Source organism: Chiloscyllium punctatum, chromosome 22, assembly GCF_047496795.1.
Source record: "Chiloscyllium punctatum isolate Juve2018m chromosome 22, sChiPun1.3, whole genome shotgun sequence".
NCBI lineage: Eukaryota > Metazoa > Chordata > Chondrichthyes > Orectolobiformes > Hemiscylliidae > Chiloscyllium > Chiloscyllium punctatum.
Window position 1 is genome coordinate 65,298,258 of NC_092760.1, and position 487,587 is coordinate 65,785,844.

The 487,587-nt window shown below is 41.6% G+C and overlaps 2 protein-coding genes across 5 annotated transcripts; one reads left to right on the forward strand and one right to left on the reverse strand.

The window, feature by feature from the left end:
* The first annotated feature begins 178,610 nt into the window (after positions 1-178,610).
* LOC140493388 (uncharacterized protein C11orf91 homolog) lies at positions 178,611-185,966 on the forward strand. The gene is made up of 2 exons (XM_072591781.1): positions 178,611-178,920; positions 185,866-185,966. Exons 1-2 carry the CDS (start codon positions 178,611-178,613, stop codon positions 185,964-185,966), a joined length of 411 nt encoding a protein of 136 aa, XP_072447882.1.
* A 24,959-nt stretch (positions 185,967-210,925) lies between these two features.
* kiaa1549la (KIAA1549-like a) lies at positions 210,926-469,711 on the reverse strand. 4 transcript variants are annotated; one of them, XM_072592550.1, is made up of 21 exons: positions 469,011-469,711; positions 366,925-367,335; positions 360,294-360,920; positions 357,582-357,697; positions 350,693-350,912; positions 344,377-344,507; positions 332,266-332,434; positions 311,773-311,832; positions 308,453-308,604; positions 305,712-305,883; positions 304,570-304,733; positions 290,849-291,036; positions 274,697-274,821; positions 262,376-262,560; positions 251,585-251,787; positions 246,953-247,085; positions 234,172-234,522; positions 225,727-225,821; positions 224,159-224,292; positions 216,421-216,566; positions 210,926-212,870 (listed from the first exon to the last, which is right to left on the reverse strand). In XM_072592550.1, exons 1-21 carry the CDS (start codon positions 469,264-469,266, stop codon positions 212,592-212,594), a joined length of 4,317 nt encoding a protein of 1,438 aa, XP_072448651.1. In that variant the 5' UTR covers positions 469,267-469,711; the 3' UTR covers positions 210,926-212,591. The 4 variants fall into 4 exon arrangements, with proteins under 4 accessions (XP_072448651.1, XP_072448650.1, XP_072448652.1 ...); XM_072592549.1 differs by having other exon boundaries at positions 274,697-274,824; positions 469,011-469,710; XM_072592551.1 differs by lacking the exon at positions 469,011-469,711 and adding an exon at positions 376,696-376,761 and having other exon boundaries at positions 274,697-274,824.
* Between the last annotated feature and the right edge of the window lie 17,876 nt (positions 469,712-487,587).

Consider the following 487,587-nt stretch of genomic DNA (forward strand, 5'->3'; position numbering starts at 1 on the left):
ATTTCCATCAATCTCTGAATTGATGTTTCTCTGGAGTAGTGGAAATACCAAATGGCATAGGCAGCCATGTGTATCTCACAAAGGGCATCGATAATGACATTAGAAAGTGCTGCTTCCCGTTGAACTTTACTGGCCAATAATCATCCATTGTAACTCGAGTGGTAAAGATTTTGCCTTTGCAGGTTGTGGCAAAATACTCTCAATGGTTGGGCAAGGAGTAGTGGTTTCTTCAGGGCTTTGTTTAGACTCTTTGGGTCACTGGATACTCTCAGATTTCACTACTACCAAGCTACTCAGCCATTCTGTATGAGTTATTTCCTTCTTTTCTAGCTTTTCTACCTTGCCATTTAGGCTGGCCTTCAGAGTACCTGGAAATTTCCTCAGAACTGGTCTGCAATCTCAACTATTTTGAGGTGATATTCTTTTGAAAGTTACCTATTAGTTGAATTCTTTGTGTTCATCGATGATGCATTCCACTGTCTATGGTTTAGTTTGTTGAGACACATGACAAGTCTTATTTGACACATTAATGGTTACCAGCTTAAGCTTCAGACGTGCTCCAGTTTTCTTGCTGTCTACGATCTGAAATTCCAGATCCTCCCTCATGTCATTGCAATGGGGTTGATGTGTAACCTGTTCTCTCAGCAGGAGTACAATCACATAATATAGTCTTAAATTTACTTCTGAGGACTTTATAGAGTCATAGACTCATAGAGGTGTACAGCATGGAAACAGACCCTTCGGTCCAACTTGTCATGCCGACCAGATATCCCAACCCAATCTAGTCCCACCTTATAACACCTGGCCCATATCCCTTCAAACCCTTCCTATTCATATACCCATCCAGATGCCTCTTAAATGTGGCAATTGGAGTAGCCTCCACCACTACCTCTGGCAGCTCATTCCATACATGTACCACCCTCTGAGTGAAAAAGTTACCTCTTAGGTCTCTTTTATATCTTTCCCCTCTTACCTTAAACATATGCCCTCTAGTTCTGGATTCCCCCACCCCAGGGAAAAGAGTTTGTCTATTTATCCTATCCATGCCCATCATGATTTTATAACACTCTATAAGGTCACCCCTCAGCCTCTGATGCTCCAGAGAAAACAGCCCTAGCCTATTCAAGCTCTCCATATAGCTTAAATCCTCCAACCCTGGCATCATCCTTGTAAATCTTTTCTGAACCCTTTCAAGTTTCACAACACGGTCGATCAGCCAAGATCATAATGAATGGTGGTGCTGGTTCGAAGGGCCGAATGGCCTACTCCTACACCTATTGTCTATTGTCTATCACATCTTCCAATAGAAAGGAGACCAGAATTGTATGCAATATTCCAAAGGTGGCCTAACCAATATCCTGTCCAGCCGCAACATGACCTCCCAACTCCTGTACTCAATACTCTGACCAATAAAGGAAAGCATACCAAATGCCTTCTTCACTATCCTATTTTCCATCCAATTCCACTTTCAAGGAACTATGAACCTGCACTCCAAGGTCTCTTTGTTCAGCAATACCCATAGGACCTTACCATTAAGTGTATAAGTCCTGCTAAGATTTGCTTTCCCAAAATGCAGCACCTCACATTTATCTGAATTAAACTCCATCTGCCACTTCTCAGCCCATTGGCCCATCTGTTCAAGATGTTTGGATTGCCACATGGAGCCACTTTGCACAGGCCTGTGAAGGTCATAATATTGCAAGATGCACCACTGTCTGTCTGACATTTTATTTAGATTAGATTACTTTACAGTGTGGAAACAGGCCCTTCAGCCTAACAAGTCCACACTAACCCTCTGAAGATCAACCCACCCAGACCAATTCCCCTACATTTACCCCTCCACCTAACACTATGGGCAATTAAGCATGGCCAATTCACCTGACCTGCACATTTTTGGACTGTGGGAGGAAACCGGAGCACCCAGAGGAAACCCACGCAGACACAGGGAGAATGTGCAAACTCCACACAGACAGTTGCCTGAGGCGGGAATTGAACCTGGGTCTCTGGCATTGTGAGGCAGCAGTGCTAACCACTGTGCCACCATGCCATTTATTCCTGATGTTCTTCTGCAGTCTTCATTGCAACAGTCACAAATCATTTCTACCTATTGGCTGGTCTGAGCCAAGCTGTTGTGTGGTGTATAGTGGTTCACCAGAATCTCCAGCAGCCATCTTGCCAGTGGCCATCTGTAACAGTTGGCTGTGCTTGTGTTTAGTCATACAATTGCGTGCAAAATGATTCTAGTTTTTGTTTGCAGTGAGAATACTGAGTTTCCCATGTCAAACATTCCTTCTTCTCTTTCACAATGTATGCACCCTGCCCTTTACTTGTGGTTGTTCTGCCCTTTGTGCCTGGAGTATCTGTTAGCATAATGCAAGACTGGCCTGTTCTGCCATGAATCTGTTCTGACTGTTGATTCACAATCTCAGCACTTCTGTACAGGGCAACTGTTCGCCTGAGTGTAGGTTTGTCTGCTCTCAGTTGATATACTTTCGTTTTCAATCCAGTGGTTAGCACTGCTGCCTCACAGCGCCAGAGACCCGGGTTCAATTCCCGCCTCAGGCGACTGACTGTGTGGAGTTTGCACGTTCTCCCCGTGTCTGCGTGGGTTTCCTCCGGGTGCTCCGGTTTCCTCCCACACTCCAAAGATGTGCAGGTCAGGTGAATTGGCCATGCTAAATTGCCCGTAGTGTTAGGTAAGGGGTAGATGTAGAGGTAGGGGTATGTGTGGGTTACGCTTCGGCGGGGCGGTGTGGACTTGTTGGGCCGAAGGGCCTGTTTCCACACTGTAAGTAATCTAAAAAAAAAAAAAAAAAAAAAAAAAAAATTTCTAACTTATTTCCAATACAACCTTGTCTCTAACTAGCTCATCATTCAATTGTGTAAATTCATAGGTTTCTGCAAAAAAACATTTTCCAGCCCCTTTCAGTTCTTAAGAAAAGTCATATCAGAATTGAAACATTAGCACCAGTCATCTCACCACAAATCCTGCCAGACAGATTGAGTTTCTCCAGCATTTTCTGCTTATCTTTCAGATTACCAGCATCTATCATATTTTGTTTTTATTTATAGCAATGATCACATTTCAGGTTAATGATCCTCCAGCAGGAGACATTTTGATGCAAGTTATTGAGCTGAAACATGAACTTGTCTTTATGCCTGACCTATTCGGTGATTCCAGTATTTTCTGCAATTTAAAAAAAAATCTCTTGAACAATAACTAACTAGCAATACATACTCCTGTGCTAGCCCTTTAATTAGTACAAGGCAGGATTTCCATCCATCTGCAAGGAGGTGACCCATTTCATTCAGCTACCAGCCAATCATAGGTTGACAGCATTCCACACCAGCAATAAAAAGCAAGAGTTGCAGGTCAGCCAAGGAGATGGCATTCAATTATGGTTCTGGCCATTCAGCAATGTCATGGCGGTGTATGGAGTAGTGGTTCGCACTGCTACCTCATCACGCCAGGTACAAATTCTACCCTCAGGCATCTGTCTGTGTGGAGTTTGCACATTCTCCCTGTGTCTGCTTCCTCCAGGTATTCTGGTTTCCTCCCACAGTCCAAAAGTATGCAGGTTAGGTGGATTCGCCATGGGAGATGCAGTACTACACAGTCTGGGTGAAATGCCCTTCAGAGGGTCAGTGTAGACTTGACAAGCTGAATGGCCTGACTCCACACTGTAGGGATGTCTGGACCAGGCTGACAGGCCCGATGAGGAGACATGAAACATTTTGAAGGGAATGGTGTGCTGGAGTGGATGTAGCAATGCAAAACTATAGAACTGCTGGGCTCCTATTGACAACAGGCCTCCCTACTACCTATTACATCAGATTGGCAGCAGGATGAAGCCTTTCAATAGGCATTTATTGCCCACTTAAAAATCTTAATCAGACAACAGGTTGGTAACTTACCCAATGTCTTCTTGGTCACCCTTAAAATCAGGAAGGAGTCAGGATGAGGCAACTAACGGAAGCACAATAAATTACATGATGCCATAAATTATGAGTCCGTCCGGTTGTTCTCCTGCCCAGAGGTGCCACATCAAGTTCAGTGCTATGTCATTGCCCCCTGCTAATCTCCTTAACCTCTTCAAATCTCCACAGTTCAAACACTTCGTTAATTTAAGTCATAGTCTCTTGTGCTCCCCATTTGCCTTCACACCAAAATTGGAGGGCACATTTTTAATTGTCCTGATTTCAGAATCTCTTTGCTCAACCTCTTTGCACCTCTAGTTCCATCTCTTCCTAAAGTTTGCACTCTTTGATCAAGTATTAAACAACTGACTCCATATTGTTAGGCCTCAGCGAGGTGTCTTAAGATGTTTATCAATGCTGGAAAGTACAATGGGTCACTGCAAATTGCTACTACTTCGCTTTCTTTGGTTTTGATCCAAACGAAGACAGTAGATGAGGAATTCAGAGCCTTTAGTCATGCAGAACTGAAACTTCCTACTAGCCACCTTACAGTCTCAAAAGGAAATCATTTGCAATCAACTCTTCAAATTGAAATAGCTGATTTTGCTGGGTGTAGAATTATGAATTCCCCAAATGGAAAAGTGGATGATCCCAGAAAGAATATTTGAGTTGGCAGGTGAATCAGCCTCAGAAAGTTCGAAACCTATTCATGTGATTTTTATTCCCCGGTACTCATAGCAATTCTCCCATCTGATTTCATGTCGCATTCTGCAACATCGGTTGTGAAAATCCAGAGATTTCCAGCTCATCTTAGCTCCAATGGGATTTTATCTGTAGACTCAAAATGGCCTGAAGCAAAAATGCATTCGCACAGCAGCATATTAGTCGGATCTCATGAGTGAGCAACTAATGAGATTGCTAGGAACAGAGGAACTGGAGAAGGCTATTCAGGCTCTTGAGCCTGAAATTAAATCATGGCTGATCTGTACTTTAACTTGGTTTACCAGCTTTTGCTCTGAATTCTACATATTCCAATGATCAAATGAGGAAAAATCATTGTGCCATTCCCTACCCATTTCCCTATATTGATAAAGTATTTACTCATGTCATTTTTTTAATCTCCTATGTATTCGGTTCCTAAGGAAATATCCAAACAATAGAGTGCCTTTTCTTTCTTGTGCAATGATCTTAGCTTGATGTCCTCTGCTTACTGAATTATCAACGAACAGACTGCTTCTTCTTGAACCTACCTTACCTTTCAGTCTTTTTAGAATGTCAGTCAGATCTTCTTCATTGTGATAGCCTTGTTTTCAATTTCCTTCCCAGTCCTACATGATTACAGGTGCTGAACTCCATATAAACTGTATTCACTTGAAATAAGATCAAAGAAACAAAGACACCAAAATGAAGTGGTAGTGACCATCTCCATAATCTCACCCAGTCCTGCAGTTTATAATTTTATAATACTCCTGTGAAGCATACTAGGATATCTTATTTATTGAAAGAGCTATACATTTTGTGTGTGTATGAGTGTGTGTGTGTGTGTGTGTGCAATGGTGACGAAAATTGTTTCCCAGTTTCAGTGTTCATTAATGCAAACGTTTCATCTGCTATAATACCCTACTGATTCCCTCTAACATTCTCTGCATGGCATTGAATCACTTCCGAAAATTAATTGTCCACTGTTTTGAGGCAAAAGATCTTATTGAAAACAAATACTTTCAGACTCCAGTGAGCACCTGTGGGAATTTGCTTCACTCTCAAAAATCTTTCAACATTAACCAGTATTTTCTGAATTATTCCACTGATGTGAGACAGCATGGAGCAAGATAATCTTTCCATTGTTTTAGAACCATATGCTGCAGCATTTTCTTGCTATCGCCTGTGCACAGTGCAGCAAAGGATCAGTCACATAAGGCTTTAAAATAAATAGTAGGAGGGACAGTCCAGTTGCATGGAAAGTTAGAAAATCAAAGTTAAAGGAGAAGGAAGGAGTGCAGGTTAGTGATGAAGCTGATTGCTACCAGAAAGTAAAAGAAATGTGTGAATATTGAGGAATCATCCAAGTGTAGGGAAATTTGATAATGTGACAAACTTAAAGGCATTGTATCTGAATGCATGAAACAGTCAGAATACAATTAAGCTGTTATTAACGCAAATAGGGATAATTGGGTAAGATTTGCTGCTAATTACTGAGTCATGGTTTCAGAGAGGCCAGGTTTAAGAATTGAAGAAGAAAGAACATAAGAAATTGCAGCAGGGGTAGGTCATCTTGCCCATCAAGCCTGTTCCACCATTCAATAAAATCATGGCTGATCTTTTCATGGCCTCAGATCTACTTACTCACCAGCTCACCGTAACCCTTAGTTTCTCTACTGTTGAAAAATCTATCTTTGCCTTAAAAGCATTCAACAAGGAGCCACAACAGCTTCACTGGGCAGGGAATTCCACAGATTCAAAATCTTTGGGTGAAGAAACTCCTCCTCTACTCAGTCCTAAATCTGATTCCTCTTACATAAGAACATAAGAACTAGGTCAGGAGTAGGTCATTTGGCCCTTCAAGCCTGCTCCACCATTCAATAAGATGTTGGCTGATTTTTTCATGGACTCAGCTCCACTTACCCACCCTCTCACCATAACCGTTAATTCTTAACTTTAAAAACATTTACTGAGGTCGGTCAACTACTTCACCAGGCAGGGAATTCCACAGATCCACAACACTCTGGGTCAAGAAGTTCCTTCTCAATTCAGTCCTAAATCTGTTTCCCCTAATTTTGAGGCTATGCCCTCTCGTCCCATTTTCACCCACCAGTGGAAACATCCTCTTGTTATGGACTAAGCCAGACCACTCAAAACATCCTAAAGCAGGCAGCCCCAGACCATAACTTTGCGATTTGTTTCAGTAAGTGCAAGGTGAACATAACCTGGAGTAAGTTAGCTAGGTTGACTACTAGATTTTAGAACAGGCAAAAGTTTATTCACAAAATTACACAATGACACACAAAGAACAGAATAAAGAACCCCATCAGAACTCAGTCTATCCAAAGTAGACTGAATTATGCTGTTCTGAATGTTCACAACAGTCCCAATACGCAAACCCCTTTTAAAACCCAGTATAATTGGAACACATGCTTACAAAGTTGAGGTTGAAGGGGAGAGAGAGAGAGAGAGTTTCCACACAGCTCACTGTTGAACTCCTCACCAGTTCAGACTTAACTAAACTGCTCAGCTCACCTTGAGAGCTGACCACTCCCCTTTCTTTATACAGGTCACTTCTAAAAGATGACCACTTTGGCCTGAAGTCTCACCTGTTTACATATAGACAAACGGCCTCTCAAAATCCTTTCCATCTCTGTACCAAACCAGACTGATCTGAGCCTGGCCTGGTTTATTACCCCTCTGAAAAATATCAAGGACAGAGGATCCTTGAACCAAGGAACAGCTTTTAGAAAAAAGAGGGAATAACTCTGTGACACTCTACTTCTGTCCTATTTATTCCCTTTATAATTTGATATGTGATCATATCTATAAGATCACCCCTCATTCTTTTAAATTTCAATAAATATAATCCCAGTCTACACAGTCTCTCCTCATAAGCCAACCCCCTTAATTTTGGAATCTACCTAATGACCCCGCTCTGCACCCCCCCCCGCCCCTCAAGAAAGGAAAACAAAACTGCATGCAGTACTCCAGGTGTGGCTTCATAAGCACCCCATACAGCTGCAACATAACCTCCCTGCTTTTAAACTCAATCCTTTTCGCAATGATGGACAAACTTACATCCAGGCATTTCTGGGTGTAATTGAGGACACAGTACAGAGTACAAAGAAAAGAAAGATTATCTGGGGGCGAATTAAACAGCCATAGCTGACAAAGTCAATCAGGAAATGTATCATCAAAAAGAGGGAGCCTATAAAGTGACTAAGAGCACTGGGAAATCTGAATATTGGGAAGACTACAAAACAAACAGAGGATAACAAAGAGAGAAATAAGGAAGGAGAGGATTAAATATGAAGGTAAGATCGCCAGTAATATTAGAAATGATGGTAAAGGTTTCTTTCAATATATAAGAAACAAACAAGAGGCAAAAGTAGAAATTGGACCGTTCCAAATTGATGCAGAAAGGGAAGTGATGGGAGATAAGGAAATAGCTGATGAACTTAAGTACTTTGCGTCAGACATGAGTAATATCCCAAAAATTAAGAAGATTCAGAAGGGAGAGTTGAGTATGGTAGCCATTACAAAAGATGAAGCGCTAGAAAAGGTAAAAGGTCTAAACATTGATAAATCTCCAGGCCCTGATGAGCTACATCCTAGATTTCTGAGGGAGGTGGCTGAAGAAATAGCAGAGGCATTGGTTGCAGTCTTTCAAAAATCACTGGAATCCCAGATGATTGGAAAATTGCTGTTGCAACCCCCTTGTTCAAGAAAGGATCAAGACAAAAGATGGAAAAGTATAGGCCGATTAGCCTAACCTCAGTTGTAGGTAAAATTCTAGAATCCATCATTAAGAATGAGATTTCTAAATTCTTGGAACTGCAGATTAAAACAAGTCAGCATGGATTTAGAAAAGAGAGGTTGTGCCTGACAAACCTGTTAGAATTCTTTGAAGAGGTGACAAGTAGGTTAGACCAGGGAAACCCGGTGGATGTCATCTACCTAGACTTCCAAAAGGCCTTTGGTCAGGTGTCTCACGGGAAGCTGCCTGTAAGGTGAGGGCCCATGGTGTTCGAGGTGAGTTACTGGCATGGATTGGGATTGGCCGTCTGACAGAAGGCAGAGAGTTGGGAAAAAAGGTTCTTTTTCAGAATGGCAGCTAGTGACAAGTGGTGTCCTGCAGGGTTCAGTGTTGGGGCTGCAGTTGTTCACTTTATACATTAATGATCTGGATGAAGGGATTGAGGGCATTCTGGCGAAACTCGCCGATGATATGGAGTTAGGCAGACAGGCAGGTAGTTCTGAGGAGGTGGGGAGACTGCAGAAAGATTTAGACAGTTTAGGGGAGTGGTCCAAGAAATGCCTGATGAAATTCATTGCGAGCAAATTTGGAAAAAAGAATACAGGCATGGACTATTTTCTAAACAGTGAGAAGATTTATAAGGCCATAGTACAAAGTGATCTGGGAGTGCTAGTCCAGGATTCTCTAAAAGTTGACTTGTAGGTTGAGTCTGTGGTTAAGAAAGCAAATGTAATATTCTTATTTACCTTCAAGAGGGTTGGAATGTAAAAGCAGCGATGTGCTACTGTCACTCTATAAAGCTCTGGTTAGGCCCCATTTGGAATATTGTGTCCAGTTTTGGGCCCTGCACCTCAGGAAGGACATACTGACACTGGAGTATGTCCAGTGGAGATTCACAAGGATGATCCCTGGAGTGGTAGGCCTAATACACGATGAACAGCTGAGGATCCTGGGATTATATTCATTAGAGTTTAGAAGGTTGAGGGGAAATCTAATAGAAACTTACAATATAATACATGGCTTAGAAAAGTTGGACTCTGGGAATTTGTTTCCGTCAGGCAGGAAGACTAGGACCCGTGGGCACAGCCTTAGAATTAGAGGGGATCAATTTAGAATGGAAATGAGGAGACATTTCTTCAGCCAGAGAGTGGTGGGCCCATGCAATTCATTGCCAAGGAGTGCAGTGGAGGCCAGGACATTAAATGTCTTCAGGGCAGAGATTGATAAAGTCTTAATCTCGCAAGGAATTAAGGGATACGGGAGAGTGCGGGTAAGTGGCATCGAAATGCCTGTCAACCATGATTGAATGGCAGAGTGAACTCGATGGGCCAAATGGCCTTACTTCCACTCCTATGTCTTATGGTTTTAAAATTCCATTTGCCTTCTTAATTATCTGTTGTACCTGCAGACCAACATTCTGTAATTTATACACAAGGACACACAGGTCCCTCTGAACAGTAACATGCTGCAAATTCTTACCATTCAAGTTATAGTCCTTTTTATTGTTACTCCTGCCAAAATAGATGACTTCACATTTATTAACATTGTAGTCCATTTGCCAGCCCTTTGCCCACTCACTTAAACTATCTATGTCCTTTTGCAAAATTTCACAGTACTCTGCACACTTTTCTCTATCACTCATCTTATTGTCATTCACCAACTTTGACAGATCATCAATGTAAATTGAGAATAATCCCAACACAAATCCCTGAGGCACACCACTAGTCACTGATTGCCAACCAGGAAAGCACTCATATATCCCCATTCTTTGCTTCCAGTGAGTTAACCAATCCTCTATTCATGCTAATACATTGCCCGTAATGCCATGCATCTTTATCTTATGCGGCAGCTTTTTGTGCGGCACCTTATATTTTGAAGATACCCTCGTTCTAGTTTCACCCCCCAGTGAAAACAATTTCCATGTTCCTATCCTATCTATTTCCTTCATATCTTAATATGTTTCTGTAAGGTCCTACCTCATTCTCCTAAATTCCAATGGGTCTAATCCCATTCTACTCAGTATTTGAAGGCTAGGCAGGAAGGAAAAGGATGTAGCGAAGTTTTGTTAGTAAAGGAAAGATCAATGCTGCACTGAGAAATTATATAGGCACTAGGGATCAAAACTTAGAATCAATACACAAGGTAAGATCACACAGGATTGGAGGTATTTATGAGCGGATAAAGGATTGGCTAACCAACAGAAAGCAGATAGTCTGGAAAAAGTTTATTTTTCTGGTTGACAAGATGTCAAAATACAGAAGGGAGATAGAGGACTTGGTTATATGGTGCAATGAGAACAACCTGTCTCTCAACATCAGCAAAACTAAAGAACTGACCACTGACTTCAGGAAGAAAGGAGGAGAAAGTGCCCCCATCTACATCAACAGAACTGAGGTTGAAAGGATAGAGAGCGTCCAGTTCTTCGGAGTGACAATAACTGACAACCTGTCCTGGATTTTCCATGGAAGTGCAATGGTCAAGAAAGCACAATAATGCCTCTTCTTCCTTAGGCAGTTCAGGAAATTAGGCATGTCCATCAGGACCCTCACCAACCTCTACAGATGCTGCACCATTGAAAGCATACAGTCTGGGTGCATAAAGGCAGCTGTTCTGCCCAGGATAGTAAGAAACTACAGAAGGTTGGGTGCATAGCCCAGACCATCACAGAAGCTGACCTTCCAACTATACACTGGTCATTGCCACAGAAAGGCTGCCAATATCATCAAAGACCCATCACACTCTGGTAATGATTTCCTACAACCTGTTCCATCAGGCAGAAGATACAGAGGCTGAACACACACACACCAGCAGGTTCAGGAACAGCTTCTTCCCAGCCATTATTAGACTGATGAATAGACTCTCCGGCCTCAAATAATACTGACCTTGCTAACTTTGATCTCAGCTAGTGCACATCCTCTGCAATGTAACCTGCATGTCTCTAAAGTTTTACACTTTATTATCTGTACATCATTCATTATTATGATCTACATGTATTGCTCATAAACAAAGCTTTTCACTGTACTTCAGTACATGTGACAATTAAACAATCAATTAATATAACTAGTAGTGTCCAACTTGGTACTTGGATACCAACTATTTATAATCTACATCAACGGACTGGATACAGGAATAGAATATACGATAGCCAAATTTTCAGATGACACTGAAATAGGTGAGAAGGTAAGTTGCAATAAAGAAATAAGTAATTTCCAAATGGGTATGGATAGGTTGGGTGAATGGACAAAAGTTTGGCAGATGAGGTTTAACATGGATATGTGTGAGGGTATCATTTTTTTCAGAAGTATAGAAAGGCAACTTATTATCAAAATGACGAAGAAACTTCAGAGTACTTTGGTACAGAGGGATCTGGGTGTCCTCATGCATGAATCATAGAAAACTAGTAAGTATGCAGCTCAGCTAATAAGAAAGGCAAATGGAATTTTTGCATTTATTCCTCAAGGAATAGTGAATAAAAGTCAGAAACTGTTGCTGCAACTGGGCAAGGCATTAGTGGAACATTGTGTATAGTTTGGCCCCCTTATTTGAGAGGGATGTAATTACTGAGGACGCAGTTCCAAGAAGTTCATTTGATTGATTCCAGAGATGAGTGATTTGTCCCATTAAGAGAGATTAAGCAGTTTGGGCCTATACTGTCTGGATTTTAGAAGAATGAGAGGAGATTTAATTAAGGTACACAAGATACTAAAGGGCACTGACAAAGCTAATACATAGAGAATGTTTGCCCTTGTGGGGCAATCCAGAATGAGAGGTGATTTCTTTCGAGTAAGGGGTAGCAGATTTAAATAGAGATGAGGAAAAATTAATTTTCTCAATGGGTAGTGAATCTGTGGAAACCACTGTCGCGGAGTATAGTGGATGTTAGGATATTGAGTAAATTTAAGGTGGAGATAGATTTTGAATGTGTAATCAGTTGAAGAGTTACAGAGTCAGGAAGAAAATGGAGTTCAGGCCGAAATCAGATAACCATGGTTGTATCAAATGCTAGGGCAGGCTTGAAAAGCTGAATTACCAACTCCTGCTCCTATCTCTTATGTTCTTACATCACCTTTATTTAGAGAGTTCTGCAGTGCATGGTTGCTTCAAAAATCCATTTGCTGTCGATTTGATATTTAAATTAATTAAACGTGGCCACTAATGGGATCTAGCAACTCCTGGCTAGCCAATCAAATATTCACAATTTTAATTAACTCCCTAGTAAAATTGAGAAAAAGAAAGGAACAACAGTCAAATGCATGTTCCAACGTTAGCTTCTGCATTTGTAATCTTAATGCAAAAAATGTTGTGCTTACATGGTTAATGAAAAGTCAACTGAAGTAATTTCATTAATCATATTATTTTTATGGCAGTAAAGCTTGCTATCAAGCAGTCTATAATTCGTAGTGGGAAAACACTCATTAGGGCTGAGACTTCAGACTGGAGAGGTGCTAATCCTGACTTTATGTAAAAACAAATTGAAGCACTTAATTGACTCTGCTGCACCTATAATGACACGCATAAAATTAAAGGCCGATTCTGCTCATAAAGTTGTTGCTACAGCGTACCTCATTATTAGAAGCTCACTAAAACTTTCATCATAGCAAACTTTATTCCTGGTTTGTCTCAAATTAAATGGAAGGTATCAAAGGTTAATGGAATAAAAAACAAGATTCTAGCGGTAAGTTCAGACTGAAGTTGTGAACAGATCTCCCCTCTGCTATTAATTTTCTCTCTCTATTCATTACCAACAAAATTTTGCCAGGCCCTGAAATGGCATTTGTGTGCATTGTATAGAAAGCTTTTAAAAAGATCCTCGTCTAGACAGCATTCTTGGCTGGAACATTCAACAGAGTTTGATGAGAACAGTGAATCCCTCTCATGTCTCAGCTCATGGAATATGAGAGTATTTGGGGCCAGAGATGTTTTATTAAGTAAGAAACAATATAACATTCAATTGCAAAGGTGCAGTTATGCTTGATTCAGCTTATGTTCCACCCTGATAATAAGAGGCACAAGCTTAGGTCAATTCAAGGTTTAAACTGACAGGCAACTTTTTGATTCATTAATGCAATGTTGGTGTCGTGGGCTGGGCCAGTATTTATTGCCTGTCCCTATTTACCCTTGAGAATGTGGAGGTGAGCTGCCTTCTTGAACTGCTGCAGTCCATTTGGTGTAGGTGGACCTATAATTCCGTTAAGCATAGAATTCCAGAATTTTGCCTGACAACACTGAAGAAACATTGAGATATTTCCACATCAGGATGTTATGTGGCTTGGAACTGACTTCGCATGTGGCGGACTACAACAGTTGAAGGAGTAATTAGGATTAAGCAATAATTAACAGTCTTGCCCATCTTCCATAAATATTTTTTTTAAAAAACCAAGATGTTTGCCCTTAACATTTCATTTCATTTCTATTTTGGACTTTAACTGATTGGGAGTGGCACATGATAATGGTGGACCAAAGCCATTGAGACATCAGGGAAATCAATGAACAAGGCATTAAATCCTACCTTCTGAACCAATTATACTTAACGATTGATGAAATAAAGAAACCAGAGGGAAGAAAATATGACACCATTTTTATGACACAAGAACGAGCCATCTGCCCAACAGGTTAATGCTGGCAATTATGATATTACCCATCTGAGCCTTGTTTTTCACCACCATCCCCTTCATTTCATCTTATCAAATAGGCCAAATGCGGGTCTTGTCAAGAACAGCATGTAAAAGCAAGATTAAATCGAGAGAGAGCAGTAAAGAAGATACAGAAAGGGAAAGCAAGATAACATGGTTTAAAAGCAGTGAAGAAGAACGGACTAGTGACAGAAATGAGACTCAGTGAGTTAAATTGTCCTTTGTCTATGCCAGAGAGGCTGAGTGGCATTACAGGGGCATAAATCTCATCTTTAAACTTTCCTTTCAATAAGTTACAAGTCACATTATGTATGGAATTTTACAAATTTCTGTTTTATTTAAACAGGCGAGATTTCATCAAGTCAAAAGGGCCCCACAAAATGGTGCCAAATCCCTGCTTCTTCCAGTCTCAGCCCCAAGCACAGCACACACCATGCTTGCTAGAGAAGGATTTGGCATGGAGAAATGGCTGGATTTTGTGGTATGCGTGTTCACTGTTCACAGAGGTGTTTGTATAAGTAAGGGTGCGGCTGCTTTCAAACACATACTATTTTCATGTATGGGATTTCCAAAACATGACTTGTGTGCTTCAGAAACTTGAGCAACTTGGGTGGTGCAGTGGTTAACACTACTGCCTCACAAGGTCAGGGACCCAGATTTGATTTCACCCTCAGATGACTGTCTGAGTGGAGTTGTACATTTTCCTGTTGTCAGCATGGGTTTCCTCCCACCGTCCAAAAATGTGCAAGCTAGATGGATTGGCCATGCTAAGTTTCCCATAATGTCCAGGGATGAGCTGGCCAGGTGGATTGGCCATGCTAAGTTTCCCATAGTGTCAGGGATAGGCAGGTTAGGTGGATTAGCCATGGGAAATGCAGGGTTGTAGGGTAGGGGAGTGGGTGTTGGTGGGTGGGATGCTCTTCAGAGGTTTGGTGTGGACTCGATGGCCTGCTTCCACACCTAGGGTTTCTGTGAAAGTGACTAAAGTTGCTAGAGTTATAGAGTCATAGAGTCCTATAGCACGGAGACAGGCCCTTTGGCCCAAACAGGTCCATGCTAACAAAAATGTCCATCCCATTTCCCTGCACTTAGCCAATATCCTTCTAATCCTTTTTTATCCATGTATTTGTGCAAATGCCTTTTAAATGTTGTTAACATACCCTCCTCCACCACTTCTGCTGGCAGCTCATTCCATGTGCGTACTACCCTCTGTGTAAAAAAATTGCCCCTCAGGTTCCCTTTTATTCTTTCCCCTCTAACCTTAAATGGATGCCCTCTAGTCCTTGATTCCCCAATCCTGGGGAAAAGGCTGGGTGCATTCAGTGTACCTAAATACCAAGGTCCCTCTGTTCCTTTAGGTCATATTATTCACCATAAAACCCCCACCTTGAATTGACTTTCCAAAATGCAAGATGTCACACTTATCTATGTTAAACTTCATATGCCATTTCTTGGCCCACTTCCCCACCTGATCAAGGTCCTGCTGCAATTTCTGATAATCTTCCACACTATCCACGATACCTCCTATTTTAGTGTCATCAGCAAACTCACTAATCATGGCTTGTACACTCTCATCCAAATCATTGATATTGATAACAAACAGCAATTGGCCCAGCACTGACCCCTGAGGCACTCCAATAGTCACAGGCCTCCAGTCCTTCCGCTATTACCCTCTGCTTCCTACCATCAAGCCAATTGTGTATCCAATTTGCCAGCTCAGCTGTATTCCATGCAATCTAACCTTCCAGAGCAGTCTACTATGTGGAACCATTCAAAGACCTTACTGAAATCCACAGAGACTATGTCTACCACCCTGCCCTTGTCAACCCTCCTGATCACTGCATCAAAGAACTCTAACAAATTTGTGAGTCATGATCTCCCACTCACAAAGCCATGCTGACTACTCCTAATCAAACCCTGCCATTCCAAATGCATGTACATCTTATCTCCCAGAATCTTCTCAAGTAACTTATCCATCACAGATGTTAAGCTTACTGGTCTATAGTTTCCAGGCTTTTCTTTGCAGCCCTTCTTGAATAATGGCACAACATTTGCTATCCTCCAGTCTTCCAGGATTTTACCCGTGGCTAACGATGATGCAAAACTATTAGCCAGGGCACCTACAATCTCTTCCCAACCTCTTGTAGAGTTCTTGGATATATCTGGATATATCTTGGATATTCCAAGAGATTTATCCACCTTAAATATTTTAATACATCCAACACCCCCTCTACTGTGATATGGACTGTTCCCAAGATATCACCACCAACTTGCACAAGTTCCCAAGTCTCATGTCTTCCTCCATGGTGAACACAGGAGAAATATTCATTGAGAACCTTGCCCATTTCCTACGGTTCTACACATACACGTCCACTTTGGTCCTTGAGGGGCCCTATTCTCTCTCTATTATTATTTTTCCTTTAATATACTTAAAGTACCTCTTTAGATTCACCCTAATCTTCTCAGCCAAGGCTATCTCATGCCACCTTTTCACCCTCCTGATTTCGTTCTTCAGTAAACTCCTGTATTCCCTGTATTCCTCCAGGAATTCCCTTGATCCCAGCTGCCTATACATGAGCCATGTCTCCTTTTTTATGGTCAAAGCCTCAATATCACTTGTCATCCAGGTTCTCTATTCCTGCCAACCTTGCCCGTCAGTTTCACAGGAACATATAGACCTTGAACTCTACCTATCTCACTTTTAAAGACCTCACACTTGCTAGAGGTCCCTTTGCCTGCAAACAAACTACTCCAATCAACTCCTGCAAGCTCCTGTCCAATTCCATCAAAGTTTGCCTTGCTCCAATTTGGAACTTGAATCTGTGGACCAGTTTTGCCCCTTCCCATAACTATTTTAAAATAAATAGAACTATGGTCACTGGTCCCAAAGTGCTCCCCCCACTGTCACCTCAGTCATCAGTCCTGGCCTATTTCCCAAGAGTAGGTTGAGTTTTGCCTGTAGAACTCTCTATATACTGCTTGAGGAAACGTTCCTGTTCGCACTTAACAAATTCCACCCCATTTAAGCCTTTAATGCTCTTGCAGCCCTAGTCTATGTTAGGAAAATTAAAACTCCCCACTATGACAACCCTATTGCTCCTGCAAGTCTCCCAATTTCCCTGCATTTTTGTTCCTCTAATTCCAGTTGACTATTTAGGTGTCTAGAGTGCAATAACATCACCATCGCCTTCGTATTTCTTAGCTCCACTCACAAAACCTCACTGGATAATCCTTCAGTTATTTTATTTTATCTCTGATTACTGCTGTGATACTCACCTTAATCAAAAAATTGTAACTCCCCTTCCCCTTCTTCCACTACCTCTGTCCCGCCTAAAGCACCTGTACCCTGGCACAATAATCTACCAGTCCTGTCCCTCCCATAGCCATGTTTCTATTATGGCTGTAATATCCCAGTCCCACGTATCTATCCACACCCTGGGTTCATCAGCCTTACCTGCCAGCCTTCTTGCATTGAAAAAAAATGCAATTTAATCCAAAAGGCATTCCTTGCTCTCTGTCATGTTCCAGACTGACCTGCCTCTTCAGCTTACTACTTCTGATTACAGTATCTCCTTCAAGCCTCACACTTACATCCTTGCTGTTGAGGATCCCACCCCCTGCCAATATAGTGTAAACCCTCCCTTGTAGCACCAGCAAACATGGTCGTCAAGATATTGATTCCCCCTCCAGTTCCGGTGTAACCCGTCCCTCTTGAACAGTCACCTCTGCCCCAGAAAAGATCCCAAAAATCAAAAAATCAGAATCCCTGCAATCTTCAACAATTCTTTAGCCATGCATTCACCTGCCATATCTTCCTGTTCTTATCTGCACTAGCACATGGCACTGGAATTAATCCAGAGATTATGAACAAGGAGGCCTGGTTTTTATGTTTATGCCTAGCTCTCGATAAACACTCTGCAGGACCTCATCCCTATTTCTACCTATGCCATTTGTGCCAACATGCACGATGACTTCTGCCAGCTCACCCTCCCCATTGAGTTTTGTGGAGAAATTGAATAACCTTTGAACAGAACAAGGTATCTCTTTCAGTGTGGTCTGGTGTCCTTTCAGAGAGAATAGGTGCACTTTCAGATTGTTTAAAGTAGAAATGAATGTGCATAATGATTGGATATATTCAGTAGAAAGGTCAAGCCGTCAAAAATCCCAAATTATTTTGATGGCAGGTAAGTCAGATCTTCAGTTTCAAAAAGCATTGGTGCTTACAATTTCACTGACTATTCAAATAAATCGGAGGACTATAATGATAGCTTAGTGTTGCATAACTGAGTCCACAACCTATCATTATCACAGTGGGGACACTATGTGTTCACAGTTTGATTGAGAGTACCAATGGATATGAATTCTTTGATGTGAGGAAAACTTGAAGGAAATACTTGTTATTACAACAAATTAAGCAGTTGTAGGAATTTAAATGCATTTTCTTTGTGAATCATAATGAGCATTTTTAAAACAAAACTGATCATTAGATACTCAAAGGTTGACCCATGGTGAATACTGAGTAAGTTGGTATTGTAGATAGAACAGAAAATAATAATGGAGGAGGGTCATGGGTTGAGATGAGTTGGTATTAATTTGGTACACAGGCCATAAAGGGATATTGAAGGGTTTGTAAAGAGGAAAGAGTCGCATGGAGAGATTGATGGTGATGGGTAGTGGGTAAATGGTTATAGGGTTGCATGGTGATTAAAGGGATCTTGAAGGTTGTGGAGAGACAAAAAGTGATAAAATTCACATTGATCAGGTTTGGAGTATATGAGGGGAAAGAGTTGGAGGCCTTTTTTGTTGGTCTTTTATATTGGGCCTCTTAAACATTCTACCTCTCCATCCCTATTATTGCCTCTGAACCCTTCCTTTATGCAATATTTCTAATACCTTCCAGCCTCACAGACTCCATTAAAAAAAACAAAAGGAATGTCTCAGCAAATCCAGTGGACTGATGCTGGTGAACTGTCTTTTCCCAATGTACTTCTCCAACCACAGTAGCAATGATTTTTTACTTATCTGCGTATGTAGAGAATCTAAAAGATGGTTGCAGTTTCAACTGGTAGAATTAGGGCAGCATGGTGGCTCAGTGGTTAACCCTGCCGCTCGACAAGTCCAGGGAGCTGGGTCCGATTCAACCCTCAGATGGAGGGTTGTGTGGAGTTTGAGCATTCTCCCTGTGTCTGCGTAGGTTTCCTCCAAGCACGCTGGTTTCCTCCCACTGCCCAAAGATGTGCAGCATTGGTGAATTGGCCATGCTAATTTGTCCCATATGTCTAAGGATTTGCAAGATAGGTGAATTAGCCATGGGAAATGTAGGGTTACAGGGATGGGCTGAAAATGTGTTGCTGGGAAAGCGCAGCAGGTCAGGCAGCATCCAAGGAGCAGGAGAACCCACGTTTTGGGCATGAGCCCTTCTTCAGGGAACATCGATGCCCGAAACGTCGATTCTCCTGCTCCTTGGATGCTGCCTGACCTGCTGCGCTTTCCCAGCAACACATTTTCAGCTCTGATCTCCAGCATCTGCAGTCCTCACTTTCTCCTTACAGGGATGGGGTAGGGATGTGGGTCTTGTTGGGATGTTCTTCAGAGGGTCAGTGTCGACTCATTGGGCCAAATAGCCTGTTTCCAATAACTAATAGTCTTGCTTTGCCAATGGTTAGTTTTTATTTATTTGCTGAAAATTGTAGTTCTTGTTATGTACAGAAACTTAGTCAGTATTAATCTGATTCCATAAAACAGGTAAAGTGGAGACTCTACATCCTTTGATGAAATTATTATCATTTGTGGCAACACAGGAATTGTGGGGCTCAAGTAGCAGCATGCTTTCCAAAGTATCTTTGTGTTCCTGTTTCACAATGTCCTAAGAAGTAGGAATATGAGTGAGCAGGTTGGCCCCCCAAGTTTGTTCTAGCATTTTTAAAAAAGTCGTGGCCCAACTTTAAAAGTAATTCCACTTCTAACCCAAACTTCTGATTCCCTCGATCCTTAAACAATCAGATTGTTTAAGGATTAATTTCAGTTGCAAATTTACTCATGGGAGAAAGTGAGGACTGATGAAGGGCTCCTGCCCGAAACATCGATTTTCCTGCTCCTTGGATGCTGCCTGACCTGCTGTGCTTTTCCAGCACCACACTCTCAACTCAAATTTACTCATGAGTGAGCATCCACGCCTTCTTGGGTAATAAATTCCCTCTTAGAGAAGATTTTCCTCTACTCAGTGCTAAATAGCAAACACCTATTGATGAAGATCCCTCGTTCTAGATTTTCCAGTCAGGAGTAGCAGTCTGTCAGCATTTACTGTGGCAAGTGCTCCAAAGATTTCTGTCTCTCCTCTCTCAATTCTCTGTGTCTTTTCCATTCGGCTTCTCCCACCTTAATCTTTCTCTCTTTCTCAATTTTGTAGCGGTGGCAGCTGGAAGATGGTATAAAATTATGTAGGACCAGGGGATGGCCATTCACACACTCAAACATGTTCTGTCGTTCAGTTAGGCCATGGCTAATTTGTACTTTTCATCTCCATTTATGTGCTTTGGCTTCCTTACCTTTAATTGTCTTATGTTAACATGAAGGGATGAGTCAGTCTTTGGGTGAGGCCTGAGATAAACAATCTGATTCTTGGTACATGCAGAATCATAGAACACAGAACATTTGATAGAGTGGCGAGGAGAGAAATGGAGTGAAGCGAGAAAGGGCTGCCGGGAAGGGTATGTTTTCCCACTTATAAAGGGACATACCTTGGGAGACAGGCCTCCATTTTGACAGAGTGGCGAGGAGAGAAGGTGGAGTGAAGTGAGGGCTGCCAGGAAGGTAAAGGCTTAATTTATATTTCGGCAGTGGCTAAAACCGAGATACTACACCTGTAGTATCTCCCTCCCGCATCCCCCCCTTCTAACCGGAAGAAAAAGACTCAGTAAGGTAAGGCTTTTATTTTTTCTTTATCTTTCTTTTTCATATATTTAAGTGCATTGTTTGGGTTTAGTTAGTTCATATAAAGCTAAGCTTACAAAGGCAGGGGACCTCTGACCCGTGGCATGTGCCTCTTGCTTGATGTGGGAGCTCAGGGAAGTGTCAGATGTCCCTGAATCTTTCACTTGCAAGAAATGTGTCTAGCTGCAGCTCTTGTTTGACCGCATGACAGCTCTGGAGCTGTGGATGGACTCACTGTGGAGCATTTGCGATGCTAAGGAGGTCTTGGATAGCATGTTTAGTGAGCTGGTCACACTGCAGATTAGGAATGCTGAGGGAGACAGTGAATGGGAGACAGAAAAAGAGTAGGAAGGCAGTGCGAGTGTCCCCTGCTGTCATCTCCCTCCAAAACAGGGGGAGGTGGCTCACCAGGGGAGGGCAGCAGTTGTCAGGATCAATGCATCGTGATGGGCACTGTGTTCAGAAGGGCAGGAAAAAGACTCGTAGGGCCATAGTCATTGGGGATTCTATTGTGAGGGGAGTAGATAGGCAGTTCTGTGGCTGAAAATGGGACTCTTGGATGGTATGTTGCCTCCCAGGTGCTCGGGTTAGGGATGTCACCACTCGGCTGCAGAGCATTCTAAAAGGGGAGGTTGAACAGCCAGTTGTCTTGGTGCATATGGGCACCAACGATATAAGTAGGAAATGATATGAGGTCCTGAAAGAAGATTTCAGTGAGCTAGGAGAGAAATTAAAGAGAAGGACCTCAAAGGTAGTGATCTCGGGATTACTTCCAGTGGCACATGCTAGCCGGCATAGAAATGAAAAAATAGGCAGGATGAACACGTGGCTTGAGAGATGGTGTAGGAGGGAGGGGTTCAGACTTGTTGGACATTGGGACCAGTTCTGGGGAAGGTGGGACTGTTACAACATGGACGGTCTACATCGGAACCAGATCAGAACCAATGTCCTTGGAGGAGATTTTGCTATTACGGTTGTGGAGTTTTTAAACTAACGTGGCAGGGGACTGGGAACCAGAGAACAAGCAGGCAGTGAGGTGGAGACTGGAGCATTAATAAAGTGAAGAGTAGGCAGAGAGCAGATGAGCGCAAAAAAAATGGTGGCATGAAATGCATCTACTTTAATGCAAGGAGTATAGTCTGTAAGGCAGATGAACTTAGGGCTTGGATTGGTGCCTGGGAGTATGATGTTATTGCAATCACAGAGACTTGGTTGAAGGAAGGGCAACTAAATGTTCCAGGATATAGACTCTTTAGACAGGACAGGGAGGGAAGTAAAAGTGGGGGGGGGGTGGAGTTGAATTACTGGTCAAGGACGATATCATGGCTGTGCTAAAGGAGCACACTATGGAGGTCTTGGGTAGTGAGGCATTATGCATGGAGCTGAGAAATAAGGAGGGTGCAGTCACACTGTTGGAGCTGTATTACAGGCCTCCCAACAGTGAGTGTGAGGTAGAAGAACAAATAGGTAAACAGATTATGGAAAGATGTAGAGGCAATAGTGTAGTGGTGATGGGAGTTTTTAATTTTCCCAACATTTACTGGGAAACACTTAACGTCAAAGGTCTGGATGGGGTAGAATGTGTACGAAGCGTCCAGGAGAGTTTTCTAGAGCAGTATGTCTCCCGACAAGGGAAGGGGCCATATTGGACCTGGTACTGGGGAACGAGCCAGGACAGGTGGTAGACGCTGCGGTGGGGGATTTCTTTGGCAACAGTGACCACAATTCTGTAAATTTTAGAATATTCGTAGATAAAGAAGAGAGTGGTCCGAAGGGAAGAGTACTAAACTGGGCCAAGACCAATTATATCAAAATTAGGCAGGAACTCGGAAATGTGGATTGGACACAGCTATTTGAATGTCCACATTTGAGATGTGGGAGGCTTTCAAAGATAGGTTAATAGTAATGCAGGATAGGCATGTCTCATTGAAGGCAAAGGATAGGAAGGGCAAGATTTGTGAGCCATGGATGACGGGAAAAATTGTACGACTAGCCAAGAGGAAAAGGGAAGCGTACATAATGTCTAGGCAGCTAAGAACAGAATGGGTCCTGGAAGAATATCGGAAGAGTAGGACAAGTCTTAAACGAGGAATCAAGTGGGCTAAAAGGGTCATGAAATAGTATTAGTGAGCAGAATAAAGGAGAATCCCAAAGCATTTTATTCTTATATAAGAAGCAAGTGAGTAACTAGAGAAAGAATTGGTCCACTAAAGGATAACGAAGGAAGGCTGTGTGTCGAACCTGAGAGAATGGGTGAGATTCTGAATGATTACTTTGCATCAGTGTTCACTGAGGAAAGGAACATGATGAATGTTGAGTTTAGGGATAGAAGTTTGATTAGTCTGGATCATGTTGACATAAGTAGGGAAGATGTGTTGGGTAGGCTAGAGGTTATTAAGGTGGACAAATCCCCAGGACCGGATGGGATCTATCCCAGGTTGCTGAGGGAGGCAAGAGAGGAAATAGCTGGGGCCCTGAGAGATATCTTTGTGGCATCCTTATATACAGGTGAGGTGTCAGAGGACTGGAGGGTTGCTCATGTTGTCCCCCTATACAAGAAAGGTAGTAGGGATATTCCGGGTAACTACAGACCAGTGAGTCTGACGTCATTGGTGGGAAAGTTGCTGGAGAACGTACTGAGGGATAGGATCTATTTATATTTAGAAAAGAATGGGCTTATCAGTGATAGAAAACATGGTTTTGTGTGAGGGAGATTGTGCCTTACCATCTTAATAGAGTTCTTCAAGGAAGTGACCAAGTTGATAGATGAGGGAAGGGCTGTTGATGTCATATACATGGACTTTAGTAAGGCATTTGATAAGGTTCCTCATGGTAGACTAATGGAGAAAGTGAAGTCACATGGTGTGCAGGGTGTTCTAGCTAGGTGGATAAAGAACTGGTTGAGCAGCAGGAGACAGAGAGTAGTAGTTGAAGAGAGTTTCTCGAAATGGAGAAAGTGACCAGTGATGTTTCACAGGGGTCAGTGTTGGGGCCACTGTTGTTTGTAATAGACATAAATGATCTGGGAGTGGGCACTGTTGGTATGATCAGCAAGTTTACAGATGACACAAAGATTGGTGGAGTAGCAGAAAGCATAAGGGACTGTCAGAGAATACAGGAGGATATAGATAGACTGGAGAGTTGGGCGGAAAAGTGGCAGATGGCTTTCAATCCAGACAAATGTGAGGTGATGCATTTAGGCAAGTCTAATTCTAGAGCAAATTATACAATGAATAGAAGAGCCTTGGGAAAAGTTGATGGGCAGAGAGATCTGGGAGTGCAGGTCCATTGTACCCTGAAGGTTGCTGCACAGGAGGATGGAATGGTCAAGAAGGCATATAGTATGCTTGCCTTCATTGGACATGGTATTGAGTATAAGAGCTGGCAAGTCATGTTAACATTGTTCAAGACATTGGTTCGGCCGCATTTAGAATACTGTGTACAGTTCTGGGTGCCACATTACCAAAAGGATGTGGACGCTTTGGAGAGGGTGCAGAGAAGGTTTACGAGGATGTTTCCTGGTATGGAAGATGCTAGCTATGAAAACAGGCTGAGTAGGCTAGGTTTATTTTCATTAGAAAAAAGGAGATTGAGGGGGGACCTGATTGAGCTTTATAAAATCATTAAGGGTATAGACAGGGTGGATAGAGACAAGCTTTTTCCCAGGGTGAAGGATTCAATAATGAGAGGTCACGCTTTCAAGGTGAGAGGTGGAAAGTTTAAGGGGGATACATGCGGCAAATACTTCACACAGAAGGTGGTGGGCGTTTGGAACACGTTGCCAGCAGAGGTGGTAGAGGCAGGCATGGTAGATTCATTTAAGATGCGTCCAGATAAATGCATGAGTAGGTGGGGAGTAGAGAGATACAGGTGCTTAGGAATTGACCGACCGGTTTAGACAGTAAATTTGGATTGGCTCAGGCTTGGAGGGCCGAAGGGCCTGTTCCTGAGCTGTTAATTTTTTTTGTTCTTTCTTAATACAGCACAGAACAAGCCTTTCGGCCCTCGATATTGCACCAACTTGTGAACTCATCCCCCTGCACTATCCCATCATCATACATGTGCTTATCCAAGGATTGTTTAAATCTCTCTAATGTGGCTGAGTTAACTATATTGGCAGGTAGGGCATTCCACGCCCTTACCACTCTCTGAGTTAAAAACCTGCCTCTGACATCTGTTGTAAATCTATCACCTCTCAATTTGTAGTTATGCCCCCTCGTACAAGCCAATGTCATCATCCTAGGAAAAAGACTTTCACTGTCTATCCTATCTAATTGTCTGATTGTCTTATATGTCTCTATCAAATCCCCGCTTAGCCTTCTTCTTTCCAATGAGAACAGACCCAAGTCTCTCAGCCTTTCCTCATAAGAACTTCCCTCCAGACCAGGCAACATCCTGGTAAATCTCCTCTGCACCTTTTCCAATGCTTCCACATCCTTCCCGAAATATGGCAACCAGAACTGAACACAATATTCCAAGTGCAGCCGCACTAGCGTTTTGTATAGTTGCAGCATGACATCACAGCTCCACAACGCAATCCCTCTACTAATAAAACCGAACATACCGTAAGCCTTCTTGACAGCACTATTAACCTGGCTGGCAACTTTTTGGGATCTTTGTACACGGACTCCAAGATCCCTCTGCATATCTACACTACTAAGAATCTTTCCATTGACCCAGTATTCTGCCTTCCTATTATTCTTCCCAAAGTGAATCACCTCACATTTAGCTGCATTGAACTCCATTTGCCATCTCTCAGCCCAATTCTGCAGTTGATCCAAGTCCCCCTGCAATGTGCAACATTCTTCCACACTGTCCACTACTCCACCGAATTTAGTGTCTGAACTGCAACTTACTACCCATCCACCTCTGCCTGCGTCTAAGTCATTTATAAAGATGACAAACAGAAATGGTCCCAAAACAGATCCTTGTGGCACACCACTCGTAACCGGACTCCAGGCTGAATATTTTCCATCAATCACCACTCACTGCCTTCTTTCAGAAAGCCAGTTTCTAATCCAAACTGCTAAATCACCCTCAATCCCATGTCTCTGCATTTTCTCCAACAGCATATAATGTGGAACCTTATTAAAGGCTTTACTGAAGTCCATGTACACCACGTCAACTGCCCTTCCCTCATCCACATGCTTGGTCACATTCTCAAAAAACTCAATGAGGTTTGTGAGACATGACCTGCCCTTGATGAAACCACGTTGACTATCTGAAATCAAATTGTTGCTTGCTAGATGATTATAAATCCTGTCTCTTATAATCCTTTCCAAACCTCTTCCTACAACAGAAGTAAGGCTCACTGGTCTATAATTACCTGGGTCATCTCTACTGCCCATGAATAAGGGCACAACATTTGCAATCCTCCAGTCCTCTGGTACTAAACCTGTAGACAATGATGACTCAAAGATCAAAGCCAAAGACTCCACCATTTCCTCCCTAGCTTCCTAAAGAATCCTCGGATAAATCCCATCCGGCCCAGAGTACTTGTCTACTTTCAGTCTTTTTAGAATTGATAACACTTCTTCATAACTAACCTCAATCCTTTCTAGTCTAATATCTCACATCTCATTCTCCTCCTCCACAATATTCTCCTTTTCCTGAGTGAAAACCGATGAGAAATATTCTTTTAGCACCTCTCCGATTTCCACAGGGTCCACACACAACTTCCCACTTCTGTCTTTGACTGGCCCTATTCCTACCCTAGCCATCCTTTTATTCCTCACATACTTATAGAAAGTTTTAAGGTTCTCCTTTATTCTACCTGCTAAACACTGCTCATGTCCACTCTTTGCTTTTCTTAACTCTCCCTTTAAATCCTTCCTAGCTAATCTGTAACTCTCCATTGCCTCATCTGAACCATCTCGTCTCATTGTCACATGGTTTCCTTTCCTTATCACTTCCTTCCTGTGTGACAGGGACATACCTATTAAGGACATGCAATATTTGTTCCTTAAAGCAGCTCCACATTTCGATTGTCGCCATCCCCAGCATTTTGCTACCCCATTCTTTGCATCCTAAGTCTTGCCCCATCGATAACTCTTGACCTGTGGTGTGGACCAATCCCTTTCAATCGCTAAACTAAACATATTCTGGGTAATCCAAGATGGAGGATGGGAAAAATTTCTGGCTGTAACAGCTGCTCATTTTTTGAGGTATTTTAGGTGTTAGAGGTGATTTCCTCAAATTCCAGGAGCAGCAATTACTGTTTTATATGCTGTTGCAATGTTTTGGAACTTTGGGGAAAAAAAGTCGAAACAAAAACAGTTTTAAAAGGGAGAAGAGCAGACAAAGGAAGCACATGGTGAGGTCAGTGCAGGAGAGAGAGAGAAAGAGTGAGAGAACCTGCACGGTTACTGTTTTTGCTGTTTTGAATTCATGTGTCGTTGGACATCGGAGTGCGTCTGGGAAAATTATCAAACAGTGAAATTCACAATTAATCTTGGAGGAACCGGTTTGGACAAAGTTCACAGCACAGAATCAGATAAGTTAATCATTGTTTTAAGTGTGTCCAATAGAAAGGCTGCAGTAGTGAGTAGAGTGGGTTCTTTCTTGATTATATGTTTTTGGAGATATGTCTCTTGATTAAACTTAAAATATAAGCCTTAACTATTAATTTAACCTGGGTCAGTGTTTTGTAGAGGAATAAGACGGTGTTATTTTCTGGGTCTGTAGATTGTGAAGGAGCAAAAGTGGCCTTTAGTACAGTAATATGTTTAGATTAGATTGCTTATAGTGTGGAAACAGGCCCTTTGGCCCAACAAGTGCACACCAACCCACCAAAGCGCAACCCACCCTGACCCATTCCCTTATATTTACTCCTTCATCTAACACTACGGGCAATTTAGCATGGCCAATTCACCTAACCTGCACATTTTTGGACTGTGGGAGGAAACCGGAGCACCCAGAGGAAACCCACACAGACGCGGGGAGATTGTGCAAACTCCACACAGGCAATTGCCTGAGGTGGGAATTGAACTCGAGTCTCTGGCACTGTGAGGCAGCAGTGCTAACCACTGTGCCACCATGCCGTCCATAGTTTCTTGTCAGATGTGGGAGTTTAAAGAGAGCTCAAGGGTTACTGCGGATTATATCTGCCATAAATGCGGTTGGATGCGAATCTTATCAGATCGAATGGATCGGTTGGAGAGACAGTTAGAAGCAATGAGGAATTGCAACAGCAACAGTATGTGATGGATGGCAGTTATAGGAAAGGGGGAATGTCTCAGATACAGTCACATAGATGGGTTAACTCCAGGAAGGGTAAGAGAGGTAGGCATCTAGGGCAGGAGTCTTTTGTGGATATACCCATTTCAAACAGGTATGCTGTTTTGGAAAATGTAGGGGGTGATGGATTCTCAGGGGAACATAGCATGAACAGCCAAGTTTCAGATATTGAGACTGGCTCTAATGCAACAAGGGGTACTTCGGCTTCCAGGAAATCAATTATGTTAGGGGACTCTCTCGTCCAAGGTACAGACAGACGTTTCTGTAGCCAGCAGAGAAAAAGCAGAATGGTGTGTTGCTTCCCTGGTGCCAGGATCAAAGATGTCTCAGAGAGGGTGCAGAATGTTCTCACTGGGGAGAGGGGCCAGCAAGAAGTCATTATCCACATTGGAATCAATGACATAGGAAGTGAAAAGGTTGAGATTCTGAAGGGAGATTACAGGGAGTTAGGCAGAAATTTAAAAAGGAGGTCCTCGAGAGTTGTAATATCTGGATTACTCCCAGTGCTACGAGCTAGTGAAGGCAGGAATAGGAGGATAGAGCAGATGAATGCATGGCTGAGGAGCTGGTGTTTGGGAGAAGGATTCACATTTTTGGATCATTGGAATCTCTTCTGGGGTAGAAATGACCTGTACAAGAAGGACGGATTGCACCTAAATTGGAAGGGAACTAATATACTGGCAGGGAGATTTGCTAGAGCTGCTCGGGAGGATTTAATCTAGTAAGGTGGGGGGGGAGGGGGGGGGGGGGGTTGGGTGATAATGAGGAAAGAGATCAATCTGAGGCTGGCACAGCTGAGAACAGGAGTCAAACAGTCAGGGCAGGCAGGGACAAGGTAGAACTAATGCATTAAACTGCATTTATTTCAATGCAAGGGGCCTAACAGGAAAGGCAGATGAACTCAGGGCATGGTTAGGAACATGGGACTGGGATATCATAGCAATTACAGAAACATGGCTCAGGGATGGGCAGGACTGGCAGCTTAATGTTCCAGGATACAAATGCTACAGGAAGGATAGAAAGGAAGGCAAGAGAGGAGGAGGAGTGTCATTTTTGATAAGGGATAGCATTACAGCTGTGCTGAGGGAGGATATTCCCGGAAATACATCCAGGGAAGTTATTTGGGTGGAACTGAGAAATAAGAAAGGGATGATCACCTTATTGGGATTGTCTTATAGAGCCCCCAATAGTCAGAGGGAAAGTGAGAAACAAACTTGTAAGGAGATCTCAACTGTAAGAATAATAGGGTGGTTATGGTAGGGGATTTTAACTTTCCAAACATAGACTGGGACTGCCGTAGTGTTAATAAGGGTTTAGATGGAGAGGAATTTGTTAAGTGTGTACAAGAACATTTTCTGACTCAGTATGTGGATGTACCGACTAGAGGTGCTAAACTTGTCCTACTCTTGGGAAATAAGGCAGGGCAGGTGACTGAGGTATCAGTGAGGGAGCACTTTGGGGCCAGCGACCATAATTCTCTTAGATTTAAAATAGTGATGGAAAAGGATAGACCAGATCTAAAAGTTGAAGTTCTAAATTGGAGAAAGGCTAATTTTGACGGTATTAGATGGTATTTTTGACGGTATTTGCCCCCAACTTTCGAAAGCTGATTGGGGGCAGATGTTCGCAGGTAAAGGGACGGCTGGAAAATGGGAAGCCTTCAGAAATGAATTAACGAGAATCCAGAAAAAGTATATTCCTGTCAGGGTGAAAGGAAAGGCTGGTAGGTATAGGGAATGCTGGATGACGAAAGAAATTGAGGGTTTGGTTAAGAAAAAGAAGGAAGCATATGTAAGGTACAGACAGGTAAGATCAAGTGAATCCTTAGAAGAGTATAAAGGAAATAGGAGTATAAATAAGAGGGAAATCAGGAGGGCAAAAAGGGGACATGAGATAGCTTTGGCAAATAGAATTAAGGAGAATCCAAAGGGTTTTAACAAATACATTAAGGACAAAAGGGTAACTCGGAAGAGAATAGGGCCCCTCAAAGATCAGCAAGACAGTCTTTGGGGGAGATACTAAATGAGAAATTTGCATCAGTATTTACTGTGGAAAAGGATATGGAAGATATGGACTGTAGGGAAAAAGATGGTGACATCTTGCAAAATGTCCAGATTACAGAGGAGGAAGTGCTAGATGCATAAAGGTGGATAAATCCCCAGGACCTGATCAGGTGTACCCGAGAACTCTGTGGAAAGCTAGAGAAGTGATTGCTGAGCCTCTTGCTGAGATATTTGTATCATCGATAGTCACAGGTGAGATGCCAGAAGACTGGAGGTTGGCAAATGTGGTGCCACTATTTAAGAAGGGTGGTAAGAACAAGCCAGGGAACTATATACCAGTGAGCCTGACCTCAGTGTTGTTGGAGGGAATCCTGAGGGACAGGATGTACATGTATTTGGAAAGGCAAGGACTGACTTGGGATCGTCAACATGGCTTTGTGCGTGGGAAATCATGTCTCACAAACTTGATTGAGTTTATTGAAGAAATAACAAAGAGGATAGATGAGGGCGGAGCGGTGGACGTGATCTATATGGACGTTCGACAAGGTTCCCCATGGGAGACTGATTAGCAAGGTTAGATCTCATGGAATACATTTGGATACAGAACTCGCTCAAAGGTAGAAGACAGAGGGTGGTAGTGGAGAGTTGTTTTTCAGACTGGAGGCCTGTGACCAGTGGAGTGCCACAAGGATCGGTGCTGGGTCCTCTACTTTTTGTCATTTACATAAATGATTTGGATGAGAGCATAAGAGGTACAGTTAGTAAGTTTGCAGATGACACCAAAATTGGAGGTGTAGTGGTCAGCGAAGAGGGTTACCTCAGATTTCAACAGGATCTTGACCAGATGGGCCAATGGGCTGAGAAGTGGCAGATGGAGTTTAATTTAGATAATTAATTAGCGAGGTGCTGCATTTTGGGAAGGCAAATCTTAGCAGGACTTATACACTTAATGGTAAGGTCCTAAGGAGTGTTGCTGAACAAAGAGAACTTGGAGTGCAGCTGGAAGATTTGAGCTGTAGGGAGAAGCTGAACAGGCTGGGGCTGTTTTTCCTGGAGCATCAGAAGCTGAGGGGTGACCTTATAGAGGTTTACAAAATTATGAGGGGCATGGTTTGGGTAAATAGGCCATGTCTTTTCCCTGGGGTGGGGGAGTCCAGAACTAGACAGCATAGTTTTAGGGTGAGAGGGGAAAGGTATAAAAGAGACCTAAGGGGCTACGTTTCACACAGAGGGTGGTATGGGTATGGAATGAGCTACCAGAGGAAGTGGTGGAGGTTGGTACAATTGCAACATTTAAGAGACATTTGGATGGGTATATGAATAGGAAGCATTTGGACGGATATGGGCCGGGTGCTGGCAGGTGGGATGAGATTGGGTTGGGATATCTGGTCAGCATGAACGGGTTGGACCGAAGGGTCTGTTTCCATGCTGTACATCTCTATGACTCTATGATAACCGAATTATGGTCACTTCCTCTAAAGTGTTCACCTAACACTAAATCAAATACCTGGCCTGGTTCATTACCAAGCACTAGATCCAGTGTGGCCTCCCCTCTTGTCGGCCCTTCGACATACTGTGTCAGGAAACCCTCCTGTACACATTGGACAAAAACTGATTCAGCTGACGTACTAGAGTTATTGCATTTCCAGTCAATGTTGGGGATGTTAAAGTCCCCCAAAATGACTACCCTGTTCCTCTCACTCCTACCCAGAATCATTTTGCCAATCCTCTCCTCCACATCCCTCGAACTCTGCAGAGGCTATAAAAAACACCCGGTAGTGTGACCTCTTCTCACCTGTTTCTAACCTCAGCCCATACTACCTCAGTAGATGAGTCTCTTCAAAAGTTTTTTCAGCCACCCATTATATAATCCTTGACTAACAAGGCCACACCTCCCCCTCTTTTACCGCCTTACCTGTTCTTAATGAAGGATCTAAACCCTGAAACCTGCAACATCCATTCATCTCCCTACTCTATCCATGTCTCCGAAATGGCCACAACATTGAAGTCTCAGGTTTCTATCCATTTTGCAAGCTCAGCTACCTTATTTTGGATACTTCTGGTATTGAAGTAAACACACTTCAAACCCTCTTTCTGTCTGCCAACACATTCCTGTGACTGTGAAATCCTGCCCAGGCCCTCTCTACTCTCATCCCCCTGTGCACTGCAACTACACCTCAGGTTCCCATCCTCTTGCTGAACTAGTTTAAACCCACCCGAAAAGCACCAGCAAATTTCCCACCCAGGGTATTTGTATCCCTCTGGTTCAAATGAAGACTGTCTTGTTTGTAGAGGTCCCACCTTCCCCAGAATCCTACCCTTCATCCAATCATTAATGTTTTCCCTGTCACTCTGGCAATTATAACTGAAGGCAGGAATTGGGGGGCTACATAGAAAAAAGAAGCTGTGACTCAAAATAGTACTATCCAACTATTTGTCTAAACTGAAATATGTTTACAATTTCACATGACATTGTAGGTGGCACGGTGGCTCATTGGTTAGCATTGCTGCTTCATAGTACCAGGGACCGTGTTCAATTCCAGCCTTGGATGACTGTCTGTGTGGAGTTTGCACATTCTCCCTGTGTCTGTGTGGGTTTACTGCAGTCACTCTGGTTTCTTCCCACAATCCAAAGATGTGCAGGTTAGGTGAATTGGCCATGCTAAATTGCCCATAGTGTTCAGTAACATGTAGGTTAGGTGCATTAGTCAGGAGTAAATGTACAGTAATGGGTTTGGATGGGATACACTTTGGAGGAACGGAGTAGATTTGTTGGGCTGAACAGCCTGTTTCCACAGTGTTGGTCTTCTATTCCACATGGAAGGTTCAGCTGGAGAAAATAGTGGAACTGATCAAGCAGAGGTAATTGCAAAAAGAACCTTCAACTCAGTAATGAATGTTTTAATTGCAAATCGTTCTCTGATTTGTATCGTGTTGAACAGTGGATATCCACTCTGTGTGGAGTGAACTAATTAAAATGTTACGTCTTTTTAACTAATAAGGACCAAAATAAGGTGAAGGGATTTGAGAGTTCTACCTGCTACACACCTTTGGGACTGACAACTGCTGAAATCGCTGAAGACAATGGTGATTTCCTGTAACATAGCTGGGGGTAAACCATTTTATCAGCGCAGTTGGAGTGTTAAGTGAAATACCCTTATTGTTCATAAGGCATATATGAAAAGGTCTCAAAAGAAGAAAGACATGGAACTTGATAAGTTCTTGGGAATCCAGTGGATTTTCAGTTTGCCCATCCCCTTTTTCACAGGGTAAATATCCTAATAAAAGATGCATGGGTGAGGGTGATGACTATAACTATAAATGAAATCAGTGAGAAATGTGATATCTGTAAAACATCTTCATGGTCTGTATGGGTCCTCCATTAGCAAGAAAATTAATAAAGTGGAGGGTCAAATACTAGGCAGGAGGGGAGCATGGATTTAAGGTGTGGGACAGGAGATTTAGAGGAATTTTAAGATGACTTTTTTTACCTAGAAGTGGGCATCAAGAATTCACTTCCTGAAGCAGTGGTAGAGATGGGAACCATACAACCTTAATCATATTTAGGTGAATACTTAAAACAACTAAGCTTATAAGGCATGGGCCAGGTGTTAGGAAATGGGATTAAAGTAGTCAGGTTCTTGACAAATGACACAAATATAATGAAGGGATGTGTGCTGTATTCTATATTTCTATACGTTTTAGCAATTAACTTGAATTTTGTTTTCTTGCACTTTGTAGTGACTCCTAGATTTAAACAGTCCACTGTACACCTACTGGCCAGGGGCCTATAGGCCATTGTCAGTCCTGTGGGGAGTTACACAAAGAGCTGTAAGAATTGCAAGAGCTGTACAAGTTTCAGTGAGAAGCCAAGTCACTCCTTGTTTCAGGCTGTCTGGCTAAGTTGTGTAAGAAAGTGGGCAACAATCAATCCTGGGTTTCAGCCACTGAAGGTCAAGGGGTCTTTACTGGGGGAGGGGAGTGCAACTGTGGAAATTAATTTTGGGGATTGGAGTAAGGATGCTGGAATGCAAAGGGGATTATGCATGTGAAGAGGAGTCTCAATTTATAAAGGGGAGAGACAATAGATCATAAAAAAGAAAGGAGTAATATGTAAGGGATAGGGAGCTATCAATAGTAAGCATCAACCTGGCTTTGACTGGGGAGTAGTGCAGTACAAGATCAGACATGCTACTTGACATGCTGGTTCTCAGTGAGTCTCTCTCTCTCTCACTGCAACCCCCAGATCATCTCCTCTGCCCTGAAGCTCTTTAGCCACATCCTGAAACAGACTTGCTCCACCCTACTCTCCGACCTATTACCATTACCCCTATCTCCATTCACCTATTGCACTCTCAGCTACCTTCTCCCCTGCCCCAGCCCCCTCCCACTTATCTCTCCACCCCAGAGGCTCCCAGCCTCATCCCTGATGAAGGGCTTTTGCCCAAAAGATCAATTTTCCTGCTCCTGACCTGTAGTGCTGACTCCTGACCTGACCAGGATGCTGCCTGACCTGTAGTGCTTTTCCAGCATCACACTCTCAACTCTAATCGCCAACATCTGCAGTCCTTAGTTTTGCCATGCTGGCCGGGTAAACAGGACAAATGAATATTTCGATCAGATTTACATTTAGATTTGGGGTTGGGTGAGGACATGAGAAAGTTCAAATCCAGTGTTGTTGATGGGCAGGGCTACCAGGAAGGGAATATGCATGTTTGGATGATCACTAATGAGTAAGAGGCTGAGCCTGAAATGCACTGTATGAACTGCAACTACTATTTCCTTCCATGATTCATGCAATCATCGAGCACACATTTCAGCTCATTGAGTCTGCACTGACTTGTGAGAAACACCTGACCTTCAATCTAATCCCATTTACCAGTCTTGGCCCCTAGCCTTGAGTGTTGAGATGTACCAAGTGCTCATCCAAATCCTTTTTGAAGAATGTGAGGCAACTCCCCTCCACTACCCTCCAGCCAGCATATTCCGGACCGACACCACCCTCTGGAGTTCTTTTCTCACAGTCCCCCAAATCAACTGCCCTTCACCTTGAACTTGCATCCCTTTGAACAGCTGCTTCTTATCCACTCTGTCCATTATAATCTTAAATTCCTCCTTTCTAAACAACAAGTGCGCACTAAGATGAAAATTACTGAGACGACACCCGGAGTGGGAATGGTAGGTGTTTCATTCTGTGAGGGAAGAATGTCAATTACGAGAGATTTGTGGCTCTTCAAATGTCGGCAGCATGACGCAGAAATCCATACAGTAAATCTGAAAGACAACCAAAGGCATTACATGCTATTGTAACCTTAAACATTAACCTACAGTGTGGAGTCCAGATCCAGACTTCAAACACACTTGACCATTTTATTCAACATTAAAAATTAATTCCACAAATTGCTGTGAGGCATAAGCAATGGGTTATCACCTGGAAATATTGACCCTAGTTGTCAAAGATACAAACATCTATATATTGCCGATATACTTGCACATGTTTCAGAAGATAGTCACTTCATCCTTGATGCATCAGAACTCATGTGTGTTGAAGAAGGCTGGGACCTATACTTTTAATGTTGTAGTTGCAACTGGACAGCAACACACACACACATATATTGGCCTGCAGAGAAGGATATCTGTTCACCTTATCTACATGTGACTCCAGACCCAAATGAACCCATATTTCCTTCTGGGAAATTAAAGATGGGCAATAAATGCTGGTCTAACCAGCAATGTCCACGTCGCAAGATTTAATTTTTAAAAATTAAGCTAGTCCTCTGCACCAATATTTCACAGGTTCAAGGTGGTATGATTACAAGGTGATTTATAAAATTCTTATTGGGGAAAGAGTATAGATGTTGGATTGGGATGCCAAGGAAATTGAAAAGGTAAAAGTACCTTAGCTGCTCAAAAAAACCGTGATATTAAAATCTGTAGATACCTGTATATTTTTTCTTCACAAGGGGCAATCTGAGGTATGTTTGCACATGGAAACTTTTGTGGGTAAATGTTAGGTTTGAGAAAACATACATTCAGCAAAGTATGTTGCTGGGCTAAGGTTGAGCACTGACCTTTCTGAATTAAAGGAAATTTTGTAAAGAAAAGAGGTCTTCCAAAAGAAAATGACTTGCAATTATTGCATTGTTTTACAAAACAAAATGCTTGAACCAAGTAATTATTGAAGATCCTTAAAGTGGGTTGTCTGATGATATGAGGGATTATAATAACATTTTTTAAAATTGATATTTGGTGGGGTCATTTTGTGATTACATACCTTTTTTTATTTAATGAAACAAAGGGAATGTGGAAGGTTGGTTGTATCATAGGAATATGAGAAAAACAATTATAAAAAAGCATTTTCTTTAACTAGTTTTGTTCATCCATTCTTTCTGTATCTTCAAATGTTTAGTTTAAAGAAAAGAAGGGAGTTCATTAACGTGGCAAGTAATTAAATGAGTCATTGTGGTTTATTGAATTATTATGTTCTGGTAAGAATATAAAATGGAAATACGGGGCACTGATATTGAGAAGGAGTTGTAAGACTGAGTAAACTTCACAAAGAACAAGGTCTTGTTTTCTGTTTCAACGACTGGCTTGTATCTGATCTGAAACTATCAGCTGTCCTTTTTCAACAATCTTTGCCCAGAGAAGGTCATACCTTTGAAGCAGTGTGGTGAGATGGTAGAAATGTCAAAGGGGGAGGGGAGAGTCAAGACCTTGGATAGAATGTCGGGTACTGAATGGGGGAGGAGGTTAGGGACTGGATGGGGAGATTAGGGAGAATCAAGGATGCCGGAAATAATATCTTTCAATTTTAATAAGGGTACGAAGGAAGACAAATCTCTGAATTTGACAGTGCAAATGGAGAAGATTTTAAAGGACTCAAAGAATTCTTGGTTTCATTAATAAAAGTGCAACGTTCAAAAACCGGGAGCTATGCCAAACCTTACGAGTTAGGCTTCAGTGCAGCTCTCTGTCCAATCCTGGGCATCACATGTTACAAAGAATATCAAGGCCTTGGAGAGAGTGCAGAGGAGATTTACAAGAATGATACCAGAAAAGAAGGCCTTCAATCATATATAGTGACTAGCTGAAGGATCAGTAACCAGAAGACACAGACCAAAGGGAATTGGCAAATGAATCGGAGGTAACATGAGAAAATGTTTTTGTTCCATAATAAATCCTATAATCTGGAACTCGTGTCTCAAAGGGTGCGGAAGCAAATTCAATAGCAACTTTCACCAGGGAATTTGATAAATACTAGAAGGGAAATAAATTGCAGGGGCATAAGGAAAGGGGTGAGATTTATTGGTATTGGATAGGCACAATGATTTGCACCACGATAGAAGAGAGATAGGATCACCTGAAAAGAAGCCTTATTGTGACAAGTGAAACTCATAAACATCGGTGCTGGCAAAAAAATACTTGGACACATTACTCCTTTCACTTTTGCCTGTGTGTTGGAAACATTTAAATGTGGGCTATCTCTGCAACCCTATAGCTTTAGATTAGAGAAGATTAACACAGAAACATAACAGAAAAGGAAGCTAAAGTATTATTATGCATTTACGCATGTAAATGCCCTTTAGATGTAATTAGGTATTGATTAAACCCTTGCCTTGCAGTCTTGCATTATGTACAAGAAAGGCATTCAAATCTTTAAGATAGAAATAAAATGCAACTAGCCTCTTAAAGTGTTTTGTAACTGGGATACTTGAAAATGAACACATCTTCCTTATTAAAATAATTGATTTTGCTGGTGTGGATGATTACAGGTTTGCAAATGGGTACAAACATTCTGAGTGCTGAACTGTCAACAGGATTTAAGCACATCTCATATTCATCAACTCTTATGTTATGGTCTCACTTTCTTCCTCTCTGAGCTCATCATTCCACTTTTGCTCCATCTCAGGGGAGTTATTAGTTTCATTTGATTCTGTGTGCGCATTTAAGTGTCTTAAAAGGCATTGACGTGAACCAGATGACATTGTTGTCAAGTCATCTATTTTAATTATCTTTCCCGCATCCTTCCCTGAGAGCTTTAACTTCGCAAAGTTGAAGCCTCATAAATCATTAGCTGCCTTTGTCTCACTCCTTCACTTGAGTGGGCATAGACACACACATTTGCAAGTTTTATCAGGATTGGTAGATACAGTACTCATTATCTCAAATTATTAAAGGTTGTGTTGGAAGAGACATGCTGGGTCTAAATCTGCATTAACCTTTGGTCTGAAAAGGTGTTTGCTGAAATACTGGGACAATTAAAAACATTTTGCAAACCTTCCATTCAGGGGATTGGTAGTGAAGACAACTGGATTATAATTGCAGTTCCTAGCCACTAATTATACTAAAATGCATGACTTTCCTGGTAAGAAGGCTGTTTAGATACTCATTTTGAGAAATTACTCTCAGTAGTTGACTCCAGTTTTGAATTGGAGTGCACTGGTAAGTGGCTGAAAATTTCTGGCTCCTGAGTGGAAAGCCCAGCATGAAAAGACACATCTGACTCACCTTTTACATTCTATATCCTCGAGAAATCCAAGGGCTTTCAGAACCTGCTGTCTGTGTACTTACTTGCACCAAGAACCTGACCTCCATTATGTCTGCGCTCATTAATTGACTCCGTGTCAAGCAACACCTTGATTTTAAAGTTCTAGCTCTTATTTTCTGATTCTCACATTGTATCCCCACACTCTATCACTATAAGCTTGCCAACTCCCCAACACTGAGAAATCTATACACGATTCTAGCTTTTTAATCCTCCCCAACTTCAATTGTCATCATTGACAAGTCTTCAGCTTTCTGCAGGCGAAAGTGAGAACTGCCAATGCTGGAGATCAGAGTCAAGATTAGAGTGATGCTGGAAAAGCACAGCAGGTCAGGCAACATCCAAGGAGCAGGCATATCTACATTTCGGGCAAAAGCCCTTCAGCTTTCTGCACTCTGGAACTCTCTCATTAAAACTCTTCAAAACCCATTGACACTCTCCTTTTTACAAAATTCCTCAACATCAACTCTTTGACCAAACTTTTGGTTGTACACTGTAATAACACCTCATGGGTGAGAGAAGTTTTGTAATTACTGTGCTGAGTGAGACCACACTGAAGTACTTTGTTCAATCTTCTTCCCCTAAAGGGCAATATACTTAAATTGGAGGCAATTCATAGAAAGTTCACTAGATTGATTCCTGGGATCAAGGCAATGTTTTCTGAGGGAAGGTCAAATAAGTTAGCCTCTACTCGTTGGAGTTTTAGAAGAATAAGGTGTGATCTTATTGATGAATGGTAGATATTGAGAGATCCCTAATGGCGGGGTAGGGGAGTGGAATCTAGAACTAGGGCACATAGTTTCGGGGTAAGGAGTGATACATTTAAGATAAAAATGTGGAGGAATTTATTTTCTCAGGGAGTTGTGATATTTTGTAATCCCCTCCTGTGAAGAGCTGTGGAAATAGTCAGCGATTATATTCAAGGCTGAGATGGGTAGAACTATAGTAACTGAATTATAGCAACTGTTAAGGATTATTATTAACTGGCAGGATAGTAAAGGTCAAGATCAGATCGGCCACATTCTTACTGAGGGACAAACTCTTGCTTCTTATATTCACACGTGGTTTTCATGCTGTCAAGTACACCGGGATGGTTTTATTACATTATTAGGAGTAATGTTTCATGTCAGTTAAGATGTGGTGTAAAAATAAATAAAAATGACAGGCAAGGAAAGCCCAACTGGTCCATCAAGCCCACATAAAGATGGCTGGAATATTGTTGACTGAATACTTCTCAGGTGTTGCAGTCATGTAATCTCAAAGAAAAACAGAAAACCATCAATAAAGGCGATAAAACAGTTTCTCCACAATATTCCTCTTCAACACCAGGTCATGAGTTTGAGTATGTCAGAAGTTTAATGGTAATTGGGATCAGGAGGGTCCCGTACAGTAGATGAGTTTAGAAAGGGCATTACAGCAGATAGGATTATTTGGAAAGGGGATGCACAACAAAAGCATTGAAGGTTGAGGAACAGATTGTCTTAATCTTAGTTACAGAAAAATTCTCTTTCAATTAGAGCATAATGTAGGACACTTTTTTTAAAAAATTTGTTTTGAGTCGATCTGTTATTATTGTCACATGTACCTAGGTACAGTGAAAAGTTTTGTTTTGTGTGCAGTACAGGCAGATCATACCATACATAGTGCATAAAGGTAATAGAGCAGACCAAAAAATACAATACTGGATTAGTGGTGCTGGAAGAGCACAGCAGTTCAGGCAGCATCCAACGAGCAGCGAAATCGACGTTTCGGGCAAAAGCCCTTCATCAGGAATAAATGCTGTGCTCTTCCAACACCACTAATCCAGTATTTGGTTTTCAGCATCTGCAGTCATTGTTTTTACCAAAAAATACAATGTTATGGTTGCAGAGAAGGATGGGAGATCAGCATGAGAATAAGTGGAAAGAAGACTTGCACAAATGGTGGATGGAACCAGCCTGTCACTGAAGAGACCAGGAGTGGTGGAAAAAGTTTGGGAAAATTAATTAAAAGTAAATGAGTTTGATTCAACATAGAAAGAGTTTTGGAACCAGTCTGCTTTATTAAATAAATTATCATAGTGTTTACCAAATACCGTAGAAGTACTGCTAAAAATCTGGCCTGACCATTTCAACTTTTGGGGATGACATGTAATTATTGTTATGTATGCAGCCAAGGATGAGAATCAAATTTCACCTGCACCTGACAAGTTGCATGGTGAATAGCAGGCCACACAGACCAGATAAGCTTATAGATCAGCTGTGTTATAAGGCATTGTTTTTATTCCATAACTGATCTGCCAACAGCAGCGAATCCTCTCACACATTTCACAAGAGAAAATGCATTTCTTTCTGAAACATTACCAACAAGAGAGTCAAATCAGACAAGAGGGGAAATGACCTGCCCGCAGAATTGATGGTGAGATGCACTGCGTGCTTCCTTTGTGTCAGAGACAGCACAGAAGGATTGTCCATTCAATCCAGACAACTGCACTATTCACAGTGTTCAGTCACTCACTACTTCCACCATCCATCTTCCTCTTTCACTGTCACCATGATCTTTCCTTCGCCCTCACAAATTTACTTTAGCCTCTGTTCAGTACACTAACATCACTAACAGAGCAGATTCTCCCTCAAGCCCACAAGGAAATACTATCTCAGTAGTGTACAGTATATGCTCAAGTCGATGGAATGATGAGACCTTCTGACCTAGAAGCCACAATACTACCTACTGGGTAGCTGGGCCTGTTGATGGGACATGAAGTGGAAAAAAAGGTCTCTTGCACCCTACTGGCACACTCATTTATCAATCTAAATCGTATAGGAGATTTTCCAGTCTGCAGTATGGAAATGGACAATGCAACCAAGCTGATCCATGCTCCAAAAGAACCTCCTACCACTTCTGTTAATCAAACCCTATTTCTTTTTCCTTCATATGCATATCTATGCTATTCACCTCAACCATCCCAGAAGTTTCACATTATATCCATTTGGTGGATAAAAAAAATTCTTCTGAATTTTCTACTGGTTTTACTATCGAATCTTATTTATATCATCCGTAGTTATATTCCCTTCCACAAATGGAAACTTTGGATTAGATGTTAGCAGGCATCTTGAAGAAAGCTGAGAAGTAGGTGATGAATTTATGTTGTTAGCAAGGGAAGGTTTCAAGCAGGGTCACAAGTGTCTTCGCCTTGCCACAGAAGATTAGTGGTGACAGGACTTTTGTGGCCAGCAACTAATTCAGCAACTAATTTCCCTAATAAGGACCATCTCCCACTCTCTGTGTTATTATTGGTATTGGTTGGGCCCCTGCTGTGCAAGGGAGACAGTCAGACACATCCTAATGTACTCCCAGATAGTTCCTAGAGAGGGCCTCCATCAATACCACTCCCTAGCCTCTGTAGTGGTCCCCTGACAGCAATGGCATCCCCTACAGGGAAGGTGCCAGTGATGGAATAGGCCCTACCATCCCCAGTTATTGGTGCATGCCTTTCTGATCCAACTTACTCAAAGATACGAAAGTGCTCACATCCTCATGCTGGAGCCTCGGCAGTTCTGGGTGTCATGCTGCTGCGCTCAGTTGGGTAGTATTCTCATGCCACCTTCTTGATACTGCCATCAACAAAATGATCCTGGAGGGTCCTCCTGCCCGAGCATGGAGTCAGCTCCAGCTACAGTTCTTGAGGCAAGATATCTGCCATGGTAGCAAAAAGGATTAGCCTGTCTTTTCTACATCTAGTTTATAGAATTCTTATCCTAACCTGCAACACTCTTGTGCACCTCCTTGTCTCCATCTGCTGATCAATGCAGGTCTTATCCCTTGGTCAAAGAAAATAGAAACTTCTCTCCATTCCTATCTCAGCACTAGAACAGGCAAACTGGTTGCAGGCTACAGAAGATTGTATATCAGATTTAGATAAAAAGAAATGGTTTGGGCTCCCACTTAAGAAGATGCAGTCTTACCGGGTAAAGGTACACTTTAGCACTTCAGTCTTTTGCCTCATTTATTTTCTCTAATTCTATTATGCCACCTCAATGTTCCTCTCCTTTTTTCTTTACTTTATTACTATCATAGTTGACCATTACATTGATAATGCGCTTCTAAATGTTAAAGTTTTCTACAATGAGCAAAATATTTTGAGTGACAAGCAATTTCTGTTCAGCCCTCTGTCTTAACAGAACTGCACTTGAGCTATAACAATAATAATAGATGTAATGATAAGTGACTGTTATTATTAATGACTAACATCCCACAACCTCATTCAGCCCCCACACTCCACCCCACACCAGCTGCATGATGCAAATAAAAAATGAATGGTCTGGGTTAACGCAGGTGACATTTTATTGACATGCCACCTTCGCAGGACAGATCCTGTGAGGTTGCTACTGTATTTACTGCTCTGGTTTATACGGTAAATTGACAGCCAGTGCATTATGAGCTTCCCATCAGCCAATGTCTGACACATTCTTCTGCAGAATGAGATGAGAAACAAAAGGTGGCTGCAAGCCTTCACAGTAGCGTATACGCCGATCAAACTCAGCAACCAACTTCCTACAGTACTTGACAGAGCTTATTGCTGACTCCAATTAAGGTGACTTGAAGGATGCACACCATGTACCAGGGATGAGGAAAGGCACTGATTGTATCTCATCATTCTGGTACTGACAGCTGGGCCACTGTCTGGAGCCAAATCAACAAGGAGACTATGCTTCTTTTAAGTTTGGATCAGTCACAGAGTTCACACTGAGTCAGAAGTTCACACATTCAAGCTCACAAACTGAAACAGGAGTGGGAGAGTGGAGATGGTGGAATAGTTGCAATATCACTGAGCTGGTAGTTCAGAGATCCATGGAAACACTCATGGGTGTAAGGGTTCAAATCACATAGCAGCTGGCCAATTTGGAGTATGAAGCTAGTCTCAGTAATGGTGGCCTAGGCAGCTAACATTCATTATTGTAAAGATCTATCGCATTCACTAACACCCATCAGAATAGGTACCCTATTAATATTACTCAGTCTGATCTATATGTAACTCTAAAACCACAGTACTCTTAAATCAGGTAGAAAGCTGCTCAACTCAACAGTAATATGAGGTGGGCAATAAATGCTGTTCTTGCCAAAAATTAAAGATTTCTCTGCAAAAACAAATTAAAGCATGCCAACAGCAAGGGAATGCTAACTTGTTGGAGGTGCTGTTTTTAAGGTATGACCGTACCTCTGACAGGACAATACTTCATTTGTGTTCCACTGGAATATCAGTTAAAATCAAGTCTCCAAAGTGGGACTTAAACCCACAACCTTCTAATTCACAGGTAAGAATGACTTTAATCTTGCGCAGGGAACGAAATCATTGCATGCATGCTGATAGAGCCAGAATGCACTTGTATGGACAATTGCACCTCTTATTTAATGAAACACTCCATTCCAAAATTTTCAAACTTATATTTCCAACATTGTAGAAACAGTGAATAAGCTGCAGAAAATTAGAAAACGCACATTGTTTACAGCTTTGCAATCACCTTGTAGCACAAATTCAACTTTTCTAAAAACAGTCCACACAGTCACTTCCACAATACAAAACTAATAAAGAAATCATTATAGATAATCTCTTCATGCAGCATTTTCTTCAACATAAAATCACTTTGAAATGAAATCCTTGCCTCAGAAGTTTAATGATTTTGTCTTCAGACTCTTCCAGCAAAAATAACCACAATCTTCCCACTGAAACCCAGAGGCTGTGTCAAAAAAAAATCAATGATCTCAGACAAACTGCTTCGACTTTCCAAGCTGTTCAAAGCAGTATCCATCCATGTTCTGAAGGTCATATGATGTTATGTTTAGCAGTGACAGGGTGGGTTAGGAGTGAATTGTGGGGGTGGAGTGTTGATGTTGGGGGAATGCAGGTGGAATTCTGAACATGTCAGAGTTATTGTGTATTGGAAATCAAATAAAATCAGAACTGTCACAAGGGGAAATTCGTGAAGGAATCAATTTACAGATCAGAAATGGGTCATAAAACATGCTTTTTTGTCTTCCTCGGTCAATAACGTCAAGCTTTTTTTCGAGTAGATTTTCAAACGATGGTTCATGGAATCATGCAATTCAAAAGAAAACCATTTGGTTCATCACTTTCATGCTGTGCATTGAAATAGAACACAGCAAAAGGAGGAGGTTCGGACTATTCAAGTCTTCGTTAAAAATCATTGCTTATTTGGCTGCATCTGAACACCAGACTTTAATCAGCCCCACGTAACTCTTGACTCCAATTAGTCCCATTCTATCTCGCTGTTTTGTCACGACCCTACAATTTTTCCCTTCAAGTATTTATCTAATTGACTTCTGAGAATTATTGAACTTGATTCCACTGCCCTTTCACCCTGCACATTCCAGCATGTGTGAAAAGTTCATGATTACCTCTTTCGCCAGTTATCATAAATTTCAGTGTTTTGGTCGGACACCTTCCTGAAAGTAGAAAGAGTTTCTCTCTTTTTGGTTCATTTAATGTTTCATCACTTTGAACAACTCTCTTAAATCTCCCTTCACCTTCTCTACAATGGAGAGAACAATCCCAGCTTCTCAGGTTTCTTCACAAAAAAGCCCTGGTAGCCACTGCGGTAAATCTCCTCAGCAGTTGTTTCTCAAATAGAAAGTGGGGACCAAAAAGTGGGGACTCAAGACTCTAGCTGAGGCATAACCATGGACTTATAAACGTTTGTGCGTTTTTTGTCAGAAACCAGGCTGGTATTTCAGCTGGTGTAAAGGGATGCCTTTAAAGAAGTAATTAAACACTTCTACCTTCATTCTGCAGACTGATTCACTCATGAGTTTTTAAGCTCTTATTATGTACAAGGAGTTGTACTGGAGATTGTTACACAAGAGAGAGATGAGTAAAATATTGGGAAAAGAGGGGAGTGGAGAAAGGACAGGAAAAGGATCGTTAGCCTCGTCAGAGGAGGCCTTTCATTGGAAATGGCAGGACAGAGCAGTTTCCCCAGGAGTTTCCAAAGAAAGAAGAGAGTACATCTTTTATAACTTCAGGACATTCCAAAGTTCTTCTGAATCAATGAAATACTTCATTGCTATAATGTAGGAAACAATGCAACCAATTTTCAGATAATAATCTTCCACAAACAGCAAATTATTATGATGACAAATACATGTGCTTCACTGCTCTTGATTGAGGGAAAAATATTGACCAGGCCTTGATTAGACCTGCTCTTCTTCAAAATATCAGCATGGAATCTTATACATCTACCCAAAAGCGCAGTTAGGCAGCATACCTCATCCTTGGATACAGAAACGTTGCTGGACGACTAGAGAATTTTACAATGTTTCTTTTAAAAAAGAAGGTATAAACCTGGCCAGTCAGATGTTAAATGCAGAGCAAAATCAGATCAGAGAAATATGAGTTAACAAAGCCAATGTGAATTGAAAGCAAATCCTGTTTAAGTAACCTGATCACATGCTTTGATAGAATTCATGGAAGACATTAATGTTCTTACTTAGTGATGCAATACTTGAACAATTCTGAAATAAAAGAGACTCAATGGACTCAGAGTCCACTTTCCAATGAATCAGCATTCTATTTCTCCTGCAATATAAATTGTTTTTCCATTTGAACTTTGGTATTCTTGCATCTGTCCTGATGAGTACACAATGGACACAGTTTCAGATAACGGATGAAAAGCAGAGATCAGGTTCAATTTAAAAAAAGAATTGCAGATGCTGAAAATCCGAAACAACAACAGAAATAACTATTACTACTCTACCTGTACGTAACTATTGAATTCATCACTTTCATTTGATTCTTTACAACTTCCTTTGTTGTTGTGAATCTCTGAATGTAAAACATGGGCAGCACAGTGGTCAGCATTGCTGCCTCTCAGTGCCAGAGACCTGGGTTCAATTCCTGCCTCAGGCAACTGTCTGTGTGGAGTTTGCACATTCTCTCCGTGTCTGCGTGGGTTTCCTCCTGGTGCTCCGGTTTCCTCCCACAGTCCAAAAATGTGCAGGTTAGGTGAATTGGCCATGATAAATTGCCCGTAGTGTTAGACGAAGAGGACTGGGTCTGGGTGGGTTACTCTTCAGAGGGTCGGTGTGGACTTGTTGGGCCAAAGGGCCTGTTTACACATTGTAAGAAATCTAATCCATATGTACAAATCTAACCTTTCCACTATCAAACATCTTGACCAACTATATTTTAGGGCCAAATATTTGTGTGAGTCTCCCTGGTAGCCACTTATGATGGCATTGTTTAACTGTTCCTTCTGATTCAAGTTCAGAATTCATTCTCTCCCTCAACTACTATTACAGTTCTTTGTCCCTAGATTCTTTGTCTTCTATTGATGGTGATAAATATGGTTTCAGCAATTAAAACTTTATTATAGGCTGTTTCCAAAAAAAACAATTCAGTTGTTGATCTGACAATGTTTGTGTGACTTGTGTTACAACAAGTAAACAAAAAAATGAACAATTTGTGGTTCAATGTCAAATGATGTTTCTTCCAATTTGTCTCGAGCATACATTTAATAAGAGTGCACTTAACAGTTTGTACTGAGTGCTCTGCAACTCCAATTGAAGCAGGGTGATGCAATGCAAATCAAATGCGTTTCACTCGGGCAATTTTCATGGATTTTGCAAATTTTCTGGAAAATGCTGAGGTCCATCGTCAGATGCAATTTCCTCTGGGAACCCAGAAGCAAGAAAGCTGTGAGAAATATCGAGTGCTATGCTTGTTGTTCTTTGGAAACCCCTCAACCAATTGAAATAGCAATCACTATGATTAACCATTGCCCTTCAAATTTTACAAAACCTATATGCAGCTTCCGCTACACTGTAGCAGGCCGTTTCCATCATTTCAAAAGGTACCAATGGTAGCATTTTTTCTTTAGATTGACATACTCCACGCTGTTTCATTGAGTCTTCACCATTCTTATCTAACTGCTCCTGCTGAAGATGGCATCCCATTCGACTCCTTGTCAAAATCATCCACAAGTATTGATCATGAAGATCACCTAGCAACTGTAATTTGTAACTTTCAGGAATAGCAATTCTGGTTTCCCATATAGTAAAAGTTTTAATCACCGATGACTCATTCTCACATTTAAAAATAGCCTGATTTCTGTGCTGGCTACACATTTCCAGTGTATTCGGACACCCTTGCCATTCAATACCTCTCTGAGATGTTTGACCAATATCATCTGCTGTGACTGACAACTCATATACGTGTGAAAAGCAAAGTGCACCTTCCCGATTGGGTTTTGCCTCTGATGTGGATGGTAATCTGAACACTGCATCAGCATTACGATGATGTTCTAATTGGTGAACTTAATGTTGTATTGATTACCAGATAAAATCAATCTTTGACTCTGGATTTGGGCTGCAACTAAAAGGAGTAGTGAAGACTTTGGATTGAAAATAGCCACCTGTCACTTACGATTTGCATGATTATGAAGCTACAACCATATAAGTATTTACGAAATCTGTTTTACTTCAAAAATCAAAGACAAGGCTTCTCATTCTTTTGAACATTACTTTGCTTGCAGGCACTGAGACTTTGAGAGGTAAACACAATTGCACTTTCCTCATTATCACAGCCCCTACTCTACATGCAGCAGCATCATCATATTCAAGTTTAGTCTTATTGGACATATCATAATTGTACCAAGTACAGATCACCTTTTCAAACAACTGGTAGGCCTTCTCGAATTCCATGGAACCCCCTTCCTCAAGAATTCATTTTTTTATACAAGAAGGTGACCTGACCCAGTATGAATTTATTTTGGTAATTCACTCCACACAATAGAAAGAATCAAATTTTGAGGCTGTGACACATTTCTTATAATTTGAATCTTACCCTTCACCATTTTCTGTATGCCCAGTGACCAAATGTGCCAGAGAGTTTTGAAAGATTTCTCAACTGTGTTCCTTTGCGTGAACTCCACACTTTTCCAATCACTGGTAAACTCAGCCCACTGCCATGACTCTGCTTTTTTGGGCCTGAAATAGTTACATCATAAAAATGAGAAACTACTCAGTGAAGCTCTGGCAAAATTTGGTTAAATATCCTCTGAAAAATTCCAAAGGCTGACAGAACATCAAATGGCAGTTTTACAAATCAGAAATAGACCAAGATATGTATTAATCATCAATTATGGTTTGGATGAACCATTGAACACAAGTTGCAAATTGATATGTACTTTGAAAGAATCTTGCCTTCTCTCAAAATCAAAGAGATCCTCCACATATGACAAAAATTGTTCAACAGCAGTGTATGTTTTAGTGTTTCTGTGGTGAGAAAATTCTTTAGCTTTTCAATTCTGGATCCATTTTAGTTCAAACTATCATCCTATGCCCACCACTCCTCATATGCCACACCCCCAACCTCCCACACCAACCCCTGGCACAGTTTAGCAGCTAAATGATCAGGATCTTTGAAGATCAAGCTACTCCACGTATGCACTGACACTTGGTCAAGCTGTACTTTCCCAGGTGCTTAATAACATCTGTGAATGCACCCAAGTTCAAAGGTCCCTCCACCCATATGCACTAACAACATTTCTTCTAAGACAGGATTTTGAATCCTATTTCTCAAAATCATGATTCATCTGCTCATTTACTGGAATCTTCTTCAGGCAAAATTTTCCTGACATGGAAATATCGACAATGCCACCTCATTGTCGCACAGCGATATCTTTGAGGGCAGAAATAACTGGAGAGCACACTGGAGTTCTAATATCAAACTGAACTGGTTTATTCCTGTTTTCTTATGTATACTTAGCAACAAATGGCTGCAGGACAAAGTTATTATTACAATTATCTGGTAAAAGATGTCAAGAACTTGCACTTATATTATGCCTTTAATGTAGCAAAATGTCTCAAGGTGCAGGGGATATCAGGCAACATCTGGCATGTAATGGGCAGAAGAGATATTAAGACCAGAGGAGAGAGAGAGGTAGAGAAGTAATGGGAAAGAATTTCAGACAGGTGACACGTGCCTTTTAAGAGTGGGATAAAGACAAAAGACAAGGTTTGGGAAAGTACGCATGATGGAATGACATTAAATCTTGTGGCACAACAAAAATACACAGATATAATTTCCTGTAAGAGGGTAAGTTCACAAAGATAAAACTGTATCAAAAGCTGATTAACTCTGGATTTGATACTTTATAATAAAGAAACATGAACTTATAAAAAGGCATTGATGGGCAACATTTGGAGTACGTGTGTTGTTTTAGGCATCTCATATTAGGAAAGGCTTGAAAGATATAAATCACACACATAGGGAAATCAGAATGTTACTAGAGGCAGGAGACCCCAAGAAACTCAAGAAAACAGATACTGAATCGTGTTCACTACAGCAGGAAGTTCAAGAGATTCAACAGGTCTCTTTAAATGATTGTGTGCTTTACTGTCCTTTCCTATTCACTTTATTTCCGCAGAATGGGCAATTGGCAACACAGGATTTTTCATTTAAAGCTATCATGGAGATTGTGGAATGATTAGCAGAATTGTTCTCTACACACAGAGTTAATGGAGCATGGAACATTTTATCATAGGAATAGTACATACCTTGGTCAATTTCTGATTCGCGACAGAGATCATTATGTCTCTGAAGGTGAGCTTAGATAAGTATTAAAAGGAAGGGAAGGTGAAAGCAAATGATGCAAGATGAGGGACTAGTTGTAACTAGAGTTGGTTTGTGCTAGCATAGAGTTGGAACAGATATGATGGGCTAAATGCCTTCTTATCTGCTGCAATTCCCTGATTCACTCTGTCAAGTCCAAAACTATGTATCCTAAGCATAGTCACTCATAATTCCAACAGAGAAAAACATCTTCCCACAGCAAGTCATGAGCATGCAGAAGAATAATGTACTACAGATTCCAAAAATCTGAAACACAAACTGAAAATGCTGGAGGTACTCAGTAAAGCAAACTGTGTTAAAAGCAAACTGAGCACTAACATTTTAATTCTAAGTCTAATGCAGTGTTCCAGCAAAGTCCACTGCAAGCTTAAGTCACAGCGCTTAATTTTTCATTTAGCTACTTTACAGTCTTCAGGACTTAGCACTGAGTTCAACAACTTCAGAGCATGAACACTGTTCTCCATTTCACACATCCCCTCCCTCCTTGGCATCCATTCCTTTTGATCCTCCTCCCCTCCGTCAATAGCATAAAAACCATTATTTTCCAGATCCCTTCAATTCCAAACAATTGTCATTGGATTCAGGGGCAGGCAATAGCCTAGTAGTACTATGACTGGATTTTTAATTCAGAGACCCAGGTAACGTTTTTGGGGCCTGGGTTCAAAACCCAGATGGTGGAATTTGAATTTAATAAAAAATCTGTAATTAGGGGTTAGAATGACCATGAGACCATTGCTGACTGTCAGGAAAAATCCATCTGGTTCACCAATGTCCTTTATGATAGAATCCCTACAGTGGAGAAACAGGCCATTTGATCCAACAAGTCCACACCAACCCTCCAAAGAGTAACCCATGCAAACCCATTCCCTGACATTTATCCCTGACTAATGCACCTAACTTACACATCCTTGATCACTTTGGGCAACTAACCACAGCCAATTCCCCTAATCTGCACAGATTTGGATTGTGGGAGGAAACCCACAAAGACACGGGAAGAATGCGCAAACTCCACACAAACAGTCGCCTGAGATTGGAATTGAACCTGGATCCCTAGTGCTGTGTAAGGCTGCAATGCTAACCACTGACTCACCATGCCACTCTGCTTTAGGAAAGGCAACTGCCATCCTTACCTGGTCTGGCCTACATGTGACTCCAGACCCACAGCAGTGACTCTTAACTACCCACTGGGCAATTAGGAATGGTTAGTAAGTATTGGCCTAGCCAGCAATGCTCTCATCCAACAAATTAATAAAATTAAATAGCTGTTTCTCTCTCCTGGTGACTTTCTACAGCACCTTCTGTTTTTAAACAAAATTAACAGTTTAGGATATTAATAAATCATCAGAGTTCAACTTTAATGTAAAAAATCCAGACTCCCCGCATTTGTCCCTAATAAGCATACTGGGGGAGTGTGGGTGGGGTTGGTGGTGGCTTTAACTGATAACTTTAACTGAAGAGAAGTTGGGTATTCTTTCTCTTCTAAATGGTTATGAAACAGTGGAGCATTTTAGAGATGGAGAGCAGTAGTAAATCATTATAATTATTTCTGCTACTTGCCAAAATTCAAGGAAAATCTCAAAACAAAAACTATCAAATAGTATCCCCAAAACATACAACTTGTGACCATTTCTGCTTTCATTCTTATTCGTTGTCCAATATCCTCGATGCATTCAATTTCCTGTTTTGATTATATCTTTAAATTCTCTCCAGGACCGGATTATTTCCTTAGGGTTTACTCTTATTTGCTAAAAGTCAAGCCATACTTATGTTTGCAGACCAGCAACGGCAATGACAATCGTCTTTTTCAGTCAAGCATTACTACTGAGAGGGGAATGGAATCTAAAAAGGCAGTAGTCAGGCCTACGGTTTTCTCAACTCATATTTATATGGCATTTTTAACATGTAAAACATTCCAAGATTAAACAAAATTTGACAAGGAGCAGCAATAGAAAATGTTAAGGCGGATGACTAAAAACTTGTCAGATGTAGATGTTATGAGCTACTTGGAGGTGTAAAGAAAAGGAGAAGATGGAAATGTATGGGGAGGGAACTCCAGAGCTTAGGGTCCAGGCAGCTGAAGGCATTGCCTCAAGCAGTGGAGAGATTAGAATTGGAGATGGACGGAAGATCAGAATTATACGAATTTGGAAATCCCAGAGGGTTATGGAAATGGAGGGAAATAGAGGGACAAAGCCATTGTAGGATTTGGAAAAAAAGGATAATTATTTCCAAATCAAATATCCATCTTTTGAAATGCTCTGGCATACGCAGATTTTCTCATAGAGTCATAGAGATGTACAGCATGGAAACAGACCCTTCGGTCCAACCCGTCCATGCTGACCAGATATCTGCTGAACACTATGGCCCTCACCCTGAGAGTGCTCTTCTAAGTTAGAGGCTCGTTACCAAAAACATGTAGCTATCTGCACAAAGTTATTTTCATCGTGGGATGAGGATCACTCATGATTTATTTTTGGAATTTGACAGAAGAGTGGAGAGGAAATCTTACCATGTTAAAGTCATCAGTATGACTCACAAAGTAGAATTCTCTTGCCTCTGAGTCAGAAGTTTCCACTTCAAACCTATTCCAGAGACTTGAGTGCAGTATTAACGGAGGCCTATACTGTTGGAGGTGTCACCTTGTTGGTTGTGGGAGCCTACTTTCTGATACAAATTGTCTGCAATGCTTCCCACATTGCAGTTCTATTGACCTTAATAAAGTGGATCAGACTCGTTTAAATTACTATTTGTAAAAATACTGAATATCCAAATATCATTCATCAATAAACTGCCCTGGATGAAGCAAAGCCATGGGGAGTGCAAGCGGCAAAGGAAATCAGTTCAGGACTACTCCAGCAAAACAGCAGACTAAAGCAATATGACCTGTATATGTACTTGCATACCTCTACAATTTTGCAGATAGAGTCATGGAGTCATAAAGCTGTACAGCATGGAGACAGACCTCTCGGTCCAACTCATCCATGTCAACCAGTTATGCTAAGTAATCTAGTCCAATTCGCCAGCACTTGTCCCATATCCCTCTAAACCCTTCCTATTCATGTACCCATCCAGATGCCTTTTAAATATTGTAAATGTATTAGCCTCCACCATTTCCTCTGGCAGCTCATTCCATATACCCACCACCCTTTGCATGAAAATGTTGCCCCTTAGGTCCCATTTAAATCTTTCCCCTCTCACCTTAAACCTGTGCCCTCTTGTTCTGGACTCCTCCAACCCAGGGAAAAGAACTTGTCTATCTACCCCAACCATGCCTCTTTTGATTTTATAAATCTCTATAAGGTCACCCCTTAACCTCCAATGCTCCAGGGAAAACAGCCCCAGCCTATTGAGCCTCCCCCTATAGCTGAAACCCTCCAACCTTGGCAACATCCTTGTCAATGCTTTCTGAACCCTTTCAAGTTTCAGAACATCCTTCCTATAGGATAGAGACCAGAGTTGCACACAACATTCCATAAGTGGCCTAAACTGCAACATGACCTCCCAACTCCTGCACTCAATGCTCTGACCAATAAAGGAAAGCATACAAATGCCTTCTTCACTATCCTATCAACCTGAGGTTCCACTTCCAAAAAACTATGAACCTACACTCTAAGGTGTCTTTTTTCAGCAACCCTCCCCAGGACCTTACCATTATGTGTATAAGTCATGTCCTTATTTGCCTTTCCAAAATGTAGCCCCTCACATTTATCTGAACTAAACTCCATCTGCCTCTCCTCAGCCCATTGGTCCACCTGATCAAGGTCTCGTTTTACTCTGAGGTAATCTTCTTTGCTGTCCACTATTTTGTGTCATCTGCAAACTTACCAACTATACCTCCCATATTCTCATCCAAATCATTCATATAAATAACAAAAGGCAGCGGACCCAGCTCCGATCCTTGTGGCACTCCACTGGTCACAGGGCTCCAGTCTGAAAAACAACCCTCCACACCTCCCTCTGTCTTCGCCCTTTGAGCCAGTTCTATATCTAAATGGTGAGTTCTCCCTGTATTCCATGAGATCTAACCTTGCTAACCAGTCTCCCATGGGGAACTTTGTTGAACACCCTACTGAAGTCCATATAGCTCACATCTATCCCTCTGTCCTCATCAATCCTCTTTGTACTTCTTCAAAAAACTCAGTCACATTCGTGAGACATGATTTCCTATGTACAAAGCCATGCTGATGACCCCTAATCAGTCCTTGCCTATCCAAATACATGTACATCCTGTCCCTCAGGATTCCCTCCAACAATTTTGCCACCACTGATCTTAGGCTTACCAGTCTATAGTTCCCTGGCTTTTCCTTACCATCTTTCTTAAACAGTGGCACCATGTTAGCCAACCTCCAGTCTTCCGGCACCTCACCTGCAACTATCGATGATACAAATATCTCAGCAAAGGGCTCAGCAATCACTTCCCTAGCTTCCCACAGAGTTCTAGGTCCTGATCAGGTCCTGAGGATTTATCCACCTTTCTGTGTTTCAAAACATTGAGCACCGCCTCCTCTGTAATATGGACATTTTTCAAGATGTCACCATCTATTTCCCTCCAGTCTACATCTTCCATATCCTTTTCCACAGTAAATACTGATGCAAAATACTAGTTTAGTATCTCCCCCATTTCCTGCGGCTCCACACAAAGGCCGTCTTGCTGATTTTTGAGAGGCCCTATTCTCTCCTTAGTTACCTTTTTGTCCTTAATGTATTTGTAATAATCCTTTCGATTTCCCTTAACCTATTTGCCAAAGTTATCTCATGTCCCCTTTTTGCCCTCCTGATTTCCCTCTTAAGTATACTCCTATGACCTTTATACCCTTCTAAGGATTCACTCAATCTATCCTGTCTATACCTGAGATATGCTTCCTTGTTTTTCTTGATCAAACCCTCAATTTTTTAGTCATCCAGCATTCCCTACATCTACCAGCCTTTCTAACAGGAACATACTGTCTTTGGAATCTTGTTATCTAATTTTCCAGCTGTCCCTTTATCTGCAAACATCTGCCCCCAATTAACTTTTGAAAGATCTTACCTAAGACAGTCAAAATTAACGTTCCTCCAATTTAGAACTTCAACTTTTAGATCTAGTCTATCCTTTTCCATCACTATCTCAAAACTAATAGAATTATGGTCGCTGGCCCCAAAGTGCTCCTCCACTGATACCTCAGTCACCTGCCCTGCTTTATTTCCCAAGAGTAGGTCAAGTTTTGCACCATCTTTAATAGGTACATCCACATACTGACAAGGAAGTTTTTCTTGTATACATTTAACAAATTCGTCTCCATCTAAACCATTAACACTGTGGCAGTCCCATTCTATGTTTGGAAAGTTAAAATCCCCTACCATTACCACCCCATTATTTTTACAGGTAACTGAAAATCTTGATAAATTTGCTTCTCAATTTCCCGCTGACTACGGGGGGGGGGGCGTCTATAGTACAATAAGGTGATCATCCCTTTCTTATTTCTCAGTTCCTCCCAAGTAACTTCCCTCGATGCATTCCCAGGAATATCCTCCCTCAGCACAGCCATAATGTTATCCCTTATTAAAAAAGCCACTCCCCCTCCTCTCTTGACTCCCCGCCCCCCCATTCTTCTTATAGCATATGCATCCTGGAACATTAAGCTGTCAGTCCAGTCCATCCCTGAGGCCCATTTCTGAAATTGCTATGATATCCCAGTCCCATGTTCCTAACCATGCCCTGCATTCATCTGCCTTCCCCGTTAGGCCTGTTGCATTAAAATAGTTTAATTTAGAACAAAGAAAGTACAGCACAGAACAGGGCCTTTGGCTCACGATGTTGTGCTGAGGTTTAATCTTAATGTAAAATATAATAACTTAACCTGCGCTCCCCTCAACTCACTGCTCTCCATGCGCCTGGCCAGCTGGTGCTTAAATGTTCTAACTGACTCTGCTTCCACCACCACCACTGGCAACGCATTCCATGCATTCACATCTCTCTGTGTAAAGAACCTACCTCTGATGTCTCCTCTATACCTTTCCCCTAATATCTTAAAACTATGACCCCTTGTACCGGTCAATCCTGCCCTGGGGAAAAGTCTCTAGCTATTGACTCTATCTATTCCTCTCATTGTCTTGTATACCTTGATCAGGTCTCCTCTCTTGCTCCTTCTCTCTACAGAGAAAAGTCCAAGCTTAGTCAACCTTTCTTCATAAGACAAGCCCTCCAGTCCAGGCAGCATCCTGGTAAACCTTGTTTGCACCCTCTCTGAAGCCTCTGTATCTTTCCTATAGTAGGGCAACCAGAACTGGGCACAATATTCCAAGTGCGGTCTCATCAGAACTTGCAGAACTGTAGCAAAACCTTGCGGTTCTTAAACTCAATCCCCATGTTAATGAAACCCAAAACTTTCTTAACAACCCTATCCACTTGGGTGGCAACTTTGAGGGATCTATGTACTTGCACACCCAGATCCCTCTGTTCCTCCACACTTTCAAGAATCCTGTCTTTAATCCTATATTCAGCATTCAAGTTTGACCTTCCAAAATGCATCACTTTGCATTTATCCAGGTTGAACTCCATCTGCCATTTCTCAGCCCAGCTCTGCATCCTGTCTATGTTGTGCTGCAGCCTGCAATAGCTCTCGATACTATTGATGGCACCTCCAATCTTTCTGTCATCGGCATATTTACTAATCCACCTCTCAACCTCCTCATCCAAGTCATTTATAAAAACTACGAAGAGCAGAGGCCCTAGAACAGAGCCATGTAGGACCCCATTCAACACTGACCTCCAGGCAGCATCTACAACACTCTCTGCCTTCTGTCGGCCAACCAATTCTGAATCCAGATAGCCAATTCTCCCTGTATCCCATACTTCCTGACTTTATGAATGAGCCTACCATGGGGAACCTTATCAAATGCCTTGCTGAAGTCCATTTACCCTCTTCTCTGCTTTGTTCCTGCTGCCCTGGCTGTTCGACTTGCTGCTTTTCCCAACTGTGCCAGTTTCAGATTGATCTCTTTCCTCACTATCTACACCCCCCCCCCCCCCCACCACCTTACTAGTTTAAATCCTCCTGAGCAGCCCTGACAAATCTCCCTGCCAGTTTATTAGTCCCCTTCTAATTCTGGTGCAATCCGTCCTTCTTATACAGGTCACTTTTACACCAGAAGAGATTCCAATGATCCAAAAATGCGAACCCTTCTCCCCTGCACCAGCTTCTCGGCCATGCATTCATCTGCCCTGTCCTCCTACTCCTATCCACACTAGCTCATGGCACCAGGAGTAAACCAGACATTACTACCCTCAAGGACCTCCTTTCTAGTTTCCTGCCTAACTTCCTATATTCTCCCTTCAGAATCTCATCCTTTTTCCTTACTATGTCATTAGTTCCAATGTGTAGAATGACCTCCTGCTAGTCATGCTCCCCTTTGAGAACATCCTGCATCCTCTCTGAGATATCCTTGATCCTGGCACCAGGGACGTAACACACCATTCTGATTTCTCACTGTCGGTTTCAGAAACATCTGTCTGTGTCTCTGACTAAAGAGTCCCCTATCACAACTGCTCACTTGGAACCTGACATACCCCTCATTGCATTAGAGCCAGTCTCAGTACCAAAAACTTGGCTGTTCATGCTACATTCCTCTGAGAGTCCATCACCCTTTTCATTTTCCAAAACAACATACTTATTTGAGATGGGGATAGGCACTGGAGACTCCTGCAGTACCTGCTTCCCTGTCCTACATTTCATGGAGTTAACCCATTTATCTGACTGTATCTGTGGTTTTTCTCCCTCGCTATAACTGACATCCATCACACCCCCTAGCTCCTGTAAATTCCCCATTGTCTCTAACTGCCGCTCCAATTGATCCATATGTTCTGATCGGATTCACAACCAAATACACTTACTGCAGACATAATCATCGGTAACATGGAAATTCTCCCTAGTTTCCCACATCTGACAGGAAGAGCAGATCACTCTGCTAAAGACCATCTTTGCACCATAATAATCCACAGAAAATAGCACAGTCCTATTGCTCCACAAAAACACTACTCCAGGTTAACTTCATACATATGTTTTATATTTTTAAATTTTAATCAAGAGACAGGTCTCAATTAACATACAACCAGAAAGAACCCACTCTACTCTCTATTAAAAAAAGACCGCAAGGTTACACTTAAAAACCATGCACATGTCTGTTCCTGTGCTGTGAGCTCTCCCACACAGGTTCCTCCAAGGTCAGCTCTGAATTTTGCTGTTTGTTGATTTTTCTTAGATGCACTCTGATGGCCAAAAATATTTGAATTCAAACAGCAAAGGTAGTAACTGTGCAGTTTCACTGCGGTGTCAGACAAGAGTGTCGGTTTCTTTCTCTCTCTTTCACTGACCATGTGCTCTCTGCCTTTCTTCTCTTCCTCCTTTTTAAAGTGCTGTGGTTTTGACCTTTTTTTCCCCCAAAGATCCAAAACAATGCAACAGCTTATAAAACAGTAATTACTGCTCCTGGAATTTGAGGAAATCACCGCCAACACCTCAAAAAATGAATAGCTCTTACAGTCAGAATTTTTTTCCCTTACTCCATCTTGGATTACCCAGAGTGATTAAGCGAGTAGCTCTCTCATCTCTATATTTAAAGATTTGTGACTTTGTTAAAATCTTTAGACTGACATTCCAGTCAGTCCTGAGGAACTGTCGTCATTCAGAAGGTTATAAACAATCTCATGGTCCTATCTCAGAAAACAGTTCTCTTGGCCAGTATTTATCACTTAATCAACAACACGACACAAAGACATTATTACATTTGAGGACTTACTGTGCACACACTGGCTGTTATGTTTCCTATGATACAGCACTGACTATGCTTAATAGGTACGTCAATAGATATCAAACCTTCTGGAATATACTGTGGTAATAAAGGGCTCTATATAAATGCAATTCTCTCTTTTGTAAACACCCTCAACGTGTAGCACTCTGTAATGAATGCATGTTGATGCTGCGTAGGTGCTGAAAATCAATTGGCCCACATTTTGCATATTGACTGAATAGTTCCAATATGTTGCTGAATAGAAACATTTGTTCTCTTGTATATTAGCATTTCAATGGCACCGTCAAAGCTGGACAATGCCAGTTGACAAACAACAGCATCATTTCTACAACCTAATTTCACAACACAAAGACCCACAGTTCTTTTCCCCACCAAGAAAGCATTCGCAGTCATCAATCATTGCTGCTTAATTAGTTTGGGGAGGGGGTGGGAATTCCTGATACCAGAATATCAGGAAAAAGCGTTAATTCTGAGTTCACTTTTAAATGAACATTAGTGTAGAAATGCGATAAGCAAATTTTGTTTTCCAGCCTACAGCTAATGCTGAAGCGGTACTGGAGAACATTGATTTAAGGGGTCATTAATATAAATTGATTCCCTAATTCATAATAAATTACCTCCATAATATATGCGGCGTTTGTTTCTTTGGAGCAACAGGATAGCAACAAAGCAAAGTAAAACCCTGCATGAAGTCAGAAACAAAAAGAGAAATTCCAGGAGAAACTCAACACGTCTACAAGCATCTGTGGAGAGAAAGCAGATTTTGGATCCAGTGACCCTTCTTCAGTTCTGATGGTAGCTAGGAAAAGCTGAAGATGGTATGAAGGCAGAGTTGGGGGTGAGGTATTAAAGGAGCAAATGATAGTTGAAGATCGAGTCCAGAGGGACAAAGGGGGTTGATAATGGTGAGCCAGGGAGAAACAAGATCTGTAAAATCGATAGGCTGTGCTGAAAGCAACCCATGTGATGATAGGATCTGTAGTGTGTGGATGGGTAAAGTGCATGGAAGATGATGTTCAGGCCCTAAAATTGTACAGACTGCAGTATCCCTAAATGGAAGTAAGATACTGTTCTTCCAGCTTAGCTAAGCTTCACTAGAACACTGCAGCAAGCCCGAGACAGATGTTGGCCAGGGAACATGGTAGTGCATTGAATTGACAGGCAACTGAAAGCTCAGGGTCATTTTTGCAGACAGAACATAGATGTTCTGCAAAGCGGTCGCCGAGTCGGCGTTTCATCTCCCTGTGCAGAGGAGATCACATTGTGAGCAACAACTCCCCATTTTCCATCCTACCAGAATTCACATCCAAAGGATCATCAGCTGCCATCTCTCACCTCCTGTGGGATGCCCCCACATTATTCACGTCCCCTCCCTTGTCAGCCTTCCTCTGGGACTGTTCCCTAAGAGACACTTTAGTCTACTCCTCCTCCACTCTCAAGACCTTCCCCACACTCCACGGGATCTTCCTTTGCAATTTGCCATTTGCCTCCTCTCCTCTCAGTATTCAAGACCACAAACACACCTTCCAGATGAAGCACTTCACACAATCCAGTCGACTGTAATAGCTGCTCAACGTAATCTCCTCTACACTGGGGAAACAACATTGAATGATAGCTTTGCAGAACACCTTCATTCTCTCCACAAAAATGATTCTATGTTTTCAGTTGCCTGCCACTTCAACTCACCACTGTGTTTCGTGGCCAACATTTCTATATCAGGCTTGCTGCAGTGCTCCAGCGAAACTCAGCGCAAGCTGGAAGTACAGCATCTCATTTTACACTTGGGGATACAGCAGCCTTCATGACTCAATCTTGTGTTCAATTATCTTAGGGCCTGAATACAATCTTCCATGCCCTTTATCCCACACCCACAACCCAAACCCTCTCATCACGTGAGCTGCTTTCAGTGTAACCTACCTATTTTCACCATTTATGGCCCACATTACCAGTTCTTTTTCTCCATGGGCTTACCATTATCAACCTCTTTGCCTAATGTTCTTTCTGATCTTCTGGGCTCCATCTCCACCTATCATTTACACCTTTACCCTCCCCAAACCCCATTTTCGGTATATATGCCAGCTTTTTGTAGCTACCTTCAAGTACTGAAGACAGGTCACTGGATCTGAAATGTTAACTCTGCTTTCTCTCCACAGATGCTCCCAGACCTGCTGAAGTTCTCCATCAATTTCTGCTTCTCTGTTTCAGATCTTCAAATTTTGTCTTATTCATGGAAGAAGTCAGTTTTATTTTTCGAGTCCAGTTTCTACTCCTGGATGGATTTGTCCAGACATTGAGTTCTCCAAAACCCCTCCCATGAAGATTGGGTTGGCAATAATTAAAGTAGTACTCAACATTTGTTACCAAATGTGAAAGCCTACTGCTCATATTGTACATCCAGTTATTGTTTGAAGCTGTGCTAACAATACTTTCACCATCAGTGTCTTTCCCACATTACAATCTCACTGAACTTTGTTATGGTTTGAACATTTTCCAAAGCAAGAAAAATAATGAATGCTGTAGAGAGAGAATGCTATTATGTTCTCCCTCCTGAAAATTAGAAATTGAAATCATGTTTTTTTTTGCATAAACCCAGTGATCTGTGCACCTGGTACGCTCCTCTGGTCCAGTGGTAATGTCCCTACCTCAAAGCTAGGAACCCGAGGTTCAAGCCCTACCTGCTCCATTGGCATGCTATCCCTCACCAACATCAGCTAAAAGTGTGGGATTAGCTTTCAAATGCTCATTGATGATACCTAGCACTTGATCCCTAATTTGGTGCTCAACTATCAAACAGCCTAGCAGCAGATTTTTCCCATTAAATATTAAGACAGAAGCCGTTGTTACAGTGCACGCTCCAAATTCCATTCCCTCACTGTCAACTCTATTACTTCTTTCCATACACAAAATGGACCAGTATTTTTTTTAAATATAGGCAATTAATTTTGCTATCAATTAAGCCAATTGACCCAAATATTATGCCACAATGGTATGGTCAGAGATGAAAGGCTGTTTCTTAATCTTACGAATCAAAAATTGAAGAGGGTTGTCCCAGGTGCATCAGGGAAGAACCCACACCCCTACACCCATGGAAAGTTGCCATCCCCTCTTCCTTGTGCCTTAAGCCTCCCACCACCTTCTCAGGCCTGGCTCCACCTCTCTCTCAAAATGTCCACCACTTTCCTGGGTGTGGGATCAGTCCTTGATCTTTACGGATCATCTTCTAGTCCCACTACTGGGTTCTGGTGCTGCTGTAGCTGGAGCAATGGCCCACCAATGAAATTGTCAGATATCGAGAGTAGGGCTTTCTCCTGTTGAAGGGGGGAGTTGATCACCCAAAGCAAATTATGACTGTGAATGGTCTTAATATCAGCCTGTTCAAGGGTGAGAAATATGCTTCCCTACCATTACATAAAATAAAGCTCAAGCTTTATTTCCCAATATTGTCTGATTTTATTTTAGACTTCCAGCAGCCCAGTATTTTGCATTCCCCAAAGTCCATCCTGGTCACGTTCTACCATCCTGATGGTCCAATATGTAAGCAGTTGCCTGGGGCAGTGGTTCATAGATGGGTGTCATGGTTAACAATCCATTCAATTGCTTCACTGGTTCAGTGTGAATTGTTTTGATGCTAACAGGAATGGGTCTCTCAGAGCAAGAGGAGTGATGTAGCCCATGGTCTGAGTTGGCTGGTCATAGTCACAAGGAGAAAGTGAGGACTGCAGATGCTGGAGATCAGTCAAAATGTGGGGCACTGGAAAAGCACAGCCAGTCAGGCAGCTTCCGAGGAGCAGGCAAATCGATATTCCAAACATAAGCTCTTCATCAGGAATAGTCACAGTCACAAGTTGAACTATTCTGTATATTATAGTTGTGAAGCAAATAGCCACATCTTCCCTGAACCACCTTCAAGCAGGTGAGGGTCTTCCAAATTTTCCTGGTGAAACCTGAAACCACGTATGGAGTCAGCTATTACAAGGGGGCATAGCTTTAAATTAAGGGGGGGTAGATATAGGACTGATGTTAGGGGTAGGTTCTTCACTCAGCGAGTCGTAAGTTCATGGAATGCCCTGCCAGTAGCAGTAGTGGACTCTCCCTCTTTATGGGTATTTAAGCGGGCATTGGATAGGTATATGGAGGATAGTGGGTTAGTGTAGGTTAGGTGGGCTTTGATCGGCGCAACATCGAGGGCTGAAGGGCCTGTACTGCGCTGTATTCTTCTATGTTCTATGTTCTATGTTCTAACACTTGGGTCAGTTCTTAGATTTAGCTTGGCACTATTTGCAATCAACAGGGAATCGTACTATCAAGATATGGGGCTCACATCAGTTAGCAGGGAGTGTGCAGTTTGTGCTCTTAGGGACTATAGAATTTCAGATGGGAGTGTGGGTTTTATTTGAGGTTCTGTGTCAACAGAAAGTCTTAGTTAGCTATCAGCTGGTGGTTCTTATTTTCTATGCTTCTGTTTCACAGTGATCAATCTTTATAAATGAGTCTTTAACATACCCAGAATCAAAGGAAACTCCCAGTATTGGAGAACGATAGAATCATGGATCTAATGTTACCTGTTTTGTTCAAGCCACGTTACTCACACCATACAATATCATGTGTGTATACCTTTCAGGGAATGCAGCTTAAACTATTGTCGATCATTACACTCTCGACAGGATATAATGTTTAGTGTCTCGACTTGCAGTGAGTCTGCAAGCAGCAGTACTCGAGGTCAGTCATGGTCTCGAGGTAAATATTATCCATATATAGCCTTATCTTCAAATAAAGAGCTCATATTGTTTTTTCACCAACATTTTGAGAATGGTTGGTAAATTTAGCATTGACAGAGAAGAATATAATAAAATTGCCTCAAATTACTAGCCTTATCTTCATATAAAGAACTCATGTCATTTTTTCACCAATATTTTGAGTATAATTGATAAATTTCGCATTGATGGAAAAGAATATAATAAAATTGCCTGAAATGACTTAGAAAATAACATTTTGGGGATCCACTCTGTGAGAAATCTAGTTTCTCAGTTAAATAAATCAAGACTCACTACTTCCACTGCTGTAATGAAGCATTAGAACAAAGATATATGCTGTCAGTGGTAAAAATAATTATTATTTAATAAGTTTTTGGGAAATTACAAGAACACGTTGTACTTCAATCCTGTGACTCGTACATAAAAGGTTTTTGTATTACAAGAACAGGCCCTGATGTTTTGCAAAGAAAAATGGTTCCACATTTGAATTTACAAGGTTTCCTTTCTCTGTTTAAAACTATTAACAGGTGGCAATGTTAAAACTCAAGTTGCAGTCACATCAGTGAAATATCAAATCTGTCTCACTGAAAATCCTTTGGACTTAACAATTGACCTGACAGCCTGAATTGTTAAGTGCAATTTCAGGGGACTTAATGAAAAGCAATTTTTTTCCCTCTGCTCGAAGTGGGAATTTGTTTTGCTTGCTAGCAACTGTGACATTTTTTTGAGTTTCTCACCTCATTGTTCTAAATTTTAGCAGCTTGAAGTTTCAGTTCAGTTTTGCTGTTTTCTTTTTCTGATTGCTATTCACCAGGGATCAACCAAAGCACTGTAAATAATGATGGAACATCTAGTGCAAACTATGTTTTTGTGGGGGGTTTTTTTGCACCAGATTAGAAAATATCACACTGAATCTTAGTACAAACTGGCTGTATTCCCAGACTGAATTAATTCAAATGGAGAGCTTCCACAAATTGCAGTTTTTTGCTGGACTTGAAGGAGACTCTCAAATTTAAACATTATTGGTACAAAAGCTATGAACTGGAACCTTCCAAGTGTATAAAAAAACTGACATTTATATCATGTCTTTCATGACCACCTGATGTGTAAAAGTGCTTTATAGCTAATTTAGTCCTTTGAAATGCGCTGTTTGTTGTAATGTGGGCAACCAATTCACGCAATGCAAACTCTCATGAACTGATTTGGAGATGCCAGTGTTGGACTGGGGTGTACAAAGTTAAAAATCACACAGCACCAGGTTAACAGCCAACAGGTTTAATTGGAAGCACACTAGCTTTCAGACCGTAGCTCCTTCATCACCTCCACTATCACCTGTTGAAGAAGGGACACTCCGAAAGCTAGTGTGCTTCCAATTAAACCTGTTGGACTATAACCTGGTGTTGTGCGATTTTTAACTCATGAACTGCAATGTCAATATGGCCAGGTAATCTACCTTTCTGACCATGATTGAGCAATGAATATTGGCCAGGACACCAGGCACTTGTTCTTTTCAGAAATTGTGTTATGGAATCTTTTGCATATTTGAGATGTCAGACTGTAACTCAGTTTAATGTTTCACCCAAGAAAACAGTACTTCTAACATTGTAACATTCACTAGATACCGCACTGGAACATCAGCCTTGACCTTAATGCTCCTGGAGTGGGACTCAAATTCAGAACAGTAAACTTACGAGGGAACTATTTGTTATAAGGCAACACAACTAGTAATCCATACAGTGTAGATTTTTAAATGATAAATTTGAATAATTAAAAATTATCACACTTACAGATGCACTAAACAAGGACATTTCAATGTTCATTTAATGTAAGAAGTATAACTTCAGAAACAAAAATAGAGACTTCTGGAACAGTTCAGCAGGTCTGGCACCATCTGTGAAGAGAAATCAAAGTTAATGTTTTGAGTGGAGTGACCCTTCCTCAGAACTCCCGAGCTTTTCCAGCAATCTCTCTTTTTGTTGCTGATTTACAGCATCTGCAGTTCTTTCAATTTTTATTAAATATAACTTCAGTTGCATTAATCAAACTGCCCCAAATTATCTAGTTATTAAACATATCAATGTCTATTTAAAATAAATGTTTAAAAATAAAACAATCACTTTCTGAGATTGGGTTGACTTACAGCAGATAGCATATTTGACAACATGCAAAATTATTTTTGAAGAAACTAGAGAAGAGAGAACCTATATAACATTCTTCATGATCACCAGCTGGCGCATTAGATCTCAGTTCCAGTTTAATTTTATACATACGCTTGAACCTCTCATGCCCCAACAGTTTCCACTGCACACTTGAAAATGACAAATCTGCGCAGTGTCCACTTATAGCAGTCACATCTTGGCATCAGAAGGTTGTGAGTACAAGTCCTGCTCCAGGACACTTCAACACATAATCTAATCTGACGTTACTGGAGCATTACTGAAGGAAACCAAACTGTCAGTCCAAGAGGAAAATTAAGGTGGAATTGGTTGAAAGGCTGCAATTGTATCAACTGGCAGACCTGGTGTGTGTGTGGGACAATAATTTCATACATGTAGTAGGTAGTTTCTAATAATTTGAATCAATCTGTTCACAGACATTATTATATAACTCTAGATCAGGTGGGACTTGAAGACAGGACTCCTGGTTCAAAAGCAGGGACACTGCCACTACACTAAGAGAGCCATAAAACTTCAGACATTGTGCAGAGCATAAGCTTGACAAACATCTGAGAAAGAAGCAACAGATAGCCTTTGAATATTCTCCTAAACAATGCATTTGGAGATGCTATTGAACACTTATGGTGTGAGTGGGACTTGAATCCAGGCGTCCTAATCTCAGTTGCTGAAAATGTGTTGCTGGAAAAGCGCAGTAGGTCAGGCAGCATCCAAGGAGCAGGAGAATCGATGTTTCGGGCATGAGCCCTTCTTCAGGAAGGCCCGAAACGTCGATTCTCCAGCTCCTTGGATGCTGCCTGACCGGCTGTGCTTTTCCAGCAACACATTTTCAGCTCTGATCTCCAGCATCTGCAGTTCTCACTTTTTCCTCCTAATCTCAGTGGCAGGAACACTACCACCACACCACAAGAACTCTTCAGTAAAAACTCGAAACATTAGAAACGAAGTCAGTAACATTTGAGACTGCGCAGGGAGATTCCCACACCATATTGTATCAGTTGCTGTCAGCTGTGACCAATGTGATTTACAGGGAGTGGTTAACCTGGGAAATGGGAACTGATTCACTAAAGTTGCATGAACCCACTGCAACCTTTCACTTGAGTGTTATTGCAGCTGCTATAGTGGCACTGGGGTTAGATATCAAGTCATGTTGCCAGAAGAGTGTTCCTCGTTCTTTGTTCTCACAGCACTGGTACTTAATCTGCAAGTACTTACTCACAGGCTGGAATAATACCCTTTTCCAAAATTAAAATCAATTTGAGGTACATGCATGTTTCTTTCCCATTTCTCTTTTTCTTTCGGCACAAAATGAAGTTACCCAGAAAATACCACTGACAATTCATGGTTATTCATGATTCTACACATTATCATCACGGCCCTAATTAGCTAGAAACTGGTTGCCTTTTACAGAAATTGGATTCAGCAAGGATAAAGCAAAAAAGAAATCACTGGTTGCAGCTCTTCTATCAACCTGGAAAAGCTGACCAGTGATGATGGTTTCTGATTGGTATTCATCAGCCAGCAACCAGTTCCAATTGTTTCCAACTGGAAAAATTCAACTGTCAGCAACTGGGATTGACTGTTTTAACTGGCCCCAAAACACAGCTGGTGATGTTTTGACCAAGCTGATTACACTGTATTATTTCTTCTCCAAGAAGAGCCAGATGAGACAATTGAGCAAGGCCTGTCGGCTGTCTCAGGTGGACATTAAAAAAAACCAGGAGAACAATTTTGAAAAGTAGGAGAGTTCCTGGGCTAATATTTAATCCCTCAAACAACATCAATTAAATTAGATTACCTGGTCATTATTACATTGTAATTCCTGGAACCCTGCTGTGCACAAATTAGTGTCATGTTTCCCAAAGTACTCTGACTGCACTTCAAGTAGTAATTTATTAGTTGCAAAGCTTTGGGGACATCAAGGCTGTCAAAGGTGATATATAAACTCGTGTCTTATTTTTAAGACCACAGTTTGTTTCTGAGATGTGTGTGTGACTCTTCATGACAGTCTTTCTGTGCGCTTACTAGTCTCGCTTGTAAGTGAACTAAAACAATTCATCTAATCCTATTCTCACCTAATGTTTAACCATCTATATTTCAACACCAGGACAGAATCTCTTGGACAGAATAGTACAAAATTACACATAGACATCTTAGCCTTCACTCAAAATTGACCTTGTACACCACTGCTCAGCAATTCAAAAGATACTTATTGTTGTGTATTTCATGCAAAGAACCTCTCAAAGTGTTTTGCAGATTATTTTATGAAGTGTGGCCACAGCGGGCAATCATTCAGACTGGAGGCCTGTGACCAGTGGAAGGCCACAAGGATCTGTGCTGGGTCCACTGCTTTTCATCATTTATATAAATGATTTGGATGTGAGCATAAGAGGTTTAGTTGATAAGTTTGCAGATGACACCAAAATTGGAGGTGTAGTAGACAACGAGCAAGGTTACCTCAAATTGCAACAGGATCTTGATCACATGGGCCAATGGGCTGAGGAGTGGCAGATGGATTCTGGATTAGTGATGCTGGAAGAGCACAGCAGTTCAGGCAGCATCCAAGGAGCAGCGGAATTGACGTTTTGAGCAAAAGCCCTTCATCAGGAATAAAGGCAGAGAGCCTGAAGCGTGGAGAGATAAGCTAGAGGAGGGTGAGGGTGGGGGTGGGGAGAAAGTAGCATAGAGTACAATAGGTGAGTGGGGGAGGGGATGAAGGTGATAGGTCAGGGAGGAGAGGGTGGAGTGGATACGTGGAAAAGGAGATAGGTAGGTAGGACAAGTCTGGACAAGTCCTGGTTGGCATGGATGTGTTGGACCGAAGTGTCTGTTTCCATGCTGTACATCTCTGTGACTCTATGCACAACAAGATCTGACAATGAGATAATGATCAAAAGCATTTTTTGAGCTACAGTGCAAAGAACTCCTTCCTCAAAATAGTGTCACAATAGGAGACAAGAATCATTTTAACATTTCATTCAGAAGATGCCACTTCCAGGAGTGCTGTTCCATTACAAGTTTCAAGCTATACTTTATGTTCAATTATCTAAAATAGGACTTTGAACCCACAACCTTGTGTTTCAAGATGGAGAATATGATGCACTGAGCCAAACCTGAACCTACCTATAATAGTTTACCATTCAACTTTGTCTCAAAATGCACAAAAATAGATTATTTTGCAATGCCTAAAATTACAGAGATGTTGATAAGTTAAGAGTTAAGCCATGGAGAAAGATGAATAGCTAGGGTGATGTTCTCTGCAATTGAGAAATTTAAGCTGTGACTTAATCAAAGTTTGTAAGAAAAGTAGGTGAACCAAGAGTAGAGTGGGAAAAACTAAATGACTAGTTGCACCACTTAGGACTTGTGGTGAAAAGACCATTTCTTTTATTTTTGCGATTTTTAAAATTTGGACTCAAATGAGAAAGAACTGTTTGTAAAAAACAATGTTTGAAATGATAACTGCATATTTTAAAAGCAAGTAAGTTAACACATTTGGCAAGCATTCAGTAAACAACTATTTGAAAAAGTAGTAATTGAAATAATTGCAGATGAATTGGAGCTGAGGAGGTTCTGTGGGGATGCAGTTGGGCGTCAACAAGAAGGTAATTAGTCTCTGGACTTGTGACCAGTTATTGATGTCAAAAGCTTTTTGCCTGCCAACAACAATATGATTGGTTCTCAATTAACTGAACAGCTTGGGGCTGGGAATAAGATGGAGAAGGAGTAAATTGATCTCCATCAGCACAAAAGCTGGCTCTCTGTTCTCTTCAGTGCAAAATTCATTTTAAACCTGAAGAAAATTTGTTCATCTTTCCTTTAGTTGTTGTTGTTGTAATCTTTGACTTTTAACGGCTAAGTCAGAGACATCCTGTAAGTGAACCAGCCACCTTGTTACTCCTGGGGACCAGTGGAAGCATTTGAATAAGGGACACCTGTAAAACAATATCTGACCAGCATAAGTATTATAAGGGTCATCTCAACAACCTATGAATAGGAACTACTGATGTGCATTCCATCTTTCCTCCACCCATAACCTACCTTTGTGTGTGTGTGTGGAAAAGGGGCAGTTTTTAAGGGGATGAGAGTTTTAATTTACAGTGTCGCAAGCTGTTATATGCTTATATCGGTCTTCCTGAAGCTAAAGCCTATTCATGTAGAATGAATAGTAATTCACAGTATTTTGTACTTTGCTTTTGATCAACTGAGTCTGAAAATTAGATAAATTGGGAACTTTTTAAACTTCTGTGCAAACTGCAGCTTATTTCCAGCATGACGGTGGTGTCATCAAAAAAAGAGGTAGAATTTTCAGAAATGCAATTACAAATCAATCCTTGTAAAACAGGTAATGGTAATAAGATGCAATTCTGAACAAAAGGCAATTGTTGTTAGATCAGCTGATAATTTTTAAATTAAGATTGATGGGGTTTATTATTTGCCAAAAGATATTGGACAAGGGTGAAGTTAGCTTAACCATCGGAGTCTAGATATCAGTCTGGTAGTCTACAGGGAACTCCATTGGTCAATGTGTCCTTCCCATGTGTGGTACCTAGAATACAATATTATAGAAGTTTTCTAACTGGGCCTTTAGGTTAGAAGCTGAAGCATGGCTTTCCAAAACATACATATATTTTAGTTCCCCAACATACAGAGGCTAACAATCGATGAGCATTTATTTTATTATTTTATGTACTCATTTATGACAAGCTTTTCAACATTCATAAAGTACCATATTCTAGCATTTTTAGATAAATGTGGATAACTTTGCGTTTGTCCACATTGAAATCTATTTGCCACACCATTGTCCATTCACGTTTCTGATCAATATCTCCATAATTTTGGTCTGATTATAAAATTGCTGATTTTGAGATTGAAGCTGGGTGGAGTTAGGTCGCCAATCAGTAAAATCACATTAAACAGCCAAACAGCTTCACTGAGCCAAATGGCCTCTTCCTGTTCCAATACAAGACACATCAGTGGGGATCTGGTGACAAAATCAAACTAACAGATCAGACTGGCAGTATAAAAAAATGCCACAGTTTGAAAGCTGCCCTGGTACACACACCTTGGTACTCCATTAGTTCAATTAGTTACATAAGGACATTGCAAATGGATATAGATAGTTTGAGTGCGTGGGCAAAAATCTGGTAGATGACATATATGGAAAAATGTAAAGTTTAGCAGGACGAATAAGTAAAGTGTGGGTTCCTAAAGGTTTAAGTTTGAGACTACAATTATTAACTATTCATTAGAAGAATCAGTTCTGGATTGCATTGAAGAAGTGAGTTTATGTTGAAGATTGAGGTAACTAGTGTTACTTATGACATAACAATTGTAATTTAAAATTGCACACTGTTTTTAAATCCACATTAAGAAACAATTGGATATTTAAACAAATGCATATGCTGCAGATTATACTCACAATCCAGTATAATTCAACTATTAGAAGGGGAATTTGATTCAAACTTGACCCTGTCTTGTGCTCCACCAGATTATTGATCTGTCTGTGTATTCAAATGTTGACTCTTCAAGAAATTTGCAGCATCTCTGCAGCTATTAGAAACAAGCTGTTACGTGCTTTGTTCAAACCTTACAAAGATAGTGGGTTCCTGAGGATCATAATAGTGCCTTCTTGCAAGAGGTCTAATTTCTAGTAAGCAAACTCACAGGTGTAAGATTAGGAATGGTAGCAAGGCCAACTCACAATTCCTACTGGCTACAACATTATCTAAGAACTTGAGTTTGGCAAAGTTTCAAACTCTCAGACTGCTTAGATTTGGTTTTGAAGTTAACACCTTAATTACCGGATTATGTGTGTGACTTTTTTCACAAAGCTGTATATTTGTGTCAACTGTTAGGTTTATTATTATATTCCTTACAGTATGGAAATAGGCCCTTTGGCCCAACAAGTCCACATCGACCCTCCGAAGAGTAACCCACCCAGACCCATTCCCCTAGCCTATATTTATTCCTGACTAATGCACCTAACACTATGGGCAATTTAGCATGGCCAATTCACCTGGCCTGCACATCTTTGGATTGTGGGAGGAAACCAGAGCACCTGGAGGAAACCCGTGCAGACATGGGGATAATGTGCAAACTCCACACAGTCAGTCAACCGAGCCGGGTCCCTAGCGCTGTGAGGCTGAGCCACCATGCTGCCCCTTGTACAGAAGGTTTCTGCCCATATACCCACAATAGCTTCAATTTTGTTTAGGCTTTCTTTTCCTGACGCTATATCTTGGATCCACCTTGACAACTACAGCTGAGCTTTGGAAAGCCTACCAGCTGCTTTGCCAACTTACCTCAGATGGTTTTGGCAGGTGACTTCTGGTGGTCCAGGATTGAGAGAATTCTGACCTACTGGGGGCAGGAGGGTGTATCCTTCACTGGTGAAGATGCTGACATGGTAGATGTATGTTTATCCTCTGGCAGAGTGTTGGACGAGGAGGAGCGCAGGGTGTGGTGGATTGTCCTGGGCTAACAACTCCCTGGATGCCTGTCACTAGCACTTTCCTCACACGTTGAGTGATTGTGGAACCTGGAGGAAGATCAAGTTTGCCTCAGACTCCTCTTGTATAGCCAGTGAATTAATGCTTCTTTTGCTCAAGTGACAGAACAAGGACTCCTGTGCAAGTCCAGCAGGTACTGATTGTTAGGTTGAACCCGGCTGTCCATAGTGGTCACTACCCATTCCATGGAAGTAGCCCAGTGCTTCCATGCTGAAGCCATGGCAGCAGAAAAAACTTGAATGGACTTCCCTATTCATTGTGCCAGTCTGTACTTGATCACTGGTATCTCTGCCCAATGTCATCCAGCTTGTCTCTGCTTCTCTGTCAGCTCTTTCATGTCCCAGGCCGAGGTGCATCGTCCAGATTGGGTTCAGTGCTGGCTTGTTGTCCAGCAGTACACGGAGGGTCAGATATCTTGGTGATATCTTCCTGCTTGAGCTATAATCTTACGCCTGTGCTGTACTCACTGAAGAATGACACTGAATCTACTCTAGAAGATGGCTCACAATGGTGAATGTCACTATGCAGGGGTAGGATGGGGGAGGGGGAGGAGGCCTTGCTGGTGCATGCTCTGAGGCTCATGACCATTTCTCTTCAGAGACATGAGAGGTTGACAGGAGATGGCCTTGGGTTGAGGCTCTTTGTTTTTTGTCCTGGCCTGGATGCAGAATCCAGAGCCTGCACAGAAAGACAAGAATATGTTCAGTGTCTCGAGTTGGCACATTACTCAAACTTTTATTAAGATATATGTACTTGATGTGCAGCTGGGAGGAGCAGTTTGAAGCTTTCTCACTAGACGGCGGTAGATAGCCCAACCCCTCTTCACTACAGCACATTCTCCTTATTCACTTGCAAGCTCAGTGGCTTGCTTTATGAAACAGAGGCCAGCACATCAGTGAAAAAGACAAGGCTGAAGTATTTGCAAACATCTTCATCCAGGAGTAGCGAGTAGATGACCCATCTGAGCCTCCTCCTCCTGAGGGTCGAGCACTACAGATGCCAGCCTTCAGACAATCCAATTCACTCCACATGATATCAAGAACAAGCTGAAGGCATTGGGTACAGCAAGGGTCCTGACAACATTCTGACAATACTGTGCTTCAAATCTGGTTGTGCCACTAGCTAAGCTGCCCCTGTAAAACGCCCCATACTCCTCAGAGTCGGACATATCCAGTTAATGGTAAGGCCTTGGATAGTGTTGTAGAACAGAGGGACCTAGGGGTGCAGGTGCATAATTCTTTGAAGTTTGCATCACATATAGACAGGATGGTTAAAAAGGCAATTAGCATGCTTGCCTTCATCGGTCAGTCTAGGAATATAGGATTTGAGAAGTCATGTTGAGGTTGTACAGGGCATTGGTGAGACCTCTTCTGGAGTACCATGTCCAATTCTGGTTGCCCAGTTATAGAGCAGATACTATTAAGCTAGGGTGGGTTCAGAAGCCTCAGGCGATGTCTGTGTGGAGTTTGCACATTCTCCCCATGTCTGCGTGGATTTCTTCCGGGTGCTCCGGTTTCCTCCCACAGTCCAAAAATGTGCAGGTTAGATTAATTGGCCATGCTAAATTGCCCGTAGTGTTAGGTGAAGGGGTAAATGTAGGGGAATGGGTCTAGGTGGGTTGCGCTTAGGTGGATTGGTGTGGACTTGTTGGGCCGAAAGGCCTGTTTCCACACAGTAAGTAACCTAATCTAATCTAATTAAAGAGATTTATCAGGATGTTTGCCAGCTATGGAAGATTTGAATTATAAAGAAAGGTTGAATAAGCTGGGACCTTTTTCAGTGGAATGTAGGAGGTTGAGAAGCAATCTGATAGAAGTTTATAAAATAATGAGAGGTATAGATAGAGTTAATGGTAGTTGGCTTTTCCCTAGGATGGGGGATTTCAAGACTAGAGGGTATATAGAGTCATGGAGTTGTACAGCACGGAAACAGACCTTTCGGTCCAACTCATCCATACTGACCAGACATCCTAAATTAATGTGGTCCCTTTTGCCAGCACTTGGCCCATATTCCTCTAAATCCTTCCTATTCATATACCCATCCAAATGTTTTTTAAATGTTGTAATTTTCCCAGCCTCCACCACTTATTTTGAAGGTGAGAGGAGAAAGATTTTTAAAAAGATGAGGCAAATTTTTACGTGGAAAGTGGTTTGTATGTGGAATGAACTTCCTGAGGCAGTGATTGATGTGGATACATTCACAACATTTAAAAGACAATTGGTTAGGTACATGAATAGGAAAGGTTTAGAGGAATTTGGGCCAGGAGCGGAGAGATGGGATTAATTTAGTTTGGGGTTATGTTCAACATGGACTGGTTGGATAAAAGGGTCTGTTTCTGTGCTGTATGACTGTATGATTCTATGACTAGATAGAGATGACTGATAGTGGTTTAACATGAGGGTCACCATGTCTCAGGTGAGGGGGAGGTGGGGAATTGAGAAGGAGAATCTTTCATGGTAACCTCAGTTGGCACAGGAATTCAACCCACGCTGTTGCTATTATTCTACATTGGGATCACTTGTCCAGCCAACTAAGCTCACTGACACCCTCTGCTCCTGCATAAGTGCAACATTGGCGTCGATCTAGCAATGTGGAAAATTTTCCAGGTAGGTTCCGTCCACAAAGAATAGGAAAAATCCAATCTGTCAATTACACCCTATCAGTCTACACTGAATTATCAAAGTGATGGAAAAGGTCATTGGCAGTGGTATCAAGCAACATGTACACAGCAATAACTTTGCTTGGTTTGGATTCCAGCAGGCACTCTCAGCTCCTGACCTCATTACTGCCTTAGTCCAAACATGGGCAAAACAGCTGAACCCCAGGGGGAAGGTGAGCATGACTGCCTTTAGACATCATACAGCATTTTACTAAGTGTGGCATCAAGGATCCTTGGCACCATTGGAATTAACGGAACTCACTACTTGATGAAGACATACCAAGCAAGGAAGATGGATGTGATTGTGGAGATCAATCATCCTTGCTCCATAACACCTCAGCAGGAGTTCCTTGGGGTAGTGTCCTAGGCCCAACTCCTTTTCAGCTGCTTCATCAATGACCTTTCCCCCAGCATAATGTCAGGCATGGGGGTGTTTATTAAGGCTTGGACTGAAAAATGGCAAACAACATTTGTGTCACATAAGTGCCAGGCAATGAGCATTTCTAACAGAGATAATCTAAGTAGCTCTCTTGAAGTTTCAATGGCATTATCTGTACTGATTTCCCCACTAACAATGTCCTAGGGTTACCATTGATGGGAAATTGAGCAGAATTAGTCATATAAATACTATTGTGACAAGAACATGTAAGAGGCTAGGAATTCTGCAACAAGTAATACATTTCTTGTCTCCCCAAAGCCTGGCCACCATCTGCAAGACACAAGTAAAGAGTTTGTTGGCCTGGATGGGTGCAATTTCAACAACGCTTAGGAAGTATGAAACAGTCCGTTTTTTAGAGACATATCCATCACTATCTCTCTCCACCACTGACACATCGTGGTAGCACCACCAACCCCATGACACACTGTAGCAACTCACCAAGCCTTCTTTAAGAGCTCATTCTAAACCAGCAACTTCTACCAACCAAAAGGATAAAAGGTAGCAGATGCACTAGCATACCACCTCTTGCAAGTTCCCCTCCAAACCACCTACCATCCTGAGTTGGAAGTAGGTCTGTGTTCTGTCAGTATCACTCGGTCAAAATCCTGGAGTTCCCTTCCTAACAGCACAGACCTACAACAAATTGGCTGCAGTAATTCAAAGAAGTAGCTCACCATCACAATCTCTCGGGCATTTATTGATGGGCAATAAATTGCCAACTTGCCATGAAGGAGTAAAACATGTCCTCCCAAAGGATGTTCACCCAAAATATGAACTCATTTTCTCAGGTATGAGCAGTATTCCTGTGTATTGCTCATGCTGTCTCCTATTTTTTTTAAATAACAGAAAATGGCAGCAGCTAGGGAATGAGGCAAAGAGTCCATGCTTCAGACCAATGAGCTCCAATCACGTCAGTTCTGAGGAGAGATCATCAGCTTGAAATATTAACCGTATTTCTGCCCACAGGTGCTGCCAGACCTGCTGAGGTGTTGGTAGCTTTTAGTTTTTATTTCAAATTTGCAGCACCTGTGTTATTATATTTTTGTACAAGTTCTCTCTCACTGCCTCCTGCCACCAGGCTCTATTGACACAACTAAACAAGCAAGCTGTTAGCTCTGTACATATCAATTAGTTAGAAGTTTGTCAGCAACACATAAAAAGGTATTTAGTTCAATACAACAGTGCCCACTGCAAATACAATACAATTGATACAACCTAATTAGAATGCAGTAAATATAAGAGCCTCTGAGTGAATGGAGTTATTTAGAATCCCTGATAATTGTTTCCATTTATCAATCATTATAATCCCATTTACTGAAAAGCAATATCAGCAAAAACACATTTAAACTTTGGGTGTAGGAGCTGACAGAATAGTCAATTCATTTGAATAAAGAGGGAGAGAGTGACAGTGTGGTGAGCGCATAAGTGAGTGGAGAAGTGGTTGTATGGAATAAGAGAGTGCTAGAGTGTGAGTGAGTAAAAGCAAGAGAGCTTGAGTGAGAGAGGGCTAGAGCATAATTGAAATATTGTAAGCAAGACAGCTAGAGAGTGTGAGTGACAGTGATTGAGAGAGAGAGAGTGTGAGAATATGAGAGAATGTGTGTTTGTGAGTGAGAGAGAGGAGATTGTTACAAGAAGTCAAAGTGTCTTGGTTGCTATGGGAAAGGTTGGTCTAAAGGTTATTTACTATGAAAAAAAGATGCAAGGTGTTCACAGCTGTAGATAATAGCAGGGGCTGTTATGCTGACTGTGAGTACAGTGTTAACCACCAAGCTTCGAAGGGAGTGTTAGGAACATTAGGTTTATACTTTAAACTGTCTGCTTCATTCTAAGGTACAATGGAGTTGTGAGTTATGATCCAGTTGATGTTATTACTGGAAAAGTCAGAACTCACAATGAAATTTGGCTTGAGAGAATAAATTTTGTATTTTGTTGGTCTTCCACTGCAAACCCCTCCCCATCCCCCACAAATGTACAGATTTGATTTTAACAATAGAGCATTAGTTAATTATGCCAAAAAAGGATAAAAAAGAATAAATTAAACTATTTGCATATAACACCTGTTTATAACTTGCATAACAAATGAAAAAAATACATTTGCATTAATCTTGACAGCATCCTAATATAGCACTCAACTCCAAATTCCTTCTCTTTCATATCTATAGGGTTTAATTTAGCTATGGTCTGAAAGTGTCTTTCCTTAATCCTTCTTACAACTGAGCTCAGATCTTTTCAGCTTCCAATAACTTGTTCAGAGTTGTAACCAAACACTTCTGGTGTGGAACATTTTACTGAAACTCCTTACATTGACCTCTTTGCTCACAGCATTATATGACCCTCCTTTTTCAGAAGGACTGTCATACACATTCAACTTCAACCAAGACTTCTGCAAAACTGCCCAAATTAAAACAAAAAGCTTCTTTCCAAGCTATGGGCGTTTACCCTAAGCACAAAAAAAACTTATTCCAGAACCTTCTATCTTATAACTTGCTGCACAACATTACTAACCTTGTTACTGGTAATATGGCAGAGATCAGCAGCAAAGTCAGGTTCTGTCCCTGACCACAACAACAGGAATTTGTCTTTCTTCAAAAATTAAGCTAGGCAGTCGATACAAAATAGCATGCAAGCAAAAGTAAAGAATGAAAAGGTCAAATCACATCTGGTACTACACCAGAACTCTCTTTTAACAAAGTTTGTGGGTTCGTATGTTAAGACTGGTTTGTGGGGAAGACTGAATTATTTCAAAGCAAGTCATACAATCCCCATGGGGAAACATTAAACCAATATATACAAATAATTTTCTGAAAAATAAATGATCAATATGATTTCACATTGTGTAGCTTTTACTGTAACTCAATTCAGAACTAAATATAAATTAAATGTGAAAGAACAGGCAAATTGCGCTACAAATAAGAAAGGTAAATGTCACTCTAGATATAAGATACATCAAAAACAAGTCGAACGTAACCACAAGCATTCAGATTGCCAGCACAAATGAGGCACTACATAGTACACAGTTCCATAATCTTTGTTTTTGCAAGGTCGATCAGGAGTTTTAGCTGACAGAAGCTTCCACCTTAGGGTTTCATGTCTATGATTATCATCTGGAATGTACACTTGTACATTCTGTCTTCCTTGGGTCACTGCGGTCTTGATGGCTCAGATTTACTGTATTTCTTTTCAACTGCATAACTAATAACACCCGATTTATGATTTAATCACTTATGAGAAAACACTCAACTCTTTAGTGTCTGAACTATTCAAACATCCTTCCATGCTTTAGAACTGCTTAGTGGACTCATACAGTATTGCCAAGTGCTCCTGAGTCAGGGCACTGGCTACTTTCTACCTCCAGTTTTCCTTCGCTCTTGAAGCCACACGGGGGCGTTAACATCTAACCCTCCTTCCCGCTAATATAACTTCCAGGTCAAAGCTCACCAGATCATATGGATCAGTATTTCTCATTATCCAAAACAAAACCACAATTAATCTCTTTACAATTGATCAAATTCCCAAGTCTTCTTTGCAAACGTACTTAAATCCCACAGGCATTTACTGAAGTTATAGATTTTCCTCACTGCACTGTTTCCATGGCAAATCTTGTCATATTGGTGTTTGTGTTCAGATTTGATCCCGTCAAGGTCAGGACTAAAATTGTGCATATCCCGACAGTTTGAATCATAAAGTCATACGATATAGAAGAGGCCCTTCTGCCAATCAAGTCTGTACCACCAAAAATGTGAGGCCACACCTGGAGTATTGTGTACAGTTTTGGTCTCCTTACTTGAGAAAGTATGCACTGGTACCAGAGGGGGTGCAGAAGAGATTTACCAGGTTGATTCCACAGTTGAGAGGGTTGGCTTATGAGGAGAGACTGAGCAGATTGGGATTATACTCCTTGGAATTTAAAAGAATGAGGGGGATCTTATAGAAACACATAAAATTATGAAGGGAATAAATAAGATAGAAGTAGGGAGGCTGTTTCCACTGGTGAGTGAAAGTAGAACTAAGGGGCAGCAGATTTAGGACTGAGTTGAGGAAGAACATCTTCACCCAAAGGGTTGGAAATCTGTGGAATTCCCTGCCCGTTGAAGCAGTTGAGGCTACCTCGTTGACTATTTTTAAGGCAAAGATAGATTTTTTGAACAGTAACAGGATTAAATTTTATAGTGAGAGGGCGGGTAAGTGGAGCTGAGTCCATGAAAAGATCAATCATGATCTTATTGAATGATGGAACAGGCTGAAAGGATGAGATGGCCTACTCCTATTCTTAGTTCTTATTTAGAATATATTTCTACCTATACTAGTCCCACCTTCCTAGGTCCATAGCCCATAAATATTATGCACTTCAAGTGTTTATCCAAGCATTTGTTTTTAAAGGTTGTGACGTTCCCTGCCCCAACTACCCTCCCAGGCAGTTCATTCAGATGAATACCACCCTCTGGATGAAAAATGTTAACCTCAAATCCCCTCTTAATCTCCTGCCTTCCATTTTACATGTATACCATCTTGTTGTTGATCCTTCACCCTGTCCATGCCCCTCTTAATCTCATACACTTCTACCAGGTTTCCCCTCAACTATTTCTGCTCCAAAGAAAACAATCCAAGCTTATCCAGCCTCTCTTCATGGCTGAAGTGCACCATCCCATGCAACATCCTGGTGAATCTCCTTTACATCGCCTCCTGTGCAATCACATCCTTCCTATAGTGTGATGACCAGAACTGCACACAGTCCTCCAGCTGTGTTCTGTTTAGATCCAACATGACCTTCAGCATGGTCTTATAATCTATGCCAAACTGATAAAGGCAGGTGTCCCATACATCTTCCTAACCAATCGATTAACCGATCCTGCCACCTTCAGGATCTGTGAACAAACACCCCAGGATCTCCTTGTTTATCTGAGCTTCCCAGTATCTTACTCTACACTGACTACTCCCTTGTTTTTAGATCACAGTGGTGCTGGAAAAGCATAGCAGGTCAGACAGCATCCATGGAGCATCCTGATGAAGGGCTTTTGCCCAAAATGTCAATTTTCCTGCTCCTTGGATGCTGCTTGACCTGCTGTGCTTTTCCAGCACCACTCTGGTCTAAACTCTGGTTTCCAGCATCTGCGGTCCTCACTTTTGCCTTATTGAGTACTCCCTTGTCTTGTTCTTCCTTCCAAAGTGCATCACCTAACATTTATCAGAGTTAAGTTCTATCTGTCATTGACCTGTCCCATCTGATCAATCCATTTAGACCATCCTGTAACCTAAGACCTTCCTCCTCACTGCCAACTCATTATCTCACTTCCTGCCATTTTTTGTGTCAATGGCTAATGTAGTTACCATCTCTCCAATGTTCTCACCATCATCATTTATGAATATTATAAACAGTAAGGGAGTCAGCCCTGATCCCTATGGAAAGTCACTGGACACCAGGTTTCAATCACACAAACAGCCTTGTATCTCCTAGCACTAATCCAATTTTAGATCCATCTTGCCAAGTTACCCTGGATCCCATGAGCTTTTAACTTCTTTACCGATTTCCCATGTGGGACCTAATTAATTCTCACTCAAGAGTGTGGTGCTGGAAAAGCACAGCAGGTCAGGCCGCATCTGAGGAGCAGGAGAATCGACATTTTGGCTATAAGCCCTTCATCAGAATGAAGTAACCAACAATTAAATGGCTACTTTTAATTTTTTTCATTTTTTTTATAATATGTTGCTGTTTTCTTTATAGGGAGGAGGTTTGCAGACACATTTGCAGAATGAAAATTTTGGTCCCGAGCATCGGCACACATTATACCTAGCCCCAGGCTATAGTGGACTGCATTACACCCAGTTCTGTGCAATAACAGATCATAATATAGCACAGAAGTGAAGTGCTTGGAAGCATCTAGGATATGGGAGGGTAGTTTTAGGAAGCATTTGGGATGAAGGCTAATGGCAGATCTAATGTGAGGACTCAAGTTGCAAGAAGGACCAAGTAGTAGAATTGAAAAGTGACAGTCAGGACTGACAGGAATAGCACAACATCTCTCCCCAGCAAGATCCTACATTCACATCAAAGACAAACAGGAACAAGAAACTTTCAGACCCTTTTTATTCAACTGCAGCCCCCATGTATAAAGCCCAATACTTCAAAAATGCATAGCATTTACAGAGCGATATTCCCAGAGAAGCCCTTGTTATTTCTGCCGCAGGCATTATCTTTCGGCTGTCATTTTCTGAAGTCAGTATTATAATAGTATCTTGAATGAACAAGGCATTTCCTGCAGGCATTTCATTTATTTCATTGCCTGAAACCATGTATACGTGACATGAAGGCAACACTTCTTTGCAAATCTGAGATTTGATTTCTTCTTCTATCTCCTATCGAATCAGGCCAAGCCACTCAGTTTGTATTCAGTAACAGCCTCTTTTCATGGTAGCTCTGGATGGGATATAAATGTCTGCCTTGCTGGCAACACCACAGAATGAACCAGAAAATTGCTGGACATATACAGGCCTCAGTCCACCTACTATGGCTGAGCAGTCACGTAATCCAAGAGTAATTGAGTTGTTAACTAATCACAGCTCATCACTAAGTCCGCACTGAGGGACATGGCAACTTAGTGGAAAGGTTACTGGACCAGTAAGCTAGAAGCTGAGGCTAATACTCTGGGACACAGGTTCAACTCACATGATGGCAGATGGTAAAATAAATTGATTAAAAGTCAAGAATTTAAGACTACCCACTGATCACCATGCAGCCACTATTGATTGCCATCATTAATATTCTTTAGGCAAAAGAAATCCACTGCTTTTGCCTGGCCTGACTGGATATTTCGGGATGGGCAATAAATGCTGGCAATACAGAAATGATGGGTGCGATTTCAGAATATGTAAACACTCAATTAACACAGAGGCTTTGTCTCTACTTCAGAGAGCTGTAGTGATTTAGTTATTGCATAGATTCAAGGCTGAGATAGGCAGATACTTGAACTATAATGAAAAGGCAGGAAATTTGGAGGCCAAGAACCATGATCTCACTGAATGAAGGAGTAGGCTTGAGGGACTATGACTTGGCTGCTCTTTTAACAAAGCTATGCTGTCCTTGGCCTTTTTTCCAGAGAGGTCATAAATGACACAGACTCTGAAAAGTCTGGGTTTGAAGGGTTTTAGTGTCAATGCATTTATTGCTAACAGATACTGCCTCAGGCAGAAGGCTTTCAAGATCTCCCAGCTCAGCTTTTCTCTGGTTTGGTTTGGTAGTAGTGTGGAAATAAAGCTACTGGACTGAAAGAAGCAGGTCCAAGCTGGGACTCTCTCTCTCTCTCTCTGTCTTTCTGACATCTCTCCTGTAAGACCTTGTGTTTAATTTTACCTTTTGTGCCAAGAGGTATTTATGGGGATTGTAGCAAATATTTGGAACAACATCATTAAGTTGGGATGATCTAATGGGCTTATGAATAGGTTAGTTATTTGGTATTCTGTTCTCTTTTGTGTGTGTTTCATCCAGTAATCTTGTAAATAAATTCTGTTTTGTTTAAAACTAAGTGGTTTGACCAGCTGCATCTCTCCTGGAATATCCACATTACACCTGTTTAAACAACTAGCAAAGTTACAGCCTGGGCTACTTTCTTGAAATGTTTTGAGGGGTCTGACCTGGTCCTTAACAGGACTAAATGGCCTATTCCTGTTCCTGCTTCTTATATTCACATACACACCAGGACTAGTGAAGCAAACCTGTAGTGTTGGACAACTTTTGGCAATCCTATGTTCAAAGTCATTTGTCCTTCCCAACCATGTTACACACACTGCAGCATCATGCCTCAAATTACTGAGACTGGGTCCAAAAATAAACTTTTCAGATAAAAATCAATAACTGAATCAGCATTGACTGCTTCCATTGCCTCCCTATGGATCCTGTTCCATCTATTGACCATTCGCTCGCTGAAATATTTTTTCTACAAATTAGATTTGAATCGATCCACTTTGAGACTGACCCATGTCCTCTACTTTTGTTCTGGACAAGATGAATAGACAAGGACTTTTCTCTCTGGGGTGGGGGAGTCCAAAACTAGACGGCATAGATTTAAGGTGAGAGGGGAAAGATTTAATAGGGACCTGAGGGGCAACCTTTTCATGCAAAGGGTGGTACATGTTTGGAATGAGCTGTGAGAGGAAGTGGTGGAGGATGGGACAAATACAACATTTAAGGTATACAAGATAATGAAAGGAATAGATAGGGTCAATAGCCAGAGACTTTTCCCCAGGGCAGGATTGACTCATATGAGGGGTCATAGTTTTAAGATATTAGGGGAAAGGTGTAGAGGAGACATCAGAGGTAGGTTCTTTACGCAGAGAATTGTGAATGTATGGATTGCATTGCCAGCGGTGGTGGTGGAAGCAGAGTCATTAGGGACATTTAAGCAACTGCTGGACATGCACATGGATAGCAGTGAGTTGAGGGGTGCTTGGCTAAGTTATTATATTCTACATTAGGATTAAACTTCGGCACAATATCGTGGGCCAAAGGGCCTGTTCTGTGCTGTACTTTTCTATGTTCTATGTTCTAAAAGACATCGAGATGGGTATATGATTAGCAAGGGTTTAGAGGGATATTGGCCAAATGCTGGAAAATAGGGCTAGGTTAATTGAGGATATCTGGTCGGCATGGATGAGTTTGACCGAAGAGTCGGTTCCCCTGCTGTATATCACTATGACTCTAAGTGGGGTAATGATGGAAAAGCATCATTAATGCTCTCTTCCACTCCTTCTCCAAACTGAATCCCAAAGTAATATAGTGAATAGCTGACAGGTTGCTCACCTCCATTACCAAACGTTCTTCTCAAATAAGAAGAAACATTGAGTCGTACAGCAAGGAAGTAGACATTTGGGTTCAACCAGTCCATTCTTGCAATTTTAGATTAGATTCCCTATAGTGTGGAAACAGGCCCTTCGGCCCAACAAGTCCACACCGACCCTCCGAAGAGTAACCCACTCAAACTCATTTCCCTCTGACTAATGCACCTAACACTATGGACAATTTAGCAACTCACCTGACCTGCACATCTTTGGATTATGGGAGGAAACTGGAGCACCCGGAGGAAACCGGCACAGACATGGGGAGGATATGCAAACTCCACACAGACAGTTGTCCAAGGCTGGAATCGAACCTGGGTCCTTGTGCTGTGAGGCAGCAGTGCTAACCACTATGCCACTGTACTGCCCCATGCTGAATCATAATCCCAAACTAAACTAGTCCCACCTGCCTGCTCCTTGCCCATATCCCTCCTAATCTTTCCTATTCATGTGCCTCTCCAATAGTTGTAATTGTACCCACATCCACCAATTCGTCAGCAAGATCATTGCACATATAAACCACCTTCTGTGTAAAAACTTTTGCCTCTCGTGTACTTTTTACTCTCTCCCGTCACCTTAACAAAGTGTAGGAGTTGATGAAAAAAATTATAAGCTACAGGAATGGGTCCCAAACAACATTTACAGGAGAATTATTCACAATATTTCAGCATTTATTGAGTAAAGTTTCCATTTGCAGAGATTTTACAAGTTATGCAAGGAGTTTGCAATGTATCAAAATTGGAGCAATGAATGGTGATAAGGCCCCCTCTTGTGGCAATTCAATTCTAAACTGGAAATACCAAACGAAACAACAAATTTGAACTTTTGTAGCTGCTTCCTCAATGATGACCCAATGCACCTTTTCGCACTCAAGTGTTATAATGTAGGAGATGTCACAGCCAATTTGCTAAATAAGGGAAAAAGGAAGTACATCAGTAGAACAAAATAGCACATGCAAGAAAAAGCAAACACAAAGAGCCCAACAAAAGCTGGAGATTGGGAAATGAAGGAAAATGGCAGATCTAACATGAGATTATATTGTATTCCCTATAGTGCGGAAACCGGCCCTTCGGCCCAACCAGTCCACACCAACCCTCCAAAGAGCAACCCATCCAGACCCATTTCCCTCTGACTAATGCACCTAACACTATGGGCAATTTAGCATGGCCAACTCACCCGACCTGCACATCTTTGGACTGTGGGAGAATACTGGAGCACCCGGAGGAAACCCACACAGACACAGGGAGAATGCGCAAACTCCACATAAAGTGTCACCTAAGGCTGGAATCAAATCTGGGACCCTGGTGCTGGAAGGCAGCAGTGCTAACCACTGAGCCACTGTGCCACCCTATGAGGGCTCAATTCACAAGAAGGAGCAAGCAGTAGAATTGAAAATTGACAATCAGGACTGTCAGGAATAGCACAGCATCTCTCCCCAGCAACACCTTACATTCAGAGCAAAGACAGCAGGAACAAGAGGCCTTCCAGCCTCTTGAGGCTATTGCATTCAACTCCAGCTCCAATGTTGACATGGACTGTGAGTCACAATCCTCCTCTCTCGGACATCATGGCCTCAGAATGATACATGAGAATGGACAGTGACTCCTTGAACTCTGCTGCTTGAAATGTAGGAGAGAACCAGCCCAATAGGAGCAGCTTAGATATGGTGATTCATTGCCATACCTCAGGAAGCTGAAACTACAGCAAGTGAGGGTCTGCAAATGTAAGGGTGAGGGTCTAAAAGAGGGGAGAAGAGCTGCAAACTTGAGAGAGAAATTTAATACCTCTCAATCTTGCTAACTATAACCACAAAAACCTTAAATCTCAGAGGTACTAAATTCCTACCAAATAAACATGGACTCTTCAGCCTAAGGCCACAGAAGTTCAAGAGCCAACCCCCTCCCCCCACTTCCCCCTTCCCCCAGCCCCCTCAACCCCAGTAAAGGATGAGTGAAATGTTGTGGATACAACTGAAATGAACATTGTCAATGGATAATACAGAGCAATTTTGTTGCATAATGATTTATATTTATGGTATCAGATCACAAATTGCCTCATACCTCACATTATTTTAAGTTTAGTGACTGCATTAGAGACAAACATACAACCACAGAACTGTAACCACACCCACGTGCCAGAAATATGTTTAGGATGATGGTTTTTTGGATCTTCCTGGGAGTGACTTTTCAGTTTACAGGGGCTCCTTTTCCAATTTTCCTCACAAAAAGGTTTGGCCAAGACTTGAGATTGCTACAAGTGCCTGATGCAAAATCTGGTATGATCCACAATCTGGCATGGCCTCAGTTCCAAGGTTATCAGTTCAGTGAGTGATCATCTGTATTAAAGACATCAAACAAAAAAGGGGATAGGGTGAACATGTTGGCTTGAATAAAAGTTTGCCCATGATATTACTGAATGGATTGAGCAAGTTCACATATAGAAACATAGAGACATGGGAACATAGGAAAAAAGAGGAAAAGTAGGCCATTCAGCCCTTTGAGCCTGCTCTACCATTCAGTATGGAGATTGATCATCCAACCAGTAGCTTTTTCCCACTTTCTCCTCTTTAGCCCTAAGAACGACATCTAAATCCTTCTTGAAAATATTCAATGTTTGATCTCAACCATTTTCTGTGACAGAGAATTCCACATGGTTCACTACTCTCTGAGTGAAGAAATTTCTCCTTGTCTTAGTCCTATATGCTGGGTATTTATCATCTCCCCAGATCTCCCCCTCACTGAGGTCAGTCCTCAGTAAAGGTCTTAGCTTCATCCCACTATGCCCCCATGTCAACCCCAACAAGGCTTGTTGTTCTACATGGCCTAATCTGTATCCTCAAACTTTAAGGAGTCAATGTGTAAAAAAGGGGCCATTTGTTCAGAGATTGGGAATAATGGCTGAATGCCTTCCCCCTGTGGTAAAACTTAATGCTTCGAATTTGTAATTGTCTGGCCCTACTCAGCGTGTAAAAGTGATAGATTCCTCTGATACTTAAGCGAGCTGGAGACAGCTTCATCTGATGAAAGAAACTTCTGTTTGAAAGGAGTGATAAATCACCCTTCCACCATTCTTAAAGCTCAAACAGAACCCGAGGGTTGGAAGAAGTTTCACATTTAGCAGACAACTCTCCACAGACTCCAGTCTCAACCTGCAGCGCATACTGAACAATTAGTCCTCAGCCTGTTAACCTCACTGGCAAGATTGGCATTTATTACCTGTTTCTCAGTTGCCCCAAGGAGATGAAGATGGGTCCTGTCGCTGAACTGCTGGTAAGCACCAATTGACAGGTTTCAGAGGGTGAAGGGCTAGCCGTTTGGGATGTTGGACTGGAGTCACGTGTAGACCCAGATCAGGACCTTCCTGCTCCCTCATCTTTAGATTAGATTAGATTAGATTACTTACAGTGTGGAAACAGGCCCTTCGGCCCAACAAGTCCACACTGCCCCGCCGAAGCGTACCCACCCATACCCCTACATCTGCATCGACCCCTTACCTAACACTACGGGCAATTTAGCATGGCCAATTCACCTGACCTGCACATCTTTGGACTGTGGGAGGAAACCGGAGCACCCGGAGGAAACCCACGCAGACACGGGGAGAACGTGCAAACTCCACACAGTCAGTCGCCTGAGGCGGGAGTTGAACCCGGGTCTCCGGCGCTGTGAGGCAGCAGTGCTAACCACTGTGCCACCGTGCCACCCACAAATTACCCACTCATTACCCACGTTGTAAGCTCCCGTAAAAATACACAGAAAAACAACTCAGCCTAATAAAACACAAAGCCTTCTAAATTTAATCTACAGTTCTCTGACATTCTGTGGATTATCAGCCAAAGCTTCTGATCATTAGTCCAGCAATTTAAGCAATACTCGCTATGGAATTTGACTATTAGTGCAGACTAAAATGAATTGATTGTTGTGTCAATAAAAGCCATTTTTGAAGTTCTCAATAGAAGTCAGCCACATCTGGAGATGGTATTCTATATTTGCAAGTTGATTCAAAATTGCAAGGTAGCCTGCTCATTACCACTACTCTCATATTTCTAACCTGACTAAGGAATAGCGAATGGATTCAGAGAGCATTACTGCCAAAGCAGGAGGTAAAATATGAAAAATGCACAGCCAGATGAGGTTGAGGTAATTAGCACAAATGCACTTAAGGGGAATGCATGAGTGAGGAAGGAATAAAAGAACACATTGTTTGAGTGAAGTAAAATTGGATGGGAGGAGGTTTATCTGGATATATACGCGGACAGAGGTTAAGCGAACTTAATGTCCCCTTTCTGTGCTGTAAATTCCAAGTGATTCTACAGAAGAATAGAGATGCAACTCTTTACAATTTCCTGTGAAAAGGCAATGATCAAACTCTGATTCAAGGTGAATGCATGAGCTAGATAAAGCATCAAGTGTTCAGCTGACATGTGGCAAGACTGACAGGCCATTTTGATGGACAGTCACCTCCTGATAAATGTTGAAGAGGTCAGGAACTCCTGTTCAACAGACACCACCACCCTCACCAACCTTTTTGCTCTGGGGGGTGGAGTGCTGTGATGCTGGTGATCAGCAGAGGTAGATTACATTCTGAAGGGTGGGTTGCACTTCGGCGGGGCGGTGTGGACTTGTTGGGCCGAAGGGCCTGTTTCCACACTGTAAGTAATCTAATCAAAACAAAATCTAATCATTTGAATCCAATTCGAGCAACTGAGGTAGCAGAAGCTGTAGTGCCAACTCTGCCTCTAGCAGCCCCCTTCTCGATATCATCGACTGCTTCTTTTTGTGGAGGGATATAATATTCTGCTCACTTCTGCATCAATAAAGGGAGAAAAATACTATATTTATCAAAAGAAATTGCCCAACTGGTCCCTGTTAGTGTTTACAGTCTATACCAGTCTCCTCCATCCTTTCTTCATCTCATCCTATCCACACATCCTTTTATTTGTTTCCCTCATGAACTGTATAACTCCCTGGTAAATATGTAGCTTTGCTAATAGCATGAGCCTCTCCATGTGATAGCGAGTTCCGCATTGTAACCACTTTCTCGCTAAAGACGTTCCTCCCGAACTGGATGTTTTAGTGTCTGTTCTATTTGTGATCACCAGCTTGGTTACCCCAACATATGTACAGAGTCTCTACATCTACACTATCAAAGATCATCCCTCAAGCTCCTCTTTTTGAGATTCAAAATCAACAATTATTCCCACTGCCCATTGACTGAAAGTTCAAATCATCTTCTTGTTATCTTCGTATTATGTTGGCACAACATCTGTGGTATAGTAACTCATTGTAAAAATACATGAAACATTTAAAATGTCCTAATGGTAGCCTAATTTATTCCTCATGTATTACAGATGATTAATTGCACTCTACTTTATATTCATCTAATTAAGCAGGCGCCTAATCACCAAGTCCGTTAATCTTGATTGTATATGTACAGCTGGCTTAGAGTAAGGAACAAGATTAAATCATTGAGAACTGTATTTTAGTGAAATTTGAAAGTCTAACACATCCCTTGCTGGAAAGAAAATGTGCATTTACGTAGCACCTTTTGTGACCCTCAATATTTCTGAATATACTTTGCAACAAAGTAACTTTCTGAAGTGCAGTCACCATTAACGATAGATAACATAGCAACCAATCTGGGCACAGAAAGCTCCACAATAAAAATGAGTGACAGTGGCAATGTCAATGGACTAATAATCCAGGATAACACTGTAGCAACACAGGTTCAAATCCCACTTCTGTAACTGAAAGAATTTAAGTTCAATTCATGAATCCGGAATCCAAAGCTGATTTCAGTCATGGTGATGACCATAGTTCTCAATTTTTGTTATAAAAGCCCATTATCTATGTCTCTTCATGGAATGAAATCTGCTGTCCCTACATGACCTGGTCTATGTGTGATACCAGATCCACAATGATAGGGTTGGTTCATGATTACTCTCTGAAACAAGCTAGCAAGCCATTCAATTCAAGGGTAGTTAGGGATGGGCAACAAGTATTCACCTTGGTAATAATATCCACATCTCACAAAAGAATAAAGAAAAATAGATTAGAGATCATGGGTGACAAATGCAAGCTTTGTTAGGGACGAAATCAATTAAGCAAAAGTGAGGACTGTAGATGCTGGAGATCAGAGTCTAGATTAGAGTGATGCAGGAAAAGCACAGCAGGTCAGGCAGCATCCGAGAGGCCTGCCTTTCCAGCACCACTCTAATCTAGCTTTGTCAGGGATGCCCACACACCCACAGAAGAATTAAGTAAGACATCCTGGGATAATGGCCAGATAATTAGTTTCAATGATGTTGACTGAGGAATGAACATTGGTTCAGATAACAGGGGAAAACCCACTGGCTCCTCTTCAAAATGGCGCCATGCAATATTTACTCCTTCAACATTGCATTGGAGAGTCAGCCAAAATTTCATGCACTGGATTAGTGGTGCTGGAAGAGCACAGCAGTTCAGGCAGCATCCAACGAGCAGCGAAATTGACGTTTCGGGCAAAAGCCCTTCATCAGGAATAAAGGCAGTGAGTCTGAAGCGTGGAGAGCACAACCTTCAGACATAGGGGCAAGAATGCCACCAACTAAGATGACAACTGCATTAGCTGCTTTGTAGGTACTTGCTGTTACAAGTGAGCTCATGCATATCATTTGTCAGTGACTCTGTTTCCTTGTGAAGTCCTTGGGTGATGGCCTCACCTTTGGTTAATCACAATACTTCTTCCAATGAAGTAAATTCATGCTCAGCTTGTTTGGTTCACAGATTAATAACAAAAACAAAGAACTACTAATGCTGAAAATTAGACACAAAAACAGAAATGGCTAGGAAAGCTCAGCAGGTCAGGCAGCATCTGTGGAGAGAAAGCAGAGTTAATGTTTCTGGTCCATTGACTCTTTTTCAGAACTGGCCCTAAAATGTTAACTCTGTTTTGTCTCCGCAGATGCTGCTGGACTTGTTGAACTTTTCCAACAATTTATGTTTTTGTTTCTTAAGTTCCAAACTTGTTTGAAATCTAACCACTTAACTATAAAGTTAAAAAACACACATCAGGTTATAGTCCAACAGGAATATTTGATAGTACTAGCTTCAAGTAGTTAGTCGTACAGGATCATACGACACAGAATTTGATCCTGCCCACTAGCGACCTGATAAAGCAGCAGCGCTCCGAAAGCCAGTACTTCCAAATAAATCTGTTGGACGATAACCTAGTGTTGTGTGATTTTTGACTTTGTCCACCTCCTCATTATCACTTAACTATAGTTATTTCTAGAGAAACACTGGAGCAAATTTTGTAAATGTGGACATTTGGCTTTTCAAATTGCATTGCTCATGCTTTTGGAAGGCATTGAGGTCTTTAAAAAAAAATGTTACCATGGTGTTTAAAAAAGCTTAGCACAACCCAATTTCCTGCTGATACTAAACGCCAGCTCTCAGATCTGCTGAAATCCATAAAGAGGACTGAATTTATATAGCACCTGTCATAACCACAGCCAAAGGAGTTCTTTGAAAGTCTAGTCACTGCTGCAATTAGAAAAGATGGCAGCCAATTTTCAGACAGTAAAATTCCACTAAAATGGACTGTTGAATGTTCTTGTGATGTTGATCCGAGATATAACAATTGGCAAGGGAGATGTCAATTTGAGGATACAGACACTACCTCAGTTTAATGGCTCATCAGAAAAAACTGTCTATTTTGGTTTTGAATCTGGGGCAATGTGGGAAGAAAATGAGGCAGAGAGGATTAGACATTGCCTTTGCAATTAGCCTGTCTATTTAAATAAATGGATGGACAGTGGTCACATGTAAATCACTTTTCTTCCACGATAACCAAAACTTTAAACAGAAACATTTGCCTCTTAAGTCCATTCATCTTTCCAGTTCTTTCAGAATCGAAAAAAAGACACAAATATCGCCAACCTACTTAAGAAGAATCATATCGGTCTAAATGGATTTCAGATACCTTGAACTCCACAAGGAGTGTCATGTTGACAAGAATGTGAAAGAAAGGATTCAGACAGTCATATCTATTTCAAAATGCAATTGTATTTTAACGGATTCAATTTCAGGATGGCTCATTGGTACCACCTGCTGGTGGTGAGATGTAAAACAGACCATTTGGATTTTCAATCCCATACATTTCTATATATTCCTATCAAGGAACTTTAGCTACATTGTTATTGTAGGGAACTTGTCTGCAGTACTGGAATTTTGACTAAAGCTTTGCTTTTAATAGCAGATTGCTTTTTGCTGTGTTTGTCAAATTCCCTTCATGGGGACATTGTTCTGTGACGCTGAAGCAGTGCACAAGTGTTCCAAGAATAAAGGCCGTAATCCAAGCTAATGGTTCTCAAGAAGAAAGTGGGCAAGCTAGGACTCTGCTGTCTAGAAGACAGAACAAGGGAGAACCTGATGTAAGTTTTCAAAATTACGGTCAGGTAGATGGAGAAAAGAATGCTTTTACTTGTGGAAGAGACCAGAATAAAAGTAACAAATGTAAGATTGTGACGAATATATTCAAAAGGGAATTTGAAGAAAAATCTTTACCCAGGTAGCAGAAAAAAATGCAGACCCTGCTACCACAGGGACTGTTCAAGGCAGGTTGCATTGATAATATGTAAGCTAATTAAACTGGAAAGAGAAAGGAATGGAAATTTCAGCCAAGAGGATGCGATGAAGAGGGCTGAAATTAGGTTCATGTGGAGCAGCAACCCTGACAATAAACCAATGGGCTCAAATTAACCAAATTAAATCTCTTAAAGATGAATATAAGTCATGAACTGCAGTGGTACAAGAATGCAGTTCGCTACTACCTTCTCATTGCTATTAAGAAGAGACAATAAACCCCTGATACCTATTGATTCGAGCCCGAGCAAAAGTGGCATCAGTGGGTATCAGGAGAAACTCTCCACAGGATGGGCTCATACCCTGTACATGGGAAGATGTTGTGGTTGTTGAAGCTCAGTCATCTCAGCTTCAGGATGTTTCTGCAGGAGTTCCTCAGGGTAGTGTCCTCGGCCCAACCATCTTCATCTGCTTTATCAATGACCTTCCCTCCATCATAAAGTCAGAAATGGGGCTGTTCGCTAACAATTGCACAATGTTTACAGCATTCATGACTCTGAAGCAGTCAATATTCAATAAAAAAAAGATCAAGACAATATCCAGCCTTGGGCTGAAAAGTGGCAAGTAATATTTGCGCCCTTCAAATGCCAGGCAATGACTATCGCCAATAATAGACAATGTGACCACCGCCCCTTGCATTCAGTGGTGTTACCATCATTAAATCCCGACATCAACATCCTGAGGGTTATCATTGACCAGAAACTCAGCTGGATTCTCCACATAAACACAGTGGCTACTAGAGCAGGTCAGAGGCTAGGAATACTGTGGCAAGTAATTCACCTCCTGACTCCGCAAAGCCTGTCCATCATCAGCAATGTATAAGTCAGGAATGTGATGGAATACTCCTCACTTGCTTGTATGGATGCAGCTCAAGAATAACACACAAGAAGAACACCATCCAAAGCAAAGCAGCCTTCTTGATTGTCATTATTTCTACAAACATCTACTCCCTCTACCACCAACTCTCAGTAGCAACAATATATACGATCCATAAGCAGCAGTGGAGAAATTCACCAAAGAATCCTTAGACAGCACCTTCCAAACCCATGACCACTTCCATCTAGAAGCACAAGGGCTGCATTTACATGGGAACACCACTATCTGTAAGTTCCCCGCCAAGCCACTCTCAATCCTGACTTGGAAATATATCACTCTGTCTTCACTGGTCACTGGGTCAAAATCCTGGAGTTCTTTCTCTAATGCCATTATGGGTCAACCTACAGTAGGTGGACTGCAATGCTTCATGAAGGCAGCCTGCCATTACCTTTGCAAGGGTAACTAGGGATGGGCAATAAATACTGGCCAGCCAGTGATGCTCACATTCCTTGAATGAATACAAGAAAATAAGCGTTGGCTTTAGTGATGTCTACATCACAATAATAACAGAAAAAAAAGGCAGAAATGTTTGAAGTCCAAGTTAAATCATACAGGGAATAAACAGAACTTGGACAGAGAAAAGACTTAACAAATGCTTGCATTTATGTTGTGCAGAATGTAGAATAATATCCCAATTTAACAGATAAGGAGATTGTAGAGCTGATGGCCAAAAATTGATCAGGAAGGGATGTTTCAAGCGCTAGAAAAAGAAAGAGATGGAGAGATTCAGAAAGGGAATTCTACAGCTTTGGTCCTTGTCAGCTGAAGAGATAGTTGCCGATGATACAGTAAAGAAAATCAAATTCAAAGGAATTCACAAGAACCTAGAATTGGAGGTGTTCACAGATGTGGCCTGAGCTGTTCCATATGAGCAGCTTATGTATTAAGAACAGAGGTAGACCATTCGGCCCATGGACCCTGCTCTGCTATTCAATTAGATCATGGCTGATCCAGTCACTCCACATTCCCAATAAACTTTCACCCCATCACTTATCTATGATCTTTCAACATCTGTCATAAAATACTTAAAGCCTCCCCTTCCATTTCCTGTCCTGGAATATTCAGTATCTATAGAAACCTTTGCAATCTCTATTTTTATATCGGGATTGAGATTTCTGAAACCTTCATGATCATCTGTGGCAAAAGGTTTACCCTTATGTCTGTCTTCAATGGATCACCCTTTAATTTTATACAACAACCTATCATTTGAGATCCTTCCACAACACAAAACATTTTCCACATCCATCCTCTCAATATCTCTCCAGATCTTATAAGTTTCAATCAACTGACCTTTTACTCGTCCAAGCTCCAGTGGATACAAGCCGAGCCTGCCCAACCTTTACTCAGAAGACAACCCGCTCATTTCAGGTATTATTCCAATAAATCTTGACTACACTGCTTCCAAAGTATTTATGTCCTTCCTTAAAATAGGAGGCTGATACCATTCACAGTACTCTAGGTGGGGGCTCACCAGTGCCTTGTGTGACTGAAGCATAACATCTCAACTTTTGTATTCCAATTTCTTTGCAATAAGCCATATTGTTGCATTATCTTTCCTAATTACTTACTGTTTCTGCATACTAGCATTTTGGATTCATGCATGAGGACACCTATATATAGTGTCCTATATTTTGAAAGTGCAACCCAGAATTTCTTGTTTTTTGAGTACCTCCCTTCCTTCCCATTTCCTGATTCACAGCTATTGCTGGAATAGCATATGTGCATCCACTTTAGTGAAGAGTGAAACAGTTATTTGTCCAACTGATCTGCCTTACTTCCTATTATTAATTCACTAAACTCACTTTCTATAGGACTGATGCTCATTTTAATTATTTTCCTTTTAAAATATCTATAGAAACTCATACCATCTCTACATTTTATATTTCTAGCTAGTTTTCTCTTGTACTTATTTAGTTCGGATTATTATTGTTTTGGTCAATTTTTTTTTAAAATTCTGTCCAACCTTTTAACCCCTCACCATTTTTGTGCAATTATATGTTTTTGTGTTAAGTTTGACATTGTCTTTAACTTTTTTAATTGACCACCAATGGTGAATCACCCTCTTGGAACTTCTCTTCCTTATTGGATGCATCTGTTCTGTGTAATTTAAATACTCCCTTAAATGTTTGCTATTGCATCCCTATTGACCTATCTCTTAATTTAATTTAAATGCTAACATTAGAGAGCTCTATTTTCATGCCTTCCATAATTGCCCTTATTTAAATCTAAAATACTAGTCTTGGACCAATTCCACTCTCCCACAAATTGAATATAAAGTTTTAATGATATTTATGATCACTGCTACGTAGAACCACCATGACAATGAAATTATTAATTAATCCCACCTCATTGCACAATACCAGGACTAGTACTGTCTGATCTCTGGTCAGCTCCAGAATATACAGGTCGAAGAAATTACCCTGAAAATGTTCTATAAACTCCTTTTCTAACCCACCGTTGCCTGTCTGATTCTCCAGTCTGTACGTAGATTAAAACCCCCCATGATTATCACCTACCTTTCTGTCAAATTGTCATTACTTGATCATTTATATACCATTGCACTGGTGCCTGTACATCATTTGCCCAAGTGTAATGTTAGCTTTATCATTTCTCATCTTTACCCAAACTATTTCTATGTCCTGGTTTCCTGATGTTTGCTTATCCCTTTCTATTGTGCAACTACCATAATGAGCCATCTCTCCACCATTTTGCAGTTTCCTGTCCTTCCTAAATGTCCTGTGCCCTTCAACATGAAGGTCCCAATCTATACCATTCTGCAACCACATCTCTGTAATAGATTGTACTTCTGCATTTCTATTCAAGGCGACAGTTCATCTATTTTGTTCTGAATGCTACCTGCATTCAGATAGACTTCATATTTGTCATTTTATTATTTTTGTAACCTTTAGCCTTATCTATTGATTGATTCTTAGACTTTTATTCTGTTTTCCTTCTTGGCAGTCAGACAGGAAAGGCCTAGATTGTATCTAACCTAAGAACAGCTTTTTCTATTGGAAAATAGCGAGAGTAATGCATCCACTACAAGGGGCAGGTCGGCAGAGTGGAAGAGTTATAGTGGTAGGTGACTCAATAATGAGGTATACAGACAGGCATTTCTGTGGCTATTGACTTAACTCTAGCAATGGTGTGGTGCATTCCTGGGGTTCAGTTCAAGGATGCCAGTTAAAGGCTATAAGGGAATTTTGAAGGGGTGTGGCAAACAGTTAGCGGTCATGACTCATATTTGTAACAATGACGAGGTAGAAAGGAGTATGAGGTCCCATGATAAACATTTAGGGAGTTAGTTAGCAGATTGAAAAACAGAACTTTAAAGGTTGCAATCTCTGGATTACTCACAGTACCACACACTAGGGAGCATCCGATAAAGGTGTTAGAGAGCAAATGAATGTGCACCTGAAGATTGAAGCAAGGTGCAACCTGTACAAGTCCAAATGTGAACCATGATGGGATCCACATCAAAGGTTTTCTAGAGCAATTAGTGGGATTTTAAACTAATTTGGCAGGGGAATGGGGTACAGATTGAAGGCACTATTACAATAGTGAGTGATGCACTGACAAGTATAGGAAAAACGTAATCAGTCTAGCAGACAGAGCATATATGGTCAAGCTAAGACACAAGGGAGTTCAGCAAAATTGGATGAAATTTATTCTAAAGCAAAGACTCCTGTGAGTAAGGCAGATGAGTTGAGAGTGCCGATATATTCATGGAGACATGGAATCATTGCTGTTACAGAAAAATGGAGAGGCTGGACTGATAGCTCCTTGTTCCAGGTATGGAAGCTTCAGGCAAGGCAGGGAGGGATGTAAAAGAGGTGGTGGTGTTGAAAGTTTGATCAAAGAATCATTTACTGCAATAAGGAAGGATGAGACCTTATAAAGCTCCAGAAGTGAGGCCATTTGGATAGAGCTCAAAAATTTTAAAAAATCACATTGTCAAAAGTGTACTGGTAAGACCCCAAACAAACAAACAGGGAGAGATAAAAAGGCAGTATGTAGGAACATTTCAGAAGCATAAAAATAATAGAGTAATAACAGTAGGGGATTTTAGCTCCCTGATTTTAACTGGAATGGGCAAAGTGTGAAAGGTCTAGAGGAGCTGAAATTCTTAAAATGTATCCAGGCGATTTTTTAAGTCAACCCATAAGAAGCGCTGGCCTATCAAGAAGCAGGGCAATTCTGGCCCTAATATTAGGGAATGAAATGGAGTAAGTAGTGGAAATGTCAGAGGGAGATCATTTTGTCAACAATGACTATAAATCAATGCTATTTAAGGTAGTCATGGAAAAGGGCAAAGGTGAAATAGAAATTAAGATTTTGAATTGGGCAAGACTACTTTTGGTATAGGCTATGATCTGTCCAAACTGGACTGGGAGCAGCTACTTGTAGAAGAATCTACATAAGAGCAGGGAGAATATTTCAAAAAGTGCTGTATCCGTAAAGGTGAAGAGTGGGACCAAATTCCAGGGAATCCTAAATATCAAGGACTGGATAAGGTAAAATAAACAGAAGTTGATGGTAGATACCAAAGGGTCTGAAGACCAGACATCCTAGAGCTGAGAGAGAGTACGAGGGGTCACTTTGAAAAACAATTAGGGAGGTGAGGAAAGGACTATATAACATAATAGGTAAAAGCTCCCTCTACACCATCCCCCCATCAAACACTCCCAGGGACAGGGGGTAATATACGGAGTAAAGTTCCCTCATCACCCGAGACATCGATTTTCCTACTCCTCGGATACTGCCTGAACTGCTGTGCTTTTCCAGCACCACTCTAATCCAGAATGTATAACATAATACAAAGGGGCAGTATAATATAAAGGAAACTCCAAAGGCATATTATGGCAACATGATAACCAGGGAAAGATGGGGGCCTGTTAGAGATTGAAGTGGCGAACTGTAGATGGAGACAGAGCCATGGTGATACACTGGTTAGCACTGTAGCCAGGGATCTGGGTTCGATTCTACCCTTGGGAGACCGACTGTGTGGAGTTTGTACATTCTGCCGCGGGTCTGCATGGGTTTCCTTCGGGTGCTTTGGTTTCCTCTCAGTCCAAAGATATGGAGATTAGGTTTGGCCATGCTAAATGACCCGGTAGTGTCCAGAGATGTGTAGGCTAGGTGGGGTAGCCATGGTAAATGCAGGGTTCTGGTGATGGAGTGGGGTGTGGGTCTGGGTGTGATGCTTTTCAGAGGGTCGGTGCAGACTCAATGGGCCTCTACCTGCCTGGCAGGGATCCTATGAACATAGCTGGGGTTTTAAATATGTACTTAATGCCTGCATTCATGATATGGAAGAAAGATGGAGGTGTGAAAATCAGTCAAGAGTACTTTGATATTATAATTGAGAGGGAGAAGGTATCAACGGATTTAGTGGGTTTAAAGTTAGTTATGACCCCAGGCTCAGGTAAGTTATGAACAAGGCTACTGTGACAGGCAAGGGAGGAAATTTCAAGGCGCTTGAAATTAACTTTTAAATTCTCTCTGGACACAAGAGGTGTCAGAGGATTGTACTACAATTAGTGTGGTATCATTTCTCAACAATGATGATAGAGGTAAATGAGGTAATTATATGCCAGTGAGTTTAACATCAATGATAGGGAATCTATTGAAAAAGGTTCTCAGCAACATATTTATCTCCATGTGGGGAGGCTACAGTTAATCAAGGATAGTTATATTGGTTTTGTGAGGGAGAAATCATGTCTGGCAGTTTTGATTGAGTTTTAAGGTGGTATCTATGTGTGGTTGAGGGTGGTATAGTGGAAGTGGTTTACATTGACTTGGTCAGGTTTTGACAAGATCTTGCATGGGATACTGGTCAAAAAGGTGAGATCCCATGGGATACAGGACAATTTGGCAAATTGGATTCAAAATTGGCTTAGTGACGAGAGGCAGAGGGTGATGAACTCAGGTTGATTTTATGATTGGAAGCCTATATCCAGTAGCATAATACAGGATCTGATATTATGTCCCTTTCTGGTTGTTGTGTACAGAGGAACCTCAACTATCCAAAGGACACTGGCGGGAAATGTTTTGTTCAGTTAATTGAATTCCAGAAAATCAAATGCCAGAAAATAATTTTCAGCCAAGCATTGGGACCTTGTGATCTTGCTGGATAATCTGATATTCGGATAATTGAATACCAGATAATTAATGTCCTAGACGTGAATAAGGGAGGTTTGATAAATAAGTTTGCAGATGACTTGAAAATTTGTGATGTAATAAATAATGAAGAGGAAAACCTTAGCTATCAGGACAATATAAATGAGCTGGTCAGCTGGGCAAATAGAATTTACTCCTGAAAAATTAAAGGTGACGTATTTTGGGAGGACCAAAAGCAAGAGACTGTACACTGAATGATAAGACTCTGGGGAGTGCAGAGGATAGGAGGGATCTTGGTGTGCACATGCATAGACTCTTGAAGGAATAGGACAAGTGGAGAAGGTAGTTAAGAAGGTACATGGGACATTTTCCTTCGTTAGTCAAGTTGTTGAGTACAACAGCAAGGAGGTTATGATGAAGCTATATGTAATGAGAATAAGGCCACAGCTGGAGTCCTGTGTACATTTTCAGCTGCTACACTTCCAAAAGGATGTGAATACACTGGAGAACATGCAGAGGAGATTCACCTAGATTTTATGAGAAAGTCAAGATAGATTGGGATTGCCAATGAATGCTGATGGGGAAGCTAATAGAGTTATCTTAAAATATGAGGGGCATAAATAGGGTCGATAGGAAGAAATCAATCCCCTAAGTAGATGGAGCAATGACAGGGGAATAGCTTTCAGATGAAGGACAAGAAACTTGGAGGGTTTTTAAGAAACCTTTTATTCTATCAAGAGGGTGCTGGGCATCTTGATGTCCCTGCCTGAAAGGGTCATAGGCAGAACCATCACAACATTTAAGAAGTATTTAGATGATGACTTGAAGCATCGTACGGGTGAAGTTCTGGAAAATAGGGCGAGTAGATGCTTGATTACCAACAATTAAATGATAGGCTGAAGGATCTCTTTCCATTCTGTAAAGCTCTATGATGCTTGTCACGGTCTGTTTATCATTTCTCATATTAATACCTATCTCCAAGTTTCTTTGGCTCAATCAAATATGTGTATCCTGAAGGATGTTAAATTATTTTAGTTAGTAATTAATAAACCTGACTACCAATAAAAATTATTACCTCTTGTAAACTTTACTAATGGCAATGAAATACTACAATTAATAATATAGCTCCTGTGCTTTAAAAAAGAAGTGACAAAAATACCAGGCACTTCCCCGGTTCCCTATGATATCACCTTTTACTTTTATTCAAAGGAATGTTTAGAAATAATGGGGGAAGGGGCTTCAATGAGTCAAACCCCTCGTGGCTGTCAGTACCCTCTTATGAAACTTTTCAACTCTCACTGTCCTGGAGACTGACAAAGTTTGAAAAAGAAAGGAGTGCCTGACACCCCATCCTCACCAAAGTTCCTTGCTCACCAAACTCATACTCTGCTGTAGTTACACGGTTAACTCTCTTTTTCTGGTTTAGGTTCCGATTTCAAGCAGTCTTTCCACACCAGTTTTGATCGTGTTCCCTCCATGACAGCCCAAAACTAAATTTGGATGAGAATTCTTACCATCCTCAAAGCTCCTTGCTGATTGGTGACAATGTTTTCTCCACTTCTCCCTCCCTTCTTCACGCAGTTTGTGAAACGCACCAGTATTGTTAGACAAGGAGATACCAGCATGTACACTGCTACCATCCATCCAGCCCTGCTGTGTGTCAGTGGTTGAAGCAGATGAATCGCTACTGGGCACAGAGCCTTAACAACCTGTGCATAGTCAATTTTAACTTTAGCAAGGCTCTTGATAAGGTCCCACATAGCAAAGGTAAGACCCCAAGGATCCAAGAATATTTGGAAAATTGGATCCACAGTTGGGTGATTGACAGGAAGCAGAGAGTGATGGTTGAGAAATGTTTTTCTGACTGAAAGTCTGAGTCCAGTGCAGTCCCAAAGGGGTCAGTGTTGGGGTCCTTGCTATCTGTGGTTCATGTAAATGAGTTACTTTTGAATGTGGGAGGCTTCATCAGAAAGTTCAGAGACAATACAACAATTGTTGGGGTCGTAAATAGGGAGGAAGATAGCTTTAGACAAGAAAAGATAGGCTGTTCAGATGGGCTGATCAGTGGCAAATGGAATTCAATCCGGATAAATCTAAGGTGATGCACCTGGGCACGACAGTAAGATAAGGGAATATGTGATGAACTGTAGCAGCATGTGAAGCACCAAGGATCAGAGGGACCTTAGTGTGCATGTACACCAGTCCAATAAGTTATCAGGACAGGTGGATAAAGTGGGTTAAGAAGGCATATGGAATAATTGCCTTTATTAGTTGAGTTATAGAGTTTTAGAGGAGGCAGGTTACGTTGAAATTTTTATAAAATGTGGGTTGGATCACTCTAAAGTATTGTATGGAGCTCAAGAAACTACATTATAGGAGAGATATGATAGCACTGGAGAGGGTGCAATAGGATTTAACAGGATGTTGCCTTGGCTAGAGAGTTTTGGCTGTGAACAGAGATTGGATAGATTAGGATTGTTTTCCTTGAGGCAGGGGAGATTTGAAAGGGGACATGATTGAGATGCATAAAATTATGAGGGGCATCGACAGAGTGAACAGGAAGGAACTCTTCCTCCTGATGGAAGGGTCAGTGTGAGGAAAACCCTTTTCACCAAGAGGGTGGTGGGAATCTGGAGCTCAGTGCCTGTGAGGATGGTAGAGGCAGAAACTCACATTGTATTTAAGATGGACACCAGTGATGCCAAGGCAGATAAGGCCAAGTGCTGGAAAGTGGGATTAGAATAGTTAGGTGGTTGTTTTTGACTGGTGCAGATGTGGTAGATGTGATGTAAATCTCTATGACTCTGTGACTCTTTTATTGACTGCTCTCACTGTGAAAACTTTCATTCTGGTTATTCAGATGCTTTATGGAAAATGAATCCACTGCAGTTTTGCAGTTATGTCTTGTTTCAATAATATTGATTTCCAATCAATCCTCGAGAAACTAAGCAGGGAAATGGGCGCACAATTGTAGTGGTTGTCAAAGGAAGGATTCAGAGTTACAATCCAGATATCACAAATATCACTTTACCAGGAACTTGACTACAAAAAGTGCACTCAGAATGGGAGAGGCGCCAAGTCCATGTCTTAAATTGACAGAAGATGTTGAACTTAGGAGAAATCTAGCATAAAATTGTGACAACATTCAAACAGGCATCATGGATTTATATATTGTGGCTGGATAAATAAATCATGCCCTGTTTCAAGAAGCAGATTGCAGAACACAAAGGTTACTGCTAAATGCAGCAGAAATATTGATCAAAAACTGTATTCCACAACAGTTATAGTCCCAGTGAAAGCCTACCTTATCAAACTATAAATAATTGCAAAACAAATTACAGTCAAGGATTAATCCTGGACAAGCAGCTTAATGTACACCAGGGATTGATCTTTCTTGTACCTGGTAAGGGAGTTTTCCACTGAGAACATGAATCAGATTTGTGAGCCTTTTAAAGGTCACAGTAACGTCTAAAGCTTTTAGAAGTTCACCGTTGTTTAATATGACAAACTGAACACTGATATCATTAGGATTCTGCTGACTCATGGATTCTACTATCACATGCAAAAGGAGAGCAAATGATGAACCTGTGTTTTATTGGTGATAACTTAATGAAAGAGATGAGTGCAGTTCTGATACAGGCAATAAAAAAACACATTAATCCAATATGTAAGATCTTTATTACAGCAACCAAAAAAACAGTGAGGAATCCTTATCCTTTGGATAGACAGGAGGGAAAAAGAAAGTGCAAGAGACTTAAGAACAAAAAAGAAATGGATGTAAATGTAGGCTATTTGGCTCTTCAAATCTACTCTCATTTTAAAGATCATGGCTCATCTACTTCAATTCCAACATCTTATACCTCCCTCATATCCTTTAATTCACTTTGTATGCAAATATCTTTTTTAAAATATATTTTATTGAAAAAATAATTTTTTTAATATTATAAGTACAAAACAATGTAATTCAAAACAGTACAAAAAGAACAACCCAAGTAAAAAAAAAATCCCCAACCCACTCTCATGTACAAATGTATAAACATATATAGAAACGTATAGAATAAATGAAAACCCAAACTGGCTATTAAACTAACTAAATAAATAACCAACAACAAACTAATACATAGTAATAACTCAGCCCAGCCAAACAATGCTCATCCGTTCACAGTTCCTCCTCCCTAGATATTGGACTCATAAAACACAATTGTTACGGCTATATAAAAGCCTTTGTTAGCATGGCAGATAAATCTGTGTCAAGGTATTCCTAAAAGGGCTGCCATGTCTTATAACAATTCTCAGTTTTGTGGTGTACCATATTTGTGAGAAAATCCAGGGGAATATGCTCCATAACAATCTTCTGCAACCCGACAGGCCGGGGGGGGGGGGGGGGGGGGGGTGGTTTGGATATTCAACCTAGCAAGATAATCTTTCTTGCACAGAACATGAGAATATTGAAAAGATTTTTTCTAATGCGCGTCTGCAGGAAATACATTGTGCAGGCACAAAAGGAGAGAGAAAGGGTCCTTCTCCACCCTTACACCCAAAATCCTCTCCATTGCGCCCACCACAGCACTCCAATATGTTTGAAGCCTATCGCAAGACCAGAGCCAATGGGTAAGAGTGCCCGAACAAACCTTGCACTTGGAATATGTTGAAGATACCCCTGGTTTAAATTTTGACGAACAGTTCGGAGCCAAGTGGACCCTGTGGAGAATCTTCAACTGTAAACATAGGCCCTATTGCAAATTGATATCTTCCTTGCATTCTTCAAAACATCTCCCATGCCTCTGAGGAGACTTCAACACCCAGCCCTCTCTCCCACATGCAGCAGAGTTGGTCAAACTCATTGAAGGGGCACCTCCCAATTGATGATGAAATGTACTGACAGAAAGTGTACTCTTAGCCCTTAGCACCCCCCCTCCCCCTCTCTATGTTGGATTTGTAGGGATCAGTCAAAAGTGTGGTCTTTTTAAAAATAAAATCCCTCACTTGAAAAAAAAGATAGAGGTCTCTAATAGATAACTTGTATGTCCGTACTAGCTGATCAAAGGACATCATTACGTCTCCCTCAAATAAATCACCCATCCAAGACATACCCCTAGCTGCCCAGCATTTAAATCCTGAATCTATCATCCCCTGTTGAAAACCCAGCATACTCACTAAAGGTGTAAACAAAGATGTTTTGCCAATATTGCCTTCCCTTTACGAATTGCTCTCCATGCTTTTGATAACTATTAGGTTATGGTAATATTCCCTAATTGTTCTCATACTTATAAATTCCTTATAAGATTCACTGGGAAGTCCATCAGGTTTGGGCACCTTTCCACTCTGAAGTTACCTCACAGCTTCCTGCACTTCTTGCTCTGATAACTATTACGAGGGGCATAGCTTTAAATTAAGGGGTGGTAGGTATAGGACAGATGTTAGGGGTAGATTCTTTACTCAGCGAGTCGTGAGTTCATGGAATGCCCTGCCAGTAGCAGTGGTGGACTCTCCCTCTTTATGGGCATTTAAACGGGCATTGGATAGGCATATGGAGAATAGTGGGCTAGTGTAGGTTAGGTGGGCTTGGATCGGCGCAACATCGAGGGCCAAAGGGCCTGTACTGCGCTATATTTTTCTATGTTCTATCTATGTTCTATAACGGGGCATTGAGAAAGGACTGTTGTTCAGGAGCTACACCCAGGAGCTTCAAATCCTTAAAAAAAAGATTCTATTTTGGCCTGCCCCTCCTCACAATCCTCAGATTGGTATAAATTAGAGTAAAATCTCTGGAACGTCACATTAATCTTTTTAAAATCACATGTTAGGTTCCCAGACCCTTCCCTAATCACTGTAATGGCTTGTGGAGCACTCCTTTTTCTGGAGAGATATGCTAAGTATTTGCCTGGCTTGTCACCACACTTATATAAGCTTTGCTTTGCAAAAGCCAACTCCATCTTTGCCGACTGCATGAGCATGGAATGGAATGCAAACTGCAGCACCGTAATCCTCTGTAGTTTGACCAATGAGTATCTGTCAAAGTAGTCCTTCTCGGCTGCCTTCAACCGTGCATCAAGGAGATGGTGCTGCTCACGCTTCTGCTGTTTTCTACTGGTGGAATATGAAATAACTAATCCCCTAGCATAGGATTTGGCAGTTTCCCAGAGAACAGATTTCCTACAGAATGGATGAGCTACCAACTGAGCCTATGTTGATGTCTAGGAACGCCCAAAATTCCCCAGAGAAATACTCCACATATTATCCTTGAAGATAAAGGGATCCATTCACCAGTACCTCGAACCCACTGTAATCTCCTTAATCTTAACAATAAGGTACACTGGAGAGATGGTAATATTATCAATCATACAAGATGCCACCAAATCCAGGGTTACCGCAGGGGTTAGAAAAAAACAATCCTAGTGTGACATCTGTGTGGATTGGAAAAAAACATGAACTCCCTACCTGTCGGGTGGAGACGTCTCCAGACGTCCACCAACCCTAATTCCCCCCCACAAACCCACTAACCGTTTAGTTTGTACAGAGGGTATCGAGGAACCTTTGGGCAACCTGTCTACTGTGGGATCTATGAGACAGTTAAAATGTCCCCCTATAATGATGTGCCAGGACTTGAGACTTATCAGTTTAGAAAAAGCGTCTACCAACCATTTAAGGGGATGAGCTGGAGGGCAATAACATTTAAAACATCATATTCTTCCCTATTCATCAAGGCTTTAAGAATTACAAACCTCCTGTGTGTGTCTTTAATACACTCTAACAACCTAAGTGGGAGATTCTTCCTAACCAATATAGCCACTCCCCTACTTCAGGTATTAAATTATGAAAAATAAACTCTGTCGAAGCCATTCTGCTGTAATTTCAGATGCTCCTCATCATTCAAATGTGTCTCCTGTAACAAAGCAATATCTACCTTCTCCTTTCTAAAACTTGAGAGTACCTTCTTCCTCTTAATTGATGAGTGACTTCCCTTGATATTCCAGGTACACCATTTAATCAAATCATTAGCCATAACCTTCTGTAATAACATTTAAATTCCAGAGACGAACCTGAACCACAAACCACTGAGCTTTAGTGTCACATGATCCATCAAATATAAAATCTACATAAACTAAAACCATTACATTTAACAAACCTACAAAACTATTGAAAATTAAAAACAACAAAAATAAAAAAAAACAACATATAGAGCGCCAACAGTGCTGAATCGGGCAACTCACCCCCTGCCCAGAGGGGGCAACTACCTATCCCAAACTGCCCATAAGTAGGCATCTAACCATCCCAGCCACTTTCACTTCTCCCAGCTAGAGCCACACCGCAAACACAAGCAGAAAAGAGTAAACATCCCATAGAATACCAATATGAATAAAAAAAAACTTTATTTTTAAGAAAAGGGGGAATAAATACCTCACCCATCCTTTAGTATATTCTAACTTAGAAATTGAAAATGTATATCACAACTGGCGCCAAACATAGTTAAACCAAATTATTATCAATAGAGGAAAAAAAAGATAAAGCTCCAACCGGACTTCCTCTGTTTCTTTTACAAAACGATAAAAAAAACCCCAAACAACACTATTTAAACATACTACAATTGTTCAAATTAGGTTAGTTTGTCCACAAAGTCTCTTGCCTTCTCTGACACGTCAAAGAGATGTATGGATCCATTTAAGGTGATCTGAAGCACCACCGGATACCTCAGGGAGTACTGAATCCCAAGCTCCCTCAGTCTTCTCTTAACACCATCGTAAGAGTTTTGTTTCTGGATCACCACCGCTGAGAAGTCCTGAAAGAACATGATCTTAGAGCCCTCATAAATGAGGGCTTTCGGATCCATCCCCTGGACTCTGGAAGCCTCCATGACTCTCTCCTTATCCTGGTAATGATGGAACTGCAATAGGAGAGGACGAAGACGTTGACCCAGACCTAATCTCCGCTCTGCGACCCGGTGAGCTCTCTCGGTCCTCAAGCCTCTCATGCCAGTCTCCAAGTTAAGGAATTTCGGCAGCCAATCCTCAACAAATTTTCAGGCCACTCACCTTCCTTCCCTCAGGAAGACCTATGATTCAAATGTTTTTTCTCCTGCCTCTGTTCTCAAGATCATCCACTTGGTCGTGCAAATTAGGGACCTGCATCTCCAGGGCTTGGATCCTATCATTGGATGAACTGGCATCCACCACTGTGACCCTGTGCTCCACCTCATCCGTCCTCTTCTCCAGGTCTCCCAGCTGCTGCTCATGCTTCTGCAGCATGAGAGAGTTTGGAGCCAGCTTCTCTTCAATCTGTTTCCCCAGCATCTCGTGAGATTTCGTGAGCTCAGTCACCAGGGCCTAGAAAGTAATCGACTCCGAGAATCCTGCAGGCTGAACTGCCTACGCTGCCTTGGATGCTCCTCCTTCCTTTTTCGGCATCTCTGCACAGCTGGAAGTCGATTTTTAAGTTTCTTGGGACTCCACGATCTTTCTGGAGTCACAAGATATTGCGATGGTCTGGATTGGGCGGGTTAAGGGCTCGTCTCACTGGAGTTGCAATGCAGAGCTCTGTTCTTAGATTGCCGCCATCTTGGATCCCTGTTTCCAAATATCTATCGACTTCTGTCTTGAATATACTCAGCAGCTCAGAGTTACATCTCCAGCATCAAGAATTTCAGGATTCAAAGCCTGAAGAATGAAGAAATATTGATTCATCTTAGAATAAGGAGTTGGTCAATTAGGACTGAGACAATGACCCCAAGTTGCTGTGAGCAGCATGGTGGCTCAATGGTTAGCACTGTTTTCTCAAAGTGCCAGGGATCTGGGCTCAATTCCACCTTTGGGCGACTGCATGTAATTTGTATGTTCTACCCATGTCTGCATGGGTTTCCGCTGGGTACTCCCTTTTCCTCCTACAGTCCAAAGATGTGTAAGTTAGGTGGATTGGCCATGCTAAAGTGTCCAGGGATGTGCAGGCTAGTTGGATTAGCCATGGGAAATGCAGAGGTACAGGGATAGGGTAGGGGTCTAGGTATGGGTGGGATGCTCTTTGGAGGGTTGCTGTGGACACGATGGGCCTAATGGCCTATTTCCACACTGCAGGGATTCTATCTTCTTGATTATCATTATCCATTCAGTGGGAATATTTTTTTCAACAACTAGGTCCTCAAGACAATTAAGAATTTGTTTCAATATGTTTCAATGTGGTCACCTTTCATTTTTCAAATCTCCCGAGAATATAGGCCTGGTTTACTCAATCTTCTATGATATGACAATCTCTTCATTCCAGGATCTAATCAACCGAGCCCTTATTGCATGCCATCTTGCACAAATATGTTCTTCTTGAGGTAAGGAGATGAAAGCTGCACACATTACTCTAGGAGCAACCTCACTAATGCTCTATATTGTAATTGAAAGCATCTTTCAGGATTTCAGGACATGTCAAAGTGCAGCATGGCCAACAAAGAGTAGTTACTGTTTGAACATAAAAAATGTGATGGCCAATTTGGACAGAACAAGATCCATCTTACATACGATAAGTTCATAATGACTAGATGAGTTATTGACAGCGGGGCAACACCTGGAGTAGTATACCATTCTGGTCTCCATATCTGAAGATCTATTTGCTTAAAGGAAGTACAATGGATTAATCGCTGAAATGGCAGGGTAATCTTATGAGGAGAGATTGAGGAAATTGAATTTGTACTTCTGAGAGTTTTAAAGAAGGATCTCTCAATGAAACTTTCAAAATTCTCACATACCTTTATAGGATGAATGTTGGTGAGTTTAGAACCAGGAGACACATCTGATGGTTAAGAGGTAGGTTTTTAGATTAAAATGAATAGGATTTTCTCTGCTCAGAGAGAAGTGAATTTTTGGAATTGTCTTCCTCAGAGGGCTGTGGAAGCACAGAGCATATTTGCAACAGAGGCCAATAGCTCTCTGAAAGCTAATGACATTATCCAATGCAGAACTTATGAAGATGGTGCAGGAAAGTGGCACTTAGGTAGATGATCAGCCATGATCTAACTGGGTGATGGAACAGGCTCAGTAGGCTGAATGATCTACTCCAATTCTGAAGTATTGGTTGGGATACCAAGCATTGCCTCAGTTCTGCTCCAAGACCACCCACCTAGACATGTGCTCAAGTCCTGAAGTTAGAGTGAAACCCATAAGCTTCTGGATCACAGGACAGAATATTACATACGAAGACATGGCTGACCTCAATGTGATAAAGCTTCCTGAGTGTTATTGAACCTGCACCCAGGCAAGTAGAGAATTTTCCATCACACTCCTGGCTAGTGCCTTGTAGATGATTGACAAGCGTTGGGGAGTCAGGAGGCGAGTTTCTTGCCACAGTATTCTGAGCCTCTGACCTGCTCTTGTTGCCTCTGCGTTTATGTGGTGAATTCAGTTGAGTTTCTGGTCTATAGTAATCCTAAGGATGTCGATAGTGCGGGATTCACTGATGGTTAACACCATTTAATGTCAATGGGGCAGTGGTTAGATTGTCTCCTATTGGAATTGGCCATTGCCTGGTATTTGTGTGATATAAGTGTTAATTGCTACTTGTCAGCCCAAGCCTGGACATTGTCCAGATACTGTTGCATTTGAGTTTAGACTGCCTCATGCCCAATCATGAATGGTGCTGAACATTGTACAATCATCAGTGAACATGCTCACTTCTGACCTTATGAGGAAGGGGAGGTCATTGATGAAGCAGCTGAAGATGGTTGGGCCTAGGACATTCCCCTGAGGAACTCCTGCAGAGATGTCCTGGAGCTGAGATGATTGATATCCAAAAATGATACCCATCTTCCTGTGTACCCAGAATGACTCCAACTAGAGAAGAGTTTGAACACAATATCCATTGATTCCAGTTTTGCTAGGTCTCCTTGATGCTATACAAATGTAGGCTTGATGTCAAAGGTCACCACTCTGATCTTATCTCTGGAATCCAGCTCTTTTGGCCATTTTTGAGCCAAGGCTGTAATGAGGTCAAGAGTTGAATGGCCCTGGCAGAATCCAAACTGGGCATCACTGAGCAGGTTATTGCTGAGCAGGTAATGCTAATAGAACTATTGATGACACCTTCCATCACTTCACTGATGATCGAGAGTAGACTGATGGGGCAGTAATTGGCCAGCTTGGATTTGTCCTGCTTTTTTGTTCAGGACATACATGGGCAATATTCCACTTTATCGTGTAGATGCCAGTGTTGTAACTGTATTGGAAGAGCTTGACTGGGGGAGTGTCAAGTTTGGGAGCACAATTCTTCAGTACTATTGCTGGAATGTTGTCAGGGCCAATAGCCTTTGCAGAATCCAGGGTCTCCAACCATTTCTTGATATCCTGTAGAGTGAATCAAATTGTCTGAAGACTAGTATCTGTGATGCTGGGGACTATTGGAGGAGGCAGAGATGAATCACCCACTCAGCACTTCTGGTCAAAGCTTGCTGCGAATGCTTCAGCTTTATTTTTTGCACTGATGTGCTGGGCTCTTCCATCATTGAGGATGGGGATATTTATGGAGTCTCCTCCTCCAGTGAGTTGTTTAACTGGCCACCACCAAACATGACTGCACATGTGGAGTCAGCTGGAATGTGGAGCTTAGATCTGATATGTTGGATTGCTAAGATGTCTATCACTTGCTCTTTATGCTGTCTGGCATACAAGTAGTCCCAGCCTGGTAGCTTCACCAGTTTGACACCTCATTTTAGATACGTCTAGAGCAGCTCCTGGCATGCCCTCCTGCACTCTTCATTGAAGTTATATTCTTCACCACTTATCGAGTACACGTTTTTATCAGGCAGTTGCTTATATCGGACAATAAGCAATGACTATAAGCCATTTTGAATACCAAGTTCATAACTGCTGGTTATAGCATTTTAAGTCCTTCTTTTTTTCAGGCACAAACAGCAGCGCTTAATCACTTGTGATATTGAATGAGTAAATGATAAACTGATGTCTGTGAAAAATGCAACTAAAATAATATGTGCACTACTCCCCATAGCTGGAATATATTGTCCACAAGAAGGCTCATACATTCTTTGATCATTTTTGCCAGCTCCTCAGCCTCCTGATGACCTTGGTCAGGGTGAGGGCAGTGCTCTGAAGGTAAAGGTTGGATGGTATGGCAGTGAGGAAAGCCATTCTTCAAGGTGGGGATAACTATTCCAATTCAGACAGCCAGGCAGAGAAGGACAGAACCCAGCCTGGTGTTTACATACTTGTAAGCTTTTATTCAAAGAAACACTTCCTATAATGTGCACTCCCAAAACCACCTGGCTTTCAGTGCACTCCTACTGATATGATGGGTTCTCACAGTGTCATACAACATGGAAACAAACACGTTGATCCAATCAGCCCATGCCAAACATAATCCCAAATTGAACTAGTCCCACCTGCCTACTTCTTGCCCATATTCCTCCAAATCTTTCCTATTCATGCACTTATCTCAATATCCTTTACACTTTTTAACTGTGCCCACATCCACCACTTCCTCAAGAAGTTCATTCCACACATGAACCACCCTCTGTGTAAAACATTTGCCCCTCATGTCTTTTTAAAATCTCTCCTCTCACCTTAAAAATGTGCCTCCTAGTCGTGAAACTCCCCATCCTAGAGAAAAGACAGCTACCATTAACCCTCTCTATACCCCTCATGATTTAATAAACCTCTATAAGGTCACCGCTCAACTTCCTCCTCTCCAGTGAAAAAAGTTCCAGCCTATCTAGCCTTTCTTTATAACTCAAACATTCCATACCCAGCAACATCTTGGTAAATCTCTTCTGAACTCTCTCCAGCATAATAATATTCATCCTATAACTGTGTGACCTGAACTGGAGACAGTACTCCAGAAGAGGCCTCACCAATGTTCTGTACAACCTGAACATAACTTCTCAACTCCTTACTCAAAGGACTGAGCAATGAAGGCAAATATGCTAAATGCTTTTTTAACCACCCCGTCTATGTGTGACATAAACTTCAAAGAATTACAAACCTGAACCTCTACAACACTACCCACAGTGCTACCATTAATTGTATAAGTCCTGCCCCTGTTTGGGTACCAAAATGCAATACCTCACATTGATCCAGAGTGAACTCCATTGCCATTTTCTAGTTCATTTCTCGACTTGATCAACCTGTTTGTATGCATGACCACACACCTCCAGTGTAGCTGGGACTTGAAACTGGGTCTTTTGCTAGGGTATCCGATTTTTAAAAATTTTTAATTCAACCTGTTCAGACATGTTAGAACACACATGAGACAGGTAGGATTTGAAACTAAATGTTCTGATCCCAGATGTTAGGACACTGTCACTGAATCCCCTGTTAAGGTCCACCATCAGACCACAATTAATGAATTAATATAAAATTAACACTGACAAGGAACAGCATGAAGTGCCACTACTATGCAGTAGCCAGCACAATGCCATAACACATCTGCCAGCTCATCTACATGATCAAGGCAGGAACAGTGCATAAGAATAGACTCACCTGAATATTTTCAGAAGCTTGTCCTCTCCTCAAAGTTTTAGTGGATTCCTCAATAAAATGTAATGCCTGAAGGTAGGTTTGTTTGGCCCTTTGTTGTCCATCTGCCAGAGAGACTTCACAACAAACTCGGGGTGATCGGATGACTTTCACCATGAACACATTTCCTCTTTTATCAAAGTAATCCCCACTCCTCGTCTCTCCAAGCTGGACATTGCGTGATAAGAGGATGCTGGAACTGTGGGTTTCTGAGAGGTTACACTGATCGTCAGATATCTGTATAGATGTTCATCCAATTAAGATAAAGACTCTGCATCTAGACTGATTATTGGCAATAAATTTGGTTTATGGAGTGTAACGAGTACTGAAATTGGCATTGATGTTACCACATGTAAGAACAATTCAGGTGAAAAAGTCATGGCCACAGAAGCTGGAAGATTAACTATCATTTCCACAGTATCCAGGAGCCTAATAGACAGCTGAATCTTTTGCGAAGATCTACCACAATGTACTGCACTACTGTCCATGTCACACTTTGACCCTGACGCTAAGGGTACCTTGGTATGAATCTCTTTCAACCTTCCGTCACTGGAAACTGAGTTGCTGTCTATCCTCAAAATAGTCGTCTTTAGTTCTGATGGATACAAAGTTGAGAAAGGTAAAATCATATCTATTGCTGAGCCTGAAATTATGGCACCATTTCCTGTAGCAAATATATCTATTGCTGATAGAAATATATTCACTGCAAAATAAGGGGACATGTCAGAAGAGACAGGTTACCATCCCCAGGGCACAGGCAATACAAGTTGAAATTCTAAATCGGATTGTTGGGACGTTAATTTTAAAATGCTTGCTTCAAAATACCACAGAGACTCAGAACACAACTTGGGTAAGGTTTCAAGTACGAAGCTATCTGCATTTACTTTCCCATATGGCTGGGAAAGTATTTTATTTAATCAGAGGGTCATCAATGTTGCTGGGAGAAAGTCTCAGAACCAGAAATTGATATGCAAAAAGCATCAGGAGTAAAAAGATAGATAGAGTGTTTATCTGAATTTGAAAGATCTGAAAAACAGGAATTGTTTACTTTCCCAGAGTGTTAAATCATCTGAAGAAATTGCATCTGATTTAATGACAACTGGGGATTGCACAGAGGAATGTGATTTCACATTCATGCATTGGACATATCAGCAAGAACACAATTACTTTTATTCCCTGTTCTGTGTGCTCCCAAAGAGTTTGATGATTGGAGTTCCAAGTCTATAATGCTGTTTAAGATATCCACAAGGCCAATAACATCCAGTGATGCACAAGGTATTCTTTTGATAAGAGTATAAAAGCATGCAGTGTTCAGATTTGCTGATCATGTCCTCGATCTGTTTGACAAAAGGAAAGCAGCTTCAGAACCCAGAGCAATGCTGGCGTCTCCATAAGCATTTAGGCAAATTGAGGGTTTGGTTAAGAAAAAGAAGGAAGCATATGTCAGGTATAGACAGGATAGATCGAGTGAATCCTTAGACGAGTATAAAGGCAGTTGGAGTATACTTAAGAGGGAAATCAGAAGGGTAAAAAGGGGACATGAGATAGATTTGGCAAAGAGAATTAAGGAGAATCCAAAAGGTTTTTACAAATACATTAAGGACAAAAGGGTAGCTAGGGAGAAAATAGGGCCCCTCAAAGATCAGCAAGGTGGCCTTTGTGTGGAGTCGCAGAAAATGGGGGAGATACGAAACAACTATTTTGCATTCAGTATTTACTGGGAAAAGGATATGGAAGATATAGACTGTAGGGATATAGATGGTGACACCTTGCAAAATGTCCATATTACAGAGGAGGAAGTACTAGATGTCTTGAAATGCACAATAGTGGATAAATCCTCAGGACCTAATCAGGTGTACCCTACAACTCTGTGGAAAGCTAGGGAAGTCACTGCTGGGCCTCTTGCTGAGATATTCGTATCATCAAAGGTCACAGGTGAGGTACCGGAAGACTAGAGTTTGGCTAACGTGGTGCCACTGTTTAAGAAGGGTGGCAAGGACAAGCCAGGGAGCTACAGACCAGTGAGCCTGACATCGGTAGTGGGTAAGTTGTTGGAGGGAATCCTGAGGGACAAGATTTTCACGTATTTGGAAAGGCAAGGACTGATTGGGGTAGTCAACATGGCTTTGTGTGTGGGAAATCATGTCTCACAAACTTGATTGAGCTTTTTGAAGAAGTAACAAAGAGAATTGATGAGGGCAGAGCAGTAGATGTGATCTATATGGACTTCAGTAAGGCGTTCGACAAAGTTTCCCGTGGGAGACTGATTAGCAAGGTTAGATCTCACGGAATACAGGGAGAACTAGCCATTTGGATACAGAACTGGCTCAAAGGTAGAAGACAGAGGGTGGTGGTGGAGGGTTGTTTTTCAGCCTGGAGGCCTGTGACCAGTGGAGTGCCACAAGGATCGGTGCTGGGTTCACTACTTTTTGTCATTTACATAAATGACTTGGATGTGAGCAGAAGAGGTACAGTTAAGTTTGCAGATGACACCAAAATTGGAGGTGTAGTGAATAGTGAAGAGGGTTACCTCAGATTACAATGGGATCTGGACCAGATGGGCCAGTGGGTTGAGAGGTGACAAATGGAATTTAATTCAGATAAATGTGAGGTGCTGCATTTTGGGAAAGCAAATCTTAGCAGGACTTATACGCTTAATGGTAAGGTCCTAGGGAGTGTTGCTGAACAAAGAGACCTTGGAGTGCAGGTTCATAGCCCCTTGAAAGTGGAGTCGCAAGTAGATAGGATAGTGAAGAAGGCGTTTGGTGTGCTTTCTTTTATTGGTCAGAGTATTGAGTACAGGAGTTGAGAGGTCATGTTGCGGCTGTACAGGACATTGGTTAGGCCACTGTTGGAATATTGCGTGCAATGCTGGTCTCCTTCCTATCAGAAAGATGTTATGAAACTTGAAAGGGTTCAGAAAAGATTTACAAGGATGTTGCCAAGGTTGGAGGATTTGAGCTATAGGGAGAGGCTGAACAGGCTGGGGCTGTTTTCCCTGGAGCATTGGAGGCTGAGGGGTGACCTTATAGAGGTTTACAAAATTATGAGGGGCATGGATAGGGTAAATAGACAAAGTCTTTTCCCTGGGGTCAGCGAGTCCAGAACTAGAGGGCATAGGTTTAGGGTGAGAGGGGAAAGATATAAAAGAGATCTAAGGGGCAACTTTTTTACACATAGGGTGGTACGGGTATGGAATGAGCTGCCAGACAAAGTGGTGGAGGCTGGTACAATTGCAACATTTAAGAGGCATTTGGATGGGTCTATGAACAGGAAGGGTTTGGAGGGATATGGGCCAGGTGCTGGCAGGTGGGATTAGATTGGGTTGGGATATCTGGTTGGCATGGATGGGTTGGACTGAAGGGTCTGTTTCCATGCTGTACATCTCTATGACTCTATGACTCTGAGACAGTTGTATAGGATGTGTGGTTTCTTCTGAAGTCATCGCTGACACTTCAGTTAACTCCCCATTGCCCAAATGAAATACATCTAAAGAGAGAGATTCAGACAACAAGATGAAGTTGTCAAACCCCAAGTGTGAGTGCTGTATTGTTGATTTATATCCAGTAACACAAAGCAAAATATATGCCTGTTCTAAGCTTGCTGTTTCTGTCTAAGGAAACTGAAATCTAAGATGCCAATTCTAAGTGAGTAATATCTTTTGAAGGAAACACAAATTCTGACTTAATAGTAACTGGTGGCAGCCCACTAGTTCCTCTTGATTGGAAAGGAATGTACTTTTGTTCCACAAACAATTGGTTGTAATACTGAGCTGATAATATTTAAGGACGTCAAGGTAATATATTTTCCGGAATTTGTGACTGAGGACTGTAACTTTAGATTGATGGCATTCAAGGGTATACTGTTTACAAATTCTGTGGTTAATTGAGTCAGTTCAATGCTACCGGAATGAACGGAAGACTATGTTATTGAATGTTCCAGATTGTTGGAAAGTGAAAAAAAAACCATAGATTTCACTGAAAGTCCAAATAATTCCTTTGCATCTAGAGTATTTATCACCTGAGAGCATGATTTCATTGCATACAGTGATCTGACACTCCACAGTATAAGATCCTTATTCACAGTATCTTGTGGGGACTGTTGTGTCAAGCTGCCAAATTGAGGAAGGAGCATTTTTCCTGCTCCAAAATGGCAGAGAGCAAATTTTATTAACATCATGGGTATTGGTTGATGAATTAAGGCAAGAACTTCATTTGCCTTCAAATATTCTAAATCCAAGAATGTTTCAGTAATTTTACAACATCCTTTTGAACTGCAGATATATATTTTGCATTGAAAAGCATGAAAGGATCCCAAGCAGAAAATGGACAAGCCAGGAAATGGGAATCCTGTGCCAACCGCCTGAGCGCCACATATGAACAACTCCGCTTCCTGCATGAATGCCGAAAGAATCGAATCCTTCCACCATGTGTCAGATACAGACTACCAGTCAACAACCCACAAGCCAGGGACACAGCCAGGCAGAACGGATTCAGGATGATCCAGGTAATGATTACAGACGCTCACAACAGACTCGACAAATACAGACAAGAAATTACATGCCAAAAATCGTTAATTTCAAAAACCACCAATCAGGAATGGACCCGGACCATAGAACAGGCCATCACCATAGGACAGAACAGGACCACACACCGCAAAAAAAACAGCACTAAAAGAAAAAATGGCCAAACTAACACACAACAGAGAGGACACCACAACACACACCTGGGTTAGAAACCTCTCCCACAGACAGCTCACAGACACGGAAAGAACAATACTGGCCAAGGGACTCAACTACAACCACAGGGACGCCAAGACAGCAGACTTCCTAGCAGCACTAGAATGCACACTCAGGAACAATGGACTGACAGAAGAGACACAACAAACAGTGAGACAAAGTATCATACGTCTTATAACAAGGAAAAGGCAAACACATAACCTCAACACCAAGGAGAGGGAAACACTAAAATCACTAAGAAACAATAAGGATATAATCATACTACCAGCAGACAAAGGCAGAATGACGGTCATCCTGGACAAAGCGGAGTACATCCAAAAAGCACAACAACTACTCACAGATACCAACACCTACCAAAAGAGGGAGTTTGACCCTCCTCCACAGCTCACCAATAAGATAAACAACACACTAAGAAATCTACAAAAAAACGGATGGATAACTAGGTTTGACCTACAAAGAATGAAACCTGAAAGCAACAACACCCCCAGATTCTATGGACTACATAAAGTGCACAAACCAGACATCCCACTCAGACCTATAGTATCACTACTAGGGACACTATCACACAAACTGGCCAAAGAACTACCTGAAACACCTGATCAGCGGATCCAGACACTCTATACAATCAACACAGGAATTCTTGGACATCATCAGAAATATACACATAGACAAGGAAGAAACCATGGTCTCATTCGATATAATGGTACTGTTCACCTCTATCGACAAAACCCTAGCCAGAGAAACAATAGCCAACCTGCTGGACATACAGAACAGACAACAGGACGTTGAACCTATCAACAAAGACGGCATACTCAAACTACTGGACCTGTGCCTCACAACACACTTCACATTCAACAACCAAATATATGAACAAATCAACGGCACACCCATTGGCTCACCCATCTCTGGACTCATAGCAGAAGCGGTAATGCAAAGGTTAGAACAAACAGTCTTACCGCAAATTCAACCCAAACTCGGGGTCAGATATGTGGATGACACCTTTGTAATCTTTAAAAACACAGAAATAGAGAACACACACCGGATCATCAACACCACCCTCACAGGAATCCGATTCACTAGAGAGGAAGAAAAGGACAACCAACTCCCATTCCCAGACATGATGGTACAGAGAACACCGAACGGAGAATTCACCACAAAGGTACACAGGAAAGCCACACACACAGACCAAGTCCTGAACTACGAAAGCAACCACCCCAACACACACAAAAGAAGTTGCATCAAGACACTGTTCAAAAGGGCCACAACACACTGCAGTACATCAGAACTGCAAAAAGAGGAAGAAGAACACCTATACAATGTATTCGCCAAAAACGGATACCCGCGCAATTTCATCAACAGATGCCTAAGGTAAAGACAACGGAACGAGGACATGCCACAACCCAAAGGACTAGCCACACTACTATACATCAAGAGCATTTCCGAACTGACAGCCAGACTATTGCGACCACTAGGACTCATAACAGCACACAAACTAACAGCCACACTCAGACAACAACTCACCAGGACAAACGACCCGATACCCAGCATGAGCAAAACCAATGTACTGTACAAAATCCCATGCAAGGACTGCACAAAACACTACATAGGACAAGCAGGAAGACAGCTAACGATCCGCATCCATGAACACCAACTAGCCACGAAACAACATGACCAGTTATCCTTGGTATCCACACACGCAGATGACAAGCAACATGAGTTCGACTGGGACAACACTACTATTATAGGCCAAGCCAAACAGAGAACAGCCAGGGAATTCCTAGAGGTCTGGCACTCATCCACAGATTCAATCAATAAGCACATCGACCTGGACCCAATATACCGATCACTGCAGCGGACAGCTGGAACTGACAACCGGAAGCGGCAGATTCAAACCACTACAAATGCCGGAGGAAAGATCACAGAAGCGCTTCACAGGCTCCCAAGAACTGAGGATGTCACGTAGACAGGGGATGAAACGTCTGCACCAGAAATTCCCAGCTCGGCGAACAGAACCACAACAATGAGCACCCGAGCTACAAGTCTTCACACAAACTTTGAATCCCAAGCAGAGTTTGTAAACCAGAATCAGTGAAGGCAGCATTGCAAGCTTGACCATGTTCATTGATGAGAAAATTGTTTTGAATTCATGTGATGTCAATGCAGATTTGGCACACTTGCCCACTTCTTCTACAAATGTGAATAGAGAGCTCACCAGCCCAGAATTCAGTTCATTAGTGTCAAGAACAAATGAAGATTCCATGACTGCATCAAATGTCTCTAAGAAGGAAATCTTGGCAAATTCAGGGGAAATTCATCGATATATATCATTCCAAATAAAGCTAGGTGCAATTGATGGATTAATATCAGCCAGTAAAATATTTTCAGGTTGTTGGGTTATTGACTGAAAAGCATAGAATGGAAATCATTCACTCTGGAGGGGAATCAGCCAAAATTCTTTATATCAGAGGCATGTTTCTCTTTTGAAAGGGGCATAATATCAGAGCCTTCTAATAAGAATATAAATGTAGAAATACTTACAAGAGTAATGGCCTCACTGGACACATTACGTACAAGAGTAAAACTGTTGGATCTTACATAATAACCAGTTAAGTTTACATCTAAATGTAATACCATTAGCCAGTCAGCTATTGAGTCAGTTCTGGATTCTAGATTTGTCCCAGTCATCATTGACTGGACATGAAGAAATCTTTTATCAACAGTGTTAAAACTGGTTTTGTAAAATCTAAAGTACAAAGTGAATCTCCATGTGTTGTACACAAGGTCTGGCATGCAGACACATTCATTGAAACACTTGCTTGCAGAACTACAGCAAGATCTGGTTGTTCTCTAGTTTTGTGCAAATATGATATACCACTCCCAGTAAATGAATTACAAAAATTAACATTGGTTTTAAAATGTTCTTACTGCGTCTCAGATGTTTTTGTATTGCAGTAAATGGCATCCATTAACCATCATCTGATTATTGACAGCACTAGTCTCAAAGCTCCCAACAAGATTGCAATCAGCAAGTGTTTCAGAAGCTGAGGATACAGTCTCCTGTCCATCAGAGCTCCGGGAACAGACATCCTCTGTTTGTAAAGTCTTTGCAGTTATGCATTCAGGGACAGAGAATGCATAACTCTCTGTTATGCATTAATATCAGGCAGAGTCGATAAGATGTGGAGCTGGAAAAAGCACAGCAGGTTGAGCAGGACAGTTGATGTTTTGGGCAGGACCTTTCATCAATAACATCAGGTATTCCAAGTGTTGATATCAAGAACTTGTAGTCACATTGATTTTGAGACACAAAGAAATGAATCAAAGTGTCAAGCTCCATTAAATCGTCTCGACTCAAGTGCAGTGACTGAGCTGCATTGCTAACCAAAGGTGGAGCAACACTTTGCAATTCAAACACTGAAAGTTGCAAGGTGATGCACAGTCACAGAATCCACTACAACCTCAACTCTCACACATATAAAAGACCGAGCAACTCAGTTTCATCAGTTCCAAAAATAATCTGTCTAATTCCAGAGGCATCACCCAAAGAATGACAGCTATCTGAAGTCATCATTCCTGGATGTGGAGGTGCTGGTGTTGGACCGGGGTGGACAAAGTTAAAAATCACACACCAGGTTATATGCCAACAGTACAAGCTTTCGGAGCACTGTTCCTTCATCAGGTATCTAGTTGGGCAGGATCATAGGACACAGAGTCACCGAATAGAGACTAATAGCTAAGTTCGGTACCCATGTGGATGGCCTCATCTTGGGTTCATGTCACACTACAGGTGACTTCACTACACTATGCATTTTACACATACATAACACACAAATGCACAGTTTTACACATGATCACACTCACACAGACCCTCTCTGATACACAAACACACATATACACCCTCTCACAAGCATATACAGTTCTCCATCATACGACGTGCACAGTCTATCAAGCACATGCACACACACTCTCACCCTCTCTCCCTCACAAACACACACTCTCTCTCTCTCTCTCTCTTACCCTCACACGCACACACATGTATAAGTCTATGGAGTGAATTTGCGTTTGCAAATTTTTATTCACATATACACTATATTTTGTTTAAAAGGCACACAATCTATAGGCAGTCAGTCCATGTGACATTTTATCAATTCCTGCTTTGGAAACAGAACCAGTTTTACGCAAGATTGGAATACAGACAGACTCTAACCTCACACCTTTATTGCATTGTCTGAGCTGAGATGTCACTTTTTTTTTAAAAGCTTATGTTATCTCAGGAATGTGGCTTAAAAGAAGTTCTGGGATTTACATATTAAAGAATTGAAACCTGCAACCCCGTTCTACGTGATAAAAAATTTAACAGTAATCTAGGTTTGTTCAATACTTCGCATCAGTTGTATGAGACTTTGATCTTTTACTATAAATTCTGGGTCCTATGACCCTGCCCCACTAGCTACCTGAAGAAGGAACAGTGCTCCAAAATTTGTACTTCCAAATAAACCTGTTGGACTACAACCTAGTGTAGTCCTGTAAGTAAAGTCACACCACTTAAGAAGTTCCCAAGCTTTTGGACTTCCTTGGGTGCCTTGGATTCCTGAAGAAGGGCTCATGCCTGAAACGTCGATTCTCCTGCTCCTTGGATGATGCATGACCTGCTGCGCTTTTCCAGCAACACATTTTCAGCTCTGATCTCCAGCATCTGCAGTCCTCACTTTATCCTTTGGACTTCCCCAGTCTGGGTTTGAATGATGTGAAGAAAACAGGCCATCTCAATTGATAGTTTCTCTGTGTGAGGGATAGCTTTGGGAAACTAGACCAAGATTGGCCTGGCCAAAGAGTTGCAATGCTATCTTCGAGTTACTTAGTTTAACAGGGTTTATGTTTGATGATGTGTTTACTGATATACAAAGAGACAGGAAACCTCTTCACTGGGCTAGGATTGCAAGTAATGAGGAAGTTTGTCCCAACTGAACATTCTGTGAAATAAAAAGCAAAAGAGGACAAAGTATGAGTTGGCACTTCATTAAATCATGCATGTGGCTGGAACCCACTGGAACATTACCACAGGAAAATTTTTAAAAAGGCTTATTGTGCCAAGATGGGAAAATAAAACATCTGCTGTGTTTGATATTAGTCTTGTTTTATTATGTATTATTTTAGAAAGAAGAAAGAAAGTACATTTTGCTAAATATATTGCTTAAAGTCATTTCTACAATAGTTTGTGATCAGTTGTGACTGTGTAAGCTTCTTTGACTTTTATTAGGCAATTCTTTGTGTCAAGTTAACATACAATTATACTTCACTATCTTGTCTTTGACACGCTGATTATCAGATGCACTTAAAACTTAAAAAACAATGTGTATTAAATATAAGCACAAATTCTCTACACTAATTTTATATTGTACAACCTTAAAGTCAGATGCAACTTTACCAGAAACGTTTGTCCAAGTGCCAACAACAACCAATACAAACATATTTCCGAGTAGATGGCCTCTATAAACAGTTACTGATAAGGTATTTGATTTAATAAGGAACACTCACCAACGAAGCAAGACTGAGATGAGCTCATCGTATTAGTCATGAGGACATCCTTTAGGCTTCCCTGTCCATTTGTTCATGAGGAAGTAAAGTATCCTATTATCTTGATGGGAAATTATTATGAACAGGATAGTCTCAGACATAATCGGCATCTCATAACCAACCAGTTTATGCCAATCATCCTCAGAGCAAGAGATTGATCACACATCACTCTGGAACCTCTCCTGTGATGACAGAGGATACAAATATTTCATACAATTTCCTCTCTCGCCTCCTCCAGTATTCTGGGATAGATTCCATCAGGTCCTGGTGACTTGTCCACCTTAATGCTTTTCAAAATTCCCAACACCCCCTCCTTTTTCAAATTGACAAGCCTTAGAATATCAACATATCCCTTTCCAGACTCACCATCTACCCTATCCATCTCCTTTATGGATATAAATGCAAAATATTTGTTCAGGACCTCACTCATTTCCTCCAGCTCCAAGCATAAATTCCCTCACTTGAGTGGACCTACCTTTTCCCTAGCTACCCTCCTGCTCCTTATATATGCATTAATATCCTAGGGATTTTCTTTAATACTGTTTGCCAATGATATTTCATTGCCTCTTTAGTTCTTCTTGAAGATCTAGACCACCCCCCCAAGACTGGTCTCTCGGTTCTGAGATTGGTCAAAAGAATCAACAGGATTATGGTTTACTTCAGCAAGTTTATTACGACATTGGGCACAGGTTTGTCCAGCAACATAGAGGTTAACAGCTTCTGTGATCCTTGGAGAAACTGCACAATTGAATTTGAACAATAAACAATTTTATTTATTTCTTAAAAGACAGTACAACATAAATTACACAGGAAAACCAACGAAATATAATATAATAAGGTGACATAATGGACAGCAGGTTAATCCAATGATATTTCCTGAAAACAGTATTGTCTTACGCACATTATCATCTCATACTTGTGGTTCAAGGTTAGTCAGGGTGGTCAATTAATGTCTTATAATTAATTATATCAAGACTTCATTATCTGCTTTATCTTTTAATTCAGCCATCTCAGCAAAGCAGGAATGCAGCTTTCAACCATTTCAGCACAGTATTAATCTTGAAGCTATTTTGTTATTAATAAAAGCTTGCATAGACTTGTTGCTCCTGACAACAGCTTAAATTCAGATTTTAGATCCTCATCTCCCCCTTTTGGTCATTCCATAAACACATTATAAATGTGAGAGCACAGATCAGATTAATCTAATTGAATGGCAGCCAAAGGTTGCCATACTTTCTCCTCCTCCAGAGAGGGACTAGGGGCAGGCAATGGCGCTTCCTCATCTTCATCTAAGTGGAGAAGAAGCATTTTCTGCATGGAACCAATGTTGTCAATAGAAGCTAATAGCTTAGCAATAATACACTTAACAATAGCAATGCCAACAAAAAGACTAACCAAAACAATAGCAGCATACATAGCCATATTGATCAGCCAGTCGTACCATGAGCCAAAACCCCAATCTCCCCATCCTGCACCTTCATTCATTTGACTGATGAAGTGAGGATGTTTTCTACATGTTTAGTAATATTTTCAATGAGGTTTGTGATCCCCATAATGCATTTACCTTTGACTATGGCACAAACTCCTCCTTCCTTTGCAAGTATGTAATCAAGGGCATACCGGTTTTGTTGGGTAAATAAGCTCAATTCTGAAAGCATATCCTGAACTCCTGTTAAGGCAGTAGTTGTCTCATTACCCAAAAGAGTGAGACCACAAATGAGATAATTACAGTTTTGATGGCTAATAATTCCCGCAGATTCTCCTGCATAAAGAACACTAAGAAATGCATATTTCAAAGAGTGGGGTTTAGTGTTTCTTAAAGCCTTTGGATTCTTCCAATCTGCGCAGAACTCAGGGAAGACTGAAAGTTTGACAGGGGAATCCCAATTTTGTCGCCAGGTAATTAGACAAGGAACCATGGTTGGAAAAGGTGTTCCCACGACTACGTTATGAGTAGTACTTTGTTTACTCATGGTAAGGTAGTTAGTTGCCTCACCATGGCTAAAAAATAATAACCAGGTTTAGTATAGATAATGGAGGGACCCTCCCAATAAGAAGCAGGCCTATCTTTGTGACTTCCTGGAGTATTTAGATAGTCCATGATTACATAGTATGGGCCTGGGCGGTTAGGGTGAAAGTCATCCAATCAATTGAGGTGGGTCTTTTGGTAAGAGACATGGCTATTGTCCGAGGATGGTTCCTTCCATCCCTCAATTGGGAAGATATGGATGCCTTTAGGAGTCTCATAATGAAGGTGGGTCCTATTACCCATTCTTCAAAGAGCTTGAATACCAGTGGTAATAGAGACACACTACTCCTTAAGGCATATGCATGAGATGCAAGGTCCTTCAGGGGAGCAGTGGCGACTGGTACATTTGACGATAGTGCAGGAGATAGTTTTAGCCATTTTACATAAGTGCACCCCCATCCCTTACCATTATAGCAATTTGGATAAGTTATGCTGGATTTATTGGAGGAAGTCCATAAGCAACTAGCAGGTGGGGATAGATAATAATCAAAAGAAATATTGCATCCTGTAAATGCTTTAGAACCATTCCATACTCTTGTTGGGATTCAAGAAGATAAAAGGGGTCAGGGAGTCTTTTGCTGAAGTAAGGGCGTAACAAACCACTTCATCCTTGCCAAATATTCTATTGTGACTTTGGAGGAACAAATTGTTAATGAATGATAACATTTCCTCTTCCTCTCTTTTGCAGTGTGACCTATTTAAGTAGGGGCAAGGCTGACCAGGGCTGCCCATAGTACAACTGAAATCAAACTGGCACAGAACACCTTGACAAGATAAAGACCATTGGGGCTTGTTCTGTAAATGGATTGTTTGATCTTGTTGATGAAGTTGACCACTACGACAGTCATCTTGCGTAATGTTCCATGCATCGAAGGAGTCAGTCTCTTGGCATACAAGGACATCTTCCCAGCATAGATGGTACACAGCCTCTGGTTGATCAGGATCACATGGATAGACGTTCCTTTCTTGTGCACTAATGCTGGTAATGGCAAGTCAATATAGTAGAATGAGCTTGATCCTGATCCTAGTAGTCATTTCTGAAGCAAGGTTTAAAATATCTAAAACAGAAGGAAAATTACTATTTGAAAAAAAAATACAAAAATTGCCTGGTTCTGATTCCTCTCTCAGTTCACTTTCATTCCCACCATCTCCATCATCTGCCCCCTTTTGAGGGGGTCGTGCGATGACCTTCCAATGAAGGATGTGGACCCAAGCAGAATGACCAGCTACATTAACTGCAGTTGGGGTGATGAGGAGGACCTGCAAGGGTCCTTCCCATCGAAGTTGGAGGCTGCGGCGTGTCTAATTCTTGATGAGGACAAAGGAGCCTGGCTCAATAGTGGGAACACCATCGAGGGGGGTGAGCTTTTTGTGAGCAGCATGGACTCAGAAGTGAAGTCCTCGCAAAATTCTAGTAAAGGAGGGCATGTCTTCAGCTATGTGGTGAAAGGGAATGGGGGCAGTAGCATCATTCCAAGATGTGCGAAAGGCTCAGCCATAAACTATTTTGGTAGGGGATAAACGGGTTCTACCAGCAGGAGTACAGCATAGGTGAAATAGAACCAGAGGTAATAGTTTAACCCAGGAAAGGCCTGTCTCTGAAATCAATTTTGTGAGTTTAATTTTCAGAGTCTGGTTACAACACTCCACAAGACCTGCAGCCTGTGGGTGATAAGCACAAAGAAGTTAGCAGCAGATGTCGAATTGAGAGCATAAATCCTCATTTATGTCACCAATAAAATGAGGACCATTGTCAGAAGACAGACAAAGGGGAATACCAAAGCAGGGAATAATCTCCTTAAGTAGGATACTCACAACAGTTTTGGCAGTAGCTTTGGAAGTAGGGTAAGCTTCAACCCATTTAGAAAAAAAATCAACAATAACTAAAACATACTTATAGGTATGACACTTTTGTAACTCAATGAAGTCAAGTTGAAGCGTTTGAAAGGATCCCTCAGGGAGAGGTGTCTGTCCCACAGGGTAAGGAATACCCTTCCCCAGATTGTATTCTTGGCAGGTGAGGCATCTATCACTGACTCGTTGGGCCACCTGCTGGAGGAGTGGATGCCACCAAATGGTTAAAAGTAGGTCAGACATATTGAGCAAGCACCATAGTGTGTAGCATTATGAAGACAATCGACTACCCAGAAAGCAAGAGCATCAGACATACAAATCTGTCCAGCTGGAGTGGTCCATAGTTTAGTAACAGGATTACAATAACAGCCGGCTTTCGACCACAACTGCCTTTCAGACTCAAAGGCATCCCTCTGGAAGGTAGCAACATCTTGAATGGTTGGCATTAGTTCATCCGAGGAAGACATCAGCAGCACAGTTACCAATATCAACAAGGGATTGGCCAGTAGCGTGGGCGGTATTTTTGATAACAGAAACCTGTTTTGGGAGTAGAAGCATGGTTAAAAGGTCTGAGGCAAGCTGACGGTGAGAAATGGGAGTACCTGATGATGTCAAAAGTCCTCTGTTACTCCATAGCTGTCCAAAGTCATGCACAACCCCAATAGCATATTGGGAGTCAGTGTAAATGTTAGCACAGATACCTGTCCCTAGATTGCAGGCATGGATGAGGGCAAAAGGTTCAGCTTACTGGGCAGAAAAAGGGGTCTCAAAGGCGGTCGGACTCCAGGATTGAGCTACAGCCATCAACTATCTCATAGCCAGTATGGCCAGTAAAGGAACTACCATCAGTGAACATATTGATATCAGGACCTGAGATAGGGGTGTCAGAGAAATCTCGATGAACTTGGATGTCCTCATTAGTGAGGAGAAAACAATCGTGATCTGGAGTGGACAAGGGTGAAGGAGGATGAGACAGGAAATTGGCAGGGTTAATGATAGTACGGTACTTAAAAGTTGATGGAGGATTGTTAAAGAAATAAATCTCATAACAACTTTGGCGAGCAGCAGTCAAATGTTGAGTTTGTAAATGTCCCAGAAGGGTAACCACAGAATGAGAACAGTATATGACAATGTCCTGTTGCAGTGTGAGATTCTGTGCGGATTGTAAACAGATAAATGGCAGTTAAAATTTGAGTGCAGCAAGGATGTCCTAAAGCAACTGAGTCAAGTTTAGTAGAAAAATAGGCAACTGGGTGGTGTCGATCTCCATGGAGTTGAGTGAGTACTGAAGAGGCACAGTCATCCAGGATGGTGTAGTACAATTGGAAAGATCTGTCTTCCCAAAGCTGGAGCTTGTGACAAGGCTTGCTTAAGTTCATTGAAGGCTTGCTTTGCCTCTGAGGAGAGGGGAAAGGTACCTTCATGGGAGGAAAACAGAGTCAACATCTTAATAAGGAGAGCCACATTGGGGATCCATTGTCTGCAGAAGTTGACCATGCCTAGCCATTGGCGCACTTATCTTGCGGTGGTTGGGACTAGAAAGTTGACAATAGGAGTGATGTGGCTTTGTTCCAGACAGCGTGAGTCAGCAGATATGATAAAGCCTAGGAACTTGACCTGACGCAGTGCACTGAAAACATTCTGTAGAGAGACTACATATTCTAAGTACTTCAAGTAATTGAGGAGGAGGATAACATCAGAGCCTTTGGATTCTTCATCGATACTAGCGACAAGGAAGTCGTCTATGTATTGAATTAGTGTAGATCCACTTGCCAGGGTTAAAGACCGCAGCTTAAATCCTGATTTTAGATCTTCATTCCTCACTCCTTTTCCTACTTTCTTTATAATCCTCAAGGGCTCTGTCTGTCTACACTATCCGATACATTGCATGTGCTTTCTTCTTTCTAAACTAAATTCACAGTATCTCTTGTCATTGAAGTTTCCTGAATCTCAATTTCTAAGATCTCAAGCAGCAATTGCAAAAACAGCTGGAGAGCTTTCCCCAAGTCCTCGGCTAATAGTTATCTCACTAAAAATGCATAATCTCATCAGAGCTGCATACAACTTTTTTCTGTCACGTTCTTTACATTGCAACAGAGTTGTCCTTCAAAACATGTTCATCATGGCAAAAGTGAGGACTGCAGATGCTGGAAATCAGAGTCTAGATTAGAATAGTGCTGGAAAAGCACATCATCCGTGGAGAAGGAAAATCGATGATTTGAGTGAAAGTCCTTCATCAGGAATGAAGACAGGGAGCATCCAGGGCGGAGAGATAAATGGGAGAGGGGTGGGGCTGGGGAGAAGGTAGCAAAGAGTACAATAGGTAATTTGGGTGTGGGAATGAAGGTGACAGGTCAGAGAGGAGGGTGGAGCAGATAGGTGGGAAGGAAGATTGGCAGGTAGGACAGGTCATGAGGGTGGTGCTGAGCTGGAAGGTTGGAACTGGGGTAAGGTAGGGGGAGGGGAAATGAGGAAACTGGTGAAGTCCACATTGATGCCCTGGGGTTGAAGTGTTCCGAGGCGGAAGGTGAGATATTTTTCCTCCAGGAGTTGGGTGGTGAGGGAGCGGCGGTGGAGGAGGCCCAGGATCTGCATGCCCTCAGCAGAGTGGGAGGGGGAGTTGAAATGTTGGGCCACAGGGTGGTGGGGTTGATTGGTGTGGGTGTCCCGGAGATGTTGCCTAAAGCGCTCTGCGAGAAGGCGTTCAGTCTCCCCAATGTAGAGGAGACTGCATTGGGAACAACAGATGCAATAATGACATTAGTGGATGTGCAAGTGAAACTTTGCTGGATGTGGAAACTCCTTTGGGGCTGTCGTGGAAATTAAATCAACTCGGTTCAACTGTTAGCAAGAGAAAAGAAAGGAGCTTTAATTAAATTCTGCAGAATTGACCCAATACATTCAGCCAGATGCCTCAATGTAAGGGGTACTTGAGCATAATTCAGATACTCGTCTTATACTGTTTCTTATCACACTGTCAAGGGCAAAGATTCGGAAAACCCAAGTTGTTATTCTCTCATCCCCTGGTCTTGGACATAACAGTTTTTCAGCTTTTGTTGAATGTGACTGACGCAAGGTCAAGTTGAATGTTTACAAAGTTCAAACAGAGATGAAAATGTGTTGCTGGAAAAGCGCAGCAGGTCAGGCAGCATCCAAGGAACAGGAGCATCGACGTTTCGGGCATGAGCCCTTCTTCAGGAATCTTTCCAGCAACACATTTTCAGCTCTGATCTCCAGCATCTGCAGTCCTCACATTCTCCTAAAAGTTCAAACAGAGACAAGCTGGCTGCAAACCTCATCAAAGTGTTGTTCACAAAGCTCAGCACAGCATTAAGTTATAGAAAAGCCTTCTCTTTCAAATTTCACAGCAACTGTAAAATTTGTTAATTTTCCATTACATTTTCCCCCTTTTGTCATTTTATGACAACAAGGACAACAAAAAAGAGCCAGATTTTAAAAAATCTACGATCTTAATAGTGTGATGTGGGGAGCATTTGAAACGGTCCCAGCCACTTCTTCGCTTTCCAGTTTTTCCTCCTGAAGTGTTTCACCACTATCCAGTCTCCAGGTTCTGGATCATGCAGCTTCCCTTCTGCTAGTTGGGGTAGTGCTGCTTTCACTTGATTCTGTAATTCAGACAAAAGTGCAGAGAGTTTTATACAGTAACACAACATCTCATCCTCACAGTGGCCTGTTATTTGCCTGACCTTAGGTCTTGGGTCAATTCCTGTGTTAGATTAGATTACTTACAGTGTGGAAACAGGCCCTTCGGCCTAACAAGTCCACACCGACCCACCGAAGCGCATCCCACCCATTCCCCAACATTTACTCCTTTACCTAACACTATGGGCAATTTAGCATGACCAATTCACCTGACCTGCACATCTTTGGACTGTGGGAGAAAACTGGAGCACCCAGAGGAAACCCTCGCAGACACGGGGAGAATGTGCAAACTCCACACAGACAGTCGCCTGAGTCGGGAATTGAACCCGGGTCTCTGGCGCTGTGAGGCAGCAGTGCTAACCACTGTGCCACCGTGCCACCCCTCTACCAAACAAAATCTCAAACGAGCTAAGATTATGATTTGGAGATGCCGGTGTTAGACTGGGATTTACAAAATTAAAAATCACACAACACCAGGTAATAGTCCAACAGGTTTAATTAGAAGCCCACTAACTTTTGGAGCGATGTTCCTTCGTCAGGTGATAGTGGAGGGCTCAATTCTAACACAGAATTTATAGCAAAAATTTACAGTGTGATGTAACTGAAATTATACATTGAAAAATTGATTGTCTGTTAAGCCTTTCATCTGTTAGAATATAGTGATAGTTTCACTTCTTTCATGTGTAAATCACAAAACCTTATTTTTAAAAAGTTGCATTCTCGGGTTAGCTGTTAACAATGGTGATAGCTAGACAATATGTTGAAGGTGTTGGCCCTGTGTTCTCTGTCTATGCCATGATGTTTAGATTGATTCTAATCTAAAAAGTGAGATAACGGAGTTTTACATAAATTCATGCAGTTTTTGAGCTCAGAGTTCTACATGAATGCATGCAGTTTTTGAGCAAAGTACAATGTAACTCTGCAAGTACAAATTCACCCCACAAAATATATGTATACATGTAGGTCTTTATCTGTCTGGGTTGGGGGTTGTGAGTGTGAGAAAGTGTATGTGTGTGTGTGTAGTGAGTGCAGAGTGTTTTTAGTCCATGAGGGGGTGCATGTGTGAGTGTGGGAGTGTGTGTGTCTGTAAGGGTGTGTGTGGGTGTCTGTGTGCGCGTCTGTGTGTATGTGTGTCCGTGTGTAGGAGTGCCAGTGTGTGTGTGTAGGAGTGTGTGTGTGTAGGGCTAAGATTAGCTCTTCCTCTCCTCCTAGATCTCATATACATCAGCACAATCGGAAGTGCCTTTGTCCATGTCACCCCTAGTTCCTCGCAACATTTTGTCAATGTATTTTTAAAGGTAGCATTTTTTTCTTTCCACTGCCCCACCACTCACTGGGTGGTTGGCACAGTGTTGTCTCATATTTATTCCCAAATAATCACTGATCTACTGTAAGGCATTATTGACAAATGGTGTCCCATTGTCAATACTAAGCCTTTCAGGGATGCCCCACCTCGGAATTATATCAGTTAGCAAGGTTTTGGCTACTGCACTGGCATCCTGTTTAGACATGAGGAACGCTTCCACCCATTTGGAAAACATGTCAACTATTACCAGGCAATACCTTTTCCCTTCGCTGGGCGTTAGTTCAATAAAATCCATCTGTAAATGTTCAAAGGTTTGTCTGAATTACAGAATCAAGTGAAAGCAGCACTACCCCAACCAGCAGAAGGGAAGCTGCATGATCCAGAACCTGGAGACTGGATAGTGGTGAAACACTTCAGGAGGAAAAACTGGAAAGCGAAGAAGTGGCTGGGACCGTTTCAAATGCTCCCCACATCACACTATTAAGATCGCTGATTTTTAGCTCTTTGGCTCTGTAGATTTTTTAAACATTTGGGGGTGTATTCCCCTCCCCACATTATTAGTGGCACAGATAACACAACGTTCGCAATATTTCTGGGAGCAATGAGTAAATCCCTTAGTGTACCAGTGTGCCGAAATACTATCATACATCCCCCTTTTAACAGATGGTCCTTACCGTGTGTCAGTTTGGCATAGAATGGAAATAATGACTGTGGTAGACAGGATTTACCATTGGGGCTACACCATACTCCTTCCCTCACACTGCATCCTGCTTTCATCCACTCACACTTTTCTCCTGGTGTGGCCTGTGACTGTAACTCTTGTACGTCTGCTGTTGGGGTACAAATTTTTGTCATACACATGTCAGTCTGATCACTTGGCGGCTGCTGGGCTGCCTGTCTTGCTGCTGAGTCTGCCCTCACATTACCTTGAGAAATAGAATCGTTATTTTTCGTGTGGGCTTCACATTTACACACAGCGATTGATTTAGGCAATAGGACAGCTTCCAGGAGGTCAGAAATCAGGCTTTCCAGTGGAGGTCAAGAAGCCCCTGTGTTTCCACAGGATTCCAAAATCATGTACAACCCCAAATGCATATCTGCTATCAGTGTAAATGTTCACTGTCCTTCCCTTAGCCAATTTACAGGCCTCAGTCAAGGAAATCAGCTTGCGCTGAAAGATGAGAAGGGAGTGATCCTGCTTTGACTATCTCATAGGTAGTCATTACAGTATACCCAACACAACTCTGGTCTGTCTCCTTGCACCTGAATGCTGACCCATCCACAAAAAACTCGATTCTGAAGTGGTGAATCCTGCAAATCTGGTCCAGGGCTGCAAATTTTTTAGTTACAGACACATTCATGTGGGTCTCCATCTTCTGCTGTGGGGAGAAGGCTAGCAGCGGTAAGGACATTACATCACTTTATTGTCATGTTAGACATCTCCAATAGCATGGTTCATATCTGAGCCGACGTGCTGCTGACATGTGTGCGGTCTTTTGCTCAGAAAGCAGTAAGAATACTGCATTTGGGACCAATAGGGTTAATTCACCATAGTCGACTATATCCCTGGATGCTACAACAGCCTTTTCAGCTGCAGCCACAGCTCGCAAGACATTTAGGCAATCCTGCCGCCACAGGGTCTAGTTTAGCCGAAAAATAAGCTACCGGCCTCAATCTTCCCCATGATCCTGCAACAGCACAGATGCCATGCAGACACGCTTCTCATCTACTGTTTGTACAAAAGGCTTGTTTAGATTCAGAATCCCCAGTCTAGGTGTAGTTTGGAGCACCTTTTTTAATTCAACAAAGGCACTCTCAGCCTCTGGGGTCCACTGCAATGGACTCTGGTTCTGCAATCCTTTGCCATGGGCTATGTCACTTAGGGGCGTTTCAAGGGTTGCATAATGTGGGATAAACATTCTACAGGAGGAGCACATGCCCAAAAAGGATAGCAATTGTTCCTTTGTGTGAGGCTTTGGAATTTGCTGGATTGCTTGAACTCTGTCCTGACCAATGGCCTTCCCTTGTTCAGATATTAAGTGACCTAAGAACTTCACCTGTTGTTGCACAAATTGTAGCTTTGCGAGACTGGCTTGGTGCCCTTCCCTCACTAGATGGCAGAGCAACACAAGGGTATCCTTCTCATATTGTTCCTCTGCTGGTGCCGCTATCAAGCAATCATCTACATACTGCAGAAGTGCTGACCCCAGGGTTAGAACAAGAATCTCCAGACTCCTGCATAGAGCCTTATTATATATGGTGGGGGACTCACAGTGATCTTGACAAAATCGTCTGAAGGTATATGTTTTTCCTTTGAATGAAAAAGCGAACTAGAATTGACTATGTGGGTACACTAAAGAAGGCATTTGCTAAATCCACAACAGAGAACCAGTTACTGTCCGGTGGAATTTGAGCTAATATAGTATATGGGGTTGGGAACATTATTGACTGCCTGCATGTCTTGAACAAACCTCCATTCCTCCGGTTCACCGGGAATGTTTGCCTTTTTGACTGGAAAAATGGGGGTTCTCACCGGTGAGTTTTCACAGGGGATTATCACTCCAGCCTTTACGAGGGATTCAAAGACTGAGGTAATTCCTTCTAAGGCCTCGGGTTTTAACGTATTGTGCTCTGCAAGGGCGATACTCAGAGTTCGGGGTTATCCTTATGGGTTCACAGCCCTGTATGAGCCCCACATCATGATTGCCTTTTGCCCACAACTCAGTAAGGACCGTTTTTAATCTTGGTGCCAAGACTTCTATCAGGCTATTCCCCCTAGGCTTCTCAGGGCTAGCAGGGGTTACCTGGACTGTCCTATCTGCCTGGGTTAGCCAATTTAGTTTCTTCTCATATGTTCGCATAACTGCATTGAACCAGATACCCACATCGTCCCTGAAGACCCAATCTTTCATTCTTGGTGCCTTTGGCACCCATGGTCCCAAATCCTGCCACCTGTTACCAGACGCCTTCGCTAGTGACACGTGAGGAGCAGAGCCTTCCACATCAAAAAGCTAGGGTCTGCTTGCTGTTACAGATACCTTAGATAAGTTCACACTGACTGCACATCTGTGATCACTCCAACAAAATTCACACAATAACAACTGATCTGGTTTAACCAATCTCCCAAACCAATCCTTCTCATATGGTTCGTCAGGTCCATCACGGTATATGTGTGCTGTGCAGTGCAGCATGTCCCCAGCAAGAAAGTCGATGTTAATAGGATTAACATGGTTGCTTGCTTCCAGGGTGAGCGAATCGCTCACTGAACTTACCGCGCTCTGGTTTAATCGTCACTCATAGACATACATCAGGGGTCGTGGGTCGTATTTTACAGCCTGCACTGGTAAATCTTCCCTTTGAATTACCTTCAAGCCCGTCGGAGTACTGAGCAAGTCCAATCCCAGTCTCCATATGAGATCCTGACCCATCAGATTTAAAAGACAAAATTCCGATAACAAGAAGGAGAATTGGAATGTTTCCCCGTTACTAGTTTCGCACATTAGGGGTGAGGAAAATCTCTCTCGCACCATGATTCCTAATGCACCCATTGTGTTCAGGAACCTTTCACTCATCTTTATTTGCATTGATTGTCTCAACTGGCCTAATTTAAGGACTGAGTATGTTGCACCTGTATCCACCGAAAAAGTAACTGGTGTACCTTCCACGTGTAACATAGAGGTAGGCATCGATTTATACGCATCATTGTGTTATTGAACATACTGTCCACACTTCACAAGCTCAGCGCTCAACATAGAGGTGGGATATGTCTCAGTGCCCGTAAGGTTAGTAGAAGAGATTAGCATAAGTGCGTCTTTGTTGCCAAGCATAAAGGAAAGAGGCTTACCTGCACATTGTGGGCTGCCCACCTCCATCTCAGCCTTCCCCTGTCAGTCACCCTGCTGCTTAGCCTCCAGGGCTGATCGAGGCTGTCTGTGTGGGCACTGTCTCGCCCAGTGGTCCATTGCTCCGCAAACAAAGCACCCGCCAGATCTACCTCTGCCTGCGCCTCTTCCACTCTCTTTTTCTGCAGCACCTCCCTCCAACAGCTGGGCAACCATTTGCATCATACTAAGCTGAGCTTTATGTGCGTGCTGTTCCATCTTCAATTTCCGCTTATCCTTCTCTTGGGCCAGCAATTTTGTAGCATGTATCGCATGTTGTTCTATCAAATTCAGCTTTCCTGTATCCCAGGTAATACAATTGTCTTTTACCTTTTTCACTATTTCATCCTACATTCCATTGATGATTCTGTTCCTGAGGTTTACTTGATATGGCGTGATGTCTGCTGCCATTATGTCTTCAGGTGGTCTCAGTCCATTATGGGAATTATGGACATCAGTGAGGTGCGTAAGATACTGGGACACTGTCTCATTTTCTCGTTGTTTACACATTGCTATTTTTGTCATGTCCATTCTTACTAGAAATGCCTTCCTACAGGCGGTTACCAGCGCTGCAACAAAAGCATTAAAGTCTCCATTCTCTTTCACTTGTGGGTTGGCTGCTCTGGCATGGACGTTTGCGGCTGGCCATTTATACTTGATTTTGGTGACATCGGCACCCAGTTTTCATCCCAAGAGACATCCCATCTCATGTGACGTGGGATGGAACTCAACACAGAACTTTGTCACTTCTTCAGCGAATTTATTACCTCCAACCTCGCATGGGTCAGGCAACTGCCCATAGGCACTTTCCAGATCCTTCATGGTCCATGGTCGATGGACCAGCACTGGATACCCTTCTGGACCTGCAACTTCAACCATTGGGGCTTGCAGAACTACCTGGTTAGACGATTGTACGCCAGTACTCTCACCATCTGACTCATCATCCATCGGGGGGTGATCGCGAACAGACCCTGGATGCCTTTCCATCTTGGAGTTGTCGTCCTTCTTTTGGGCTTCTTGCTTCAATTAGTTGTGGGTATGGCATGCTATCGGTGATTCAGCAGACTCTGAGGCTGTGGCTGCTGACGTGGAAACTTCACCAGGCGGATCGCGTAGGGGGGCTGTAGGTCTCAGAGGGCAGGCATCAAGGTCAGGATCTGAAACAGACTTAAGACACTGTACAGCTTCGTTAGGTTGTTTTCCACATATGTCTGCATGTGCACTGGTGTTTATACGTGTATTTGATCTATCCTTTACTTGAGATTTCCTTTCTCTGATATCAGCCTTAGCCTTCCAGATGTTATAAGCACTCCAATTCACAAGTTCTATTTTTCCCTTCCTTTTCTCCTTCTCTCTCTCCTCCAACCTCAACCTCAATATTTCCAACTGTCTTTTATGAAAACTTCCTCCCTCCAGAAAACCACACTCATTGATCCACAATTCTAACTGCTTTACAGACTCTGGGCCATAACTATTGAGCATGTATTGTATTTTTGGTTGACCATTCCACGACCTGTGTAGACTCTCCTTTTGTTTGCTCTTGCCAGCTGGAAAAGTGTTGAGCTCTCTCTCGCGCAGTACTGTTATCTTTTCCCTTTGACTTGCTGTCTTACCTCTGGAGGTCCCCTCTTGCATTGGTTTTCGTAAACCAAGAAACCACGAACCCGGTACGTCTTTGGCGAGTCCAGCTCAGCTAGTGGTGGCTCCAAGTCTAAAACCACCCTTAAACTCGCTGTCTCGTAAGCATTCTAGAGACGGCAATACTTTCCCTTGAGTTTTGGTCAAATACCGCGCAAGAGTCTACTGAACCCTTTTCCTGATTCATTTATTCTCTTAGAATGAGTCTCTATGTGGGAATACTTAAGCTACGACTCTTACCCCGACCCTATTCAATTTGAACCCCGGCGCTAGGGCAATCCATAGATTCCCGGTCCTCTCATGCAAAAGGGCCAATTCAGCGCTCAAGATGAAGTGAAAGACCTTCAAAGCACTGGCCCCTGTGCCTCCTGGGACTCTTCAGAACCCCACCTATTCGCGGAATCCCGGATGAGCCCCAAAGTTTACTGTCATGGAAATTAAATCAACTCGATTCAACTGTTAGCAAGAGCAAAGAAAGGAGCTTTATTTAAATTCTGCAGAATTGACCCAATACATTCAGCCAGATGCCCCAATGTAAGGGATACTTGAGCATAATTCAGATACTTGTCTTATACTGTTTCTTATCACACTGTCAAGGTCAAAGACTGGGAAAATTCAAGTTGTTATTCTTGGACAGAACAGTTCTTCAGCTTTCGCTGAATTCAATTGTCGCAAGGTCAGGTTGAATGTTTACAAAGTTCAAACAGAGACAAGCTGGCTGCAAACCTCATCAAAGTATTGTTTACAAAGCTCAGCACAGCATTAAATTATAGAAAAGCATTCTCTTTCAAATTTCACAGTAAATGTAAAATCTGTTAATTTTCCATTACAGGGCCTTGGATGGAGGTGAGGGGCGAGTTGTGGGCGCAGGTTTTGCAATTCCAGCGGTGGCAGTGGAAGGTGCCAGGAGGGGACAGTGGGTTGTTGGGTGGTGTGGACCTGACCAGGTAGTCACGGAGGGAATGGTCTTTGCAGAAAGCAGAAGGGGGTGGGGTGGGAAATATATCCCTGGCAGTGGTGTCTGTTTGGAGGTGGCGGAAATGTCAGTGGATGATGCGGTTTATGTGAAGGTTGGTAGGGTGGAAGGTGAGGACCAGGGGTGTTCTGTTCTTGTTACGGTTGGAGGGGTGGGGTTTGAGGGCGGAGGTACGGAATGTGGACGAGATGCGTTGGAGGCATCTTCAACTACGTGGGAAGGGAAATTGCAGTGTTTAAAGAAGGAGGCCATCTGATGTGTTCTGTGGTGGAACTGGTCCTCCTGGGAGCAGATATGGGAGGAGGTGGAGGAATTGGGAATAGGGGATGGCATTTTTGCACGAGGTAGGGTGGGAAGAGGTGTAATCCAGGTAGCTGTGGGAGTCAGTGGGTTTGTAAAAAATGTCAGTGTCAAGTCAGTTATCATTGATGGAGATGGGGAGGTCCAGAAAGGGGAGGGGGATGTCAGAGATGGTCCAGGTGAATTTAAGGTGGAATGTGTTGGTGAAGTTGATGCTCAACCTTCTCACGGGAGCACGGGGTGGCGCCGATGCAGTTATCAATGTAGCTGAGGAAGAGGTGGGTAGTGGTGCCGGTGTAATTACATAAGATGGACTGTTCCATGTAGCCAACAAAGAGACAGGCATAGCTGGGGCCCGTACGGGAGCCCATGGCTACCCCTTTGGTCTGGAGGAAGTGGGAGGATTCGAAAGAGAAATTGTTAAGTGTGAGGAGCAGTTCAGCTAAGCCAATGAGAGTGTCAATGGAAGGATACTGTTGGGGACGTCAGGAGAGGAAGAAATGGAGGGCTTGGAGGCCCTGGTCATGGCAGATTGAGGTGTAGAGGGACTGGACGTCCATGGAGAAGATGAGGCATTGGGGACCGGGGAAACAGAAGTCTTGGAGGAGGTGGAGGGCGTGGGTGGTGTCTCGAACGTATGTGGGGAGTTCCTGGACTGGGGGGATAGGACAGTATTGAGGTAGGTGGAGGTGAGTTCGGTGGGACAGGAGCAGGCTGAGACAATGGGTCGGCCAGGGTGGTCAGGCCTGTGGATCTTGGGAAGAAGGTAGAATCAGGCGGTGCGGGGTTCCCAGACTACGAGGTTGGAAGCTGTGGGTGGGAGATCTCCTGAGGTGATGAGGTTATGTATGGTCTGGGAGATGATGGTTTGGTGATGGGAATTGGGGTCATGGTCGAGGGGATAGTAGGAGGAGGTGTCTTCAAGTTGGCGTCTGGCTTCAGTGGTGTAGAGGTCAGTGTGCTAAACTACCACTGCACCCCCTTTATCTGCTGGCTTTATGGTGAGGTCGGGATTGGAGCAGAGGGAGTGGAGGGAAGCACATTGTGAGGGTGAGACGTTGGAGTGGGGGAGGGGGGTAGACAGGTTGAGGTGGTTAATGTCTCGGCGGCAGTTGGAAATGAAGAGGTTGAGGGCAGGCAATAGACCAGCACGGGGTGTCCAGGTGGATGGAGTGTGGGGGGGGGGGGGTGGAAATCGCTGAGCATGATGTGAGGGGAGGACGTGATGTCACATATGGTGCATATGAAATCGTGAGGGGTGGAAGTGGCTGCGTGAGTGGCCATGATGGGGGCAGAAGTGACGTCATCGATCACAGTGGGGATGGTACCTGTACCAGCCGCATGGCTAATGGCGTCTGAGCAGTCCGGTTGCTGGGGGAACCTTCTGGAATGTTTGAGGAGTGCTGGTTATGGAGGTGGGTATATAACATTTTGTTGTACTTACAGTTTTTGATGTTTGGGATGGTGTTGAAATACTGTTTGTTGAGAGTATGAATTCTTCTTAGGATATAGTACAGAAGGGGTCCTTTGCAGTTCTGAGAGAGTGTGGCCCAGTTGAGGCATAGCTGACTGTAGAGACGTTAGGTGCCAGCGCATTGCTGCAAGTGTGGAGCGGAGGAACCGGAAGGAGAACTGTTGCTGGTGGTTTTGAATCTGTAGTCTGTACTGATTGTCCTGTTCGGATTCAAACTGTGCTGGTTTGAATAATACAGGAATGAAGAATTACAAATTTTAAATGGATATAAAAGCTTCTGTGATTTTTGACAGTATTCAATTCCAGATGGCCCTATAATAGTCAAGCTCATAACGAATTAAATATGACCAACCACATCTGTTTGTGAAATCCTTTAGTTAAAAGTTTAGTTAAATTAGTGTAACGGAAAATTAACAAATTTAACATTTACTGTGAAATCTGAAATACTTTTCTAAATTTAATACTGTGCTGAACTTTGCAAACACTTTGCAGTCAAGGAGACAGCTAAGGGAAAACATGAGAACAGTATGTTCACAACAAGGGAATGAAAAAAAACAACTTAACTCTTCCCAGTCTTTGTCCTTGAGAGCGTGATAAGAATGGTATAAGAAGAGTATCTGAATTTGCTCAAGTGCCCTTATACAATGCATTTTTGCCAAGTGTATTGGTCCCTCTTCATGCAGAGGTTAAAAAATAATAAAGTTCTTTTTCTTTGCTCTTGCTAATAGTTGAGTTGAGTCAATTTAATTTCCACGACAATTAGTTAAGACTTCTTTCAACAAAAAGGACTGTGCTAAAGAACTGTCTTAAGCACCCATTGACAAAAAAACATGGTGGCCAGTTCATTGCTCCACTTCACCATGGACAATAGAGACATCAAAACTCAATGGCTTTTAGAAGGATGTACAATTGATCCCACCAATCTCTCCTTGTGTTGGGCTGCTTTCTCATCCCAAACACAATGGCCATGGCTGTTTCAAACAATCAGGATGTAAACTGTCACAGCACAGGACATTTACTGGTCTAACATATAGTGTATTTGGACTTTTAACAGATTACACGGATAACTGCTCTATGATGCCTATTATCTGAAACACCAACTAAAAACTCATCAAATCAGCCAAAAGACAATTACGCAGCCAAGGCTACACAACTCCATCTTGATAGTGGGAAAAGGACTCAACCTACTCCAGCTTCAAGTTCATCCAAAGACTAACCTCCTGGTAAATAAATTATAAGAGTCCTCAGAGCTTACTGAGAATCCTCTGACTTTACATGATCTTCATTCCAGTTAATGTCAAAGAATCAATCAGCTAAGTAACTATTGGCCCGCCAAAAAGGAAGCTGAAATATTCCAAGCTATAAAGTTTTGTTTTCAATCTGTAATCTTTATTTCTGTGATACTGTGCACAAGACATCACGTTTTAGACCTCCGGAGCAAGAGTGTGAATAAATATCAAATAAAATTATTCTACTCACAAAAGCTTGCTGCTAGGATCATTTAAGGTCAAACCTCACACAACACCAAGTTATAGTCCAACAGATTTGAATGATATAGAACGTCTACAGTGTGGAAATAGGCCCTTTGGCCCAACAAGTCCACACGGACCCTCTGAAGAGTAACCCAGCCAGACCCATTCCCCTACTGCTCTACATTTACCCCAGACTAGTATCCCTACCCTATACATCCCTGAACACTATGGGCAATTTTCACATGGCCAATTCACCTAACCTGCACATCATTGGATTGTGGGAGGAAATCAGAGAACCCAGAGGAAACCCACGCAGAGACAGGGAGAACACGCAAATTCCACACACACAGTCGCCCGAGGGAGGAATCAAACCCAGGTCCCTGGCACTGTGAGGCAACAATGCTAGCCACTGAGCCACTGTTTATTTGATAATATAAGCTTCACCTGACAATGGAGCAGAGCTCTGAAAGTTTGTGATGTTGAATAAATCTGTTGGACTTTACCTGGTGCTGTGTGACTCCTGACCTTGTTCACCAAAGTCCAACACCGGAACCTCCACATTAGGATAATTTAAATTAGAACAACTCATGGACAATAAGAAAACTCAGAAGCTCTTCACATAAGAACATATTGATCACGAACAAAAATAAAACACAAATTCTGCCTGTGACAATTTTATTAGTTGTAAAATGTTTTGGCATATCAATGCCCTGAAAGGTGCTCTAGAAATGAGAGTCATTCTCATTAACTCATTTTTTAATAAATATTCTTATTGAAAAGAAAATAAGTTTTTAGGTTTTTTACAAAATTATAAAACTAATACAAAGTAGTGTACAGTAATCACTTTACAGTATAATGACAATATTAATATAAAAAAGCTAACTACTAATCTACTCTACAAATTACCAAAACACAAAATAAAATATAAGAAGAAAAACTTTGTATATTAACAAAAAAAACGACAGCATAGTACATAACTAATTACAAAAAACAAGATTTAAAAAATGGAAAAAGTAAATAAATAAAAACACACTCAAAGTAAAATTATGTCAAGTCATGACAAAACCCGTATTTTTACGGGACTCTTCCTCCCAGGGGCTCCCGAACCGACAGACATAGTCCTCATGGCTAAACAAAGGCCCCAGACAGTATGGCCGATAGATCTGCATCGATGTAGTTCAGGAAGGGTTGCCACATTCTATAAAACATTTCAGTTTTTTGGTGCACCATATTGGTCAGGAAGTTTAGAGGGATAATTTCCATAACTATCCTATGCCAGTTCGAAAGTCCAGGAGGACTTTCGGATACCCAGCTTGCTGATATGCTTTTCCTCGCACAAAAGGAGAGGATAGAAATTAATTTTTTCCCATATCCATCTAGAGAGGGAAGATTTGAAGAGCCCAAAAGGAGAGACAGCGGATCTAACTCAACCTCTATTCCGAAAATCTTTGCCAAGGCATTCGCTACACTGTCCCAGTATCTATGAATCTTATGGCATGTCCACAAACAATAAGTCAGAGTACAAACTTCTATTTTACATTTAGGACACATTGGAGACGCTCCTGCCTTAAGCTTTGTGAGTCGCTCTGGTGCTATATTGGCCCTATGAAATATTTTCAATTGAATAACTTGAGTCCTATTACAGATAGCGATCTTCCTGGCATTTTCCCATATGTCCACCCATATCTCTAAAGGGATTTCCATCTGTAATTCTTGAATCCAGGTTTTATATAGCCATTCTATGTTCTTTGATACATTATTACCTCGCGAGTGATGGAGAGTACTGACCGAAGGTGCGCCCATCAGCCAAAGCACTCTCCTTTCCATATCCAATTTATAAGGATTGGTCATCAATGTGGTCTTTTTTTAATGAAGTTTTGTACTTGAAAATATCGAAAGAGATCCTTGTTAGGCAACCTGAATTTCTGACGTAACTGTTCAAAGGACATCATGATCTCCCCATTAAATAAATCTCCCAAGCAGGAGATTCCTCTGGACTCCCAGATTTTAAATCCAGTGTCTGTCAAGCCTGGCTGAAATCCCAGCATTCCTACTATGGGGATAAAGGGGAAGGTTTTTTGTAGATTACCCTCACCCTGTTGTATCATCCTCCAAGCTTTGATTGTGTTTAGGACAATTGGGCTTTTACAATGATCCATGACAGTTCTCATCTTATCCATAAACAATAGATTGGTGAGGGGGCATTTTGATTGGGAAGCCTCAATATCCAGCTAAACTGATTGTGAATCGCAAGAGATCCAGTCAGCCACATATGATAGCAGAGAGCTCAGTTGGTACTTTCTAAAATCTGGAAAATCTTGACCTCCCCTTACTTGTGGGAGCTGTAATTTATCTAATTTAATAAGGGGCCGCCTATGATTTCAAACAAAGGAACCAAGCCAACCATAAAGCTTACGCAGTGCCTGTCTCGGCAACATGTCTCATTGGGTATAATAAGCTTGGGAAGATATTCATCTTAACCAAAGCTATTCTTCCTAACCAGGATATCAAGAAATCTTCCCAACACTGGAGGTCCTGCCTTATTTTCTCTAATAAATGAATATAATTAGCTTTATATAGCTGACCAAATACCGAGGTAATAAAAAAACCTAAATAGAGAAAATCTCCCAGTGACCACCGAAAGGGGAAGTGGGATCCATCTGCAAATTTGGAAATGCTGGTAGGATATGCTTCCTACCAGCATGGCCTCTGATTTCATGAAATTAATTTTGTTCCCTGAAAACACACCAAATAAATTAACAACTTGAATTAAGCAGGGCACAGATGTCAATGGATCATTTAAGAAAAGAAAAATGTCATCCGCATAAACAGTAATTTTATGCTTGCCTGATCCTACCTCTGGGGCCGTTATACTGGGGTCAGTCTGGATGGCTTCCACCAGTGGCTCGATCACCAGTGTAAATAATAGTGGTGAGAGAGGGCATCCTTGATGACAACCTCTGCCAACACTAAAACTATCTGATGTTATGCCATTGGTAATCACCTCTGCTTTCGGGCCATTATATAAAACTGTGACCCATTTAGTAAAAACCTCTCCGATACAAACCGCTCCATAGTATAAAAAGGTATGGCCATTCTACCCAATTGAATGCTTTCACTGCATCTAAGGAGACAACCAATCCCAGTATTGCTTTTTGCTGGCAGACTTGTACCATATTTAACACTCTCCTAGTATTATTAGTAGATCTGCAACCCTTAATAACCCCAGTCTAATCCTCTTTTATAATAAATGGCAAAACCTTCTCCAGCCTTATTGCCAGCACTTTTGAGACGATTTTAAAGTCCATGTTTAATAAGAATATAGGCCTGAATGAGGTACGTCATCTGTGGCTTCCCTTTTCTTGATGATGAGAGAGATATTTGCTTGACTAAATGAGTAGTTGTACATGTCAAAAGTTGTCCGACTAACTCATCTATAAACTCTTTATAAAATTCAACATGGAATCAAGTTGGCACATGTGTTTTGCCACTTTGGAACTGCCTCACCACCTCCTGCACCTCCTGAGTTGTCAGGGGGGCATTCAAAGCGGACACCTACACCGAGGTTAAAGATCCAGATTCTTAAAAAAAGATTCCATCTTCCTCGCTCTATCCTCACAGCCCTCTGACTGGTACAGCTCAAAATAAAGCTGTCTAAAAGCTGAGTTGATCGTTTTAGGATCACAAGTCAAAATACCAGCACCACCTCTAATAGATGTAACGGATTGGGGTGCCTTCTTCTTTCTGGCAAGGTATGCTAGATATCTGCCCGGATTATCGCCATACTCAAATAGTCTCTGCTTCGCAAATAATATCTACCTTTTGCTTTTTGAGCAAGTGTGGTATTCAAGGTAGCCCTGAAGGCCTAACAGCATACGTTGACTCAGCTGCCTTCAGGCGAGCCTCGAGCAGACGATGTTGTTCTCCCATCTGTCATTTCCGGGTCGCAGAATATGAAATAATTAAGCCGCACGCATATGCCTTAGCAGTCTCCCACATCATCAATGGGTTACTGACTGTACCTACATTAATGTCCCAGAAAGCTTTAAATTCCTGCAAGAAGAAATCTATGAATTCAGTAGGAAAGGTCCATATGCCAGTGTCGGGAGTCTATCTTATCACCACTAGTCTTGACCTCCATATAGACTGCTGCGTGGTCAGAAATAGCTATACTACCTATTTTACAGGACAGTATCAAATTCAGAAAGGTCAAGGGGGCAAAAAAACATATCAATTCTGGTGTGGCACTAGTGTGGGTTAGAATAAAAAGTGAAATCTCTACCCTCAGGTTCAAGACACCTCCACACATCTACCAGTTGCAGCTCCCTATTCAGACCAACCAACTACCTAGATCACAAAGATATGCCCGCAGAGCTCCGAGGTATCCTGTCCACCTCGGGATCAACAATACAATTAAAATCTCCCCCTATAATTATGGGACGTACCAGAAGGGCCATCAGCTTGGAGAACGCATCTGTTACAAATTTAAAAGGATGTGCCAGGGGACAGTATACATACAAAATCCCGTACTCCTCTCCAAATATTAGAGCTTTAAGTATTATAAGCCGTCCAGACTCACCTTTTATCTGGCTTAACATTTGAAATGGAAGATTTTTCCAAATAAGATTGGCTACTCCCCTACTTTTCGAGTTGAAGGATGAAAAGAACACCTGGCCAAATCCTCCCTGCTGCAGCTTGTCAGTTAGGTGTGTCTCCTGTAAAAGGGCAACATCAACCCTCTCTTTTTTAAGACTTGATAATATTGTTTTCCTTTTAGTGGCGAGTGGCTCCCTTTAACATTCCATTAAATGAATGACTAGCCATGATTGCTCAGGAAAGTCCGAGACCCCCCAGGAGGAAGAACCCCACACAACAATCATTGAGTACAAACTGTAAACAATTCACGTAAGTTTAAAAAAACAACCTTTACAAAACTACTAAAAATTACTCCTAAAAAGTAATAACATGAAATATAGCTGAAAGGGGACTTTCCCCCTTGTCCACAGGGGGCACTCCTACTGTCCAATAATCCTGCCAAGACTCCTTCCAGATGGAGCTATGCCCTCACCCCAGACATCGCAAAATAAAATGAACAACAAAAAAAAGTTAAAAGATAACGCCCCCTCCAAGAAAAGGTAAGAAGAAAAGGGGGGAAGGAGGAGAAAAAAGGGGTTAAGAAAAAAACATTGTCTATGTAATTCAGGTCCTTCAGTCTATTTAAGAGCATCCAAAAATTCTTTTGGTTTTTCCGGCTAACTGAAGCTATACACAGACCCTCTGTGACTGAAGCGCAGCGTTGCCAGGTATCTCAAGGAGTACTGAATATTTAAATTCCTCAGGCGCTTCTTTACCTGATCAAAAGCCTTCCTCTTATGTACCATGACCAGAGAGAAGTCCTGGAGCAGCATTATTTTTAATCTTTTATATATCATAGCTTGGGGATCCTTCCCCAAAGCTTTGGAGGCCTCCAGCAACATTTGCTTGTCCCTGTAGTGCCGGAGTCGTACTAGGACCGAGCGAGGGCACTGATCTGACCCAGGCCTGCGCACAGCAACCCGGTGGGCAAGCTCAACCCACACCTGGCTCAGCCCCGACTCCAGCTTCAGCAGTTGTGGGAGCCATTGCTCCAAAAAATCAACAAGCTGGGCCTTCTTCCTCCTGTTCGGGAAGGCCCAACAATGGAATATTCTTCCGACAACCTCGATTTTCAAGGTCATCGATAAGCTCTTCTAAGGCCCAAACTCGGCGTTCCAGAGCCTGGACCTGAACCACAGAGGATTCAGCAATGGTCTCAGAGGCCACAGCTCGTTGCTCTGCCCCTCCAACATGCTCCCGGAGTTTCTCAATATCTCCATCATGCATGACCAAGATCAACTCCCATCTGGACCGGGTCTCCTCCATTGAAGCATTGATCTTCTCTCTGAGCTTGATAAATTCTGAGATCAGGCTCGCCTCTACAGATAGATCCTCTGGAGTGGCCACGGGCACATCTATTGCTGCAATGGGGTGGGGGGGGAATGTCCCTGCCTGTTGCAAAATCCATGATTCTTTTCCTTTAGTCACTTTGAAATGTACCAAGCTGCTAATGTTTGGTGCAAAATGGCTGTAGGAACTGGGAGAAAACTACTTTTAGTGGTTTAAAACGTGTGAGGAGGGTGGGTACCCCATTTTGTCTGGGTCCTGGGCAAAGCTCAGCAAACTCGGACCTACCGAGTCACCGCCATCTTGAATTCCCATTAGTTCATTTTGGAAATATTTAGACTTTCTTTTAAACTGGTCATATGTAATTTTGCCCCTAGCAAGTCGTTCACAAGGTTCCTAACAGAAGGAATAACTGAAAATGAAAGTTTAATTCCAAATCAAAGTCACCCAGAAACTTTAAAATATCTTCCCCACAGTAAGAGCACAACCCTCTGGGAAGTGAAAAGATGTCAGTATTAGTAGAAGAGCCCAGGACTTTCCTCAGAGTCTATATTAGATAAGCTTCAACAAAACAACTATCCAGCGAAGTGTGGCCAAATTAGTAAAACCAAGACCAAGATCTCTGCCACCATCTGTTACCTGATTACTGCTAGGATTTTTGTCTTTTTCATCTTACAAATAGAACAGCAACAAACCACAATAGCAGAATTGCTAACTCATCAATTAACATTAGATAGTTTTGACAAATGCTAATCATGATATCATGTAATCATGTAAAATGATTTCCTATCAAAACGATTGGACAGATTACTCCATAAAAAGGAGAAGGCAGGGCGGGTGATCTTATAGGGCACTTTACAATTATGAAGGGGTCATATTCCATTGCCTAATGCTAACAACTACTTGGATGTGTATACAGTGGCACCATTAACGTCACTCTCACAATTACTTTTTGTAGAGTAAGGGAATGGTTGTCAAAGCACAGGAAAGGATGTGCAAACATTTGGTTCAACAATTGATGCACCTTTTTCAGGTTTAAAACAGACATGTTATTGGTAAGGTAGGTTGACCTTACATGTGTAAGACATTAAAAATGCCACCACTCAGTTTGATGTAGCAGTCCAGAGGTGACATTCACAAGGTATTAGCATCAGAGTCTAGATTTCAGGTCCAGTGCCTGGACCAGCTCACTAAAACCTTGAAATACATTCCAATGATCATTCACTTCAACAGTAAATCTACTAACTTCAATTCAGCTGCTGCTATATTGGGCTCTAGTACAGGACTGGAAATCAACATTAGGGCTTGGTTGTTCCTTGAAAAATTGTCAAAAAGTGTGACGCTGGAAAAGCACAGCAGGTCAGGCAGCATCCAAGGAGCAGGAGGATTGACATTTCAGGCATAAGCCCTTCATCAAGTATGTTTCTTGTTATTTAGTTGGGTAGGAGCAGACTATGTGAAGCATGGAAGAGAGAAGTCAGGAAGTTAGATTTAAATCCAGAAAGGTGAACCTTCATTGACTTAGAGTGGTTAACTTATTACTATTGTTACTCACTAAAGTAATGATGGTAAGAAAAGCCAATCATAGCTCAATCATATGTTGAACAGGGTCTCCAAAACATTATTTGTGTCTCTGGTTTACTTGTTCAGACTCTTAGTGCAGTCGTAATGTCTTTACCTCTGAGCCAGGAGGCCAGGGCTTAAAATACCAATTAAGTGATTAACATGGTTATACTTTGATTTACACAAATTATCTATTGCATTTTCTATATCACAATAGTGAATATACTTCAAGAATGCTTATTTGGGTGTAAAGTGCTTTAAGGTTTCCTGAGATTATGAAGCACACTATATAAACACAACTCTCAAGGGAAGATCTTATGGTTGAATGGGCAGCACCCCTGCTTCTGTGCCAGGCTCAAGACTCACACCAGGAATTGGTGGCTGTAGAAGATATATTTGTGATGTGGTAAAGCAGGTTAATTATCAACTCAGAAATCCTTCCAATGCAATTAGCAATGGACAGTAAGACAACAAGACATCTCAGCCACAAGCGAAAGCTGTAAATCCAAGATCTGTGACAATGTCATCCTCACGTCAAAGGGCAACCAGAAGAAGTCATCCACATTCTGTTGGGTTTCATCGGCTGCTATTGGAGAGACTAAGGAAACAAATGTGTTTAAGTCAAGGAGATTTAGTCAGATCAATATTCCCACTGAGCTGCACAACATTGCAGAAATCTGAAAATATTTGCACAGGCCACACACAACACAGCTGTTTTAAGTTACTGTCTCTGCAAGTGGCCATCATTAGGCTTTTAATTCCAGAGTTTAACTGAAAACAAATTCCATCAACTGCTGTGGCAGAATACAAAACAGGGTCTCCAAAACATTATTTGTGTCTCTGGTTTACTTGTTCAGACTCTTAGTGCAGTTGTAATGTCTTTACCTCTGAGCCAGGAGGCCAGGGCTTAAGTACCACCTGCTCCAGAAATAGGTTGATTAGAAAATATATATCCAATAATTAGAAGAGCCATGTGTAACTCCACAGTAATTGTTAATAACCAAAACAAATTAAAGATCAAAGTAACCATACAAATGAATACAACAAGACCTATCAAATTGTTTCATAGAATCCTTAGGGCAGAAGCAGCCCACTCAGCCCATCGAGTCCACACTGACCCTCCAAGGAGCATCCCACTCAATCCCTGCACTTGCCATGGCTAATCCACCCAGCTTGCACGTTCCTTGACACTATGGACAATTTAGCATGGCCAATCCACCTAACCTGCACATCTTTGAACTGTGAGAGGAAACCAGAGTGCAGACTACACACAGTTGCCCGAAAGTGGAATCAAATCCAGATCCCTGTGAGGCAGCAGTGCTAACCACTGAGCCACCATGCCAGTCTCATGTTACCACTTTTTTAAAGTACGCAGCTTCTTCTGAGTGAAAACATTGTTCCTCAAAACATTTTCATGTTACTCTAAACTTACATGAGCCTGAGTCATGAAACAGGACTGAAACAGTAAGAATTAATTCTGACATGGCCACACAATTTTTTTTTAGCTGCAGAAACAAAACCACAATGAAAAACAATATAATTTAATACCTCACTTAGTCAATTGCAGCTAAGTTCAACATGAAACAAGTTTACATGTCAACAGCATGAGGATATGACATAATAACATAGGATCCAAACATGTTCTGAACATTAAAAATAACACATTGGAGTCCCTCAAGGAGCAAGAATCCAGAAGAGTTCCTTGGAATGTGAGCATAATTAACACCCAAAGCTGATAAATAGATAATACAAGGGGTTGTGTTTTGTTTCCTCCTGCCAATATTTCAGTTTTTCCTAGTCCTCCAACATATATTACAGATAAATGATGGATGATAATATCCGATATCACCTCCACAAAATATATTTGATGAAGTAAAGAGAATGGATGAACATTGGAGGTTGTGAGGGGAATTGTTATACACATCATTGTATTCTTTCTTTCTCCCACCATAGTATACATTTCCAAATCTTTGTATCTTCTCTGCCTTTCAGTTGTGATCACCTGTTATCAAGTTTCATCAGAGTCATTCCAAGTCAGGCAGAGATACAACTCTATTTCTAATAATACTACAAAATGTGTTGGGTCAGAGACATTTATTACTCATATTAGCAAGTTTAAGCTGAGAGGGAAAAGTATCAAGTATCCAGGCAGTGATACGACAGCACATTCTGTCACTGTGCCACGAGTACACGGATGTCAAGAGTAAACTGATTCTTTAAAAATTTGCTTCAGGATTCAGTTCACCCCCCCCCCCATTCTTAAATTAAGAAAGCAACTAATCAGAGTAGGCATGTTAATTCCTCAAACTCAGTCCACCATGGCTAACATTCCATCCCAGCTGCGTTTTACTGCCTATTCCCGTATCTTTTGGTTCTAGAGTCATAGAGCACGAAAACAGACCCTTAAATCCAACCAGTTTATGCCGGCCATAAACCCAAACTAAACTAGTCCCATCTACCTGCATTTGGCCTATATCCCTCCAAACATTTCCTCTTCATGTTCTTATCTGAATGTCTTTAAACATTACTGTTGCCACATCCACTATTTCCTCGCACAAATGTTTTTAAAATCTTTCTCCTCTCACCTTAACAGGATGCCCGCTCATTTTGAAATCCACCACCCTAGGGAAAAGACACCTCCTGTTCACTTTATCCACACCCCTCATGATTTTATAAACCTCTGTAAGGTCACCCCTCAACCTCCTACACTGCAGTGAAAAAAGTCCCAACTAATCCAGTCTCTCCATAACTCAAATTTTTCATACCTGGCAACATCCTGATAAATCCATAACTTTAGTGATCTTTGATGAAAACATTCTCTTCACTTCATTCTTAAATGGTTGATCTAATTTCTTGGCACAACATTTTTAAAAATATTCATTCATGAGGTGTGGGCATTCCTGAATAGGCTAGCATTTATTGATATTTATTTATATCCATAATTGCCTAGAGTACATCTAAGAGTCAACAACATGCCAAGAAATCACATGTAGGCCAGGCCAGATAAGGATGGCAGATTAATGATCCACATGAGTTTTTCTGACAATCGACAGTGGTTACAGTCATTAGACCAGCACTTAATTTCAGATTTTTAAAAATTCAAATTTCATCATCTGCCATGGTGGATCTTGAAGCCACGCCTCCAAAATGTTAGCCTGACGGATTACCAGTTCAAAGCCATTACCACTACTCCTCCCCTTCTGTCCTACTCAGAATCTTGTACTCTGCACCCAGGGAAATCAGTCTCTTAGCATCATTTCTACCAAGGACTTTGAATGTAATTTGACTCAATACGATCATTTCATTTGTATACACATACAATGCTGAGCCAATTCTACTCAATCTCTACTGTCAGGCAATTCCAAGGCATCAATCTAGTGAAGCAAGATTCTACATTACCGAAGACATTAAGATATCTCTGCTTGAGTATGGGGAACAAAATCACACACAGTACTCCAGCTGTGATCTTACACCTTCTAAATGCATACAAACATACAAAATAGTAGCTGGAGTAGGCCATTTATCCCTCAGGTCCACTGTGTTATTCTATAGGATCATGGCTGATCTGATTGGAGCCTCGAGTCCACATTCCTGCTCACCTCCAATAACCAGTGATTCCCACGCTAGTCAAGAATCAATCTATCACCCATCAATCTGTCTTAATAATACTAAATGACCCTGCCTCCACTGTACTTTGGAGAAGAGACCTCTAAAAACTATACCACTCAGAAAAATCATCCTCACTTCCAGCTTAAATGAGAAATCACTCATTTACAAACTGTGCCCCCTCATTCTAGTCTCTTCCACGCCCACCCCTCCCACGTCCTGGATTTTATTATCTCAGTAAGATCACCTTTTGCTCTCTTTAACTCCAACAGATACAGACCAAGACTGTTCAATGTTTCTACAGAAGCTAAGTCATTCACCACTATCCTAAGTATCAAATAAACTTCTCCATACGGAACTATCATCCTTAAATAAAGAGACAAACTGTATATAATACTCCAAATATGGTCTCACCAAAGTCCTGTACTATTGTCAATCTATTTCGCTCCTATTATATTCCATTCCCCTTATCGTGAACAACATTCCATTTGTCTTCCTAATCACTAGCTGCATCTACATACCAGCTTTGTGATGATGTAGCTACCATGTCATCAGCATCCCTCCATCCCTCAATTATGTAATTTCTCTCCATTTAAATAATTACAGTATTTCCTGCCTTTGCAGTTAAACAGGAAACTGCTGGGATGCCTGGAATAAGGTATTGACACCAATCCATTCAGAAGCAGATGTATGTGCAGCTGTTAGCACTGTACATTTTTTGTCCATTGGAAACATGTCGCCCACTTGTTTGCTCTGGTCACTGTTCATCTTGCCACTTTACTCATGATCCCACTGGCTGCCTCATCAACCATTGCCCTCACTGGTTAGCTCACCACTCTCATTACCACTCCACTCAACAGCTTGGTTGCTGTTCTCCTCACTTTGATATTTGTCACCCTCTTCACTGCTTTTCTTATCACCACATAGAAGCTTCACTTGTCACCTTCCTTTCCCTCTCGGCTGCTTCCCTCACTGCTACACATCTGAACATTTTAATAAACCCAGAATAAATATTATAATTTACATGAATATTTAAGTTTAAGTGAACTGCAATTTCCACATGACAATTTGAGTTTCAATGGTTTTTGATGCAGGCAACGGCCTGTAGTGTAGGTGGTGGTAACATCACAGGCACTGAAACTGTACATGCAGAAAGAGTGATTCCTGCAGTAAATGTAATTTTGCTTTTCTATTTTAACTACCAAGTATGCAAAATGATATTTCCTACATTGCTCCATCTGCCTATAACCCTTTGTAGACTCATGTTTTCTTCACAACTTGATTTTCCAACCTAGCTTTGTGTCATCAGCAAGTAACGCAGCTATACATTTGGTCCCCACTTCCAAGTCAATAAGACAAATTGCAAAACTTTGATGGGCCACCACTGGTCCTTATGGTACTTTACTCGTCACATCTTGCCATTCTGAGAATGATCCATTTACACATATTGTTTCCTGTTAACTAAGTAACCTTCTATCCACTGTGGCTTTTTTTCTTTAGTTTGGAATGGAATATGTGGGGTAAGTCCAGAGAATGAGGAAGGGGAAAAGCCTCAGGTCATGCAATATTTCAGCAGGTTCTTGCAGCCTGTAAGGAAGAAAGAGATGCTGTAGGATATATAAGCAAACTGACCATGGCACAGAAGCCATTCAAGCTGGGGAAATCAATGGGAATTTAGTAGGGGCAGAAGTCAACATAATTGGGATAGGTAGTTCTCGGCCACACTGCACTGTGTGCTCAGTGTCAGGATTCAGGAAGTCTGTTCTGAGTTGGATGAGAATTTGCAGAGGCAAAGGGAGGGTCCAGTTGTCATGGTACATAATCTTATCTATGTCATTGGTATCTACGAAGGTTGTTCTGGTTATAGTAATACTGTAGAATATAGGCTTTTAAAGAGAGGTTGTATAAAGTGCAGGAGAGACATGTTCCTGTGAAAATGAGGGATATAAATGGCAAGATTAGGGAACCATGGATGACAGGTGAAATTGTGAGACTAGCTAAGGGGAAAAGGAAGCATACACAAGGTTTAAGTGACTGAAGGCAGACAAAGCTTTGGAAGAATATTGGGAATGTAGGACCAATCTGAAACGAGGAATTAAGAGAGCTAAAAGGTGTCATGAAATACCTTTAGCAAAAAGAGATAAGGAAAATTCCAAAGCCGTTTATTAATTTTTAAGGAGCAAGAGAGGAGAGAAAGGGTTGGTATTCTAAAAGGCATTATGGTGGACAGGTCTCCATGTCCAGATGGGATCTATCCCAGTTACTGAGAGAAGCGAGAGAGGAAATAGCTGGGGCCTTAACAGATATATTTGCAGCATCCTTTATTAAGGGTGAGGTCCCAGAGAACTGGAGAATTGCTAATGTTATCCTCTTGTTTAAGAAGGGTAGCAGGGATAATCCAGGTAATGATAAACCGGTGAGCCCGATGTCAGTGGTAGGGAAGCTGCTAGAGAAGATACTAAGAGATAAGACCTATTCCCATTTGGAAAAAAATTGGCTTATCTGTGAGAGGTAACATGATTTTGTGCAGGGAAGATCATGTCTTACCAACATAAGAGAATTCCTTGAGGGAGTGACATAGTTGATTGATGAGGGAAGGGCTATAGATGTCATATACATGGACTTTAGTAAGGCGTTTGATAAGGCTCCCCATGGTAGGCTGATTGAGAAAGTGAGGTTGCATGGGTTCCAGGATATTCTGGCTAGATAGATAGAGAACTGGCTGGGCAACAGGAGACAGTGAGTAGTACTGGAAGGGAGCTTCTCAAAATGGAGAATTGTGACCAGTGGTGTTCCACAGGGATCTGTGCTAGGCCCTTGCTGTTTGTGATATACATAAATGATCTGGAGAAGGTATAGGTGGGTCTGATTAGCAAGTTTGCAGATGTCACTAAGATTGGTGGAGTAACAGATAGTAAAGGGGACTGTCGGAGAATACAGCAGAATATAGACAGATTGGAGAGTTGGGCGGAGAAATGGCAGATGGAGTTCAATCCGAGCAAATGCGAGGTGATGCAGTTAGGAAGATCCAGTTCAATAGTAAATGGAAAAGTCCCGAGGAAAATTGCTGTACAGAGAAATCTGGGTGTTCAGGTCCATTTTCCCCTGAAGGTGGCAACGCAGGCTGATAGAGTGGTCAAGAAGGCATACTGCACGCTTTCCTTCATTGGACAGGGTATTGAGTACAAGAGTTGGCAGTCACATTACAACTAGATTTGGAATGCTGCATACATTTCTGGTTGTCACATTACCAAAATGATGAGGATGCTTTGGAGAGGGTGCAGAGTAAGTTCACCAGGATGTTGGCTAGTATGGAGGAGGCTAGCTATGAGGAGAGGTTGAGTAGATTAGGACTATTTTCATTAGAAAGATGGAGGTTGAGGGGGGAACCTGATTGTGGTCTACAAAATCATGAGGTAGGGTGGATAGCAAGAAGCTTTTTCGCAGAGTGGGGGACGAGTTCAAAGTGAGAGGTGAAAAGTTTAAGGGAGATATGCATGGAAAGTTCTTTACGCAGAGGGTGGGAGGGTGCCTGGAACACGTTGCCAGTGGAGGTGGTAGTGGCAGGCATGATAGCATCATTCTAGATGTATCTAGACAGATCCATGAATGGGCAGGGAGCAGAGGGATGCAGATCCTTAGAAAATAGTCGACAGGTTTAGATTGAGGATCTAGATCAGTACAGGCTTGGAGAGCAGAAGGGCCTGTTCCTGTGCTGTAATTTTCTTTGTTCTTTGTTTTGGTTCTTTGTAGCTAGGGGGTTAAGTTGATAAAACAGAACATCAAAGGTAATAACCTCTGGATTATTATTTGACTCACAAGCAAATTGGAGTAGAGTCAATAAGACTAGACATTTAAACACCTGCCTTAAAAACTAATGTGGGCAAAATAGGTTTCAATTCATGAGGCACACACACCAAAAATGGGGAAAGTGGAATTAAGTCATTGGAATGCACTGTATTCAAATCTTCAATTGAAAGAAACATCTTATTGCAACTATAAAGAGCCTTGGTGATATTACAGAACTATACACCAATTTTGCCTCCTTAGCCAAGGAAACATTTGCTTGTCATAGAAAGAGTACAACAAGGAATGCAACTAGGTTGATCCTTGTGATGGTGAGATAGTTTTATGAGGTGGCATTGAAGAATCAGAGCCTACTTTCTGTGGAGTTTATAAGAATGAGAGAGGATTTCATTGAAGCATGAAAATTATTACAGAGTTAGACAGGATAGATGTAAGAAGCATGTTCTGCTGCCTGGAGATTTTAGAATCAGGAACCCTGTCTCAGAATAAAGGGGCAGATCATTTTGGACTGGTTACAGAGTGGGCAGCTGTCCAGGGCATGAGCAAAATCCAGAAACTTGAACAAAGGCAATGAAAATAAATCTTGTTTTTCATTTTATTTTCCATTAGTTATAAAGATACTCCTCTCATTGGCAGAAAGGTCGAGAACCAGAGGACATTGCAGAGAGAAAATTTTTTAGAAAAAAAACATAGCAAGTCATTCCCATCTAGCTTGTGCTGCCTGAGTGAGTGATGGAGGCAGATTCAACTTCTCCCTTAAAAAGGGATTCGGATTGTTGAAAAGATAAAAAAAAAACAAGCCAAAGGGAAAACTTAGTGGAACGGAACTACTCTTGCAGAGGTGAAAGTAAGGACTGCAGATGCGAGAGATTAGGGTCGAGAGTGTGGTGCTGGAAAAGCACAACAGGTCAGGCAGCATCTGAGGAACAGGAGAATCAACATTTCAGGCAAAAGACCTTTATCAGGAATGAGGCCTGATGAAAAATACTGTTCAGATCCAAATCCTGTTGGTCTGAATGTAGTCCGAAGTCCATGTGGGATCAGTCAGTTCAACAGGCAGGCACTGAGGAAGGAGATGTGGCTGTGGTAGTGAGTCTGCTTCAAGATGTCGTTGAAGAGCTTCAGGACAGAGGTGATGATCTGGGGGGTGGAGTGAGAGAGAGAAGGAGAACTTCTTCAAGGTAGGCATCCTTGGAAGAGGCTTTGCAGTAAGTTTATAATCAACTGGGAGAAAATCAGGGCTGCAAGTGCTGGAGATTAGAGTCGAGAATGTGGTGCATGAAAAGCACAGCAAAGGGTTCTTGCGGAGGACTAACATGGACACACTGGGCCAAAATGGCTTCTCCCATGTTGTAACTACTGTGTATTTTTATGTCATGGTGGTTGTGGAAGATAAAGCTAACTGATCCTTGAGTGTCATTCAACCAGGTATTAGTGCCTCTAGCTGCAGAAAGACAGACCACTGAGGATAGGATATCACAGTAGCGCGAATGTGAAGGCAGGAGGTCATACAGTGAAATGGCCAGGAGTACTATCCAGTGCTGTCAACACTGCTCCTATTTTGAGGAGCTGTAATAGATTTTCCAGAAAGAAATAAGATTGGAAAAACGTCAGCAGTCAGCTTCAATTTATTTTGAACCTGCATTCGCTGCAGATGTCAGATACACAGGCTGTGCAGAGCTAATTCTATATCATTAAGGTGAGATTTAAAAGGAATCAGACAGCAGATGTTATTTACAAGGCACATGGCAAGTTACATTCACTGTAACATCTGATTTCCATGGGAACCAAGCATGTTAGGTGGATGTAATGTTGCCATTATCACCTCAGTGACTAAACATCTTTTGTGCGTGGGTATATTTCTACTTCACGTCTTTGCTTGTTTTTCAGCCGTTGACACTTTACTCACAGTGTCTAACACTCTTGGTCACCTGCAGAGACTTATTTACTCGATACTCCGCTCACACCAGCTGTCTGATCTTTTGATCTCTCTGCCTATAAATTCTGTGTCTGTATACTCTTCTCTCTCACTATACTTGACAAAGGAGCTGCACTCTGAAAGCATGAGATTTCAAGTAACCCCATTGGACTCTAACCTGGTGTCATATGACTTCTGACTTTGTCCATCCCATTCAGATACTGGCATCACACTTCATATTTCAACTTCACATGTTGGTCTAGTTGTAATTATGTTGACTAATGATCTATACTATGGACCTATTAACAGTGGTAGCAAATGGAAATAATGAGTTATTTGCAGTTTCAGTGGAGCTTTGGAAAAGGTAGCCACAGACTTAAAACATGCTCAGTCTATGTTTATTGTTTGCAAATCAGTTATCACAGGAAGTGTCCGAAAAACCATTGTAGTTTTCAAATCTAGTAGCATGTGGGAGTGAAAAAAAATTCCTTAATGCTAAATAATAAATTGCACTATATACTGCAATGAATTTAAAGAATCAAAGTGATGCTTCCCAAACTATTTTCTAATGCGTCCTTCTTTCAAAACATTTCAGAACTAATAAAACCTCAGATGCCTAAAAAACAGAACAGCTATAAATCTGCACAATAGGATTCAGTATATTAAAGTTTGTATATTACAAACGTATACCTGCCTGATGCATCTAAACTCCGTCATGCACAAGGACAGCTTCTTCGTCACTGGAATGATTGCCCCTGTTCCTCAATATTGTCTCATTGTCTGCTACAATCATGCAGGTCACAGCACACCAAGATGATGTGGCATACTCTAATGAGATTATGCTAGAGGACATCCTCCAGTTGAACAGAATTGTCAACAGTCCTATACTCTGCTCCACCATAAACCTCATTGAAAGCATGGCAGCACTGTACCTGTGCTCAGCATCAGTCAGACATTGCACAATGGTGTCATGACCCATGATCACAGAGGTTAGCCCTTGTCACTCAATAACCAACCTTGTGAGGCTCTCAGTCCCTCTAATGGACCAGGCACATGAGAGTGCTCCAAAACAAATGTGTGATTACAGCTGCCAGGATAGCAGGAATTGGGAACAGTGATCACAGATCACCTATTAATCGAGCTGATGAATTTCGCAGCAATGTGAAACAGCTCTCCGAGTGCCACTTGAGTACAGCCACTGGCAGCCTGCACCTGAGGGAAGGCAGCTATCCTTTCGGATCCTACTGCCCGGGCCATAGCACTGTCCTTGGGGTAACAAAATGAACTAGTGTAACCTTGAAAAGCTGGCAGCAGTCACTGTCCTGTTGCAGTTGTGGTGCGTGACTGAGCGATCCCACAAAGGGCTCTTGAAAGGAGCCAGGAGCATAGAAATTCCACAGCCAACAAGAGAGGGTTGCCTTCTACACCGGGAGCCCTCAGGTCCTGTTCCAGTTCTAACAGTATCCCAGGGTACGGAGAGCCTGCACCTCACTCAACCCCAGGAAATGGAGTTAGGGCTGAAAAGCTGGGCCTCCTGAGAAGCCCATGAGCACCAAGGAGCTCAGAGACTGTGAGTTCTCCCTGAGCTGGGTGCTATTTAGTACTTATTATGACTTGCCTCTGCTTCTGGGCTTATCCTCAGCCCTTTGCCACCTGCATCCCATCTTTGCCTGCTGAGGAGTGCAGCCATAGAGGCCAGGGTCCTCCTCCCCCCCACCCCACGCACCCTCGCTCCCCCTTCCCTAGTGGAAGGCAGCAGGACTACCAGTGCAAATGGCCTATGTGAGGAAGATAAGGAGCGAAAGAGGTTCTTAGGTCTGTTGGCATACCTGCAAAGTCAACCAAGAATTTGTGTCAAAATCTCTAATGAAACTTCAAACAATGTCTTTCAAACTTGGACACAGGAGCCACTCAACTACAACGACTCTTGTTATTCTGAAAGTGTCTCATGACATTGTTCACATCAAGTCAGAGATTGTGTTGTTCATCTGTCAGGATCATTAACCCCAGAGCTCACCATTCATCCTATACTCTACATCTTGGGTTCTGAGGGAGGGTAACTCTGATTCCACTCCACAGATGCTGCCAGGCCTACTGCACTTTTCCTGTAGTTTCTGTTTTTGTTTCTGATTTACAGCATCCGCAGTACCTTTGGTTTTCATCATTCTTCCTTCTGGACTTTGAGTTGCCTACTCTGGTGAAGAAGAAAAGATGATCTGAAAATAATATGTCAAACCAAATCAACTTGTTACTACTCTTCCTTCTGTGATTAAAGAGAACAGAAGTTTAATAAAATTACCAATGTACTTGTGAGACGGGCATCCATTTATCACAATCCTGCACTCTACAAATGTTATACAAGGCAATAAGCAAATGCCTAATGTTCTAACTTGCCCAATCGGTTTTCTTACTTGCATTGATGCCTTGGTAACGAATGGAGATATAGTAAAAACATTTATATCTCTGTAAAACATAGATGCTGAAGCTTTCTTCAGCAAACATCTGGGATCGAGGATACCTTGTCTTGGAAAATGTTTGCAGTGGCAGCAGATTCCTTCTGTTTGATTTGAATACGGAACAAAGGAAAAACAGACCATAAAGGTTGCTATGGTTATAAATGATAACAAATGTACTGTACTACATGCGTAAAGGTAGCAAGAACTGGTATCATTTTATACATTTGATCAAAAGCAATCTCAGGGCATCGCAAGACTTTACAGTCAATAGAGTACTTTCTAGAGTGTAGTTACTGTTATAAAGTAGAAAATACAGCAGACATTCACACAAAGCAAAAGGGGAAAACAGTCAGATAATATTTTAGCAACGAAAACAGAAAGTTCTGGAGAAACTCAACAGGTCTAGTATCGTCTATAAAGAGAAAACAGAGATAGTGTTTCAAGCCAAGTGACCTTTCATTAGAACTATTCTGAAAAAGGGTCACTGGATTTGAAATGCTGACTGTCCTTTCTCTCTATAGGTATTGCCAGGCTTGCTGAGTTGTTCTGGCAATTTCTGGTTTTGTTTCAGATTTCTAACGTGCAGTTTTTTACTTTGTTATAACTATTTTGTAACAATGATTGAAAGATAAATATTGTTATAGAATGTTAAGAATTTGCTTGTTCATGTATCATTTGAAAAATAAAAGTAATTCAAAATAAAATACTATAGATGTTGGAAAACAGAAGCAAAAATGGAAAATGCTTGAGAAACTCAGCAGGTCTGGCACCATAGAAACCCGACAGTATGGCCGCACTGAGTGTCAAAACTTGTTTGGACCTCAGGATGGCACGGTGGTCCAGTGGTTAGCACTGCTGCCTCACAGCACCAGGGACCTGGGCTGGATTTCAGCCTCGGGCAACTGCCTGTGTGCAGTTTGCACATTCGCTCCATGTCTGCGTGGGTCTACTCTGGGTGCTTCAATTTCCTTTCACAGTACAAAGATGTGCAGGTTAGGCACATTAGTCAGGGGTAAATATAGGAGGGGAATGGTCTTGGGTGGGTTACTCTTCAGAGGTCCAGTATGGAGTTATTGGGCTGAAGGGCCTGTTTCCACACTGTGGGGATTCTATAATTAAGCCATTAAAGACAACTCATGGTCTCAGAAACCAGAGAGTTATAAAGGGATCTTTGACTGCTTTAGTTCATCAAGGAAATTATTTAGCGAGATTGAAAACAGCTTTGAAGTTTTCTGCCTTGGCTCCTCCTTGTAGCTATCCCTGCCAGGATACCTACACTATGCCTCACTTGTCTATCTTGACCCACCCATTGTATATGGTCTGGAAGCACTCTAACATTCGTCATTGAGCTACACCCAGGTCAGCTCTCTTTCTGCTGTCCTCCTCTTTGCTTTCTGCAGAGATCTCTGCTACAAATGCCTGAAATACTAACATTTCTTTTTCAGGATGCAACTTATTAAGAGATGTTTTTCCTTTGAATTGGCATTCTTGTGAAGTGTCCTGATGAGCACAAGACAAAAAGCTTTGATAAAATGTATCTTATTGCAGCAATATCCAAGTTATATTTGCTCTTGACTAAGAATCATTCAAGCACTTTTGGAAATATACATCCATGTGCCTGATGAGGAATTTGTTCACAGATGAGGAAAAGAAGTGAGAATGAAAGAAACAGGCATCTCAGTAATAGCATTGCTTTCATTGAAATAGAGAAACTGGCACTTACCATGGACTGTGAACCATAACTGCACTGTGTGGTGGCTTCAAACAACTCACTTAGAAAGACTTCAATCCAATTGTTGAAAGAACCCCCTCAGAGGGAAATTGAAAAACAAACTTGTAAGGAGATCTCAGCTATCTGCACACATAATAGGGTGGTCATGGTAGGGGATTTTAATTTTCTAAACATAGTATGGGACTGCCATAGTGTTAAGGGTTTAGATGGAGAGGAATTTGTTAAGTGTGCACAAGAAAATGTTCTGATTCAATATGTGTATGTACCTGCCAGAGAAGGTGCAAAACTTGACCTACTCTGGGGAAATAAGGCAGGGCAGGTGACTGAGGTGTCAGTGGGGGAGCACTTTGGGGCCAGTGACCATAACTCGATTAGATTTAAAATAGTGATGGAAAAAGATAGACCAGATCTAAAAGTTGAAGTTCTAAATTGGAGAAAGGCCGATTTTGACGGTATTAGGCAAGAACTTTCAAAAGCTGATTGGGTGCAGATGTTCGCAGGTAAAGGGGCAGCTGGAAAATGGGAAGCCTTCAGAAATGGGATAACGAAAATCCAGAGAAAGTATATTCCTGTCATGGTGAAAGGAAAAGCTGATAGGTATAGGGAATGCTGGATGACTAAAGAAATTGAGAGTTTGGTTAAGAAAAAGAGGGAAGCATATGTCAGGTATAGACAGGATAGATCGAGTGAATTCAGAAGAGTATAAAGGCAGTAGGAGTATACTTAAGAGGGAAATCAGGAGGGCAAAAAGGGGACATGAGATAGCTTTGGCAAATAGAATTAAGGAGAATCCAAAGGTTTTTTACAAATATATTAAGGACAAAAGGGTAACGAAGGAGAGAACAGGGGCCCTCAAAGATCAGATTGTGTGGAGCTGCAGAAAATGGGGAAGATACTAAATGAGTATTCTGCATCAGTATTTACTGTGGAAAAGAATATGGAAAATATAGACTGTAGGGAAATAGATGGTGACACCTTGAAAAATGTCCAGATTAAAAAGGAGGAAAAGCTGGATGTCTTGAAACGCATAAAGGTGGATAAATCCCCAGGATCTGATCAGGTGTACCCTACAACTCTGTGGGAAGCTAGAGAAGTGATTGCTGGGCCTCTTGCTGAGATATTTGTATCATCGATAGTCACAGGTGAGGTGCCGGAAGACTGGAGGTTGGCAAACGTGGTGCCACTGTTAAAGAATGGTGGTAAGGACAAGCCAAGGAATGATAGACCAGTGAGCCTGACTTTGGTGGTGGGCAAGTTGTTGGAGGGAATCCCGAGGGAGAGGATGTTCATGTGTTTGGAAAGGCAAGGACTGATTAGGGATAGTGAGCATGGTTTTGTGCTTGGGAAATCATGTCTCACAAACATGATTGAGTTTTTTGAAGAAGTAACAAAGAGGATTGATGAGGGCAGAGCAGTAGAAGTGATCTATATGGACTTAAATAAACCATGGGAGACTGGGTCACAAGGTTAGATTATACGGAACACAGGGAGAACTAAACATTTGGATACACAACTGGCTCAAAGGTAGAAGACAGAGGGTGGTGGTGGAGGGTTGTTTTTCAGACTGGAGGCCTGTGACCAGTGGAATGTCACAAGGATCGGTGCTGGGTCTTCTACTTTTTGTCAGTTATATAAATTGTGAGAAACAGAGCTCACAATATAATAAATTTCAGTCCGATTCAAATTCTGAAGCAGCGAATTTTATTGAAACATTCTTGCAATACAGGTGTCTAGCAAGAAGGCACCCCGATCCAAATATTACTCAATAATTTATGCAGTTTAATTCTCGGTACTTGCCCATTTACCTCATTGGCCTTCAAACCTATCAATATTCCTTATTGTGTTCTGCCCCTACCTAACTGCGCTCCACCCTTGTTTACTTCTCCCCCTACTCCAAGCCGGGTGACCCTCACCCCTATCTCTTACTTGGAAGTGACTTGACTCGTTTCAGTGCTGACATGAGGGAAACGTGCTGAGTTTGGCATATCTTAATGTTCTTGTCACCTTATTTGTTTGTCTGTAACATCTTCCATTGTTTGCAGGCACATTTCATTCCTTTATGCACATTTCAGCTAATGAAAAGCAACTATATATTTCTTTCACATAGTTTCCATTCTTAGTGTTAATTCATTTTACTTTATATAGCCAATTATGGTTACAGAAGTAACACTGCATTACCTCTATCCCACAATTTCCCCCTTTTTATTGGATTATCATTTGCTTTCTTCTGCATTTTTCTTATATGTCGCTTCCAAATTAGCCAGCATCTTTACCGAAATTTCATTTATTTTGGAACTCTTCCCGAGGTCACTTATTCCGTCGTTGTTTAACAGGGACATCTGTGTGGCCAAAGCTGTTTTAATCAACCTTTAGATTAACCCCCGTGCGCAAGGTATGATACAGCATCCTATTGCGATTAGTACTCCCACCACTACGATCAAGGAAGTAAGGACTGAAACCATCATGCCCTTCCACTTTCCAAACCACAATTCTAGCAACCCGGTGGATGATGTGCTGACTCCTGAATTTTCAGCGAGTTCTTCGGCTAATGTTGTTAGACCTAGCAGGGCTTGAGTAATAGAGCCATCTGGGGCTGTGTTATTTGGAATAAAGCTACAACAGCTCCCTCCTAACATCACACACACTCCCCCTTTTTCTGCTAGGATCATATCTAGGGCCATACTATTCTCCCATGCCATTCTGCTGGTTGCATCAAGTTGTTCGGCGATACCTTTAATTGCGTCTCTAGCGTAACTGATGAACCTTTGCTGATAATAGAAAATACAATTTATCCAATCCACAGTTTTGTTGACAGTTACCCACCAGAAGAGGGCTGAGTCAAAGCCTGCCGTGATCTGGTTACGAGCCTTGAACTCATCAGGTATCCCTCTTGGGACTCCTATAGAGTCTAGATATACCTGATCAACAAACAAAGTACCCAATAGTGATCTCTTACTTCGTCCCCCTCCATTTACTATCTCTTTCTTTTCAAATGCCAGGATGAAGGGAATTGCCAATTGTACAATTGCACACATGCCCCTCCGATCTGGAGGTAGGGTGAGTCTCAATATTTTCCCTCCGCAGTACCACCACAGATCCGCTCGGGGAATCCTTAGTGCTGAGTAGTTTCCTCCCTTTTCCATCACATACTCAATCTCAGGACATGATTTCAGCTCCCCCAAATATCTGGACCGATCTGTTCCTCGCCTGTTTACACACGATGTGTGATTTCCGACCACAGCAGAAAACATGGGGGGGCGTCTTTAAGCTTTCCTTCTTTAAAGGAGGGAACCTTTATAGAAGGGGCATCCAATCTTTATTCCTCCATGCAGTCTCATCCTGATACAGGGCTATCATGCATATCATGCCCCTCCTGTCTCACTTCCACTCGAGTGGAAAGGGGCCTACTTGGGTCATTGGTCTCCCACAGGCACATGCATAACAATTGCTTTTATTCAAACTTTTCACAGTGTACTTTACCCATTCAACCCAGGCATTTGTATCCCCATATCCTGTTTCTACTTCTATGGTCTGTTTTAAGTCCTTTACCTCTCCAATTTTTATCACCTTAGGGTCAGAATAAGGGACTCTACTATTCCTTTCTCCTACTCGGGCTCTGTCTTTCACCTTTATTTTGAAACAACATCCCAGGAAATTCTTCCCATCTGCTTTCATCCCTATGCCAAATATTTGGTCTAATTGGTCCTGATAGGTTTCTCCCCCTAAAACTGCTTCATACCATGAGGTGTTATTTATTGTTAAATATATTGCATTATACTTTTTATCGGGACAGTCAAGAACTGGCCGGAAGGGGCCTCGGTGTACTGTAACGAGTGGATTAATCAAGAGGTCATCTCTGAGGCCTTCCTGCCTCCGCCATTCTTTCCATTCTTTATTCCAAAGATATCCCTTACACTTCTCTCTCCGGGACATTTTCTTCCCATTAGTCTTATCCCATGCCACCCCCTTTCGGGACCTTTTTCATAGAACCTAAGGTGTATCTCTGAGTTACTGTATAACCTTTGGATTTTTTACATCTCTGCAATCCACTAGGCTGCAGGCATCTGTTTCTATGACTTGTGGATTTGTACTCTCTGGAACCATTATCACTAAGTAAGATGACTACACCATAGCCTGACAGAATCCTAAGACTAGAAAAGCTAATATAGTGTACCTAAACATTCTACAGTGGTATTGAAGCACTGAGAGACTTAGCATACAACATTACAGAAACTATCCCATGCTTGTGCCGCTACTGTATAATCAGTTATTTAAAGTCTTTTCAACTTAAGTTTAAGTGGCTCTTTTGTTGATTCGGTTGTCCAGACTTCCGTCTCAACTGGAGATTCCACTGGCCCTTTGATCCGAGTGTAGCAAGTCCACTCTTTCTCTGCCGTTCGTATCGCTGTTTCAGTCGTTAGGAGTGCTTGGTATGGCCCCTCCCAGTCAGGTTGCAATTTGGTCTCAGTCCATGATTTGACTAGGACCCAATCCCCCAGTTGGATTGGATGGATGGTGAATTCAAGGGATGAAGTCTGTGCCAACAAACTCTGTTTCCTGAGGAAAGATAAAGAGGAGGACAAGCACAATATGTACTTCATTAAGAACAGATCTTTAGTCTCCAGGGTCGGCAGTTCCCCTTTCGTTCCCAGATAGGGCAGGCCAAACAATATCTCATAAGAAGACATCCCCTTGGAGCCATTTACACTCTCAAAAGGGCTTCAGGTAAATATTTAGTCCAAGGGAATCCGGTTTCTACTACTAATTTAGATAACTGTTTCTTGAGTGTCTGGTTCATTCTCTCAACCTTTCCTGATGTGAATTATGTGTTCAAGTATTAACTTGGACACCCCACTTGCAGTGGCAGTGGCTAAAGGGTACGCCTCCACCCATCCAGATCGGTGATCAACCACTACCAGTATATACCTCAGTCTTCCCACTCGGGGTAATTCGGTATAATCTACCTGAATGCTCTGAAATGGACTTAGCTCAGGTTCTCTTCCTCTTGGGACTTGTTTCCTTAACACCTCCTTGTTTTCTTTTACATGTTATGCGTCCCTCACATATCTGTTTGGCCATTGTATCTATCCCTTTGCATCCATATTTCCTGAACACTGAATCACACATTGCTTCCACTCCCCAATGACTCCCCTGATGTAAGACAGTCTTAATTTCTCACATCTTCATTTTATTCAACATTTCCCTTCCATCGGGTAACATCCAGTGCCCATCTGCTGCCTTTGCAGCTCCTAAATCTTTTAGTTCCTTTTCCTCCTTTGCAGTAAACAACAGGACACCCTGAAGATCTGGAATTGCAGGCATCAGGGAGTATATCACTGCTCCCTGTGGATTCAGGGCTGCTTCTTTAGCTACCTCATCGGCCAATTTATTTCCCCTTACTTCCGGGTCATTCCCCTTCTGATGTCCGTTTATATGAACTACCGTTATTTCTCTCGGGAGTAACAGGGATTCCAGCACTTGTTTTATCAGTTCCTCATGTGCTAGTTCTTTTCCTCTGCTATTTTTCAGTCCTCTTTCTTGCCAAATTTTTCCGAAGGTATGTACCACTCCAAACGCATATTTGGAGTCTGTATATACCGTTCCTTCTTTGTCTTCTAAGGTTCTGAGAGCTCTTTCTTGGGCATAGAGTTCACAAGTTTGGGCTGACCAGCCGTTAGGCAGTCTTTCAGCCTCGATAACACTTCCCTCTATCCCGTCTACTACAGCATATCCACTGTGTATTTACCCTCAATCACCCGGGAGGACCCGTCGATAAACAACCGAGCTCCCGTATGCAACTGTACGTCCCTTAAGTCCAACCACATCTTAGTCTGATATTCAATTATATAAAGGCAGTCGTGTTCTGGATTGTCAAGGACCACCCCCTCTCCCTGCCACAGAAATGCAGCTGGATTCAAGCAACTGTCTGTGACTAACACAAGGTCATCCTGCTCTATTAAGATTGTCTCATATTTCAAGATCCTAGAGTCTGTGAGCCATCATCCTGCTTTCTGATTTAGTATCGACCGTACCTGATGTGGGGTGCTGACTATTAAGGCTCCCCCAAAAGTAAGTTTCCAACTTTCTTCTACCAATAAGGTTCTTGCTGCCACTGCCTGCACACACTCCGGCCAGTAATGTAGCTTTCCATTCTTTAATTAACAATGAATTACTGCTGTCATGTTTTAAATAAACCATGAATAAATATGACAGGTCACTGAGAATGTGTGAAGGAATCCTGCCAATTAATATTGATTCAGGCTAACACAATTGATTTATTATAAATATTAATTATATATATTATATAATTCATGGTGAAAACGCAACATGTGACTAAAACATTTTTAAAACTGAAATTGCGCAGTTCTGTTTGTTTACTAGTCTCTTGTGACTTCTCATTCTGTTTCTGTAATTGTTTTGCTTGAGCACATCCATTTAAGAGCCTCAACAGATTTCATGGCATCATTTGCAGTTAATACAATCCCCAATTTGGTGGCAGTACCTTGTCATGAGCGCAAAACTGATTCTTTGTGCCTCTCAGAACTGTGGGATATATGTAATGCAGTGTTACTTCTGTAACCATAATTGCTTTTACAAAGTAAAATGAATTAACACCAAGAATGGAAACTATGTGAAAGAAATACATAGTTGCTTTTCATTAGCTGAAATGTGCATAAAGGAATGAAATGTGCCTGCAAACAATGGAAGATGTTACAAACAAACAGATAAGGTGAAAAGAACATCAAGATATGCCAAGCTCAGCACATTTCCCTCATGTCAGCACTGAAACGAGCCAAGTCACTTCCAAGTAAGAGATAGGGGTGAGGGTCGCCCGGCTTGGAGTAGGGGGAGAAGTAAACAAGGGTGGAGCGCAGTTAGGTAGGGGCAGCACACAGTAAGGAATGTTGATAGGTTTGAAGGCCAATGAGGTAAACGGGGAAATACGAGAATTAAACTGTATAAATTGTTGAGTAATTTTTGGATCGGGGTGCCTACTTGCTAGACACCCGTCTTGCAAGAACATTTCAATAAATTTCGCTGCTTCAGAATTTGACTCGGACTGAGACGTATTATGTTGTGAGCTCTATTTCTCACAAGTTGGGCGCTCGTCCGGGATGTCCGTCATCACCAGCAAGCTAGGCACCATCTTCGGCTAGGAAGACGCACCCCATTCCTTTTAGAACGGCCCCGTGCTCCTCGGCGGTGGGTTCCTCCATCTGATTGACTGATCGAGATCTGATGAGAGTCTACCTGAACCAGGCAAAAGGTTGTAAGTAGGCACAGGGAGCCAGGCAACTCCATGCATGGACCAAGGTAGGAAAATCAACTTTTATGTACTGTCTTGGCAGCTGGGATTGAGTTCTATTAGTTAATAAGGGACTAACGAAGGAACTCAATATAGACTGTGCAGAGGGAACGGAAAAAGCCTCCGGGGATAAAGAAAATGGAAATGGAGGCGGGGTCCCTGACAACATACCTCCAGAAAGTCCGTTGGGCAGGATGTTGTGGAAGAGGAAAAGATAGAGGGGAAAAGATAGGAAAAAGATGATTAAATATTAAGTAAGTGGATGATTAAGTAAGTGGAGTTGAAGTGCCCAGCAGCCATGATTGAATGGCGGAGTGGACTCGATGGGCCGAATGGCCTTACTTCCACTCCTATGTCTTATGTCTTATGTCTAAATATTGTTGTTTTGTATGGACTAAGGAATCCATTCTTCATCCTGCCATCTTCTGGCCAAAGTACGGGTTGGACGAAGACTGTGTTTGTAAATATTTGAATTTATATGAAAAAGGAAAACAGTCAGGAGGAATCAGATTATGCTTCGTGTCAGAAGGGCTAGTAGCTGAAGGGCTACTGAGGGTACACTTCATAGCTAAATCATGGACAGACATCCAGAAAAAGATTCAAAAAAGAAAGGGGTGAAGCGAGAAGCCTCTAGAGGAGTTGCTGCAGGAAGCTCAGAAAGTGTCTGTGAGATACGGTGTGTGTGTGTGTGAGAGAGGGAGGGAGAGAGAAAAGAGCTGTACAGCTAATAGAAAGTTTAACCCTTTGTGATTCGGTTTGAATGCACATTTGTTTGTTGGTGATTGAGTGTTTATGCTTTGTTCCCTGGAGCTTGAGATCCGGGACTGTTTTGAATCTGATTTCTATTATGGAAATTTAACATGATTTCTTTAAAGGTTCAAGATCTTACAGTATTTATGAAATAAAATGTTAACTCCTGTTCTTTTTACAGGTCATGACTGCCTTACTATCAGTTTCTAACTAATCTCTTTTATCCTTACATAAAAGCGATTTATAGAGGACAGTTGAAGTTTCACTTCAACATTAGATTGTAATAAATCCAAAAAAATTCCTATGGTTAATATCTGTGACCTTGGATTGGGCCATTATTCATCTATTAGAAGTTTTTTTTAAACTTGAATAGACAAATCCTTTTAAGGCAGCTCCAGTTATTTCACGACCTATAGCTTTGTAATTGAGCAATGACTGGTCAGGACACCTTAAGAAAACTAATTTTGGATTTAAATGAAGGGACTAAAACTGAATAATTATAGTGGATTTCAAAGTTGGGAACTGTATGCATTTTGCATTTTAAATATTAAATACTGAACAATTTCAAAATGTATAGTTAAGAACAAGATTTAAAGTTAGACAAGCATAAATTGATCAATTGCATTTGAGATTACAGGGAGAAAGAGGCTTCTGGTATTTGAAGTTACAGGGTGAAGTTACAGGGAGCAGAGGCTCCTGGTATTTGAGGTGACAGGGAGCAAGAAATATTGCAATATTTCTTTTTTAAAAATTAAGGTCTAAACAAAGCATTGGGTGATGAAGAATGGCCATTAGGTGGCCCTAAAGCTGTTCAATTGGTTAAATCGGCTCAGCAATTGATCTGGCAACGTAACATGAGAGGCAGACACAGAAGGCAAAAATAATGATAGCCACGGTTGACGAGATAATGAAGAAAAGGACAAACCTAACAGGAGAAAGAAACCGGAATGGTGGCGGGCAGTATGTTGAAAATAAAGGGAGGAGAAGAGATCAAGGAGGAGATGTTAAGGGGTCTGGTGGACAGGAACAAGGATCAAAGTGGAAACCCCCACAGGTGGGATGTTATTACTGTGGAAAGACAGGTCACTTTAAGAGAGAGTGTCCAGATCCGAAAAAGGAAGTAAAGGCAGTACCGTTTATGAACCTTGATGAAGAATAGGGGTATCAGGGGTTCCTGGCCATGGAGACCCACCAGGAACCCCTGATAAATTTAAAGGTGGGACCTTACAAAGAGGACGTAGTTTTCCGAGTCAATAAGGGGGTAGAAAGGTAATCCTTAAATTTTAATCCCAAGGCAGCAGGAACAAATGAATTAATTGTATTATTGCGACAGTTTTGTGATGAGAGGAACAAAGAATCAGTTTTGCGCTCATGACAAGATACTGCCACCAAATTGGGGATTGAATTAACTGCAAATGATGCTATGAAATCTGTTGAGGTTCTTAAAAATGAATGTGCTCAAGCAAAACAATTACAGAAACAGAATGAGAAGTCACAAGGGACGAGTAAACAAACAGAACTGCGCAATTACAGTTTTAAAAGTGTTTTAGTCACATGTTGCGTTTTCACCATGAATTATATAATATATAATTAATAATTAATATTTATAATAAATCAATTGTGTTAGCCTGAATCAATATTAATTGGCAGGATTCCTTCACACATTCTCAGTGACCTGTCATATTTATTCATGGTTAATTTAAAACATGACAGCAGTAATTCATTGTTAATTAAAGAATGGAAAGCTACATTACTGGCCGGAGTGTGTGCAGGCAGTGGCAGCTAGAATCTTATTGGTAGAAGAAAGTTGGAAACTTACTTTTGGGGGAGCCTTAATAGTCAGCACCCCACATCAGGTACGGTCGATACTAAATCAGAAAGCAGGACGATGGCTCACAGACTCTAGGATCTTGAAATATGAGACAATCTTAATAGAGCAGGATGACCTTGTGTTAGTCACAGACAGTTGCTTGAATCCAGCTGCATTTCTGTGGCAGGGAGAGGGGGTGACCCTTGACAATCCAGAACACGACTGCCTTGATATAATTGAATATCAGACTAAAGGTGTGGATGGACTTAAGGGACGTACAGTTGCATACGGGAGCTCGGTTGTTTATTGACGGATCCTCCCGGGTGATTGAGGGTAAAAGGCACAGTGGATATGCTGTAGTAGACGGGATAGAGGGAAGTGTTATCGAGGCTGAAAGACTGCCTAACGGCTGGTCAGCCCAAACTTGTGAACTCTATGCCCAAGAAAGAGCTCTCAGAACCTTAGAAGACAAAGAAGGAACGGTATATACAGACTCCAAATATGCGTTTGGAGTGGTACATACCTTCGGAAAAATTTGGCAAGAAAGAGGACTGATAAATAGCAGAGGAAAAGAACTTGCACATGAGGAACTGATAAAACAAGTGCTGGAATCCCTGTTACTCCCGAGAGAAATAACGGTAGTTCATATAAACGGACATCAGAAGGGGAATGACCCGGAAGTAAGGGGAAATAAATTGGCCGATGAGGTAGCTAAAGAAGCAGCCCTGAATCCACAGGGAGCAGTGATATACTCCCTGATGCCTGCAATTCCAGATCTTCAGGGTGCCCTGTTGTTTACTGCAAAGGAGGAAAAGGAATTAAAAGATTTAGGAGCTGCAAAGGCAGCAGATGGGCACTGGATGTTACCCGATGGAAGGGAAATGTTGAATAAAATGAAGATGCGAGAAATTAAGACTGTCTTACATCAGGGGAGTCATTGGGGAGTGGAAGCAATGTGTGATTCAGTCTTAAGGGGAAATATGGATGCAAAGGGATATATACGATGGCCAAACAGATATGTGAGGGACGCATAACATGTAAAAAAAAACAAGGCGATGTTAATGAAATGCCGGACTCCAGGGAGTAATGAAGGGGTTAGGAGTCTCTTCATCAGGAAAGGTTGAGAGAATAAACCAGACACTCAAGAAACAGTTATCTAAATTAGTAGTAGAAACCGGATTCCCTTGGACTAAATATTTACCTGTAGCCCTTTTGAGAGTGTGAGTGGCCCCAAGGGGATGTCTTCTTATGAGATATTGTTTGGCCTGCCCTATCTGGGAGTGAAAGGGGAACTGCCGACCCTGGAGACTAAAGATCTGTTCTTAATGAAGTACATACTGTGCTTGTCCTCCTCTTTGTCTTTCCTCAGGAAACAGAGTTTGTTGGCACAGACTCCGCCCCTTGAATTCACCATCCATCCAATCCAACCGGAGGATTGGGTCCTAGTCAAATCATGGACTGAAACCAAATTACAACCAGACTGGGAGGGGCCATACCAAGCACTCCTAACGACTGAAACAGCGATACGAACGGCAGAGAAAGAGTGGACTTGCTACACTCGGATCAAAGGGCCAGTGGAATCTCCAATTGAGACTGAAGTCTGGACAACCGAATCAACAAAAGAGCCACTTAAACTTAAGTTGAAAAGACTTTAAATAACTGATTATACAGTAGCGGCACAAGCGCGGGATAGTTTCTGTAATATTGTATGCTAAGTCTCTCAGTGCTTCAATACCACTGTAGAATGGGAAGAATGTTTAGGTACACTATATTAGCTTTTCTAGTCTTAGGATTCTGTCAGGCTATGGTGTAGTCATCTTACAAAGTGATAACGGTTCCAGAGAGTACAAATCCACAAGTCATAGAAACAGATGCCTGCAGCTTAGTGGATTGCAGAGATGTAAAAAATCAAAGGTTATATAGTAACTCAGGGATACACCTTAGGTTCTATGAAAAAGATCCTGAAAGGGGGTGGCATGGGATAAGACTAATGGGAAGAAAATGTCGCGGAGAGAGAAGTGTAAGGGATATCTTTGGAAGAAAGAATGTAAAGAATGGCGGAGGCAGGAAGGCCTCAGAGATGACCTCTTGATTAATCCACTCGTTACAGTACACCGAGGCCCCTTCCAGCCAGCTCTTGACTGTCCCGATAAAAAGTATAACGCAATATATTTAACAATAAATAAAACCTCATGGTATGGAGCAGTTTTAGGGGGAGAAACCTTTCAGGACCAATTAGACCAAATATTTGGCATAGGGATGAAAGCAGATGGGAAGAATTTCCTGGGATGTTGTTTCAAAATAAAGGTGAAAGACAGAACCCGAGTAGGAGAAAGGAATTGTAGAGTTCCTTACTCTGACCCTAAGGTGATAAAAATTGTAGACGTAAAGGACTTAAAGCAGACCATAGAAGTAGAAACAGGATATGGGGATACAAATGCCTGGGTTGAATGGGTAAAGTACACTGTGAAAAGTTTGAATAAAAGCAATTGTTATGCAAGTGCCTCTGGGAGACCAATGACCCAAGTAGGCCCCTTTCCACTCGAGTGGAAGTGAGACAGGAGGGGCATGACATGCATGCTAGCCCTGTATCAGGATGAGACTGCATGGAGGAATAAAGATTGGATGCCCCTTCTATAAAAGTTCCCTCCTTTAAAGAAGGAAAGCTTAAAGACGCCCCCCCATGTTTTCTGCTGTGGTCGGAAATCACACATCGTGTGTAAACAGGCGAGGAACGGATTGGTCCAGATATTTGGGGGAGCTGAAATCATGTCCTGAGATTGAGTATGTGATGGAAAAGGGAGGGAACTACTCAGCACTAAGGATTCCCCCAGCGGATCTGTGGTGGTACTGCGCAGGGAAAATATTGCGACTCACCCTACCTCCAGATTGGAGGGGCATGTGTGCAATTGTACAATTGGCAATTCCCTTCTTCCTGGCGTTTGAAAAGAAAGAGATAGTAAATGGAGGGGGACGAAGTAAGAGATCACTATTGGGTACTTCATTTGATGATCAGGTATATCTAGACTCTATAGGAGTCCCAAGAGGGATACCTGATGAGTTCAAGGCTTGTAACCAGATCACGGCAGGCTTTGACTCAGCCCTCTTCTGGTGGGTAACTGTCAACAAAACTGTGGATTGGATAAATTATATTTTCTATAATCAGCAAAGGTTCATCAGTTACGCTAGAGACGCAATTAAAGGTATCGCCGAACAACTTGTTGCAACCAGCAGAATGGCATGGGAGAATAGTATGGCCCTAGATATGATCCTAGCAGATAAAGGGGGAGTGTGTGTGATTTTAGGAGGGAGCTGTTGTAGCTTTATTCCAAATAACACAGCCCCAGATGGCTCTATTACTCAAGCCCTGCTAGGTCTAACAACATTAGCCGAAGAACTCGCTGAAAATTCAGGAGTCAGCACATCATCCACCGGGTTGCTAGAATTGTGGTTTGGAAAGTGGAAGGGCATGATGGTTTCAGTCCTTACCTCCTTGATCGTAGTGGTGGGAGTACTAATCGCAATAGGATGCTGTATCATACCTTGCGCACGGGGGTTAATCTAAAGGTTGATTAAAACAGCTTTGGCCACACAGATGTCCCTAAAGAGCAATCGTCCCTGTTAAACAACGACGGAATAAGTGACCTCGGGAAGAGTTCCAAAATAAATGAAATTTCGGAAAAGATGCTGGTTAATTTGGAAGCGACATATAAGAAAAATGCAGAAGATAACAAATGATAATTAAAGAAAAATTGGGAAATTGTGGGATATAGGTAAAGCAGTGTTACGTCTGTAATCATAATTGCTTATACAAGGTAAAATGAATTAACACCAAGAATGGAAACTATGTGAAAGAAATACATAGTTGCTTTTCATTAGCTGAAATGTGCATAAAGGAATGAAATGTGCCTGCAAAGAATGAAAGATGTTTCAGACAGATAAGGTGAAAAGAACATGAAGATATGCCAAACCTCAGCACGTTTCCCTTATGTCAGCACTGAAGAGAGCCAAGTCACTTCCAAATAAGGGATAGGGGTGAGGGTCACCCGGCTTGGGGTAGGGGGAGGAGTAAACAAGGGTGGAGCATAGCTAGGCAGGGGCAGAACACAATAGGAATATTGATAGGTTTGAAGGCCAATCAGGTAAATGGGGAAGTACCGAGAATTAAATTGTATAAACTGTGGTGTAATTTCTGGATCGGGGTGCCTACTTGCTAGACACCCGTCTTGCAAGAACATTTCAATAAAATTCGCTGCTTCAGAATTTGACTCGGACTGAAATTTATTATATTGTGAGCTTTGTTTCTCACAGAGGTAAACAGGCCAAGTGCTGGCAACTAGGACTGGATCAGATTAGGATATGTGGTCAGCATGGATGAGTTGCACTGAAAGGTCTGTTTCTGTGCTGTACAGCTCTATGACGCTATGACTATGATAATACCATAGGTCTGTTAAAATACATGCAAATGATGGAAGTTGTAAAAGATGCAACATATTACCTGTTCCTGACAGAGATTTCATGTGTAGAAAGAATACTGTTGTACCCTGTTTCACTATTCTCTATGGATCTAGTTTAGGATCTATTACCATGGAAACTGCCCTTGCGATTTAGGTGGTTTTACTCCCAAAGAGTGACCCAGCTTATTTTCTGTTTGTTCATTGTGAGCTGTCCACATCCTGGCAACTGCACTGACATAACAATGATTAACAACCAACCTCACTTGCCTATGTAACAATGAAGGAACTGAATTCAAGCAAATTCCTACAGAATGAAAAGATGTAACTTGGCCAGCAGAAATAAAATGCTGAGCATTCTGAGGAAGGGTCACTGGATCTGAAATGTTAACTCTGATTTCTCTCCACAGATGCTGTCAGACCTGCTGAGCTTTTCCAGCAATTTGTGTTTTGCCACAAGTTTCTGACACAATCAAGGTGACAGCATTGAAGCCTCTGGAGCCAATCAGGGCTCAGCTCATGGTGGGGGGCTGGTGGGGCGGGTGGAGATGTGATTGTTTCCTGGAATGCGGGGTCAAAGATCCGTCACCGCATTCTAAAGTCTCCAGGTGCATCTTTTTAATTTAAAGGTAACCTAAATTGGAATGCAGTGAGGCAAAAAAGATAATCGCGCTAATGGAGCATGTTGCATAAGGGGTGTTGGAGATCCACGCAAAGCAACTTTCAGTCTAGTAGAAAGAATGAGCAAAAAGGTGCCCAAGTATTTCCCATCGCTTTACGACACCAACAGCAGTGCGTCATCTCTGAACAGCTTTAACATCTGGAAGAACCTGTTCCCCACGCAGGAGATCAAGGAAACCAAAAGCCCAAAGGCTCCCCTGTGGCCACGCGGACTGGCAGACAACCCTTACGAACCCTTGAAATTCTTCTCCCCGCCAGCAGGAGGGGACTCGGCCTGGAGTGAGCTGGATGAGATATGTGAGCTGGACATCCGATTGAAGGAAATGGAACTCCTCACGTTAACTGGGGACGGCTTCGATTTGAGAAGATGTGAGTTCTGACATTAACCTTTACATTTTTGAAACTGTTGCCTTTCCCAGTTTTTATCTTCACATCATCTTCAAATTTTCATTGTGCTTGTGAAAATCAAGAAACCTTCGAAATTAGAGTCATACAGCAGTTCAGCATGGAAATTAACCCTTTGGTCCAACTGATCCATGCCAACCAAATATCCTAAATTAACCTAGTTCCATTTGTGCTATCATTTTATCCATATCCCTATAAACCTTTTATATTCATATATTCATCCAGATACCTTTTAAATGCTCCAATTGTACCAATCTCATCTAAATATCTTCTAAAACAGTAACTCGGCTCCCAGAGGAAATCAACTGAAAATATCTGAAAAAAAGGAGCAGCTTCTTTCCATCCTCCATTGTGGATTCCCCAAAATTATTTGAATTGTATGCCTTGATATCTGATTGCAAATTACATCAGAACAAAGAGTTTGGGGACCAATTCCAAACACAATTTTGATTTGATTTATTACTGTCACATATCCAAAGGTACAGAGAAAAGTGTTGTTTGCATGCTTTACAGGCATATTATACTATACAGGTGTATCAGGGATGCCAGATACAATAGTACAGCTGCCAAGTAGGTGCAGAGAGAGATCAATGTGAATATTGGTTTCTCATACTGTTGTTCAGTGTGATTCCACTCTAACAATTTCCCATGGTCATAAGTGATTTCCTGCAAACGTTTTGAACTTCCAATCATAATTGGATCGAGGCCCTGTTTAAAGGATTTACGACAGTACTTGAAAAGAGGTGAAATGTCTCTTAAGCGTCCTGGGACAGCATTTATCCTTTAACTAGTACCGGAAAGAAAAGAAAATTTTGTAATTTAGTTAATTACTCTTTATGGGAATTTACTGTATGCAAAATACTGCTACTTTATTCAACAAATAACAATAAGCATAATTCGAAAGTTACTCATTGTCTGTGAAACATCTAAGGTCACAAAAGCACATATCAAAATTCAAGCCCTCTCTTTAAAGTTGATATTTCTTGTACAATGTCTGTTCTCTCCAGAGGTGGTATCATCTCCTCACTGAAGCTGATGATGTCTTGCGCCATCTTAACAATGAGTCTGCATTCTTCACATGTGAACCTCGACAACGAATCTTAGCAGGCTATTCAACGGCAATGAAGCACTTCATTTTGCAAGGACATTGGACCGGGATCCTATACAGATGGGATTCAGGCATACCTTTGTCCAACAGTTCTGGAACATGAAATTTTACTTTCAATTAAATCCTTTAAATCAGGCACAATTTTTCTTTCAATTCAAATTCAGTGTATTGGTGTGGGCTGTTTTACTAAGAAACAAATATATCTGTACACCTTTAAATGATGATCATTTGTTCAACAAAGCAATTTTTATTTAAATCCTTAAACCATCCCAGGAAAGTCTCCTAGTCACTTAGAAGCAAGGTTCTCATCTTGTGTTAAAACCTTGGTTCGAGGCTTATTCTTCTCAATGTCAAGAATCTCATTTTTCCAATTTCGCTACTTTTTCCCAACTAACTCATCATTGCCCATGTCATTTAGGCGCTGAGAAAATTCTGTAACATTATTTTTGTTCTCTGTTCAAACGCTGGTCTGACCCACAGTCTCCATCACAGGTAGACCAAGAAGGTAATTCCTGAATGCATCCCAGCCAGAACAGGGATCAAACTCTGTGCTGTTAGCACCATTTTGACCCAAACTGGTCATCTGCACAATTGAGCCAACCAGCTCCGCAAGAAATCTGTCTTGCCGTAGCAGTATTCAATTTTATACTTACATTGTAAGCTGGAGCTATGAGCAGCAATAGTTTTAATTCTTTTTCTTTTCATGACTTACCAGAATCCCTTCCAGTCTTATTGACTGCCATTGGCATAGTATTGGAAGGATTTACATGATGACACTGAGTTTGTTTGACTCTGTTACAAACACACTTTCCTGGATGCTAGGTCCCGGAGGTAAACTTGAACTCAGAGCTTCTGCGTTAGAGGCAGGGCTGTACAAAACTTCTTTCTCTTTAAACCTCCATAAAATTGAGCTTATCCAAATCTCTGTTGCCTGCTTCCTAACTCATAGCAAATCTCATTTACTCTTTAGCTATGCATTTGCTGATCCACATTGAGCCTCAATCCAGCAAAACCTCAATTTAAGAACTCTCATCCTTGGGCCTGGACTCAGACTGTCTGATCATCTTGCCCACTTTCTGAGATCCAGCAGTGGACTCCCATTAGTTCCACTGATGGTGTTACACATGCTCATTGAAATCCTGCCTGTCAAGCACTGTCAGCCAATCAGAAGCTGGCAGCTCTCCATCACTCACCAACTGGAGCAGACCTGATTGGCCAGCAGTTCCTGACAGGCAGCACTGCGGTCAATGTGCCCACTAGAAGGCCCAGGCTTCTGGAGAGGAGAGGCTGGACCAACTGTCAGCGTACTAAGAATGGGAATAGGATTGCGGGAAGGGAGGTTTGCGGGGGGTGGCTTAAAGCAGCTGGGTCACTCAATTATGCACAGAATGGCTTCTTCCTGAGCAATCACTTTACTGGGCAGCCTTCACGGAAAACTTTGCTGCTCCCTATGATCCCTAAACTACTGTTGAATTGCAGTTAGTTTATCTGAGAAGCTCATTCCACTGTCCAAATCAATTGGGAAGTCTTGCAGCTGCTGAGAGATTGGCAAAAGGTCTCTTTCAAGGTTCAATGGTCCTGGCAGCCATGTTTCTCATCACAAAATGCTGCATTAAATCTAGGCCCAGCTCCTGGCCTCATCTCTTCCTTTCTCTATAACCTCCTACAAAGCTAATACCAAAATGCTGAACAGAAGTCCCTGGCTCATATTCTCAACAGAACCAGTTTAAGTGAAAACCAGCAAAGAGTATAACAATCCATAATAAAGAAAGAAAGCTTTGTATTTATACACCTTCCTTCACGAATGCAAAAGTACTAAGGAAAACATCTAATGCTCAGGAATGATATATTCACCTCGGAGGGAATGCTGTATAAAATAAAACATGGACTCCAACAATTAAATTGTAAATAGGGATGGAGAAAACCATGATCATATTCTCTGGAAGACAGTAAGGAATACAGAGGGCAGATAGCACAGGAAAAGGAAGGACTGTGGGGAAAAGGATAATCAGCCTCAAAGGAAATAAAGGAGGGTATCAAACTGGAAGCTAATGCATACAAAGTGGCAAAGAGGATTGGAAAATCTTTAAATGTCAATAGAAAGCCAAGAGAAATGCTATAAAGAAAGGTAAAATAGATTATGAGAGTAAACTAGCTCAGAATGTAAGAACAGATAGCAAAAGTTTCTACAAATATATAAAACAGAGTAGCTAAGTAAACATTGGTTATTTAGAGGTTGCAACGGGTAATTTAATAATGGGAAGTGAAGAAATGGCTGAGGTGTTGAACTGGTATCTTGTGTTGGTCTTCACACTGGAAGACACAAGTAACACATCACTAAATAATGACGAGGAGGCTAAGGCAGGTGAGGACCTAGAAACGATCATCATCACTGAAGAGATAGTGTTGGCCAAGTTAATGGAGCTAAAGATAGACCCTTAGATTTACTTACAGTGTGGAAACAGGCCCTTCGGCCCAACAAGTCCACAGCGACCCTCCGAGAAGCAATCCACCCAGACCCATTCCCCTACATTTACCCCTTCACCAAACACTATGGACAATTTAGCATGGCCAATTCACCTAATCTGCACATTTTTGGATGGTGGGAGGAAACCGGAGCACCCAGAGGAAACCCATACGGACACGGGAAGAATGTGCAAATTCCACACAGACAATTGCCTGAGATGGGAATTGAACCCGGGTCTCTGGTGCTGTGAGGTAGTAGTGCTAACCACTGTGCCACCGTGCCACCCCTGACCCTGATGGAATGCATCCCAGGGTATCAAAAGAGATGGCGAGGGAAATACACTCATAGTAATTTGCCAAAATTCACTGAAATTTGGGGTGGTTCCAGCAGATTAGAAAACAGCAAATGTGATGCCACTGTTTAAAGAAGGAGGTAGACAAAAGGCAGATAACTATTGGCCTGTTAGCTTAACTTCTGCAGTGGAGAAAATGTTTGAATCTATAATCAAGGAATAAAAAACGAGATATCTGGATAGAAATTGTCCCACTGGGCAGACGCAGAATGGATTCATGAAAGGCAGGTCATGTTTAACTAGTTTACTGGAATTGTTTAAGGACATTACAAGTGTGGTGGACAAGGGGAACCAGTAGACGTGATGTATCTGGATTTCTGCAATGTATTCAACAAGCTGCTGCACAAAAGGGTGCTGCATGAGATAAAGTTGTACAGCATTACGGGCAATGTATTAGCATAGATATAGCATTGGTTAAGTAATAGGAAGCAAAGAGTGGGAATAAATGGGTGTTTTTCTGGTTGGCGATCAGTGGCTAATGGTGTGCCTCAGGTTTCAGTCTTGGGACTGAGTAGACTGGGATTATATTCATTGGAATTTAGAAGAATGAGGTTGATCTTTAAAAAACATATAAAATGGAATAGAAAAGACAGAAGCAGGAAGGTTGTTTCCGCTGGTGAGTGAAATTAGAACTAGAGGCCATAGCCTTAAAATAAGGGGGAGCAGATTTTGGACTGAGCTGAGGAGGAACCTGTGGAAGTCCCTACCCAGTGAAGCAGTTGAGGCTACCTCGTTGAATGCTTTTAAGGCAAAGATAGATTTTTGAACAGTAACGGGATTAAAGGTTATGGTGAGCGGGCAGGTGAATGGAGCTGAGTCCATGAAAAGATTAGCCATTATCTTATTGAATTGTTGAACAGGCTCGAAGGGCCAGATGGCCTACACCTGCTCCTATTTGTTATGTTTTTTTGTTCACAGAAACATTCTATTCAGCAAATGCAGCACATGCAGCCTTTTATATTCCATTCATCTTTTCATATCTAAATTGCCCATTATGACCATTTATTCCACTCACTCTCAAATCGTTGGCTAACTTCCCTTCTGGAAAGCTACGTGGCGATTTGATCAACATATTCAAAATATAGAGGGGGACAGTTAGAGTAAATGCAGAAAACCTTTACTTAGACATTTGCAATGGTCTCAAAATTAGTGTCAGATCTTTCAAGAGTCATATTAAGAAACACTTCTTTTTGTAAAGGATGGTAGAAGCTTAGAATAATTGTTTGCAAAGAGCAGTTGATGCCAGTTAATAATTAAACTTAAAAACTGAGATGGAAATGCCTTTGGTGTCCCATGGTAATAAGGGATATGTGCCAAAGATTAGATTTAGATTTAGATCACAAAGATGTCAGTCACAAATCAAACAAGCTCTTATTGAATGCCAGAACAACCTAAGGACTAAATGGTTTCCTCCTGTTCCCATGTTTGTTTGCATGCAGTAGTTTCTATAGTATATTCACTGTTGTAATATAGTAAATATAGCAACCAATTTGCATAGAGCATGCTCCCACAAATAGCAATGTGATCATGACCAGATAATGACCAGGCTTTATGATGGTATTGGCTAGGCCAACAGGAACAAGTCGTCTTCTCTTCTGCAAAAGGATCTTCTGAGAGACAGACAGGGTCTTGGTTTAAAATCTAATCTAAAGCATGTTGGCTTGGCAGTTGAAATCTGTCCTGAGACACTGAACTTTCCAAGAACGTTGATCTCAATCATAAGATCCTTTTCGCAGCTGAGCTATTATTATCACTTTGTTCAACTTGCTCCTGCCCCTTGATATCAACTTAGTGCAACCAGAGGACCGTGCGTCAGGCAAATAGTATCAGCACCATTTTAAAATGGTTGCTGCATAGGCACACACCATTTTGACTGAAACCTAGTCTAAATCCAACATTCTGTATTTACATAGAAACAGAAGTAGGCCATTCAGTCCCTTGAACCGGCTCGAAGGAAGTAAACAAAATAGGTCATTGCTAATTTATCTCAACAACAAATCTAAATAAATTGGACTAATTGCAGGCAACCTAACAGGACCTGGATAGCAAAAACTGTATAGCAAATGAAAAAATTCTGCATTTAGTCACTAGTGTAATGCAGAAAAAAATGACTGATGATGAGCAGGTGAACTGTTTTTGTTGGCTGGGATACCAGCTAAGTTTGTCTTTTAATTAATGCATAGAATATGGGTGTTGTTACATTTATTTCCCATCCCTAATTGTCTAAGAGAAAGTGATGGTGAGCCACCTTCCTGAACTGCTGCAGTACGTGGGACGTAAGGATACACCTTGATGGTCAGAGACCATTTAAGAGTCAATCAAATGTCTGAGGATCTGCAGCCACATGCCAAATATGAATGGCAGATTTCTTTCCCTAAAGGACTTTGGTGAACCAGATGAAGTTTTATAACAATCAACAATGGTTTCATGGTCGTCCTTTGGCTAACATTCTATTCCAGACTTTTATAGAAGTCACATTTCTCTTTCTGGTGGAATTCAAATCCATGTTCGTAGCATATTAGCCTGGGATTCTGGATTACTAGTCCAGTGACATTATCATTCTGTTGCTAAGCTATCCTTTAGATAGTTATGTGGACCTTTTTTTGCATTGATTGTATGAAAGCAGGGCACTGCAAGATGACTAACTTGTAGCTCATTTATGTTAGGTAGAATCCAAAACACAGAAATAGGCCATTTGGTTTCACTGGTCCATGCCAGAGATTTTGCTCCAGATGAGCCATCACATCCTAAGCTAACACTATAAAGATATTCTTCAATTCCTTTCTCTTTCATGTGCTTATCTAGATTTTCCTGTATTACATCTAGACAATTCACCATAATACAAGCTAACAGGTTCCACTTTTTCTCCATTCAAATCTACCATTATTTTGATATTTTTTTTCTTCCATATATGACTATAAAATATGTGGTTTTATTTTGACTAAGACTATTATGTAAAACTAATGAGTCTATTCTCTACAGATAAATTTCTTAAGATGTTAAAGGATGAAAAGATGCAAGACATCAAGGCAGCTAAAGAGAAGAAGAAACAGATGATAAGAGAGAAAGCAAAGAAATGGTAGCTGTCCAATTATTCTATAACAAAGAAATTCCAGCAGTCAGTGGGAGCAACCACCAATGTAAAATCAAAGATAATTAATATCAGAACAGACACATAAAGCACTAACTCAGACTGAATTATTCATCGCATTTTTTTATTCGTACCTGCATACCTCATTTCAGTTTGAACTGTTAAATTTTCATTAAAAATATCAAGGTTCAATATTTTTCCCAATAAGTCTGTTTTGCAATAGGGTGGGGTAATTTGCACATTATTTAAGCAGCACCTGTTTTTAAAGAGAAGGATAATGCACTTTGGTTGTACCACAGCGATTGACTCACCCATTTTCTCTAAAAGCTCCGACAACAAAGGGATTTACTACAGTGCAAGTATACTATGGTTAAATATTAGATGATCTAGCTTTTGTTATCTTGTTTGTTGCCTCCAATCAGGGTAGGGTTGCTGACTCTGATTGGATGTGCTCCCAGAGGTATAATAAATAAGTGACTTTCTGTCTTGAGCTATCACACCAATTTCTTTTTCTTAATCTAAGGAATAAAGGACAATAAAAGAAAAAGAAAATCTTTTTTCTGTTTTTTTTCTTGGGTTTATACTGTACCAGCAGCTAGGAGATTAATCTTTAATTCCTCTCACTTCCAGGGCAATCATGCTGAGTTGGCAAATCCTAAATTTAAGTCACATTGCCATGTGAAACATTTTGGAAATAGAGCCAAACCAACTTCAGCAACTCTACAACTTCTCCATTATGTATTTAACTTATTCTCTTTCTTTTCCATTTGATAGTAATTAAATTGGAAGCCCATGAATAGGAAAAATTGATAGAAAAATAACAGTGTAATATTTAAGTATGCATATCTTTGACAAAAACAATTATCAGTGGACATCTAATAGTCCTCCATGGACTGAAGTTACAATGAACCAATCATCCTCTTTACTGCGTCATATTTTCAACTTGTCTTTTATTTATTTCACCTGTACAAAGGCTTCAGATCCCACACTGCTGGATAATACATATTCAAATTTTGTAATTCAAGTCCTGCAATTCAAGAGAACTGCCTTTACAAATCAGGCCATATTACTACTTTGTAAACATCAGCGCTGACTATTTACCAATACAAAATCAGGGGATGGGAGAATAAAAAATACATCTCCACAGCCTTTAATGAGCTGTTCTTGCTGGAGGACCCATCTGTCACCATCTGGAGAAACTTTAATAGCTAAAACATACCTGAGGACAAGGGAATTCACAGTTGTTTCACCCCAGAAGCTAGTTCATAAACTTTAGTGATGCAAACGTCCCTAAAGTCAAAGTACTTCAATCACTCAACCCAAAAGATCTGAGACACATTGGGCAGATTTTAGTTGTGGAGTCATTTTTATGGTCATTTCCAAAAAATATGCCAACCACACTAGTTTGCAATGTGAGCTCACTCAGTCAGTGAAAAACATCAAATTCAAATGGCAGTATTTGTTTTGAGGATGTGACTAAGCACAATCGATGCATATCCACGCATTTTTGCAAGTTTAATGGTTAAGAGAGGATATTTCCCAAAGGTACCTCAGACAGTTATTCACCTGATGCTATTAACAACATGGATCGGCTAGCTTCAAAAGTTGCTTTATTTGTAGGGTTCTTGATGAGTGTGAAAATCTTTGATCTGAGGAACAGCTACAGATAAACTAGAATACAATAGATGTTGTCTTCATTAATACAGTCACTACCATACTTTCCTCCGGTAGCTACAAGTGAACACTACTTCGAAATTGCTTTTTAAAAGAGTACAATATTACATTTATCAAAAGTTAATTAATAGAGGCTATAATGTACTCAGAGGGGGTGTGTAATGGAATGTAACAGGTAAAATAAATGACATAAGTCGATAATTGGCTGTCTATGACAACATGCGGCTTTTGAGTACAAGAGTCTATAGAAAGGTTGGGTTTGAGTTTGAATTACAATTTTTTTTGTTAACTATAATTTGAATAGAAAGTATAAAGGAATGTAGCAACTTTGCTTAAGGCATAAAGTATTCTGGCAATAAGTTTATGGAGATAAAGTATCATTTAATACTGTTCGAAAGGTATAGGAATGTTTAGCAGTAAGGTTATTTATACACTTAAGATTGGAATATACTGCAAAGGAATTAATTTGTAAGTGTTTATATAGAAGAAAGTTAATGGAGTAATGAGCATTGAAATTGTATATCATTGGGGCATTCAGTGTAAAAATTAATAATGTACAATATCAATGGTTTTACAATTTGGAAATCTGTAGTTAATTTATGAACAACTAAGGATAAAATAGTGTAAACAATATAAAATATATACATTAATAAATAAGTCAATTTTAAAACGAAGGTGTGAAATTGTCTCATGCTGACATTAGAAAATCTTCCTCATGTTTATACACTTTAAATATTAGACAGATATGAGATTTTCTGTGTATTTTCCACTTTTCCACACCCTTACTCCCCATTGTTATGCTTTATGTCATTTGTCTCCCATTAAAATTTCCTATTTCCATATTTTCACTGCTGTTATAAACATGTCATGCCTTATTTGCACTTTCCCACCAGTAATGGTGCCGTAACATCTTACTTTAATTGTTTTACAGAGAAGCATCTTGGGTTGTGTTCAATTCTATTCTCCTGTATTCCACAATGAATGGAAGATTTTTTTTTAGAAATGATGCAAATTCTAAATGGTATGAGCGAAACCTGCCTTAGTCCTGAGTAACTCAGGCCATGGTAAAAATATTGGGGAAATCAAAGTGATTTGTCCAGTGAGGACCTTTTCAATGTCATGCCAAAAGGTTTCATTTTCCAATGAAGTGCTAGATGGTGAGACGAATTTCTCACTAGTGAATGATGGGAAGCCTATTTACATGCATTGTTGCCTGTTTTAACCCTCACAATTACATAACCTTGCCTCATTAACATACACTCTCAAATTCTCCCATTACCAAACAGAAACTAGATGCTGAGAATTCCTGACAGGGAGATTAGAAGAGTTACCTTGTACCTCCAGCTCATTGCTTGCTCCTCTAGACCACCATCTTGGACACCCAGTACCAAACTCTCTTGCACCCAGTTCACAAATTGGACCAGGCTGCTCCTCAGGGCTCTTTGCTCACTGTCTTAATACTTACTCATTCTGTGCCTGCTTCAATGCTGACAGAATGCATACCTTGCATTGCCATTTTGCTCTTTGCTCCCTCAGCCAGAGCATCCATCTTACTATGCCCTTTAGCACAGAGACAAACAGCACAGAGACAAAATCAAGTAGATTGTTAGCAGTGATCGGTCAAGGAGGTGGATATGTCAGCATGTGTCACTGTGTTACATCAATGTCACACTTGCACCATGTGCCGGCAATCTATGTGGCTAAGCTGCTGCACATACTGCAAAGAAATGGTCATGTCTCAAAGTCTAAGGAGAATAGCCCACAGTCAATTCAAGGGCAGGGTGGCAGCACAGTAACTCAAGGGCAGCCTGTGATTTCGGTCCATTGCCAATCAATGGCTTAGGATGGTCAGAGTGAGAGGTCCTGTTCCTTTTCAGCCCAGACTGGGCCACAGTCAGCTCTGTGGATCCAGTGTGACCAGCCTGGGGAATCATGGGTGTGCAGCTATTAGTCAGGGGTCAGGTCACTCATCATTTGGGACTGTCTGGCTCATTCATTCAGGAGTGTGCACTACAGTCAGTCCCAAGGGTCCATCTACTAAAAGTCAATGGAGGTTATCAGGGGCCACAGCTGTGGAAGGGAAATTGGGGCATTCCATTGTAGTACTTGTACTCAGTGCACTGGGATGCAGAAAGGATTACAATTGTGAAGGGAGTCAACTCAATGTAAAATGGGGGGGGGGAAATATTACAGCATTAAACAGAAAGGGTTAATGTAGGAGAGGAAGTCATTGATGGCAGCAGTACTTGGCTTCCATTGGGGTATGTTTGACATGATCACTCGATATGTCCAAGACTGGGACTGCAAAGTGGGGAAATGAAAACCTAGATAGGCTAGTTGGGTGGGGATTTTGGGAAGTTCAAAGCCTATGGGATAAACAGGGAGGGCTACCAAGAAAAGCATGGGTACTTTTGAGGGGTCACCAGTAGGAAGAGGCTGATCTGAGACTCACTGGTTCTGCTGTTTCATCCCACTGGGCTGTAAGTAAGAAATATCTAATAGAGATGAAATTGGTTTCTTCCACACAGTGAGTGGGTAGGCTAGGTATTTGATTTTGTGTGGGAGGGAGCTTCAATTTTGAGAGGTGTGAAGTCATTCAAAGAGCAATAGCATCATACAGACACCCACACACTAAAACAGAAAGACACCTGCAATCACTATGTGCTATGTTAACCTAAGTATAGCCTTACCACATCAAAAATCATCAGGAATCAATCCTAATAATAGTCATCATGCACGAGCCATGAAGTGCAGCTTGGAAAGTCTGATCCTAGCAATCACCTTCTACTTTCCCATAGCCTGCACATGGTGCAGGAGCCTAATTGCAGTAGATTATTTTCCAAAATAATCTTTGGAGTCTTGAAGTAAAGCCAACATTGGGAGAGTATACCCCAGAAAAGATTCCAAGGTAGCACTTTGACTCAACAAGAATTTGTCAAGATATTATACTTTGGAAGTCATGAACTGTAAGTAATCTAATCTAAAAAAAAAGTACATTATCCTAATTCTGAAATGGTCTGTTTTAGACAAATACTTGGTTGTTCACATGTTCCAAAAGTGACAAGGCACCTGTTCTCACCACTCTCTATCTCCTCAGGTGCCATCCTACCTTCTCTCTGAAGGCTGTGTTGCTTTGTTCCCATCCTTGACTAAAGCCCGTGGCTCAATCTTTTTTGGTGTGGTACAGGGCCATCCTTACATTTTCAAATAGACCCCCAGGGTGAATGCTGAATCAGACACATTGCACTTTCACAGAGACTCTGCTGCACCAGCATTGAAGCATGTTTATGCGGTTTAACTAATTTTTCTTTCAACCTGACTACTTTTTTGACTTGAGTAAATGAAAATGCATCTTGAATGGTTTATCGGATTTTGGCTTATGAAGTTAACTAATTTCAATCCCAAATTGTCGCTTAACACTTTCAAACTTCATGCCTTGGAGCATGAAACATTGTATGGTGCTAAGAATGGTTCAACTCTGTATCTTCAGTGTTGTAGTTGTGGGAAGACAGACGTTTGCTCACACAGCTGAAAAAGAGATGCGAACATATATTTGTAAATGTGATAATATATTTACAATGAAGGTCTGAGAAGGTCGTCTTCTTTCTTTCCCTCCCACAATGCCTCAGTGATGTTTCAGATTCATGCTACACCAGAAGAATTATTAAAAGCCTGAAATTCTAATTTGTTAAATTCCAATATTCATAAATGAAATAACCTTCACATTAAGATAAAATTATTTCCTACTTAAAATTATTTCCAACTTAACTTACGCGATGCCTCCCTCACTGACTGAATCACCACCTCACAGTGTCTCCTGCTGCCATCACCCCACCATTAGACCACCTGATGGAACACCACTCATGTTTGCTGCACCCCCGTCTTGCTGCCTCTCCTGTTCACTGGCCCTCTCTCTTTCCCTCTCTTATTCATAAACATTTCTTTCCAAGCCTCCCTTTCGCTGACCCTGCCACTTAGTGACTTACTTGCTTACCAAAACACCCACTCACCCCCAACCACCTGATCACCATCCCTCTGATACTCCCTCTTACCAAGATTCTCACTCTCCACATCCTCATCTCTCAGAGCCTCCCCCTCGCCAGCTCTCTAATTTACAACTTACCTCGGTGAGCTGTTACAATGCCCACTGATGTCACATCCCAGAGTGAAACCTGGCTTGATCAGTCATAAATTTTATTTTTTAAGTTTGTTTACAATGTTGATCAGTGACTGAACAAATTCTCAAGAAGCTGCTTTGAACAAAGTCTGAATGGGATGCTCTTCAGAGGGTCAGTTCATTCATGATAGGCTGAACAGCCTCTACCTGCACTGAAGGGATCCTATGACATTTTTAAATATATGACGATACTAAGAATATTGGTCAAATGGATTGCTGAATCTTCTGCTGGTCAGCACATTGCATTTCAGACATCTTTCTTCATATGCTTCCATTGGTTTGCAAGAGGTACAAAGGTTCCCTTATAAAATGTCTCTGACTTATCTATTAAGAGTCATAGCTTAGAACAAATGCAGAAGGAAGGATAACCCTGTTTTCTTCAGGTTTAAAATGGGTTTTAACTGCAGAGAACAGAGATATAGCTTCTGTGCTGGTGGAGATCATAATACCTTCCCCCATCTTGGTCTCAGCCTCAAGCTGTTCAGTTGCCTGAGAACCAAATACACAATTGTCAGGATAAAACCCGTTGTCATTAATAAATGATAATTAGTCCAATGCCCAATCAACTTCTTGTTACCAGCCAGCTGTATCTGTACACAGAACCCTTTGGCTGTAAATCATCTGCTGCATGGAAATTACTGCTTGTTCAAATCAAACAAGCTTACCCTGCGTCTTAGCTTACTTGCTTTTCAAAACACACAATCCTTTCCAAATGTAAGTTTCAAAACATTCCTTCTCCTTTTAGCCCAGAAATTTAAAAGTTTTTACAGCAGTTTTACCCAGCTAGATAAAAGTGAAGAGACATTGGACAAGGATGGTGCAGTCACTATGATAGTTGTTGCAGACAGGTCAGGAAATGTGAAGAGAGAGAGTTTACCCTTGTCACAGGCTGTCATTTGTCACTTTGTTAAGAGCTGTGTCATTTCTTTGGTGAAACAGAAACATACATTTCCAGGAAGACGGTCATTGATTTGGTAGGAAACAATATGTTTAAGGATATTGAAGAAGAAAGAGACATTGGAAAATAGGCAGGTGATTGCAAGGATAAAGCTTCTTTTGACAAAGGGATACTCCTGCCAATTTGGAAGGAAAAGTGCAGTACCTGAGCAGAAAGAAGCAGCAATATCAGTTAACATGATGAGGCAGGAAGAGAGGTTGGCTGGTCAGTGGTTTAGAGAGAAAATAGGAGAAAGTGAGGACTGCAGATGCTGGAGATTAGGGTCAAGATGTGTGGCACTGGAAAATATCAGGTAGCATCTGAGGAGCAGGAAAGTCGACGTTTCAGGCATAAGCCCTTCATCAGGAATGTGGTAGAACCAGGTGGTGCAGGATTCCCAGACAATGAGCTTGAAGGCTGTGGATGTGTGATCCCCTGAGGTGATGAGGTTGTGAGTGGTCTGGGAGATGATAGCTTGGTGATGGAAGGTCAGATTGTGGTTGAGGGGGAAGTAGGAGGAGGTGTCTGCAAGTTGGCACCTGGCTGCAGTGGTGTACAGGTTGGTGTGCTAACCTATCATAGTGGCCCCCTTGTCCGCTTGTGAGTTTGGGGTTGGAGCAGAGGGATTGGAGGCCTGTGTGTTGTGAGGCTGAGAGGTTGGAGTGGGGGAGGGGGGTGGACAGGTTGAGATGGTTGATGTCATGGTGGCAGTTGGAGATGAAGAGATCGAAGGTGGGTAACAGAACAGCATGGGATGTCCAAGTGGATGGGGTACATTGGAGGCGGCAAAGGGGTCATCGGAGGGTGGGGGGGATTCCTGATGGAAAATATAACCACAGAGGCGGAGAGAGCATAAGAAAAATTTTATGTTGCAACATGTGGAATTTGTTGATCTGGGAGTGTAATGGGATGAAGGTGAGGCCTTTACAGAGGACTGATCATTCATCTTCAGTGAGTGGGGAGGTCTGGGGGGGTTGGTGAAAACACAGGAAGGCTGAGGACTATGACCTGGTGTAGAGCTGGAGTTGGGAATGGGGATGAAGACTGTCTCTGGAGTGGGCGTGGTCAGGGTAACAGGTGACGTAACCAAAGGAAGTGATGCACACTGTGGAGTATAGGGGGTGGAAGTGGTGGCATCCTCAGGAGCGGAAATGAATTTGCGTGTGATGGTCGAGGTGTCTTCAGTGGCAGCTGCGTCTTCGTCATGTGTGATATTCCGGTGAGTGATGTCAGTGTGGGTGGAAGTGGCTGAGATGGCAGCAATTACGAGGCAGGAAGTGATGTGATGGATAATCTTGGTGGTTTCAGCAGTGGTGGTTCTGGTGGCGATCGCGGAGGTGGTTGTCTTGGCAGCGATTGCGGAGGCAGTATCGTCAGTGGTGGCCATGGTCTGTGGTGGGGCCGGGGAGGTTGAATTGATGTCATCGTTCAGCACAGTAGTGGTGGCTGTAGCAGCCATGTGGCTAATGGCATCTGAGCAGTTCTGAAGGCTGAGAGAAGGTTCTGAAATGATTGAGGAAATCCCAAGTTTGGAGGTAAGTATGCAGGAGTTTGTGGTATTTACGTTGCTTGATGTCCAATAAGCTGGAGAAAAAGCATTTGTTGAGTGTGTGAATTCTTCTCGGAATGAAGAACGCAGAGGTCCTTTGCAGGTCTGGCAGAGTGTGGCCCTGAGCTGGGGCAGGGTTAACTGGAGGGTGAGTAGATGGTGGCGTATGGCTGCTAGGGTGGAGCGGAGGATCCAGAGGGAGAACCGTTTTTGGAGGCTTTGGGTTTGCTGTCGGTACTGGTTGTCCTGGTCAGATCCAAATTGTGATGGTCTGAATGTAGTCTGGATTCTGTGCAGGCTAAGTCGGTTGTGTAGGCTGGCGCTGAGGAAGGAGATGTGGCTGTAGTAGTGGGTCTGCTTCAGGATGTGGCTGAAGAGCAGCGCAGAGGAGACAACCTGGAGAGTGCAGCGAGAGAGAGACTCACTGAGATCCTTGTAGAGTGAAGAGGAGAACTTCTTCAATGTAGGCATCCTTGGGAGAGGCATTGCTTTAAGTTTATAATTGAATGGGAGAAAGTGAGGACTGCAGATGCTGGAAAACAGAGTCAAAAAGTGTGACACTGGAAAGGCACAGCAGGTCAGACAGCATCTGAGGTGCAGGATAGATAACATTTTGTGTGTAAGCCCTTCATCAGGAATTCCTGATGAAGGGCTTATGCTCGGAACATTGACTCTCCTGCTCTTTGGATGCTGCATGACCTGCTGCGCTTTTCCAGCAGCACGTTTTGACTAGAGAGAGAATATTGTTGAGGAAGCAGTATGGGTGTCATGGATAAGATTAGACAGCAAGTCCTGAGGGGAAAGCTGCAAAGGAACAATAAAAAGGTGACACATTTCTTCAGATCTTATGACATTCCAAACTAATATACAGCTAAAAGTTAAATACCTTTAAGTGCTTTAGGAAACATAACGGCCAATTCACACACAGCATGCTTCCAGAAACCAAATATAATAATGACCAGATAATCTGTTTTTACAATGAGGTTGAGTGATAAATATTGATCAAGCTGCAGGAGATAGCTTTGCTGCTTTCCCAACCAGAAATGTTTGATAGAATTTTTTTGCAACAACACTTTTGTGTACCAAAAAACATCACTAAGGCATTACGTGATCTCATTTGCTGTCATTTGTGTTCAATTGTAATCATTCAGCTAGCATTTGCACTCAAATACCCCATTGTTATGACTTGACATCCTGTTAGCTGGCATCATTGTCACAAATGGAATATCACAGTGCTCAAACATTTGGCATTAACAAAATTTAATTCCCTACAGTGATCAGAAGCGAGCCAAAAAGAAATCACACGAGAAACCCGTTGGTCACGAGGCTAACTCTGACTATATTTCACTCAGCTGTTAACATCAATAATATTGTACCTCAGATTTTTGTTAGTCACAACTGAATTCTGATGTAAGATTATTTAACAGGCAGCATGCAGTTCATTTATTGGGGTGCTAGAATATGCACCTCTCATTCCAATCTTCTGGTTCCTGTAACATGGGTAACCACATATACTTGTGCTTTATGTACTCATTCTGTTAATGGTCCTACAACTTTTACTACTCCAACCGTTCAGTATAGTTACCCATATGAACTGACTGTTAGTCTAAACCTTAGAGTGAAGAAATTTACATCATTACAGGAATATAATGGGATTTAGGAATATGCTAGGAACATTAGGGCTAGAATCAACATAATTAGCTGTACACTTCATCCTAAAATGAAATGTCCTCCTTCTCAGACTGAGTTACCTCCTCATTCCCCATCCCACTCTGATATCATGGAACCCTGACTGTGCAGAAGGCAGTCATTTGGCCCTTAGTGCTTGCACTAACCCACTAAGGAGCATCCCAAACAGATCCACCCCCCAAACCCTATCCCCTATCTATTACCATGGCTAATCCATACATCCTTGGATACTACAGGGTAATTTTTAGTATGGCCAATCCACCTAGCCTGCATACCTTTGGACTGTGGGAGGAGCACCCTGAGAAAACCTACAGTAAGAATGTGAAAACTCCACCCAGCCACCCAAGGCTGGAATCAAACCTGGATCTCTGGCACTGTGAGGCAGTAGTGCTACCCACTGATCTACCGTGCTCCCCAGTCTCCCTCTCCATGTTTAAGTTCCTCGATATAACTCCTGCTCCACACCCAGGTTCTCCCTGATGTTTCTCCTTCACCTCTGACTATGCCCATCCCTTCTTCCTCTCACCAATTCCCTTCCATGGTTTCTTTCCCCATATCCCTCTACTCTGCCCCCGTTTTCCCGAGATTCTTTTCTCAGATTGATTTGACGGTTTCCCCACTTATCTGGCATTGATTCGACCCTTTGCCCATTTTGCTTAGTTGATGTGAAACTCCCAGTTCTCTATGGATTCTTCCTCTGATTCAGCCCCCGATCTTGCTCTCCAACAGCTGCTCCATGCAAGACAATCCAGGGATGGGGTTGAAAAGTGATGTTAGAGACTCAAGTGGATGGGACAAGTTATTGGGGGTTATGATGTTGGTAATGGAAACTTCTTGGACATTGATACCTGTAAAAATAACTGAGAAAGGAGGAATGAGTAAGAAAGGGAAAGATGAGTGAGTGAGAAACACAGACTCATTGCTCAGCAAAGGATCCTTCCCTTTATCCCGGCTCCCGAGATTTTTGTCCTGATGAGGAGGTGGCAACAGCAGCAAAGTCATTAGCTTAAGTGGAGACATGGCAGTTCGAGGCTGAGGCAGCAGACCTAAAAACAGTGGTGCTGACTGAGGCAGTGGTGAAGGTAACAATGACGGCAGCAAAGGATGAGGAGCAGGAAGAGGCTGAGGTGATGGAGGAGAGGAGTTCAAAATGAAGGAGGTGGGCGACACACAGAAGAGGCAGGAGATTGAGGCACTGGAGGAGCTGAAGTGTGTCAAAACAGCAGATAAGCAAGAGGAAGAGCATGCTGAGGTCGAATTGGCAGAAGAGCAGATGTCCAAGGTGGAGTGGGGAAGTTAAGGTAAAGGAGCAGCAGCAAGGGATCGGAACGCAGGAGCAGCAAGGGTCAGGGCAATGAAGGAGTAGAAACAGGAGGTTGAGCCATTGGACATGGAAAGAAGCATCCGGAGGTAGAAATGGAGCAGAAAGTTGAGGCACTAGAGGAACAGGAGGTCAAGATGATGAGCAAGGCAAAGCAGGAAGTTAAGGTGGATGGGGAGGCAGAGGAACAGGAAGTGGTCAAGGTAGCAGAGGAGCAGGAACAGGAAGTCAAGGAGTAAGGATGCAGAAGGAGGTTTTGGAGTTGAGTTGACCAAATAAATACGTTATCCTTGCAGATTCCTGAGACATGGTCACAAAAAAAGAGTTGGCGCTCAACCTCATCATCATCTATACACAAACACAACATGCTTGAAGAGGATCCAACACGATTCAGGTCAACTAACAGAAGGGAAGCTGCAAATTAAGAATTGATGAAAAGCAGCAATGTTCTTTATCGTGGTCATTGATTTTATGGCTCTCATCAGTTTTATACTTTCTTGCTTCCATGGATTTATGGCATGTAGAATGGGAAGTCTTTTGCATGAAAGGAAAAGATTAATAAATTCAGATCTTACTTGCCATTATTTTCCTTGTGCTTTTTTACTTGTGGGTTGTTGATTACATTTTATGTCAAATTGATGCCTTTGCGATTCTTTTTAATTCCTTGAAGATCTTCTATTTGATGTCTATAGGTGAGTTATGGCAATAATTGAAGAGCTCAATTTTAATGTGTTCTAGCACTTTGATATGTTCAAGCATATTTATTCATTGCAAGTGAGAATATTTGATGCCAAATAACAGCTATGATTTTTTTGAAGATCACCGAAAGCAAAAACGTCAACCGCTTCTGCTCCGGGTGGGATTTTGAAATCCCCCCGGGAAGACAGATGGGGCTTTAGTTTAATATTTCATCTGGAGGACAGCACACAAACAATGCAGCACTTTGTCATTTCCGCATTAGAAGTGTTCAACTTACATATGATTATCCCACATACATGTAGGCATGCAAACACACACACGCATAATATTCTTTCGACAACGTTATTTATTTGGTTCTGACATTTCTTTTTTTTAAGCAACATAAGTAAAATCTTGCAGTAATTATTATTTTCAACATTAATGGATCAACATTTCATTTTAGAAAAAAAACAAATCAGTGCCAAATCATCGCAGTGTTTAAAGCTAGATCTTAAATGGTTCCTCCCATATTCTGCATGTATCAAAAGGATCATGGTTAAACTAAAGGTTCAAATGCTGGTGAGGGGGAAGTCTTGAAGTGCCATTAGATTGTGTAATACCAAAATTAGCTGGAAATAGATTCTTCTGAATGATATTGAACTTATCCTTGCCTATAATTTAAAAGGTTCTCATTTTTAGTTGGATACAAAAAAGACTAAGGGCAAGTCATTTTTCCCATTGAATCTGGTCAGTTATTTAATCATACAGTCCGAGGTGGAGGTGGTTGGGAAGCTTCAATGGGATATAAACACTGGTATAGACTAGATTAACTTATGGTTCTATGTAATAACATGGATGACCTGCACATTCAGTCCATCGATCTGCCTTCATTTCATATCCTTTAATATCTTCACAAAATGATCTCAGGTTTACTATTTTCAACAATTTCCCAGCTTCAATAGTGGGAAAGAGTTCCTGTTACCTACTATATTTGTGCAGGAATGCTTCCTGTCATCTTAGCCTAACTCTAATTTCAAGCTTTATGTTCTCCTAGTTGCAGTGAGTTTTATTTTTGTAGCCTTTTGCACAGAGCCCTGATTATATGCAGTAAATAATATAGCACAATCCCAAACTGCTGGAAATACTCAAAGCTTTTAATATTCAGTAGCATTAGGAGAATTCTGGAGAACTCACCAACAGTTAAGCACAGTCCAAAGTCACATTCAAATACAGCAGCATTCTGCAAATCTCAAAAAGTCCTTGAAGCTCTATGTTCCACAAGAAATAATGCTGGATCAGCACCAGAAATTAGGGAAACATGCATTTATCTAACACCTTGCACGACCACAGAATATCATGAACCACCTCACAGCAACCAAGCATTTTATACACTGTTTCAATTCAGGAAAAAAACAGCAGCCAATTTACAAACAGCAGCTCCACAAACAATGAGTTAAACATCAGAAAATCTGTTATGTGTGTTGGTTGAAAGATAAACAGTGGCTTGGATCGTGCGGATCATTTGTCAAAAGACGTTTGGCTTCTATTTATGCCCACAGCGTAATGTGCTGTTGGATCCCAATAAAATATCAACTCCTCGTTATTTTCAGTTCCATCCCAAATTAGTTTGTCCAGGTCCGAATGGGGCTGTCTGGCTGGTTAGATCAGTCACAAAAACAGGGCCCAAACTCACCATTGATAGAAAGAATAGTCTGATTATGCCTCACTCATCCATTAACACTGAAATATTCATGATTCAAGTCCTGTAATATTTAATTAGGAGCAAGAGTGGGCGTCAAGCCTGTTTCCCCCATACAATATGTTCACGATTGGTCTGATTACTTCACATTTCCAGCTATCCCCAATAACCTATCAGCCACTTTTTTTAAAATCAAGAATCTGTTAATTTCTGTTTTCAAAATATTCAAAGACTCTGCTTTCCACGCCTTTTGAGCAAGAATTCCAGATACCTATAGCCCTCTGAAAAAAGTAATTTTTTCATTTCTATCTGAAATGTGTGACCCCATATTTTTAACCAATGATCATTAATTCTAAAACCTGTCACTTGGAAAACATCCTTTCCACATCCACCTTGTCAAGACTCCTCAGGGTCTTGTATGTTTCAGTTAAGTCATCACTTGCTCTTCTAAATTCCACAAATATAAGCCTAGACTGGCTAATCTTTCTTCATAAGACAACTTGCCCATTACATTAATTGGTCTGGCAAATTTTCTCTGAACTGCTCCCAACTCATTTGCATCCTTCCTTAAGTAAGGAGACTAACACTGTACATAGTATTCCCAAAACGCTCTGACCATTGCCTGTATAGCTAAGCATAGCCTCCTTCCTTGGAGTTCAATTCCCCTCACAATTAACAATAATATTCTATTAGCTTTCCTAATTAATTGCTGTCTCTGCATACAAATCTTTTGTGACATATTACATCAGCACGCACAGATCCCTCTGCATCTGTGATCTCTCATCATTTAAATAACATGCTATTTTACTTTTCCAAAATGTGCAATATCACAGGTTTCCACATTACTCTCCATTTGTTAGATCACTTTTCACTCACACCTACTTTTATCACTTTGTAGCCTCTTTATGTCCTATGCCTATTTTACTTCCCCATATATCTGTGCCATTAGCCATTTTAACAACCTTCTATTACTGAGAGAGACATGAATTAGATCACGAACATTAGCATATAAACGCTCACTGCATATGCCAGAAATTCTCCTCTCCTTATGATTAGCATCAGTATTAATTCATTCTGACGGCTTCTACTGTATGAAGCAGTGGAGATATTTCACTTAGACTATCAACGGTTATAGTGCAGAAGGCCATTCACCTCGAGTCCAAATTCCATTATTCTCCCTCTCTAGCTTGACAGTGTTTTAGCTCTCCCTGGGCTCAAAATATTCATCACCATCATCCTACCAGACTCTAGGGCTATTCTCTTATTACAGAGAGATGATTAGTGAAGTGCTTCAGGGGTCAGTTCTGGGCCTATTACTGTTTGTTATCTATAGCAATGATTTGAATGAGAATGTACAAGGCATGATTAGTAAGTCTGCAGATGACACTAAAATAGGCGATATCGTGGACAGTGAGGAAGGTTATCAGAAATTGCGGCAGGACCTTTATCAGCTGGGGAAGTAGCCGAGAAAAGGCAAATGGAGTTTAATACAGGTAAGTGTGGTCTTGTATTTTGGAAAATGAAATCAAGGTAGGTGTTTTATGATGAATGAAAGCACCTTAATGAGTGTAGTAGAATAGGGGGACCTTGGATTCAGGTTCACAGTTCTCTGAAAGTGGAATCACAGGTAGACAGGGCAGTAAAGGCGGCTTTTGGCACACTGGCCTTCATCAGTCAGGGCATAAAATATAGAAGTTGGGAAGTTGTGTTGCAGTTGTACAGAACATTGATGAGGCCACACTTGGAGTATTGTGTTCAGTTCTGGTCACTTTGCTATACGAAAGATTTTATTAAACTGGAAAGAGTGCAGAAAAAATTTACAAGGATGTTGCCAGGACTCAATAGTCTAAGTTATAGGGAGAAGTTGACAAGCTAGGACGTTTTTCTTAGAGCTTAGGAGACTGAGGCGGGGGTGGGGGGTGGGTGGGGGTTATAGAGGTGTATAAGATGTGCAGCTGTGCAAAACTCTGGTGCAGCTGCCCTGGGAGTATTGCGTACAGTTCTGGTCACTGCATTATAGGAAGGATGTGGAAGCTTTGGAAAGGGTTCAGAGGAGACTCACCGGGATATTGCCTGGTATGGAAGGAAATTCTTATGAAGAAAGGCTGAGAGACTTGAGGCTGTTTTTGTTAGGGAGAAGAAGGTTGAGAGGTGACTTAATTGAAACATATAAGATAATCAGAGGGTTATATAGGGTGGACAGTGAGAGCCTTTTCTCCCGGATGGTAATGGCTAGCACAAGGGAGCATAGCTTTAAACTGAAGGATAATGGATATAGGACTGATGTCAGAAGTAGTTTCTTTACTCAGAGAGTAGTAAGGGCACGGAATGCACTGTCTGCAACAGTCGTAGACTTGCCAACTCTAAGGGTTTTTAAATGGTCATTGGATAGACATATGGACGAGAATGGAAGTGTAGGTTAGATGGGCTTCAGATTGGTTTTGCAGGTCGGCGCAACACCGAGGGCCAAAGGGCCTGTACTATGCTGTAATGTTCTATGTTCTAAGATCATGAGAGGCACGAATAGGGTGAATGCACTCATTCTTTTTCCCAGGGTTGGGGAATCCAGTACAAGAGGGCATCAGTTTAAGGTTAGAGGGGAAAGAACAAAAAGGGAATCTGGGGGTCAACGCTTGTACACAGAGGGTGGTAAGCTTATGGAATGTGCTGCCAGTGGAAGTGGTTGAAGCGGGTACATTAACAACCTTTAAAAGGCATTTGGACAAATGCATGGATAAAAAAGGATTAGAAGGATATGGGCCAAGTGCAGGGAAATGGGGTTAGTGTGGGTGGACATTTTGGTCGGAATGGATCAACTTGGGCCAAAGGGCCTGTCTCCGTGCTGACGGGCTCTATGACTCTGTCACTTCTTCCTTGCATGGAAAGTAAAAATACTAAACATCACATGACACCGCTCCAAAATCTGAGTCTTAACCAAACAGCCTGACTGTAGGAGAAACCTTTCAGGGAGAAAATCTGATATTGCAAAGTGCACCAAAAATGTCACAAAAATCAAATTGAAGTTCACATGGAGGAATTCTGAACAGAAATAAAACTTGATTGCAACATGGGCTGCACAATCTATATCATAAAAATGCAGGCCAATTCTTTGAAATCATTGAGAGCTCTTTATTACATAGCTAATCAGTCATATTTTTGCAAAATGAGAACGGAGTTAATTTTACATAAACATCATTCATTAGCATTTACAATTTTTTAATCAGGTAATTCTTACTGTACATGGATTCCCCTCCAATTCAAACAAAGTCACCTTCATGATAAAAAGAAAATGCTTAAAATTATTTTCTCAAGATAGAAGTGTGTGCATTATCTGCAAATAAAATAATTAATTTCGTACACAAGTTATTTTTCTTCTTTGCATTCCTTCCAAGTTCAGAGAAGTAGTTCTGGACCACACAAATCTTTTGCCAGCTGTAGATACAGTGAAAGCAAACAATTCCCATTTCCTGGTTGACAGTCAATACAATTTCTATTTGGCAGTTGTGAATGAACCCCATTATCATTTGCTTTATTGTAACTAATAAGAATATCTCTTTCAAAACTGATTGTCAGGATCACCAATCAGTAAATTGGATTTTGAGATGTAAACATCTGGAAGAACAATGCATGGAAATGCTTGCACTTGAAATGCATTATGCTCGAAATGACTATTCCCAATATAAATGGATAGCTCACAAGACATTATCTTGTCCATTACTGCATGATAGAACAGAAAATGGAGTACAGACCTTTGAGCTAAATCTTCTCAGAGTCTGGAATGTTAGCTAGAAAAAGAATCACTTTGCAATAATTTCCACATTACAAAGAGAGCATTGTTTGCCCTAGCCTGCTGATACCTTTCCTAGTTTTAGTTTGTGAAGTAATTTTGAGCTCAAAAGGAGTGTTCTCTGTTTAATGACAGAAGCAAACTGAAATACTAGCAGTTAACATTGCACCAATATCCAAACATGGATATTTCAATATGTACTACTAATAATTAAATGCATTCGTACAGTACCTTTCATTCGTTCATAATGTCCCAAAAGGATCTTTAAGTGCAGGTCAGAGGCTAGTAATTTGGGATGACTAACTCACCTCTTATCTCAAGTCTTTTCAACATCTGCAAAGCACAAGTCAGAAGTGTGGTGGAATACTTTCCATTTACCTGAATGAGTGTGCTCCAACAACACTCCAGGACATCAACACTGTCCAAGACAAAGGAGTTGGCTTGATTCGCATTCCTTCGACCACCTTAAATATACACTCCCTCCACCACTGTGCACAGTTGCAACTCTGTGAAATGCACTTCTATATTCACAAAATTGACAAAATTAATAAATTAAATGCAATTAGCTTTCCCAGTTTATGAGATGCTGTTTGCATATCAACCTGAAAGTAATCATAAATGAAGTCAGTGGATTAATGCTTATTGCACTGACATTGCAGTGCTCTGCTTGTTATTCCAACATCGTATTCCAAATCATTTTCCCAGATTAACTAATGTCTGCTCTAAATTATTGTACTGATAAATGCTGCAATAAGCTATTGGTGTTTGGCTGCTCATAATGCAAACAGATACTGTTAGGTCTTTTAAAACTTAATTAACACTGTAATCACCATCAACTTAAGAAGGACTTGCATTTATAAAGAGCTTATCGCAACTCCAGAGTGTTGCAAAGTCAATTAGATACTTTTGAAGTGTTGTTACTGCTGTAATATTGGGAACATGGCAGTTACTCAGTGCACATCACAAACAGCAATGTGACAATGGATGGATAACCTATTTTAATGAGCATCAGCCAAGATACAATGCTCTTCATTTAGATAGTGCCATGGGATCTTTCTTGTCCACATAAGGGACAAATAAGGGGATTTTAACCTGGAAGAATCAAGATGATAAGCAGCAGTCTAGCCTTCTATACATTGGGAAGACAGGCCGCCTACTTGCGGAACGTTTCAGAGAACACCCCTGGGACACCCGTACCAACCAACCCAACCACCCCGTGTCTGAACACTTTAACTCCCCCTCCCACTCCACCAAGGACATGCAGGTCCTTGGCCTCCTCCATCGCTAGACCTTGGCAACACGACGCCTGGAGGAAGAGCGCCTCATCTTCCGCCTAGGAACCCTCCAACCACAAGGGATGAATGCAGATTTCTCCAGCTTTCTCATTTCCCCTCCCCTCACCTTTTCTCAGTCCCAACCCTCAGACTCAGCACCACCTTCTTGACCTGCAAACTTCTTCCCGACCTCTCTGTCTCCACCCCCTCTCCGGCCTATCACCCTCACCTTAACCTCCTTCCACCTATCCTATTCCCAACGCCCCTCCCCCAAGTCCCTCCTCCCTACCTTTAATCTTAGCCTGCTTGGCACACTCCCCTCATTCCTGAGGAAGGGCTTATACCCGAAACGTTCCTTTGATGTTGCCTGACTTACTGCGCTTTTCCAGCAACACATTGTTAAGCTCTGATCTCCAGCATCTGCAGTCCTCACTTTCTCCTAATAGAAAATGAGTCTGGAGAATTAGTAATGGACGATATAAAGATAGCAGATAAACTGAACAGGTATTTTGTGTCAATCTTCATTACTGATGATACAAGTAGCCTCCCACAAACAGCTATAAATCAGGAATTAGAAGGGAGGGAAGATCTCAAGAAAATTAAAATTACCATGGAGGTGGTCCTGAGCAAACTGTTGGAACTATGACTGTACAAGTCTTCATGTTCTGATCGATTTAATCCTGGGGTCTTAAAGTAAATGGCTATATTGATAATTGATGCATTGGTTTTAATATTCCATAATTCATTACATTTAGGTACATAGAAAGTAAGAAATCCCAGGCCAGTCAACTCAATTTCTGTCATAAGGAAAAAAATGTTAGAAACTACTACTGAATACACAGGACACTTCGATAGGTTATACGTAACCTCGCAGAAACAATGTGGTGTTGTCAAGGGGAAATCATGTTTAATTAATTTTTGGAGCTCTTTGAAGAAGTTGTACAGTGGATAAAGGGGAACCAATAGATCTAATATATTTAGATTCCCAGAAGGCTTTTGGCAAGGGCCGCATCAAAGATAACTGCAAGAATTAAAATCTCATTGTGTTGGAGATAACATACTAACACAGATAGAGGACTGGCTGGCTAACAAAGCAGCGAGTAAGAATCAATGTGTCGTTTCAGGTTGGCAGTGGTGTGCAGAGTGGTCACTGCTGGGAACTCAACACTTCGCTTCTTATACAAATGATTTGGATGAAGGGTTAAAAGGCATAGCAACTAAATTTGCCGTGACAACACAAAGGGAAGTGGGAAATTAAACTGTGAAAAGGACAGAACTTATCTGTATCCTTTTATAGCACCCTAAGGGAGTAGGAAAAGATCTGGCAAATGCAGGACAATGTGACAAAGTGTGAAATGGTCCACTTTGGTAGAAAGAATTTTTTTAAATGACCCAAATGATGAAAGATTGTAGAGTTCTGAGTTGCAGAGGGATTTGTTACCCTAGTGCGTGAACTGCAGAAGGTTATGTTCAAAGTACAACAAATAATTAGGAAGGCTATGCTTCAGTTACATGGGGCATTGGTGATATTGTTTCCTGGTGTACTGTATATAGTACTGCTCACCATGCTAAATGCATTGGAAGCAGTTTCAAGAAGGTTTACATGACTAATACCTGGACTAAGTGGATTGCCTTATGCTAGGTCTGTACAGCTGTGGAGTTTAAAACAGACAGAGGTGAATAATGGAAACAAATAAGATCCTGACAAGACTTAACTGTGTACAAATGGAAAGGATGACCTCTTGTGGGTGGATAACCTTTTGTGGGAGAATCTAAACAAGAGGTTGTAGTTTAAAATAAGGGGCTGCGTAGTTTAAAATAAGGGGCTGCGCATTTAAGAAGATGAGGTGAAAGGGTTAAGAAGCTTTAGAATTCCTTTCCTCAAAAGACAACGCAGAATCTTTAAATATGTGCAAGGCAGAGGTAGATAAATTCTTGATTACCAAAGGGAGGAAAATTTATCAAGATATGCAGGATTGTAGAGTTAAAGGTAAAAATCAGATCAGCCACAATCTTATTGAATGGTGGAGGAGGCCCATGTGGTCTACTCATGATCCTTGCTCATATGAAGCCTCAGTTTAATGCCTCATCTGAAACTTGGCACCTCTGACAATGTAGCATTCCCTCAGCATGACACTGATGCACTATTAAGATCAGTCTGGATGACATGAACTAATCTCTGGAATGGAACTTGAACTCACGATCTTTCTACCTAGATGATGCATGATAGAAGAAGATTACTGTGGCAATGTGTGTGTGGAGGAGAGGATGAATATTTTGTGTCAGTGCTCACTAGTGAGAGGAATGATGTAGATATATAAGTCAGGGAGAAGGACTGTGATATACTTAAATAAATTAGCAGCAACAGAGAGGAGGTTCTGGCAGGCATAAAGTTAGCTAAGTCCCCAAGGTTGAGTGAAATATATCCCAGGTTGTTAAGCAAAGCAAGGAGGGAAAAGGTAGTGGCTGCAAATAGTTTTCAATTCCTCTCTGGCCACTGGAGAGGTTCTAGTAGACTGAAGGACCACCAATGGGGTATCTTTATTCAAGAAGGGAGTAAAGGATAAACCAAAAACACTACAAGCCAGTCAGTCTAACCTCAATGGTGGAGAAATTATTGGAAGCAATTCTGGGAGACAGAATTATTCTGCACTTGGAGAAGTAGGGATTAATTAAGAACAGTCAGCTTGTTTTGTTAAAGGGAGGCCATTTCTGACCAACTTGATTTCATTTTTCAAAAATATAACCATGTGCAAATGAGGGCAATGCATTTGCCATAGTCTAGTTGGACTTCAGTAAGACTTTTGATAAGGTTCCACACAGGCTGATGCAAAGGTAAGAGCCCACAAAATCCAAAGAAATTTGGCGACTCAATCCAGAATTGGCTGAGTGGCAAGAATGGATGAGGGTCATGGGGTGGTTTTGTGATTGGAAGCCTGTGTCCAGTGGAGTTCTGTAGTAGTCAGTGTTGAAGCCCTTGCTGTTTCTGGTTTACATAAATGAATTAGACTTGAATATAAGGGGGTTGATCACTAAGTTCACTGATGATATAAAAATTGACGGTAAACAGTGAGGAGGATAACCTTAGATTAAAGAAGGATATAGAGGGGCTGGCCAGATGGGCTGATCAGTGGAAAATGCAGTTCAATCCAAGTAAGTGTGATGTGCTTATGCAGGTCAAACATGGAAAGTGAATAAATGATGAACAGTAGGACCCTGAGAAGCACAAAATCAGAGGGACATTGGTGTGCATGTTCACCTGTCCCTTAAGGAACAGACCAAATGGTTAAGGTTGCATATGCCTCATCTAATAAAGGCAAGTATTGCATAGAGTTTAAAAGCAGGGAGGTTATGCTGGATTGGCTAGGCCACAATCAGAGTACAGTGTGCAGTTCCACATGAGAAATCTGCATTATAGGAAACACAAGATTGCACTGCAGAGGACACAGAGGAAATTTAGCTGGAAGCTGACTAGGCTGTAGAGTTTAGTTATTGTGAGAAATTGGATAGACTGGAGCTGATCCTTTGGAGCTGAGTGGGGAGAGGATGGACATATTGAGAGGGTAGACAGGAAAAAAACTTTTCCCCTGGGTGAAGGAGTCAGTGACCAGGGGACAGGACATCATAGAACCAACACAGAATCCCTACGGTGTGGAAGCAGGCCATTCAGCCCATCGAGTCCACACCAATCCTCCAAAAAGCATCCCACCTATATCCAACTCGTACCCTGTCTCCCTCACCTCACATTTCCCCATGGCTAATTAACCTCGCCTGCACATCCATGGACACCATGGGCAATGTAGCATGATCAATCCATCTTACCTGCACATCTTTTGGAGTCTGGGAGGAAACTGGAGCACCCAGAAGAAACCCACACTGAAAGGGGGAGAATGTGCAAACTCCACACAGAGAGTCACCCAAGGCTGGAATCAAACCCGGGTCTCTGGCATTGAGCCACCGTGCCACCGCGGGCAGTTTGGGGGGGGTGAATGAATCTTTTTTTTTCATTCTGGGGGGGTGGGAATCTGGAACTCACTGCCTGTGAGGGTAGTGCTGGCAGCAATCTTCATAACATTTAAGAAGAATTTAAATGTACACTTATGATGCCAAGGTAAACAATGCTATGTGCGATGTGCTGGAAAATGGAATTGGGATAGTTGGACGGTTATTGACTGCTGCAGACTTGATGCATTGTAGGCTTCAGTGACTTCTTGCCCATGCTTGACACCCAGCAGCCATTAATAGTAAAAGTACTGACTGTTAACTGTGACCTTTCTGCTGACCTTTATGCAGAAACAGAATGCATGGGTAATTATACAAATTGGTGAATTTAAATTCCTTGCAATGATCAATCTTTTCAAATTTTTAAAATAAAACCTTCATTCTCATTCATTAATAGGAAGGAACATTTGCATTGCTATACTTTTTATGAGATGTGCTTAATAGGGTTTTCAGTCAAATTTCAGTCATAAACAATGCTGAAGGAGATATTTCCTTTTCCAATTACTCTTCAAACTGATGCTCAGAATACAGAGGCGCACAGCAAACATGGGCAACAGCAAAACTGAATGTGTCCCTTTCCAGAATTTTGCCAAACAGCTGATCAGTCATTCTAGAGAATAAAAAAGCCACTCAAAAGTTACAGAATGTCTTCAATTCTCGAAAGAATGACAAGTTATAGAGTAAGCAGAAAAACAGGTATTCATTGAAAAATGGAAACCAGTTTGTCCAATGAGACTTACCATTTAACTCCTTTGCACTGACTGGATTGACTTGGCACATTTACACACTCACAACTTATGCACTTAGCACTTATCGCACAGTTCTTATTATTTAAAACCAAGTAAAAAATAAACAAAAATTTCATTGGCACAGAAACAGAATATTGGCTTGTATTGAGTTCCGACACACAAGTATGTAAGTCAAACAGTAATCTTCAGGATCCAGGACTTGATTTAGCGAGAGAACATGAAGGATCAATGATCATCTTTGATTATTATGTCCTGGGATCATTTTAACATTGTGCAAACTTTTGTACAAAGGCCCAAGAAAGGAAATTGTTGGTAAGTTGTACTGAATGTGTCACTTCAGAGTAATAACCTAAATCACACTGATTACATTCACCTATCACTTCGGTGTGGTTTGTCTGATATTACTCATAATTAACATTGAGTATGATATTGGCAGAACAATGAAATACTCCCAACATCAGAAGCCTATAGTTAGAACCAGACAATGGATTTCATGTCAATTAACTGGAATGGGGAGTACTTGTGCAAGTTTAATTTAATTCAGCCCCTGGGAGACTGATGGAATCAGGTACAAACTGGTTTTGTACCCTGCAGCATTGTAATCTCTACTAAGGTAATCATTGTTGATGGAGAAAGTGAGGACTGCAGATGCTGGAGATCAGAGCTGAAAATGTGTTGCTGGAAAAGCGCAGCAGGTCAGGCAGCATCCAAGGAACAGGAGAATCGACGTTTCGGGGCATAAGCCCTTCCTCTCATTCCTGAAGAAAGGCTTATGCCCGAAACGTCGATTCTCCTGTTCCTTGGATGCTGCCTGACCTGCTGCGCTTTTCCAGCAATCGTTGTTGATGGGATAAAATGAGGGCTCATCTCAGACCAGGTAATGTCCCACTTGGTGAGTAAAATCATCAATGCGCCCAAATGTCAGAATCTATAGTGTTTGCCAGATTTGCTCATTAACCATGTTCTGTATCCTGTGCCATAATACATGTTCAGTCTCAATGATCGTGGATACACTCAAAGGTTAGAACTTCAGCTACTCACTAACCTCCAGATGGAGCAGCAAAACTTCAGCACCTCTGTCTTTGCAGTCAACAGTAATTTAGATGTCTCTTTAAGTTATCTGCCTCACCTAAGATTGATAAAGGCATAGTGAAAGGCAAAGACTTAGCCAGGGTGAATTCCCATTTTGTTAATTATCCAACCACTGTGAACAGAACAGGTTATGAAGAATTCAAACCAATTGCTGTTAAAGCTGAAAATGTGTTGCTGGAAAAGCGCAGCAGGTCAGGCAGCATCCAAGGAACAGGAGAATCGACGTTTCAGGCGTCAGCCCTTCTTCAGGAAGCGCTGATGCCCGAAACGTCGATTCTCCTGTTCCTTGGATGCTGCCTGACCTGCTGCGCTTTTCTAGCAACACATTTTCAGCTCTGATCTCAGCATCTGCAGTCCTCACTTTCTCCTCCAAGTGCTGATAAACCCAACGTTGTTCTTTCATCCCTTGAGGAGATTAATATATCCCAAAGTGTGAAACATTGATGATGGCAGAGGCAATACAAAGGGTCAAAGTGGTAATCAAAGGGAGAAGGCAGGTTCATTCCTTGACCCTCTCACACAACCTCCTACCCTCAACCCATCATATCTACAACAAGACTCATTCCATAGAGTGTTCATGCTACAGATCATCTTTGAATCTGCACTTTCTGAAAGATTGACTCCTCATGGGGAGCAGAGGCTGGTGACATTCACATATAAGACATTCAATACAACTTACCAGGAAGAGGATTTAAAGACTGCAATTTGATGTTTTGAGTTCTATTCATGTAAAATGCTCAAAGTTCAAACTTGCAGTTAATATTAACATAACACTTTTGCAACAGGAGGAAGTCACTCGGGTTTTCAAGCTTATTCCAGCATTCAATTCCTTGTTTTTACCTAGTTCAATTAAACTGTGTCTGATTAGACCATATTGATTTCTCTGCCTTCGCTCCATAACTCTAATACTGTAATAAAGTTCAAACTACTTTCAAAGCATTCAATATTCATAATGGCCTTCAAGCAACACCACTGGACACCAACGATAAGAAGAAATCTGGAGTTCCATTCTATGATGTAATGGGAATGGTTAAACTTCAGTATCATGTCATGGTTTATTTGGAATCATTTACACAAGAGTAACATCCAGGATTTCACAGATCAGAGTGCTGACTCCATCATTTAAGACATGATCAATATATAAATGCAAGTTAGAATTCAAACTTGTCCAACTGCCAGTGGAAAATACAGATTTTGTTCGATAGTAGGGAACAGTCCATATCCCAACTGCCAAGGATGGTAAATGGACTGATCCTGTATCACTAAGTGGTCCGTCAATGGAGAGTGTGATGATCATCAGAACACTTGTTTGCTCAGGTAGAGAGAGGAATTGTATCATTGTACTCTATTCGGATCGAAGCTTAAAACCATTGAGTGCCAGGTTTCCACATGATCAGATTAGGAGCCGCACGTAATTGCTGGTTATCATAAATCACTCGCATCTTACAATTCCTGTGCCCGTTCTGCTTTTCTTGTCAGCTGATGGCTGAAGTTTTCCGGTGGAGGATGCTACAGGGAATGTACAGCAAAAGTCTGCAGTTGAGCTTCCTCACCTATTGTCGCTTTTTTTCCTTTGACAAGTCTGTTTTTTTGCACATCTGTTTTCAATATATGCATTGACCACCTCATAGGAAATACACAGGGGTCAGTCAAAGTCCTCCCACCTCCACCAATGTAGTAGTCTTGTGCTAAACATTACACTCAATGACATTATTAGAATAAGACACGATGTATGATGGTGCATTTTCAGACGCATTCCATTGGGGAAGCAGTCGAATGATCTGATTGATCCACTTTTCATGGCTTGAAACAATTGGCCCGAATCCGCAAGGTGATTTTTTTTTGTTGTTAGTTCCGTCCAGGGGCTAATGACATTTGTACTGGTTGAGGTGAATTCAATCCAACAAACTAGAAATTCCATCGCTGCTCTGGCTCCCGTGGGAAGCTATGTTGTCCAGGCTCTTCAGAGGATAACACTGCAGAGTGCTGCTAAACCTGGAATTCAAACATGCCAGTCTGTTTCTTGGCCAGCTTTGCAACCTCCTCCCTGATGGCCTTGACCAAAGCAGCGGTGGAGATGTTGGTGTAGGAGGTTTCGGAGGACTCATTCTCTGTCAAACTCTGCTGAGATGCAGCGGTGGACGGAGTCTGAGCTTGCTCAATACACCGAGGTGGATTTGAAGGTTGCGTCTGACTGTACTGCCGATGGGGAGAGCTGTGTGGATACCGAGCATGTGAAAAGGCTTCAACGTATCCAGGGAGCGTTACCTGAAGAGCAACAGAGTTGATCATTCAACACAATTTAGGTTACAGTTAGACTGAAATAATCCTATAATCATCTTGTCTTACATGAGGTACAATAAAGGTTCAACAGATAAAACCCTGTGGTGAGAGGGTGGTTCTATGAGGAGAGAGCGAGTCAAATGGGTCTACCTTCTCATAGGAGGTTTTGAGGAATGAAAGATTTTATTGGGAAGATACAGAATCCTTAAACGACTCTGACAGAATAAATGCTGAGAAGCTGTCTGGAGGGTAGGGAAATAGGGGCCATAATCTCAGGATAAGGGGTTAGTCATTCAGGATTAACATGAGGAGAAATTTATAACTCATAGGTTTGTCAATCCATAGAATTTTTCAGCCCAGAGAGCTGTAGGTGCTCAGTTGCTGAGTATATTCAGGTCTGAGATGGAGAGAGCATTGGTCATTGATGGAATGAGGAAATAGCTGAGTAAAGTGAAGTTGAGGTAGAAGGTCGGCCATTATCTTACTGAGTGACTGAGCAAGCATCAGGGACCCAATGGGGTCTGCTCCTATTTCTTACGTCAGATACAAAAAAAACATCAAACATAGCACTGCCACGCCAAGAAAAAGAGACCGAAACATCTACTCCTACTTGGGTTGGAAGAAGAGTCAGGTAAGGGCATAGGAGGTATGTGGTGATGAGGGACATTTGAAGATGCTCAGAATTTAGGCTGAGGCTCTGCTGGACTCTGTCCCTTCCAAGGCAACCTCTGAGGGAGTGGAGGAAAGATGGGTGCTAGATTTGAGCCTTTGTCTGACGATCTCTTGTGAAACCTCTGTAGCCAGCAGTATCACTGTACGCAGGAAGCAACTGGACTCATGCTATGCTGAGCCAGAGCTTGGGGCCCACTGTTCGAACTCAAATAGTAAATCAATCAATCTCTGGGAGGAATCCATCACTTCTCAAACCCAGAATTGTACGGCAACGGGAGAAAACTTTGGAGGAAAAGCTCCACATGAGGATGTTCTGACACAATTTCATCGTGCCCTCAGGGCAGGTCCTTCTATTCCCTTTCTCTCTCATGTCTATCCAGGTTCCCCAGTGCTATTTAGCTCAAGAACACCTTCTGATGGTGAGATTCTCATAACTAGACAAAAGTGAGGACTACAGATACTGGAGATTAGAGTCGAGTGAGTGGTGCTGGAAAAGCACAGGTCAGGCAGCATCCAAGGAGTAGGAGAATCGACGTTTCAGGCAAAATGTCCTGATGAAGGGCTTTTGCCCAAAACGTTGACTTTCCTGCTCCTCGGATGCTGCCTGACGTGCTGTGCTATTCCAGCACCACACTCTCGACTCAGATTCTCATTACTGTCTGGGCAAAGAATTTTCTCCTAAATTCCCAATGGATTTACTAGTATCTGCTTTATATTTAAGGTCTTGATTACTCCGAGCCTCACCTTGTGAATTTCCCAGCTTCCTGGTTCTCGTCTCCATCACAAAGAGAAACATTTTCTCTAAGTCTACCCAATCAAACCCCTTTGTAAACTTAAAGATCTGATGTTGCTCAGCTTATTCAGCCTATCTTCATTATTATAACTTCTCAGTTCTAATATAATTGAAAGGGTTCAGAAAAGATTTACAAGGATGTTGCCAGGGTTGGAGGATTTGAGCTACAGGGAGAGGTTGAATAGGCTGGGGCTGTTTTCTCTGGAGCATGAAGGGGTGACTTCATACACATTTATAAAATTATGAGGGGCATGGATAGGATAAATAGACAATGTCTTTTCTCTGGGATGGGGGAGTCCAGAAATAGAGGGCATAGGTTTAGGGTGAGAGGGGAAAGATATAAAAGGGACCTAAGGGGCAATGTTTTCATGCAGGCGGTGGTGCGTGCATGGAATGAGCTGCCTGAGGAAGTGGAGGAGGCTAGTACAATTACAGCATTTAAAAGGCATCTGGATGGATATATGAATAGGATTGGTTTAGAGGGATATGGGCCAACTGCTGGCAAATGGGACTAGATTAGATTAGGATATCTGTTCGGTGTATTCTAGTTAGACTGAAAGGTCTGTTTCCTTGAATGACTCTTTCTTTAACTTCTCCAATGATCCTACATCGCTTGTGCAATCTTTTGTGAAACCTACAAAATTCTAACAGGGCGAGATGGGGTAAACGCTGGAGGAATGTTCAGAACCAGGGTCGCAGCATAAAGTGTAAAAGGTAGGCCATGTTGGACTGAGATGAGGAGAAATTTCTTCACTCATAGAGTGGTAAGCCTATGGAAGTCTCTGCCACAGAAAGTGGATGAGACCAAAACATTGAATGATTTCAAGAAGGACTTAAATATAGTTTGAAAGGGATTAAAGTGCATGGAGAGAAAGCAGTAAAGGGAATTGAGTTGAATGATCAGCCATGATCATAGTGAATCATGCATCAGGGTCAAAAGTACCAAATGGTCTACTCTTGCTCCTATCTTGTATATTTCTATCTAATACAGTAATCAGAATTGTTCACAGTACAGGTAGACAACCTTTTATCTGAAATCCCGAAATACAAAAAGCTCCAAAATTCGAAGGTTTTTTGTGAAGTTTTAATCTCATCAACAAGGTTCTTTGGTGTGTAAACAGTTAACCCAATTCCACACCCACTCGATGTGTGTCACTCAGATGTGACGTAGGGTGGTGGGGGGGAGTGGGGGGGTAGGTGGGGGGAACCCAGCACGAGCAGGCCTCAATTCTGTCTTAGGCCCTGTTACTCACAGAGTCTGCTGTTTGGTAAGATTTTTTTTAAAAATATCACCGTTGAGCCATCACTTATTCCGAAATTCGAAAAATTCCGAATTCCGAAAACCAGCTGGTCCCGAGCATTTTGAATAAAGGATTGTGTACCTGTACTGTGAAGTGTGCTTCAACCAAATTTTGGTGCATGGTTAACATAGTCTCCATTTCTCTGCCAACCTCAACACTAACTTCCTGCCCACCTACCACTTGAGAATAAGATTATGAATCAGGTCATCAAGGTTACTTCCATTACTGTTTTAGTGAGGTCAGAGCCGATGTTGCTCAGTGAACACAGGAGTGATGGGTGACCAAACCTTAAATGTGGGTTAGGTCACAGGCAGTAGGGTTTTCTTTAAAGTGTGGAAGCTGGGTGACTCATTAGGTGAACATTGCCGTATTTGAGTTGACACATAACAGAAGCACCTCCATAGAAAGGTTTCCATTGCAAGTTGGCAGAGGCACCACCTGGTTTATCAGTGGCTGGTCTACCAGCCACATACTTCATTAGAAAACTACAAAGTTTCTCTTTTGTCACCTTCCCTGCTCAGCCCCTGATTCGCCTTATACATTGCTGCAAGACTTTAAACATTCCCTAATAATGGCTTCTTAATCTACCCCACCTAAGGAGAGCACGCTCAGCTCACCATGTAACTGGAGTCCTTTGTCCGTGTGTCCCATTCCAGGAAACATTGCCCCAGGTCTTTCACACACTTCCGAGAGTGTGATTCCCACAATGGGACACAATGCTCGGCTGAGCCTAAGCTGTGATGGAGGAAGTTTCAGCATGCATACGTACGTTCTCTGCCCACTGGGCCTGTGCTTCTCCATCTCCCACGTACGGGGTCCAGGCATGATTGCGGTAGGGTGAAGGAGAAGGGATGAAGTAGTTTGGGAATCCGGGTCTGTTGGCTGGTATGGCATAGACTGCTGGCACTGAGCTACCTGCAGATCCAAGTGAAATAAAACATTCAACATTTCAGATATTCATCACAACTCCGGTCATTCAACTCTTCAGTTTCTGACCCCATGGGCAGAATTGTCCTGACCTTTCTCCCCAGAAAGTAGCGACCCTGGCATGATCAGAAAACTTGGGCCAGCCCCCAGGGTCTTGATGATGCTGACTGCAGGCTTCCAAGTAGCACAGGTTCCTACAGCTGGATGCAGTAAGGGTGGAGTGGAATTGGAATCAGGTATTGTGGGCCACTGCTTGCAACAGTGGCTGAAACCCTTTACTAAAATAATTAGTGAGCAGTTAAAGGAGGTAAGAGCATAAATTCCCTGTAGCACCTTGAGCAATGACCCAAAATAATTTACACCCAATGAAGTAATGCTGCAATGTAGGAAGCATGGGAGTCAACAGTGAACTGCAAAGATCCACCACAAAATAAGATGCTGATACTGGATGGGACTGCACTCACCAGGTTCAATTCTTATACAACTAGTCATACCCAAAGTATTTCTTGCAATCATATCTCTTCTTACCCCTGCACTTGAGTGTCCCTCCAGGAATCTATCTTGAGGCACCTGCACCCTCCCCCACTCCTTGTTGTTCACACATATATGGGGTGACAACAGCCAGGTCTAGCTCACAACCATCCCTCTTAACTCCTACACTGTTGCTTGTCTGATATCCACTGTCAGATGGGCAGAAAAATCATCCAGTTAAATACTGCAAAGACTAAAGTAAATACTGCAGATTTTGTTTCCCAACCATGGATTCTCTCTCGCTCTCTTTGGCATATGTCTGAATCTGAACCAACATGTTTTCAACTTTGCTGTCATATTTTACCCTGAGATAAGCTTCCAACCACATATCATTAAGACTGTCTACTTCCACCTCCATCACACCATCATATTCTGCCTTTTCCTCAGCTCATCTGCTGCTGAAATGTATAATTCCTTTGTTATTTCTATACTCGACTATTCCAGTACACCCCTGACTGGTAAACAGGGTTCTAGTTCTTCCTTGGGTTTAATATGCACATCTTTCCTCTCCTGGTCCCGACTTGCACTAAATCCTATTATCCCAGCACTACTGTGCACTCTGGCCAAGCTTCCCACTCAGTTGAACAACACCCCAATGTAAAAACATTCAATTTTTCTCACAGCTCTCTGACTCAGTGTTCCTGTAATCCCACTGCCGTCCCATTGCTCCACCCTTGGTAGACATTGCTTGGACCGTAAACTGGCTTGCTGTGTTCTTCCAGCCTCCTGCTTGGACTGTAAACTGTGACATTCTCTCCCGAAACCTCTCCGCCCTATTATCACTTTCTCACCTCCTGTACGCACTAGATAATAATTAGCACTTCAATCATGCTTTTGGCGATCTGTCCTTCACTTGGAGGAACGATTTCTTCCCACTCTGAGGGGGACGGAGAAAGAAAACTCACAACATCAGGCAACTTACCGCCTGGGAACAATAAAATCCGATCACGGGTTCCCAGGCCAGCCAAAATGGGTCAGCCTTGATGTTTTAGCTGGTGGGTGGGACCACAGCCTCTCTGTAAAATTGAACTGTTGAGTGTACATCAAAATTCAAGAGTTTTGGGGAAAGGACAGGAAAGTGGACGTGAGGAATGTCACATCAGTTGAAATCCTATTGAATTGGGGAGCAGGTTTGAGGGGCCAAACGGCCTACTCCTATTTCTATTTCTTACCTTGTGTAATGAGCAAGGGATATAGAGTTTTTTTTTATTGAATGGAATTTAGAAGGAGGGAAGGCAATCTTATTGAATCATACAAGACTCTGTGGGGGCCTGACAAGGTCAATGCTGGAAGTATGTTTCATGGGGAAATTTAGAATTAAGGATGACAGATTAATGTGATAGTCTTCAATTTAAGACAGAGATCAGGACCTTTTGTTTTCTCTCCTCTCAGTGGGACAGTTGACTTCAGAATTCTCTTCCACATAGAGCCTGGGTTCTTGAATACATTCAGTGCGGAGTTTGGCAGATTTCTGATTGACGGGAGAGCCAAGGGTATGGGAAACAGATAGGAAAGAAGAGTTAAGGCTTAAATCAGATGAGGCCAAATGAATGGCAGAATTAGCTAGATGGGTCAAATGGTCTACTCCTGCTCTTACTTTTAATAAGCTTAAATCTCTAATCTTGAACCCATGACTTTCAAACTCAGGTTAGCTGGATCGGTCATAGCAAAGTGCCATGTTGGGTCCAGGAATGTGCAGGTTAGGTGAATCAGTCATGGTAAAGTGGGGTTGGCTGTCTCTGGGTAGGATGCTCTTCAGAGGGTCAGTGTAGACTCAATAGGCTGAATGGCCTCTTTCCACACTGTAGGGATCCTATGGTTCTATGAAATGGCAAAGTACCCAGTTAGTCACATTTAGGCTGCCTGGACAATTCAACAGCTTTTTATTTGTTAGATATTGTTATCTGGCACCTGCATGTGAGCAGATTTACTAAATTTAACTTTCCAAGTTGTCGCCATCGGATTTAAATCTGTGACTATCAGTCTGCTAATTCAGTGCAATTACAACAAAGTTGTTACTCCCAAATGATAGGTAAACAATCTTGCAAAAACACTTCATTGCATTCTGCACAATACATCATCAGGATATTTTATTTCTGTGTTCTAACTGCTTCCCACACACAAGATGCAAATGATAACAGTGGTTGTTTATTCCACAGGTCCCACAAGCCATCGACTTCTCTAAATTAAGTTGCTGATCTGATTAAGGCAGTTAAATGTTAGAAGGACTTTGTAGGATGGGGCATGGAGATATGGAGAGAAAGTGACATAGTGTTACCCATGAAGATGAACACAGAATTTTTTCCCCCACACAAAGGGAATTGGAAATCTGGAACTCATCACCCTGAAAGGCTGAGGTGAGGTGTTAATTGGAGACTGTTGAATATTAGATTCCCTACAGTGTGTAAACAGGCCTTTCGGCCCAACAAGTCCACACCGACCCTCCGAAGAGCAACTCACCCAGACCCATTACCTTACATTTACTCCTGACTAATGCACCTATCACTATGGGCAATATAGCATGGCCAATTCACCAAACCTACACATTTATGGACTGTGGGAGGAAACTGGAGCACCTGGAGGAAACCCACGCAGACACGGGGAAAACGTGCAAACTCCATGCAGACAGTTGCCCAATTTGGGAATTGAACCCGGGTCCCTGGCACTGTGAGGCAGCAGTGCTAACCACTGAGCCACCCGTGCTGCGGTCAGTCGGTAGTTAATGGGGTTTGAGGCAGGAGAAGTAATTGATCCAAATGCATGGGTCAACAGTCACAAAAGGCCAAACGATGTTGTGAATGTTATATTAGAATTTAAAAAGAAAATCACAAAATAAATCCTCTATACAGAATAATTCCCACCCTGATTCTAATTAAAATCATTAAGAAAATGTGCAGTTTGGGGAAATTAGTTTGCTTTGACCACAGGACAGGCCAGAAAATGATCTTGTCCTCATCACCAAACCCACGCCCCTCTAACCCCAGCTGTCCATTTTCTTTTTGTTTAATTCATTCATGAGAACGTGAGCTTTGTTGGCTGGGCCAGCATTTATTTGCCATTATTTGTTGCTTATGAGAACTCAGGAATTCATCTTTAGTTGCACAGTTGCTTGCATTCTGCAGATTTTACACTAGGTGGCAGGCTAAACCACAAGTTGACATTTCTCCTCAGCAGTGTTATCTCGTTTTAAAATTTATAATCGGCTCAGTAAAAGGTAAACAGGGCATCAACCAAATAAGGATCACGTGGATAATTTGAGGCTTGGTGAGCATTTCTGACCTTGTATTAATACCACACCAAAGCACAAAACTGACATTCTTCCTGGAAAGAGAGACAGAGTGCCAAAATGTTTCACCTTGAGGCATTAAGAATGATTCTCTGATTTGCAGCTAAATGACAGGGCAGGCAATTTTGGTGACTAATCAAGAGAGCTTGGTAAATCACCAGCCAACCGGCTTGTTAAGGGCCAACCAGTGAGTGTCTCAGTCTTCGACAACGGAGCCCCATCATGCCAGAAGTTTTCAAAGGCTGGTTGCCTCTAGGCCCAAAAGCACAGAACTAGTCTTCAGGAGATTATTGGTTTTCTTTTGCATCTCGCGGAGTGGGGTCTGAGGGGAGAAGGGTTCAGGCAGGATGGAGAAGGGACAGGCGATGGTTAAAGGTGTATCCCTCCAATGCCTCCAAGGAAAGTCACCTGTCTGTTACAACCTAAGTGGGAAGGTTGCCATGGTTTCCCAGTCTGGAAACCAGTCACTTTTTTTGACTGCCAGGAGCATGGCTAATCAGGGAACAAGCAAGGTATATCCTTAAATAGTTGTTAATTGGCCACTTAAGGGCCTTAATTTCTGGCGAGTCCATAAAGGTCCCCAGTGGACTTTCTTACACAGCACTTCATTGGTTCGGATGGAAAGGGGAAGGTGAGTATTTCTCCACGTCCGACTCACTAATTATTTTGCCTTTTCGTCATATCCTGGGAGGGGAAAATCACACCCGCCAGGATAACTGTTAAGAACGCCAAGTTTCAAATCATCGCAACAATTTATACTACAATAGATTCGGGGAACAACTGGTCGGCTTATACATGCATTGCTTCTAGGAAGTATAAACCAGCCATGTTGTGAGTTCAACTCATCCATTCACATGGAAGAGCTCACTCTCCGCAAACAAAAGGAATATGTTCCTGCTTTGTGCCTTGTGAAATCTCAGTGAGGGCTCCCGGAGTCTGGATGTCCCCATGGCTTCCTTCATGGCAATGCCTTGGTCAATCAGAGTCAACTTCACAATTAATCAGCACCCCCTTTCCTCCTGTTTTGTGATCATTTGAAACTTGGTATTCTTGTGTCTGTCCTGATGAGTGCAAAGTGAAATGCCTCACCAACAAGTCTCTCTCTTCAGGAACATTCAAGTTCAATGTGAAGAGATTGCTCTTGATCATTAGCACGTGGCTGCTCTGTGGGATCTTGCCATGCACGTACCCACTGGCACATTTCTTACATTATATCAGTAACTGCACTTTGATTAGATTAGATTAGATTAGATTACATTAGATTACTTACAGTGTGGAAACAGGCCCTTCGGCCCAACAAGTCCACACCGCCCCGCCGAAGCGTAACCCACCCATACCCCTACATCTATATCTACCCCTTACCTAACACTACGGGCAATTTAGCATGGCCAATTCACCTGACCTGCACATCTTTGGAGTGTGGGAGGAAACCGGAGCACCCGGAGGAAACCCACGCAGACACGGGGAGAACGTGCAAACTCCACACAGTCAGTCGCCTGAGGCGGGAATTGAACCCGGGTCTCTGGCGCTGTGAGGCAGCAGTGCTAACCACTGTGCCACCGTGCCGCCTTTGATAGCACTTCATTGGCTAAAACGTTGTATTGTGAAGCGTGCTACGGAAATGAAGTCTTCCTTTTCCCATGCCAATAAAACATTGCAAGATGGGCTGATCTCACTCAAAGATAACACACTCTCAGGCATCATTTGGGTCATAAATGCATGGCCTTAATTGTTATCATCTCCCTTCTGCAGCTTCCCTCTTCAGGCAGTTTCAGATAAATTTCTCTCTAAATTCTAACACCCTGCAGAAACACAGTTTTTTTGCGTCAATTTTTTGACATTCCCATGAATGTGTGGCCTAAAAAGCTAAAAAGGTCTTTCAGGAATACTGTTACCCTTGGAGGAGAGTTCACTCTTAACCTCCAGATTGCTTCATCACACTTCAAAGCCCTGACCAACTAGCATCACTGTATCTCTCTAGGTACCATTGGCAAGGACATTTGCTGCACAAATCTGATGAGTCTAACTCATACCTCAGAATAAACTCCAAATACCTTCCAACTGGCTAATTCCTTTTCTTCTGATTTTTCTTATTTTCCCTGCTAGTTTTGGCAGCCTCCAAAATTGCCATTAGGATTCCACTTACACATCTACTTTATGAGCCTTCATTGTATTCTGTAATCTATTCAAGCTGTAGCACTTTGATATGTTTCAGCTTTATAACTCTCTCTTTCTTTCTCTATCTCCCCCACCTCCTCCCCGCCCCTCCTTCCCCTTCTTGTGGTCACAGATTCTCCAGCACATGATCATTTGCTATCAGAGAAGTCACTTTCAGACCCAATATTAAGTCTTGCACTACCTTTCAAAGGTTAGCTCCCTGAAAGTGTAGCATGAGATAGAATCACAGGAGACCATTTGGCCTCTCAAGTCTGTTCTGATACAAAATTAATATATGCCTGGCCTGTGTCTTAATTCCTTTTTTCCCCTTGCTTCTGCACCCTTGAATATTTTTGCCTAACAACATGTCAACAGACTCCGATTTAAATTTTCAATTGACAACCCCGGGCTGGGCATCATTTTGGGGGAGTTCCAGATTTCCACTAATGTGAAAAAGTGCTTTCTGATATTACTCCTGAATGGCTGAGCTCTAAGTTCAAGGTTACACCTGTTTGTATGAATTCATTAACTTGAGGAAATAGTTTCTCGCTACCCTATCAATTTTATTCATATCATAAAACATCTCAATTGAATTGCTCCATAATCTTCTACACTCAATGGAATACAAGTCTAGTCTGCACAACCAGTCTTGATAACACAAATGTGGGAATACTTAGAGGCAATATTTCATCATATAATGGGCAATGTGCACAGAGAAGCTAACCTGTTTGGATACCAGGGTTGTTAGAACAGCAGCCGGAGGAAGGTATGTGCAAGAGTGCCCCGCTTTCTGTTCTGGGACAAGAAACAGAGATTGGGACAGTTCCCGGATCCTGAACTTCCCCTTGTGGGAGGGAGGGGTTGGGGGGGGGGGGCGGGGGAGCAGTCTCAGTAGGGATTACCAAGTGACATTGCCTTTACTAACTTGAAGACAGACTCTCATCTGACTAATGACTGCATGCAGACTTGACTCGGTTGATCAACCAGAACAGTTTCAATCTGAGGGCAGCAGCAGGCTGCAGTGGGAAGTTAGTTTGGGAAAGGGTCAATCAGCAGACAGACAGAGAGACAATCACCATCACTGAATGATCTCTGGATCCACCTTTACACAGACAAGTACAAAGAGAATAGCTCACATCTGAAGACACAAACTGTTCCCCTTCAATGCAGGGAGCTGGAAGCTGACTAGTACATTCCAGTGTTAACTGGACTCAGTTGGAGTTTTGATGAACCTGATCGGATACCCACCACACACATGTGAGGGGTAGCAGGGATGGATTGGGACCTGTTCAAAAGGCCCACAGCAGGGATTGAGCAAGGGATTCAGCACAGCGGCTGGTAGGATTAATATGTGGTCCCACCCGCCCCGATCTCAAACCCAGGGTCATAAAATACCAGACCAATAATGATATTCAAATAGCTGATACCATCCTTCAGACAACTAACAAGACAGTACCTCAACGTAAGAGTCATATTGGACTTGAAAACCTGTGTTTTCTCTCTCCAGATATTGCTGGACCTTCAGAGCTTCTGCTGTTTGTTTCAGATTTACAGCATCCACAGTATTTTGCTTTGATGCCCTCAAACTGGCATTCACAGGCCTTACCTGAGTAATTTGTGATTGGTTGTTCTGCAGCGACAGTGGATCTGGACACGGGTACATAGGAAGCTTCATGTTGTGATTGATCTGCACTGTGACTCTCAACTGTTCTCGTGTTATTGTTATTTTCTGATGTCCAACTGCATCAGAAACAGAACAAGTCAGAGAGATGTTTCTTTTCTTTTTTAATGCTGCATTACCTTTTATAAATGTCACATTTTGAGCCAAACCTGGGAAGTTGCATTTCCCAAAGTTAATAATCTCATAAGAACATAAGACATAGGAGCAGAAATTAGGCCATTCAGCCCATTGAGTCTGCTCTCCCATTCAATCATGACTGATAAGTTTCTTAACCACATTCTCCCACTTTCTCCCCTTAACCCTTGATTCCCCTTGACAATCAAGAATCTATCCCTGTCTTAAATATATTCAATGATCTGGCCTCCCCAGCCTTGTGTGGCAGTGAATTCCATAGATTCCTAAATAGTTCTATGTTCTAACTGCAGTCACCAAGGAAAGATATGGAGAAAATGGCTCAAAATAAAGGCTAACAAGTCTTCAGGCCCTGATCCTAGCATCCTGAAGGAAATGGCTGCTGAGATAGCTGAAGCATTTGTTTTAACTTTTACATCTCCAAGGTTCTGGAAAGGTAACTCGTCCATTCAAGTGAGGAATGGGCAGAAAGCAGGAAACTAGAATATCTGTCACAGGTATACGCTAGAATTTATTATTAAATAAGTTGCAGCAGAGCACTTAGAAAATCTTAATGCAATCAGGCAAAATCAGCAAGGCTTTGTGAACAGGAAAACATGTTTGACTAATTCATCACAGTCCTTTCCAAAAGTAACAAGCAGCATGGAATAAAAGGAAGCCAGTCGATGTGGTATATTTTGATTTCCAGAAGGTATTTGACAAGTATTTCACCCTATCAAAGATTACTACACAAAATAGGGACTGGAATAACTTCCTAACATGTATAAATGAGTGGTTAGCAAACAAGAAGCCAGTAGGCATAAGTTTGTCATTTTCTAGTTGGGTGTTGGAAGCCACCATTTACAATTGATAGTATTGACTTAGATAAAGGAACCAAATGTATGATTATTAAATTTGCAGATGACGTAAAGGTGGTCAGGGAAGTAAGTTGTAAAGAGGTCTGAAGGATTTTAGATAGGTTAAGTGAATGGAGTGGGCGACAAATAGGAAATGAAGTGTAATGTGAGAAAATATGAACGTGTTCAATTTGGCAGCAACAATAGGAAAGTAACGTATATAAATGGTGAGAAATGACCTAACTCTGAGGTACAGAGAGATCTGGGTGTCCTGGTAGATGGAATGGTGGTATGCAGGTACAGAAAGTGATTCGGAGGCAAATGAAATGGTGTCATTTATTGTAAAGTGGTAGACAGCAAAGTGGAGACCACAGGCACATCAGCCACGTGCCTCTTACATGGGACAGTGGGCTCGTGGGACTGAACCCAAGTTCATACATTCCTGTAGAATGCAGCTCAATGTCTTTTTTTAAAAAGAAGTGCTACATAAATGTTGCTTGTTAATAAAAGGTCTCAATACATTACCGTCTGAGGGATGTAACTGCTACAGGAGCATTTCTGGGAGGAACAGGTGGTGGGGATCCGACAGACATTTCTGGAAGTTGCGAATACCTATAAGCCTAGAAAGAGTTCAGAATGAAATTGTCAGCTAGACAGTTTTTACACAATATTCAAATGAGCTCAAAGCATCTTCCTTTACCTTACAGTCATTCATTAAAATTCTTATCAATTTCTCATTCCATTCACATCCTCATTGCTTGGAACACAGGAGGCCATTCTACCCCTTGAGCCCGTTCTGCCATTCACATGATGATGGATCTGCGCCTCAAATCCGCTTATACCCTCTATGTCTTCATCTAGTAAAACACTGCGGATATAAATCTCGAGAATTTCCAAAGATGCTCAGCATTCACAATCAGTTTGGGAAGAAAATTTCACATTTCCTGTCAACATTGCATGGAAAAGCGCATCTTCCTTTTATTTTGAAACAAACTAGATCCAACTTTAAGATTGTGTCCCCGTTGTTCTGGATTGCCATCACCAGAGAGATTCATTCATTTGTCTCTACCCTTCTGAATCCATCTGCCATTTCAAATTCATCAGTTGACCATCAATCAACATTCTAAAGTCAAGAGGAATACAGCCCATCCACATAGGTGACAATAAAAGCTTTACTCTGCACAGAACAATGGTTGTAGTGTGGTGTCAAATAATTTTGCAACAATGTCTCCTTTAAATGTCCTTCAATCAGCAGCTGGTCAATGAGTGACTTCCTTTATTTAAAAGTAAAAAGATCATTTTTTTGCATATACTGATTCAATACGGGTAATTAGATATAATCACAATTTCTGGCACTTTTCTTGCCATAATACTTAATTTTACATTAATTATTGTGAAATAAAGTTTATTAATGTTTCTAAGCTTCCCTGCAGTACAATGCTGAGATGCTGGGATGGAGCATCAGAGACAGAGGGGTGACTTATACAAAGTCTTTTCCCTGGGGTGGGGAGTCCAAAACTGAGGGCATAGGTTTAAGGTAAAAGGAGAAAGATATAAAAGAGACCTAAGGGGCAACTTTTTCACACAGAGGGTGGTGCGTGTAGAGAATGAGCTGCCAGAGGAAGTGGTGGAGGCTGGTACAATTGCAACATTTAAAAGGTGACTGGATGGGCATATGAATAGGAAAGGTTTTGAGGGATATGGGTCGAGTGCTGACAAGTGGGACTAGATTATTTTGGGATATCTGGTCAGCATGGATGAGTTGGACCGAAGGGTCTGTTTCTGTGCTGTACATCTCTATGACTCTAAGTGCTTTAGGATCCCCCATTGGAGGGAGGGTGTGGAAACTTACAATAGTACAGGTCAGTGTAAAATTTTTGAGGTGTCAAGAGATCTGGTGGTCATAAATGTAAGCAATGAATAGAAAACAGCTTTCAAGTCCAAATAGGGCTTTCAAAAAATATCAGTTAAGCACCTCCTTAAAAACTGGATATATTTTAGAAGCCCCCTGATTTTTTTTCCAAATAATCAAAAGCTGTGCTTTTATTCCAAGAAATATTATTAAATACAAGCGCCAGTGAGTCATGGAAAACTGAAATATGAAATTGCAACGTTGTTTTCCAATCCATCCATGCCGTTGCCCTTCTCTATCCAAGTAACCTCCTGGATTTGTATTTTCTGTTAACTCTGGCCTCCTGGACATCACCGATTTTCAATCTAGATTTTTAATCTAATTTAAGCTGCAACTTCACTTACCTAGTCCCTAAAATTTGGAATTCCCTCCTCAAATCTCTATGATGTGGGTTTTTTCCGTCAGCAGAATATAGTACCTGGTGTGGTAATGTGTAACATGAGAAACTAACTGTGGAGAGCGTGGCATTGAAAGATCCAGTCAATTTTTATTACAGCTGGCTATTGTACAAACTAAATTACATTCAGTGGCACCGAAATATCTTGGCTCGCATTACCCATTCAAGTAAAAATGAGGACTATGCTTCTAGTAGCATGGCATGCTTTAAGTAATCCCAGTTGAGATGGAGGCGGAAATCCTTGAAGCTATCATGTCGCATATTATGATACAGTGATGATGCCCTGAGCAAGTTTCTTAAAAGGACTGCTGATCTACTGACTGAGACAGAAAAAAAAACATTCTACACCTCGCCCACTTCAAAATTTTGCCCTAAAACTTACCTCATTGACATGGTAGGGCAAATGGCCTCAGTTGCTCAATTTATTTGTGCTTTAAAACTCTGTGAAACATCTTGGAACATATTTTTATATTCAAAGGCACCCTGTACAGGCAAATAGCTGTAGACCAGCAAACAGCAGCTGCCTGCCTGACAAGACTCCTTCAAGATATCAGGTCCACAGTTTCAAAGACAAAGTCTGAGGTGTTCACTGGTCACTTGCATTGTGTTCATGAAATGGATCATTGAAAACAAAAAATTCATTATTTATCAATTCTCATGGGAGCAAAATCCATAACACTTTTTTTTCTTTTGCTCATTTACTGTGTTAAAATCAATGAAGTTAAGAGCTGGTTTAATGATTATTTTTCAGCCCTTCAATCAGTACACTATTGTGATTCTAAACTTAAGATGAATAGTCTCCTGGAATCGATACCTTACCCAGAAATAGGAGGACACTTGGCCCCTCAAGCTTATTCTGTTTGATCACAGGTTGATCTGTATCGCAACTCCATATGTATGATTTAGATTTGTGATCTTTAATATCCTTACCTAACAAAGACAAAGTTTTTAGATGCCTTAAAGACTTATGGAGGTCAAAAGGTCCAGGATTTCACTTGCTTTGTGTGAAGAGGTCCTTTCTGACTTAACTTCTGAATGACCTGACTCTGATTTGAAGGTTTTAACTTCTTTTTAAGCACTGAAATGCAGCCTAAGGTTGCAGTTTCTGACACCATTAGGATGGATGTCCTGCCTCCCAGAGATGCTGACTAATCAGCGGTTCTTCAGTCTGAGTAACATCGCTAGGTGCAGCGATTAGTGCTGGAGCCGGTGACAATCCCTGGTCAGATGCAGCGAGGGAGTCTCCGAAGCAGGTTAGGTCATGTAGCAGCTCTACCTGAGTAATCAGAGTAAACCTGGCAAGGTGTGGGCAGTGGAAGTCAGCAAGCCGGGGTAGGGGGAAATCAAGAGGGATGTCCCTTTCTGCTGGGGAAGAGGACATACCCTTCAAGATGCACAAGGTATTCGAACAGGAAGAACTCCCTGACTCTCCTACAAACAGCGGTGGCTTGGTGACTTAGTGGCTAGCACTGCAGCCTCACAGTGCCAGGGAGGGCATAGATATAAAAGAGACCTAATGGGCAACTTTTTCATACAGAGGGTGGTACGAGTATGGAATGAGCTGCCAGAGGAAGTGGTGGAGGCTGGTACAATTGCAACATTTATGGGTATATGAATAGGAAGGGTTTGGAGGGATATGGGCCGGGTGCTGGCAGGTGGGACTAGATTGGGTTGGGATATCTGGTCGGCATGGACGGATTGGACCAAAGGGTCTATTTCCGTGCTGTACATCTCTATGACTATATGATCCGAGTTCGATTCCAGCCTCAGACAACTGTGTGGAGTTTGTATATTCTCACCACGTCTGCATGGGTTTGCTCCGGTTTCTTCCCACAATCAAAGATGTACAGATTAGGTGAAGTGGCTAATTTGTCCATAGTATTCAGGTTTGTATAGATTAGCTGCATTAGTTAGAAGAAATGTGGAGTAATAGGGTAGGGAAATAGGTCTGACTGGGTTACTCTTTGGAGGGGTGGTGTGGAGTTTTGGGCCAAATGACCTGTTTCCATACTGTAGTGATTTTATGAAATAACAAAAATCCAGCTCACTGCCAGGATTTAGCTGATGGTTTTGTTAGATGGCACAGGCCTCCCATACCACTGGAAAATAACAATGGCAGCAGCCATGTAAAAGTCTGAACCAGCCAACGGCCCATTGGTAATCCAACTACTTTCTCACCGCTGGTAAAATATCAGTGAGACAGACAGGTAATGAGTATGGTGCACTCTGTTCACCCATCCAGTTTTACACCTGCTTTACACTTCACTTGCACCCTGGGGAATAAACTTTCAACCCTTTAAATCAGCTTGAACACTTCAATTAAAACAGCTCATCTCCTATATTGAAGGGAACACAAGCCAAATGAGTGCAACCTGTCCACTTAACCATTTATGGCCCGGTATTAATTCTTCATCAGAATGTGAAGGTGTAATGTGACTGAGACTTTTGATAGGGGGAACCCTTTAGTGACAATGGGGGGGGGTGGTTCTTGGTCAAGGGGCGTTCACCTTAAAATCAGTGTCAGACTATTCAGAGAGCAGTCAGCAGCACCTAAAGGTGTGGGTGTGAGAAAGACCCCATGACAGGCAGTCAGCAGCACCTAGAGGAGTGGACTAAGTGAGGACCCTGAGATAGACAGTCAGAGATGGACGTAGACGGATTGAAATTGGTTCTTGTCACGAGGGAGAAAGCAACCAATGTTTGGTGAGTCTCTGGTATGTTAAGGTCTTTTCTTTTCCTAAGTGTTAAAATAGTATACAAATTGATGGTAAAGTTCATAAAATAAATGATAACTAATGTATGGAAGTGAAAAACATAACTAAATCATTAATAAAATGCATTAAGTATGGCAGGACAGGTGCTATCTCACAGTTGTAGCCAATGATCACGAGTTTGGTGCAGAGCAAATATATCAGCATCAAGGGTTTGAATTTCAGCAGCTTTAACTTGGAGTTTATGAACAGGAGGTGGAACTAGAGACAGTGCAACACATTCGGGGTTGGGGGAGGTTATATCTGCATTCTTTGTACCAAGAGATAGTCACACCTCTTAGGGTTGGGTCGTTTCATTTGGTCAATGATTGGTTTGGGGTGTCTGGTCGACATGGACATGTTGGACCGAAGGGTCTGTTTCCGTGCTGTAAATCTCTATGACTCTATGTTCAGTGACGGGAGATTGTTATTGAGAGAGTGGCAGGAAAGGGTGTTCAGAGGCTATTTGGGCAGGACCTTCAGCCTTTGCAACCATCCAACAGTTTGATGGATGGTTGCAAAGGCTTGTCTGCATGAAAGCAAGGGCTGAATGGTGGTTGAGCTCACTGGCCATGGTACTGTGCTACAGGAAGCTATTCAAGAAAGGGCAGCAAAAGGTCAGTCAACAGAGATGAAGTAGCAAATATTTAAAGGGGATGTTTCAGAATACACAGATAAGTACGTTTTAAGAAGCGAGGAAATTCAAAGATAAAGTCCCCAACATGACTGATTAACGAGAAGTGTTGAAGATGGTACTAAAAAGAAAATTGTGAAAAATAATTGTGGAACAACAGGTGACAGATCAAAAGATTGGATGAAATGCATTTAAAAAAAACATCCAAAAACAGCCAAAAGTAGACAATACAAGTAACATCCCAGATGGAGAAATAAATCGAGAGATGGACAAGATGGAGGAACTCAGGAAGATCAAAATCAATAAAAGAGAGGTAATGAGTAACTTTTTGGAGCCCTGGGCTGACACGTATCCAGAGCTTAAAAATGTGTTGCTGGAAAAGCACAGCAGGTCAGGCAGCATCCAAGGAGTAGGAGAATCGATGTTTCGGGCATAAGCCCTTCTTCAGGTATGAGGAAGGTGTGCCAGGCGGGCTGAGATAAAAGGTAGGGAGGAGGGACTTGGGGGACGGGCATTGGGAATGCGATAGGCTGGAAGGAGGTTAAGGTGAGGGTGATAGGCCAGAGAGGGGGTGGGGGTGGAGAGGTCAGGAAGAAGATTGCAGGTCAAGAAGGCGGTGCTGAGTCCAAGGGTTGGGACTGAGATAAGGTGGGGTGAGGGGAAATGAGGAAGCTGGAGAAATCTGCATTCATCCCTTGTGGTTGGAGGGTTCCTAGGTGGAAGATGAGGCACTCTTCCTCCAGGTGTCGTGTTGCCATGGTCTGGCGATGGAGGAGGCCAAGGACCTGCATTCCTTGGCAGAGTGGGAGGGGGAGTTAAAGTGTTCAGCCACGGGGCGGCTGGGTTGGTTGGTACGGGTGTCCCAAAGGTGTTCCCTGAAATGTTCCGCAAGTAGGTGGCCTGTCTCCCCAATGTAGAGGAGGCCACATCGGGTGCAGCGGATGCAGTAAATGATGTGTGTGGAAGTGCAGGTGAATTTGTGACAGATATGAAAGGATCCCTTGGGGCCTTGGAGAGAAGTGAGGGGGGAGGTGTGGAGGCAAGTTTTGCATTTCTTGCAGTTGCAGGGGAAGATGCCGGGATAGGAGGTTGGGTTGGTAGGGGGGTGTGGACCTGACAAGGGTGTCGCGGAGGGAGTGGTCTTTCCGGAATACTGATAGGGGAGGAGAGGCAACATTACCTCTCTATTGATTTTGATCTTCCTGAGTTCTTCCCTCTTGTCCATCTCTCGATTTATTACTCCATCTGGGATGTTACTTGTATTGTCTACTTTTGGCTGTTTTTGGATGTTTTTCTTAAATGTATTTCATCTAATCTTTTGATCTGTCACCTGTTGTTTCCAGCAACACATTTTTCAGCTCTGACCTCCAGCATCTGCAGTCCTCACTTTCTCCTAGCTGACAAGTGTCCAGCCCATGTTCTGACAAACTTCATCCTTGGTTTTAAGAGACGCAGCTATTGAGATACATCGGTTTTTATTTTCCAAGCCTCCACTGATTCAGGGACAGACCCATCTAATTGGAAGGTAGTAAATGTAACATCTTTATTCAAAAAGGGAGGGAGACAAAAAAGCAGGAATCTATATGAAAATTAGTTTAACATCCACCATCCAGAAAACATGAGAAATTATTACTAATGACATAACATAACGCTTAGGTAATCAGGCAGAGTCAATATGACTTTGTGCAAGGGAAATTCTTTTTGACCAAAATATTAGTGTTCTTTGGGGAGGTAACATATATTACAGTTAAAGAGGAACCAGTAGATGCACTCTCCTGAGATTTTCAGAAGGCACTGATAAAATACCACATCAAAGGTTATTGCAGAAAATAAAAGCTCATACTGAAAGGGTATAATATTGGCATGGAGGGATGATTAGCTTGGTAAGAGGAAGCAGACAGTAGGCATATATGGGTCTTTTTCAGTTGGGCATGATATAACAACAAGTGTGCCACATGGATCAGTGCTGGGACCTCAACTATTTATAATTTATGTATCAATTTAGAAGAGACAAAAACCATGGATACCACATTTTCTGATAACATAAAGATAGGTAGGAAAGCAAGTTGTTGAGATGTCATAAAGAGATAACAACAATAGAGTGGGCAAAGATAATGTGGTAAAATGTGAAGCTTCCATTTTGACAGGAATTTTTCTTTTAATCTCCATGTAAGTTACTGCAGAATTCTGAGGTGCAGAGGGACTTGGATGTCCTCGTGCATGAATCTCAAAAGTTTGGCATGCAGGTACAGCAAATATTAAGAAAGTTATGATTTACCATGAGGGTTGTTGAATACAAAAGTATGCTTCAGTTATGCAGGGCATTGGTGAAACCACATCTGTGGAGTACAGTATATAGTATTGGTCACCTTATTTAAGAAGGGATGTAAATGCATTGGTGGCAGTTCACGTGGAATGGGGGTGTTGTCTTATGGGGGAAGGTTGTACAGGCTAGATCTGTACCTGCTAGAATTTGTAAGAGTAAGGGATGACTTGATAAAAACATATAAGACTCTGAGGAATCCTGACAGGACAGAGATAGAGAGGATGTTTCTTCTTCTGGGAGAACCTAGAACCAATATCATTATTTCAAAATCAGGGGTCATCCATTTAACAAAATGCCAATTTTGTTTTCTCTCAAGGGTCATGAGTCTTTGAAACTCTCTTCTTCAAAATGTGGTGGAAGCAGAGTCATAATCATAGAGATGCACTGCACAGAAACAGACTCTTCGGTCCATGCCAACCAGATATCCTGAATATATTTAGTCCTATTTTCCAGCAATTTGACCCTATTCCACTAATTCCTTCCCACTCATATTCCCAACCACTTCCTTGAAAGTTTTTAAAGCAGACGTGGATGGATTCTTGTTAGGCAAGGGGTTGAGATGTTGTCAAGGTATAGGGGAATGTGACTTTGAGGTTACAAACAGATCATAACTTTGTGTAATAGTGGGGCAGGCTCGAGGGGCTGAATGGCCTACTCCTAATTCGTATGTCTGTATGTACTTCTTCACACACAGGTGGGAGAATTTTGAACTTTATCTACAAAGAGCAGTTAATCTAGCTTCCTTAGTGAATTTACATCTGAGGTTGAGAGGTTTTCGCTTGAGAAGGGTATAAAACAGCAGGGAGCCAAAGTGTGTGAATGTAGTTAAAATACAGATCAACTGTGATCTCTCAGAATGGCGGAACAGGTTTAAAGGGCTTAATTGGTTTCATGTTCCACTGTTGCTATGTTCTATAATGCCATGTATCAGCTAGAAGGTGTAATACTCACAGGTCTGGGCAAACTATACTGGCACAGGTCCTGGCCACATGCAGGAACCCATTGAAGACCAGCCCTCGATCTGCTCATGGTTCCAGGGGCGCTGGTGACCAGCTCGGTGTAGGGTAATGGCTGACCCGTGGTGTAGTGCAGCTGGTGACGGCCGTGAGCGACCCGTCCTGCAGAGGCCAGGCTAAACGCTTCCTCCAGGAGCTGGTGCATGTGCTGCCTGACCTCGTCGATGGACGGCTGGGAGCTGAGGGTGGAGGATTCCGAGTGACCTTTGGCCTGTCTTGCTCGGGTGGCAGTCTGAGACTCCGCAATTCGGTCAACGTTTGTTTCTTCTGTCAACTCTGGCTCAGTCTTTAAAAACAAAAAAAAAGCAACGCGATAGACAGGTAGGGAAAGCATGACTCAGTTAAAGAAAGACTGGTATTGTTACAGTGCCTTTCCTGACTGCAGAGATGCCAGGGTGAGTTCCAGCCAATGAACCATATTATTGGAGTTAGGTTGTGGAAATGGAGTCACCAATGTACACACTGTGAGCCCCTCAAACAGCAATGGCAAGATCATCTAATTTTGTGACATTGGTTGAAGTTTAAATATTGGCCGAGACACAGGGGAGAATTTATCTGCTCTCCTTTGAAATAGTGGCATTGGATCTTTTTCGTCCATCTGAGAGGGAAGACTGGATCTTGTTTTAACATCCTTGTCAAACACCAACTCCAAAAGCGTAGTATTTCTCAGTACCGCACTGGAACCTCCACCTTTACATTTATGCTCAAATCCTGAGAGCGGGACTTGAATCCAGAATCCCAGACAAGCATTTGACCAACCTAGCCACAAGTGACAGAGTAAGTACTGAATGTGGAGAACACTGCAGCCAATTTGTGCAAAGCAAAGAAGCAAAGTAATGCTGCACAAATAATCTATTTTACTAATGCTGATTGAGGCATAAGTATGTCAAAGGAGAGGTAAAAGAAAACATAATTTGCAGCACTGAGGAATGAAATGAGACATTAAAATGATATGTAATTCCTGTTTCAGACACCATTGGAAGCATTAATGGGAACTCTCCTGATGTCTTAGCTGACAGGGCGCCTGAAAACAGTGATTTAATTGACTGTTCATTTCCTTGCATTTTACTTACTGCATCTTGCACGGTACAAAGCAGTGTGATGATAGAGAGAGAGATTGGGGGACAGGCGCTGAGCAGTCTGTGAGAACATAAACTACTTATGAAGCCTTGGGTGTTTTTTTCAAAATGTTGGGACAATAGAAGCAGCCTGAAAGGGTGTGGTCATGCACCCACTTACAGAACCAGGGATTTTAGGATTAGCTTTCAACAGTTGTTGTTGGGCTATTGAAGAAGTGGAAGCTATTTTTTCCCCTCTTGATTACAGCCAAAAGCTGGGGATTCTTTTCCTGGGCTATTGGATTGCATGTGAGACAAAGCTGTTTGCTGAATGTGCCTTTTGCCATGGGTGTATTAATGGGATGTTACTATATTGAAACCGATACTGTTTAGTAGTAAAATAACCTATTATTCCATTTTGCAAAAGCGTTAAGTTATTAGAAGTTCCTCTTTCAGTTCTTGCATTTCATAGCATTTGAATAAATTGTGTTCTGCTTAATATCAAGCAGTTTGACCAATCGAATTGCACCTGGAACACAGCACATCACATTTCCTTTAAATTTAAAAAAAACGTTAGGGTCTAGACTACTTTCGTCATACAATTTAAGGGGGTCTGCTCTGGTCCATAAAAATAGTTTTCACATTTGTGAAAATAGCAAAAGTTGATTACCTTTCAAAGTATTTCACTATATGTGAGACGTTCGGTAACAATCAAGGCGATTTAAAATACTGTATACACCTATAAGAAATAGGACTGTCTTTCAAAGAGACTTGCTTTCACTTTTTTTTACTGGTAATAACTGATTTCATGTCAAACCGATTGAAAATCTATGCAGTCTCTACCTCAACTGAATCACTCTGGATAATATTTTTTTAAGTGGTCACAGGGCTAGTTTATATTTCATACTTCATGAAGTACCAGCTTGCTGTGAGTTTTATATAAACTCTACATTGGAATGGTGTTAGCTGGCATAGCTTCATGGTCACTTTTACCAAGCCAGCTTTGCATCTCCAGATTGCTTAAAGTTAACTGCCAATATCAGGAACTGCCAGGTGGAATATAATCTCATTTTCTCTGTGTTATTAGTCCATCAGTGAACCTACTACACTTTGAGAACTAAATCAAATACACAAAAACGTATCATGCCAATATTTTGACTTTAGAAAAGCAGAACAACTTACAAATTTTCTTGTTGCTGGATGTGACAACTCACCCGTAAACATTTCTAGCAACTTTAACATATTAAAAGGAAAGTTATCAAACACTATCTACCATTCAGCCATATCAACAAAATATTAAGACTAAACTTGAAGCAAGTGTCAGGTTTAAAGGAGCAGAAAGAAAAAGGGAGGTTTAAAGAGAAACTCCAGAACTGCTAATGGCACAGCGCTCAAAACTGGAGAGACCAGAATTGGAGGAACGCAGATATCTCAGAAAATTGTATGGTTGGAGGAGAATATAGAGTTAGGGACTTGAAAATAATAACGAGAACTTCAAAATCTAAGAAGTTACTTCAACAAGATCCAATGTAGGTCAGCAAGAACTGAGTGAAGTGTAAACAAAATTTAAGTGAATTAAGATACAAGCAGGAAGGTATTGAGTGGATTAATAATTATGGAAAAATCAAAAAGAATGCTGGAGAAACTTTACAGACCTTGCACTCCCTGTGGAGACAGAAACTTGAGGAAAAGTGATACCAGACCTGAAATATTAATCATGGTTCTCTCTCCACGAATGATACCAGACCTGTTGAGTTCTCGGTGATTGATTTCGATTTCTAGGAGCCACAGTATTTTGCTTTTTGTGTTTATGGCAGTTTAGAGATGGGAGGGCAGTCAGGCATAACATTCATTTTTGGCTTGTACTGTTGAATATTCAACAAATATCATTGCAGCCTTGGTGCTGTCATTGACCCCAAGTTCAGCTTTGAATCACATGACTGTTCCATCACCAAGGCCACTCTTCTCGTATTATCACTTATCTGTGTTCAGCCTCAGCTCATCTGCTGCTGAAATCTTATGCATATCTTTGTTGCCTCTACATGTTCCTAGTCCAAAGCCCTCTGACTGCCCTCCCATCTCTAAACATCTATAATACCTATAATACCTATTTTGTTTAATACCAAACAAAAATGTAATTAGTATCAAAACAGAATGCGGATAATGAAACATTTTCACATTACTTAAATCCAAATTCACCAATTTTGCACTTACATAATTTGATCGCAAACCAGCTCACCTTAGTAGATGTAATGAAGGACTGAAAAGTGGCAGAGCACAAAGCATGGTATATGAAAGACAGACTGGACTGTAGGTTTTCGGGAAAATGCAAGCACAGAAAGCAAACCAGAAGAGTTTTGGAAAAGTGTGAGGTCGAAATGACGATTCAATGGCCAGAAATAAACATGGAAGATGAAATGAAGGCCAGAATTAGAAGTATAGAAGTCACTAACACATACAGTGGCGTGCTGGCATAGTGGCTCAGTGGTTAGCACTGCTGCCTCACAGTGGCAAAGATCTGGGTTCAGTTCCAAACGTGGGTGACTGTGTGGAGTTTGTACATTCTCCCCGTATCTGCACAGGTTTCCTCCCACAATCCAAAGGTGTGCAGATTAGGTGAATTAGTCATGCTAAATTGCCCACAGGGTTCAAGGATGTGTAGGTTAGGTGCATTAGTCAGGGATAAATACAGGGTAGAGGAATGGGTCTGGGTGGGATACTCTTTGGGGGGTCGGTGTGGACTTGTGGGTTGAAGGCCTGTTTCCACACTGTAGGGATTCTAATCTTACATGGAACCGCATGCGTTCTGAGGCATGCATCTACACTAAAAGGCATTGATTAGTTTTTGAATTAGCTCAACAATATTTCTCATCATGGCAAGATTTCTAACAAAGTTTTGTGGGACATGGGTGAGTCATAACCTAAGATATCTGCTATTCAATAATTTATTCTGATGGTAAACACACAAATAAATACTGTGCAGATTGCAGCAGTGTTTTCAACACTTTGTTTAAGTTTTTAAACATGGTATTATTGACTAATGTTAACAATGGTTTCTTTGTTCAACACACTAGTAAAGCATCTTTCTGTCCATTATTTGAAAGGGGGCATCATTGAATTATCATAAACAATATTTATAAGCTTAACAATTTCTTGTGGATCTTAATACCAGCAGTCACCAGTTCAGCTGATTGGCCTGTTTCTGTGCTGTAAATTCCACATAGCTACAGAGTACTACAGTACAGAAACAGACCTGTCGGTTCAACTGTTCCACGCCGACCAGGTATCCCAATCTGATCTAGTCCCATTTGTCAGCATTTGGCCCACATCTGTCTAAACCCATCCTATTTATGTACCCATCGAGATGCCTTTTATATGTTGTAATCGTACCAGCCTCCACCACTTCCTCTGGCAGCTCATTCCATACACGCACCACCCTCTGCGTAAAAACGTTACCCTCAAAGCCTTCCACTAAAATAGCAGTTAGAGAGTGAAGCATAACTACTTGGTGACGCCTAGAAATTAATAATTTAAGACCATCCTCTGCTTTTGAACCTGTCAAAGACAGCCTAAATTTCTTGCACCGAATTAGAAATTCCTAACAATTCCTGTCAATGAAGGACAAAATTTAAGAACTAGCTGAATTTGAGTTGCTCAGATAGTTATGTCTGACAGATTCTGGTTGATGATTTGCAATCTATTAAACTTTTATTGGTTGGTGTCAGTCCATCAATTTCTTCATAGATGTTTGACTATTCCATCACAGAGAGTAGATGCCTCTTAGTTATAGCAATAGCAACAAACTAACATCCATGATGAGTGCACAAATAAACAACAACCAACTTACACTGGTCTGGACTGTGTTGCAAGTCTCCCCCAAACATCAATCGAAATTAGTAAAGCACTTTAATGGAGGAAATTGTTCCAAAACATTTGGCAGGAGAGTTTATCAAATTAAATTTGATACTGAGCCAAAGAATGATGGGGTAACTAAAAGCTGGATCAAAAAGGAAAGTGAGGTTGAGATGAAATGAAGTTTAGGAAGCGAATTAGAGAAGTTGTGATGTAGGCAGAAGACAGAGCCACTAAATCATAGAACCTGTACAGTGTAGAAGAAGGTTATGTGGCCTCACCCACCCTCAGAAGAGCATCCCACCCAGATCCAACACCCTATCCTATCCAGAGTTAAGGGCATGGCTAAATATTTCATGAGTAAAATTAGGAACCACTTCCCCGCGCAAAAGATGTTGGAATTGTGGGAATCCTATCTCCAAATAGCAATTGATGCTGGGTCAATCATAAATTTTTAAGCAAGATTGATAGACTTTGTCAAAAAAAATTGCATGACATGGTTCACAGGATATGGAGTTAGGCTGAAGAGCTAAATAGCCTCTTCCTGAAACTACATGGATTACCTGATTCTGTCTTATGGTTCACTCCATTGTATTAGATTGTTACCATCTCTAATAACTTTTCTATGGGATTTTGAATTGGCTGATAATTCATGCCGTCAAAGTATGGCTCTTTTGCTTTCATGAGAATCTATCTAGTCTTTCTAATGGGTTACAATGAATGCTGCATATTAATGCAGGCTTTTATTGCTGTTGTGTGCTTTTTGTCTCAATAAAAATCAAGTATTGGCTTTTTGTAATACTTCATACATGTAAACATTTGAACCAAAATTAAATGACCTTAACAGCATAATAGCTTTGATTATCAGATTACTAAAACTTGAAACAAATACAGTCTATAATTAAATTATAAATGGTAATTAATTTAAATCTGTAATTAAAATTGTAATTTGTTCTACGCATCCATTCACAGTGGACTCAGAGACAAGATGATGTTAGATGCTTTTATCCAGTACTGGCAAAACAAAGGAATCCATTTTAATTTCATTTCGGACAGTATCATCCATTGCTTAGACCAATGACCATGTGCTTGTCCTCAGAGACCTTTACATTTTTTTTTGACAAAGAGTTCTTTAAATTGTTTCTCCAGAAGCCCAACAAGTCAAAATTGGCATAATGTTTGGTTAGTCAAGTGATGTCCAGAATGCATTGCTCCACAATATGCCATTGACAGCTGAAAGTGATGCTATCATATGCGTTGGCTCAGTGTCCAGCATTCAGGTCTCTTTGTCAAAGTTGCTGTTTCAAATCCCACTCACCCATCTAATTTGAAACTTTCCGTGTACCACCATATGGCAGGAACTATTTGTGGATGAAACTTTCAAGTGAATAACCTGTCCATCCACTGAGATGGGTGTAAAAACAAACCCATGCTACCTTTTGGAAGAAGTAGAGAAGATCTGACCAATATTCATCAATCAAATACCATTATTAAAATCAGAAGATCTGATCATCTCAGTCCTACTTGTGGGATCTTGTTTTGCACAAATTGGCTGCCATTTCACTGTGTTACAACTGTAACCACACTACAAATGTACTTCACAGGTTATGAAGCACTTCAGGAATGTCCTGAAGTTGTGAAAGGTGCTCTACAAATGTACACTTTTTGTTAATCATTCTTATTTCTGATTTGTGTCCTCACTCAATGACAGTTTCTTTCTGCAAATTGCACCCTTTGCCTTCTGATCCCGATGAACATCTACAGCTGGGATTAGCAAATCATCTGGTTTACAGTGCATATATTGCTATGGTAACTGGACTAAATATGACATGGTGCAGCTCTGCTCTGATAGGCAGAAAGGTTATTGACAGACCAGCAACTTGAATATTACACCCACATCAGATAGAAATTGGAATCTTAGGATCGTACAGTGCAAAAGCAGGCAATTCAGTCCCTGAAGTCTGTGCTGTCTGTTTTAAAGAGTAATCTATTTAGTCCCAATTATCAATGCTCCTTTTTTATATCCTTGTAAAAATGCATTCATTTTTACATTCATGAAGGATTTCAATGCAGTACTCTGACAGGGCTGCATTTTGTGCAGTCTTCTATTGTTTTGGTGAGATATCAAGTCAGGTCTTCCCCATCATTTATATGTAAAAGAATCAATGGGCAGTGCCTGAAGATAGGCAGGAGATTTTACAGGTCTTTCTATAACCAACACAACCCTTCAATTCACATCCACCAAAATAAACAAGGTCATTCCTGCACCAAATTTTTTCTGTACCATCTGCTGCATACAAATTCAACGTCATATTTGCCGGGAGTGATTGCACTTCGAAAGTAATTAATCATTTGAGAATCATGGTGAAATACAATAATGTGCTCAAGACTTTTTCTTTCCTTAGCTGAACAGGGTAATAGTCTTCAGTCGAAATGTTTTGCAAAATGCTCACCAGCCTTGCCACAGCAGTTACAACAATTCCCTGGTCAACAGAGTTGAGGTATGGTACACACCCCCTGAATCTTTTCGTGCTAACATACTGGCACAAGCTTTACCCATCAGGTAAGAGAAATGTATTTCATGTGTGATGCATGAACCAACAGCTCATGCTGCTCCTCAGAGGGCATTATGGAAATTTCAAACATGTTATGCAAATTAGAGGCAGCTGTAGAAAGACTTTTTATTAAAAACAATCGTGTAGCCATCCGTCACAACATTATGACACTTTATCAATTTTGTTCAAATAAATCAATTTTGTAAGCAAGATTTGCTCATGTAACAATGCTCCTGTACACTTTCAGCAATGAATCACTCTCATCTTCCTGATTGCCTTAGTCTGATGTGTTTTGCTCCTATTAAATGTATGGTGATGGCAATTCCAAACTACAGCCTGGACTTAATGCAGCCTACAGTAACAGGAACTGTGGCTACCAGGACTACTTAACTCACTTTGTCCCAGGAGAGGTCCTGGAGGGGCAGAACATCCCTGATCGATAGTTGTTGAGTAGATAGGTGAATGGATAGGACTCACCATGGCAACAATGATAAATTAGCTTTCTTGAGCCCTTGGAAAGTCACACAGTAACCCCCTTTCAGCAGTGGGGGAGGGTGTCACTTGTAACTATATCCTCGGCGGCTGGTGGATAGACCTGACATTGGGAAGCTGCTAAAAGTCACTTGTTCATTCTCCTAGAATTGCCTCAAAACTGCTGTACCAATCCCCTACCACCAACTTTGTCACCTGTATCCGAACCTCACTCACCTTTGAAGATGACATTTCTCACCCTCCAATCAATAAATTAAAACCATCAGTCCTGATTCCTCTGGAGCTGATGATAATGAGTAAGTGCTCACCTCTGATTGTTTGTTCGCTCTGAATGGGTGGGACATCAGCCACCGGGCATTACAATAGCAGGGGAGGCCTGACAATGGCAACTCTGATCAACACTAGATTCCCTCAGGCATCCTCAATGGAACTGAGGGGCTTCCCCACCAGTTCTGTGACCTGTGACAAAAGCCCTATTGATTGCACAAGGTCCAGCTCTATATCCAGCATGATCTCCCCAAGAACTCCAAAGGCTGGGTTCCTCATAAACATTGTTGATCTGTGCTGTGAAGTGCCAGGGCAGTGTTCCGAGTGCACCAATTAACGTACACCGACCTTTGAGTTAAAAGGTCATGGGTTCAAAAGAACATCTGCTTCTGCACAAAAGAAATGGGAGTAGTATAACTAAAGGAACCCTTGTATTTGCTCCCTCATTCAGTAAGAGCTTGACTTTTACCTTCTAACTCAATTCATGCCCAACTTCCATATTCCTTTATTGGGTTTGAGTTCAAGTCCAAGTCCAGAGATTTCAATGACAGATTGTTCCAATGCTGAGACAGCATTGAGGTGTCAGTTTTCAGATGGAACCTTAAACTGCTTGCCCTCTCCAGTGAGGGTAAAACATCTTTCTGTGGTATCTGAAGAGGGCTGGGGGACTAGGTCAATATATGTCCCTCAATCTACACTGATGAAAACAGATTGCCTGTTCAAATTCTGCACGTTGGAACTTCCTGCGTGCAAGTTAGCAGTGTTTCTCTGATGTATTACATGCTTCCAGAGTACTTCATTAACTAATTTATTTGGAAAGCCTTGAGATTTTGAAAAAGATTCTACAAAACAATTATCTATTTCCTGTTGCAAGCTATCTGTCAATGTGGGATCATTTGTGTTCATGGGGTGTGGGCATCACCAGCACAACCAACATATACAGCCCATCCTTTAATGACCTTGAGAAAGTGATAGTGATCCACCCTCCTTATTGTTGCAGGCATGGCCTGTAAGGACACTTAAAATGTGCTTAATGTGGGAACTTTATTTTAAGTCATTCATGATATAAGGGCATCACTGACAAGACCAGTATTTCTTGCCCATTACTTATTCACCTTAAGAAGGCAGAGGTGAGCTGCTTTCTTGAACCATTGGATTCCATGGTGAGCAGATACACCACGGTACTGTTAGGAAGGACTTCCAGGATTTTGTTCCAAAGCAAACCAAAGCTTTATGGCACCAAGTCAGGATGATGTGCGACTTAGAGCAGTATGTGCAGGTTGTAGAGGTGAAGTGTTTGAAAAATACTTTTAAAAATGCTTCAGAAAATTGTTGCAATGTACCCTGTAGATGGTACACATTACTGCCATCCCTGTGTGCCAATGATGAATGGTATGAATGTTCAAGATGGTGGGTTGCTTTGCTTTGTATGGTGCTGTACTCCTTGAGTATTGTTGGAGCTGCATTGATCCAACCAAATTGAGAGTATTCCATCACACTCTAAACTTGCTTTATTGGCTTTGGAAGGTCAGCAGATGAATGATTTGCTGCACAATTCCCAGCCCCTGACCTGCTCTTATAACCATTGTCTTTATACAGTAAGTCCAGTGATGTTTATGGTTAATGCTAACACCCATAGGGTGTTGGTGGTGAGGGAGTTTCAGGTCTTGCTGCATGTAGACATAAACTGTTTCATTACCTGAAGAATAGTGAATGGTATGGAACATTGCAATTATCAGTGAGCATTCCACTTTTTTGCACCTTGTCAATGCTGTAAAGGCCTCAGAGGTCAGTACATTAATTACTTGCTGGCTCTTTATTTCTTTTCTCACTAACAGCCACTAGCAGGTAAGTCCTTCAGGATTCAGTGCAGTGGTACTACTGTGATGGATACTGAACACTGCACTCAGAGTAGATTCTGTGCCCATGCTACTCTTAAGTGTTTCTTCCAAGTGATGATTCAAATAGAAGAGCACAGATTCAACAGCTAAGGGAATGCCATAACCTTAGTCTCGTGGGTCTATTCTGCCATTCTAGACCATTGATGATCAACCATCACAGTGCCCTAATTTCATGTTACTCTCTAGCCCTTGAAGTTGTTATAAATTTATCAATCTCGATCCTGAACTTACTTAATGACCAAGCTTTGACAGTGTCCACGGTAGAAAATTCCAAAGGTTCACCACACCCTCTGAGTGAAGCAGATCCTTGATGATCAGTATTATCTCATTTCCTATTCCTTTTTGCCTATCCTTTCCAAATATTCTTTAATATTCAGCTTCCAGTGTCGAGCCAAGTCTGCATAAGGGCAATTAAATCACACCCTTTTACTTTCACTGGAACCATCAATTAATCTAAAAGGCTATCCGAATGCATGCAGCATTTGCAGAGTGCTTTTAATTCTGCCTTTTTACCATTATTCTGTAATTTTACCATGGCTGATTTGAGGATTTTATTTTCCTGTTGATTTCCACTTCCATTCACAGTTCTTCTGTTTCCCATAGCCAGCTTTGTTCTTATTCTATTTGAATGCCCTCTTGGGTTCCCAACCACTGACAGGCGACCTTAGAATCTGCCCAACAGCATTAGTAAATCTCCCCATAAGAACATTAAATCTCAGTCCTGCTAAAGTGTAAAATCCTCTGCATCAAGTCCCATCTGCCACACAGCTGGACCCAATGTCCAATAAATTTAAAGCCCTCCTACCTGTACCATTTTCCCAGCTACAAGTTCATTCACTCGATCACTCTCTTTCTATATTCTAGCACATGGTACTTGGAGCAATCCTGAGGTTACTGTCTTAAAAATCTTGCTTCTCCATTTCTTGCCCAGTTTCCTAAATTCTATTTTCAGACCTCATCCATATTTCTCCCTATATATGGTTTAATAAGTAGGAATCTTTCAAGTTCGGAATGTTGGCTGTTTCAATCTTGGCAGTTGGACCTAGATGTTTGTGAGGGAGAATTTATATCACAATCTTCACAAAACGTAACTTTTGTTTCTGCGTTCTTCAGGTGACATCTTATGGTCTGCCCAATTTTATTCTTATTTAATTTTTCTGTTTCTTATAACTGAGTGGCTTTCTGGGCTATTTCTGATGGTTCCTCATGAAGGGCTTATGCCCAAACTGTTGACTCTCCAGCTCCTCAGATGCTACCTTAGCTACTGTGCTTTTCCAGCACCACACTCTTGACTATTTCTGATGGGAGTTAAGGACCAAGCACAGGCAAGACTAAGCTGGTAAGGATGGCAGATTTCCATCACTACAGGATGATGTGTTTTTATGGATTTCCAATGGTTTCTTGATCACCGTAACTGAGCTTATCCTTTTTTTATTGCAACTGTATTTAGTCAGTTAACTCAAAATTCTCCAACAGCTCACATGAGATTCAAACTCATTTCTGCCGAGCATTAGTCCAATCCTTTGGTTTACTAGCCCCGCAACACGACCATTATGTTACCACTCCCATGATACTTATTAGCTAAGTTATTAATTCAATGTTCCATAAGCGTGTCAGTTATGATCACCAACAATGTGACTATGTGGCAGAGGAATCTGTTTCCCCATTCAATAGAGTCATCTGACTCCCCACATTGACAAAATATCATTTTGAAAATAGAGCATGTGTTTACAGTGCCAGGAGGGCCACCAGCCGCCTGTACAAGCACAGATGGAGGTGAAGGCACTATAATGTCAAGCCAGAGCCTTCTGTGCTCCCCACTGTTGGCCAACCTGCAGGTAACTGCTTCCACCCAACTCACTGCTGCCCCCAGCAACATTTCCTGTTATAGCGTTCCTAGACATTCTGTCTATTTTGGAGTGACAGTATTCTTGAGTGTGCCATTTGCTGCACAACCTACTGGAAGTAATGGCAACTTGTTGAATATGTGTTGACTCTATTTCTGTGGAGCAGAAGCAAGCTCTTCACCCTTTTACCATTCAATTACATCAAGACTATAGTCCAACTCTATTTAGCTGTATTTTTACCCCTCCCCTCAATAACGTTATCGAATAAAACCTGCAAGATAAAATCAACTGAAAATTTGAAAAATCAGTTTGATTTAATTTGATTAGTCAAGGGTATTAAGGTTTTTGAAATCCATGCAGGAAGTCAGTGTTAAGATACAAACTAGCTAATAGAAGAGTTGGCTGGAGGGATTGAACGATCTCCTCCAATTACTGTGTTTCAAAGTTCCACTGTATATAAAGGCTTATGTCCAACTGTGCTTGCAAGATGAACATGAAAAGAAACATTGCTCTTTGCACACAAGGAACAATAGTAGATCGAACAGAACATGAGGGAAAAACAACAAAAACTAATAGCATCCTTTGTTCTTTTTGTCCCCCATACAGTGTCATTCATCATCTAGAGTCCAGCTCAATTACAGCCATCAATATTTATACTTTAACAAATAAAATGTGCCAAGCTCATTGTAAAAGCATGGTAGAACTAAATAGAAGCTGTCCAAAGCAAACACCAATCCTACTCACATCATATCCACTGTTGCGAATGCCCCGCCGTGATCTCTCCCTCCTGACCAGTAGATCCATCTCCGTTCCTCCTGGACCTGGGCTATTCAAAGACTGCCTGCTCCTATAAACAGCGTTCTTCGTCTGGGATTGCCTACATGGAATCCAAACATGTCTTAAAAAAGAATGATTTGAATTGTAGCCAACACTACACAGATGATTACTGGCATCTGCAATGGATGTAATCACTCGCAATTTGCTTCTGCATTGAGGACGTCAAGTGAAATATAGAGCAAATTATTTCTTCAAAAGAATAAATTGTTTGAGGAAAATTTCACAGATGGAGAACTATCTGCAAAGGAAGTGTTAGTGATAGAATTGATGCTATAGTCTTGAAGCTGTTGTGTCCTTTCCTTTTATTTATTCAACCATGGGATGTGGACATTACTGGTTAGACCAACATTTACTGTCCATCCCTAATTACCATGAAGGTATGGTGGTGGTGGTGAGAGGCTTTCATGAACTGCTGCAGTAAATATGGTGCAGGCACATTTCCAAGGCTGTTAGGAACAAAAGTTCAGGATTTTGACTCATCAACCGTGACGAAACAATGATATAGTTCCAAGTCAGGATGGTGTGCGACTTTGAAGGGAGGTACTTTGGTGTTCCCATTTCCTTGCACTGTGTTCTCCTTTGAGGGTAACATTCTTCTTGGATATCAGAATAACTAAATCTATTTTAAACTCTTACTTGAGCAACACAAAGATTAAGGATAACCTAATTGAAAAGTTTTAGATGATTAAGGATTTGATATGGAAGATGTAGAGAAAATGGACAGAGTTTTCCCTTTAGGCTTTAACACTGCTCAACTGGTTGAAATAGGCATCCACATCATAAAAAAAACATAGTTACTCACTGCAGTTTTCTCTCGGACAGACACTTAATGACCAAAGGATGGGCTTGCCATCCAAACAAGAGCTCATGAGGGCCAAACAAAGGCCTGGTTGAAAGAAGCAGGAGATTGTTATGGAAGGTCAGTCAGAGTGAGGGTCTTGAACATGGAGACAACCTGCAACATTTTAACAAATCCCTGACCTGCCCTTCTCCCTGCACATTGTTGGACTGTTCAAGGAAAGTGGAGCACTGGATTGAAACCCATGCAGACATGGGGAGAATGTATAAACTCCAGACAGACAGTCACCAGAGACTGAAATTAAACTGGGACCCTGGCGCTGTGAGACTTCAGTGCTAACTATGCTGTCTTTGTTTATCTGCATCAATCACAATTTTTAATGCTTCTATCAAACTCCATCTTAACCTTCTCCGCTTTGTTAAAACAAGTAGGCCTAGACTCTGCAGTCTTTTCAAATAGCTGATCTGTCATCACTGGAAACATTTTAGTAAATACCTCAGGCAAACTTAGGTCAAGGCAGAACATATTGCAGATTACTTACAGTGTGGAAACAGGCCCTTCGGACCAACAAGTCCACACTGACCCGCTGAAGCATAACCCACCCAGACCCGTTCTCCTACATTTACCCCTTCACCTAACACTACGGGCAATTTAGCATGGCCAATTCGCCTAACCTGCACATTTTTGGATTGTGGGAGGAAACCGGAGCACCCGGAGGAAACCCACACAGACACGGGGAGAATGTGCAAACTCCACACAGAGAGTTGCCTGAGGCAGGAATTGAACCCGGGTCTCTGGCGCTGTGAGGCAGCAGTGCTAGCCACTGTGCCACCGTGCCGCCCACATCTTGTTTGAGCATATAGAGAGAAAGAAATTTAAAACACTTTTGAAATTAGAGTCTGTTGGTTGTGTGCAATTAATGTTCTTTCAATATACAACAGGTGAACTTTGCAAGTATTTTCAATCATTCCATTTTAATATCTGTGTCAGTTCAGCTGGAAACCCATCTCCGTTTACTGATTTACCATTGCTCCACTTTGATTCAAGGCAGCTTTTAATCATCTAGCCCTGCCAAAATGATTTACAAGATGTCAATCTGGCAAGCCACGTGAATTTTAGCCACTGCTATTAGAGGCAGAGACACTTCTGTCAACACCACTTTGTTCATTTTTGGGATAGTGTCATTACATGTCTGCATTTTAAGTGACACAAACTATTTGTAATCTTCCCATGCCACCATATTGTAAGAAAAAATAATTGTAAACAGTTCTCCTTTAAAATAAAGTGGATTGTTTTAGGAATAAGACAATGAGGACCCCTTTTGTCAGGCATCACCTGTGGTTTGGTGACTAGCCCCCTCAACTCTCAGTCAGAATGTTCAAGTTTCACTCCAGGGAGCTGAATATAACAATGAGGCTGACACTTGCGTGTGGTATAGAGTACAGAGACAGTGTTATAATTCAGGTGAAATAGTAAATCAAGGCTACCTGTCCAAGTGGACATGGTGCTATTTAAAGATGAGCATTGCAGCTATCTTCGAGGATTCTTCGAGGAGGTGACCAAGCATGTGGATGAGGGTAGAGCAGTGGATGTAGTGTACATGGATTTTAGTAAGGCATTTGATAAGGTTCCCCATGGTAGGCTTATGCGGAAAGTCAGGAGGCATGGGATAGAGGGAAATTTGGCCAATTGGATAGAAAACTGGCTCACCGGTCGAAGGCAGAGAGTGGTGGTAGATGGTAAATATTCAGCCTGGAGCCCAGTTACAAGTGGAGTTCCGCAGGGATCAGTTCTGGGTCCTCTGCTGTTTGTAATTTTTATTAATGACTTAGATGAGGGAGTCGAAGGGTGGGTCAGTAAATTTGCAGATGATACGAAGATAGGTGGAGTTGTGGACAGTGAGGAGGGCTGTTGTCGGCTGCAGAGGGACTTAGATATGATGCAGAGCTGGGCTGAGGAGTGGCAGATGGAGTTCAACCCTGCCAAGTGTGAGGTTGTCCATTTTGGAAGAACAAATAAGAATGCGGAATACAGGGTTAATGGTAGGGTTCTTAGTCAGGTGGAGGAACAGAGGGATCTTGGGGTCTATGTACATAGATCTTTGAAGGTTGCCACTCAGGTGGATAGAGTTTGTAAGAAGGCCTATGGAGTATTATCGTTCATTAGCAGAGGGATTGAATTCAAGAATCGTGAAGTGATGTTGCAGCTGTACAGGACTTTGGTTAGGCCACATTTGGAGTACTGTGTGCAGTTCTGGTCGCCTCACTTTAGGAAAGATGTGGAAGCTTTGGAGAGGGTGCAGAGAAGATTTACCAGGATGTTGCCTGGAATGGAGAGTAGGTCGTACGAGGATAGGTTGAGAGTTCTCGGCCTTTTCTCGTTGGAACGGCGAAGGATGAGGGGTGACTTGATAGAGGTTTATAAGATGATCAGAGGAATAGATAGAGTAGACAGTCAGAAACTTTTTCCCCGGGTACAACAGAGTGTTACAAGGGGACATAAATTTAAGGTGAAGGGTGGAAGGTATAGGGGAGATGTCAGGGGTGGGTTCTTTACCCAGAGAGTGGTGGGGGCATGGAATGCGCTGCCCGTGGGAGTGGTAGAGTCAGAATCATTGGCGACCTTTAAGCGGCATTTGGATAGGTACATGGATGGGTGCTTAATCTAGGTTAGAAGTTCAGCACAACATCGTGGGCCGAAGGGCCTGTTCTGTGCTGTATTGTTCTATGTTCTATCTCCATTGCCAATATTTATCACTCAGGAGAAAGTGAGGACTGCAGATGCTGGCGATCAGAGCTGAAAATGTGTTGCTTGAAAAGCGCAGCAGGTCAGGCAGCAACCAAGGAGCAGGAGAATCGACGTTTCAGGCATAAGCCCTTCTTCAGGATTCCTGAAGAAGGGCTTATGCCCGAAACGTCGATTCTCCTGCTCCTTGGATGCTGCCTGACCTGCTGCGCTTTTCCAGCAACACATTTTTCAATATTTTTCACTCCATCAACTTTGCAAAAAGAGATCATTTCCTTTCCATAACACTGCTGCTTTTGAGAGTTTGCTGTGGGCAGAGTCGCTGCTATGTTTTCCACATTTAGAAGCAAATATAGAAATACTTCATTTGTTGGAAAGCACTTTTGGACATTCCAAGGTTGTGAAAAGTGGCATTAAAAAGTGCAGATTCGCTTTTCCTCAAGTGTACCGTTCTGCTGAACAGCTAACTTGTTTTGAATAGGTTGTGGCTTCTTTAAAATTTGGTACAGAGGAACTTCCTTTCACTTTGTCAGGTAATGTACAGAGGACCCCTGATTTCCGAACATCCAACTAAAAACGCTTGTACTTTGTAAAGTGATCGCATTGATGGGATGTAATTTAAAAAAAAGCAAACTTTTCCTGTACTTGCAAACCACCTGCTTGCTGCTCTTCCGCACTGTGTTCCAACTTGCATACAAATCGACTTGCAAACAGATTCAAGAACCCAGGAAGTGCCTGTATGGAATTATGGACTATTTGGCCCATCACCCTTGTCCTGGTTCTTTGAAAGAGCAATCTAATTTGTTCACTCCCTCACTCCTTGCCCATAACAGTGAATATTTTCCCTCCAAACTTTCATGTAATTCCCTTTTGAAGGTCATTATTGAATCTGCTTCCATCATTCTTTCAAAAGGTTCATGTTAATTCTTCAAGTGATCGGAATCACATTTGATTTTCCACCTTCCTGAACTTCTATTGTGTCACATTATTCTTACCTGTTTCGAGATTCAGTGAACGTGGAGGGCACCTGTGTTTCAGCTTCCATCTGTCCTTTCTCGTACATTTTCCTCTGCTTCTCCATCATCACTTGATTATTTTCCACTTCTGGGAAATCATAATATCCTTTTCTCTTTGCCTTCAGGCGTAACTTGTTCCGATAGTGCTCAATATCAGACTTCTGTTTCAGAGCCTTGTTTACCTGTATAAGAAAGAAAGAGGGAGAGAGAGATGGGTGGGTGAGGCGGAGTGGAAAGTCTGTGCTGACGGAAAGCAATCAACTTTGTCCCAGATTCCCTAGAGTTATTTAGTATAGCAAAATACAATCTGTGTTCATGTTATTGGATGGAATCGTGCTGGGAAAATAACAGTTTGTTCATGATGCACACCCTTATTAATGAATAAATTGATCAGTAATTTCAAGGGATTAAGAGAAGGGTGTGAGATGCAATATTCAAAAAGTGATTTACATTGTTCAGCTACACACAACTGCCTTCCTGCCATTAGTTTCCCAGCTATTGAACAACTTTCTGAATTTCCACATTAAACATTTATTAAACACACCACAGAATGTTAAGGAATTAGCTGAAGCCTACTTTTTTTTAATCTGAGCAATGTCAATCAACCTCGCAGTGCAAAAGGTGAAAAATTTAACTCATTTTCATTCCTTTAGATGGTAAATTTTAATAGAGATTTTAAAACTTAAAATATTTTTAAAAAGCTCTTACATTTCCTTTCCACTTTTTTTTAAACCCAGATCCTTTCGCTCCTTTATTTTTCTGTACCCAATTTGACACTAACTCGCCCAGTTTGTTTCTCCAACTTTCCTTGGTTCCCTTCTCAACCCTTAAATCTCATTAATAAGGAGTTGGACTATTGGGACCATCGTCGCTTCATTGGTTCCAATCTCTGCAATCTCTTCAGCCTCACCATCCCGAGAGATATTTGCATTCCTCCAATCCTAGCCTCTTGAACATCCCAGATTTTGACTGGTGGCCCAGTGCTGGTCATGCTTTCAACTTCATCAGCTCTGAGCTCTGCAAATCCCTCCCAGGAACTGCTGCCTCTCTTCCTTACTGTCCTCCCATAGAACCATCCTTAAATCTATCCCTTTCAACAAGGTTTTAACCATCTGCTTTTATAGAACCTTCCCTGGCTCAATGTCTAATTATGCTTTAGACGATTCCTTTGAAGAGTCTTGGGATGCTGTAAAAAATTAAACTGTTGTGGTTATAGACAGAAATAATAATGTATTCACAGCAAGGAACCAGAAATGGAATTACCATTAGGTGGTGTTGCATGATGGACAAAGACTGGCCACAAGACACAGGGGACCATACAACCTGCTTTCTTTAAATGACCACTACAGGGTCATTCACACTGACACACGTCCTTGCTACAGACAGGTGGAGCTTTGGCTCAATGTCTTGTACACAAGGCTGGCACCTTTGACAATGCAGTACTCCCTTAGTCCTGTTCTGCTGTCAGAGATATGGGCCTCAAACTCCAGAAGGGAGTGCTGCCAACTGCAACACAACTACTCTGTAATGTGAGGCTTGCAACTTTTTACTTTCTTTTACCCCATTCTTGGGATGTGAGCATTGTTCTCAAGTCTGGCAATTATTGTCCATCTCTAACTTTCATTTAAAAAGTGGTTGTCAGCCACCCTCTGAAACCACTGCAGCCCTTCACAGCCATTCTGATGCAAATGAGAGCATCCTACTCCACTTCCCACGGCAGGTAAGTCACCCACATTTCTGCAGGTGTGGGCTCAAATATCGGCCAAATTGGATAAGGACAGCAGGCTTTCTTCCCTAAAGGATATTACAGTAATCTGGCAGTTTCATGCTCACCATTACTGAGACTGAGACTATCTGGATTATTATTCCAGATTTAGGGATTACTGGATAAGTAACATAACCGCTGTAGTACTGTACCCAATTCTACACAATGATTAGACCATATGTCAAACGTTGTCAGAAATACAAAGTCACTTCATAAAAATCCAACACCTTTCAACTTGGAGCCTGAAATTTACAAGCAATTGACTGATCTCTGGAATTTAAAATGCTTTGGATTCACCAAGTGTGTACTTAAACATTGTCCTTGAACGGAAAGATCATATAAATAGTTAAAACACTGCAAGCATGCAGTAGACACTAAGTTATATGGGATGATAGTATGGAAGGACAAACAACAATGGCTGACACATGTAGCAGAATGTATGCTGTTATCATGGAGGGGTCAGTTTGTCCGCTATAAATCCTACATATCGTGATTTATGATGATACAATTAGAAAACTGTCCCATGGCTCACTGATTGTAAAACTTATTAGATTTTAGTAAGAACAACATTCAAAAGCTGACAAACATCTGGCAACCAGTAATGCACAACTGATGGCAAAAACAATCGATGGAGACTCTCCCGAACAACATCTGTATTCCACCAATGGCAGCAAAACTGAAATGAAAGCAACTGCCTGAGTAAGATTCTGTATCTCATTAAAAAACACAGAGAGCTGGTGATTAAGCTTCAACTGGAACATTCCTAGCTTAAGCATACAATGGATTGATGCTGTGTCCTACAATACCACCCCACCCCACCCCCCATATTTGAAATAATAAATCCAATGAGCTCTTGCACAATTCCTAAATGAAAGAACTCAGATGAAAAATGCCACAGAGAGGCAGGTGCACAGTATTGAATGTATTGCTTTCCTTTCACTTTACAATCAGCTCCATGTGAAGTGGGGGTCGAAAGCTGACGGCAATAACTCAAATCAATATTGCTGTTATTCTTCCTGATGGCTGAACATTTCGGAATCCATAAAGTATTTTGCTGTATTCACCAGTTACATCAGTAGAGCTGCACTGTATTTTTCTTTTACACAAGCTATTTGCTGACTAGTTTTCACGCCCGTTAAAAAGATCCTGCAAATTTACTGCCAGTGCACATGGTGGTTCATGCAAACATTATTACTAAGAACTCGCAATTACAGAGAGTACTTTACTGAGGAGGAGCTGTGGCTCTGCAGGTACCCCGGTCAATACTGAGCCAGAAGGTTGATGGTTCGACTCCTACTTTGGCAGAAAATCTCTCCTAATGTTCTAAAATGCAGTGTTAAGGAAATGCTGCTTTGTTAAAGGTGCCATATTTTCCATAGTACATTGAAATAGGACTTCCCAATGTGAGGTACTGGGACCCTGAATGAGATGCAAGCTGAAATTTTAGGGTTGGGAGATCTGAGACAGCAATGGCCAACATGGGGCTCAGTTGTAATATCTGAACCCTCCCCCACCGCTCTCCAATTCTAACTGCTCTCTACTCCGTCAGCTCTGACTGAGAGATCACAATCTTCAAGCCTCGAAACAGGATATCAGTTGAAAAGGATGGGAATCCCTGCAATAAGCCAAGGCCCTGTCTGTCCTCTTAAGTGATACCAAAGATATCACAGAGCAACATTTACAGAGGAGGGAATTTTCCAGGGTTGCTTAGTCGATATCTCACCTTCAATCACAATCACTAAATAACAGATTATCTCCCATTATTTTCTGTGGAATTTTGCTGTGCACAGAGTGACACTATGTTTTCTACATGACAACACTGACTACACTTTAAAGATACTTTCTCAGGTTGCTTCGTATATAAGAACGTAAGTTCTTTCTTGCTTCATTCTCAAAACTTCCAAGAGAGACTATTACTGAAATATAGACATTGATTCGTTTAGCAAGTGCAAACATTTTCTAAACAATGGGATCCTGAAAATGTCAGATTGTGCACCACTCAGGGGTAGCTCCAATGCCAGAGGTGCCATCTTTCAAATGAGATGGATTTGCCAACCATAGCTCAGCTGGAGCAATCCTTATTCTGAGTTAAACGGTTGCACGTTCAAGCACTGCTGAGAGTGCTGCCGTCCTGAATTTTACATGAAATCAAGGTCACCCTCCTCATTCAGTTGGGCACAAAAACTTTCCTTCTCCATCCAAGTCCTTGACCGTAAAGCGGTCTTTATAACATCCAGCAAATGTACAAAACCGGCTTTAACAGATTAAAAGCCCACTATCCATCTTCCCTTTGACGTGCAACTGATTGATCAAGTTGATATTGCCCATTTTCTATTGTTTCCATGATTTAAAAAGATACTTCAGGAGTCAAGTGTAGTGATGGTAATAAGGTCAGCCAGGTGGAAGTCAACAAATGAGTTCCCTGTTTGGGGCGGTTCATCTAGTCCAATGAGGAAGCCTTGGCTGATAGGAGTGTCAGGGTACTGTTCACACAGAAAAAGCCAGACTAGAGAGAAGGTCTATGCACATGCAAATAAAAGGTAACTTAGTGACAGGATACCAGCCTCCTTGGAGATATTGCAAACAAGGTAACAAAAATATATTCGACATTAACATTCATCATTAATGTAAGCATTCCTTCCTCCTTGATAATTGGGTAAAACAGTAATTTATGTTGTGGTCAATGGATTAGTGTAACTAAAGAGATATAGTGCACTCCTTCAGCCTCATAACACCACTCAAACACAATTCACGGCAAGAAATATCGACAGACAAAACCAGAAAGAGAGGAGACAGACAGAGAGAAGAACCACATAAATCAAGGAAGCTCACTACATGAGCAAACTGAGGGAGAGATAAAGACCAGACAGATACAAGCAAAGTGGTTCAGACACTGACAAGAGAGAGAAATAGAGTTAGGTAGTCTCAAGTGGTGGAAGTTATTGCTTTCCTCTGAGGCATGTTTGATGGTGGGGGGGAATTTAAACATAAATTTGGGTGGTACGGTGGCTCGGTGGTTAGCACTGCTGCTGCACAGCGCCAGGGACCCGGGTTCAATTCCTGCCTCGGGCAACTGTCTGTGTAGAGTTTGCACATTCTCCTCATGTCTGCGTGGGTTTCCTTCAGGTGCTCCGGTTTCTCCCACAGTCCAAAGATGTGCAGATTAGGTGAATTGGCCAAGCTAAATTGCCCGTAGTGTTAGGCGCATTAGTCAGGGGTGAATGTAGGGGAATGGGTCTGGGTGGTTGCTCTTCGAAGGGTCAGTGTGGACTTGTTCGGCTGAAGGGCCTGTTTCCACACAGTAGTGATTTAATTTAATCTAATAAGTTAAGATGGCAAGTGGAACCACTCGCTCAACCTCCCACCTCTGCCTAGGTCAGTGTTTTCGGTTTTTGAATGAGCAATTAATGCTTACTGAGGACCTCATCCAGCTGCTGTTGGCATTTAACTAGCCACAAGGGGGGTATGTATGGAACCCAAAAAGCAAAACATGTCAGGATTGCTTGCAGACTTCCAGGGGGCAGAGATTTAGCCCTTACTCATGGTATGTAGTGATCAGTGATCAAGTGATCTTGGCATCAGGAAAAAGGGGATGGCATTTTGAGGTTGAGAACCCCTGCCTTTCCATTTCCCAACTTATCCCTATCTCACAATTCCCCTTAATGGGATAACTCACCAGTGCCTGGTTCCATGGCAAATCTCATGTAGTAAGTAGTACTAGTACTGGGACAAGTAGTAGCATTACCAGCAGCAGCCACCACCTTGCCTGTGGCACTGCTGAGTCATGAAGACAGCTTTACATTAGATTCAATTAGATTAGATTCCCTACAGTGTGGAAACAGGCCCTTTGGCCCAACCAGTCCACACTGACCCTCTGAAGAGTAACCCACCCAGACCCATTTCCCTCTGACTAATGCACCTAACACTATGGGCAATTTAGCATGGCCAATTCACCTGACCTACACATCTTTGGACTGTGGGAGGAAACCAGAGCACCCGGAGGAAATCCACGTAGACACGAGGAGAATGTGCAAACTCCACACAGACAGCTGCTTGAGGCTTCTGACTGATCAGCAACTCTTGAAAGATCATCCACTCCCAGGGTCCATGACCCCAGTGACAGCCCATTGCTATCCAGCTGACAATTAATCCAGATGGCCTTCAGAAAAGAGGTGATATGGGGCTATGTTTGGCTGTCCAGCCAACAGGCGAGAACCCTATCCATGCCCTCCATTGCATGGAACCCAGAGACAGAACAAATACAAATGAGATCAGAATAGATGAAAGTGGGGAGAGAGAGACACACTAGAATCACGAACATCATAAAGAAGAGAAAAGGTGTATGTGTGAGAGCTAGAATGAAGCAAGAGACCGAGAACTGTTAAAATTTCTACTTCTCATTTAACTAACAAATCAAAATAACATTTCAGAGCACTGAGAAATCAGGTGAACTTTACTCAATACATAGTTTGACAGCATATGATGACAAGAAATTCAGTTCTTATGAAGGTCAGCATTCTGAAACATGAACTCTTCCTCTCCACAGATGCTGCCTGACCTGCTCTGCTTTTAAGGTGTTCCCAGTATTCTCATTATTTTGCTTTTGTAAAAGAAATGCAGTTCTTTCTCTGTAACTGCACCTGAAGTAACCTTGACTCCTGTACGCTGAAACAGCTTTACCACTCAAGTGAGCATCTACACAAAGAAATACTTCATTAAATCCATGAGTCATGAATGTAGATGAATGATTACTTCACTTATTTATTCACGAGATGTAAGCATCATTGCGAAGGCCAACAGTTGTTGTCCGTCTCTAATAGTCCTTGGAAAGATAATCGGGAGCTGCCTTCTTGAACTGTGGCAACTGTTAGGAAAGGAGTTTCAAGTCAGGAAGCTGTGTGTCTTTTTTTTGTTTGGGGGGTTGGATTTAATAATGACAGTGTCCCCATGTATCTGCTGCCCTTGTCCTACTACATGGTAATCATTTGGCAGGAGCTAGCCAAGGAGGGTGGGAGAGCTGTGACAGTACACAATACACACGGTGCACACAGCAGCCAATGTAAGCAGATGGTAGAGGGAGGGAATGTTTATAGTGGTGAATGAGCTGTTTTGTCCTGGATGTGATTAAGCTTCCCTAACATTGTCGGTGCACTGTCAACCAGGCAAGCGAGAGGTATTCCATCACATTGCTAACTTGTGTCTTGCAGACAGTAGGCAGGGTTGAGGGAATCAGGAGGTAAGTTATTTGACACAGAATTCCAAGTGTTTGGACCTAATGCTAAGACATCTCCTGGAAATTATACCGAAGTAATCTGACAAGTACCAAAATGTTTTTGTTTTTTCAAATGAAAGTCTCATAACGTCTTTGAAAAGTCCCAAAATGCTACAAGAAACAATCTGACAGAACTTCAGTAGATTTTATGAAACACGTTAGCTGGTTATTGATCTTGCTGTTGCTTGTGGGATTTTGACAGAGACTAATACATTTTTTACATTTGCTTATCCAATAACAGTGACTGATTTACAAAAGCAATTCATCAGGCTCAGTCCAACCTCACCCGTTTCCTTGATTTTACAATTCAGTAAATGGCAGTAAAACAGGCAGCCTATCCCATCCTACTTGTTTAAATTTTGTTTCTTTCTCCAATTGTGTATTCCTTCATTCTTGTCTCTGCCTTTTTCTGTCTACTTCATTGTTCATGTCTACCTTCCTATCATTTTCACTATTTTTATATTTGAAGGTCTATTTGGGCAGCATGGTGGCACAGTGGTTAGCACTGCTGCCTCACAGCGCCAGAGGCCCAGGTTCAATTCCTGCCTCAGGCAACTCTCTGTGTGGAGTTTGCACATTCTCCCTGTGTCTGCGTGGGTTTCCTCCGGGCGCTCCGCTTTCCTCCCACAGTCCAAAAATGTGCAGGTTAGGTGAATTGGCCATGCTAAACTGCCCATAGTGTTAGGTGAAGGGGTAAATGTGAGGGAATGGGTCTGGGTGGGTTGCTATTCAGAGGGTCAGTCTAATCTAAACTGCTGTGAATCGGTAACTAATAAATAAGTGTGATTTGATAGCTATTGCAGAATCAAGGCTAGAGGATGACGTAAATTGGGACCTGAATTTTGAAGGTCACGTGACATTTAGGAAAGGTATAAAGCATGGGAGAGGTGGAGGTGTGCCTCCATTAATTAATGGCAGACAACACAAAGACATAACCTAAGTTCAGCAATGATGCAGAAGGGATGTGGCGAGAGGAGAAACAAGGAAGGCAAGTAAAACTTGGAGTAGTTTTCAGCTTCTCCAATAGTAACCTCGCAGGAGCATGGAATATAAAGGAACAACAGTGGAAACTTGGTGGGAAGAGAAAGTGAAATCAAGGGGAATTTTAATCTCCAATTGGAGACACCAGAGGGCCAAGGAAGCCAAGTGGAAAAGTCCAAGATAGTTTCTGAGAACAACATGCTGTGCAACAGACCACAGAGTAGGTTGGATGAGACCTAATACTGAGAGACAATTAATGAATGGCTTTGTAGTGAAGGCAATCCGAGATAGCAGAAATCACTGTATAATCAAATTTTACATTCAATTTGAGAAACGGAAGACTGGGTTTGAGACTAGCATTTTAAACAAGTGCAATTATTATAGTAGGAAAGCAGAGCTTGTAAAAGTGAAGCGGTAATTAGGTCAATAGGGACAGAGTGGTGGACATTTGAGGGAACATTTCAGAATGTTCAAAACAGATCCAATCCAATGGGGAAAAGTATTTCAATGACACACCATCTGTGGTTCACTAAAATGTTAAAAATAGTATCAAACTTACAGAAAAAATATATCATTGTGCAAAGGTTTCTGATAGGTCAGAAATTTTGAAAGAATATCAAAAACCACAGCTTGAAGATTGATAAGGAGGGAGAAATAGAATACGAGATAGGTGTTGGTGAATAATGTAAAAGCAGATATAGGCTTTTCTATCGCTAATTCGAAAAGATGTGTTAACAAAGTAAACAAGAAAGACAGTCTCGAAAACAGGGAAATGGCAAATGATATAAACAGGTATTTTGCACTGGTCTTCACTATAAGGGACACAAGTAACTTCCTAGAAATAGCTGTAAATTAGGAAATGTAAGGGAGGGAGGAACCCGTGAAAATTATAATCGTCAAAGAAGTGATACTGAGGAAATTGTTGGAGGTGCATGCTCACAAGTCTTTAAAGAAATGGCTCGTGTGATAGTTGATAGATTTAATATCCCAAAATTCCCTAGGTTTGGAGATGATTCAATTAATTTAGAAAATAGTGAATATATTCCCTTATTCAAAAGGAGACAGTTAGCCTAACATCTGTCAGTGGGAAGATGTTAGAAACTATTATATTACAGCAAGGCACTTGGAGAAAATCAAAGTAATCAGGTAGAGTAGCAGGTGTAGTGGATAAAGGGGAACCATTGGGAATACTGCAGTGAGATTTCAAGAAGTAATTTGCCCGGTGTTTGGTCAGAGTGGAGTGGGGAGGGGAAATCAGAGATTACTAAGGGAAATGAAAGCTCTTGGTGTAAAAGCTAAAATATTGGCATGGATAAAAGATTACTGGTTAGCAGGAAGCAATGAGTTGGTGTAAGTTGGTCATTTTTCTGTTTGGCAAAATACAATGAGTGATGTGCGACAGGGATCAGTGCTGAGGCCTCAATGTTTTCCAATTTATATATATATGACTGAGATAAAGGGGCTGAAAGTATAATTGCTAAATTTTCTGATGATACAAAGTTAGGTCAGAGAATAAGTTGTGGAGAGTACATAAGGAAGATATTAAATAACACATAGGTTAAGTCAATGGGCAAAGATCCAGCTAATAGAGTATAAAGTGGGAAAATGCAAAATCACTCATTTGCATCAAGATTTTTTTTGAAAAAAACAGCATATTATCTAAAGAGAAAGATTGCAGAGCAGTGAGTGCAGAGGGAAGTGGATGCCGTAGTGCATGGATTGCAAATGGTTAGTATGTAGAGACAGCAGTAGTTAGGAAAAGATTATAATTTATTGTGAGGGAAACTGAGTACAAAAGTTAGACGTTACATGCCAAAGAAGCTGAATGTAGGATCAAAACATTAATTCTGCTCCTATCTCAACAGATGCCCAACAGACTTGCTGAATATTGCAAGCAAACACTTTTTAATAAGACTTAAGACATTAGTGAGATCACATCCTTAGTACTTTACACAGTGTTGGCCTCCTTATATAAGGAAGGATGTAAATGCATTGGAAGCAAAGGTTTACAAGACAAATACATGAAAGTGAGAGGTTTGTCTTAAAAGGGAAAGGTTGGACACGTTAGGCTTGTATTCTCTGGAACGTTAAAGTGTAAGAACATACTTAATAGAAACATAAAATCCTGAGGGTTCTTGACAGGGTACATATAGAAAGAATGTTTCTCTTGTGAGAACTCGGAGTCAGTGTTGCCAAAAAATGAGATCCTCTATTTAAAACCAAGTTAAGGAGTATTATTTTTTCTCAAAGAGGGTCTTTGAAACTCTTGTCCTCAAAAAGAAGGTGGAAGCAGAGTCCTTGAATATTTTAAGGCAGAGGCAAATAAATCCTTATGAAGCAAGGGATAAGCAGGCATGTGGGGTCATCACATTAAACATGTCTTAAATGGTGAATGAAGAAGCAAGCTTAAAGAGCTGAATGGCTTACTCTTGCTCCTAATGCATGTATTCACATATGCATTAAGTAACCAGTTAACTATACACCTTCATTTTAAACATCGCCTGTAGCCATAGCCTACTGGGATAGGGCATCTTCTAATCTCACAATCTCTTCAACAAATTTTCTGGAAATATTTCCAATCAGTTGATATTGAATTCTAAGAGTGCACCCACATGTTCTGGATTCTTCTATAGTCTTACATGTTGTTCTTTCGTTACCTTTTAGGAGAGAGGATATTTAAAAACATTGCTCATAGTGGGTAGACCTGTCAAAAGGCTCTCATTTCAAAAGTCAACAAGACCATCATGCTTACCTCTCCATTAACTGCCACTGCCACTGCCTCTGGACTTCGCTCAGACACAGGGTAACCAGGATGGGCTGACAGAGGCTTGATCGAGAGGAGCTGAACGGACCCGGAGGATGTGTCGAATGGATCATCTGATGTCTTGGAGACATGCTCAAACAGTGTGGCACTCTCCTCCTCATCACTGACTGGTGCTGAATCATATTTCATAAAGAATGACAGGTCATAACACAGCAAGAGAAAAACAATCGGCATAATGCCAACAGACAAGGCTTCCTAACAAATCACACATTGAGACTTCCATCCCTCTCACGAGTGATGAACAGGGGGGGAGCAACATCCAAAACATTCGAGTGGTGGGGAAACATATAGCCATTCCTTTATTGCCACTGGATCAGAATCCTGGAACTATCTCCTCAATAGCACTACACTACATTGCCTGGAATGATTCTAAAAGGCAAGTCACCAAGAATTTTTCACAGGCAGCTAAGGATCATCAATAAATGCTGGCCTTGCTAGCATTATTCAAATCCAGCAAATGAAAAAAAAGACATCCATTGTTCGCTCCAGAAACTGTGTTTCATTTCTTAAGATTGTGTCTCGTTCTTTTCTTTTTTTTTGTTCAAATTGTTTAAAATGAAAACTGTTTTATAATCTAGGGTAGCAAGAATTTCTGCATAATCTTAAACAAGTAACTTGATATTCATTGTGAATATTGTTTGCTTAGCTGTTGGTGCAGATGAAGGGTTGGTGGAGCTAAAAGGTTGTGGACAAATGGAGCTTGGGTTAGCAACAAATAGTGGATTCATTTAAGGACTAGTGGTCAGTTACCAATCACAAAAGTCTTCTGCCTGTCTAAAATTATGTTATTTGTTCTCCACAAACTAACCAGCGTGGGGAAGGTGTGAAGAAGATTGTGAGTTGCAATCAGACCTCTACCAGCTCAGAAGCTCTATCGCTGTTCTGCAGTAAAAACCACTTCAAGCCTGAGGAAAATTCATTAATCATTCCTTCAACTTATACTGTAAGTTGTGACCTTTAATTGATAGGTCAGAGACCTTCCATCAGTGAACCAGCCACCCTGTGCCAATTGCAAACCAGTGGAAACATCCGGAAAAAGATGACTGAGAAACAGCATTCTTCCCAATAGAACAGCCATTAAAAACCATCTCAGGAACCACTGAACTGCCTTCTCAATCTTTTTTCTGTCCATTACACCTATATTGGGTTTTTTCTTCCTGCCTGGGTATGTGGATGTAGATTTGCTCGCTGAGCCCATTTTCAGATGTTTCATCACCATACTAGGTAACATCTTCAGTGAGCCTCCGAATGAAGCACCGGTGGTGTAGCCCGCTTTCTATTTATATGTTAAGAGTTTCCATGTGTTGGTGATGTTATTTCCTGTGGTGACATCATTTCCTATGGTGACGTTGTTTCCTGTTCTTTTTCTCAGAGGGTGGTAAATGGATCCAAGTCAATGTGTTTGTTGATAAGAGTTCTGGTAGGAATGCCATACTTCTAGGAATTCTCGTGTGTGTCTCTGTTTGGCCTATCCTCGGATGAATGCTTTGTCCCAGTTGAAGTGATGTCCTTCCTCATCCGTATGTAAGGACACTAGTGAGAGTGGGTCATGTCTTTTTGTGGCTAGTTGATGTTCATAAAATGACACAAAAGGACATGACCCATTCTCACTAGTATCCTTACATACGGATGAGGAAGGACACTACTTCGACTGGGACAACACATCCATCTTAGGACAAGCCAAACAGAGACACATATGAGATTTCCTGGAAGCATGGCCTTCCAACCGGAACTCTATCAACAAACACATTGACTGGGATCCATTTATCACCCTCTGAGAAAAACAACAGGAAATGACATCACCATAGGAAATGATGTCACCACAGGAAATGACATCACCAACCCTAGGAAACTCTAACAGATAAATAGAAAGCAGACAACATCACCAGTGCTACATTCAGAGGCTCACTGAAGATGCTACCTAGTATGGTGATGAAACGTCTGAAAATGAACCTTCCAGCTCAGCGAGCAAACCTACATCCAGAACCTCAACCTGAGCTACAAATATTCACTCAAAACTCGCTAATAAGAGGATATACAGTGTATTTATCAGGGGAAAAAGATCTAATTAGTAGAGTGATGTGTCAACAATTCTTAACTGTCTACCCATGGCTGGAGTCTAATTACTTGTAATACATCGTAAGTTTTTGTCTGAAATACAGAAACCTGGTCTGTGCTCTCTGTTAACCTGGGTCTACAACAGAGGTAAATTCAAGAACCTTTGTGTAGAATCTTTAACTGATATGACAATTCCAAGGATAGTGGGTCTTGATTTCTAGTGCTACCACAGAGAGGTTGGAAAGAGACTCACGTGAAGCAAAAATCCCCACGTGAACCTGTTTTGTTAAATGGCCTGTTTCTGTGCTGTAAATTCTGTTCATGTCCAATATAGCATCCACTAATGGTAAAGAAAAGGAACCATTTTTACTTTTAATGCAAAACAATTGCTGGATATGTGAAAACTGCATAGTCTGTTGTCACTGTGCTATTGTGAAGAGTAGTGTATGAAGAAGGTAACATCAACGAAGTTATTATACAAATGGTTTGCTTCAAACAAGTTTAATGGTGAAGGAAGGAATCCAATAGAACTGCGTTAATCGTTCACACAGTAAGAACACTGCAGTTAATGTTTAAACTTAACACTTCCAGAAACAAGGAATTATCTGGGTCAAGGATGATATCAAACCAAAAACTGTATACTTATATAATGTAGGAAGCACAGGTTATCAGAATTAAAATGCGAGGAGTAAGGCAACTCACTGACAGCACAAAGCTCTTCGTATGTAAGGATCTTGCATTTTGACACGTTTCTGAACTACATGGCTCATCAATGGCACTGCAAGCCAAAAACCAAATCAATAACTCTGCGTCTATATTGACTGTCACACTCACAGTCAATTCATTCTAATCATATTTCTTAACTACAAGAAGCACTTCCGCTTTGACTGAAAAGACCCACACTTCTTGATTTTAAACAAGAAACAAACAATTATAACAGAATACACCATCAAATGTTATTAACCAGTTTGCAGTTTTGAGATGAATTCCCACTTGTACCACCTTCTGCTATATAATCCATTCATGGAATGTTGGTGTCAGCATTTATTGTCCGCATCTAATTGTCTTTAAGATGTTAGTGAAAGACCTTCTTAAAATGCTGCAGTCCATCTGGCATGCCACGTTGCTGTTAAGGAGTTCCATATCCTTAACTCATCAATAGCCTAATCCTTAATTCTCAAAGGTCATTCAGTCTACCTTAAAGTAAATCAATTGCTTGTACAATGGAGCTCAAAAAAAAAAGGCCCACCATGTCTGACCTGTATATCCGTGCTATCTCATCCATCTTGAACCACTGCAATCCGTTTGGTGTGGGTACTCCCTCCCTAACAACGTGGTCAGGATACCTACTCCAAATAGACTTCAGCAGTTCAAGGAGGCAGCTTACCAAGGGCAACTTGGGATAGGCAATAAATGTTGACCCAACAAGCTATCCCCACATCCCATGAATGAATTTAAGAAGGGCCAATTGTGAATCAGTGCTTGTGTTTGTACTTCTAAGTCAGGAGGTTGTGGATTCAAGCTGTCTGTTGATACTTGCACTTGTATTATTAGCAGATACTTGCATTAATGCAGTATCTTATCAAGTATTCAAATGTAGTTTAGCTGGTAGCACCCTGTGGCAAAAGACTTTGGGAAAATTATACAACACAAGCATCAACTTGAAATCTAGGCTGGTACTTGGCATGTGATATTGAGGTAATGCTGCAATGTTGCAATTGTACTCTTTCAGATGAGATGTTAAGCCAAGGCATAGTCTGACATCTCAGTTAGATAGGCAGTTGATTGACATCCTTGTCCATTACTTTAAAGTTTTTTTCCTTCCAGTGCCATTATACAATGCCAGCAATGTGCTCTATCTACAAGAAGCAGTACAGCAACTCCGTAAAAACCTTCCAAACTTATGGTATCTACTGTCTAAAGAATAAGGGTAGCAGACACATGGGGACATCGTTTGCAAGTTTCCATCTAAGCCATACATCATCGTGACTTGGAATTGTATTACCACACTTTTACTACCGTACATCACAATCCTGGAATTCCCTCCTGAGCTGCATTGTGGGTGTATCTCCACCACATGTACCACACAGTTCAAAAACGTGGCTCTCCACAAATTTTTCAAAGGCAATTATAGATGGTAATAAACCCTGGTCTTGCCAGCAACACTCATTCCATGAACAAATAAAGATGATAGATCTCATGGCATTAAGTAATGAAGAACAAGAGTGATCTCTTCCATTCCCAAGCCAGATTTATCTCTCTACCAGCTTTGCCACAAAGCAGATTATATAATTGCCGTTTGTGGAAGATTGCTGTGCACAAATTGGATACCATGATTCCTAAATTACAACAGTAACTACCCTTCAAAATAAAGCTTAATTGGTTGCAAGGTAACATGGGATGTCCTGAAATTGTTAAATAGAAATCTGCCCTAATCAATGTAAATGTAACACTGGGGAGGTCAAATGTCTCAATTTTTCTGCCTTAAAAGATATTATTTAATATATTAGGAACAACATCAACTGCAGTTTACCTTAATTTAACAGATTACACTTGGCAAATCAAAACTGGATTAAATACCCCATTGCACAATCTCTTCACTGCCAGAGTGATACTGACAGCAATACAAACAGTAAAATTCATCCAACAGATTTGTGTTACATAGCTATTGAAGCAAAATACTGTTGGGAAAGCTTTTATTTTCATTCTGCTCCAGTCTACTATCACTGAGCAATGTGAGGGATCATCTTCATTACATTGTTTAAGCTGTTCTGCTTCTCCAAAGCTTTGGTGGCCAGAAGGAGAACTAACACATGCATCAGTAACAACGGTTTAATGAATAGTTTGGGGGAACAGGAAAATGTGACAAAAAATGGGGCAATCGCATAACCACAATGTGTATGAGATTCCTGTACAGGTAAACAGGAAATTGGTCAGAAAAAAATGGAGATTCTCGTGAAATAGGTCACCACTGCAACCAAATTAGATTTCAGTAGGTTACATTTTGTTACATTTCATTAACTCTTTAATTTGCCTTTATTGGGCATTTTTATCTTGGGAATGTTGGTATTTCAAGGCTAGCATTTCATACCAATCAAGAAATCTAGGTATGGGCCTTAATTTGCTACCACTATTTTTTTTTAAAACACAACTAAGTGGCTTGCTACCCCACTTCAATGTGGGAATGTCAAACCACTTCCCACTGCCACATTCCCAGGCCATCAATATCTTAGGAATCAAAACTGGCCAGAGATTGAACCGGACCAGCCACACCAAGATTGCCAACCATCTCCAGCCATGATTCAGAGGAGTGATAATGGTCGAACCATCCTGCTCAGTTAAGTTCAGCTCCAACACTGTACAGTTCGATACCATCCAGGACTGTACTGGCACCTCATCCACCACCTCAATCATTCCTTCCGCCAGCAGCACACAGTGGCAGCAGGATGTCAATGGAGCAATTTGCCCTAATTTCAAAAGAAGCATCTCCCAAAACTCTACCACCCAGAAGAATGAGGATCGCATACCTTTGTGAACACCACAATGTCCCCCTCCAAGTCACAGATCATCTTGACCTTAAATTATGTCACTGCTCCTTCACTGTTTTGAATTAGATTAGATGAGATTAGATTACTTACAGTGTGGAAACAGGCCCTTCGGTCCAACAAGTCCACACCGACCCGCCGAAATGAAGCCCACCCAGACCCATTCCCTTGCATTTACCCCTTTACCTAACACTACGGGCAATTTAGCATGGCCAATTCACCTAACCTGCACATTTTTGGATTGTGTGAGGAAACCGGAGCACCCGGAGGAAACCCGCGCGGACATAGGGAGAATGTGCAAATTCCACACAAAGAGTCGCCTGAGGTGGGGATTGAACCCGGGTCTTTGGCGCTGTGAGGCAGCAGTGCTAACGACTGTGCCACCATGCCGCCCATATTTTTTATATTCATTGTTATTTGGTCAGGCACAATTTGAATATTGTTGCCAAGAGCATTATGTTGCCTGAAGCTATCCATCTTATGATCAATGCTGAACTTCAAATGATCACAAAAGCTTATACTACAGGATAGAAAGATGCTGTTGATTGACAAGTTGACCATGATCAGCAAATATTACAGATGTGTGGTCTTGATAATGTTGTGAGGTTGGTGTGTGTAAAACTGTGAAATGGGGAAAGCATTACACAGTCCCTTTAAAAGATGGTGTGTGGTGTTTTTCCCCAGTGCTTCAAGTTGAAATGGACGCCTGTGGGTTTGCCGGAGCACAGAGTATCTGAATTGAAATATTTGTATTAAAGGATATTCTGTTAGCAGGCAAAGCACAGTTTTTATCAACACAATAGTCTGTTTAGCCAAATTTAGCCCATCAATTTGAAGTAATTAATTTAATTTAATTAATTTACTTAGCACCCAATCTGTTATAAAGCAGAAGTTGATGTCCCCCCAAGAACTATAACCAAACCATCCAAAGGGGAGCACCTCGCCCTAGCTGTTAAAGTAGTGCGTGAAGGGGTGTAATCTGTTTTATTCAGCAACTTCTAGTGGTTAAGGAAAAGAAATTTCTGACGCTCACTTTACAATCCACTTTATCATATTTATCGAACAGTGAACAAATAAAATAACCAACTAAACAACCAAAAATTTCACTCTATATATTCCTGAAGATTCTAACGGTATGCTGTTCCAATAAATACAAGTCCCACTTACATAGCAAAACGATAGAAGTTAGTTTTTCAAAATTCCAACCAGGTTACGTGACTTCTAGAAATTTGTGTCTTCTCCTGACCCTTCTGTCAGGATTTTTTGCTTTGTAGATCCTTCTGTCAGGATTTTAGGTGGTGTGCCACAATACCATGGTAAATAGATGGTGCTTTCTCGTTGAGCTGAGAGCTGCTATCTCTTAGCAGATGGCAGTTGCTTTCCCCAATTTTCCAAATGCCCTCATCTTTTATATTCTTGATGACCTATCAATATTTTACAATCGGATTGGTCCTAAGTTGTCAAAACCAGTACATTTAAAGTTAGTAGATTTTTGGTAGCTAATGGCTTGATTTAAATTGATTGGCCAAATTTGAAAAGATTTATCTTGATTAAAAACTGCTGCTTTGCTTGCTAACAGTATAGCCTTTTCATACAAATATTTCAATTCAGGTGATCTGTGCACCTGCAAACCTACAGACATCCATTCTGACTCAAAACACTGAAAAAAACACGCCACCTTTTAAAGGGACCACACAATGCTTTTCCCGTTTTACAATTTTACTATCTAACACACATGAACTTCCCAATAATGGCAAGGATGCAGGTTTGGAAACTCATCTCAGTGTCAAACTGTTGCAAGCAACTTTATACAGGGAGAGAGATGAGTCAGTGTCTGGACAGTTCAATTTGGAAAGGGAAGGAAGGACAATAAGTTTGGAAGTTAGTGGAAATTTCGCATGATCCTGTACTAGATATTGAATAAGCTGGAAATCAAGCTCCATTATTATTGGTTTTGAGACAACCATTAAACATTTCATCAAAGTACACAAAGAACCTATTCAATTTACCGGTCAGACACACCCATGCTAACATAAAACATGCACCAGGTTTCTGTACTTAAGAAATACTGTCCGTAATAAATAAAGAGATTCTACCTACTGGTAAACAACTATGAACTGTTGCCATACCATTTTACTAGTTATAACACTAACCCCCTTCCAAAAAAACCCTATACACACATACAGACAGATAAAGATGGACTAAGGTTATAGTGGTGGGAATAAAACTAGAATCAGTTCAATGGCCCCAGACCACACAGTTTGCTGAGATGATCCATTTGCTTGCCAGGACTTCTTGTTCTTTAATCTCTTTTTTCCAGGTTCTTTTCAGTTCTTCTCAGGAAGCACAGGCAATTAGAACACTAACCGCAAAGTCTCAAACTTACTGGTTAAAGGCCGCAGTTTACAGCAACAGGTGAGAGAACATAAACTGACTTTCATCAGACTTTAGGTATTTTATGACAGAGAAAGACATGCCACTTGTTCCTCAGTGCTTTCAGAAGGTTTCTGCCAGTATCGTGTACACCCACAAGCTGTTCAGCCAACCTGGAGGCAATCAAATGGTCGTTACTAGGCTGATGGCCTTTGGCATCCACAACTGGCCACAACTCCATAGATCAATCAACAATCTGTTGTCAGCTGAATCTCTCACTGTGCATGCTCCCTTATGCCAGCGCATCCACAAATACCTCCCCCCCCCATGCAGAGAAAACATGATTTACTTTGACCTTCAGTGATCTGCTTCATAAAAGTGCAGCAATTCCTTCCACAACCCTCCCACCATCCCCTGGAAAATCCAAAATTCTTCCAGAAGTGGTGCAACCCCAAGTTGACCTCTGGGACCATAATTTTCAATATTTTCTCACATCAGGTCTCAGTCCCACCAGCAATTGAAACTCTAATGCAGAGTCTTTCTAGAATGTCCCTGACTCCATCCACAATCAGATTTTCACACGCTTTATTCCCAACTTGTGAAAAGGTTGTAAATGCACAGGAAGAAGGTAGAAGCAGATTAATTACTAACTTTCCAAGGGGAAACTGTATAAATACAGAAAAATAATAAAATAAAAATTCTACATAGTGAAAAATGAGGAGGCAGTGGGACGAATTGGAAAGCTCTGTAAAATGAGCTGTCAAAGACACAATGCACTAAATCATGATTCTTTGAAGAAATTAAAGATTCATCCCTTATCCTTTATTCAATGTTACATTGCAAATACATTATTTAATAATATATTAGCTGAATCTGTTGAAATGTAATTTAATGAAAAGGACTATGTGCATTGTGCAGACGAGAATCCAGAGTTGGGAGGGCAACTAATTTCCAAATTATCCTTCAACATAGAAAACGGAGGAGTTGCTGGCATTGCCTTTGGTAAACTTGCCCAATTAATTAATTGAATTGGTCACTGAAAGGAATTTTGAGGAACCAAAAATAAACTGAACTGAGAAAGTAACCTCCTTCAGCCCTAGAAAGATATTGCATTCCATCAATGCTGCCCATTGGTACATCGCTGTGTCCTCCCCTCCACCATTACTGGCTGAGTGACTCAGTTGCCTGAAGTCCTAAACTCTGGAATTCCCTCCCTAAACTTCTCCATCCCACCTTTTTGACTCTCTTTACAACTTTTCCTATTTTTTTCTTGAACACTCAGTCACCTTTCCTACTTATCTCCTTCTTTAGCTTGATGCAAACAAGCATCAGATTGCACTCTTATGAGATGCTTTACTGTATTGACAACATTATGTAAAAACAAGTTGATACGGTGTGTTCAATAGAGTCACAGTTCAGGAAACAGGCTTTCCACAGAAATAATAAGGTACGGCAATCTATTCTTATTCTCACATTAAAAATACCTACAAAATACAGCAATACAATAAAATAAGAACAAAAATATATATTATATATAACACACACACACACACACACACACACACACACACACACCAAGTCAACTGAAATTTTTAGGACTGAAATCAATTGACTCTGAGTGAAGAAATCAAGAGATTTGGAACTATTGTGGATGCATATGGATCAACCATGTTTTCACTGAATGGAGGGAAATAGCTAATTTGCATGTAAAGGCACCCAGACAAAGGCAGTTTTGAGGACTCTGCCATTTTCCCAGTGATGCAGCTGCCCTCAGCCATAGGCCAAGATCACCAGCTCAATGGAACAGCTTTCCTGCAGCAGATTGTGGGTTATCAGAGCTGGAGACTTCATGCCTCTAAGGTTGCAGTTGTAAAATGATGCAATCTCAAGCAAAACTACACCAGCAAAGGGATTTCCTTCCAATCTGTTTGTCACATTGGCCTGAATCCTGTTTTTAAAAAAGTTCCTGATGTGCAGCTTGTGGTGCCCAAATTGACACAACAATACCCACCCTTGGAAAAATTGAAAATGGAGCTGAAAAATAGCAAAAAGCTTGGTGCTACTTGCTGATGAACACATTGTTATCCTTACTTCAATCTGCAGCATTCTCACCTCAGTTCAACGATTGGTGGATTCACATTCCCTCCTGACACAGGAATACAAAATCTAAAGATTCAAAGACAAAATCTGTACTGAGACGCCAGTGTAGTTCTAAGGCATGCCGCATTGGAGGAAATGCCATCTTGTAGATGGTATGTTAAACACTAATGTTTTATCTGCTCCTCAGGTGGATATTAAAAAATCCCACGGCACTATTTTAGCAAAGGACTGGGGAGTTCTCCCTCGTGCCCTGGACCAATATTTATCTTTCAATTAATGGTACAGAAAAAAAAGACTAATCAGTTATTAGCATGTTGCTGTTGATGGAGGCTTGCTAAGTGTCTATTTTATAATACAGTTAGTATTATATACATTCCCACTTGACTTGTAAAGTACTTCATCAACTGCACAGCTTTTGAGACATGCTGAGCTCACAAAGGGCACTATGTAAATTTTTGTGCCTTCTTTAGGAGGAACTCAAGTATACTGTCATATTCTTGACTTGATCTCCAACTGCTGCAGAAATTAAAGCAAATGCTGGCTTTTCTGATGATAATTAGAGTCATTTAAATTACAAAGGGAGTGAACAATTCAAAGTACCAGTGTTTGCTTCTAATTTTGCATGCCCTAAACTTCTCTACTTCTTAATCTCTCTCTCCTACAATAATACTCTCCTTACCTCCCCTTTGACTAAATTTTTTGTCAGCTGCTCTAATATCTTATGTGGCTTAGGTAAAAGGATGTTGTTAATAAATCTATTACTTCTTGGGTAATTTTACAATGCTCAAGATGTTCTATAAATACAAGTTGTTGTTGTTCGATAGATCTCCTGCCTCTGGCTGCCTCCGCAATGATATTACCATTAGGTTAGTGCTATTTCACTGCATGTCACAAGAGAGCAGTATAGTCCCCTGTGCAATAATAATTTCTGATATTATACTATCAGATAGAGAGTACTGTGATTCACTCATGTCCCACTTTTAAAAAGAAACAGCTTGAATTTAAATCACACCTTTGTGAGTGTGGAAAGAAAGAGAGTTAATTCAAATATATGAGTAGCTCAGGGTGGAAATGACAATGACAAAAAAACACTAAGCTATCCATTCATAACCTCACCTCAACCCTCAAGATTTATTCCACCCTGACAACACACAGCATCTGGCACACTGTACACAGCAGTCTGACATACTGTGCTGTAAACAGAGTAAATTTGAGAATTTCAAATGACATCTAAACAATGAAAATAAAATTATATATCATTTTCTAGACCAAAACTACGCTGTGTCACTGCACAGCCTCAAATAGTGACTATACTTCAAGAAGTACTCCATTGGCTATATCCACTTTGGGACACTCTAAGGTCAGCTGGGCCAGCATTTATTCCTATCACATATTGCCCTTGAGAAGGTTATGGTGAATTGCTTTCTTGAACCACTGCAACACACCACACACACATCCAGAATTTTGCTCCAGTGATGTTGAAGGAATGTGATAATTTGTTTTATAATGCTTCCACAAAGCATCTTGGAATGTTTTATATAATACACTAAAAGCTTTAATTCTTGGCAAGGTCTTTCATAATCTAAAGATGCCACCCACCCCCCTCCCTCCCCCCGAGGCCTCTAAAGGAGAGAGGCCCAGCCTAATTTATCTATCTCAATAATTGTAACTTTTCAGTGCAAGCATCATTCTTGACTAGTTTTGTTGCATCTTCTCCAGTGCCTCTATATGTATATAATGCATACATGAAGATCAAACCTCAGGCAAAAGGTAGGAAATGGGGGTGGGACAGTTACAATATGGTTTTCATTTGTTCCAAGTTTCTGTTTTAATTAGATCAGTCTAACTTGAACAAGACTTTCCACATCTACATTGAAATTCTGAGCCAGAGGTGGAGTATTACAAAATTGGTGGATGGGGAAGGGGAGATGTGAGGCAAATGAAAAACAAATAATTTCATCAAGAAATAATTCATAATTTTTATGCAGCAGCAAAGCAACCTCTGAATAGATTTTGCTTATGCTGCATAAGTTTTTTCTTGAGGCGTAGGAATTCATGTTCAGGTCAAAATCATGTTGTCCATTGCGAGAGTTTTATTTTCTACACATTTGTGATTTATTGCATAGTGTTTGCTGTAGGAGCAGAAATGTTGCATGAAAAAAGCTCATCTCACCATTTTTCTTCCTTGTTCCCTCTTTTGTAATTTTCTGCTGTGCGGTTGCCTTCTGCGGAGTGCCTGTATCCGAGTCAAGATTTCCTGACTGCTCACTGATGACAGAATCCTGTTCGCTGTGTAACCTGCTACAAATCACCATGGTAACAAGAGAATTGTCATATATTCATCTTTCTCTTACCCTTGAATGTTTTCAAGGTTAGTTTGATTAATACCCATCGCTTGTTGTTTACCCTGACTCTGTCTGTAAATTTCTTATGTACAGCTGCAAACATATGTACAAAGAGAAACATTAAATAATACATTCTAATTTGTTTCTAATATGATTGTCGATGTAGCTTTCACACTCTGCACTTCAGACTGTAAAACATCCATCCCTCAAAATGCTAAGTGGGATACTCATCCATTCAGCACATAGATTCAGTTAATTTTATGTTTGGATCAAATCAGGAGAGATTAAATGTTTCACCATCTTTGTTATTTCACAGTCACGTCTGTACTATAATTTCAATCCCCTCCAATCAAACTGCAACATTCCATGCTCAATTTTCTTTAATAATATATTGTTCCTGTAATTCATGTGTTCTGTCACTGGCTGGAATTTCAAAGCATCCTTCAACAACACCTCCCTATCTCTTAAACCGCCTGCCACCATCCATGACCTTGAAGTTCCTCTGATTCTGATCTTCTACGCATCCCCTGCTTTCTTCATCCTAGTATTTGACCCCCAACCTCTGGAATTCCTTGTTGAAAATTTCTCTCTTCATTTAAGACCCATCTTAAAACATAGCCAATCCAAAAGAGCATTCAATTGACATCTGAGTTATTTTGTATGAAGTCAGAAAATGAGAAGTGTACAGAACGAACAATTACTGATAATAGTAATGATATGCTTATTAACAGGAGTAGAGTGTGCAGAGTGGAGATTCAGCTCATTAAACTGTCAATTAACTTTTCAGCCCTTTGATCCACGACTGTGGGATACCTCAGCATTGTCCTTGAGTTGTAGCTGAGCTATGTAAATGGGGAAGGAATGTGTAGGACTATTATAAATACCCTCCCCTTTTTAATATTTGTTGTATGCTGTACCCTCATGGTTGCCTTATTGAACTAGTAATCTACCAGCTGAGTCTAAACATTTGGAAAGAAGAGTTCAAAATCCCATGACTCCAGGAGAACTTAATTTCAGTCAGTTAAATGGATCTAGAATAAAAAGCTAATATCGGTTACGATTATCTTGAAACTTATCAAACTGTTGTAAAAACCCGTCTGGTTCACTGACGTCTTTTAAGGAAGAAACTTTGCCAGTCTTTCCGAAGTCTAGACTATCTGAGCCTCCAGATATACAGCAATGTATTTCACTCTTGACTGACCCCATGAAAGACCAAGTGAGCTACTCATTCTAAATAACTACTATGTCAGATGACAGAGGTTAATGAAGGAGTTCAGTGCCACTTATTCAAAGGCAATTCGGGATTGTTCATAAATCTAGCTGTGTCAATAATGCCAAAATTACGTGAATGAATATTTATGAACTGGTTTCACAAATACCACCTAGAGACACCCAATGCTTTCACCAGACTGTGAATAAATGCTTCAAGCCATTGTAAGCAACCAGTTTTCAGATTGCTGACTTTTCATTGTGAAAAAGAAATGTGCTGACCTAAACATTACTGAAATTCTGTATATTTAAGACATAAATTCAGAACTGGCAACCCATGCAAAATTCAAAATCATCACACACTATTTATGAAGTCCTCTTTCCCAACCTGCCTTCCTATTTCTAAAAATTTATGAAGTCTAAGAATTAGTTCAGACTAAGAACAACTTTCAAAGGTGGTACAAACAGTAAGAGTCACATCATCCTGTTGTGGGACTGAAATTCCTTCATGTTCCTTATTCTGTTTAACACCCTTGTCTTTCATTCATCATTGTACAGCTCTCTCAAAAACTGCATACAAATACAATCACTTAGACCCTGATATATGCTCCGATATCCCCATTTATACAAACCATCCTCCTACTTGCAGATCTCAAATTGATTCCCAAACCAGCAACGTCTTGTTTTAAAAATTGCGCACTTCTTTTCAAATCCCCCTCCATGGCCCCAATCACTCTTTGTCATCTCCTTCAGACTTCGGAGGTATCAACACCCTGCTAATATCGGTCTCTTACATATTCCTGATTTTAAATCACTCCACCATCGGCAGCTATGTCTTCAGTTGCCTAGACCCTGAAATTCCCTTTTTAAACCTCTGTGTTTCTACATTCCCTCTTTCAAGTCACTCCTTAGAACCTTACACTTTGATCAAGCATTTAGTCATTTGATCAATTATTTCCTCATCTTGCCCACTGTCAAAATTAGTCTGGAAAATTTTCTGAAAGGTACGTTTGGATTATTTTACAATGTTAAAGGCTCTAGACAGAAAAAGCATAAATCACAGTCGACTGATCACAGTGCAAGAATTTACTTTAGATTGGTTTGAAAAGGCTTACATTTCATTACATGGATTAAACTCTTGCTTCCCTTATTTGAGAACAATCTAACACTGGATGAAAATGCAGAACCCAGACACGAATAACATTTGTATGAAATTCTACAACAAACTGCTGTTGCAGAGGTTTTAAAAAAAGTCACATTAATGGCACTGACTCATAAACAAGCAAATTAAATTTAAAACCTTCCAATATCATTTGCTGTCCTGGACATATATTGGGTAGCATACAAGTTTAAAAATTCTGAGAGAAGCCAATTGGAATTATGTATGTTGCAACATGATGAAAAAAAATTGATGCTGATGTCATTAAATATGTTTTCTGTTATTTTGGCCATGCCATCATTTATGCAGCAGATTCACATATCTGAAAATAGGCCAACAGACCTTTAGCAGTATCAGTTTGGAAATATATATACAAATGTATATAATAGTACTCTTTAAAAGGGAATCGAATGGAAAATTGAGGGAGAATAAATTGCAGCGAAATGGGGAAAGAGCAGGAAACTAGGCTGCTTTTCAAAGGAACCAGCAAAGAACTAAAAGAGGTGATTGTCATCATTCTGTATTGAACTATTCTATGATTTAAATGCAAGCATTTTCTACTCTTTGTTTATGTTTTGCCTGTGACTTGGGTGCTCGAAACAACAGTATTGCTTAACCACACCAAGGACACAAGGTTGATTTCCTGGAGAAACAGGAGAAAATTCTACCCTGCACTTAGCTGCAACATCTAAAAATATTCATAGCAAGGAAATGAGAAGATGTGACTAACATGTTAGCATGAGAAAAGATCTTTACTACTTCTCATCAATCTTAAGGTATGTCAACTATTACTTCTTCTATTAATTGTAAGAAATACAAGTTGTATAAATCTAGTTTGCTTTTTCTTACAATAGCAATGATTTGCATTTATATAGCACCTTTAACATATTAAAATGATCCAAGGCACTGAACAGGATTGATTATCAAATAAAACATGATGTCAAGACATAAAACCAAAGGTTTTGCCAAGGAAGTAAGTTAAAACAGCATCTGAGAGAAGGATATAGAGGTAGAGAGGCACAAAGATTTCAGAGATTAGTCTTCAGGCAGCTGAAAGTTAGGCTGTCAATAATACAGCTCTGAACACTGCAAAAATCACATAAGGGTGGAATTTGAGAAAAATGGGTATCTCAGAGGTTGTGAGAAGATTTCAGAAATCTGAAGGGCTATGTCACGAAGGGATCTGAAAACAAAGTTTAAAGTTTTCATATAAAGATAAAAATGATGGGAAATTCATCAGGACTGCCAGCATCTATGGAGAGAGAAGCAGAACTACCTGTCAAGTTCAATACGTTTCCTCTTTGGAAGAGAAGGGAGATAGAAGGGTGGAGGTTTAACATAAGAGAAAGTCCAGGATAGATTGACCATTGCTCTGTATCCAAACGTTTAATGAGAAAACTACTTGAGACTGTGAACCAATACCTTGAAAAGCAAAACTGAGGATAGGAAATAAATCCAGGAGAAAACCCACATAAAAATTACAAAATTGCAGTATTTCTGCACTAAGAGTCAATGTAGTTCAATGAGCAGAGGGATGATAGGCAAACGAGATTTGGTGCAAGTTGATGGAGGGTGATAGATCGACAGCTGGTCAGGATACATTGGAATAGTCAAACCTAGACACGAGAAGGGTGTGTGGTTTCAACAGAACATTTAGGGGAGGTGATGACTGAGTGATATTATTGTTAGACTATTAATCTAGAGGGAGAAAGTGAGGACTGCAGATGCTGGAGATCAGAGTCAAAAAGTGTGGTGCTGGAAAAGCACAGCCAGTCAGGTAGCATCCTGCTCGGGGTGGCATGGTGGCTCAGTGGTTAGCACTGCTGCCTCACAGCACCAGGGACCATGGTTTGCTTCCAGCCTTGAGCGACTGTCTGTGTGGAGTTTGCACACTCTCCCCGTATCTGTGTGGGCTTCCTCCGGGTGCTCCAGTTTCCTTCCACAGTTCAAAAATGTGCAGGTCAGGTGAATTGGCCATGCTAACTTGCCCATAGTATGAATGCATTAGTCAGAGGGAAAAGGGTCTGGATGGGTTACTTTTTGGAGGGTCGGTGTGGACTTGTTGGGCCAAATGGCCTGTTTGCAAGCTGTAGGGAACCTAAAATCCGAGGAGCAGGAGATTCAATGTTTCAAGAAGAGCATATACTCGAAACATTCACTCTCCTGCTCCTCGGATGCTGCCTGATTGGTTGTGCTTTTCCAGCTCCACACTTTTTGACTATTAATCCAGAGACTTGGTAATGTTCTGGACACCTGGATACAAATCGTGCCATGGCATATGGTGGGATTTGAATTTAATGACAAAACAAATCTAGAATTAAGAATCTAATGATGACCATGAAATCACTGCCGATTGTTGGAAAAACCCATCTGGTTCAAATATCCTTTAGGGAAGGCATTTTCCATCCTTACCCATTCTGGCCTACATGTGACTCCAACCCTAAATCAATAAGGCTGACTCTCAACTGCCTTCTGGGAACTGGAGATGGACAATAAGTACTGGTTGAGCCAGAGACACCCACACCCCATGAATGAATTTTTAAAAAGCTCAAGCGGGGCCAGAGACTGGATAGACGGAGAGAAGGAAATTGGTGATCTTGACGATGGGACAAGTTAATTAGGCAAATTTCCAGCAATTCTTTTTCTTTTTATTTCAGACTTTGAGCAACAGTAGTATGGTCCTTCTGTAGCTCTGGACTCCCATCTGGGTTTTGCACATTGATTAATTAGTAGAAATGCAAGCAGTGACTCTTAAGATTTTATCTTTTATAACCAACCTGCTAAACAGCCATGGCAATAAAGAACAAGCCAACCTGGGCAGGAGGTAATGAAAGTATATTTAAAAATGTTTAATCAACCATGGTTTCCCATTTAGTTTTGAGTTGTAATGGTATGATAATTTCCCCCATAAAACACTGGAATTGCTTTCACATGACAACTTCAATTTTAATAATGGATGAACTTCTTCAGTTTTGCAGCAACCCAGCTGAATGCCTCAACTACTTTACAACATATTTACTGTACACTAACAGGCCATTCAGCCCAACAGGTCTGTACAAGTGTTTAAACTCCACAGAAGTGTATTCCAAACATCTTCATTTGATCCTGTCAATCTGCCTTTCTGTTCCACTCGCCTTTACGTCTTTATCTAACGCCCTTGTATTAACCTCACCAAGGCGAATCCTCAAGGTGAACGGCAGAAGTTAGGAAAAGTCCTGCCTCGGGATAAAGCAACCAGAAAGATGGGATTTTATTGCATGGGGGCAGGGTGAGCTGCAGTCAGGCCAGCCGACACTGGAATGGGTTCAGAGGCTACACAGAGACTGCTGGGTAAGCAGGCGATCTTGAGTTCATATCCCAGCGGTGCCTGTACCTTACTTTAAAACTAGAACGAGGTAAAAAAACAATGACTGCAGATGCTGGAAACCAGATTGTGGATTAGTGGTGCTGGAAGAGCACAGCAGTTCAGGCAGCATCCGAGGAGCAGTAACTAGAACTAGGGAGGCTAGCCTCAAATTAAGGGGGAGCAGATTGAGGACTAAGCTGAGGAGGAACTCCTTCTTCCAAAAGGTTGTAAATCGGTGGAATTCCCTGCCCAGTGAAAGAGTTGAGGCTACCTTGTTGAATGTTTTTAAGGCTAAGATTGATAGATTTGTGAGCAGTAGAGCAATTAAGGGTTACGGTGAGCGGGCGGGTAAGTGCAGCTGAGTCCACGAAAAGATCAGCCATGATCTTGTTGAATGTCGGAGCAGATTCAAGGGGCCAGCTGGCTGACTCCTGTTCCTATTTCTTATGTTCTAAGTTGGGCTGTTTAAAGGAGGTAGGTGCTGTAGTGCATACCAAATCACAGCAACTTACTGTCCATCACTTCAATGATTGAAATTGTCGCAGCATTCCTGATGATCATGTTTTGCAGCAACCTTCATTTCAAGAATCTTGGCAGAAACTGTGGGAAATCGGAGAAAATTGACCGACCGGCAATGGAATATAAAAAATTCACAGCTGCTGCTGGTTTAGGGAAATATATTATTGGTGTTTTTAAAAAAAAAGTGCTTTTAAAATGCCTTTTATCCACTGGGGAAAAATAATCCAAAATAAACATCAGCCTCTCTGGTAATGCTATCAAGACAGAGGATTATTATTCCAGCCTTGCTGTCAAAATCATGGTGAGGTTAATGGGGGGTTTACCATTATTTATCCTTCAACAGCATGACAACGGCAAAGGAGAAACAGATACACAGTCAAACATGAAACTTCAAATTTGCGAAGCAAGTTGTGTCACTGCCAGTAGAGTCAGACTTGTACATCACAGAAACAGACCCTTCGGTCCAACTTATCCATGCCAACCAGATATCCTAATTAATCTAGTCCTATTTGCTAGCATTTGGCCCACATCCCTCTTCAACCCTTCCTATTCATGTACCTTTTAAATGTTGTAATTGTACCTGCCTCTACCACTTCCTCTGGCAGCCCATTGCATACACGCATGAAAAAGTTGCTGCTTAGGTCCCTTTTATATCCTTCCCCTCTCACCTTAAACCTCTAGTGTTGGACTCCCCTACTGTGGGAAGAAGATCTTGGCTAATTACCCCATTCACACGCCTCATGATTTGATAAACCTGCATAAAGTCACCCCTCAGCATCCAAAATTCCAGGGAAAATAGGCTCAGTATATTCAGCATCTCCTGACAACATCCTTGTAAATCTTTTCTGCACCTTTTCATGAAAGTAACTATCTCACTGCTGGTCTTACCACTGAAATGGATTGAATGCTATAACGTTGCTTGCTTGTGTGGTGGACGCAAATAAAGTTTAGAGGATACTTAATTTTGCTACAATCACTGAATTTCACCAAATCCTGGGAATTATTGACTGTACTCATGTTGTAATCAGGCCACCCACTGACTAAACAGAGAGATTCTTCAACAAAACTACGGCCTACCACAGAGTACAAAAGCAGGGAGGTGTTGCTGAAACAATATAAACATTAGAGTCACAGAATCATACAACACAGAAACAGACCCTGCAATCCAACCAGTCCATGCTGACCATATGCTCAAACTAAATGGGTCTCACCTGCCTGCGCTTGGCCCATATCCCTCTAAACATTTCTTACTCATGTACTTATCTAAATGTCTTTGGATAAGCTGTAATTGTACCTGCATCCATCACTAGTTAGACCTTAGCTGACATCATGCACAGGTTTGGGCACAACACATTGGAGGTTTCACTCCCTCAATGTGATGCTGGTTTGTAACAACAGGAAGAACTACTGACTGGAAAGACGGGAACACATTGGAGAGAGTGTATTAAGAGGTTTACAAGAATGATTACAATAATTAGAATCTTTAGTTGTGAAAATAGATTGAAGAAATTAAGAGTGTTTACCTTGAAGAGAAGGTTTAGAGTAGATTTGATAGACATTACCAAGATCATGAAGGATCTGTACAGAATGTATTGACAGAAATAATTCTCACTCATAAAAGGATCAAAAACGAGAGAGAGTGCACAGCTTTAACGTAATTGTCAAATAAAGCAAATGGAAGGTGAGAAAACTTCTTTTAACATTGCGAGTTGTTGAGGTTTCTGAATGCCCTGTCAGGAAGTGTGGTGGAAGCAGGTTCAGTTGAGATATTCAAAGAACACGGGACGATTCTTTAAATCTAAATAATGTTCAGAGTTATGGGCACTGAAATCATAAAGCCCATGGGAGAGCTGGTAAAGACAGTGAGTCCTTCTGCACCATAACAATTTTTATTATTCACGGATTCACTCCCTCAATGTGATCCTGGTTTGTAACAACAGGAAGAACTACTGACTGGAAGCTGCTATAGCTCCTTATTCTTTAAATGTCAACCTTCCCGCACCTCTTCCAACCCACGCTCCCAGGATGGATGGATTCTTGTATACAAGGACTATCCTTAGAGGAGCTGACTCCTCACCCCTCTGCAAGTGCCACAGAATCACAAAAGCTTTACAAAAACTCTGCAAACCCTCAGTGAGCAGTCCTACAGCCAGGTTAAAATGAGCTCCATTGTCTGGACCAAATCAGGCTGGGCTCAGGGGTCCACATTTACTTGTGGAGTATCATACATGCTCATGGCTCTGTTGCATGCTTCAATGACATGGTCAAACAAAGGGGATAAATGAAGAAGTGAGAAATTAATAGTTAACTTACACACTTTTCCTAATGTACAGTGCCAAGTTTGATAACTCATGCATACCAAAATGAAGAATGAGTTTACCTACAGAGAAAATCCTGCTGAGGAATAACAGGAAACACTTACATAAGACTACCGTGATCACTACTGATGTGACTGACACAGTGCCCACCTTGGATTTTGCTGTATTGTTCTTGCCTTGTTATTTTGGAAGACATCGGAACCCAAAGCTTGCACCTCTGCCTTTTCGCCTGTGATGACTATGTTCGCCATTCTGATCTTGGCGGGGGGCGGGGATCCTGACTGGAGGCATTTGCTCTGACTGCTCACCAACATCACTAGCAGAGACAGCCCTTGTCAGCAAGCCCTCTTCCACAGATGCTCAGGAGGCTGTGAAACAGGAAGGTGCTCCAAGAGCTGTGTGGCTACCTCATATGCTTCGGGAAGATCCACGAGACTTGGAAGGTGCTTCTTTGCCTTGAGGGAAGCTGCCTCCAGAGGATATTTGGTATCTCCTCCAGCCACCTCTGAGTGCCCTCAGCAACTGACCTGTCCAGTCTGAAACTCAAATCAGGTAGTCCATATATAGTGTTGAACTGACTGGCCTAAACTACATGAAGCACCATTAATTCTGGACAAGGCATGTGCAATGCTCCTGCACACACTTCTGCTGTAGATGACGTATATGAGGATTGCAACCCTTTATATGCTTCAAACCCTGCAACATGGTCAAATTCATCTATTGCACAGACTCCTCTATTTACAGTTCACTAAACATAGAATCCCTACAGTGTGGAAACAGGCCATTTGGCCCAACAAGTCCACACGACCCTCCGAAGAGTAATTCACCCAGGCCCATTCTCCTACCCTATTACTCTGCATTTCCCCTGACTAATGCACCTAACCTACACATCCCTGAACACTATGGGCAACTTAGCATGGCCAATTCACCCTAATCTGTACGTCTTTGGATTGTGGGAGGAAACTGGAGCATCCAGAGGAAACCCACGCAGACACGGGGAGAATGTGCAAATTCCACACAGACAGTCACCCGAGGCTGGAATCGAACCTGGGTCTCTGGCACTGTGAGGCCACCCTGGTGCAATCAGCACAGGGAACTCTGACAGATAGGAGCGTCCCAGTTCCTGCTTCTCCAAGTACTGACCCTCAGCGCATGACGCCTGAGCACCCTCATCACTGTCAATCAGAGCATCACATGTGCAGGCCTTTAAAATAGTTTCCTACGGTGAGGCAATTGATTATTAAATGGTGGAGCTCACTCAGCTTCTCATTCTCATGGGATACAAAGTCAGGAATGCTGAAGGCATTGTTCATTTAATGACCTCTCGACTTTAGAATGATCACACAGGGAAATTGGGAAAGACTTATTTGCACCTCCAAGTATCTTCATATTATACACTGCACACCTAGCTAGAGAGAACACAGAATCTCTCAGTTAATAGAAATGCTCAATGGATTTCCTACTAAATGATGGCATGGGCAGTTGTATGGGCAGGGTCACATATTATTAACTTTAAACCAGCTGCTTAAGATTCTCTGTTACTTCATGCAAGCTTGACTGATCTTGGGTGATTGCTCCTGAAATTACTCCACACAGGCAGTATCCTGTCTCCTTGTCAACCTTTATTCACACGTGGAGAGGCCTTGACACTGATCCACCTCCCTCAGAACCAGCTCTCAGAGTGAACACAATGTCTGACACTCCCATTTATATCTATCAGCCTGATTGAACCAGATAAACAGCCCCAGTCAGGGAACTCATTCTATGAGGTCCACCTGGCTGACCTTACTGTGAATCCTCTTGCAAGAATGTCTACCTTGAAGAAGTTCTCCTCCTCTCTCCACAGTGAGTCTCTCAGTGAGTCTCTCTCTCACTGCAACTCCCAGGTCATCTCCTCTGCCCTGAAGCTCTTCAACAGACTCGCTACCACAGCCACATTTGCTTCCTCAGTGACTGCCTCTGTAACCAACGAATCCCACATGAACTCCAGACTACATTCAACCCAACACAGTTTGGAACTGAACAGGACAACCAGTACAGACTATGGATTCAAAACCACCAGATACAGTTCTCCTTCAGGATCCTCCGCTCCACACTTGCAGCCATACGCCAGCACCTAACCTCTCTACAGTCAGCCCTGCCTCAACTGAGGGCCACACTCAGAAATCAACCCCTCTGCCCCGTAGCCCAACATTTCAACTCCTCCACCCACTCTGCCGAGGACATGCAGGTCCTGGGCCTCCTCCACCACCGCTCCCTCACCACTCGACGCCAGAGGAAGAACGCCTCATCTTCTGCCTCAGAACACTTCAACCCCAGGGCATCAATGTGGACTTCACCAGTTTCCTTATTTCCCCTCCCCCCACCTCACCCCAGTTCCAAACTTCCAGCTCAGCACTGTCCTCATGACCTGTCCTACCTGCCAATCTCCTGTCCCACCTATCTGCTCCAACCTCCCCTCTGATCTATCACCTCCATTCACCTACTGTACTCTTTGCTACCTTCCCCACCCTCCTCTCTGACCTATCACCTCCATTCCCACCCCTATTCACCTATTGTACTCTTTGCTACCTTCTCCCCAGCTCCCCACCCCCCATTTATCTCTCCATCCTGGAGGCTCCTTGCCTCTATTCCTGATGGAGGGCTTTTGCCCAAAATGTCGATTTTCCTGCTCCTCAGATGCTGCCTGACCTGCTGTGCTTTTCCAGCACCACTCTGATCTAAACACCTGACCTTTTACAATCACTATAGCTCCAAGAAAATGGATGCAGTATCTCAAGTGTATAAAGGATGGTTTCACATCAGATTTTAATTAGAAATATATGCATTGTATTTTCAGGCTCTGGTTGCTGAGCCCAATATCTGTTTTTATAGAATCCCTACCGTGTGGAAACAGGCCATTCGGTCCACACCAATGCTCCGAAGAAATCCCACCCAGACCTAGGCCCCCTACTTTATCCCTGTAACCCTGATAATCTACCTAGCCTGTACATCCCTAGATGCTATGGACAATTTACCATGGCCAATCCATCTAACCTGCACATCTTTGGATTGGGAGAAAACCGGAGCATCCAGAGGAAACCCATGCAAACACAGGGAGAATGTGCAAATTCCACACAGACAGTCACCAGAGGCTGGAATTGAAACTGGGTCCTGACTCTGAGGCAGCAATGCGAACCACTGAGCCACTGTGCCATGTTGGTTTTTACATTCTGACACAGACAACGAGATTCTCAGGCATAAGGTGCTGACCCGATCAGAGGAATTTACAATATAACATAAATTTGGGTGTAGCATATTGGGTATACCATTTGAAGACGCTATGAACTACTGGCCAGTTAAGACTCAGTCCAAATGGATGGATTAATTGAGCTCTCTCAATTAAAAGGATCAAAGCTTCTAAGTACAAGTTTCAGAAACACAGGGATAGTGAGATGTGAGGAATGAATTCATTTCACAGAGTAGCAGAGAATACCATGTGCAGTGAGCTCAGAACCATTGCAAACTTTCATTTCAGAGCAGAATGAGCTCCTAAGGCCGACTGGCATTTTTCCTTACTGAAGGTCAAAGGTCATTATTATCAAAATCCTAAGAATCTTTCAGAAGATCACAAATCTACACAAGGACTTGCATATTTGCAGTGCTTTTCATGACTGCTGACATCCCAAAACGCTTTACAGATAATTAATTGCAGTCCCTGTTGTTATGTAGGAAATGCGGTGACCAATTTGCACACAACAAGCTGCCACAAACAACGAAGGGATAATAACTGGATAACAAGTTATTGCAGCGCTGGTGCAGACATAAACATTGGCCAGGTCACTTGAAAGAGTGTCCCTGCTCTTCTTAAAAATAGTCATTGCCCCATGCCATGGAGTGGGGGTGGGGTTTGAGATCAGGGCTACTTCCTACATCTCATCTGAAAGTCAACAATCAGCACTCCTCTTAATAGCGTACCCGATTGCCAGTCTTGATTTTTATGCTCAGTTCCTGAAGTGGGACTTGGGTCCACAATCTCCAGGTTTAGAGACAAGCATCTTATATGTTGGCCCAGCCCAACCTTATGCAAAATTGGGGATGCCATTGTGCTTTATCTCATTCCTGGTTTGTTCAGTCTGTGAGGTTCTACAGCAGAACAAAATTATGCGATAGCTTTGGCAGCCCCTTGGGGCGAGACCACCAAAGAGAAGCTGAGAGAACTAGCATCTTCATAGCCTCTTGAAACCTGAGTGGAATTATCCCCCCGATTCCTTGCATAAATTACTTTCAAAATTGAACTCTGCTTCCCTCTGGGAGATTGTACAACTGCACAGGAAACATATTGGAGGAAAGGGGGACAGGGAGAGGGTTGATAATTTGTGGAAGTTGTACCATATTGGTACTGGAGCAGCTTGATAACCCAACTTGTCTTTGTCTGCCTTTTTCCATCCTTATTTATAAGCAAATTAAAGGAATAACCATGAACATACAGACTTAATACGAAATGCAAATGTTGTTGATATAGAGCATTGTCACAGCTGAGACACCGAGACAAACGGATTGGAAAGTGTGGGAAATCAGTGTATGAACAGATGAGAAGATTCTACACTGACGTTGTTGCAGCAACACATATGGATAGAAAAATAACCAAGGATGAAAAGCACAAGTTTTGTGTGAAATACTCTTGGCTCTGCAATGCGAGAGAACTCAGGATCAAAAGAAAGCAGTCAGTACTGCAAAATGTATCAGCCTCTACCCAAAACACATAGCTATGAGCTGAAAGAGTCTCACAAGAGACTTAATTATTTCAGGATTAGGCACTGCAAGCTCTTATATGTAGTTGCAGGAATCATAATTATTGAATCATAGACAAGTACTCAATAGGAGGTGGCTATTTGGTCAACAAGTCAATGCTAACTCCTCCGAAGAATAAATCAATGAGTCCTATACCGCACCTCTAAGTTCCTCTCTCTTTCGCATTTCAGCAATATTTTCTCCCTCAAAGCTTTATCCAATTTGAAAGATGCAGCTAAATGTACTGCCCCAACCCTCTGAGTGCACTCCTTCGACAATAATTAAATGCTGACACTTTCTGATCTCTCTATTCAGCAGAGTTTCACTACACAGAGACAATATCCTGACAACCAAAGTACAAAGTAAAGCAGTGGGTGGTGAGCAGGGTGGGGACAGGGTGAGGTGTAAGGCATGGGAAACCAGTAGACTCACTGCTACAAATATAACCTAACCCACCCATTGAAAACTGACAGGATCAGCTGTCAGGTACCCATTTGTGAGCTACAGACACCATTGCTAGACTAGTATTTATCCTCCCTTCAAACTTATCCTTGAGAAGGTGGTCGGAGTTTTGATCTTGACCATAATGGAATTTCTAACTATATCACAACCGAACGTCATACTGAAAACCAAGTTTGGCATCCATGGGGATGGCCTCAACTGGGACTTTTGGGTTCATGTTGCACTACAGGTGACCGGATTACACTATACACCCGCACACACCCCCCTACCAACCCACATATCCACAAAGACCCTCTCTCATACACAAGCTCTCTCTTACACGCTCACACATATACCCCCCGCCATCTCACAGACTTACACCTTGTTACACTTACACATATACACACACTCTCACAGACACTCACACCCCTACAGACACACCCACTGCACTGACTCACTCGGTCTTCCCTGCACATACACACACATGCAGATAAATTTGTGGGGTGAATTTGTACTTGCAGAATTACACTTTATTTTGATCAAAAATTGCATAAATCCATGTAAGATTCTGTAAATCCCACTTTTGAAATAGAATCAGTCTGACCTAACATTGGGACACAGATAGACTTTAACTTCACACTTTCAATGCACTATCTGGGCTGAGATGGCACCTATTGTTAAAAGCTATCTTGAGAATGTAACTTCAAAAAAACGTTCTGGGATTTACATATGAAGGAACTGAAACTAACATGATCATTCTAAAAGATGAAAGACACAAGCTAAATTTGTTTAATATTACATTCCATGACACTGTAATCCTTTTGCTATAAATTCTATGTTGTATGATTCTGCTCCAAAACCACCTGATGAAGAAGCAGTGCTTTGAAAGCTAGTGCCTCCAAATAAACCTGTTGGACAATGGTTGTGCTTTTTAACTCTGTCCACCCCAGTCCAAACCACCACTAAATCACGTATACCTGTTTGAGAAAGCAATTCAGAGTCAAACACATGCTGTGGATCTACAATTGAAGTAGGCCAGTCTAAGTGAGGTCAGCAGATTTCCTGCCGTATATGATATTAGTGAACCAGAGGGATTCTTACAAAGTTTCATGGTCACCATTCCTGAGACTAGTTTGTTTCTCTATCCCACAGAGTTGGAGATGTTTCATCACTGAATATATTTAAGGTTGAGATGAACATATGTTTGGTCACTCCAGGAATTGTGAGATAAAAGGAAATGGAGAAATAAAAATGAGGCAGATTATCTGCCTTAAATCACATTGAATGAGGTGTGTGCATAAGGGGCTACATAGTTCACTCCAAAGTTAATTCAAACTTTCAGCTACCATGGCAAGATTTGAACGAAAGGCTCTACGTCATCAGTTCATATTACTAGGCTGTAATCACTATGCCAAAACCTTTATATTATCCCAATTACTTGTCAATAAGGTTTGCAACAAAACAAACGTACACAACTCTTATAGATTGGACAGCAGGTGCTGCTGAAAGGAGACTGGAGAAGGGGAGGAAGGCACAAAATGTAATCTGTGCCAAAAAATAGAGGGAGGCTTTAATTCTTTTACGCTCAACCGCTAGGCCATTGTTGTTTGGGGAATAGAGAATATTGCAGTTACAGGATGATCATTCACAAAGGAGGTTTCTTTGGCCCTAAGTTATCTAAGATTAACTCCACTGTCCTGCCAGGCTTTGCCCTTTGTCTGTCCATCAGACCTCAACTGTGTCCCCAATTTGGTCATATCCAGCCAGTTGATTGCCACAAATAAAGTGGCCAGCCCTGCTGTTTGGGCAACTATTTCCATTGCACCACCCATCTCCAGTGAGATCACTTTCAGATCTCAGTTTGTTGGACTGTTGACCCAGCAATTACCTTTTGGATTTCTCCTGGTCCCATGTCCACACACTTAAAATATTCTGCCAATTGTGGCTGCAATTTCCATTGCTATATTGAATACATTCTTGCACATATTCAACAGAAAATGAAAGACGCAAAATTTTGATTGTGCATAAGCTGACCACGCATGTAACAACTGCGTTCACACTTGCTAACAGTAAGTTTCTGACCAACTAAGTAAATGCATATCTGATCATAAAAGCTTGATATATTAATAAAATTATGTTGTTATAATGTGATCTGACACGTTCCTTTGGTTAATAAACCATGTTGCAGCATTTTGCAACTAATTAAAATGCTTACCTTCTCCGTATATCAATAGTTTTGAGTGATTTGATGTTAACTCCATCCTGGGAGCTTTCTCGTTCTTGAGATATGAGTGCATCTCGGCCAGGCAGTGGCAAGACTACAGTCTCTTGAGTAATGGTGACTTCATCCTCTCCTCCATGTTGACCAATGTGCTGTTTGGCATAATCAAACCCCTGGACTGGCTAGACAGCAAAATCCATTTAAAACAACAAAAAAAAAACAGAATTAATACTCAAAACAGAAGAATAATCTTCTCTTAGAACACTACTTTTCTATTATGAAGGGACTCTAAAGAAATTGAGAGGTAGGAGGAATGGAAGGAAAGTGGAGTTGAGGTCAAGATTCAACCATGGTAATACTGAAAGGTGGTGCAGTCTTGATGGGCTGTTCCACAAACTCCTGCTTCTACTTATGGTCACAAACTGTTCCAAACCTTTCGGCATCTTTTGCGAGCTGGTCTATGCATTTTTCCAAAACGTTCATCTTTTCTAAAGGGTACGATGTAAAACCTTCTTTTGCTCATTTTTCATACAGTTGTGGGAACCTTAAGTATGTTTGTGAAGCTTTAAGATAGCTGTATGTATGAGTTTTGCTAAAATTCATCCATCGTATTAAGAGAAAACAAAACTTATTTTGCCGGTTCCACATGCCTACTAACAGGGAAGAACTTATTGAAGTTAAACAGCCCATTCTATCTCTTCTAATTCCAATCTGGCCATTCCAGGCTTCATACAACCTTTTTTTTCCTTTAAACTAATTAATTAATTTGGATTTAAGCATTGCTGGTGAATTGTCCCTGAGAAGATGGTTGCGGGCACTCTGCTGAACTGCTACAAGGAATGTGGAGAACTGAGTGGCCTTCTGGTCCTTTTCAGGGAAGAATGAAGCAGTGCACAGAGCGTGTGGGAATCATATGTCAGTCAGAACTGGCAATGAAAGCAGATTTCTTTCCCTTCAGAATATTAGTGAACCAGACAGAGAGGTCTGACTGATCGCTTCATGGTTGCCATGACAGGTCATTCTGCTACAACACGTGTTTCGTTAGATGAATTCGCTGTAACACGACTGACAAATCGAGGGCACTGTTTCTAAAGCGCAAACTTTTAAAACGTGTGTTGGCTGTAACGTGACAACAACGGCAACAACTTATGCACTGTTTCTAAAGCATGATTTTTCTATAATGTAGGATTGCACAAGAACGCAATCATCAAGTTATAGAAGGACTACTTGTATTGTGTTATGTTCAATGTTTGAGAAAAAAGTTTAATTCTACTAGCGACCATGAGAGATTTGAATGCTTTTCTCTAGAGTGTTCTGCCTCTGGTAACTTACACATTAACATGAAAACTATATTCCTACATATCTACAGGCTGTTATGGACAGCTCAAAGGTTGTGCACTTTTCTCAAGAGCCTTTGGTTCCTGAATAAGGTTTCTCAACAGGAACACAAACATCCAAGGAACATAAGTATTGATCCTGGCTTGACAGAACAGTGATTGAATGGAAAATCAGTCTTGAGGCTTCCCAAGCCTCATACTTCAAAACCATCACAGATCTCTAGAAATTATGACTAGCCTTTCAACTTGTGCTAACTTTCATATATGTAGATTTCTGATGTAAGTTTATTTTCATGCTCATAGAGAGAAGGGAGCTCATTGTTGGAGACTGAAATCTCTGCTTGCATTTTGCACTCAAAATCAGGAATATCACGCAATTCATAGCAACAGGAACTTACAGTATGATTCAGCTCTACTGATACTGATACAAATCTCAGAAGAGCTCACTTTGAGCAATTGTGAGCATACACTTGCAGAGTCCTCTGGACATTCCAAAATACTTTATATTCACACTTTTGAAGTATGGTCACTGCTGTAAAGCCAACACAACAGCCAAGACGTACACAAGTTCCACAAACAGCAATGTAATTAATGACTAGGTCATCAGTTTTAGTGATGTTGATTGAATGCTAAATATTCTATGATATCAACAGCATCCAATAATGTTTGTCAATACACTCAACAAAGCTGAACAGTATCTCCTTTTCAAATTGGTTGCCAGCAACATTCCAAATTATAGAAATGATACCTCATGTCCTCTTATCTTATTATCTTATCTTGTTGTCTTGCTTGAAGTCAGTGATTTATTCCCATGCATCAGAACAAACACCCTGATAATAATCAGAAAGAATACTACAGGAAATCTCTAGTATAATCAAATAACAGACATATTAGTTCCTCATATGTAGCCTGGCATCATCTGCCAGAAACTAAGATGAAGGAGATTAGAAAAATTGTTATGGATGGTGGCAAAATTCACAAAGATACATAAACTATATAGAACTATGCCTTTATAAATATAAGATCATCAAATCCAATTACAAATTCTGTACATGCTTCTTCACTCAGCGAGTGTTCAGAATATGAAACACAACATAGGAAACTGAGCTTTATAACAAACAAGAGTTTAGAATACAGTCAAGAATCAAGCTAAATATAAGGTGCAAGGGGGTAAATTTGTTCCTGTACTGTCACTTCAAGGGTTGTTACACAGGAAATGTCAAATCCTAGGAGAGCAGGCAGAGCTGTGAGCCACTACCCAAGTGGCTTCCCTCTGTATATAATTAAAAGGAGTCTGCATAGACCACGCAGGTTGAAATCTCCGGGGGATTTCAATCAGCTATCATATAGTGGAATATCACCACGTAAAGAAACTTTCCTCCTGGAAAATGCAGGGGAGATCTAAGAAGGTGAGTAGAGAGGCAAAAAGAGAGAACTGGATTAGATCAGTGAAGGGAATCCAAAAGATCTTTTTATAATATTTAAATGTCAAAGGCTGGCCAAAGAAATGGTGAGGTGGGCCAGAAGTCAAAAGAGGACATCTTCATGGAGGCCTTGGCTGAGGTACTAACTCAGTGCTTTGCACCTATCTTCACCAGAGAAGGGAATGCCGCCAATATAGCAATAATGGAAGATGGTGTCATGACCTTGGATAGGATAAAAACAGATGCTCAGGTACTCAAATGGTTAGCAGCTTTCAAGGTTACCTGCTCAAAATAGACTACACCCAAGGTTACAGAGGGAAGTAAGGCGTGAAATTGCAATGCTGTGGTCACAACTTTCCAATCCTCCTTAGACTTGGTGCCTCAAGAGTGTAGAAATGTCAATGTCACACTCCTGTTTAAAAACGGTGGAAGAATAAACTTGGCAACTACAGGACCTTTAGCTAAACATTGGGCACAGCGAGATTTTCAGAGATAATTGCTGGGCAAACTAAAGATACATTTGGTAATTAATGGATTAATAAATAGTTATTGCTATCGATTTATTACAGGCACATCATAAAAGCATTCCTTGGTGAAATCCTATAAACTCGGCCCCCAACGCCTCATCTTCACCATGGACATCTAGTCCCCGTACACATTAATCCAATACAAAGAAGGCCTCCAAGCCCTCTGTTTCTTCCTCTCATGCCATCCCAACCAGTACCCTTCCACTGACATCCTCATCTGCCTGGCTGAACTGATCTTCACCCTCAAAAACTTCTCCTTCCAATCCTCCCACTTCCTCCAAACCAAAGGGGTAGCCATGGGTACCCGCATGGGGCCCAGCTATGCCTGCCTCTTTGTTGGGTATGTGGAACAGTCCATTTTCCACAGTTACACCAGCACTACCCCCTACCTATTCTTCCGCTGCGTTGGCACTACCTTGTGCTCTCATGAGGAGGTTGAACAGTTCATCCACTTCAACATCTTTCACCTCTAATTCACCTGGACCATCTCAGACATCTTCCTCCCTTTCCTGGACCTCTCCATCTCCAATCTCCGGCAACCAACTAACCACAGACACCTACTACAAGCCCACCGATTCCCACAGCTACCTAGAGTACACCTCCTCCCACCCTACCTCCTGTAAAAATGCCACCTCTTATTCCCAATTCCTCCACTCATCTGTTCCCAGGATGACCAACTCCACCTTAGAATATCCCAGATGGCGTCCTGCTTCCAAGATCGTAAGTTCCTTTCCCACGTGGTTGACAATGCCCTCCAGCATATCTCCTCCACTTCCTGCACCACTGGCCTTGAACCCACCCCTCCCAATGCAACAAGGACAGAACTCCCTCCCTCCCCACAGTCCTCACCTTCCCCCTCACCAACCTTCACATACATCGCATCATCCTCCACCACTTCTGCCACCTACAAATGGACCCCCCAACGAGAAGCATATATCCCTCCCCATCCCTAGCAGCGTTCCAGAGAAACCATTCTCTCTGCAACTCCCTCGTCAGATCAACGCCCCCCCACCCCACCCCACCCCACCAGCCCACACCCTACTCCCTTCTCCTGCCACTGCAGGAAGTGCAAAATCTGAATCCCCTTACTTCCATCCAAGGCCCCAAACAATCCTTCCACATCCGACAGAAACTTACTTGTACCTTCATCAATGTCATCTATTGTATCTATTGCACCTGATGTGGTCTCCTCTACATCGGGAGACAGAACTCCTACTTGCAAATTGTTTCAGAGAACATCTCTGGGAAACCCGCACCAACCAAACCCACCTCCCTGTGGCTGAACACTTCAACTCCCCCTCCCACTCGATGAAGGACGTATAGGTCCTGGACCTCCTCCATCGCCACAACCTAACCACCTGATGCTTAGCGGAAGAACATCTCATATTCTGCCTTCAGACCCTGCAACCACACAAGATCAATGTGAATTTGAACAGTTTCCTCATTTCCCATCCCCAACATTATCCCAGTCCCAAGCCTCCAACTCAGCACCGCCCTCCTGACCTGTCCATCACCTTTCCCATCTATCTGCTCCATCCTCTTCTCCGACCCATCACCTTCTCCCTCCCCATCTACCTATCGCTTTCTCAGCTTCCTTCCTCCCTCTCTCCCCACAACCCCATCCCCCTCCCATTTATCTCTCAGCCCCACAAGCCTCATTCCTGATGTAGGGCTTATGTCCGAAATGTCGATTCTCCTGCTCCTTGGATGCTGTCTGACCTGCTATGCTTTTCCATCACCACACTCTTGACTCTGATCTCCAGCATCTGCAGTCCTCACTTTCTCCTAGTCTTATTTATACCGCATGTACAGACATGTTTGATAAAGTACCACATGATAACTGGTTAACAAAATTAAAATCTATCTACCTAATGGAACACTGGTGATGAGGGGACAAAATTTATTATGTGCCTCAAAGCAGAAAGCTGAGATTAATGGGTGTTTCTCAAACTAGAGGGAAGTATGCAGTGGTGCTCCCTGGGGGTCTGTAATAGGACCAGCTTTTTCATATATATGAATGATCATGACTTGGATACACAGGGCACTATTTCAAAGATTGCAGATGGTCAGAAACCTAGTAAACAGAAAGATAGATAGTAACAGACTTTATGAAATCACAAGCTGTCTGACACAAAACACATGACAATTTTTCACAGTAATCATGAAATATATACACTATTAAAACCATGTTGCACCTTTTTCAACAATGAGAAACTTTTTCAGGGATGTTTACAACAAGGTTAACGCCATAAGAGTGAAAGTTCTCATCACTTAAATTGATCACAACATTGAGCAAAAATTAAATATTAAAAAAAATTCTTATGAAATTCCACTCTCTACCATTTTAACACTGCTGTTCACATTTGTTTTGAATGAGGTAATGCTTATGTTGTTAAACTTGGATTGAGATAGACAAAGATGTCTACTCACGTGATTCATTCACTCACTTATAACTGGGCAGTTTTTTAGTCAACAAAACATTACTGCATATGCCATTGTAATTGGCTACTGCAGCTGAAAGGCAGAATTAGTTAATAATGACCCAGCAAGTTACTCTTTCTGAAGCAACGTCAGACAAATGTAGAATGGATTGGTGAATTTTAAATCAGTTACTCCTGATCAATGCTAGGATTCACTAATTACCCAACCCCCTCTGGACAAACCCTGGTTGCCTTATGAACATGTGACTGATGGTGCTTGAGCATTTTTAAATAGGTCACCGAGGTGACAAATGTAGGTTATAATGATTAATAAAACTTGAGCTTACAATGTTTGATTTTAAAGTCTGTGGCTGAGACAAAATTGAAGGCAGCACCTGATTTTTACTTTTCATTTATGGGACATGGTCGTCACTGACTGGGAGTGCATCATTCAGCAGCCCCCCCGCACCCCCCACCCCCACTTCCCGCCCTTTCCCCCACCAAATTCTTCTACATTGAATAAGATTGTAGCTAAAATTCTGCTTCAACTCCACTTTCTCATGGGATCCATAGATCCCTGATTCACCCACAAGTCCAAAAATCTAACAATCTCTCCTGTGAATACACTAAGTGATTGAACATTTACAACTTCCTGAGCTAGAGAATTCCAAAGGTTCACATTCATCCAATGGAAGAACTGTATCCTCATCATTTTCCTAAATGACTGATCTCTTCTGTTATAACTCTGGCCCTATGATATGGGGTCTCCAGTCAAGGGAAACAGAGCTACTCAGCATTTTCCTTGCTAAAACCTCAGAATTGTTACAGTATATACAGTATACATATACAATAGGCTTAACTCCCATTCCTCTAAACCTCTGAGCATTATCTACTCATTGGATACAATCACTGCTTGTAGGAATCAGTCAAATAAACCTTTGTCCCTTTAAGGTTAGCTTGCAGGTGAGGCATTAAACTCAAATCTGCACACTTGCACTATTGGTAGAACAGGAGAGTTCTCCCTGATTTTCTGCCAATATTTATTCTTCAATAACATCGGTAAAAATGAATAAGTAATCGGATCATTTCTGCCTTAGAGGCTTTGCTGTGTGGAAAGTGGCTCGAGAAATGAGAGGAAACCATGTTTACAACTTCAAAGTAAAGTACTTCATTGATTGTAAAGCACTTCGGGACCTCCAGAGTTTTCAAACGACGCTACAGAAATCCATGCTCTTTCTCAAAGCTACTAAAACATTACTGACTATTTGATAGAAGAATATTTGGTGCCATTTGATTCATCACTAAAATGATTTACAAGTATCTAAACATTGGAATAAGGGAAAAATAGGTTAACATGAAATATGAAGGCCATTAAACAGTAGTGCTACAAGTCACTGCCATGGCATGCAAAGTATTTTCCCTTGTAATTACACGGAATGTGTTTTTCTTTCCAATTTTTATATTAAAAATGCATTATTCAGTAGTATTTCAGTGATTGCAAAATACATCACGCTGATGGAGATTCTGAAATCATTTGCCACTGCAGGGCAGAGACGCTTAATTCTATTGATTGAGAACAGCTCGCTTTATACCCAATATTTCATGGAACACAAATATGAGCCTCTCCATTTAATAGGCTAGTATGGAAATATCTAATTTTTGACAGTAAAGATAGCCATATTAGAGCGTAACTACATACTCCAGCTGGCCATCAATTGCTCTAGTCTCTGGAATTTGTAAGCATGAAAAGTGACCTTATTGAAATGTACAGGATTCAGAGGTTCAATGGGGTAGACACAGCAATTGGACAATCGATTTATATAAGTAATGCCCCAATTGGGGTCATTTAGTGGTACTTATGCCATTTTTCCAACATTACCAGCGTACGAAGGCTCAGTGTAAATGTTATTCTCCTGTTAGTCTTGGCATTTCTTCCTTTTCTGCTCATCCTCACCATCTCCTTCGGTGATATTTACTTCTTTTCCCACGATCAATGCCATCTATCATTCCCCACATTCTTCATCTTTAAGATGTGCTACACAGTAAAGCCAAAGTCTAGAAGTGAACAGGGATGTTCACATTTCAACTCGAGTTTCCAACACTAAATGTAGCAGCCTCCTAGCTGCTAAAACATAGATAGATTGCCAGCTTGGCCAAACAGCAAGGGATGCTGGGTACATTGGCCACACGAAATTCTGAAATCACAAAACCCACACATTGGGCATAGTGCAACACAGCAGCCAGGTGCTAATGATATTAACATAATGTAAAAGGCAATAGGTTTAGTCTGCACAGAACCATGCCACCTCACCATCCCCCTACGCCCACCCCATCCAACCAACTTATCCACTAAACAAGGAACGGCCCAGACAGAAAGGCACCAGGTCTTGCGACACAAAGAAACTGTTGTATCATGCCATCTAAGTCATTGACTCTTGTTTAAAACTATTAACTGTAGCTCCCTGATTGGCCAAAACTATAGAAAGTTCCAGAAAACTATCTGAAACTTAGTCATGATTGGAGGTGTCGGTGTTGGACTGGGATGGACAAAGTTAAAAATCATACAATACCAGGCTATAGTCCAACCTGGTGTTGTGTGATTTTTTTAACTTTATCTAAAAGCTAGAAAGACAGAGTTCACCTGCAAATGTCTCTCTTGGAAGGGCTCTTGGAATCCATTGAGGCCTTCTGATGGGGCCAGCATGGCAAAAGGCAGAGACCAGCTGACCATGCAGACAGAGAGGAGGAAAGCAGCTTCGCAGAGCCAGAGACACAGCCATTGAGAGAGCGAACACATAAATCTACAGGAGACTCAGTATTAACAATTCGTTTAGTATTAAAGATCATTGTAACTTTGTTCCTAATAAAGTTGGGACTGCTTTGTATTGGTACCTGTTTGTGTTTGTATTGATTTGACCACTTTGATATTGTAGGACACCTGGGCAAATTCATTCATAACATTCTGGTTGGAATTGTCTGCAACTTGTTTAAAATGTACCAGACAACACTAAGAACAACTCTGTTACGGGTGTCTTGTTGAAATTCATTTTCAATTATCTCACTTATCATTTTTCGCAAAATAAATTTGGGCAAAGACTCTAGCTGGACTTGTAAAGTGAGGTTTTGTCACATGATTCTCCAATTCTGGTCTGTTAGGCTTTTCATCACTTTATCACTGGCAGTTGTGCTTTCAGCAAGGCTAATCCCAAGACATGGAATTCCTTCCCTAACGACCTTTACCTCTCTCCTTTTACAAGATACTTCTCAAAATCAACTTCTTGGACCAATCCTTTGGTCAAATGTTCAAATATCTCGGTACATGGTTCAATGCCAGATTTGGTTATTAACACAGACATTCAATTGAGAGTATGGAAACAGGTCCTTCAGCCCAACAAGTCCACACTGACCCTCTGAACAGTAGTCCACCCAGACCCATTCCCCTATCTTATATTTACCCCTGACTACTACACTAACACTATGGGCAATTTAGCATGGCCAATTCACCAGACCAGCATATCTTTGGATTGTGGGAGGAGCACCCCCGAAGGAAATCCACGCAGACATAGGGAGAATGTGCAAACTCCACACAGACAGTCGCCCAAAGTGGGAATTGAACCTTGGACGCTGGCACTGTGAGGCAGCAGTGCTAACCACTGAGCCACCGTGCCGCCCAAGCATGAAGCACATTAGGAGGTTAGACTACATTATAAAGATGCTACATATGTACAATTGATTACAGTAACAAAGCATGTTTTTATCCATATGAAAGTCTCACTTATGCATAAAACTAACCCCTTCATCAGGATGAAGGGGCTATACCCGAAACGTCAATGCTCCTACTCCTCGGATACTGCCTGACTGGCTGTGCTTTTCCAGCACTGCACTCTCAACTCTGATCTCCAGCATCTGCAGTCCTCACTTTCTCCTATAAAACTAACCCCATCCATTCTGCTCCTCGTGTCTAAACAACACACAGCTTGAAAACAAGTGATATTTTGTTATCAAAGCTATGCATTTTTTTTTCATGCTTTTTCACTTTTGGGGATTTTTTTAAAAAAACGCATTCAAGCCAGGTGAAATGCCATGGTCACTTTTTTTTTGCCCATTTATTTACAACTAGTTTAGTCACTGCCTCTATTAGATGTTAACCATGTGAGGAAAATTAATAGACTGAAACTTCCCACCACAGTTGATCCTGAGGGCATTTTTCACCAACCAGAAAGATCCAAATCCATTTTCATGCAGACTGAACTCGCGATTCATTCAAAATAATTATATATGGATACACCTCATTGTTATTATCAGCAAACAAGATCTGTCTGTTTGGAAGCACTTTCTTCCATCATCACTCGCTATCAAAATGTCAGCCAACATCAAGTGGATAGCACTCTCATCTCTGAATCGAATGGTTTAGGAATTCAACTCCCACCATACCTCTAAGTCTAGTTGCACATTCTAACAGTTATTCTACTTGCCTCACCAACTTCACCTAAGGTGCCACAGCCTTATTTCAAAGAAAAGTGTGGAGCATCTCTAGTGACCCATTTTTCAATCAACATCACTAAAAACAGAACATCTGATTGTTACCACTTTGCTGTTATATCCCAGTTAAAGTTCTTATTGAACAAGTCAGACACCAGACTAAAATCTACTGTGATAGATCACAGTTTTTTAAAAATTTTAATTTAATGATCGCTCACTGAAGCATAAGCACACAATGCTGAAGATTTTGCTTTAACCACAAAACAGAAGCTCACTAACAACAGAAATGAAGGTAAAATAGAATAAACTAAACTATTTACTTGTATCACAAATTCAAAGATGTTTAACACAAAGTAGAATTAATCCATTAATCCCAAAATAATCTTATAGACTTAAAGAATTGACAACAGCTTTTCTGTATGACCCAAAACAGATACTGTGGTATAGTAGAGTACTCAATAATACCTTGCATTCAGTTTTAACACTATAGTCATTGTTTCTAACAGCTTAATAGGCTTAAGTCATTTGTAATTTTAACTTATCAACTGAAAATCCAGATTGTTTATTTCTGGAACCTTTATACACCTGAACTTAAATATTAATCAGCTTTAAGTACTCACTTCAGGATTTTATCACAATACTTCTGGAATAGGATTAACAGTAATGCTTTACTCTTAGGTAATCTCGATTCAAAATCCTTCCTTCTTGGGCACACTGCTCTGTATAAGCACCCTCATTGAAGGACTTCACCAGGCTGCTCAACACTCAAAATATAAAGCTCCGTAAGCCATGGGTATTCCCATGAAGCTTAAAAAACAAACTCTCCTGAGCTTCTAAACTGGTGCTTGTTTACCTTGCTTGCTCAAAACAACGCTACCAATGTTCTCAAAAAATAAATGAATTCCAAAGCCAGGGCTCAAATACTGTTGTAAAAGAAATCACCATCGCTACAGAAATACTTACAAGTTAACTATTAACTTCAGACATACAGAAACCCCACATTAAACCTCAAACCAATATTAAATAAATATATGTATACACATGTACACATACACATTTATAGAACATCAGTTTATATCATACTGTCTACACAACATTAATCATGTGAGCTTGTGCTGAGATTTTTGATTAATGGCAGTGATTATATTTAAAATATTAACCTAATGCCTGCAAAATACTTCAGGTCACCTGAGAATGTGTAAGTTTCTGTATAAGTGCAAGCAATCCTTTTTTTCTAGGCCTTTCATGATAAAATAACATTTGACCAAAGCAAATGAAAAATAGCAGACAAAAACCAAGATCATTATTGTGTGGGTTGGCTGAAAAGTTTTAGTGACCTCATCAGATGTTTACTCCAGGAATTTTATACTTATTTGGCAGTCAGTTGCTTAAAGTGCAACCCTTTCACAAAGGTAGCAGGCAGTAAATTACTGACTCTAAACTACCCACACTCAGTACTATTAATGAAGTCCAAGTCTGGTAACAGATACAAGCGGTGGCAAGAGACTGAATTTGCAATACAATACAAGGTCAATTAATTAACATACTGGAATTTAACAATAATGCCTGACTAGGGATGAATTTCTCTCTCAATGGCAACTGGCTGAGGTGAAACTGGAGCACTCATAAACATGTTGTTATGATATTTGAACCTACAATGAGTTGCTGAGCACATATCTGTGTCATCATTATGATACTGTATTTTCATTTCCATAACATTGCTTGAGTCTGCCTCTGCCTCAGCTCATCTACGACAGAAACCTCATGAATGCCTTTGTTGTCTCTAGACTCCACAATTCCAATGCTCCCCTGGCTGGTCTCCCATTGACCATCTATATCTTGGCTGCCTGTGTCATAACTCACATTAATTCCTGTCACCCATCACTATTGTGTTCTTTAGTTCATATTGGCACGAATGAAGCAATATTCTCATTCTTGTTTTCATATCCCTTCGTGGCCTTATCCCCTTACCGTCTCTGCAATACTTGCAGATCCACAGCTCTCTCAGACCTCCATGCTCTTTCAATTCAGACCTTGTGAGAATCACTAATTTTAATCTTTCCATTATTGGCAGTTACCCTTTTAGGAAATTCCCTCTTTGAATCTCTTCACGTCTTTCTCCTGCTAAGGAGTTTCATTGAAACTTACCTCTTTGATCAAGTTTTTAATCATCTGTCCTTATATCTCCTAATGGGCCTTGGTGTCATTTGTTTTTACTTGTTATTGTTCTCAAAAAGGGTTAGGGGACTTCACTGTGTAAAATGTGCTGGACGGTGCAAGTCTTTGCTGTTAATCTCTATCTCGAACTTCTTAAACAGCATCTCATCACTCTTTACAGCCCTCTGGCCTTCACACCATGATTTAGAACTTTATATCTTAATTCCTGTTCTCATCTATTGCAGAGATGAATAGCTGCAACAGAGTCATTTGGAATGAGGGAGGTATGGCCTGATGCTTTGGGTTAGTAGGGATTCTCCTACAACTTCATGGCCGTCAAAGTGGTTCACGTTCCGAGAGTTCAGCATTCATCTGCATCACCTTCGCGTGTTGCAGAAATCTTCTCTTTGCCATGTTTCCTTAGATTTAGATTACTTACAGTGTGGAAACAGGCCCTTCGGCCCAACAAGTCCACACTGACTCGCTGAAGTGCAACCCACCCAGACCCATTTCCCTACATTTACCCCTGCCCCTAACACTACGGGCAATTTAACATGGCCAATTCACCTAACCAGAACACCCGGAGGAAACCCACGCAGACACGGGGAGAATGTGCAAACTCCACACAGAGAGTCGCCTGAGGCAAGAATTGAACCCAGGTCTCTGGCGCTGTGAGGCAGCAGTGCTAACCACTGTGCCACCATCCCTGCCTTTCTTCTATTCTGCTGTTGCTTTTTACATAACCTGAGTCAATGTCTGGTCAATTACATTGTTAACTTTAATGTCTTTATTTATGGTTAAGATGAAACAAGCAGTAGCAGTTAATTAGCATACACCTAAAAAGTATTTTGAATTATTTATAAACTAATCGGAAGGGCTCTTGTGGTGTAGTGGTAGTGCCTGTTCATCTGGTTGATCAGAAAATACCTGTAGAACACACCAATAAAGCTAGATGTGGAATAAGAGAGAAACAATTGAGGAATTCAAGAAATATCCTCCTCAACCAAAAAAACCTAGACGTATTATAATTTCAATCTCTCCAAATGGCTTAAAATCCATTAACACTCAGACCTATATCTTTTCCTTCATTACTTATATGCAATCATCTCTTTTGCCATTTAACCCCTTCTGTATTTCACCCAATCACCTTCTGTTTTGTTCTTTCATCCACAGGTCTGTTCTTGCTACAAACTGTTAAAATCTTTAACTTTTCTTGGTTCTGGTAAAAAGGTCAATGTTAAACATTAACGGTTTCTCTCTCAACTGTATTTTCATTTTTTTCTTCTCTCTTTAACTTTCAAATTAATGCAGAGTTCAAGGGGAATGAGTTAGTTAGCATTAATCTCATGAGCCCTAACTGGTGCTCACCTTGGCTCTCTGGTGAAGATTCGACATAGTCTCGGATTTAAACTCGCCTTTGTTTTTCCGGCACAGTACAGCGGAAATAATGATGATGATAATGGTTACCACGCCAACAGGAGCCAGCACTGCAGCGATAATCCACAAGTTGTTTGGTGGGCTTTTCACAACAGCTGCACAAAGAACAAAAAGATGTAAGATAATTGCTTCCAACGACTCAAACCTCAATACTTCTACAAACGTCATTCATTCCCTTTAGGGTAAGTAGTGTCAACGTTTACAAAACTAGCTCTCCAGGAAAGCCTAGGAAATCAGACAAAAAGCCAGTTTCACACCCATTCTTGGTACAGCCCTGGAGGGAAGTTTGCCATGTCTGAACTATCTACAACTCCACTGCGACAGTGCCTACACCAAAATAAACAAAAAAAAATAGACTGCACATTAACAGGTCACCTGTCACAACTTCAAAAGACCCTAAAGCACTCCACAGCCAATACATCACTTTCTAAGGTTTGTTACTTTTGCAGAGTAAGTAAAGGTACAGCCAACAGAGTAGGGGTTTACAAACAGCAACTTGATAAATGACCAGTTCAGCTGGTTTTGTGATATCGATTGAGAGATAAATATTTCCTAGTGCATTGTGTTGAGTTCCCTTTCTCTTCTGAGTAGTGCTGGGAGATCTTTGCAATATCTTTGTCACCTTCTCCATACAGAGACTCCTTGTTTGAAGACAGTTCCACTAGCACCTTTTACTTCCCAGTTCCTTACCAATGTGGCCATTCTTTAACTGAAGAGAGAACTTAAAAATATTCTGTTCTCTTAGACCACCTAACTCACTACAGAGCAAGGTTTCTTTAATACAAGGAGCCTATTTGAATATCAATGCAAGCCCTCTGCAAGAACATACCATATTTTAAGGAATCAATTGGACATATCTCTATGAAATGCTAAATTGCTCTCAATTGCTGGGCTTGCTTTTAGACTAACAGTTAAGTAAAACACTTTGAACTCACTATAAATTCAAGTTTACATCTGCAGGGAATTTTGGAAGTCTGGCTCCAGTATTTGGTCTACATCACCTAGTCTATTCAGAACTTATCGTCCGCCATCTCCTCACTCTCCTCTCTGAGGAAGTAATAGGCTCTGCTTACGTTCAGCTTGGAGTTGCACACGATATCCTAACTCCAAGGCCATGGTCTGAGAGTCAACTGTATTCAATATTTTGGCCGCGGTTGTACCCAGCAAGGCCCCACCATTCTCCAAGGCATAGTAGGTCAACTCAGCTGGATTCTTAGGACCAGGAAGGCGTTTGATGCTGACCAACTGCAGAAAGAAACAAAAGCAAAGCCATCAACAAACGTCAGTCAATAATAAATGCGATCACAATTTTAGGGCATACTGCTATACTTTGAGAGGTCTTTGAAAGTACATTGAGTGAATGTGGAACTGAATACCATGTGCAGTAGAGATAAATAGCAGAGATGCAATTAAGGAAAGACTGGAAAAACAAACAAAGGAGAAAGGAATTGATGGGCATGTTGAGAAAATGGCATAAGGAAGAAATCTGTGTGGAGCATAAACACCAACATAGAAGAACTGGCTGAATGGCTTACTTCTGTGTGCATCATTTTGTAGTATTTTGTGAGCCACGTTGATTATGTAGTGCTAAGATAACTAATGATGCTCTGTATTGTGTATGATTTCTCATCACCTCAAAGTTACTTTCTACAGACAGAGAGTTTTGAAAGTGGCTGTAACAATTTTGTTCAAAAGCATATGGAACCCTGAGCTTTATAAATAGAATGCAAAAGGAACAAAGTTATGCTAAGCCTCTATAAATCACTGATCTGGCTTTAGATGGAGTATTGTGCTCAATCCCAGACACCAAAGTTGAGGAAGGATACAACGATCTTGGAGAGAAGATTTATCTGGTGTGTATGAGCAACAAGAAGCATCTAGTTATGTGGAAAGACTGGAGAACTGGGATCATTCACTCTTGGACAGAGTTGAATAACAGGAGATCTAACAGAGGTGTTCAAAATGGTGGACTGGTTTGATGCAACATGTCAGGAGAAACTGCTTCCTCTGTTAAGTGGGTCAGTAACTACATCCTTGTTATAGCTACGCAGTTAGAGTAAATGGGAAGGGAACTAGAGGAAAAACAATAAGAAATGTTTTTTACACACATCTGAAACATGCTGCTTGAATAGATGGTGGAGACAAATACCATAGAACGTTTTATGAGACAACTTGATATGTACCTACACAGAATTAAGTTTGGAAAATAGATTCAAATGCAACACAAACAGTTTGGCACCTGCACAGAAAAAGTGGCCAAGTTTCTCTCAGCAGGATGCAGGACTGACAAGAATGTGCAGTAATTTGTTCCTATATTCTGACAAGAATGTGCTTTGTTTATTGATCTAATGGATGGTGACAGCTCACAGTGCTCGTAATTATGTAATAAGGGAGATCAAAAGAACTGCAATACATTTCCAGTCATAAAATAAACCATTAATTTGATTAGCCTCTTCGTGACTGTACACAGATGTTGCTACATTGATAAAGGTAAATCAATAAGACAGCAAACAGGAGGAGGAGTGCTAGTCAATGTCTTCAGCCTGGTCTAGGCCATTAGCACTGCCTGCTCTCAGAAGACGTGAGTGGGAATATGGCAACAGTGGGTTGTAACCTTAGACCCACAAGATCTAGCCAGTCAGTCAATTGGGGCTGGTTTTGGGTTTCCTGGACAATGCTATACTCCCTCTAAATTACCACAGACTGTGTTTTTCCAAGTCTTCATCTGGGAGTTGAGCCTATGACTTTCTGATTCAAAAGCAACATATGCGACCATGTGTACATCATCAGGGCATGCATCCCTGAAGGACGATTCTGTCACCCAATGCCCGTCTGCTCAACTGAGCGAGTTAACCATGGGACGAGGTGGAAACTAAAATGTGGAGTTATAGGGGAGCAAGCCGCCGCAGTTCTATCACTGTACTTGAAACCAATTTCCAGGAGGACTGGGAAAGGCAGGGGGTGCTAATATGGGCCATAGACTTCATCTGCCAGATTTCTGTTTCAGTTCTTCTCTCAACAGATGTCAACTTTGCCCTTTTATAATTTATGGCACTGGAAGAGTCTATCCAGTTTGGTAGTTACACTGTCCCCCATATCAGAAGGTCATGGGTCCTCACCCAACCCAGGATGTGAGGCATAATATCTTTGGAAAATAGTCTATTATAACACACATGAACGTAAGAATAAGGAGCGAGAGGTGATAATTCATCCCCTCTAGCCTAGCTCTGTTATTCATTAAAAGTATGCAGATTGGATTGTGTCCTCAAATCCACATTCCAACCCATTCACTCCGGAGAATCTCTCAACTCCCTTGTTAGACAAAAATCTACCTACAATTAGTGCTATGGAAAACCGCTACAGAAAATCACTAATAGAAAATCACTATACCCATTCAGTAGAAAGTTTGCATTATTCTAACAACATCCACAATTTATCAATTACAGCTTAGCCAATTTGCAATGACAAAATGCAATTTATAGCAGAATGACCTGTAAAAATTAGCTGCTGTGATTCATAATTTCAACCAGAGACTACTATTCAAACTTATTTCATTGACTGCACAATACTTTGGGATGTCCTTGGGATTATGACAATACAATATAAATGCACATCTTCCTTTCTCTTCATGGGACCAAGTGCACAAACTGACTGTTGCACCTGTTCATAAAAACAACTGGTAATTTTTTTAAAAACTGATTATGAAACACGTGTGCGTCAAGAAAGCTCCTTTTGCCATCTTTCCATTCTGGAGAAACAATCTTTTGCAGTTAACAACAAATATTGCAGAACAAAAGCATGGATCCTGCCTGACCTGTACAGTGTAGATACCGATTGTCGAAGCCCGTTTAAACCTTCGCCCTTGTTGCTGAGCTGCCACGAACAGGTTCGCTAACCTCTGCTCCATCAGGCTCGCAAAACGTTGATACTGCTCACCCAGAGAGCTATTGTCAACACCAAGGATAACTGTTTGAAACAGGAGGCAGGGCAGATTATGAAGCAGTAATTGCAGGTCAGGCACTAAGTGAGCCAAATCTCAACTTCCCTGCATGGACTGCACAGTCGGCATGCTGAGGCTATCCACGGTTGGGAAATTTGGGCAGCATTGCACAATTTTTCACTTCATTTTCATTGTATCAATCACTGTATAATTATGCGAGAAGACATATTTACAAATCAGTGTTGTTTCGGTGGACTAGCATGCTGCTGCTATATTGGCTGCAGATTAGCAGGAGACCATCCATCCCATTGCATCTGTGCTATCTCTCTGAAAGTGTGAACCACTTAGCTTGAGGAAATAGAACTTTCTCCAGAGAATTATAAGTATCCACTCCCCTTTTAGAAGCTATTTTGAAGTCTTAATGCAGCCCTGTTTTTGGACAGTCATTCCCACACTATGTAAAGTAGCACATATGCTCATGACCCCTGTCTCTACTTAGTTATTCTCCAAAAATCTGGAAAGATCTGTAACATTTATCAATACCATTCTTAAATGTTAATTCTTTTAACAGATTCTTCCTCAATTTGTTTTCAAGAAGAGAGCTGCAATTTCTCTATTCTTTTTCTCATAGTCAAAAGAATCTCACCCTTAGAATCTCATTATAATTCTTTTCATCTTTAAGGCAAACAAAATTCTGGTAATGGAAGCCAGGAAAATGTACATAATACAAATCTAAAATCACTAATTGTCAATTGACAGATCAGTACTTCTCAAGTCCATTCAGTGAGATTCAGACCATATTATCATTCCCCAATACAAGCTTTTTGCAGGATTTAACAAACACCAAAGAAACCAAAAGAAAATTACAATTTTTAGTTTACAATTTATCACACTAGCTGAGTTAGAATTACTAAACACCAAGAACTTTATAAATATGGATATTTAGAAGATATGTTTGGTGCAAATTTTCACAGAAAATCAAAATAAAAACACCATGAGACACAAATATGGTCTTTGTCTGAATTGTAAATGGAACAGTGGAGAGGAGAGACATCAAATTAGATTGTTTGCTTTGTAAATGCAGAAGACAAAACTGAAGACAATGCCCTCATCACCACTTCATTGGTGTGGATCACCTCAAGGTGAGAATTGACCAAATCCTAAACTATTACACTCACTAATGAAATTATTCATTACCAATATATAAAAAATATACTATAGACCTGGGGTCCGGAATCTCTGTAAGCGCGTTATACTATGCAAGAGTCGATCCAATATATTCTAAATTGCCCATAGTGTTCAGGGATGTGTTAGTTAGGGGTAAATGTAGAGTAATAGGAGAGGGGAATGGGTTTGTATGGGATACTCTTCAGAGGGTCGGTGTGGACTTATTGGACCAAAGGGTCTGTTTCCACACTGTAGGGGTTCTAGGATTCTATGAATATAGCCTTGACATTGATCTAAAACAGGGAGCTTTATGGAGGCTTGGCAGCCTTTGGCACCAACTGGAAAGCAGCGAGAGACCTGGACGACTCCCTTCTGAGAAAGTCAGTCATATTGAGTCAAAAGGCAGTCCAGAGGTCACTTGTGAACCATTCTTGGGATGAGGACATCAGGAGGCAGGAAGTCCTTCCTGCTAGGCCAGGAGAAGCCAGAACCTCTTTTGATCAGCAGTGCTCCAGGCAATTAAGTTACTGGGAATGTTGTCCAAAGGTTACAATTTTAAATCATGCTGTTGAAATTTAAAAAAAAATAGATCTGGTACTTTGTGGCCTGGCATAGGAAAGCCAGATTATTGTCAATACCTGATTATGATTTGGAGACGGCAGTGTTGGACTGGGTTGTACATAGTTAAAAGTCACACACCAGGTTATAGTCCAGCAGGTTTATTTGGAAGCACTAGCTTTTGGAGCACTGCTCCTTCATCACCACCTCATGAAGGAGCGTCGCTCTGAAAGCTCGTGCCTCCAAATAAACCTGTTGGACTATAACCTGGTGTTGTGTGATTTTTAACTTAATGCCTGATTAGTTCACCTAGGAATGCTGCTCACGCTAGTTGGTCTACCTGACTCCCATCTTGTTTGAGAAATTCTGCCAGCACAGCACAACGTTTCACTTCCTTTTCATAGTATAATGTGTGAAGAAATATTTTCAAATCAGTGTTGTTTTGATATACTACGTTGTTTTGGTGCCATAAATTTTGCAGATTAGCAGGAGACCATCTATCCCGTTGTATCTGTGCTATCTCTCTGAAAGCATGTTCTACTTAGCTTGAGGAAACAGAACTTTCTCCAGAGAATTTTAAGTATTTAACCAGATTGTACTTTGAATGCCATTGAAGATCCTAGCACACCACTGATAAAAAAAATTGGTATGTTGAAAACAGTCTTAGAGCAACTAGGGAAGGGCAATAAATGTTAGCTGCCAATATCACTTACATCTAATGAATAGGGTATAGTAGCACAATAGTTCTCTTACAGGAAAGGCCAGAGGCAGGAGTTCAAATTCCACAATGGCAGCTAGGGAATTGAGTTAAATAAATCTGGAACAGAAAGTTGGTATCATTAACAGCAGCCACTGAAGTACTGGATTATTGTAAAATGCAACTAGGTCATAACGTCCCTTAGTGAAGGATATCTGGGGCTCCAGACCAAATAGTCTAACAAACCGCTTCAGATGCAGTCTACCACCAGGGATGGCAAGACATGCTAGCCTTGACTACACTCCATGAATAAACAATCAATAATTAAGGTTCTGTTCATCATTCTCTATAAATCTTCAGCAACTCTTAAAAATAAAATGTCCTGAGTTAAATAATTCACTCCATAGATTTTACAATATTTGTTTTCCCTGAGGGACACTGGCCTAAATGTTCCTTCTCAATACTTGCGAAAACTGACAAACCGTATCTTAACAAGAAAAATGAACTTCTTTAACACTAAGCTGCTGTGGATTCTAAATTTAGGTTCTCGGTTATTTGTACCTGACTGGAAATGGCTGATGAATGATCTTCTGAGCAATGAAACCCCCTCCAGTATATTTAGGTTGAACACAACATTAGTGGAGGAACAGAATCATTGGAAACACAGTTAACTCCATGTCATGATTAAGGCAATAACAATTATGAAACAACAGTACTTTAGACAATGTTGAGTGTTTTTGGAAAAGTATTTTATGTGATATGATTAACAAACCTGTTACAACCCAGGATTTCTCAGTCGCCAGTGAGGTGTCAAGATTTTCATATTCCAAAGCTAGAAAAAGGAAGGAATGCAAAATGAAATTTGTTTTAAGAGTGAAAACTGTGTATTTGAAATCCTTGTCAAAGAACTACATTAAAAAATTACAAACAGGAATAAAGCTCGTCAATATGAATGCAAAAGACAGGAAACAACAGAGCTGGACAGTATCTTTTGACAAGGATGAAATCAGTCTTTGCTGATTGAAACATCAATGCATTTGAAAATTGGCGGCAAATACATTAGGAATTCAATGACCATGATTTCCTGGCTGGAATCTCACTTACACTCTCTCTAAATTCAAGCTCATCGAAAACTTTGCTTTACACCGATTTCTGTTCCAAAAGGGCTGCATTTTAAAACTATTTTTCTTCTTCATTTCAAATTTGTCCATAGACTCTCCCTTTTCCAAACCCTGTAAACCCCTCCTTTTTGAACTTTTGAAACTTCTCCATTCCTCTGAAAGTTGATCTCTTGTGCATCCCATGGCTTCAGCCTGCCTAGGCCTGAAGCTCAGGAGTTTGTTTCCCAAAACCCTCTCAACCTCTCCCGCTCCTCCTTTAAGCCAGTTCTTAAAACCTACTTCTTGGCTTAAGTTGTGGTCAATCTCCTGATATCTCCTGATGCAACTCTGTCAAATTTCTTTGGTAAGGGGTGCTTTACTACATAGAATCTGCAAGCTGAAATTTTGCATGACTTTGTAAAGCAGATTTCACACCACTAAATCTAAGTGGCTAAAGAAAGCTTAACTCCCAGTTAAATGCCATCAAGGTGATTGTCATTATGATCGATGATAAATTTGGAATACAAGAAATTCACCAAAGATCCTCAGGCAGCACCTTCCAAACCCACAACCACTTTCATCTGGAAGGGCAGCAGATTTTTGGGAACATCACCACCTTCAAGTTCCCATCTTAGCCACTCGCCATCCTGACTTGGAAATATATTGTTGCTCATTCACTGTCGCTGGGTCAAAATCCGGGAATTCACTCCCTAATGGCATTGTGGGTCAACCCGCAGCAGGTGGACTGCAGTGGTTCAAGAAGGCAACTCACCACCACCTCCTAAAGGGCCAATAGGGATGGGCTATCAATGCTGGCCAGCCAGCGATGCCCAAGTCCCACAAATGAATAAATAAAAAACAACTTCAATTGCCTATTTGTTTAATACAACTACGTACATTACAGTGTTTAAATATATATTTGCAAGAACATAGCCCCCGAGCATGGCTTTGCACACAATTTGTCTAGGTGGATGCAATGGGGTGGTATGAAAGATCTCTAAATAGTGGGGGTGGGGATTGGGGCGGAGGCAGAGGTTCAGAAAATCATAAAACCAAAGGTAAAGGAAAAGGTAGGATGCTGCTTAGTGATGGGGTTGGATTGTTACCTGAAATAAAAAGGAAGGGACAGAATGTGTGAATGTCATATTATACCAAGGGACCATAAACGCACAAGGACACTCTATTAGAACAAACATAAAGGCTTTGATTCTTAATGCAAAAAATACTTGGAACAAGTTAGACAAACGGATGGTGCAAATCAAGGTCACAAGGACTTTAAACTAGTCAAAGGAGGGAGGGGGCTCAGGAGAGCTTGTTAAAGTTTCGAGAATCAAGTAAATAGAACAGAGAGTAAGGAAGAGGTCGGGAATCTAACTTCTAACTGGAGGTTCCTTCATTGTAAGAAAATTGAAGCAATAGCAAGAAGCGAAGTAGGAAAGCGGAGAAGTGGTGTATTGGGTAGAGTTGAGGAACCGCAAGGAGATAAAAGACCCTTGATGGAAGCTGTGTGCAAGCCTCCCCAGCTGTAGTCAGGATGTGAGGTAGAAAACAAAATCAGGAAATAGAAAAAGCACATAAGAAAGATAATTTTACAATAATCAAGAGGTACCTCATGCAGGTGGACTGGGAAAATCAGGATGATAGTGGATCCCAAGAAAGGAATTTGTGGAATGTCTACGAGATGGTTTGTGGAGCAGCTTGCTGTAGAGTCCATTAGGGAACAGGCAATTCTGGATTTGGTGATGTGTAATGATGCAGACTTGATTAGGAAGCTAAAGGTGAAGGAACTCCTCAGGGCAATGGCCATAATATGATACAATTCACCCTGCAGTTTGAAAGGGAGAAGCTGGAATCAGATGTAACAGTATTACAATTAAGTAAAGGTAACTACAAAGACACAAAGGAGGAGCTGGCTATGGTTGATTGGAAGGGATGCCTACAGGGAAAACAGTGCCGCATCAGTGGTAGAACTTTCCGGGCACAATTTGGGAGGCACAGAAATAATTCATCCCAAGAAGTAAGAAGCATACTAAGGGGAGAACAAGACAGCCATGACTGATAAGGGAAGCCAGGGACAGTATAAAAGCAAGAGAAAAAGCATACAATGTGGTGAAAGTTAGTGGCAAGCCAGAGGATTGGGAGGCCTTTCAAAACCAGCAGAGGACAAATAAAAAGCAATGAAGGGGGAGAAAATGAAATATGGGGGTAAGCTAGTTAGTAATAGAAAAGAAGATTGCAAGAGTTTTTTTTAGATTAGATTCCCAACAGTGTGGAAACAGGCCTTTTGGCCCAACCAGTCCACACCGACCCATTTCCCTCTGACAAATGCACCGAACACTATAGGCAATTTAGCATGGCCAATTCACCTGACCTGCACATCTTTGGACTGTGGGAGGAAACCGGAGCACCCGGAGGAAACCCACGCGCACACGGGGAGAATGTGCAAACATCACACAGACAGTCGCCCGAGGCTGGAATCAAACCTAGGACCCTGCTGCTGTGAAGCAGCAGTGCTAACCACTGAGCCACCATGCCACCCCTAGATTTCTAAAAGGTAAAAGCAAGGTAGAGTGGATTTTGGGCAACTGGAAAACAAGGTTGGAGAAGCAGCAGTGGGGAACAAGAAATGGTCAAGGAACTGAATAGGTACTTTGCATTAGTCTTTGTGATGGAAGACACCAACTGCACACCAGTACTTCATGAGACTCAGGAAACATAGATGAATGTAGTGGCCATCACTAAAGAGAAAGTGCTGGGGATGCTGAATGGTCTGAAGGTGGATAAATAATCTGGATAAGGTGGATAAATAATCTGGACTAAGATGGACTACACCTCAGAGTTCTGAAGGAGATTACAGATGCATTGGTGGTGATCTTTCAGGAATCACTTAGAGTAGGCAAGATCCCAGGAGACTGGAAAATGGTGACTGCAATACTCCTGTTGAAGGGAGTTTAATGGGAGTTGTTTCCCATTTCTTTACAGCACAAAGGCTTCACACAAGTATGTCACCATTTTTGATTAAAACACCGTCACCCCAGTCTCCTTGTTGTCCTTTATCTCACCTTTCATGGGACTGTCTAATCATAGTTTTAAAGTCCTCACAGACGAGGTCTATGTGTTTCAGGTCTCACAGCTCACCACGGGAAGCAAAGGTTCAATCAATTGCCTGCTGAGCATATACCTCGCAGACAGCTCCACACAACAGGTGGGAGCTGCCAATCAGTGGGTGAAATAATCGAACAAACTGGTTGTGATCTAAATCCAGCAGGGGGTATCACGACGGCTGGTTCATTATCTAACCCCTGTCATTTAAAATATATGCTTTAACATATACTGAATATCAGACAATTGTTTTTTCCAAAGACAGTCAGTGGAAAGGGTCAAAAGGTCTTAAACATAACGACAAAGCTTTGCTCCTTGATACAAACACACAATAATCTATCACCAGCAGATCTAAAATACTGTTATTAATGTCATTTTTGTAGCTGCATTTGCTCCATGCAAAGTAGCAGAATAGAGATACACTTTGGGTTCATAATGCAGTCGAAGGAAGGAAAAACTTTGTGTCGGACTTCAACAAGAGTATTGCCAATCAACATCATTGCTGGTGAAATGCTAATAAGCAACAGACTGGAACAAAAACAGAAATTGTCAGCAAAGCTCAATAGGTCTGGTGGCACCTGCAGAGAGAAATCAGAGGAAACATTTCAGGTCAAATGACCCTTCCTCAGAACTGATAATAGTTTGGAAAATGTCGGTTTACATACAGAAGATAGAGTGGTGAGAGGGCATAAAGAATAAACAATAGGGATGGATAGAGCTCAAAGACAGACAAGAACAGTTGGACAAAGGAGTGGATAACGATCCAACCAAGACGGTGAATAGCTATTAATGGGGACGATCAGTGGCTAAATATGGGTTGTGTGTAATAGCAGACCATGTGATAACAGGTCCTGGTCTGTGGAGGTTGGCATAAGGACAAGGGAGCATTCAAGCCCTAAAGTTGTTGCACTCGATATTGAGCCCGGAGGGCTGCAGGGTCCCCAAGCGGAAGATGAGATGTTGTTCTTCCAGCTTGCACGGAGCTTCGCTAAAGCACTGCAACAAGCCTCAGGCAGACATATTGGCCAGAGAACAGAGTGATGCGCTGAAGTGGAAGGCAAAGCAAACTGGCCTTTTCTGTTTGTCAAGAATAAGAATACAAAGCTAGACAAAACAAATTGCATATCAAATGGTCATAGAGTCATAGAAATATACATCAAGGAAACAGACCATTTGGTCTAACTCGCCCATGCGAACTACGTAACCTAAATTTATCGAGTCCCATTTGCTAGCATTCGGCCCATATGCCTCTTAAACCCTTCCTATTCATATACCCATCCAGATGTCTTTTACAAGTTGTAATTGTACCAGCCTCCACCACTTCCTCAGGCAGCTCATTCCACACATGCACCACCCTCTGTGTGTTGCCCCTTAGGTCCCTTTTAAATCATTCCCCTCTCACCTTATACCAATGCCTAGTTTTGGACTCCCTCACCCCGGGAGAAGACGTTGTCTATTTATCCTATCTATGCTCTTCACGATTTTATAAACCTCTATAAGGTCACCCCTCAACCTCCGACGCTCCAAGGAAAATAGCCCCAGTCTTTTCAGCCTCCCTCTGTAGCTCAAACCCTCTAACCCTGGCAACATCCTTGTAAATCTTTTCTGAACTCTTTCAGGTTATACAACATCATTCCTATAGCAAGGAGGCCAGAACTAAACAAAGTATTCCAAAGGTGGCCTAACCAATATTCTGTACAGCTGCAACATGACCTCCCAACTCCTGTACTCAATACTCTGATTAATAAAGGCAAGTATACGAAACGCCTTCTTCACTATCCTATCTACCTGTGACTCCACTTTCAAGGAGCCATGAACCTGCACTCCAAGGTCTCTTTGCTCAGCAACACCACCTAGGACCTTAACATAAAGTGTATAGGTCCTGCCCTGATTTGCTTTTCGAAAATACAGTACCTCACATTTATCTAAATTAAACTCCATCTGCCACTTCTCAGCCCATGTGCCAGGCTGATCAAGATCCCATTGAACTCTGAGGTAAACTTCTTCACTGTCCACTACACCTCCAATTTTGATATCACCTGAAAACTTATTAACTAGACCTCTTATGCTTACATCCAAATCATTTATATAAACGATGAAAAGTAGTGGACCCAGCACCAATTCTTGTGGCACTCCACTGGTCACAGGCCTCCAGTCTGAAAAACAACCCTCCACCACCACCATTCACCATCTTCTATCTTTGAGCCAGTTCTGCATCGAAATGGCTAATTCTCCCGATATTCCATGAGATCTAACCTTGCTAACCAGTCTACCATGAGGAAATCTGTTGAACATCTTACTGAAGTCCTTTAGATCACGTCTACTGCTCTGCCCTCATCAATCATCTTCGTTAATTCTTCAAAAAACTCAATCAAGTTTGAGAGATACCATTTCCCATGCACAAAGCCATGTTGACTATTCCTAAGCAGTCCTTGCCTTTCCAAATACATGTACATCCTGTCCCTCAGGATTCCCTCCAACAACTTGCCTACCACCAATGTCAGACTCACTGGTCTATAGTTCCTTCGATTTTCCTCACCACCTTTCTTAAATAGTGGGACTACATTTGCAGACGACACTAAAGTCAGTGGAGTAGTGGACAGTTTGGAAGAATGTTACAGGTTGCAGGGGGACTTGGATAAACTGCAGAATTGGGCTGAGAGGTGGCAAATGGAGTTCAATGCAGCTATATGTGAGGCGATGCACTTTGGGAAGAATAACAGAAAGGCAGAGTACTGGGTCAATGGATAGATTCTTGGTCATGTGGATGTGCAGAGGGATCTTGGAGTCCATGTGCATAGATCCCTGAAAGTTGCCACCCAGGTGGATAGTGCTGTTAAAAAGGCATACGGTGTGTTAGGTTTCATTGGTAGAGGGATTGAGTTCCGGAACCGCAATATCATGCTGCAACTATACAAAATGCTGGTGTAGCCACACTTGGAATATTGTGTACAGTTCTGGTCGCCCCATTACAGGCAGGATGTGGAAGCATTGGAAAAAGTGCAGAGGAGATTTATCAGGGTGTTGCCTGGTCTAGAGGGAAGGTCTTATGAGGAAAGGCTGAGAGACTTGGGTCTGTTCTCATTGGAAAGAAGGTAGCTAAGGGAGGGATTTGATAGATACATACAAGATAATCAGAGGATTAGATAGGGTAGACAGTGAAAGACTTTTTCCTAGGATGATAACATCAGCTTGTACGAGGGGGCATAGCTACAAATGGAGGGGTGATAGATTTAAGTCAGATGTCAGAGGCAGGTTCTTTACACAGAGAGTGGCAAGGGCGTGGAATAACCTACCTGCTAATGTAGTCAACTCAGCCACGTTAGAGAGATTTAAACAATCCTTAGATAAGCACAGGAAAGATTTTGGGATAGTGTAGGGGGATGAGCTGAGAATAGTTCTCAGGTCGGCTCAACATAGAGGGCTGAAGAGCCTGTTCTGCACTGTATTGTTCTATGTTCTGTGTTCTATTAACCAACCTCCAGTCTTCCAGCACCTCACCTATGGCTATCAATGCTACAAATATCTCAGCAAGAGGCCCAGCAATCACTTCTCTAGCTTCCCAAAGAGTTCTAGGGTACACTTCTTGTCATATGTGGGAAGTTAGGGAGAGTTTACATGTTCCTGAGGATAAAATATGCAATAAATGCAGTTGGTTGTGAATCCTATCAGATCAAATGGATTGGTTGAAGTGACAGTTAGAGACAATGAGGAATTTACAGGAGCAAGGGGGTGTGATGGATGGCAGTTATAGGAAGGGAGAATAGCCACAGATACAGTCACATAGATGGGTTAGCTCCAGGAAAGGTAAGAGAGGTAGGCAAGTAGTTCAGGAGTCTCCTGTGGCTATACCCATTTCAAAGCACTATGCTGTTCTGGAAAATGTAGGGGATGATGGAGTCTCAGCAGAATGTAGCACGAGCAGCCAAGTTTCTGGTAGTGAGACTGGCAGGTACGTTGGGTTCAAAGAGATCGATTATGTTCGGGACTCTCCAGTCCGAAAAATCAGAATGGTGTGTTGCCTCCCTGGTGCCAAGATCAAGGATCTCTCAGAGAGGGTGCAGAATGTTCTCAAGGGGGAGACGGCCCAGCAGGAGGTCATTGTCCACATTGGAACCAACGACATAGGAAGGGAAAAGGTTGAGATTCTGAATACAGAGAGTTAGGCAGGAATTTTAAAAGGTCCTCGAGAGTAGTAATATCTGGGTTACTCCCTGTGCTACGAGCTAGTGAGGGTAGGAATAGGAAGGTAGGGCAGACAGATGCATGGCTGAGGAGCTGGTGTATGGGAGAAAGATTCATATTTTTGGATCATTGGAATCTCTTCTGGGATGGAAGTGACCTGCACAAGAAGGATAGATTGCACCTATCCACTTTTATGCATTTCAAGACACCCAGCACTTCCTCTTTCAAGGTGTCACCATTTATTTCCCCACATTCTATATTTTCCATATCCTTTTCTGGGCCTCTTGCTGAGATATTTGTATCATTGATAGCCGTAGGTGAGGTGCTGGAAGACTGGAGGTTGGTTAATAGAACACAGAACATAGAACAATACAGTGCAGAACAGGGAAACTTTTTGGAGCTGCTTGGGAAGATTTAAACTAATAAGGTGGAGGGGTGGGACCCAGGTAGATAGTGAGGAAGGAAGCCAATCTCAGACTGGTACAGTTGAGAAAAGAAACAAGTCAAACAGTCAGGGCAGGCAGGGACAAAGCAGAGAACAAGGTAGGACTGATAAATTAAACTGCATTTATTTCAATGCAAGAGGCCGAACAGGGAAGGCAGAAGAACTCAGGGCATGGTTGGGAACGTGGGACTGGGATATCACAGCAATTACAGAAACGTGGCTCAGGGATGGACAGGACTGGCAGCTTAATGTTTCAGGATACAAATGCTACAGGAAGGACGGAAAGGGAGGCAAGAGAGGAGGGTGAGTGGAGTTTTTGATAAGGAATAGCATTAGAGCTGTAAGGAGAGAGGATACTTCCAGAAATATATTCAGGGAAGTTATTTGGGTGGAACTGAAAAATAAGAAAGGGGCGATCACCTTATTGGGAATGTATTATAGACCCCCCAATAGTCAGAGGGAAATTGAGAAACAAACTTGTAAGGAGATTTCAGTTATCTATAAGAATAACAGGGTAGTTACGGTATGGGATTTAAACTTTCCAAACATAGACTGGGACTGCCATAGTGTTAAGGGTTTAGGTGGAGAGGAATTTGTTAATTTGCACAAGAACATTTTCTGATTCAGTATGTGGATGTATCTAGTAAAGAAGTTGTAAAACTTGACCTACTCTTGGGAAATAAGGCAGGGCAGGTGACTGAAGTGTGAGTGGGGGAGCACTTCAGGGCCAGCGATCATAACTCCATTATTTCAACATAGTGATGGAAAAGGATAGACCAGATGGAAAAGTTGAAGTTCTAAATTGGAGAAAGGCTAATTTTGACGGTATTAGGCAAGAACTTTCAAAAACTGATTGGGGGCTGATGTTCGCAGGTAAAGGGATGGCTGGAAAATGGGAAGCCTTCAAAAATGAGATATCGGGAGTCCAGAGAAAATATATTCCAGTTCGAGTGAAAGGAAAGGCTGGTAGGTATAGGGAATGCTGGATGACTAAAGAAATTGAGGGTTTCGTTCAGAAAAAGGAGGAAGCATATGTCAAGTATAGACAGGATAGATCAAGTGAATTCTTAAGAGTATAAAGGCAGAAGGAGTATACTTAAGAGGGAAATCAGGAGGGCAAAAAGGGGACATGAGATAGCTTTGGCAAATTAAGTTAAGGAGAATCCAAAGGTTTTTCACAAATACATTAAGGAAAAAGGGTAACTAGGGAGAGAACAGGGCCCCTGGAAGATCAGCAAGGCGGCCTTTGTGTGGAGCCACAGAAAATGGGGGAGATACTAAACGAGTCTTTTGCATCAGTATTTACTGTAGAAAAGGATATGGAAAATATAGAATGTGGGGAAATAAATGGTGTCTTGAAATGCATAAAAGTGGATAAATGCCTAGGACCTGATCAGGTGTACCCTAGAACTCTGGGAAGCTCGGAAAGTGATTGCTGGGCCTTTTGCTGAGATATTTGTATCATCAATAGTCACAGGTGAGATGCCGGAAGACTGGAGGTTGGCTAACGTGGTGCCACTGTTTAAGAAAGGTGGTAAGGACAAGCCAGGGAACTACAGACCAGTAAGCCTAATATTGGTAATGGGCAAGTTGTTGGAAGGAATCCTGAGGGACAGGAACATTCATGTATTTGGAAAGGCAAGGACTGATTAGGAATAGTCAACATGGCTTTGTGCGTGAGAAATCATGTCTCACAAATTTGATTGAGTTTTTTGAAGGAGTAACAAAGGGGATTGATGAGGGCAGAGCAGTAGACGTGATCTATATGGACTTCAGTAAGGTGTTCGACAAGGTTGCCTATGGGACACTGGTTAGCAAGGTTAGATCTCATGGAATAAAGGGAGAACTTGCCATTGGGATACAGAACTGGTTCAAAGTAGAAGACAGAGGGTAGTGGTGAGGGTTGTATTTCAGACTGGAGGCCTGTAACCAGTGGAGTGCCACAGGATCGGTGCTGGGTCCTCTACTTTTCATCATTTATAGAAACTATTTGGATGTGAACGTAGGAGGTATAATTAGAAAGTTTTCAGATGACATCAAAATTGGAGGTGTAATGGACAGTAAAGAATGTTACCTCAGATTACAACGGGAGTTTGATCAGACTGGCCAATAGGATGAGGAGTGGCAGATGGAGCTTAATTTCGATAAATGCGAGGTGCTGCGATTTGGAAAGACAAATCAGGGCAGGACTCACACACGTAATGATGAGGTCCTAGGGAATGTTGCTGAACAATGAGACATTGGAGTGCAGGTTCATAGCTCCTCGAAAGTAGAGTTGCAGGTGGATATGATAGTGAAGAAGGCATTTGGTCTGCTTTCCTTTATTGATCAGCGTATTGAGTGCAGGAATTGGTAGGTCATGTTGAGGTTGTACACGACATTGGTTAGGCCACTGTTGGAATAGGTTGGAGGATTTGAGCTATAGGGAGAGGCTGAATAGGCTGGGGCTGTTTTCCCTGGAGCATCAAGAGGCTGAGGGGTGACCTTATAGAGGTTTATAAAATCTTGAGGGGCATGGATAGGTTAAATACAAAAAAGTCTTTTCCCTGGGCTGGTGGAGTCCAGAACTAGAGGGCATAGATTCAGGGTAAAAGGGGAAAGATATAAAAGTGACCTAAGGGACAACGTATTCATGCAGAGGGTGGTATGTTTGTGGAATGGGCTGCCAAAGGAAGTGGTGGAGGCTAGTACGATTGCAACATTTTAAAGGCATCTGGATGGGTGTATGAATAGGACGGGTTTGGAGGGATATGGGCTAGCTGTTGGCAGGTGGGATTAGATTGAGTTGGGATATCTGATTGGCATGGACGAGTTGGACCGAAGAGTCTGTTTCCATGCTGTACATCTGTATGACTCTATGACCTGATCAGGTTCCGGGGATTTATCTGTCTTTATGCAGTTTAAGACGTCCACCTCTACCTCATCTGTAATATGGACATTTTTCAAGAGGTCGCCATTTATTTCCCCATGTTCTCTTTCGTCCATATCCTCCTCCACAGTAAAGAGTTAAAAATCACACAACACCAGGTTGTAGTCCAACAGGTTTATTTGGAAGCACTAGTTTCTGAAGCGCTGCTCCTTTATCAGGTGGTTCTGATACTCCTTGTGATGAAGGATCAGCACTCCAAAAGCTAGTGCTCCCAAATAAACCTGTTGGACTATAAATTGGTTTTGTGTGATTTTTATCTTTGTACCCCCCCAGTCCAATACCAGCATCTCCAAATCACTTCTTCACAGTAAACATTGATGCAAGATACTCGTTTAGTACCTCTTCCATCGCCTGCGGTTTCACACATGGGTGGCCATGCTGATCTTTTAAGGGGCTCTTTTCTCTCCTTCATTACCCTTTTGTTCTTACTGTATTTGTAGAATTTTGTGGGATTCTCCTTAACCATATTTGCCAAAGCTATCTCATGTCCCCTTTTTGCCCTCCTGATTTCCCTCTTAAGTATACTCCTACTGCCTTTACACTCTTCTATGGATTCACTTGATCTCTGCTGCCTATAGGCTTCCTTCTTATTCTTAACCAAAATCACAATTTCTCAATACTTCAGCATTCCCCATACCTACCAGCTTTGCACTTCACCCTAACAGGAACTGTCTCTGGACTCTCATCATCTCATTTTAGAAGGCTTCCCATTTTCTAACCGTCCCTTTACCAGTGAACCTTTACCAGTGAACCCTTTACCAGCCCCCAATCAACCTTTGAAAGTTCTTGCCTAACACCAGCAAAACTGGTCTTTCTCCATTTCAAAATTTCAAATTTTGGATCCGGTCTATTCTTTCCCATCACTATTTTAAAACACCTCGAATTATGGTCACTAATCTCAAAGTTCTCCCCCACTGACACCTCAGTCACTTGCCGGCCTTATTTCTGAAGGATAGGTCAGGTTTTGCACCTTCTCTGGTCAGTAAATCCACACACTGAATCAGAAAGCCTCATTATAATCACTTGACAAATTCCTCTCCATCCAAGCTCTTAACACTATGACATTCCCAGCCTATGTTTGGAAAGCTAAAAGCCCCTACCATAAGTCTATCATTGTCACAGGTAACGGCAGTCTCCTTCCAAATTTGTTTCTCAATTTCCTGCTGACCATTGGGGCATCTAGTGTATGGGGAGAGCTGGCGTGGTGGTTCACCCAGAAATCAGAAAGGTGGCAAAGCCTGAGCTGTTCTTATCAGGGATAATTTTGTGGCAATGACATTACAGCTGGTGAGCAGGAGAAGGAATTGGGACAACAGGAAGTGGCCACTAATAATAACCGATCATCCTGAAGTGTTAATTCGCTTTCTCTCCACAGATGTCAGCTGAACCACAGAGTGTTGTATCTTCTCTTTTTACTTCAAGATTTCAAACTTCCAGACTATTTCACTTTGCAATATAAGCGCATGGTTGTTCTTCAATGTCCTCTGCTGGATCACTTTTGCTGGCATAGGTGTTTTTTTCCTGTCCTCACAGCAAGATTAACGAGGTGTTGAGCTAAAGAAAAGGCATGAGGTAATACTGCTTTTCAGAAACAGTGTTGACTCCTGACCCATGGACTGTTGCGCTCGCATTGCTTCCAGATGTGAAGCTACTCCAGTGGGAAGATCCATGGGGCCAGGATGGATCAAGCACAAATTTCTATAAATAATTTAACAGGCATCTCCAAAAGAGTTCTCATAAAATGAAGATCAAGAGCTTTCCACAGCCCGCTCCTGAGACACATACCCAGAAAGTTTATTTACAAACAGATTCCATGTCAGGAAGGCACAAAAGAAAATGTGGCTTGTCCCATGACAACACCTTTAGCTTAGGAAAACATCTACTGATGCTTCACAGGAGTCCATACTCAGAAGAAAACCTGACCTCAAATCCAAGAAGGAAATATTGGGAAAGATAACCACATGATTAGTATTTGGTGTAAATTTTAAAAGAGTATTTTAAAAGTCAAGAAAGATCAAAACTCAGAGAGATTAAGGGAGGAAATTTCACAGCTTAGAATCTAACATTCTCTCTTACTTATGTGTATAATATTGGTCTGGTTTCCAATGATTGCTTCATTGGTCCTGCTGACGTTGACTTGCATCATCCATCTCATTTAATTCACCTTGACTCTCCTGCAAATACTGAAGTCGTGTGTGATTGGACAGATTTGTTCAGTTACTTCATGCTCTAGACTTAGCCTTGTTGTACAGGCAAGGTTCATAACAGCTCCAGTTCAGAAGCTCTGAATACTTCCCCTACGTCTGTCTCTCTTCTACCCTCCTTTTGTCAAAGATCATGGACTCGGTGAAGCAAGGTCGGGATTCAAAGTGTGAAAAACATCTATAATGGATTATTGCTTTTCCGGCTGTGACATTAGCACAATTAACAACAATAATTGAACAGATGGAAGTCCAACATTTTGGAATGGTGTGAGGGAGTGAATTTTTTTCTTCCCAGAGTATATCAGGGTTTGGGACTAAATCCCTCAAAGTGTGCTAGAAGCAGTTCCATTAATTAATTTTTAAAAAACTTGATTATGCAAATGAAGCAGCACAGCCTTCAGAGGTGCAGACTAAGGGTTGGGAAATGGGATGAGTCTGGATAGCTCTTCTTCAGCTGTATCAGACATAATGAGCGGAATGATCTCATCCTGTGAGACAAATTCCCCTCGACCTATCAATAAAACTTTGACCTGGATTAGAAATCTTGTCTTTACAAAGGATGGAAACCTTAACTTAAAAATGGTGGATAAAATCAATCACCTTTGTCTCTTCAGGTATCTCTATTTCCAAGAAGTTTTAGCCTTTATAAATATTACTTGATAAGGAAAAGTGTAAGAAAAGGAACTCCTGCAGTGCATGAAATTCCCTTTCTTGTTTCTAAGTTTTATTGAGACCTGTCTCTTGATTAAAATTTAAAAATATCAAACAGAGGGATAAAGTTAGCCTGGAGCAGTGTTTTTACGGAGCAAGAGGACTGTACTATTTTCTGGGTCTGTAGATTGTTAAGGCGCAAAAATGGTTGTTAGTAGAGTGATGTGCTGTTCCTGCCGGATGTGGGAGTTTAGGGGGAGCTTTCCTGTTACTGATGATTATGTTTGCAGGAAGTGTCTTTGATTGCAAATCCTAACAGATTGCATTGATCGGTTGGAGCAGCAGTTAGAGGCAATAAGGAACTTACAGGAGTTTGGGGGTGTAGTGGACAGCAGTTATAGGAAGGGAGAAAAGCCACAGATAGAGTCACATAGATGGGTTAACTCCAGGAAAGGTAGGAGGAGTGGGCAGGTAGTGCAGGAGTCTTCTGTGGCAATCGCCATTTCAAATACGTATGCTGTTTTTGGAAAATGTAGGAGGTGATAGACTCTCAGGGAAATGCACAATGAACAGCCAAGTTTCTGGGATCAAGACAGGCTCTAATGCAATGAGGGGTACATCGGGTTCCAAGAGCTCAATTGTGTTAGGGAACTCTCTTGTCAGAGGCACAGGCAAACATTTCTGCAGCCAGCAGAGAAGCATCTGAATGGTCTGGTGCCTCCCTGGTGCCAGGATCAAGGATCTCTCAGAAAGGATGCAGAATGTTCTCAAACGGGAGAGGGACCAGCAGGAGGTCATTGTACACATTGGAATTAACGACATAGGAAGGGAAACGGAGGAGATTCTGAAGTGAGAATATAGAGAGTTAGGCAGGAATTTTAAAAGGTCCTTGAGAGTAGTAATATCTGGATTACTTCCGGTTCTATGAGCTAGTGAGGGTAGGATTAGGTGGATAGAGCAGATGAATGCATGGCTGAGGAGCTGGTGTATGGGAGAAGGATACACATTTTTGGATCAATGGAATCTCTTCTGGGGTAAAAGTGACCTGTACAAAGAGGATAGATAGCAGCTCAATTGGAAGGGGACTAATATATACTGGCAGGGAGATTTGCTAGAGCTGCTGGGGAGAATTTAAACTAGTAAGGTGGGGGGAGTGGGACCCAGGGAAATAGTGAGGAAAGAGAGCAATCTGAGACTGGTACAGTTGAGAACAGAAGTGAGTCCAACAGTCAGGGACAAAGCAGAGAATAAGGTCAGATTGATAAATTAAACTGCATTTATTTCAATGCAAGAGGCCTAACAGGGAAGGCAGATGAACTCAGGGTATGGTTAGGAACATGGGACTGGGATATCATAGCAATTACAGAAACATGGCTCAGGGATGGGCAGAACTGGCATCTTAAAGTTCCAGGATACAAATGCGATAGGAAAGATAGAAAGGGAGGCAAGAGAGGAGGGGGAGTGATGTTTTTGAAAAGGGACAGCATTACTGCTGTACTTAGGGAGGATATTCCTGGAAATACATCCAGGGAGTTAGTTGGGTGGAACTGAGAAATAAGAAAGGGATGATCACCTTACTGGGGTTGCAGTATAGACCCTAATAGAGGGAAATTAAGAAACAAATTTGTAAGGAGATCTCAGTTATCTGTAAGAATAATAGGGTGGTTATGGTCAGGGATTTAAAATTTCCAAACACAGACTGGGACTGCCATAGTGTTAAGGGTTTAGATGGAGAGGAATTTGTTAAGTGTGTGCAAGGAAATGTTCTAATTCATTATGTGGACATACTTACTAGAGAAGGTGCAAAACCTGACCTACTCTGGAAAATAAGGCAGGGCAAGTGACTGAGGTGTCAGTGGGGAGCACTTTGGGGCTGGGCCCATAATTCTATTAGTTTTAAAATAATGATGGAAAACGATCAACCAGACTTAAAAGCTGAAGTTGTAAATTGGAAGAAAGCCAATTTTGACGGTATTAGGCAAGAACTTTCAAAAGCTAATTGGGGGCAGATGTTTGCAGGTAAACAGACGGCTGGAAAATGGGAAGCCTTCAAAAATGAGATAGCAAGAGTCCAGAGACAGTATATTCCAACTGAGGTGAAAGGAAAGGCTGATAGGTATAGGGAATGCTGGATGACGAGAGAAATTGAGCGTTTGGTTAAGACAAAGAAGGAAGCATGTGTTACTTGAAAGATCAAGTGAATCCTTAGAAGAGTATAAAGGCAGTAGGAGTATACTTAAGAGAGAAATCAGGAGGGCAAAAAGGGGACATTTGATTGCTGTGGCAAATACGGGTAAGGAGAAACCAAGAGGGTTTTACAAAATAAGTTAAGGACAAAAGGGTAACCAGGGAGAGAATAGGGCCCCTGAAAGATTAGCAAGGTAGCCTTCATGTGGAGCCACAGGAGATACTAAATGGGTATTTTGTATCAGTGTTTATTGTAGAAAAGGACATGGAAAATATAGAATGTGGGGAAATAGATGGTGACATCTTGAAAAATGTCCTTATTACAGAGAAGCAAGGGCTGGATGTCTTGAAACGCATAAAGGTGGATAAATCCCTAGGACCTGATCAGGTGTACTCTCGAACTCTGTGGGAAGCTAGGGAAGTGATTGCTGGACCCCTTGCTGAGATATTTGTATCATCGATAGTCACAGTTGAGGTGCCGGAAGACTGGAGGTTGGCTAACATAGTACCACTATTTAACAAAGGTAGTAAGGACAAACCAGGGAACTATAGACTGGTGAGCCTGATGTCGGTGGTGGGCAAGTTATTGGAGGGAATCCTGAGGGACAGGATGTACATGTATTTGGAAAGGCAAGGATTGGCTAGGGATGGTCAACATGGCTTTGTGCGTGGGCAATCATGTTTCACAAACTTGATTGAGTTTTTTGAACAAGTAACAAAGGGGATTGATGAGGGCAGAGCAGTAGGTGTGATCTATATGGACTTCAGTAAGGCGTTCGACAAGGTTCCCCATGGGACACTGGTGTGCAAGGTTAGATCTCATGGAATACAGGAAGAACTAGCCATTTGGATTCAGACTGACTCAAAGGTAGAAGACAGAGGGTAGTGGTGGAGGATTGTTTTTCAGACTGGAGGCCTGTAACCAGTGGTGTATCACAAGATCGGTGCTGGGTCCTCTACTTTTCATCATTTATATAATGATTTGGATGTGAACATCGGAGGCATAATTAGAAAGTTTTCAGATGACACCAAAATTGGAGGTGTAGTGGACAGTAAAGAATGTTACCACAGATTACAATGGGATTTTGATCAGATGGGCCAATATGCAGAGGAGTGGCAGATGGAGTTTAATTTAGATAAATGTGAGGTGCTGCATTTTGGAAAGGCAAATCAGGGCAGGACTTATACACTTAATGGTAAGGCCCTGGGGAGCGTTGTTGAACAAAGAAACCTTGCAGTGCAGGTACATAGTTCCTTGAAAGTAGTGTTGCAGGTAGATAGGATAGTGAAGGTGGCATTTGGTATGCTTTTCTTTATTGGTCAGAGTATTGAGTACAGGAGTACAGGAGTTGCGGCTGTACAGCACATTGATTAGGCCACTGTTGGAATACTGTGTGCAATTCTGGTCTCCTTCCTATCGGAAAGATGTTGTGAAACTTGAAAGGGTTCAGAAAAGATTTACAGCGATGTTGCCAGGGTTGGAGGATTTGAGCTGTCGGGAGAGGCCGAATAGACTGGGGCTGTGTTCCCTGGAGCATCGGACGTTGAGGGGTGACCTTATAAATGTTTATAAAATCATGAGGGGCATGGATAGGAGAAATAGACAAGGTTGTTTCCCTGGGGTGAGGAGTCCAAACTAGAGGGTATAGGCTTAGGGTGAGAGAGGAAAGATATAAAAGGGGCAAAACATGCAACTTTTTCACACATAGAGGGTCATTAGAGCATTTAAAAGACATCTGGATAGGTATATGAATAGGAAGGGTTTCGAGGGAAATGGGCCAAGTAATGGCAGAAGGGACTATATTAGGTTAGGATATCTGGTTGGTATGGACAAGTTGGACTGAAAGGTCTGTTTCCGAGCTGTACATCTCTATGACTCTAATACTCTAAATATCAACTTAATAACTATGATAAACTATCACTTTATCTCTTAAGCTTCTTCTTATATTATTAGTTTTGTATTCAACAATTCACATGGGTTCCAACATTGCAACACTATCAGGTATTTCTAGTACTGATTTGTACTTAAATTACATTTAAATACATTCAAATATAAATTAATAATGAAAATGGATTGGAAACCGTCATTTAGGTGTATTTGTTGCTAATGAATTGACTTTATGTTTGGGTAAAGTGTTAGAGAAAGGAAGAGGAAGAGTGAAATAATTATAGAAACATAGTCTATCATTCAGTCCCTGGAGCTGCCTCTGCTATTCAATTAAACCAGTTCTACATTCAACTCCATTCATTCATCTCAACCCCATATCCCTTGATAACTTTCTCCAACGAAAATCCATTGATACAGCAGTGAATTATCATGGATGCTAGAAATCTGAAAATTGAAGGGAAAGTGCTAGAAATACACAACAGACCTGGCAGAATTGGTGGAGAGAGTAACAGAGTTGGCCTTTCAGATTGATGATCTTTCATCAGAATTGTGAATCATTGGAGATGTATTAGGTTTAAGCAAATGAAGATGTGGAGGATAGATTAAGGAACAAACAAGCAAGAGAGACTAAATGAACGGGTCAATGATACAAGCCAAAGGGAACACTAATGAGACAGCTGTCCTTTCGATCCTGAGGAATTGCAGCCATTTGGGGTGACTGCGTGCCAGATTTCTATTGCTCTTCATTTGAAAACGAGTCCTGGATTTTCTCCGAAATGAACTGGTTCCAGTTTTGTTTATTTAGTCCCTATTCCCCTACCAGATGGGATGCTTTCTCCATGCCTGCCCCATCAAACTCTTCCAACATTTGAAATAGCTCGATTACCACTCCGCGACTTACTAAACTCTAATCTGATTTCCCACTGACTTCAAGCACACACTTACTTCAGTAAATCAACTGAACTTTATTACAAGTGTTACTAGAAACCCCTTCTCGCTACAGTCAAGAGCTCACTGGATTGTATTATTTGGCCTGTTTGACAAAACCCATTGCACAAATCATAAGGAAGCAGTGGAAAAAAACAACTTACATTAATCATAAACTTTAGGTTAAAAGTCTGTTACTACTTCTTCGCGTAGTGGACAACATCCTGCTTCTGAGCCAGAAACTTCAGGTTTAAGAACCATACCAGAAATTAATGGCCAAGGAAGGAATGTTCATAGTACAGTCAAACAGGTTGGGTTATCATGCAATGAGACACATGTCAATACAGGCTGTAAATGCAGGAGAGATTCTTGATCTTTGAATACTTTATAAGGCAGAGACAGGTACCAGTTTTGATATAAAAATGGGTGAAAGGTTGTCAGCGGAGGCAGGAATGTGAAGTCACCAGCTTAGCCATGATATTATGGTATGACAGAGCAGGCTCCAGTGTACAAATGATCCTGATCCTGCCCCTAACCTGTATGTTCCTAAGTATTCTGGGACATCCTGGGCTTTGTATCAAATACTACTGCGATGATGCTGCCCTTTTAACAAAGTTATTCCGTCCCTGTTTTTTTTCCCTGAGATGGGTCATTAAGGCAGAGGTTCCAATATTTGGAAATATCCACTTGAAAAGTCCTTTAAGTTTTATTTTTAAAACACTTGCACAATGAAAGAGGAGTGGCCGGTTCTTCCAGTTCAGGGTTTTTTTCTAGTTTTGGGTTAATTTTTAGCTGGGGACCCAAAGAATCAGCTCTTTGCTGATCCCCTCCCTCACCTTCTCCTCAGAGAACCTATGTTTGAATTTACCTTTTTTCCAAGGGGTGTTCTATGGGATGTTACAGCCAGTCTTAAAGTACTTTGTTAAGTTGCATTTTCATGTCAGCTGGGTTTCAAAGCTATCTTATTCTAATTTTGATTTTCTTGTGCTCATGTGCAAATAAATTCTGGTTTATTTAAAACCAAGTGATTTGACCAACCACATTACTCCTGGAATATCCACTTTACACCTGCTTAAAACAACTAGAAGGTTTAGGGTCTGGGCTACCTTCTTGAAATGTTTTGAGGGGATCTGGCCTAGTCCATAACACTACACAAACGCAAGGGCTCTCTCTTTCATCACAAAAAATCAGCCACTGACTCAGTCTACACTTCCTCTGCCTTGGGAAAGCAGCCAATGTAATCAAAGACCCCTCCCATCCTTGTTATACTCTCTTCCACCAGGCATAAAGTTGAAAAGTTGGAAAATAAGACTTCTGAACAGACCCTCTCTGAGAGTTGAGCTTTTTCCACACCTTGTCTGTAGCTATAATAATTTATTTTGCATTTTGTTCTATTACTCTGATATACTTATGAAAGGTATGATTTGGCTGGTTAGCCCGCAAAACAAGAATTTTCACCACATCTCAATATGTGTAACAACATTAAATCAAATCACTTCTCACCCCTCCATGTCATTTATCATCCTCGACTCCCCACTACACCTCTCTCCCAGAAGGATCATTCAGCTGCTCTTCTTTCTTATCGTCCTGTGTTCTACACTGTATTTCAAATACAGAGCAAAATGAGACATGATAGAGACTACTTACGTTCAGCAAGGATCAGAGGTGGGTAAGCCAGGTAGTATCCAAGCTCAGCAGCTGTCAAGTGATGCAAAAGACTGCTGGATGTTGTGCCATTGAGAAGCGTACTTTCATTTCTCACCGCATACACCATCGTGACAGCTGTAGAGCCATCAGCAACAGACGTGTTCAAAATCTAAAGGGAAAACAACATGCATGTAGCATTGAGATGCTTCATCTCCTCCAAAATATAAAGCTCCTGCTTGCACTTATACTTTAACAATATTTAACCTTTAATGCGCATCTTTGAAATAATACACATCCTTCAAGCCAAACCCTTTAAAACAACAGCAATACATAAATAAAAACAAACTTTTGAAACAACACAATCCTCTTTGCATCCATTCTGCATTCATTTTACCAAAGTCCTTTAAATGATATAACTCTTTTAAAAATGTTCATCTTTAAACAGCACAAACCCTTGAACAAAACAAACACTTTCAGTTCATAACCTGGATACGGCATAAATCCCCTAAATGAAAAAAAAATTGTGATGCTATAATTGTCCTTAATAGTACAGCCCCATTAAAATGGCATGAACTATTTAAGTATTAAACCATTTAAATGATGCTACACTTTAAAAAATCCTTGAAGCAAGACATGCCTTTCATGAAGCATCCTTTCTAACTGTCTTCTTCCTTTGAAAAAAAATTACCCTTTAATCTAGATTTATCCTTTACAATTGGTTAAAGTATGCACAAATTGCATGGTTTACAATGTGCAATCTACACACTGCAAAAAATGTACAAGAAAGATGCAGTTGAAAATACTAAATGAAACATGAATGTGACAAAAGAAACTCGGGTACCCCGACAATCCAGAAAGCCAAACATAACAGGAGCTCATTAGAAATCTGCTGGCCTCTGGAAAGGACTTTGCAATGCACTGCTTGTCTCTTATGGGTTAATGGGTCACTCATAGACCTGGATAAGCTCAGAAATTAGATCTAATTTTATTCATCAAATTTCTAACAAAGCTCTATCTTTACAAAACTGAATGATCCATTAATTTATAGATTAGATTAGATTACTTACAGTGTGGAAACAGGCCCTTCGGCCCAACAAGTCCACACCGCCCCGCCGAAGCGCAATCCACCCATACCCCTACATTTACCCCTTACCTAACACTACGGGCAATTTAGCATGGCCAATTCACCTGACCTGCACATCTTTGGACTGTGGGAGGAAACCGGAGCACCTGGAGGAAACCCACGCAGACACAGGGAGAACGTGCAAACTCCACACAGTCAGTCGCCTGAGGCGGGAATTGAACCCGGATCTCTGGCGCTGTGAGGCAGCAGTGCTAACCACTGTGCCACCGTGCCGCCCACATTATATAAGGGACATTAAGTTATAAAATTTCAAATTAGGAAGGATAAGCAAGAACATTTGTCCTGGCTTGTACATTTTAATCTTAACATTCTGATACAGAATTTGAACAACGATATGGCACAGAAATAAGCCATTTAGACACGGTGTCTCGTTGAAAGAGTTGTTCGATTAATTCCACTCCTCCATTGTCTCCCTGTTGGCCTTCAAGCTTTCCCCCCTTCAATTATATTTCCAATTTGAAAGTTACAATTGATATTTTCAGGCAGACACGAAGGGCAGAATGGCCTACTCCTGCACCTATTGTCTATTTTCTATTGACATCATAAAAACTTGGTGCATGAAAAACATATTTGTATCTTCCCCACCTCTGGCCCTACTGCCACTGAAAACAATTTCTCCTTATTTACACTAACAGAGCCCCTTAAGATAATGCTTCCAAAATCCCCTTTTAATGTTCACAATTAAGATAGGAAAGTGGGTGAACGATAAAACCTACTGGAAACTGGATTTCCATTTGCTGACAAGAGCAGGCTTGGGTGTGGATGCAATTTAAAAACGAGTACCCGAGTTATCTCTGGATTTCAGTGCTTCCAGCATGCACTGCGATTTTCAAATGCAGGATGGGAAGAGTATTGTGTGCCTCCAAATACTGCTTTATTAAGTTCTCTGATGCTTCTAAACAAGCCTTTGAGGTTGAGGACCCGACTCTTAAAGGTGAGTCTAGTGAATGTTACCAGCTGCTGGGTTCATTGTGTCAAGAACTAATAGTTCATTTTAAATGGATGAAATATATCACTTCATGTTGCATCTCCAGCGGGGTCTAGCACCATACATTTATTTTGTCTGAGTGGCTACCTTCCTTTACCTAAAACTATTAACCTTGCAAGAAGCTGCTCTATTTGCCACCACTAAATGGGGAGGCAATGGCCTAATGGTCTTCCTAGACTATTAATCCAGAAACTCACCCAATGTTCTGGGGACCTGGGCTCAAATTGTGCCATAGCAGATGGTGGAATGTAATTTCATGAAAATCTGGAATCAAGAGTGTAACGATGACCATGAAACCAATGTCAGGAAAAATCTGGTTCACTAATGTCCTTTAGGGAAGGAAATCTGTCATCCTTACCTGACCTGGCCCACACATAATGCTACACCCACTCACAGAAATATGGTTGACTCTTAACTGCCCTCTGGGCATAATCAGAGATGCTATGAGTTATTTTCCTACTCCTTGGATGCTGCCTGACCTGCTGTGCTTTTCCAACACCACTCTAATCTTGACTCTGACCTCCAGCATCAGCAGTCCTCATTTTCGCCAATAAGTGAATTAAACATGGTTACCATCTGCTTTTGCTGCTGGCATCAGATTGGCAGCTCCCATCTCTTGGTGACATTCAGCACCATCAATGAGGTGTCAAGCTCACCTCCTGCAAAATTAGGCCATTAACATTTCAAAGTAACGTTGCATTAGTTGGGATCTGGAACTCATCTGGGCTTTGGGCTCCTGACCGGATATAAAAATCAGACCTGAGCTGAAATTAGAATAACAAATCCAGTGTCACTTACAACCAATGAAGCACAAAATGCTGCAGAATGGAATAAGAGAGATTTGAATGGGTGATTCAGCAAACGATGTAATTAGGAGATCATTCTAGTGGGACCCATCGGATCTTGTATTAGTAAGTATAAAATGTTAGTCAATGACAGATTTAATATGTAGCTGGAAGATAAACTATTTTTCTAATCGACCTGTTCGGAGATGTTATTACACACCTCTAGAGCAAGTGGGACTTGAACCCGGGCCTCCCAATCCAGGGGTAGGGACACTACCGCTGTGTCATTAAAGGTCCTAGCAAAAAAGTTTTTTTTTTAAATTGCTATTTTTTTATTTTAAAAAATTGACCTATTCAGAAATGTTATCACACACCCTTGGATTATGTGGTCCAAGAAGCCAGGCCATCTGGTACAGAGATAGGGACAATGCAGTTGCACCACAGATGGAAGATAAAATTTTACAAAATATTAGCACTCGCCTGAGCAGGCAAAAATAGTAAATTAGTAACAGGAAAATTACAAATCCCCAGATATAAAACGAATAGATCGATGGAGAATTGATTACATGTATACAGGAGGCCACTCTGAATATCCACTGTTGTCATGGTGATTTCAATCATTCAGAACATTAAATGGATAGGGAAAGCCTACCACAAAGGCAGAAGAGACCAAATATGAACTTAATACAGTAATCACAGACTGCTTTACATTGTAAAATGTGAATCGGAGCGTCAAACCTGACATTTTATTCGGAATAAGGCTATTATAATAAAGCCACAAAAATAAGTCAAGAATAACCAACGAGTTTTAATTTTGTTCAGTGACATTATAGTTGCAAAGAGTGTTAATGTCCCAAATATAGAATTTTACACCGAACATTTCAAACATTATGACTGCAAACTGTAGCTTCCCTCCAGACAAAGTATGATGGTGTGATGGTTATCTAATTGAGCACTAATCAAAAGTCTGGACTCAAAAATAAAGAGCTTGCAGATTAAATCCTCAGTATGAGTAATTTGAGAAATGGAATCCAATCTGAAAATTTTCATAATAAATCTGGTATGAATGACCAGAAATTGTTCTCACAAATGTCCTTTCGGAATCAGGAATCCTGTCTTCCTACCCAATCAGACCCAGTATAAAGGTGTCTCTAGTCCCACAACCACATTGTTGATAGAAATGGCCTGACAATGCCATTCAGCTGGATCAAGATTCAATAAATGGAAGCTTTGGAGAAAGCGAAGAGAAGAACAGAGGGAACCTGTCATTAGTCCGAGGGAAGATCAAAGCAGTAATAATGGTGAGAAAGGAAGGAAGTGGAGGAGTTAGTGAAGGGTTCATGGGCAAACACGCACACAAAGCGAAGGAAAAAGGAAGGAACTGTGTTGGGATATTGGAGTTCACACCAGCCAGTAGGAGATCCAGCAAGTCACCTGCGCTGCTTCTTCCATAAGGGGACTCACAGAATCACTGACCAACCAGGCTAAGGAGAGAGTGTTTGGTTCAGTTTGGGGCCAGCAGTGGTGGCAACGAGGCAGACTGGTGGAGATAGTCAGCTCCGAGAACAATATTTGGGCAGGGGAGGAGAGGTTCAGGTCCTGGGATGGTGTGCCAGATCAGGGTGTGGCAGGGTAGGTAGGGCTGTTGGAGAAGGATCAGTATGGGAAAAGTCAGGTCCCAGGAGTATAATAGATTTGAAGAAAGCTGTGGCTAGGAGTGTGTATGAGGTAAGGATAGGACCAGTTTAATGTACATTTTTAACAGCCTAACTTTCCAGAGCAATTATTTTGTTTAATTTCATGAGAACTATCTGAATGGAGACTTTCAGGGTGTTACAGACGTTGGGGAATTGCCAAGTTTAGATTAGATTAGATTCCCTACAGTATGGAAACAGGCGCTTTGGCCCAACAAGTCCATACTGACCCTTCCACGCATTCCCCATATTCCCCCCATAGGCAATTTAGTTTGACCAATTCACCTAACCTACACATCTTTGGATTGTGGGACGAAACCAGAGCACCCAGAGGGAACCCATGCAGACATGGGGAGAATGTGCAAACTCCACAGAGACAGGCAGGAATCGAACCTGGGTCCCTGGCGCTGTGAGGCAGCAGTGCTAACCACTAAGCCACTGTGCTGCCCCAAGTTCCTTGGACAATCCCTTCAGAATGTGCTATAATGGTGATTTGGCAGGGTGCCCACACACAATCCTATCCACACTGGAATAACGACTGTCTGATCAGTCTAAAATCTGCCCCAACGTGTTTTAATAAACCAGGATAATTACATAATAATAAATAACCTATAAGAAAACTCACAGCAAAATCTCGCTGCTGGAATCAATTAATCAGGACAATGACTCTAAGGTAAGAAAATGCATTGAGTAAATAGGAACAGATATATTCTATCCTTGAAAATACTTTGTGACTTAAGAGGTAAATTGTTGTTGCCCATGTTCCCAAATGCTTGATATCCTTAACTTTCCAGGAGCTAGAATGTCTGAAATGTAAGAATCGGTCAAAGACACATAGGGGGAGGTAGGATGTTTAAATAAGAGGATCATTCTGGGTTTGAACTATTCTCCATCCTTCAACAACCTCCACTGCAGCATCTATTCCTCACCTTCCTGCTATTGAGATATTTAATGAGACTTGCATTCTGGCTCATATGTTCCAGTCATTGCCCAGCCACATTCGGAAGCACAGGTCACTTGCATGGAAGAAAGAAAGACTTAATGTTACATCATGCCATTCACAGGACTTCAGGACATCTCAAAGTAATTTGTAGCTAATTAAGTACTTTAGATGTGCATTCATTATTGTAAGGGAGGATATGCAGCAGCCAATTTTTGAATAGCAAAATCCCACAAACAGAAGTGTGCTAAATAAACAGGTAATCTAATTGAAGGATAAATGTGGGATCAGACTATGGGAACAATCCAAAGAGCTCCATTTCAAATCAATATTAAGAGCTGGGGCCAAGGGTACTTTAGTACATCATCAATCTCTATTGCTTTAATGGTCATAAAAATTCACCAATCATACACATGAGTCTTAGACATTCATGAAACAAATTTTGAGACAAGGAGGCCAGTTTTGCTTCAACTTCCTATGCTTCTAAGTTTGGTAATACAATGGGATTTAAGAGGTATATTTGTCCTGGTTACTTTTTTTTATGAAGAATGGTTGAGACAGAGGCACTGAGCTGCTCAAAGCCGATAAAGTAAACAGCTTGTGAGGCCTTGGGCTTTTATGTTAAAACAATAGAAGCAGCCTGAATGGGTGGGGTCAAGCACCCACAGAACCAGGATTTTAGTTTTAGCTTTAAGCAGTTGCTGGACTCTTGAAACTGGACGTGGAAGGGCTCATTCCTCTCTCTGTTACAGCTGAAAGCTGGGGTTTTCCTCAGGCTGTTATAATTGCACGTGAGATAACTTTACTGAATTTGCCTTTGCTAAAGGTGTGTTTATGGGATGTTACTAAATTGGAAAAGTTAGTTAGTAGTAGTTAACATATACATTATTTTGTTAAGCATTTTGATAAGAGTTACAGTTAAGCCAATTCTTATTTTTGTCTGTATTTTAACTGGTGTGTAAAAATAAAGTGTGTTTTCTTAAAGTTGAGTAGTATGCAATGCCTTACACTTACCTTTAAAGTAAGAAAAATTTAGGGCCAAGGCTATCTTCTTAATATGTTTTGAGGGGGTTTGGTAGGGTCCATAACATAAGGATCATCTATGTTAGCCAAACTCACTTTGGTTGATCCTTTTATTGAAGATCAGATAGGATCAAACTGAAATGTTGCAGCCTGCAGGTTATGTCTTGATTGGTAAACCCACACACTGCGAGATTTCAATACAAGTTAGGAAAGAGCTTATTGTACAGGACACCTTAGTTTTCTCAATTATACATGCCATGTAGCACAAAAAAGGCCAATTGTCAACTCCAGAATGGCTTGCTGATGGATTTCTCTGAGCAACATTCAAGTCTTTATACTCTGTGTATACATAAAATTTAAGGAAAGCAGGAGATGAATTTTAAAATGTTCCCAGTCATCCATTGAATTCAATTTTCATGTCTTTGTGGTCTTTTAAAAAACTGATTAAACACCTTCAATTTTTAACATGACGAATGTACCCCATTGTTGCTACAGCTTGTTTTGTGGGAGGGCAGCTATTCAAGTCAATGCTTAAGTACAAAATAATGGCACAATTCTGGGTTTCAGAGAGTGTAGGTGACACTGAGTAAGAGCAACATAAGAGAAATCGCAGCTAGAAAATTGGTCACAATTAGGATAACTTCAGGTAGCAGAGGCTTGAGGCACTTTGCTGAGACAAATGATAAATGGATGTTTGCTTATTCTGTAGGCAAATCTGCAATCTATATGATGTATAATCTGCTGCAGAGAGTAAAAAAGAGACAGAAGAAGGGAACAGAAAAGGGGAAGAGCATGTGGAAAGAGAGAAAAGAAAGAGGGAGACTGCAGTGGTTCAAGATGGCAGCTCATCACCACCTTCTCAAGGGCAATTAGGGACAAACAATAAATGCTAGTCAGCCAGTAACATTCACATCCTACAAGGGAATTTTAAAAAAGACAGAGAAAAATGAGAGGGGACATTGAAAGATTGAGAGAGAGAGAGGAGTAGACAGAGATAACGAAACAGTGAAAGACACAGAGAAAGAAATAAAGAATGAATCAGAGAGGGACAAAGACTGAGAACATAAGAACAGAAAGAGAGCATAGAGAGATGGACAGAGAAACAAAGACACACAGAATAATAAAAAGACAGAAATCAAGAGAGACAACGATGTAGAAAGAGTGAGAGAGTGAGAGATACCTAAAAGGAACATTAAAGAAACAGAGAAAACAATGAAGAAAAAAAGAGAGACAGAAACATATATGTAGTTAAAGAGATGGCCAGTGATGCAGACAGCAGAGGGACAAAACTTAAATCAGAGGGCAGAGACAGGTACACATGAAGAGAGACAGAAATAAAGATAGGCAGAGAAACAAAGTAAGTCAGAGATGAAGACCATCATTGAGATTGAGAGATGGGAAAAGGGGAAAAAAAAGCTAAGAGGAAGAGAAGCAGAGCCCAACAGAAACCAACACATAGAGGGTGTATATAATTATGGGAAGTTTGAATCGACTCTGCAAGAAGTCCTTTAAAACAAGTTATGGATACGTAATACGTCCACACACAGAACACAGACAATGAGGCTCAGAAGATGCATTCTGTGCATCATGACTAGTTACAAATTTGCTGTATAGGAAGTCCCCGAGTTATAAACGAGCTCCGTTTTTAAAGCTGTTCATACGTTGAATTTGTACGTAAGTCAGAACAGTTATGTATGGTTCACATCGAGAGTCAATTAGTCAAATGTTTGTCTTAGTATATAGTATATATTTTAACTAAAACAGATAGAAAAGAAAGGATAATGATTACTCTCAATTTAATTGATGTCTTGCATATCAGAAGGGGCCTTAATTAATAATTAAGATGACTTTATTAATTGGATGATAATCCTGGTGTTGGAGAGGATGGGCCTGGTGTTGGAGAGTTAGGGTCTGATTCTGCTGCTGGAGAATGGGGGTTTACCTCTGAAGTCAATTTCTTAAAATAAACATCAAAAGGTGGCATGACAGAGCTTTTCTCTTTCTCATTGTAAATGGCCTTGTAGTAGCTGAGGCCATCGGTAACTATCCAGTAAACTTTGGTGAACCTCTCTGCATTAGGATCTTGCTCCTCTAACTTTGCCATCCCTGTTTGTGCGTCGAGCAAAGTAGTCTGCCAGTTCATTAGTATGAAAAATTGTACATAACTCTATATTTTAAAATAATAGGCTTTACGGACATCGGTTCGTAAGTACGGGCGTTTGAAACCTAGGGAAAGCCTGTACAATTATCAGGTGAGATACTAGGTAACTAGGTAGCACACTCAATAATTACAATCCTGGGGCGATATAATTTTAACACTGGACTATATAACATAAATCACCGTATTTCACACCTCTGAAACAAAATGCCACAAGTACTTGACTTAAATGTTCAAGGTTTGTGTAAAGATTTGTAGCTCAGGTGCCCGTTATCGTGGTTGTGGGTATGTTCGCCAAGCTGGGAAGTTGAGTTGCAGACTAGGTGATATCTTCAGTGCTTTGCAGCCTCCTGTGAAGCGCTACTATACCATGACTTCTGGATTTTATTTGGTTCTGTTTCTGCTACTTCCGGTTGTTCGTTGTACTGGTCGATCTATTGGGTCCAGGTCAATGTGTTTGTTGATAGAGTCTGTGGATGAGTGCCATATGCTTCTAGAAATTCTCTGGTTGTCCTCTGTTTAGCTTGCCCTATGATTGTTGTGTTGTCCCAGTTGAATTTGAGGTCCCTGTCATCTGTGTGCATGGCTACAAGGGAAAGCTGGTCGTGGAGTTTAGTGGCTAGTTGGTGTTCGTGGATGCGGATCGTTAGTTGTCTGCCTGTTCATCCTATATAGTGTTTTGAGCAGTCTTTGCATGGAATTTTGTAAATTACGTTAGTCTTGCACATGACAGGTACAGGGTCTTTTGTCCTGGTGAGTTCTTGTCTGAGCATGGCTGTTGGTTTAGGGGCTGTCATGAAACCCAGTGGGTAGGGAAGTCTGGCTGTAAGTTCTGAGACATTTTTTATAGAAGGCAGCGTGGCTAGTGGGTTAGGTCGTGGCACGTCCTCGTTGCATTGTGTGTCTGTTAGGCATTTGCGGATGAAGTTGCAGGGATATCCATTCTTGGTGAAGACTCTGTAGAGGTGTTTTTCTTCCCTTCATAGGTCTGGAGTGCTGCAGTGTGTTGTGGCCCTTTTGAACAGGGTCCGAATGCAGCTTCTCTTGTGTGCGTTTGGGTGGTTGCTGTTGTAATTCAGGACCTGGTCAGAGTGTGTGGCTTTCCTGTACATGTTTGTAGTGCATTCACCACTCTGAGTTCTTTGTACCATCACATCCAGGAGTGAGAGTTCATTGTTGGTTTCCTCCTCTCTCGTAACTCTGATCCCTGTGAGCATGGTGTTGATGATCTAGTATGTGTTCTCAGTTTCTGTTCTCTTAATAATAACAAAAGTGTCCTCTATATATCAGTTCCAGAGTCTGGACTGGATTTGTGGTAGAGCTGTTTGTTCCAGTCTTTGCATCACTGCTTCTGCTATGAGCCCAGAGATGGGTGAACCCAAAGGTGTTCCATTGACCTGTTCCTATATTTGGTTGTTGAATGTGAAGTGTGTCGTCAAGCACAGATCTAGTAGTTAGAGTATGGAGTCCTTGTTGTTAAGTTCCCATTGTGCTGTCTGTTCTGCCTGTCCAGGAGGATGGCTATTGTGTCTATGGCTAGAGTTTGATCAGCAGATCCAAACACTCCACACAATCATCACAGGAATTCCTAGACAACATCAAGAACATAAACATAGACAAGGACGAAGCAGTGGTCTCACTTGATGTTACGGCACTGTTTACTTCAACTGACAAAACTCTAGCCAGAGAATCAATAGCCAACCTCCTGGACAGGCAGCACAGACGACACGGTGGGGAACTTAACAAGAAGGACTCCATACTCAAATTACTAGACCTGTGCTTGACGATACACTTCACATTCAGCCAACTATATGAACAGATCAATGGAACAGCTTTGGGCTCACCCATCTCTGGGCTCATAGCAGAAGCAGTGATGCAAAGATTGGAACAAACAGCCCGACCACAGATCCAAACCAAACTCTGGATGAGATACGTAGATGACAGTTTTGTCAACATTAAGAGAACAGAAATTGAGTACACACAGCAGATCTTCAACACCATACTCACAGGAATCACATTTACGAGAGAGGAGGAAACCAACAATCAACTCCCATTCCTGGATGTGATGTTACAAAGAACACAGAATGGTGAATGCATGACAAACGAGTACAGGAAAGACACACACTCTGATCAGGTGCTCAATTACAACAGCAACCAACAAACACACACAAGAGAAGCTGCATTAGGATCCTGTTCAAAAGGGTCACAATACACTGCAACACTCCGGACCTATGAAGGGAAGAAGAACACCTCTACAGAGTCTTCACCAAGAACGGATATCCGTAAAACTTTATCCACAGATGCCTAACAGACAAACAATGTGATGAGGACATGTCTCAACCTAACTCAGTAACCATGCTACCTTACATAAAAAAAATCTCTGAATTGACAGCAAGACTTCTCTGACAGCTGGGTTTCATGACAGGCACGCTCAGACAACACCTTACCAGGAGAAAAGATCCGAAACCAATCACGTGCGAGACTAACATAATTTACAAGATTCCATGTAAAGACTACATGGAAAACTATATAGGGCAACTCCACATCCATGAGCACCAACTAGCCACTAAATGCTATGACCAGCTGTCCCTAGTAGCCACACACACACAGATGAGAAGTTCCACAAATTCAACTGGGACAACACAATGATCATAGGACAAGCTAAACAGAGGACAGCCAGTGAATGTCTCGAAGCATGGCACTCATCCACGGACTCCATCAACAAGCACATTGACCCAGACCCAACATACCGGCCATTACAACGAACAACCGGAACCGGCTACCGGAAGCAGCTGAAACAGAACCAAATAAATTCCAGAAGACACAGTACAGTAGCGCTTGACAGGATGCTCCAAAGCATTGAAGGTGTCACCTAGACAGGGGACAAAATGTCTGCAAATCAACTTCCCAGCATGGCGAACATGCCCACAGCCATGACTTAATATTGCTTTATTTCACAAGTGTTGTTTGGTCTGATGTGCTCACTCACATGAAGGGAAGATAATGGGGCGGCCCAGTGGTTACCACTGCTGCCCCACAGCACCAGGGACCTGGGTTCAATTCCACCCCTGGGCAACTGTTTGTCTGGACTTTCCACATTCTCCCCATGTCTGGGTGGGTTTCCTCTGGGTGCTCCAGTTTCCTTCCGCAGCCCCAATATGTGCGAGTTAGGTAAATTGGTCATGCTAACTTGTCCATAGTGTTCAAGGGTATGTAGGTCAGATGCATTAGTCAGGGGTAATGTAAAGTAATGGGGTAGGGGAATGGGTCTGGGTGGGATATTCTTCGGAGGGTCAGTTTGGACTTGTTGGGCCAAATGGCCTGTTTCCACACTGTAGGGATTCTATGATAAGACCTTCCCCTGAAAGAAAGCTATTACCTGAACAGTGAAGTAACTTTTCAAATTGGCTCGAGATGCAGCCTCCTCGAATGCTCTCCGTAGTCTTGTCTCCATGGTCTGAACAAAACTGCAGAATTTCACAATGTCTGTTGTACTCACAAACTGCAGCACTGGGTCAGAAACAAGAGAGAGAGCTTTAATAGCATGCACAAGAATTTCCTTCAGATGACAAGTCTTGTTAAATCCTGGACCATCTCCAATTCTTTCACAGCCTGGGTAGGGAAGATTAAATAAACAGATAGTGCCTATTCCAATCTTCTTCAACTACAGTAAAATGCTCAATGTTGACCCTTTACTGTTTCCATTGCAAAAATAAAATTACTAAAAAATCTTGGATGATCCAAAGTCAATGAGCAAACTGAGATTTCACTTAACTGCAAAATCGAAATGCCAATAAAAAGGCCTATTATATCGAGGGAGTGCTGCACTGTTGGAGTGCCAGAACTAAGGGTGTACTCAGTGGCTCAGTGGTTAGCACTGCTGCCTCACAGCACCAGGTTCCCAGGTTTGATTCCAACCTCGGGTGACTGTGTGGAGTTTGCACATTCTCCCTGTGCCTGCGTGGGTTTCCTATGGGTGCTCCAGTTTCCTCCCACAGTCCAAAGGAGAATTGGCCATGCAAAATTGCCCATAGTGTTAGGTGCGTTAGTCAGAGGGAAATGGGTCTAGGTGGGTTACTCTTCGGAGGGTTGGTGTGGACTGGTTGGGCCGAAGGGCCTGTTTCCACACTGTAGGGAATCTAAGCTCTAAGCTACTGCAGTGTCAGACAGCCAAGACAGATAGAATAATACCTGGTCAAATGAAAAATACTGACGGTGTAATGCACTGTCCACACACTTGAAGAAAGAAAATTACACTGCTGCTTGCTTGGAGCTTGTTCACTGCAAAAAGGCTTCTGTGTTTCCTATATTACAAGATATTTATTTGGCTGTTAAAAGTTTTGGTAAATCCTGAAGCCATGAAAAGCACTCTATATACTCTCTCTCTTTATTTACTTCCTAACACATTCGATTGTTCCAAGTTTAATCTGAGCCTAAACCATTTCAATATCAGCTCAATGCCAAAGTAATCCTCTTCACATTCCAGTAGTCATGGAATGACAAACCCAGATGTGCTTGCATTACTAATATTTCACTTAATCCTCTCCCTATTTCAAGGAAGTATGAAAAGTTTTCGAACTTTCTGGAACATGTTGAAGTCGATAAAGCATGACACTGTCCACGTACAGCCAGTCTGCAATTCTTAAACCCAAAGTGCACCTCAGAAAGGTTTGAGAGCAAAAAGAGAAGCTGGCATTCATACAGTGCTTTTCACAACTTCAGGACATGCAAAAGTACTTCACTGCCAATGAAGTACTGCTGAAGTCGAGTGGTTGTCACCACAGAGAACTAGACAACCAATTGAGGCACAATAAAAGATTCCCTGCTGAAATAGCACTGATTCCAGCAATTTCATGTCCTGTTGAATAAGATGATAAATATTAGCCTCACCTACAGGGGAACACATCAGCGTTTGTTCAAGTCATGGTTAGAATAGAATACATTATCGAGTATCTACAGTTTGGAAACAGGCTATCAGACCCAACAAGTCCACCCGGACCCTCTGAAGAGTAATCCACCCAGACCCATTCCCCTATCCTATTATATATCCTACATATATCCTGACTAATGCACCTATCCTACACATTCCTACACTACGAGCAATTTTAGCATGGCCAAATCCCCTAACCTGCACATCTTTGGATTGTGGGAGGAAACCAGAGCAACCCAGAGGAAACCCACGCAGACACAGGGAGACCGTGCAAATTCCACACAGACAGTTGCCAAGGCTAGAATCAAACTTGGGTCCCTGGTGCTATGAAGCATCAGTGCTAACCACTGTGCCTTGTTTTAAAGTTAAGCAGAAACGTTGAGCTGTAACTCTGCAAAACTGGTAGTACAAGTTTAAGATTTATGGATTTGGGAACTTCTGAAATGTTGCTCGTACACACTCTTCTGTGGAATGGGTTTTGAAAAATTCCATAAAATCATATGTGCTGTTGGCAATTAGCCTTGAGTGGTAACTGAGTGCAAACTGACTACTATATTTCCTGCACTGTACCAGTGATGACACCTCAAACAGAGTTGCTGCAAAGTACTTAGGGATGGTGCTACAGAAATATAAGGTTTTCATCTCTGAGATGTCCAGAGTTTATCTGGAAAATTGCTTCACATGGTCTCTAACTAAGATGTGGAAACAGACCCCAAAGTTTCTGGCAGTGAGCATACAATGATATCTGGACCGGTTCAGCTAGACCTAGAGGGAAAACCGATGGCTTGTGACAGTTTGTATTGTTGCAGCTGGCAAAATCCAATTTACAATTAACTGTCTTTTGGGAATCACAACATGAGGTCTGCCTTCAAGCTTCCTGCTACAAGACAGTCACAAAGAATAACATTCATCTGATGGGCATCCAGCTGGGTGAGGCACAGCAACAACAACTTGGATTTGTACAGCACAGTAAAGATGTTTCATAGTTGTGTATTGAAACTAAATCATATAAGGAACCATTACGATAGTTTACCAAAGGTTTGGTTAAAAAGTTGTATTTTTAGAAGCATGGTCAAAAGTCACATGACACCAGGTTATGGTCCAACAGGTTTATTTGAAATCACAAGCTTTCAAAGCCCATTCCCCTTCGTCAGGTGAAGTGAGTGAAGAGAGTATGTCATTGGAGAAGAAATAAGTAGGACATTTTAGGATTGGAATTCAGAGTTTAATGTTATTGCTTATTAATTCTATTTATATGAACAAGGTGGGGATGCACAGCAGATTACCTGAAACGGGTTGCTGAGTTAGGACACATATGCTTGCCATATGCAACTTTGCAAATAAACATAAAAATGTGTAAAGATTTATTCCCGCTTCATTTTTCACCCAACAAGGGACGCACAAGAAGCTATAATTAAAGGAGGGCAGGACTGGAGGAGATTAAAGAGATAGGGTAAGAAAAACATTTCTAGCATTTTAAAACAAAGATGAACATTTTAAATTTGAGTCCTTTCTGCAATGTTATGAATAATATTGTGTAGATCAAGTCTCATACTCAGAAGCTGGAGACCATAACTGAATCAGGAAAGGATAGGGGAAGAAAGTGTCGAGGAAAAGAGGGATCAGTTGGAATGCAACAATACATTAATCCAGCCAGAGAGATACATCTCCTGTCAAGGGAGCAAGGGCAGAGCAGTAACTGAAGAGTTTGCAACTGATTTGTTCATGTTTCACTTAAAGGCCAATTCTTCGAAATGACTCCCGATTACAGATGTGTCATTTTTATAAACTTTTTGGTTTCCCTTGACAAGTACAGTAATTAGCCAACTTGTTTCAACACCCTGAAGCTTTGAGAACAAAGGTGCCACGATGCCTCCTTTTCTCACAATGCAAATGTAATTAGTTGTACTTAGCTCTACCTCTCTGTGTAAACTCATTTTTCCCTGGATCTTTAAACAGTCCTATTGTTTGCTCCCATTCCACTTACTCTTGCATAACCCAATTTGATACTCATTCTGAATTCCGCTCTCTGCCTTAGCACCATGACACACCTTGCCAAACCCCAGAGTATTTATTTTGATCTCGCTTTTAGTTTAATACAGCTACTATGTGCTATGTGGTATCTCAGTGCTTAACTGAATCACAATAGCTAAAAAAGATCAGAAGGTGCAATCGCTAGTTTGTATTGAGTAAGCCACAACTAGGTCCAGTACTCTGCTTATAGTGGGATGAGGGACAGAGAGAAAAAACACAGCCAAAGTTCCTGTTCTGGTTGGTATTCCAGAGACCCCATTTGGGATTCAGCTGAGGCTCTGATCTGGTTGCGATACAGGGTTGGAAGAGACGAGGATAGGAGTAGGCTTGACCCAAAAGGTCAAAGTTCTGTCTCCAATTCTGGCCACTTAGCCTGAACTTCCACAGGGGTTCTCATCTCTCTCGACAGTTATGGCTCACTACCGTACTTCACAAGTGAATAGCCGCAGAAAGCAATTCTGATGTAAAGATCAGTGACCTGAAAGCTTGACTGGCCCCAAAGTGACAGGAATGAAGTAGTTGGATGGGAGCTGATGAGACAGCAGGATGATTCCCAAATGCAGTGCTACCACTGGAGAATTTTGCACTGATGATGGAGTGCCCCCTGTAAACATCCCCAGCACTGTCCAATCTCACTCAGCCAAGCCTTATTGAGGCCACCTCGCTGGGGCAGCCCCAGAATCAAAACTCTGTGCCATGAGGAGTGGGTATTCAGAACAAAAGGCAGACCTCAGATAATCAAAGGAGTTTCACATGTGCCCCGCAAGGCAAATTGGCCTCTGGCCCGTAGTTTTTCATTTTTGCTTACTTCTCCGAGGTCACCTCCATTTTGAGATCCTCCAAGGTCTGTGACCTGCCTCAACAGCATCCATTTCTCCTGGTGCCAATGATGAGGCTTCTGAGCTGGCAGGCCCTCAGAGTGGGACAGGTAGCAGCAGGATCCTGCCCCACTATCTTGAATTGGACGGCAAACCCACAGTTGGCCAATTACAATGCAGCAAATTCAGTAAGTAGGCCCCACATCCAACAATCACAGACTCAGGACCAGCTGTTTAGTATGTCATCCTGGTCTAGAGGCCCAATTATGACATTGCCCATTAATTTTGTTTTTAACTCTCTGCAGATGCTGCCAGGTGTGTTTAGCATCTTCAGCACTTTCTCTTCTCACACTGCTGATTTTTAGCTTCTGTTAGTTTACAAGAAAGGTTAACAGTTCTCAGTGGTAGCACCGCCAAATCAAACACTTGGTACTCGATTCCTGCTTCAGCAAGCAATATAGACTGACATTTTGTGTAGCACTGAGAGCGTTCAACTGTATCAGAAATATTATATTTCAGTTTAGGTTGTTAAACAAAGGCTTCATTTGCCCTTTTCTGCAAACCATTAAAATTCAAAAAGTCAAAGTGTACAATGTTATCTCAGCCAATTTGTTTCCTCAACCAAGATCAGAAAGATACAATGATTCATCTTATTATCATTTGTGAGACAGAATTGTTCTCATCTCATACAGAATTCTGTGTACACAGAATTGTTCCACCTTCATAAGAACATGGGAAATAGGAGCAGCAGTAGATCATTCAGCCCCTCAGGCCTGCTCCACCATCAATTACTCCATGACTGATCTACATCACTTCCTCGCATTGTCCTCTTATCCTTAATCTGTTCAATTCTAGAAATCTATCCATCTCTATATTGAATGTACCCAATGAATGAGCCTCCACACTCCTCTCAGATGAGGTATTATCCCGATGAGGGAGTCAGTTTAGTTCAGTTGTCTAAATGGTTGGTCTCTGATGCAGAGTGATACCAACAGTGTGGTTTCAATTCTCACACCTGCTGAGGTGACCATGAAGGACTCTCCTTCTCAACCTTCCCCCTTGCCTGAGGTGTGATGACCTTCAAGTTAAACCACAACCAGTCCTGTCTAACAAGAGAGCAACCCTGTGATCTGGTAAGATCTTTCTCCCTGATGCCCACTATGAGCACCCTGTGGCATTTGTCAACTCCAACTGAATGAGGTACTGGGTAAAGGTTGTTGGAATAGCTTAACTAATTTCTGAGGAAGAATCACTGGACCTGAAAAGTCAACTTTGATTTCTCTTCACAGATGCTGCCAGAGCTGCTGAGAATTGAAGCAACTTCTGTTTTTGTTTCAGATTATGACATTTCTTCAGTGTTTCAATGCAACTTCTTCCTTCTCAATCCAAATCAGGTTTAGTGTTGCGTCTGGGGGATCAACTTCTTCGACTTGTAAATTTTTTGATTCTGCAGAAGTGGTTAAGTGGCGATATCAGCTGTTGTTTAATGCATTTGAGTTTGTTCAGCTGGCATAGCCCCACAATGGAACATTAGCCTTTCGCTGCAATTACTGACTGAAATGAGAACAATTTACAATGAGGCGCAGAAGCTTTTTGGGAACTGCTGAGTAGGGAAATGATGAATCGCTTCCTAAGTTCAACAAAACTGTGGCTATCAAGAATTTGTCAGGTTTTTATTGCATCAGAAGAATTTTTCTTACTGACACTCTTTCTCACTCTGACCTTCTGTCTCTCCCTGGCTATCACAAAGCTGAGGGAGCAATAGAGGTTGTTGGCAGGGATGGTCCCACATGCCTGGTCATAATACTCCAGATATTTTAAGTGACTTAGGGCAAGCAACCTTGATCGACTTTCCCCACCCATCGAAAATCAAGCAAACTGCTCTTTCTAAAAAATAAACACTTAACACTCACCTGTTTTTAACTGGAACCATCGGGCTGGGGGTGGAGCCCACGAAGAGGCAGAAATCAGGACGGACTGCAGATCAGGTACATGCTGCTGCATATCCCGCATGAAGTTCTCAATTCCATACATCGTAATCGCTTCAGTCACAGCGGACGGAATGTATACCTCATTCCCAGTCACAGCGTAGAATCCAATAAAGACCTTATTTCTTCTTTCGAGACTTTCAATCTGGAACAAAATAGTATTTTTATTGTCTCTTACATCACAATCGTGCTGACACCTCAAAAGTACTTCATTGACCACTGCATTTTGGAAGATGCTGAGGGCATGAAAGCTGTTAATCAATGTGTTTGTATTGAATCTACCTTGTTGAATTTTATGTCAATGGAGATTTTTAAAATAATTTTCACACAGAGTAGCGTGTTGAAAGGAACAGCCAGCTCGTGTGAACATAAGAACCACACCAGGCTATTCAGCCCCTCAAGCCCATTCTATCTTTCAATCAGACCAGACTTGTCATAAATATGTATGAAGTGTTAACATAAACAGTTCCATGAATGGAACCAAATATCTCAGTCCCATATCCAATGGTAACGTACCCAATAAAATTCTCTTGCTCTTTGTCTTCAAGGGTCAATTGACCCCAAGGTTTTACTTTTATTTGAAGGAAAGAGTCCCTACACTTCATGTGAAAGAAATGCCTCCTGATTCCCAAACACCTCTAATGTTAAGATGATGTCCTCATAACTTGATTGTCCAGCTGAGGAAACAGTTTCCCCTGTGTCTATCCTTTTGAACCTATTACATATTTTGAACAAACTGCTTAGATCAGCACTTAACTGTAATAAAAGCCAAGCTCTGCTAACTCTCCTCAGAATACAACCCTTTCAGCCCCAGCATCATTCTGGTGAATTTATGCTAGAATCTTTTCAAGGTTATTGCAAGAAATTTGACTTTTCTTCTACAGTTCAAATGTTCTTTTCTTTAATTCATTTGTGGCACTTGGCCAGCATTGAGAGCCCTCCCTATTTGCCCCTGAGAAGGTTGTGGTGAGCTGCCTTCTTGAACTGCTGCAGTCCACTTGCTGCGAGTTGACCCATAATGCTAGTGTGGAGGGAATTCCAGGATTTTGACCCAACACTTGTGAAGGAACAGGGGTATATTTCCAAGTCAGGGTGGTGAGTGGATTGGAGGAGAACTTGCAGATGGTGGTGTTCCCAAGTATCTACTGCCCTCGTCCTTCTAGATGGAAGTGGTCGTGGGTTTGGAAGGTGTTGTCTAAGGACCTTTGGTGAATTTCTGCAGTGCATCATGTAGATAGTACAGACTATATGCAAGGAGTATGGGAAGGATAAGGCAAAAGTTTTGAAACATCAGTGCTTTTCTACTGGTTACTTATAGAGTCATAGAGTCACAGAGATGCACAGCATGGAAACAGACCCTTCGGTCCAACCCATCCATGCCGACCAGATATCCCAACCCCAATCTAGTCCCACCTGCCAGCACCCAGCCCATATCCCTCCAAAACCTTCCTATTCATATACCCATCCAAATGCCTCTTAAATGTTTCAATTGTACCAGCCTCCACCACATCCTCTGGCAGTTCATTCCACACCCGTACCACCTTCTGTGTGAAAAAGTTGCCCCTCAGGTCTCTTTTATATCTTTCCCCTCTGATCCTAAACCTATGCCCTCTAGTTCTGGACTCCCCAACCCCAGGGAAAAGACTTTGCCTATTTACCCTATCCATGTCCCTCATAAATTTGTAAACCTCTGTAAGATCACCCCTCAGCCTCCGACACCCCAGGGAAAACAGCCTCAACCTGTTCAGCCTCTCCCTACGGCTCAGATCCTCCAACCCTGGCAACATCCTTGTAAATCTTTTCTGAACCCTTTCTTGATTGATGAAATGATGAAAGATTTTGAGAAGATCGATGGTAAAATATTGTTGGTAATCCAAGGCAGTAACCAGAAAGCAGAGATTCAGAAATCATCACTTGAAAAAATTAATCATTAAACATTGGGCTGACTATAACAAAGGTGCAGAAGAAATTAGATAATTTTTTCAAAAACTGTCTGAGAAGAAATAATATAAAGGAATACAGGATATATTTGCCACTGAATGCTTATTCTTACTGTTGTTATTTCCAAACTAGAATACCCTGACACTCTCCAGGATAGCCTCCCATCTCACACCGTCTGTAATCTTGAGTTCATATAAAACTCCATTGCTGACATGAAACAAAGAACTGCAGCTGTTGGAAATTTGAAACAAAAACAGAAATTGCCGGAGAACCTCAGTAGATCTGGCAGCATCTGTGGAGAGAGGGCAGAGTTAACATTCTGAGTCTGGTGACCCTTCTTCAGAACAGTTCTAAAGGGGTGCGAAATGTTATCTCTGCTTTCTCTCCACAAATGCTGCCATGCCCACTGAGTTTCTCCAGCAATTTCTGATTTTATTCCATTGTTTATATGGTTGTCCACAGTGCTCATTCATCACAGTCATGCTTGTTGACTTATAACCTCTCCTGCTCTAGGCCCAGGAATTCCTTCCCTAAACCTCTCTGCATTTCTAACTCTCTCCTCCTCAAAGATTGAAACTTTGATCAGGCATTCATTGACTCCTGTAGCTCACTCTCAAATTTTACTTGATAGCACTGGTGTAAAACACCTTGGAACATGTGAAAAAAGTGCTCAAGAAAGGCAAGCTGCTGCTGAAACAGCAAGAAAATGTCACAAGCAGTAAGACAATTTCAGCTGAAAAGCCAGCAAAGACTCAGTGACAACAGGATGACTGGTTTCCTCCTGTAATGAAAATTCAGTAATTGTATCCGCTGTTGGTTATCAGGTTATAGACAGGAGGTGTTATCAACCATGGGTTCACAATTCACCAGTGGTGTTAAGGGATCTGCCAAATCAACATCTTTCAAGAACAAAATCTACTTAAGTATCTCATTATGTGATATAAATTCCACTACCCTGTTCCTGACACTTGAAGCCCAACTCAAGAATTTGCACACACTCTGAACACTGGTAAAAAGAAGGTGAAGAAGATATGCCATCATCAGTGATGTTGGAGGCAGGAGACCTGGCTCTCCACCCCTGCCCTAATTGGTACTGGAGTCCTTTTCTTTCAGATCACATACTCCAAGTTGAACTCTCACCTGTCACAACAGGATTGAAGTTTTGAAGAGGTGACAAAATGATTGATGAAAGCAGGGCAGTAGACGTTGTCTGTATGGACTTCAGTAAAGCGTTCGACAGAGTTCATTGGTAGACTAGTTAGTAAAGATAGATCACATGGGATCCGGGGGAGTTGGCCAATGGAATGCAAAATTGGCTTGAAGGTAGGAGACAGAGGGTAGTGTTGGAGGGTTGATTTTCAGACTGGAGGCCTGTGATTCGCGGTGTGCTGCAAGGATTGGTGCTGCTCTACTGTTTTTTGTCATTTATAGAAATGATTTGGATGTGAATAGAACAGGCATGGTTGGTTAGGGCAGATGACACCAAAATAGATGGAGAGAAAATAGAGAAGATCATCTCTGTACATCAGGACCTTGATCAGATGGGTCAATGGGCTGAGGGATGGCAAATGAAGTTTAATTTAGCTAAATGGGAGGTTCATTTTAGCAAACGGGACGAGGTCAGATTGGGATATCTGTTCGGCATGGATGAGTTGGACTAAAGGGTCTGTTTCCGTGCTGTACGACTCAATAACTATGTTTAAATTGGGTGTGTGGCGCAAAGGGTTGAATTATACTTGATGTCTGTTCTGTGGGAGGTTCTAAAAGCAAAATGATGTTCCCGGTTATGAAACATTGAATATGTAGAATGTGGAATTGCTGGTGTTGGGTTGGACAAAGTCAGAAGTCACACGACATTAGGTTATAATCCAACAGGTTTATTTGAAATCACAAGCTTTTTGAGCACTGCCCCTTCATCACTGATGGAATATGTAGTGATCGTAACAAGGTCAACCAGCTGGATTTCATAGATGTAATTTCCCTGATTGAAGCTGTTAATCTGGTCTAATCAGGGAGTTCTGGCTGAATTAAAAAAAGTTGAACGCCAGAGATATCAACACTGCAGTGCCTATGGCCAACCACTTCAACTTCCCCCTCCCACTCTCCCAAGGACATGCAAGTCTTGGGCCTCTTCCACTGCCAAATCAAAGCCACACACCACTGGAAGTAGACTGCCTCATCTTCCTCCTCAGAAGCCTCCAACCACATGGTATCAACATCAACTTCACCAGTTTCCAAATATCCCCTTCCCCTACCTCATCTCAGATCCAACCCTCCAACTCGGTACCACCCACTTAACCTGACCTACCTGTCCATCTTCAATCCCACCAATCCGCTTGACCCTCCCTACCAACTTATCGCAATCACGTCTTACCTATTGCTTTCCTAACTACCTTCACCCCAACCCCAACTCCACTCCCATCCCTGTATTAATCTCTCAGCCCCCTTCTCCTGCCACATTCCTGAATAAGGATTTATGCCCAAAACCGTTGACTCTCCTACTCCTTGGATGCTGCCTGACCTTCTGTGCTTTTTCAGTGCCACACTTTTCAACTGACTCTCTATGAGGCAGTACTGTAGTCAAGGACTGTTCATGGGTAAATAAAGTGAGACTTGGTGAAGAGATATCGGCCTCTGTACAGAATATTTGCCCAATTCAGTTATTCACTTCATACAGCATGAAAATAGAGGAATATTACAAAATACAACAATTCTTAAGGGATTAAATTCTCCATTTTAGTGTAGGATGATAATACCTTTCTCTGGCCTGTAATTACAAACTTGCTCAGAAAAGCATTATCGACATTGACAACCATACTGCCCATCTTGCCTGTCCTAACTCCATGAAATAGACATCCAACAGAGTCCCACTCAGCTTCCCATTACCTCTGTCTCAAACCCGCACAAACCACTCGAAACAAGAATCTGCAGATTCTTCCTCACTGTGAAAAGATATTCCTTTTTGAAGAATGTAATTTGTTTCGTGAGCTGTTCATTGCAAACAGAGATAGGTAACTTTCCCCAAGTATCTTTCAATGGGAAATTTCATCTTCCTAAACAAAATCTTGCTAGACCACCACCTATGGAGAAAGGAATCAACTTTAGCCCCTTCAAAATATTTAAATATATTGACTGCTGCATAGATTATGGGCAAGGCTGTTATTTATTTCCCATTCCTAACTGTCCTTAAAGGAGGTGGTAGTGAGCTGCCTTCATGAACCAGTACAGTCCATGTTGACAAAGTGTTCTTTAAGTGTGTTGGCGAGGGAATTCTAGGATTTTGACCAGTGATGCGAAGGAATGTCACTAGACGTCTACAAGTATTTTTTTAAAAATTCAATTCATTCATGGAATGTGGAGGTTGCTGATACTCTCATGTTACCCACTCATGTACCTTGAGAAGATGGGGGTGAACGTCCTTCTTGAATTAAACTGAGTGGATTGCAACATCATGTCAGTTAACAGCCAAGGGTCAACCAAGGTTTGAGAGTCATCTACAGCACAGCCCAGACATGGACAGCAAATTTCCTTCTGTAGGCACATTAGTGACCCCGATTGTAAAATTATTGGATTGATTAAAATAAAATGATCAGTTTTTATTCCAGATGTATTTAAATTTTTTTTAGATTAGATTACTTAGTGTGAAAACAGGCCCTTCGGCCCAACAAGTCCACACCGACCCGCCGAAGCGCAACCCACCCATACCCCTACATATACCCCTTACCTAACACTACGGGCAATTTAGCATGGCCAATTCACCTGACCTGCACATCTTTGGACTGTGGGAGGAAACCAGAGCACCCGGAGGAAACCCACGCAGACACGGGGAGAACGTGCAAACTCCACACAGTCAGTCGCCTGAGGCGGGAATTGAACCCGGGTCTCTGGCGCTGTGAGGCAGCAGTGCTAACCAATGTGCCACCGTGCCGCCCACAATTTATTGAATTTAAAATTCCCAGTTGCTGGGATTTGAACCTATCTCCTAACCATTAGTCCAGCCCTTTCGATTTCTATCACAACACTCATGTAGCCCCAAATGTGAACCTTCTAGATTTACTTGCTGTGGCTTTCTGAGATCAGTTAGAAGACTATTTCTCCTCTAAACTGTTGACAGGAAGGGCATTTTGCAGATGAAACTAACATGAAATAGCTGACTTGCACTTGGATGTCTGTTACCTGAAGCATGAGAAACACATTTCAACCAAACGATGCAGTCTTCGATTACTAATTCAGTGACTTTCTCACTTGAAAAACATTCAAATTACCCTGGGCTCCAAATTAAGCAATTCTAATCAAAAGAGCAAATTAGGTTTTTTTATTGCTAGGTTTTAACTTGGATCAGCACAATCTGAATTAAGCAACTTTGACTTTCTGATTTACATCTATTTCAATTTTGCACGCACTGACTGAATAATAGGCCATTTTATCATTACAAAGATATGAACTAAACATGGAGGAATGGTGGCACTTACAGTAAATGTGATGATTGAAGGAGGTCCACTTTATAAATTATGCCCTTTACACCACATTTGTATTGGTTCTCCAGGCCTGAGCCTACAGAATGCTTGTTTTCCTCAGAGAAAACGTCAATATATCGCAGGGCAGCGTGTTGCGAAAGTGAAAGGTTTCACTGAAGAAGTCGGGTCTCTCAGATTCCGCAGTTATTTACTCAACTTTGTTCCGAATTGAAGAAAGATTATGTCTCTTAGCAAGAGTTCTCAAGTTTGTCCTTAAATCTGGGATCTCTGCCCAGCTGAAAACACGATGCAAGGCAACCATTCATAAGACTATCTGCTCAACAAATATACATTCAATTGTAAGTATCAAGTATTTTATATTTGAGATAGCAGCTTTGTAACACTGAAGCACTGACCTGAGCCTGTACATCATTAGTGAAGAAAGCTCGCTTCAACGCCTGTGTTAGTCCCCTTGTCACGTTCTGTTTCAGCATCATGTCTGGTCGAACCTTTCTTGATGTCACTGTCGCAACTGCAAAATTAAGAAAACCTGGATAAGCTTAAATTCAAATAGAAGACAGTTCAAGGAACAGATAACTGTCAATGTCTGAATGCGTCAATTCTCAACAGCTTCAGGTCGGTGTTTTGCGACCTCAGGAAAGTAGGTAAAAAGGAACTTGACATTTATCTCTTGAAACTCCATGAAAGAAGTCACAGATCTGCTGCAAATGTATAAATAATTGCAAACCACCTCATGGGAGAGATACAATAGACAACAGCAGTGAATCATACTGCTGTTGCTAAATCAGAGGTAGTGGGTTTAAGCCCCACTTCAGATACCAAGATAACAAAAATCAAGGCTAGCACACGAGTAAAAACCAAAAGAACTGCAGATGCTGTAAATCGGAAACAAAAACAGAAATTGCTGGAAAAGCTCAGCAGGTCTGGCAGCATCTGTGAAAAGAAATCAAAATTAACATTTTGGGTCCTGTGATCCCTCCTCAGTACACAAGTGCCTCACTAAGAGAATGCAGCATTGTCAAAGGTGCCATCTTTCAGAAGAGACAATAAACCATCCCCCCTGACTGCTCTCTAGTGGAGGCAAATGATCCCATGGCACTACTTTAAAGGAGGACATGGAAGGTCCCCTGAGCTCCTATCCAAAATGTATCCCCAACTGAAAATGTTTAAAAAAATAAGATTGTTTGGTCGTTATCACTTTTAGGAGGTTGCTGATTGCAAACTGGCAATTATGCTTTTTTTCCTATTTTAGAAAAATCCTACACTTCAAAAGCACTTCTTTCACTGTAAAGCATTTTGGAATGTCCTGAGGTTGTGAAAAGTGCTGCAGAAATACAAATTCTCTCTACTTTGTGACGGATTTTGCATGTTTCTCACCAAATAAAGGAAATAGAATTTGCTTGAGATTATCTCAATACTATATTCACAGAGGCACTGATATACTGCTCCCTCTGGGACTGTCACATTTATTCAATTTATCATTCTTCATTAGGGTGTTTAAGAATTGTGAATTAAAAATTATACTCAAATTATGTGCTTAGTCTGGAATTTAAGACTCCATTTCTAAGTGAAAGACATTGGAATCTTTGCTATCACCCAACTACAACGTAACTTAAATGGTTTTGAGATGGATACCAGTACTTTACATAAATATCATTGAACACGAATAACAGGGCATATTCACAATTAATTTAGAACTGGTTGTATTCACTATGAATGTTGAACTCTCAACTTTCAATGCATCAGCAACAACTTGCATCTGTAAAATATGTTTAACGCTGTAAAATGTCCCATCACTTCTCATATTCCCAAATTGGACATCAAGCCTCAAAAGGAGACACTAGTGAAGATAAAATAAAGTTTGGTAGGTTTGAAGGAACATCTTAAAAAGGAGGAAGGAGCAAGAGGTGAAGAAGTGGGAAGGTTCAGGGAAAGAATACCAGTGTTTATGGACTGAAGTTATGGCGACCAATGGTGGTATTGGTGAACTGTGATATATAAAAGCCAAAGTTGAATGCACAGATATCACAGTAGCTCGTAGACAGAGAGATTCTAGAGTCGAGACGGGCAAGACCATAATGGGATTTGAGAATAAGAATGACACATGTAAAATTATTCATGTTTCTCCATGTATATATTTTATTGCTAGTGGCTTGGAGAAGTAAAAACCCATCTGGTTCACAAGTGACATTTAGGGAAGGAAATCTGCCGTCCTTACTTGGTCTGGCCTAAATATGATTTCAAATCCAAAGTAATGTGGTTAACTCTTAACTGCCCTCTAAAATAATGAGCAAGACACTCAGTTCGAGAGCAATAAAGGATGGGCAATAAATTCTGACCTAGCCAGCAACGCCCACATCCCATGAACAAACAAGTAATAACTTCTCTTGAAGCATATCCATGTTACTTGCTTCAACTAATCCATGTAGAGACAAGTTCTATTCTTTTGTTAAAGTGGTTTCTCCTGAAATCCCTGGTGGATTCATTATGACGATCATTTATTTATAATCCCATGGTCCTTCAATGCTTCCCTGATCAAGCTCCTTCATAGTTAGGTAACCATCTGACCTTTTCTTTTCAAGATAAAAAATAAATCCTTGGCTTCACATCCAACACAACCTTTTAAGTCTAAGTTTTCAACAATTCTGAAATTCTGCCAAGTGTGGGAAACTATTGTTTTATCTTTCCAATAAATTCCTGGGACGATGATGTAATGGGAATGATTTCATAGCTTGTCCTCTGCAAATATGTAATAAAATTTCTGGAAAATGTTATCGCTTTAACATAACAGAAATGTTTCATACAATTCTGAGCGAGAATGGTCTCATGGAAAATATTATGATCTAGCCAGAGACAATCAACGGGAAAGAGTGCAATCTTTCCCAGCAGGAAGGAGTAACAATTTCTAATGTTAATCATAGAAATTTTACAACTACATTCCTCCACCAAATAGCAGCAGTTGGTTCCTGACAATTGGCTGAAAATCTGGTTTGACAATGAATTATATCATTCCCATTTAATAAAAAGGGTGGCAAATTTAAAATGATATGGTGCCTTCAAAATAAAAAAGAATTGACTTTCACGTAGCCACAATTTTAGAGATGTACCTGTCCTAACCCAGAGTTGATCTGACAACTTGCAGGTCAGAGTAGGCAGCATTGGTAAGCTGCCTGGAGTTCCAGCTGTTCCCTTGGCAGCAGTTGTCACATGGGTCGTTGATGCCTGTGTGTCCTTTGGCACCAGGGCTGTCGTAGTGATTGAAGTTAAAGCTGCTGTCAACGTTAGCGAAGGCACCATCGAAATTTTGCCAGTCTCTGGGTGGGGGTTTGTCCAGCCGCCCGGCTCCGTGGAAACTGTTGTCTGCGGCATTGAAGGGTCCGACCTCTCTGGGGGTGGGACCACAGTTTCATTGGGCACACTGGGTACTGCCGCCCTGGATGACACTGGCCTTTGAGGGGAAGGCGTTAAGGTTGTGCTGTTCACTGTGCTCGGGTGCCCGGTCTTCAGGGCAGTTTGAAAGGTGACATTTGATGCTGTTGATTGGTTGACGGTATTCGCTGTCTCAGTGAAATTGGCTGTCGATGGAGTCGACCAAAGATGGACGGTCACTGGCGTCGTCTCAGCTACTTCAGAGTCAGAGTCAATCAGAGTCCTGAGAGCATCATGCACTGTGGCTGGAGGGGATGGGTTCAGTGGTGTGGCTTTCATGTCATCTGAGCTGGCCAAGGGTGAAGCTGTAATGACAGAATTTGATAAGAATCATCAGAGGTAAGACAACATAAACCCTGTGTACATATACTTGGATTATACAATGTCATGACGGGTGAGAGCATAGCTTCACTGATTGGAGAAGGGATGGTTGTGTCATGAAAACTACTGGAAGGTCCAGAGGCTGGGAAGAGGAAACATCTCACATTTTGCCATGAATCAGTAAATATCAATTTTCAAGCTCCTACAGCAGTTGTCTCTTTAGCAAGCTGTGGGAGCAATTGAATTCTTAATGGCTCCTTTTGTGGTTTTGAACATTCATCTGCATTAATTTGTGGCATTTGAGAAATGGAGCTTGAATAATTGTCCTAGGGCCTCTGCTAACTAACGAAGTAAAAGCAGCAGGCTCATGGCAACACCAACACTTCTGAGTTTCCCTCCAAGCCACAAACCTACATCACTGAGTTTTCATTGTTGCTGGGTGAAATTTTTGGAATTCCCTACCAGGGATCAATTGCTTTAATCAAGGGCTATTCTTGAGATTTAAAAAAAAATATTTCAGGGATTCATTATATATTCTTGCTCACCCACTTATGTGGCACATTCACACAGTAATGTTCTGTACATGTGATGACTTGTCGGATATTTGGACTCATACAGAAGCAGAATTAGAATAATTTCTTATACACTACATTATTTAATTGGTTCAAGTCAAAGCAAGTGGTGGGTGCGGTGGGCACAGTTATAACATTTAAAAACATTTGGCTAAGTACATGAATAGGAAATGTTTGGGAGGGATATGGGCCAAGCACAGGTCAGGTGGGACTAGTTTAGTTTGGGTTTATGGTCAACGTGGGCTGGTTCGACCAAAAGGTCTATTTCCGTGCAGTATGACTCTATGTTTTCACAACAAAAGATGTCAAAGTAACAGACATCCTGTTACACAAAGCAAATCCATCTCCCCCAACACACCGTCCAACAGAATGGTGAGGTACAACACTTGTTTCAATTGCATTATTCATGCAAAGCTGCAATTTTTTCACCAGGCAGCCATTACCATTTGTACTGCACCTTCAAACTCATGCACAGGTTTAAATATATCAGTTGATGCAACATCGATGAATAATGAAATATGTTGTAGAAGCTTTTCATCTTGCACTCATCGAGACAGTTCACTAGAATATCAATTTAAAAGGAAAACCAACAAACAGTGTTCAGGCCAGTGAATTATCAGGTAAATTGGGCACACAATGCAAAGATCATATCAATAGCATATCCCTTTGCTTATTTGTGACAAGTGAGGTATTGACCATACCTGAAACACTGTGTCCAACATTAGATGTGATTTCACAATTGGACAACATTTATTCAATAATCCTGACTGTGTGAAGAATGACACTGACAACTAATTTAGGATTATCAGTTGGGCTCACATTGTGATGTAGTGTGTGTACTGGAAACTACATATTTAATCTGGGGCCCTGTTCTTTTGCAGACAGGAAGTACATTTGTATCCCCTGTGCCTGTTTCAACTCAGCAAAATATGTGACTGGTTTATTTTTGGTGGCAGACTCAAACAGACTGGCTTAAAATTTAAGGAAGTCTTGCAGTTTAACTGTCATTCACTGGTGCATTCTGCACAGTGATGTCTCCATCAATCAAGGTTCACTTGTCAATCAATCAGCACTAGGTGCCCCATTAGTCACTGACTGTCAATTGGAAAAAGACCAGTTTATTTCTAACCTTTCCTTCCAGTCTGCTGATGCTTGCTTGCTCCTTGCGGTATCCTTCCCCTTCTAACATTCACCACCCCCCCAAGTGCACCTTGCACAGAATACAGCAAAACCAGCCGCACATTGCCACACCCAGCTCCAACCACCCCAGAACTTGAACCCAGCTGACAGAAATGTGACAACACAATTAACACAACCATGTACCTACCCAACTTCCCTCCCATCAAAGGTTTCTCTCCTAGTTCACTGGAGATGCAAACTATGATCGAATGACTGTGTAAGAGTAAGGATATGTAAGCAAGGCAGAGCAACTCCTCAGTCATTCTGTCTCCCTTATGCGTGGAGTCAAAATGTCTTTGATGAGACACCAGCCCAAAAGACTTTTCCTGGATGTTTTGGGGCTTTCAGAGGCACATTTGCCCATTATTTCCATGGGCAATGAACACTGATCCCTAACTACCTGGACTGTACAATTACCTTCAATACACAGGTTGCATTAGTTGAAGTCTTAGGTTCATCATCACCAGGCAAAGAGAGAATCAGCATTAAATTCCAGCCGTGCCAACTATTTCCACCTCTCAAGATTGAACAAAATGGAATATAGGGCTTTGTCCATAATCCTGGCTAAAGGACTTTGAACTCTGAAAGACAGTTGTTCTTTTCAATATGTAGAGAAGGACAAAATTGGGCAGTATGGAGCAACCGTGTTGAATAAATGAAGTTGGATGTGATTTAAAAAACTGTATGGTTTTATGAATTCCTTATTGTGGGTTTAATTATTTCATAATGAGTTCTGATGGAACTGAATAACTATTTTAGAAATACAAATGATTTGTAGCTTTGTTTATGCTAGAAGGGTTTTTTTTTGTCAGAATTGTGGATTTAAGTAGGAGTTATGTTGGGCCATTAAACTCGGTGAGAAAGATAAAAGAGACTTGCAATTTTTAGCACTTTCCATGACTACCTGGAATCTGAAAGCACTTTGCAGTCAACTGAAGGATAGTCAATGTTGTAAAGTAGGAAACACAAGCCAATCTCACAGTGCAAGCTCACTGTGATAATTTAGTAAATCTAATTTAGTAATGGTGACTGATCAGGACAACATGGAGATCTCCCTGTTCGTTTACAATAAAGAACCCTGGAATCTCTCAATTTAGCATCTCATCTGAAAGCCAGCACCACCAGTATGCTTCAGTCCTGAAGTGCCAGCCTTAATCTGGTGTTTGAGACTCTGCATTGAGATTTGAACTCAATCCTCTGAGTCAGAAGTGAGAATGAGAATAATGAACACAGCTGACACTAGAAATGGAGATCGTTGAGCTCCAATAGTTGCAAATGATATGTTCTGTGTGGCTGTTAAAATCCATCAACACACAATAAGACTGTTGAATGATTCAGTTTAGTGCATTGACAGGAGTTATCACTGCCATATCAGAGAACATTAGTAGAGATAATGATTGTCAATATACTAAATGAATTGGTGGTCAGTATTGATGATGCTGCTATTGAAGGAGTCACACTCTACACTAAACACATTTATTCCAGGGCTTTAATTCTCATCATCAGCATCAATAACAGCAGCCAGAGATGCAGAGGTTTGGGAGCTGGCTGAGGTGGAGGTGAGATGTATCACACACATTGTGCTGTTATGATCTGGAATGCTGTGATGCATTGCAGAACAGTGTGACATCATCTTATTTGCTGGTAACTTTAAGGAAGTTGGATAAATACTTGAAATGAAAAGAATATTGCATGGCTCCATGGGAAGGACCAAGGAGAGTGGGGCAAATTGGACAGCCCTGTCAAAGAGCTAGCGCATGTGTGGGGGGTAAATGACCCCCCCTCCCCCTTCTCTAAAGAACCAGAATGATCAGAGGTCGATTTGACCATTTGTTGCTTGTTTATTTCAACAGTGAAGAGGACCATTGTGATCCCTAACCCTCATTTGCCTACATACTATCCCATTTCCCACATAACTTTGAGGGCCTGGGCCTCTTTAAATCTGGCAGGAGCTGAATAAGTGTAGCTGTCCAGATTGAAACCTCAAGACTGTGCCAATTGGCTGCCAGTATGGTAATCCCGGGGAGTCGATGGTGAAGGAGGACAGTGAGGAGAGTCAGAGGTTTGATAGTTAAGGGGTAGGTAGTCACCATCACAAATTGCAAAGGTGATGGGGTAACAGCGCCATGAAAATAACAGGGAACCTACCCGTGACAACAACAACTAGCTTCCATTGGCCATAAAAGTGGATGGAGGTGCATGGATAGGATAAATCAACAAAGTAGATGGAGTGCAAGCACAATGCAAGCTCAGGTCTAGCTGCAGTCCTACCTACATCAGAAGATTTCCATCTTCAAAGGAAATTACCATCTGACACAGGTCATGCTTCAAGCCTGATATCTTGCAAAATGGTATTGGCCACATTTCAACGCTGATGCAGAAAGAAGGATACTCCAACTAATGCAAAGGCAAAGGTGTTAAAAATGGACCCACCCCCTGGCATCAAATGCCTTTCCCCCCCCCACTTACCTGGGAATTCTAGAATTGCTACAATTGTGAGAAAGAAGTTACATGTCATTAACATTTTTATCTTTTGGGTGAGAAGTATGCGTGAGGTCAGCAATTTGAGGTGGTGACCTCTTGCATCAGACTCCTTCATGTGTGTGTTAGGTGTCAAATTAGAAACTGGGGCATTTGGTGCCTTGAATATGCAAATTGGAATGTCTACGTAAAAAAGATAAAAGTTAGAGGACTATGGAAAAAGAGTGGAGCGAGGAGGCAGGTCATTGGACAATCTGAAAAGTTCTTTCAAAGCACCTGCACAGTTACAATGGGCCTCTATCCAAAGTGTCACATTTCAGGACGCAGCAAAGAACAGTAGGTTCTGAAGAAGATGACACAGAAGTGGGGGTTTTTATGGAGTGTAACTCAGGATTATGGGGGGAGTCAGTGACCGGCAATATAGAAAGAAAAAGGTGTTTACTACTGAAGATCATCTGTTTACTACTTTGAATGAGAAAGACCAAATTAAGCCAGATGACAAGTAAGATAATAAATTAAAAAGTTAGAAAGAAAAGATTGAAGGAGTAACCTAACAGATTTTTTTAAAGTGTTTATGGATCCAGTACATAAGGAGGCCAGTGGTCCATCAGCCGCTTAAGTAGGTCACAGTAGTTCAAATAGTTATCCAAGTGTATTTTTAAATGTGCTGAGAGGTCTGCCTTTACCACTCTTCAAATAGTCAGCTGCAGTCCTGCCAAACAATGGGTGAAAACATTATTCTTCTAAATTACGTCTGATTCTTCTACTGTTTACTACAAATCTAGCCTCCTACAAATCTTGATCTCCCAACAATGACTTATATTTATACACAACCTTTATTGCAACGAAACATCCCAAGATACTTCACAGGAGGATTATGAAGCAAAATATGACCCTGGGCCACATAAGGACATCTTAGGTCAGGTGACCAAAAGTTTGGTCAAAGAGGTAGGTTTTAAGGAATGACAAAGAGTAATAGGGGGACCTGCAGAGGTTTAGCGAGGGAATTCCAGAGCTTACAGCCTAAACAATGATGGCACCATTAAAATTAAGGATACTCAAATGCCCAGAAATGGTAGACCTTGGGGATTTGAGGGCATGGAAGAAATAACATAGATAGGGAGGGTCAAGGCCATGGAGGGATTTCAAATCAGGGATGAGAATTATAAAGTTAAATAGTTGCTTGAGAGGGAGTCAATTTAATTGAGTGAGCACATGATTGTAGATAAGCAAGACTTGTTGCAATTAAGACATGGACAGCTGAATTTTGAGTAGCCTTAAGTTTACGGAGGATAGACGGTGGGGAATCCAGCCAGGTACGTGTTGGATTAATTGAGTCCAGAGGTCAGAAAGGCATGGAGAAAAGTTTCCACAGCTAGTGATGTGAGATAGGGTTGAAGTTGAATAAAGATATTAAAGAAAAATATCATCTCCAGCGATTAATGATCAAGAACCCCAGCATAACGTCGAGCTGGAAGCAGGTCCTATAAGCTTGGATGAAGGTAAGATAGAGAAGATTAACAGCCAGGGTACTTTTTTGGCTTAGTTCTAGGCCTCATTAATAGATCAATGGTCAGGACAGTGGCTGCTTGTAATCTACTGTCACTCTATGAGCAGATAGCATTGCTGATGAATATATTAAGCATCGAACGCCAGATGCAGTAAAAAGATGTTTTGGAAGGTGCTGCAGCATTGGCCATAAATGAAATTGGTAGAGGTCCAAATGGAATGGGAAAAATTGGATTTAGTGTCAAACCTGAAGATGCTTTTGGTCGCTGGATCACCACCATTCCACCATTTGGTGGTGACGACATTAATGACTCAGAAGTACGCCAGGTTTTGTATGTTTCACTGTGAAGGGAAAGCTGAGGAGTAAGTGTTGCTCTTGATGTTGTCGCATCCATGGCAGTGTTTCGATTCATCTGTGGAGTTGTCACCACTTGGAACATAAGAGGGTTACTTTTGATAGTGACTGTTTCCTCAACTGATTCCGTTACTGATGCTTTGGTGCGTGAAGAAGAACGCAGGTAAGAGGACAATGTTCGCTGGTGAAGAGTTCGGGAAGTCCAAGGCCACACTGGAGTTAAATGAGATGTTTCTAACGGCCGTTGTACAGGTGGAGACAATTGTGCAGAAAGGTCTAAAAGCTGGTAGATCATCCCAGGTCCTGTAAAACAGGTAGTATTGGATTAAACATGTGTGATAATTGTTTTTGTCTTCACTGTGTTGGCCACGACATCGGGATAAAGTATTGCACTCTTTCAAATATTGTCAGATATTTTAAATGTAACTAAACAGGCAAAATAGCCTTTTGGCACCACAGGACTAACATATAGAATCATAATAGCGAAGGTCTGCCCAATATGCTTGTGCAGGTTCTTTGAAAACCTTTCCACACTGCTTCCCCTCCACGCCCAAATCCCTGAAAAGGTTTTGACTTAAATATTCATCACATTCTTTTCTGAAAGTAACTATTTAATTTGCTTGGATCAGACTTGTAATAAAAATTCCAACAGCACAATTATTCTGAAAACTAAAACGGACACATAGCAAGGAATTTGAATCACACAGGCGAATAGGTTTGGTTTGCTTGAAGGGTTAAAATAATGAAAAATTTGAAATAGGAGTTTAACCTGACCCAAACTCACCCACTTCTGTAGACAGGACTGAGGGAGGACGACCAATCCAATCTCAAAAAGTGGACTGGTCATTCAAATACTTCAACAAGATTGTGTGCCTTCATTTTAACACTGATTCTACCATTACTAAAAGCAGTATATCCTCGAATGAGGAATAAAAACAGAAACTGCTGCAAAAACTCTGGTCTGTCAGCTTTTGTGAGGAGAAAGCAGAGTTAATGGTTCAGATTCAGTGACCCTTCTTCAGAACTGATCGCAGCTAGGAAAATGCAGAAAATGGGGTGAGGGGAGGAGCTCAAAAAGAGATTAAAAACAACTGGCCAGACAAAGACTAGGTAAAGGTCTGCCTATGAGGATGGATAGCTGCTAACAGGGACTATTCGAAGCTGACAATGGGTTGTGATGACAAGGCTTGGTGTGTGGGGGGGTTAGAGTTGGACTTGGGAGAATGTGTTCAAGCCCTAAAATTCTTGAACTCAAAATTAAGGCTGAATAGTTCCCAAGTGGAAAATGAGGTGTTGATTCCCCAGCTTGCGCTGAGCTTCGCTGGAGCACTGCAGCAACATGAGACAGAGATGTTGGCCTGGGAACAAAGTGGTGTGTTGAAGTGGCAGGCAACCGGAAGCTTGGCGTCATTTTTGTGGACAGAACACGAGTGCTCTGCAAAACGGTCTGTAAAAAGCAGGTCTACACTTCCTTTCCCCAATGTAGAGGAGACCACATTGTGAGCAGCGAGTGCAGTAGACTAGATTGAGTGAGGTGCAGATAAAGCGCTGCTTCACCTGGAAGGTATGCCTGGGACCTTGGATGGTGAGGGGCGAGGACATAAATAGGCACATGTTATACCTTCAACGGTTGCAAGGGAACGTATCATGGAGCTATTGGGAGCTGTTGGGAGTGGAGAAGGAGTGGACCACAGTGTCCTGGAAGGCTGGCAAGGGTGGGAGGGGAATGTCTGTCTGATGGTGGCATTCTGCTGGAGGTGGTGAAAATGGCGGCTAATGATCATTGGATGTGGATGCTCATGGGATGGTACATGAGGACCAGGGGGACACAATCACTGTTGTAAGAGGGAAGACAGTGGGTACGGGTCAATGTTTATTACAGAACTTTATATTTTATTCTTATGCAAATTAAATGATTTATCCAGTGCTGTAATTTAAAAATGCCAAAGTTTCATCTTGCAACTTTCAAACATTTTTAATTCTAGGCAATTTTATTTTTCAAAAGGACACTTTAGTTCAAGGGCTGCAGATACAATGGGAACCAGCACCATCTGCAATTTTGCCTCCAAGTCACATACCATTCTGACTTGGAACTATATCCCCGTTCCTTCACTGTAACTCCGTCAAAGTCCTGAAATTCTCTTCCAAATAACACTGTGGATGCCCCAACATTGCACAGCCTACAACGGACCAAAATATTTTCCCCAATTGGAAAATCTAGAACATTAAACCACAATCGTGTCAAGAAATCTCTTGTAAAGGTGATCAATCTTTGGAATCTCCTGGTCCTCACCTACCATCCCACCAGCAACTACATCCACTTAGGATCACTAAATTCTGAAATGATTAGTCTCATCCCGAAAATTAATTTTTAAATGCCCAAGCAAAAATTTAAATTAAGTACCCATAGATATTTGGAAGGAAAACATTGCAAGAAAACGCTGGACCATTTGTACAACAGTACATTTCATTCTAACGCAGGTAAGTGACAGTTTGAGAGAATTGCGATTTCAAAATACTTGTCACTTTCAGCAAGCCTTTCAGCTGGAGGCTTTCAACCTTCAATTCAGCCCAGTAACTACATCCATAATCTTTTTTGAACGTCATACAGACAGTCAGGCTTTAGAAGACAGATTACTGTTCATAGCAGCTGCTGTCTTAAAAATGAATTTATAAACTGGAGGAGACTGTGTCTAATGCTAATTATGTGCAGAAGTAAAGGTTAGTTCAAACACTCAATCTGATGCCTACTTGAGACTGGCCAACAATGAATGCGTATAAAGCAGACCTGGCTTAACAGGAGGTATCTTTCTACTGCCATTTTCTGGATTAGTGGTGCTGAAAGAGCAAAGCAGTTCAGGCAGCATCCGAGGAGCAGTAAAATCAACGTTTCGAGCAAAAGCTTTATTCCTGATGAAGGGCTTTTGCCCAAAACATCGATTTTACTGCTCCTCGGATGCTGCCTGAACTGCTGTGCTCTTCCAGCACCACTAATCCAGAAAATGGTTTCCAGCATCTGCAGTCATTGCTTTTACCCATCTTTCTACTGCCAGTTCACATAACTACAATCAGAAAACTGAACGTAGCGGAGTTTCCTCCTTACTCCTTTGTCATTTTTCAACCGAATTGTCCACCATATACTCTGAGTTGTTGGTAAAATGATCATTTGCTTGCACTTCTTTCAACTTAGTATATTTGCTACAAGCAATTGTGGCTTTGTCTCAAATTCTGAAAAACTCTCCCAATTGGCATTGAGAGTCTATCTACAGCACATGGATTGCAGCAGTTCAAGACAGCAGCTCACCACCTCCTCCTCAAGGCCAATAAACATTGGCCTAGTCAGCAACATCCAGGTCCCATCAACGAATGCTTTAAATTTCTATTTTGCAGAAAGTGAATGCTCAAAGAACACCTCTACTTAGTCTATAAACTTGACCCCAGATTCTGGTTACATGTTATCTTAATTCTCCATTTTGCTCCCACTCTGACATCTCTATCCTCTGCCTGATCACACAAAGATCAACAAGAGTTTGCTGAACACAGTATCATTCCTTATTTAGGTATTTGCAGTCTTCAGGACTCAATGCTCGAGTTCAACAATTTCAGATCATAAACTCAGTCCTCACTTTCTGCAACAGCAGCAACCTGTAATCGTTCTGCTTTTGAAATTCTAAGCTGATAAAATTCTAACAGGATGCAGGGAGGATGTTCCCGATGGTGGGTGCGTCCAGAACCAGGGGTCACAGTCTGAGGTTTTGGAGGAGATCATTTCGGACGGAGATGAAGAGACATTTCTTCACCCAAAGAGTGGTGAGCCTGTGGAATTCATTACCACAGGATGTAGTTGATCTTAAAACATTGAATGTATTCAAAACGCGGCTAGATATAGCACTTGGGTTGAATGGGATCAAAGGTTATGGAGAGAAAGCAGGATTAGGTCATTGAATCGGATGATCAGCCATGTACCTGATGAATAGTGGAGCAGGCTCAAAGGGCCAAATGGCCTCCTCCTGTTCCTATGTTTCGATGTTTCTATGAAATGCACGTATTTTCTAGAACCATCTTTTTTTTTATTCATCGCATTATCACTACCTTTTGCTTTGCACAATCAACTCTTCTGCCATTTACTCTCTCCTGCCCTCTACTGTATTGTAAATTTAGCACTGTCTCCTTTAATACCCTCCCAGCTTTCTCTGCCTCTGTGCTTTCTGAAGACAACCCTGACATGTTCCCAATTCTGACCAAAGGTTATTGATGAAAAACTTCAACTCCACTTCTGTCTCCAGAAATTCTGCCATGCCTGGTGAGTATTTCCACTCTTAGCTGTTTTTATTTCCAACTCACTGAGATCTAGCAGGAGATTATTCAATGTTGCCACAAGTGTTGTAACTGCTGGAGATGTACTATGCAAAATCAAAAAGCAAAAAAATTAAAATGAAGAACATGCTAAAATCAATGAGTACTGCATCAAAGGTGACCAGAATATGTTCCACATAACTCTATTCGGAAATAATGCATTGACCAAAGAAATTATTACAATATCATGGATGACTTGTTGATCTACAAAGAGCAACTGCTAGAGTAAGCAACACTTAACAGTTGCTATAGCTAGAGTCCCCCCATTCAATCTACTTCAGAGATCACATCAGGGTCACCTAGGTATCAAATCAACAAGCCAAACCATGAAATTAAGTTCAGTGGCTAGGGCTCTCAAAAGTCATTACAAAATTAATTTCAAACTGTGCAATCCATCTTTCCTTCCTAAAGTGAGTAAGGGAGAAGAAGGAAGGTTAAATTCTTGAAAAAGACAACAACTGCAATTTTATCTTGTGGAGACTGCAATTCAAATACAGATGGGCATGCTCGTTTTTACAAGAACAATGGATGATTTATTCCGGAAACCTGCAGGATAGAGGAATGAATTGGTATTATCTGTTGAACTAAATATAATGGAAAATTTAAATTCTAGATCTCCTCCAAGAGAGCTGAAAACAAGATCATGTGGACTGGTGAAACCATCACTGTGCACACAAGATGATATCAGAGATTTGGGGACAGATGTATAACAATGTCTATAGTATATTGAACAGAATGAAGGATAAATCTCATGACAATCAGAACTGCTCAAAGATGGTTCCTTGGTACCTTCATGTCAAGCGTTACCTTGCACACGAAGCACTGGTTTAATAAATATGTATGTTCACCTACATCCTAACCTCCTGTTATATCTAGCAATTCCAATTCTAAGTATAACTGGATAACAATTCCAGGCAAAGTTAACAAAGAAATGGGATTTGAGTCAGATGTGCAGGAATTAGCACTTTCCAATGCTTTCAGCCCAACCTCATTCAAACAGAGGATTCAGAAATTTATAGGTATTGAAATATGAGAATCCTGGGCTTCAAGGACCTGGTCTTGGTTATTATATAGTCATCAGGCCATGGTTTGGACATATGTGGTTTCTAAGAACTATGAGTTCCTAAAGCTTGTTATGGTGAATTACACCTTCCTGAAGCATTCATTAATGGTTTTCACTCACTACAGCTTATACCTTTTTGATATGTGCCTGAAGTGGTTTGACAGCCCTTTAAACTATTAATTAATTAATGGGGCTCTCTTTATGGTTATTCTCCCATGCCACAAATTTGGCTACTTGATGTACAACACAAGCTTTGCACCTAATTCATCTGGAAATATTTTTCTGCATTTGGAAAAGTAAACACTATCTTTAAGAAAAGAGGGAGTATCCCTCTTTATAATGTTATAACTGTTATAATGCAGAAACATAAAAGGAAATGAAAGAAAGCAAAGAACTGTAGATGCTAGAGACCTGAAACAAAAACACTGCTGGAGAAACTGAGCAGGTCTGGCAGCATCTGGGGAGAGAAAGCAGAGTTAACGTTTCGAGTTCAATGACCCTTCCTCATAGCAGCTAGAAAATGTATTTATGCTGATGACAGTTGTGTTTGGGATGGCAGCAGAGGGGGATAAAGTGAGATTTTGGGTGGAGACAGAGTCCAGAGAAAGGAAAGAGAGAGAATAAAAATTCAAGCAAAGGGATTGTTAACAGAATGCCAGGGAAGAAGTGGAGTTAGGGAGATACGTGGTAACAGTGGCAATGTGTGGGTGAAAACAGGTTGGCTGCACTGAAAGCAATTTGTATCATGATAGGGATGTGGGATGGGTAATTGGCATGGAAGGAGGTGTTCGTTGCTATGGTAACGTGCAAGTGCTACTATTTATATGATGTTCATATGAACCATTGGTAAGATTACTTGCAAAGGAGCAGTACTGAACATTCAGCTTGTCCTGTTTCAGTGTATTTTGCTGTGTATATTGTCACAGTTCCAGTATCCATTTACATACTTTCATTGGTCACAGACTTCACTCCTCCTTCACCTCAATACCTCCAACTTGCTCTGGAAACCATAATGTAGAGACTTCTGCTTCAAATTGATGACCTGCTAATGTTTTAATGTGATCTTGTTGGGCAGTTGAATTCACTAAATAACATCAGCCAATTTATTTCTAAATTGGACAAGGACATTGAATGATTGATCTGTAAAGGCTTGATCCTTTGTGCAGATGAAATATTAATATTTTCTGAATATAGTCGGTTCTGCTTTAACGTGTTTCTTCAACACGAATTGGCTTTAACATGATTGAAGAATTTAGACTGTTATTTGTAGAACGCGAACTTTCCTCACCTGCATTGGCTATAACGCGATTCCGGCCCCATTAGTTTAAATGACACAGCTATTACATGACTTTCTTCCAACAACGAGAGTGGAACTATTGCATTATAGCAGAACCAACTGTACAGATGCTGCTCCTCAAACTGAAGCTCATTTTGAGCAGACTGCATAAACAACAACTTGCATTTCTGTATCATCTCTAATGTAGTGACAATGGCCTGAGATATTTCACGGGAATCTTAGAAGAAAAGAATGCAGCTCTCAAACTGTTCAAGCTTGCTACCATCCAAGACAACGCAGTCCACTCAGTTGACACCAAGTCTAGCATCCCAAGCAATCACTCACTCCACCACCAGTGCAACATGGTGGTTCAGTATCACTCACAAGGTGTACTGGAGCAACTCATCAAACGTCATTTGATAGCACCTTCTAAACTAACAGCCTCTAACACCAAGGAGGGAAGGCCATCAGAGGCATCGGTGACATGTGCCCCTGAGCCATATCAGGCCAAATGTGTCTCCAGCTTAGAATAACGCCACCATGACCGACCTATACCACATGGACCACAGTGGTCCAAAATGGCAACTCCCCACCAACTTCTCAAGGACAATTATGAATGGACAATAAATGATAACCTATTCAGCAATGTCCATAGCCCACAAGAAAATAACAAAGCGAAAGTCAAGATGATTTTTACCAGTTTCACCATATCATCTTTGTAGCGACCCTCCCTCTCTCACTTTCCAACTTGTGGCCTCTCCCCATGCCCCAAAAGCCACCAGGGTTCTTTGCCAGGGAGTCCCGACCACCAGGTCCAGACCACCCACTGAAGCTGCCCTCCTGGTGCTGGGCACCGCCAAGCTCAGCAGCACCCCCACAGCCAGAGGGGTACTGCCCTCTACACCCCTGGACCACAAGCCACCAACAACCGCGAGCTCAGCAGCTGGCCCCACCTCCTCCTGTGAGGTGGTAGCTGGAATGACACAGACCCTTCTGGCACACTGGACCTCGAAGACAGCGGGACAACACAGGAAAGTCACCAATCTCCACCTTGACTAAAGCAAACATCACTCCCAGATCAGACAAAGCTCAGTAGTTTACTGCTGTAATCACATCCTGAACAGCCATGAGTGTTGGCCCAATGCAAAAACCTCCCCCAACTTCCCTCCCACCCCCAGTGCTGCAGTGGTATTGCAGTGGGAATGTTCGCTGGTGATGGCACTATGTTCAGCACCATTTACCATGCCTCAGGTATGAAACAGTCCATGTTCAAATACAACAAGATTTCAAAAATGTCTAGGCTTGGCCTGTCAAATCGCAAGTAACATTCATGCCACGCAAATGTCAGTCTATGACCATCTCCAATAAGATATAAACTAACAATTGTCCTTTGACATTCAATGTTACCATCACTGAATCCCCCACTGTCAACATCTGGGGGCTTAGCATTGACCAGAAACTCAACTGGATTCGCCATATAAATACAGCAGATACAAAAGCAGGTCAGAGGCTAGGAATACTGCAGTGCGTAACTCACCTCCAGACTCCCAAAGCCTGTCCAACTCCTACAAGGAATGAATCAGTAGTATGATGGAATATTCCCAACTTGCCTGGATAAGAGCATCTCTAACAACATTCAGGAAACTCGACACCACCCAAGTCAGAGGAGTGCACTTAATTGGCACCACATCCACAAGCATCCATTCCCTCCAAAACTGACGTTCAGTAGCAGTAGTGTGTACTATCTACAAGATGCACTGTATAAATTCAATGATCTTTAGACAGCACTTTCCAACCCATGATCACTTCCATCTAGAAGCATAAGGGCAGCAGTTGCATGTAAACACCATTACCTGCAAGTTCCCTGCAAGCCACTCACCATCCTGACTTGAAAATAAGTCACCATTCCTTCACTGTCCCTAGGTCAAAATCTTGGAATTCCCTCCCTAAGGACACTATGGGTCAACCTACAGTAAGTTGGTTGACTGCAGCGGTTCAGGAAAGCAGCTCATGACCACCTTCTCAAGGGCAACTAGGGATGGGTAATAAATACTGGCCAGCCGGAGATGCATCCCACATGATTTAAAATAAAAGGGGGAGGATAGTGGGTGGGGAATGGGGAGGGCGGGAGAGAGAGAGAGAGAGAGAGAGGGGCAGACGGACAGAGAGGGACAGAGAGACAGCAAAGCACACTTGGAGAGAGACGGGGAAGCGAGAGGAGAGAGAGACAGAGAGAGGGAGAGAGACACACAGAAAGAGGGAGAGAGAGACACAGAGACAGGGAGAGAGACAGACAGAAAGAACAAGGAAATGCACAACTGGCACCCTGCTAGTCACGAGGACGGGAGGAAGGAATGCCGGAAGGCCAAAGCCTGTCAGCCAGCCAAGAAGCACAACCCTACTGAGCTATGAACCGGGTAGACCCCAGAAGGAAGGGAGAATGCTGCAGACCCCAAAATGATGCCAATCAGCATTCACACAACAGCCTTATCATAGAGTCCAACGAACAGTGGACTCATCAGAGTTCCTGGGCAATGGCACCACAACCACCACCCCAACCTTTGATCCAGACAAAGCTCTCAAAAGGGACCACTGCAGGAGATATTGTAAGTTTGATGCTCAATTTAAAATGATGAAAGAAAGATGTTATTTAATTTACCAGTGTAGAATTTAGCCATTTAACCTACAGGTGGCAATTTGCTTCAACTTAGTGGGCACAGTTAAAATATTTTCATTTTTTTCCAGAGTAAGACTGTACGGAAGCCAACTCCAGATTTAATATTGATTACTACGGGAATCAATCCTTCACTTTAAGTCTTCTCACTAATCGTGAGATTTTCGGGAAGACAACCGTAACTTCAAGTGAGAGCTCCCTGTATTCTGAGAAAAGAACAATATTGCTGAGTCAAATGAAATTAAACAAAATGTATCAACCTTTAAAAGATTCAGAACAGGAAGAATGGGCTACCTTTGGCTGCCTCCTTTGCTGTATGATTCTATGATCTAGTTAGCATTGGAGAGGACCTGCTGATCTCGACATTAAATCCATATGCAAAATGCAAAAATGGTTCTTACCAGAAGACACTCCCTCAGAAACATATTGAAATGAAGGCTGCGAAGGGTAAAGCATTGTGCAGTCTAAAAAGACCAATAGGCTTGCGTTCCCATTTCTCAATGTGTGGCAAATCACCAGATGGCACATGTGTCAGTGATAGAGATTTGAGCTGACAGCTGCTCGGTCAGTGTCTCTCGTTTTTTTTTTGGCAGACGACCAATAGCCAGCTGAATGAGAACAGAAGGACCAGATTTAAAAGTGAACAGCGCTCCGGCAAGAGTTTCAGAAAAGCTACAGAGGGCTTCTCATTTCTTCTACCGCAGCCCTGTGACCTCCATCTACTTAACTTAGAATGAAGCCCCAGATGCCATAATCTGGGGACCTAACATTACCAGCAATATTTCTTAAAAATAAAAATGTTTTCCTACAGGCGACAGCCTCTGAATCTGAAGGTTGTATGTTCATGTTATCTTCAGAGATTTTGAGCACCTATCCTACAGTGTACTGAGGAAGCACAGACTGTCACAAGGTGCTGTCTTTCAGATCAGATATTAAACCAAGACCCTCACACGTGTACATAATCGATCCTAAGGCGCGACAACAAAGCAGACGGTGAGCGCTCCTCAGTGCCCATGTTTATCCTCAACCAACATCACAGAAAACATCTATGCGTTAACACTTTGCAGCCTGTGACAGTTTGTTATACACTAATTAGCTGCAATCTTTTCTGCATTACAACTGTAGCTACGCCTCAAAATGTTACTGCAAAATACTGAGATCCTGAGGTTACAAACGGTGCTAAATAAGTGCAAGCTTTTGCCCTTCCAATCAAATTAAACCTAAAAGCATTCTAAATGAGAAGATGTTGTGCACAATGATAATCCATTTCAATGAAAGCTGACATTCTGAAAAGTAATATGAACATACAATCCTTGGAACGTACAGGTCAAGTGTAGAAGTCAAAGCATTTACCATCTACACACAGATTTTGAAACTGTAAAGCTAAGAAGCTGACAAGCCCTAGGAACTTTCACTTAGCAAGTGCCTCTGCTAGCTGTTAGAAAATGTTAGCACGCTGAACAGCAAACAGCAGATTGGAAATATTCAAAAAGAAATCTTGCATTTTTATAGTCCCTTTCGCAATGCCCCGTCTCATAGTACTTTACACCCAATCAAATAGAGTAATAGAGATATACAGCACGGAAACAGACCCATTGGTCCAACTCATCCATGCTGACCAGATATCCTAACCTAGTCCCATTTGCCAGCACTTGGCCCATATCCCTCCAAACCTTTCCTATTCATATACCTGTCCAGATGCCTTTTAAATGCTGTAATTGTACCAGTCTCCACCACTTCTTCTCACAGTTCATTCCATTAGTAAGGTGTGATTGCTGCTGAAATGCAGGAAAAGTGACTATCAATTTACACACAACAAGCTCTGACAAACAGGAATACATTAACAACCAGATATGATGTTGATGTTTGCGATTAGATTGAGGGATAAATGTTAGCCAGGGCACCCTAGTCTGTCCCTCCAACTGACATAATGAAATTTTTGTGCCCACTGGAGTGTCCATGTATCATTCCATTTGAAAGATATTGAGTTGAAACTTACATTGGGTTTGACTAAGTTTCAGTTGTGTTGAGTGTTTTTTGCCGCAAGTGCAAATGAATATTCTCAATGTACCTTATCAACTCACCTCATTAATGACCTACCTCGCCCTTATGGCATTTCTTTTCCAATTTTCCAGCCCCAACTTAACATCTGCTGTTCCAAAAACAACTCAACGCTGACAGATTATCCTGGAATTGCCCAGATTCTCTAAAAGCCCGTGTGTAGCCCAGGTAAGGGGAAATTGGCACTCTACTTTGCGAAAAAGTGAGGACTGCAGATGCTGGGATCAGAGCTTTAAAATGAGTTGCTGGAAACACATTTTTAAACTCTACTTTGCGGCCAGGGACTTGGGTGCTGAATGGGGCTGTAGCGCTGGATGCTTCCATCCCACAGAGCCACTAGTGAAGGCCACAACATTAGCCCATTGAGGTTGCCACCCAGGTCAGTGCAGTCTCAGCTATCAGAAATGGAAGAGATCACTCTGCCAGCGTAAGTACCACTCTCTTCTCTCTGTTACCTCACACTTACTCTATCTCTGCTACTTTACCCACTTCTCTCCAAGGTTTGTGCACTGTCACTCTCATAATTGCCTGCAACATCTTTCTTCATTTGCTGTCACTCACCCCAACTCCCGATACCACCAACCCTACATGGCCTCAGCACTGCCTACTCACCCTCGAGTCATCTCCTCACCTGTGCTGACTGTAGTAGCTGAGTCACCCTCTCACATCTGCCTTGATACCCACCTCAATCTAACTCCAGAAGAACAGCCTCCAGTAGGGCAGAAAGATTCACGGTGGGTGGGGGCTGCCAACATTTTGCTCCTCATTTCTTACGTGGAGAGCACCTGACACTGACTGCCCGAAGTGGCTGACCAATCATCCCCAAGCTCTTGGTCTGGTATCAGAGACTGTCTTGGCTTACTGAGCTGGAGCCCCCTGATTAAAGGCTGCCTGTCTTGACTTGGTGGAAGATTGCTGATAGTCATGAGAAGTGAGTACTAGAACAGCAAGTGAACAGGCTGGAGATACAGCCTGGTCCAGTCCATGAGCTGATGCATGGCCCTTAGCACACAGCATCCTTGCTGCAGCATTATAAGCTTAGCAACCTAAGGTCCAGCAGAAGCATTCTGTCTATGGATCAGATATATGCCATGAAGATGCTTAGAGGCTGGCATAGGTCAGATGTCCACATCCATGGATGTGGGGTGCAGGTAACTGGTACTCATGAAGCATTGAGATGCTAGTGCACGGTGGCTCAGTGGTTAGCACTGCTGCCTCACAGCACCAGGGACCTGGGTTTGATTCCAGCCTCGGGCAACTGTCTGTGTGGAGTTTGCAAATTCTCCCCATGTTTGCGTGGGTTTCCTCTGAGCGTCCCGGTTTCCTCCCACAGTCCCAAGACAAGAAGGTTAAGTAAATTGGCTGTGCTAGATTGCCCCATAGTGTTCAGGAATGTGTCGCTTAGAGGCATTAGTCAGAAAAAATGTAGAGTAAAAGGGGAGGGGAATGGATCTGGGTGGGATACTTTTCGGAGGGTTGGTGTGGATGTGTTGGCCCAATGGCCTGTTTCCACACTTTGGGGATTCTATTCTATCATGGAGGTTGTTTGGAGCAAGCAGTGAGCTGGAGTCGCCAGGCACCCACTCTGACTTCCATCTTACAATTTCTCAACATTTAGCTGTTCACTATGTTTGGTAAGGTGGGAAATTGAGTATTATTGCCGCAAGTTGGACCACTAACAATGTGTTTCACAAGCTATAATCCACTTAATTGGCTGCTCACCACTGTCTAGTGAGAAACTCACTACAACACTCGACACACAAACACAGAGGACGCAGACAGTTGCTCCCAGCATCAAGGTAGGCCTTGCTTAACTTAGGGTGCAATTCTGCCACAAATCTTGCCATTGCCCATGCTGTTCAGACCCTTATAAGATTCTGCCAGTGCCACACTCCCTCAGTGTTGCATGCAGATCGTCAGCGTAAATTTTCCAAGTCTGTTCAAGTCCTTGGAGTGGGATTTGAACCCACAAGCTTCTAATGCAGTGACAGAAGTGCAAACCACTGAGCTACAGCTGCTTTCACTTACAACCAGCAGAGCATTTTAAGTGTGTTAAGTGTAGGGGATGATCTGCCCAAAATATCCTGTGTGTTTCATACATTATTGTTATTTATCCAGGATAAAACCAGCATGGTGGCCATAGTGGAGACATGCTATTGTGAGATTAGAATATGCATTTATGTAGTGCTATTAACATCCTCAGCACATATCCAAAAATACTTCGGAGCCATCAGTTTCCATGTGCAGTCATTGTTGTAATGTGGGTAAATGTACCATCTAACATGAAGCAGGTGTCAACAGGGAAAGAGGAAAATCAGAAGCTAACAAATACAAACAATAAAAGAACATTTGCAGCTAATGTTACAACATATCTTTACAAAGCAAATGTGGCTGTTGGGAAACATTTTGCAGTTCCCTGCACCAAATTGTCAGTGGAGCCCATGTCAAAACCATTACCATATAATAAAATATTAGTGCAAAGGTGACTCTCTATTACCAGTCACTGTACGGATTGCATTACGATTGGCATGTTTAGATTAGATTACTTACAGTGTGGAAACAGGCCCTTCGGCCCAACAAGTCCACACAGCCCCGCCAAAGCGCAACCCACCCATACCCCTATATCTACCCCTTACCTAACACTACGGGCAATTTTAGCATGGCCAATTCACCTGACCTGCACATCTTTGGACTGTGGGAGGAAACCGGAGCACCCGGAGGAAACCCACGCAGACACGGGGAGAACGTGCAAACTCCACACAGTTAGTCGCCTGAGGCGGGAATTGAACCCGGGTCTCTGGCGCTGTGAGGCAGCAGTGCTAACCACTGTGCCACCGTGCTGCCCACAAATGATACACCATTGTACACAGTTGCCTGTATCAATACTCTTCTTACATCTGTCTGAAATGATTTTGGGACACAGATCAGATATAATCTAACTAGAAACTAGTACAAGCTACAGGAGCTGAATAGTCTACTTCTCATTTCCACCTTCCCATGGAAAGCAGTTTCGACAACTGCAGAATTACAGAAACAAAAGCACAAAATGCTAGAAAAACTCAGTAGATCTGACAGCATCTGTGTGAAGAAAACAATACGAATCCTGATGAAAAGCCACGAGACTCGATATGTTAACTCTGCTTTCTTCCCATAGACCTGACAAATTTCGCCAGCAAATTTTGCTTATGTTTCATGGAATCCCTACAGTCCAGACAGAGGCCATGTGGCCCATCAAGTCTGTACCCACCTTCCAAAGAAAATCCCACCCAAACCTACTCACTCCATCCCTTTAATCCTGCATTTTCTGTGGCTAATCCACCTAGCCTGCATATCCCTGCACACTATGGGCAATTTGCCATGGCCAATCCACCTCAGCTGCACACCTTTAAACTGTAGAGGAAACCAGAGAACCGGCGGAAACCCATAGAGAGAGAACATGCAAACCCCATGAGAGACGGTCACCCAAGCTGGACTCGAACCAGGATCCCTAGCACTGTAAGGCAGCTGTGCTAACAACTAAGCCTCTGTGCCACTGTTTCAGATCTTCACCATTCAAAGTTATTTGTTTTATTTCACAATTAGAATTTCTAATCCCAATACACTCACATTACACACTACTCAACATTTTCTTTATTTTTTCAATCATTCATGGGATATGAGGCACATTGGCAAGGCCACCATTTTTTGCCCATCCTCATTGCCTTTGTGAAAGTAGTGACGCGATGTTTTCTTATACTGTGTGGGACAGGCATACACACAATTCTGTGAGGAAAGGATGTTTTCTTCACAGTGCACTTTGTCGTAGTACTTTGATATAACTGGATAGCTTGCGAGGCCAATTCAGAGGGTCGTAAAGTGCTAATCATATCGTTGTAGGTCTGGACTCATACATAGACCAGGTAGACAAGGTGGTGAAGGAGTCATCTGGCACGCTTGCCTTTATTGGTCAGTGCATTGAGTATAGGAGTTGGGACATCATGTCATAGCTATACAGAACATTGGTTAGGCCACTTATAGAATACTGCATTCAGTTCTGGTCTCCCTGCAATAGGAAAGATGTTGTTAAACTTGAAAGGGTTCAGAAAAGATTTAAAAGGACCTTGCCAAGTTTGGAGGGTTTGAGCTATAGGGAGAGGATGAATAGGCTGGGGCTGTTTTCTTTGGAGTGTCAGAAGCTGCGGGGTGACGTTAGAGAGGTCTACAAAATCATGACAGGCATAGATTGGGTGAATAGCCAAGGTCTTTTTCCTAGGGTAAGGGAGTCCAGAACTAGAGGGCACGGGTATAAGGTGAGAGGGAAGAATTTAAATGGGAGCTGAGCAGTAACTTTTTCATGCAGAGGGTGGTGAGTGCATGGAATGAGCTGCCAGAGGAAGTGATGGAGAGGCATATAATTACAACATTTAAAAGGCATCTGAACGAGTAAATGAATAGGCAGAGTTCAGAAAGATAATGGACCAAATGCTGGCAAATGGGACAAGGTCAGTTTAGGATATCTGGTCTGTTTCCCTGCTGTAAAACTCCATGACTAGGTAAGGATGACAGATTTCCTTTCCTAATAGGATGTTTATGATAATTCAGTCGTTTTCCATGTCACATTACAGACATCAGCTTTATATTCCAGATTTTTATCTAATGCTATGCCTCACTGGGGTAGTGTGTACAAACCAAGTTTCTATACTGAGCAGGAACTAGAATTAATTTTTGCAATATATCGTAACTACATCTAAACAAACAATCAACTGTTTAAATGTAACCCTACTGAACTAGTTAAAACTTGAATCTTCTTATTAACCACCCACACACACAATTACAGACACAGACAGAAAAGAAATGGGTGCTGTGGGTGGAGGGAAAAACCGAAAAGGCAATTCACTGGTCCCTGTCCCCTGGGTTCACAGAACTGATCCTTTTGGCTGGTCAGGATGCTGCTCATTGATCTTCCTTCTCCAGGTACTTGCACAGGCACAAGGCACCTGGTTCATACGTATACAGTCTCCAACCATAGCTTACAGTGGCTCATGAGGGAAAAATACATCAGATTTCACCCTCAAACATTCACATTCACAAGCAGTTCAGCTACCTGGAAGCCAATTACATACTTGTTGACACATAGAAGCATTTGTCATCATAACTTGGTCACCATACCACAGACCAATCAGTTACTTATTGCTGGCCAAAGCTTGATTTGTGCACACTCCTTGGCTCCAGCTTATCTGTAACTGGACTTCCTCCACTGCTTGAACAGCTGTGTAAAAAGCACTTACAATAAGTATCAAATCACTCGCTTTTAAAAGTGCAACAATCCTTCAATGATCCTTGACTTCAAAACAACTTTCTTCCATTCCAGTCTACAAATAAAAATATAGAAATGTTTAAAAAAATCTTCACATTAAGGTATGACGCGGAGGTCAAACATCTCTGTTAATTAAAACCAAACACTCAGAAAAGCTCATCTCATACTCTGTTAAACGTGTGAGGGAGTGAAAGAGAACTCCTAATTTCCACTATTTAAAGAAAAACAACAATTTATTTTCCTAATAGAACACTAATGAAAGCATTAACAAACTGAACACTCTTTCCCCTAACTGAACACAATCCTATTAACATGTTATTCCAATGACACAATTATTAAACAGTATATTAACTTAATCTCAAATCCATACCGTCTCCGCCTTCTCTGCTGATCTCCCTAGGTCTTCTTTCTTTTAATTGCGAGTGTGTTTTACAGGAAAAGGTATCTTTGATAGAGAGTGTATCCTAATTATTTGAAAACAAGACTTTAGATGGGCAGTTAGCACTCTGGCAGTTGTTCAGATAATGGTGGCAGCTGCTCTCTGACCAAATTTTCAAAATGCCCTGGTTTTATACCTCCCAACATAATTCCTTTTCATTGAATTTATTGTTTTAGCAACATCGGACCAAACTCGACTGGGCTTTAATAACCTGAGCATAATTTAAACTAATTGGTTAAAAATCGAATTGTTGTCAAAACAGCAACCAAAACTCAGGTATCCATTTTAATAGCAATTTATCTATTTTGGAACAGCCAGTCTCTCAGCCTGTATTTTATTAAGTTTACTTCAATATTCAGAAACCACTCTCTACCGTAAAGTGAACACACACTCATTCAACTTCGTAACAATTAATTAATTGAATTTAAATTCACAACAGTTGAAATGTCATATACTTGGATCATAAGTCTCAGGGCTCTGCATTACAAGTCCATTAACATAACCATATTGCTACTGTACCTGTCAATAGCCTCCAGTAGTGCTTTGATTTTCCAATTCTAACTCATGATTTCAACACCTCCCATGGCTTTGCCACCAACAGCACTGAATATTCCTACACTCCAAGGACTACAGTGATTCAAGTAAGTAGCTTATCACCACATTCTCCAGAGAAATTAGGGATGGACAGTAAATGTTCGCCTAGTTATCAACACCCTCACTCCATGAACAAAGACAAACAGAAAGAAAACTCCCTACTTCAGCAATCTCATCAAGTCCTTTGATTCTTTTTGATCTCTACACACCTCCAATTCTGGCTTTCTACACATCCCTGATTTTCTTGCCACCACCAATGGTGTTGAATTCTTGCAGCTCCCTGGGCCCTAAGCTTGGGAATTCCTTCTCTAAACCTCTCTGCCTCTCCACCTTTACGACACCCCTTAGGGTTTTTGACCAAGCTTTTTGGTCACCATCCCTGTTTTTATCTCTCGCAGTGTGGTTTGGGATGTTTTACTATGTTAAATATTCCTCTGTTAAAAGTTCCTCCTTGTAGATTCTTAAAACATTTAGAAGGATAGAACCATCATATCACAGAATCCCTACTGTGCGGATAAAGGCCATTGGGCACATCAAGTCTATACCGACCCTCTGAAGAACTCCCACCCCAACCCATGTGTCCCTTATCCTTGAAACCCACATTTCCCATGACTAACCCAACTAGTCTGCACATCTCTGGACACCCTGGGCAATTTAGGATGGCCAAACCATCTAACCTAATCTGCTCATCTTTGGACCATGAGAGCACCCAGCTGAGACTCACTCAGACCTGGGAAGAACATACAAAATCCACACAGTTTTTTTTTAGATTAGATTAGATTAGATTAGATTACTTACAGTGTGGAAACAGGCCCTTCGGCCCAACAAGTCCACACCGCCCCGCCGAAGCGCAACCCACCCATACCCCTACATTTACCCCTTACCTAACACTATGGGCAATTTAGCATGGCCAATTCACCTGACCTGCACATCTTTGGACTGTGGGAGGAAACCGGAGCACCCGGAGGAAACCCACGCAGACACGGGGAGAACGTGCAAACTCCACACAGTTAGTCGCCTGAGGCGGGAATTGAACCCGGATCTCTGGCGCTGTGAGGCAACAGTGCTAACCACTGTACCACTGTGCCGCCCAGTTGCCAGAGATGAGAATCAAACTTGGGTCCCCGATGCTGTGAGGCAGCAATGCAAACCACTGTGCCACCGTGCTGTCTAATAGTAGATAAATGAAAAGCAATACTGTTTAAGCACTATTCAACAAGTAGTTTACATTATATTTGCAGAAAAGAATCTGATTTAAATTATAAATTGTTTGAAAATCCCCTTTCACAGTTATACTTCAACTTGACACTTCATTCTCCAAGAACCAGTTGAAAGCTATTCTCAATTTCCAATAGCTTTTTCTTGCTTTTTCCCTTTTCTAGCCGGTCACAATCCAAGTTCTGAACTGATTGCCAAATTTGGGATTCTTCCCCCAAGCCAACCTCAGCAAATCTTCTAATTTGGTCAAATTTCTCAGAAACGTGGTTTCTTCAATCTGAGTGCCAGTTCCTGGCAACCAACAGGGCTAACATTTTCTCTCCTTAACATATAGAACTGTCTCCATTTTTCCACTCTTTCCCTGCTAAACTCTGGCAAACTGACCACTCTGAGGTTCTGAGATGTCTAAGAAAACCCTACAAGCCAATACTATAAAACCATTATCATGCCGGTTCCCTGTCTCAAAGCCCATTTTCCTGACAACACGAATCTTATGAGCCTTTTATCTAGATAAAAATGCGAGTCAACTATTTTCTAACATGCATGTATTCGAATGATTGGTTACAGTACAGCCTTGACATTTCTAATACTTTCCTGGCAGTTGGCTGTTAATGGTTTAATGCCACTTACAACACAGCTGCCCTGCTTAGTGTCTACAGGTTTTAAATTTACTTTTACCAATTCATGGGGTGAGGGCATTGTGGGATAGGTCAACATTTATTGAGCATCCCTAAATTGCCCAGAGGGGAGGCATCAGCCCACATTGCTGTGGTTGTGGATATAGGCCAGACAAGCTGAGAGTGGCAGACTGCCTTCCGAAAAGAAGAATTAGTGAATCAAGTAGCTTCTTAAACAATCAACTGTGATTACATTAGGCTAAATGTTTTATTCCAGTTTTTTCATAATCAAGCTCCAATTTCACGATTTGGCATAGTTCATAGCTTAGGGTTCTGAGTTATTGGTCCCGCAACATTACCACTCTGCCTCCCCCATATCTTGCAGTTTCTTCCCAGTCAGTCAACTTGGGACCCCTCTAACCTTCAACAACCAAGCCAGCTGAAATAACTGCACAGAGGCCAGTATCCCGTCACCAGGTCACCCTTCATGTACTTGTGCACAGTACACTGACTAGGAGTCAGTCACCTGAACAAAGGAGATTCTCATCTCTTGGTTTTTTTTGACTTTTTATTTTAAAAATCCCCACACTACCGCCTAACTGCTGTAGTGCTCATTTTTCCCCCGCACCCATTTTGTGTGTGTACAGGTGTGAGACACAGTGAAAAACAGGTGTACCATCTCTTGGCTATTTCCTTTTGGGACCGAAGTGCAACCAAAACACTCCTGTTACTTTTTGCTTCTTTTTTTCCTCTTTCTTTTTTTTCCCTTACCCCCACACTACCGCCTAACTGCGGTAGTGCTTATTTTACCTTTCCACACCCATGTTGTGTGTGTGCAGGTGGGAGACACAGTGAAAGACAACAGGTGCACCATCTCTTGGTTATATTAGTCAGCCAGGGCTTTCCTGATTGGCCCAGGTTAATGACCTCGTAGTCAATGAGGTCAACCTGGTTCGAATCACTATACCAGCCAAGCTCAATATTGGATGGAACTCACCATAGCTCACATGATCTCTATTTTGCAATAATTACCCAAAATTAAACAGAAAATCTTGATTAAATATCAATCTTACATTTTTTTAATTGAAGGACTGTAAAATGCATTGTTTAATCTATTGTAGCCAGCAAAGCACATGATCAAATTCAACTTTATACAAGTGCAGTTCCTGGAACTACTTCATCACAGCCAACATCAAACCAGTTTATATATCTGTCAATATCTCAATCTGTCAGCCTTTATAATTCATCACTCAATATTGACAGGCTAATATTTTAATTAAACTGGTGCTATAAGACATAGATACTGTTACAGTCCATCAAAATGAACTGCAAAAATGCACACAAGTTATTTCTTCCCCAAGAGTTTTAGTCTGCAGAATTCTGCTGTATAAATTGGAGGCAAGGGAAATTGCAACTCCAATACGGTCAAGATAAAAACATTGATCAGAAAACAGGACCCATATCTGTTCTTTCTGATATATTACATCAGAATGAATGATTCATGATCTATTTCCAATTTTAAGACTGGAGTATTGTTTTCAATTCTGGGCATCACACATTGAAGGATATGAGGTATTAGAGATGTTGCAGAAATGATTTATAAGAATGGTTATAGACAGTAGATAAGAGGTGCAGGAGTAGGACGTTCTGCCCTTCGAGCCTGCACCACCATTCATTATGATCATGGCTGATCATCCTCAATCAGTATCCTGTTCCTACCTTATCTCCATAACCCTCGATTCCACTATCCTTGAGAGCTCTATCCAACTCTTTCTTAAACGAATCCAGAGATTGGGCCTCCACTGCCTTCTGGGGCAGAGCATTCCACGCACCCACCACTCTCTGGGTGAAGAAGTTTCTCCTCATCTCTGTCCTAAATGGCCTACCCTTATTTTTAAACTGTGTCCTCTGGTTTGGTACTCATCCATCAGCGGAAACATGTTTCCTGCCTCCACAGTGTCCAATCCTTTAATAATCTTATACGTCTCAATCAGATCCCCTCTCAGTCTTCTAAACTCAAGGGTATACAAGCCCACTTGCTCCAATCTTTCAACATAAGATAGTCCCGCCATTCCAGGAATTGACCTCGTGAACATACACTGCACTCCCTCAATAGCCAGAATGTCTTTCCTCAAATTTGGAGACCAGAACTGCACACGGTATTCCAGGTGCGGTCTCACCAGGGCCCTGTACAGCTGCAGAAGGACCTCTTTGCTTCTATACTCAATCCCTCTTGTTATGAAGGCCAGCATGCTATTAGCTTTCTTCACTACCTGCTGTACCTGCATGCTTGCCTTCATTGAATGGTGTACAAGAACACCCAGATCTCTTTGTACTGCCCCTTTACCTAACTTGACTCCATTTAGGTAGTAATCTGCCTTCCTGTTCTTGCCACCAAAGTAGATAACCATACATTTATCCACGTTAAACTGCATCTGCCATGCATCTGACCACTCACCTAACCTGTATTCTCCTAACATTTCACCCTGCCACCCAGCTTTGTATCATCAGCAAATTTGCTAATGTTACTATTAATACCATCTTCTATATCATTAATATATATTGTAAAAAGCTGCGGTCCCAGCACTGATCCCTGCGGTACCCCACTGGTCACCGCCTGCCATTCCGAAAGGGAGCCATTTATCACTACTCTTTGTTTCCTGTCAGCCAACCAATTTTCAATCCAAGTCAGTATTTTGCCCCCAATACCATGCGCCCTAATTTTGCTCACTAACCTCCTATGTGGGACTTTATCAAAGGCTTTCTAAAGTCCAGGTACACTACATCCACTGGATCTCCCTTGTCCATCTTCAGAGATACATCCTCAAAAAATTCCAGAAGATTAGTCAAGCATGATTTCCCCTTCATAAATCCATGCTGACTCTGACCTATCCTGTTACTGCTATCAAGATGTGTCGTAATTCCATCCTTTATAATTGACTCCAGCATCTTTTCCACCACTGAGGTCAAACTAACTGGTCTATAATTTCCTGCTTTCTCTCTCGCTCCTTTCTTAAAAAGTGGTACAACATTAGCCACCCTCCAATCCACAGGAACTGATCCTGAATCTATCGAACTCTGGAAAATGATCACCAACACATCCATGATTTCTTGAGCCACCTCCTTCAGTATCCTGGGATGTAGACCATCAGGCCCTGGGCACTTATCAGCCTTCAGACCTAACAGTCTCTCCAATACCAATTCCTGGCAAATATAAATTCCCTTCAGTTCAGGTCCTTCAGCCACTGTTACCTCAGGGAGATTGCTTGTGTCTTCCCTAGTGAACACAGATCTGAAGTACCAATTCTGCCATTTCTTTGTTCCCCGTAATATATTCCCCTGTTTCTGTCTTGAAGGCCCAGTTTTAGTCTTAACCATTTTTTTCCCTTTCACATACCTAAAAAAGCTTTTACTATCCTCCTTTATGTTTTTGGCCAGTTTACCTTCGTGCCTCATTGTTTTCTCTGCGTATTTCCTTCTTAGTAATCCTCTGTTGTTCTTTAAAAGCTTCCCAGTCCTCCGTTTTCCCACTCCTCTTTGCTATGTTATACTTTTTCTCTTTTGACTTTATATGTTTCTTAACATCCCTCGTCAGCCACGGCCACCCCTGCCTCCTCATAGGATCTTTCTTCCTTTTTGGAATGAACTGATCCTGCATCTCCTGCATTATTCCCAGAAATATCTGCCATTGTTCCTCCACTGTCATCCCTGCTAAGGTATTGCACCATTGAACTTTGGCCAGCTCCTCCCTCATAGCTCCATAGTTCTCTTTATTCAACTGAATAGGAGGCTTCAGTGACATTGTTAATAGAAGGAGCTGAGGCTTCTGGAAGAGCAGGTTGAGAAAGGTTTTGACAAAGCTGTTCAGAATCACAAGAGGCTTGCTGAGAATAGAGAAAGAGAGATGTACTGCTTCAATTGGCAGGAATGGTCAAGAAGCAGCAGGCATAGATTCAAAGTGACATCAAAAGAATCAAAGATGGCATAAATACACAGTGAATGGTTAAGATACAGAATGCCTGAGAGCATGTTGGAAGCAATTTCTACTAAGGCTTTAAAATAATTACATTTGCTGGGCTAGAGAACAGGACAGTGAAGTGAAGCTAACTAAATTTCTCAGAGCAGATATATGACTTGTGGTCTGAATGACTTCCTTCAAGCAGAGATATGTACAGTGTGTACACAGGGTGAAAGTACAGATCGCTTGTAAGTTCTTTGAATGAGAAACCAAACACAAAGAGCTGTATGTTCTTTGACATTACCACTCTGCCTACTGTTCCAGTTCCTATGCAGTGAATTCCCCCCTTATCACATACTTCTGTGCTGTTTCACAGTTTGATACCTCTATGAAAGGAAATCTGTTCTGTCATCTATTTTCAATGTATTTTCATACTTTATACTCATTCTAACTTTGCCAATCATATGCTCAGACGATCAATCTAATCCAGCTGGAATTCACATTCCTTCATTATTTTAAGCACTCCTTAACCTTCTAAGCCCCGATTTCAAATGAACTTGACTGGCAGGAATTGGTAGTTAAAATAATGTGAGGCCCTTATCTTCTTCCATTTCCTTTCTCTCACAGCAAGCTACCTGTGCATAAATGGAAAGCAACCACAATATGCAGAAAGGTGATCTTACTTTAATGCATACTCTGGCCTGAAGATATCATCAGGAATCTATCTGTAATTTGAAGCTTCGGCTTGAGGGAAACTTGACAGTTAATTTAACATTCCCAAACTTCTCACTAACACTGGGTTACTTCCCCTTATGACCCTCTTCCTCTACCTACCTAATTATGAGGAGCAAGTGAGGACTGCAGATGCTGGAGATCAAAGTCGAAGAGTGTGGTGCTCGAAAAGCACAGCAGGTCAGGCAGCATCCAAGGAGCAGGAGAATCAATGTTTCAGGGATAAATCCTTCATTAGGAATAAGCCTGATGAAGGGCTTATACATGAAACTTCAATTCTCCTGCTTCTCGGAAGCTACCTGACCAGCTGTGTTTTTCCAGCACCACACTATGTGACTCTACCTAATTATCACTCAACCTCTATGGTATAGATTTCTCCATTCTGGACAGTAACTTGAATATGGCACCACATCAAGGATTTCTGCCATCCAGCAGGAGTTATATCACTAAATTAAGCAGCCAGATTTAAGAATTTTTGCCAACAGCAAATCCAGAAACAAAAACGCATTGATTCTTCTTCTAAACATTCTTCCAAAATTTTACAGGAGGAAATAAAAATCCAGCCATGTACATTAGAACAATAAACAAACATTAATAAAAAAGAATTAAAGAAAACAGAATTTCTACTTTCACAGAGACACTCGACATTATACAAATGTAAAATTAGTTATTCAGGGTCAAGAAGGTTACTCACAAGTTGTAGCAGCAGCAGAATAGTTAGTGTTCAGTACAATGTTACAAATGCAAGTTTAAACTCATTAAGAAGGCATTACATTTCCTGGAGGGTTTTGGACAGTGTTAGTACAGAACAAAAGGGCAAGATCTCAGCAATTCAGAACTTCTAATGATTTCTGCAAATGGAAATTTCAACAACGCACCCTGTGATGGAACGGAATAATCAGAGGAATCACCATTAGCAACTAACTGGTGTTGGCACATGAGTGTTTAGGTGCACATGTGCAGATCTCAGAGGTTGCTATCAGTCTCAGGCTGATAGACCAATGTGTCCTTATCTATCAGCCAGTATCTTTATCAAACAGCAGCAACCATGTCGAATTGTAAAAGCCTGCTTTATAGGGCAAGTAAAGTGTTAAGCGTTTTGCACATACCACAGCTAGTTTATGGTCATTTTATGGTCTTTATGGTCATTTAAGCGGGCATTGGACAAGCATATGGAGGTTATTGGGCTAGTGTAGGTTAGGTAGGCTTCGGTCGGCACAACATCGAGGGCCGAAGGGCCTGTACTGCGCTGTATTTTTCTATGTTCTATGTTCTAGTTTGAAGGTATACCTTGAAACACTTTGTGTTGGGGACAATTCATCATAACTAGATCCCTGGTGTCAAATATTCATGGACAATCCCCTTGGGTCAAGGAAGGAGAACAAAATAGTACATTAATGTATTTGCATAGTCTGTTGAGTACAAATTGGCCAGATGATGGCTGGATGAAGCCCTTATTTTTTGCACTCTAAATTAATCAGGAGTGATCATGAGGAAATCAAATTGTGATTAATCCATTTTAAAGCCATTATAGTGCTCACAGCAGTAATGACATAGCAATACATTTTAAAACCATTTCTTTGGCATCATTAGCAAGACCAGCATTTATTTCCCATTCCTAATTAAATATGCACTGAAGAAATCCAGGGTCGAGAGTGTGGTGCTGGAAAAGCACAGCAGGTCAGGCAGCATCCGAGGAGGAGAATCGACGTTTCGGGCAAAAACCCTTCACTAGGAATGAGTCTGATGCAGACCTTATGCCTGAAACATCGACTCTCCTGCTCCTCAGATGCTGCCTGACTGGCTGTACTTTTCCAGCACCACACTCTTCTAAACCAGGCTGTTTAGTGATATAACCAGTGCCAGATGGCAGAAATCCTTGATATGGTGCCATATTCAAACTACCATCCAGAATGGGGAAATCTATACCACAGAGGTTGAGTCATAAATTATGTGGAGTCTAAGTGTGTGGTGTTGGAAAAGCAGAGCCAGTTGGGCAGCATCCGAGGAGCAGGAGAGTCGATGGTTCAGGCATAAGGTCTGCATCAGGCTCACTCCTAATGAAGGGCGTATGCCTGAAACATCGATTCTCTTGCTTCCAAACGTCAACTCTCTTGCTCCTTGGATGCTGCCTGACCTGTTGTGCTTTTCCAGCACCACACGTTTTGACTCTGATCTACAGCATCTGCAGTCATCACTTTGACCACTGAAGAAATCCTCTCATCCCTGCAATCCTTAGTCTTCTTTGACCTTCACCTATGCGCTTTGGTTCATCTGCCTAAACATCTTTCCTATCTAATCTCAGTTTTAGAATTTCGAAGGCTCCAAAGAAAAGCCTCATTGGGTTTCCTTTGGAGAATTACAAATTTCCACTACCCTCATTATGAAGAGGTATTTGCCAATGAATTCATCGATATCACCAAGGCACGACCTGACTCCTATTTTAACCTTACTCTGGAAATAATTTCTCTTGATCAATATTCCAAATCCTTTGATTGTGTTAAGTATTCCTTTAGATTACCCTTTAATCTAAACTCATGGTTTAACCCTAATTCCTCATTACGTGGGAGATTAGATGATTAGATTACTTACAGTGTGGAAACAGGCCCTTCGGCCCAACAAGTCCACACTGCCCCGCCGAAGCGTAACCCACCCATACCCCTACATTTACCCCTTACCTAACACCAAGGGCAATGTAGCATGGCCAAATCACCTGACCTGCACATCTTTGGACTGTGGGAGGAAACCGGAGCACCCGGAGGAAACCCACGCAGACACGGGGAGAATGTGCAAACTCCACACAGTTCGTCGCCTGAGGTGGGAAATGAACCCGGGTCTCTGGCGCTGTGAGGCAGCAGTGCTAACCACTGTGCCACCGTGCCGCCCATCAGGTAGGAGGTAGGAGGACCATCTGATTAAAACCCCCACTGTAAGGTGGAAACATTCCCACTGTACTGTTAGGCATCTAGTCCCATGCATGTCCAATATGCACCTGAGTATATTCGGCACCTACATTGCAAAGTAAAATGCGCTCACTAACATAGGCTGCATAAGGGCTTCCAACCCTGCAGCAAGGATGATGCCAGGGTTGGAGGGTTTGAGCTATTGGGAGAGGTTGAATAGGCTGGAGCAGTTTTCCCTGGAGCATCGGAGGCTGAGGGGTGACCTTATGGAGGTTTCTAAAATAGAGTTGTGTGATTTTTAACTATGAGGGGCATGGATAGGATAAATAGTCAAGGTCTTTTCCCTGAGGTGGGGGAGTCCAGAACTGGAAGATATAGGTTTAGGGTGAGAGGGGAAGATATAAAAGAGACCTAAAGGGCAACTTTTTCTCACAGAGGGTGGTGCGTGTATGGAATGAGCTGCCAGAGGAAGTAGTGGAAACTGATACAATTCCGATATTTAAAAGGCATCTGGAAGGGTATATAAATAGGAAGGATTTAGAGGGATATAGGCTGGGTGCTGGCAAATGGGACTAGATTAGGTTAGGATATCTGGTCGGTATGGACGAGTTGGACTGAAAGGTCTGTTTCCATGATGTACATCTCTATGACTCATTGTTATAAAATTTCCAAGAGTTGAAGGTAAATCTCCTGGATATTGTTGCAAGCAATAAGGGAGATTAGTTGACAAATGGTAGTGAGTCTGCACACTTTCTCCCTGGCTTTGGGTCAGTGGTAGGACACAGTTTGTGTGTTGGGTAACCAATGGTAGGAGTGTTTGGTGGGCCCTTTGTAGGCAGGATGTTATGTGATGAAACCTTCAGGAATATATAAACACATTTGGCAACCTCAAGCTGCCCTGGTGTCTACTCAAGGCCATATTCCAGCTCTTTTTAACCCAGTATCCAGGTCCTCCCAGGGACTCATGGGCCGTGGATGTTATTCCAGACAATTGGAATTGTTAATAAAATCCTCCGATCAATTTGAGGGTTAGAACATCTGCTCATCATTTGTTGGCTCCAGGTCAGAAAGTCGCACAACAGATGAATAGTCACACATTATCTTTTCAGCGATAGCAACATCAAATGTCCAGATTCACCTGTGGCTCCGTGGGGAGCCTCTCTCATTGATGTCTAAAGGTTGTGGATTCACCAACTACTCCAGAGACTTGAGTTCTATCCCTACAAGATCTAGGCTAGCACTCCAATGCACTACTGAGGAAATGATGCACTGTTGGAGGTGTTGATATTTGAAGCAGATATTAAATGCAGATCCAACTTGCCTTCAGAGATGGAGGCACAGGTGGTTCTTCTTTAACATGATAGTCGCATTCTTTGCAACCTGCATTATAGAAAAATCACGCTTAAAGTGTTGGCAATGTAATCGCATTGCAGCCAACAAACATTTTAAAAGGTTGCACTTGAGAAAGTGTCCCCAATTCGTCAATCACATTACAGCAAATTCACATTAACGAAGTGCGCATTATAGCGGAACGACCTGTAAAGGATTTCATGGTACTGTTTCAAACAGCATAAAGAAAGATACCAAACGTAGGCCATTCTATCCCTTAAACCTTGTCCATCCTACACCACCAAAACCTGCCTCTATTCCCTCTACCAATTACTTTAAATCTATGTTCCCTGTTTGTTGGCACACTGCTGAGAGCAATTCGCTCTATCTAGGCTCTCAGAATTTTATGTACCTCAGTCAAATATGGCCTAAGCAGCCTCCTGACCCCTCCCAATCATCCCAACTTTGTGCATCAGCATAGATAATGGGAAAAGAAGGAACAATTCCATTGGGATGGATTCCACTTAAAGCAGATTGGAATCCATGTCCAGGTGGATCCTATAACCTGGGTAGGGCAGTAAACACAAACAGAAATCAGATGAAGGGAGCTGTAGAAATCTAAAGGGAAAAGAATCAAAGAGATAGAGCACTGTATCAATTTGAGTAAAGAAATACAAATTGGGATAGAGAGATTAGCAATAAAAGTTATTACTGAATAATGTAGATGTAAAGAACATTGGTGAAAAAATGAAAGACTTTTTCTTGAGATGTGAGATATTCATACGCTATAAAGACAAGAAAAAGATAAAACAAAAGGCTGTGTTTCTGAATATGTCACAATCATAAAGTAAGCAACTTGATAGCACAGATTGGAATAAATAAATATGATCTCATAGTCACTGCTGCTGTATTACAAGGATTAGGTCCTAAATAATGTTATGACACAGCGGTGAACCCCTCTGTTAATTCAACCAAACACCCAGAAAAGCTCATCTCGCCTCAGAATCTATTAAAATATGAGTGACAGAGAACTCCCAAATTCCACTTTTTAAAGAAAATAATATTGTTATTCCTTAACGCCAAAAGTGAACATTAAACAACAATCATTCACAGCTCTAAGCCCCCTGTCTCTTAACTGCTTATTATCTGCCTCCAACTCTATAACAATACACTGTTCCAATAAAAACATTTATTAAAATTACAACAAATTAATTTCAAAACCATAAGATCTTCAGCCATAAGATCCAGCTAAGATCTTCCTGGATCATCTTTTTTTTAACTGCAATTTTTTTAATATGAAAAGGCACATTTGATAGAGAGCATCTCCATGGCAGTTAACTCTCGATGGCAGTTACTTTATCTAACTTTCAAGCTGCCTGCCTTTTTTATCCCCCAACATCGGTCTCATTGGTTTGATGTTGGCAAAGCAATAAATTCAAACTCGATTGGGTTTTAGTATTGTGGAGCATAATTTAAACGGATTGGTTAAATATGAATTGCTGTCAAAACAGCAACCAACACAGGTATCTATTTCACAGCCAAATGTTGCATATTTTCAATTTTCCAGTACACTCTGAGATAGTTAGTTAGTCATATGACTGGTGCTTGTAAGCTCTCAGTGCAAAATAGCATTCATTCTCTCAAAGGTACAGTATACGCCTTCAACTTGATAACAATAATGAGAGTTATCTTACATTAAAGAAGTAAGTAAGTTGGGTAATTGATGAGGGGTAGCACTGTTAATAATGATGGTACTGGTGCAACAGTTAGAGATGGCCTTTGTTCAGGAGATCAGGATGTAGAATTGAATTGAGTTAAAGTGAGGAATAGTAGGGAAAGTTGTGGTTTAAGCCTTCCAAAAGTGAGCACAATATAGGATAATGATTGCTTATGATAAAGGGAGAGCAATAATCAACTATAATTAATAATGTAATTAATAATATAAACTGCAAACAATTGGATTGATGGTAATAGCCTGGAGAAGGAATTCATGAAATGCTTTGAGACAGTTTCATAGAACAGTGCATTCCAAAATAGACCAGGGGAGCAGGTTATATTTGACAAGGTGTTGAGTAATGGGACAGGATTAGTTCAAAGACCTGAGAGTAAAAGCATCCCTAGGTAGCATCAAACACAATATTCATTGAATTTTACATCCAAACTGAAAGAGGTAATATTGTACTGAAGTCTAGCATGTTTAATTTAAACTATGCGAGTATGAAAGCTAGCTCACTGAAGTGAAGAAGCGAACCAGATTATGGGATAGACCAAGAGAATCATTGTGGTAGACACTGAAGGAGATGTTTCAAAATACTCAGAATAATTATGCTTCCAATATGAAGAAACATTCAACAGAAGAATCCACCATTTGTCGTTAACAAAAGTTAGGGAAGAAAGTAGGAACCTACAGACCAGTTAATTTGACATCTGACATGGGCAAGTTATTAAATCAATCTTTAATGAAGATATAGCTATACACTTCGTAAAACTCTTGGTAATTGGGAAGAGCCACTGTGATTTCATCAAGGAGGAACAACTCACATTTAACTAATTTTGTAAATCTCTTGGAAGGAATTTTGTGCATTGGGGGTAAAGGGAGCCAGTGGTTAAACTGTACTCGCATTTCCAGAAGGAATTTGATAAAAGTGCCAGATCAAAGGTTATTGGGAAAAAAAACTGGTGGCATAATGCATAATATATTAGCATAGTAGATTGTTCGGTTGACAGAAAACAGATGCTATGCATAAATAGGTCTTTTATTCGCAAGATGTGATGAATAGAGTCCAAAAGTGCCAGTGCTGCAATCTCAGTACTTTACAATTTACATTGATAAGTTAGCTGAGGGGAATGTAGGCATGGGAGCATAATTTGTAGAGGACAGAATGATAGATAGGAAAGTATGTTATGAAGAAGACAAATCATTTGCAGAAGGATAAAATTAGGTTGACTAAATAGGCAATAATCTGGCAGTTGGAGTGTAATTTTAGAAAATATGAAGTTGTTCTTATTGACAGGAAGAATGAAAAGGTAGAGTATTACTTCAATGGAGAATGACTGCAGAATTCCAAGGTGTAGAAGCATTCAAGTGCATGATTCATAAAAAGGTTAATATTTAGGTGCAGCATGTAAATCAGGAAGGCTAATGCAATTTCATCCTTTATTATGTGAGTGGTTCAACATAAAAGTCAGGATATTATGCTCCAGCCATACAGGACATTGCTGAGAATACATCTCAATTACTATTGTGTAGTTCTGATCTCCATCGTTGGTAAAATTTAAGGAGGTAAAAGGATTGGAAGTGGTTCAGAACGGTTTAATATCTATTACCTGGAGTGAATAGATTGTCGTCTGATGATTGTTTGAACAGGCTTGCCTTGTTTCCACTGAAGTTCAGAAGAGTGAGGGGTGACGAGATTGAAGTGTATAAGATGCTGAATGGTCTTGTCAAGATGGACTGAGAAAAGAAGTTTCTTCTTGGCCTTGGGGGTAGGGGAAATTTTAAAATTGGGTGTCAACATTTTAAGAAAGAGAGGAGGTGAATTATTTTCTCTCAGACGGTTATGCAACATTGGAACTCTGCACCATAGAAGGCAATGCAAGTATTTTAGAAATTTTTTTAAAGACAAAGATGCACAGATTCTGGTCTGGTGAGGGAACAGAGTAGTATTGTTAGTAAATGGGACTGTGAAATTCAAAACACTAACAGATCAGCCATGATCTCATTGAATGGTGAAGCAAGCTCAAGGGGCCGAATAGTCAACATCTATGCTATTTAATATGTTTGTATGTTCACATGATTGGCCAAGGTGTTGCAGCAGAGAAAGCAACAGCAAGGTATAGATTGCTGCTGCTTTCAAGTAATTCGAAAATGGCACAATATATTCCTTTACCTTGGAAAGAACTGGCCCCTGAGGACAACTGTTTATTGCTTCTAGCAAGCATAAATAAAATGTGACCTCATTGGCTTTAAAGCATTTTAGCAAGTCTTATATAATTAATATGTAATATAACACACAAACACACACACACACAAACACACACAAACACACACACACAAAAAACCGTTCATTCTTTGGTAACTGGAAAAAATGTAACCACTTACATTTTCAATCTCCAAGTTTTCCAACAGGAGACTCATTGCTAAAATGTAGTATACAAATGTACTCAGCATTCCCACCTTGCTCAAACCAACTGGCGCATCCATTCTAAAACTGTAAATTACAGCATTTATTCTGGTGTTCTTTATTGTTTGTTTAGATAAAGTTAATTAGCAATTGTCTATGATGCACCATATTTTGGAGAGACAAGTGGTTATATAGTCAGAGGTGGACTATTCTGCATCAAACATGTGGCAAGTGAAGAAGTAGACCTCCAGTAACTACCACAGCCAATACAGGAATTGAATTTGTATCATTGGTGTAATTCTGCCCAAGATGTTAGCCATTAATTAGGACATGTTCACAAGCTTTAAATATGACTAGTCCATTGCACCCATTAATCATAAGAAATGAAAACTCTCCACCCTGAAAGCTATAAGACATAAGAGCAGAATTAAGCCAATCAGCCTATTGAATCTTATCTGCCATTCAATAAAATCGTAGTTGATCTGATAACCAATGACTCAATTTTCTTGCCTTCTCCCTACAAGCCTTGAAAGAGAAATTACTTTACTCAAAGGGTAGAGGAAATCTGGAAACCTTCCCCCAAAATGCTGTTGAAGCTGACGGTCAATTAAACTGTCAAAACAGAGATTGCTAGCTGCTATCTTTTGAGTAAGGGTATTGAGGGAGTCAGAATCAGAGAGTTCAGAGACACAACAACCATGATCTGATTGAAATGAAAGATTTGTTCAAGAGGCTGAATAGCTTACTTTGTGGAAATGTTAGTGGCACTGTAGGTTATGTTGCTGGACTGGTAATCCAGAAGCCTAGGTTAATGATCAAGTAGCATGACTTCAAATCCTACTCGCAGCAACTAGGGCATTTCAGTTTAGTCATTACCTGAACCAGAAATTTAAAAATCTAATGTCACTAATGGTAACCATGAAACTACGAGATTGTTGTAAAATAATTTGGCTCACTCATGCCTTATAGGCAAGAAAATGAGCCATCCTTTCCCGGTCTAGACTTGCCTTCTTAGGGCTCTAAGCTAACAGTAATACATTTGATTCATAAGTGTCCTCTGAAATAGCTAAGCAAGCAACACGTTAAAAGCAAAAGCAGATTGGCAATAAATTCTGGCTGTGCCCATAGAGGAGTTGGTAAAAGAATGCAAGGGCAATATGGAGTGATACAGCTTTGGAAACATTTCAGGATCATCGGGTCAAGCTAAATGCAAACCCCAAGAGATGTGAAGGTATACTGTCCAAACATGAATCTTCACTCTTCTTGCATATTCCCCAGAGTTCTGGGAAGCAGAGTTTCTAAACCATGGGAACACAAAGGAAGCAATTCTCATTTCAAACAAACAGACCCCAATATGCCCTCATGTTCCAGGCATCCAGATGGTACTGGCAGACACATGGGGCTCTTAGAACATTTGGCCAATAACGTGCTGTTCCCCTCCATCTCTTCCTGCTCATGTGCATCCTCCTGCTCATGCCATTTGTCAGTGTAAAACTGCAACTGCTCTCCAGCTGCTACATTGCCTTACTGCATGAGAACGAGAGATAGAGAAAATGCAAACAATTGAGACAACTGTCTAGCACTGTAGAGATGAGGCTTACATATGCCCTGGACCTGCCACTTACTGTGGAGTGACTGAAAAGGCAAAATGTAAACAAACAAAACATGGGAAATAAACAACTTGCAATTATATCTCATCCATTGTAACTTTAGCACATCCAAAAGCACTTTACAGTTGGTGAAGCACGATTTGGCAAACATCATTTCTGTTGCAATGACAGAAACACAGCACCAATGTGTGCACAACAAGCTCCGACAAGCAGCAATCTGAGAGTCACTGGATAATCAACATTAGTTATGTTGAATGACAGATACAAATTGGCCAGGACACAGGGTAACTCCACAGACTGATCCTTGAATAATAGGGTACCTGTAGATCCACCTGAGTGGGTAAACAGAGCCTTGATTTAACATCTCATCCAGAAGATGGCACCCTCACCAGCGCAGCACCCACTCAGTACTGGTTACACTTAAGATAGGCAGTCCTGGATATTTCATGACAAAGCAGAACATTGCAAGACTGGCAACAGAACTGCAATTTTAAAAGAGAAACCTTTTTTTTATTAATTAAACGTGACACAAAATGAGGTAGTTTATTTTCCAAATGGGTGATTGATTAATCCTGTCCCACAGTAAACGTCTCTCCATAATGACAGATATTAGCCATGTTTCTGTCGAAAAGCACTATCGACAGTCTCACAATATATTTGAACAAAGGGGACAACCGAAGCCAGCACTTATTGGAGCCTCGCCCATTGGCATCATGGCATTGAAGCAGCTGCCCTTCTATCTGCCAGTCTCAGAGACATCACAAGATGCCAAACAACTAGAAAAATGAGCAGCATGCCATCCTGCTCATCGTTGTGTTTAACAAATTGGCTTTGCTCCGTGAGTCGGAAGGACTCAAGGGGTAGTTCCGGAATGCTTGTTCCTCTAAGGGACTGAAATGATGGCATGGCACAGCACCAAATTCCTGCAGTCCCCTGTCGAAACTGATTATTGCACAACATGAATGACCACAAGAATAGTTTCTTGAATTTATGTAGTGTCTTTGGGACAATGTACTGTGTTAAATTGCTTCACAGAAATAGTTATCAGACAAATTTAACACCAAACTACAGAAGGAGGTTTGAGAACAATAGCCAAATGTTTTGTGAATGAGATGGGTTTTATTGAGTGTCTTAAAAGGAGAAGAGAGAGATAGAGATAGAAAGGTACAAGTAAGGAAATCCAGAGAATGTGGTCTAACTCATTGTAGGTATGGCTACCAATGGTTAGATCATTAAAATTGCAGAAGAGGCAAGAGTTAGGAGGGAACAGAGCATTCCAAGTGTTGAAAGGGACAGCAGAATATTATGCAGCTAGGGAAGAGTGAGGCCATAGAGGAAAAAACAGGATAGATTTCTAAAATAGACATTGCCAGACTGTGAGCTTTTACAGGTTAGTGAGCACGTGGGTGGCAGATGAACTGATTTTGGATGGAGTTTTATTATAGCAGCAATGAAAACAGAAGCTCATAGAATCAAATTGTGAACACAGATGCAATATTTATTGATGAAAGAAAACAGAAAGTCATTGTTGTATGAGGTAATGGTGCTGAAGTAGTTAATATCCTAATTACATTGAGCCCCACACAATCTGATTATGTCATCTACAGTCTTTGGCTGATGATAGGGAGTTCTACATTAGCTTTCATAGAGAGCAGATGTATTCTGTACAGCTCCCAAGAGTCCAAGTAGTTATGCCTGACCAGTAATGTCGCACTTATTTCTACTGTGCAATAAACCATCTTGATAACCAAGGAAAATGCCTCTTGTGGAAAGGATCCTATGCTGCTGATCATGAGCCAGACACTATACAGGGGACGATTGGAGACAGCAAACAGTCTGAACAAACCTTACTCTGAGATAGATGGCTGGTTTATAATGCAGCATAATACCAACAGCACAGGTTCGATGCCTAGACCAGCTAAGATTACCATGAATGTCCCACCATCTTAACCTTTTCCCTCACCTCAGGTGACCCTCATGTTAAACTCACCACCGGTCATCTCTCTCCAATGAGACTGCAGTCCTCTGGGACTACAACAACTTTACTTTCCCATTTATCCACACGGATGGCAGGGATCACTAGGTGTAAATGGTGGTAATCAGGACAACACGACAGTTGTGAACTGTTGTTTTTTTGACCAGATGGAAATGAGCGGTCGTTTTTCATGACCAAATGACCCACAATTAGGAGTAGGGAGCAAAATATGGAGATGCCACAAAACTCAGAAATGTAGCCATCTTTGAGGACAGTCACAATCTTCAAGAGGACACAGACAGACAGAGTGGTAAACTATCACAAATACAGTATTTCCAGTCTGGGGCAGACAAGTGCAAAGTGATGTATTTTAGAAGGAAGGATGAGGAGAGGAGATATAAATTACTGAATGTTAAAGGGGGTGTAGGAATAGAGAGAACTGGTCGAATAGTAGTCAAATCTTTGCAGGTGGCAAAACAAGTTAAAAAGACTATTTAAAACAACGCAAGAGCTTTTAGGTATCAAGTACAAAAGCAAAGAATCATATGAAACCTTCAAAAATCAGTGGTTAGGCCTCATGTAAAGAATTGTTTGCAATTCTCAGCATCATTTTATGAAGGGTGTCAAAGCCTGAGAGACAGTGCAAAGGAGGTATACAGTAATGGTACTGTACCAGGGACAGTTACATGAAGAGACTGAAGAGCTTGAGACGGTTGTCCGTGGAATAGAGTAATTGGGGGGGTGTGGAGATAGAGGTGTAGAACTCATGAATAGTTATGTATGAAAAAATAATTATCAATTGCTTTCAGTCGTAGGAAACTAGTTGACCAGAGAACACAAATTGAAAATAACTAGCAAGCGTGCTAAAGGCAACAAAAAGAGAACTGTGGCTATTCTCTGTCTTAACTCCAATAATCTGCCATGGTTCTGTGATCCTTAACACCCTCACCTAATGAAAAAAAACTCTATCAATTTCAGTGACCACACATGAAGGATGCTTCCATGGAAACAGGCCAGGAAAAAAACATCAGCTTTCATGGGGCCATTATCTATTTAAATAGTCTGCCCACCTTTTTGGCAGGCAGCTGCTTCTGCTCTGGGGATGTCCTGATGCGGTTCTCCGACATATTCCCATGCTCACCCCTGTCAACATCCCAGATTCTTACTCTAGGAGTAAGAAAGTCTGCCTGTGGGATTCTGAGCCAGTTATTTCCGGTCGGATGGGGTGCAACCCAGGAGCGTGAGGCCTCTGATCTTCATGGAATGGATTGATGGGAACTGACAGGAACAAGTACCTGCTGCCATCTGACAATGACAAAACACAAAGTCGTCATCCACACAAACCACAAAGTCAATTTGTTTCTAAGGTTGCGTATGAACAATCTTTCCTCCCAAGGACAATCGCAAAATGGAAAAAAAAATGTAAGAAACTGTCACATCATTTGCTGATTTCATGACTCATCTTTGGATTAATTCCGTTGAAAGGTTTTCATTGTCAGTATGAAGATTGCATGCCTGGTTTAGCTAGTCTTATGCATTTGGTGGAAAACGGGATACTAGCCTGCGACACCAACACAGCTAAAGCAGAGGTATACTAACAAAAGTACAGTTGGTTGAGTGTAAGGGACAGAATGAATTAAAGAGAAGTCATGAACAAGTCAAGCTCCATAGAGGATGGATCTTGGGAGGAAACGTTTTAGTCAATTCAGAGGGTAATAAAATTGTGGAGAAGGGTTTCAGTGGTGATAGCAGAGCAGCTGATAGTAGACAGGACGTGTGGTTTGAAGTGTCAATTGGCCAGCATAGCAATGCATGGCCTGAAAAATACTTCCAGCTATCCTCAGAATAGGATTTTACTTTGAAACAAACTAATTAAACTATACAATGATGTTGCAATTAATAATGATCTTGTTTGGTCAGTTCACACTTTGGTACAAAGAAAACCAACCATATATCAAAATCTCCGCTAGTGGTTCCTGAACTTTCTTGTCATATTTGCATTCTTCATAATTAATGCTTTGTAACCACCGACAAACTCATTAATTGATCCCATTTAGACTCAGCCATCCATCTGACAGGATAAAAGACAAACGTGGTTTTCAGTGGAAGATGTCTCATCTGAGTAAAAGAAATACATCCACTCATACTTTAAAAAAAGCAAGACGATCTATCCACTGAAAACTTCAGGTCAACCACAAAGTAGCCATTATGTTGTGCAGCTGTAATCAAAATCAATCACTGTTTACACTAGGGCATTATTTTATAAGGGCGGACAATCTACCCAAATGTCACAAGTTCAAGTCCGTCATGGTGAGATGTGAAATTCAATCCAATAAATCTGAATATTTTCTACTGCTATTTCTAAAACTGCCAACAAAAACAGCCCCATATGTGATCAAACCCCAACTGGTTAGCTAATGTCCTCCAGGAAAGGCATTATCAAGCCCACACATGTTTCCAATCACACACACTGTCTCCTCCAATGACAATAAATACTGGAGGCTAAGTACAGTTCATTTTGCAGAGGTAACAACTAACCATGCTTTCACAATAAATTGCATAAGATGGTTCATTATGTAAGTTTCATAAATCAACTGCTTCTTCAACACAAGGTATAGATTTTGAAGGTGCCATGAGTTTGAGCAAACGCTGTTCCTATTGTGCACAAAAGCTACAAAAAGTACCAACTTATTTCTGATGGTAGGAGGACCTACATAAGGATAATGAGTTGGACGTTGCTGAGACAATAAGTGTTTGAAAGACAACCCCATAAGAAAATCCAGTCAGTAACATGGAGCAAAAAAAAACAACATGCCATGAATTGAGAATATCTGTAAATTATTGAATAATTTGAGCTGCTCTGCCTCACAGGAATGTAATTGAGACTAAGTTATAAGACAAACCTCTTAAGGCAAGAAGTAAAGCTTGAAGTAAAAGCTTGATCAAAAAGTATCATAGAGAAGGAGAGAAGGTTAAGAGGTAAAAGGAGAAAATTCCAGAGCTAGGGACCCAGAGAACTGAAGGCTTAGATATTAATGATAGAATGATTCAAATACAGAGGTTCACAAGAGGCTAGATTTGAATGAGCAAAGAGATCTCTGAGGATTCTGTGAGTTGAAGGAGATTACAAACATAGGGAGAGGTGGTAATTTGGAGGGATTTGAAAACAAGGACAAGACTTTTAAAATCCAGCTCCCACCCCCTCCCCCACCCGACCCCCGGACAGACTAAGATCCAGTGTTGGTCAGTAAGCACAGGGGTGTAGGGAGAATGGGACCTGACTTTAATTAGAATATTGCAGCAATAAAAGCAGTATTTTTTTTTCTGATGTTCTTGTAGTGTGGTTATGGATTAAGCATGGAGGTAGAATGCAATATGGACATTCCAGGTATAAAACACTGTGTAATAATGAAGCTTAATCCTTTTCATAAAAAGATTTTCTATTCAGCTTTAAAAGTGCTTACAGTTTTACTTCATAGAAATCATAAAATTATGGATGAATTCCATTAACTAAATAGTCATTGGGCCCTCGACTGTCTATGCTAATTAGGTGGATTGACATTACGCAAATAAGATGCAGGTGCAATGAAAAGATCTGGCACTTTGAGATGCCGAAAATCCAATTAGACCCTTGACATTGTGCAGTGATGCATTATCCTAAACACTGCATATGACATTTAATTGGCCACCAAGCTTGAAGGAGTCACCAACCACTTAACCTCAAGGGGTTTTAAGTGCAGATGAATCTCTTGGCCACCAGGTACAGATGACTGTTTCTGCTGAAGATTAAATATAACCTTATCCTACATGTCAAATAAATGGAGGGCACTTACCCATGAAAGGATAGAGTAGTATCAGCCAAAGGAACATAAGGTCATAGGGGTTCAGAACTGTTGAATTATACACATATATCGGAATGTTACTTTTGAATACTGAACACCAAGTAGTTCAATCTTTCCTCCTGGAAATGAAGCAGGTGTGTGGTTCAAATGTATCAGTCTTACGTCAGTGGTGGGCAAATTATTGGAGAGGATTCTGAGAGACAGGATTTAATGATTATTTGGAAAACCATAGCTTGATTAGACATAGCTAACATGGCTATTAACAGGAGGCATTAATAGGTCATTTTCAAGTCAGTGAGTGGAGGGAGTGCCATAGACATCAGTACTGGAGTCTCAACAATTTACCATCACAATCTATTGATAGATATATCTGTATCTAGGGAATCAAAGGGTATCAAGGCAGATAGAAATTGAAGTTGAGACCATAATCTGATCAACCATGGTCTTATAGAATGGCGATAAATGACCTCTTTCTACTCGTTCAAGTTACAGGCTCAGCTGATAATGCAGCCTCTCCTGAGTTAAAAGGTTGGGGGCAATGTTCCCTCCAAATTGTACATTGTTGAGCAGCAATCAAAAAAAAAGGTCTCGTGGATCATTCACAAGTTGTCATCTTCAAGATATTGCACAAAAAAATTGCCACATGCTGAGCAGAATCACACAACTGAAGAAAAAGAGTGAGGGAACATTTTTATTGGGTTCATATTACAGTCTAGAGGCCTAAGAAAAAAAACTCTACCTACATTCCATTATAACACTGAGGCAGTAGCTTTAAACCACAGTCCTGTCTGCTCTTTCAGGTGGACGTAATAGCTCTACAAAACAATGTGCTGAAGAAGAGTAGGAGAGTTCTATTCAGTCTCCCAGTATTCATTTCTAAATCAGTATTACAAAAACAAAACATTTTGCATTATGATGTTGCTGTTGTGCGAGCTTCCATTGAACAAATTGGCTGCCATTTTCTACATTAAAACAGTGACCCACATTTCAAAAACTATATCAAGGATTGCAAATTGTTTTTCAATATACTGAATTTATGAAAGACGCTGGAGAATTGCAAATCTTTCTTTACTTCTGGGTGGTATTTTAATGCAATTACAAAAGTACTATAGACTACAGAAATCTGAAATAAAAACAGAAGGTGCTGGAACGACTCAACAGATCTGCTAGCATCAGTTGAGAAAGCAGATGCTACCTCACCAGCGCACTATTTCCAGAATATCATGGTTTTATTTTAGACACAGTGCCTAGTTTAGATGACAACATAATGCATGATGTCAATCAGATCCTACTCATTTAGGTACATGATTTATCTTAATATAGATGATTTTCTAAGAAAAAACACAGCACAACCCTGCAAGTAAATCAATAGTCAGACATTCCAAACTCATCATTTCATTAGCTGTAAAGTGCATTAGGAGATAATAGGTGATACATAAACGCATGTTTTTATTTTGGATCAGTACACTGAGGACAGGAGTTGGGACGTCATGTTGCGGCTGTGCAGGACATTGGTTAGGGCCACTTTTGAACTATTGTGTGCAATTCTGGTCTCCTTCCTATTGGAAGGATGTTGTGAAACTTGAAAAGATTCAGAAAAGATTAACAAGAATGTTGGCAGGGTTGGAGGATTTGAGCAAGAGGCTGGGAGTACCTTCCCTAGAGTGTCAGAGGCTGAGGGTTGACCTTATAGGGGTTTATAAAATCATGAGGCGCATGGATAAAGGTAAATAGACAAGGTCTTTACCCAGGGTGGGGGAGTCCAGATCTAGAGGGCATAGGTTTAAGGTGAGAGGGGAAAATTTAAAAGGGATCTACGAGGCAACTTTTTCACACAGAGAGTGGTGCGTGTATGGAATGAGCTGCCAAAGGAAGTGGTAGAGGCAGGTACAATTACAACATTTAAAAGACATCTGAATGGGTACTTGAATAGGAAAGATTTGGAGGGATATGGGCAAAATGAAACTAATTCATTTAGGATAACTGGTCAGCATGGATGAGTTGGACCAAAGGGCCTGTTTCCGTGCTGTATACCTCGATCTCCAAGCTCCCTTTTGGCTTTTGCAGGGCCACCAAATGGGAGTTTTCTTTTAAATCTGGATGACTAGCTCCATGCTTTCTGATGTGTAGCAACAGTCTGGTAAATGTTCTAAACTCCGGCGACTTCTCTTTCTTCCCATGTTTTACATAAGCCCAAACTGGCATTCTCTCAACATGCATGATGCCTTGGACAGTGTAGTTAAGGTTGCCAACTCTAATTGGTGATCCATCCTCGAAATTGCAATTGTGTGATCAACTACCACCAACTATCCTATTTCCCCCCCCCAGGTCCACAATTAGTCAGTCATCATGTCCATGTATGTGATGCCTTATCTTCCCAGGACATTCAGAAGGCTATTCATTTTCCAAATGGATGGTTTTTGAGAGCCAGTTTAAGTTTAAAGAAGACTTGGCAGTTAATTGGTCAATCACAGTCCGATTGATGAATTCTCCATCACAATGTATCGACCAGCACCGACTTGCCAACCAGCATTCTCTTCTGGTATAGCATAAATATGTTGTTCTCCTTTACAATGGTATTCTTGTGAATTGTCCTGGTGAGCAGAAGTCAAAAACTTGCTTTCTTGTGTCTTTTATCAGCAACACAAGTTTTTGTGCTACTAAACAAGCAATTCTAAAATCATTGCAAATAAAAGTAATTAGTTTAACCTACTGATTTTCAGATTGGTTATGGGCAAGTTGGAAGTGTAATGGCAATGGATATTATCAGCACCTAATGGAGACAGTATAAGGATGATTAGTTTGGAGCCATGCTATGGACCTTCTAAAAAGGGTAGATGCTAGGAAATAGTCTTCCCTGGTTGTGGAGTCTAGTAACCATACAGGGGGTGGAACATCAATTGAATAGAATGAAATTGTTTGTTATCTCTTGGGTTTTCAAGAATGGCAAATGATGATCTCACTGAAAATATAAAATTCTTAGACAGGTTAGAAATTGAGAAGCCATTTTCCTTAGCTGGACAGTCTAAAACTCATGGCCACAGTCTGAGGATAAGACATCAGCCAATCAAGAATGAGGGGAGAAGAAACCATTTCACTCAAGTGTTTGCGAATGTTTGAAACTCTAACTCAGAGAACTGTGGATGTTCAGTCATTACATATATTAAGACAGATTGATTATCTGACATTAAGGAGATCAAGGGATATGGGGAGAGGGCAGGAAGATAGAGTTGAGGTACAAAATCAACTATGATCAAGACACAAGGATGGAGTTGAGGTAGAAGATCACCCATGATCATTCTGATTGGAAAAGCACCTGTATAGGGCTGAATGGGCTACAACTGCTTCTAATTCTGATCTTGTATTCATAATCAACTGTGTTGAAACTCTCACTAGGTTATTCTGACCCAAGACATTTACTGAATTTTATTAAATCATATTTTCTTGCTGAATCCATTGTGTTGTAACAGCAAAATGTTACACTAATAATTATTTTGTTGGTAGCCTAGAATGCTTTAGGATAAATATAGGGAGAATATGGGTTGCTATGGCTACAGCAAGTCCTTAGTTTTTTTTAACTTGCTCTTACTGGCAACATATCCTGAACAAAGAATATTGAAAATACTCATATTCTGAGTCCCCATGAGGGGTGAAACAGTTAACAGATCAGGTCAATAATCCTTTGTCAGAATGGGACAAATTGGAGATACCATTATTTTTAATCAAGTACAGATATAGGCTAAGGAAGCAAGGGAGCAAAGAACAAAACAGAAAGGTCTGTGATAGAATGGAACACCTTAAAGACAAAATTATGAAATGAGAGCAAACAAAAGAGGGTGGGAATTGGACAACAGTAGAGAAGAAAAAGATGGATCGAGAAGAAATATAAATGGGAACAACAGAACCATCACCAACAGGGTATGGATTGACTCAGGAATTGTAATGTTGTTTCAATCACAGAGACAAGGCTAAGGCAGGAGTAGCATTGACAACTCCACATTTCTGGGTATAGGTAGGATGGAGAAGATTGTAAAAGAGGAGGTGGTGTTGTACTAAAACAGTTAATCACTGCAGCAAGAAGTGACATCATCTTTGAAAGTCTTCAAATGAGATTTTGTAGGTAAGAACTTAGGAATTAAAAAAAGGGGGAAAATCCCACTGTTGAGAGTGTAGTATAAACCTCCAAGCACTCAGCATACAATACAGAAACTGGTATGTAGACTACTCAATGAGATGTAAAGAAACAATTATAGGGTAACTATGACTGCATTTCAACTTCCCCAACATTAATTAGGATAATCATACTGTAAAGAGTTTAGAGAGGCCTGATTCCTTAAAATGTATTCAACATCAATATGTAAAAGGTCCAATAAGGGACACTGCAGTGCTGAACATAATTCTGGTGAGTGTATCCAGACAGGTGTTTGCAGTGACAGTGAGACAATCTTTTACAGATAGCAACCACAATCCAGTACGTTTCAAGGTTGTCACGGAAAAGGAAAAAGATGGTCGGTAAAAAAGCATTTTGGATTGGGGAAGCCAGATTTTATTAAAATAAGGCAGGTTCTGGTCAAAGTAGATCATAAATAGCTACCTCTGGATACATCTACACTAGAACAGTGGCAGGGATGGGCGTTCATAATGGAATTGGAGAGAGTACAGGTGCAAAGGCTCCCCTTAAAGGTGAAATGTAGGGGCGACAAGTCCAGACAACACTGGGTGTACAGAAATGTTCAGGACTTGATAAGGAGGGAAAGAGAGGCTTTTAACAGGTTCAAAGGGAACATATCAACAGAGGTCCTGTTGGGAGCATAGAAAGTGTAGGGGGGAAAACGAAAGAAATAAGTGAGCAAAGGGGGGCATAAGAAAACACGGACAGATTAAGATTAGGGAAAATCCACAGATATTCTGTAAAGTATGTGAAGGTAAAGAGGACAACCAGGGAAAGAGTAGAGTCCATTAGATACCAAGGGAGTAATCTGTGCATGGAGCCAGAAGACATTGGCAGGGCATTAAATGTGTACTTCACTTCTATTCTCACTTCAAAGGAGAAGGATGGAGGTGAAACTCAGGAAGCAAGACTATGAAGTTCTTCAGTAGTTTGACATGGGGGCATGAGGCGTTACTGAGGATTTTGGCAGGCTCAAACATGGACAAATCCCTGGTCCAGATGAGGTACTTCCCAGGTACTGTGGGAGACAAGCGAGGAAATTACAGGGGCTCTGACCCAAAGTTGTAATTCCTCTCTGGCTCAAGAAGGGTGGGAGAGTAAACCAGAGAAATACAAAGCAATCACTCAATCTTGCATCAATGGTATGGAAACTACTGGAGAAAATTCTGAAGGTGGAACTTAATCTCCACTCAGATGGGCATGGTTTGATCAGGGGGTAGTCAGGTTGGCTTTGTCAGAAAGCTATGCTGCACAAAATTGACCGAACATTTTGACTCTCAAAACTTCTGTTAAGAAATAAACATTCATAAAAAATCTGAATGCAGCAGAGCAACAATAACTCTCAACCCTTTCATGCTCAGAGAATTTAGCAATCAAATTCAGCAGACTGAACTGTCCTCAGCATTTAGCAAATCAATCTACTGTCTTTTTCTCTCAGTTTAACTAACAGTGGTCCCAGTTTACTGACTACTCCATGTGACAACCTTTGACATAGGTGCAGGACAGCAAGGGAACGAGTAACTTAAAAGTGTCTGTGAATTTTGTAGCAGCTTCTAAAAACATTTGGAAAAGACTATCAGGAGTTTGCTGAATTGTAAAGGGTTCAATTATAATTTCCATTGATACGATGTAATTCTGTTTGATGTGATCTGGCACTTCCTGACCTGGACGGATACCAACAGAAAATCAAAGAAGCCTGAGACTGGAAGGCACAAAAGAAAGGTACAAATAGAGGAGCTGGAGGATTAGGGGGGTCAGATCGTAATGCAGACACAAGATAAAGAGTGAAAGAAGAACAGAGAATGTGAGAGAGGAGAAAAAGCAGAAGTTCTAAAACAGTAAAGTTGGAGAATACCAATGACAGCTGAATGTTTTTTTTCCCAGAAATGGCTAACCATGAACTTCTGTTACTGGTTGCTTGCTCAAGAAAGGTCTTTCATGCTGCACCATCTGGGCTGTCATACCCCAAAGCAGCGAGAGTTGGTGGAAATGAGCCTTGCTGCTGCTAATTGTACTCATGATACACAGAGCTGGGAGCTTTTGTCAGCTAAGACTACTAACCTATCCTGCATGAATAAGAAACCAATTATTATGAAACTGTGTAGCTACGTAGTGCAACAATTGCATGGGGAATGATGCAAATGCTTGTGTGTGTGTGTTAAAAGTGAAATTTACTTTATATTTGAAATGTAATTTCCCTGTTAATTACTGGTTCATTTGCAGTAGTTCCAATTAATTCATTGAATGCATTGATTGCATATTGCCTGTTTCATTCTGCAATACAAAAAAATGCTTGAATCCTTTGTACATTAGTAATGACTGAAATTACAACGGATGGGGAGTATTCCCTCACTCTCAGATGTACACGTCGGGTATCGGTTGCGCAGTTGGCCGTTTGGCTGGCTTGTGGTGCAGTGATACCAACAGTGTGCTTTCAATTCCCATACCGGCTAAGGTAACCATGAAGGACTCTCCTTCTCAAACTGTAGCTCACCTGAAGCATGGTTACCCTTCGAGTAAACTAAGACCAGTCGTCTGTCTCTCTCTAATGAGAGATTAACCCTATGGCAACTTTATGTACAGTTCTGAGTTCTTCAACAGGACAACGCACTCCCAGTTTGTCATCCCACACTTTGCTCTTATCTTTTCATTTTCTCTCATGTCAATTTGGTGTGGAGATTATCTTCTCTGACTTAATATGCAAAAGTCATGAATTCAAGTTCCACCAAAGAGACTTAACTGCAAAACCCAAAACACCTTCTGTCCGATATATTGCCTTTTGAATGAGATGGTAATCCTGTATGTCCCCTTAGAATGATGCAAGGAGCCCTTCAGCACTTTGTCAGGCATAGAATTGAATACTAAGAGAAGAGCTTGTACTGAGATCATCTTTATTCCTTCATGGGAACGTGGGAGGCCCCGGCAAGACCAGCATTTATTGCGCTTCACTCTTGGCCCTTGGCAAGTTGGCAGTGAACAGCCTTCTTGAACTATTGTAGTCTATGTGGTGTAGATACACCTACAGAGGTGTTAGGAAGGAAATCCAGACTTTAGATGAAGTAACAGTGAAGGAATATCAACATATTTCCAAGTCGGATGATATAATGTTTGGAGGGGAACATGGTTTTCGCATGCATCTGCTACCCTTGTTGTTCTAAGTGTAAAGTTTGAGGTGAGAGATGCCACGTGAAATGGCCAAGTAAAACAGGAATGACTTAAATTTCTGTCATCTTGAGGCGGAAGGCAGTAGTCAAGGTATGTAAATGAGCCTCCGGTGTTAGATTCTTCCAGGCATTAGGATCAGAGGCAAGGATCAGTTTAGATATGTCCTTTGTATTGTTTCATCCCTCCAAACCCATTCTCCAACTTAAAACTGGAGTTAGTCTTTCTTTCATTCCAAATTCAGGAATAGGTTGCCTGCGGCTGAGATCATAGGAACAGCAGTAGACCATTCCAACCCTTCTAATCTGCTCTGTTTCTCAATTCAATTATTCCTGATCTGTACCACTTTTGTTCCATAACTCTTTAGTGTTATGCAGAAAGTACATCCATCACTCTCAGTTTGGAAATTTTCTGTTCATTCACCAGCCTCAAGAGCATTTTCAAAGAGAGTGAGAGACAAAGAGATTCGAATTTCCACTCTCCATTATGCAAAACATTGAACAATCTAGCACTGATGAGAGTTCACAGATATATGCGAAGTTTAAACCATTTAACCTTCATGTTAGCTTGCTTGCATATCTCAATTGATTTTGAAACTTGTTCAAAAATTTTGAAATGCAACAATTACATACCTGAGAAAGTGGTGCAATGCAGACTGATTTCTTCACCAGAATTGCGTGACTGGTGATATTTAGCATTGACAGCAGCTCACACATTATTCCTGACACATTAATGTCAACTGATTTGCAAAGCTTGGCCTTTGTCAGTCCAAACTGGTGACAAAATAATTGCCTGGTGAACAACTGGGATATATATCCTCCTGCAATGGATTTATGGGAGGATTGTTAAACCATGTTCATATGGCAAATCTGTCAGCTTTTTACTCTATGTATTTTGTTTAGCCAGAGTGGTGGACCTGTGGAATTCATTGCCACAGAGTGCAGTGGAGGCTGGGACGTTAAATGTCTTCAAGGCAGAGATTGATAAATTCTTAATCTTGCAGGGAATTAAGGGGTAAGGGGAGAGTGCGGGTAAGTGGCGTTGAAATGTCCATCAGCCATGATTGAATGGTGGAATGGACTCGATGGGCCAAATGGCCTTACTTCCACTCCTATGTCTTATGGTTTATACATCTGTGCACTCTCTCAACAATAGTCACACTCAGTCAATAATTGCAGAGGGAATGGAGATATGCTACTTCGAATGGTTTGATAATTGTGTCCATTTTAAATCAGCTAATAATAATAATTCTATTCTACCCACTTGAGTTTAAAATTTTACGTTTAGTTCTGTTTGCAGGAAATAATGAGTTGGCTCCGTATGGTTGCACAGGATCTTCAGCACAAAAACAGGTCATTCAGCCAACAGGAGGTTCATGCCAGTATTCATGTTCCACTACATGTACCCTGTGTCAGCTCACTCAATTAGCATCAAGATCTTGGGGATTACCACTGACAAGAATCTTAATCGGGAAAGCCATATAGAATTGTGCCTACAAGAATAAGTCGGAGGTTAGGAATTCTATGACAAGTATCTCCTTTCCTCTCTCCCCAAAGCCTGTCACCAATAAGGCACATACCAGGATTGTGATGGACTACACTCCTCTTGCCTGAATGAGAGAAGTTCCAGTGACACTCAAGTAGCTTGACAATGTCCAAAATAAAGCTGCCGATTTAACTGGATCTCATTCGCCCACTTAAATATTCATTCAGTCCACTTCTGATGCACAGCGGTAACCATGCATGGCATCTACAAGTAGTAGTGCAAGTATTCACCAAGGCTCCTTCAACAGCAAATCGGAAACCTCCTTCAACCATCTAGAAGGACAAGGGCAGCAAATGCAGGGAATGCCATCAACTGCAAGTTGTCCTCCAAACTATCCTGACATGGAATACAACACTGCTCCTTCAGTGTTGCTACGCCAAAATTCTGGATCTCTCTTCCTTATAGCACACTGGGTGCACCTACTCAACATGGACTGCATTGTTCTGAGGAACCTCACCAACACCTTCTAGAGTGCATTGAAGAGCTTGGCAATGATGCTGGCCTAGCCATCTACATTGCAAGAAAGAATAAAAACAACCTTAACTGACCTGAGATATCATACTCCTGCTGTGACTCTCACAGCGACATCTTGCAAAGTTACCAACTGACTTGAAAACGTTTCTTAAAACTTAAAGGTGGAATACATAGAAGAATCATTACCAAAGTTATTTCTATTTTGCTTGCATCCCACATTAATATATTTCACATTCCTGGGCGTAAGATGCTGGTTCACATGTGGTCAAATCTCCACACTGGTCTTACAGTGAATATAGAAATTAGCTTGAAATTTGCTGGGTCAGCAAAAATGAAATTAAATCAGAAGAAAATATATGAAGCCCGATGACATAATGATTAGAAAGGTCACTATTTTAAAGTGCTGCTGTGTTTTGCTGAAAAATGTACTGAACTGTCACAGAAACTTTGAAAGGCTGGAATTTTGGCTGTATAACAGAGTGTACTGGATGTGGTCATGTGGACTATTTATCATTTTTAATCACAGGATTGTGCCAAGTAAATACCAGACAGTTTACAATATGACAAAGGTGGTAACTGAGTGAATAAGCTAATTCTGAAGGCAATGTTTGTTAAAAGCAAGATATGAGCAATTATTCCAGAGAAAAGCAAATCCTAATGAATAAATTAGTGAAACTAGCTGTGGAAAACATGTCACTTTATTGACCGCGCCAGTGGTCAAACTGATCCTTTGCTGGAAACTGGAATATCAAAGTTGGAATGCACTGCTTGTCCGAATGGAAAAAGGTGTATAAGAAAACTTGCCTCAGATCATAGCTAGCAAGCTCAGGAAGAAGTCACCCAAGCAGTGGCTGGAGGTTGATACAGTGTAGCAGGTCACCTGTTTCAGTCTGGTCCTCAGACAGGTTCACAATAACAGGTTCACTTGTAATTGTAATCATTGTGTGGGTAAGAGTTTTGGCTGTACTTTTTGATGTACAGTGCTTTAATAAAGAAGGTTAAAGACACGGTTCCCGGCAGTGTGGAGGAACAGTGGGATCTTGGGGTCCGTGTACATAGATCCCTCAAAGTTGCCATCCAAGTTGATAGGGTTCATAAGAAGGCGTATGGGGCTTTGGCTTTCATCAGCAAGGGGACTGAGTTTAAGAGCCGCGAGGTTATGCTGCAGCTCAATAAAGCCCTGGTGAGACCACACTTGGAATATTTTGTCCAATTCTGATCATGTAGATGCTTTAGAGAGGGTACAGAGGAGATTAACCAGAATGCTGCCTGGATTGAAGGGCTTATCTTATGAAGAGAAGTTGAGTGAGTTAGGGCTTTTCACACAGGAGAGAAGAAAGAAGAGGTGACTTGATAGAGGTGTATAAGGTACTGAGAGGCATAGATAGAGTAGATAGCCAGAGACTTTTCCCCAGGGCAGAAATGGCTGTCATGAGGGGCCATAATTTTAAGGTGATTGGAGGAAGGTATAGCAGAGGTATCAGAGGTATGTTCGTTATGCATAGAGTGGTGGGTGCATGGAATGACCTGCCAGCAGTGGTAGAAGAGTCAGACATTAGGGACATTTAAGCGACTGCTGGACAAACACATGGATGGCAGTAAGTTGAGGGGTGTGTAGGTTAGGTTGATCTTAGATTAATATAAATGCTCGGCACAACAGCGTGGGCTGAAAGGCCTGTACTGTGCTGTACTGTTCAATGTTCTGAAGAACACTGATATATGCTGTTGTTACAACTGTTACTGATATCCAGAATAAACATGAAAAGCAAATGGGAATAAAAGCCGACAGGGAATCACTAGCACAGTACTGGAATGCACAATATTAAATTAGACGGTTGAGTGGTGATTTAATTTGTTAGAGTATTGGAAGCACCCAACAAAGAAATTAAAATAAATCAAAGAACTGTTAGGTGTTGAAGGTCTGAAACGAAAACAAATTGCTGAAGATAACTCAGCAGGTATCAGCATCTGTGGAGAGAAACTCGAGTCCAGTGACCCTCCTCCTGAAAATATTTCCTGTGGTCGAGGACTTAAGAATGACTGGACACAATCTGAACATTCAAGCCAGAATGGTCAAACAGAAAACTGGGGAATGTGATCAGGGTGGTGTAGATATTTGGAGTTGTCAACTGGATCAATTGGTGCTTTCGAAGCTGAGATCAGGAGATTCTTCATATGCATGACTATCAGGGGATATAGAACAGAGGTAGGCAAATGGGGAACTGAGGTTCAGCTCAGTCATGATCAAATTGAATGGAATAGGCCAAAGACATAGAATGGCCTCCTCCGATTCGTAATTTATCTTCTTTCATTATTCCTTCTGTTCTTTACAAAACTGCATGCAACTTTGTTTTATTTAAACTGCATTGTGACATTGTTCATGGATGAATTAAAGCTTTGCCCTGGATCATTATATTGCAGATGTTTGGATGAACACTGGATATCTTTCACTCTGGTTCAAGATCTAATCTCCATGAGGGTTTGTGAAGAGGGGCTTAATTCCTTATGGAATTGATTTCTTTAGTTGTTCACTTTGTGTCCAAGATCAACAGGCCCACAAGGAAATTGGTGAAACAGCAACTGAAACTCTTGACGGGGACACTTACCACACTGACTGGAGTGTGTCTGCAAGTTCCTGTGTCCTCTACAACACAGCTCACAGGGTACTGCCACCACGATGGAGATGGAGCAGGAGATGGAGTTGGAGGAAGAGATGGAGATGGAAGAGGACGAGACGAGGGCAGAACCCCTTTGCTCTGAAAAACACCTGCACAGAATCTGCTTCCCTCAGGAAACATCCTCTCCGCTACTCCCAATATCCACCCCTTCCCACTGATCGGGGATGCTCCATGACAGCATTCCCCTGACCAAGATCCTGTAATAAAAGCCACCAACAATATTCCCATTTTATAGTTTTAATCCAACAACCAATATTTAATCCAAAACAAAAACAAACTAATCACCCTGATAGATTCTCTCAGTGTCTGGTTTGCTGTTGCCTTTGCTTGGTCCTAGTGTTTCTACAGCCTGTGAGTGAAGCACAGCTGGTGAAAGGCTCCTCAATCTCATTGCAGGAGACTGGCAATGGCTTTGCAGGAAATCCTCAAGCAACGCTGTGCCTTAAGGACTGGCTTCAGGCTGAAGCTGCCAGCATAAACAGATAGCAGCCCTCTGGGTTTACTGCCTGGCTGACAGGCAACAGTAAAGAGGGGCAGAGATGGGAGAGTGAATACTGTCATTCTCAGAGACAGTTCACATCCCTTAGAAGCTCTGCACCCTCACAGGACAGCACCTTGGAAATCCTAGCTATTCAGGAGGTTGCCTGTTGGGACAGGTTGCAAGACCCTTTAGGCATGGAGACCCCACAGGCATGGTGACGACAGTCTGAACCGATAAGGCAGCAGCCACAGGTCCTGTAACCTCAGAGTGACCTTCTCTTCAGCACTAAGACGTCAATTGATTTCTGCTTACTGCATGGCAAGCTGTAACAGGAGCCACAAGATGCTGCGTTATAAGTGCTATCATGGAGTCGGCCACAACTTTCACAATGAAATGGGTGGATATCAAGCTCTGTGCAATGCCCTGTGCCAGCCTAAACTGTGACAATGTGTTGTCTGACAGGCCTGCCAGTACGCCAACCATTTCAACGGGCAGGTTTGTCAGCAGTGTCCAGCATTTCCTCATCAAGGTCTTGAGCCAAGTCCCATGAAGCAGATGGGGTGCATGACCACACCTATGATGAGCAAGTGAGCATGACTGTTTTGTTACTGCCCCCATCACACCAGCAGACCCCCTCCCTCCACCAGTCCACTCACATTCAGTAACTCGCCATTTGCAGATACCAACTCTACATTACCCTCTGAAGTAACTGCAGAGTCTAGAGCTGACCTAATGGCTGCACGTTTGACCTCAGCAATTGTATCTCAGCAGTGTAGGCATGAACCAGTCAACAGTATGTAATATGATGAAAGCACTAACAAATTACTAGGGAGATAGACTCCAAGGGCTAGAGTGGCACTCCCACCAACTCAGGCTCTTGAATAGAGAATGACTGACCACTTTTAGGATTCTTCCCAATCAGCCTTTAATTCTGAAGCCAGCAGAAAAGGTTCACGGGCAGGGCAAACATCTAGCATGTCAGCCTGCTGAGGCCTCATTGAAGGGGGAGGGGGGGCGAGGGGAGATAATATTTAAGCTGCCTCCCTTAAACACCCTATTTCAAGGTTTGCTTCCCCCACTCTGTGGATGTTCCATTTGCCCTTGTCTCCTTTCTCCAACCTACTGTCCAGACACCCTGCCTCAAGCCTAGCATCCCTTCCCTACCTTGAGACCCCCGACAGTTCCCCATCCATTATTTCACCAAAAATAGTACTGATCTAGTCTTTGATTCTGAGGGCTAATCAAATTCCCTGATCTCATGTGAAATGTTTGGCATGGAAATGTGTCAATATTGTCATGGGTTTTATGCTATTTCCTGGGTGATCCATAATCAATGGGTACGCCTGTCTGCATTTGGATGTATGTATTTTACCAGCTCAGAGTGACCGAGTCAATTTGAAAATAGGTCAGCAGCAAACCTATTGTACTTAAAATGAAAAAGGTTAATCTATTTGTAACATCAATCACTCCTGAGATTATTAAAGAAACTTGTGCTTCATGGTCACACATGTACACAATACTCAAGCATCTAATGTTCATGCCACATAAATGCCAGATAATGATCATCTCCAATAACAGACAGATAATCTCACCATAACTTGACATTCAATGGTGTTACTATCACTGAATGTCCTCCCTATGAACATCTTGGGGATTACTATTGAAACTCATCTGGACTTGCTATTTAAATACGATGGCTGCAAAAAGCAGGTTAGAGACTAGGAATACAGCAGAGTAAATCTCCTGACACCCCATAGCTGTTCAACATCTACAAAGCATGAGTCAGGAGTGCAGTGGAATAGCTCCCACTTGCCTGGATGGATGCAGCTCTAACAGCACTCAAGAAGCCAGGACAATGCAACTCCTTGATTGCTGCCACATCCACAAACATCTACTCCTTCCACCACCGAAGCTCAGTTGCAGCAGTGCATACTACCTACAAGATGCATTGCAAAAATTCAACAAAATTCCTTAGGCAGCGCCTACAGCACATGGACTGCAGCAATTCAATAAGGCAACTCATCATCTACTAAGGGAAAGCTAGGCACAGGCAATAAATGCTCAGCAATGCACATGTCCCATGAGTGAATTAAAAAATGTGAAAATAAAAGCAAGACTTATGAAAATGAAATCAAGCTCAGCCTAATGTTGTCTCCTAATCTGGTTGTTATTGTCTGAGGTGAAGGTTATGAAATTACAGCAGTGTCTCTGTAGATGCGAAAACTCCTTCATTCAATCTACTAAAGGCTGGCTTCATGACAGCTTGAAAATGAAATGAGACAGTGGAAGGGGGAGCCTCTCTCTTTCACAATACCTTTTTTTTAAAGACTAGATTCACTATAGAAATAAAACAGGCCCTTCGGCCCAACATGTCCACACCGACCCTCTGAAGAGTAACTCACCCAGACCCATTCCCCTATCCTACATTTACTCCTGAATAATCCACCTAACCTGCACATTTTGGATTGTGGGAGGAAACCAGAACATCCAGAGGAATCCCACACAGACATGGGGCGAATGCACAAACTGCACACAGTTGCCCGAGGTGGGAATCGAACCAGGGTCCCTGGCGCTATGAGGCAGCAGTGCTAACCCAAGAGTCACTGTGCCACCCACAGTAGCTGGTTACTGATTTTGGAATCTGGTTACTTACAGCAGTGCAATTGCAGTGCTTGGTTCCCTCTGTTTGAGTCCTGATTACCCGTCACAAGTTGCCACTCTTTGCTACATTTCATGCAAGAAGCAAAGGTGGCTGCTGCAATATGAGACCTATATAATGCCAAGTCACCTTCTAAATGAAACAGTGATAGCACTCTAGGCGAGGTCCAAATTCACACCCACCTGCTAAACTGACTTTTCACACTTTAAATGCCTGGAAAGTGAGTCCACGAAAGTCAATAGCTACAGTTCACATTTATGGAACATCCATCGAATTTTGAGTATTTTCCAATACCTTTGAATTCTCTGGGAAATCAAGTAATGTGAGCAAAGCCACAACATCAGGTAACTCACTCAGAGTTCGTTTTGAATCAGTCCATTTTTAAAAAAACAACCTTTAAATTATAACTTTCAAGAATTATAACACCATCACGATAATATATATCACTGTCCAGTCCGCTTGGTGTTTCAAAAGGCTGAACATCCTCCTTAACAGTATTGTGGGAGTACTTTCACAACAAAAGTTGCTGCAGTTCAAGAAGACAGCTCACACTTCAACACCAATCAGACTTGGGCAATAAATGGTGGCCTAACTATGAATAGCTAAAATAAAATCACACAGGTAGGAAAGCCTGTAATCTTTAATCCTATCCCAGAAATCTATCACACTGACTACTTTGTTCGCCCACTCCCTGACCTCTCCCTCCATCCCACCTTCTCTGTCTCCCAAACCCCCTCATTCTAATCCCTAGTATTATATCACTGGAGAACGTTAACCCATTCCAATTTTGAGAATAATCACAGATAAAAGGAATATGATTTCTTAAATATTGAGAGAACAAAAAAAAACCTTTCCAACCCACCATCAACCTCATGTATATTCTTTCTGACAGAACTGGAAAGCAGCACATTATCGCAGTCCAGTGGAGATATATAAATTTAATATCCTTAATTTGACATCTCACAAACCACTAGTGTTAACCAGAACCAACAGACTTAAGGCATGCACTGATCTAATTTACACAATCTTCCAAGCAATGTATTTAAGGTCTCAAAGAAGTTACAATTACAAATTGACAGCTTGCAAAATAAATAGAATCTAGAGGAAAAAAAAACCCAAAATTTTCCATTTCTATAGCACCTTTCATAACCTCGACATCCCAATGGCCACTGTTGTTGTGTAGGAAATGCAGCAGGCAATTTATGCACAGCAAGTTCCCATAAACAATAACGTGATCATGATCAGGTAACTGATCTCTCTAGTGTTGATTGAGGGATAAATATTGGCCAGGATATGGAGAGGAATTCCTCTGATCTGTTTCAGAAGAGCAGCTGGGTCTTTTTCATCCAATGGAGAAAGGTAGATGGGATCCTAATCAGAAGCAAGATCCACTGAACCATGGGTGAAATAAATGCAAGAGGTAACAGGAAACATTTAAATGGAGAAGATCTGAATATGCATCGCAAATGCAACTTTGAATTAGAAACATACACCCATTCAATTCAAAAATAATTAAATACACCAATAAGTTTACATACTAATACAAGCTAGAGTCATTAAAATAATTCTTTAAGCTTTGCGCATGATGTGATTTAAGGCAAGTTTTCTTCATCTTTGAAGTCATGGAACCCTTAGTCAACTCAAAAGCTAGTGTAACACTTTACAGCAACAATTAACAGTGGCAATAGATCTTGAACCAGAGTTCCAAAAGGTCTATCAGAAAAAGTCAAGATCAAGTGACCTGGTTAGGCCATGACTTGACTACCATTTCTAGTTCTAGTCACTGAGACACTTGGGAGAAAGTCAAGAGCTGGTGCTAATGCAGGTCAGAGTGATGAGATAGGTTTTTAAATCACTCTACAGCTCTTTTTACCTTCTTGTCTTCGTAAATCCCTACAACTCCTGAGATTGACACTTTCCACCAATATTGGCCTACTGGAGTCGCTCCAACAGCTAGGCCTTCAGCTGCCTCTTCTTTGTCCAGAACTTTGCAAAACTTTCTGCCTCCCTTTCTCTTCCTTTGAGAGGCTCTTTGAAGTCTACCTCACTGATTAAATTTTTGGTCACCTGGCTAAAATCTCCTTACGCGGCTTGTTGTAAACTATGTCTGAAGTCACCTTGGAACATTGGCACTATGTACATGCATGTTGCTGTTGATGTGTCTCAGCACCAATGTCAAGGACCTGAGTAATGAGGACTCACTGAGGAAAACTGCTCTTTCCAGTTTGGCTACAAGGCATCTGAAGGATGATAGCAACATCAGCAAAAGCATATTATACGGTGCTTTTAATTAATTATACATTCCTAAGGTGCTTCAATGGAATACTTTAAAACAAATGTGACACCGATCCAGAGAAGGAGACAGTGGCTCAAATCTTGAAGTGTCAGATTGTGGGAGACTGATGTATGACCAGAGATGTACTATGCGATTCTGTGGATGGCCTGACATCCATGGGAAATGTCCAGAAGTTTTAACTTCCATTAGGCAATTTTCCTGCTCCCAGGAACCCTGAAAAAAGTGTTCTACTCTGGATGGTTACCCAGGAAATGTTAAACAGGAAAATCCCAGGTCTCACTCTCTACTAACTACAGATCTGTCCCAATCCATGATACTCCTGCCTAACCTCTCGAACAAGCAACTCACTGATTCTGACCTAATCACCCAACTGACCCCCCCCCCCCCCCCCCCCCATCCTGACATCCAGCTGATACCCATGGGACCACCCAAATGAAACACACCCTGAACTCCCAATTATTCACCTCATTATGAAGCAGAGACTCCAAACAATGGCTTTACTCTTCAAAGTAATTCATTGGAGGAACCTTACCAAACTGCTTAACATACGTATTCATTTATGGTGAAACATTTCTGGTGAAACCAGTCTTGGAGAACTACGTGTCGTGGAACAGCTTTCAATCAAGGTAGAAGTCATGCAGAATGTCAATCCAACAGGGACCACAGCTCTGTGGAAGATATCGAGCATGTGGTCTTATGATCAAAAGCCTAGGTACAAAAATGCAGGTTTAAAGAGTGTCTTCGAAGAGGAAAGAGAGCTACATGGGCAGAGGTGTTTAGGCAGGGTATTTCAGAGTTTATGGCTCAGACAACTAAAGCAGCGGCCACCTCTGAAGAAGCAAAATAAAATGAGACTACACAAAAAGCCAGAATTAGAGGATAGCAGATAGCTTAGAGGGTTGTAAAGCTGTGGAAGAGATTGCAGAGTCGAGAAGGAGTGAGAGATTGGAAAAGAAAAAGAAAACAAAGGACATTGTTTGAGCAATCTATGTCATTGGGAATGAGTGACTAGGATTTGATTCAAGTTGAGACACAAGCTGAATAGCTTTATATGTCAGGGCAGGAGGTAGCGATTCCAGGAGTGAAATGAAATTTTCAAGAGGTGTCAAAGGTGTAAGTAAGAATATCTGCAGAAGGAGAGCTGATACAGTGGGGGCAGTACACTAACAATAAGTACCATTAACAGAGCTGAGATACAGGATAGGTCAGATCCTCACTTCAGGTGACACTAAGTTTGTGAACAGACAAGCTTCATCTCAGAGCCTGCTAGGTTGAGGGGCGGAACCAGCAGTTAAGAGACAGAGTCTGAAGCAGAGACTCCAAATGATAGCTTTACTCTTCAAAGTAATTCATTGGAGGAACCTTCTAGTCACTCAGTACTAGATAACAGGACAACAGGTTGAAAATGTAGCAGCAGTGAAGGAGTCGAGAGAGATGGTGCAGTGGAAGTATTGGGTTGGATTTTATCAGCACAACTGTGTTTTCAGAAGATGTCATCAGAAGCCTGCATGTAGGTGAGCGATAGGAAATGGTCCAAAACAGATCCTTAGGGGACACCAAAAATAACAGAGCAGCAGCAGGAAGAGAAGCCATTGCAAGTGATCTTATAAGAATCAGAGAAAATAGTGAAAGCAATGGAAAAGATAAATGTTTGCACTATTTTCAATTAAATTGTGGGGTCAGGAGAAGTCAAATTATATGCATTCAGAACTTCTTCACACACAATAATCAGCACTTGGAATTGACTTTTAGGTAGTTTATTAGGAGCAAAAATTTTTAGATTCATTTCAGGCATAATTGGATGCTTCAAAAGGTGAATAAGAGGTTATCGTTAATGGATGAAATAATGGGGTAATTAACCTTCTTTTCAGTAATCACCCTGTGATTGTGCAATGTAGTTAAATTAATGCATTGTCATCAAACTGGTGTAGTAAATGAAAGGCACTGCCCTCAAGCTTTCTTTCTCCAGTGTTTATGTTTTTAATCTGTCAAATTTAAATGAAATAAAATATTTGCCCCAAGTGGTCCATGAGCTACATGAGCCTCATCCCACTCTATAGGACCAGATGGATATGCTTTCTCCCTCATATGTTTGTCCAGCTTCTCCTTAACTTTTCCTGAGCCCCTTCAATAAAGTTTGCATTTCGTAGCAATTTTCAGTAATTGTATTTAATATCAGGCCAGATTCATACTGACCCATTCTTAGACTGTTCTCCAGAAGGTGCGATGTGAACTTCAACACAAGGCTGACAAATTGTAGTTTGAAGCTTAAAATTTGCTGTAACTGAAGGTAACATGAAAAGCTACAAAGTGGAGCATTTGGAAAACTCCCCTGGATACACAGATTATACAGACTGGAGGGATGGTACAACATGATCTCAGAGACAAACAGCAAACCTTCAAGAAATTATATGGCAACTTGGACAGTAAAATACTTCCAGGTGAGCCATCAAAACAAAACATGACACCAAGCCACAAAGTGAGATTGAATGGCGTAAGAAGTGGGTTTTAAAGGAGCATTTTATAGGAGGATGGAGTCATGGAGAGAGGGAGCTCCAGACCTTAGGACCCTACCCTCTGAAGGTATGTCTGCCAATTGTGAAGTAATTAAAATTGGGAATGTATTAGAGACCAGGATCGGGGCATGCAGAGATCTAAAAGGGGGAGGTTACAGAGATGGTGAGTAGTGAGTGCTGGTTAAGAACTTGAAAGCAAGGCATGGGTTCTAAAGGTTGCCAGCAGGACAGCTAGAGACAATGCCACATTATAATGGAAAGAGAAAAATGGGAGAATGTGTCCAATTTTCTCCTAAATGAGAAAAAAAAATCAAATTTCATTTCAACAAGGGTAATTCATTCAGAAACACAATATCTGATCTGGCAAAATGAAAAATGAATTGCCACATTTGAGATGAGCAGTCAAACAAATGTAACACGCAGTGTTATTAATGTAGATATTGCATCACTTCAATCAGACAGCACTCTGCCTCACAATTCATCCTCCATCTTTATGTGATGGGCAGGAACACAAAGTACAATTTTGTAATCAGTCCAACTCACATCCATATCTCTCGCAAGCTTCATTACCTCGATTGTTTTAATATCAAATTACCACCACCCACCGAGCGTCGACACCCAAAATTAAATGAAAATTACTAATGATGGTCCTCTAAGTAATCAGAGCATGTACTCTTTAGCAGTGCACTAACATATTGATGAAAAGTTGTTTATTCTAATCACAGGACAGTATATTAGCTATAAAAAAAAGTGGAAAAGGTACATTATTTGTAGCTAACATAATTAAATTAAAATGGTCCATTATTTATTGTAACAAAGCAATGGTCATTGCCAACTGTCTGTCAGAATTGTTTAACGAGGAGGATAATTTTGCACTTGAGTTGCTGGAAGTGTATGCTCATAACAGGCATCGTGAGGGGACATCTACAACCTGAATGAACAGGGAAACACATGGGCACCCCCTTAACCAGATAAAACATAGTACAAGGACTAAGGAAATAAATGCAATTTCCAGTGGATAAATTCAAAGCATCGTCAGCTCGAAGGTAGGAGACAGAGGGTGGTGGTGGACGGTTGTTTTTCAGACTGGAGGCCTGTGACCAGTGGAATGCCACAAGGATCAGTGCAGGGTCCTCTACTTTTCCTCACTTATAGAAATGTTTTGGATGTGAGCACAAGAGGTACAGTTAGTAAGTTTGCAGATGACAGCAAAGAAGGTTACCTCAGAGTACAACAGGATCTTGATCAGATGGGCCAATGCGCTAAGGAATAGCAGATGGAGTTTAACTTAAATAAACGCAAGGGTGCTGCATTTTGGGAAAGCAAATCTTAGCAGGACTTATACACTTAATGGTAAGGTCCTAGGGAGTGTTGATGAACAAAGAGACCTTGGAGTGCAGGTTCATAGCTCCTTGAAAGTGGAGTCACAGGTAGATAGGATAGTGAAGAAGGCCTTTGGTAGTCTTTCCTTTATTGGTCAGAGTATTGAGTACAGGAGTTGGGAGGTTATGTTGTGGCTATACAGGATATTGGTTAAGCCACTTTTGGAATATTGCATGCAATTCTGGTCCCCTACCTATCGGAAGGATGTTGTGAAACTTGAAAAGGTTCAGACTAGATTTACAAGGATGTTGCCAGGGTTGGAGGATTTGAGCTATGGGGAGAGGTTGAATAGGCTGGGGCTGTTTTCCCTGGAGCGTCGGAGGCTGAGGGGTGACCTTATAGATGTTCATAAAATCATGAGGGGCATAGATAGGGTAAATAGGCAAAGTCTTTTCCCTGGGGGTAGGGGCAGAACTTGAGGGCGTAAGTTTACAGTGAGATATAAGAGAGACATAAGGGACAATGTTTTCACACATAGGGTGCTACGTGTATGGAATGAGCTGCCAGAGGAAGTGGTGGAGGCTCGTACAATTGCAACATGTAAAAGGCCTGGGTATAAAAATAGGAAGGGTTTGGAGGGATATGGGGTGGGTGCTGGCAGGTGGGACAAGATTGGATTGGGAAAAGCTGGTCAGCATGGACGAGTTGAACTGAAGGGTCTGTTTCCGTGCTGTACATCTCTATGACTCTAAATAAAGAGAGGGAATTAATGACACTTAAATAAAAACCTAAAATGTGCAGGAATGAGACCTTTCACTTTCACTGGTTAACTTCCAACATCAAAGAATTGATTTAAGTAGTCAACACTTGTCAGTTGGTTAAAAATATACTGAGACTCATATAAGAGGTCACATATTTTCTTTGTTTGGAATTACAAGCTGAAATGGAAGCTGGACTGCTATAACTAAAATAGGGGGCTTGTATCTTAAATAAAATCAAATGCTGCATTTTGTGCTCAAATACAAAGTTGATTTTTTTGGAAGCAGTAAGACGGAGAATTCAAGACTGAGAGGCACCAAGAATCTTTTCAGTTAAAGAAATTCTGCTTGACAACAACCCTCTGATTGGTTGAGCAGCAGAGTTTTGAAAATGCATTAATTGCTAAAAGCAATAGAGTGAAAGAGGCACCGCAAGCCTGAGGAATGCATCCCTCTTTTCCTTTCTCTCTCTGTCTGGGGAAAGAGACAGAAAAATGAAGAAAATTTTAAAAGGAAGAATTCATATAATGAAAGACCTACATTCATCTGAACAAGAAGGAGAATGACCATCCCCTAATAGTATGTCATCATTGCAAAAATCAGAAGGACTGAAACAAAAATAACTTTCCACATCGCTGTCTATACTTTTGGATTCAGAACTTTGTTTACCTTCTCTGTATTTTTTCCCAACCAGAGAATCTGGATTCAAGTCTCACCTGCTCCACAGGTGTGTAATAACATCTCCAAACAAACTGATTAGAAAATATCTATACGTTAAAACAATTTGCCTTTTATCTGTCTTAATGGTGGTTGAGTTTCTTTTAGTTAGGTTTTAAAAGTAGTCTAGTTTAAGATCCTTTCTTTTCATGCTCTTGTTAAAATTTGTTCCAATGTCTCGAGTCTTTTTACACTGTTACTCAATTGCTTTTGTCCTGAATAGTAATCGGTTGGGAAAACTGGTCATTTTGGTGGTCTCATTGGGGTTTTATACATTTTGTAACAGATTGTTGAACAGTGGGGCACAGTGATCAATTAAGTCTTCCCAGTTTAGTTGTGAGACTTGAAATAGAACATAGAACAGTACAGGACCTTTGGGCCTACGATGTTGTGCCAAGTATTTATCTTAATCTAAGATCAACCTAACCTACATACCCCTCAACTTACTGCCATCCATGTGTTTGTCCAGCAGTCACTTAAATGTCCCTAATGGCTCTGACTCTACTACCACTGCTAGCAGTGCATTCTACGCACCAACCACTCTCAGTGTAAAGAACCTATCTCTGACATCTCCCCGATACCTTCCTTCAATCACCTTAAAATTATGACCCCTCGTGACAGCCATTTCTGCCCTTAGCTATTTATGCCTCTCATTACCTTGTTCACCTCTATCAAGTCACCTCTCTTCTTTCTTCTCTCCCGTGTGAAAAGCCCTAGCTCACTCAATCTCTCTTCAGAAGACATGCCTTCCAATCCAGGCAGTATCTTGGTAAATCTCCTCTGCACCCTCTGTAATGCATCTACATCCCTCCTATAATGAGGCACCAGAACGGGACACAATATTCCAAGTGTGGTCTAACCAGGGTTTTATAAAGCTGCAGCAAAACCTCGCGGCTCTTAAACTCAACCTCACTGTTAATGAAAGCCAAAACACCTTAACAACCACTACATACCATCAACTTGAGTGGCAAATTTGAGGGAACTATGTACATGGATCCCAAGATCCCACTATTCCTCCGCACTGCCAAGAATCCTGTATTTAACCTTGTATTCAACATTCAAATTCGACATTCCAAAATGAATCACTTCACATCTATCCAGGTTGAACTCCATCTGCCACTTCTCAGCCCAGTTCTGCATCCTGTCAATGTCTTGTTGTAGCCTACCACTTCCCTCGACACTACCTACAACACCACTGACCTTTATGTCATCGGCAAACTTACTAACTGACCCTTCCACGTCTTCATCCAAGTCATTCATAAAAACAACAAAGAGCAGAGGCCCAAGAACAGATCCTTGCAGGACACCACTGGTCACCGAGCTCCAGGCTGAATACTTTCCATCCACTACCACTCATTTGGCCAGTCAGTTCTGTATCCTGATATTCAAATTTCCCTGTATTCCATACCTCCTAACTTTCTGAATGAGCCTACGAGGGGGAACCTTATCAAATGCCTTACTGAAATCTAAATACACCACATCCACTGCTCGAACTTGGTCAACTTATCTCGCCACATCCTCAAAGATCTCAATAAGGCTTGGAGGCATGACCTGCCCCTCACAAAACCATGCTGACTATCTTTAATCAAACTATGTTTTTCAAAGTAGTCATAAAGCCTATATCTCAGAATCCTTTCCAGTATTTTGCTTACCACATACGTTAAGAGTGACTGGTCTGTAATTCCCAGGGATTTCCCTATTCCCTTTCTTGAACTGAGGAACAACATTCGCCTCCCCCCCCATCATCCGGTACTCCCCCCATGGAAAGTGAGGATGCAAAGATCATCGTCAGAGGCACAGCAATCTCATTGTTCATTTCTCATAGTAACCTTAGATATATCTAGTCTGGCCCTCGGGACTTATATATCTTGATGCTTCCCAGAATTTCCAGCTGATCCACTTTCTTAATATCAATCTGTTCAAACCCATTAACCTGGTCCACAGTGTTCTCACTATCAACAAGGTCCCTCTCTCTGGCGAATACTTAAGCAAAAAACTAATTTAGGGCCTCCCATACCTCTAGGCACAAGCTCCCTCCAATATCGCTACCCTCTCTCAGATCATTCTCTTATTCCCCATGTAAGCGTAGAATTGCATTCGGTTTTCCCTAATCTTTCCCGCCAAGGCTTTTTTGTGCCCTCTCCTAGCTCTCCTCCATTTTTGAGTTCTTTCCTAGCTACCCTATAATCCTCTAAGGCTGTGCCAGATCTTTGCTTCCTCAGCCTGAAGTAAGCTTCCTTCTTCCTCTTGACGAGAAGCTCCTCTTCTCTTGTCATCCAAGGCTCCTTCACCTTACCATTCCTTGCCTGTCTTAGTGGGACAAAGTTATCCAACACTTGCAACAAGTGTTCCTTCAACAGCCTCCATGTTTCTGTTGTGCATTTCCCATAGAACTATTCCCAATTTATATTCCACAGCTCCTGTCCAATTTCTCCTCCCCCATTTAAATACCTTCCCATACTGTCTGTTCATATTCCTCTCCATGGCTATGGTAAAGGTGAGGCAGCTGTGGTCACTGTCACCGAAATGCTCTCCCACCAAGAAATCCAACACCAGGCCTGGCTCGTTCCCTTGCACCAAATCTATTATGGCCTCTCCCCTAGTCAGCTTATCTGCATATTGAGTCAGGAGTCCTTCCTGGACACACCAGACAAAATTGGCACCATCCAAGCCATCTGCACTAAGGAGGTTCCAATCAACTTTGGAAAAGTTGAAGTCACCCATAACAACAACTATTACATTTGCACCTTCCCAGATCTGCTGTCCAATCCATTTTTCCATCTCTCTGCTGCTATTGGGAGGTCTACAATAAAGTGGGTGCTCCTTTCCCGTTACTGACTTCCACCCATACTCCTCAACAACCTCCTTTTCTGAGTCTGGGATGCACTCTCTAATTAAGAATGCCACTCGCCCTTCTCTTTTACCCTCCTCCCTGTTCTCTTTAAAAGATCTAAATCCTGGAACATCCAGCAACTATTCCTGCCCCTGTGAAATCCATGTTTCCATAATGATCACAACATCGTATTCCAAGTACTGATCCATGCTATAAGTTTATCACTCTTATTCCTGATACTCGTGGCATTGTAACAGACTCATTTTAACCCATCCCTTTGCCCTTTGAACTGTATGTCCTTCCTGACAGACACTCTGCATTCTATTTCTGCCCATTCAACAACTACCCTCTCCTCTGATCTGTACTTCTGGTTGCCACCCCCCTGTTAAACTAGTCTAAACCCCCCCCCCGACATGCTCTTGCAAATCTCCCACCCAGGTCATTGGTGTGCCTTCCGTTTAACTGCAACCTGTCCTTCCCTTACAGGTACCACCTTCCCCAGAGGGTACCCCAATGATCTACCTATCTGAAGCCTTCCCTCCTCCACTAGCCCTGTAGCCATATGTTTAGTTGCACTCACTCCCTATTCCTCACCTCACAAGCACATGCCACCAGTAGTAATCTTGAGATTACAACATTCCTCCTCTTAGCTGTCTTTCAGCTTCCAACCTAACTCCCTGAAATCACGTTTTAGATCCTCATCCCTCTTCCTAGCTATGTCACTGGTGCCAATGTGCACCACGACTTCTGGCTGCTTAACCTCCCCCTTCAGAATCTTGTAAACTTGATCAGAGACATCCTGGACACTGGCATGTGGGAGGCAACATACCTTCCGGGACCACAGAATCTCCTGTCCATTCCTCTAACTATTGAGTCTCCTACCACTAGTGCTTTTCTAGTCTCCTTCTGAGCCACAGAGCCGGTCTCAGTGCCAGAGACCTGGCCATGATGGCATTCCCCTGGTAGGTTTTGCATACAGAGTCAGTATGGGTGGAAGTCAGAAAAAGGAAAAGAGCAGGCACTTTACTGGGAGCTTTCTACAGGCCCCACTATAACAACAGAGACATGGAGGAGCAGTTTGGGAAGATTTTGGAAATGTGCATAAGTAACATGGTTGTTGTCATAGGTGATTTTAACTTCCCGAACATTGATTGGAACCTCCTTGGTTCAAATGGTTTGGATGGAGCAGTTTTTGTCAGGTGTGTCCAGGAAGAATTCCTGATGCAAAATGTAGATAGGCCGACTAGAGGGGAGGCCATATTGGATTTGGTGCTTAGCAACGAACCATGCCAGCTGTCAGATCTCTCGGTAGGAGGGCATTTCAGTGACAGTGATCAGAACTCCCTGACCTTTAAAATCCTTATGAAAAGGGATAGCAGCAGACAGTATGGGAAAGTATTTAATTGGGGGAGGGGGAATTACGATTACCGACAGGAACTGAGGCACCTAAATTGGGAACGGTTGTTCTCAGGGAATTGCACAACAGAAATGTGGAGGTTGTTGAGGAAGCACCTGCTGATAGTGCTGGACAGGTGTGTTCCACTGAGGCAAGGAAGGAATGATCGGTTGAAAAAACCTTGGGTGACAAGGAGACATCTAGTCAAGAGGAAGAAGGAAGCTTACTTAGTTGAGGAGGCAAGGATCAGACAGGGCTTTAGAGTGTTACAAGGTAGCCAGGAAGGAACTGAAGAATGGACTTAGGTGAGCTAGCTAGGGGCGTGAAAATGCTTTAGCGGATAGGATTAATGAAAACCTGAAGGCATTCTACACTCATGAACAAGAGGGTGGCCAATCATGAATAGTGGAGGGAACTTGCACCTGGAGTCGGAGGACATAAGGAAGGTCCCTAATGAATATTTTGCTTCAGTATTCAGTAAGGACAATGTGAAAAAGACTGATATGCTAGAACAGGTTGATGTTAGGAAGGAGGATGTGCTGAAAATTTTGAAAAACCTAAGGATAGAAAAATCCCCTGGGCTAGACAGGATATACCCTAGGTTACTACAGAAAGTGAGGGAAGAGATTGCTGTGCCTTTAGCAATGATCTTTGAGTCCTTACTGTCCACGGGACTACTGCCAGATGATTGGAGGGTGGCAAATGTAATTCCCTTATTCAAGAAAGGGAATAGTGATAACCCTAGGAATTACAGACCAGCCAGTCTTCAGTCAGTATTGGAGAGGATCCTGAGAAACAGGATTTATGATTACTTGGAAAACCATAGTTTGACTAGTGATAGTCAGCATGGCTTTGTGAGGGGCAGGTCATGCCTCACAAACCTTACTGAATTCTTTGAGGATGTGACAAAACATGTTGATGAAGGTAGAGCAGTGGATGTGGAATACATGGATTTTAGTAAGACGTTTGATAAGGTGCCCCATAGTTGGCTTATTCAGAAAGTAAGGAGGCATGAGATACAGGGAATCTGGCCATCTGGATACAGAATTGGCTGGCCCATAGGAGAGAGAGTGGTGGTAGCTAGAAAGTATGCCGCCTAGAGCTTGGTGATCAGGGGTGTTCTGCGGGGATCAGTTCTAGGACCTCTGCTTTTTGTGATATTTGCAAATTACTTGAATGAGGAAGTGGAAGGGTGAGTTAGCAAGTTTGCTGATGACACAAAGGTTGGTGAAGTTGTGGACAGTGTAAAGGGCTGTTATAGGTTGCAATGGGACATTAACAGGATGCAGAACTGGGCTGAGAAGTGGCAGATGGAATTCAACTGGGAAAAGTGTGAATTTGTTCACTTTGGAAGGTTGAATTTTAATGCAGATTACAAGGTTAAAGGCAGGATTCTTGGCAGTGTGGAGGAACAGAGGGAACTTGGGGTCCCCATCTAGGAATCCCTCAAAGTTGCCACCCAAGTTGATAGAGTTGTTAAGAAGTTTAAGAGCTGTGAGGTTATGCTGCAGCTCTATACAGCCCGGGTTAGACCACACTTGGAATATTGTGTTCAGTTCTGGTCACCTCATTATAGGAAGGATGTGGAAGCTTTAGAGAGGTGCATGAGGAGATTTACCAGGATGCTGCCTGGACTGGAGAGCATGTCTTATGAAGAAAGGTTGAAGGAGCTTGGGCTTTTCTCATTGGAGAGAAGAAGGATGGGAGGTGACTTGATAGAGGTGTACAAGATGTTGAGAGGCATAGATAATGTGAATAGCCAGAGACTTTTTTTCCCAGGGTGGAAATGTCTATCATGAAGGGGCATAATTTTAAGGTAACTTGACAAAGATTTACGGGAGATATCAGAGATAGGTTCTTTACTCTGAGAGTGGTGGGTGCGTGGAATGCACTGCCAGCAGTGGTAGTAGAGTCAGATACATTTGGGACATTTAAGCGACTTTTGGATAGGCACATGGAAGATGGCACAATGTGGGGCATGTAGGTTAGTCTGATCTTAGGGTGAAGATCAGCACAACATTGACAGCTGCAGGCCTGTACTCTGCTGTACTGCTCTACGTTCTAACAACATTTCTATGGTGAGTTCAGTTTATTTTGATTGTGCATACACAGCAATTTTACACCATTACTGCTATTTCAATGGTGAGGCAGACAGCTGTTTGCCCAGAGTTGATCCTTCATTGACTCTGAGCCAAAGTATGGAAACTCCCTCCCTAATGCACTCAGGAATCACCTTCACCAAGAAATGCTGGGTTCTAAGGACCATGGCCTTCTCAAGGGCAATTAGGGATGGGCAGTAAATACTGACATTGCAGTAATGCTCATATCCAATGAATGAAAATTGGAGCAGTAGAACGAGAAAATCAACTTGTCTTTGTTATAACTTTATAATAAATGAACATTAGTGTCATTTAGCTACACCATCATTTAGACAGCAAAACTAGCCTACTATTTATTTTAACATTGACATTCAACTCTTGCCAGTCTTGATGTTGGCACAGTGCTGAACTCTCACTTCCTGCACCTGCCAACAGCAAAATCTGGGTCATTGCCCTTTGGAAAATATATTGACAAGTGCAATTACACTGGGAATATTAAAGCTTCTGGTTAATTTATTATTGTAAGAGGACTGACTGGCGAGGGAGGATAGGAGAGGAAAGGATATATGCAGGGAGAGGGGAAATGGGGGAGAGAATATGAAAGGGAATTTCACTTTCAATGTATTTCCTATTACAAGTGTCAAGATCATTATACCGGCTCAAGATTGAAATTATCTCTCTGCACTGTGTCTGTGTTTCAGAGATCCGCAATTTTATTGTTGGCACTCAGACCTGAGTGTGGAGAAGTCATTACATAACAAATGTCAGTTTTGACTACTTGCAACTCAGAAAGATGTTCCCTAGAAGGGTGGCACCAAACAATGCCAGGGTCAGAGCAATAACTGAGCCCCTTCAGAAGGAAACACTGGCTAAAAGACTCAATGGCTCTCTTCTGCCAGAGTTCACTAACATGGACGAACATGAACCTTTCAACAATCTGTACAAATGGCTACCTTCAATACTGACAATGGAAGGCACAAAGGAATGGGAGCATTCCATACTGTTGGCTGCCCACAATAATATGTAACTGCTGTTTGTTTTCCCCTCCTGCAGAAACTGAATCTCACTAACAAATAATTCAACTGATGTTAGAAGATCAGCATTATTGTAAAAAAAAATGAAGTCCTGGAAGCAATAGGCCATTCAGCCTCTCAGCCTGTTCTGACATTTAATAAGATCATGACTGATCTGACTGTAACCTCAACTCCACTTTCCTACCTATACCTGATTCCCTTATATCTATTGTTAGTAAAGATTTAATCTGCCTCTGCCTTAAAAGTATTCATTGAGCCTGAATTCATTGGTTTCAGGGGAAGAGAGTTCCAAAGATTCACAACCCACGGGATAAAGTCTCATCTCTGTATTAAATGGGAAACTACTTTTCTTTTTGACCTGCATCTCCTAATTCTAATCACTCAGACATTTTTCAGCATTCAGCCTGTCAAGTCCTTTCGGGGTCTTATATTTTTCACCTTTCATACTTCGAAACTCCAATAGGTACAAGCCCAAACTTTTCTCAGATGACGACTCCTTCATGGCAGGAACCAGTCAAATGAACCTTTTTTTGAACTGCTTCAAATGCAATTAACTCTATTCTTAAATAAGGAGACCAAAACTCTACACAATACTCCAGGTGTGATCTCATCTTTGCACTGTACAGAACCATCCATATTTTCATAGCTAATTGCCCTAATAACAAACAACAGGATTCAATTTACTTTCCTGATCATGAGCTGTTTCTGCCCACTATCAGTTTGGGATTCAGGACACCAAAATCCCAACCAGAGTTCTGCAATCTCTTGTATAAATAATATGCTGATTTTTATAAAGTGGACAAGCTCACATTTCCCCTGAAATATACTGTAACTGCCAAACTTCTGTCTATTTATTGAATCTAACTATGTTCCTTCATCGACTCATGCCCACTTCGTAACCTATCCTTCCTTCGCCAAATGTCAGTTTGGAATATTTTAGCCATGAAACATGCCATTACGGGCAATGTATTAGTACAGATAGAGAATTGGTTAACTAACAAGAAGCAAAGAATGAGGTAAAAGGATTGCTTTTCTGGTCGCCGATCAGTGACAAGTGATGTGCCTTACGGACCACAATTATTCACAACTTACATAGATTGTGAATAACTGGGGACCACATGTAGTGTGTTAAAGTTTGCAGATGACACAATGATCAAGCAAAGTGTGCAGAGGACTGAAAATTTGCAAAGGAACTTAGATATTTTAAGTGAGTGGGCAAAGGTCTGGCAGATGGAATACAATGTTAATTGATGTGAAGTCATCCATTTTGGTAGGAATAACAGTAAAAAGAGCTATTACATAAATGGTTATACATTGCAATATGATGCTATGCAGAGGGACCTGAGTGTCCTTGTGCATTAATCTCAGAAGGTTGGTGTGCAGATGCAGCGGGTAACTAAAAAAGGCAAACGGAATTTTGTTCTTCATTGCTAAAGGGATTGTGTTTAAAAGCAGGGAGGTTATGTTACAGCTGTATAGGGTGCTGGTGAGGCCACACCTGGAGTACTGCATGCAACTTTGGTCTTCTTACTTGAGAAAGGATGTACTGGCATTAGTGGGGTGCAGAGGAGGTTCACTAGGTTGATTCCGGAAGTGATGGGGTTTGCATATGAGGAGAAATTGAGTAGACTGGGATTACATTCCTTGGAATTTAGAAGAATGAAGGTGGGATCTTACAGAACCATATAAAATTATGAAGGAAGGAAATAAATAGGATATAAGTAGAGAGAATGTTTCCACCAGTGGGTGGAACTAGAACAAGAGAGCATTTGCCTCAAAATTAGGGGGAGCAGATTTAGGACTGTACTGAGAAGGACCTTCTAGTGAATCTGTGGAATCCCCTGCCTATTGAAGTAGCTGAAGCTTCCTCATTGAATGTTTTTAAAATTAAGATAGATAACGTTTTGAACAGTAAAGGAATTAAGGGTTATAGTGAGAGGGTGGGTAAGTGGAGCTGAGGCCACAAGAAGATCAGCCATGATCTTATTGAATGGTGGAGCAGGCTCGAAGGGCCAGATGGCCTACTCCTGCTCCTAGTTCTTATGTTCTAATGAAATGGAATAGAGTCAAAGAGTCATAACATATGGAAATAGACCCTTCAATCCACTCAGTCCATGCTGACCATAATCCCTAACTAAACTAGTCCCACCTGCCTGTGCTTGGCCCATATCCTTCCACACACTTCTTTTTCATGTACTTCAGTAAATGTCTTTCATACATTGTAACTGTACCTGTATCCACCACTTCCTCTCCAAGTACATTCTACATATGAACCACTTCGTGTAAAAACAAATTGTTAAAAATCTGCCCCCTAGTCTTGAGATCCCCCACCATAGGGAAAAGAAACCTGCTGTTCACCTTATCTATTCCCCTCATGATTTTATAAATCTCTATAAGGTCACCCCTCAACATCCTACACTCTGAAAACGTCCCAGCCTATCTCCTTATAAGTAAAACTCTCTTTGCCCAGCAACATCCTGGTAAATCACTTCTGAACCCTTTCCAAATTATTTGCCCTTCCTAATACAGACTAAACAGAACTGGACACAATTTTCCAGAGTAAGCCTCACCAACATCCTGTACAACCTCAGCATAACAACCTAACTCCTATCCAAGGTCTGAGCAATGAAGGCAATCGTACTAAACATCTTCTTAATCATCCCAAATATAAATCACGCAAACTTCAAAGTTTTATGTAAAAACCAAAAAAACTGCAGATGCTGAAACCAGCAACAAAAACAGAAACTGCTGCAAAAGCTCAGCAGGTCTGGCAGCATTTGTGGAGAGAAATCAGAGTTAACATTTCGGGTTGAGTGACCCTTCCTCAGAACCTTTGACCACTTTGTTTCAATGAATTATGTACCTGAACCAGGAACGTTGGATAACTTCCTTCACTCCAAAATTAGTGACCATGTCCTCAGCTGTTGAGATCCTAAGCTCTGGAATTCCCATCTCCAAATCTTCTCCCTGTCTCTCTTTTCCCTAAAAACCTACTTTGACCAGACTGAAGCCTTGCTCTGAACAGATTTCCTAAATAGCAAGCACAAACCAGAGCAGAATGTTCTGCAGAGTCAAGACAAAAAAAACCTTTCCTTTACATCATAACTTTCACAACCTCAGACTATCCCAGCACACTTCAAAACCCATTAAGTATTTATTGAGGTGAAGTCAATCATGAAGCAACATATCAATCACTGCAAGTTCCCATAAGAAGCAATTAGCTAGATAATCTATTTATTAACTGATGTTGGTTGATGGAAAAAAAATTCCAGGACACTGGGGAGAACTCTATGGCTCTTCTTCTAGTGGGCTGGACTACTTGGTTTAGCATCCTATTGAATAGTTTGCTATTTCGACTGTGCAGGTTGATGACAGAGAAAGTGGTCTGCCTTAAGACCTATACCATTTTAGCAAAGGTATGTTGAGTGGCACTTTGTGCAGAAGAGACTTAATTTAGAGTTAGCAATAAATGGCCAGAGTTCAAAAACTGTGCAAGAACGACAGATTAAGGCAAATAATTACCTTTCCCTCAAGCCCAAACTTCAACATGATTATAAAAATGTACAGCAAAAGGAGGTGGTACAACACCAGAAACCCCAAACTGGAGGAGTTTTCTTCTGTAGAGTTAGGGAGTATTATTATAGTTCATCCTTATTTGCCCTTGTGAAAATAGTCACACTGATCCATCTTTTTGAACTAGCGCAGTCTGTGTGGTCAAGGTATTCCTGCATTGCTATGTGCTAGGGAGTATCTAATTCTTAAGTAGCGATTTTAATACAACTGAGTGGCCTGCTATGCCATTCAGAATGTCAGCCATGTTGCTAAAGGCACAGAATGGGTAAAGCTGGCTTCTCCTGAACAGCACTGAACCAGGTTTTGTTTTAAAAAAGTCAACACCAAAAACAGAAACTGCTGGAAAATCTCAGCAGGTCTGGCAGCATCCATGGAGAGAAATCAGAGTTAACATTTCAGGTCCAGTTACCCTTCTTCAGAATCCAGTTCTAAGGGTCACTGGACCCGAAATGTTAACAGCGATTTCTCTCCACAGATGCCGCCAGATCGTCTGAGCTTTTCCAGCAGTTTTGGTTACTGACTTACAGTGTCCACAGTTCTTTTAGTTTTTCTTTTGGCAATGAATGGATTGAGGAATAGGATATGGGATGGGGTTTTATTATGACAGTTATAAAATTGCAGATACACCCCTTCTCCTCCCTTCTTCACCAAAGGACTGTATATTTCAACGTAAAATTTCCATCAGTGGGGCAGAGGGTGCTGAAGATACCAAAGAGGTAAAATGCTTCCAGAAGGCCAGATAGTTAAATTAGGGTTAGCTACTCAGATCAGAGGTTTGATCACATGACTTTTTATCTCCAACTACACCATCCTAGGATTGATCACATGACACATTCAATTGGAAAATCAACAGACTTACCTCTACTTGATTGGACTAATCTTTGCTATCAGTCTTTGTTCCACATCTCCTATATTTTTACCAATGGTAAACAAATGTTTTATCTCCTTGAGGAATTTTCTCCCAGCTGTGTCCTTAATTCCTGTGATTTCAGAACCATCCCGTTTAGGTTACGTAAAAATATGTAACCTCAATTCAATCCCTCAGCACTGCACTGGAGTAGTAAGCTAGATCTTGTGCTCCACTCTTTGGTGTTGTTATGAAGATGTGGGTGTACTGTACCTTTAAGAGAGTTAAAAGTGGACCTTGAACCAGACCACCTTCTGCTTTAGGTCAAACAAATAGCAAACAGATAGACTTTGAATAAAAACACAAATTCCCATTAGAAGTTCAAAAATAGGCAACATCTCCAACTTGTTTGGACTTATTTACTGGAGCTAATTATTTTGGCAGGTGTGCCTCGCATTAGTCATTTATAGCAGAGTGTAAATTTGAGCTATATCTGCAGATTAATCTAACCTATGAAGCTGGGTACACGCTGCAAAAGTGAAATGCTACATGCATTTGACCATTTCAATAGTAGCACTTAGCAGCAAATTGTACTGTGGAAATGTGCTCATCCACGTACTCAGCTGGACAAAAGAAAATTGTAACTGACCCAGATGGTGCTTCAATTTTCTTCCACTGATGTCAGGTGAATTGGCCAAATTGTGACATTCAACAATTCCAGTGATGGTTGAATTTATACAGTGTCTTTAATATATAATGCATCCCCAGACACTTCAAATGTGTGTTATAAAGCAAACTTAGACATTGAGCCACATAACGTGATATTAGGGTTTGTTCTAAAGGAGGGTTTTAAGGAGCATTTTTAAAAAGGAGGATAGTGAGGTGGAGAGAGTTGGAGAGTTTAGGAGGAAATTCCAGACTTGAAACTCAGACAGCCAATGTTGAAGTGATTGTAGCTTGAAAGCTATGACTGAATTTGCTTGCACTACATGGACAAAGATGTGTCAAGTCCTCATCAGAGAGTTGGTCTACACTGACAATGCTGCACTACCTTTCCAATCTGAGCAACATGTGCAGAAGCGGATATAAAGATTTGCTCATGCCAGTGAAGCATTTGGTCTGAAGATAAATTAAAACGGTCCAGGATGTTGCTATACCAGCACTTATCAACACTGACAATATGACACTGGAGGGAGGTGGTTGATAGTCTCACATATCTAGGCTCTACAATCATCAGCAATCTGTCAGCTGACACAAACCTGCAAGCTGTTCCATAAAAGCTGGGGAAGAAAGTATAGAACAATAGCAACCTGACTGCAAGCGCTAAACTGCAGGTCATAAGACATAAAGACTGCCAATACACTATAATCATTAATCACTCCCTTTGTCTTTTATTCCATGGCATCTTTCTCTCTGGTCTTCTACACTATTCCACACCGTCCCGTTCTTTTCCCCTTTCTCCTCCTCCCTTCTTTCAATAGCATAAAAATCACGATACCTCTGCCATCTTTCAGTTCTGAACAGGAGTCATATTCATCTTGAAACATTAATTCTGACTCTCACTCTGCAGATCTACACTCAAAAGACACAAGGGTGATGTGTGAAACCACTCCAAAAGTCCCTGATCCCCCACCCCCCCCAACCCAGGAGAATTCACTCAAGGGCAACCAATTGGAGAAAGGCTGCCATCGGTTGAATGGAAGGAAATGGTGAGAAACAGCTCCCCATTCACAGCCTGGATCTCCCTCATGTTTGCTGCTGATTGGGTGAATATTGGAGGCTTTTGGGAAAACCCACCATTCCTGTGTATTTTCAGCACTGTCCTGGAGCAGGCACTCTCCATCAGGATACGACTGTTGCTAAGCCAGCAATGTCCGCACTGGGTCAGTCACATCCAGCATTCGTAGAGTGAACTGGCCAGGGGGTCACAACCTACAGGACATATATATCTCTGCTCCAAGGGCATATATATATACACAAGATATGAAGATTGTAGACACTGACATCAGACATCAGTTGCTGATGGCCTTGACCTCTGAAGACTGACTGAAGTGGTATTTGAAGAGACTAGCTGAAAAGGAAAGCTCAACTAGGTCAAGAAAAATAAAATAGGGGCTAGCGAATCTTGCACCTACTCAGCCATAGTCTTCCTCCATAGCAAATGGGGCAGAAATTTCCACATCGGATAGAGATTCTTCAGCTACACGACAGAGTGCTAAGACTGTAAACCATTAGTTGGAGGAAAAGAATTAAGCCAATCAGTCCAACAAATCTACTCCACCATTTGATCGTGGCTGATATGTTTCCCAACCTCATTCTCCTCCTGTCTCCTGTAACCCTTGATCCCCTCACTGATCAAGAACCTATCTCTGTCTTAAAGACACTCAATGACTTGCCCTCCACAGCCTTCTGGGGCAATGAGTTCCACATGTTAACCACCCTCTGGCTGAAGAAATTCCTCCTCATCTCAATTTTAAAGGGTCATCACTTCACTCTGAGGCTGTATCCTTAGGTCCTAGTCTCTCCCACCAGTGGAAATATCATCTCCATGTCCACTCTATCCAGGCTCTCAATATTCTAAGAGTTTCAACCAAAGTCCCCCTCACCCGTCTAAACTCCATTGGAGTACAGATCCAGAGTTCCCAATTGTTCCTCATTTGACAAGCGCTTCACTCCCGGGTGATTCTTGTGAACCTCCCTCAGACCCCCATCAAGGTCAGCACCTCTTTCCTGATATACAGGACCAGACTAAATATGATCTGACCAGAGCTTTGAACAGCCTAAGTAGTACATTTCTGTTCTCTTGTAATTAATGCTAACATTGCATTTGCCTTCCCAACTGCGAACTGAATCTGCAGGGTAACTTCTAAATCCCTTTGTACTTCAGATTTCTGAAGCCTTTCCCCATTTAGATAAGAGTTTTCACCTCTGTTCTACCTACCAATGTGCATAACCCCACACTTTCCCACATTGTATTCCATGTGCCAATTATTTGCTCACTCTCCTAGCCTGTCAAAGTCCTTGTAGCCTCAATGCTTCCTCAAAACTACCTGTCCCTCCACCACCTTTATGTCATCTGCAAACTAAGCAACAATGTCTTTTCTCGATCATTAATGTATAATGTAAGTAGTTGTGGTCCCAACACTGACTCCTGTGGAACTCCACTAGTCATCTGTTGCCATCCTGAAAAAGACTGTTTTATTCCTAATCTCTGCTTCTGCCACTCAGCCAATTCTCTATCCAGGATTATCCAGTGGTGCTGGAAAAGTACAGCAGTTCAGGCAGCAGGAAAATCGATGTTTCGGGCAAAAGCCCTTCATCAGGAAATTCTCCATCCATTCTTGCTCCTAACACCATGGGCTCTTATCTTATTTAACAGCTTAATACAGAATTGCCTATCACGGCACAAATCATGAGCCCTATTTGAAAGAGCACGGAATATAACTGGAGAAGGTGTCAAAACAAATTAAGAGTATACGTGTGAACCAAGATTTGAATAATATTACAGAAAATCTCAAACCTGCAGCAACATACCGACAGAACAAGTGCAGTCTCTAATCTTCCAAGTCCCTGAATGCCATGATATTCAATCACAGATCCATCTTCACTCACAGTCCTTTCCTTTTTTTGATAATCGGCAATAGGTTAAAACACTGCTATCAAATTGGTACCAAGAATATGGCTTGAAAAGACTGTTTAGATCTGTACTTACAGAGTTGAAACAATAACAGTATTCTAATAGATGTCGAAAATTCTGTCTTAGCTAGAGGTTAGAAAGTATATAAACCTTCACAGACATACATAGTTTTAACTGTTCTCATTGAAGTCTGTGATTGTCCTTTCAAGGTCTCTCTTTGCTTCCAGTGAGGAACATTTACATTTTAATTACAAAAAGGATGAGTTAACCCATTCTCCCCAGCAGCAATAGCCTGCCTTCTGTACTCTGTCACAGTGTCTAACCTCGAACTCCCCAAACACATAGCCAGAGCAATTCAAAAAAACAAAGCAAACGTTCCACGACATTCCAAGTCAATACTAATGACAAATGGGATGATTTCCATAATGGGCAGACAAGTTGAAAACCTTATCCAATATTTTTGTTTGTTAATTTGATCTGTTCCACTTTCTATTACATCAAGTTTAAAGGAGTGCACTGATGATGTTGTTCCTCTAATTCACAGGCCTCAATGTAAATTTAAATAGTTTTACAGCCAATTAACTAAGACATACACACATCCCACAACGGGTTAGTCTTCATGGCATGGACTGTCGAGTGTGATCAAGTCACTAAGTATGCATGGATCATTTAGAGACACCTTGCTTAGCAAATACATCTTGGATTGTTCTTTCAAAAGAACAAATAGGTTCATCCGGAATTGATGTAAAGAATTTTCTTTTCAGAAATGGAAGAGCTCAGTTGGGTAGCTTGTTAATAGCAAGTGTCCCTCCAACCAAGAACAGAAAATCAGTTGGTACTGGCAAAGTGAAGACCAAGGCATTGTGTGTCTATTGGCATTTACCAGTCATCATCTACAGCTACTAGATCAGCAATACTTCACACCAGAGCTAACTTAATTTGAAATAATAAGCAGACACATTGGCTTTAAAGGCTTGTGACTTACTGGTGATGAGTAATTTGGTAAATTCTGGTTTACGTGAATTTCTGGGATTCAACAATTAATCCTCTTTGTCAGTGTGCCTCAGTTTATTGTCTTAGCAAAAATGTATTTAGAATAAAAGTAAACCAAAAAAAAATCAGTTTCAGATTTCGAGCTTACAAAAATACCTCTGGTTCAACTTCTAATCTTCTGTACAATCATGACTTAATATTATTTTAGTGAATGAAAATAGAAGAAAGTCAGGGTTTTCCCCAGTATTGCATAGTGCCTTATCGTGGTAGATTGATGTTGACTCGCCAATTCTGCCAGGCTGTGTGCATACAGGATTGTGCCAGCCCAGGTACTGTCACATTGTGTATCTTTCAGGCTTGACACATGAACACACAGACTCAGAGTCGGACTGGGCATTCAGCCCTTCAAGTCTGATCCAACGTTTAATAATATCTGCAGAGCTTACCATTACATTGTTAAACCACATGCTAAAATAAAAGCAGCAATGCAACCTGAGACAGGCTATAGGCAAGGACAAAGAGTACAGATGAAGAATGAAACAGTCATTAGTCCACACTGACAGTGACATAGCAGGGAACCACAGACATTACAGGGTGATTGCCAACCCAAACTTCTCCATAATCCATTCATTTTTACAGGACAATGATCTGTTCACTCTTGGCTTTCATTTGCAAGGGGATTGAATTTAAGAGCCGTGAGGTTATGCTGCAGCTCTATACAGCCCGGGTTAAACCACACTTGGAACATTTTGTTCATTTCTGGTCACCTCATTGTAGGAAGAATGCGGAAGCTTTTGAGAGTGTACAGAGGAGATTTACCAGGATGCTGCCTGGACTGGAGGGCATGTCTTATGAAGAAAGGCTGAGGGAACTCGTGCTTTTCTCATTGGAGTGAAGAAGGATGACAGGTGAAGCCAAAAGGGAAAATGATGGAAAATCTCAGCAGGTCTGGCAGCATCTGTAAGGAGAGAAAAAAGCTGACGTTTCGAGTCTAACTGACCCTTGACAAATTCCAGCATCTGCAGTAATTTGCTTTTATAAGGATGACAGGTGATTTGACACGGCTATACAAGATGTTGAGAGGCATAGATAAAGTGGATAGAAAGAGGTTTTTTTCCCATAGTGGAAATGTCTATCATGAGGGGGCATCATTTTAAGATAACTTGACGAAGGTTGAGGGGAGATATCAGAGGTAGGTTCTTTACACAGAGAGTGGGGGTGTGTGGAACACACTGCCAGCAGTGGTAGTAGAGTCAGATACACTAGGGACATTTAAGCAACTCCTGGATAGGTACTTGGAAGATAACACAATGAAGGATATGTAGGTTAGTCTGATCTTAGAGTAGGATAGAAGGTTGGCACAACATTGAGGGCCAAAGGGCCTGTACTATGCTGTAATGTTCTCTGTTCTAGGTTCACTCACAGACCTACGTGTGTGTGATTGATGCATGTGTACTTATCATCTCACTTACTCTGTTGCCTTGCAATGAGAACATTATATGGACACAATATGGCATTTAGATGGAGAGCAGATTTCATTTTTTAAAAAATGCATCTTCCTCTTAAACGTTTGAAAGATTTTAGGATAACTGAACCTTTCGTCTTAAACATTACAAACGCTGCAACAAGTGTGCACTTATTCCCAAACACTCTCCAGTGTCTCAAGACGCAAGCAAGCTCCCAATTTTTACAATATCTGTTCTATTTGTATGGTATGGCAGCACGTAACTTTCCAAGATGAACATTACAGATAGCGCAACACAGGTGACTCGCAATATCTCAACTAATCTGAGAGAATTAATGAGATGATTCGCTTGTGTTGCAAAATCTGAGACAGCTATAAGACAACCCCAGGAATTAATTCAAGACAATGTGATTTGGAAAAACACGCAACATAACAACTATCTTCAATCTGAATTTTCACACAGCCGCCCACTGTCTCCTCAGGAGGTATTGCTGGCCAATACAGGGAAATGTTAATGCAAGCTGTCAGTGAGCACAGTCACATCATCCTGGAAAAGCAGCATTACAACAATTACACTCTGCCCTTGGAATGACAATAATTTGTGCAGCTCACTAATAGGATGATTTTAAAGCATGACCAGATTATTTTTGTTGGTGAAGCCAAGGCAGAACATCTTGAGCAGAGTTTTGCTGGTGAAGCCAAAGCAGAACATCTTGAGCAGAGAAGCCCTATAAATCACCCTTACCCATTGTTTCTATTACCCAAGAGTCATTTCCTACCCCTCCCTCAGGCACAACGCATCACTTTAGAATCTTCACACTAATAGAGAGTGGATAAAATTGTTTATCAGAGGTGACATACTTTCATGAGAAGAAACTCATATGTCACCTCAGTAAAGATTTCCCTAACCTCCCTAAGCTGCATGTATGAGTCTCCAATTGAATCCCTCAAAGGGGAAGCATGATTGGGTGCACAGGTTTCCCATGTCTTCACCCTCTTGGGAAGATGCAAAAGTCTTGGTCACTGTATGGCATGTTCAGGCTGCCAACAAATCATCATATCAATAATTGCACTGATTGACGGTATCAGGCATGTTTGATTTCCCCTGACTAATGCACCTAACCTAGACATCCCTGAACACCATGGGCAATTTAGCATGGCTAATTCACCTAACCTGCACCAGGTTATAGTCCAACAAGTTTAACTAGAAGCACTAGCTTTCAGAGCACCGCTCCTTCATCAGGTGGTTGTGGAGGACACAATTGTAAGACACAGAATTTATTGCAAAAGTTTACAGTGTGACGTAACTGAAATTATACATTGAAAAATATCTCGATTGTTTGTGGAGACTTTCACTTCTTTCGTGTGTGTGTGTATGTGTGTGTATAGTGTGTGTGTATAGTGCAATGGTGTGACATGAACCCAAGATCCTGGTTGAAGCCCTCCCTACATACATATACGTTTGTGACTCAACAAACAATCAAGATATTTTTCAATGTATAATTTCAGTTACATTACACTATAAACTTTTGCTATAAATTCTGTGTCTTACAATTGTGTCCTCTACAACCAACTGATGAAGGAGTGGCGCTCCGAGAGCTAGTGTTTCCAATTAAACCTGTTGGACTATAACCTGGTGTTGTGTGATTTTTAACTTTGCAAACTCACAAAGATCACCTTCAATTTTTATCACTGAAGGGAGCTCTGCCTCTCTGAGAGGAGATCATGATCAGGGTTATTTCAGAAATGTGGAACTGTGCTTCCATTCTGACAGTTTTTTTATAAAGCAGGAAGGTCAGAGGAGACAAACCATGTGCCTGTTTCACAGGTGCCAGCTGACCTATTTGGACATTCAAATGTTCTGACAGCCATTGTGTGTCAAATGCTAAGCCATAACACAATTGGGATGCCAGGATGCTGGGAGGGTAGGGTGCAAGCTGAGGGTAGAGGAATGATGCCAAGAAAGGTAGTGGTAGAGTGCCAAGTAACATTTCATTACAACATTTCATAAATTGGGAGGATTTGGAAAGTGGATTGTTACCTTGTTGATTAATTCATCGCGAATCAAAGCACCTAGATCAGTTTTCATAAAGGACTTGACATAAATGGCTTATACAGCTGTCTCATACTAATATTTTATACAGCTGTTCAAAGGAACTTACCCTGGACAAACCGACTGCTATGATTCCAACATTTTGACCGTGGCTAAAAAACAAAAGATATCCTGATCTGACTAAGGCAACTAACCATGAGCAGAGGCTGCTGAAGATGGAAGTATTTAAGGGGAAATGACAGAGTGGTGGGTGCATTATTGTAATAGTATTCCTCAAGCCTTGCCAAATGATCTGGAGTCAGTTCTAACTCCCATTACAGCAGCTGGGAAAGTTCAATTCAATCAAATTAATCCAAAATAAAAGTATCATAAATCTGCCTGATTAATAAATCGGATGTGTTTTGATTTGGCAATGTCCCTTAAGGAAGATAATCTGCGGTCATTCCCTGCAGTTACACCATTGGCTAAGGCTTACTGCCACCATCCTCTTAACTATAAGGATCTTCAGACTGTTTCATACCATGTGGAGAAGAAAGCCAGTTCCTTGGTCTAATTAGAAGTGGTTCTTGCTATTAACTACTTTTTGTTCAACACATATTCACAACTGGTGGCAGGTCACATTGATAAGAAAGTATTTGTTGCAAAGACAGTTAGGAAAAAGCAAGATTGCACGCCTTCATCCTCCTGATGAGATCCTGAGCCATTCTGTCCACCCATCCTCTGATATTAAAATAGGTGATGTGTAAAGCACTCCTCAGTGTCAAAGCTTTCAAACCCTTCCGCCATAAGGCAACATTACTTTGTCAGAGTGAGATATGATTCCAGACACTTGGCAACATTGATTTTGAACTGCCTTCAGCAATGACTTACTGAGCTATTCATGGAAGACAGTTCACAACAACCTTCTTAAAAGAAGGTAATAAATTCTGGTCTGGCCATATACCGTGCATGAATAAGACAAGGGAGGCTCAGGAGAGAAGACGTACTCTAAGTTACGAATGAATAGAATGTGGATTCAAGGTGACAGCAGAGAAAGCTGCCGTTCAACCTGAAGCCCTTGCTGGCTCTCTACAAGTGCATTTAAGGACAATGTGATCATGCGTCAACTGGGCTCAAAGCCAAAACTCTGAGCATTACTTGCAATTTCCCAACGCATATGAATGGATCACTTTCCTGAATAAACTAATTTGCAAAAATAACAAGCAAAAAATCTATCATGAACCAAAATGGGTGGCTTAGCAGAAAGTAATTATTTATTTTATTCTCCTGATTTAACACATTCATTGATGCATTTAAGAGTAGTAACCTACTGCAGATTTATCAATCCAGCTGAAAATAGATTTCTCCATGCAAAAAAAAAACCCACACTCTCTGAGTGCACTATGGAGAAAAACTCAAACTGGTTTTGAAAATGACTGAAGAGCAGTATTCGGAACCATTTACTGATTTCACGGGGTACACACTTGTTAGTATCTACTAATGCCAAAAAAAACCACTCAATTTGAAGTCTACTGAATATCTGCAGACAAGCCCAATTACCAGAAATTCACTGTAGTGATTAATTCAATTTGTGGATGCAACCTGATTTTCTTCAAAACAATGCAAAAGATCATGAAAACATGATTTCCACTGGATACGATTTGCCCTGAACCTTCTACGATCTTTTGTATCAATTTCATTAACATAGGCATTTCATAGGAGCATTTTAAAAGTAAAGTTATACACTTCAGGCTACATCAGGGGAGACATTACAGTAAGTGGTCAAAAGCTTGCTCGATGAAGGTTTAAGGATGATTTTAAAAGAAAACAAAGTATCAATTGTGGAGAGGAACCAGGAGGAAATTCAGGAGCTGTCTTGCCTAGACTGTTTACTGCTGCCAATATGAAGTGCTTTTGGCTTTAAGTGATTGATTTTTCCATGGGATCTGAGAATTACTGTCAAGGGCAGGATATGGTGCCAATCACCAATTATCCTTGAACTGACTGGCCTGCTAGACCATTTCAGAGGATACGGAAGAGTCAACAACATTGCTGTTGGTCTGGAATCGCACGTAGACCAGATCACACAAGGATGGCAGATTCCATCCTTAAAGGGCGCTGAGTGAACCAGATGGGCTTGTACAACAATACTTCCCAGTCACCATTACTGACACTGCCTTTATATTCCTAATTTACTGATGGATACCATCATAAATACATGTAAACAATATGTGAACCTCATATTTTGTCTATTTTTAAATGTTTGTATACATGGGCCCTGATCATTAGAGATTACACAGAACACCCGAGGGCACATGGGTGTCCAAACAGGAGACAGCCCCCTGGCCAGCCCTCAACAAGACTATTTACTGGTAAAATCTCAGCAGACGCAGAGAAGCAACCCTCGTCTAATAAAAATGAGTTTTGACATATTTAACCAACTTTTGTCACTTTCCTAACCTTAAAGTCTGTTTTATTTGGCAGGTGGGGGGGGGAACAGTTTGAGACTTCCACTATCCTTGATGTGAAGAAATGCTTCCTGACGCCATTCCTGAAAGGGCTGGCTCTCATTTTAAGTTTGTTCTGGATTCCCTGATCAGAGGATATAAAATCATCATAGAATCCCTACAGTGTGGAAACAGGCCAATTGTCCCAACAAGTCCACACTGACTCTCCAAAGAGTAACCGGCCAAACCCATTCCCCTACCCTATGCCTCTACATTTACCCCTGACTAATGCACCTAACCCACATATTCCTGAACACTATGGGCAATTTAGCACGGCAATTCACCTGACTTGCATATCTTTGGACCGTGGGAGGAAACCAGAGCACCCGAAGGAAACCTGTGCAGACACGGGGAGAATGTACAAACTCCACACAGACAATTGCCCAAAGCTGGAATTGAATCCAGGCCCCGAGTCTCTCATTCTCTACCTGCCTGCCACTCTCTTTAACTATCTGTCTCTCTCCCTCTCTCGACCTGCCTGCCATTCTCTCTCATTTGCTACTTGCCTGCCTCTCTCTTTCTCTCTCTGTGGCTACCTTCTTGCCACACTTTCTCTCCCCGCCCCCCACCCCCACCACCTGTCACTCTCTGAGCCACTGTGCCACCCTTGAGTTTCTCTTAATCTGCCCTATCAACTCAGTTAATCATGTTAGATAAACTCATCTGAAACATGTGGCTCAGTTTCAAATATCATCTAATGAAACACTGTAGAGAGAGCCTTGACACATTTTACAAAATGTAATGGATGCTTTAAAATAGAGGATATCATTGGGAACTCGCCAGCAAACAGCTATCATCTCACAGTCACAGAGATATACAGCATGGAAACAGACCTTTCAGTCCAGCTCGTCCTTGCCAACCAGATATCCTAAATTAAATCTGGTCCCATTTGCCAGTATTTGGCCCATATCACTTCAAACCCTTCATATTTATTCACCGATGCAGATGCCTCCACCACATCCTCTGGCAGCTCATTCCATGGCACCACCCACTGCGTGAAAACGTTGCCCCTTAGGTCCCTTTTAAATTTTTCCCCTCTCACCTTAAACCTCTGCCCTCTAGTTTTGGACTCCGCCATCCCAGGGAAAAGACCTTGTCTATTTACCCAATCCATGCCCCTCATGATTTTACAAACCTCTATAAGGTCACCCCTCAGCTTCCAACGCTCCAGGGAATACAACCCCAAGCTATTCAGCCTCTCCCTATAGCTCAAACCCTCCAACTATGGCAAAAATCCTTGTAAATCTTTTCTGAACCCTTTCAAGTTTCACAACATCCTTCCTATAGCTGGCAGAGCAGAATTGCATGCAATATTCTAACCAATGGCCTGTACAGCCACAACATGACCTCCTAACCCTTACACTTAATGCACTGACCAATAAAGGATGAGGTGGGTACTACAGATGCTGGAGATTACAGTCAAGATTAGAGTGGTGCTGGAAAAGCACAGCAGGTCAGGCAGCATCCAAGGAGCAGGAAAATCGATGTTTCGGGCAAAAGCTCTTCATCAGGATTCCCAACGAAGCGCTTTTGCCCGAAACGTCGATTTTCCTGCTCCTCGGATACTGCCTGACCTACTGTACTTTCCCAGCACTATTCTGTAAATTTACTACTTGGTGTCTACTACATTTTCAACAATGTGGAAAATGGCAAAAGAGGCAAGCTTCAGTGGTAGTGAAGTAAATAAGGCTCTTAATAAAGTCTGAGAACCAACTCTCAAAGATATGCTCAATGGAAACCTGGAGGACTATTCGAATTGCTTTTCAGTCTGTGCTTTCTCTTAAAACTGACCTTCTGGTTGGAGGTGCCATTGGTCAGGCCAGTATTTATTGCCCAAAACAAAGAAGACTTCCAACTTTCAAGAAGGATTGATCAGGCTGGGGCTCTTTTCACGAGTAGTCGGAGAGGTGACTGTATGGGGATCTTGGAATTTTGACTAGGTAAGCAAGTACTTCCAGTTGGTTGTACATCTAAAACTAGGGGTCATCATACCTACTCATTTTTGGGATGTGGACATTGCTGGTAAACATCAAATTTATTGCTCATCCCTGACTGACATCAAGAAGATAGTTCTATATAGCCTTTTTTTGTAGTGCTGCAGTCCACATGGTATAGGTCAACCCGCACTAAAACTAGGAAAGGAATTTTGACCAAGTAAGAGTGAAGAAGCAGGCCTACGTTTTCAAGTTAGAATAGCACATGCTTTTGAGGGGACCTTGCAGGTAATGGTGATATCTCTAACAATGTGAGAGATTTTAATCTATGTATCAACTGGTAAAGTCAGATGAACAAAGATAGACGACATGTGAAGCTCATAGAATGTTTTCAGGATAGTTTCTATGAGCAACACATTCTGAGCACATGGACAGCAGGCTATACTAGAGGCTGGTGCTTTCCAAGGGGGTAAGCTGAAGGAATTATATCAGAGTGAAGGTATCCCTCGGTAGCAGCCACCATAGCATGACAGAATTTGACATTCAATTTGAGGGTGAGAGTGGGTCCAAAACTATTTTAGTTTAAAAGGTATGAAAGCAGGTTAAAATGGATGGGTTCAAGGTTGGGTCAATAGAAGTGCTACGGTAGACAGTTAAGAGGATATTTCAATGGTACACTTCAATGAGTAGGAAAAATTCTATGGGACAGACCCAACATCTGTGCTTAACCAGAAATCTTAAAGATAGCATCAAACTTAAAGAAAAAGCACCTATTTTTGCAAACACAGGTAACAGATCAGAAGACTGGATAGAATATAAAACTAGGAAAAGAATGACCAAAAAGTTACTAAAGGGGAACAATTCGACTGCAAGAGAAGGCTAACCAAAAATATCACAACACATAATTAGCATTTCTATAAATGTTAACGAAGATTGAATTAACAAAGTGTGCATGGTCCTAATAGAAAGTGAGACTGGAGAATTAATAATGGAAAATAAGGAAATTGCACATGGACTAAACAGACGTTCTGTATCAGTTTACACTACACAGAGGTTCCAAACAATATCCCAGGAAAACTAATAAGTTCAGAAATAAAAAGGAGAGAGGAACTCAGGAAAATCATAGTTAGAGAAATGGGAATGAGTAAATTGCTGATGCTATGGGTGGACAAGAGCACTAGATCCGAAGGTACTTTTTTCCCAGAGTCTTAAAAGCAGCGGCTAATGAGACAGTTGATGCATTGGTTTTAATTTTCCAAAACTCCCTGGATTCAGGCAGGGTCCCATTAGTTTGGAAGATTGTGAAAAGGGAGAGAGACAGATCTCTGCAAACTACAGGTTACTTAGCATAACATCTACTATCAGGAAAATGTTAGAAGGTGTTATTTAAAATGCTATGTCGGGGACGTGGATAAAATTAAGGTAAACAGATTGTCAACATAGTTGACAATGTGATTTCCCTTTTACAAAACAAAGTTTTTTGAGGAGGTGACACATGCTGTGGATATAGGTAAACTTAAAAATCCATGATAAGGTGTCTCTAAAGGCTATTGTGGAAACTAAGAGCTCATGATGTCAAGGGTACCATATTGAAGCAGGTGGTATACTAGCTGGCTAACAAGAAGCAAAGAGCAAGTTTAACATGGTTCTTTCTCAGGCAAGATGCAATGAATGGTATGTCGAGGAATCGGTGCTGGGACCTCAACTGTTTACAATTTATATGAATGACTTGGATAAAGGAACGGTGTCCAAATTTGCTGATGACACAAAGCTGAGTCAAAAATTAAGAAGAAACAAATAGGTTACAAAAAAGATACTGATAGGTTGAGTGAGTGAGTAAAAGAATGTCAAATAGATTATAATGTGGGGAAAAATGTAAAACTGTCCTTTTTGGCAGTAAGAATAAACATTAGCATAATTATCTAAATTTAAATGGTATCTCTGCAGAGCTCAGAGATTTCATTTTAGATTCCCTACAGTGTGGAAACAGGCCCTTCGGCCCAACCAGTCCACATCGACCCTCCAAAGAGTAACCCACCCAGACCCATTTCCCTCTGACTAATGCACCTTACACTATGGGCAATTTAACATGGCCAATTCCCCTGACGTGCACATCGTTGGACTGTGGGAGGAAACTCACGCAGACACAGGTAGAATGTGCAAACTCCACACAGTCACCCAAGGCTGGAATTGAACCTGGGTCCCTGGTGCTGTGAGGCAGCAGTGCTAACCACTGAGCCACCATGCCACCCCATGCAGAGGTGGATGTCCATGTGCATGAATAACAAAGGTGAGAATACAGGGGCAATAAGTAATGAGAAAAGATAATAAATGCTATCATTTATTGCAAGTGGAACTGACTAGAAAAGTAGGGAGGTTATGCTTTAGTTAGACAGGGCACTGGTGAGGTTGCATATGGAGTACTGTGCACAGTATTGCATTGAAAATGTGTTGGAGGTAGGTCAGAAATGGTTTACTGGTGAAATATTTGGAATCGATGGGTTGCCTCCTTATTTAAAGTTGGGTAGGATTGAAACTTGGGGGCCCTGGAGGGATAAATGCTTTCTCTTTTGAGAGAATCTAGAAACAAAAGGGTGATAATTTAAAATAGATCAGACCCTTTCTCTTTCTCTCAGAGTCATGAGCCTATGCAGCACTCTCCTTATTGGGTAGTGGAATCCCATTCTTTTGAATCAATAAAGCACAGCAGGTCAGGCAGCATCTGAGGAGCAAGAGAGTTGACATTTCGGGTGCAGCCCTTTATCTCCTAGAAGCAGATTCTTCGAATACTTTTAAGACAAAGGCATACAGATTCTTCACAAAAAAAACAGAAGAACTGCAGATGCTGGAAAGCAGAAACAGGAACAGAAAGTACTGGAAAACTCAGCAGACTTGGCAGCATCTATGGAGAGAAAGCAGAGTTAATGTTTAGGGTCCAGTGACCCTTCTTCAGAACTGATGGTAGCTAGGTACATGGTGGTCTTCTTTACATTGGGGTTACAAAATACATACTGGGTGACCACTTCACAGGACACCTATGTTCTGTCTGCAAAAAAGACCCTGAGTATCCAGTTGCCTGCCACTTCAACACACCACTATGCTCCCCCCGGCCAACATCTCTGACTCAGGCTCACTGCAGTGCTCCAGCGAAGCTCAGTATCAGGTGAAAGAACAGCATCTCAACTTCCACTTGGGGACTCTGCAGCTTCTGGAATCAATATGGAGTTCAACAATTTGAGGGCTTACCCCAACCCCCACACACCAGGCCTCATCATCACATGGGCTTCGACCAAACACAACCCACTGTCTGCTTCTAACAGTCCCCATTAGCAACTACTCACTCTCCTAGTCTGACCCTTAACCACTCCTTTGACTATCCAACTGCTTTTCTCTCTCCCGTTCCTCCATGCTACCTTCTGTATAACTATCAGTGTTTTCCTCGCTACCATCCATTCTGAAGAAGGGTCACTGGATCTGAGACGTTTATTCTAATTTCTCTCCACAGATGCTGCCAGACCTGTTGAGCTTTTCCCAGCAATTTCTTTTAGTGTGTGTAGACAGATTCTTATTAAACAAGGGGTTGGTGGGTTATCAGGGTAATTAGAAATGTGGATTAGATGTAACAATCAGATCAGCTATAATCTTATCAACCTACTCCTGCTTTGTCAGTTTGTATGAGAAACCCCCACACCAAGAGAGCAATCAGAAACTGGAACCCACTAACACAGAGTAGCTGGGGCAAATACAAGTGCATGAAGAGGAGTTAGTGGAGCACACATGGAGAAAGAAAAAGTAGGTCATGCTAATAGTGTTAGGTAACTTTGAAAGAAAGTGTATCGGTTTCATTTTGCTCACAAGTCTGTCCTTTACCACACTTTACTGTGCTTTGTTGGACTCAGCTTCTAGCTTCAAAGCTAGAAACTGCAATTTGCATTTATATTACAAATTTTAAGTTGGAAAGGCTCAAAGGTGCTTGACTGTGGAGAAACACTGATGGAGGGCAGAAGGTGAAGGGTGAATAGCTGAGGGCTTGCTGCTGAAGGGGACATTGACAGGTCTGGAGAAGTAAACAAGAGTTTAATCAAGATATTCCATAGCATCAGGTACTATTGATCTGAATACTAAGCAAAGCCAGTCCATGTTTACCCCCAGGTCCAAAAGCACTACAGGTATAATCTATTGATTTTTTTTAAGATAGATATTCTAACATAGAATATTCACACAGCTATTCAGCTGTTATGCTAGCTTTAAGTCCCCTGTTCTTTTTTGATAGACCTGAATATTTTTACTTCTAAAATTTCACATCCAATTCCCTGTTGAAAGTTACTTTTGAATCTGTTTTCACCAATTTTTTTCAGATTCTATGTGCCAGATTAAAAGGATTCACTGAAAAATCTCTCCATCTCCCCGCTGGTCCTTTTGCCAATTACCTAAACCTCTCCTCTCCAGTTACTAACCCTCCTGCCTGTAGCAACAGTTTCTCCGCAGTCAATCCACCAACATCTTCGGCATCTCTACTAAATCTGCTCCATATAATCTTCCTATTCTAACTTTTTCTGCTTTAAGGAAATCAATCCCAAATTCTCCAGTCTCTGCTTGGGCCTTCAATCCTGGTACGATTCAAGTAAATCTCCTGTGGACTGTCTCCATGTCTTTAATATTCCGATAGCGTGGTGCTCAGAATTGGACACATAATACTCCAGCTGAAGTAAAAGACAAATTTTGACCGTAAAGTGTTCGAATGAACACTGCAAATGCTTCAAATCAAAAATTAAAACAGTAAATGCATAGCACGTTGGACAGCATTGTAAAGAGGGAAATACCTTGCAAATGTGTCCCCTTTGAAACAAAGGAGGAAGAGAAAATGAGTTTGATCTCTGTTCAGCCTACCTGCTAGTGAGGACGCAATCTCTTTGTTCAATTCCTCCAACTAGGTGAAAGTGAGGACTGCAGATGCTGGAGATTAGAGTCGAGAGTGTAGTGCTGGAAAAGTACAGCAAGTCAGGCAGCATCCAAGGAGCAAGGGAATCATCAAGGGCTTTTGCCCAAAAACGTCAATTCTCCTGTTCCTCAGATGCCACCTGATCTGCTGTGCTTTTCCAGTACCACAGTCTCAACTCAACTCCTCCCAACCCCCAGTATGCCAATGGAAAGAAAATAGAATCTCTAATTATTTTCACGAAAAACTCCAAGAAATTCTACCAAGGTCTCCCTAAGGCAGTCCTGTGAGTTCCAGCTGACCCTGAGTCACCATTAGATACAATCTCACTCTGACCACATGAAAAGATCCACTGAAGAAGACCACAAGGTTCAGATAGAGAATCTCTCCCTAAAACATTAATCCATCTGCTCCCTCTCAGAGTTTCACCGCAAAATATAGCAAACAAAAAAGTGATTGGATGACTCCTGGCTCTTTTCGGTGACAATTAGGATGTCAAGCTTGCTCACATGCTTCCTTGAAATGTGGCTGAAGTATCAGAGATAGATGTGTATATACAAATGAAGAGCAGGAGGGTGTTAATTGGCCCCTTCAGCCTGCTCTGCCATTCAATAAGGATCATGGCTAACCTGATTGAGGTATCAACTCCATTTCCCAGCCTACTCTGTGACTCTATTCCTGATCAAAATAATCAATACCCTGCCTTCACATTCATAAACCTTCTCCTCATCTCTATTTTAAAGATCTCTTACCTTCAACTGTATCCCGAATTCAAATCTCTCCCACAAGAGGAAGTTTTTTTTAGTATCTACCCTGCCAAGTCCCCTCTGGGAAATCTCTCATTCTTTTAAATTGTAATAGATACAGGCTCAACCTGCCTAGCCTTTTCTCCCAGGATAACCACCCCCCCCATTCCATGTGACTGACCAACAAATAAGCCAAGCACAGTCATGTTCTGTCATGCATACCCACATCCTGCAAAATCACAATTCCTTCCTGTTACGATTCAGTTATTAAACTCAGTTAGAGCAGTGCCAGGGAAGATAGGGATGCATTCTCATTCACAGAATCACAGAATTATTACAATACAATCTCTTGCCTTTTATCTGTATCCCTACACACCAGTGCCATCCAAATAAACATCCAATACCCTCTTGAATGCTTTGATTCATAGCCATCATTGATATCAGATCATAGGTGTAAAAAGGGAATTCAACAATTTATATTTATATTGCATCTTTCATGTTGTAAAATATTCATTAGTGCTTAGCAAGAGCATTGGAAAACAATGACACTGAGACACATCAGGAGATATTGCCCCAGATTTACATCCTCGAACCTGGGAGCAGAAAGCAGAGAATTTGCTTGCTGAAACCATTCACCGTGGTAGAAAGTACCCAGAAGGGTGGGATCATCATTGCCAGGGGTGCGGGTGAAGGTGTGAGCAGCAGCTTGGCAAGGACACCAGGAAATGTTCTGAGACAGCTTCAGAGGTAGCTCAAGGACCGCTGTGTACGGAGGGAGGCTGTTTAAAAGTCTTGACTCAATGCAGTGAGACTTTGACCCAGTTAAGAGTAAAAACAGAAAAAAGGTCATCCAGCCCACACCTCTCTCACCCCCACATTCCCAATCCATGCCATCTCATATGCCCCTTCCACCCCCTCAACCCTTCATATCCCAATACTAAGTATGTCCTGCTAAACAAGGCCCATGGCTCCTCATGACACCATGCCAAGATATGCCCCCCTTTGGCCAAACAGTCCCTATTTATCCATACTCCAGACCATGCCCATCCACCCACCATGGCTTTTCATGTCCTACGTGCCAGGCTTTACCTCTCCATCTAAACCCTGAGGTCAGGTGTTGGCACTTTCATGCCTAAATATTAATTATACACTATAAAGAGGTAATGAATCCCATTGTAGCAAAAGTGAAGACTGCAGATGCTGGAGATCAGAGTCAAGAGTGTGGTGCTGGAAAAGCACAGCTGGTCAGGCAGTATGCGAGGAGCAAGAGAATCAACGTTTCGGGCAAAAGCCCTTCATCAGGAATGATTCCTGATGAAGGGCTTTTGCCCGAAATGTTGATTCTCCTGTTCCTTGGATGCTGTCTGACCTGCTGTGCTTTTCCAGCACCACACTCTCGATAATGAACCATATTGTGACAGCTGAATGTATAAAAACCTTTAACAAAACATTGATTATTTACCACTATGTTAAGAAAATTTCTTTTTACTACAGTCCAAATCAACTATGCAGACTTTTAACATTTCAACAGCTGAAACTGCAAGCACTTTAAGTCACTCAGCCCTGTTTAAGGGAACATTATGAAACTGATAACGGAGATCACACACCCAAAGCTGTTAACCAAGCAGGGAATCAAGTATGTCAAGAGACTAATGGATGCCTGGGCTCTCAGCCAAGAACGCATGACACCAAAATGTGGTCACTGTCTACTAAAAGGCTCAGTTCTTTGCAATTTGTATCCTTCCATCCACACAGGTGGACCAATGTCCTTTCCAATGTATTGATGCTAGTTTTGTTTTGTTCTGCCAAAAACCATTTGCACTGCCCCACTGACTCCCCATAGTCCTGTATCTGTCTCTGATGATGCAGTTGGGTCCTTGCATCAGTTATCTTTCTGTGATGTCACAGACATTAGTCTCCCTCTTTTATATTCTTATTTGTTCTCAGAATTAGGAGAACACAGGCTAAGGACAGATTAATTTCTTATTCTTAGCTGCCCTAACAGCTGTCTGGTAGGCCAGACTAGATGAGTAACAAGCTTACCTCAATAAAGTGAATCACTGAACTTCTAAAATAATCCAGCAGATTTCATCATTTCCTTCGCAGCAAGGTCCAACAATGTGATGTGGTCAAAATCATAAGTTACAGGAATGTATAGCCCATTGAGTGGTGGCATGGGTGTTGGAAAAAACAGCAGGTCAGGTAGCATCCAAGGAGCAGGAAAATCAGCGTTTCAGGCATAAGCCCTTCATCCTGATGAATGACGAAGGGCTGTGCTTTTCCAGCACCACACTTTTGACACTGATCTCCAGCATCTGCAGTCCTCACTTTCGCCCTGTATAGCCCATTGAGTCTGTTCCACCACTCGAGAAGACCACATAGTCAGAGATATACAGCAAACAGATCCTTCAGTCTGACCCATCCATGCCGACCAGATATCCTAACCTAATCTAGTCCATCTGCCAGCATTTGGCCCATAACCCTCCAAACCCTTCCTCATCATATAGCCATCCAGATGCCTTTTAAATGCTGTAATTCTACCAGCAGCCACCACCCTCTGCGTGAAAAAAGTTGCACCTTAGGTCTCTTTTATATCTTTCCCCTCTCATCCTAAACCTATGCCCTCTAGTTCTGGACTCCCCCACCCCAGGGAAAAGACTTTGTTTATTTATCCTATCCATGCCTCTCATAATTTTGTAAACCTCTATAAGGTCACCTCTCAGCCTCCAATGCTCCAGGGGAAACAGTCTCAGCCTATTCAGCCTCTCCCTATAGCTCAAACCCTCCAACCCTGGCAACATCCTTGTTAATCTTTTCTGAACCCTTTCAAGTTTCACAATATCTTTCCGATAGGAAGGAGTTCTGGAGGTTACCATTGCCCCAAAGAAACTCACTGGACTCACTTCATAAACACAGTGGCTACAAGAGCAGGTCAGAGGCTAGGACTCCTGGCTCCTTCATCTGATTCCCCAAAGCCTGTCCACAATCTGCAAGGTACAAGTCAGGAATATGATGGAATACTCCCGCATAGAGGTAGTTCTCCTGTAATGCCATAGTTGTGTTCCAGCGAAACCTGGTTAATAGAAAATCGCTTCATAGAAATAATGGAGCCTATGGTAAAAGTGGGGTTAGGGGCAGACCAGCAAAAAAACATGACTCACGATCGCTCAGAAATCACACAAAGATATAGCGCAGCCTGAATGAAGATTGAACTCATAGTTATTAATGAAACAAAAGTAAATTTAACACAGTACGTTTAAAAAATCTAAGAAAGCTGCTCTCTGTACAGTTCTGTCAGTAGCTGACATTGATGCATGCGCAGAATGAAGCACGTGATCCAACCCTTACCGGAATCACACTGTTGCCAACGGAGATCACTGGGACAAAATCCTGGAATTCTCTCCCCAAGGACAGTGTGGGTCAACCTACAGCTCATGGACTACAACAGTTCAAGAAGGCAGTTCACCAGTACTTTCTCAAGGGTAGATAGAGATAGTGAATAAATGCTGGCTTGCCACTAATGCCCATGTCCCCTGAGTGAATGAAAAAATGCCAATGGTTTTTGCCCACTCATAACCATCCATACTGTTTTTATGGCCATCCTACGTTCACTTCCCTCATTTAAATCATTCATCTATATTGTAACTAATTATGGACCCAGACTGATCCCTGCAACAAACCACTAATTAAAGGTTGCCATCTTGAAAACTTATTCCTTATCCAACTGTCTAGTCTTCTACTGGTTAGTCAATCTTCTATCCATATTACACCCCAGCACCATGGGTTCTTACCTTATTAAGTAGCTTTGTGCACAATGCCTTATTAAATGCCCTTTTGAAATCCAAATATGGTACATTAACTGGTTTCCTTTATCTATTCTGCTCGTTACCTCCTCAAAGAATTCAAATAAATGTGTCAGGGATGATCTCCGCTTTCAGGAAGCCATGCTGACCCTGCTTGATTAAGTCAGGTCCCAAGGGGTTTTTCTGGACCTGAGTCTTCGATCCCAAAAAGCTCATCAGAAAGAGGTTCAAGACACTCCTGGCTACAGAGTGCTTGTTTTGGGGCATAAGTACTTCAGCATTTGTAAACGCAGAGGGAGGAACTCATCAGATTAAGGAAATTGAAGAGACCACTGAGCCCCTCAATTCTGTTACAACATTCAAATGAACAATCGCTAGTGTGCATCTTAATTACATTCATCTGCATTGATTCTGCAACCCTCAAGAACTTTGCATAATAAACAAAAAAAAGTTCTGATTTTGATATAGCCCAACCTCAACAGCTTGTTCCAATGATGGGAGTGGGGGTGGGGAGGAACTCCAATAAAGAATTGCGTCTGGATATCACTTCTGAATAATAGTGATGGGTGGCACGGCGGCACAGTGGTTAGCACTACTACCTCACAGCGCCAGAGACCCGGGTTCAATTCCTGCCTCAGGTGACTGACTGTGTGGAGTTTGCACATTCTCCCCGTGTCTGCGGGGGTTTCCTCCGGGTGCGCCGGTTTCCTCCCACAGTCCAAAAATGTGGCGGTTAGGTGAATTGGCCATGTTAAATTGCCCGTAGTGTTAGGGGCAGGGGTAAATGTAGGGGAATGGGTCTGGGTGTGTTGCACTTTGGCTGGTCGGTGTGGACTTGTTGGGCCAAAGGGCCTGTTTCCACACTGTAAGTAATCTAATCTAAACCTGGCTCGAATCTGAAGGTTTATTCTGTGTGTCCAACAGCAGAGAAAATAACTTAACCCACCAAATCTTTTAAGTGATCTAAAAACATCAACAAGGGTCTTAAAATCAGTGAATTATTTGTGAAGTCAGCAAAACCTATAGACTAACAGGGCTGGTTAACAAAAACATAATAACCTTCCTTTGGAATACAAATGAAGAATGCAATCTCTTATTCTCAACGAAGCAGCTATTGCACTAACATGATGTCAGAATTCAATTGAAGTTTATGAAGGGAAAGAGATTGCAATAATAAGACGAGACATTAACATTTTTACACTGCATTGCTTTGCCCCAGGACACCTAAAGTACTTAACATACAAAGATCTGTGAATAGGCAGGGAATAGAGGGATACAGACTACGTAGAGGCAAAAGATTTTTAGTTTAGAAAGGCACCATATATCAGTACAGTCCTGGTTGGCTGGAAGTCTGTTCCTGAGCATTACTGTTTTTTGTACTTTGAATTATATCTGAAATGTAGTCATTGGCGTAACAAACAACAAATTACTCCACAGCATGTTCCCATAAGCAACAATAAGGTCTAGATAATCTACCTTAGGAGTTGGCTGAAGGATGAATATTAGACACCACACCAGCAAGAATTATGGATAAAAGCAAATTACTACAGATGCTGGAATCTGAAACCAAAAGAGAAAATGCTGGAAAATCTCAGCAGGTCTGGCAGCATCTGTAAGGAGAGAAAAGAGCTGACGTTTCGAGTCTAACTGACCCTTTGTCAAAGCTAAAAAAAAAGGGAGGTATTTATACGAGGCTGAGAGAAGGTGAGTCATGGCTCCAGAAGCAAAGGTAGCAATAAAGAGATAATAATGACAGTGCATAGAGAGATTATAGGGAGATTAGGAGCTGTGAATGACCAAGGCTGAAGCCAGTGCTGTGTGTCAAAATATGTGGGGGATGGGGGGGATGGGTGAAGCAGAGGCAAAATGGAAAACAAGGGAGAAAGGTAGCAAAGGGGGAAGAGGAGAGAAAAAGTTGATGAGAGAGTGGGGAGTGAGAGAAAGAGAGACAATCAAGAAATAAGAGGTACAGAACAGTGAAAAAAAATTTGAAAAAAATAAAATAAATGAAATAAAATTATCTGAAGTTGTTGAATTCAGTGTTGAGACCAGCAGGCTGTAACGTGCCTAATCAGAAGATGAGATGCTGTTCCTCCAGTTTGCGTTGAGCTTCACTGGAACATTGCAGCAGGCCAAGGACAGACATGTGGGTATGGGAGCAGGATTGTGTGTGAAGTGGCAAGCCACAGGAAGGTCCGGGACCTGATTGCGTACAGACCAAAGGTGCTCAGCAAAGCGATCACCCAGTCGGCGTTTTGTCTCTCTGATATAGAGGAGACCACATTGGGAGCCACAAATGCAATAGACCAAATTGAAAGAGGTACAAGTGAAACGCTACTTTAATCTGAAATGAGCGCTTGGGGTCTTGGATGGCGAGCATGGAAGAGGTAAAGGGGCAAGTGTTGCACCTTTTGCGATTGCATGGGAAGGTGCCGTGTGTGATGGGAAAGGTGTTAGGTGTGATGGAGGAGTGGACGAGGTTGTACTGGAGGGAACGATCTCTGCGGAATGCAGACAGGGGAAGGGAGGTAGGATGTGTTTAGTGGTGGCGTCGTGTTGGAGTTGGCGAAAATGACGGAGGATTATTCTTTGCATGTGAAGGCTGGTGGGGTGAAAGGTGAGAACAAGAGGGAACCAATCCTTGTTCAGGGAGGGGGTGAGGGCCGTGGCGCAGGAGATGGACTGCACGCTGTCGAGAGCCCTGTCAACAACTGTAGGTTGGAAGCCACAGTTGGAGAAGGTGGAGCACATATTAAGAGCACCACTTTGGAAAGTGGCCTCATTGGAACAAATGCGGCGGAGGCAAAGGACCTAAGAGAAAGGGATAGAGTCCTTACAGGACGTGGGGTGAGAAGAGCTGTAGTCTAGATAGCTGTGGGAGTCAGTGGGCTTGTAATGGATATTAGTGGATAGACTATTGTCGGAAATGGAGACAGAAAGGTCAAGGAAAGGAAGGCAAGTGTCGGAGATGGACCAGGTGAAGGTGATGGAGGGATGGAAACTGGAAGCGAAGTTTATGAATTTTTCCAGGTCAGGACGAGAGCATGAAGCCGCAGCGAAATAGCCATCGATGTACCAATAAAGCAGTTGTGGGAGGGGACCCGGGTAGGCCTGGAACAAGAAATGTTCCACCTACCCCATGAAAAGGCAGGCAGAGCTAGGACCCATGTGGGTACCCACTGCTACACCTTTGACTTGGAGAAAATGGGATGAGTTGAAGGAGAAGTGGTCTCCTCTATATCAGAGAGACAAAACATCAACTGGGTGATCACTTTGCAGAGCACCTTCGGTCTGTACGCAATCAGGTCCCGGACCTTCCTGTGGCTTGCCACTTCACACACAATCCTGCTCCCATACCCACATGTCTGTCCTTGGCCTGCTACAATGTTCTAGTGAAGCTCAACGCAAACTGGAGGAACAGCATCTCATCTTCTGATTAGGCACGTTACAGCCTGCCAGTCTCAACACTGAATTCAACAACTTCAGATAATTTTTTTTCATTTACTTTATTTATTTTTTTTATATATTATTTTCACTGTTCTGTACCTCTTATTTCTTGATTGTCTCTCTTTTTCTTGCTCCCCACTCTCTCATCACCTTTTTCTCTCCTCTTCCCCTTCGCTACCCTTCTCCCGTTTTCCATTTTGCCTCTGCTTCACCCCTCCCCCCCATCCTCCACATATTTTGTCACACAGCACTGGCTTCAGCCTTGGTCATTCACAGCTCCTAATCTCCCTATAATCTCTCTATGCACTGTCATTATCACCTCTTTATTGCTACCTTTGCTTCTGGAGCCATGACTCATCTTCTCTCAGCCTCGTATAAATACCTCCCTATTTCTCCCTTTTTTAAGCTTTGACAAAGGGTCAGTTAGACTCGAAATGTCAGCTCTTTTCTCTCCTTACAGATGCTGTCAGACCTGCTGAGATTTTCCAGCATTTTCTCTTTTGGTTCCAGCAAGAATTATGCTTTTTTGTTTCAAATAGTGTCATGGGATAATTTCATCAACTTCAGAGGGCAAATCATACCCCAGTTTAATGTCTAATTTGTCAGATGATACTTCTTACCCTCAGTACTGCACCAAAGGTTAGAAAAATCTTCAGTACTTTTTACACATTTAATGGACTGGAAAATAGGCTCCGGAACTTTAAACTAACGTCTTGGATACTTAGTCTCAGGTGGCACAATGAAAGTACTGAGGGAGTGCTACTCCGTTAGAGGCACATTTTTCAGATATATCCTCAAAAGTATTTCAGTCTGCTCAGATGGGGGAAGAAAAGACCCTTTAGCACTGGTCAATGAAGAGCAGAAGCAATCTCCTTAGAATATGCCCAGTTTTTGTCCGACAGTCACTGCAATTGTTGTGGGACCCTGTTGTACACTAAACAGCTGCAGTGTTAATTACATGGCACACCACACACTTTCACCAGAATGATGCCAAGGTTAAAAGCTCAATGATGAGGGCCGATTACACGGAGTTGTCCTGTTTTAACTTGAGTGCAGAAGTTTAAGTGGTGATCTAAGGGAGAGTGATTAATTAGTTGATGGCATATATATGTATAAACTATTATCCCTGGTGAGAGAGATGGCTGGTGTGCAGCAGTAACTGAGAACTACAACCAGGTTGATGACAGGGGGAACACCATTAAACAAAGGACAATAGAAACCTGGTACTCTCTCCAAATAAAAACCTGTTGAACCTGTGAGAATTTTTGTTCAACTCGGGTGTTACGAGTTAATGGAACCAAGACAGGTCAATGGAGTTAAGCTACATACCAGCCATCGTGCAACTGAATGGCAGTACAGAGGGTGATGGGCTTTCTCCTGCGTTATGTACTATAACGGCCACGTTTCAGAAGGATTCATTGCTGCAAACCATGCTGGCCACGCTGAAGGTGTGAAAGGTGCCACATAAATGCAAGCTTTAACAAACCATGCAGGGCTCACTGATACCAATACAATCAGATGTTTTTAAACAGGGAATATCAAGTTCCGAGCTATTGCTACGTTCAGCCAAGGACATGGCTTCAACACCAGACAGACTGATACTAACAATACCAATTTGACACACTTAGCATCAATGCAGATCTGAAAGAAAGACGGCGGAGAAATTGAACATTGCTGATGTGTTTGCGGACTGTAAACACGGCTCCGGTAACAATCAATCTGACGGGGTAGGGGTGACCACACTTTCCGAAGAAGACGGTCACTAGAAATCTGCACAAGGTTGTCTCTGCATGGGCGCTGCTCCCGCACCCTCAGCCCTCCACCGTGCTCTCTCGGATCACCTTACCGTTTGATGCCGAGCCGGGCACGAACAGCAGCAGCAGCATGTACAATCCGATGCATCTTGCAGCCATCCCCACGTTCAGCAGCGAAGGGCAGAGCTGAAGGCGGGCACCTCCTGGCACCTCGACCGAGGTCTCAGCTGATGACCTCCAGTCTCCTGTATTCCCCAGGAACATAGCCACCAACAGCAGGTAAAAACCAGGAGCGAGCCCTCTGTCCAGATCACCTACAGCCACCAGCATCCGGACAAATGTCAGCATTCACAGTTGCAAAAATCATGCTTGCTATCAGCTCCAAGGCTAAATGAGGAAAGCAGAAAAGAAAATCAGACATGCATCCTGATTCTCAGTGTTAATTGCCCCCTCCTTCTTCTCCTCCTCCTCCTTCCTGGGCTTGAGTTCGCAGGTCAGTTTTGCACTAACGCATCTCTGTGGCTATCTCCCTTTGGTCCCACTGTGTACAACATATAGTCTCGGTCGCTGTCCTCTTCATCCGGAAAAGGTGCGGCCGATGGCGTCTCCCATGATGATCCGGCTCGCAATTGTTATTGCAGCGACTGCACGTCGCTTTATTTTCGGGGGAAGTGAGATGGGGGGAAATGAAAAAGTCACGTAGATTTCCACCGACTGGATCCAGAGGAGGAGGGAGAGAGAGAGAGGGAGGCTGGGCGCAGCTAAATGTGACAAGGACGACCTCTTGCGGAAATCACAGCTTCCTCAGGGCTTCCCAACACTTTCCCACACCGCAATCCAGGAGTATGCACTGCATGTTGTTGTTCATAAATAATTCATACTCTGCCGTCAGATGCAAGCAAAATGTACATTTTTGTAAAAATTTTGTTTCGCAATTGCCCATTGATATTAAGTCAGTCTCAAATCACCTTCAAAGCAAAAACCTCCTCGTGGGCTCCACTGTCATGTAGACGTGTTGGCTACACGTACTGCATTTTATTGTGTTCCTCAGTCGTTCTCAGGCTGTGGCTGGCTGTCAGTCACAAGGCTGGTGTAGATATTTTACAGTCAACCTGTGTTCAGGGATATTATTGGGTCTTAAGGCCGGCTCCTCTCGGCTCAGAGGTAGCCCTTCCTGATGAAAGGCTTTTACCCGAAACGTCGATTTTCCTGCTCCTCGGATGACCAGCTGTGCTTTTCCAGCAACACACTCTGATCTAAACTCAAGAGGTAGGGACACTATCGCTGATTCCTGATGAAGGGCTTTTGCCCCGAAAAGTCGATTTTCCGGCTCCTCGGATGCTGCCTGACTAGCTGTGCTTTTCCAGCACCACACTCTGGACCCTACTACTATCACTGCACCACAAGGCTGGTGCCCATTGTTCAACCCTAGTTGTGCTAATTCAGTGAGCCATTGCCAAGGATTGTGAAAATGCAGCCACACTTACTGCAGGAGTGCAGTCACACATAAGCCCTTCTGAATTAATGTACTTGATGAGCTTTCACAGCCATCCATGACAGTTGCCATGGTGCCCCTTACCATCTTTATATTACAGATTTATTTACTGTATTAAAATTCCAGCAGCCATCTTGGTGAGATTTGTACCCATAGCCCCAGAACATTGACCTCTTGATTACTAGAACAGTGACATTACCAATATGTCTTGCAAACCGCTATAGTTTTCTTTCATTAAAGGGCCTAGTGTGAACCAATTGGGTTTTAACGACATCTCACAGCTTCATGGTGAAAGCAGGAATATCAGCCCAGAAACATATGTAATGTACTTGCTTTACATATTCATCACTTAGTTGTGTTAGTAGCACAGCTTACCCATTTATTGCAGACTTTAAAATAGATAGTGAAGGTGTCACACAAATGACAGTGACTCCTGATCTAAGATTGCCCTGCTTTTAAAATTCTTGCCTTTATTTTTAAATCCTTCTATGTTTGTCCTATCCTTCCCAATAACTTCCTGAGCCCTCCAGACATTCAAGATCAACTTTCATGGTTCTGATTCTGGTCAGAAGGTTGATTTTTGAACTTAATGCTGTGCCGTAGGTGGTAGGCAACCCATTCTGGGTCTTGTCTCACTCAGATAAAGACCAACAGGGAATATGAAGGAGGGTTAAAATGTGCGAACCAATTAGGTGCCTGTAAGCTTTTCTGCTGCCAGCAGAATTTCATTCCAAGAGGTTATAGGCACAAACAAAGGACAGGAACATAAGAATCAGCTAGCAGAACAAGAATGTCAATGAATTTCAACAAAGGACTCAACATGTGTTTGTCAAGGAAGTTAAGACCTTGAAGGGACTACAAAGGAAGACTATCAGATCAGTATCAGGACTGAGGGACTTCAGTCATATCATGAGACTGGAGAATCTGGGATTCTTCTCCATTTCAGGGGAAAAAAAAATTTGCATTTAAGCAAATGTCTGGATTTTCCAAATGGCTTTATGTGAGTGAAGGAGTTTGAATTATACTGTATGATAATGCAGAAAACGTGGCAATTAATTTTCAAGCAGCAAGCTCCCACCAACATCAATATATGAGTGGATAAATAATCTTAATTTTAATGTTGATAGAGGGGCAAATATTGGCCCAAGTCAGAATTAACAGAAACTGCTCAAAACTTAAGAAGAATTATGGTGGAATCAATAAAGAGAAACTAATCAAGGCTGTGCAGGGATTTGAAAACAAGGTTATGGATTTTAAATTTGAGGCATTGTTTAACCAGAAGCCAATATAGGTTAGTAAACACAGAAATGACAAATGAACATGACTTGGTATGGGTTTAGGATCCAGGCAGAACTTTGGATGAATTCAAATTTACAAATAGTAGTGAAGAGATATATGCAAAGAGCAATGAAAATCATGGATATTAGGAGTTAAGGAAGAGAGAAAGTATTTTTAATTCTGACGTCTTTCACCATCTCAGGAAATCCCAATACAGTGAATACTTTTGCAGTGTTGTCATGTTGTGACATGAGAAACACAGAAACCAATAGTAATTGAATGCCATTCAGAACAACTTGCTGCACAAAGAGTGTCTGTTCATCTCACCTTTTTAGCGGGTGTGAAAGAAAGCTATTCAGGCTTAATTGTCTACTCAACGGTGTTGAACAGAAATTTGAAGAGGAAAAATCATACGGAATGCTGGTGAGTGCAGCAATACAATCCCAGAACAGTTGGGAGAGATGCTTGATTGATTGATATCAAATTGGCAATGTTGTAAAGGAAAGCATTTTTGCATTGCAATGTGCATTTGAATACTTCAGTTAGATACGTTTGGCAATTGATGACAGCTGGAGTGAATGGTTGTTGCATAAAAACAATTATTGTCCAATCAAGCCTGTTCTAGCATTCAATGAGAACATGGTTAATGTGGATCCTAACTCTATTCACCTGAGGATGTAATTCTCGCACATGCAAGGGCTGTGTCAGAAAATGGAGCCAATTAATTGTCATCAAACCTAGGCATTAATCAGCCTATCAGGAATTGAGGAAGCAAGTTGTCAGCTTTGTGAACAAGACTTCCTTCACCAGATGCTCACTGGCAGGACAGTGTAATATCTACAAGATGCACTGCAGAAGTTTACCAAAGATCCTCAGACAGCACCTTCCAAACCCACAACTACTTCCATCTAGAAGAACAAGGGCAGTGCTTACATGGGAACATCACCACCTTCAAGTTCCCCTCCAAGCCACTCACCATCCTGACTTGGAAATATACCACCGTTCCTTCACTGTCACTTGGTCAAAATCCTGGAATTCCCTTCCTTATGGCTTTGCAGGTAAACCCACAGCAGGTGGACTGCAGCGGTTCAAGAAGGCAGCTCACCCCCACCTTCTCAAGGGCAAATAGGGACTGGCAATAAACGCTGGCCCATCCAGTGACAGTCACATCCTACAAAATGAATAAATAATAATAAATAAATAAAGACACGTGAGGACTGGAGAAGAGAATCAGATTAAACTGGTCATAATAATATGTGAGCAGGAAATGGGTGAAGGTAGGAAATAAATAGGTGGAAGAAAACACTAGTAGAGGTAATCAATGTGGCCCAAAACAATGGCTGTACAATGGGACAAAGAATAAATCAAGAGAATGGGGTTATATTTTCAAAAAAGATGTACATTAATCACAAGCATAATCTTCATGTAGATTGGAATAGTCAGATTGGCTGAGGTAACCACAAGAAAACATTCATAAAGCATGTTTGGGATAGTTTGTGAGAACAATTGTTTTAGATCCAACCAGGAATCAGACTATTTTGGATCTGGTGATGTGTATTGAGGCAGCTTTATTAAATGATGTCAGAATAAAAAATCCCCTAGGAAACGGTGATCACAGTGTGGTAAAATTCAGCATTCAGTTTTAGAGGAACTTGGGTCAGAAATAATTGTGCTAATCTTAAACAAGCGTAATCATACAGGAATGAGGGCAGAGCTAGCTGGAATGGATTAGGAAAGGAGTTCAGCATCAAAGACAGCTGAGGAACAATGGCAGATGTTTAAGAAATAGTTCATGGCACACAGCCACGATGTAGCCCAGTGAGAAAGAAGAATTTTAAGGGGAATAAGCTAATCATGGTTAACTAGGGAAGTTAAAGCTAGCATAAAATTGAAAGAAAAAAGAATTATGTAGCAAGGATTAGTGGTTGCATAACAAAATTCCCCTTTACTTTATAAGAAGGAAGATTGAGGTCAAAGTTAACATAGGCCCCTTGGAGGAAGATTGTAGAAAGTCATAGAACAGAGGGACTTCAAGGCCATTTTGCATTAATCCCAAGAAGCTCACAAGTTCAAAGGGAGTAAGAAGGCAGATAGAATATTGATATTTATCTGAAAAAGAATGGAACATAATGGTAGTTAAGTCTATTAAACCCATACAGAGCAATATGTCAGGCCAGAGCTAGAATACTGTGAACAGCTTTGGACCCCTTTTATCTAAGGAATGATATACTGACATTGTATGGGGGGGTATGGAGGCGTTGTCATATCAGGAGAGGTTGAGTAGGTTGAGCCTGTGTAAAATGTGTGGCGCTGAAAAAGCAGAGCAGGTCAGGCAGCAACCGAGGATTCTGATGCACATTCCTAATGAACGGCCTATGCCCGAAAAGTCAATTCTCCTGCTCCTCGGAATCTGCCTGACCTGCTGTGCTTTTCCAGCAGCACACTTTTTGACTCTGATCTGCAGTCCTCACATTCTCCTAGGTTGAGCCTCATTATAATTTAGATGAATGAGAGCAACTTATTGAAACATGTAAGATTCTTAATGGGCGTGTCTGGGTAGGTGCAGAAAGTTTGTATCTCCTTTTGGGAGTCTAAGATCAGAATAAGTCAGGGACACCCATATAAGACTCAGATGAGGAGAAATTTCTTCTGAGGGTAGTGAATCTATGGAATTTACTGCAGAGGCTGTGTCATTATGAATATTCAAAGATGAGATAGCTTTAATCAGTAAGAGAAAGAGAATTAAGGATTATAGGGAAAACACAGGAAAGTGGAGTTGAGGATTATCAGATTGGTCACGACTCATTGAATTGCAGAGTAGACTAGATGGGCTGAATGGCCTACTTCTGCTCCTACATTTCGTGGTTGAAGGAGTATGGAGTAAGCAGATCCAGAGTAGAAAAGGGAGAGGATCTTGACAGAGGACCTGTAGATCATTAGCAGAATGCAACATTTTGATTTGTGACACCAAATATGATGATGATGGCCAATAAATGCAACATTGCAAAAGTTAGTTTGCAGTAAAGAAGGAAACAGGAATTGTCCCTTTGTTCCAGAGTTATCTTTCAATATGTAAGGATTGCAATGGATGTGGTGTTACCCCTTAGTGGTCAAGCCATTTAAAGCAGTGCATTGTACACTAAGTGCCCTTAAATTAGGTTTCAGCCGTAGCTCTCTTGTCTCAGTCTGAGGATTATCAGTTGAACTTCCACTCCAGAGGCTGAAGCATGTGCTCAAGACTGACCCTCAGTGCAATGCTGAGGGAGCACTATATTATCATCAGTCAGAGAGGACATTAAATTGAGGCTGCATTTTCCCTTTCAGCTGGATTTAATCAATCTAATAGTACTATTTGAAGACAAGCTGGGAAATTATCCTTAGTCTGATCAATAATTGTCCTTCAATCATCATCACACAAATAGATCCTCTGGTTATTACCACATTGTTGATTGTGGGAACATGTTGTGTGTAAATTGGCGGCAGCAGCTCCTATATTAGAATGTGACGAAACTTCAAAAACACTTACTTGGCCATGCAGCACGTTGGGGCATCAGATATCTTGAAATGTTAAAGCAAGTACTTTGTTTCATTGGCATACCACAGGAATACCACATGGCAAATCCAAATAGTTCATTGTGCTATTTTATGTCCTTCTACAAAGAGCTTTAAAGAGAGAAGAAGGTCAAGTCATTGGAACCTAAACAATTCAACTACAACATGTAGAGGACTTGGCTTCTGAATCATAGTTAACCGCAACTATAATAATGACATAAAACTGTTATTTGGACTACCTTTTCAGCAACGGATCAAAATTACACTCCACATATCCAGTTCATTCAATGATGAAAATAATAGACCTGTATCCTGCATGAGAAAGTTAATCTGAGAATTGTATTAACTTTAATAATCAGAGTAATTCATTGCACTATAACTAAACTCAACACACAATGAAAAATTCAATTATAATAAGTTCTGTGTTCTTCTTCCAAAAGCCGATCAACTTGCTGACTGATAAACAATTCATTTATGCTAATAAGATGCGGTAAGAATAGAGCAGCTCTGTTCAGTTGTGGTGTTACGATGAAATTTCACTTCTGGGCTGATTAGATTTATAAATATACATGATCAGAATAATGTGACTGAATAGCCCTTCATGAATAGTACAAATCACTTTGTTACTGCAAAGTTATTGAATTTTTTGCACAATTCATGCTGCAACTGAACATTCTAACACAGTGCATGGTAAATCTGGAGTCGAAGCCTTGTGTGAAATGGGAGTGAATTTACAGTGCAGAAATGGACCACTCAGTCCAACTGGTCCATGTCAGGATTTGTGCATTAGATGAACTTCCTCCTACCCTGCTTCATCTCACCTAATCAACACCGCCTTCTATTCTTCTTTATTTTGCTTTCATGGGTTGTGGGTCTCATTGCAGTGTGCCAGCACTTGTCCTTCCCTAACTGCCTGTGAACGGAGTAGTTTGCTAGACCACTTCAGAAGGCAGAGAAAAGACAATCACAGCTATGTCACATGTGGCCAGACTAGGTAAGGAAAGCCAATTTTGTTCCCCAGGGAACTTGCGTGAAACAGATCGGATTCTCTGCAAGGCCAAAGGCGCAACCCCTGGTTTGATGCAGGTCCATCTCAGGTCTCTTAATGTGATTCTCGTAGTGCTCATTCACTCTGCATCTCCAGGGAGTTCACATCCCTGCCTTGTCTTTTTACACATCGCTGCATCATTCAGCGCTTAGATTCACAGTCCTTCTCTCTTGTCTTGCACCTTAGCACAAACACAAATTCCGGCAGCTCCTCATGTTTGCCAGCAATGGTCAGTCAAGAGAGAAGGCCTGTTGTTTTGTGGCACTGTGCCACATCAAGGTCACACCTGCTGCCCATGTGCCAGGAGCTTACTCTGAGTGTGCTTCAACCAAATGGCCATGTCATGGAGGACTGTTGCTAGTCAGACTTAGTGGTAGAGTAAGTCAAGGCGATTGCCCAATATCAGTCCAGGCGCTTGGAACTGTTAGTCAGGCAATTAGGAGTGTTACGAATACAAGTTCCATGCCATTACAGTCCAGAACATGGATCACAGTCAATCCTGCAATTCTTGTCCAATCAGATCGGGTGTTAGTGGTAAGTCCGAAAGCTGAATCATCAATCAAAAGTGTCCAGTGGATGATCAATCTTAGCCTCCTCCTGTGGTCCCCAGCACCAGATACCAGTCTAACCATGTTAATTCACTCCATATGATATCACAAAAGCACCGAATACTACAAAGAAGGTCGGCCTTGACAGCAATTGTCTGAAAATGTGCTCCTAAAACAGGTGGTGCGACCCCAGCCAAGCTGTTCTAGTTCCAACACTCACATCCATCCAGCATCATGGAAAATTGCCCAGATTTTTAATTTCTACCAAAGGTAAGACAAATCAGATTTGGCCAATTAACGATCCACTAGTTTACTCCCGAGCATCAGTAAAGTAATGGAAAGTGTGACAACAGTGCCAATTTGTAACACTTAGAACAGTACAGCACAGGAACAGGCCCTTCGGCCCATTGTGTCTGTGTAGACCATGATGCAATCCCATCTGCCTGCATGTGGTCTGTATCCTGGTATTCCCTGCCTGTTCATGTAATTGTCTAAATGTCTCTTAAAAGTTGCTGTCGCACCTGCTTCTATCACCTCCCCTGGCAGCACATCCAGGCACCTAATAACCTTTGTGTCCAAAAATACTTTCCTCGTCCATCTCCTTTAAATATTAGCCCTCTCACCCTAAACTTTATGCCTCCTGGTATTTGATATTTCCACCCTGGGAAATAAATTCCGACTATCCACCCTATCCATGCCCCTTCTAGTTTTGTATAATTCTATCAGATCACCCTACAGCCTCCAACACTCTGGAAAAAATGATCCACATTTGTCCAACCTTTTCTTATGACTAACACATTCCAACCTAGGCAATGTCCTGGTGACCCCTTCTGCATTCTTTCCAAAGCCTCCACCTCCTTCCTGTAGAGTGGTGAACAAAACTGCACATGTGGCCTGACCAAAGTCTTCGAGACATGACTTGCCAACTTGTATACTCAATGCCCTGACTGATAAAGGCAAGTATGCTGTATGCCTTCTTTACCTCCACTTGTAAGTGGTGGTCTCCCCATGCATCTGTTATCTTTGTGCTTCTAGGTAATACAGCCCATGGATTTGGAGTATACTGTTGAATGAAACCTTGGAGAGTTGTTGCAGTGTGTCCTGGAGGTGGTACACATCGCTGCCACTGCACATCAGTTGTGGAGTAAGTTGATGCTGAAGATGTTATTGGGGTGCTAATCAAGTAGGTTGCTTTGTCCTGGATGGCGGCAAGCTGTTGAAGCTGATCCCACCCTGGCGAGTGGGGAGTATTCCATCACACTCCTGACTTGTGCCTTGTAGATGGCAGGCAAGTATTTGGGGGTGTCTGGAAATAAGTTACTTGCAGCAGAACTCCAAATCTTTGACCTGCTCTTACAGCCACTGTATTTATGTGATTAATCCAGTTCTGTTTCTGGTCAATAGTAACTCGCATTCACCTGGTGTTGATATTTGAGGATTCAGTGATAGTAATGTCATTGAATATCAAGGGATGAAGCTTGGATTTTTAAAATTGGATTTGGTCACTGCCTGACAGTGTGGTGTGAATATTATTTGAGTTCAGACTGGTTCAGCATATGACAAATTGTGAACGTTGTGCAGTTGTCTGTGAGCATCCCCACTTCAGACCTTATGGTGGAGAAACAATCACTAATGAAGCAGTGGAAGACAGTTCGTGCTTGGAAACTACCCTGATGAATTCCTGCAGAGATATCCCTCCACTGAGATGATTGACCTCCAGATACTATTTTTGATGATTAACTCTGATTAACCATTTTACTTTGTGTTAGAGAAGAATCTAATGAAGAGTTTATCACGATTCACATTGACTCCAGTTTTGATAGGGTTCCTTGATGCCACACACAGTCAAGTCCTACTTCAATAGCATGGCCAGTCGCCTCACTTCTCCCCATGAATTCAGCTTTTGACCATGTTTGAGCTAGAATCAGCTGGTGGAATTTAAACTCAGGTCAGTGATAAGTAAGAGGCCTTAACAGAGATCTTTGGATCATCTTCAGCCACATGATGTCCCAGAAACCAATGTTCTTCCTTTGTTCAAGAAAGGCAACAGGGATAATCCAGGAAATTGTAGGTCAGTGAGCCTTACATCCGTGGTTGGAAAATTGCTGGTGAAGATCCTTAGGGACAGGGTTTGCTTGTATTTGGAAAAGAATGGGCTTTATGCAAAGGATGTCTTGTCTCACAAACATGATTGAGGTTTTGAGGAAGTAACGAAGATGATTGGTGAGACTAAGGTGTAGATGTTGTCTACATGGACTTTGCAAAAGCATTTGAGAAGCTCTCTCATGGTAGGCTGGTCCAGAAGATCAAAATACATAGAATTCATGGTGAGTTGGTACATTGGATACAAAATCGACTTGCCCATAGAAGACAGAAAGTAGTCTAGAGTTTTGTGACCAGGGTTCATTGTAATATGAAAATGTTGGTCTGGTTGGAAGTTTGCAAATGATATGAAAGTTGGTGGAGTGAGGGATGATGAGGAAGGATATCAAAGGGTACAGCAGGATATAGATTAGTTGTAAAGTTGGGCTGATAAATGGCAGATGGAGTGTGAGGTGATGCATTTTGGGAGGTCAAATGCAAGAAGAAAGTATACAGTAAATGGCAGGTCCCTTAGGAGCATTGATGTACAGCGACATCTTGAAGCCCAAGTCTACAGCTTCCGCAAAGTGGCAACGCGAATGCTGGCAGCAATGTGTACCACCTCCAAGACACACTGCAACAACTCCCCAATGTTTCATTCAACAGTATACTCCAAATCCATGGGCTGTACCACCGAGAAGCACAAAGTTAGCAGATGCATCGGAACACCATCCATCTGCCAGTTCATTTCCTAGCCGCACACCGTGCTGACTTGGAAATATATTGCTCTTTCTTCACTGTTGCTGGGTGAAAATCTTGCAGGTCCATCCCGAATAGATTTGTGAATGTATGAACATCCGGAGCACTGTAGCAGTTCAAGGTGGCAGCTCAGCAACACTCCCCCACCCACCTCTGTTTTCTCAAGGGCAATTAGCAATGGCCAATACAGCTACAATGAGAATGAATTTTAAAAAGTTTTAAAAATTACATTGTGAAACATAGAAAAAAAGTTAACATCACAAAAACACAAATAAACTGGTCATTATCCCATTTGCTGTTTGCAAGAGCTTGCTGTGTGCATAATTGCTGCAATGTTTCCTCCATAAGTGAGTACACTTCAAAAGTATTTCAGTGGCTGTAAAATGTTTAGCCTCCAGTAGTCAGGAAATGTGCTATCTTTTTCTGAAAAGACTGATTTTAAAGAGTTCAGGCAATAAAACAGACTAACTAATGTAGAGCAGTTTATTTTACCACAGTTCTGCAGAAGGGACAACACAATCATTTTTCAAAGGATGCCGATATAGAATGGTAGGGATTTAAAGTGGGAAGCTTGACTTGGTAAAAGAGTGCCAAAAAAAAATTGCTCAGAGTAAGGTAACAGAGTTAAGAAGTTGTACCAGTCAAAGGAAACAGAACTGGTTAAACCGGCACTTATCAATAAGGGCAAGTCATTACCAAATACAATTCAATTTTTGAAGGAGGATAATGTGGATTATCAAAGAAAAGGTCAGATAAAAGTTATAAAAGGCAGGGGTCAGAATGCTTACTTTAGAAGTTGATTAATGTCTGGTCAACCTGAAAAATCAAAATTGTGAGTTATGATGCTTTTGGATTCTTTAGCCAGAATTCATAAAGTTTTCCTGTAAATGCTGCATACTACATGGGGAAATCATGTTGGGAGTGAACAGCATAGGGCTATCTAAGAGAATCCCTAGAGAAGTGCACATTGGAGCAAAGAGGAGAAAGATGTGTCGATAAGGTTAGAATGATGTCGGTTGAAAGGGGGCTTATGGCACAGGCATGGTGTGTCAAAGGGCCTGTTCCTATGTTGTATTTTTCGTATATTGTCTTGTATATCAATGATATCTGATCGTTAATATTTAAATGCTTTGAGAAGGATGTGTGTATAAACCCATTCTCAAAGCTGACAGCAGATTGTTTGAGAAAGGTTGACTTAAACCTTTATAAAGGCCAGAGGATGATGCTAGAAATGAAAAGCCTGTTCATTTCTCACTGATAGTGTTAAGACTTTAGTGCAAGTTTATTACATTGGGCAACTCAGAAGCATCTGTCAAGACTGAGAGGAATAAATCCATATCAATTAAGTTTACTAAAAGCAGTTGTAACCGAACAAATCATTGAAGCTCTTTAAAATGCTATAGTGACAGTGGTGTAATAAAGTTGGAGAATACTCATGGGACATGAGATGGTATTTCAAATTGGATTATTAATTGGCAAGATAATAGGATTTGGAGTATGACTGCTAACACTCACATCGAAATGGACAGATGTGAGCAGTGAAGCTTATCTCGAGATGACTGCTGTTGGTGTTATTGTTACAAGATACCCAAAAGAGAAGCCTTCAATATCAAGTGTCCTCTCTACTATATAGCAAGCAGCAGTTTACATCCTCTCTGCAGAAGAGACACATTAACTCTGTTTCTCTATCCCCAGTTGTTGCCAGACCTGCTGAGTTGCTCCAGCATATTCTGTGTTTGTTTCAGATTTCCAGCATCTGCAGTAGGTTATTACTGCAGAGGATGATCTTCATTTTTCAACTTCTTTGAATCTCAGGAATTTAATATTTCTCATATATCCTTACTCCAGGTTAATGAGTCCTGGATTCTCTGGAACCCAGGTACCAGTCATGAGATAGAACATTGGCAAAGTTTCTTCTAAGCTGCATGGCTGCTGCTCTGATGATCATACACACCGTGCAGTGTACCAATGCATTGATTGCCAGAAGTCATTGCCATGCACAGATCTTGAATGTCCGAGCACAAGAATAAAAAATCAGAGGAAACATAGAATAAACAAGGTCAGGATTTATACAATTAATGGTAGGGCCCTGGGTAGTGTTGTAGAACAGAGAGACCTCAAGGTTCAGGTACATAATTCTTTGAAATTTGCTTCATAGGTATACAGGGTGGTTAAGAAGACATGTAGCATGCTTACCTTCATTGCTCAGACTTTGGAGTATCAGATTTGGAACATCATGTTGAAGCTGTGCAGGATGTTGGTGAGGCCTCTTCTATAGCACTGTGTCTAGTTCTGGTCACTCTGTTCCAGGAAGGATATTATTAAACTGGAGAGGATTTAGAAAAGATTTATCAGGATGTTGGCCAGGAATGGAGAGTTTGAGATTTAAAAATAGACTGGAAAGACTGGGAGTTTTTTCCCACTGGAATGTAGAAAGTTGAGGGGTGACCTTTATGAGGGGCATAGGTAAGGTAAATGACAAGGGTCTTTTCTCCAGGGTGGGAGAATTCAAACAAGGGCATATGTTTTTAAGGTGAGAGGAAAAAAATTTAAAAAGGACATGAGGGGAAACATTTTTACACAGAGGGTGGTTCACGTGTGAACTGCCAGAGAAAGTAATGGATGCAGATGCAGTTACAATGTTTAAAAGACATTTGGATAAGTACATGAATGGAAAGGTTTGGATGGATATAGGCTAAGTGCAGGCAAGTGGGACTAGTTTAGTGTGGAAACATGGTCAGTGTGGACTGGTTGGACTGAAGGGTCCTATTCCATGCTGTATGACGCTAGAACTCTAATATAGGTTCTAGATGAGTTCATATACAGGGACCAGAAAGTGCAAAAACAGGGGAACTAGCCAAACCTGAGCCAGTCATTTCAGGGACTTGAGTTTGTAACCTAAGCAGATACCTCTAATGCAGTATTGAAGGGATGCTACTTATTGCACATAGTGTCCTAATATCATTTATTGCAAATTTAGTTTGTGGTTTTTGAGTTGGGAGTTTTTGTATCGCTGAAGTTAGTGATTAACTTGCAGGCATTTCAATGGCCATGATAATTTCTTGAGAAATAGTTTTCAGGGCTAGCTTTAGAATTTTTTTGTATTTGTGTTTACAATCGTAGAGAGGATGTTAACTAATGTGAGTCAAGCCTTTCCCCTTCCACCCAATATTAAACAGCAAACTTTGAATTCACAAAAGGGGCATCTATCTGTGCTTCGCACAGATATCTTTTATCAAAACTGTTTGTGTGTAAACAGTGGCAACATTTTTGCTTCTTCTTAATGGGACTCCACTATGCGGTTTTTATGAGGCACACTTTCCATCCTATGGTTGCTATGGGTACGAAGGTCATGAATCTGACTGTGTAAGTGGCTGCTTCAGCTAACAATCTTCTTTGGCCATTTTTATGTCAACTAAAAAACCATAGGCAGCCCTAATACTCAAAAATGGAAGGGATGAATAAGAGTGTCAGCAACGAGGGCAATGTTTATGTCTGGGGAGGAATGTAAAGTGGTTGTTACAAACATTCAGACTGACAAGTATTTCTTTTTTAAAATGTATTCCTCACTTTTTTTTTGTTTTTGCCTGAACAGAAGTTAATTTTGCTTTTAGCAAATTGGCTCTTTGTAACTGATCAAACAATTCAGTCAAGTGATGTAAATGTTCTTCCCAAGTTTGGCAAAACACAACCAAGTTATCAATGTAAACCACACAGTTACATGGTCCTTTCATGAAGTTATTGGCTAATCACTGTAGTATTGCTGGTGATGGTTTAATTCCAAATGAGAAGAAATTGACTTAATAAAGTTCATCCAGTATTACACAAGCTGATATTTTGTTTGTTTTATAAGTCTTGGATATACTTTGGATTTGGTCATTCTGGTTAGAACTGTAGGTCCACAAGCCAAGTTGACAGTTCTGGAGCCTTCTTCATAACTACAGACTCTATCAGCCGAAGATCATTACGATTTGACTGGAACACTTACCATCTCCAACATGACCAAATTGACCGGCACTGATTGTAGGCCTGAGTCAGGCTGACCAGTTGTGATCCTTCTTCCAACGGCAGTAAACATGCTTCAGTTTTGACCCTTTATAGAGTGATTCATATCAAACACGTCAAACATTTTCCTGTTTGTTTAGGATGTCTGAGAGTAATACTCCTTGCTGCATTAGTCCAGCTAGTTTGATCAATGGAACAATGCAGTATTTTTCCATGGTGGCGGGCTGGGGGGAGGGGGAGGAACTCCATACAACAAAACCAGTTCATGACAGTTCTAAATGGCTCTCCTGCTGTTTGGAGATGATCCAGTTATAGCACTTGCCACCCAATATGGACAAAAAATAAAATGATCCAATTCCCATTTCAATGATAACTCATCATAGTAACAATGGCTGAGTTCCAACATTATTGCATTCAGTAATCAACTGCCTCAGGCAATGGCAGATAATGGCGTTTCCTGCACCATTGGTCTGTACCATGATAGCAGTCAGATGGGGTTAAATTCCCCAGACTGAACTGTTGTCTGAATTTAACCCCAGTGTATTCGTGCTGGGAGTTGGTTTGTATTTACAGCAATGTGTCCACGAGTTTTGAAGTTCTTTTTCATATTTCATCAGGTCCAGTTGGAGAGGGATTCCGATCTTATTCAATAAGATCAATAATCAATAAGTTCTTTTGATTTAGTAATGTCATTGTCCATCATTAACCTAATCTCTTCCCTCATTTGAGCTAATTTTTCTGAATGGAACCCATAAGGATTTATAAGGAAAATAATTGTTTTATAGATTAACATCACAAACATCCAAGAATACTTTTCCTGGCCGAATCATACAAATTGATTTCTGTTTCTGTAATAGCTTTTGGAAGACATTTTGATAGTTTACTGGAAGGTAAAGTATTATGCTGTGTAATCTTTTAAGCACCTATGCATTATCCAATCTGGAAGATCAACCTGTGCCTTTCCGATCTGATAAATTCGCCAAACAGTTTAATACTTCTGCTTTACTCCCTATATTTTTACCCTCGTGAATGTACAATATTGTCAGTACTGGCTTTTTAAAATTGCATTTGAGCATGGGATGTGAGCATCATTGGCTGGGCCTGCATTTGTTTTTAATTTGACACAGGAGCAGGCCCTTCGGCCCTCCCAGCCTGCATCAACACATTTTGCCCTTTTTATACTAAAACTGTCTTCACTTACAGGATTTGTATCCCTTTTATTACCTTCACCCCAAGTGTTTCTTGAATGCTGCTGTTGAATCTGCTTCCACAACCTCCACTGGCATTGCATTCCAGGCACTCAACACCCTTTATGTGAAAAACATGTCTCACGCATCTTTTTGAAATGTGCCTCCTGATGTCATGAACCTGTATCCCCTAGTAATTGATCCTTCCACCCTGAGGAAAAAGTCTCATATTGTTGACTCTATCTATGCCATTCACAATCTTACAATCTTATATTGGATCACCCCTCAACCTACTGCATTCCAGTGAAAGCAAAGCCAGTCTATCCAACCTTTCTTCATGGCTAAAATCCCTCATGCCAGGCAACATCCTGCTGGCCATCTCTAATTGCCCAGAGGGCAGCTGAGTCAAACACATTGCTATGGGTCTGGAGTCACCTGTGGGTCAGACCAGGTGAGGATGCCAGATTTCCTTCCCTGAGTGACTTGACTGAACCAGATGGGTTTTTCCTGACAGTTGACAGTGGTTTCGTGATCATCTTTAGACTGTTTATTCCACATCCTTAATTGAATTAAAATTCCACCATCTTCCATGGCAGGATTTGATCCCAGGTCCCCAGAACTTTACTTGGTTCTCTAGATTATTAGATCAGAGTGGTGCTGGAAAAACACAGCAGGTCAGGCAGAATCCGAGGAGCAGGAAAATCAACGTTTCGGTCAAAAGCCCTTCATCAGGAATAGAGGCAGGAAGCTTCCAGGGTGGAGAGATAAATGGGGGGGGTCGAGTGGGGAGAAGGTAGCAAAGAGTACGATAGTTGAATGGGGGGTGGGGATAGAGGTCAGAGAGGAGGGTGGAGCGTATAGGTGGGAAGGGAGATTGGCAGGTAGGACGAGATGACCTGGAAGTTGCAGTGAGAGAGAGAGAGACTCGCTGAGATTCTTGTGGAGAGAAGCAGAGAACTTCTTCTCGATTATTAGTCTATCATTAGACCATTGCCTCCCGTTATGATCCATTGAATGGCTTCCTTCTGTACAGTAAAGTTCCATGATTCCGTACGTTTCTCCTGATTATTGTCCCTGTTGTAATATCTCTTTAACATATAATATTACACACTTGCTGATTCTTTTTCAAGTCTGGCGTACTCAATGCATAGTTTACGGGGCTTATTTTTGAGATGATAAGATGCAGTGAATCTTGTTTTTAATGCATCCCTGTAAATAGGTAGTAATACTAACATCCTGTCTCCAGCAATAAAGTTTTGAACTTTGGCCTTTTTGTCTGCTTTATTTTTTATTGTTTGTTGGGCACTCTTTCTGGCCAGTGCATTTGCTGTGGTTAGTTTCTCTTTGAAATTCAAAACATATGTTGCAAGCGCTGAGCTCCTTTATCAATTTTTCGTTCACTATTTTATGTGGTCTCTTCAACTCATGTTCATATATCAGTTCAAAAATAATGAATCTTGTGAAGTATTCAGGAGCATCCCACAAGCGAATTTCTTTATCCCAATCACCAATACATTGTTGACAATAAAACTTTATTGTAGTGATGCCATCTTTCCAATGCACCTTGAGATTGAGGGCTTTAAGTGGAAGATGTGAATTTCCAGTGTTTTCTTGAATGTTTGTAACATACAATAATTTGAAAGGTGAAATTGTATTTCCTTTGATAACTCATATCTTGCAAAAACGTGAATTTTTACATATTACCATTTTCATGATAGTCATTCCTCAAGGCACTGCATCAGGAAAACTTAACGAAATGCCTATAGTTATAATAAAGATACAGATTTCCACTCCTGGTTTTAGGTCTGGTCACTATATAATCTATTAAGACCCTTACAATCAGTTCTTCAAATACTGGCATCCTGAGAGGCTGACGTCGGTGGTGGGCAAGTTGTTGGGAGGAATCCTGAGGGACTGGATGTACATGTATTTGGAAAGGCAAGGACTGATTAGGGATAGTCAACATGGCTTTGTGTGTGAGAAATCATGTCTCACAAACTTGACTGAGTTTTTTGAGGAAGGAACAAAGAGAATTGATGAGGACAGAGGGATGATGTGATCTATATTGACTTCAGTAAGGCGTTCGACAAGGTTCCCCATGGGAGACTGATTAGCAAGGATAGCTCTCATAGAATACAAGGGAGAACTAGTCTTTTGGATACAGAACTGGCTCAAAGGTAAAAGACAGGGTGGTGGTGGAGGGTTGTTTTTCAGACTGGAGGCCTGTGACCAGTGAAGTGCCACAAGGATCAGTGCTGGGTCCACTACTTTTTGTCATTTACATAAATGATTTGGATGCGACCATAAGAGGTACAGTTTGCAGATGACACCAAAATTGGAGGTGTAGTGGACAGCGAAGAGGGTTACCTCAGATTACAACAGGATCTTGACCAGATGGGCCAATGGGCTGAGAAGTGCAGATGGAGTTTAATTCAGATAAATGCGAGGTGCTGCATTTTAGGAAAGTAAATCTTAGCAGGACTTATACACTTGGTAAGGTCCGAGGGAGTGTTACTGAACAAAGAGACCTTGGAGTGCAGATTCATTGCTCCTTGAAAGTGGAGTCGCAGGTAGATAGGATAGTGAAGAAGGCATTTGGTATGCTTTCCTTTATTGGTCAGAGTATTGAGTACAGGAGTTGGGAGGTCATGTTGCGGCTGTACAGGACATTGGCTAGGCCACTGTTGGAATATCGCTTGCTATACTGGTCTCCTT

Excerpts from the sequence above, each read along its gene's own strand:
- LOC140493388 (XM_072591781.1), top strand. The coding sequence starts at position 178,611 with ATGAGCAAAAAGGTGCCCAAGTATTTCCCATCGCTTTACGACACCAAC. Across the intron at positions 178,921-185,865 it reads CGGCTTCGATTTGAGAAGAT|ATAAATTTCTTAAGATGTTA; the intron begins GTGAGTTCTGAC and ends TATTCTCTACAG.
- kiaa1549la (XM_072592549.1), bottom strand. The coding sequence starts at position 469,266 with ATGCTGACATTTGTCCGGATGCTGGTGGCTGTAGGTGATCTGGACAGA. Across the intron at positions 367,336-469,010 it reads GCCCGGCTCGGCATCAAACG|GACCTGGGATGATCTACCAG; the intron begins GTAAGGTGATCC and ends CCTGTTTTACAG. Across the intron at positions 274,825-290,848 it reads ACTATTGATATACGGAGAAG|CAGGTTACACAGCGAACAGG; the intron begins GTAAGCATTTTA and ends GGTGATTTGTAG.